Source organism: Eschrichtius robustus, chromosome 5 (assembly GCF_028021215.1).
Source record: "Eschrichtius robustus isolate mEscRob2 chromosome 5, mEscRob2.pri, whole genome shotgun sequence".
Classification (NCBI taxonomy): domain Eukaryota; kingdom Metazoa; phylum Chordata; class Mammalia; order Artiodactyla; family Eschrichtiidae; genus Eschrichtius; species Eschrichtius robustus.
This window is the reverse complement of record NC_090828.1, coordinates 122,587,937-123,122,227: the sequence shown is the minus strand read 5'-3', so window position 1 is coordinate 123,122,227 and position 534,291 is coordinate 122,587,937. Positions and strand designations below refer to the sequence as shown.

Here is a 534,291-nt window from a genome sequence, read left to right as displayed (position 1 = left end):
CCGTGAAAATGCAGACTGCCTACAGCCAGTACTTTCAAGTCGAAAGCTTTTTTTAAATGCAAGTTGCTTTATTATATAGCTGCCTTAAACTGAATACTTGCAAGTACAGCAAGTGTGAGGAATAAAGATGGCCTGGTACGTAATGGAGGCTTTTGATGCCCATTGAGCAGATTAAGTGAGTTTTTATCTTGGAGCTACTCAGTACACTAAAGGCTCGGGACTGCTGTCGTCAAGCAGGAGAGAGTGGGTAAAGCAAGTAAATGGAATCCTGTACACTCCCCAACCCCATAATCCGGAGCTCGCTCTTTTCCACAACGGCAACTCTCATTCAGACACTGAGAAACGTCCAGTGGGCTAAAGTAGGTTAAAGTTAAGGAGATGCTATAGAGCTGGCATTACTTTCAGGATTTTACTTGGGGAGTTAAATTTACTTTGGTTGAGCTTGAGACCCGTTCAGTATGTAATGAAATGCGCTTCTGAATGTGATTGAAAACCGGGGTGGTGTTCATGGTGAGAAGGGAAGATAGTCATAGAAGGGAAGGCAGTGTTGCTGCGAAGTGAAAAAGGAAAAGCTTTGACACCATTAAAGTCATCAAAATCACTGGGCTGGTGAATTTGTTTATCAGCAGCCATGGAGTTCTGTTGGCGTAAAACTTAAAAAACTGTAACTGATTTCATTTATAAACTACAAATCTGGGAGGCAGCAGGGAGAAGGCTCTAAAGTCAGACAAATCTGGGTGGCCATCCCAACTTGACCTTGAGAAAGTTAAGTAGCTCTGAGCCTTATTGTTCATTAATAGAATGAGACCACTACCGACCCCAGCAACAGGCAGAATTAAATGATGTGCCTTTCTCCATTAAAAGCTCAACGAATGCTAGCCCTCCCAGCCCACAGCTTTGTTCCCTCTCAGTCTCCTTTTAGGACCTCTACCTCCTAAAGGAAGATATAAAGAGAGCAACCTGGGCAATGATAAACACAGTGAATGACAGAACAACAGAAAGCTCTTAACATCAAGGCTTGCCTATTAAAAACAGGTTTTGAAGGTTCTGTGAAATTAGTGTTCAGTATTTTTCTATATCAGTAGAAGAGGGGTAGGTTTGTTGACAGCAACTTCATGTGTCCATTACTGTGATCTGTATACACAGTATAAACATGTCTTAGTCCCTGCCCTTGCCTCATAGGGTTTAATAGGGTTGAATGTAAATAGGTAACTGCTCCGAAGTCAGATATAATCATTCAGATTTTAAAGAATGCTGAAATCCCTACTAAGATTAAAAAATTAAACCCTACTTAAAATGGTGTTATGTTGATATACAAGTAAGTAAAATAAGGGACATATCCCTTTAATTTTTATCAAATATAAGGGAAGAACTCTGCAAACTGGAGAGAGAGAAGGAAGGTACACCCGCAAAGACCCTTCTAAACATGTCGGCCAAAGTAAAAGCTTTTATCTCAGCTGGACTGCATTTCACATTTATTTCAAAAACTTCTGAAATAGCAGCTTGATTCTGACAAAGTCTGACAGACAACTGGTGTTGGAATTCACCTAAAGTTAGTTTGTAGTTGTGCCATCTTCAAATGATAGTAGCTAGTAAAAAAAAATCTGTAGACCTAGCTTAAGACAACAGGTGTCAGTGAAATTTAGTAGATGAATGGAGTCACAGCAACCGAAACCTTACCAAAAATGCTCAGTCCACCAACTTAAGACCTTGTAATAATTCTGACAACTTGTCCCTGTTCATTTTTGCAAGGTTTTCCAATGTTCTGGGAATGAAAGTGAAGAGTGACCTTAGCAGGGGTGTCCTTCCTTCAGGTGAAGTGAGCAAAAGTGCCCTGGAAAAGTTTATGTGCTCACCCACTCTGCCCTTAACAGATCAATGAGCTTTTATCCCACCAGCTGGCTTAGGTTTAGCTGGTTCTCAATGCAGTAATTTTCTAATTCACTCTGTAAATACGTGAAGACCTCAAAACATACGACCAATCACAGAGAAGGCAGCCTGAGGTTTATGGAAACACCTTGAAGAGCCCAACTTCTTGTAGGTGCAGACTTCTGAGGAGTTAGGGGACCCTGTGGTAATGAAAGGCCAAGGCCCTTAGCTCTTCCTGTTAACTTTGAGGCCCCTATAGTCTGCAGCGTTAAGGTTGCTGCCTAAGTAAACTGAATCTAGTGTCTTTCTACTCCTTTTACCTTCTCACCTTCCTCTACTCTCCTTTGTAAGAATTAAGTGTCTTTACCCATCAAGCAAGAAAATACATTTTATTCTTGTTTCTACAATTTAATGACATTAAAATTGACAGGCCAGAAATAAAAGGAAATATCGTATAAAGCAAGAGAGATTGTAGTTCCTGGATAATCAGAACCATAAACACTGGAATAGGTTTTCTGTTGTTAACTCTTTTAAGACAATTTTCTTATATATATGGGTAATTGTGCCTGAAGCTTGAGAAGGCTAACCTGTAACTGAAACTTTTCAGTTAGTGCCACTGCGGGATCTGGTTAAATTGGGTTAGATTGACTTTCCAGTAGGAAAACAAGGGTCCCTTAACCATCATTTCCGCAATGAAGCAGTAACGGAGTAATCTGTAGTGGAGCTGGGAAGAAAGTCCTGATGTGTGTTCAATGACTTCTCCTCAAGAAGGAGTGCTTCAGGAGCCGGACAGCAGAAGGTCGTTCATGCTGGTCCTTAAGAAGGGAAAACACATTAGAGTAAGCAACACCCAGTAACGTGCCTGCTTCAGTTGACTCAAAATGCCAACTTTAACAATGGAAGTACAACCTCTGCCAGTCAAACAGATTTGGATTGAGTCCAGACTCCAGATTTTAACTGTGTGATCTTAGGTGAAGGACTCCAACTCGTTCCTCGTCGGTAAAATGGGGATAACAATAACACCTAACTCACTGGGAGAGTGTTTTTTAAAATTTTTATTGGCGTATAGTTGATTTACAATGTTGTGTTAGTTTCTGCTGTACAGCAAAGTGAATCAATTATACATATTCATATATCCACTTTTTAAAATTCTTTTCCCATGTGGGTCATTACAGAGTATTGAGAAGGGTTCCCTGTACTATACAGAAGGCCCTTATTAGTTATCTGTTTTATATATAGTAGTGTGTATATGTCGATCCCAATTCATACAGGGAATTTTTTTTTTAATAATGAATTTTTAAAAATATTTATTTATTTATGTTTTGGCTGCACCGGGTCTTAGTTGCGGCATGAGGGATCTTTTTTAGTTGCGGCATGTGGGATCTAGTTCCCTGACCAGGGATCGAACCCGGGCCCCAGGAGTCTTAGCCACTGGACCACCAGGGAAGTCCCCATTGGGAAAAGTTTTAAAAATGCATATACAACTTTGAAACAGTGTCACATACTAATAATTCAAAAATTAGTACCTATTATGATTCAAAACCAGTCCCTCCTTTTCCACTGTACTTTCGCTCAGTTTGTTTGGGGTATAATTTATACACAGTAAAATTCACGCTTTTAGATGTACAGTTTAATGCACTTTTAGTTAGCATGAAATTTATTTTTTTAATTTAGAGGTATCCAGGATTGAAAAATCTCTAAGAAGTAGACATTTAAATATGCTTTGGTGATTAATTTCAATAATCCCATTTGGGGCACTCTTGGATGAGCATGAAGGGAGACAGTTACTTAATTAGTACTATTGTGGCTTAGGTTTATTGCCCCTCAAGAAATCAGAAAGCTTTTGCCAATGAACTAGTCAGTGAACTAATGAACCAGTCACTGGTTATCTGCAGTGACCTATTCCAAAGGCATTCTTTTCGTTAAACTGGCTATTTTGATCATTTTGGAAGCAGATGACCACCAAGAACATCCCAGGTAAAAATGGAAATAAAGATAAAATACGTTAAAAAGCAAGTGACCAAAAATCATTCTAAAGTAAAAAAAACCTCTCCCTTTCTGGAGGCTCTTTCTCCTGCCTTCAAAATATGCAGAAATCTCTTTTCTCTTCAAAAAATCCTTAAATGACTACCATTCCTAGCTGCCATCCTATTTCTTCTATTCCTGCCAAATTTCTCTAAGTTGGCCAAACCCAGAGATTTCTTTTTCAACATTCACTAACCTAAATCCTTACCATTTGGCCTACTCTTCTCTATAGAAATTGCTCTTTTAAAACTAACCATGACCTTCTCCTTACCAAATTTAATGAGCTCATCCTCCTTGTCATCTCTGCAGCATTTGAAGTATTCACTACCCCCTTCTCTCTGAAACAGTCTCTACTTAGTCTTAAGAGAAACTGTCCTCTTCGCTCTTCTCCCACACTGCGGCAACTCCCCTCCTTCCCTTTCTTCCACTTGTGTACTGGACTTAATTCTATGCATATTTTGTTATCTTCTCCCATAAGCATTTTCAAAAACATTTTCCTCAACCCTCTAATTTTTTCATGATTATAGCTACCAACCTTATGATTTTCAAATCTGCACTTCCAATGTTCACTGCTTTCCTGAGCAACAATTCCACAGCTTCAAATGTTTCCTTCAACTTCCTCCCCTGTTCCTCTTTCACAACTTTCTATTACTTCTTCCATTATCCACGTTCAAAACCATGAGATCCTATCATCCTCTATCACCAAGTCCTGATTCACCTTCCTCTGAAATACTGATATATTTTTTAAAATATATGCGCCAGGTCTTAGTTGCAGCATGTGGACTCTTAGTTGCGGCATGCATGTGGGATCTGGTTCCCTGATGAGGGATCGAACCTGGGCCCCCTGCATTGGGAGCGTGGAGTCTTACCCACTGGACCACCAGGTAAGTCCCTGAAATATTGATATTTTGGAATCTTCTTTACACTCCCACTGCTTCCATCACCATCAAAACCCAAACTCTGGATTCCAGAATGGCCTCCATTCGAGGTCCCTCTACTGAATCTGCTGTCTGAGCTGCCTCCCCAAAGACCTTTTCCTTCATGGCATTCTCTACCCCAAATCCTTTGCCGTCCTCTGCTCGTCACTGCCTATCTCAACAAAGTTAAACTCCTTGGCCTGACTTCCCAGAACTTCTGAGGCCTGCCCATAGGAGTACCCCCAGCCATGCTTCTTACTGCTTCCCCAGATTGATTTCTGTTCAGTCCTTGTTCCTGGTTTTTACCTGATCATCTCTACTTCTGAATCTTTAAGAGTGCCTTACCCCTTTATTTATGACTATCCACACCTCCAAGAAGTTATTGTCATAGACAACAGGCAAGATTCTAGAGTCCTTAGGGTCTCTGGCATAGAATTGCAGGCTTGCAATACGACACTCATTAGGTAAGATGTATTAGTATTCTCCCAAAGGGTTATTAACTGTTGAGCCCTAATTACATACCCCAAGCTGTGCTAAGCAATTTACATACCCCATTTCCCTTACCCTTCACAACAACCCTGTTAATTGATGATTAGTGGTGTGAGTTGTGTTTTGCTTGGTTTATGAAGCAATGGTTCAAAAGGAGAGCCAGAAAAAAATATTCCACCCTTTCTCTTTAAAGCCGTGTGTGTGTGTGTGTGATGAGAACTAGAAAGAAAATGAGAATAGCAAGCACTTTCTGTGGATCAATAATAGATAATTGTTCTGTTCAGAACAAAGCAACTGCAGTATTTTTAAGAGCTAAGACCAGTCTCTAAGACTAGCACTGGTCTATATGATATTCCTAATACCTTTATGTCCCTTTTGTGAGGTGTTTTTGTTTTGCGGCGGGTGGGGGGGGGGGGCTGGGGGGCAGCTCTGTGCCTGGAGCTCTGTCCGCAAAATCCATGCTGGAACGCTTACGGCATCTCTGCATGTAGGGATGCCCAGAACTGCACCCCTGGAGTATGCGTTGCTGCCCTGGCCTACGTGATCCCCTGAAATCAACCAGGACATGCTGATTGGTATACACACGTGCTGGGAGAGGGAGACAGAGAGTCTAAAAGAGACACACCCATCGGCAGGCAGGGAGGCCTGTGGGTTCTGGAGGCTAACTGAGGAAGGTAAAATGAACCCATTCAGGGAGCTGGAGGTTGCCATATATGTTTGCTGAAAGCTGGGGCACTAGAATTTTTCATCTAGCAATGAGAAAGCATACTTCCTTGAAAGGCAAGAAATTTCGTTTGGGTTTCAGGCCTTCCTCATTCTGCACATGCAACTAAGTGTTGAGCCTCACTAGGTGGGTGGATTTTAGGCTGTTCTACATCATCCTAGAGGCCAGGTAGGTAGGCTTGAGCACCCCTACCCTACTCTTTAGGTCTCCTCCACTGTACGCATACATGCATATACATATACACACTTTAACCAGAGCCATCTCTCTGCCTTTATGTTTTCTTCTTTGAATTAAGATTTCATATGAGCAGAGAGTGCCTGGGTAAGAAAAGTTTGAAAACCACACAAATGAGTAATCTCTAAGCTCCCTTACAGTTCTAACATTTTACACAGAACTTTATTCCATAAGTACCAGGAAGCCTCAGGACAGGAGAAAACAGGCAACCTTCTGGGGCTTTTCTGCTTCCCCAAACACTACCCATTTGATGCTTGAAACACTCCAATTAGAGATTTGTTCCTTTGGCTCAAAATGCTTCCTCTCACTTTAAATGCAAATGTTTCTAGGGAAACAATACATTAACTCTGTCAGTCATCAATCAATCAGTTCATATCATTCCCTTGATACGAATGAATTTCTCACATACTCTCCTGAGAGCTGGTTTTAGGAAGGAATGAGAACACTGGTTCCCCGAGAGGGAAGGGAGGCTAAAGCATAGGTGATGTCATTTCACCATGGCTAGTCCCTGGGAAGATGTCTCATTGGTAAATAAGTAGATCCTTAGCAATTTTTGCACACCCATTGTTTTGAGGAAGTGTTGTCTGGACGTGATAAGACATTTCATTGAGGCGCTTCCCACTTGAAGCATTACCCCCATACCCTGGTACAACAAGGAACACAATCACCCAATGTGGCCAATCATGATTCTTTTCAGCACAAAATCACTCCCTACTTGATTTCATAACCCAAGCAGAGCTCATAATGGGCCATAAATTGCAGGAGAAACGTCAGCTACTTGGAATCTCTGGGGATTTATCCTCCTGCTGCTTTCAGTTTCTTACCTGGTGAGGCACACACGCATGAAGTCTGCTGCATTTTCTGAGAAGTGTTCTGGTAAAGCAGGCATCAGCCCTCAGTGTGCGCCAATGTAAAACATGGCTGCCATCCTGTCCGTGGAAGCTAGTGGGGGCTTCCCTGTGGCCATCTCAAACACAGAGCAGCCAATGCTCCAGATGTCTGACTTCCGTCCATAGCCAGACTCATTGATGACTTCCAGAGCCATCCAATACGGAGTCCCATGCATGGACTTCAGCATGTCACTGTGGGTACCATTTAAGCCAGCCCAGGCCAAACGCTTGACACAGCCAAAGTCAATTAGCTTTATTATTCCAGTTGCCATAAGCATAATATTTTTTCCTTTGATATCTCGATGCACCACACAGTTCTCATGGAGATAAGCAACACCTTGCAGAATTTGTTTTGTATATTTACAGAACACCATCTCAGGCAATGGCCCAAAACGGTTTATAATACTAGAGACTGAGCCACCAGGAACAAACGCCATGAAAATGCTTACAATGTTCTCCTCCAAGCATGTCCCCAGATAGGCCACAGTGTTGACATGTTTCAGTGCTTTGAGCAAATCTACTTCTTCCTGCAGCTTCCTATATTCGTTTTCAGTAGTTAATTTATCAGAGGTATCCAAAGCCACCTGTTTTACAGCTATTAGCTGTCCTTGGCAAGTAAGACCACAATATACCTAGAAGCAAACCAATGCCTTATTATTAAAAGTAAATGATGACACTTGTTCACAAAATGCCTCCCAAACACCTGTCTTTCTCTAAGCTGATACATCCCTACCTAAATGCAAAGTACTTAAGCAAATTGTTTCAGTGGAGCCAAGATGGGGATAAGTAGCATAGTGAATGTATATCATAATGGCTTGGGTTCAGTCTTCTCTTTACCAATCTGTGTAAATACTATCTAAAGTGCTGGGACTTTAGATGGTCTTTTATGCAATTCACAAAATGTAAGGAACATCTTTTGTTTTTGCCACTCAGCAATGATTCTCCCAACTTCTGGTAACATAACTTGAACGGTTGAACAAAGAGACTTCTTTCCCCCAGGACTTGGACCTCAGAGAATTAGAGGCTTGAAACACAGTGGCCATTGTACTACCCCGTGGAGCCTGAGAACCAGAGCCAGAAGGAGACACAGAGAGACCAGATCCCCAGTGACACTGTTTGACCCCTGAAACCAGCTGTGCCCAGAGCCAGTCCTACTCCAAATCCTTCAGTTACATAAAGCTTTGGACAACCTTTTCCTCAAGCCACTTTAGGCTGGGTTTCCTATTACTTCCAACTGAAAGAGTTCTAAGTAAAAGAGTATGCAGGGTGGGGAGGGCACTCAGGAAGATTAGGGAAGAGAGAGGGGTGGAGGAGTGGAGACTTTTTATTTCAACATGTTTCCTGTTTCACTTACTGTGCCGTAGGCTCCCTTCCCAAGGATCTCACCCTTGGTCCACAGGATAGGTTCTTCATACTTTAAACTGTTTTCAGAAAATGTCTTCTTTTCATGTGAGTTGAAAAATCTCTCCTCTTTGTCATATATCCCAAAGCCATTACTGTATCTCTGGAAGAATGAGACAAAAAGAAAAGTCATCATTACATTCTGAGTCCTTGGGATGGAGAGAAAGTGTGGAGAGTAAGGTCTTCCTTTCTTCTAATTTAGGACCAACCAGAGAAGGCCAAATATGCACCCCTACCCAATCACGTGGGAGGCCCCTTCTAGTTAGCCCACCTACAGCTTCCCCAGGACAGCAGCCTCCAATCAGGGCACACCTGAAGCCTTTTTTCCACTAAAAAGTTTTCCTACTCCTTGCCTGCTTTTGAGTCTCGGCCAAACACAAGTGATCGTGGTTGATTCCTTTGCTATAGTGAGCTCTGAATAAACAACCTTTGTTCTATTTCCACAACATACACATACACTCAAATGTACACATATGTAAGCATATATGCCTACACTTCCATACACATACACATTTACACACAAATATACATACAGATAGATACTCTCTCTCTTACACATAAACACGCATACATTCACCCATGCACAGCCATACAAGCAAGTCTAATGGTCAAGACCAGCTGCAATAGACTAAAGATCCATGGTCCTCTAGACCCTTGCTACTCAAAGGAGAACCTACAGACCAGCTGTATCAATATCCCATGGGAGCTTGTTAGACTTTCAGAATCTCAGGCCTCAGACATACCAAATCAGTGTCTACATTTCAGCATGACCCTCAAGAGATGTGCATCCACAGTAAACTTTGAAAGGCCTTCCCCTGGAAGTCGGGAAAAAAGTAGCTTTTTGTAGAGCTTAGACCATGTTTACCAATTGTTTGATCAGGACCAAAAATACTTTGTCTTGATCTCCTCTATGAGTTCTTAAAAATAAATGATGATGGTGATGTAGAGGCACGGTGACGGTCCTTAAGAATAAGACATCGCACAGGATCTCCTTCCTCGGGAATGAGCATGGGTGCCTCCAGAGGGCCATTTGGGTTCCTCCTCCCCAGCCTCTCATGTTTCTATCCAAACTGAAATTTAAGGATTGCTTAGAAATGAAAAGATCACAAAAGGTCAGCTTTTGACTCCGTGATTGCAGGGTAGGGTTATGGGCTGATTGTATTTACTAGCTTGTTAGCTTTTCTTGAATGTGAAATGGCAGGCTGGTGGACCCATCTCAGACACACAGGCATGCACACACGTACCCCCAACTCCCACCCAAGCCTGGCAGCCTCTGTGAATCCTGTCCACGTCCCAGCCAAGACCAGGTTCACCATGAGGGTGAAGCTGGCCTTTTACAACCAGGAATATTCCCACTGTGTAGTGATTAAGAGTGTGGGGCTGGAATCAGAATTCCTGTCCCCACCACTCACTACCTGCGTGACTTTCTAAACCTCAGTTTCCTCATCTGCAAAATGGGGACTTGTTATTACCTTTAGCATTGATCTCATGGAGCTGTTATGAAGTATAGAAAGGAGACAGTATGATGTGTCTCACTCATATGTGGTAAGTTCTCAATAAACTTAGCTATGGTATAATTACTTACCTTGCGTATTCTTCTGATCAATTATTTAAAATAATGATTCCTGATCCTGAAAGAGCGTGATATAACCTGAGTTAGTGTACAGTAAATAATGTTTCAGCTAAACCTACTGTTTGTGTTTAAAATTTAGTAGAACAGGCGGCTCATATACTTCAGTGAGAACTAAAACAAACGTAACCTTACTACCTGCTGATAGTCTTCTCACCGCCCCACTCCAGTGCCAAACAAATTTTTAAAAAATGTGTTCAGGATTGTTGTTTATGCTTCCTTGAGAGCAATGCCTAAGTCTTGCACCCCACCATGTCTTCAGCTCGTATCCGAATACCAAAAACACAGGAGGCATCAATAGTATTTTTGTGTTAAAGTGAACCATTTGGGAACAAATGCTCAGGTGCAGGGAATCTTTGAGTAATGAGCTTTTCATGTTTTCATATGTCTTTTGGAACTAGATGGTGAGCTACTTTGGGGGCTGTGTTAATTTCTTTCTATCTCACACACCACTTAGAGTAATGTTTTACCCATAATTATCTCCCTGCTGTTACTTGTTGATTGAAAACTTCATCACTGAATATAATATCTACCTATTTCAATAAGTAGCTTTGCTATATTAATGTAATCAAAGTGATTCCGTTGCAGTGTCAGGCTAGCTAAATTCTAGAAGTAAGGCAACATAATGAAAACATCTTAGCGTGAGAGTCAGGGGACCTGGATTCCAAACTTGCAACCAAATAATGAGATCTTGATGAAACTATTTAATTGTTTAGGGTTACTGATTCCTCATTTGAAAATAAGGGGTTTGAAACGGATTGTCTCTGAGATCCCTTCCCGTCCCAATGAATCTCTGATTCTAATTATACCAACCTGTGTCTTGACAGTTGTTGTCTCCGCCTAATTCTTGCATGGTATTTCCTCTCTTACTGAGGACAAGATTTCGGCTTTCAGGATCTGTTTCATCTGCCATTATTTGGCAAGAGTTGTTACCTTTCTCATCAAGAGCTAGTAGTTCCGCAGCTAGACAACCTAACAGTTCATCTGTCGATTCTTCACTCTTTACAGGGTCTGGAATTTCTTGGGAAATTGAATCTGCATCATTTAAAGTTTTTCCAAATGTTTGACATGGAATTGACTTATTAGCCAAACTATCATGATCCAAAGACTGTGCCCAACGTTGATATGCTTGAGAAGATGCACTTTCTTGTTTCTCTTGGAAAGAGAAACTCATAAGTGTTTTAGACTTATCTGAAACACTCTCAAACTCTACATCGTTAGTTAAAATTTGATTGGCATTAGTTTCACCAAGAGATGCTATAGTCTGCTTCTCTTGCAGTACATGCTTGCTGGAACTCTTCGCACTGGGCAGTGCCCAGCTGTTTTCTGAAAGGACAAATGGGATTTGGTGAAGTTGCTCTTCGAGTTCGCGCAGATCTCTGAGGCTCGTGGCAAGTATCTGATTGCTAGAAATGTCTCCTTCGTCAGCAGACTCTTCCATGGAGACTTCCTCAACAATGGACAAATCTGAGACAGGAAGGAATTTGTTCTGTTCGATGGACTGCTCATGAGTCTGAACCATGTTCATGGGCTGAACTTCATCTTTGGAAGATAGAAAGTCATTTCCTGAAGACTTTATCTGCTATTCTGGTTCTGAAATACCATCACCATTTTCAGTGTCGTTGCTACTTACAGCCTGGCAACGTTTTTCTTTAGAAATTAAACTTTTGTGCTTTTGTTTAATGCCAAGAGAAGACTTCGGGGTTTAATATGTGGTCTTTTCTGAGAAAGTCTGGTTTGGCTTTTGCTGGTCCTCTCACTGTGTGAAGGTCGACATTTATTGGTGATACATCTGCCCGATGGAGCTGAGCATATCTCTCGGAAATATTTGTTTTCATGCTGTTCAGCCTCTCGCATCTGACGATAAACAGGAGTCCTGAACGTTTCGTAGATTCCAGGTCCATTTGCAGTTGAACTGATTTCTTTGAACCTGTGACTGTACTTCAGATCTCAGTAATTTAGTCTTGGCTCTGTTGGTTGAGCAGAGAGAGGAACAGAAGACTTTTTTATTCCTGGATTTTTACAGATGCAAGGCAATGACTGCTTTTTAGGTTTCAAAGCTCGGTAAGTGGATTGCTTCTTTTCTATCTGTGGCATTCTCTTTTGAAACTTGGGTGATTGCCGAGGTCTGGGGTCCACAAGCCCCAGAGCAGGAAAAACTTGAGTTTTTATGCTGGTTTTGTACATGGTAGGCTTCATGGAACTTTCAGTGGAAACCATGATATTCTGAGGTGTCCTGTTACTGGCCTTGGTCTTTGAATCCAACTTATTTCTATGGGTTTTCATTTTATGCCTGTCATTTCTTGGTCTGCAAGTATGTTGAAGCTACTATTGTTATGAAAGATGCCCTTTCTTTTCTGGAGGCTTGGCTTAGTTATTGCTGGTTCCTTGGGAGTTTCATCTCCGGGGAAAGTGATGTGGATAAGAGGCACCATCCCATTCGTTTCTGGTTTGGCTGCCTCTGCTACTGATGTTTTTATGTTTGTCTCCATGCTTCTGTGATCTTCTGGGAGCTTTTCAATGAGGTCATGAGGAACTATATTGGACAAACTTTTAAGAACAGTATAGTCTTCTGAAATATGATTTGGCTCAATCACTTCCCCTTTATGTGCTGAAGCAGTTTTTGAATCAGCTTTATCATTTCTAATCCCTTCATCCTGGCTTAGAGTTATTTCTGCACGCAGGGCTTCTTGGAACTTGACTGGTTTGATATATCCAGCTTCTGAATCTTGTTCATAGTTTCTGGCTACTGAACGCTCTTTCTTTCCTGATGAAAGAGATGGAGTGTTCTCTTCTGCTCTTCTCAGTTCAGCACCAAGGCAGTCAATATCCACTTCCCTATCTGTAGGAAAATTGCCTTCCTTGAAATTCTCAAAGGACACCAAAGACTGTCCTTTTTCAAAGTGAGAGATTTCAGTGTTGACACATCCCTCTGTTTCCTTGGATTTCCTACTCTCCTCTGTCTCCAGGTGTTGTCTGTGATGGTGAGCCTTCCAAAAAGAGCACATGTTTCTGGACCAGATAGAGCTATCAAATGACCTGAGAGTCTGACCCTCTAAACCTTGAACGGTGCTTCCTTCTGCTTGTTTGATGGTCTAAACTCATCAGATTGACTAACAGGCTCTGAGAGCTTAGGTATGAAAGATATGAAGCTTGGAATATTTCTTTCTCTCTCTTTTTGATCCTTATGATTCGGGGGTATAGTAAGGAGACCAGATCTCACAGGCAAGGGTGACAATGGTGGCTGAGGGAACTAAAAGGAAAGAGAAAACGAATGAATGCAGAAACACATATGCGTATCATATTAATAAAGTAATCTGAAGAAATTTTAAGATTCTCTTTAGGAAGTCCTTTAAAGTACAAAGTTATCCTGGAGATCACAGTTTTAAAAACTAAAATCTTATTCCTGGTGTTTTTAAAGAACCAAGGCAAGACAATACTTTTAAAAAGCAATGCTAACATATGTAAAGATTCATGGTTATATGTTTAAAATAAAGGCCCTACATTGTAAACAATAAAACTTTTAAGTTTTCTAAAATTTCTGTTCTCTTTTCTGTTTACTTTCTGTTTTATTTCTATTCTCTTTTCTATTTACTTTCCATAGAATTGATCTAAGATTTTTAAAATTCCCACTTAGAACAGCTTAAAATTGCTGTTACATTTACTGTAATAGTGATCGTTAGGTTGCAAACCAACTCAGAATTAGTATGCAGAACACAAGTGCTCCTCATTGTTGGCTGAATTGTTCTGTTGAGAGTGGCTTATAAATGTGCCGCACTATACGCTTGAGAGTTAGCTCCCTAAATGGTTTTTAATTCTCCTTGGCCCTCCAACTCTTTTCAAATTAAGCAAGTTTATGTTATTATCAACCTCTAGAGGTCAGTGTAACCCAATATATAATATTCAGCTTTTGGTTGGTTAAGCTATAAGCTCTCACTTTACAGCTTTCACCGTGGCCTTCCTCCTCCGCCACCCCACCCTCTGGGTATAGAGATTCGATAACTAATTATATCAGAATATTTATAGGCATAGATCACGAGTGGTAATTGAGAGTTCTATGTTTAATTTTCATTCTGTTGCCACCTGTGTGTAAGAAGACAGGAAAAGGAAACTGACACTAGAAACAGGCATTAGAAACAGGTGAGATGCAGTGTAATCCCCTAGTTTCATTACCTAGATGACTTTCTTCCATCTCTCAAAATACAGATTCTCCTAGTGCTTAAACACCTCTGCAGTAGCAGCCATTATTTCATTTATTTATTATTTAGGCCAATAAAGTCCTTTTGTCAACACTAAGCAGTACCTATGCATTTTCTCAAAGGCTCATAGAATACAGAAGAGTCAGTTGAGAGAATTGCAAGGCTCTTTCCAAACGCTTTACTTACAAATGAGACAACTAGAAAAATCTTTCTACCAATAGAAAAAGAATTACCTCATTTCTCAAAACGTTAAAAGAAGAAAAATTAAATATGTCCAAAAGAGCTACTCACTTCATTATGTGGACAACGGGAAACACCCCAGAAAAGAAATATACATGTCAAGATATAATTTTCCCAGAAATTAGCTCCTCTATAAACTGTATGTGAGTTGTGGTTTTTCCAAGATATATGCTGAGGATTTGGGCTCTGAGTTCTTTGATAGAATTTGTCTCTAACAAGATTCTTTGGTTTTAATCCTTAAGTCAAAAATGCTCAAACTACTCTTATCTCAATTCTCTGGCTACTATACTTCATATTAGAAGAGGAAAACCCTGTAACGAGAAAAATTATTTTTTTTAATAAGTTTTTAAAATATATATATATATTTATTTATTTATTTATGGCTGTGTTGGGTCTTCCTTGCTTCCTTCCATTCTCTAGTTGCGGCGAGCGGGGGCTGCTCTTTGTTGCGGTACGCGAGCTTCTCATTGCAGTGGCTTCTCTTGTTGCGGAGCATGGGCTTCAGTAGTTGTGACACACGGGCTCAGTAGTTGTGGCGCACGGGCTTAGTTGCTCCGCGGCATGTGGGATCTTCCCGGACCAGGGCTGGAACCCGTGTCTGCTGCATTGGCAGGCGATTCTTAACCACTGAGCCACCAGGGAAGTCCCCAAAATTATTATTATTATTATTATCAGATATTCTTAGTAGTAGAGTGAACACAGTCGGCCTTAAGCCAGGTGATGGCGATGGAGTGATCTTGGTGCTGAGGTTTGAGGAAAAGTTGTCAAAATGAAGAGTTTTTCCAGGTGTAATCCACATGGAGGTGGGTACAGAATGATTACACAAAACTATTGCTGAAGAAGGTGGTTGTTTTATATACAATGTTGTTTTTCATATATATCTATGTTATATATGTGTATATATCTCTGTTTTATACTTATAACATTTGCGTATATATAGTGATATTTATTTATTTTTACTTATATTCCTTCTGGAAACACATGCTCTCTGGATCAGAAAGCAGAGCACTTATCACCCACAGGGCATCCTAGTGCCAGTTCCCTGCAGCCCGATTCCCCACAGGTTGACACAAATGAGAACCAGGTGCTTACCTGCACCGGTAGTGAGGCTGCACCGTAGGAGGAGACCCTGAAGTTATGAGACTCAGAGCTTATGTATAGAGTGCTGGCAGTTCAACCCACCTTTCCCTTCTGAGAAAGGGAGACCTTCACTATGAAATGTAAGCAAGCGTCTCCAGGAGAAGGGGGAAATGTGTCTCTGGGTTTTGTTTTGTTTTTTTTTTTTACCCTATTAAGTAAGTAAACAGCTCTTGGCAAAGCCAGCTTCAGTCTTTCTGGAGCAATAGCTTATCTCTAACTTCCAAGGCACGTTTGCCATTCAATCATCTTTCAACCTAGTCTCCTAGTGCTTTTTGCTCAGAAAACCCAGACTTTGCAGAAATGTGAAAGTATTTATGTATAATTGTCTCCCATCCGTTGTTTGAACTCAAACATGGGATAGATCATAAATTCTGAAGGAGTGCGGGGAAGGGCGAGATGAGATTTACTAGATAGGGTAAAAACTAGACGTTGTTTTCTTCTTACCAAAACATCAGAATGGTCCCTAAAACCCCACTTACCATCATGGGTTAAAGCTGAAGCCAAAAGCTCCAAAGTGTTCAGGGTCAAAGCAGGCACGTAAATGAATGAAGTGGGATAAGTAGGGACAGTGGTGAACTGAAATTCTGTGCCCCAACTACAGGGACATCCATTCCCCAGTCCTAGCTGGTGTGGTCCATTCCAGATGGGTAATCCAGCACTGCTGGATCCTCCAATTGCCAAGAGAAGCCAGAGAGCTGGAGACTTTATGTGAAATCTCCTTCCCATCCCTTTTTAAAATACTTTGAAGGCCGAACAAAATATGCCTGTAGGTCCTTTTTGGCCACAGGCTGCCATTTTGAAATTTCACTTAGCGAGACCTCTCTGAGATGTACCACAGGCAGAAGCCATTCTCAGGTGAAAACTGGTCACCTAAGAAGAGAATTCCAATAGGAGGGGATGCGGGCATTCCCCTTAGCCACAGCTGGCCAGAGCACCACCCCAATTCTTTATCCATTTATTTAACCAATATTTATTGAGTGCCTACTGAGTAGCCAACACTGTCCCAGAAGATGGCAATATAATTGTGAACAACAAAGACAAAATTCTTGCCCTCATTGAGGTTGTATGCTAGAGGTTGAGATTTTCTGTTGAAAGGATATTACAAGTTAATACTAGAAATATAACTGAATATGATTTATAGTTGGGTGCTTATGTATAACACCCTGAGTTAAAAAACTTCAGGTATTATAAATATTTAGATGAGTAATATCCAGTATTGACAAGGAATGACGTGAGATATAAAGGCACTCAAACATTTCTGGTGAGAATGTAGAGGTAAGATCTTTCCAGTAGGTAATGTGGTAATATATATTGAAAGGCTTTTTAAATGTGCATAGAATTCCAGTTAAAAGGTTGAATGTACAAGCTTTTCTCCATTCTCTCCACAAACCTCACTAAAATGATGGTAGACTAATTTTTTAAAAAGGTAAAGAAGGGAATTCCCTGGCAGTCCAGTGGCTAGGACTCAGCGCTTTCACTGCCAGGGCCCAGGTTCGACCCCTGGTCTGGGAACTAAGATCCCGCAAGCCATGCGGCCAAACAAAAAAATTAAAATAAAAAATAAAAGGTAAAGAAAAAGAACAGCAAAAACCTAGAGGGTAAAACAGCACATGCACGACATCAACAAAATTTTGGATGGTGAAAACTGTATGGATGGGCTTCCCTGGTGGCGCAGTGGTTGGGAATCCACCTGCCAATGCAGGGGACACGGGTTCGAACCCTGGTCCGGGAAGATCCCACATGCCACAGAGCAACTAAGCCCGTGCGCCACAACTACTGAGCCTGCGCTCTAGAGCCCACGAGCCACAACTACTGAAGCCCATGCGCCTAGAGCCCATGCTCCACAACTAGAGAAGCCACGGAAGGAGAAGCCCGTGCACCGCAACGAAGAGTAGCCCCTGCTCACCACAACTAGAGACAGCTCGTGCGCAGCAACGAAGACCCAACACAACCATAAATAAATAAATAAATAAATAAATAAATAAATAAATAAATAAATAAATAAAATTTTAAAACTGTATGGATGAATAATAAACAATTTAGTTGTCAACTTTCTCTGTTCTGCTCACTGCCTGCAGAGGGTAGAACTCAACAAGAAATAAGAACCCCAGAAAGGAGCAGGAATTAAAGATACCAGGTACCTCTGAAGGTGGGGTTGCAGATGAGTCTGAAACAAGGGGTTGCCTCAAACTCTGTACAAGGAGTTGGTTCCAAATTCCCTGTCCTGCGTCCTGCCCCACTTGTCAGGGGTTGCTCTTCTCCATTCCTGGCTGGAAGTTTATTCTCTGAAGAGCTTGAAGCAAAGATGCGAAGGAGCTAGGTACAGCTGAGAGCAGAAACAGGGTGCTGGAGTGAAAATGTGAGGATAAATGAAAGCCTCCACATTGACATGTGAAGCTCCAGCCTTATAACCTACAAGCAGGAGCTTGGATTCTCCTTCTCTCGGGCAAACTAGCTGAGAGAAAAGCCTACCTACGCACCCTGACACTAGGGGAATCCGTCACCCAACCATCCAGGTCTCTGTCCACTCCACAAGCCCCCTCGAGCTCCTGGCACTTTTTAGTCTCCCCCTCTTAAATACAAATAATCGCCAAGCATCAACTGATATATGGGAATAGCCTCTAACATGAAAATACACAGAACAAAACAAACAAAAAGAAAGAAGAGAGCTCAGAGGAAACAGAGACAATGAAAAACTACTGTTAATATCATTCATGTACCTTCTTCAGGAAGCTACGGGAAAATTTACCTTCCTAAAATGAGTGCATTAATCAAGAGAGAGGAAGCCGTGTACCCGGTACACAGGGGTCCAACACAGAAGGTAGCCAAGGGCATTTCCAGGATAATGATGAGGAACTCCCAAAGAGACAGCTGGTCAGGAGGTCCAAAGACCAAGTAACACACAGTGAAACAGGAGGGCAGAGCATTCCAGGAGCAAGGTCTTAAAAAACAAAAGAAACCAATGGATTACCTGGTGTGCAGTTGCTGTATTGAGGTGCGTTTCACAGGTCCATCAGACAGGATGGGGATAAATTAGTGACAGATATACAGAAAGTAAGCAAATGGTGAAATGAGGCGAGTATTAAAGCTGGGATAAATAGAATGTCTCAAAAGAAAAGCAATGTAATCATAGCATACTCTGGGGCTCAGCTGTGAATGATATTTTACCTAGTCATAATAAGGGAGACATTGAATATTAATTTTTTTAAAGCACAAAGATTTCGAAGGTTGCCTGTGTGTGTAGAGAGTAATATAAAATTGTTAAACCCTAATAGATAATGCCTAAATTGAGCAATCAAGCAATGTAGTTATAAACATGTAATTTAGAAATGTGGAATTACATTCTAGAAGAAACGGTCTTGAAACAGTATTTGTACTTCTTATTTCTTACTTTTTATTTTTGCTCACCTGTCTTTTCTGAACTTTTCTTAATCGACATATGTTGATTGTCTAAAATTTAAGATTGCATTTAAACAAAAATATTCTTAAAAAGGGAACAAACACCAGCCTGGTAAACCCAGCTGACTTCTTCAGACAAGATCGTAACACCGATGGAGCAGATCCCATCACAGAATACTGACCTAACCCAGTTTGTTCTTGTTTGAATGTGCTACTTTTATTACATCTTCAAGACTTTCTGTGGTTTGGCCAGGAGAAGATATTTCCATGATGTCCAATTCAATCTCTCCATCCATCCTTCCTCCAGATTGTACCTGCACCAACTGCCCTCCCTTTTCTCTAAATTCACCTCCACCACAAGACTAAATGTTTCTCCTTTTTTTCCCTCATAACTAAAGTGGGGCTCAAATGGGCGGTGTGAGCTCTGAACACACATGACATGGTGCTTAAGCACGTTGGCTTCAGAGACAGGGGGTCCAGGTTTGAACCCAGCCTCTGTAACCCATTAGCTATGTGACCTGGGCATGCACTTAACCTTCTGAGGCTCACTTTCCTCATTTCTAAAACAGGCATGCTAATATTACCTGTATCAGTGAATATATGTGCCTTGCGGTAATAGGCACTCAATAAATGGTGATTGCCATTGTTATTAATTCAATATACATTTTTAAATAGTTATGTGCCAGATCTGGAGCGAGGTGTGCAGAGGTGTGATGGTTTTTGCCTTTGTCATCTGGTGAAGACCAGCACATAAAAAGACAGTGACAATTCAGCATGATGAGTGTTATGTTGCAGACAAGGTCAGGATCCTGTGGGAGTCCAAAGGCCTGGCGACTCCCCCAGTCTTGGGGACATTCAGGAAGACTTCCCAGAGGAGGGGGTTTCTAAGGGGAGAGCTGAAGGATGGCTTAATGTTCAGGCAGAAAAAAACAACATGTGCCAGTATTCACATATTTGTTCTGGGAACGGAAGGCGTTTGGTGATGCTGATGTTTAGCATCTGCTGAGGAAGAGTGGCAAGAGAGGAGGCCGAAGAGAGGCTGCGGACAACTAGGAGTGAGATTTCTGGATTTCAAGGAACAAGACCCTGGGTCTACGTCACAGTCCAGACCTGATGTTAACACTTTTATACACAGCCTATCGAAACTCGGCTTCAACATCATGTTAAATGAAATCAGCCAGACAGAAAAGGACAAATGTTGTATGATTTCACTTATATGAGGGACCTAGAATAGTCAAATTCATAGAGACACAAAGTAGAACAGTGGCTACCAGGGGTACGGGGGGAAAGTAGAAAGGAGAGTTAAAGTTGAATGGGTACAGATCTTCAGTTTTGCAAGATGAAAAAGTTCTGGGGATGCATAGTGGCAATGGTTGTGCAACAGTGTAAATGTATTTAATTCCACTAAACCGTTACACTTAAAAATGGTTAAAATAGTAAATTTAATGTGATGTACATTTTACCACAATAAATTTAAAATTAAAAATTTTTTTAAAAAATCCACTGCTTCATTTAAATTTCATTTGAGCTCTACCCTTGCATCCAAATCCTATAATAATAGTTCTATTTTTTCCCCTTTTTTTGGTGAGATGTTTCACATTTCCTCCACTGTGCGATATCTCTTGTTGCAATAAGCCAATAAATGCAAAATTTTGGACTACAGGTTTGTTCCTGGTGGTTTAGGCCAATTGGTTTAGGACAGTGGTAAGCAGATATCAATGAAAGCAACGTCCTAAGGGGAAACGCTGGCATCAGTGTGCTATCCGGTAAATAAGTCTTGGGCTAGATAAAACAGGTAACTCAAATCTTGGAGGAAAGCATCCTCAGTGTAGGCCCCCCAAACTCCCATAGATAAAGATAAACCAAATATGAGTTCCCTGTAAAGATTTTCAAATACTGAAGGAAAAGATCAGTAAAGAAATATTTATGGACCAAAGAATAAAGGAATAACTGTGTAATTAAATGAACTCACCTTCAGATTTCCTCGGCTGCCCCTTCAGAAAGTGAGGAACATCTTCTCTGGCTACGGACTTGGAGATGTTCGGCTTTAAGCAAGGTCTTGGTAACAAAAAGCCCAAGTTCACATTGCAGAGCTCCTGGTAATGCTCCTCTTTCTTCAGGAGTAAAGGCTGCCTGGTCACCATCTTTGTCCTGGAGCCTACCATCTCAATTTCATTTGGAAGTGAAACAGAATGTGCTGGTACCCATTCCTGATGCACTGAGGTTATCTGACTAAAAGGGGGAGGAAACAGTTTGATTTAAAAGCCATTCCCCATGTCTTCTGGGTCTCCAGTTCTCAGCGCAGCCCGACATCACTAGAAAGTTTGGAGGACTACTTCCAAATGGTGCTGCTGTGTGGAATGGCTATATTTCTGAAAGCACAAGACCTCCCTGTCCTCTGAGTTGCTCCCCACCTCACCTACCCTCTGCCCCTCGCACTTTAGTTTTCCCATTCCCTGTTTCCTCAAGCAGAGAAATCAGAGGGGCAAAGGGGAGACATAGGGGGTGCATCCTTGTACTTCTCCAAAGGTGTTGACCAAAGGCCTTTGACCATTCTCCAAAGGCCCAGTGCTTCTCAAACTATCTTTGGTGAAGAATCTGTTTAAAATTTTCCATTGCATTGTGGGCTGAAACTTTTATAATATGTAATCAAAGTGAATGACTATATGAAACGAACACATGAAAAATGAAACGAAAATCAAAAACATGAAAATAAATTATAAGACACTGATGAAAGAAATTAAAGATGATACAAACAGACGGAGAGATATACCATGTTCTTGGATTTGAAGAATCAACATTGTGAAAATGACCATACTACCCAAAGCAATCTACAGATTCATTGCAATCCCTATCAAATGACCACTGGCATTTTTCACAGAACTAGAACAAACAATTTCACAATTTGTATGGAAACACAAAAGACCCCGTAGCCAAAGCAATCTTGAGAAAGAAAAACGGAGCTGGAGGAATCAGGCTCCCTGACTTCAGGCTATACTATAAAGCTACAGTAATCAAGACAGTATGGTACTGGCACAAAAACAGAAATATAGATCAATGGAACAGGATAGAAAGCCCAGAGATAAAACCATGCACCTGTGGTCACCTTATCTTTGATAAAGGAGGCAAGAATATACAATGGAGAAAAGACAGTCTCTTCAATAAGTGGTGCTGGGAAAACTGGACAGCTACATGTAAAAGAATGAAATTAGAACACTCCCTAACATCATACACAAAAATAAACTCAAAATGGGTTAAAGAGCTAAATGTAAGGCCAGACACTATCAAACTCTTAGAGGAAAACATAGGCAGAACACTCTATGACATAAATCACAGCAAGATCCTTTTTGACCCACCTCCTAGAGAAATGGTAATAAAAACAAAAATAAACAAATGGGACCTAATGAAACTTAAAAGCTTTTGCACAGCAAAGGAAACCATAAACAAGACGAAAAGACAATCCTCAGAATGGGAGAAAATATTTGCAAATGAAGCAACTGACAAAGGATTAATCTCCAAAATTTACAAGCAGCTCATGCAGCTCAATATCAAAAAAACAAACAACCTGATCCAAAAATGGGCAGAAGACCTAAATAGACATTTCTCCAAAGAAGATATACAGATTGCCAACAAACACATGAAAGAATGCGCAACATCATTAATCATTAGAGAAAGGCAAATCAAAACTACAATGAGTTATCATCTCACACCAGTCAGAATGGCCATCAACAAAAAAATCTAGAAACAATAAATGCTGGAGAGGGTGTGGAGAAAAGGGAACCCTCTTGCACTGTTGGTGGGAATGTAAATTGATACAGCCACTATGGAGAACAGTATGGAGGTTCCTTAAAAAGCTAAAAATAGAACTACCATACGACCCAGCAATCCCACTACTGGGCATATACCCTGAGAAAACCATAATTCAAAAAGAGTCATGTACCACAATGTTCATTGCAGCTCTATTTACAATAGCCAGGACATGGAAGCAACCTAAGTGTCCATCAACAGATGAATGGATAAAGAAGATGTGGCACATATATACAATGGAATATTACTCAGCCATAAAAAGAAAAGGAATTGAGTTATTTGTAATGAGGTGGATGGACCTAGAGTCTGTCATACAGAGTGAAGTAAGTCAGAAAGAGAAAAACAAATACCATATGCTCACACATATAAAAAACAAAACAAAACAAAAACTGGTCGTGAAGAACCTAGGGGCAAGATGGGAATAAAGACACAGACCTGCTAGAGAATGGACTTGAGGACATGGGGAGGGGGAAGGGTAAGCTGGGACGAAGTGAGAGAGTGGCATGGACATATATACACTACCAAATGTAAAATAGATAGCTAGTGGGAAGCAGCCACATAGCACAGGAAGATGGGTGTCTTTCATACCAGTTTTGTAGTCATCCTTGAGGGCAAACACCTAGCTGACAAGTTGGAGTAAGAAAAACATACAGCATATGTTCCTAATAACTAAACTGTCAGTGAAAAGGATGTTCTAGGAAACACTAGGTACAGTTAGTATTTTGCTGTGGAAATTAGAAAACTGGGCAGTGTATTCATGTGAACACATTCTTAAGAATGACTGTACTTTTACAATCATTGAGGACTAATAAACCCAGGTTACTTTTTTTTTTACCCAGAATGTTTTTAAGCAAATTTAATGTGTTCAAAATCTGTTAATTGGTTGGTTTCTTCTTTTTTTTTAAACCAAGGAACAAAGATACAATAAGCAAGTATGAGAAGTACCTGCCTTTTTAGACATTGTGGAAAGTTAATGGCTCCTAAATGGGAAAAAAAAATTTTTGTCCTAAATGGTGGGGGGGAGGGGGAAAGATTATACAACACTCTGGCTCTGAAATCATCTTGGAATACATGGGTTCTCTTTTTGTCTTTTGAATACTGTGAGTAGTCATGGGAGCCTCTAAACATATCCAGTGGTCCAGGAAAGAGGATGTACTGTTACATGTAAAACTAAAACACTTACTCCCATCTGAGTGAATCTTTCCAGTAAGAAGATGTATTAATAAATTAACCCTGGGACTTCATTGGTGGTCCAGTGGTTAAGACTTGGTGGTCCAGTGGTTAAGACTTCACCTTCCAATGCAGGGGGTGCAAGTTCGATCCCTGGTCGAGAAGATAAGATCCCACATGCCTCGCAGCCAAAAACCCAAAAAATATAAAACAGAAGCAATATTGTAACAAATTCAATAAAGACTTTAAAAAAATGGTCCACATCGAAGAAATCTTTTAAATTAATTAATTAATTAACCCCACCAGAAAATGTTACAGTAGAGAGAAACTAAAAGGCAACATTTAAACACAACCAGAAACATAATTTCCTTGCAGAAGAGGTGCAAATGACATTCATAAAAGTTGGGAAATGATGATTAATTTGTTAATGTAAGTGCTAAATCATTAAAATGAAAATTTAAAATTGGCCTAACCTAATTCATTCAATGAAGAAAAATTATTTTCTCCAGAAAAGTCTTACTTTTCTGTTTTCCACTTGTTCTGTTTAAATTGATGGGAATTGAGGTTCAAAACATTTTGATAACCTCTCCACGTTTTGATAGTTTCCTAAATCATGATTTTCAGCAGAATTTTTTAAAACTATATTTTCCAGCCTTTTTTGCCACTAGAGTTCAGAAAGCTAACTTGAGACATGGATTCACATGGGTTACATGAAAAAAGATAAAGCACAGGCATCATTTGCTGATGTGGGTGTCAACAGAGGAGGGAGATTCTGAGGTCAGTGTGGGAGTAGCTCCTGGTTGTGGCTGAAGCGCATGATCTGGGGGTCAGTAGCCAGTTTTGAGATGTAGCTACAAGAATTCTTTCTGACAATCCAACCTGGGATCTGTTCTTCTCCTTTGGTTTTTCAATGGTCTGTGAACTTTCTAGTATCTTTGAAAACTTCCTTCCTTTTACACTCAAGTAGAGTAGATTCTGTTATCTACACTTAAGAATTCTTAGGATACACTATTAAAAATAAATTAAGCCCAGTAATTTCAGAAAATACGTTCTTATTCACTCATGAAAAGGGTAATTTTACACGCTCAATTTCCAGTCTATGAGGTTTGCATCTGATATGTTCTGGGAAAATAGCTGATTGAGGAATGCAAGAAGATTTTTACACTAAGGAAAAAGATGAGGGATTTTGCAGGGGGATTTTATTTTACAAGTTATGATCTGTAAAAGCCCACAATAAAGCAAATGTACGCTGCAGGAATACTTAGTTGTTAAAAGACCAGGGGAGTTATCCAAACATTATATAAAGTTTATACATACTTTAGTCAGTGATGTCCCTTTTTAAAGGAATAATACAATGAACAGATATAAACTAAATGATTAAATGTGCATATCTAGAGCTTCCCTGGTGGCACAGTGGTTAAGAATCTGCCTGCCAATGCAGGGGACATGGGTTCGAGCCCTGGTCCAGGAAGATCCTACATGCCGCGGAGCAACTAAGCCCGTGCGCCACAACTGTTGAAGCCCGTGTGCCTAGAGCCCCTGCTCCACAAGAGAAGCCACCGCAATGAGAAGCCCGTGCACCGCAACGAAGAGTAGCCCCCATTCGCCGCAACTAAGGAAAGCCTACACGCAGCAATGAAGACCCAACGCAGCCAAAAATAAATAAATAAATAAATAATGTAAAATGTTCATATCTACAACAGAATAGTCCCATGGTATGTGCATAAAGTCTTCATAACACGTGCAAGCACTTTAACATTAACAAACTGGAATATGTTATTGGTAGAAACATGTAAATGGGATTTAAAGAGATTTATTGCTATTTAAGATGTATGCGATGCACAATAATACCCCAAACGGTTTTATTTCAGGCTTTGTGACTTAAAAGAGTAACTAGTTCTAGTGAAGACCCTTATCAACTATGAGAAGAAAATTTAGAAACATAATTGCTTCTTTCAAATGTGTAACCCAAGTTATGAAAGCTTAAAACTGCAAGGGCTTAGCCGAGATGCTGCATAAGTGTTATGGTTCCTATATAAAAACCTAAACTCTTACAAATCGATTTTAAAGAATTATAAGCACCTCAGATGGCAAGTCATCTCCAAATGGAGCAGAATAAACACATTATTTTAACCTCTTGGAAGATGATGGAGACCACAATCAGGCTTCTGAGAACTCAGCTTTGAAACCTTTGAAAGTCAAAGGCAGATCACACAGACTGTTTGGAAGGGGACCAGAACTTGTTTATTTTAATTAGGTCTTTCAAGGTTCATGGAGTGAATCATTTCAAATGTTATTAAATTATTCCCCGCCCTCCACCAGGGGAGAGGAGATATCGAGTGAGTTTGACAAAGACTGAAGTCTCCCCAGAAGAGGGCAGCATCACATAAGGGGCCAAAGGAGACAGCAGCTAGGAGAGCACTGTGGCATTCAGGGTGGTTGACAGGGATGAGAAAAAAGACATCCAGAGAGCAGCTTCCCTGGAGTGTTAGAAATGCAAGTAGGAAAATTACCAGAGAGAGGTTGGAGCAGTTCAAATAAACATTTCATTTAAGAAGTTTGTAGGGGGGCTTCCCTGGTGGCACAGTGGTTAAGAATCTGCCTGCCAATGCAGGGGACACGGGTTCGAGCCCTGGTCCAGGAAGATCCCACATGCCGCGGAGCAGCTAAGCCCGTGCCACAACTACTGAGCCTGCGCTCTAGAGCCCGCAAGCCACAACTACTGAGCCCGCGTGCCACAACTACTGAATCCCGTGCGCCTAGAGCCTGTGCTCCACAATAAGAGAAGCCACCGCAGTGAGAAGCCTGCTCACTGCAACGAAGAGTAGTCCCCGCTCGCCACAACTAGAGAAAGCCTGCACGTAGCAATGAAGACTCAATGCAGCCAAAAATAAACAAATAAATTTATTTAAAAAAAAGGAGTTTATAGGCGAATAGATGACAGACAAATGTGATCTCTGTGATGACTATTTTCTGCAGTGAGAATCTGCAAATACTTTGTGATCTGTTCAATGCAAGGGCACTTATGGGTAGGACAGAATGACATATTTGGAATGGGCATTGTTCTGGAAAATTCCAGACTTATGACCTCCGAGAATACAAGAGTGCAACTTGGGGCTTTAGTTCTTTGTTCAGGCCCCCATCTCCCCCTCAAGGGAGGAGCTCTGGGATGACAGATAGTGGAGAAATGCTTGGTCCTGGAAGAGAACAGATCGCTGGAGCTGATGGAAGATTCTGAGAGGAAAGAAAAGAGGGAAAAGATGTTATTAGACAGAAAAGATAGGAGGTGAGAACAGTAGGCTGAGCTGGAGTGGGGTAGAATGAAGAGGAGAGACAGAAAAGAGATGCCCATTTTGGCTGGGCAGATTGACAAGACTCACTGATTCAGGTATGGACCAAAGGATAGGATTATGAGTGATTTTTCTTTTCCTTTGTGCTTGTCTGTGATTTCAACGTTCCTGCACTGAGCACTACCAAAATTAGGGGGAAAATCCAAATAATCCATGTTATTTTTGTAACCATATCAAGGACAGAAGACAGATACCTTCTGTCCTGGGTTGCCAGTCTTGTCCATCACCACTTGGATCTCCTTTTTCACTAATCAGTATGGAATGAGTGCAGACATCATCTTGGTCAAACTCCTGAAATATCATAAAATAGAAACTCAGTTGTTCAATGTAGTACTTGGTTGGCCGAGCGAATGTTGATTTTTTTTCTAGGCTAAAGTTTCACACTGTGGATTCCTTTTAAATCGGATAAAGTATTTAGGACTAAAAAAATGGGAAAGTATTCGCCTCCAGAGCACCACGCTCAGACAGACGCGGACATGATTAACTGCATAATCAAAAATGAAGATCAAAGCTGAAATCACCGAGACACATAGAAATTCAATATTTTATACTTTATCATGTCCGTGTCCAGGCTGTTAAACTGCCACAAATTCCATCTGGGTGGGTAACTGGAAAGAATCCTTTGGCCACAGTCAGTGAACAACCCCAAAGGAACATGATCTTTTCCATAATGCCTCCCTGGGGCATCATTTGTAAATGGTGAGGGTAGAAATCCCTGCCCCATATGGAAGCTGCAGATATAACCTTAGACTGAAAGGAGGCAGCAAAGCTGATTAAAGTTTTCACTATGACAGCTTTTTGATCTAATCGTGGTATGCAACCTCTAAAGCTTTCCTTTTACCCTCTAGAAAATAATCATTATGCTGAAAAACATGGTTGAGAAACAGCTTGATTTATAAAAAGTACTCCTAACTCTCTAAAGAAGAAGTGTTTTCTATTAGAATTCATTGTTGTTGATAGTTTCCTTCATTAGAAGTTGTTGCTGGTGATTTTGCCCTTTTTAATGTCTAGAACAGTGATAGATGCAAGTAGTAGTTAAAATATCCCGTCACAACCTGGATGTTACAACTGGCTCTCTGGCCTCTGTGACCTGGTTGAACCACGTATTTAAGGAGACTGTTGGATTAAAAGCCTTTGCCCTAAATGCACATGCCTGTTGGACAAGCAGGTAGCCTTTGTCACCAAACATCATCTGATATTTCATTCACTAATTCCCAAGAGAGCTTGGGAATCTTTTCTTTTTGCTTTGTTCATTTTAATTATCACAGAAAAAAATAAAAATAAAACCCTGCATTTATACTGCCATGAAAATATTTTAGGTGTTCAATTGTAATAACTTAGCAGTACATGATTTTTAAGATTTTTTTTTGATGTGGAGCATTTTAAAAGTCTTTATTGAATTTTTTTCTATTTTTTAATCTTTATTAGAGTATAATTGCTTTATAATGTGTTAATTTCTGCTGTACAGCAAAGTGAATAGGTTATATGTATACATATATCCCCATATCCCCTCCCTCTTGAGCCTCCCTCCCACCCTCCCTATCCCACCCCTCTCAACTGCTCAGTTCATTCATTAGCTGGTCCTTTAAGAAAAGGTGGAAGACACAGAGTGTGGGCACACCTACCTACAAAACCCATAATGATGACTAGCATTTACACATAAAGTGCCAGACACTGTTGCACCTTTCACATATTAACTAATTTAATCCTCACAACAACTCTAGAGGTAGGAACTATTATTCTCTTTTGTATGTGAGGTCCAGAGAAGTTAAATAACTTACCCAAGGTCACATAGCTAGACTATGGTAGAGCCAGGATTCACACCCAGACTCTGAAGTCTGGTTACAGAGGTCTTAACCACTCTGCTTTCTTGTTACCATGAAAAACTTGAAACAGAGTCTCAACAAGAACCAGAAAGAAAGGAATCAATAACAGTGAGCAAAATTAAGCGAAAGAATACTCAAACGTAATTTATAGGTTTTGCACAGGAAAAGATAAAATGAAAGATGTGTGATGCCTACAATCTCCTGACAAAAATTTCTTCCGTAGAATAAACTGAAAAACCATAAGTATCACAAACAAAAAGGATGTAGGGAATAATGTCTACTTTGAAGGTTATCATGGAAATGAAGACAAAAGCAGAAAGAGCTCAGAATTTTCTAATTTCTTTTAGAATACTAAATTTGAATGACTTTAAGGAGTGCTTGGGTGCTACAAGGAGGAAAATTAAAATAATGACACTCAGTTGTGAGTGAAGGAGAGAAAATGTTAGAATAGCACATCCCAAACATAAATGGAGTTCATAAACCATTGACAGTGATGCAGGAGGTGACAACAGACTAGATAGAGGGCATAGCATTCTAATCTGTAAACAACAGAATGCCAACCACACAGAAAAGAGGCATAGAAATCATACGTAATTAAATTTAGAAAGACGATTCTCCTTAGATGAAAAAAAGATTGGGAGAGGGTATAAAGAGCCTCTCAGGAGCAATCCTACAAGCCAGGCAGCTGCTTATATTTGTAAACTGTAAAAACCTATTACAGACAACCCAAAAGAAAAGCAGGCTTTCATTCAAAGGAAAGAAGTGAAGAATGACCTTGGGTTTTGCAATTTAAGCACTAGAGAAAGCACTAAGAAGAAGAGGCAAATTCAATAGTGAGAGTCTATTTCTCCTTCAGAAATGAGTTCAAAGTTATTTCAACCATAAGAAGAAAAATATAGAGTGAAAGTTCAGAAAATGTTTTGCACGAAAAAATATACTAATATGAAGGGATTTTTAGTCTTTTTAAGAAAGAAAGTTCCTAGCTATAGCACAAAAAAAATGAAAAGTAAATGAGTTTTTGTTTATCAATTTCTGATGCATGACACTCATTTTAAAGATTGGTCTCTAGGTGTTTTATTCCAATTACTATGTAATACTAGTAATCAAATACAATACAGGGCTTCCCTGGTGGTGCAGCGGTTGAGAGTCTGCCTGCCAATGTAGGGGACAAGGGTTCGAGCCCTGGTCTGGGAAGATCCCACATGCCGTGGAGCAACTGGGCCTGTGAGCCACAACTACTGAGCCTGCGCGTCTGGAGCCTGTGCTCCGCAACAAGAGAGGCCGCGATAGTTAGAGGCCCGCGCACCGCGATGAAGAGTGGCCCCCGCTTGCCACAACTAGAGAAAGCCCTCGCACAGAAACGAAGACCCAACACAGCCAAAAATAAATAAATAAATAAAATTAATAAGTGTTGTAAGAAAGGTTTAATTTAAAAAAAAAAAACAATACAACCTTCAATGTTGTGACAAAGCCTGCTACACAGCAAGGTTTCTAAGCCTCGCTGCTCTTGACATTTGGGGCTGGGTGATCCTTTGCTGTGGAAAGCCTGCCCTGCTCACTGTAGGGTGTTTACCAGCATCCCTGACCTCTACCCACTGGATGCCAGCAGCACTTCTGCCCCGCTTGTGACACCAAAAATGTCTCTAAGCCTTGCTAACTGCCTCCTGATGGGTGAAATCACCCCCTTTGACGACCACTGTACCAAAGCAACTTTGGTGAGAAGCAGGCTACCCTCTTTAGAAAAGTTACAAACGCACAACGGTAAAATATTCAAATAGTATTAAAAGTAAATGTTTCCATTCTACCTCATCCCATCCCATGCCCCAGAGGAGTCGGGATTTAACCATTTCTGTATTTTAATTTTTAATTAGTTTTCATTTTTATCTAACTTATACATTTTTTAAAAGTCAAATAATGGTTAAAAAAAACCACTTATAACAAAAAAGGTCATCAGTTGCCTTCCCCACTCTTTCCCCCAGAGGCAGCCAGTTCCAGCCTTTTAAGTGTTTCTTTTGGTATTTTCTTCCATATCTCTAGATAATGTACTTATCCTGCTGTCGCTAAAGTGATATATTACCTACTGTCTTCTTATTATTGCAGTTGACAATTTAATATTCTTTTTTTTTTTTTTTTTAATTTTTATGGCTGTGTTGGGTCTTCGTTTCTGTGCGAGGGCTTTCTCTAGTTGTGGCAAGTGGGGGCCACTCTTCATAGCAGATGTGCGGGCCTCTCACTATTGCGGCCTCTCTTGTTGCAGAGCACAGGCTCCAGACGCGCAGGCTCAGTAGTTGTGGCTCACGGGCCCAGCTGCTCTGCGGCATGTGGGATCTTCCCAGACCAGGGCTTGAACCCGTGTCCCCTGCATTGGCAGGCGGACTCTTAACCACTGCGCCACCAGGGAAGCCCCAGACAATTTAATATTCTTATACTTTGCCTCTATCTTCCCAGTAAATTCACCCTCTTTTTCTTGTTAAATCAATAGGCAAAGTTCACATTATGATTATTTGAGTATTGTACTATACTGTATGTATTGCACTGTAGTAGTGCAATAGTAGTGTAGTATGTTTATACTTTCCTGAATAACTTTTTTCCTGCACAAAACCCAAAACCCCTATTTTTATTTCATTCACAATTTAATTTAATATTTAATTCCTTTTCTTATATTTTTTTAAATCTTAAATCTTCCAAACATCCTGTGGTCTTTCCACTTGGTTAAATATATCAGATAATATATCAGTTCCATCTTCTTCCTGGAAATCTCCATTATCCTGTTCTCCCTCACTCCTCCCATCCCCCAACGATCAGAGCTCTTTGTTCTCTAGAATTCATACGTGGCTGAAGCCCTGGGACTTGCTTTCTGCTTTATACCAAGGATACCCTCCTCTCTTGTGTTAGGTTCCAGGTCCCCTGAATCATGGATCCAATTTTCCTCTCCATTTTTATCTTATTTCGTTAATTTAACAGAGCACATATTAGCTTCCTTAAAAGGTGTATGAAATGTAAAATGTTTGAGCATTTGTGTGTCTGAAAAATGTCTCTATTCAACTCTAATACTTGACTTATAGTTTGTCTGGATATAAAATCCTAGGTTGAAAACCATATTTTTTCTCAGATATTTGAAGGCATACCCCTTCCCTTTAATTTACTTTTAAGTATAGCATACATTCAGAAAAATGCACATATCATAAATGTATAGACTAATGAATGTTTATAAACTGAACACACTCATGTAACCAGGACCCGGATCAAGTAAAAGACTTCTTAGATGTAAAAATCAAGACCAATACAGGAAAAAGTGGGTACACTGGTTTTCATCAAAATTAAAAACTTCTGTTTGATAAAAGAATTGTCAAAAAGGTGAAAAAAACCCCAAGTTTTTCTTATTGGAGCAGAAAATATCTGTGAGTCACACATAATTCAGAATATATAAAGAATTCTCTAAACCCAACGATAAGAAAACAAACAATTCAATCAGAAAATGGACAAAATATTTGAACAATTTATGCTGATGACAAATAAATTTTTTAAAAATGTTCAACATTGGTCATTAGGGAAATGCAAATTAAAACCACAATGAGATACCACCATATACTTATTTTGGTTTAAATTTTTAAAAATGGTTAAAATAGAAAATACTGATAGTACCAATGCTGGCAAGGGTGTAGAGAAACTGGACGTCTCATTTATTGCTGGTGGGAATATAAAATGGTAGAGCCACTCTGGAAAATTGTTTGGCAGTTTTTTAAAAAACTAAACATACATTTACCAAATGACCCACTAATTGGACTCCTGGGCATGTATCCTAGATAAATGAAAACATAAGTCATGCAAAAATTTATGCATGAATGTTCATAGTAGCTTTATTTGTGATAGCCCCAATCTGGAAACAACCCAAATGTCTTTCAACAAGTGAATGGCTAAATAAACTGTGAAACAAAATATAATTGTAATAGAATACTACTTAGCAATAGAAAGAAACTATTGGTACACACAACAGCTTGGATCTATGTCAAGAGCATTATGCTGAGTAGAAAAAGCAATCTTAAAAGTTCACATGTATGATAATTTCATTTATATGACATTCATGAAATTACAAAATTATAGAGTTGGAGAACAGATCAGTGGTTGCCAGGAGTTAGCAGGGAGGATGTGGCAGTAAAGAGAGGAGTAAGAGGGCGTTCCTTTGTGGAGACAGGCCAGTTTTGTATCTTGATCATGATAATACAGGGGATAAAATGTCATAGAACTATACACACAGACACACACAAACAGAAGAAGAAAAAGGAATGCATCAAAGATTAGTGAAATCCAAGTAAGGTCTGTAGTCTAGTTCCTTGTATTGTATCAATATCAGTTTCCTAGTTTTGTTTTGTTTTTGTTTTTTTTTTATAGGGACAGGAGATGGATCAGCAGGGGTGAGAGGAGGGTGTTTTTAAATTTATTTATTTTTGGCTGTGTTGTGTCTTCATTTCTGTGTGAGGACTTTCTCTAGTTGTGGCAAGCGGGGGCCACTCTTCATCGCAGTGCGTGGGCCTCTCACTGTCGCGGCCTCTCTTGTTGCAGAGCGTAGGCTCAGTAATTGTGGCTCACGGGCCCAGTTGCTCTGCGGCATGTGGGATCTTCCCGGACCAGGGCTCAAACCCGTGTCCCCGGCATTGGCAGGCAGATTCTTAACCACTAGCACCACCAGGGAAGCCCCCAGTTTCCTAGTTTTGACAGTCAGCTATAGTTATGATAATTCCAATCGGTGGTAGTTTGTGAAGGTTATACAGCACCTCTCTGTACTATTTTTACAAGTTCTTGTGAATCTATACTTATTTCAAACTAATTTTTTACTCAAATTTTTGTTTTTTGTTTTCTTGTTATTTTGGGATGATTTCTGGAAGGAGAAAGGGACTGAAAGATCTTACTCCACCATCTCCAAAACTCTTTGTATTGTTTACACGTATTATAGTCCATACCTCATTACCTTTTAGAAATAAAGAATTTTGTGGTCATATTCTTTATTACCAATAAAATGTAGGGTAGGAATTTCTCTTTTTTTGGTGGGGATCGAACCCAGGACCCCACAGTGAAAGCACCGAATCCTAACTACTGGACGGCCAGGGAATTCCCACAGAGTAGTAATATTTTAAACTGTTTGGGCTATGTTAATTTTTATAAAAATTCAAAAGGTACACATGAGTATACAGTGCAAAGTTCTTCTCCAATTCTGTTCCTTTAGGCAACCACTTTACCAGTTTACTGTACATCTTGGGAATCATTCCATAATTTTCCATGGGCACAATGTTTGCTACCACTACTGTTACTATACTTTGTGGAGTCATTCATCATGGGCTGCTGGGGTTGATGACCAGGGCCAAGAGGAGGTACCTCATTTGTCATAACCTGTGATGGATTTGACATGATCAGAATAATGATTTTCTCCTTTTCCACATTAACACACATAAAGACAAGCTACATTTTACTATTTAGTATGGATTCAACTGCAATAATATTCTGTGGTATTCCATACACACACACACACACACACACACACAATGCATGAGACTCAGAGTTGACTAGCTCATTACTACCTTGAGATTAAACTCATGAAAGACTGTCATTAATTGTACTTTAAGTTTCTTTATAATCACATTTAAATATATAACTGTAATATATGATTGTTATAAATATTCAAGCAACACAAAAGAAGTAGATGTAAGTACAGTAAGTGTAGATGGAGTAGCTTATCCATTTTTCTGTTACTTTTGTTTTTTTGTTTTTTTGTTTTTCACACACACACACTGTATTTTATTTTCACAAGAGATAAATAGACTGACACCAAGCATTGTAAATGGATGATCACAACAAAAGCAACAATGATTGCAATTACCAAACATGAAACACACTCATACTATGTCATAATATTGACATTCAGTCCAGTAATCCTCCACTGTAACAGCTCCTTTACTTTGCAGTGAAAATTGATTTGTATATTCTTTGCCTCTGAGTCCTTGTGGGATTTTTTTTTTTTTAATTCAAACAGAAGGTCACAAAAATTATAATCATCCTTATCAGTTCACTCAGTCCCATGTAACTAATTTTTTTTTTCATCTTGATCTTTTGTTAGCACTTTTATGAGTTCATCAGTTTTCCATTAGAGTTCTGAAAATGCTTATTCATTCAGTTCAGCAGTACAGTTACCAGAAACCTGTACTTGTCAGAGTCTTTTCTATGCATTCCTTGAAGATGAATCCCTTTTATAGGAACATATTTGCAAAAGCATCAGAGTACACCCAGAACTGTCTGTAAATGACAAAAGACTTAAAAATGACCACAGTTAAAGATTTGATGAAAGTTCATAATAGTGCAATTGACAAGGAAATTTAGTTATTTCTGAGATATACATTTTAAAGTAATAACTAGAATTATGACTTATAACATTATACCAGAACATATAAGATTTTTAGAAATTTCACGTAATGTCTGAAACATTTATATTAACATATTTCCATACAAATAACCCAATGAAAGTTTAGTATTAGTTGTTTTGTTTGTTTGTTTTTTTATACTGCAGGTTCTTATTAGTCATCAGTTTTATACACATCAGTGTATACATGTCAATCCCAATCGCCCAATTCAGCACACCACCATCCCCACCCCACCGTGGTTTTCCCCCCTTGGTGTCCATATGTCTGTTCTCTAGGTCTGTGTCTCAACTTCTGCCCTGCAAACCGGCTCATCTGTACCATTTTTCTAGGTTCCACATACATGCGTTAATATACGATAAGTTACTTTGTTTTTTTAAAGAGAGTTTCTTACCTCCCTGCTGTTGATGCTTTGCAAGATTATATTTTGGTTTTTAGTAACTGTCATCGTATCAGTTGGAGAAGAGTTTGTATCATGACAAATGTCAAGCAATGATTCAGAATGTCTTTCTGCCAAAAGAAACATAATAATGTGTTTTGATGAGATGCATCTCCAGCAGTTTCACAGCGAGATCTAGCTCTAGGCTCTAAAATCAGTTCCATTTTGTCTAAGATTTTCTTGAAATAGTAGACTGGGATCCTGATGAAGCTTCGGGCCATAGTTTTCGCAACAAGAGTCCACAGAATGAATGGGGTTTTGTCTGTTTATTTTTAAAAAGGGGCCAAAGTTGCTAAGGGAAACCCTTTATTAACAATAGGCTGGAAAATACATTTGCTCTATAGTTGCCAAAGACAAAAGCGTTCAGCTGCTTCGAGCACACCTCCTGTCCAGCACTTGAAGCCACATTAAACTGATAGAGTTCTAAACACCAAACAGTGAATTTCCACTTAGTTCCTGGGGGACATTGCTCTCATAGTCTTCCCTCTCCTGCCATCCTGACTTCTTCAAATAAGCACAGGCTCGTCCACGAAAACTTCCTCTTGCAATCGTTCTTCCATTTATCCTAATAACTGAAACAAATTTGAACAAGGGATCTATACTCATATCCTCCATTTCTTCACCATATCCTCTTTCTGTACTCTTTGCAACCTGTCTCCTGCCTCTATCCTGCCATTGAAACTCTCACTTCCTTATCACATCTGCTTTGTAACCTCTTTTCCAATTTGACGTTGTTTCCCACTCCTTCTTTCTTGTAACTCTCTCCCAATTCTCCTCCCTTCCTCATTCCCCTGAGTCTCTATGCACACAGCACTCTCTAACTGTGGGCGCACCTCCTCTGTGCAGCCCCTGAAATTTTCTCACCATCATCAATACTTTAGTGATCTTACCTACTCTCAGGTCCTCACAATCTCCTGGTAGAGAACTCCCAAAAGAACATATCAACCCATCCTTTCCCACAAGCTCTGTCCTACAGAAAATTGCTACGTTGAACGTCCTAAGTTTCCATCAAATGTAGTGTTTTAAAACTCATTACCTTCAACATCCTCACCAAACCAAAGTGTTCTCCTATTTTGTTGATTGTATTTCTATCTCCCCACTTCCTAGGGCTGAAACTTTGGAATCACGTTTGACTCAACTCCCTCATCCCTCGTCTCTGTGTCTCCTCTATCAATGTTACAGCACTAAATTCTGTGAATTCTTTCACAATCTCTTAGACTCACCATACCCAGCACTTCTCAGGCCCACTACACACCATGCCCAAAGACTCTTTTCCTGGTCCTTATAACCACACATGTGTACTTCTGTAGTTTCTTAAGAGAGCTTCCCTGGTATGAGTCTCTTCCTTCAAATTCATCCAACACAATGACAGGTTAATTTTCCTAAAACATGGCTTTCATCATTACCTGGCTTAAAAGTCTTTAGTGACTCTATTTTATTGGGAAAAAAAAATATGTCCTTCAGGCTGACGTTTAATGAGTCTTCAATGGACGCAGTTTCTTTCTTTCTTTTTTTTAAAATAAATTTATTTATTTTATTTATTTTTGGCTGCGTTGGGTCTTCGTTGCTGCGTGTGGGCTTTCTCTAGTTGCAGCGAGCGGGGGATACTCTTCGTTGTGGCCCGCGGACTTCTCATTGCAGTGGCTTCTCTTGTTGCGGAACACAGGCTCTAGGCACGCGGGCTTCAGTAGTTGTGGCTCGCAGGCTCTAGAGCACAGGCTCAGTAGTTGTGGCTCACGGGCTTAGTTGCTCTGTGACATGTGGGCTCTTCCTGGACCAGGGCTATGAACCCGTGTCCCCTGCATTGGCAGGCGGATTCTTAACCACTGCACCACCAGGGAAGTCCCTGGACCCAGTTTCTTTATGTGTCTAATCTTCTGTATTCCTTTTCCCTGACATGAACTGTTGTTTCTAGTGTCCCATTTGCTCCTGGGATAAGCCATGCTCGCTTACAGCATGATGCCTCTGCTCCACAAAATCAAATCTCATCATTTTTTAAGGACCAGATTGAGTCTCACCTCTTCCATGAAACCTTTCTGGGGATAACCTTGTCCCCTGCCAAGAAGCTTCCCAAAAAAGCCAATCAAACAATAAAGTCAAGCAGCTTTCACAGTCACATGTGGCTCAGTGGCACTTTTTCTATTACACTTTTCTCTGTGGCTGGTTTTTTTGTCCTGCTCAGACTCTTTCTCCCTGCCTATATCACACTTTCTCTCTTTTTCTCTTCCTTCCTATCTTATCCAGCATTTGAGAACCACTGTAAGTCCTTCTTTCCCTTTCAAGTTTACAACAAGCTCTTTCTCCTCTGACTTACATGATGTGTCCCTGACTGTACTGAACACTTTCAAAAGTTTGGACCATGTCTTAGACTTCTTTGCCTGCCTCATAGTATCTAGTTTTGGGTCTTGTACAAAGTCCCTGCTCAATAAATAGTTGTTCACTTGATTTCTTTTAAAAAAATTTATGGAAGTATCATTGATTTACAATGTTGTGTTAATTTCTACTGTACAGCAACGTGATTCATTTATACATATATACACATTTAGTTTGATTTCTTTAAACAGATCCATCAAATCCATGCAGAAAAAGAAAGATTTCTAATAGGGCTTTTATAGTTAGAGAATTTTGAAAGTGGAATAGAAATATTTACCTGGTTTGGGCATAGAATTCATTAGAATGTCCAATAACTGCTGTTTCCTGAAACTTTCTATTTGTGACACATAACGTATTGCTGATTTTCCACTAAAATCACAGAGTTTAGGATCTCTAGGAAGAATAGAAACAACATCAAAGATTATTTAGTTCAATCTATTGAAAAAGAAAACCATTGACATCAAATAAATAGAAGTAATTTTATATAGTTTGGGGATAACAATAATGACTTCAAAATGTGTGAGAGAGAGTGACAAATTTTTAAGATTTTTAAATGAGAAGAATATGCTGTATATCTTATGCCTCTCCCATTCTAAAAACATTCTAAGGCAGAAAATTTCCAACTTTGGACAAGAAGTTTCATAATTCTTTAATAATGCATAAATCAAGTAAAAATAAAAAACATCTTGATTAACTGTTGTCTTTTTTTTTTTTTTTTTTAATTTTTGGCTGCGTTGGGTCTTCGTTGCTGCGCGCAGGCTTTCTCTAGTTGCGGTGCGTGGGCTTCTCACTGCAATGGCTTCTCTTGTTGCAGAGCATGGGCTCTAGGTGCACAGGCTTCAGTAGTTGTGGCTCGCAGGTTCTAGAGCGCAGGCTCAGTAGTTGTGGCGCACGGGCTTAGTTGCTGTGCGGCATGTGGGATCTTCCCGCACCAGGGCTCGAACCTGTGTCCCCTGCGTTGGCAGGCAGATTCTTAACCACTGTGCCACCAGGGAAGCCCCAACTGTTGTCTTATCACTGCCACATAGCTGACTTGATTGTTTTTTTTCTTTCCAATGGTGTTAATTGCTTAGTCTTGATATTTCTCTTTCCTAATGCTAACAGCTAGCTCTTTTATCATTCAAAATAGTAGAATGGCCTAGCATCTCACTTTGAAATTAAACTGATATGCTTATTTCACAGGCTTTTGGTTGAGTGGAGTGATCGTATCATAAAATCTCTCTCCGCGTGACTTTTTCATTCCTCTTTGCCTTGCCCTGTGACTGTTAAGCCCAACTGGCTGATCTTAGGGCTCCTTGCATCAGCACAAATCTCCTCTCTCTGCTGTACTGGATCCTAGAATTAGACATGAGCTCAGAGAGGTCCAGAGGGTAAATGATGGGAACTCTTATTAACAGATTATGGTGAGGGAAACAATGACTAAACTTGCTTCACTAGTCACATTCTGGGACCAGGAGCGAATTGATCATGGTTTCCAACCTAACACCTTTGAATTTGAATCTCTTTATTGCTATGGGACAAGGTAATGTTTTATGATCTGCAACAATATTCTTATGACCTTTTCTCCATCAAAAGTCATGATTCAAAAGAGTTAGCATGGGACCAAGAATCCATGGACTACCATTACCTTGATATGTGGCCTTAAGCAAGTCATTTATCTTGTTAGGACCTTGTTTTGCTCATCTGCCTTGATTAGTGTTTCTTCATGTGGTGTCCTTTGATCTCCAGTATTCTGGACCTCACTCCAGGCCTACTAAACTCCATCTCTGGGGTGATGTCCAGTAATCTCCATTTTTAACAATCTCTTCAGCTGTTGTTTAACGCTAAAGTTTGACATAGCTTCAGACTTCCATCTTCATCCTATTATACTAATTGATCCTTTTACAATAGATCATATTCTTGACTATACTTTTGGTCTGGAAGTTTCATCTTCCTTTTTCATTCCCAAAACAAAATTCATGTGAAATACTGAGAAAGAGCTTTGGCCATCTTTTCTTATTTGATGACAAGATAAATAGGTAGCAAACAGAATTAGGAAACTGCAATTCTGACATGAAAGACTGTTTATTAACCCTCTAATTTTTAAAAGAAATTGTTTATGTCTCCTATCCTAAAAGAGCAGGCTGACATGTAATCTTACAGATAACTGTAAATCATTACTATAAATTGTTTTTGATAACTGACAATGCTTTCTGCAATAATTAGTAACATTTGGGGGGTAGGGAGCTGCATACTCAAGAATTATTTGACATTCCCAGGAACTACCAAAAGAGTATTTAAACAAGTAAAACAAAGGGCCAATATCATAAGAATAATAGATAGCAACCTCTAACATCTGTACATCACTTTGTAACTTCGAAGTCCCTTTTGTGACCATGCATGTGCGTTTCATATATATATACATTATGTATATATATATATCTTATATATATAAAGCATTTAATATATATTGACTATATATTTATATATATATAAAGAATTATATATATATATATATATATATATATATAGCAATCTATAAGTCTAGGTTTGCAAATGACTTGGTAAGTAACAATGACAGAGACACCCTTCCTTGGGTGCTGACTGACCACTTACACTCACGCGTGATGCCTGAGGAGCTCAGACAGAACCTCCGCAGGTCTACAGAGGGTTAACATATCAAGACTCTCAAACAGGTCCACATCTCTCACAGCCAGCATCAGAGGGGTCAAGCCATGTTGGTTTGGGAAATTTATATCCAGGAACTCTTCAGATGCCTTTAAAAACATGAAACTTTATTTCTGTTATGTTTTTACTGCATGTCTATTAATACTAATCTTTGCATTTTCATTGTTTGGCCAAATTCTCAACTTTAAGACATTCTTCCTCAATATCTTGAGAGGGAGCTGATTAACTGAAAGAACACAGGCTTGAGAGACAGACAGATCTGTGTTTGAATTTGAACTCCTTAAATTGGTTATTTAACCTCCCTGACAGGGTTATATCAAGGACAGTCTGTTAAAAGTTGATCAAATCACCCTGATGAAATAAGGGACCCCTAGTTAAATAATGAATACTCTTCATCTGGGACATAATCATACTAAAAAATTATTTGGTATTTATCTGAAATTCAAATTTAAATGAGTGTCCTGTATTGTTTTTTTCTGAGTGTCCTGTATTTTTATTTGCAAAATCTGGCAACCCTATACAGTGAACTTCAGGGGCTTCAGCTGCAAAGTGGGAATAATAGTGTTTTCCTTGCAGGGTTGTTTTGATGATTGGAGATAGATAGAATATGAAAAGCACTGAGCAGGGTGTTTGATACATGCACAGTAAACACTTGTGGAATGAATGAATGATTTACAATTACAAGGTAGCTTATTTAACAGTATTTATATAGTCAAATGGATGTGGATATATAGATGTTATTTTTTTTTAATGAAAGTAAAAGTTAATTTGGATAATTCAGAACTGAGAAGCTACTGGAAGGCCAAATTATCCAAATTGTTTATTTTCTAGACCAAAGTAACTCATGAATTTCCATCTCTATTTCACTTTATGCCATGTCAATACAGTCTTTGTCTCTACCCCAGTTTCTCCAGAGACAGACTGGAGATAATGATATTACCTCAGAGGGGTGCTGTGGGAATTAATCAGTTATTATTTTTTTAGTCTCTGAAAAGAAACCACTTTTTATGTCAATGTTTATTATTAGTTAGAACTAACATGAAAGTTTTGAGCTGAGAATAGTTTTCCAATAGCACACTAATTGAGCATCTGTTGATTAAGCTCTGGATCCAGTTACAGGTACCAGTTTTTTAAAACTTAGAGGCTTATCTTGAGGAGTGAAAAATGTGGTTATGAAAACAGACATTGTCTCACTACTGGGCATATACCCTGAGAAAACCATAATTCAGAAAGAGTCATGTACCAAAATGTTTATTGCAGCTCTATTTACAATAGTCAGGACATGGAAGCAACCTAAGTGTCCATCAGCAGATGAATGGATAAACAAGATGTGGCACATATATACAATGGAATATTACTCAGCCATAAAAAGGAACGAAACTGAGTTATTCGTAGTGAGGTGGATGGACCTAGAGACTGTCATACAGAGTGAAGTAAGTCAGAAAGAGAAAAACAAATACCGTATGCTAACACATACATATGGAATCTAAAAAAAAAAAAAAAAAAGAAAAGAAAATGGTCAGAAGAACCTAGGGACAAGACGGGAATAAAGATGCAGACCTACTAGAGAATGGAATTGAGGATACGGTCAGGGGGAAGGGTAAGCTGGGACAAAGTGAGAGAGTGGCATGGACATATATACACTACCAAACGTAAAATAGATAGCTAGTGGGAAGCAGCTGCATAGCACAGGGAGATCAGCTCTGTGCTTTGTGACCACCTAGAGGGGTGGAATAGGGAGGGTGGGAGGGAGGGAGATGCAAGAGGGAAGAGATACGGGAACATATGTATATGTATAACTGATTCACTTTGTTATAAAGCAGAAACTGACACACCATTGTAAAGCAATTATACTCTAATAAAGATGTTAAAATATATATATATATATATATATATATATATATATATATATATATATATATGGTGATGGAGCTAACAGATTAAAAAAAAAGAAAACACATTGAATGACAGCAACAACTGTTGAAAATACCATTAAAATAAAATTTAGCGTCTTCCAAAAATTTTTCTAAACCTCAGTTTATGATGTATGGCAATTTTAGACTATCGTTTAGTACGACAAAATAATTTAGAGTCCTTTGGATGTTGTTGTCTGTTTCCTTGAACTCTAGGTAACCAGAATATCTTTCACTTTTTCTTTATCTGTTTGTGTCTCTACCATAAGGGAGTAGAAGAAACTTTCCTAGCAGCAATTGATTTTCTTTCAGTTGGAAAGTCATGTAATCTGACAGTACCTCTGAAGGTAAATGCCAAGAGTAGGCAGTTGCCATTCACCAGTAATTAATGTCCTTGATTATGCATGTGGTTTTGCAAGTTACTTTGGGAAAGAGTCTCTATGGCCAGAAAATCTAAATAAGAAGATCAATACCCTAAAAAGACAGCATTTAAAAATGTATTCTCTTAACTTTAGTCACAACTAAATATTATGCAAAGCATAGGCTCTCTGATTCCCTTTTGAAGATAAAGATAATAACTGCAAATGGTCCGAAGGGATCTAAACAGCAATCGTACAAATGGCAATGATGTCAAGGGAACGCCTGTGAGCAAGGTGACAGTGGTTCTGCAAGGGCATCCTTGGGAGCACATCATTTCCCAGGGGTGCTACGTGACGTCTCCTCACCTCCAGCTGGAAGAAGGTGTAAATAGGCTGCTGCTGTGTTCTTTTATTATTTTGTTTTCCACCCCAAGTGTCCAATTTAATTCTGATTCTTTCTCATATTTCCTGCCCAAAACTTTCTGGAACTGCATTTGAAAAGAGCTTATTATTCTTTAAGAGGAGTCATACGTAGTCTGTTCCCTTCTCACCCCTCACCCACCCACCTACCCAAAGACAGAAGCAAACATCAGATTAACTGACCAGCAAGCGTTGAAGTTGTTCAAGGTCACCTAGCCATAAACTTTGTAGAAGTTGCATTTGGGGATCCTGGATTCCATTGACGGCTAAGAGTTGCCTTTGGACATCACAATTAGCCACATGGACCGCGGTTTGATTTCTGTAATTGCAAAGGGTGATATCTACTCCGTTTTCCAGAAGAAATCCAACAACCTGCAACACCACAGCATTCTAATTTAGCCTTTTTGAATACCAATAGTGTCTTCTGGATTGGGTAGAAAACTTATTTAGTGGGGCACAGCTCTGATTCATGATATAAGAAAGGAGAATAAGAGAGGCATAAAAATGAAGGATTGATTTGGGTGCAGGTGACTGCTATTGCCTTTTTTTAATTTGGGAAACAAAAAATCTCCATGATATGGGTAGTTTGGGGATACCATTTTTTTAACTAAAGGTCTGTGAATATTTTATTTTAAACCCACATAAAACACTGAAGTCCTCCTATTAGTATTATCTATAATTTAGAATATAAAACCCCCAAATTCAGGCTTATAGATTCTTGACTGTTGCAAGTATTTCCACAAGTATTTTTAGGGAGAGAATAAACTCTATTCAAAATGGTAAAGGGATAATTTATTCAACAAATATGGATTGAGTGACAAGTGTTTGTCAAGAACTGACCTTGGCACTGAGACTCCAACAATGAACAAAACAGGTAACCAGTCTCAGAATTTTTTTCAGTGGGTTTTAGCTACTAAAAGGGAGCTCTGGCCCTTTTGGGGGGATTTGAGACAGACAAATTCTCGTGGTGAACCACAAATGAGGCATTAACTAGTGTTCAGTTTCTTCCTGGCAGGAATTGGGTTACAATGCTGATGAAAGTCACCCCTTACGAAAGAGAAACAGACGCAGAGAAATCCAGACAAATTCTTGTGATTAGCCCCACTGCCCCAGAAAACTCCCTTGGCCTTTATGTTAAAAACAGGTGAAAATTTACAAAATGTTATCATGACAATGGCTCAGCAAATTATTCAGATTTAGGTCGAACCCTTTAAAAAACAGTCCTGCTGTGAAAGTTAAGCCTGAGTCAACCAAAGGCTACAGACCCCAGCTTCAGTCAGAAAGCAATGTGGGTGCAGCCATTGAGGGATCCTAAAGGTGCAATAGATGGTGTCAGTAATAATGACCCTGCCCCCTGATCTAGGGCTTTGTTATGAACCGAAAACCCTGGGAGTTCATTTGGTTGAGCAACATGCTTCTGGAAACCAAAAGTATATGTATCTTTTTTATTGGCCTGGAGCCATTCTTTTTTACCACATTCTTAACTCCTCTCTCGCCCTGTACCTCAACCTCAGTTGCCCTATCTTCAAAGGGGACTGAAGTTTGTAGCCACCCACATGAGTATGTTGGTGAACTTTGGGGAAGGGAGAGACTCAAACTTTTATGGCTCACTTGGATTCAGATTCCCCAGTCACCATTCTGCCCAGTCCCCAGGGGGAAGTGGGTCATCTGAATTCAGCTAATGGGGTTTGGGTAAGAGTCACAGTGAGGAAGGAAAGCTAACGTGATTGGTCCTTTGGGCCATTCAGTGTACTATGATTGTTGTGGCTTCTATCTTTAAATGTATAATAGGAATTAATGTAATTTTTGTGTATACCCAAAATTCAAGATAATGATTACGAAGGGTGGGGAACACAATTCAGGATGAGCATTTAGAGGACTTTTGAGGCACTGCAATATCCTAATTTTTTGGCTTGGATAGTAGATACGAGGGTGCACGTGTCATTATTTTTCTTCAGGTTGTACATACACGATCCTTTTTTAAAAAAAAGCATATATGCTGGAACTTCCCTGGTGGCGCAGTGGTTAAGACTCCGAGCTCGCAAGGCAGGGGGCCCAGGTTCGATCCCTGGTCAGGGAACTAGATCCCACATGCATGCCGCAACTAAAGAGCCTGCCTGCTGCAACTAAAACCCGGTGCAACCAGATAAATAAATAAATAAATATTAAAAAGAAAGCATATATGCTATATTTTATAATTTGTTTAAAAGGTGTTAATAGAAAGGAGTCAACATAGAAACAGAGCTAAGAATATAGTCGAGAGAGGGTAATTGAGGAAGCAAAGGTGGCCCAGCAGGGTTGAGAGTCCACTTGCATTTAGCCTCCCAAGAACTTGTAGAGGCACTGAGGTAGGCAGTTGGGTGAAATTTGTCTTTTTCACCCAGTTTCCCCATTTAAAGCCCTTTTCTATTCCCCTTGACGCTTCCTCCTTGCTGCCCCTCCCCAATTCCAAGTCGCATATTGCTACCACTTTTACCTGCATTCTTTTTTTTCACCTGTATACTTTAAAAGGATCTTTTAAGTTCCCATATACAATGGTTTAAATGATCAGCAAGACCCAAATGGATTATTTATTCATTAGTTTATCCATTTAATAAATATTTATTAAGCACTTAGATGTGTCAGGCCCTCTAGCTGGATAGATAACTAGAACAAAGAGGACAATCTCCTGCTCTTTTGGGTCTTGTTATTATTTATTTACTCCTCTTTCCCTACTTTCAGGATTTTGTGCATCTCTTAGACCAGGGAGCAAATTTCCAGGTACTGAGGGGGCTGGAGGTGGGGAGTGGGAAAGGAAGAAAAAAACTCAGGCTCCATTTTGTGGTCCCACTAGACCATAAGCTCCTCAAGGGTGACATATGTGTTTGATTCACTCACCGTTGTATCCATCATGAAGTCTAGTATATTGCCTTGGGTATATCAGGAATATCTGTTGACTGAGTGAAGGAATGAGTAACGATGGTGATGTCTAGATTACTTAGGGTCTCCCAGTCCTCCCTCCAGTAGCCACCCCGCCACCCCTCCTTTGTGCCTTCAAAAATTCTTTCATGGAGGTAGGTGATTATGCTATTCCTAACCATCTCATTTGTGGAATCCTTAGCTTATAAGACTATCCATGGGCCCCAGGACACCACATGTTACCTCTATTAGATTTTCTTCTGCTGCAGTAATGAGAGGTGTATTTCCAGTCTTTGGATGTAATAGTAATATGGTCACAAATGAGTTCCACATCACCTTTTGAAACTACTTCCAGGAAATCATGAAACAGTTTATTTTTATTCATCTTGCTAGTTCCATGTAATTGCCTGCAAGAGGAAAGAAACAATTTAATTAAATGATACCCAACAAAATAGTGGGTAGTTCAAACGTAACATATTCTATCTTTAGTGTCACCTGTTTCCTTCTTTTATGGGTAAAATATTGTAACAGATTTAAAGACAATTTTGAAAAAGGGGAAAACCTTATAATCCCATCAGTCTTGGTTCTTTGCATACATTTTAAATTAGGAACAATAATAATTTTACCATCACTTTGCAGGTTTGATGTGGTATAGAAGAAGAAAGGATGGCTCAACACCAGAATGGAAAGACTACAGGCTTTGGAGCCTGACAGAACCTGGGTTCAAATTCCTCCTACTCAGGTTACCAGCTGTGTGACCTTGGGCATGTTACTCAACTTCTCTGACCTTCATTTTCTCATCTCCATCCTGGAAATGGTAATCGTCCTTCAAATGGTTGGTGAGGAGGTGAAATACTATATACAAAGCATTGGCACATTCTACTGGTGAAAAGTATTGTAGGATTTTATTTTCTTTTGTGTTGTTTATCAAAATCCCCATAATTATTTTCTTTATAAAAGCCCTATCTTCCCAATAATACTGTAAACTCCTCAATAGCAGGGACATTTCATGCCTTATATTTTTGTGTCCTCCATAATTCTAGCACCGTGTGAGTCATCAAAGAGCATGGTGGATACCATTCTAGATTTTCCAGGAAAGTCCTAATTTTTAAAAAAATGTAGCCCATCTCGGTTTTCCAAATCATTGAAATATCTCTTAAATTGAAAATTTCAAAGTCAGCAAACTACCTCCCCATGGAGCTGCTTGCTGTTGAAAACAGCACAAAATCCTTTGTCAGAGTCTATGTTCCAGCTTCAGCTTCTGACACCATAATCACTGTCTGTAGGCACATGCTATTTCATTGAATGGGTAATTTATTTACAATGAAGTGGCATTTGGTTGAAAGCAAAAGAACAAATGGCCATTTCATAGTACAACTTTATGGAGAAAAGCTAAGGAAAACAAACAAGAAAAAGTCTAGAATTGGTCTTCAATGTTCTAAATATACAACTGGGGACTTCCCTGATGGTCCAGTGGTTAAGAATCCACCTTACAATGCAGGGGATGCGGGTTCAATCCCTGGTCAGCGAACTAGGATCCCACATGCCACAGGGCAACTAAGTCCGTGCGCTGCAAGGAAAGATGCCACCACGAAAGATCCTGCATCAACTAAGACCTGATGCAGCCAAAAATAAATAAATAAATATTTTAAAAATAAGTAAATAAATAAATATACAACTGCCTTCAGCATTCATGGGCCAGACTACTTAAGCCTTCTTTCTTAAAGAGAACATGTACTTCACCCCAGAAATACTAGTTTGATAAATTCATCCATTCATTTAAGAGGATACTATATGTCCTCCAGGAACTTTCATTGACCTGCACAATAGAACATAGCATGAAATAGTTAAGATAAAATACAAAAAAGTGTCAAACAACAAATAATGAATCTTAAAGATGTCAGAGAAATAGAATGGCCACGTATGTGAGCTGGAACACAATGTGGGAAGAAAGGTATTAATAATAGTTGGAAAACCAGAGCGAAGGCAAAAGGGTAGTTTTGACTTGGGAGAAGGGTATGAACAAAAATCTATACCTAGGATCAATGAGGAGAGCATGGCCCAGGTGGGAATGGGAATTTACTCTTTTACTTCTGAATGGGCTGGGAAGCCCATGGAGTGTTTTTGGGTAGTGCCTTTTAGGTACTTTAGTAAGATTCCTATGACAGAGGATAGAAAGGTAGAAACAAAATTTTGAAAGTAAAGCTTAACAGGACTTGTGACTGATTGGCCATAGAGAATGAAAGATGGGTCCAAGAGGATATGGTTGGGCAACCGGTGAAGACCTGATGAGGGTGGAGACAGGCATTTGCTTTTACAGAATGGTAAGAGATGAGGCCAGCAACAGAGACAGCATATAAGTAGAGTGTCTTGTCTCCCTGGATTTCAAAGAAATGTGGCCTTAGCTTAGTGCAGTTCCCTAAACTAGCTTGAGCATTATGCTGTCCCCTTGTTATAAATACATTCCCAGGTTCCTTTTGACTTGGTAGGTCTGGGATGCAGCTGGGGACTCACTTCATTTTTTTTTTAATTAAAATATTTTGGGCTTCCTTGGTGGCGCAGTCATTAAGAACCTGCCTGCCAATGCACGGGACATGGGTTCGATCCCTGGTCCAGGAAGATCCCACATGCCGCAGAGCAATTAAACCCGTGGGCCACAACTACTGAGCCTGTGCTCTAGAGCCCACGAGCCACAACTCCTGAAGCCCGTGCGCCACAACTACTGAAGCCCACGTGCCTAGAGCCCGTGCTCCGCAACAAGAGAAGCCACCGCAATGAGAAGACCGTGCATCGCAACGAAGAGTAGCCCCCGCTCACCACAACTAGAGAAAGCCCGCGTGCAGCAACGAAGACCCAACGCAGCCAAAAATAAATTAAAACAAAAAAACCAAAAAAAACATTTTAATAGATTCTTTTAAAATAGACTTTATCTTTTAAAACAGTTTTAGGGTCACAACAAAATTGAGTGGAAAGCACAGTGAACTCCCATATACCCCCGAACCCCTTCTCCACCCTCACCTCCCCACAGTGTCCCCATCATGAACTTTCAGCACCCAAGTGGTACATTTGTTACAGCTGATGAACCTACAATGACACTTACTATCCAAAGTCCAGAATTTACATTAGGGTTCAGTCTTGGTGTTGTATATTCTAGGAGTTTGGACAAATGTACAATGACATGTATCCACCATTATAGTATAGAGTAGTTTCACTGCCCTTCGTGCTTCACCTGTTCAAGCCCCATTTCTCCCTAATCCCTGGCAACCACTGATCTTTTTACTGTCTCTAGAACGTACTTTTCTTCTTTTGCTCAGTTTTCAGGTGATTCCTATCATTAGACAACTTCTAGAAACACTGACCTAGTGATTAGAATCCAGTCCACAATCTTTCTTGCAATTCACTGTCTTTCCTTTTTTTTTTAGTTTTTTTTTTTTTTGATATGGACCATTTTTAATGTCTTTATTGAATTGGTTACAATACTGCTTCTGTTTTATGTTTTGGTTTTTTGGCCCCAGGCATGTGGGATCTTAGCTCCCCGACCAGGGATCAAACCTGCACCCCCTGCATTGGAAGACGAAGTCTCAACCACTGGACCGCCAGGGAAGTCCCAACAATTCACTTTATTTCTAATTGACATTTATCATTACCATTTATTCCTTTTGATTTAAAGTTCCTAGGATAAATATTAGTTTTTCCTCCAAATTTCTAATAAATAGTAAACTGAAATAGAGAAGCAATTCCTCAAGTTTTTCTCTACCTTTGCTCAAAGTGATGTTACATAATAATAGCAATAATATAATAACAGCAATAATATCCAACATTTATTGAATGCTCACTATGTGCCATACACTATTCTAAATGCTTTACATATATTTACATATATTTTATTTTTTAATTTCAAACAACACCATCAGAACAGTAGTATTATTACCCATATTTTACAGATGAGGAAAACGAGGCATAGGCATTGGCAAAAGGGGATCTTATGCTGGAAAGATGCAGGTGCAAGTGACCCAAAAGACTTCATGCAACTAATACATAAAGGAATATTTGTAAAATAGGCCTATTTTCATTTCCTTGTTTGGACCTTAAAGGGGGTTGGGTTAATCATACTCCTCATTAGCAGTATTGGACCATGTCTGACTTCTCTCTTGCTTCATTTTATGTTTCTCCCCCTTCAGCTCTGCTCCCTCCTCTCCCTCCTCCCACTCCTCCCATTAGTTTGGATTTGCCTCACAGGAACCCCATCTAATGTGCCTAAGAGGTATCCTCAGACATGTATGTATCTTTACAAGGCATATTGTGCTGTTATATGTGTGTGCATGTTTTAAATTTGCACAAATGATATCGTACTAAAGATCTTGTTACCTTTTAACGTGACATGTTGTTTTTAAGATTTAGCCTTATACTTATGTGTACCTCTGGTCGTTTGCTTCTAATGGCTGAATAGTATGTATCTGCCATATTCAATGTCTCTTCCCTTGGTGATGGACATCTAAGTTGCCTCCAACTTCCCACTCCACAAACAACACTGTGATAAATATCCTTGTTCAGGCCTTGTTATGCACTGTGCAAAAGTTTCACGGAGTGAATGGTTTGAGTGCATTTAATTTCACTAAATACTGCTGGGATTGCTCTCCAGAATGACTGCACCATTTTACATTTCCACCACTAGTGCCTGTCTCTTTCCTTTAAGCTCTTCTAAATGAAGCAGACATTTGGTTGATCGCTGTCACTTAATCATCATTATCCTAATCATTAACATTGAGTAAGCAGGGTATTTGGAACTTTAAAAAAAGCTGAGGAGCAAATGATACACTCAGAATCAGGCCACAGAAAAATTTAAAACCAATATACATGTCTATTCCAGCAAACTGCTTTGCAACTTGGATTTATATACTTATTTTTGAAAACAATATTTGCAGTATCATTTCAGTTAAAAGAAATGCTTTCAGAAACAAAGGATAATTAAAACCTTTCCTTCAATAATGATGAAAACTGGATAATCAAATAACAACTAGACTAGAAATACATATTTATATCACCAGCTCATCTATAAAATGGAAATAAAACCCCAAAGGTATTTTTTCCCAAGCTATTACCCCTAACAATGAAATGACAATGCATGTTATGGAATTGTGGCTTAACTCTTAAGCGAGAGCATTTCAAAAGTAGTATCTACCTCAAGAATACAAAATAAAATTAATATTTAAACCAACTGCAACCCAGAAGTTATTAAATCAAATCACTACAGTACTGGGCAATGTGGTCATTTATTTGGTAATCTACTGTCTCATACACTCAGCAGTGACTGGAGGAGGACAAAATGATTGAATTGACATACAGCAGTATCCCTATACATAGGTAGCTCTTTCAATGAAAGTGGACAGACCCACCCTGCTTTTTATTCGTGAGCTCCATTTCCTCTTCTGATCTTCAATCGGTACATTTCCATCTTAAGTTTTTTCATGAAAAAGCTTTTCTCAATTTTTCTTTTAGGATTGTTTTGATCAACGATTTTTTTAAGCAATAACATTTCATTCCACAGGGATTGTTGGTTTAGCATCTATTGAAGCCCCGTTCTTGTATCTTTAATTGTATGTATGATTAACCTACAATACTTATAAAACAAAATCTTTTTATTATACTTTACATATGATTTGGAATCTTATGTAATTAAGACTTAAAGCAATGGGAATCTCCTTTTATGTTAAGAAAATATAGCCAAGAACACATACAATACTGAGTGGCACAAGAAGGTTTATACCATGTGAAGTTAACACATATATAGGTGATTAAACTAAAATAAAAGATTGTTGCTGGGTATAATTCAATGGACATAAGTATTTTTATATACTTTTCTTGTCCTTATCAGTTTAGCCTACTGGTTTAGAGGCATTTATGTAAAGTATTGGATGGGATTGTTTCAATATTTGAAAAGTCAAAAATAGCTTATTATAGCAACTCTAAGGATATAATTATTTGAGATCAGGACACAGTTTCCTCTATCAGTTTACCTGATGTTCCTCCTTTGGGACATCCTTGGGGAGAAAAAAAAAGTTGCAACATTTGGTATTATCCCAAATGTGATGAAAAGTGGAGATTTGGCTTACCTGTGGTATGTTTTGCAGAGGAAGTTGGTACGCTGTTGAAGAAACACCAAGCCAAACAGCAGTCAACATCATCCTAATTCATTGTGGCACTGATTTCTGGGACAGCTGTCAACCCACACTTCAACAAGGGATTCATTTAAAAGCAGCACAGATATTGATTTTTTTCTTTGATTATTTTCCAGTGGTTCACAGCTCACAGTACTTGAAAAAAAAGATATTTAAAGCTGGTTCTGCATGCACAAACCCTTCAGTTAGTTGCAGAGACTGCTTAGTTTATGGCCTGTCACCTGGGCAACCATCCACTGTGCATTTAGCTTGGAGACTTGAAAGCAGTACAATTTCATTCAAGAAGGAAAACAAGTGTGTACACTCTTCGAAGTTGCTGTTTAGATGCTTAAAAGAGTTCGACCCCTATGGACTTTCACAGTTGGCACAATTGCCATTATCACCTTATCCACTGAGATTTTTTCCAGGAAAGCTGTACCTTTATAATTGCTGTAATGGGCCAAAAGGACCCCTTTCCAAATCTGAATATGGGTTACAGAGTGAGAATCCCATAGATTACCCCCAAACTCGTTGTATTCTTAGAGTCATGCCTGAGAAAGCACTAGTGAATGGAAATTCTTATGTGAGAACATATTTCTTGTCTAGACTTGTGCTATTCCCGAGCAAAAGCTTCAGTAAATGGACTGGATTTTTGTTTGAGTCATAAATGGTAATAAATCCAGCTGAAAGAGACTTTAAATTGTGGTCTACAAAAACGTACTCATGAGGAAGTAGACTCAGGGCACCCCCAAAACATGAGGTCACCTGGCATCCCTGTGCCGCCAAATTCTTTTCCACCACTTGCTGAAGGATGCAGGGGTTTCTCTTCTAAAGATGTACTTAATACTATATATATACTCAACTGAAAAGGGTTTAAATATTTTATCATAACAACAACTAACATTTATTAACTGCTTCCTGGGTTGGTCCTTTACATGAATGATGTCATTGAACCCTCACAACAACTGTATGGAATAGATACTATAATCAGCATCTTTCCCATGTTACAGATGAAGACAATGAGGCTTAGACATTTTAAGCTAGCAAATGATAGAGCCTGGGATTAAATCTAAACAGCCTGACCACCATGTTGAAATAGTCACCACTTTTACTAAGCTAACATGCAACACACACACACACACACATTTACACACTCAGGTACTCACACACTCGCTCACACACACTTCTCCAGTGAGTGGACACAACAGGGTAAAAACCACTCAAAGATTGCTCGGTTTCTGTATGCTCTTTCATCAACCAATTCAGCCTGACGCAGATTGACACGAATCCGAGTACAAAGCAGTCTGTTACTGTTTTACTTCCTACATCCTACCTTGTTTCTACTCCCAGGAGGAATAGTACTCTCTCTCAGCTTTTATGTCAAGAGAAAGTTACAAGTACTGTAGTTTCCGATGTTTAGCACTTCTGCAGGGTTACCCTTGGGTTCAGGATGGTCTGCAATCCATGAATCTTTCACTTGGTTCCCCAAAGAGTAATCCTCCTCCTGTGTCTCGTTTTGAGAAGTAGTCATTCATTCAAATCATGTTTTTTCAAGAAACTCAGTTTTTCAGAAAAGTGCTGAGACAAGCATGCAAAACTAGGGCAGTATTAGGTGATAAGGCCACCAGAGAGCTGTGTAAAATGCTCTAAGGAAGCACGGGAGGGGAGTGTCTAAATTTTGGAGACATACCATGTTCATAATTAGGAGGCTTGATGTTGTAAAAACATAAATTCTTCTAGTGTCACAATCAAAATCATAAAAGTTATTTGGGGAGCATTAACAAGCTGATTTTAAAATTTACATGAAAATTTAAAGGGCCCTAAATAATGAAGATACTCATAAAGGGGAATAAGGTGCTATTTGAATGGAATAGCAGAGAGATCCCATAAACACACCCATACATACATGGTATACACACTTGGTATGCAACCGGGGTAGCATTGCAAATAGTGGGAAAAACATGGTCTTTTCAATAATGTGGAGCCAATGAGGTATCCATATGGGAAAAATAGATCTTCTCCTTATACTATATGCAGAAATAAATTCCATTACTTCAAGACCTATATGTGAAAGGTAATACTAAAATGCTTTTAAAGGGACTTCCCTAGCGGTCCAGTGGTTAAGGCTCCACACTTCCACTGCAGGGAGTGTGGGCTCGATCCCTGGTCGGAGAGCTAACATCCTACATGTCCCGCGGCGCGGCCAAAATAAAATAAAATAAAAATACTTCCAGAATAGATTATAGCAGAATATCTTCATGAGCTCAAACTAGGGAAAGATTTCTTTTTTGGGGTGGGGGGAGAAGATTTCTTAAACAAGACACAAAGTACAGTAACCATAAAGTAAAGTACTGAAATTTTGACTACATTAAAATTAAGAACTTGTGTTCATAAAAAGACACCATTAAATGAGTGTGACAGGCACAGATGTGCCACTCAGAGTCCCCTTCAAGAAATGACTGGCTGCCCAGCTGCAAGGAGTGTGGTTTGACGACCGACTCCAGCTATTAGCTTCGTCAAGTTTGCCTAGCTGTTGAGCCAAGGTCCTGCTATTCTTGAGGTGGTCCCCAGGCAAAAACTGACCAGTGATAGTCAAGGTCACTCTCCTCTCGGGGAGGTCCCTGGCCAGCGACTAACTGAACGCGGCAGTGGTACAAGGGGCTCGTCGTTTCTGCCCAATGGAGGCCTCATATAATGGAATATTTTTGTCCCGGTGCTCCCCGTGGGCTGGCAGAGACTCTTTCAGGTTGGAATTTTTGTCTGATGGCAATCCCTGCCCAACCTTACCACCCCCCTCCCTCGTCCTTCACAGGTGTTACTCCTCAGTGAAATCTTTTTCAATTTCAATTCCAACTCAGTGTCTGCTTTTCAGAGAACCAATTTGCCAAAGTTAACAGGCAAGTCACAGAGTGGGAGAAGATATTTGCTGCCTATATAGATAATATTGGGGTCATGCATAGAATATATAAATAACTTCTAGATGTCAATAAATGACAGACAGCCCTATAAAAAATAATTTTAAAACACAATTTTCCACTTTCACACACACACACAGGATATCCAAATGGCCAATAAGCAAACAAAAAAGTGCTTAACCTCAACAGCAATAGGGAACTGCCAATTAAGATCACAGTGGAATACTCTGTACACCCACTGGAATTGCAAAAATGTTGTAAATCTGAAAATTCCAAGTGTTGGTGTGGATAAAGAGCAGTGAGGATTCTCATAAACTGCTGGTGGGAATATAATTTGCTAAACCACTTTGAAACACCAGCATTATCCAGTAATGTTGATAACACTCTTATCCCATAACCTAGCAAATCCACTCCTAGTATCTCTCACAAGTATATACCAGGGCACAGGTACAGGAATATTTACAGCAGTATTACTCACCAAAATCTGAAAACAATCTAAATGCCCATAAGTAGTTGAAGAGATAAATAAATTGTGTTATAGTCATATGAAGGAATACCCCATAGCAATAGAATAAATGAATTACTACTATGCATAGCAGTGTAGATGAATCTCGAAAGCATGATGTTGAACAAAAGAAGTAAAATACACGCAGAAAAATAGAATGATTCTATTTAAGGCAGGCAACACTAAAATATATTGTTTATGGAGAGAATTTTATTACAGGTAATAAAGCCACAAAGATTAACAAGGAAATCACCCCACAAAAGTCAGGATAGTACTTGTGTCTATAGTGAGGAGGGTCTATAATTGATAGGGGACACATGAATGCTGGAAATATTCTATTTCTATTTCATCTGGTTGATATGTGGATGTTTGATTTATGAAATAGTGAGAAAACTAATGAAATTTTTCTTACAGAATACACAGGAGCGGAGACCTGGCCGATGAGAATGAACAGGTCATACAAGAGCAGGTCATACAAGAGCCTGTGGAAGAGCATTCCACAGAGAGGGTGTTGCCGGTGCAAAAGGCTAGGGAAAGGGAAGAACCTGAAGCTCTGTTCAAAAAACTAAATGGAGGTTGTGACTCAAGCACATTAATCAAAGCAGAAAGTGGTAGTGTACAAGGATTGCATAGCAGGGTAATGCCGGACCATGCAGGTCACAGTGAGGAGTTTGAATTTTATTCCAAGGGCAATATAAAGCCATTGATTTTTTTAAAAAAATAATTAATTAATTAATTTTTATTTTTGGCTGTGTTGGGTCTTCGTTGCTGTGTGCGGGCTTTCTCTAGTTGCAGCAAGCGGGGGGCTACTCTTCGTTGTGGTGTGCGGGCTTCTCATTGCGGTGGCTTCTCTTGTTGTGGAGCACGGGCTCTAGGTGTGCGGGCTTCAGTAGTTGTGGCTCACAGGCTCTAGAGCGCAGGCTCAGTAGTTGTGGCACCCGGGCTTAGTTGCTCTGAGGCATGTGGGATCTTCCTGGACCAGGGCTCGAATCCGTGTCCCCTGCATTGGCAGGCGGATTCTTAACCACTGCGCCACCAGGGAAGTCCCCATTGATGGGTTTTAAACAGGAAATTGACATGGTCTGCTTTCCTTTTTTTCAGAAGGTCAATCTGGTTGATGTATGGAAAACGAATTGGAGGATGGATCCACTTCTAGAAATGGTAAAATAGCTCCTGTTGGGATAGGAAGGGATCAAGGAGGACTCTTAAATTTGGGGCTTAAGCAGATGTAAAAATGGGATCTCATTTATCAAGATGCAGATAGTGGGAGAGGAACATTTGGGACAAAAAAATCAAGAATTATTTTTTAGACCTACTTAAGTTTGAGATGTTTGTTAATCTTCCAAAAATTGATATAAGTAAGGCAGCTGGATGCAGAAGTCTGCAGTTCAGGGGCTGCTTTTTGGGTAGGAGATAAAAATTTCAGGGTCATCTACATATAGATGACATAAGATCACCTTTGAAGGTCAGTGGTTTGGACCCTTTACTCTTTTCTAATGTAATCATAAAGGCTGTACATTTTGGGAACTCCCTAGTGGTCTAGTGGTTAGGACTTGGTGCTTACACAAAAAAAAGGAAAAAAAAGGCTGTACATTTCCCTCTAGACACTGCTTTTGCTGTATCCCACAAATTTTGATATGTGGTATTTTTATTGTCATTCACTTCAAAATATGTTTAAATTTCTCTGATGATGATTTCTTCTTTGATACCTGGCTTTCTTATAAATGTGTTGTATAATTTCCAAATAGTTGAGAGTCCTCTACACATGGATGTAAGGTTAAATTACCTGAAAGTGTACCTGAAAGAAAAGGAGGGCCCACTCACTCATTCATTCAACATCATATCTTGAATGTCTTTTTTTGTGCAAAGCTTTATTCTAAGCACTGGAGAAATACCAGATAAACAAGATAGTAGGATAAATGAATAAATAATCAAGGTATTATACCATCAAATGGTTATAAATGCCATGAAGAAAATTAAAGTGATAGAGACTGATAGTTGTGGGTAAGAGAGTGTTTTATTAGATTGTATGCTCATGGAAGATCTCCCTCACAGGTAAACATTTGATCTATTACCAGAATGAAAAGAAGCAGCCAGCCCATTGTAGAGTGGGTGGCAGAGCATTCTAGGCAGTGGGAATAGCTGGTACAAAGGTCCTAACGTATATATAAATATAACATGTTAAAGTTACAGAAAGAAGGAAGATGGTGAAGGTATTAGAATTGAGATTGGAGAGGTATGTAGGGGCCAGATCTTGAAGGATCTCATAGGCATAGTAAGGAGTTTGATTTATTCCAAGTGAAATATAAAACCTTCAGAGCATTTTCCTCAAGGGAGTGACAAGGTCTGATTTGGGTTTTTAAAAAATCGTATCAATAGTTCTACAGAGAAGAGATTGTAGGGTGCAGCAGTGGAAGTCAGAGGTGAATGTAAAAGCAGCTGGTGCTTGGTTTACCATAAGTAAACCCAGGGAGTGGAAGCTTTGAAGGCAAAAAATATAAGAGTGATCTTGGTTGAAGGACATTCTTATGAGTATATTTTTGTAAAAACTAAGGCAGAGTGAAATAAAAGGCCTTGGGAAATGACTGCTTGCCTGAGGTTTCTATTACTTCTTTAGCACAAAGAAACCAATTTGGAATAACATTTTTATATGCTATGATTAAAGATGCTCAGAACCAAACTTCTGATACTTCTATTTCCTCACCACTGGCCACCTCTGATCATAGTTAAATATGGAAAAACTACAGGCTCATTTTTTTCTCTTTCCCACTATGGAGAATCTGGTAGTGTTTGGGAAGATGTACACATATGGGGCCTATTTACTTTTTTTAAAAAAATAAATAAATTTATTTATTTTTGGCTGCGTTGGGTCTTCGTTGCTGCTCAGGGTCTTTCTCTAGTTGCGGTGAGCAGGGGCTACTCTTCATTGTGGTGCGTGGGCTTCTTACTGCGGTGGCTTCTCTGTTGCGGAGCATGGGCTCTAGGCGCATGGGCTTCAGGAGCTGTGGCACATGGGCTCAGTAGTTGTGGCTCTAGAGCACAGACTCAGTAGTTGTAGCACACAGGCTTAGTTGCTCTGCAACATGTGGGATCTTCCCGGACCAGGGCTCGAACCCGTGTCCCCTGCATTGGCAGGCAGATTCTCAACCACTGCACTGCCAGGTAAGTTCTGGCCTATTTACTATTTATTGAATATTTAAGTATTAAGCAGGAAGACGTTAAGACACCTGGCCTGTCATCAATTTCCCTCCTATTACTGGGAGTGGAGAGATCAACATACTCTCAGACAAAGAAAGAAAGTAGATGACCCAGTATTGTAAACATGACAATAACTGAACCTCTTGGAAGATACATGCTTATTTGCTAAGAGGAGCATCCTTGTTCATGGAATGCTCTTTACACGATATCCCTACTACTTTAGGATTGCTTATGTTGAATCTATGAATTTAAGGAACATGGCTTCCTGAAAAATGTTACAAAACCATTCAGCTATACGCCCGTAAAATGGAAATGTTTCATTACAGAGAGCTTATGTCTTACATGGGAAGAAAGGACCTGGGAGCTCCCCTCAGTTTCTCAGACCTCCCCCTGCTTTGCCTGTTCCTGTTGATTGATTATATTTCTGAAATTATTCATAATGCTTGATACTGGATGAGATCTTAGATTTGCATGAGTCTGATTTGACAATATGATCCTTCATGTTACACACACACACACATGCACACACACACACACATATTCAGCTACTGGATGCAGTTATCTTTGAAACATACCTTTTGAGTTCCCGCCTGTAGGTGACATCAAACACTGATATTTTGAGACAGAAGAGCAGAAAAGTTAAAACAACAAGCAAAGATTCTGGGGGCAGCAAGGAGCCCTGGAAGAGGAGTCAGGATTACTGAGCTCTCATCTTTAATATTATCTAGCTGTGTGACTTGGGCTTAGTTTTCCTATTTATAAATTGAAAAGGTTGTGTAATATGATTTCAGAAACCACCTCTGGTTCTAAAAATTTGGGAATCTAAAACAGAAAGTAAGAAAAACAATTTCATTGTATGAGAAAAACCAAGAAATGAGGGACTTCCCTGGTGGCTCAGTGGTTAAGAATCCGCCTGCCAATGCAGGGGACTCGGGTTTGAGCCCTGGTCCGGGAAGATCCCACCTGCCGTGGAGCAACTAAGCCCCTGTGCCACAACTACTGAGTCTGCGAGCCACAATGACTGAGCCCGCGAGCCAGAACTACTGAAGCCCACGCGCCTAGGGCCTGTGCTCCACAGCAAGAGAAGCCACTGCAATGAGAAGCCCGCGCACCGCCACGAAGAGTAACCCCCGCTCGCCGCAACTAGAAAAAGCCCATGCGCAGCAACGAAGACCCAACGCAGCCAAAAAAAAAATACATAAATAAATTAATTAATGAAAACAACCAAGAAATAAGAAATAACACTGGAATCAAGCGTCCCTCTGGTGGTCACCGTGTTCAAAAGCCTGCCCTCATTCAGCCATATCCTCAAGGCCTTTGTATTCCCAGGTTCTTCTTGCCTCTCAGATCCAATATGTACCCCTCCCATCCACTTTATTCTCCTGTCATTTTGTACTTCTATTATGACAGAGGCAGCCTTGTTTTAGAGTTATTTTTATCTCTCCATTAGATTCTAGTTTCTAGAGGACAAGGAATGTGTTTCAGTTATCTTTGTTTCTCCTGTTGTGTTTATGTGTTTTACCCATAGCAAGTTCTTGGTGACTATTTCTCGAACTGAATATATGCCCAGGAGAGCGAAAAAACTGAAGAATTTTATGCAGTGGCACTTTGCTTACTATAGGAAGAACTCAAGTTCTCAGTAGAGCTATGTTATTTGTTTGTTTGTTTGTTTGTTTTTATTACATTCTGGCTAGGTAGAGAGGAGGAGAAAGAATCTCAGTGAGCAATCGTAGCAAATGAGATGCTGTAAGGTGGGGGGGACTTGAAAAGGACAACAGTTAAAGTTTTGAATCCGATGTTAGCTATAAGAATACATTAATGAATAATTTTAAAAATCTGGGCAACCCCAATGTGTTGAGTAGGAAAGGATTAAAGGATTTTAAAGTTCTAAAAAGAGCTTTTCTGCTGAGGCAGCAGTGGTTTGGATGTGAGCTACCTCTTCTGCATGTTAAGCACGACCTCTTTGTCCCCTGCAGCACAGCTGTGGAAATAGGTGGAAGCCTCTTCAGGAAGCCCATGAAGGGGGCTGCTGCTTTTAAGGAACACACTTTTCCTAAGAACACTTTCTCCCAAATCTCTTCTTTTCCACTTCAAAGGTGGTGGAGGGAGTGGAGGGTTGGGGGGTTGGTGAAGGAAAGGAAGGAAGATAAATTGGGCATCTTGGTGGATGGAGAAGAGAGACAAAGGAGATCACTGAGGTCCAAGGGGCATAACAGTCTAGAGAAATTTGATAGAGAGAGACCAGGGCTTTCTGTGATGCTGAATGCAGGGGGTGGTGGTATGGGGGAAATCACTCTTTATAGGGGAAGAATATGAATGGCCAACAAACACATGTAAAATTGTTTAACCTCACCAGGGATCAAGGAAATGCAAATCAAACCACTTTTTGTTCATCATGCTGGCAAAATTTTAAAAGATGCATGATATTAAATGTGTGGGGAAATGACTATTCTTTTACACTATTAGTGGGTATATAAATTAATAATGCTCTTTTTAGACATTGCAATCTGGTGCTATCTGTTACATTTAAAAATGTACGTACTCTTTAACCCAGCATTCCCATTTCTCAGTAGTCACCCTAGAGTAATTCTCACACATGTTCACAAAGATGTAGGTATAATGAATTTTTACCCTAGGTTTGTTTTTTTTTTGGAGCTCTTTTATCATGGAAAATTTCAAACATGCAAGTAAACAGTGTAGTATAATGAGCCCCCATGCACTTGTCACCCATCTAAGGTTGTTAATAGCTTTACATGTCAAGTCATGGGAGAAAATTAAATAAAAAGTAGTACATCCATACTTTGAATTTTGGAATGCTTTGCAGCAGTATGAAAAAGGAGGAAAGAGCTTTATATAACTTTCTAAGTGGGTTCCAACATATAGCTAAGTAAAAAAACTGAGTTGGCAAGTAATGCATGTAGTATGATACTGGTAGGTTGAAGAGATTCAGAAGGAGCCAGCCCTACCGCTTAGGAAGTGTGTGACTTGGGCAAGTTACCTGTTCTCTTTCTGCTTCAGTTTCCTCATCTGTAAAGTAAGGATGCATGATAATAACAGTATCTACCTCATAGGGTAATTGGGAGAATGTTTGGCATGCATTAAGTACTAGATATTCTTATTTGTGCAAAAAATTGATCAAAAGAAAGTAAAACTCTATATTTTATATATACAAATATTTATGTAAAAGCATAGGAAAAATTTGGAAATTATTCACACTTAACTGGTATTAGTGATTTTATCTTGGGGTTATGGGAATTGAGAAGACAGTCAAGGAGGCCATTTGTTTTATGTATATCATTTGAACCTTTTACTATGAGAAGACATTCCTATTACTTGTATAATGCTTAGACAAATTAAACAATTCCCAGGCTCTACCTTTGGAGATAAATAGTGATTTAAATATTTCCTACTTGGAAGTATATTGCAGTATATAGATGGGCAAAAGCAAAGAGCAGAGATAAATGGAAGATATAAGATTCACTGCAGCAAAATTGCAGAAGCAGTTGAGATGGAAGTTGGTCCATCTAGTCTCGTTATAAACTAGACTGAAGTGGACGGTGAAAGGGATCTGAGGACTGGATCTGAAGAGCAGATAAGCACACATTTGGAGATATTATTAATGTAAATGTAGTAGTGGGACTTAATACTAATATTTTGCATTTATTCATCATCTGTGGCTGGAATAGTTCTTATCCCTCACAAGGAAAGATTGGAGATTAAATAAGAATATGCCTGTGTAAAATATGGTAATTGTCCATACATACCCAACACCCATAGAAGAATATGCTTATTCGGTAAACTTGTACATAATTCTTACGATTCTTTTTAATTAATTCTTTTGTTTTCCACATTCTGAGTTCAAAAATACATTAATCTTAAAATATTTTAAATAGAAACACATTAACTTGGGCAAACTAAATCAACCTGGCAACAGGTAGTGTCCTTTCTGGATCTACCAGATGAGAAGTTAAGTTACAAATTTAGGAATTAGAACTAGCTGTTCTTGACTTATTATTATCATCTAGAAGGACTTCAATTAATTTGTACTTGAAACTTCCTGAAGGCAGGCACCTTGTTTTTAAGTTTTCATTTCCCATTTTCTAAAACAGCACCAGGCACCTAACAGCTGCTTTTAATAGGTGTTTATTGAATGAAGAAAGGAGTGAATGAATGGTGAGTGAAGGAAGGTTTCATCACTTCTCTTGAAATTCTCTGGAGATTCCTGCCTTGGTGACTGTACCTCTTTCTAGTTCAAGAAATAGTGGACTACTTATTTAGGATATATGATATTGCGTGTGTGTGTTCAGAAAGGTCACTTGATTATTTTCCCACTACTAATTTTACAAAGAGCTTTAAGAAGTTGGATAATCATCATGCATCCCTTTCTAAATCATATTATAGTTCTTCATGTCTTATCTCAGACTGTGGACACCTTGAGGGCAGGGATTATTATTCTTTGAATCACTCTGCACAATTGACCATGACATGCCATGACAGTGGATACTTGATAAATATTGTTGAATTAATGAATGAATAAATGCTGATAATTTTCATAATTTTGAAAATTTTGATTTAGAGAATTTCTCTCTAAAGAGTTTCCTGTTCTCAAATTGTGTCTTCCTCTTCCAGCTGTACCTTCTATTGCAATTGGTCTCACAGCTGTATCGTAGAAAATTCCTGATTCTCTTTGCACAGAGGCCATCACGGCAGGTGAGGATGGTGTAGTCCCACTGCTGTTGCTTCTCTCACAATGTTTGCTCTCTCACTAAGACCTAGTTAAACTGTGATGCCCTTACGTTCCTCTGGGGACCAAGCCTAGGGTGATTTTTCCAGGCTTCTAATCTCTTAAATTGCCTATGCGTCAAAATTCTCCCCGTGGCCATTATTGGTAACACATTGAAATAAGTGAAAGTTATGCCAGAGAGGGAGTACACTTGCATGGAAAAGCCCTCGCCTTTGGACTTGTAGCAAAATAGCTCTTAATACTGAAGAAACAAAATCTTTTCTGCTTTGCTAACCAGTGAAAATCTAATAAAAGCCTGTCTCCCCAGAGTACTTTACATCATTAGCATCCTGGCTTCACACTTCACTTTAACAAATAACTTATTTTAAAAGTTTCTCCAGGGAGAAGACAAGGAGCCAAAAATATCTTGGAAGAAAACTTTACCTAGCAACCTGATAAGGCTGTTTTATACAGTTTCTGAAATTTAACCTCATGCAGCAAAGTGTTTGTGGCTTTTTTAGTTTCTGATTTTGGTATGTACAGAAACTTCTTCATGGTTAAGCAAGCAGGAAAAAAGAGTAGTGCCTTACATGTGAGTAGCACTTTACGGCTTTCATTCTATAAAGCATTCATTATAATTGCTACTACCATAATTGATCACCTACTACAGGACGTTGTGCTAACCATTCTACATATGTACAGAGAACTTAATCTTTGCCACAGTCCTATGCGGTAACAAGTATTACAAATCCGATTTTACTAATGAAGAAACTGAGGTTTAGAGGAGTTATGTAATTTGCCCAAAGTCATATAGTTAGTAAGTGGCTGAACCTGGATTTGCTTGACCTTAAAACCTACAAACTTATTTCACTTGGAGAGAACCTTAAAAAGTTTTACGTGCACAGCTCTTTTCCTTTTATATGTACCACTGTCCCAATGTCTATGTCTGTCTCCATCTTTTTCCTCCCTTCTTTTCCTTCTCAAGAAAAGCCAACCTCACAACCTATCCTTCTTTCCCTCCTGCTACGTGTGCTCCAAATTCCTGGTACCACCTTACTCCACAACTCCAGGGCTGTCCACAAGGTGCTTTCTTTGGGTGGCACCTCCTGAATCAAGACTTCAGCATGCCATGTGAATGCTGCCCCCTGGGGTGGTGTGACTGCCAGCTCTGTGGATTTCCTCCCTCTCACCTTATCAAGAACTTCAGTCTTGCATCTCCCCTCCATCATCAATCTCTCTCACATGCTCCTAGATTATTCGAATCAGCATACAACATAGCCACTATCCTCTACCTTAAAGACAAACAAAACCCAAGAAACAACACCAACAATCACCCTTGACCCTATATTCCTCTTTCACCTGCTTTATCAACAGCAATCAATATTTTTTTTAAAAAAATATTTACTTATCTATTTATTTGGCTGCGCCGGGTCTTTAGTTGCAGCATGCGAGCTCTTAGTTGCGGCATGCGGGATCTAGTTCCCTGACCAGGGATCGAACCTGGGACCCTTGCATTGGGAGTGCAGAGTCTTAACCACTGGACCACCAGGAAAGTCCTAGCAGCAGTCAATATTTAGCACCCCGAAACATTCTTCTTTCTCGAGTTCTATGCCATCACTCTTTCCTTGTTTTCCTATTTCTCTACCCACTCCTTTCCTCTCTCACTATATACTTTCCTTTATCCATTCTCTAAATACAAAATTTCTTCAAGCTTTTTATGAGGCTCCTCTTCTTCTTTCTATATTCTCTTCTTAAGTCTTCTCATCCGTTCTTGTGATTTAAAATACTCCCAAGTGCATATCTTTACCCCAGATCTTGCCTCTGAGTTCTATGCTTATACCCAATGTTCTCCTTTACAGCTCCCCTTGAATATCTTACAAGCATGTCAAACTTAACGCTTCCCAAACCAAACTCTAGCTTTCTTGCTCCTTCCCATCTTCATCTCAGAAGATGGCATCATCCTCACACAGTTGCTTAGGCCAGAATCTTGCAAAATATCTTTGATTCCTACCTTTCCCTTATCCCTGCATTTAATCCATCATCAAGTCCTGTCTATTGTATCTCCGAAATACATATCAAATCAGTTTACCTTGTCTGCTGACACCCCCTAGTCAAAGCCTCCACACCATCTCTCTTTGGATGCTTTAATAGCTGTTCCTATTTCTTCTTTTGTCCCCCCACCCACCAATCCATTCCTATAGCATACAGATTTTTGCAAAATGTAAATTGGATCACAATACTCTCTTGCTTAAAACATTTTAGTGAGGTCCATTGTGCTTCACATAAGGGCCATACAGAAGGCCCTATATGGTCTGGCCCATGCCTACCTCTCCAACTTCATTGCAACCAATGTGCCCTAAGTGTCCTCTTTCAGTTCACTAGACAGATCAGACTTTCCTACCTTTAAGCCTCTGGATATGCTATTCTCTGCCGTTAAAAGCCTTCCCTGACCCCAACCTGGCTGCCTCCACCTTATCCTTCAGCTGGCCCCCAAGATTCTTCTTGTCAAAGTCACCAATGACTTCCACGTTGCTAACAGTGACACTGACACACGTAGCATCTCCTCTTTCTGTTTGTGCAGTAATTTCCAGTTTCCCTACTTGATCTTGAGTTCCTTGAAATCAGGGATTGTATCTGCCGTATGTCTTCATTTCCCTGTTGTCTACCATAATGGTTGGCTTATAGTAGGTATTTAATAAATGCTTAGAAATGAATGAAGGTTCAAGTTCAGACCTCTTGGGAAAGATTGCTGCAGTACTAACCCCCAACTCCCACTAGTGTAGTGAACAGAAACTAGAAGGAATATTAAGAGACAGGGATTCAAGTCTTGGCACTGGCAATAATTGTCAAATTCTTCTGACCTAAGTTTACTCATCTGCACCGTCTATATCACCAAATTTTTGATATCTCTTGCTCTTAAGATTAAAATTTTTAATTGCTAAAGCTGTATTTCTGAGTCCTCTACCCACGAATCCCTTCTTGTGAGTTGCAGAAAATCAGTAAATGAGATTTTTAAAAGACTTAAACATTTTTTTAATTTATTTATTTTTTGCTGCATTGGGTCTTCGTTGCCGTGCACGGGCTTTCTCTAGTTGTGGTGAGCGGGGGATACTGTTCGTTGAGGTGCATGGGCTTCTCATTGGGGTGGCTTCTCTTCTTGCAGTGCATGGGCTCTAGGACTGCGGGTTTCAGTAGTTGTGGCACACGGGCTCAGTAGTTGTGGCTTGTGGGCTCTAGAGTGCAGGCTCAGTAGTTGTGGCGCACAGGCTTAGTTGCTCCACGGCAGGTGGGATCTTCCCGGACCAGGGATCAAACCCGTGTCGCCTGCATTGGCAGGTGGATTCTTAACCACTGCGCCACCAGGGAAGCCCTTTAAAAAACTTTAAAAAAGCTTATAATTACGAAAAATTTCAGACCTAACAGAAGTAGAGAATAGTATAAATACCCAGGTAACCATCAGTGGCTTAAACAATAATCCACTCATGGCTAATCTTGTTTTATTTCTAGCTCTATCCACTCCGCCCTCCCCTTATTTTGAAACAAATCCTGGACATGGTATGATTTCCTCTGTAAATATTTCAGAATGTATGAGATATAATTACTAACTGCTAGCTGGCACTCCTTCTGTTCCTCAGTGACTTAAAAAGTGTTGTGTTCATTGCACAGCATGTTGCTCTTCTCAGAAACCAGATAAATAGCATAATGATTTTATTTGATGACTTACCCAAACCGTAAATTCTCTTAAGGGTAGGGGTAAGGGAGGGTGGATATTATGGCATCTAGCTCAGTGCCTTGCAATCAATCAACAGAGCTGGAAAGAAAAACAGAAACACAAGCAATGTGTTTTAGGTTTTTTAATACACTCGTAATCACATGACTCTAGGGCCTTGCCTTACTTCCTTGCTTCTGTTCCCTTCCTGAATTCATTGCTCTACAGGAAAATTTTAAATTGTATTAAATCAGCCAAAGAACAGGGACTTCAGGGCAGAGTAAATTCTTCCTTCTCAGGAACAAAAAGCATTAAAAAAGAAAAATCAAATGATTTCAGCCTGAGAAGATTTTTCCTAGCGGGACTCCGGGGGCGGGGCTGCGCGGAGGGCCCGCCCCCGCCCCCGCCTCCGCCCCGCCTCCGCCTGCTCTCTGCTCTCCTTTCCCCACCCCCACCCCCACCCCCACCCCCCCCCCTCCCTCCTGCTCTTCTTCCCGGCAGTCCTAGCGCCCGCCTCGGCGCTCCTCAAGATGGCGGCCGACAGTGAGGTGAGGTGTTTGCTCCCTCCCTATCCCTACCGCTGTTTAAGTTTGCTCCTCCGCGTCAGCGCCCCGGAGCTCAGTCTCTTTCTTTCCTTTTACTTCCCGCAGCCCGAGTCTGAGGTATTTGAGATCACGGACTTCACCACTGCCTCGGAATGGGAAAGGTGAGTGAGTTGTTATCATTGGTTACCAGCACTTTAGGCCCCGGCGTCTCCCCCCGCCACTCCCCCAGCATAGACTCCCCCAACCCAGACGCCACTTGTGCGGGGAAAGTAAGACCCGTGGGTCTCCGGGTCTCCGCCTCCTCCTTGCTGTGGTCGGCCGCAACCCTCTTCTGCGTCTCGCGTCTGACCAGCCCCGGCCCGCCCACATCAGCCGAACCCCGGAGGAGTTTTGTTTTCTCCGCTCTCCGACCACGCTCCTTAGACCTTTGGTTCTCGCGTTGCTGCCCACCCGCAGAAACAGTTCCCCAGGCTACCGCTTCCGTTCCTGTGTTCCTTTCCGTGTACGTCATTTTGTCATAGTGAGCAATAAACTTCGCAGGTGCTTTTTTCTTTTTTCTTTTTTTTCTTTCCGTGTACATCCTTTTCAGGAGAAGGCCTTTTTTCAGAGTCCTGGTGGTTGTCCGTCTGCCACACTCCCACCAGCTCCATCGTGTCTTTTAGAATAACCTTTTGAAATAGTCCGCGTCTGGCTTGGGAACGCTTTGATTCAAGTTGTTCCGTTTCAGTGGGTAATGTGCCCAGGCTTCCGGCGCCATCAAACTCCTAGTTGAAACAGCTAAGTGAAACTGTAGGATCGCTGGAATTAGTTGAAGGCCAAGTTTGGGGAGGAGTGATAGCTTGGATCCAGGTGTTATCAGTTTGTCGCAGAGGCCCTTCAGGTTTTCTTGAGTGTTGAGGTCAGTAGTTAGCTTGTTGGAACATTTTATAATCTTTCTGGTTGGGAGAGGAAATCCATCCGGATGTGAATGTCATGTCATCAAACGGCATAGAAAAGATCCTTGCTGGGATACTTGTTTGACCTGTGGTCCCTTCCCCCGCCCCCCAAAAAAGTTCTTAAGACACAAGCACAGTGGCAAGGCTTTATTGAGCAGGTACTGCGTGTTCAGAACTATACTAACAGAGGAGAACAAAGCCAAAACAAAACCCTTGATCCGTGTGTTAAAAAAACAAAACAGCAAATAGTTAAATTAGTTTAAGGATGCTGTTGTTGTGGATTATAATTGTTGGAGGTATTTTCATAGAAAAGATAGGAAGTGTGCTAGGCCTGGAAAGTGGAGAGTAATTGGTTAAATACGAGAAGGCCCTGACGTGAACAGAGACAGGTGAAAACCTTTGGGATTTAATGAAATGTCTTTACTGGAGTGAAGGCTGTTTGTTGAAGGGAAGTAAACAAGATTATTAAGGAAGATAGGACCAGGTTATAGACAGCTTCCAAAGCTAAGTAAAGGAATCTAAATTCGGTGCTTTAAGACCAGTGATTCTCAAACTTCAGTGTGCGTCGGAACCATAGTTTATGATTCTGTATGCCCAAGATTCAAAAATTTGCATTTCTAACAAGCTCCCAGGTAATGCTGCTGGTCAGGAGACCACACTTCAGAACATTAAAGAGCAGTAGTGAGGGACCCTTGATTTTAAAGTGGCAAAGTGATACGAGGGTTGTTTGAGGAGATGAGGTACAATGAAGTTACTTCGATTAGGCTGGTGATTTGGAGACTGGAGAGAAAGGCTGGGAGGGAAGATTGTTAGACATTTCAAAGAAGTTGATGATACGCTAGATGAAATGTAAAAGTAGGAAAAAAAATCAAACATGGAACTGCAGTTTCTTGCCTGAGAGAATGAAGATACATACGAAAGTGGCAAAGTGAGAAGAATACAGTTTTAGACCTGTTGAATTTGAAATAATAACTTAATGTCTTAAAGGTAGTTAGAAAATGTAATTTGAATCTTGGAGAGTGGGCTGAGGAAACAAGAAACAAGAGGAAACAAGAGTATTTAATGGAAAAATGATCACTTTCCACTAGCAAAATATTTAAAGTATCCTGAAGTGGAATATTAAATCCTTTATAGCTCCTTATTTGGAAGTAATTGTTAACACAGTTATGAAAACTACCACAAAGTAGGAACTTTGATTTTTGACTTTTAAGCTCTTGTTTCTAGAGTAAAACTAGTGTTTTACAGTTTGTGGGAAAGTGTTAAGACTTTGGAGTCTTTTAAACCTTGAGTTTAATGTTTGAATGAAATTTCTTGTCAGTATGTTATGAGCCATATGGACAGTTTATTGAGAGAAGCCAATGACTCTTTTTATCCGTTGTCCACTGAAAAAATATTGAGTACGTATGTGTCAAGCACAGTGCAGGGCATTAGGGATGCGCGGTGGTCAGTGAAAGCATATGGTTCCTGCTCTTGCTGAACGTACAGACTAATGGTATAGACAGACACGAATCAAATAATAGTACAAGCGTCTGTAATTACAATTGAAATACTGAGAAGAGAAAGAAACCTGGTCTTTTAAGAGCATATAACAAAAAAACCTAATACAGAATGAGAAGAGGAAGTGACTCTTCAGGTGAGGTCTGGAGAGCTTTCAGGGATAAAGTTATTACATTTTTCTAATCAAGTATTAATACTTAACAGGATAGAGTCCAATTTTGGTTTGTTTTAGTACTGATAGGATTCATACAATGAATATTTTAAGATGTTCCTTCTTTTACCGTGAAAGCTGTATTATTTTAAATTATTTTTATTATAATACATCATTATAAAATAAAAAAAGAAAAATCACCTGTAACCCTACCAGCAGGAGATAGCTACTGTTAATATTTTGAGAAAATTCCTCGTAATCTGTGTGTTGTAAACTTTTTGTGTTAAACTGTATTAATATTTATTTCTAAAATCTTTTTTTTAATTAATTAATTTTTATTTATTTATTTTTGGCTGCTTTGGGTCTTCGTTGCTACGCATGGGCTTTCTCTAGTTGTGGCGAGCAGGGGCTACTCTTCGTCGTGGTGCGCGGGCTTCTCTGTGCGGTGGCTTCTCTTGTTGTGGGCAACGGGTTCCAGGCGTGCGGGCTTCAGTAGTTGTGGCACGTGGGCTCAGTAGTTGTGGCTCATGGGCTCTAGAGTGCAGGCTCAGTAGTTGTGGTGCACGGGCTTAGTTGCTCTGCAGCATGTGGAATCTTCCCGGACCAGGGCTCGAACCCATGTCTCCTGCATTGGCAGGCAGATTCTTAACCACTGCACCACCGGGGAAGTCCCAATATTTATTTCTATAGCTTCCATTTTTTCATCTAGCATATGGACATTCTCTTATTTCCTCAAATGGGCGTCAAAACATGATTTTTAATGGGTGCATATTAGTCCTTTGAATGGATGTACCATTAATTTACAGCTGTTTGCTGCAGTTGGACTTTAAGGCAGTTTCCAGTTTTTTACCTTTATAAATGTAATGTGTATTTCACATACAGATTTTTGCTCACATGTGCCTACATTTAAATTTTTTTATTTCTTTTTTTGCAAACGTGTTTACTTATTTGTAGAGCACTCTTCATAAAAACTGATAATTGCCATTTGAACCCCTTCAAAATATTGTATTAATTAATATCTTTTTTTTAATTTTAAAGAGGAAGTAATTAGAACGTTCAGTTGAATCATAAAAACTCCCATTACTACCTTTACACCAAGAATGTAAATAAATAATTTATAATGTCACTGACAGGAAAAACCTGATACTTTTGAATATATTTTGACTAGAATTAACTCTAGTACTCTAGCAATACTATGTAAGTGTTTTAGGAGAGCACTGTTGCTGTTAGATTGCATTATAAATATACAGTGTAAGAAGGCAGCTTCTTAGAGTAATAACAAGTCTTCTGAAAGTGTCCTTTAATATGTATTGAACACTGCTACTGAGATGTGACAGTGTTCATTTGCTGAAATTGAGCATGTTGCTAGTCAGAGTTTATTCTCTTTAATAGGTCTGCTTGATCATTAGATTTAAAGATCAGACAGTGAATAGTTTAAAAACCTGTTGATTATTCCTTAAAGCTGACAAATCTACTTTCAGTTTCTTGCCTGCTGTCCCTTAAAGCTTGTTTTTGTTTTTTTTTTTCATGTAATGTCTGAAACATTTATATTAACATATTTCCATGCAAATAACCCAATGAAAGTTTAGTATTAGTTGTTTTGTTTGTTTGTTTTTTTATACTGCAGGTTCTTATTAGTCATCCATTTTATACACATCAGTGTATACATGTCAATCCCAATCGCCCAATTCAGCACACCACCATCTCCACCCCACCGCATTTTTACCCCCTTGGTGTCCATATGTCTGTTCTCTACATCTGTGTCTCAACTTCTGCCCTGCAAACCGGCTCATCTGTACCATTTTTCTAGGTTCCACGTACATGCGTTAATATACGATATTTGTTTTTCTCTTTCTGACTGACTTCACTCTGTATGACAGTCTCTAGATCCATCCACGTCTCAACAAATGACTCAATTTCGTTCCTTTTTATGACTGAGTAATATTCCATTGTATATATGTACCACAACTTCTTTAACCATTCATCTGTCGATGGACATTTAGGTTGCTTCCATGACCTGGCTATTGTAAATAGTGCTGCAATGAACATTCGGGTGCATGTGTCTTTTTGAATTACGGATTTCTGTGGGTATATGCCCAGTAGTGAGATTGCTGGGTCATATGGTAATTCTATTTTTAGTTTTTTAAGGAACCTCCATATTGTTCTCCATAGTGGCTGTATCCATTTACATTCCCACCAACAGTGCAAGAGGGTTCCCTTTTCTCCACACCCTCTCCAGCATTTGTTGTTTGTAGATTTTCTGATGATGCCCATTCTAACTGATGTGAGGTGATACCTCATTGTAGTTTTGATCTGCATTTCTCTAATAATTAGTGATGTTGAGCATCTTTTCATGTGCTTCGTGGCCGTCTGTATGTCTTCTTTGGAGAAATGTCTATTTAGGTCTTCTGCCCATTTTTGGATTGGGTTGTGTGTTTCTTTAATATTGAGCTGAATGAGCTGTTTATATATTTTGGAGATGAATCCTTTGTCCGTTGATTCGTTTGCAAATATTTTCTCCCATTCTGAGGGTTGTCTTTTCGTCTTGTTTATGGTTTCCTTTGCTGTGCAAAAGCTTTGAAGTTTCATTAGGTCCCATTTGTTTATTTTTGTTTTTATTTCCATTACTCTAGGAGGTGGATCAAAAAAGATCTTGCTGTGATTTATGTCAAAGGGTGTTCTTCCTATGTTTTCCTCTAAGAGTTTTATAGTGTCCAGTCTTACATTTAGGTCTCTAATCCATTTTGAGTTTATTTTTGTGTATGGTGTTAGGGAGTATTCTAATTTCATTCTTTTACATGTAGCTGTCCAGTTTTCCCAGCACCGCTTATTGAAGAGACTGTCTTTTCTCCATTGTATATCTTTGCCTCCTTTGTCATAGATTAGTTGACCATAGGTGCGTGGGTTAATCTCTGGGCTTTCTATCTTGTTCCATTGATCTATGTTTCTGTTTTTGTGCCAGTACCATATTGTCTTGATTACTGTAGCTTTGTAGTATAGTCTGAAGTCAGGGAGTCTGATTCCTCCAGCTCCGTTTTTTTCCCTCAAGACTGCTTTGGCTATTCGGGGTCTTTTGTGTCTCCATACAAATTTTAAGATGATTTGTTCTAGCTCCGTAAAAAATGCCATTGGTAATTTGATAGGGATTGCATTGAATCTGTAGATTGCTTTGGGTAGTATAGTCATTTTCACAATATTGATTCTTCCAATCCAAGAACATGGTATATCTCTCCATCTGTTGGTATCATCTTTAATTTCTTTCATCAGTGTCTTATAGTTTTCTGCATACAGGTCTTTTGTCTCCTTAGGTGGGTTTATTCCTAGGTATTTTATTCTTTTTGTTGCAATGGTAAATGGGAGTGTTTCCATAATTTCTCTTTCAGATTTTTCATCATTAGTGTATAGGAATGCAAGAGATTTCTGTGCATTAATTTTGTATCCTGCAATGTTACCATATTCATTAATTAGCTCTAGCAGTTTTCTGGTGGCAGTTTTAGGATTCTCTATGTATAGTATCATGTCATCCGCAAACAGTGACAGTTTTACTTCTTCTTTTCCAATTTGTATTCCTTTTATTTCTTTTTCTTCTCTGATTGCCGTGGCTAGGACTTCCAGAACTATGTTGAATAATAGTGGTGAGAGTGGACATCCTTGTCTCGTTCCTGATCTTAGAGGAAATGCTTTCAGTTTTTCACCATTGAGAATGATGTTTGCTGTGGGTTTGTCATATATGGCCTTTATTATGTTGAGGTAGGTTCCCTCTATGCCCACTTTCTGGAGAGTTTTTATCATAAATGGGTGTTGAATTTTGTCAACAGCTTTTTCTGCATCTATTGAGATGATCATATGGTTTTTCTTCTTCAATTTGTTAATATGGCGTATCACATTGATTGATTTGCGTGTACTGAAGAATGCTTGCATCCCTGGGATAAATCCCACTTGATCGTGGTGTATGATCCTTTTAATGTGTTGTTGGATTCTGTTTGCTAGTATTTTGTTGAGGATTTTGCATCTATATTCATCAGTGATATTGGTCTGTAATTTTCTTTTTTTGTAGTGTCTTTGTCTGGTTTTGGGATCAGGGTGATGGTGGCCTCATAGAATGAGTTTGGGAGTGTTCCTTCCTCTGCAATTTTTTGGAAGAGTTTGAGAAGGATAGGTGTTAGCTCTTCTGTAACTGTTCGGTAGAATTCACCTGTGAAGCCATCTGGTCCTGGACTTTTGTTTGTTGGAAGATTTTTAATCACAGTTTCAATTTCATTACTTGTGATTGGTCTGTTCATATTTTCTGTTTCTTCCTGGTTCAGTCTTGGAAGGTTATACCTTTCTAAGAATTTGTCCATTTCTTCCAGGTTGTCCATTTTGTTGGCATAGAGTTGCTTGTAGTAGTCTCTTAGGATGCTTTGTATTTCTGTGGTGTCTGTTGTAACTTCTCCTTTTTCATTTCTGATTTTATTGATTTGAGTCCTCTCCCTCTTTTTCTTGATGAGTCTGGCTAATGGCTTATCAATTTTGTTTATCTTCTCAAAGAACCAGCTTTTAGTTTTATTGATCTTTGCTATTGTTTCCTTTGTTTCTATTTCATTTATTTCCGCTCTGATCTTTATGATTTCTTTCCTTCTGCTAACTTTGGGTTTTGTTTGTTCTTCTTTCTCTAGTTTCTTTAGGTGTAAGGTTAGATTGTTTACTTGAGATTTTTCTTGTTTCTTGAGGTAGGCTTGTATAGCTATAAATTTCCCTCTTAGAACCGCTTTTGCTGCATCCCATAGGTTTTGGGTCGTCGTGTTTTCATTGTCATTTGTCTCTAGGTATTGTTTTATTTCCTCTTTGATTTCTTCAGTAATCTCTTGGTTATTTAGTAACGTATTGTTTAGCCTCCATGTGTTTGTCTTCTTTACGTTTTTTTCCCTGTAATTCATTTCTAATCTCATAGCGTTGTGGTCAGAAAAGATGCTTGATATGATTTCAGTTTTCTTAAATGTACTAGGCTTGATTTGTGACCCAAGATGTGATCTATCCTGGAGAATGTTCCGTGTGCACTTGAGAAGTACGTGTAATCTGCTGTTTTTGGATGGAATGTCCTATATATATCAATTAAATCTATCTTGTCTATTGTGTCATTTAAAGCTTCTGTTTCCTTATTTATTTTCATTTTGGATGATCTGTCCATTGGTGTAAGTGAGGTGTTAAAGTCCCCCACTATGATTGTGTTACTGTCGATTTCCTCTTTTATAGCTGTTAGCAGTTGCCTTATGTATTGAGGTGCTCCTATGTTGGGTGCATATATATTTATAATTGTTATATCTTCTTCCTGGATTGATCCCTGGATCATTATGTAGTGTCCTTCCTTGTCTCTTGTAACATTCTTTATTTTAAAGTCTATTTTATCTGATATGAGTATAGCTACTCCAGCTTTCTTTTGATTTCCATTTGCATGGAATATCTTTTTCCATCCCCTCACTTTCAGTCTGTATGTGTCCCTAGGTCTAAAGTGGGTCTCTTGTAGACAGCATATATATGGGTCTTGTTTTTGTATCCATTCAGCCAGTCTGTGTCTTTTGGTTGGGGTATTTAATCCATTCACGTTTAAGGTAATTATCGATATGTATGTTCCTATGACCATTTTCTTTTTTTTTTTTTTTTCCACACACACACACTGTATTTTATTTTTACAAGAGATAAATAGACTGACACCAAGCATTGTAAATGGATGACCACAACAAAAGCAACAATGATTGCAATTACCAAACATGAAACACACTCATACTATGTCATAATATTGACATTCAGTCCAGTAATCCTCCACTGTAACAGCATATATATGGGTCTTGTTTTTGTATCCATTCAGCAAGCCTGTGTCTTTTGGTTGGAGCATTTAATCCATTCACGTTTAAGGTAATTATCGATATGTATGTTCCTATGACCATTTTCTTAATTGTTTTGGGTTTGTTTTTGTAGGTCCTTTTCTTCTCTTGTGTTTCCCACTTAGAGAAGTTCCTTTAGCATTTGTTATAGAGCTGGTTTGGTGGTGCTGAATTCTCTTAGCTTTTGCTTGTCTGTAAAGCTTTTGATTTCTCCATCAAATCTAAATGAGATCCTTGCCGGGTAGAGTAATCTTGGTTGTAGGTTGTTCCCTTTCATCACTTTAAGTATATCATGCCACTCCCTTCTGGCTTGCAGAGTTTCTGCTGAGAAATCAGCTGTTAACCTTATGGGAGTTCCCGTGTATGTTATTTGTCGTTTTTCCCTTGTTGCTTTCAATAATTTTTCTTTGTCTTTAATTTTTGCCAATTTGATTACTGTGTCTTGGCGTGTTTCTCCTTGGGTTTATTCTGTATGGGACTCTCTGCGCTTCCTGGACTTGGGTGGCTATTTCCTTTCCCATGTTAGGGAAGTTTTTGACTATAATCTCTTCAAATATTTTCTCTGTTCCTTTCTCTCTCTCTTCTCCTTCTGGGACCCCTATAATGCGAATGTTGTTGTGTTTAATGTTGTCCTAGGCTGTCTTCATTTCTTTTCATTCTTTTTTCTTTATTCTGTTCTGCAGCAGTGAATTCCACCATTCTGTCTTCCAGGTCACTTATCCATTCTTCTGCCTCAGTTATTCTACTATTGATTCCTTCTAGTGTAGTTTTCATTTCAGTTATTGTATTGGTCATCTCTGTTTGTTTGTTCTTTAATTCTTCTAGGTCTTTGTTAATCATTTCTTGCATCTTCTCAATCTTTGCCTTCATTCTTATTCCGAGGTCCTGGATCATCTTCACTATCATTATTCTGAATTCTTTTTCTGGAAGGTTGCCTATCTCCACTTCATTTAGTTGTTTTTCTGGGGTTTTATCTTGTTCCTTCATCTGGTATATAGCCCTCTGCCTTTTCATCTTGTCTATCTTTCTGTGAATGTGGTTTTTGTTCCACAGGCTGCAGGATTGTAGTTTTTCTTGCTTCTGCTGTCTACCCTTTGGTGGTTGAGGCTATCTAAGAGGCTTGATGGGAGGCTCTGGAGGTCGCTTGTTTTGTTTTAATGGGCAACGTTCCCAAATAATGTTTTTTGGGGGAAGGGGAGGCAAATCAGGGAATTCATAAATATCTTTAAAGGAAAAGTTAATTTAAATAGATCAGTTATTTGGAGGGTAGTGAAGAAATCATTGGCTTCGTAATTATCCTTACTAGTATCATTTTAGTCTGTCAGTTTTTGTCTCAAATTTATTATATTCATTTCAATATGGAGAGATTTACTCTTATATTTTATAGAAGGCAGAACAGGCTTTGTTGGGTTGGCAGTAGACTTAAGAAAAATCAATCTAAGAAATCTAAGAATTCTTTTATGTAAAAATTTTGCATTGTTTTGATTCTTTTTTTTAACAGAAACTTTAAATCCACATATTATCAAGGGAATTTATTATTATGATTATGATTATTTTTAAACATCTTTATTGAAGTACAATTGCTTTACAATGGTGTGTTAGTTTCTGCTTTATAACAAAGTGAATCAGTTATACATATACATATGTTCCCATATCTCTTCCCTCTTGCATCTCCCTCCTGTCGTCCCATCCTCCCTATCGCACCTCTCTAGGTGGTCACAAAGCACCGAGCTGATCTCCCTGTGCTATGCGGCTGCTTCCCACTAGCTATCTATTTTACATTTGGTAGTGTATATATGTCCATGACACTCTCTCACCCTGTCACATCTCACCCCTCCCCCTCCCCATATCCTCAAGTCTATTCTCTAATAGGTCTGTGTCTTTATTCCCATCTTGCCACTAGGTTCTTCATGACCTTTTTTTTTTTTCCTTAGATTCCATATATATGTGTTAGCATACTGTATTTGTTTTTCTCTTTCTGACTTATTTCACTCTGTATGACAGACTCTAACTCCATCCACCTCATTACAAATACCTCCATTTCATTTCTTTTTATGGCTGAGTAATATTCCATTGTATATATGTGCCACATCTTCTTTCTCCATTCATCCGATGATGGACACTTAGGTTGCTTCCATGTCCCGGCTATTGTAAATAGAGCTGCAATGAACATTGTGGTACATGACTCTTTTTGAATTATGGTTTTCTCAGGGTATATGCCCAGTAGTGGGATTGCTGGGTCGTATGGTAGTTCTATTTGTAGTTTTTTAAGGAACCTCCATACTGTTCTCCATAGTGGCTGTATCAATTTACATTCCCACCAACAGTGCAAGAGGGTTCCCTTTTCTCCACACCCTCTCCAGCATTTATTGTTTCTAGATTTTTTGATGATGGCCATTCTGACCGGTGAGAGATGATACCTCATTGTAGTTTGATTTGCATTTCTCTAATGATTAATGATGTTGAGCATTCTTTCATGTGTCTGTTGTCAATCTGTATACATTCTTTGGAGAAATGTCTATTTAGGTCTTCTGCCCATTTTTGGATTGGGTTGTTGGTTTTTTTGTTATTGAGCTGCATGAGCTGCTTGTAAATCTTGGAGATTAATCCTTTGTCAGTTGCGTCATTTGCAAATATTTTCTCCCATTCTGAGGGTTGTCTTTTGGTCTTGTTTATGGTTTCCTTTGCTGTGCAAAAGCTTTTAAGTTTCATTAGGTCCCATTTGTTTATTTGTGTTTTTATTTCCATTTCTCTAGGAGCTTGGTCAAAAAGGATCTTGCTGTGATTTATGTCATAGTGTTCTGCCTATGTTTTCCTCGAAGAGTTTGATAGTGTCTGGCCTTACACTTAGGTCTTTAATCCATTTTGAGTTTATTTTTGTGTATGGTGTCAGGGAGTGTTCTAATTTCATACTTTTACATGTACCTGTCCAATTTTCCCAGCTCCACTTATTGAAGAGGCTGTCTTTTCTCCACTGTATATGCTTGCCTCCTTTATCAAAGATAAGGTGACCATAGGTGCGTGGGTTAATCTCTGGGCTTTCTATCTTGTTCCATTGATCTATGTTTCTGTTTTTGTGCCAGTACCATATTGTCTTGATTACTGTAGCTTTGTAGTATAGTCTGAAGTCAGGGAGTCTGATTCCTCCAGCTCCGTTTTTTTCCCTCAAGACTGCTTTGGCTATTCGGGGTCTTTTGTGTCTCCATACAAATTTTAAGATGATTTGTTCTAGCTCCGTAAAAAATGCCATTGGTAATTTGATAGGGATTGCATTGAATCTGTAGATTGCTTTGGGTAGTATAGTCATTTTCACAATATTGATTCTTCCAATCCAAGAACATGGTATATCTCTCCATCTGTTGGTATCATCTTTAATTTCTTTCATCAGTGTCTTATAGTTTTCTGCATACAGGTCTTTTGTCTCCTTAGGTGGGTTTATTCCTAGGTATTTTATTCTTTTTGTTGCAATGGTAAATGGGAGTGTTTCCATAACTTCTCTTTCAGATTTTTCATCATTAGTGTATAGGAATGCAAGAGATTTCTGTGCATTAATTTTGTATCCTGCAATGTTACCATATTCATTGATTAGCTCTAGTAGTTTTCTGGTAGCATCTTTAGGATTCTCTATGTATAGTATCATGTCATCTGCAAACAGTGACAGCTTTACTTCTTCTTTTCCGATTTGGATTCCTTTTATTTCTTTTTCTTCTCTGATTGCTGTGGCTAAAACTTCCAGAACTATGTTGAATAATAGTGGTGAGAGTGGGCAACCTTGTCTTGTTCCTGATCTTAGTGGAAATGGTTTCAGTTTTTCACCATTGAGGACAATGTTGGCTGTGGGTTTGTCATATATGGCCTTTATTATGCTGAGGAAAGTTCCCTCTATGCCTACTTTCTGCAGGGCTTTTATCATAAATGGGTGTTGAATTTTGTCGAAAGCTTTCTCTGCATCTATTGAGATGATCATATGGTTTTTCTCCTTCAATTTGTTAATATGATGTATCACGTTGATTGATTTGCGTATATTGAAGAATCCTTGCATTCCTGGAATAAACCCCACTTGATCATGGTGTATAATCCTTTTAATGTGCTGTTGGATTCTGTTCGCTAGTATTTTGTTGAGGATTTTTGCATCTATGTTCATCAGTGATATTGGCCTGTAGTTTTCTTTCTTTGTGACATCTTTGTCTGGTTTTGGTATCAGGGTAATGGTGGCCTCGTAGAATGAGTTGGGGAGTGTTCCTCCCTCTGCAATATTTTGGAAGAGTTTGAGAAGGATAGGTGTTAGCTCTTCTCTAAATGTTTGATAGAATTCGCATGTGAAGCCATCTGGTCCTGGGCTTTTGTTTGTTGGAAGATTTTTAATCACAGTTTCAATTTCAGTACTTGTGATTGGTCTGTTCATATTTTCTATTTCTTCCTGGTTCAGTCTCGGCAGGTTGTGCATTTCTAAGAATCTGTCCATTTCTTCCAGGTTGTCCATTTTATTGGCATAGAGTTGCTTGTAGTAGTCTCTCATGATTGTTTGTATTTCTGCAGTGTCAGTGGTTACTTCTCCTTTTTCATTTCTAATTCTCTTGATTTGAGTCTTCTCCCTTTTTCTCTTGATGAGTCTGGCTAATGGTTTATCAATTTTGTTTATCTTCTTGAAGAACCAGCTTTTAGTTTCATTGATTTTTGCTATTGTTTCCTTCATTTCTTTTTCATTTATTTCTGATCTGATCTTTATGATTTCTTTCCTTCTGCTAGCTTTGGGGTTTTTTTGCTCTTCTTTCTCTAATTGCTTTAGGTGCAAGGTTAGGTTGTTTATTCGAGATGTTTCCTGTTTCTTGATGTAGGCTTGTAGTGCTATAAACTTCCCTCTTAGAACTGCTTTTGCTGCATCCCATAGGTTTTGGGTCGTCGTGTCTCCATTGTCATTTGTTTCTAGGTATCTTTTGATTTCCCCTTTGATTTCTTCAGTGATCACTTCGTTATTAAGTAGTGTATTGTGTAACCTCCGTGTGTTTGTATTTTTTACAGTTTCTTTTCCTGTAATTGATATCTAGTCTCATAGCGTTGTGGTCAGGAAAGATACTTGATATGATTTCAATTTTCTTAAATTTACCCAAGGCTTGATTTGTGACCCAAGATATGATTTGTCCTGGAGAATGTTCCATTAGCACTTGAGAAGAAAGTGTATTCTCTTGGTTTTGGATGGAATGTCCTATAAATATCAATTAAGTCCATCTTGTTTAATGTATCATTTAAAGCTTGTGTTTCCTTATTTATTTTCATTTTGGATGATCTGTCCATTGGTGAAAGTGGGCTGTTAAAGTCCCCTACTTTGATTGTGTTACTGTCGATTTCCCCTTTTATGGCTGTTAGTATTTGCCTTATGTATTGAGGTGCTCCTATGTTGGGTGCATAAATATTTACAATTGTTATACCTTCCTGTTGGATCGATCCCTTGATCATTATATAGTGTCCTTCTTTGTCCCTTGTAATAGTCTTTATTTTAAAGTCTATTTTGTCTGATATGAAAATTGCTACTCCAGCTTTCTTTTGATTTCCATTTGCATGGAATATCTTTTTCCATCCCCTCACTTTCAGTCTGTATGTGTCTCTAGGTCTGAAGTGGGTCTCTTGTAGACAGCATATATATGGGTCTTGTTTTTGTATCCATTCAGCCAGTCTGTGTCTTTTGGTGGGAGCATTTAATCCATTTACATTTAAGGTAATTATCGATTTGTATGTTCCTATTCCCATTTTCTTAAATATTTTGGGTTTGTTATTGTAGGTGTTTTCCTTCTCTTGAGTTTCTTGCCTAGAGAAGTTCCTTTAGCATTTGTTGTAAAGCTGGTTTGGTGGTGCTGAACTCTCTCAGCTTTTGCTTGTCTGTAAAGGTTTTAAGTTCTCCATCAAATCTGAATGAGATCCTTGCTGGGTAGAGTAACCTTGGTTGTAGGTGTTTCTCCTTCATCACTTTAAGTATATCCTGCCACTCCCTTCTGGATTGCAGAGTTTCTGCTGAAAGATCAGCTGTTAACCTTTTGGGGATTCCCTTGTGTGTTATTTGTTGTTTTTCCCTTGCTGGTTTTAATATGTTTTCTTTATATTTAATTTTTGATAGTTTGATCAACATGTGTCTTGGCGTGTTTCTCCTTGGATTTATCCTGTATGGGACTCTCTGTGCTTCCAGGACTTGATTAACTATTTCCTTTCCCATATTAGGGAATTTTTCAACTGTAATCTCTTCAAATATTTTCTCAGTCCCTTTCTTTTTCTCTTCTTCTTCTGGGACCTGTATAATTCGAATGTTGGTGCGTTTAATGTTGTCCCAGAGGTCTCTGAGACTGTCCTCATTTCTTTTCATTCTTTTTTCTTTATTCTGCTCTGCAGTAGTTATTTCCACTATTTTATCTTCCAGGTCACTTATCCGTTCTTCTTCCTCAGTTATTCTGCTATTGATCCCGTCTAGAGTATTTTTAATTTCATTTATTGTGTTTTTCATCATTGTTTGGTTCCTCTTTAGTTCTTCTACGTCCTTGTTAAATGTTTCTTGCATTTTGTCTGTTCTATTTCCAAGATTTTGGATCATCTTTACTATCATTATTCTGAATTCTTTTTCAGGTAGACTGCCTATTTCCTCTTCATTTGTTAGGTCTGGTGTGTTTTGACCCTGTTCCTTCACCTGCTGTGTGTTTTTTTGTTTTCTCATTTTGCTTATCTTACTGTGTTTGGGGTCTCCTTTTCACAGGCTGCAGGTTCGTAGTTCCCGTTGTTTTTGATATCTGTCCCCAGTGGCTAAGGTTGGTTCAGTGGGTTGTGTAGGCTTCCTGGTGGAGGGGACTAGTGCCTGTGTTCTGGTGGGTGAGGTTGGATCTTGTCTTTCTGGTGGGCACGTCCACGTCTGGTGGTGTGTTTTGGGGTGTCTGTGGCCTTATTATGATTTTAGGCTGCCTCTCTGCTAATGGATGGGGCTGTGTTCCTGTCTTGCTAGTTGTTTGGCAAAGGGTGTCCAGCACTGTAGCTTGCTGGTCTTTGAGTGAAGCTGGGTCTTGATGTTGAGATGGAGATCTCTGAGAGATTTATGCCGTTTGGTATTATGTGGAGCTGGGAGGTCTCTTGTGGACCAGTGTCCTGCAGTTGGCTCTCCCACCTCAGAGGCACAGCCCTGATGCCTTGCTGGAGCACCAAGAGCCTTTCATCCACACGGCTCAGAATAAAAGGGAGAAAAAATAGAAAGAAAGAAAGAAAGAGGATAAAATAAAATAAAATAAAGCTATTATAATAAAAAATAAGAAAAAAAATTATTAAGAATAAATTTATTAAGAAAAATTTTTTTTTTAATTTTTAAAGGTAGAAAATAAGGAAAAAATTATTAAGAAATCATTTATTAGGAAACAAAATTTTTAAGTAAAAAAAAAAAAAAAGGACACACCTAATCCTAGGACTAATGGTGAAAGCAAAGCTATACAGACAAAATCTCACCCAGAAGCATACACGTATACACTCACAAAAAAAGGAAAAGGGGAAAATTTAATATATCCTGCTCCCAAAGTCCACCTCCTGAATTTGGGATGATTCGTTGTCTATTCAGGTACTCAACAGATGCAGGCACATCAAGTTGTTTGTGGAGCTTTAATCCGCTGCTCCTGAGGCTGCTGGGAGAGATTTCCCTTTCTCTTCTTTGTTCGTACAGGTCCTGGGGTTCAGCTTTGGATTTGGACCCGCCTCTGCATGTAGATCGCCTGAGGGCGTCTGTTCCCCGCCCAGAGATCGCCTGAGGGCGTCTGTTCCCTGCCCAGACAGACCGGGGTTAAAGGAGCAGCTGACTAGGGGGCTGTGGCTCACTCAGGCTGGGGGGAGGGAGGGGTACGGATGCGGGGCGAGCCTGCGGCGGCAGAGGCCGGCGTGATGTTGCAGCAGTCTGAGGCGCGCCGTGCGTTCTTCCGGGGAAGTTGTCCCCGGATCACGGGAGCCTGGCCGTGGCGGGCTGCACCGGCTCCCGGGAGGGGCGGTGTGGAGAGTGACCTGTGCTCGCACACAGGCTTCTTGGTGGCTGCAGCAGCAGCCTTAGCGTCTCATGCCCGTCTCTGGGGTCTGCGCTGATAGCCGCAGCTCACGCCCGTCTCTGGAGCTCGTTTAGGCGGCGCTCTGAATCCCCTCTCCTTGCTCGCAGCGAAACAAAGAGGAAAGAAAAGGTCTCTTGCCTCTTCGGCAGCTGCAGGGCAGCTGCAGACTTTTTCCCGGACTCCCTCCCCGCTTGCTGTGGTGTGCTAATCCCTTCAGGCTGTGTTCACGCCGCCAACCCCAGTCCTCTCCCTGCGATCCGACCGAAGCCCTGAAGCCCGAGCCTCAGCTCCCAGCCCCGCCTGCCCCGGCGGGTGAGCACACAAGCCTCTCAGGCTGGTGAGTGCTACTCGACACCGATCCTCCGTGCGGGAATCTCTCCACTTTGCCCTCCGCACCCCTGTGGCTGCGCTCTCCTCCGTGGCTCCGAAGCTTCCCCCCTCTGCCACCCGCAGTCTCCGCCCGCGAAGGGCCTTCCTAGTGTGTGGAAACCTTTCCTCCTTCACAGCTCCCTCCCACTGGTGCAGGTTCCGTCCCTATTCTTTTGTCTCTGTTATTTCTTTTTTCTTTTGCCCTACCCAAGTACGTGGGGATTTTCTTGCCTTTTGGGAGGTCTGACGTCTTCTGCCAGCGTTCAGTGGGTGTTCTGTAGGAGCAGTTCCACGTGTAGATGTATTTCTACTGTATCTGTGGGAAGGAAGGTGATCTCCGTGTCTTACTCTTCCGCCATCTTGCCCAGACCCCTCGGGAATTTTTTATTTTTTAAAATTTATTTATTTTTGGCGGCGTTGGGTCTTTGTTTCTGCACACGGGCTTTCTCTAGTTGCGGAGAGCGGGGGCTACTCTTCGTTGCAGTGCGCAGGCTTCTCATTGCGGTGGCTTCTCTTGTTGCGGAGCACGGGCTCTAGGTGCGCAGGCTTCAGTATTCGTGGCACTCAGGCTCAGTAGTTGTGGCTCGCGGGCTGTAGGGTGCAGGCTCAGTAGTTGTGGCACATGGGCTTAGTTACTCCGCGGCATGTGGGATCTTCCCGGACCAGGGATCGAACCCGTGACCCTGCATTGGCAGGCGAATTATTAACCACTGGGCCACCAGGGAAGTCCCTCAATCTAAGAATTCTTGGGTTAAAGATGATTTTCATTTTTATTTCACATCCATAAATTAGGCTAACAATACTAAACTTACTGAGTCTTCTTTGTTGAAAGTGTTAAAATATTAAAAAAAAAACTTTTAAAGAAATTATATAACAATAGGAAAAAATGTGGTTACATATTTAGAAAGTTTTTTCCTCTTTCCTAGGTTTATTTCCAAAATTGAAGAAGTCTTGAATGACTGGAAACTGATTGGAAACTCTTTGGGAAAGCCACTTGAAAAGGTCAGATCTATTTGCTGGTATCTCTAAATGAGTATTTGCTTTGAAACTTCTATTTTTAAGTCTTTTGCTGCATTTGATACATTTAAAGTAAATGCTTTTAAAGTTACATATAATCTATGAACATAAAATGGCATCTGGAAGAACTTGGATTGGAATCTATGGCGAACAACATTTGTAAGATACTTGTGACCTGTGTTTTAAATAATAAAATTTTGTATGTATAATGTCATTCTTTGTGAGTGATTTTATTTCTGTTTCTCCTGGTGTTTACTTCTCTCTTGCTTTCTCCGTTAGAATGTTTGAAAACAGTTTTTCAAATTTTTTTGGTCAGAGAAAAATTGCAACTACCACCTTCTTGGGTAGAGTATTTTGCGTAACTAATGAGGAAAAATCTTGGTTTCAACAACTAACTTGATGTCATTAGTAGTTATTTTACTCAGTTTTTGTATTTTATGATACCACTAATAATGTTTGTCTTTCCCCCCTTCTTTTTTTTAACTTTATGGATGTTTTGAGGATATTTAAGAATGAAAAAAAATATTCAAAATTGAGGTGAAACTAATCCTAACCTAAGATATTGATAGTTTCGCTCATAAACCATGCTGCAAATGTTTACTGAAGCACATACTCTGAGAACAAACCTAGATTTCCTGTATTTCACTGAAGGGAACTAACAGTTTGATTTTAGGCTTATATAGATGCTCTCTTTGTTAGGTAAATTCTTTTCAAGTAAATTTGATCATTGTTTTTTTTAAAAATCTATTCTTAACTGCAGTTTACCCCTATGTAAGGAACTCTCAATTCTCAATATTTGCTAGGGTTTTTCAGCTTTATTGTGATGTTAACAGAATTTGAGACTCTCAAAGTATTATGATTTTTTTCTTTAGCCATATGAATAAGAGCAGAAAAATCACATCATTTAATATAGTGAAATATATACATTAAATCAACTGTGTTTAAATATTTTATGATTGTATTTTTGATTAGAGGAAATGTGAAGTTCTGAGACACAGATATTCTATTCCACTTGAAACGAAGACAGCAGTTGATATAAATGCCAATAAAATTAAAGGCAAAACAAGCTGGATATAACTGGAGTGGGAAGTGATTTGTACTATCAAAAAGAGAGCTGAACTGTGTATTTGTGAGCTTTGATATTGTATTCCTTAATTCTTTGATTTACACATATTCACTGCGTATCCTTTATGTGCCATGTCTGAAGACGTAGTGAACAGGGTAAGATCCTTGTTTGCCACTGCACATGAATTTTCATGAGAGAGAGGTAATTAATAAGTAAATGAGATTAAAATTCTAGATGCTAAATTCAACTTTGGGATTTAAGTTGGGTAATGTATTCAAAGTAGGTAGCGTATTGCTATCAGGTAGTAGGGGCAAAAGGAGTGTTTTCTCCCTACAGGTAGTAGTAAATAAATCAAATACGGAAAATATGAACACATTTCAAGGTGAGCTGTAACTATGATGAATAAGATTAAAGAAAGTGTAAAGGAGTATATATGTGCTGTATATATTCAGCATAAAAAAGAAAATTTAGAGCATACCTTAGTAAGAGATTGTAATTTATGTCAAGGACAGTGATTACCAATTCTCTTCCTCCACTGGGGGAGAATTAAGAGAAATTATTTTTTAAATACCTTTAATTATGGAAAATTTCAAAAATAGTATAGGGAACCCCCATGTGTGTGTCACTCAGATTCAACAATTCTTCCATTTCTTATTTCAATATTACCCCTATCTACTCGCCACCCCTACTCGATTTTTTTTAAATAGTTTTTTTTTTAATAAACTATATATAATGCACAAAACTGCTTATTTTGGTAAATGTTTATATCATGTAAGATTCCTCACTCAAGATATTGGACATTCTGTCATCCCAGAAATGTCCATAGTGAACCTTTCCACTTGATTCCCATGTTCCTCACTCATGCCTTCTCCCTGCAACGCCCCCTGCCCCCTGCCCTTCCAAGGCATCTGCTGTTCTTTTCCTTTTTTCTTTTAAACCATAGCTTACTTTTGCCTGCTCTGCGATTGGATATACGTGCTATCATACAGTACATAGTTTTTATGCTGGCTTGTTTTACATAATATTTGAGATTATTCTAGGTTGTTGCAGGTATCAGTATTTTTATTGCTGAGTAGTAGTCTGTTGTATGAATGAATATACCACAGTGTGTCACTTGTTGACAGACATATTCGCTATTGTGAATAAAGCAGAACATTCTTACATGAGGCCTTTTGCAGAGGTATGTTTTTATTTCTCTTGGGTAAATATCTAGGAGTAGAAGTACTGGGTCATAGGCTAAGTGTATGCTTAACTTTATGAGAAATTGCTAGATCTTTTGTAACATTTTACCTACCCACCGGCAATATGTGAGAGTTTGGGTCATTTCATATTTTCACCAATAGTTGTTTGTTTTCAGTCTTATAAATTTTAGTCCTCCTAATGGGTATGTAGTTTGTGGAATTAATTTGTATTTCTCTTTCTGGTTTTACTTTTGTATTTCTGTGACGAGTATTGGTATTGATCACTTTTTTCGTGTGCTTGTTAGCCATTTGTGTGTCATCTTTTGTGAAATGTCTGTTCAAGTTTTTTGTCCATATTTTAAATTGGGTTGAGTTTTTATTGAGTTGTAGGGATCTTTTAGTTCTTTTATATATTCTGCTTTTAAGTCTTTTCACAGATAGTACTTTTGCTAGGTTGTGAAGATATGTTTTCTTCTAGAATTTATCATTTTAGCTTTTATTTAGGTATATGACCCATCATGAACTAATGACATGTATGGTGTGAGGTGGGAATCACAGTTCAGTTTTTTACATATGGCTATCTTGTTCTAGAACCTTTTGTTGAAAACACTTTTTTCTCCATTGAATTGCTTTGTTGCCTTTGTCAGACAGTTGACCTAGGGGGGTCATATTCTGGAATCTGTATTCTGTTTCATTAATCTATTTGAAAATCCTGATGTCAATACCACATTGTCTTGACTACTGTAGTTTAGGGTTTCCCAGTTTTGGCACTATTGAAATTTTGGGCCAGGTTGTTGTGGGGCTGTCTCGCGTATTATAGAATTTTAGTAGTATCCCTGTCCTCTGCCTGTTAGATCCCAGTAGCATCCTCCCCGTGGTGAAAACCAAAAATGTATCTAGACATTGCCAAATGTCCCCTGAGGTGCAAAATTGCCTCCAACTGAGAACCACTGAATAGCTTTAGAGTAAGTCCCAAATTTAGTTAATGTAAATTCTCTAGCTTTTGTTGTTTTCCCAAATTGTTTTGTCTATTCTAGGACCTTTGTTTCCATTATGAATTTCAGAATGAGCTTGTCAGTTTATATAAAAAGGATTATGATTATGCTGGGACTATGATTGGGATTGTGTTGAATTTATAGATTACTTTGAGGAGAAGTAACATTTTGACAATCTTGAAGCTTGACATCTCTTCACTTATTAAGTCATCTTTATCGCAGCAATGTTTTATAGCTTTTGATGAGGTCTTGCATTTTTTTGTTAAATTTATTACTAAATATGTTATATGATGCAGTTGGAATTGTTTTTAAATTTTCTTTTTCATTTGTTTGTTGCTAGTGCATAGACATAAAATAAAATTTTGTATATTGATTTGGTATCTTGAGACCTGGTTAAATGTAAAGATTCATAATCTTTTTGTTAATTCTTCTGCATCTTCTACATGCATAGTCATGTTGTTTGCAAATAGGGACAGTTTTACTTCTTTTTCAATTTTTGTACCTTGCATTTCTTATTTTTAATTGCACTAACTGGGACCTTTAATAAAATTTTGAATAGAATTGTTGAGAGTAGACATCCTTGCCTCCTTCCCAATTTTAAGGGGGAAATGTCCAGCTCTTCAATACTCAGAATTGTAGGTTTTTCATAGGTGTCCTTTATAACACAGGGGAAATTCTGTTCTTAATTAGCTGAAAGGTTTTTTTGAAATCATGGGTATAATTTATTCAAATCTTATTCTGTACCTATTGAAACAGTCAGATGGTTTTTCTTTTTTATTCTCTGAATATGGTTAAGTATGTTGATTAATTTTTTTTTATTGTGGTAAAATATATACAGATGGTCTCCAACTTACGGTGGTCTGACTTAGGATTTTTCGATGGGTATGATACAAAAGTGATACACACTCAGTGGAAATTGTACTTTGAATTTTGAATTTTGATCTTTTCCCAGGCTAGCCTGTGTGGTACAGTACTCTCTCGTGATGCTGGGCAGCAAGCTGCAGCTCCCAGTAAACCATTCGATCACGAGGGTAAGCAACTGATACACTTAAAACTGTTCTGTACCCGTGTAACCATTCTGTTTTTCACTTTAAGTACTCAAAAAATTACATGAGGTAGTCAGCATTTCATTACAAAATAGGCTTTGTGTTAGATGATTTTGTCTAACTAGGCTAATGTTAAGTGTTCTGAGCATGTTTAAGGTAGGCTAGGCTAAGCTATAATATATGATAGATTAGGTGTATTATGTTGACTTAACGATATTTCCAACCTATTATGAGTTTATTGGGCCATAATAACACCATCATAAGTCAAGGACGATTTGTACAAACGGTTTACCACTTTAACCATTTTTTTTTAAAGTTTTTAATTATTTATTTATTTATTTATTTTTGGCTGTGTTGGGTCTTCGTTTCTGTGTGAGGGCTTTCTCTAGTTGCGGCGAGCGGGGGCCACTCTTCATCGCAGTGTGCGGGCCTCTCACTGTTGCGGCCTCTCTTGTTGCAGAGCACAGGCTCCAGACGCGCAGGCTCAGTAGTTGTGGCTCGCGGGCTCTAGAGCACAGGCTCAGTAGTTGTGGCTCGCGGGCTCTAGAGCACAGGCTCAGTAGTTGTGGCTCACAGGGCTAGTTGCTCCACGGCATGTGGGATCCTCCCAGACCAGGGCCTGAACCCGTGTCCCCTGCATTGGCAGGCAGATTCTCAACCACTGCGCCACCAAGGAAGCCCCGATTAATGAGTTCTAGTAGTTTTCTGGTGATAGATTTCTAAATTAAAATCTTTTTTTTATTGACGTATAGTTGATGTACAATGTTGTGGCAATCTCTGCTGTACAGCAGAGTGACTCACGTATACACATACAGACATTCCTTTTTTCATATTCTTTTCCATTATGGTTTATCACAGGATATCGAATATAGTTCCCTGTGCTATACAGTAGGACCTTGTTGTTTATCCTTTCTATGTATAATAGTTTACATCTGCTAATCCCACACTCCCAGTCCTTCCCTCTCAAGAATTCTAGTTTTAGTGCTCACTCCCTTTGTGGCATTGGGCCATCTCAGTTAGTTTTTGCTGCTGCTGGCGTTGCCTCTCTTAAAAGTATTCACCAGAAGCTTTAAAATGATATTTGCTTAAGTAGAATAGAATATAAACTAATAGAATTACTTAACACTTATTTGCTGTAAAAAGTATCAATGGCTTCCTTAGAGCTCCTAGAAGTTAAAAACTTAGCACCTAGCTGGGAAAAAATAAAACTCTATGTAATGTATTTTGGCTGAAAAGGTTCAGGTTTCATCAGAGATAGATGAGACGTCTCTTCAGACATTTTTAGTTCTATTATTTCATAGTTTTTATTTTTCTTTTGTATATTTTAAAAGATTTTTTGGGGCTTCCCAGGTGGCACAGTGGTTAAGAATCTGCTTCTCTTTGCAGTGGCTTAGCACGGGCTCTGTGCATGTGGGCTTCAGTAGTTGTGGCACGTGGGCTCAGTAGTTGTGGTTCGAGAGCTCTAGAGTGCAGGCTCAGTAGTTGCTCCATGGCATGTAGGATCTTCCTGGACCAGGGCTCAAACCTATGTCCCCTGCATTGGCAGGCGGATTCTTAATCACTGCGCCACCAGGGAAGTCCCTGGTGTATTTTAAAGTAAGTTAGTATTTAGTTTAATATGTCTGCATTTAATTTTGTAAGTAGCTCTTTTCTTTATATTTTGATTTTATTTTTTACTTTTTTCCTCCTTTGACTTAGTAATTTTTCTCCTTTTTTCTTTGATTCTGATTTAGTAATTTGATTTTTTCCTCCTAATGAATTTTATATATCCTGCAGTTGGCAAGTCTAATGGGTGAGTCATTTTCTAAAAATTTGGTTGTAAATATGGCTGATGAGAATTTTGACTGTATTTTTCTATAGTGAGGAGGAAATGTTTAAATTATGTTTTCAGGGTAGTGCCCAAAATATTAAAATTCTCTCCCTGTTACTGGAGCCATGTAGTCAGTCTCTTCAGCTACTTCCTTTTGTTCATTTATTGTTTTATTCACTTTTCATTCATTCATTTATAGAGTTCCTACTATGGATCAGGAATTGTTATTCTGCTTCCTGTTGATTAAAACAACCTCTCTACCCTCCCTCACCTCCAGATTGTTAAATACTTTACCTCTTTACTCCATAGTCATTTTATCTATTCCTCAGCTATCAGTATAGTCAACCCTCCATATCTGTGGGTTCCACATCTGCAGATTCAACCGAGGATCAAAAATATTGTAAAAAAAAAATTCCAGAAAGTTCCAAAAAGCAAAACTTAAATTTGTGGCACTGGCAACTATTTACATAGTATTTACAACTATTTGTATAGCATCTACATTGTATTATGTATCATAAGTAATCTAGAGATGATTTAAAATACACAAGAGGATGTGCATAGTTTCTATGCAAATATTACACTATTTTATGTAAGGGAGTTGACTATCTGATGATTTTGGTATCTAGGGGGCTGTGGGAGAGACGTCCTTAAACCAGTTCTCTACAGACACCAATAGAGGACTGTATTCTTTCTGTTCCTCCCTCCATGAAGTGTACAACCAATGACTTGTAGGTGTTCAAGTGGTTAATCCCAAATTAGATCTCTGAACTCAGTTGCTTAAGCAAATTATGGTTGGGACTTCCCTGGCAGTCCAGTGGTTAGGATTCCACGCTTGCAATGCAGGGGGCATGGGTTCGATCCCTGGTCAGGGAATGAGGATCCCACATGCCATGTGGTACAGCCAAAAATAAATAAATAAATAAAAATAAAAAATTTAGGGAAAAAAAGAGAAAATTATGGTGGAAGTTAGGTTTTATCATGTTAGTAGAATTAGAGTTAAGCCAGTTTAAAGGATGAAGTTCTTTGTGGACAGAGGGACCTCACCACCATTTTTAATGGGAGTTCTTAACCCAGGTCTTAGGTCTCTTTAAATTGTGTACATGCTTAATTTTTTTTATACATGCTTAATTTTTAATGTGAATATGCATGATTTTCCTGGCAGATGGTCCAGAGCTTTCATCGGATACTTAAAGGAACGTGTGACTCAAAAAAGATTAAATAAAAGCTACTATTTTCAATTTTGTTTCGTATGCATTTACTATTTAAAGAATTAATGTATTTTGTTTTGGTTGAGTACATATCCAAAGGTTTACTTGATCATGAAGTTTTTTTTTTTTTTTTAAATTAATTAATTAATTAAATTTTGGCTGCGTTGGTTCTTTGTTGCTGCGCACAGGCTGTCTCTAGTTGCAGTGAGCGGGGGCTACTCCTTGTTGCAGTGCATGGGCTTCTCATTGCAGTGGCTTCTCTTGTTGTGGAGCATGGGCTCTAGGTGTGTGGGCTTCAGTAGTTGTGGCACGTGGGCTCAGTAGTTGTGGCTCGCAGGCTCTAGAGCGCAGGCTCAGTAGTTGTGATGCACGGGCTTAGTTGCTCCGCAGCATGTGGGATCTTCCCGGACCAGGGATTGAACCCGTGTCCCCTGCATTGGCAGGCGGATTCTTAACCACTGCGCCACCAGGGAAGTCCGATCATGAAGTTTTGTACCCCACACACAAGTAATAATTTTTAAGTCAGTGAAATTTGTCCTTAATATACCTCTACCTCCCTAGTCTTTTACTCAGTCTCTGGTATCCTGGCCTCAAGTTTTGACTCAAGTCAGCCCTACCCTTAAATGTTGAATGCTCCAAAATTACCTGCTTCTTTCCTTTGTTTCCTGTTTCTATCCCCATCTCCAAAATATAATGCTAATCTTACTTGGGTTAGCAGAGTGTAGTTTTTTATTAATTTATTTAAAAAGATTTGAATGGGTGATAATCACTTGATCTTACAAAAAGTATTTTGGTTTTGTATGCTACTAAAATGCTAAAGGAAAATAAAAATGAAATTGAAATTGTTACTCTTCCAGGGAGAGTTCCTTATCCTATCAATGACTAAAGTAATTCACAGAAACTGCTTTTGGGCTCCTAGCCTGAATTCCTTTCCACCATACAATGCTCAAGTTTTTAATGTTTTTAAAAGGACACCAGTGGAATTTCAGGAAAATGTAAGAAAAGTAAATAAACAGCTTTAGATTGTATGGAGAAATATTTGGGGGCAAGATATCTGTCTTATGGCCTAGAAAGTTGTCTTCTGAAGTCAGTTTCCTGAAATTGTCTTTCCTGTCCTTTCCATTTTCTAGTTTTGAGGTCAGAATATTTTTATTAAAATTTAAAAAACCCTGTAACTGCAAAAATAATATAACCAAATCAAATAATGTTTGTATTTCAAAAGTGACAGTTTCCTCCTCATCACTTCCCTTCTGCCCATCTCCTTTTCAGAGCTAACAGTGTTTAACTGTTTGATATTCTATTCCGTGTGTCTGTGTCATACCTTTAAAAAAAAAGATCTGTTTTGTGCTACAACTGCCCTTTTAAAAAAACTTTATATTTTGTTGGCTTTTTTTCCAAGATAAGACACAGACATCTATCTCATTATTTTAACGCTTGCATTGTAGTGCACTGTATAACTGTACCATAATGTCTTGTTTATATTCCTATTGAAAGTATATTTAATTTTCAGTTTTTGCAGTTGTAGCACTGGGGTAGTAAGCATTATTGTACATACATTTGCAGACTTGTATGAATATTTCCATAACAGTTCTAAAAGTAGGATTACTAAGTCAAAGGGAATGTGTTTTTTATTTTTGATAAATACAGCTTTGTTTTCCACCAAGATGATTGAATGTACTTCTGCTCTCCTCATGCATGGCACATGAATGCACCCATTTCCTCAGTCCTCCAACACAATTTTCATTATATTTTTGTCAATGTAAAACTATCTAATTTTTATGTATATTTTCCTGAGCACTGTTGAAAATGAGTGTTCCTTCATGTTTATTAAACATTAGAATTTCCCTTTCGATTGCTCATTATATACATTCACCAATTTTCTACTGTCTTACTGAGTTATAGAAGGGCTTTGTTAATAACTGTGTTGCAGATCTTTTGCCTAGCCTGTCATTTTTCTTTTAATTTGAATGTGTCTTTTGCATTACAAAAATTATAAATTTTTCATTTTAGCAAAGAACATAAGAAAACTTGTAAAAAAAAATTACCAATTTAACCATTGTTAAGTGTACAGTTCAGGCATTAATTAAGTGCATTCACACTGTTGTGCACTGATTACCACCATCCATATCGAGAACTTTTTCATCATCCTAAACTGAAACTATACTCATTAAACACTAACAACATCATATGAAAGGAATCATACAATATTTATGTCTGGCTTGTTTCTCTTAGCATAATGTCTTCAAAGTTTACCCATATTGTAGTGTGTGTCCATTTCATTCCTTTTTAAGGCTGAAATAAAAGTCTATTATATGTATATGCTACACTTTGTTAATCCATTCATTCGTCATTAGACACGGGTTGCTTCTACCTTTGGCTATTGCAAATAATGCTGCTATGAATATGGTTGTACAAATACCAGTTTGAGTCCCTGCTTTTAAGTCTTTTGGGTATATACCCAAAAATGGGATTGCTAAATCATTGGTGGTTCTATTTTTAAGTTTTTGAAGAACCACCATATTGTTTTCCACAGCAGCTGCATCATTTTGCAGCATCATAGTGTCTGGCACATCATAGTGTCTGGCCTTACATTTAGGTCTTTAATCCATTTTGAGTTTATTTTTGTGTATGGTGTTAGGGAGTGTCCTAATTTCATTCTTTTACATGTAGCTGTCCAGTTTTCCCAGCACCACTTATTGAAGAGGCTGTCTTCTCTCCATTGTATATTCTTGCCTCCTTTATCAAAGATAAGGTGACGATATATGCATGGGTTTATCTCTGGGCTTTCTATCCTGTTCCATTGATCTATATTTCTATTTTTGTGCCAGTACCATACTGTCTTGATTACTGTAGCTTTGTAGCATAGTCTGAAGTCAGGGAGCCTGATTCCTCCAGCTCCGTTTTTCTTTCTCAAGATTGCTTTGGCTACTTGGGGTCTTTTGTGTTTCCATACAAATTGTGTAATTTTTTTTTAAACGGTTTTTTGTTCTTTTTTAAAAATTAATTAATCAATTTATTTATTTTTGGCTGTGTTGGGTCTTCGTTTCTGTGCGAGGGCTTTCTCTTGTTGTGGCAAGCGGGGGCCACTCTTCATCACGGTGCGCGGGCCTCTCACTATCGCGGCCTCTCTTGTTGCGGAGCACAGGCTGCAGACGTGCAGGCTCAGTAGTTGTGGCTCACGGCACATGTTGCTCCGCGGCATGTGGGATCTTCCCAGGCAAGGGCTCGAACCCGTGTCCCCTGCATTAGCAGGCAGATTCTCAACCACTGCGCCACCAGGGAAGCCCAATTGTGTAATTTTTTGTTCTAGATCTGTGAAAAATGCCATTGTTAGTTTGATAGGGATTGCAATGAATCTGTAGACTGCTTTGGATAGTATAGTCACTTTCACAGTGTTGATTCTTCCAATCCAAGAACATGGTATATCTCTCCATCTATTTGTATCATCTTTAATTTCCTTCATCAGTGTCTTATAGTTTTTTTGCATACAGGTCTTTTGTCTCCTTAGGTAGGTTTATTCCTAGGTATTTTATTCTTTTTGTTGCAGTGGTAAATAGGAATGTTTCCTTAATTTCTCTTTCAGATATTTTATCATTAGTGTATAGGAATGCAAGAGATTTCTGTGCATTAATTTTGTATCCTGCTACTTTACCAAATTCATTGATTAGCTCTAGTAGTTTTCTGGTAGCATCTTTAGGATTCTCTACGTATAGTATCATGTCATCTGCAAACAGTGACAGCTTTACTTCTTCTTTTCCAATTTGTATTCCTTTTATTTCTTTTTCTTCTCTGATTGCTGTGGCTAAAACTTCCAAAACTATGTTGAATAATAGTGGTGAGAGTGGGCAACCTTGTCTTGTTCCTGATCTTAGTGGAAATGGTTTCAGTTTTTCACCATTGAGAACGATGTTGGCTGTGGGTTCATCATATATGGCCTTTATTATGTTGAGGTAAGTTCCCTCTGTGCCTGCTTTCTGGATGATTTTTATCATAAATGGGTGTTGAATTTTGTCAAAAGCTTTTTCTGCATCAATTGAGAGGATCATATGGTTTTTGTCCTTCAATTTGTTAATGTGGTTTATCACACTGATTGATCTGCATATATTGAAGAATCGTTGCATTCCTGGGATAAGCCCCACTTGATCATGGTGTATGATCCTTTTAATGTGCTGTTGGATTCTGTTTGCTAGTATTTTGTTGAGGATTTTTGCATCTATGTTCATCAGTGATATTGGCCTGTAGTTTTCTTTCTTTGTGACATCTTTGTCTGGTTTTGGTATCAGGGTGATGGTGGCCTCGTAGAATGAGTTTGGGAGTGTTCCTCCCTCTGCTATATTTTGGAAGAGTTTGAGAAGGATAGGTGTTAGCTCTTCTGTAACTGTTTGGTAGAATTCACCTGTGAAGCCATCTGGTCCTGGGCTTTTGTTTGTTGGAAGATTTTTAATCACAGTCTCAATTTCAGTGCTTGTGATTGGTCTGTTTATGTTTTCTATTTCTTCCTTGTTCAGTCTTGGAAGGTTGTGCTTTTCTAAGCATGTGTCCATTTCTTCCAGGTTGTCCATTTTATTGGCATAGAGTTGCTTGTAGTAATCTCTCATGATCCTTTGTATTTCTGCAGTGTCAGTTGTTACTTCTCCTTTTTCATTTCTAATTGTGTTGATTTGAGTCTTCTCCCTTTTTTTCTTGATGTGTCTGGCTAATGGTTTATCAATTTTGTTTATCTTCTCAAAGAACCAGCTTTTAGTTTTATTGATCTTTGCTATTGTTTCCTTCATTTCTTTTTCATTTATTTCTCATCTGATATTTATGATTTCCTTCCTTCTGCTAACTTTAGGGTCTTTTTGTTCTTCCTTCTCTAATTGCTTTAGGTGTAAGGTTAGGTTGTTTGAGGTGTTTCTTGTTGTTGAGGTAGGATTGTGTTGCTATAAACTTCTTTCTTAGAACTGCTTTTGCTGCATCCCATAGGTTTTGGGTCATCGTGTTTTCATTGTCATTTGTTTCTAGGTATTTTTTGATTTCCTCTTTGATTTCTTTAGTGATCTCTTGGTTATTTAATAGTGTATTGTTTAGCCTCCATGTGTTTGTATTTTTTACAGTTTTTTTTCCTGTAATTGATATCTAGTCTCATAGCGTTGTGGTCAGGAAAGATACTTGATATGATTTCAATTTTCTTAAATTTACCCAAGGCTTGATTTGTGACCCAAGATATGATCTGTCCTGGAGAATGTTCCATTAGCACTTGAGAAGAAAGTGTATTCTCTTGTTTTTGGATGGAATGTCCTATAAATATCAATTAAGTCCATCTTGTTTAATGTATCATTTAAAGCTTGTGTTTCCTTATTTATTTTCATTTTGGATGATCTGTCCATTGGTGAAAGTGGGGTGTTGAAGTCCCCTACTATGATTGTGTTACTGTCAGTTTCCTCTTTTATGGCTGTTAGCGTTTGCCTTATGTATTGGGGTGCTCATATGTTAGGGGCATAAATATTTACAATTGTTATGTCTTCTTCTTGTATTGATCCCTTGATCATTATGTAGTGTCCTTCTTTGTCTTTTGTAATAATCTTTATTTTAAAGTCTGTTTTGTCTGATACGAGAATTGCTACTCTAGCTTTCTTTTGATTTCCTTTTGCATGGAATATCTTTTTCCACCCCTCACTTTCAGTCTGTATGTGTCCCTAGGTCTGAAGTGAGTCTCTTTTAGAGAGCATATATACGGGTTCTGTTTTTGTATCCATTCAGCCAGTCTGTGTCTTTTGGTGGGAGCATTTAATCCATTTACATTTAAGGTAGTTATCGATATGTATGTTCCTATTACCATTTTCATAATGTTTTGAGTTTGTTATTATAGGTCTTTTCCTTCTCTTGTGTTTCCTGCCTAGAGAAGTTCCTTCAGCATTTGTTGTAAAGCTGGTTTGGTGGTGCTGAATTCTCTTAGTCTTTGCTTATCTCTAAAGGTTTTAATTTCTCCCTTGAATCTGAAAGAGATGGTTGCTGGGTAGAGTAATCTTGGTTGTAGGTTTTTCTCTTTCATCACTTTAAATATGTCCTGCCACTCCCTTCTGGCTTGCAGAGTTTCTGCTGAAAGATCAGCTGTTTACCTTATGAGGATTCCCTTGTGTGTTATTTGTTGTTTTTCCTTTGCTGCTTTTAATATTTTTTCTTTGTATTTAATTTTTGATAGTTTGCTTAATATGTGTCTTGGCGTGTTTTTCCTAGGATTTATCCTGTATGGGACTCTCTGCACTTCCTGGTATTGATTGACTACTTCTTTTCCCATATTAGGGAAGTTTTCGACTATAATCTCTCCAAATATTTTCTCAGTCCTTGTCTTTTTTTCTTCTTCTTCTGAGACCCCTATAGTTCGAATGTTGGTATGTTTAATGATGTCCCAGAGGTCTCTGAGACTCTCCTCAATTCTTTTCATTCTTTTTTTTTTAATATGCTCTGTGGTAGTTATTTCCACTATTTTATCTTCCAGGTCCCTTATCCGTTCTTTTGCCTCACTTATTCTGCTATTGATTCCTTCTAGAGATTTTTCAATTTCATTTATTCTGTTGTTTATCATTGTTTGTTTGCTCTTTAGTTCTTTTAGGTCCTTGTTCAGCGTTTCTCCGTTCTATTTCCAAGATTTTGGATCATCTTTACTATCATTACTCTGAATTGTTTTTCAGGTAGACTGCCTATTTCCTCTTCCTTTGTTTGGCTGGTGGGTTTTTACCTTGCTCCTTCATCCGCTGTGTATTTCTCTGTCTTCTCAATTTGCTTACCTTACTGTGTTTGGGGTCTGCTTTTCACAGGCTGCAGGTTCGTAGTTCCCATTGTTTTTGGTGTCTTCTCCCAGTGGGTAAGGTTGGTTCAGTGGGTTGTGTAGGCTTCCTGGTGGAGGGGACTGGAGCCTGTGTTCTGGTGGATGAGTCTGGATCTTGTCTTTCTGGTGGGCAGGACAGCATCTGGTGGTGTGTTTTGGGGTGTCTGTGACCTTATTATGATTTTAGGCAGCCTCTCTGCCAATGGGTGTGGTTGTGTTCCTGTCTTGCTAGCTGTTTAGCATTGGGTTTCCAGCACTGTAGCTTGCTGGTCGTTGAGTGGAGCTGGGTCTTAGCGTTGAGATGGAGATCTCTGGGAGAGCTTTCGCCATTTGTTATTACTTGGAGCCGGGAGGTCTCTGGTGGACCAGTGTCCTGAACTCGTCTCTCCCACCTCCGAGGCACAGGCCTGACACCTGGTGAGAGCACCAAGACCCTGTCAGCCACACGGCTCAGAAGAAAAGGGAGAAAAAAATTAAAAAATAAAGTAAATGGAGTTATTAAAATAAGAAATAAAAAAATTATTAAAAATAAAAAATTAAAAAGTAATTAAAAAAGGAAAGAAAATGAAAGAAAGAAGGAAGAGAGCACCCAAACCAAAACACAAATCCAACAATAAGTGCTAAAAACTATACTAAAAAAACAAAAACAAAAACGGACAGAGAGAACCGTAGGACAAGTGGTAAAAGCAAAGTTATACAGGCAAAATCACACAAAGAAGCATACACCTATACCCATAAAAAGAGAAAAAGGAAAAAAATATATATATCTACATTAAAAAAAAGAGCAAGCAAATCAATAAACAAATCTACCAATGATGATAAACTCTAAATACTAAACTAAGATAAACATAAAACCAGAAATAAATTAGATGCAGATAGCAAACCCCAAGTCTACAGTTGTCCCCAGAGTCTACTGCCTCAATTTGGGTTGATTCATTGTCTATTCAGGTATTTCAGAGATGCAGTGTACATCAAGTTGATTGTGGAGATTTAATCCGCTGCTCCTGAGGCTGCTGGGAGAGATTTCCCTTTCTCTAATTTGTTCATACAGCTCCTGGGGTTCAGCTTTGGATTTGGCCCCGGCTCTGCATGTAGGTCTCCTGAGGGCGTCTGTTCCCGCCCAGACAGGATGGGTTTAAAGCAGCTGATTAGGGGGCTCTGGCTCACTCAGGCCAGGGGGAGGGGGAGTACGGAATGCAGGGCGAGCCTGAGGCAGCAGAGGCCGGTGTGACATTGCAACAGCCTGAGGCCCTGTGTGTTCTCCCGGGGAAGTTGTCCCTGGATCACGGGACCCTGGTAGTGGTGGACTGCACAGGCTCCTGGGAGGGGTGGTGTGGATAGTGACCTGTGCTTGCACACAGGCTTCTTGGTGGCTGCAGCAGCAGCCTTAGCGTCTCATGCTCGTCTCTAGTGTCTGTGCTGATAGCCACGGCTCATGCCCGTGTCTGGAGCTCGTTTAGGCGGTGCTCTGAATCCCCTCTCCTCGTGCACCCCGAAACAATGGCCTCTTGCCTCTTAGGCAGGTCCAGAGTTTCTCCCGGACTCCCTCCCGGCTAGCTGTGGCGCACTAGCCCCCTTCAGGCTGTGTTCACGCAGCCAACCCCAGTCCTCTCCCTGGGGTCTGACCTCTGAAGCCTGAGCCTCAGCTCCCAGCCCTCGCCCACCCCGGCAGGTGAGCAGACAAGCCTCTCGGGCTGGTGAGTGCTGGTCGGCACCCATGCTGTGTGCGGGAATCTCTCCGCTTTGCCCTCTGCACCGCTGTTGCTACGCTCTCCTCTGTGGCTCCGAAGCTTCCCCCCTGCCCACCCCCCTGTCCCGTCTCTGCTAGTGAAGGGGCTTCCTAGTGTGTGGAAACTTTTCCTCCTTCACAGCTCCCTCCCAGAGGTGCAGGTCCCGTCCTTATTCTTTCGTCTCTGTTTTTTCTTTTATCTTTTGCCCTACCCAGGTACGTGGGGAGTTTCTTGCCTTTTGGGAAGTCTCAGTCTTCTGCCAGCGTTCAGTAGGTGTTCTGTAGGAGTTGTTCCACGTGTAGATGTATTTCTGATGTATTTGTGGGGAGGAAGGTGATCTCCATGTCTTCCTCCTCCGCCATCTTGAAGGTCTCTTTGCTCATTTTTAAATGCAGTTGTTAAGTTGTAAGAGTTCTTTATTACATTCTAGATATTAATCTCTTATTGAGTTGGCCAAAACGTTCGTTCGGGTTTTTCCGTAAGATGTTACGGAAAAACCCGAACGAACGTTTTGGCCAACCCAATATATGATATATAACCTGCAAATATTTTCTCCTATCCTCTTCCCTACCTTAGCTCTATCCTATTTCTTCTTTCCATCCAGGGTGTTCAGAGGAATTCTCCTCAACTAATACCGTTATCATGTTACAAGCCTACACAGAAGCCTTCAAAGGCTCTTCATTGCCCACAGGGTGAAGTTGAAACTCCTAGAACTGATATTCGTAGACATCCACTGTCAGATCTCTACCTTTTTTTTTTCTCTATTCCCTGTAGGAAACTTCAGCTGAATTGGACTATTTGTTCCCTAAATTTGACATCCAGTTTCCTGCCCCAGATCATTATCTGTTCTTTCTTATTAGCCTTACCTTACCTGCAGACTAACGGGGATCCAGTTTTCTGAATGAATCCATTTCTGACTCATTTGGTATTTATCCACCATCTCCTTAAGTTCTGACCCATATATTGTTCTCCTTGTTTATCTTGTTCGCATATGTACTATTGAATTTATATATGTATATGTGCATGTTTATGTCTATCTGCCTTAGCTTCTAGTGGAAAGAACCAGGCTGTGGTGGATCGAATTCTAGCTTTAGTACTTAATGGTATTGTAGCCTTGGACAGGTTTTTAAATCTTTGAACCTTTTCTCATCTATAAAATAGGGTTGAAACTTATATGACAGTGTTAGGAGATTTTATGTGTGCACACACACAAACATGCACATACACACATAATTACACATTAATTACTTGGCTTAGTAGACACTCAGTGGATGTAGTTCTTATCCTGAAGGGCAGGGAAGTAATCTGTACAGACATTTTAAAAATGTTTGGGGCTTCCCTGGTGGCGCAGTAGTTAAGAATCCGCCTGCCAATGCAGGGGACAGGGGTTCAAGCCCTGGTTTGGGAAGATCCCACATGCCGCGGAGCAACTAAGCCTGTGCACCACAACTACTGAGCCAGCGCTCTGGAGCCCGCGAGCCAAAACTACTGAGCCCGTGTGCTACAACTACTGAAGCTCACGCCTAGAGCCTGTGCTCCGCAACAAGAAAAGCCACTGCAATGAGAAGCCCGTGCACCGTAACAAAGAGTAGCTCCCGCTCGCCACAACTAGAGAAAGCCCTCATGCAGTAACGAAGACCCAGTGCAGCCAAAAATAAATAAATAAAATAAATGAATAAATAGCTAGAGGTGCTGGAGAGGTGCTTGGTGTGGACCAGGGTGCCCACGCTTTGTGTGTGGTTTTGGGAAACCAGCCAGAGCCCAAGGAAGTTTCACTCTTCTTCCTAGGCCTTATTCCTGGGAGTAAGCAAGCATGTGTGTGCATTCTTCAGGAGTAGAATCTCGGTTTCTTATAGCCCTCCTATAAGTTCCACTAGTGTTCAAACCAGCTAAGGAGACACATCTTCCTGGTGTTGAACCCCAGGTAGGGGGTGCTCAATATGTGGCTTGGACCACTCACTCCCCACGGAGGATCTCTGAGCCTGTGATATCCGTCTCCTCTTCTGTGTCCCCTCCTAGTGCTGCAGGTCCTGATTGCTTCTCCTCACTTTCTACCTGACTTGGTGTGGATCTTTCCTCATAGCCTTGGTTGAAGAAGAGTCTTTCTATCATTCTCCAATTTGTTTTCAATAAGAATTCCTCCTCATGTAGCTGTATTGTGATGTGTTCCTGTGGGGAGGTGAGCTCAGCATTCTCCTACTCCACCAATTGATCTCCTCCCTTGATATTATCTTTTTAATTATAGCCATCCTAGTGGATATGAATTGATGTCTCATTGTGGCTTTGATTTGCATTTTCCTAATGGCTGTTCATGTTGAACATTTTCTCATGTTATTTTAATTTATTAATTTATTTATATTTTTTGGCTGCATTGGGTCTTTGTTGCTGTGCACAGGCTTTCTCTAGTTGTGTCGAGTGGGGGCTACTCTTCGTTGCAGTGTGCAGGCTTCTCATTGCAGTGGCTTCTCTTGTTGCAGAGCACGAGCTCTAGGTGCGCGGGCTTCAGTAGTTGCAGTATGTAGGCTCAGTAGTTGTGGCTTGCGGGCTCCAGAGGACAGGCTCAGTAGTTGTGGTGCCTGGACTTCGTTGCTCTGCGGCATGTGGGATCTTCCCAGACCAGGGCTTGAACCCCTGTCCCCTGCATTGGCAGGCGGATTCTTAACTGCTGCGCTACCAGGGAAGTCCCTTTCTCATGTTCTTATTGGCCATTTGTATATCTTCTTTAGAGAAATGTCTATTCAGATTCTTTGCCCATTTTTTTTCTAAAGTAGATTTATTTATTTATTTTTACTTTTTTGGCTGCACTGGGCAGCATGTGGGATCTTAGTTCCTGACCAGGGATCGAACCCATGCCCCCTGCAGTGGAAGCTTGGAGTCTTAAGCGCTGACCACCAGGAAAGTCCCTGCCCATTTTTAAATTGGATTGTCTTTTTATTATTCATTTGTAAATGTTTTTTATATATTCTGGATACAAGTCCCTTATGAGATACATAATTCACACATTTTTTCCCATTCGCCATGTTGCAGCATGTATTGTGGGTTGTCTTTTCACTTTCTTGATGGTGTCTATAGTTCTTGCTCTTCCATTTAGGTCTGTGATCCATTTTGAGTTAATTTTCATGCCTAGTGTAAGCATAAAGGTTCCAACTTTTTTTTGCATGCGGATATTTAGTTGTCCCAACATAGATGGCTTTTTTTTTTTAAACATTGCTTTTTTTTTTTTAATTTAATTTAATTTATTTATTTATTTATTTAGTTAGTTATGGCTGTGTTGGATCTTCGTTGCTGCGCGCGGACTTCCTCTAGTTGTGGCGAGCGGGGGCCACTCTTCATCGCAGTGCGCGGGCCTCTCACTATCGCGGCCTCTCTTGTTGTGGAGCACAGGCTCCAGACGCGCAGGCTCAGTGATTGTGGCTCACGGGCCCAGTTGCTCCGCGGCGTGTGGGATCTTCCCGGACCAGGGCTCGAACCCATGTCCCCTGCTTTGGCAGGCAGATTCTCAACCACTGCACCACCAGGGAAGCCCTAGATGGCTTTTTAATATTTGTATTTCAGTACTGCAAATGTTCAAAAGGATTTCCTCCATCAGTGCATGAAAACTTTCATTTTTAGCTTTATACCAAGGTTTTGTTTACCCTGGTTGCACATTAGAATCACTTGGGGAGCTTTTGAAAAATTCTAGGGTTTAGACACAACCTCAGAGATTCTGATTTAATTAGTCTATTGTGGAGCCTAGTTATCAGTATGTTTTTTAAAGCCTTGTAGTTGATTATAAAGTTTAATTAGGGTGAGAACCACAGCTCTATGCTCCTCAGAAAAAGAAATGGAAAAAGCCACTAGGTTTTATGCTTCACTATATTTTTTTCCTTTTCAATAATGTGTTGCTTTTGTCAGTAGAAGAAAAAAATTTTTAATAATTTGTTAAACAGTAATTTAAACAGTTTTAGTTTTAAAATGGAAGATTATATTTTTAATGGTAGGTTGTTTATGATGTGAAATTTGATTCTGGTAACCAATAAATCTTAAAGATGGCTTATGTTTAGGTGTTACAGAAAATCTCTTAATCCAGGAAGACAGTGAGTTTATCCACCTGTGTTTGATTTATACCATGTGGAAATTAACTTCAGGAGGAGCTCAGCATGAGGACTGTGATGTACATATGTCAAGTCAGAGAGAATACCTTTAGGACTGGGTTGTGTGGTATTTCAGGTTGTTAGACTAGACCTCAGTCTATATATTCTGTGTACTTACTGAAATATTTCCAGTATACTTGGAAAATACGAGTTTCTTTGTGAATACTGATAAAGGTAATTCCTAAGATACTTATTAAGCATGTAGGCACTGTTAAGTTCTAGGCTGCAAAGAATAGACTGTAGTCTTTGCTCTTTACAGTCTAATGGAGAAATAGATATATAAGTAAGTGACTTGAATAAGAAGCCATTCTAATGATTTGAACAAGACACTGAGAATCATTACCTTTTATGGAGATAAAGCAGAGTTTCTACGGGAAATAACATTTAGGATGAGTTTTGAAGAATGAATATGTGAAAGATATGCTAAGAGAAAGTAGAGAAGAGCAGGATAAATAGTCTGTGCCTGGATGTCAAAGATAAAGCACACCTCTGAGGAAATACAAGTTGTTAGGATCGTAACACAGGGTAGGTGGAAGGTAACCGTGGGAGATAAAACAGTAAGGGGTGGGGCCGAGTCTGGGGGTTTTGTGTTTCTACCAGTCCAAGAAGTGCCTTCAGGTTTTAAGTAAAAATAAAAGACACATTCTTCATTTTCACCAAGAACTTAATTGAACAACGTATTCACCCTTTTGTTCCACTACCTTCTGCCATTTTTCAGGCAACTTCATAATTCCATCTTCCTGAAACTTTTTAACTTTTTAAGCAAAGAACCCTTCCAGGTGCCTTTTACAGTCTTCCAGGGAATTGAAATTTTTTCCATTAAGAGAATTTTATAAAGACCGAAATAAATGGAAATCCAAAGGTGCAATGTCTGGTGAATACAGCGGATGAATCAGAACTTCCCAGCCAAGCTGTAACAGTTTTCGCCTGCTCATCAGAGAAACATGCGGTCTTGCGTCATCCTGATGGAAGATTATGCATTTTCTCTTGACTCATTCTGGACGCTCTTTGTTGAGTGCTGCTTTCAGTTGGTCTAACGGGGAGCAATACTTGTTGGAATTAATCGCTTGGTTTTCTAGAAGGAGGTCATAATAAAGGACTCCCTTCCAATCCCACCGTATACACAACATCACCTTCTTTGAATGAAGACCAGCCTTTGGTGTCGTGGGTGGTGGTTCATTTCACTTTCCCCACGATCTCTACTGTTCCACATTGTTGTACAGTATCCACTTTTCATTGCCTGTCACAATTTATTTTAAAAACGGAACATTTTCGTTACATTTAAGTAGAGAATTGAATACGGAAATACAGTCAAGAAGTTTTTTTTTTTGCTTAACTCATGTGGAACCCAAACATCAAAGCGATTCACATAACCAAGCTGGTGCAAATGGTTATCAGTGCTTGATTTGGATATTTTGAGTATGTCGGCTGTCTCCCGCACTGTTTAACGTTGATTGTTCTCAGCTAACGTCTCGATTTGATCGCTGTCAACTTCAACTGGTCTTCCCGACCGTGGAGCATCGTCCAGCGAGAAATCTCCAGCACGAAACTTCGCAAACCACTTCTGACACGTTTGATCAGTCACAGCACCTTCTCCAAACACTGCACAAATCTTTTTTTTTGCGTTTCAGTTGCGTTTTACCTTTCTTGAAATAATAAAGCATAATATGCCAAAAATGTTGCTTTTTTTCTTCCATCTTCAATATTAAAATGGCTACACAAAAATTCACCAATTTTGATAAGTCTTTTCTTAAATGCATGCTGATATGACAGCTGTCACATACAGTCTAACAAAATTGTTTCAAATGAAGTTAAAGACAACTAAGTGCTACTAGAGCCATCTTACAGAAAAAAACCGAATGAACCTTTTGGCCAACCCAGTAATGCCACACTTAGAGGTGCTCATGATGAGCCATTTTTGTGTTATGATTTCTAATTATATTACATGTTTTATATCCCTTTTTAATGTTTTTGTTTTATGTATCATATGCATAATATATTGCTACAGTAATGCTTAATTTGTTAATAAAAATATACACATGGAGATGGATACTCAAAATCTTTTACTGATAGAATACATGATTAAACATCTCTGGAAGCCACTTATAGGTTATGGAAATCCACTAAAGTATTTTAAACAGAAGAACAATATCAGATTTATATTTTAGGAAGGTAACCATGTGGAAGAAGGATTGTAGGGTAGGGATACGGAGACCGGTAGAAAGCTATTAAAATAGTCTGGGCCTGACATTGTGAAGGGCTCAACTAAGAGAGTGACCTTTATCTTGCTGAGGTCTTTGGCCCTCCAAAGTTCTGGCTGAGAATATTTCTTAATTACCTAAAATTTATTAAGTTGAAAGATGAGTGGAAAGGATTGTTGGGTCCACATGATGATGTTTAGTGCATGTTGTTCTTACATAATTGCCATTATCTTTTCTTTTGGAAAAAGAGCATCTTCATCTCTCCCTACCTACCGCATTTTCCTCAGAAGTTTAATATTCCCCCATATCTCCTTATCTCTTTTTAAAGAGGTGTTCTGTTGATGTTTTTTCTTTGTTGGGTTATACTTTACACACAGTAAAATGGACAAAATTCAGATTTACGGTTTATTTTGACAAATGTATGTACCCATGTTACTACCATCTAAAGTAAAAAACAATTTTCATCATCCCAGAAAGATTCCTTGTTTTTCTCTCTATCCCGTAAGTAACCATAGTTCTTATTTCTTTCACTATATATTAATTCTACCCGTTTTTGAGTTTCATATAAGTGGAATCATACGCTATGCATTCTTTGTGTCTGACATTTTGCTCAACATAATATTTTAAGAATTCATCCATGTTACACATATCATTTTTTGTATCATATGACTGTACCACAGTGTGTTTATCCTTTCTCCTATTGATAACTATTTAAATTGTTTCCATTTTTTTTCTTACTATTAATAGTAAAGCTGCTATGAACAATTTGGTGAACATATGCTTTGATTTTGCTTGAGTATATTCTTAGGAGCAGAATTGCTAGGTCTTGTGTTCAGTTTTATTAGAAACTGCCAAACTTTTCTAAAGTACAAGGTTGTACCATTTTATACTCTTAGCAGTATGTGAGATTTCAAGTTGCTCTACATTTTGACAGTTGGCATTGTCAGATTTTTATTTTTAGTTATCTTACTGGGTGTGAAGTGGTATCTCATTGTGGTTTTAATTTGCATTTCGCTGTTGACTACTGATATTCAGTAGTATCTGGTAATTCATCACAGTTAACTATTTATTAGTCATTCATACCTTCTTTTGCTAAGTGTTCAAGTATTTGTTCATTAAAAAAATATTGGATTGTTTCGTTTTTAAAATTATTCTCGTACATCTTGGTTGTGAGTCTTTTGTCAGATATATGTATTTTGAGTTTTTCCATTAGTCCATGGCTTTCCTAATCATTTCCTTAATTGTGTCTTTTGGTAAGCATGTTTATTTTAGTGAAGTTCATTTTCTCAGTTTTTGATTTTATTGTTAGTGACTTTTGTGTCTTGTCAAAGGAATTTTTGCCTATTTTAAGGTTGTGAGGATATTCTGTGTTCTCTTCCATATGAATATCTAATTATTTCAGAACCATTTGTTGAAAAGACCATCCTTTCCCTACTGAATTGTAGTGGCTCCTCTGTTGTAAAATGAAGTATTAGTGTGAGTATATTTCTGGACTATCTGTTATGTTTCATTGATCTATTTTTCCTTATGCCAATACTGTACTGTCTTAATTTCTGTAGCAAAGTAAATCTTAAAATCAGGTAGTATACTTTTCATCAAAAATTATTTTAGCTATTCTAGGGTCTTTGGATTTTCATGTTAGTTTTAGAATCAGCTTGGCAGTTTTTACAAAATGCCTGCTGGGATTTTGATTAGGATTGTGTTGAAGTTATACATCAATTTGGGAGAATTGACATCTTAATGGTGTTGTGTTTTCCAATCCATGTACATGAAATATCTCTGTTTAGGTCTTTAATATCTTCTGGTAATGCTTTGAGGTATTTTTAGGTAGAGTTCTTGCTCATCTTTCATTAAGTCTTTTCACTAGATATTTGATTTTTTTTTGATGTTATAAGAGTGGTATTTTTTAAAAAATTAATTTCCCAAGCGTTTGCTTGGTATATGTATATAAAAATGCACATGATTTTTGTATACTGACCTTGAATTCCACAGCTTCATAAACTCAAGTTAGTTTTAGTACTTTGTAGATTCCTTTGGATATATTATGTACATAATCATGCCATCTGTGAATGCAGACAGCTTTCTTTCTTTCTAGTCTGTGTGCTTAATTCTTTTTATTGTCTAATTAGGGCCATCAGAAGTTATTTTTGATGAATTACTAGATTAATTCTGAACTAGAGTTATCCTTTCTGGTTCTAATAGTAAATATACACCATACTGGAATTTGGTGTCAAGTGACTGTATCATAATGGAATTGAAGGAGGGAGGTTGGAGTGTTGTTTTTCAGTTAAGCTAAATTATCTTAAAAAGTTGTTTTGGATACAGAACCTGGATGCCCTCTCTATTGAATACAACCAAATCCACCTTGAGATAGCTGTTCAGTAAGGTTGACAGTAGTACCTAGAATGCAGGATTAGGGTCAGATAATGTTTCTTCGTATCATTTTAAGGGAATATTTCATAATGCCATTTGCAGCAACATGGATGGACCTAGAGATTATCATACTAAGTGAAGTAAGTCAGAAAGAAAAAGACAGATACCATATGGTATCACTTATATGTGGAATCTAAAATATGACACAAATGAACTTACCTATGAAACAGAAACATACTCATAGACATATAGAGAACAGACTTGTGGTTGCCAAGGGGGAGGGGAGGTGTGGGAGGGTTGGACTGGGAGTTTGGGACTAGCAGATGTAAACTATTATATACAGAATGGATAAACAGCAAGGTCCTGTTGTATAGCACAGGGAACTATATTCAATATTCTGTAATAAACCATAATGGAAAAGAATATGAAAAAGAATATGTATTATATAACTGAATCACTTTGCTGTACATCAGAAACTAGCACAACATTATAAATTGACTATATTTCAATTAAAAATATGGCAAAAAAAAATTTCAGCTTTTCTGCAAGCTTGAAAGGGGGACTTATCTCTCATTTTCTGGACTTCTCCCCCCCGCCTTAGTTTTAGCTTTCACTGCTTTATTGTGGGCATTCTTCCTAGCAAACCAAGCTCTTATGTATATCATTTATTACTTATTGCAGTTTGAGACTTTTGGTACAGGCCATATATATATATCTTAATTTAACACAGGTTAACCTCACTTTAAAGAAACCCAATGTATAAAAATCATATTTTTTGATATGTATCATACATGGTGATTATTCTCCTAATAAAAAGATTCAGAATTATAAATACCTTGCCAGGAACACATATAAAACTTAGGTACAGTCTGAAAAACACTTTTAAAAAATTCAGTAACGCAGAGAATCATTCCTTACATTTTTCCTATCTAGTTTGTGGCTATCTGTATTTGGAAGTTGCTGAGTTGGTATTTCTACCTTGTAGTGGTGGTGCTACACTGTAATGACTATCTGTAATCTCTCTCCAGTGGAAAGAATAGCTATGGGAGACTAGAGGACCTGTGGCAAAAATCCTTTTTTATGGTTATGTTGTGTAAGTAAGAGGGCTGTTAGGAACTTTTAATTAAAATATTTTCCAATGAAGAAGTTGCTGTTTAAATGAAAATATTTGAATGCCAAAGCTTGATAAAGAAGCTTGCAGAACCTGTTAAGCAAATAAGTACTACAGATGCCATGTGACCTAAATTTATTTTACAAATTTGCTTTTTTTTTTTCGGAAGCAATTTATGATATCCAGTAATTCTGTGTACCACATAGTGATGTTATTAGATTTGAGATTTTTATAATAAAAATATATTTTATTGTCATGTATTTTTTTCTAATTTTTAAAATTTATGAAATTTAACTATTTTCAGTTAAAAGCTACTCAGAGATTCTGCTGTTGGTAGAGAAGGTGCTGGGGTTTTTTTGGTGTGTGAAGAGGCATGGGATTTACTGTATATTCATGATTTTATATAGAGACTCATCTTACAAAAATTACTTGAAAATTACAATTTTGTAAGTCACTTGATAGTTAATATTCTAGGGGAATTTTCTTCTAAAGGAACACTGATAAATAGTTTATAAAATAATTTCCTCTTTGTTTATTCACTTACATATTTTTCCTTTTCCTTTTATTATGGGGAGGATAAATTTAGGATCGAACTTTTAGATTAATGGGCAGAAAAAGGGAAAAAAGATCTGTGGTTAATAAACCTAAAGGTAACTATTGAATACCATAAGGTAGATGTTTTTCCTTTTTTTTTTTTTTGTTTTTGTTAAATACAGGGTATATTTACTTCTGGCACATGGGAAGAGAAATCAGATGAGATTTCCTTTGCTGATTTCAAGTTCTCAATCACTCATCATTATCTTGTACAAGAATCCCCTGATAAAGAAGGAAAGGATGAAGTATTAGAAGGTAAGTTTGTACTACATATTTTTAAACTCTTGTAAGAGTGATTATAATTTTGAATTATGAATTTAGTTCTCTTAATTAAGTAGTATCCTCTGGAGATGTTTTACGTATGCAGAGTCGTTTCACCACATCTGAAATAGAGTATGATCTTTGCATTTATTTTAAAATTAATTAAATCACATATTTATTGAGTGCCTGAGATGTGCTCGGTACTCTGCTAAGCCCAACTGAAAAAAATTTACATTCCAGTAGGGGAGATAAGGTCTGTAAGTAAGTAACAATAATAAGAGGTAAAAAGTGGTAAGTGCCATCCCAAAGCACAAAGTCTTACTGGAGTTCAGAATAGGAAAGATCACTTTTAGTCCAGAGAGATCAGAGCAGATGTTATAGAGAATTAAGTAACTAAGCTGGGCTTTGAAGAATTAAAAAAAAGTTATTTATTGATTAGTCAGCGTCATGTTTTGGATATACCCCAGACTTCGGAGTCAGATCAAGTAGATTAAAATTCTGGTTTTTCTACTTACTAGTTACTTGACCTTTCTAAATTTGACTGATCTCATTTGTAAAATGGAGTAATACTACCTGGAGGGTTAATGGGAGGATTTAATAAGATACTGTACATAAGTACCTATCTCATGATTACTAATGTTACCAGGCTCTTGTATAAGCATTGCAATTAGTATTCAAGTTAGCAAACATCATTTGCAGCTTAATAAAGGATTTTAAGAGTTTGTTTCTTCCCCAAAAAGGCATATATTTTATTTGCTGGGCGTAATTTACGAACTTGCAAAGGCAACTTGATTTTATATTATCAATCATTTTAAGAGAAAGATCCATTTTAAGAGAGTTGATTTTAATATAATAATCTCATAATGTATTGCTGACTTGAAATGCTGTAACTTCTAATTCTGAATTAATATTTCAATTTTATTAAATTTTGTATTGCCTATTTTTTTTTTTCTTCTAAGAAGTACCTTTCTCAGTACCTGGCCTGTGTTAGGTACTCAGTAAATAGTGCTTACAGTTGTTAATAGGTCACATCATCCAAAGTCTTTGTTTTGTAATATGCTAGCGTAAAACAGTGAGTGAGCAAGGTATTAAAATATGAATTTTGAATCTGTTGGTCAAATACTCTTCTTCATTCACTCATAAAATAAATATGCAGAACGTGTGTTAAAGTTTTTCTGGTCAAAACAGATTATCATTTCTAAGTGTAGGCCTGAAATATTTGTGCGTTTTCTTGTATAGGAATAAAATTATATTACCTTTTCTGTTGTATATATTATTTTCACAAACAAAACAGTTAGATAGCATCTGCATTTGGATTCATAAACTAGGACAGATAATTTGACCGTGTATATACATGTTTAAGATAGTTATACAGCAAAATAAAATAATTAAACCAGAATATGAATAGATATACTTTAGGAATAAGGGGAAGAGGGAAATATATGCAACTGGTGGAAAGTCTGATTATAGCCCAGAGATTTCCGGGTACAACATTCTGCTGATTAATGAAGGAACCTGTTCAAGGTAGAGAAATCTTAAGTGCTGTTAATTTGAAGAAAGATCATATATCAAGGAAAAGCTGTTGCAAGTAAGGAGGCTTAGAATCAGTGTTTCTGAGATGAATAGACGAAGGAGACTGGTATGATGAGAGAAGGTGAATGGATTTAAGGTAGTTAAGGCATTATTGCTGTGTGTGTGTGTATGTATTGGGCAGTTTTAATTTGGTTGTGATTGAAGCTGTAACTAATGGTAGAAGTTACAAGCAAACCATCAACTCAGTTAATTGGGAGATACATGTTTAAAACTATTATCAGAGGTCAGAAGATCTGAACACTGGTCTTTTATTTATTGGAGTTGCTTATTGCTTTAATTAGAGCATCAAGTCATTAGTGTTCTCCTATTTATTCTTTTTTCAAATTAACAAAATACAAATTTGCTCAGCAAGTATAGCTATACAGCAAAAGGAAATTGTTGTTTTTTTTTTTCTGGCTGCACAGTGTGGCATGCGGGATCTTCCCTGACCAGGGATCGAACCTACGCCCCCCCCACAGTGGAAGTGCGGAGTCCTAACCACTGGACCTCCAGGGAGGTTCCAGGAAATATTTTTATAAACATTATTCTTTATGCTTTGAATTTATTATGCATTTACGAGTGTAAGTAATGATCATTGATGTTAGTATCTTATTATGGATAGTAATGCAAGTACTTACAGATATATGGGTTATAAAGGAGAAGCTGCGTAGTGGTTTTACAAGAATATTTAAGACGGCCAGGGGTGAGCAAAGGCTAGCCATGGGAGGTGGTATAGAGTTGACAGACTTCTAAGTATAATTTTGAAGAAAAGTAAAGACAAGGGCAGGCCAAGAAGAACAAATAAAACAAGGTTTTCTAGTAAGGAATGAGAAATTGTTTGAATCATGATTTAGAAGAATGGAAAATATAAACATGGGAATGATATATATCAATATATATTTTTTTATGGACTGGCTTTTTTTTTTTTTTTTTATTTAAGAAAAGGGAGAGAGCAAGAGAGACACTGGTCTTCCTCCAAAGCTTACAGTTAGCCTTAGATATAAACGTTAAGCAGTCACAAAACTACATGGACTAGCAAGACATGTCATAGAATGATTTGTTTAAATCATATGATAAAATTCTGCCTTAGAATGAACATACTCACTTTTTAATTATCAAATATTTCTGTAGATGTTATTCCACAATCTATGCAAGATTTGCTGTGTATGAATAATGACTTTCCTCCCAGAGCACATTGCCTCGTAAGATGGTAAGTATACATTTTACTCAGATAACTTTTAGTATGTATGTCGGGAAGGCCCCATGACTGACTCCAGGTTTGATGATTTGCTAGGAGTTCACACTGGGCTCAGCATGTAGTTGCTCTTATTGCTAGGATTTCTTACAGTGACAGCATGCAAAGCAAAATCAGCAAAGGGAAAAGGTGCCTTAGGCGAAGTTTGGAGGAAGTGCAAGTGTTTAAGAGTCCTTTCCTAATGGAGTCACAGAGGACATATTCAGTTCCTTTTGCAACAAGTTGTGACAACACATGAAACATTTTCTACCAGAGAAGCTTGTTAAAGCCTCAGCTCTCAGGTTTTTAATTAGGGGCTGGTTACGCAGGCACCCTCTGACTGTTACATAACAAAATTTCAGACTCCTAAAAGGAAAGCAGGTGTTCAGCATAAACCACTTTGTTTGTACGAACGGTTTAGGCACAGTAATTCTTATCATTTAGGGAAAATGGTGAGACCCCTCCACAAATCCAGGTTCCCAGGTTCCAGCCAGCGGGCAGCCTTACAAGTAGGTCTTTCTGAGGATAGCAGTCATAGTCCTGCTCTTAAATCCTTTCTGAACAGTATGTGTCGTAATCTAGGTTGTACCTAACTGTAATTGTGATGACTAGCATAGAACGCTTAAATATCATAGGAAACGTAATACATATTGCTGAAAATTGAATTGACATAAAATGCTGATCTCAAATAGTTATGTGATAACATCAAAACTCTCTTACGTCTTTTAATCTTTCTAAAGGTCTTTTAATTTTTTTCAATTATTCTCAGCATCTCTTTATTTTGGAGAGGTTGGTATTAAAACATACTACCATCAAGATGGCCCAAGTATGAGTATATGGTCAAGGAAGGAGACCTAGTTGAAGGAAATTTATATACTGGTTTTAATTTATTCTGTTGGTGTGAGTTGGTCTTTTGATTTTTTTTATTAAAGAATTTCTAAGGAAGGGGAAAATGATAATATCTGTGTTTGTTTCTTCTTCCATTGTGATTACTATATCAAGTAGATTATGTAGCACTAAAAAGAAGAAAACTTTGCAAGTGCAATAAACTGGTTAAGGTTTCATAAATAGTCTTGTTATTTTAATGTGATCTTTTAAAAACTGTGAACTTAACTACAAAAGGAATTTAATGAATAAATTACCCATTTAATTTAATCCATCTAGATTCTTTTATCTTTTAAAATGTGAATACATACATTTAACATGACAAAATATGTCAGAAGGCAGCTTGTATCATAGAGCATGCATTTATGTGCATTCATTCATTCAGCATTAATTGACCATCTACTGTTTGGCCAGACACTGAATTAGACAAACTAATGTTTAATTTCTAGCTCAAGTACTTATTATCTCAGCAACTTTGGGCAAGTTATTTAATTTCTCTGATTTGGTTTCTGCATTGGTAAAGTAAGAATAATAAATAATATGTACCTTTGAGAGTAATTGTGAGGATTTCACAAGATAATGACACATAGTACATATATCAAAATCTCACTGCTGTTATATAATTTCTGTTCAGCTTTTTAATATATATTTCAAAAAAGTATATTTGACACATAGTCCATAGTTAAATATTCATTGAATAAATACATGAAACCTTTCTATGTATGAAATTAATAAATCACTTGTTAGTGATTTCTTTATTAACGAAAGTCATTTGTTAGTAGTTTTTTTAAAAATAAATTTATTTATTTTATTTATTTATTTTTGGCTGCGTTGGGTCTTTGTTGTGCGTGGCCTTTCTCTAGTTGCGGCGAGTGGGGGCTGCTCTTTATTGCAGTGCACAGGCTTCTAATTGTGCTGGCCTCTCTTGTTGCGGAGCACGGGCTCTAGGCGCGTGGGCTCAGTAGTTGTGGCTTGCGGGCTCTAGAGCGCAGGCTCGGTAGTTGTGGCGCACGGGCTTAGTTGCTCTGCAGCATGTGGGATCTTCCTAGACCAGGGCTTGAACCCGTGTCTGCTGCATTGGTAGGCGGATTCTTAACCACAGTGCCACCAGGGAGCTCCCAGTAGTTTTTTTTTTTTAATGTTCCCATTTACTTTTTAAAAATTTTACTTTTAAAATTAGCATACGGTAAATTGACTTTTTTGTTTTGATGAACAGTTCACTGAACTTTAACACACGTATAGGTTTTTTTTTAAATTGCTCCCACAGTCAGAATATAGAGCAGTTCTGTAACCTCCCCCAAACTCCTCTTCTCTGTTATGATGCTGCCAGTCACTGATATGTTCTCAGTCACTATAGTTTTGTCGTTTCAGGAGTGTCGTAGAGATGGACTCAAATAGTAACCATGTGAGACTGGCTTCTTTCACTCAGCATAATGCTTTTGAGATCCTTTGAAGTAATTTTTTATCAGTAGTTTTTTCCTTTTTATTGCTGAGTAGTATTCTGTTTTAAGGATATACCACAGTTTAATCGTTCACCTGTTGAGGGGTAGTAGGATTGTTTCTAAGATTGGACATTTATGAATAGAGCTGCTGTAAATATTTTTGTGTAGATCTTTTATATGAAAATATATTTTCAGTTTACTTGGGTAGATGTCTTGGGTGGGATTAAGTAGTAGCAGTAGTCATATGGTGAGTGTATATTTAACTTTATAAGAAACAGCCAAACTGAGTTCCAGAGTGACTGTACCATTTTGCATTCCCACCAACAATATATGAGAGTTTCAGTTGCTCTATATCCACAGTAGTACTTGGTGTCAGTTTTTTTAGTTTTAGCCATTCTAATAGGTATGTTGTGATATCTCATCCTAGTTTTAATTTGAATTTTGATTATCTTTCATGTGTTTATTTGCCATCATATATACTCTATGGTGAAGTGTCTATTCAAGTCTTTTGTCCACTTTTTAATTGGGTTGTTTTCTTACTGCTGTGTTTTGAGAGTTCTTTATATATTCTGAATACAAATATTTTCTCTGGACAGTAGTTTATCTTTTCATTCTCTTACTAGTGTCTTTTCCAGAATAAAATTTTTAAATTTGATGAAGTTCAGTTTATTAGTTTTTTACTTTATGGATCATGCTTTAGAGCCATGTCCGAGAACGCTTGCATGAGGTCACAAGGCCTTTCTTCTATTTGATAAAAATATATAAACTTTAAAAAAATTTTGGCTTATTTTAGATTTATGAAAAGTTATAAAGATAGTACAGACTGTCCCGGGATACCCTTCACCCAGTTTTCCCTGCTGTTAACAGTTTATGTTACCATGGTATGTGTGTCAAAACTGAGAAACCAACAGTGGTACATTATTATTAGTTAAACTTTATTTAACTAGTTTTTTCACTACATCCATTTTCTGTTCCAAGATCTAATCTGGGATACCGCATTGCATGTAGTTATATCTCCTTAGTTTCTTTAGTCTCCGTTCTGTGAAAATTTCTGTCTTTCCTCATTTTTCATCACTTTGAGCTTTTGAGGGGTACTAGTCAGGTATTTTGTAGAATCTCCTTTAATTTGGGTTTGTGTCTTTTTAAAAACTTTTTAAAGTAAGAAAAATTTTTCTATGGTTACACTTGGATTATGGCTTTTGGAGAGAATACCATAGAGGTGAAATGCCTTTTTATCATATCATATCAGAAGGTCATGTTATCATCGTGACTTAGTCACTGGTGATATTAACTTTGATCACATGGTCAATTCTGTGCTTTATTCTAAAAGTTTTACATTTTATATTTAAAGCTATTATCCATTTCAAGTTAATTTTTGGGTAAGATTCTTTTTTTTGCATGTGGATGTTTAGTTGTGCCAACCTCATTTGTTGAAGAGTTTCCTTTCATCATTGACTTACTTTTGCACCTTTGTCAAAGATCGTTTGGCCATATTTGTGTGGGTTTGTGTCTTGGTTGCTATAGTTTTGTAATAAGTCTTTAAATTAGGTAGTGTGATTCCTTCAATTTGTTTTTTTTTTCAATTTTCAAAGTTGTTTTGGCTATTCTACCCCTTTGCTTTTCTATTTAAATTTTAGAATTGGTTTATCTATGTCTACAAAAAGTCCTGTTGGAATTTTGATTGGAATTGCTTTGAGTCTATAGATAGATCAGTTTGGTGGAGAATTGGTATGTTTACTATGCTGAGTCTTCCATTTTATGATCATGGTTGGTCTCTCCAATTATTTAGGTCTTCTTTGATTTCAGCAGGCAGATCCTATATATGTTTTCTTAGATTTATATCTAATTACTGCTTTTTTAAAAGGAGCTATTGTAATGGTATTATTTAAACATTTTTCATATCCAGCTCTTTGTTACTAGTATGTAGGAATATGACTAATTTTTGTGCATTGACCTTATATCCCATGACCTTACTAAATTCAGTTATTAGTTCTCAGAGGAGTTTTGTGATGTCTTTTGGATTTTCTTTGTAAACGGTCATGTTGTCTGTGAATAGTGGTAGTTTTATTTCTTCCTTTCCAATCTCTGGGTCTGTTTTATTCCTTGCCTTTTTAAACTGGCTAAGGCTCCAGTAAAATACTGAATAGGAATGATGATAGTGGACGTCTTTGTCTTGCTCCTAATCTCAGAGGGAAAGCATTTAGTCTTTTACTAGTAAGTATGATGTTAGGTGTAGTTTTTTCATAGATGCTCTTTAATAGGTTGAGAATGTTCTATTCCTAGTTTGCTGAGAGGTTTTATATGAATGGATGTTGAATTTTGTCAAATGCATTTTCTGCTTGAATTGATATGATCATTTGTTTCTTCTTTCTTTATTTTTTTTTTTATTATTTTTTGGCTGTGTTGGGTCTTTGTTGCTGGGCGTGGGCTTTCTCTAGCTGTGGTGAGCGGGGGCTACTCTTCATTGCAATGCATGGGCTTCTCATTGTGGTGGCTTCTCTTGTTGCAGAGCATGGGCTCTAGGCCCACGGGCTTCAGTAGTTGTGGCTAGTGGGCTCTAGAGCGCAGGCTCAGTAGTTGTGGTGCACGGGCTTAGTTGCTCTGCGGCATGTGGGATTTTCCTGGACCAGGGCTCGAACCCGTGTCTGCTGCATTGGCAGGCAGATTCTTAACCACTGTGCCACCAGGGACGTCCCCATTTGTTTCTTCTTTAGATTTTTAATATGGTGATTACATTGGATGATTTTGGTAGATAGCTAATTAGCTTTGCATCCGCAAGATGAACTCTACTTCTACTTCTTCGTGGTGTAATTTGTATTTGTGCTTATATGTATTGCTGAATTTGATATGCTGATATTTTGTTGAGGACTTTAGTGTCTGTGTTAATGAGAAATATTGGTCTGTAGTTTTCCTATATTTTGGTTTTGAGGTCAGAGAAATGCTGGCCTCATAATATAAATTGGGAAGTATTTTGTTCACATCTGTTTTCTGGAAGAGACTGTGTAAAATTGATGTTATCTTCTTTAATATTTGGTAGAATTTGCCATTGAAACCATCTGGGCCTGGAGTTGTTTTATTGAGGTGGCAGTCTCTTCTAAGATCCAGGCTTTAAGCAGAAGTCGTAGTTCCAGTTCCTTGCCTCATGTACACCCATATCCCAGAGGGGCCTTTCAAAACGTTACAACCTGTGTACTGATTTGGATTGATGGAAAGTCCATGCACAGACAATGCTTGATTAAGTATAAAGGATACAGAAGGAACTGATGTGTTTAGGGTACCTTGTAGGGAGATTGGTAACATCATCAGAAAAATATGCAGCTTCTTACTCTCAGTCCCTCATAAGCAAGGGGTGCTAATATCTGAGTCATATAATGGACATATATTTGGACATAACCTAGCCTGGATACATGCCAAAGACCACTTCCCCTGGGCTGGTTATACCTTAGCAGTCTCAGTGATATAATTCACATTATCTATGCTAAGCTAAATATGTTGTATTCTCAGACATAAACAGACTTTTCTTCCATCACTTTCAGTCTGTCTAGTCTATCAGAGCACCTTCAGTTTTGCAGACAGCTTTGTGAGTCATGCTGATAGGCCTTTAGCATCTGAAAGGCTTATACTGTAAAATCCCGATCCCTAGTCCCTAGCTGTGAGGGCCTATATCCAGAGTTGATAATCCCCTGTTTTTCTTCAGAGTCACCTTGCATGCTTACTTCTGCCATTCAGTTCCCTCTTTGTTTCTGTGACTCAGGAATCTCCTTTCTATTCTTTCAAGTTCAGCTGTGTATTTCAAAAACATTATCATGTCTTATTAGGTATTTTGGTGTGTTTGGGGGGAGGGGGACCTGTGTCATGTCAATCTGCTGTATCACTTCCATTTTTTAAATTTGATTTTTCTTAAAGGTTAGAAGGCCAACAACCAAACTTTTGAGAACTATTTGAAAATTCGACATGTTAAAAGTATGTGTGTTTTCTTTTATTCAGCAAACATTCTTTTTAAACATTTACTATGAGCCAGGTACTGGGATATCAAAGATAAAATGTGGTCCCTGCCTCAGTGAGCTTTGGGATTAGAAGAGGGTTAGAGACAAGGGAACAAATGGCAACACTGTTGATAAGTGCCCTCAGGGCTTGATGCAAACTCATAGGAGATACTGCCTTTCTAGACAGATCAAGTCAGGAAAATGTTTCCAGAAGAGGTGATGCTTCACCTGAGTCCTGCAAGGCAAGTGAGAATAAGCCAGGTGAAGTTAGATGAAAAGATATTCAAGGCAGAAGAAGAGCATCAGTAGACGTGATGATACCTAAATGAACTTGAAAACTGCGAGTAGTTTGGTAAGCCTGGAGTATGGCAGCTGAGTGTGGAGAATGGCAAAATATGAGATGGTGTCTGTGTATTTGGAGCCTAATGCGAACTGGGCATCTTAAGAAGATTTCATAATGTTCTCATACTTATGTTTTTTTAATAGAATTTTAAAATTGTAATTGTTAAAAATAAAAATTCTTAAAATTTTCAAGGATACAAATTAATCACCATGGTTCTTAGCAACTGAAGAATAAGATACACAGAAGTTTTCACCTATAGATATTTCATTTTTTAAATTGAACTAAAGTTAATAAAGCAGACACTGAAAATTTGAGGTATTATGCAAAATATTTATACCATACATAATACAGTTAGTAAAGATTGACCCTGTCAGAATGAGAAAAACGTAACATATGCTTAATCAAAATTCTATTAATCTATTAAAGATTCTATTAATCTTTAGAAAATAGAACATTTATGTCAAATGCCGAATTTTGATGGTTTAAGTTTATCAATCTACACCTATTTTGATATCTCCTAGTTTCGGTTTTTATATCAAGCACCTGCCAGATTAGCTTTAAGCCTGTTTAACTTTTTAAAGGGTATTTTATAAAACTGGTCTCAAAAAGATATGTGGACATGATTGCTACTGAACCTGTTCTTGGGTCTGCACAGCACAGCCAATCTACTAAAACTATATTGTGGTGAAGTAAAGTGCAGCATTTATTGCAGTGTACCAAGCAAGGAGAATGGGCAGCTCATGCTCAAAAGACCCAACTCCACGATGGCTTTCAGGGAAGGGTTTTCAAAGGCACTGCATGGTCCATGATCAGCTTGTGCTCAGTTCTTGGACTGGTTGGCATCAAGGTGAAGTTTCGCACATCATCATTCTTCTGGCTCCAACCAGTTTGGGGTCTTTGTGCTTGGGGTTGGCAGTTTTCATCTGGTGGGGGTCTGGTTTCTGTAAAAACAACTTAGGAATGTGTGTCAGACCTTTATATCTTTCAGGGAACTGGGAGTTCAGTGACTCTGCTATGTGGCTGATTTATAGTCTAAATTGTTACCAGTTTTCTGGCCCAGCATCTTTGCTTTGTTTCTACATGCTTACATTTCCTAATAATTAACTCTTGAGCCAGCCTGTTGAGATTCAGGGGAGGTCTGGGAGACTAAAGCAAAAGCCTCTTACTTCAAAAAACAGGGACACAGGGGCTTGTTTACAGTTTCATGATTAAGTTTTATAGTCTAGGCAGGGTAACTGATCTTAATGATGTGATCTGTTGGCTGATTCTCTCTGCCTCCTTATATACCTATCCTTTAAATACCTTCTAATGGCTGATCCTGAAATCATCATTAGAGATTTATTCCCTTCATTATTTGTTATTTATTAAAAAAAAATTAGCCCTAGAAATGACACAGACATTAGCCTTAGCAGACATTTATGTCCAAAGGTAAATTTATGAGATATTTTTTGAGCAGAGGGTGTGGTGGCCAGGATAATGAACCTCTGTACCTCCTAAAGATGTCCACATCCTAGAACATGTGAGTATAGGTTATGTGGCAAGAAGGAATCAAGAGAGCAGATGGAATTAGGGTTGCTAATCAGCTGACTTTAAGATAGGGAGATTTTTCCTGGGTTATCTGGGTGGGCCGAGTATAATCACAAGAGTTCTTAAAAGTAGAAAAGAAGATAGTCAGTGTCAGAGTGTTGTGATGTGAGAATAACTTGGCCTGCTGTTCCTGGATTTGAAGATGGAAGAAGGTCATGAGCCAAGGAATGAGGGTAGCCCCTAGGAACTGGGAAAGGCAAGGAATGGATTCTCCCTTAGAGTCTCCAGAAGGAACATAGCCTTGCTGACACCTTGATTTAGCCTTGGTGAGACTTGGCGTCAGACTTCTAACTTATAGAACTGAAAGATAATAAATTTGTGTTGTTTTAAGCTGCCAAGTTGGTGGTAATTTGTTACAGCAGCAATATGAAAATAATACAAAAAGTGAGAGCATAAATGTTATATGCCTGGGGAGACTTTACTGAGATTAGAAAAATACACTGAAAGTACAGCTGGGTTTAACTGAGGACAGATTTTGTCTCTGATTTTGCCTTTGTCTAGCCTGGTCTTTGGGCTTTCACCTTCAATCACACTTTATTGGTCACCACAAAGAAACAGCAACAGCGTAAGCAACGGTCCATAAGAAATCTTGGCAGCTGTGTAGTTGAATAATTACGATAGCTTTTTTTTTTTTTTTTAAACATTTCTCCCTTTTTTTTTTTTTTAAAGAATTTCACTTTTTTAAAATTAATTAATTAATTAATTAATTTTGGCTGTGTTGGGTCTTCGTTTCTGTGCGAGGGCTTTCTCCAGTTGAGGCAAGTGGGGGCCACTCTTCATCGCGGTGTGCGGGCCTCTCACCATCGCGGCCTCTCCTATTGTGGAGCACAGGCTCCAGACGCGCAGGCTCAGTAGTTGTGGCTCACGGGCCTAGTTGCTCCGCGGCATGTGGGATCCTCCCAGACCAGGGCTCGAACCCGTATCCCCTGCATTGGCAGGCAGATTCTCAACCACTGCGCCACCAGGGAAGCCCCTATGATAGCTTTTTTTTTTTTTTTTTTTTTAAAGAAATCACGTTCTTTTATTTATTTATTTATTTATTTATGACTGTGTTGAGTCTTCGTTTCTGTGCAAGGGCTTTCTCTGGTTGCGGCAAGTGGGGACCACTCTTCATCGCGGTGCGCGGGCCTCTCACCATCGCGGCCTCTCTTGATGCGGAGCACAGGCTCCAGACGCGCAGGCTCAGTAATTGTGGCTCACGGGCCCAGTTGCTCCGTGGCATGTGGGATCTTCCCAGACCAGGGCTCGAACCCGTGTCCCCTGCATTGGCAGGCAGATTCTCAACCACTGCGCCACCAGGGAAGCCCCTATGATAGCTTTTTAAAAAAAGATTCATATTTGTGATTTTAATGTATTTTTTTCTAGTCCTAGAAAGAGATACGTGTAAAAGAACCTGATAGTTTTGAGAGAATGGTATTTAGCCCTAAGGACCTGTAAAATGTTCTTATTCTTTCAAAAGCAAACATTTAGAGGACTTCCGGTAACTGTGACATGAAGAATTTTCAATTCCTCTCTGGAAAAAAAAGTGTGAAAAAAAAAGTATGAAACTGGAAAAAAAAAATAATCAAAACAACCATTTCAAGGCACTAGAGGCAAATAAATTTAGGAGCATTTATTCTTGAGCAACTGCTAGAGCTTAGGTAAGAATAGAGGGAACCTCTGGTCCTTTTGCCCATTGCTGTTTCTGTCACCTCCCCCTCTTCTCCCCAGTCTGTGTTGATGAGAACTGTAGCTTTCCAGTCTAGGTTGGCAGTGAAAACCATCAGCTCTATTGCCAGATGGGCAGGTTTGATTCTGGGTGGAGGGCAAAAGCCGGTGGCTTTGCCTACTAAAAGTAGCAGACTCAGTTGAGAATGGATGGGGAAACCCTGTACCTTTGCTAGGTCAAGGTTCCACACCTAGTCCAAAGCCAGTGGTGGATTATTCAGAAATTTAACAGGGAGATCCTGTATGAAAGCCATAGTAGAGCTGGATACACTCTGTACACATCCCTGTATGATAGTGAAACTACATGAGTGCATGGGAGACCCAAGAGAGCCCTAACTTGAGAACTGGTTGCAACTTTGTATGCATTCCCCAACCCGGACACCCAGATCAGTCAGCAGAAGGGAAGCCTTATGGGTTCAGCCATTTGAGCACAATCTGTGCCCCAATTACTGATTTACCACTAAGCTATACAGACAAGGAGTAGCCCCTAGGGAGCCAGGCTAAAAAATAAGAATAAAATTACTGAATAGAGATATAAGTAACAGAACACTTTGGGGAATACAGATTGCACAGTTGTAGTCTGCAATTTACTAAATACAAACAAACAAAAAAGAAACTAACAACCAGCAGAAAGGTAAAAGGGACCTGATTTTACTACAGTATGTTACTTAAATGTAATTTTCAACCACAAATTAATAGATTTGCAAGGTCACACAGGGAAGTGTGACATGTGTAAGTAGAAAAAAACAGTCAGTAGAAATGGACTCTTATTGGGTCCAGAGGTTGGATTCAGCAATAACTTCAAAGCAGTTATAAGTGTGTTCAAAGAATTAAAGGAACTGTATCGAAAGAATTAAAAATAGACTAACAATGAGTCAAATAGGAAACCTCAGTAAATAAAAATTATAATAGAGAACCAAATGGAAATTCCTAGAGTTGAAAAGGATAGCTGAAGTAAACTTTGACCAGATATGCTCAAAAGCAGATCTGAGATAGCAGAATAAAGAGTTGGTGGATTTGAAAGATTAATAGAAATTATCCAATCCAAAGAATAAAAGAAAAAATTAGAGAAAAATGAACAGAACTTTAGAGATGCGTGGGTCAGTATCATTGTTCCAAAGCATACTGTAATGGGAATCCCAGATGAAGAGAAAGATAAGGGCAGAAAATATTATTTCAGAAATAATGGCTGAAAACTTCCCAGGTTTGATGGAGGAAAAAAAAATTCCTTAGGGACCCTGGAATCTCAATGAACTCCAAGTAGGATAAACACAGAAGAGAACCACACCTAGATACATTCTAGTCAACTTGCTGAAACCCAAAGACAAAGAGAATCTAAAACAGCAAGGGAAAAATGACTCATCATGTACAAGAGGACAATACTGCTCGCTGGCTTCTCATTAAAAGCAGTGGGAGTCAGAGGGCAGTACAGTGACATATTCAGAGTGCTGAAACAGAAGAAAACTATCAACCAAGAATTCTATAGCCACCAAAACTATTTTCAAAAATAAAGGTGAAGGGGCTTCCCTGGTGGCGCAGTGGTTGAGAATCTGCCTGCTAATGCAGGGGACACGAGTTCGAGCCCTGGTCTGGGAAGATCCCATATGCCGCGGAGCGGCTAGGCCCGTGAGCCACAACTACTGAGCCTGCGCATCTGGAGCCTGTGCTCCGCAACAAGAGAGGCCACGATAGTGAGAGGCCCGCGCACCGCGATGAAGAGTGGCCCCCGCTTGCCACAACTAGAGAAAGCCCTAGCACAGAAACGAAGACCCAACATAGCAATCAATAAATCTTTAAAAAAAAAATAATAAATCTTTAAAAATAAATAAATAAATAAATAAAGGTGAAATAACATTGTCATATAAACAAAGCCTGAGAGAATTCATTGTAGGCTGACCCGCCTTACTGGCAGTATTAAAGAAAACAGTAACTCGGATCCACAGGAAGAAATGAAGAGCATTGGAAATTCCCTAATAAATACAAAAGATATATTCTCTTCTTTTTTTAAAACATAAGTTTGCTTAAGCAATAATTATAGCACTGTATTGTTGGGTTTGTAACGTGTATCCATAATATATATGACAATATTGCACAAAGAAAGAGGGGAAGAAATGGAGCTATATTGTATAAAATTGCTAGATTTTACCAAAATTAACCTAGCAGTGTTACTGAACCAGACTTGGGTCCGTTTGCCTGTGTGCAGGCAAGCCAGTCTACTGGCACTGGGTTGTGGTGAAGGAAAGTTCAGCATTTATTGCAGGGAGCCAAGCAAGGAGTCCAGGGCAGCCAGTGCTTAAAAGACCCGAAGGCTTTCAAGGAAAGGTTTATAAAGACAGGGTGAGGGAGGGGGTGGTTTGTGGGGCATGTGATCAGCTCGTGGGCATTCTTCTGATTGGTTGGTAGTGAGGTAATTGGGAGTCAGCATCATCAACCTTCTGCTTCCAACTGGTCTGGGCCCTACATGCTTGTGGGCCACAGACAGTTAACTTCTCCCACCTGGTGGGTGTTTCAGTATCTGCAAAACAGCTCAAAGAATATGGCTCAGAATATTTAATTCCTCCTCCCTTGAGGAATTAAAGGTCCTTGACTTTGTTGATGGCTAAACTATTATTATTTTGTCTTGCTTGACTGTTTTCCTTTCTTCATTTTCTCACTTCTCTGATTAAATTTATTCTTTGACTAAAGTTTTTCTACAGACAGAAGGTAGGCAGAGGACATGGGTGGGAGTCCTGTTCCAGGAAGGGCCCATAGGGTCCTGCTTGGTTATAGTAGATTATAAATTAAAGATACAGAATGCAATATCGAAGGATCATTGGGGGAAAACATTGAAAAAAAAGCAGTTGTTTATTGAACACTTCCATTTTCTCAGTTATTTTTGTAGATGCTAGGGATTTAAATAAGTCTAAGAAATGGTTTTTTCATTGTTTATCACCACCATTTTTGGTGATCCATTATTTTATGCATATATTCTTTATACTGTTTGAAGAGGCTCTGAGTATATTTCTTTCTAAAGTAATACATGTAAGGATTTTAAAATTGTAGCAAGCAAGAAAGAAAAAGGCATCTTAAAACAAAAGGGAAAAGTGAGTGGTAGATTGTCCTACCTTTCTCAATTGGAGGATGTGATGCTAAGGCTCATTTATATTTAAACTTAGTATTTAGTATACATATGTAATTTGTTAGATAAAACAACTCTATGATTAAGTATTGCCATAGTGGGATTTTTATTTTTTATGTTGATGCATTTGAGCTCCAAATAAATTTAAATTGCTAAACTAGAAGTTATAGGATATATAAAGATTTATTAATGAAACTCATTATCTTACATCACATTCCCCTTTCACTTTTCCCACTCTCTCCTCCACATCCTTCCCTTTTCCACATATGCAAAAATGTGGGCTAAAACATCTCATGCTTTCTTAATTTTGGATAACCAAGAACAAAACCATGGGAAATGTGGGTTATGTCCATCATATACTTTTTATGAATATGTGAGTTATATGTATATGTATTTTTGCGCATTGGGGGATTTTTTTATATGGATTTTACTATATGTATTATTGTGATATATATTTCTTTTTTCTCAGCATTTCATATAGCCTTTATATCATTAAGTTCAGATTTACCTTATTTTTTTTAATGACTATTAAATTTTTCCTAGTATAGGGAGGTACTGTAATTATTTACCCATTTCTCTGTTGAAGGAGCTTAAAGTTGTTTCTAGTTTTTCACAATTAAACTATTATAATGAAGTTCATAGTACATATATCTTTGTGCATTTGTATGAATGTTTTTGTAGCATAGATATAGAGAGATATAATTAGTTCAAATTTTGTGAATTTTAAATATTGATATATTTTGCCTTTTTGCCCTCTGGAAATGTTTTAAGAGTTTATACCACCACCTGTGGCATATCCCAAACTCTTGCCAACACTGGATCTTATCAGTGTTTTATATTTTTTGCAGATTTAATAGGTTGTGATATCTTGTTTCATTTACCTAGTCACTGTTAAGGTTGAAAATCTTTTAATAGAATTATTAGCCATTTATATTTCTTATTATTGGAAATATATATTAGTTTCGCTTATTTATTATGCTTAATTTTTTATTGTGACACACAACAAAATTTACCATTTTAACCATTTGTTTTTTCAAAGCCTACTTTTTTCTGTTGTTGTTATATTTATTTATTTATTTTTATTTATTTTTTAAAGAGCTCCTGACATTTATTTATTTATTTACTTTATTTTTTTTGGCTGTGTTGGGTCTTCGTTTCTATGCGAGGGCTTTCTCTAGTTGTGGTAAATGGGGGCCACTTTTCATCGCAGTGCACGGGCCTTTCACTGTTGCGGCCTCTCTTATTGCGGGGCACAGGCTCCAGACGTGCAGGCTCAGTAGTTGTGGCTCACGGGCCTAGTTGCTCCGCGGCATGTGGAATCTTCCCAGACAAGGGCTTGAACCCGTGTCCCCTGCATTGGCAGGCAGATTCTCAACCACTGTGCCACCAGGGAAGCCCCTTTAACCATTTTTAAGTGTACCGTTCAGTGGCGTTAAGTACTTTCAAATTTTTGTGCAGCCGTCACCACTGTCCATCTTCGGAACTTTTTCATTTTCCCATATTGAAACTCTGTATTCATTAAACAATAACTCCCCATTCCTTCCTACCCTAGCCCCTGCTAAGTACCATTCTACTTTCTGCCTCTATGAGTTTGACTACTCTATGTACCTCATATAAGTAGAATCATAAAATATTTATCCTTTTGTGACTGGCTTATTTCACTTAACATAATGTCTTCAAATTTCATCTGTGTTGTTGTATGTAGTATGTAGTATGTAGAATGTCTTTCCTTTTTAAGGCTGAATAATATTTCATTGTATGTATGTCCCACATTTTGTTTATCCATTCATCTGTTAATTGAGAGTTGGTTTGTTTCCACCTTTTGACTATTGTGGATAATGCTGCTGTGAACATGGGTGTTCAAATATCTGTTTTGAGTCCATGCTTTTAATTCTTTTGGGTATTGTCCCAGATGTGGAATTGCTGGTCATCCTGCGTTTTAAATTTTTGAAGAACCACTGTGTTCTTTTCCATAGCAGCTGTACCATTTAGCGTTTCCGCCAGTCATGCTCAAGCATTCTGATTTTTCCATATCCGTGTCAATACTTGTTTTCTGTTTTCTTTTGCTTTTTTAATATTAACCATTCTAATAGATGTGAAGTAGTATCTTGTGGTTTTGATTTACATTTCCCTAATAATTAGTAATGTTGGCTACATCTTTTCATGTGCTTATTTGCAATTTGTATATCTTCTTCAGAATAATGTCTATCGAAATCCTTTGTCTATTTTTTAATGTTTTGTTGTTGTTGATTTTGCTCATTTTTTAAAGCTCCCACCTAATGTTTGTTTACTTGATGAAGGCATGGTCTCAGGCTCAAGTAGTTCTAGTAGGGAAAGTAAATCAATGATTTATATTGATCTTTTTTAAAAAATTAATTCCTCGTTATTGCCACTAGGAGGCTTATTAGCAAGTGTAATCAGGTTTCTTGACAAAGCCAGTGTGCATAAGAACAACCTTTTTTTTTTTGGTAAGGTATAATTGATATATAATGTTATATTAGTTTCAGGTGTACAACATAATGATTTGATATTTGTATATATTGTGAAATGATCACCATAGTAAGTCCTGTTATTACCTGTTAGCATACACAGTTACAAATTTTTTTTTCTTGTGATGAGAACTTTTAAGATTTATTCTCTTAGCAACTTGCAAATATGCAGTACAGTATTATTAACTATAGTCACCATGCTGTACATTACATCACCATGACTTACTTTATAACTGGAAATTTGTACCTTTTGAACCTTTCACCCATTTCGAACACCTCCCACACGCCACCTCTGGTAGCCACCAATCTGTTGTCTGTATCTATGACCTAGGTGTTTTTTTGGTTTTTTTTGTTTGTTTTCTGGGTTTTTTTTTTTGATTCCATATGTAAGTGAGATCATATGTTACTTTGTCTTTCTCTGTCTGACTTGTTTCAATTAGTATAATGTCCTCAAGTCCATCCATGTTGTTGCAAATGGTAAGATTTCATCCTTTTCTATGACAGAATAATATTCCATTGTATATGTATACCACATTTTCTTTATCCATTCATCCATCAATGGATACTTAAGTTGTTTCCATATCTTGGCTATTGTAAATAATGCTGCATTGAACATGGGGGTGCATATATCTTTTTGAATTAGTTTTTGTTTTCTTTGGATAAACACCCAGAAATAGAATTGCTGGATCATATGGTAGCTCTATTTAAAAATTTTTTGGAGGCACCTCCATACTGTTTTTCCTGCTGGCTGCACCAATTTACATTCCCACCAGGGTTCCTTTTTTTCTATATCCTTGCCAGTACTTGTTTTTCTTTTTTTTAAATTTTATTTATTTATTTTTGGCTGCACTGGGTCTTCGTTGCTCCTTGCGGGCTTTCTCTAGTTGCGGCGAGTGAGGGCTACTCTTCGTTGTGGTGTGCAGGCTTCTCATTGCAGTGGTTTCTCTTGTTGCAGAGCATGGGCTCTAGGCGTGTGGGCTTCAATAGTTGTGGCACGCGGGCTCAGTAATCATGGCTCGTGGGCCCTAGAGCGCAGGCTCAGTAGTTGTGGCGCACGGGCTTAGTTGCTCCGCGGCATGTGGGATCTTCCCGGACCAGGGCTCGAACCCATGTCCTCTGCATTGGCAGGCGGATTCTTAACCACTGCGCCACCAGGGAAGCCCTCGTTTTTCTTTTCTTTTTGATGATAGCCGCTCTAAAAGGTGTAAAGCGATTTGTTATTGTGGTTTTGATTTGCATTTCCCTGATGATTAGTGATGTTGAGCATCTTTTCATGTACCTGTCAACCACTTGTATATATTGATCTCTTAAAGATAATGATAATAGAAAAAATACATTCGAAATCAAAGAAGAGAGCATATTTAACAGGGGTAATGGGGTGGTATTTGAGATAAATCTTCAAAAAAAGAATCCATTGCTATTCTGTGATGGCAGTTGAGTGTAGGGGAAACATTCCAGGTAATGGAAATAAAGTACTGATCAGGAGGGGAGATGAACCTTTGAAAAGAAGGTACAAAAAGTATATATAATGTAATCTTTTTTGAGGATAGGATGAGTAAATGGATGGATGGAATAGTTCTGGAAGAATGACCAAGAAACTGTTGGCAGTGGTTTCACTCTAGTGCCTGGGGATACCAAGGCAAAATATTGTTTTGTTTCCTTTCTTCCAAGGACATTAAGAAAAGAAAGAAGAAAACTGTATTTAAAGACCTTTAGAGCTTAAAAGTCACAGCTCTGGGTTCTTTCCAGTATTTGATGCTGCTTCTACATAACTAATTTTGATTTCAGGGGTAGGAGGGTGGAGGTGAGGTGAGAAGATGAAATAAATTTTTGTCATCTAAACAGTAGACAGATTATGGGTTGGACTTTAAAATGTTTTAAATCTTTTTTTTTATTGCTGTTTTGGGGGTTTTCTTGAGAATGTTCGTAAAAATAAGCATTCATAACTGTTTACATAGAGTTAAAATAAATTAAGCAAATGAGTAACGCCTTTTATAAATTTATTTTAAAAATATTATTAAATAAAAATACATTGGGGAGTGAATAGGGTAGGAATTTTCAGGAGGCAAGATCACCAGTTTGACCTTAACATTTTTGTAAATTTTGGCTACAAATGTGTGGTTTTTAAAGGACTTGTCAACTAAATGAGAAGTTTTCATTACTGTAGGATACCATAGCAAGAGTAAGCCATTTTCTGATAATTTTGTGATTCCTATCTAATATGTTATTGAGTAAAAGAACATAAAAATTCCTTAATTAGGATACTAGAGTAAACCATGTTCTCAGCACAAGTACATCATGGCTGATAATTCTTTTCCTGACATTTAGGGAATCTATTAAAATTTTATCTTTCCACATTAGTGGACTTAATGTTATCAGTTAATTAACGCAAGATGTCAGTGCTGGCTTTCATCTTTTATTTTTGAAAGCTAACTTTTAAGACAAACCTGTTATTTAATGTTTTTTCTTTGTGATTTCAGTAAACTGCTCCTAATTTGTAAAGAATAGAGAGAAAACAGTAGATGAATGATGGAAATTTTTCACCAAATGAAGGAAATCCAGGTTGTTATAGATTCAATTGCCATTTGAGAAAGAAAGAAGGACCTGTAGTTCAAGCCTAAGTTTCCTTCAGGGAAATTTTTTCATGTTTCTCAAATAATAAATTTTAGTATTCTGACATTTTCCTTTGTTTAATGGCAGTGATTCTTTTTTTTTTTTAAGGTATGGACTCCGAGAGTTTGTGGTGATCGCCCCTGCTGCAAATAATGATGCTGTTCTCAGTGAATCTAAGTGCAATCTTCTTCTGAGTTCTGTGTCTGTTGCTTTGGGAAACACTGGCTGGTAGGTGGACATTTCGAAAAACCTTGACATGAGTTTAAGAACTATTCTAAATTATAATTTATGAGGGAAAGTGATTACTGTTAGGTTTTTGAGTATGATTAAGATTAGTACTTGTACATTATTATATTGGAATAAGGTATGTAAGGACAAACTCAACAAAACCTTTAGGGAAAGCATTTCTAAAGGGAAACTTACTGAAATATTACATGACTATTTAAAATGGAGAATAAATTGTACTGTTTTTGTATTTTGCTTCCAAATGTTTCGTTTATTTAAATTTTGGTGCAAAATCTAATTTTAAAACTTGATGACAGAGCATCCCCTTGTTCAGCCTCAGCTAGGAACATGCATTCAGGTAACTCAGATTTTTTGTTTCTCTGCACACGTCTTCAAATGCTTTGAAAGTGCTACGAGTATTGATTTTGAGATTACAAATAGATTTTAGTGAGTAGGCTAATTTGCGGTTATGGCAATCTTTGAATAAGGAGGATAACTATGTCCTCAAATGATAAAGTAAAAAATAATTCACCACTAGTGTGGGTTTAATTTATATTGCTTAATGCCTGTGAATCAAGTTTTATTATGACCTTGGAAAGCCTCATATGATAGGATCACTTTTATTCAAGAAAATTTTTATTCTGCTTTTTTATGACTTTCAGCCATTTAAAAATAGTTTTCTGACTACAAAGTGCCACTAAATGATAATTTCTTCAGTTTATTAGTGTAAGGAGAAAAGGAACTAAGAGTGTCTTTGTTTTAAATGTGAGTCTGGGGAGTATTCCTTGTTTAGTGCTTTTAAATAGTTGAGATTAAAATAACGTAATAGTGGAAAAACTTGAGATTTAGGAGTTATTCAGTATTTAGTGAACTTACAGTCTATTCCTTTTTAATTATGCCCTATAGCCAGGTGCCACTCTTCGTGCAAATTCATCACAAATGGCGAAGAATGTATGTGGGAGAATGTCAGGGTCCTGGTGTCCGAACTGATTTTGAAATGGTTCATCTTCGAAAAGTGCCAAATCAGTACACTCATTTATCAGGTCTGCTGGATATCTTCAAATCAAAGATTGTGAGTTGGCATTGATATTTTCAGTCTTATAAAAGCAGTAATTGGTAATTTATTGATTACATAGAAATATTTCTAATGTTGAAATGTAATTACTTAGAAGAAAGATGTAATTGACCACATACATTACTGTGTATGTTTAAACAAAGTGTCCAGTTAGATTTTTAGTGTACTATTGCTCTAACTGATTTTGTTTGTTCAGTTTGTTAACATTTATCTCCTACGTTAACTCTTTATACTCCTTTTCCTCTAATAGTAATGTTGCCAACCTCACCACAGGAGTGAGCTTCAGCATAGTTGCTTGTTCAGGGCTCTGACTGAGTAACTGAGATGTGAACTCTTTGGGTTCTGAATTGCTTTTTTTCCCCCCAAGGGTCTATTTAATTTGATGTTTAAGATTAATCAGGCTTATATTCTATGACTGAGAGCAGCAGGGCTGAATTGGATGTGCTCAGTATATCTTTGGTGTTCTTTAAAAACACTATCACAGAGATATGGAGGATTTGCCTGTGCTACTCTGGGGGAAGAATTAGGGTCTAGATTGAGGAGCTATTTGTGAATACCTCTAGAAAAGAGAGCAAAGCCAGGTAAGTAAGTGGTGGAAGGGATTCTCCACTTAGAGAAATAGTCCCCTTAAGTGATTAAGTTGGCACCCATTTCACTAAAAGTGATCAAACTTGATTAACAAACTGATCTCCAGGTATGGTACATTGAATAGGATATATCATCTGTGTTGCATTCCTGCTAAAAATGTTTAACATAAATCAAAACATGAGGAAACAATCACATATTTCCAAAATGAGCCATATTTTACAAAGTAAAAGCCCAGACTCTTTAAAAATGTCAGTATCATAATAGGCAAAACAAAGGCTGGGAGCTATTTAGCCTAAAGGAGACTAAAGTGACATAACATGCATGATCCTTGATCAAAACAAAATAGCCATAGAGGACACAAATGGGACAGTTGGGGCAATTTTAATATGGACTGTATGTTAGAAAATAGTATCAATATTAAACTTCTTGAGTGTGATAATCCTTGTTCATAGGAATTACATGCTGAAGTATTTAGGGGTGAATTGCCGTGATGCCTATAACTAACTTTCAGAGGTTCAGCCAAAAAAATTGTTTATGTAAATATATGGTAGTATGTGCGTGTATCAAAGTGTTAATTGGTGAACTTGGTGAAAGTCATACCAGTATTCATTACGCTAGCTTTGCAACCTTTCTGAAGGTTTGCAAATTTTGAAAAGGAAAAAAATGTAAGAAAAAACGCTGAAACGTCTTTTTTAACATACATTGTTTGTAGAAAGATATTTAGGATTAGAATTTAATTTCGTAAAAAATATGTTTTCAGTTTTGAGGCCATAAATAGCAGGGTGGTAGGATTATCACCACCCAGATAAATCCGTTTGACATTTAAAAAAAAGTCTGCATATCCTGGGTTAAGAAATTTAAGTAAAAACTTCTTTATACCCTTAGTCCCTTTCCTCAAAATAACTATTGTTAGCTGTTTCTTGTGATTATCTCTATTAAAAAAAGCATAGAAGCATATCTTGTAGAAGTTCCATGTCTGTATGTAACTTTTTTTCAAAACCTTTCTGGACTTTGAAATGCTTTAAGTACTGGTTAATTCTACACGTCTTGCTTTGAGGAATTTTTGAAAAAGGCAAGTGTGTGTTATTTCTACCGCATTAGTTTTACTTTGTTCTTACCAGAAGTCTTCAATTATATTTAATTATTTTAGATCAAATTCTAGTCAGATACAAATATTAATGCTTTATTCCTCTTCTTAAAAAACATTAGTGAACGTTATTTTCATGGATCTTGTATGTCACTCTTCTACGTTACTCAACTTCTCTTTAGTGAAACTGGGGAGCACCTTGATCTGTGGAGCCTGACTTTCATTATGACTATTTACTAATTGTACTTTAAAAACAAAAGTGTTCCTAATCAGTTTATCACATCATCTGTCAGAACTTTCACAAACCTCACCTGTCTAAATATGAAACATTTCTCAAAGTTGATTTGATAGAGTTGAAGTTAAGATAATTGAGACTTGGTTTGGGTACTTTAGTGGTTTTACATAGTTAAAGCTACCCAATATGTGGCTCTCTTATACTTTCTTTATAAAGCTATCTTTATAAATATTACTCTTTAAATCTACTGGAAGTGTTCCAAGGCACTCACCCTCCACTGGCAGTTTATTTCATTTTCACATGGATCTAATTATTAGAAAAGGCTTCATTGGCAGGGTGGCAGCAGAGGGTGGTTGCCCTTGGAATCACATCCTCTTTTGCCATATAATCCTCTAAATATTTGAAAACTCTCTCATACCCTAGTCTTTCCTTTTTCAGTTTAGACATTCTTCATTCTGTCAGATGTTCCTTATATTTCATAGTTCTATATTCTGATTGTTGTTTTGGATATTTGTCTTTTTTAGAACTACATTTCTTCATGTTCTGGGGAAATTTTGTTTGCAGGCTCATTTTGAATGAAGGCTTTATTTACAGTTTTTAACTTTCTCTCCCATCCTCTCGAGTGGTTTTGTAATTTTGCGGTTGCTCCTTACCTGAAGAATATTTCAGACGCTGATCTTAAAATGATGTTTGGAGCCTTTTGCTCCGTGTTGATATTGGGGTATTGCACATTGAGTCTTGGACTCATTGGATTGCTTGCTTGGGTCATGAGAGTGGGTTTGTCCCCCACTCACACAACTTTCCCTAGCCCCATACCTTCCAACGAAGCCACTGCACGAAGCAGGAGTGCCCTGCCTCAGGGTCTGCCTTAAGCAGAGAGTCTTACAGTACCCTTATTCTGGGTGAGCACTTTTGGTTCCATTTAATGCAGCCTGTAATCCTGGCTCTCCCTGCCTTCGTCTGCATGTGGAACTCAGCAAGCATATGCCTTGAGCCCCATTTAACACTTTGGATTTTCTGTACCTTTTCTAGGTCCCACAAAGATATTTATGTCATGTTTGGTCCTAGGTATTTCTTTTTGGTCATCTCTTTCTGTATTTGTCTACATTGCTATGTGACTGGAGCGGAGGTTATATGTCAAAGTGACCTTGTTATGGTTTCTAGGTCATTTACACCCAATTACAGGTGAACACTCGTTTGATATCTAGACCTGAGTAAAAAATAATTATTCCTGACTAGCCAGAACCTTACCTTGCTTGTCTAGGACACAGCAGCCCAAAACTGAATTAGCTTTTTTTTTTTTTTTTTGGCAGCTACCTTATGTTGTGACTTGAGATTGAGTTTGTGTTCAGTTAAAGTTACTGATGACATTGATAGATGCTGCTGCTGAGCTAAATGTCTCTTTATTCCTCCTGACCAGCGGTATCAGCAACACCTGGAAACTGGGTAGATATGCAGAATACTACTGAACCTACATTCTCACAAGCTTACTAGGTCATTCCTATGCATATTTAGGTCCTATGGCACATTAATACAGGTTAACCATTATTAAGGGAAGCTGAGATTGTGAGATGTTTGGATGATATTATTAATTTTTATGATTTTTAATGAATGTAAAGATAGATCTAAATTTTCTGATTCATTAATAGAAACTACATGAGTGGCCGTTTGTCACAGTCTAAAATTCTGGTTAAATATTCAAGACTGGCTTTAATTTGAGTTTATTTTCATTTAAAAGAAAGAAAAGACATCATCTTCTCAAACCTAGTGTTACACTTTATATAATAGTTTTACCTTATTTAAAAATGAGTCACATTTTTTTCCACATTCAACATGGCTGAAGAGAATAGTAAGAAATTATGTTTGTATAATTAAAATTGTATAAGATATTTTGAAAGAGCACTTTATATAATAAAATTTAATATCTCTTTTCCTGGTAGTAGTTTAAACAGCTTTATTTTAATGTAATTTGCTCTCTGGCATTAATTCATCTCTTGAGCTTTTAAGCTGTGAGAATTTCTCCCATGAAAATGTTTTCCTAAATTCTGCACCTTTGGCTATAATAACTTAGTGACTTTGTTTTCCTTTTCAATGGCTAGAATATCATACATTTTTCATGGTGAGAATGTGCGTGCCATATCTAACACTGTAATCTGAAAATCCACATTTCATGAAGGTAGTAATTTATCCATTCCAATAGTTTGAAATTTGGTTCTGGTATTTACAAGGGTACTAACATTTACATGGTATTGTCTTTGCATTTATTTCCTAGGGATGTACTTTAACTCCATTGCCTCCAGTTAGTATTGCTATACGGTTTACCTATGTACTTCAGGATTGGCAGCAGTATTTTTGGCCTCAGCAGCCTCCAGGTGAGATAATTTAGAACTATATTTAACTTACTGAATATAAATGGAGAGAAAATATATTCAGAAATTAAAACTATTTAACAATGTGTTTCAAGTGTTTGAAATATTTGTAACTCATTTTAAATGTAATATTGCTGATTTCATTACCTTTATCATTTTTTTCTCTTAAAAAAAGCTGTGTAGGTTGTTCTAGAGACAGAATTATTCTATACCTGACAATCTGTTTTTGAAAGCTAATATTATTTATAAAGCATTCCCTTGCTGTGGAACATCGTGTGCTGCAAATTAGTGTGTAATGAGTAAAATGTCTGCTTTCAGAATATAATAAGAGAAGCCACCCTCATAGGCTGAGAACAGACACGCACAGAACCTTACAGAGAGTGGAGTTTGAAGAAGAGGGCTAAATAAGGAAAGCAGAAAAGAGAAAAAGATGTGTATATACATATACACTTATGCTTGGAAGAGCTGTAGAATATTTTAACTTGCATTTTTATAAAAATGTGATTAAAATTATTTTACCTACTTAACCATTGATATACTGATTCATTAACAGTCATTAATTATTAGCCTATAATAGGCCGGCTCTGCCAGGACACAGATATGAACAGACATTATCTAAGTTGTAGAAAAGCTCAGCCTGGTGGACATTTAGCTTAATTAAGTGAGGTTTAGGTTCCTGGATGTTTCTCTCACAAAAAGTGCAATTATATCCAAGTCTATCTAATAAGAAATTTAATATAAACCTATAAAATAATTAACAAGGATTTTACTAGCCTGAAAGCATTTTCCATTCTACCTTCCTCAAAGAGAAATAAATTATAATAAAATAATATTCTTTACTGTTTATTTTTGTTCCAAAATGGTTGGTTTGTTTATGAGATTGAAAATAGTAAATTGATTATCTTGGGATGATACTAAAATTAATGTAGTACATTTAGCTTTTGGTGGTTATATATACTACTACTGTTTTATTTTATATACCACTGAATAATTTGAAACTAATGTGCAGTAAAAGAACTCCATCTAAAACTACAACAGAGGGAAATAAAAGCTAAGCTGAGATTTATATTAGAAGACTCAAATGTTTGTTTTGGTAATTTTAGTTTCCAGACAACAGTACGCCTTTGTTAATGTTCTATTGCTAGTTTTTTAAAATGGGCATCAAAATATTAACCTTCTTTCTCAGTGGATTGAAAGCCATATAAATTTTTAATATTTTCTCTTTTAAAGGGAAGGGACTGAACATGTAATATGGGCCAGACACTGTGCCTGGCATTTTATATACTGTTTCAGGTAATTCCCATTTACCTATGAGACAAGTATTATTATCTTTCTTAGAGAACAAAAGTAACTGGCCCAAGGGCACATGGTCACCAGGTGATAAAGTTCACATTTAAATCCTGGTCAAACTCCAAGTCCCATCATCCTTTCATTCTACAGTGTAGCCTTTCAACTTTTAATTTGACTAAAAGTTTTGTACAGTTATAGTCTATTAATAATTTTTAGCTTACTGGTTTAAAAAATGTGCTTAGGACTTCCCTGGCGGTCCAGTGGTTAAGACTCCGTGCTTCCACTGCAGTGGGGGCATGGGTCCGATCCCTGGTCAGGGAACTAAGATCCTGCGTGCAGTGCGGCGTGGCCAAAAAAAAAAAAAAAAAAAAAGTGCTTATTATAAATTTTGAAGCTCTTAATTCACATCTTATAGTAAAGCTAGTCATTGTGATCTTTATTGTAAGCATTCTTTAGTTGGAAAAATGGAATGAGTTGACTTTAGAAAATTGACTGACTCAAGTAATTTTAATAATTACTTGTTTAATAACTAATTTTAATAATTTAGTTAGATGTAGATAATTGTCAAACATAATTTTAGCAAATCTGGGAGTGTTCATAACTCAAGAGTAGACTTTAATTTTAGAAATTCTTAGTGTAGTGTGAATAATTAAAAACAACCATCTATTATTTCAAAGAGAAATCTTTTCGAAGTCTTTTAGAAGTGTTTATTACTTCTTCAAGAGGGATGGAGCTAAGGGGTGATATACCCTCTAAATTTTTCTCTAATCTCAGATACCATTCATAATGGAATGGAAATTCTTTTCTGAACTTCAGATATTTCTCTGTACTGTCAGCTGATATAAGGTTTTATTAATGATGACTAATTTGGGCTATTCAGAAATTATTGACAGCAAAACTGATGAATGTAGGTTGATGATTAAATTTTTTAATACTCAGATAATCTTTCTTTTAGATGCTATTAATCACATTCTGAGAAAATGAAAAGAAATTTACAGGAATAATATTCTCTTGAGTAATATTTAAGGACTATTTCAGAAGAGTAAAATTTAGAGTGCATAGCTTGAATACAGCACTTTACAAATAGGAATTAAATGTGTCCTTTTACTATAACATTCTTGGGGGAAGTCTTTAATATCTGACTGTTCTCTAACTTGCTATATATATCTTAATGTAGACACTTTTAAAACTTTAATTTCTCAAAGGGCTGACCTACCTAGATTTAAATTCTTATTTCTCCATTTTTGGCTAACTGATGGAAAAATTTTTTTTCTTGTTTAGATATAGATGCCCTTGTAGGAGGAGAAGTGGGAGGCCTGGAATTTGGCAAGTTACCATTTGGTGCCTGTGAAGATCCTATTAGGTGCGAATTTCATTATATCATTTGAATTGTGGGACTTTACTTTTTAAATTATATTGATGTTGATTTTACTGTGTTTTATAATACTGCAGCCTCCTGGAATGAATGTAGTACTGGAAATAGAGACCTACATGTAACAATCTGTCCATCTTTTTTTTTTTTTCTCTGTAACTTAAGAAGTAAAAGAGGGTTTAAAGTAATACATAAAATGTACATAATGTAATTTATTGATTATTCCTTATAGAAGTGATTCTTGGTATACTTTGGGGGAAGTATTTTAAATATTGAAAAGCACAGACAATATTTTATGTAACAAACTTTCATATGTCCATGACCCAGAATTAACAGTTGTTTTCATTTTTCCTGGCCACTTTTTCAAAATACACAAATTAAGACATAAGTAAGAGACACGAGGGTGACCTTATAGGTTACCCAGTTGCTATTCTAGAAGAACTACTGAACTTAAAAAAAAAAAGCTGTTTCACAAGAAAATGCAGGGGTTGAAAATTTTAATCACTGATAGCAAAATATTTGGAAAATATAAACAGTGCAGATATAGATGCTGTCTCATTTGTTAAACTATTTGGTTATTTAAAAAAATATATTCACATGTATACATATATCTTTAATACTCTCACTTAAAGGTAGAAATAATATTACTTTTAACTTAAAAATCACTTAAGGGAGACAATAAAGTGAGTATCTTTTAAAATTGATATTTATTATATGTGTCAGGCACTATACTAAGTAAGGAAGATACCGAAGTAAATAAAACAGTTTCTGCCTTCTTGGCATTTACAGTCTACTTAAAGGAAATAGATGAACTAATCACCTAAATAAACATACAATTACAAATTGTGGGATAATTTGAAGGAAAAGTACAGGATGTAATGACAGTAAAGTGAGGAACTAGTTTAGATTGATATGCTATCAGTAAAGTCTTCTCAAAGGAAGTGAAATTTATTCTGAGTCTCAATTAGGGGAGGATTTAGCCAGGCAAAGAGTGAGAGAATGACCATTCCAGGTGGAAGGAAGAGCCTGTGCAAAGTGCCTTGATGCAGGAAAGAGCTTGGCGAGTTTACTGAAGAAAATAGAAGGTGGCTATCATGGCTAGAATGTAGTGAGCAAGGGAGAAAGGGTGTAGGGTGGATTACAGATATATTTGTGGCCCTCCAACTGGTTCATTTATTTGAATTTCACTTAGGGAAAATTTTAGGGGGAGAGAAATAAATCAACCTGGTAGAAATCTGAAGGTTTAATGATTAAATATTTCTTCCAAATTTATATCATCATGTGGAGTCAGTCAGCAAAGGAACAAGTGATTGAAGAAGAATACAGAAATAAGTTGAGGGTAAGATGGTGCACATTGGCAGACCATTTAAATCAAACAGTGATTAGCAGATGTTGTGGGCACTGTGCTTTTGAAAAGGCATCTTTGGTAGTGGAAGAGGAAATGAAGAGGCTTTTTTCAGTGTCTTCTCTCCTTGTCAAAGAAATTGTTCTATAGTTGGAGAGGAGAGGCCATAGTCATAAAAGCTTAGGAACTGAATCTGCGGTTCATACCTAAAAATATTCGGGAGTATATAGTTTTAAACCTCTAACCATTCATGTCCTCTGATATCACATACTGTTTTTGGTCATTTTTTTAACATTAAAAATTAGTTTTATCTAAAATAATAAATTCATGTTCAGTGGAAAAAATTTAGATAACGTTAAAAAAAGGGCAAAAATCATATGTTTAGTAGTCAGATTGTTTAGTTGCAAATGGTAGTCGTCAACTCTAATTCAAGCAAAAAATCAGTTTATTGGAAAAGTATTTGGTAACTCAAACTCAAAAGTTTAATTGGGACCACTGTAGAACTGGGCTCAGAAAATAGGCTTGAGCCAAGGGTGCCTAGTTGTCCGGTTCATAACCAAGGTTACACTGCATTGTTGTGTAGTGCTGGCCCTGCTCTCACAGTGAATTCCTAACTGTACTTATAGATTCAGTGTCTCAGACAGGAGTTGCTAGTTAGTTGAGCATCACCAAATATCAGAGAAGTGAAATAATTGGCCCTTTTGGCTTCTGTACTCTCCAAACATAAGAAGTGGGTTCAGAATCTAGACAGGAAAAAAAGAAAAATCAGTAAATTCATAACCCCCCTACTCATAGGTGATCACTGACAACAGCTTGCTTTATGTGCTTCCAGTATTTTTCATATGCATGAAGTAGGTATATATATGTACATGTTTATGTATATATATGCAACAAGGGCCCCCAACACCACCCTTAGGTTGATTTGCTAGGAAGACTCACAGGACGCAGCCATAGTTGTGCTCATGCCTATGATTTATTGCAGCAAAAGGATACAGTGCAAAAAATGGCAAAGGGAAAAGGCACATAGGGTGAGGTCCAGAGCAAACCAAGGACAAGCTTCCTCTCCCAGTGTAGTCACACAGGACACGCTTAATCCTCCCAGCAATGAACTGTGACAACATGTATGAAAGGCTGTCTACCAGGGAAGCTCATTAGAGGCTCAGCACTTGGGGTTTTTAATCAGAGACTGGTCACGTAGGCACCCTCTGCCTAGCATGTACCAGAAGGAAACCAGATGTTTGCATAAACCGTATTGTTTGCACAGGTAATTTAGGCAGAGTGAGCCATTCTTACCAGGGAATGGTAGGAATCCTCCTGAAATTCAAGTTTCCAGATGTCAAGCCAGGGGCCAACCTTGCAAGTAGGCCTTTCTAAGTATCAGGCCTGCTATGATAACTCTTTTCTGCACAGTATTTTTGTACATTTTATAAATGTATGTCATCTTGTACATTTTTTGTGGCTTGTTTTTGATTTTATAATTTCACATGAAAACTTTCTGAAATTTAATATTCATCTATAATAAGAGGTCAGCAAACTATGACCGGTGGACCAAATCTGGCCAATAGCCTGTTTTTGTATAGGTAATGAGCTAAAAATGGTTTTTACATTTTTAAAGGTTTTAAAAGAAAAAAAACAAGAATATAACAGAAACTACATGGCCCATAAAAAGCCCCAAATACTTACTCTCTGGTCCTTTGTAGAAAAAGTATGCCAATTCCTGATCTGTATCATGGTGTTTTCAAAATTGAGATATAATTTATGTACCATAAAATTCACAATTTTAAAGTATACAATTCAGTGTTTTTAGTGTTTACAGAGCTGTGCAGCCATCATCCGTATCTAATTCTGGAACACTTTCATTACCCCCAAAAGAAACCCCTCACCTCTTAACTGTTATCCCCTCCTAGGCTCCCTAGGCCCTCTAGCTCTAGACAAATATTAATCTGCTTTTTGCCTCTATGGATTTGACTATTCTGGACATTTCATATAGATTGGGTTATACCATATATGACCTTTTGTGTCTGGCTTCTTTCACTTAGCATGTTTTAGAGGTTCATCCACATTTAGCATGAATCAGTACATCATTGCTTTTTGTGACTGTATAATATGCCATTGTATGTAATACTACCACATTTTATTTATCCATTCATCAGCTGATAGACATTTGGTTTACTTATACTTTTTGGCTATTATGTATAGCATAGTTTTTTCTTGCAGACATTAACTTTATATAAATGTGCTACCGTTTGCTAAACCAGGTGTTTACAGTTTTATTGTATTATAAATAATGACCACTTTTAACATATTTATGTGTATAACCATCTCTGGTTATTTACTGAAGATACAATTCTAGAAGTAGAATCGTTGAGTCAGGATGTATATATACAGTATTAAAGCTTATGGATATATTTTGCGTTTTGTTTATTTTAGTGAACTCCACTTAGCAACTACATGGCCTCACCTGACTGAAGGTATCATTGTGGATAATGATGTTTATTCGTAAGTATGTTAAGAGTAGTACATTGAGGTTCACAAACTTCAGTAGAATAAATTCACTGCCAGGTGGTTAGCAATTTTTCTTTGTATCAGTTTCTGATACAGTTGGTTGTTGTTTTTCTATTTTTAAAGATCCCTTTTTAGACTGATTGATATGTATTATAGATGTGTTTTAAGCTGTGGGCTTTGGAGATAGGGTCCTTAGTTCCGGGAAAATGAGCAATCTGAATCGTACTTGGTTTTAGCAAAGATGTTTTTAAGCAGTTTGGGATTCAGTGCATAATTCTGTTGAACTTTTCTTAGCTGGTAAGAAGCATTTGATAAAGGGCTTTGAAGAGATGATGGTTATCAAAATATGTGGGAATAATATTTGATCATTAAATGTCAAATAACAGGACATCCATGTCATATACTCCTGTGCAATAGAAAATTGCACAGGAAAAAATTGAAAATTACAGTGAGCACGATCCTGGAAGAACATGGAGAAGGAGGAACATAATTCTAGTACATTCTCATGCTTGATGCAGAACAGTGAGAAATAGAAGACTTTTTTTTTAATAATTAAAATAAATGTGTTGTATTTTCTGATGGTAAAAGTAACATGAACTTTTAAAATCAGATGATTTAGATGAATAAATTAAAAGAAAAAGGTAAAGACTACCTACAATTTCATTACTTAAAAAATAACCAGTTAGCATTTTGGGGGTATATCTTTTTAAGGTATATTTTTATATATTAATTTGCTTCATTCATTTAATATATTTATTCATTTAATAAATGTAGATCTGTGTTGTCAGTTTTTAAATTGCTGCATAGTATTCCATTAAGTGAATGCACCATAATCTGTTTAACTGAGAAAATGGGGCACTTTTGTGGAAATTTTTATAGCTTCTTTTTTTATTAATAAATAGTGTAACAAAAAGCAGATTAAAATTATTATGGATTCTTGCTTGTTTCTCGTTTCGTTTTCTTTATTCCTAAAATGTAATTCTCATTAGATTATCACTGTATGTTGCCTGTCAGGATCATTTTTATGTTTTTTGATTAGTTTGTTTTGATTTTGGTTTTTCCTTTTGTGCTTTTTTTGTCTAAGAACTTTGAAGTCTTAAGGTTTTATTTTTTTTAAACTTATCTAAATGGTCTGCATATGAATAACAGTAAGTTTAAGGGAGGCAAAATGGATTGCTTGTCCTTCTATATAATGTTTTCATTAGACTGCATTTTGGTAAATGTATGAGTCTTGCAGATTGCCATAAATAGGATCTTGTGTTTATTGTTTTGCATTTTAGTGATTTGGATCCTGTTCAGGCTCCCCATTGGTCTGTTAGAGTTCGAAAAGCTGATAATCCTCAGTGTTTGCTAGGTAAGATGTTTATGTTCCTTTCCTGAAATAACACGAATCTGTCTATCCTCCAGATCAGGAACACTGAATGTATTCTTTATACTTTATTTCACCTATCCGAAAAGTATTTTTTATTTTTATTTTTTTACATTGTGACCTCCTCGGTTAACTCCATTAACAATAAACCTTTGTCAACAGCAGTGAGTCCTTCTGGTTACTCTTGAATAGTACTAGCAGACATGCTTTCTTGTCATTTGGTTTTAACCAGTCTGTACCTCGAAATTCTCTGTATTTTCCCATGACCTGAGTTTTATCCTCCTGATGCTTTTATGTCACTCCTTTTTTCCTTCCTGTGGCATACTGTGCATCTTCCATTGTAGTGAGTGGAACCCCTTTTTGTCTTCTGCAGTCCACAGTGAATTTGACAGTCTTCTTAGAGCCCTTCTATAGGGCTCTGTATTGTACCTGCAAATCTTTTTTCTGATAGAGGAAAAGAGGTGTTAATAATCTTGTACACATCATAGGGATATCTGAAGAAGTCAGTGGAATAACATAAATAGAAATACTTTAAAAGCTATCCATTGGTATTCAGATCCTATTATTATATCCCATGTCTAGAATTATCTTTCCCTTCCCATTTTTGTAGATAATATCTCTTTCATGAAATCTTCTGAACCCACCTCCTCTTTCCAGTCTTTTTCTCTCTTATATTTAGTACACATGAAAATTATTTTCTTCATTTCTGTGTTCATCCATGCCACCTTTATTTCATTTAACCTGATAAATTACCGTTCAACCGAGGAGTTATTGATGACAATATTAGGGCATTTCTCTAAAGCATTTTTTTCTTGGGCTCTTTATCATTTATTATGTGCTGTTCATTAAATGCTTATTAGCACTGCCATCTGTGCTAACTATATAATAGTGAATACAAAGATAAGGTAAAATTCTTGCCATCAGTGAATTTGTCTTGGGGTATAGGGAGATAGTAGAGGGTTTATATCAAGAGTTTGAGTTGGATAGACCTTGTTTGAAATCCTAGATCCACCAGTTTGAGCAAGTTGCACAATCTCTTCCAGTGTCAGTAAGATAGAGGTAACAAGAGTACATACTTCAGAGTGTTAGTGAGAGGATCAAATAAGATCATGCACGTGTGTGTTTGTGTATCACATTTAACGCAGTGCCTGTCTATAATGAGTATTCAATAAATGGTTTCTCTTGTTTAATCATTGATTTACTAAATTATTAAATTTAGTCACTAAATTTTTTCCTAGTTCCTTATTATTCCTCAGCCGCTGACTTTTGTGATAATTACAGAGGACCTTAGAATTAAAAGTATTCTCATTTTAAGTTTCTGTCCCATAATCTCACCCTGTCTCTTTAACTTTGTGTTTATATGACTAGATTATAGGATTATGTAGTCATATACTACAATAAGCTATAGTCGTATAGTTTATATGACTAGATTATAGGATTTTCCTACTTGTCTGAAGAACTCCAGAAAATGTTCCAGGTTTATTCAGAACTAGTTGGTGAATTCCGAAACTTGGATGTAATTAGTATATTGTATTGTCTAATAATTTTAGTACTGATGGTTCTTCTTAAGCTTTAATTTCTTTGTGCAAACATATCTCATAGAAGCTCTTTAGAATATATCAAACCTTTTCCCCCTTTCTTATAATGACACAAAGCATATCATTAACATGCAGTTGGAGCTGAAATAACTTCATCCTACATGATTTTTAATCCTGTAGAAACATATCTTTAGAATTTATTTTTATTTTTATTTTTCTAATGGATTCAGAATTCTAGTAGGGTGGCAGCTAGGGAAAGAAGACCACTACATATATATAGTAATATTCTTGTTACTTGTACAACTTAATGAGAATAGATACTATTTGTCTTATTCAGGCAAATAGTAACTGCTTAATATATTAGGTTCAATTATTTTTTCCTTTCATTCTAGAAGTAATTCTAAGGAAAAACTTTTAATATCCTGGGCTATGGAGAGAAAGCAAGGCTACCTTTGAAGTAGGATTACTTTTTGGATAGGGTAGAAAAACTGAATGGTTCTTTTTCTATCATATCTTAGCTAATAGCTTTTGTGAAAAGACATGTACTCTTATTTATAGGACTGATTTCTTTCACTTAATGTTTTAAAAATGAGTAACATTTTTTTCTATGTAGGTGATTTTGTCACTGAGTTTTTTAAAATTTGCCGTCGAAAGGAGTCAACTGATGAGATTCTCGGACGATCCACATTTGAGGAAGAAGGAAGAGGTGACACCTTTCTCCTTTTTTAAAAGTTATTTTCAGATGTTCCGGCAACTTTTCATCTATTTTTCTAATTTGAGTTATGTTGGGGAAGCAAGTTTTGATGAACTAGGCAGCTACCGTTTTCTCCAGGCTATATACCCTGAGCTTAAAACATTGTGTGATTAATAAGTTCTTTCCACCAAAAATGTAAGATATTTCGAAAAGCAGGGTTTTAGAGGTTTATTTTTGAAGTTCCCTGGGCAGAAATTATGCTACACCTTTGTCAATCATGCATCCATATAAAGCTGAACATGTGTATTAGTAAAAAGTCACTAATGAAAAGAGTGACTAAAATATTCTGTACAGTCATCAGTTTATTCATCACTTTAACCTGCCAGGGTTGGTGATATAATATGTATTCATTTCTGTTCTTTTTATAGAAGTTGCTGATATAACTCATGCTTTGTCAAAGTTGACAGAGCCTGCACCGGTTCCAATTCATAAATTATCAGTTTCAAATATGGTACACACTGCAAAGAAGAAAATACGAAAACAGAGAGGTGTAGAAGAATCACCACTGAATAATGATGTCCTCAATACTATTCTCTTGGTAAACTAAATGTAATGTTTTTATATGTCTTTATGCACACTCATTTATTCATTATCTATTCAATCCCATCTATGTGGCAGGCACTGGATTGGGAATATAAAATGAGTAAAACATCGTCTCCACATTGAGTCCCCACTAGTGTAGTGGGAAGAAGGAAAGTAAATAGTAGTTACAGTACCATGTTACATGTGAGAATTCTGGCAAAGGGGCTGTGAGAACACAGCAGAGGGTGCATCTGTCTCTGTCTGAGCAGTGTGGGGATCCGGGAAAGCTTCGTAAAGAGGGACACTTGAGCTAAGTGTTAAAGGGAAGAAGGTTTAGAAGCAGAGGAATAGCAGAAGCCTGAGAGAGCATGTTGGACAGTTTGGTATATGGCAGGGTACTTCCCAGAGGGTGGCCAGGGATGAGGAGAGTAGCAGGTAACCTGCCATGTTGAAGCACTGGACTTCATCTTAACAGTTTAATGCCATTTTAAGCAGAAGGTTGACATGATCAGAATGGTATTCTCGAAAACTTTCTTTCACAACAGTCCAGAGAAAACTTTATAGCGAGTACTAGAAGGGGCTAGGGTGTCTCCTAGGTATAGGGTGGTGGAACAGGCCTGGCCTAGGAGCCATACACAGGGTTTAATCCTGACTTATGGTATGACTCTGAACAAGCCATTTAACTTCAGTTTCTTCATCTGAAATGAGTCTAATAAAAACCTGCGAGATTGTTGTGAGTACTAAAGGACCTTCTGTTACACTGGCATAAAATAGGCCTTTGCTAAATGATAGCTACTCTTACTATAATTGTAGTTATAATCGTACTTCTGGCAATTTGTGCACTAAGACTTTCTTGGGAAAAACCTTCAAGAGTAGTGCAATGAAAAGAATATAGGACTTGAAAACTTGATGTTAATCTTATCCCTGCTGTTTACCTGAGCAAGACTTTTAGCCACATTTTTAGTTTGTATATTTGTAAGATGTGGGCACTGATACGTAGTTCACATAGTGGTAGGAGAATAGGATTCTGTTTGTAAATGTGCTTAGTAGTGGAGGTTGGCACTTGGTAGTTCCTCTCATTTAAAAAAGTCTGTTCAGCATGTTCTGTAATACGTGGCAAAGTATGCATAGTAAAAGGAATTACAAGTCAGCAGTACCACAAAACACTTGGGAAGAATAGTGATAAAAGGATTGAAAGTAAATTTCTATAGAGAAGGCCCCTTTTTGAGAATGTATCCTTAGAGATTTTATTCCAGTTATATAGCTTTTTACCACTTCTCCACACCCTCTCTCACACACCCTCACACACACACACACACACACACACACACTCTCTCTCTCTCTCTCTCTCTCTCTCTCTCTCTCTCTCTCTCTCTCTCTCTCTCTCTCTCTCCCTCCCTCCCTCCCTCCCTCCCTCCCTCCCTCCCTCACACATGTTAACAGAAATCATGTGGAAAAGATATACTGGTCATTACAGGTTTAGTCTGCTTCCCACTTTCTATGGGTATCTCGTAAGATAAAATTACAGGTCTTCAATATCATACTTTTAGCATTTCATATATAAAAACCCATGGATGATGATTCTCTACAGAGCCTCATGAATGTTTGGGTGTTTTAAAATTTTCTTTTATAGTTTTGTCTTTTTAATAATAACATTAAAAAAAATTTAATGATATTGGATGAGCCTGAAATCATAGTGAAGAGATTCTGGTTTTGCATTTTGTAAACTAAACAATTCACAGAACCAGGTGGTTACATTCAAGAAAAATCTGATTTTAAAATCGACTAGTCACTGAAACAGTGTATTTTTGAAGAAAAATAGAAAATGTTTGGATATTGTAGAACTAACTGGGCAGTACAATAAGAGCATTCTCATCATTTTAAAAACAAAACCATTAAAAAGTCAGTGGTTATATGAGTTACAAAAGTCAAAATGAGAAATTTCGTTGAAGATGTGATTATTATTTTCTTTCTTCCTCCCTCCTAAGTTCTTATTCCCTGATGCTGCTTCTGAGAAACCGTTAGATGGGACTTCTTCAACAGACAACAGTAATCCTCCATTAGAGAGTGAAGAATATGTAAGTTAATTAATTAACTTACATATTAATGTATATATATGTAAGAATATGTAAGAATTATGTAATATGTAAGAATATGTAATATGTAAATATGTAATATGTAAGAATATATGTAAATATGTAATATGTAAGAATATGTAAGTTAATTACTTACATATTTAATTAATATTAAAATATTTTATTTTTTATTTTTTTATTTATTAAAAATTTTTAAAAATTTATTTATTTATTTATTTTTGGCTGCATTGGGTCTTCGTTGCTGTGTGTGGCCTTTCTCTAGTTGTGGCGAGCGGGGACTGCTTTTCGTTGCAGTGCGCGGGCTTCTCATTGGGATGGCTTGTCTTGTTGCAGAGCCACGGGCTCTAGGTGTGTGGGCTTCAGTAGTTGTGGCACGTGGGCTCAGTAGCTGTGGCTCACGGGCTTAGTTGCTCTGCAGCACATGGGATCTTCCCGGACCAGGGCTTGAACCTGTGTCCCCTGTATTGGCAGGCGGATTCTTAACCACTGCACCACCAGGGGAGCCCTAAAATATTTTAAATGCATTGAATTTCTAGGGGTTTTGCTATATTTCTAGCAACAGTTATGAAATCTAGTTCACAACAATGACTACTGTAAACAGTTTTATAGCTCTACACCTGTCATTTAAGCTTTCTTTTCTCAATTTATCAAAGACTTGGATGAGGAAAACGTGAAAATTTTCTAGCACTCACTATAAAGCTTTTTCTGTTTTGAAATAAGGATCTTTTTATTTTAAAAATCACCTTAGTAAAACTTGAGTGAAGATGATATCATGGCCTTCATTCAGACAATGCCCTACTATAGAATATTGGCATAGATACATATTTTGGGTAGAACTTTTCTGGAAACAGTGAAAAAAATAACAAATATATTGTGCATGGTTATAGGATTGCCTTCATTTTACACTTTTCATAAATCATCAAATTTACGTTTTGCAGCAGATTCTACTTTGTGTTTCAAAACTGGACAGAGAGTGGAAAATTCTTTAGTGAAGTAACATGTAAAATGAAGTAAAATTTTCATGTTTTCCTCTTTCAAGTCTTTGATAAATTGAGAAATGAGAGTTTAAATGACAGGTGTGCAGATATATCAAATTGTTAACAGTTATTTTGGGGAAGTGATTTCGTGAACTGAGGAGGAAAAGCAGGCCTTACATTTTCAGTTTATACAGTTCTGATTTTATGTTTTTAATTTTGACAAGTGTGTACTCATTTGTAATTAAAAGATTTTTATAACAATACATGAAATTTGGAATATATCTTAAAGATTCCACAGAAGAAATTGAAAGCTATAACTTTAGGCTCACTAAACTATAGCTTCACTTTTTGATACTTATAGACATCTTGAAAACATGGAGCTGCCTAAGAACAATTTAGGCAATAATGTATTAGACATTTGATAAAAGCCGGTTTGGTAGGATAGATTAATTTCAGTATTAAAATCTCTACCTACACAGTTTTTGATTATACATGTAAATATGTTGTTAACAAGTTTTGCTTTGTTTCTGTTTTGTTAAATTTAGAATCTCTACAATCAGTTCAAATCTGCACCATCTGATAGTTTAACATACAAATTGGCTTTGTGTCTTTGTATGATCAATTTCTACCATGGAGGACTGAAAGGAGTGGCACATCTCTGGCAGGAGTTTGTTCTTGAAATGCGTTTCAGATGGGAGAACAACTTTCTGATTCCAGGGTAATAATTTCAGTTTCCAGCTTTAGAGATAGGATTTTTGTTTGTTCGCAAAATTTGACTTTTGACCCATTAATTCTCCTCTTCTAGGAAATCTGCCCTAAGAAAGTGGTAAGAAACATAGGACACGATTTCTTTTCAGAGGTATTCACTGCAGCAAATTTATAATAGGAAAAAAAAAGTTAAACAACCTAAATATCAAACATTAAGGAATGGTTAAATAAATCATGATATGTCTCTATAATGGAAAGTTTTTTTTCCAAGAATCTCTAATAATATAGAAAGTGATCACAATATTTGTAGTAAAGTAGAATATAGTGTTATGTATACAGTGTGCTTTCAACTATGCTTTCAATTATGCTGATAGAGAATATTGAAAAATATATAGAATATATATAGAAATATGTATAGAAAAATAATTGGAAAGAAATACAACCAGATGTTAACAGTAGTCTTCCCAGGTGTGAATTATGTTTTTATTTTGCTCTTTATACATTTGTGTATACATTTGTGTTCTAAATCTTCTGTCATGAACATACATTTTTATAGTTGGAAAAAAACATCTTTAAAGTTCATAAGTTCAGGTATTAGACATTACCTATAATTTTTTGGTATAATTTATATTGACATTTCATTTAAAGAGTTTAGTTAGCATATATGTTGGTACTGCATAGGTTACTGCCCATTTACCTGTGCTACTCAAACTAAGGGAGGAGAGTCATGATATAAGTAATATAAAGTGGTATTTGATCCAAAAATGTTTACTCTTCGGTCATTTGCCAGCCTCTGCTTAGCTGGATTCTCTCGTGGCCGATTACTGGGAACCTAGTGATTTAGCCTAGGGGCAGTCCAGGCTCCCTTTAGCAAAAGAGAGGTGGAGATCAATGGATTTTATATTGAGAATCCACCATAATGATTGAGAAATGAATATATAGTATAATCTCTTTTGTAAGGCATGAAATACTACATGCTAGCTACTTCCTAGGGTGAATTTCTAGGCTTTAAAATTTTTTTCAAGTTTCTGTTAGCTTGAGAGCTATCACTAGTTTGCTGTTACTGTTGGTGAATTATGGACTAGGGGGATAAAATAAATTTTGATCTTTTAATTTTATTTGGTCCATCTCAGTTGCCTTATCTATAGAAACCTAGTTCTGATTTCTTATCAATGTGGCTAAAATATATGGTAGTATAAAAATATGAATATCTGAAGCAGTTTTACTAAGCTGTTTTTCCCACTACTTTATTTGATAGATTAGCAAGTGGACCCCCAGATCTAAGATGTTGTTTACTGCATCAGAAACTACAGGTAAAGATTTCCCAGTGACAGTATATAAATGTGGTCTTGGTTCAATCGGAGCTTATTCTGATATTAAATGTGATAATGGATTATAGGCTATTCTCATTGTCGTGCTGTAGGTTACTTAAGTCATTGTCATTCACAACAAGGTCCAGGGAAAGGGTGGAGAATGAAAATAAAATATTCAAGTAGTGGATAGATTTTTATTTTACTGTAACTGTCACCGGCGGAACGGCAATTTCCTCAGTCCTTGTCCTCCCCAAGGAAAAACTTCAGTCGAGAGACATAGAGCAGTTTTAAGCAGCGGAAGTTTTATTAAGCAAAGCGGAAGTACACTCCTGAGAAAGGATGAGAGCGCGCTTTCTGGAAACAGAAGCCATCCTGCAGTGGGGATAGGGTTGGCTTTTCAGGCGGAAAGTCCCTTCATGTGTCATTTGACTGACAAGTTGATTGACAGCTTTAGGTTACGTAACTTTTCTCCTCGTGCGCAGGCACTTAACGCATAAGCACCCAAGTGAAACCCATGGGCGTGGGGGGAAAACCATAGTGCTCATTTATTACAAATACGGCAAAATGAGCCCTGGGTTACTTTGAATCACCTTTTAGGTCTTGGTGCTCCTGCGCCAACCTATGCTGGTGGGTTTTATCTAGCTTGGTGGTAATAAGGCTGGAAACTTAGCGGTCCTTGACCACAAAAGGGAGGATCTCTGGGCGTGTTCTGATCACCGGTGTCCAGGTGGGGGAGAGAAGGATGACCCTGTCCAGAATGGGGCGGGGACCTGCTCATGTCTGACTAACTGCCTAACAATTCAAATATGAATGTTTTTTCAGATGTTAAATTGTTGTATTGAAAGAAAGAAGGCACGTGATGAGGGGAGAAAGACAAGTCCTTCAGATAATGTAACTAATACGTATTCAGGGGATGCTGGAAAATCTGGAGACCAGCTGGGGCCAGACAATCTAAAAGATATGGATAAGGAAAAGGGAGAGGTGGGAAAATCATGGGATTCTTGGAGTGACAGCGAGGAAGAATTTTTTGAATGCCTAAGTGATACTGAAGAACTTAAGGGAAATGGACAAGAGAGTGGCAAGAAAGGAGGACCTAAGGAGATGGCAAGTTTAAAGCCAGAAGGACGACTCCATCAGCATGGGAAACTTACACTGCTACATAATGGAGAACCTCTCTATATTCCAGTGACCCAGGTAGGACATGGACTGGTTCTTTAAGTTTTATTTTTTGTTGTTTATATAACTTTATCCTAGTAAGAGATGATTGCTTTGGGTAGAGGCAATTCTTTAAACAGTTCTATGTTCAAAGATCTATAAATTTGACTATTGGGGCTTTTAGGTCTACTATTTGTACAACTGAGAAATGTTTTGAAGTTTCAGTAGATAGTAGCTCATCATGTATAAGGTGATCTATTAGTTCATGTTAAACTTAGTGGTGGGTACTCAGGTGTTTAAAAAAACAAAATCCAAAAACATTGGAAGAACAAAAGTAAAAATTCTTGAATTATATAATTAGTTTTTATCTGTTCTAATATGCAGTTTGAATCCAATTTATACCATTAGGAAGTAGAATAGCAACAACTCAAAACCTAAGGAAGAGCAATAGTTTTTGTTGGGCTTTTTTGCATAGGTAATAAGTGAATACATTTTATTGTGAAAAACTCAATCTAGAAAAAGTAAAAGCCACCACCCACTAATTCCAGTTCTCATCTGTAGAAGTAACCACTATTACTGGTTTGGGTTATAATTTCTTACACCTGTTTCTATGCTTTGATGTATGTATGTGTATGCATATGACACATAGTTTTGTGGATTTTTAAAAATGTGTGCATTGGTGTGTAGTTTTTTAACCTAATGTGTCTTGAAGATCTCTTCATGTCATTACATGTAGATCTACTTCATCTCTTAAATTGCTGTGTAATATTCCACGGCATGGAAGAGCGATAAGCTTATTGAACCATTCCCTTCTTAATGCACAATATATGTTATTTGCAGCTTATTGCTATTACAGTGCTACAGTAATGTAGCAGATTCTTGTAGTTTTTCATATATTATCTGTTCACATATAAGTGTTTCTCTAAGGAAGAAATGAGAAATGGAATTTCTAGAAAAACAGATATATAAGCTATAAAATTCCTCTTCAGAAGGGCTGCACCTATTTTATACCCTGTCATTGATGAATATAGGAGTAAGGGAATTACATTCTCTCCCCAACTTTCCTTTCATACTTTCTTCCTCCATAAATATGTATTGAGTGTCTAATATATGCCAACCACTGTCCTAGACCTTAGGATTTTAGTAGCAAACTATATAGTAAGGTTCTTGCACTCACATTACTTGTATTCATATTTTATTTAATTTTTTTTTTTAGTTGACATTACCAGTCAAAAAAATTTTTGCCAATATGACGGGCAAAAGTGGTATCTCAGTGTTCTAGATTGTAGTTCCCTGATTTTTGATGAACCTAAGTATCTTCTAATATGTTTATGCCATCCTTTCCTGTGAATTGCATTCCATTTTTCTTTTAGGTTGCTGTCCTGTTCTTATTGATATATATGAGTCCTTCATATATTAGATATAAATCCTCTGTTATATACATTGTGTATGTTTTCTCCTAGTTATTTTAAAAACATTTGTTTACTTATCTATTGAGTTAATAAATTATAACTAAATAAAGTGCACAAATCTTAAGTGTACAGCTTGGTGAGTTTTTTCATATTTAAAAACCTACGTAAAACTAATAGAATGTTATATGTCAGTTATATCCCAATAAAAAAATTAACTCAGAAAAATAAAAAATAAAAAAAATAAAAATAAAAACTCATGTAACTATCACCCATATCAAGATATAGAAAATTCTCATCATCCTAGAACAGCAATAATCAGTAGAACTTTCTGTGAAGATGGACACATATATTTTCTATCTGTGTTCTCTAGTACTATAGCCATTATCTATATGTAGCTATTGAGTGCTTGAAATGTGGCTAGTGCAACTAAGGAACTGAATTTTTAATTTAATTTTTTAAAATTTAAATAGGCAGATGTATTGAGTACTCCCCTCCAGGTGACTCTTTTTTCTAACTTATATCAGCATAGGTTAGTTTTGTCAATTTTTGAATATCATAAATGTAATCATACTTTGCTTGCTCTTTTGTGTATGAATGGAATTATGTACTCTTGTGTTGTGCTTTTTTATTTAACAGCCATCTGTGAGATTCATCTATGTCACTATATGAATCAGTATTTGTGCACATTTTATTACTTTATAGTATTCTGTTATATGAATATGCCACTCGATTCTTATATTGCTTATCCATTCACCTGTTGATGCAATTTGAGTTGTTTACAGTTTGAGCTATTATAAACAAATGAAAATTCTTATGTGTCTTTTGGTGAACATACTCATTTTCTTTTGGATATATTCTCAAGAGCAGAATTGTTGGGCCATGTGGTAGCAATATGTTTGAGCTTTAGTAGATATTGCTAAACAGTCTTCCAAAGTGGTTGAACTAATTTACATTCCCTCCAACAATGCATAATAATTGTGGTTTATTCCACATAATCTCTTAACATTTGGTGTGTCAGGGGTCCCAACACTACTCCCAGGTTTGATGATTTGCTTGGAGGACTCACAGGACTCAGTATATAGTCATGCTCACAGCTGTAACTTAATAGAGCAAAGGGACACAAAGCAAAATCAGTGAAAGGAAATGGCACATGGGACAAAGTTCAGAGGATATCAAGCACAAGCTTCCAAGAGTCTCCTCGCAGTACAGTCACACAAGATGCACTTAACTCCACAACTGATCGTGACCACATGTGAAATGTTATCTATCTACTAGGGAAACTTGTCAGAGGCTCAGTGCTCAGGGTTCTTTTTACTGGGGCCTGGTCACAAAGCACCCTCTGCCCAACATGTGCCAAAATTCCAGACTCCCAGAAGGAAAGCAGGTATTCAGCATAAACCATATTGTTTGCACAAAGAGTTTACGCATAGTGAACCATTTTTATCAGTTCTGAGTATGGTGGGACTCTGCCGGAATCCAGCTTCCCAGAAGCCAGCCGAGGGCCAACTTTGCAAACAGGCCTTTCTGAGGATAATAGTCTAAGGCCTGCTATGTTAACTCTTCTCTGCACACTTGATAATTTCAGTCATTTTAATTTTTGCCTTTCTGAGGGGTATGTAGTAGTATCTCATGTTTTTACATTTCCCTGGTGAATAATGACAACACATTTTCATATATTTATTGCCCATTTGGATATTTTCTTGGTCAAGTGCCTGTTCAAGACCTTTACCTATTTTTTCAAAGTTAGTCATCTTTTTCCCTGTTGCTTTGTAGGAATTCTTCATATATTCTGGATATGAGTTCTGAGGTGTATATATCTGTATCTGTCTGTCTATCTGTCTACCTATAACAAATAGTTTCTACTAGTTGGTGGCTTGCCTGTTCACTTTCTTAATGATGCCTTTTGTTGAATAGGCATTTTAAGTTTTAATAAGGTCCGATCTACCAATATTTTTCTTATGTGGATACTGCTTTTGTCTCCTGTTAAGAAATTAACTACCCCAGGGTCCTGGAGATATTCTCTTGTGTTTCCTTCTGGAAGCTTTATGGTTTTACCTATCACATTTATGTTTGTGATCCACCTCAGATTGACTGTGTTTGGTGTGTGGAAGAGATTAAGATTCTCTTTTTTCTGTAAGGGTGTACAGTTGTGTTCCAACACCATTATTCAGAACACCTGCCTTTTCCCACGGAGTGGCAGTGACATCTTTGTTGTAAATCAAGTGATTGTATGTGTGTTGGTCTCTTTCTGGACTATTTATTCTGTTAGTCTCTTTGTTTATCCTTGTGCCAGTAATGTACTGTCCTTATTACTATAGTTTTATAAAAATCTTTCTATCTTGTAGTTTAAATCTTCTAACTTTGTTCTTCAAGATTATCTTGACTCTTCTTTTCCTTTTTATGTAAATTTGAGAAACTGTTTGTCAGTTTCCACACATAAAATAATCCTGCTGGGATTTTAATTCATATTGTATCAAATTAGATTTAGAATTAGCATTGCATTGCATTGCATTGGAGAGAATTGATATCTTAACAATATTGAGTCTCGTGACCATGAAATGTCTTGCATTTTATTGAATGTTCCTTTTACTTTCCCTCATCAGTGTTTTTTAGTTTTTAATGTAGAGGTTTTGCATATCTTTTATTAGATTTATGTCAAAGTATACTGTTTGTAATTTTTCAAATATTGTAAATGGTATTTTAAAATTTCATTTAAAAACATTTTCCCTGATATGTAGAAATAGTTTATTATTGTATACTGACCTTGAATCTAACAATCTTATTACATTCACTTATTGTTTCTAGTATATTTGGAGTTTTCTATACACACAGTCATGTTATCTGTTAATAGACAATTTGAATTATGATTTTCTGGCCTGTACACTCTTTAATTCTTTTTCATTTCTTATTGTACTGGCTAGGATCTCAGGTACAGTGTTGAACAGTGGACATCCTCCTCTTGTTCCCAGTCTCAGAAGGAAAGCATGTGATAATCTTTGAGTGTATCTGGTGTAGGTTATCATTTACCATATGAAGGAAATTTTCTCCTATCCCTAGTTTCTGAGAGTTTTTATCATGATCAGGTATTGTATTTTATCAAATGTTTGTCCTGCATATTGAGGTAATCATAAGATAATTGTGAGTTTTAAATGAAATAGTGAGTTTTAAATATGATAAGTGAATGATACCATGTCTAGTCCAAAATAAGTACTCAAATTTTGGCTATTCTTTTTTTTTTTTTTTTTTTAAATTGGAGTAAAATTGCTTTACAATGTTGTGTTACTTTCTGCTGTACAATGAAGTGAATCAGCTGTATGTATACCTATATCCCCTACCTCTTGGACCTCCCTTCCACCCCCCCACCCATCCCACCCATCTAGGCCATCACAGAGCACCAAGCTGAGCTCCCTGTGCTATACACCAGGTTCCCACTAGCTATCTATTTTACGCATGGTGGTGTATTTATGTCAAACTTAATCTCCCAATTTTGTCCCACCCTCCCGTTCCCCCCGCCCCCCCGCCATGTCCACATGTCTGTTTTCTACATCTACGTCTCTATTCCTGCCCTACGAATAGGTTCATCTGTACTGTTTTTCTAGATTCCACATATATGCGTTAATATACGGTATTTCTGGCTTACTTCACTCTGTATGACAGACTCTAGGCTATTATTCTTTTGAGGACTTTTTCTTATATAAGACCTAAGAGGCTAGTATCGCTTCTCAGGCTGCAAGGATTGACTTAAAAGGTTTTTTAACCAGTTTTCATATTTTGAGATGGGTTGATCAGTTGTAATAATTGTGCAGTGGGATGTTGGGATGATTGCTTGATAATTTTAAACATGGATTCTGTTAACTTTTTTTTTCCATGCTTATATTGTTTCTTTGCCAGGTGGCTGTCATTTATGACATTAGTTTTGTTTGTTTGTTTGACAGGCCTTACCTTTTTGCTTCTTTATATTATTTTAAAAGTAATTATATTTTAGATACTTCATCACTAACTGTTAGTACTAGGACAGACTATTCTAATGCTAGAAACCAAGTGTATATTTTTTCAAATTTTGTTGGAGTGCATGCAGTTGGTATTGAGGTCTTGTGGCATAGACTGGGATGTAGGAATCTAGCAGAGCTAGATTTGTAGCCTGGCACCACCCTTATTTTTAACTAGTATTGCTAGTAGAGGCTATGTTTCCTTTCTGAGCCTTGTTTTTCTCTCTTAAAAAAAAGTTTGCATTTTCTAGAATTTTATATAAATTTTATGTAATTACAGTATGGTTCTTGTGTGTGTGTGTGTGTGTGTGTGAATTCTTCTAGCATAATTATTTTGAGATTCATATATGTTGTTGTGTGTATCAGTAGTTCATTCATTTTTATTGCTTAGTAGTGTTCCTCAGCATGGATATAGCACAGTTCATTTATCCACTTTTTGATAGACTTTCCAAAAATGGGCATAAGGAAGCTTTTAATCTTGATTGTAGTGACTGCTTCATGGGTATGTACTTAACAAATGTACCCTTTAAATTATTGTATGTTGATTATACTTCAAAAAAAACTTTAAAAATTTGTCATATGATCAGTGATTGACAAGAAAAAAATGAAAGTATTTCTGTCTTGTTCTAATGTATCTTCAGTTTGAAAACCCTATTTATTTATTTATTTAATAAACAAATATTAAATACTTTAAAAGCCAATAATAGTTTGTATTACTCTGGGTTGTTCAGGGTTAAATTACGTATCATATTTAAAGATATTTGGCATGTAAGTGTTCAGTGAAGTTTAATTTTTTATGTGCTTTTTCCAACTTTTAATTAACAGTACTCCCTATTTTTAATGAACTTGTTGCATATATGTTGGTTTGATTGGGTTAATGAAGCGTCAGAGGAAGTTGTTCTGGAAGCTCAAGCTTTATTTTTCTTCAAAATGCTATGTCTTCCTCATTTATTTTAGATGCTTTAGTTTCCACATTCAAATTTGTAATCCAAATCTGGAATCATTTAAACGTATTTTTCTCTCAACATGCATCTTATGGATTCAGAAATTAACTTTTGTCTCACCTTTAGGTAAATCGGGGCAAATTTTTAATCTGTTTTACTTTCTTACTTTAAAGTTAATCTTATTTGAATTATAACCATTGTATATGTACTTATAGAAAATGTTTGGAATTCAAAATGATCCCAGTTGAAACCATTAAAATTTCAAACTTTAGAAATTAGCTTAAAATGTGCTGTTAATCCATTGCCACTTCACCAAAAAAAAAAAAAAAAAAGTAAATAATAAGACTTTATATAGGTCCCACTTCTAAGAACTTAAATACACTCCCTTATTCCTTTCATGTAGACTTAGGCCAACCTAAAATTTATGGCTAGGAAAGGGTTAAGAATTTTACTCAGCATTTTAGAGCCAGGGCTAGAAGAGAAATTTGTAGAGAATCTGTTAAAGCAGGAGTTCTTAGGTTAGTGGATTAGATCCAAACTAATAGTTCTCAAAGCCAGCGTTAGATGGATGTCCTAGATTCTCCCTTCATTTTGCCACTTGAGAGTTTGCCACTTCGATGATGTTGGGCAAGATGCTATCTCTGCATTCAGTTTCACCACATGTAAAATGCCCTGATCACTTCTCGGTGATCAGTGATGAGATCATGTGTATGAGAAAGCTTTGGGCATGTTCAGAAATGGTACATGTAAGAATGTGTGGCCCTCATGCTCTTTGTATTCCTCTTGATCATGTTGTTCACTTACAGTTGGCCAGAGTTCCCAGGTGGGAGGGGTGGTCAGTATCCTTTCAGTATCTCCTCCCTTCCCTCAGGAGGCTAAAGGACAATGAACAGGAGTTCCTTTTTAATGGAAATAATGAGGGCCTCTGCTTCTGAGTATACTGCTTCATTGGAGATTCATGTTATTTTTGAATCTGAGGAATTTTGATATCATAGGGAAAGTAGAGTAGAAAACTTAAAATACAACCTAAGTATTTTGTCTCTAATTTCAAGTGTTTTTTGAGCTTATGCCAGGATCTATTCTTCACAACAGTGAGTCACATAAAGCTGGAGTAATTGCCCAAGGTTATACAGCTGGGATTCAAACACAGGCATGTTGTTTCTAGAGCCCAAACTCTTAACCAGTCTGTCATACTGTCTTAACAATTATTATTCAACCCCAAGTATCAGTGTGAGACTTTGAAAGTGATGCATTTTCATTGTAGAGAAAGCAAAACAAAAGCTCGTAATTCCATAATCCAGAGATAATCACTGTTAAAGTAGTTCCTTCCCATTTTTTCCTATATCAAACCATTTCTCTGTTATTGTACATTCAGATTCTTTCCAATTTTCACACTGTTATAAATAATACTACAGTGATATTTCTAGAAGTGGAATTCTTGGGTCAGAGGGCATCGTCATAAATGCTTGCCATGTATTGATTTCAGATTGTTGTCTGGGAAGATTTATATTCTCTCCAGCACTGTTTGTAAGTGCCCTTGTAAGTTTGTTTCAAAAATGAGAATGATATAAGAAAAAAGTTACTTTCTTTTGTTTGTTGCTGTGTTTTGAATGCCATACCTTTGCCATGCTTCTACTTTATTTCTGACAGATATCTGCAAAAATTTATCTCTGTGGAAGTGGTTCTCAACTGGGGAGTGTGTTTTGCCTCCCAGGGGTATTTGGCAAGGTCTGGAAACATTTTTGATTGCCATGAGGTGGAGTGGTACTACAGGCAGTAGTGGTACCACTACAGCACGCAGAGGCCAGAGATATGCTGCTAAACATCCTGCAATGCATAGAACAGGCACCACGACAGAATTATCCAGTCTAAACTGTCAGTAGTACTGAGGCTAAGAAAACTTGCTTTATAGTAAGCTCCTGAAATCTAGAAGGAATCTATTTATTGACAAGACACTTACTTCTGCTAGGTCTTATCCTATTTAGGAATAAAGGAGTTCATGTTTTTCTGGCTTTAACAACAAAGCAGGCAAGATTTGTTTGGTTAGTCTCTGGTTGTTGAGTTCTTCATATTTCAAATATAAAATCTAATGGAATCAATTCTCAGAGAACTTTCCTAAGCCCCTCTGAACAGTTTTGAAATGTTTTCTGTCTCTCTCTTAATGATTCTACAGTTGTATTTTCCTTTAGATTTGCCTTAGCTGCTGTTTTATTTGAGGTTACCATTAAAATATATAATGTCTCTGATTCCCCAAAGTAAAAAACAACTTCTTATGGGAATTGGTAGTTTGAATGTGTTTGGAACATAAACTCAAAGCTACTCCTCCAACATAAAATGTAGTTATTTGGGGTTCAATTCTTTTCAATTTTCTTCTCTTACTAGGTATAATAAAAACCTTGTTGCAACTAGTAGTGGCATTCATAAAAATATCTTAGGACTTCATTTCTTTATCATTAATAGGCAGGAAAATGTTCAGTGCGTCCAGTTCCTCTCTTAGCTATGGTCAAGGAAACATGATAATCTTATCTGTTGGCTGGCGGGCAGGTGGTGGGGGGCGGTGCGCTGACAGTCATATTTATTCTTCTTGTTACTTTTTCACATAGGTTCCAAAAAACTGGCAAATTTCTCTGAATTCTTTTAAATACATATCTTGTGACTGCTATAGCTGAAATAATTGTTGTCTTTGGTCTATTTTTATAGTTCTGCTTTCTCTAAAAAAAGCTATTCACGAGCTTTGTCCTTTTGTGCTTCGCAGGAACCAGCACCTATGACAGAAGATCTGCTAGAAGAGCAGTCGGAGGTTCTAGCTAAATTGGGTACATCGGCAGAAGGGGCTCACCTCCGAGCACGCATGCAGAGCGCCTGTCTGCTCTCAGATATGGAGTCTTTTAAGGTGGGTCACGTTATCAGAGTCTATTTTGAGCTATTCTGGGATGAAGCTGTGAAAGTCACTCTGTAAAGTGGTGTGAAGGCCTGCATGTCTCTTTTTTTTTATTAAATGTTTAGATTTTATTCGTAGTTACAACACCCTACCTCCATCTCCTAAAGGTCATAGCCAAACTTGCTTCTTGAGTTTAAAAAAGAAAAGAACAATCTTTTTTTTTTTAATGATTCTATTTTTTTTAAATAGATTTCTTTTATTTTATTTATTTTTGGCTGCGTTGGGTCTTCGTTGCTACGCGTGGGCTTTCTCTGGTTGCGGCGAGCGGGGGCTACTCTTTGATGCGGTGCATGGGCTTCTCATTGCGGTGGCTTCTCTTGTTGCGGAGCACGGGTTCTAGGTGCGTGGGCTTCAGTAGTTGTGGTGCACGGGCTCTAGAGTGCAGGCTCAGTAGTTGTGGTGCACGGGCTTAGTTGCTCTGCGGCATGTGGGATCTTCCCAGACCAGGGCTCAAACCCGTGTCCCCCGCGTTGGCAGGCGGATTCTTAACCACTGCACCACCAGGGAAGTCTGAAAAGAATAATCTTTGAATAATGGTTGGAAGTTGAGAACTGAATCATTGCTATATGTGGATTGGGATGTTTTCTTCCTTTAGGTGTGTTCAGTCAATTTAATGCAAGGTTTTTAGAAATCCTTAGGATTTAACATAGGCTGATTCATTCAGCAAACCTTTGATTGCCTACTTTGTGACAAGCACTGTGATTAGGTAATTAAGAAGTACAATGTTTATCCTCAGTTACAGTCTGTTGAGGTTGTGGGAGGAGATATGTAAATAATTACTATGTGATGAGTTCTCTTAGGAGAGCAAGGTCAAAAAGGTGACTGACTGTACTGAGTGGAGGTCATGGAAAATTTTTCTAAGAGTCACAGTTTAGGATGAATAGGCATTTGCTACCTGGAGAAGAATATTTTAGGCTTAGATACAGGCCTGTATCTAGAACACAAAGGATTCAGAGAATGGTGACACTTAGCTTATTAATTTAAAAACCAAGGGATGAAGAAAGTCTTTTTGGATTATGTATTTTTGAAAGCAGAGGCAAATCCATGTACATTAAAAAAAAAAAAAAAAAGGGTAGCTCAGTGGGCCACAGGGCTTCCTTTTCCTATTATTGATACTGTGAACTGTCTCCCATGCCCAGACTTTCTTCCTTAACCTACTGCTACCTGTGATGGCCTCCATTTCTTCATTCCACAGCTCCTACTCAGTCCTGCTTTTGTGCTAGGTAGGCCAGCCTGAGTTTGATATTTCAACATAAACACCCTGTGAAAACCTATGCTACTTTCATCTTCCCTGCTAGCAGAGAGTGACAATAAAAGGGAGTCTTTTTATTCCCTGCTTGTTTCCCCCATCTTTCCTAAAAGAAGAAATCTTCAGTAAACCTCTCAAGAGCTGCATGTTTTCAGTAGAGATTAGAAAGATACAGAAAATCTTTGAGTTCTATTCTGCTGTGAGGCAAGAAAAAGAGATGTGTTTTAAAACAGATAGTTGGTACAGTGGATAAAGAGAAGCCAGTTGGCTCTCAGGGTATGTGTTAAATCAGAAAGTTAGAGAAGGGAATTGGCTTAGGGTGTGTGTGCACAGTGGGAAGTACTAGCCTCCATAGCAGCTATTTTGTTACCTGACCTTTAGCTGCCTTCATATTCATCTGTCCCTGTTCTGCTACAGTGTCCTTGTAGAAGCATGTACAGGAGGAAATTCCAAATTGGAGCTGTAAAAGCTTTTTCCCATAGAAACCTTTGCCCCTCATGGTAAGGTGCTATATAATTCCTTTAACACGGTGCTTCAGCAAAACTGTGGTTCGTTAGACTCTTTTGGACTAACCTGGGTAATGTAAAAATCTCTTCAATAACATTGTTTTAACCAGAAAATAGATTATATGTCAAATAAGCAACTTACACACCTGCCACTATGTCGGAATCAGATAATATACTTAAGGAAATACGTAGTCACTCTAAAATAGGTACGGTGGTACGGTTGCCTTTCCCTTTCTGTATAGGGATGACTTGGTATTAGAGGCCATGGGAGAGTCCCCAGAGCTTTGCATAAATGCTGATAGGTACTTGAGGCACCTACACTGCACAATTCCAGAAGGACAGGGCCTGTTCTCGAGCATGCCCTTGGAGTATATACCTGTAAGAGTAGAAAGAAGATAAGCCATAGCTGAAGTGAGTCTTGAGCCTCTCCTAGTAGCGCTATGTTCTGTCTGGTATAGTAAGGACAACCAGAAGGAAGAATTCTGGTGTGAAATGTCTTTCTTTAACACATTCTGTAGTACAAGAGTTCAGTGTTGTTTTCTTTTTCAGGTTCGTTCTCTTCACTCAAGGCCTGTCTCTCTAGTTCCCTGAGATGTTTTCATGTGGGTGTGGTGTTGCCTGGTTCATATCCAGCCTTAGTTCATGAATCCTGAATCGTGCAGTGATCTTGACCCACTGCAGTTCACAGCAGTTTCTTGTTGCTGTGATGCCATAGCCCTTAGAGGTTTATGCTGTTGGCTGTCAGTTAAGAGCCCTCCTCTGATTTCTCACCCCTTTGGGGATTTCCTAAATTGGTGGGGATGATTATACTGGCAGCCAATAAGCTCAATAAGGAGAAGTTGGCAGTTTTGCTCTTCAAATTTAAGACTAACCATTCTCATCATGTTGGTTTTCATTTTGGTGTGAGGTTAATTTAAAAAGAAAGAAAATGACCATATGCTTAACACTTTTTAGTAATGCTTACATCACTTACTGTTTCAGGCAAGTAAATATAATACTCATAGCAGGATGAATATGTTGTGGTAGAGAATTATAACCAAAAAGGTATGTGTTTAATGTGTGTACACATATCCTTTGAATACTAAGGGGATGATATATATATGCCCATCCTTAATACTCTACTAATATATTACTGGGCACTTGCAAAAAGACCTCCATGCCTTACCACTAACACTGTAAAGCCTCTCCCTTTTTTTTCAGGCTTGAATGTAGAAGTACGTAAAGGATTTTGACATGCATCGTTGTTAATTCTATAGAATTATCCACTAAATAAAACTTTAATTAGTTTGGTTTCAGAAGCCTGAAAAACAATGATTTTAATTCCAATTCCTTAATGGCACAAAAGCAGATTTTAATTCCAATTCCTTAATGGCACAAAAGCAGTTTATGTAATGGTAACTTGTTATATAAAGCATGAGAATTTGATGGCTGAATAGAACATTTTTGAGGTTAGCTGATATTTATTGCAGTATCAGTATTGACTTATCGAGGAAAAAAAGAGCAGAACTTTTCCATCATTGGGTTATTATTCTGATCATGTTGTGTATTATTTAATTTACTTGACTTGAGCTTATTGATACTTTTCTAAGTATTGAGTAGTAGTTATGCTATAATTTTAAATTAACTTATATAACTTACAGTCTGAGATTTATTTTCACTTTACGTCAAATTTTTATTTCCAAATTCATCAAGTGAAAATGTTTTCTTTTTCTATAAAATGGGGACAGCAAAAATAAAGTACTTTTGGTGCTTTAACATTTGACCTGATTTAAAGGTGACACTGTAACTCAAGTCACATGCTAGATTTTGTAAAGATTAGTCTTTTTTTTTTTTTTTAATAAATTTATTTATTTATTTATTTTTGGCTGCATTGGGTCTTCGTTGCTGTGCGCAGGCTCTCTCCACTTGCGGCGAGCGGGGGCCACTCTCCTTTGCAGTGCACAGGCCTCTCACTGCCATGGCCTCTCTTGTTGCAGAGCACGGGCTCTAGGGCACTTGCGCTTCAGTCACTGTGACTCACAGGCTCTAGAGCGCAGGCTCAGTAGTTGTGGCTCACGGGCCCAGTTGCTCCGCCGCATGTGGCATCTTCCCGGACCAGAGCTCGAACCCGTGTCCCCTGCATTGGCAGGCGGACTCTCAACCAGTGCGCCACCAGGGAAGCCCAAGATTAGTCTTTTTTATAGAGATTAGTCTCTATCCTTTTTTTGAAAGTATGATTTTTGAAAACAGGTTTATCAGTAACTGTTGATTTTTATTTGATCCTGCTGAATTTTTTGTCTGTTTAGGCAGCTAATCCAGGTTGTTTTCTGGAAGATTTTGTGAGGTGGTACTCACCCCGGGATTATATTGAAGAGGAAGTGATTGATGAAAAGGGCAACATGGTTCTGAAAGGAGAACTGAGCGCCCGAATGAAGATTCCAAGCAATATGTGGGTAGAAGCCTGGGAAACAGCTAAGCCAATTCCCGCTAGAAGGCAAAGGAGACTCTTTGATGATACACGGGAAGCAGAAAAGGTAACTGACATTTGGGTATACTGCTAATTGTTGTTTCTAGTATTTTAAAAACTATGGTAGATATGAAAGCTTTGGACATACTTGAGAAGCAAAGCATTGAAATGTAATGAACCTTTTACATATTGAATATTCACATTTAAGGTTTTAGAACTGGTTACAGGTAGTCCAAAGAATAAGACATGCATATTTTACATAGAATGTTTACCATTGGACCATCTCACAGCATATGTCAAAAGCCTTAAGAATGATCATGTCTTCTGACCTAGCAGTTCTACTGCCAAAAACATGTATTAAAGGAATACTGAGAAATACATAAAGATCAGTGTTCAAGAATGATGTTCAAAAAGTTTCGTAGTGAAAAAGTAGATACAACCAGCATTTCCAAAAATAAGGCTTTGTTTAATAAATTATGACATAATCATTTAGTAACTACTTTGCAATTATTAAAAATAAAATTTGGAGTTCTGGAGAATATTGGCAGCCACCTGATACCAAGTTGTCCCACATACCCTTCCACCCACCCAACTCCCAAAAAACCCCATGAAATTAAGTAGAGTACAGAAATCCATGCTGTCAGCATTACTACAGTTAGAGATTACCGTGATCTTTGAATTAACTAAGTAAGTAGAGAAATAAGCCAGATTCCAGTGGAGTTCCCACTGTTGTAAACCTGTGGGTGTAGAGAGAATGGACAGGGAGTCTTAAGAAGAAATGCTGAGGGATACAGAAGGCTTGAATGCAGCATAGTCACTCCAGAAAGATTGCTCCTAACACTAAGTGCCAAAATACTCAACACAGGTAGGACTTGAGAGTTAACAGCACTGGCTACAGGGAAGTGGCTTGACAGTAAGCAGGACCAGAAGTGGACACTCAGAGAGACTCTGCCTTAGGAAGAACCAGGTAGGTAAGTAGGAATGATATACCCCTTAGAGATAAAGCATTGATGGGAAAGAAGGAAACAAGGGGAAAATTAAGGATTCTGTAGGAATGAAAGAGAAATAAGACATATCAACCTCCCTCATCTCCCGCCATCCATTAAAGAAATTATGCAGAAGAGGGCACTTTCGAACTGTGACATGACCAATAATAGTAAAGAGCAGACCACATCTATATAAAACTACTATAAAAAACAGAAAGCACAAATTGGATCATTTCAGCTAATAAAAACATTTCCCAGAAAACTGACCACAAAGCAGAAGAAAATTGTAACATACCAGTCCAAACTGAATCAAATATTCTCAAACAAGCATGGGGGATATGAAAAATCATGTTTAATTAAAAATACTAAAAACAAAAGCACAAATGAATCCAAACCCCACGAAAAAATGAAACTACTGTTGATTTAACTCAGGATAGAAGTAGAAGAAAAAGACAACCATATCAAAACCAAAGACTAAATTACATGGCACCCACAGAAGAATAGGTTCATATTTAAATTTAATAAAAGGCACTGAGGAAAAGCAGCAAAATAGCCAAGAGAAAGAAAATGAGATAAAGGAGTAAAGGGACTGGGGAGAAAACAGTAAAAATGAAAGACAGGAAAAGTAGGAATAATACTCATTTTATCAGAGTCCTTGAAGCAGAAAAATCAAAGCACTAGAACAGAACTAATACTTAAAACTGCAATTTAAGAAAACTTTCTGGTAATGAAAGAAAACCCAAATTTACACATTGAAAGGGCTCACTGGGTGCAGGGTAAAATTGACTACGAGTAGTGAACTCCAAATTATATCACTGTAATACTACTAGACCTTAAATATTTAAAAAACAAAAACAAAAAACTCAGACCCTGCAGGCAAAAACATGAAAATAATTTACAAGGGAAAGAGAATGAGAGAGTTGTCAGATTTCTCAACATCAGAGCAGTGTGGAGCAGAGTTTTCAAGAAATATAAGCAAAAAATACACACTAAAGATTTTACATTCCACCAAGATGTCCAGGCAGTCAAGGCTATAAAAAATGTTTTCTCTGAGTTTTTGCCCATATAACTGTATACATGTGCCCTTCCTGAGGAGTCCACTACAGCTGCCCCTGTCCAGTAGAACTTCCTGCAGTGTTCAGAATGGTTATAGCTATGCTGTCCAAAATGGTAGCCCCTGGCCATATGTGGCTTTAATGAGCACTTGAAATGTGGCTCATATAACACAGGAACTGGATTTCTAAATGGCTGCATTTGGCTAGTGGCTGCCTTATTGAACAGTATAGTATAGGAGGATGAACTTACCCAACCACGAGATGACTAGGGAAACTTTGGCAAAGGGCTTATGGGTGAGAATTTCATTTACTTAATGTTAGAGCTAAGACTAAAACTAGATGGGGACATGGGTAGAAGAAGAATATGTAAAAACTGTATATTAGGGCAAAGTAGAGAGAATGCAGCTAAAAAAGTTGGGATGGAAAAAGAGAGAAGGAGGAAAGTAGAATGAAGTCATTGACTGTTACGTAGATATAAGTGGTAAGCAAAGGATACCATTTAAAATTATCAGACCAGTTCATAAAATAGTTAAAGATATAAGGGAATTAAGGGCAGCATAAAAGGTTATTAATGCAAGGATGTCTACTAGAATAAAAATGTAAACCTTCCTAAGTACAATGGAAAAATTATTCAAAAGCAAAGAACACACACCAAATAGAGTAACACACATAATAAAAATCATATCACATGCAGAGTAATTACAGTATAAGATAGTCATATAAAACCCAACTCTCTGCTGTAAACAAGGTATTCTGTGATTCAGAAAGGCTACAAAGTAAACAATGGACAGAGATTTACCAGGTAAATGAAAACATTAAGAAAGCAGGAATTTTAATCCTGATGCCAAACAAAATAGAATTAAAGCAGAAAAGCATTAAATGAGATACACAAGGATGCTTTATAGTCTAAAAGTGATATTTCACAATGAGGATATACAGTTGTTAATGTTTATGTACTAGATAACACGGTAACCATTTGTATAAAACAGAAACCATGGGAGATGCAAAAAGAAATAAATCAAAACACACTAATAACAGAGGACTTTTAACACACTCTTAATACAAGACAGGTAAACAAAACTAAGAAAATATCTAAACAAGATAATAAGGTTGATCTTTTAGATGTATCTCAAACACTATGCCTTGATAATAGAAACTGTACTTTCTTTTCAAGCACACATGGAACATTCACAAAAACTGATAGTAGGGACTCCCCTGGTGGCGCAGTGGTTAAGAATCCACCTGCCAATGCAGCGGACATGGGTTCAAGCCCTGGTCCGGGAAGATACCACATGCCACAGAGCAACTAAGCCCGTGCGCCACAACTACTGAGCCTGAGCTCTAGAGCCCACGAGCCACAACTACTGAGCCCGCGTGCCACAACTACTGAAGCCCGCACACCTAGAGCCCATGCTCCGCAACAAGAGAAGCCACCTCAGTGAGAAACCTATGCACCATAACAAAGAGTAGCCCCAGCTCACCGCAACTAGAGAAAGCCGGCGCGCAGCAACGAAGACCCAATGCAGCCAAAAAAAAAAAATTTATATTAAAAAAAAAAAACCAAAAAACTGATAGTATGTTAGGGCACAAAGAAAACATCAGTGGGTTTCATAGTGGCAATAAGACCAATACTCTGATCTCTGCAATAAAAGTAGTAATTAAAAATTAAAAACCCTAGGCCTTCCAGCTGGAAATTTAAACAGCACTTAGGTGTTTAGCACTTAGGGGAAATACAAAGAGGAACTATAGAATTCCTGAAAAATAATGATGATGAAAATACTACATATCAGAGCCTATAGGATATATTTAAGACATCAAAGGAAAATCCATAGCCCTAAATACCTACATCAAGAAAAAGCGAAAGAGGTGGCGCAGTGGTTAAGAATCCGCCTGCCAATGCAGGGGACAAGGGTTCAATCTCTGGTCCAGGAAGATCCCACATGCTGCAGAGCATGCCCATGTGCCACAACTACTGAGCCTGCGCTCTAGAGCCCACGAGCCACAACTACTGAAGCCCACGCACCTAGAGCCTGTGCTCCACAACAAGAGAAGCCACCGCAATGAGAAGCCTGTACACCGCAACTAGAGAAAGCCCACGCGCAGCAACGAAGACCCAATGTAGCCAAAAATAAATAAACAAATAATAAATTTATTTAAAAAATTACTAAAAAAAGCAAAAGAATGAAAATTATTGGATTAATAGATTCCTAACTCAAAAACGTAGGAAAAGAACAACAGAGTAAAACCAGAAGAAAATTAAGGAAAGGCAGTCATAAAGATAAAAAGCGGATAACAGTGAGGTAGAGAACAGAAAAACAGATCAAATTAATCTGATTTTTAAAAAAATCAAAGTAGATAAGCTGTTAGCTACCTTAATCACAAAAGAAAGGGAAGAGCATGCATATGCAAAATAAGAAATGATGGAAAGGGCAAATAACTATTGATTCAGAGGAAGTACTTTTTAAATATACTGAAAATTTGAAAACTGACATGAAATGGATGAATTCTTAGGAAAATGCAGTGTACTAAAACTGACCCCAGTAAAGACAGAAAGTATATATAAACAGATCAGTTTCCAAAGAAGAAATAGAGACAGTTACCAAGGAATAGCCCTGTAAAAAAGCACCAGGCCTAGATGGTTTCACAGGGGAATACAGCTAAATGCTGAGAGACCATGTAGTTCCAGTGCTGCACAAATTGTTTCAATGCATAGTAATTGAAGGAAAATTTCTAGTCTTTTTATGAAGTAACTATAACAATGTACCTAAACCTGATGGAGACAGCATATAAAAAAAAAGTTACAGACCAGTAATAAGAAATTGAAAGCAAAAATGCTACCTGAGTGTGATTCCTGCACTTACTATTGCTGGTTATGAGGAAAGAGGTGAACGAATATGACACTTGTGAATAACTGCAAGTCGTTTATCATGATTGAAATGTCCCCTCCTTGCAGGGAGAGGGCAGAGGAAGCAGTGAACTACTAGTTAGGAAAATAACCTGGAGTAACCAGATGACTTACTTTTTTGTTTATTTGTTTAAAGCTAAAACAAGGATTCTGGATTTATTTTATCTCCTGTCTGGAGGAGTCACTGAAGAATTCTTAAGCGTTGAAGTGATGAAATTAGATTTTTAGTATTCAAGACCAATTTATGTAATTATTCAACAAATAATTTATGGTATCTGTCACGTATGAAGTACTGGGGGAGGCACTGGGCATCTAATGGTAAACAATGTAGAAGTTCCTTGACCTCACAAAGCTTAGAATTATAGGGGTGGGGGAGGTGAGGGAATGAGGGGAGAAAAAAAAGACAAAATAATTACAAATAAAAAAAAATGCTAAGTGAACAGACTCTATTACCACTTTAAGAAAATAACACATGTTGATTGAATGCAAGGATGATTATTTGGAACTCTATTTATACAGTATAATTGACTGGATTAACAAGTCTAAGTAGAAAATTGTATCATTATAAAGCAGAGGCATAGGAGCTAAAAAGAAAAAAACTTTGCAGATTATGTGGCAGTATACTGGAAAAAAATCTAAAGAATCATTGTTAAAACTAATTCAAGCGAAAGAATTCAGCAAGGTAGCAGGATATAAAGTTAATATACAACTAGTAGCACTCATGTACACAAATAATAGCCATTCTGAAGATGTAAATGTCATTATCTTTTCACTATAAGAAGAAAAAAAGCCATTAAAATACTTGGGAATAAACTTTAACAAGAAATCTTTGAAATCTGAATAAAGAAAACAAAACGCTCCTGAAAAACACAGTTGAACAAATAGAAAGATACCCCTTGTTCCTGTTTAGGAAGTCTCAATATCATTAAGGTCAGTTCTACCTAAATCAATTTATAAATTTAGTGCAATCCCAATAAAAACACTAAAAGGCTTTATTATGGAGCCAGACAAGTTGGTACTAAAGTTCATATGGAGAAATAAAAATGCAAGTTAGGACTCAGGGGTTTGGAGAGTAGACGTTAATGGATTTCTTTTTGGGGTGATGGAAATGTTATAAAATTGATTGTGGTTTTTGGTTGTACAACTCAGTAAATATACCTAAAACCATTGAATTGTACACTTTAAGTGGGTGAATTGTTGTTTAAAAAGCACATGCAGGAATAGCTAAGAACAGGTTGAAAAGAAAGAGCTATGGGGGAAGGGAGGGAAAGGGCGGCAACTAACCCAACCAGATTTTAAAGCACAGTACAAAGCCTCACTATTTAGATAATGTGATACTGGCGCATAAATAGACAGCTCAGTGAAACAGAATGGAAAGTCCGTAACTACATGTGGAAATCTAGTATATGATGAAGATGGCATCTCAGTCACTGGGGTATAGATGGCCTTTTTAATAAATGGTCTTGAGGTAACAGAATAACCTTTTGGAAAAAGATAAATTAGATCTCTCTCATATACCATAGACAAGAATGGACTGAAGACGAAGCTGTAGGAGCATTAGAAGAAAACATGGGTGAATTCCTCCATAACCTGAATATAGAGAAAGGAGTCAAAACCCAGATGCAGTTAAAAATATGATTGATAGAATTTGTTTAAAAAAAAAACACAACTCTTGCATGACAAAAAGAAAAGTAAATTCAAAAGACAAATGATAAACTGAGAGAAATATTTGTAAACTGGGAGAATATGTATTGCAGATAAAGGGCCAAAATACTATAGAAAAATGGTCAGGAGATATGAGTAGAGAACTCACCATGAAAAGGATAATTACCCGTAAACCTATCAAAAGATGTTCAACTTCATTCATAATAAGAGAAATGCAAATTAAAACTGTACTGAGATAACCATTTCTCACAATCAGATTGGCAAAAATTCAAAAGCTTGATAAATACTCAGTGAGGCCATGAGGCACCAGGCCCTCTCATACAGTACTGGTAAGAGGCTAGATGGTACAAGCCCCTGTGGAGGGGAATTTGGCAGTATTTAACAAAATTTACATATGCATTTACCCTTTCACCTATAAGCAATCCCATTTCTAGGAATTTACCCTAATATTTTCAACAGAACAAAAATACAGATGCATTAAGTTATTCATTGCTGCATTACTTGTAATTACAAAATACTGGAAACTATCTACATGCCCAAACTTAGGAGCTTTGTGGAATAAACTGTGGTTCATCTACATAACTGAGTACTATGTAGCGGTTTAAAAGAAAAAAAAAATGAGAAAAACCTTTATTAACTGATAGAAACCAGTTTCTAGGATATGTTTTTAAGAGAGAAGTATAGAAGTGTATAAAAGTAAAGTATAAGAGTATAAAGGAGTATAGTAAAGAAAAGTATAAAAGAGTATAGCTTCATTTTGTGTTTAAAAAAACGGGGGGGGGGCAATTAAGAAAACATATATCTATTTATGTTTACAAAAAGAAACTCAGTAAGGATAAACCAGAAAACACTGAAATTAGTTGCCCAGATTGGTTGGGAGGGGGAGGGAAAGATAGAGTGTAAGGAATATGGGAGGGGGGGTGACACTTAGAAAAGAGTGTGCTTTCTGTATATATTTGACTCTGGAAAAATGTAATGGTCTACATTCAAAACTTAAGAAGAATAGAAAGAGGGGAAATAACCTGAGACTGAAAGCAAGCTGAGGTAAACTAGCTGTATTTCAAACGAATAACATCTACACTGAAAAGGGGGATGGAGTGGGAGGAAAAATCTAATTCGGGTAATTTATGGACAAAAGATATGTTTGACTGTATACCCTCAGGTGTGGTGGGTGGCGGGAGACCACAGGAAACAAATCTTAAACTCGTACTTTCTAGGTTTGTTTTTTATAGTGATATGGGTAAGCAGTTCTGAAACTTGTAGATGGATTATTGTTTGAGCAAATGAGTAATTTGGTATTGTTGGGAGCCAGAATTCTCATTGTGGAAGTGAGATGCAAACATGGAATTGAGGAAGGCAAAGAAGACCCAGTGGCAGTGATTGGAATTGGAGGTATTGGTGTGGACGCATAGGTTTCTAAAATACGGATAGGTATGTGGGTATGTACATATGTATATATATAAGCATACATTTCCTAGCTCGATTCTGTAGGGATCTAGAAGCAGTGACATCCTGGTAGCAGTGAGCACATATATTTTGATTTCTAGAACATTCCTTATGAAAAGGAGCCATGCTTTCTTCAGAGAAATGGCTGATTTTAGGATTGGGGCAGGGAAGGTGTAAGATGTATGGAAGATCATGTGTTGCCAGAAAATAAGGAAGTGTTTTTTAAAAAGATGGGGGCATTTCGTAAGTAGCTAGGTTGAAGGGGCTCTTACTGGCCAAATCTGGACAATTTGAGTGCCAGATAAGGACAGTAATGAATTATAAACCATTGGATAGAAATCATAACCCATGGGTCCACATTGATAATATGTAGATAAATAAAGAAATGGGAGAAAAGGGAGGGCATTTCAGCACAAAGATAAATGATAAATATAGAGGATACGTTGGAGTTGGAAACTTCATTTTACAACCATATTTATAGTAACTGGTTCAGGTAAGAATCATCAATGGATATTAAGTCTAGGTGGAAATTTGGGTGAAGAGTGTCATACTTGCATGGTTTTAAAGTGGCTCTTTACAGATTATACTTCTGAATTGCAAGGGAATAAATAATAAGTATGCACTGGAGAAATGGGACAATACCTTGACTGAATGATCAAAATGAATATCACCAATAAGGGGCAGATTGTCTGCATTGAGATGTGATAATCTGAAGGGTCCAACATCACTTATGTACTGTTTCGTCCAAGAGTGCATAATCTGCATCTAATAATGAGGAAACATTAGAGAAACCCCAAATGAGAAACACTCTGTTTTAAAAAGAGCTAAAAAAAAAAATTACAACTGTGGGAGAAGATTAAAGGAACATAGGAACCAACTGAAAGATTACCCAATGGCCAACACTGGAACAATTTGAGCAATAAGAAAATAGTATTGGATTATAATCAAAATATAAATATCCTTGAGTCTCGAGTGATATAAAGAAATCATGGAATAAATTGGAGAGGAGAGACCAATCTCCCGTGCAGAAGAACTCTAAGTCTACTCTGCCATCAAGGAAGTGGAGCACACCTCTGCACTCCACAAGTGTGGGCTGTGCACCGTGACTTCCCTCTGTAGCACAGTGTGCGGCGGAGGGGAAACGAGTAGCTGTACAGTGCAGACACCTGACAGACGCCACCGTAGCCAGCTGAGCAAGGGTGACGACAGGGATAGGAAGTCACAGCTTGATATGATACGATGAAAATGGCACTCTCTTTGGTCTTCCTCCCCAAAACATATAACCGCAGTTTAATTATCAGAAAAACGGCAAATAAGTCATAATTGAGGGACTTTTTACAAAATACCAGACTAGAATTCCTCAAAGCTGTCTAAGGCCAGTAAAAACAAGAAAGTCTGAGAAACTGTCACATCCAAGGGGAGCCTAGAAACATTACTACTAAATATAATGTGATATCCTGGATGGGATCCTGGAATAGGAAAGGGACATTAGATAAAAACTAAGGAAATGTTGTATACAAATATTGAGAGCCTCATTATTCATAATAGCCCCAAAGTGAAACTAATCCAAATGTCTATTAACTGATGAATAGATAAGCAAAATGTTGTATATCCATACAATGGAATATTACTCAGCCATAAAAATGAATGGAGTTCTGATATATGTTGTAACACGGATGAACCTTGAAAGCATTACGCTAAGTGAAAGAAGCCAGAAACAGAAGGCCACATATTACATGGTTCCATTTACATGGATTATCCAGAATAGGCAAGTCCACAGTGAAGGAAAGTTAGTTTAGTAGCTGCTGGGGGATTGGGGGTAGTGACTGCTTTTGGCCACTGGGTTTCTTTTTGGGGTAATGAAAATGTTCTGGACTTAGATAGTGGTGATTGTTGCATAACCTTGCAAATATGCTAAAAACCACTGAAATGTACATTTTAAAGTGGTGAATTTTATGGTATGTAAATTATAGCTCAGTTTCTTAAAACTAAGGGAACAGGAATAAAGTATGGAATTTAGTTCACCAAAAAAGGGAGGATGACTGTACTCAAAACGTCAGTGTTACAAAAGACAGACTGGGAAACTTCCAGATGCATTGAGATTAAAGAGGTGTGATGACTAAAGCCAATGCATGACCCTTAACTGGCTCCCGTGTGGTGGTGGGAAAAGGTTATAAAAGACATTATTCAGTCAATTGACAAAGTTGTACTAAGGATACTAGCTTAGATTAAAAGTATTTAATCAGTGTTAATTTAGTTTAATTACGTTCTTAATTTTAGGAAATACAGATATTTGGAGATAAAGGGACATCGTATATGGAACTTGATCTCAGATTATTCAGAAAAAAATGTATGTGTGTATATATTGTATGCACCTACACAGGAGGAGAGATACATGTAATAAAAGAGATGAGGTAAAAGGTTAGCAAATCAATGTAGGCAAAGGGTGTACAAATATTTTGTATTCTTGGAAATTTGTTTTTCTGTAAGTTAAGGAAAACAGCATTTGGAATAGTGTTAACAAGGATGTTCAACAGTGGGAACTCTTATTACTCTATATAAGAATGTAAATCTGTTCAAATACTTGGTAAAATAATTTGGAATATGACTTCAGTATTTGAAAAATAATAATTTGGCATTGTCTATTTTTAGATAGATAGCCTGAAGAAATTCCTCTACATGTGCACCACAAACATATGAAATAATGTGACAGGAACATTATTTTAATAGCCAAAAAATAGGGGGGGGGGCATTTTAATACAGCAGTGAAAATGAATAGACTATAGCATGTATCAGTATTAACATCTATGCATCTCAGAAACAATGCTGAATGAAAAACACGTCACTGAGGAGCATAACCAGAAACAATCCATTTATACGAAGAATTAAAACCAGACAAAACTAAGCAACACATTGTTTAGGGCTATGTACATATGTGAGACAGCTATGAAGAAAAACGAAAGAATGATTAGTAGTTTCTTGAGGGTTGGAGTGCGTGAGGGAGGGAGTCTTGATCAGGGAGGGCACAAGGGGGACTTGGAAAGTACTGGTGATCTGTTTCTTAAGCTCGTTGGTGTATAAACGAGTGTTTGTGCTTTCTGTATTTATAAAATACTCTGGTATGTGTATTTTTAAGAAGTGTTTTAATTTTAAAAACGTTTCAAAATGCAAAACCCTCCAAGGCAAATAATTTTAAATCATCAATCATTAAATGAGCAAAGCAAGTTACGAAATTGTGTATGAGTTTTTGTTAAGAAATTGCATATGCATCTGTATCTTTGTGTTTATAGAAGTAAGTCTGAGAAAGAAAAACACAAAACTGTGTTGTTCCTTAGGAAGTAGGATTTCTAGAGAACTTTTGCATTATACTTCTTTGCATTTACTTATGTACTTTTGAGATCTGTGAGCATTTATCAGCCAGGCTCACATTTTGAGATTATATTTCTTTTGTCTTTACTGCTGTTGAATAAGGAGCTTAAAGGTAGGGTCCAAGTGTTATATATACTTTTCTGTGTGTTTTTTTAATTAGAAAAATAATAAAACAATATCCATTTTGGAAAAAATAATAAAACCAAAAAATTTAGAGGAAGGTCACTAGCGATGTTTAGAAATCTTAACTGAGGAATGCGGGTTACAAAACAGTATTTTACATACTTAATATTAGTTCACTTAATATATTATGTATATTCAAAATCTTAAAAAATCCTGGAATGAAAATGCTCCACCACTAACAATTATTATTCTAGGTGGTATAATTTGCAGGTGGTTTTAATTTTCTTTGTATTTTCCTAATTTGCATGTATTACATATGGAAGTAGGAAAAAAAATTATGAGAGTATTCACCATTATTAAGGACTGAAGTTCTTAGATGTTTTCAGTAACATTATTCTTACCTTTGGGAGTAGTAGCTACTTACCTCAATGAGCAGCGGTAGGTACTAAGAGAAGAGAGCTCATCTCTGCCCTTGTTACAGATGTCAGTTCAGTGGTACTCTTTTATCGGGTTGGCCAAAAAGTGCCTTCGGTTTATCTTTTTGAGCAAAGAACTGTTCCAGGTGCCTTTTACAGTCTTCCAGGGAATTGAAATTTTTTCCATTAAGAGAATTTTGTAAAGACCGAAATAAATGGAAATCCGAAGGTGCAATGTCTGGTGAATACAACGGATGAATCAGAACTTCCCAGCCAAGCTGTAACTGTTTTTGCCTCATCATCAAAGAAACATGTGGTCTTGCATTATCCTCATGGAAGATTATGCATTTACTGTTGACTAATTCTGGATGCTTTTCATTGAGTGCTGCTTTCAGTTGGTCTGATTGGGAGCAGTACTTGTTGGAATTAATCATTTGGTCTTCTGGAAGGAGCTCATAATAGAGGACTCCCTTCCAGTCCCACCATATACACAACATCACCTTCTTTGCATGAAGACCAGCCTTTATTGTGGTTGGTGGTGGTTCATTTCACTTGCCCCACGATCTCTTCCATTCCACATTGTTGTATTGTTTCATTGCCTATCACAGTCTGTTTTAAAAATGGAACATTTGGGACTTCCCTGGTGGTGCAGTGGTTAAGAATCCGCCTGCCAATGCAGGGGACACGGGTTTGAGCCCTGGTCCGGGAAGACCCCACATGCCGCGGAGCAACCAAGCCCTTGTGCCACGACTACTGAGCCTGCGCTTGAGACCACAAGCCACAACTACTGAGCCCATGTGCCACAACTACTGAAGCCCACACACCTAGAGCCCGTGCACTGCAACAAAGAGTAGCTCCTGCTCGCCGCAACTAGAGAAAGCCCGCGCGCAGCAACGAAGACCCAATGCAGCCATAAATAAATAAAAACAAATAATAAATAAAAAATAAAATAAACAAACAAAATAAATAAAATAAATAAACAAAAAAACCCCGGAACGTTTTCATTACGTTTCAGTAGAGAATTTCATGTAGAAATACAGTCGAGAAGGTTTTTTTCACTTAACTTACGTGGAACCCAAACATCAAAGCGATTCACATAACCAAGCTGGTGCAAATGATTTTCAGCGCTTGATTTGGATGTTTTGAGTATGTCACCTATCTCCCGTGTAGTATAACGTTGATTGTTCTCAGCTAACGTCTCGATTTGATCGCTGTCAACTTCAACTGGTCTTCCCGACCGTGGAGCATTGTCCAGTGAGAAATCTCCAGCACGAAACTTCGCAAACCACTTTTGACACGTTTGATCAGTCTCAGCACCTTCTCCATACACGGCACAGATCTCTTTTTGCGTTTCAGTTGCGTTTTTACCTTTCTTGAAATAATAAAGCACAATATGCCGAAAATGTTGCTTTTTTTCTTCCATCTTCAGTATTAAAATGGCTACACAAAAATTCACCAATTTTGATTAGTCTTTTTTTAAATGCATACTGATATGACAGCTGTCACATACAGTCTAACAAAATTGTTTCGAATGAAGTTAAAGACAACTAAGTGCTGCCAGAGCCATCTCACGGAAAAAAGTGAACGAACCTTTTGGCCAACCCAATAAATGGCTGCTTTATTCTTTGACAACTGCACTGATCACTTATCTAACTTCGTGTCTCCTTCAGGTGCTGCACTATCTGGCAGTACAGAAACCTGCAGACCTTGCTAGGCACCTGCTACCTTGTGTAATTCATGCAGCCATACTCAAGGTAAAGGAAGAAGGTAAATGTCTTATTTGATTAGTCATTAGTTCATTTCCAAAATAAAAGTAGATTTTGCCTAACTTATCTAATGATGGCTTTGATCTTTTTAAAAATAGAAAGTCTGGAAAACATTTCTTCAGTTAAGAAGATTATAAAGCAAATAATATCTCATTCCAGTAAAGTTTTGCACTTCCCCAATCCAGAAGACAAGAAATTGGAAGTAAGTCTGATCTTTCCAAGTGTTCTCCCCAGTTGGCAATAATTATTTTAAAGATACATTTTTAAAAGGCTTTGCTTTTTTTTTTTTTTTTTTTTTTTTGCTGTCTTCCAATGTATGCCTCTCCCCTTTTGCACTGTTAGGAAATCATCCATCAAATTACTAATGTAGAAGCTATAATTGCTAGAGCCCGCTCACTGAAAGCCAAGTTTGGAACTGAGAAATGTGAACAAGAGGAGGAAAAGGAAGATCTTGAAAGGTAATTGCTATCTGATTAACTCATTTTTATCTGCAATAGGAAAAGCCACCACTCTCTTAAGAAAATTTTTGTAAAATATTGAGATTCTTTTGTAGTGTTCCTCTATTTTTTGTAACAAGCCTTGGCTAGAGACAGAGAAATATTTGTTTATCATAGGATTTGACCTCTCCTGTATCTCTGAGTATTTGCCACGTGTTTCCATTCCTCCCACTTTTAGAATGAAGGCTTCCAGGTCTCTCTTTCTAGGAGTGTCCTTGTTTGCTCTTGGCGTAGTTGCCCGTGGAGGAACTGGCTGTTCACTCTTTGTTACTTGCAGGGCCCCAGAGCTTTGCTTTCCACTCTTACTGTCCCTTAACTACAGGCAGAGGTGTTCTGAAACTATTTCTGCTGAATATTCCTAGTTTTTACACAAGATTTACTAAAGAGTTACTAAATCTTCTAAACAAGATTTGTGATAGCAAATGTGCATATCCTCTGTGCTTTGTGAATGTGTTTTGAAAGAGTGACCAGATGGCCTCTCCATGATGAGGCAAATGATTGGGTCAGTCTTTTCCTCCTTCCAAGATTTGGACCATTTCAAAGGGAGCCTGTCAGTGTGGGTCCCTGTACATTTTTGCCTGTGGTACTTGAAAGGACGATGTTGTTTCAATAGGTGATAAAGTGTTTCCAAATTAGCTACTTGAGCAGCTTGAATTTGTTATAACTAAAATTTTCATCAGTCTTTCCATGAGAAATGGCATTATTGATGCTAAATAATTAATATTATATGACAAGGCATTTGCTATAGCTTTTAACAAGTTCTTGTTTGAATATTATATCTTTTGTTGAAATTTTCGCCCAGCCTTCTTTGCCCTTGAAAATTCCTTCCTCTTAAATGAGAAGAATATGCTCTAATCACAGGAATTGTTTCTAGAATAGCAGTATGAGTTAGTGAGCAGGTGGTGCAGAGTTGGTGGCTCTGTGCCTTCGACTCTCTCAGCTCCACCATACGTGTCTGTGATATACTTGGAAGTAGAGTGTTTCCAGCACATAATGGCACAGTTTACAATTGAGACTTTGCCCAGCAAAACATATATTTTAAGCGCATGCACACACACACACACACACACTCTCACACTCACACTCATACACCTTAAAAGAACAAAAATGAGAAATAAGGACCATTGCTTTGCTGTATAAATTAAACATGGTTTTTGTTGTTAAAAACATTAAGAAAAATCTTTTATTTAGTGTAACATCTTCTATAGTCTGAAAGAAATAGACTGAATATTTTTTCTTACACTTTGACAGAGATGGGCTTTTAAAAAAATTTACAAAAACAGTTGAAAGGCAGTAAGATTGTCATTTGAGTCGATTTTAATTCCAAATGTCGATCTGTCCTGTTAAAAAATTTCCATTCCAGCCTTGGTATAGGGTTCACCAGTATCATTTTGACGGTTTGTCCCCGAAATGAATCAGGGAGGATTGACCCAGTGTGAACTGAGCAGCTCGTTTTCTATCCTTTCATTACCTCTCTCTTCCAGGTTTGTGAGTTGCCTTTTGGAGCAACCTGAGGTGTTAGTTGTCGGTGCAGGAAGAGGACACGCTGGCAGGATCATTCACAAGCTGTTTGTGAATGCTCAGAGGGTATGTGAGATTCCTTATTGACTGTGTCATGATCTCTCCAGGCCTCTGCTCAGTAAGGTACTGTTTTGATTCCCACACATGGCCGATTCTACAGCTGTTAATAACAGCATTGGATTCGAACACTGAAGAAATAATGACTCTCAACAGTAACTTTTTAGTCTTTGAAATCCATCTGCTTTCTTACATGTTTAAATAAAATGATAAGTTTATTTTAGTACCTAAATTTCAGAAGTTAAAATGGCCTGAAATTCCTTGTTAACGAACCTGATAGGGACTTGTTTAGCAATGGCCAGTGCTGTGCTGTGGAAAAAATGTTTACTACTTTCAAATTAGAGTTTAGTTTTACCAGTTTTAAACTCCATGTACTGCAATGGATTCACAACTTAGCTTGGAGTTAGTAAATCTAACTATTCTTATAATGGTGAAGAGATCTAACTTCAGAGGGTTCCTAAGAAGGAAGAGCAAGATTCAGATTTTTAGGACTATGGAAAACAGTCTTCAGCACAGAAAGAAAGCTCAGTTTCAGAACTTTCCTTTGTCATTACCTCTACTGATAAAAATTTTAAAAATCGTATAGTACCTCTGACATTCTAAAACTGTTAAGATTTGGATTTTTATGAGGATGGTATTAGTTATACTCTGGGTTGATTCTCTCTGTACTGATCTTGTTTACTGGTTAAGAGGCGCTGGTATTCCGTAGGTGATTCTCACATCAGGACTCATTAATATTAAAGATTCTGATAAAAGTATTTTGAAGTGTACTAAATACAGGGTGCCCCTTATGTAGCACTGTGATGGCACTAGAATGGCCCAGTTTTGAAGGTATAATTCTCACAGTCAAATGAGAAAAAGAATTTTCATGGGTTTACACGTGGAATAAAAACTTCATAATCTCCTTTGAGTCGGTCTGGAGTGCATCGAATATATGAATTTGAATTTGAATATATTGAATTTGAATATATTCAAAATCATAGCCAAATATACTGATAGGAATTTTAGCAAGAACTAAAACCTGAGATTATTTATGGGGTGGCCCCCTAAATTTAAGGATTTCAAGTTAAAAACCAAGTATTTCCTTATAAATTAAAGTTCTAGAAAACAATAGATGCTTACTTTGATTTATTTTGTTTTTCTCTCTGGCATGAAACCAGAACCAAGTCTGTTTTCACATCCTATGACATATTTGCCAGTTTACTAGCCAGCGCTTATAAGCACATTTCCTTGTTAACACCAATATGAATTTTCCTCATACTGCAAAAATTCTTTCCTCATTTTTTAAAACCTGTGTGTTAAGAGGATTTAAAATCTGAAGTGTTTATAAAATATTTTTAATGCTGAGAGTAGAACACTATCATTGTTCTAAATACGTAAGCAAAATTATTTTCCCCAATATGGAAATAAACTTTTTCCCTGAGACTGTAAGTAAAGTCTTACTGTAAAAATTTGGATAATACAGATAATTATAATGAAAAATTAATGACACTGAAAAATGAATCACATTAATCTCACTACCCACTGGTGATCACTGTCAACATTTAACATCTAGTGTATACAAATATATGTAAATTTTACAAAACAGGATTATATTACAGTTTACTTTGTTCTTATTTTCCACTTAATGTAATTATCTTTCTAGATTAGTAAATATAAGGGTGTATCATCTTTTCACTGGGCTCATTGTATAGCTAATCCTCTTTAATGGATACTGAAATTGTACATTCATCCCACATTATATAATTTTAAAATATTTTAAACTTTCAAACCTTGAAGTGAATGTTTTTAGGGAATTGGCAGACTATAATCCGTATAACAAGCACCTGGTTGGTACATTTTTAAACTCACCTCTTAAATATCTGGCTAATTAATAGAAACCATTCAAATTTATTCATGTAATTTTTCATAATTAACTGATACTTTATATCAATTCTACTATTAAATCAAGATTTTAACTTTTTTAAAGTTATAAAATTTCACTGAAAATATTTTATAGCCTACAGTAATTTTACATATTTAGAACTTTTCCTTAAAATCATACATTTTAATAAACTTTCATCATGATTGTATGTGTCAGTGGTATATCCATATTTAAATGGAATTCAGCAAACAGACCACTGATTGGATTTTGCCTTAGTCTTTCTACGTTGAATAAGTCAGACATCTAGTCTTAAATTCATTGGGTTATCTGTTTTTCAAGACATGAGTACTTTTTTTAGTATCTTAATCTTCGGTAAAAGAGCTAGATTTTTGCTGAATCATTTCCCCATTAAGTGATACTCTGTACGTTGCCTCTTGAGCCCTCAGATGCATGAGTAGTGAGATTTGTCTGCTCAGTTGGACGGCTAGGTGTGTCGTATGTGGTGTATTTTTGTCTTGATATTCTTTTGATAGGATCATGTTCCTTAATGTAGTGCATGCTGTCTCTGAAATAATCTTGAAATCTCTTGTCTAGCTCTTTTTAAACCATCTTGCTTGTTTCCCTTTCATCACTGTTTTCTTTTCTCACCCTTTCTCAAGCTGACTGAATCTTCTGATGAGGTAACAAAATAGCCTTTGTCCCTCATAGTTCCTTGTTCCTTCCCATCCCTCTAACTTCATAAGGTCATTAAGACTAACCAACCACCTCTTTAACAGTCTGGGTTTGGCATACCTTTCTTGCTGGTGTTTAGCATAACATGATTTCATATTTCCATTGCCAAAACAATTATTTTTTTTCCAAATTGATGGTATTGTGAAAGAAACATAGTGATCAGAGTTAAAATGAAAGCGCTAGTTGAATATGTATTTTATGCAATTTTAATGAAAAAATAGATGCCTTTAATATTGAGAACTTCTCTTTTGTGGCCACTGCTACATTTCAAGGACCTCTGTCACTTCCGCATTACATTAGTCACCCACCCAGCAAACAAAACCAGTGTCCTCAGTTTTAATTTGACAAATGAACCTTAAAAAGAATTGAAAGAATCGATAAAAAATCATCTTTCCAGACTCTGGAGAGCAGCAGTTCCTTACTGGACTGAGGACATCAGACTTGGACTTTGGGTCATTGCTAGAAGAAGTGTATAGAAACCAGAGCAGCTCCATTGTCCCTCTTCATCAGATGCCTGAATATGGCCCTCACTTTCCAAAGCAGATTGCCTGGCAGTCATTATCTTCTGTCTGTGTCACCAGTTTATTTGTAATCTCTGGCTGCTCATGCAGTGTTTCAAGCTTCTTGCATTTTCTGTGTTGTGATTTTTGAGCAATCATAACATAACTGACTGCATTACTGAGTAATGTAGAACATTTTTATATATTTATCATGCTTATTCATCTGTCCTTCAAAATGATTTGAATTTAGCGTTCGGCCTGCTCTTGAACTAGCATGTGATTCTCTTCAAGGCTGCAGCCATGGCTCCGCCGGAGGAGGATCTGAAGAGGATGGTCCCCCCAGAAGAGAGGAGGCAGAACCTGGCGGCAGACTTCCCTCCCGCTGCGGGCCGGGAGCTCATTTTGCGCACGACCGTGCCCCGCCCCGCTCCCTACTCCCGGGCTCTGCCTCAGCGCATGTACAGTGTCCTCACCAAAGAGGATTTCAGACTTGCAGGTGCCTTTTCGTCAGATACCTCCTTCTTCTAACCCTTCTAGAGTTCCCTCATTTGTGGCTTCACAGACAGTGCTCACCTCTTCTGTGGGAAGGAGGTTGTGCCAGTCAGAACCTGAGAGGCCATGAAGAGGACCTGTCCAGTTCGGTGATCAAGAATCAATCATACCAGCATCTGAGAGACTCTCCACTGGGCTCTCTGGGGTCTTGTGGGGGCAGAGGAATGGGCTTCAGCTATTGAAAGATTTCTTCCCCAAAGAGACGGCCCTTGTTGTTTGGGGGATGGGGGGAGACCAAAACAACAGCAGTTCTGTGTACTCCCTCCAGCAGGATTGTGTTCATTTCTTCTTTTCCGTGACTATCCCTTAGGCTATTGCCCTGCATTCATAGTCTCTGTAAACACTTATTATATTTATTAGTATCAAGTATGCAAAGTAGAGTACCAGTTAACTCAGATTTCTGGATATTTTGGTGGTGGCTTCTACTCCCAGAATCTATTTTTAAAACACTAAATAACATTCTGTTCATTCAATCACCTGGTGGCCATCTTTACTGTACTAATTGACTTTTGATGAGCATTTTGAATATTCTAGGAGAAAGCCTGGAATTTCACGTAGTCTATGTGTCTTTCCATGTAACTGTGACTTAAGTGTATTCCTTCCGATTAAAAAACTATATATTAAATGTCCCTGCAGATTAGTTTTATATCTCTCGTAAGGTTTGTTTCTCTGACTTGTTTTGTCTTTGGTTGCTCTGGAAGATATCACCCGGCAGATCGTTGTTCTCTCTCTTGCTGTACAACATGCATTCCTCTTTTTGTGGTTGCTTGCAGTATTTAATGAAGCAGAGAGGAGCACACGCTAAAAATATAGCCTCTGAACATAGAGATTATCGTGCAGTTAGTATAATTTGGCATATGTGCTAATGTAATGAATAGAAGATTACTTCAGTGAACTATTTTGCTTTTGTATTATAGTGAAAATGAAAATAATCGATGGGGAATGTGTAGCACCCAGCATAAGGATAACAACATATTTCTATGACTTGATCAAGATTTATCAAGTCTGTGTTGCTATATGGCCTCTGTTCGGTAATCTTAAATCTATTTTTAGGCCTAAAATTCCCACTTTAATCCAAAGTGAAAAATGATTATACTGAAGCATAGACCTTGCCTATGTAACTTTAAAGAATTAATAGAGCTCTGTAAACCCTGTTATATTCTTTTCATTAAAAAAATGTAAATGTGTGTGTACATATGTGTATATATATGCATATATATATATATGTATGTATGTATGAAGTGTAGGAGGCTCTTGCTGATTACCTCCTGGCCTTCACGGCGCTCTTCTCTGAGATGCCGGGTTTGACCGCTGCTGGCAAACCACGCAGTGTGGCCCGAGGACTGAGCGCAGAACCAAGGAGAAACGTACCTTTCAAGGACAGCGTTTGTCTGCTTTCTAATGAGGAAGTTAATAACAAAAAAACATTTTTCAAAGAGAGGTTGGACTTTAAAAAGGCGTTGTGAATCTAATAAAAGGAAAGGTGTTGCTTTCTCTGGCTAATTTTCTCTTCTTTTCTCCCCTCCAGTGGGCATTTTGTTCTTATTTCAGTTAGTTGTATGCTGTCTCAGATTTTCCTAAATATTTGCAGCCTGCTGAGTCTTGCAGGGATCTCAAGAACACTTTGTGCCTTTTTTAATGACATTATCCCATTTTACTTTTATTATAGTTACGTGTTTGTTGATTTTAAGATATTTTTAAGTACCTGCTTCGTATCAGGTACTGTACTAGGCAATGAAGGTGAAACAGAAACTGAACAGACTCCCTCCTTTCAGTGACCTTCCCATCAGGTAGGGAAGACTGAGGTGACATGGCTATAAAATGGAGAGTGCAGTCAACTCGACGGTATGAACTGGAGGTCCAGTGTTTATTTAGTAATTCATTCATTCATTCGTTGGTAGTGGAGACTAATACCTGCAGTAATAGTGAATATAGGACTTCCCTGGTGGCGCAGTGGTTAAGAAGCCACCTGCCAATGCAGGGGACACGGTTCGAGCCCTGGTCCGGGAAGATCCCACATGCCGCGGAGCAACTGAGCCTGTGCACCACATCTACTGAGCCCTCGTGCCACAACTACTGAGCCCGCGTGCCTACAGCCTGTGCTCTGCAGCAAAGAGAAGCCACCGCAATGAGAAGCCCGCGCACCACAACAAAGTAGCCCCCGCTCGCTGCAGCTAGAGAAAGCCCGCGGGCAGCAATGAAGACCCAATACAGCCAAAAATAAACAAATTTATGTTTTTAAAAATAGTGAATATGAGGGGTTATGGGAGAGGTTTTTCAGTCAGGCTTTAGGGATCAGGGAAATCTTTCTAGAGGAGATGATTTCTAGATTGAGAGCAGGAGGTAAGTAGGAGCTGAGGTGGGAAGTATGGAAAATTGCTTGTGAAGAAGAACTACAGTTATTTCCCCATCCCTGTACACTTGCCCTAATTTATTGTGATTGTGCCACTGCTCCCATGAAGTGGAGTTTATTTTTCCAGCCCTTCAATCTGGACTGAGCCGTGTCTTTCTTAGGTCAATGGGGGTGTTACCAAGCGTGACACAGGCAGAGACTTGAAAAGCATTTGCACGTTGAGGCTTGCCTTCTCTTCCTCCTGGGAACCGTGAGACATGCAAAGAAGCCTGCAGAAGGAAGAGAGAGTTGGGGTGGTTTGTTATGCTGCAAAAACAAACTGATACAGGAGGGCGTAGGAAGATTGTTATGGCTAGAGAACACAGAACGTGCAAAAAACTCAGGAGCAAAGGAAAATGTATCTTTGGAGAATAGCCAGCATTTCAGTTTGGCTGGGTGAGGTACCCAGAGTAGAAAGAGGCAAGATGTGACGATGGTGAGGTCACTGAGGTGAGATGAGGAAGTTGTGGGTAAACCACGGCAAGAAGTTTGGGCTGTGTCTTCGGGGCACTGGTGAGTTTGAAGCAAGGGAGTGACGTGGTGGGTTTTAGACCACACTAAATGGATTGGAGAGGCTAAGAAAGTATTTACACGTCCTAGATCTGGTACTAAATTGGAAAGTAGCAATTATATCGTCAGTGGTTTTTTTCCCCCCTCCTTTGTGCTTTGTAACATGTTGCAGAGAGCCTGACAGGTGCTTGTGGAACCAACAGGAAGTGTCCTCACATGGGCCCTCCCACTTTATGTGTCCCTATACCACCATAGTGATCCAGATTTTTCTTCAGGATGGGATTTTTAAAACTCTCTAAGCATTTATTTTTATATTCCATTCATTAGTTCAGCAGACGTTTATTGAATGCCAGCTATGTGCCAGGTACTGTCCTAAGCGATGGGGATACAGCAGTGAACAGGACAGATAAAAGGCCCTCATGGCGTTTACATCAAGGGGTAAGTATGATCAAATTACCTGAGTAGGGGGAGAGTGGTGGTTTATGGAAAGGTGATAAAGGAAGGCCTGTGAGGCAGTGACATTGAGCAGAGACCTGAATGAAGTGAGGGAGCCGGCCTTGTGGGCGCCTGGGAGATGACCCCAGACGGGATAGAAAAAGGCAGAGGTATGAGTAAACGTGGTATGTCAGAGGCGCCGAGAAAAGGCCAGAGTGGCCAGGGAGTAGAGTAGGGGAGGGAAAAGGGTGAAGAAAAGAAAGTTGGGCAAACGTGCAAAGACCAGATCACACTAAACATTAGGAGTTGGGATTTGTTTTCGTGATTCAAAGGGAAAGCCAGTGGAGAATTTTGAAGGGGGGGTGGGGCATGGTGTCATGATCTGACATTTGGAAACTCTTCACTCTGGCTGCTGTGTGGAGAATACACTGCAGAAGCCGGGGTGCAAGTAGTGAAACTAGTAGCAGTGTTGATGGTTTGCACTGGAGTGGTAGCAGCGGAGGGGGTAAAAGGTGACGAGATTTGGTACACGTTTTGAAAGCAGAATGCACAGGATATGCTGACGGAATTACTGAGGGTATGAGAAAGAGTCAAGGGTGAGTTGGAAGTTTGGGGCCTGAGTGAGTGAGTGACGCTGTCACATATGGGCACGGGGAAGGCTGAGGGAAGAGCAGGTTTGCGGGGAGGAGGTGAATAGAGATTTGGAGTTAGGATATGCTAACTTTGAGCTAACAATTAGATCCACCTGGGGTAGCCAGCGTCTGAGATGGCCGCAGTGGCTCCCCACCTCCTCCCTCCTGGTATTCACACCCTCGTGTAGTTTCCACCCCCCAAAAATTGTACCAGAGCTGGGCTTTGTGATGAACAGAACATGGAAAAAGTTGTTGGTATGTCTCTCCCTAGATGAGGTTAGGAAAGACATTAGTCTCAGAGTGGCTTTCTCTCTCGGATCACTCACTCTGGGGGAAGTCGACTGCCAGCTCACAAACAACCGTAGGGAGAGGCCCACATCCTGAGGAAGGGGGGCTCCTGCCAGAAGCCATGTGAGCTTGGAAGTGGATTCTCCCCAGTCTCAGAAGACTGCAGCCTCCTGAGGGACCTTGCACCAGAACTGCCAGGCTAAGCTGCTCGTGGTTTGCCGACCCTCAGAAACCGTGAGAATGTTTGTTATTTTAGGCTTCTGAATTTGGGGGCCATTTGTTATACAGCAATAGATAACTAATACAGTTAGAAGTGATTGTGTAAGTTTGGAGTTTAAGGAAAAGGTTAGCACTTGTGCTATAAATTGGGAAATTTAGATACAGACAGTACTTAAGCCATAGGACAGTATGAGACCACTCAGAAGTGAACACAATGCAGAGAGATGGTCTGGGGATTGAACCAGATAACAGGAGGAGGAGGACGGCCAGAGGACACGGAGAAGGAGTAACCACTGATGTAGAAGGAAAACCAGAAGTGTGATGTTCTAGAAGCCAAGAAAAAAACAAAATTGAAGGAGGGAGTTGATCAGCTGGGTCAAATGCCATTGAGACACTGAGTAAGATGTGGCCTAAGCACTGACTGGTGTGTACCTGTGCTTGCAGAGTAACAAATGCAATCAGAGAGGTAATACAATTCTTACTGGGAAAGAACAGAGGTGACCACCGGGAGGGGAAGATTCGTGTCCCCTCCAACCGGTGGGTGCACTTAACACTTCCTCCCTAAACCAGATGGGGTTTTGGTTGCTGTGTACTCTTCCTTGCCAGGAACTGGAGGACGGGGTAGGGGCAGGAGGGTGGGATGAGGAAGAGGGCGAGAGCACAAAGCCAGTTTAGTCTGTTTCAAGCCATCTGTAACCCGCTCTTGCTGCCTGCGCCTTCTGGGCATGCAGGGTAATGGATAGGACTTGGCATTCAGCAAACAGTGAATGAATGAATGCATCTCAGTGGCAAAACTGTTGTGTTTGAATCTTCTCAACTCAATTTCTTTGTCACTGGGCACCATAAAACCAGAGTGTCGCAGGATATTAGCTCCTGAAAGCCAAAGGCTGCTGCCAGCATATCTCTAGCTCTGAGAAGTGGAGCTTGGCATCAGCCTGTGAAAGTGGGCTGGCCTAATTCTTGAAATACAAAATAAAGCTAGTTCACATTAACACAACTTCTTTGCCAGCAGTTTTTCCCCTGGGAGCTTGCGATGTCTGACCGGTGGTCGTGGATAAATTCCCCAATGAAGGCTCGCCTACTGCAGGGATCACCCTGGGCTGAGCTTACCTGCCAAGGAAGGCAGCCGGACCGAAGGCCCCTACTTGGCCCCTACCTGGAGAGGACAGGAATGTGGCTCAGTCTCGGATTGGGTCTCTGGGGACGTGCCCCTCTCGTCCCCTCCCCGAGGCCAACCTCGGCAGTTCCTGGCGAGATCTTAATGTCGACTCAGAGGCACGTTTCCCCCTGCGGCTTTCCGGCTGAGTGAGCCTCTCAAAGGAAGGTACATATCTGCCCTATCAGGTTGGGAAGAAAAAGCTCGATTTTTTTTTTCATGCAAAACCATGATAGAATGTTTATTTTTTGTTTAAGTTTGCAGGTTTGTCTCCATCTTTGTCCCAGAATAAGGTAGACGAATGGCCTGTGAGGGAGCCCTGTGCAGGCTGGGCCGGCTGGTGCTGCAGATGCTGTTAGTTGGGTTCAAAGCTGGTGAGTTGACCGTCTGTAGTACTGAGCAGGCCTGTGCTAAAAAGTATTTCCCAGGAGAGAAAAAGAGAATTCGCCACTGTATTAGTTTCCTAAGGCTGCGGTAACAAAGTGTCACAACCTGGGTGGCATAAAAATGGCAGAACTTTATTGTCTCAGTTCTGGAGGCTCCAAGCTGGCAATCAAGGTGTTGGCAGGACGGTGCTCCCCCTGAAGCGTGTAGGGAAGGAGCCTGCCTTGCCTGTTTCTAGCTGCCGGTGGTTGCTGGCGTCCTTGTTCCTTGGCTCCCAGCTGCAGCGCTTCTGTCTCTGCCTCTCTCATCACATGGCAGTGTCCCTCCACCCCACCGTGAGTCTGTTTTTTTTGACACCAGCCATCCTGCTCCAGTATGACCTCATCTGAACTAGTCACGTCTGCAGTGACCTTATTTCCAAACAAGGTCACGGTCTGAAGTACTGGGGTTAGGACTTCAACATATCTTACTTTTTTGGATGGGCGCTGGGGTCACAGTTCAACCCCTAAAAGCGTCGTTCAAAAGCCATCCAGATGGATGCGTGCCCCTCTAGTTGCTGGTAGGCCCTGGGCCTGATGGCAGAAGCACAGGCCTGGCCCAGGAGAGATCAAATCCCAGCTTTTATCAGCCCCAAGACGCTGAACCTCTTCCTCTGCAAGATGGGGTGTTACAAAAACCAAACAAGATAATATCTGAAAAGTGCCCAGCACGCTCCAGGCACTTAGCTGTACTAAGTGGCCCAGCTGTGGACGAATGACCGCTTAGCTGTTGGCTACAAGCTCTGGTTTTCGCGTGAGGACACGTCCAGCAGCCGGTGTTCATAGAGATGATGCAACAAGAGAGGGACTTCGAAATCTCCTACCCTCTCATCAAACGAGTGGTTTTCTTTTGATTCCTTCCCCTCCTTGGCTCCCGGCTCCGTGGAGGAAGTTACAGTTAAAGGCTGAGTAGACTTGATCGAGGCGGAGGGCTGGGGCAGGAACCTGGGAAGAGTCCTGGCTCGTTCCAGGCTGCAGGCTTATCTGCAGAGGCCCCCAGCCCCGATGCCGGTGTGGCCGGAGCAGAGAGGGAAGCGGCGGCCAGTTCAGCACCTCACCTGCCCCTTTGGGGAGTCTGGAGCTTGTTGAGTGAGAACAGAAGCTCTGGAAGGTTTTCAGTGGAGGAACAGAGGCGCGAGATGAGACTCACCCGTCAGGAACTAGAGTGGTCGCCATGGTGATGCCCGCATGAGATAGCAGTGGCCTTGACCACGGCAGTGGTGAGGGGGTGAGAGATTCAGCAAGTGACACTGGCAGGACCTGGAGAAGCCCGGGCGGTGAGCAGTGAAAGCCGGGGTGAGTCTGGACGCCCTGCTCTGACCCCTGAGGGGCAGCGGCTCATAACCAGCCACCTGCCAGCACGACAGCCTCCAGCGAGCGTACCCGGCTGGGCGCTCCAGTGCGACCTGCACCCTGTCTGTCACCTGACACAGGATGGGCTGCAGTCTCGCGAGGGAGCCGCAGTCTTACCGCTGGCTGACGACGGGGGAGGGAGTGTGCACTGCGCGACTTACCTTTCCTTGCGCGGCCTCCGCTACAAACGCTTGTCAGGACGCTGACCTGGGCTCCCTCCGTAGTCACATGACTAATCAGTGACGTGTCATGTGGACCAGAACTTTCCTTAAGTTCTTCAGCCATTTGACAGTTTGAGTAAATAATGACTTGTCAGTGCTATTTATTCACATTCCTCTTTCTCAGCCCTGTTTTTGGCCCAGAACACTCTTTATTTTTGTCCGTGTTACATAATGAGGGAACGGCATTCTTAGTAACCCACTGTCACTCCTGTGTTATCTTGCCTACATGAAAAAAGGAAATATTTTTAGAGTGTGAATTTCCCAAATGTCCTCTACTATTCTGGGGCTGAAGGCGTAACGTCATGGCGGGAGGGTGGCGTGGGGAGAGGGCCCGCTCGTCTCCTCTTTGGCCGGGGCTGACCCCTGGGCCTCAGGAGCTGGCTGGACCTCCTGCCCGCCCCATCCTGCCCCGGCCAAGGGGCGGAGGCTTCTCTCTGCCCAGGGTTTTACGTGTTCAGCAGCGGATTCAGGAGCCTAGGAATAATCTTTATTGATATGCTTCATTCCTGTTGTTTCAGGATATTCAAAAGAGTGGTCGTGGGGGAGTGACCACAAGCAGTGAACCCCTCTTCTTAAGCACACAAGCGACAGGCTCATCCCACGTGGGGGCGCCTGTCAAACCGGGGAGGCGCAAGTGCCTTGCGTAAGTTTGAAAGGCTCCTTCCTGGCCGGCCATCGGGAGGCTTCCCTGAAATGGGTGTGATGGGGCCAGTGAAGTCCCAACAGGATGGGCCTGGCTGAGCCAAAGAACGTCTATAAAAGCAAATCTGGGGGCTGCCCTGGGGGCGCAGTGGTTAAGAATCCGCCTGCCAATGCAGGGGACACGGGTTCGAGCCCTGGTCCGGGAAGATCCCACATGCAACTAAGCCCGTGCGCCACAACTACTGAGCCTGCGCTGTAGAGCCCACAAGCCACAACTACTGAGCCCGTGTGCCACAACTACTGAAGCCTGCGCGCCTAGAGCCCGTGCTCCGCAACAAGAGAAGCCACTGCAATGAGAAGCCTGTGCACCACAACGAAGAGTAGCCCCTGCTCGCCGCAACTAGAGAAGAGCCCACGTGTAGCAATGAAGACCCAACACAGCCAAAAAAAAAAAAAAAAAAAAATTGTCCAAAGAGCCTGGACGTTTCAGGTCTTGCCAATCTGGCTGGAGAGCCAGACATGTTTCCTGCCTATGTTTATGGGATTCCCCAACTGTGTCCTGGTTGAAAACCACTTCTGGAAGCTGGTGCACAACCACCTGTGGGGAAAGTTGACCCACCTCTAGGCTGGGAAGAGTCGAGATGGACCTCCCTGGGCTGTAATGGGAACAGTTCACCCAGCAAGTCCTGTGGGAGAGTCAGGGGACAGGGGACCCTCACCACTGAGGAGTCATCTGAAACCTTTGCAAATGGCCACATTGTACATGATCTTAGGGCAGATCATCTCCCACAGTTAAATAAAGCTACTCCCGAGTTTCTCAAACATGAACAATGTATGGTGCCTCTTAAAGGACCAGCTTCTTGCAGACCCTGGCATTTGCCTTTGGCTCACTTAGCTGCACTGTGATAGTAATCTCAGCTGGGGACGTAGGCACCCCAATCTTCAGAGGAGCCAGAATAGCTGGTAGTCGTTGCTCAGATTATCACTGAAATGAAAAAACACCTTTAAAAGGATCAAAGAGCTCAAAGACCCCAGAGACTACATCCTCGGACCCTGTGGTGGGAGAAAGGCCTGTGCAACCTGTGGGATGTGGCAGAGAGCCGCTTCCAGGTGGAAACACAGCACATTAGCTTAATTCTCACAGTCCTATGAAAAATGAGCAACACCTAGCTGAAACTACACATCCTCTCCAAGGGTTTACTGCACACAAGATGTTCCTGGCCTGAAGAAGTATACTTGGGCCCATGGGTGCAGGTGTTCTCCTAGCCCTCCTCCCACCTCTGTGGAGAGGACAGTTCTAGGTTTGTCTATGACCATCTGTGTACTCTCAGGGTTAGTGATGGGAGGAGCTGTGCAGGGTGGAAGCAGCTGGTCTGTGAGAGCTGAAGGGCCTGGCCAGATGCATGGGAAGGTCAAAGGTTCAGTCCACATGCGTGTCTCGGGTGCAGCATGAGGTAGCCATGACGTGTGGTCACTAGGCTGACGCACGGATTTGAATCATTCCTGGAAAGAAGAAGGCTAGTGGGTGACTCTAGCTGACCACCCAGCATCTGCCTCTCCCTCTGTGTTCACGTAGGTTCCACGAGAAAAACTGGCTCTGTAAAGAAAGAAAGCTAGAGAGGGAAGAGATTTAGTAAAAGGGTGACTGGATGTTTGTGTCCCCCTGGAATTCATATGTTGAAATCCTAATCCCCAGTGTGATGGTATTAGGAGGTGGGGTCCTTTGGAAGGTGATTAGGTCATGAGGGTGGAACCCTAACAAATGGGATTAGTGTTCTTATAAAAGAGACCCCAGAGAGCTCTCTCCCTCTTCCTGCCAAAAAGGACACAGTTGAAAAGTCAGCAGATTGTGTCCCAAAAGAGGGCCTTCACTAGAACTTGGCCATGGTGGCACCATGATCTCAGCTTTCCAGCCTCCAGAACCGTGAGAAATAGATTGCTCTTGTTGATAAGCCACCTAGTTTAGGTATTTTGTTATAGCAACTTTGAGCTAAGACAGGCTGGCTTTAAATTTATTTTATTTATTTATCTATTTAGTTTTGGCTGTGTTGGTCTTCGTTGCTGCACGCGGGCTTTCTCTAATTGCGGCGAGCCGGGTCTACTCTTTGTTGCGGTGCGTGGGCTTCTCATTGCGGTGGCTTCTCTTGTTGCGGAGCACAGGCTCTAGGCGCGTGGGCTTCAGTAGCTGTGGCACGCGGGCTCTAGAGCACAGGCTCAGTAGTTGGGGCGCACAGGCTTAGGTGCTCCGCGGCATGTGGGATCTTCCCGGACCAGGGCTCGAACCCATGTCCCCTGCATTGGCAGGTGGATTCTTAACCACTGCGCCACCAGGGAAGCCCCCAGGCTGGCTTTAAATTAAAGAGTGGTTTTCAAATTTTTGGTTGGTTAGGATGTAGTTAAATACAATGAATATAATACAGCATTAGTGGCAGAACTTCATAAATGACTTCAGGCTTATATTTACAAAATCATTAAAGGTCACGCATTTTTCAATTTCATGGGGAAAAGTATTGGTTAGAGGGATGCAGTTGGGTTCTTTTGGTTGTTAAGCAATAAAGACCAGAAGTAAGGATTCATGGGGAGCACTGAGGGCCATGAAACGAAACTGAGCCATCGTAGGCCTGACCACATGGAGTCTAGAGTCTGGGGTTTTGGATTTGGGTCAGCTCTAGAGAATCTTTGCAGCAGGAATTCCTGGCTTCTCACCCTAGTGTATGACCGTGAATGTGACTTGGCTCTGAGTAAGTCTTTCCGTTCCTGTACCAGCTGGCTTCCTCCTCTTGTCCAATTTGATTCCTCTGGACTTTCTGCTTGCTCAGGGTCCATGGCAGTTTCTCCACCCTCTACATCACCATTTTTCAATACCACCTTCTGTTGGTAACTAGCTCAGTCTTTCACTTTTCCAGTTCCATAGAGAAGCATCCAATCAGCCCACTTCACCTTTTCATCCAGCCTGTTAGGCATAATTTGTGGGCCAGCCTTGGGTTGTCCCTTTAGCTGTGGTGAGAAATGTTCATGGATATCACATGCTCACTGCCCCCTTAGGAGGGTCATGAACCAGAAAGAATCCTTTAGAAGATGGTGTGGCTGTAACTCCAGCATGGTCGGCTTTATGATTTTAGTTATTCCTGGAGGTTTCTATTTAACTTTTTTTTTTTTTTTTTTTTTGGAAACTTAGAAAGTTGCAAGAATAGTACAAAGAAATCCTGTAAATCCTTTACCCAGATTCACCCATTGTCAATATTTTGCCATTTTGGTTTTCTAGGCCAAGTTATCTGTGTTAGATAGAAATTATGAATCCCCTATCCCCCTTCTGCCCACCTTAACGTTTCCTCCCCACCACGTTCTGATGGAGAGGAATGACAAAAGCTATGTGTGGTCGATTCTCAGGAAAGAACTTGTCAGAACAGTCACGGAGCTGATTTAGGAAATATATTTTCAAATTTGAATCCTCCTTATTAGATGCTGTAGTGATCTAGTGATATTTTTATTATGTATGACAAAATCAGTGCAATTAAAGTTTAAGGAAAGATAAAGAAAATGGCATCCTAGATACTCTGAAAAACCATACCCATAGCAACTGAAATTCTGGATAAATATTAAATGTCTTTTAAAATGTATACTATGCAGATTTTAATTTTTAAAAAAGATACAATTTACAATAGCAGAAAACATTATTTACCTAGTGATAAATTTGGCAAAAGATATGCAAGCTTTTTAAAGGAGAAAATAAATTAGGAGGTCTTGCTTTATGAGATAATAAGACGTCATAATGTTAAAATAATTAAAAGAGTATGCTATTGACTCAAAGTAATTCAACAGAACAGACAGAAACCCAGAAGTAGACCCAGACATATAAGGAAACTTAAGTTCTGATAGAGACAGTAAGGCAGATCAGTGGGGAAATGATGGGATATTCAATAAATAGTGCTTGGACAAGAGGTCATCCTTGTATCTCAAGAGGGAAAAATAAACGAAATTGGACCCATATATTACTCCATACTCAAAAATCAATTCCTGGCAGATTAAAGACTGTTATGTAAAAGGAAAACACATAAAATGTTTAGAATACTATGTGGGAAAGTAGCTTTAAATTTTTAGAGTAGGGGGGGTCTTCTTAAATAAGACACAAAGAATATGACCCATAAAGGAAAAGACTGATAAATTTGGCTGCATTAATATTAATAAGGGAACTTCTGTTCAACAAACACCATAAAGAATGAGAGACAAACTACAGACTGGAAAAAGAGATTTGTCACAGTGAGATACCATTTCACACATACCAGATGGGCACAAATTTTAAAGTTAGATGATATTCAGGTGTTGACAAGGATTTACAGCAACAGACACTCTTACCCATTGCTGGCAAGAGCGTAAGTTGGTACAACTTTGGAAGATAGTTTTGCATTCCCTAATAAAATCTGAACAAGTACATACCCTACAGCCCAGTAATCTGTTCCTGGGTGTGTGCTGGAGGGAGTGGTTCTCAAGGTGTGGTCCCCAGACGAGCAGCATCAGTATCTCCTGGGAACTTGTTAGAGATGCACGTTCTCCAGCCACCCAGACCTGCTGAGCCAGAAACTGCGGCTGGGGACAGTGGTTCTGTTTGTGGGGAAGGGAAGGAGGTAACGGGAAGAGTGTACAGGAGTTAAACGTACTGGGGATAGCCTATTTTTAAGCTAGGTGGTGAGTTTACTGCAGTTCACTTTACTATTTTAAAAAATAGTATACTCAGTGGGAACTGAAAGTTTCAGTCACGTTAAGATGTAGGACTGCGTGATTGAGAGGTAAATGAAATGACGAGCAAGCCTGCCCAACTTGCCGGCCAGTTCTGGGGGTCTGGCTGTCAGATCCAAACTTGTCTGGTCCATGAGGCAGTTTGCTGCCAATTTTTGGAGGCTTAGATATCTACCCTGGCTTAAATGTGGATGGGGACAATTCTGGATCTTACGATGGGGTGGAACTTCAAAAGGGATTAGTAGGGAGGATTAGGAAATTCGGACACCTGCCTTTAGCCTCTCCACTCCAGGAGTCAGGGCTGTCTGCCATTTTGCCACCTGACCTCACCCTCCCCTCTGTGTCTCCTCTTCTGTCACACAGGATGAGACCTACGGCTAAAGGCCATATGGCGATGTCTATTTTTTTTGTTTTTTTTGGAATTTAACATCTTTATTGGAGTATAATTGCTTTACAATGGTGTGTTAGTTTCTGCTTTATAACAAAGTGAATCAGTTATACATGTACATATGTTCCCATATCTCTTCCCTCTTGCGTCTCCCTCCCTTCCACCCTCCCTATCCCACCCCTCTAGGTGGTCACAAAGCACTGAGCTGATCTCCCTGTGCTATGCGGCTGCTTCCCTCTAGCTATCTATTTTACATTTGGTAGTGTATATATGTCCATGCCACTCTCTCACTTTGTCACAGCTTACCCTTCCCCCTTCCCATATCCTCAAGTCCATTCTCTAGTAGGTCTGTGTCTTTATTCCCGTCTTGCCCCTAGGTTCTTCATGACCCTTTTTTTTTTTTTCTTACATTCTATATATATGTGTTAGCATACGGTATTTGTTTTTCTCTTTCTGACTTACTTCACTCTGTATGACAGTCTCTAGATCCATCCACGTCTCTACAAATGACCCAATTTCATTCCTTTTTATGGCTGAGTAATAAATATTCCATTGTATATATGTGCCACATCTTCTTTATCCATTCATCTGCTGATGGACACTTAGGTTGCTTCCATGTCCTGGCTATTGTAAATAGAGCTGCAATGAACATTGTGGTACAAGACTCTTTTTGAATTATGGTTTTCTCAGGGTATATGCCCAGTAGTGGGATTGCCGGGTCGTATGGAAGTTCTATTTTTAGTTTTTTAAGGGACCTCCATACTGTTCTCCATAGCGGCTGTATCAATTTACATTCCCACCAACAGTGCAAGAGGGTTCCCTTTTCTCCACACCCTCTCCAGCATTTATTGTTTGTAGATTTTTTGATGATGGCCATTCTGACCAGTGTGAGATGATATCTCATTGTAGTTTTGATTTGCATTTCTCTAATGATTAATGATGTTGAGCATTCCTTCATGTGTCTGTTGGCAATCTGTATATCTTCTTTGGAGAAATGTCTATTTAGGTCTTCTGCCCATTTTTGGATCGGGTTGTTTGTTTTTTTGATATTGAGCTGCATGAGCTGCTTGTAAATCTTGGAGATTAATCCTTTGTCAGTTGCTTCATTTGCAAATATTTTCTCCCATTCTGAGGGTTGTCTTTTGGTCTTGTTTATGGTTTCCTTTGCTGTGCAAAAGCTTTTAAGTTTCATTAGGTCCCATTTATTTATTTTTGTTTTTATTTCTATAGGAGGTGGGTCAAAAAGGATCTTGCTGTGATTTATGTCATAGAGTGTTCTGCCTATGTTTTCCTCTAAGAGTTTGATAGTGTCTGGCCTTACATTTAGGTCTTTAATCCATTTTGAGTTTATTTTTATGTATGGTGTTAGGGAGTGTTCTAATTTCATACTTTTACATGTACCTGTCCAGTTTTCCCAGCACCACTTATTGAAGAGGCTGTCTTTTCTCCACTCTATATTCTTGTATGGCGATGTCTTATATGCACCTTTTTATACATATCATACAATAAAAAAAAGGTTTTGGTTCTGAACAGTAATTTTTTAAGCTTCTTAGTTCATTTACATGGACATGTCTCATTTTTTAAAATTAATTTTTATTGGAGTATAGTGGCTTTACAATGTTGTGTTTCTTGCTGTACAGCAAAGTGAATCAGTCATACGTATACATACATCCACTCTTTTTTAGATTTACTTCCCATTTAGGTCACCACAGAGCATTGAGTAGGTTTCCCTGTGCTACACAGTAGGTTCTCATTAGTTATCTGTTTTATACATAGCAGTGTATATATGTCAATCCCAATCTCCCAATTCAACCCAACCCCCCTTGGTAATCATACATTTATTCTCTACAGCTGTGACTCTATTTCTGCTTTGCAAATAAGTTCAACTCTACCATTTTTCTAGATTCCACATATAAGCGATATTATATATTTATTTTTCTCTCTTTCTGACTTACTTCACTCTGTATGACATTCTCTAGGTGCATCCACGTCTCTGCAAATGGCACTATTTCGTTCCTTTTTGTGGCTGAGTAATATTCAGTAAATGCTGGAGAGGGTGTGGAGAAAAGGGAACCCTCCTGCACTGTTGGTGGGAATGTAAATTGGTACAGCTACTATGGAAAACAGTCTGGAGGTTCCTTAAAAAACTAAAAGCAGGACTTCCCTGGTGGCTCAACGGTTAAGAATCCGCCTGCCAATGCAGGGGACATGGGTTCGATCCCTGGCCTGGGAAGATCCCACATGTTGTGGAGCAGCTAAGCCCGTGCGCCACAACTACTGAGCCTGCGCTCTAGAGCCTGCAAGCCACAACTACTGAAGCCTGCCCACCTAGAGCCTGTGCTCTGCAACAAGAGAAGCCACTGCTATGAGAAGCCTGCACACCGCAATGAAGAGTAGCCCCTGCTCACCGCAACTAAAGAAGGCCCGCGCACAAGGAAGACCCAACACAGCCTTTGGGTCTTTTTATAAATTAAAATAAATTTATAAAAAAAAAAACCTAAAAGCAGAATTACCATATGACCCAGCAATCCCACTCCTAGGCATATATCCAGAGAAAACCATAATTTGAAAGGGTGCATACACCCCGATGTTCATTGCAGCACTATTTACAACAGCCAGGACATGGAAGCAACCTAAATGTCCAGCGACAGAGGAATGGATAAAAGGATGCGGTACATATGGACATGTCTCATTTACATGAGACATTTAGAAAGGTCATCTAACTTTACCCAAAAAAACTCTTGTAACAAGTATTTCCCTGAAATAATGAGAGATGGTCAGTAGGTCACTCAGCCACATGACAGAGCAATAAGACTCACCTACAGGAATGTCTTCCAGGCAGAACCTGAAAATGTAATGCTGCCACCTCATTGGTGAATTCAGAGTCTCTCTCAGTAATTATCTTGGAATAGATCATTGAGCAGAGAGACAACTTGCTATTCGTAACCACATACTTATTTGAGTCTGTCCTCTCCTTGATCACATGCCCCTTCCTCCAGCCCCCAAATGTAGTCACTCTCTGTGAGTTTTCTGTTAGCCACGCCTTGCTTTTCTTTATACGTTCACCACACAGGAATGTGTTCTTAAACACATTCTTAGTGTTCCCCGACACGTTATCAAGTTTTGTGTATTTTTGACCTTCATATAAATGAAATCAAAGTGTGTGTAGTCTTCCTGACTTGCTTGGATTGTAGTTTCTATTTGTGATACCACTCATATGTTGAGGTACATAACCTAAGTTCATTAATTTTCACAGCTGTAGAGTGTTTTGTTGTGGAATATATCCAGTTTATCCAGTCTTCTGTAAGAACATTCGGGTGGTCCAGACATTTCGCTATTATAAACAGGGCTCTGTGAGCATTCTGGGGGCACTCCTCATCCACACGCGGTTTCTCTAGTGTATGTACCTGGTGAGGGATCTGCACCATCAACTTTATTGGATGATTCACACTGTTTTCCAAAGTGGTTGAACTAATTTATACTCCCACTAGTTCTGGATGAGATTTTTTTTTTTACTCCATATTCTTGCTAGCTCTTGATATTGACAAAGATAAATTTTTTAAAATTAATTTATGTTTTGGCTGCTTTGGGTCTTTGTTGTTGCGCGTGGGCTTTTCTCTAGTTGTGGCAAGTGGGGGCTACTCTTCGTTGCAGTGCGTGGGCTTCTCATTGCAGTGGCTTCTCTTGTTGAGGTGCATGGGCTCTAGGCGCAAGGGCTTCAGTATTTATGGCACGCAGGCTCAGTAGTTGTGGCTTGTGCACTCTAGGGCGCAGGCTCAGTAGCTGTGGCACATGGGTTTAGTTGCTTCATGGCATGTGGGATCTTCCTGGACAAGGGCTCGAACCCATGTCCCCTGCACTGGCAGGCAGGTTCTTAACCACTGCACCACCAGGGAGGTCCCGAAAAAGATAATTTTTTTTTACCAATTCGATGCATGTGAAATGTTATCTTATTATGGTTTTAACCTGCATTTGCTGAGGTTTACCATATTGGGTTAGTTATCTTAAAAAGAAAAAAAAATGCGAAAGTTCTCTTTGTCTCGCCCATTTGGCAGTATTATAAACAACTTTCCTGGAAGCAGCTGGGATTCCACATGGATGTTCACAGCATGATCCCCCCAAACAGAGCAAAACATCTTCAGGGTTGTAAAATGAAGCTGAGCTGCTACCAGCACTGTTATTCAGAAGTGACAGGCTCCTTGTTAGATTGAGTGTGAAAGCCTTGCTGCTTCTAGAATGGAAGACAAGTACCAATGACTTGTGTGGACTCCAGTCCCTTCTGGAACCTTATGCCTGGAAGATAAAACTCACTCACCTGCTGCATGGCAGCCTGTAGGATGGCTACAGGGTTTCCCTGTGGAGGCTTCTGCTTCAACAGTGGCTTCCCAGGTGTCTACAGATTTCATGCTTGCCTTGCAAGGGAAGGATCCATCCTAATCCAGTGGGCATTTTGAAAAAAGAAGGAACTGAAAGCCCTTCAGTAAAGAACAGAAAGTAAAGCCAAACCAAACTTAACTTCACAAATCTCCTTTTTTTATAAGGTGAGAGTCTAGAGCTGGGTTGTTCAATATAGTGGCCATTGCCACCTATGGCTGCTGAGCACTTGAAACATGGCTACTCCAACTGAGGAGCTGAGTTTTAAATTGTGTTAAATTTAATTAATTTAAATTTAAATTGAGAAACTGAAGCAATATAAAATATTTTTCTGTTAAACACATTTTTGTTTTGGTAGTACAACATTTCAAACTGTTGAAAATTTACCATCTGAATTGATGTTCTCTAAGTATGAAATAATACACACTTTTGAAGATGGTATAAAATTTTTTATGTTGATTACATACTGACTAATTATATTTTTGATACACTAGGTTAAATATATTGTTAAAGTACTTATCTGTTTCTTTTTGCTTTATTAAGTGGTTACTGGGAAATTTTAAGTTACATATGTGGAGTGACATCAGGGAACATGGTAGAGTAGGAAGTGCCAGGAGTCCATCTCCCTACCTAGACAACTATACTGGCAGAATCTGCCTGATGTGACTCTTTTAGAGCTCTGCAGTCTATTCAAAAGTTGCAACTTCCAGGGGAAGCCCTGGACAGTAAATTGTGGTTAATTTTGGTTAATTTCACCTCTTAGCACATCAGTGGCTCCCTGTCAACGACTACCATCCCCCCACTGCAGGCAGCCATGCACGTGTACTTGTAGTAGCCTGTGCACAGCTTATGGGAGCCAGGGTGAACAGCAAGGACCTTGTCCTCCAAATATCAGGGATCTGTGTTCTGATTGCTGCTTCTGATTGCAGAGATACAGACACTGCAGTGGGCAGCCACTGTTCCAGTCCCACCATCTGAAGAGACTTACAGGGGATTTAAAGACACAGAGCTTGTCTCTTCCCTCATTCATTATTCCCTTTCTCCCCTTTTGGGCATTAGACATTTAAGGACTAGGACATTCAAAACCAATTGAATATCCATAGAAAGTCACTGTGTATACCCAGGGAAAGGTGCAGGCTCAGAAAAGACAGGAGAAGACCCTGACTTTATACCTCAGGCTAATCCTTGGCACAAAGGCACCAAACAACAACAACATCAGTAAACCCTGGAGCAGGCAGAGAATCTGATTTCCAGGGTTACCAGTATAATTCAAATGTCTGATTTTCAACAAAATATCACACAAGGCACACACACACAAAAAAGGAAAGTATGGCCAATTCAAAGGAAAAATTAAATCAACAGAAACCATCCCTGAGAAAGACCAGATGGTGGACTTATTAGAAAAATACTTTAGAACAACTGTCTTAAAGATGCTCAAAGAGCTATCGGAAGATGAAAACAAAGTCAAGAAAACAATGTATGAATAATTTGTAAATATCAGTAAAGAGATAGAAGACATAAAAAGGAACTAAAAAAAAATTCTGGAAACAAAAAGTACAATAACTGAAATGAAAAATTCACTAGAGGGAGTCAAAAGCAGATTTGAGCAAGAAAAAGAAAGAAACTTATGGAAAAGATGATTGAAATTATTGAGTTGAGTAACAGAAAGAAAAAAAACTGAAGAAAAGTGAATAGAGCCTGCAGAACCTGTGAGATACTGTAAAGAAGACAGACATATGCCTCGTGGGAGTCTCACAGGAGAACAGAGAGACAAAGGGGCAGGGAGATTATCTGAAGAAGTAATGGCCAAAACCTTCTCACATGTGATGAAATACATGAATATTAATATCCAAGAAGCTCAATGAACACCAAGTAGAATGTGCACAAAAAGGTGCACATTGAGACACATTCTAATCAAACTGTCAAAGACAAAGACAAAGAGTCTTGAAAGCATTAAGAGAGAAGTGACTCATCACATATAAGAGATCTTAAATAAGATCATGTGGAGATTTCTCATCAGAAACCTGAGAGGCCAGTATACAGTGGGTTGATATATTTAAAATGCTGCAAGAAGAAGAAGAAAAAAAATACAAAAACCTTGTCAACCAAGAATACTTCATCTGCCAAAACTGTCCTTCAAAAATGAGAGAGGACGAGGAGCAGGAGCCGCCGCCGTTGCTGCCGCCGCCGGGCACTGGCGAAGAGCCGGGCCCCGGCGGCGGCGACAGGGCCCCCTGGGGGGAGTCGCTGCTGGGCCTGGGGCTGCCGCCTCCTGCCGCGCTGACCTCGGGCCCCGGGATTGAAGCCGGGGGCTGCTTCCCGGGAGGCGCGGAGCCCGGTAACGGGCTGAAGCCGCACAAGAGGCCACGAGAGAACAAAGAGGTACCCCGGGCCAGCCTGCTCAGCTTCCAGGATGAGGACGAAGAAAATGAAGAAGTTTTCAAAGTGAAGAAATCAAGTTATAGCAAAAAGATAGTAAAATTGCTTAAGAAAGAATATAAAGAAGATCTTGAAAAATCGAAGATTAAGACAGAAATCAACTCATCAGCTGACAGTCTCTTGAGAACCAACTGTGTACGATGAAATCGAACAAGGAAGGTCAGGAAAAGTGAGAACTGAGAAAGGACCATTTACTGTTGGGTTAAGAAATTGAAGCAAGTACAAGACGAACCTCCTTTGGACAAAACAGGTCATGTTAAGGACACCAGTCAAGAAGATGGAGTTATCATCAGTGAACACGGGCAAGATGAAATGGATATGGAAAGCAAGAAGGAGGAAGAAAAGCCAAAGGCTGCCGGAGCCTTTTCAAATGATTTATCTTCTTTGAATGTTCTCCGTCCAGGAGAAATTCCAGATGCAGCTTTTATACATGCTGCAAGGAAAAAGCGTCAGATGGCCCGGGAATTGGGAGATTTCACTCCTCATGATAGTGAGCCTGGTAAAGGCCGCCTTGTTAGAGAAGATGAGAATGATGCCAGTGATGATGAAGATGATGATGAGAAACGCCGTATAGTTTTTTCTGTGAAAGAAAAATCACAAAGACAGACAATTGCGGAGGAAATAGGTATTGAGGGGAGTGATGATGATGCTTTAGTAACTGGAGAACAAGATGAAGAGCTCAGCCGATGGGAACAGGAGCAGATAAGAAAAGGAATTAACATCCCTCAGGTTCAAGCAAGTCAGCCCACTGAAGTGAACATGTACTACCAGAACACTTACCAGACAATGCCTTACGGTTCATCCTGTGGCATTCCTTATAGTTACACAGCCTACGGATCATCCGATGCCAAACCTCAAAAAACAGATAATACAGTCCCTTTCAAAACTCCCAGTAATGAGATGACTCCCGTTACTATTGATTTGGTAAAGAAACAGCTTAAAGACAGGTTGGACTCCATGAAAGAACTGCACAAAACAAATCGACAGCAGCATGAGAAACATCTGCAAAGCCGAGTGGACTCCACCAGGGCTATTGAAAGATTAGAAGGGTCTTCTGGGGGTATTGGTGAACGGTATAAATTTTTGCAAGAAATGCGAGGGTATGTCCAAGACTTGCTTGAGTGTTTCAGTGAAAAGGTGCCACTGATTAATGAACTTGAATCAGCAATACATCAGCTGTACAAACAGCGAGCTTCCCGCCTTGTCCAAAGACGACAAGATGATATTAAAGATGAATCTTCGGAGTTTTCAAGCCATTCAAATAAAGCTCTGATGGCACCAAATCTTGATTCCTTTGGACGAGATCGGGCACTGTATCAAGAGCATGCAAAACGTCGGATTGCAGAACGGGAGGCGAGAAGGACTCGTCGTAGACAAGCCAGAGAGCAAACCGGTAAGATGGCAGATCACCTTGAAGGCCTTTCCAGTGATGATGAAGAAACGTCTACAGATATTACAAATATCAATCTGGAAAAAGATCGCATTTCAGAAGAGTCCAGCAAGGTTTTTGAAGATGTCCTTGAAAGTTTCTGTTCAATCGATTGTATTAAATCCCAGTTTGAAGCGTGGCGTTCAAAATACTACACATCCTGCAAGGATGCTTACATCGGCCTTTGCTTGCCAAAGTTGTTCAATCCCCTCATAAGGCTGCAGCTTCTCACTTGGACTCCTCTTGAGGTGAGTGGCTTCTATCACTGTTGAAAAGCAATACACTGGACTTCCCTGGTGGCGCAATGGTTAAGAATCCACCTGCCAATGTGGGGGACATGGGTTCGAGCCCGGGTCCAGGAAGATCCCACATGCCACGGAGCTACTAAGCCCATGTGCCACAACTGCTGAGCCTGCGCTCTAGAGCCTGCGAGCCACAACTACTGAGCCCGTGTGCCTAGAGCCCGTGCTCCGCAACAAGAGAAGCCACCACAATGAGAAACCCACGCACCACAATGAAGAGTAGCCCGCGCTCACTGCGACGAGAGAAAGCCCACGCACAGCAAGACCCAACGCAGCCATAAATTTAATTAATTAATTAAAAAAAAAACCAAAAAAAAAAAAATGAGAGAGAAATTAAGACACCCTCAGATAAACAAAAGCTGAAGGAATTCATTACCAGTAGACCTGCCCTGCAGGAAATGCTACAGGGAGCCCTTCAGGTTGAAATGAAAGGACACTAGGCATTAACTCAAATCCATATGAAGAAATAAATATTTATAGTAAAGATAAATACATGGGAAATTATAAAAGCTAGTAAATTGTAACTGTGGTTTGCAATACCACTTTTTTTCCCTACATGATTTAGAAGACTAATGCATAGAAAATTAGCCTATGTTTTTGAACACACAGTGCATAAAGATGTAATTTTGTGACATCAGTAACTGAAAGGGGTTGGGGAATGGAGCTGTATGGAAACAGTTTTGTATGTTATTGAAGTTAAGATGGTGTTACAACCTTAGGATGTTAAATGTAATCCCTATGGTAACCACAAAGAAATTAAAATGTCGCACTACAAAAAAATCCACTAAGCACAAAAGAAGACAATAATGCAAGTACTGAGGGACAAAAAGGTATAAGGTATATAGAAAACAAATAGCAAATGATACTTTATTTTTCCTTTTATTTTTTATTGAATAAATTTGACAATACAACATTGTGTAAGTTTAAGTTATATAGCATGTTACTTTGAAACATTTATATATTGTAGTATGATTGCTAATGAGGCTATTATTTCTCACATTACGTAATTATAGTACAAAATTATTGTCTATTCATTTCATTATACTGCGCATTAGATCACTATGGCTTCTTTACTACTTGTTTACAAGTTTGTACCCTTAAACACCATCACTCTTATCCCTATTCCCATCCCCTGGTAACGACCATTTCACTCTGTTTTTTTACACGTTTAACTTCTTTAGATTTCACATATAAATGATATCATTCAGTACTTTCTGTCTGACTTATCTTGCTTAGCATAATGTACTTAAGGTTTATCCATGTTGTCACAAATAGGAGGATATCCTCCTTTCTCATGGCTGAATGATATTCTATTGTATATACGTACCACTGTTTTTTGTCCATTTATCCGTTGATGGGCATTTGGGTTCCATATCTTGGTTATTGTGAATAATGCTGCAATAAACATGGGAGTTCAAGTATCTCCTGGAAATCCTGTTTTCATTTCCTTTGGGTATTTACCCAAAAGTGTAATTGCTGGATCATACTTCTATTTTTAATTTTTTTTCCTTTTTTACAAATTGAGGTATAGTTGATTTACAATATTTTATAAGTTTCTGGTGTACAACACAGTGACTCACAACTTTTAAAGGTTATATAACATTTATAGTTATTATAATATATTCCCTGTGCTGTGCAATATATCCTTGTAGCTAATTTATTTTATGCATAGTAGTTTGTACCTCTTAATCCCCTAACCTTCCTCGCTTCCCTCTCCCCACTGGTAACCACAAGTTTGTTCTCTAGATCTGTGAGTCTGTTTCTTCTTTGTTATATTCACTAGTTTATTTTTTAGATTCCACATGTAAGTGATATCATACAGCATTTATCTTTCTCTGACTTATTTCACTAAGCAAGATACCCTCCAAGTCCATCCATGTTGTTGCAAGTGGCAAAATTGCATTCTTTTTTTTGTTTGTTTTGTTTTGTTTGTTTTTTTATACTGCAGGTTCTTATTAGGCATCAATTTTATACACATCAGTGTATATATGTCAATCCCAATCGCCCAATTCAGCACACCACCATCCCCACCCCACCGCAGTTTTCCCCCCTTGGTGTCCATATGTCCATTCTCTACATCTGTGTCTCAACTTCTGCCCTGCAAACTGGCTCATCTGTACCATTTTTCTAGGTTCCACATACATGCATTAATATACGATATTTGTTTTTCTCTTTCTGACTTACTTCACTCTGTATGACAGTCTCTAGATCCATCCACGTCTCAACAAATGACTCAATTTCGTTCCTTTTTATGGCTGAGTAATATTCCATTGTATATATGTACCACAACTTCTTTATCCATTCATCTGTTGATGGGCATTTAGGTTGCTTCCATGACCTGGCTATTGTAAATAGTGCTGCAATGAACATTCGGGTGCATGTGTCTTTTTGAATTACAGTTTTCTCTGGGTATATGCCCAGTAGTGGGATTGCTGGGTCATATGGTAATTCTATTTTTAGTTTTTTAAGGAACCTCCATATTGTTCTCCATAGTGGCTGTATCAATTTACATTCCCACCAACAGTGCAAGAGGTTTCCCTTTTCTCCACACCCTCTCCAGCATTTGTTGTTTGTAGATTTTCTGATGATGCCCATTCTAACAGGAGTGAGGTGATACCTCATTGTAGTTTTGATTTGCATTTCTCTAATAATTAGTGATGTTGAGCATCTTTTCATGTGCTTCGTGGCCGTCTGTATGTCTTCTTTGGAGAAATGTCTATTTAGGTCTTCTGCCCATTTTTGGATTGGGGTGTTTGTTTCTTTAATATTGAGCTGAATGAGCTGTTTATATATTTTGGAGATTAATCCTTTGTCCGTTGATTCATTTGCAAATATTTTCTCCCATTCCGAGGGTTGTCTTTTCGTCTTGTTTATGGTTTCCTTTGCTGTGCAAAAGCTTTGAAGTTTCATTAGGTCCCACTTGTTTATTTTTGTTTTTATTTCCATTACTCTAGGAGGTGGATCAAAAAAGATCTTGCTGTGATTTATGTCAAAGGGTGTTCTTCCTATGTTTTCCTCTAAGAGTTTTATAGGGTCCAGTCTTACATTTAGGTCTCTAATCCATTTTGAGTTTATTTTTGTGTATGGTGTTAGGGAGTATTCTAATTTCATTCTTTTACATGTAGCTGTCCAGTTTTCCCAGCACCACTTATTGAAGAGACTGTCTTTTCTCCATTGTATATCTTTGCCTCCTTTGTCATAGATTAGTTGACCATAGGTGTGTGGGTTAATCTCTGGGCTTTCTATCTTGTTCCATTGATCTATGTTTCTGTTTTTGTGCCAGTACCATATTGTCTTGATTACTGTAGCTTTGTAGTATAGTCTGAAGTCAGGGAGTCTGATTCCTCCAGCTCCATTTTTTTGCCTCAAGACTGCTTTGGCTATTCGGGGTCTTTTGTGTCTCCATACAAATTTTAAGATGATTTGTTCTAGCTCCGTAAAAAATGCCATTGGTAATTTGATAGGGATTGCATTGAATCTGTAGATTGCCTTGGGTAGTATACTCATTTTCACAATGTTGATTCTTCCAATCCAAGAACATGGTATATCTCTCCATCTGTTGGTATCATCTTTAATTTCTTTCATCAGTGTCTTATAGTTTTCTGCATACAGGTCTTTTGTCTCCCTAGGTAGGTTTATTCCTAGGTATTTTATTCTTTTTGTCGCAATGGTAAATGGGAGTGTTTCCATAATTTCTCTTTCAGATTTTTCATCATTAGTGTATAGGAATGCAGGAGATTTCTGTGCATTAATTTTGTATCCTGCAACGTTACCATATTCATTAATTAGCTCTAGCAGTTTTCTGGTGGCAGTTTTAGGATTCTCTATGTATAGTATCATGTCATCCGCAAACAGTGACAGTTTTACTTCTTCTTTTCCAATTTGTATTCCTTTTATTTCTTTTTCTTCTCTGATTGCCGTGGCTAGGACTTCCAGAACTATGTTGAATAATAGTGGTGAGAGTGGACATCCTTGTCTCGTTCCTGATCTTAGAGGAAATGCTTTCAGTTTTTCACCATTGAGAATGATGTTTGCTGTGGGTTTGTCATATATGGCCTTTATTATGTTGAGGTAGGTTCCCTCTATGCCCACTTTCTGGAGAGTTTTTATCAGAAATGGGTGTTGAATTTTGTCAAAAGCTTTTTCTGCATCTATTGAGATGATCATATGGTTTTTATTCTTCAATTTGTTAGTATGGTGTATCACATTGATTGATTTGCGTATATTGAAGAATCCTTGCATCCCTGGGATAAATCCCACTTGATCGTGGTGTATGATCCTTTTAATGTGTTGTTGGATTCTGTTTGCTAGTATTTTGTTGAGGATTTTTGCATCTATATTCATCAGTGATATTGGTCTGTAATTTTCTTTTTTTGTAGTGTCTTTGTCTGGTTTTGGGATCAGGGTGATGGTGGCCTCATAGAATGAGTTTGGGAGTGTTCCTTCCTCTGCAATTTTTTGGAAGAGTTTGAGAAGGATGGGTGTTAGCTCTTCTCTAAATGTTTGATAGAATTCACCTGTGAAGCCATCTGGTCCTGGACTTTTGTTTGTTGGAAGATTTTTAATCACAGTTTCAATTTCATTACTTGTGATTGGTCTGTTCATATTTTCTGTTTCTTCCTGGTTCAGTCTTGGAAGGTTATACATTTCTAAGAATTTGTCCATTTCTTCCAGGTTGTCCATTTTATTGGCATAAAGTTGCTTGTAGTAGTCTCTTAGGATGCTTTGTATTTCTGCAGTGTCTGTTGTAACTTCTCCTTTTTCATTTCTGATTTTATTGATTTGAGTCCTCTCCCTCTTTTTCTTGATGAGTCTGGCTAATGGCTTATCAATTTTGTTTATCTCTCAAAGAACCAACTTTTAGTTTTATTGATCTTTGCTATTGTTTTCTTTGTTTCTATTTCATTTATTTCTGCTCTGATCTTTATGATTTCTTTCCTTCTGCTAACTTTGGGTTGTGTTTGTTCTTCTTTCTCTAGTTTCTTTAGGTGTAAGGTTAGATTGTTTACTTGAGCTTTTTCTTGTTTCTTTAGGTAGGCTTGTATAGCTATAAACTTCCCTCTTAGAACCGCTTTTGCTGCATCCCATAGGTTTTGGGTCGTCGTGTTTTCATTGTCATTTGTCTCTAGGTATTTTTTGATTTCCTCTTTGATTTCTTCAGTGATCTCTTGGTTATTTAGTAACATATTGTTTAGCCTCCATGTGTTTGTGTTTTTTACGTTTTTTTCCCTGTAATTCATTTCTAATCTCATATCGTTGTGGTCAGAAAAGATGCTTGATATGATTTCAATTTTCTTAAATTTACTGAGGCTTGATTTGTGACCCAAGATGTGATCTATCCTGGAGAATGTTCCGTGCGCACTTGAGAAGTACGTGTAATCTGCTGTTTTTGGATGGAATGTCCTATATATATATCAATTAAATCTATCTGGTCTATTGTGTCATTTAAAGCTTCTGTTTCCTTATTTATTTTCATTTTGGATGATCTGTCCATTGGTGTAAGTGAGGTGTTAAAGTCCCCCACTATGATTGTGTTACTGTCGATTTCCTCTTTTATAGCTGTTAGCAGTTGCCTTATGTATTGAGGTGCTCCTATGTTGGGTGCATATATATTTATAATTGTTATATCTTCTTCTTGGATTGATCCCTTGATCATTATGTAGTGTCCTTCCTTGTCTCTTGTAACATTCTTTATTTTAAAGTCTATTTTATCTGATATGAGTATAGCTACTCCAGCTTTCTTTTGATTTCCATTTGCATGGAATATCTTTTTCCATCCCCTCACTTTCAGTCTGAATGTGTCCCTAGGTCTAAAGTGGGTCTCTTGTAGACAGCATATATATGGGTCTTGTTTTTGTATCCATTCAGCCAGTCTATGTCTTTTGGTTGGGGCATTTAATCCATTCACGTTTAAGGTAATTATCGATATGTATGTTCCTATGACCATTTTCTTAATTGTTTTGGGTTTGTTTTTGTAGGTCCTTTTCTCCTCTTGTGTTTCCCACTTAGAGAAGTTCCTTTAGCATTTGTTGTAGAGCTGGTTTGGTGGTGCTGAATTCTCTTAGCTTTTGCTTGTCTGTAAAGCTTTTGATTTCTCCATCAAATCTAAATGAGATCCTTGCCGGGTAGAGTAATCTTGGTTGTAGGTTCTTCCCTTTCATCACTTTAAGTATATCATGCCACTCCCTTCTGGCTTGCAGAGTTTCTGCTGAGAAATCAGCTGTTAACCTTATGGGAGTTCCCTTGTATGTTATTAGTCGTTTTTCCCTTGCTGCTTTCAATAATTTTTCTTTGTCTTTAATTTTTGCCACTTTGATTACTATGTGTCTCGGTGTGTTTCTCCTTGGGTTTATTCTGTATGGGACTCTCTGCGCTTCCTGGACTTGGGTGGCTATTTCCTTTCCCATGTTAGGGAAGTTTTTGACTATAATCTCTTCAAATATTTTCTCGGGTCCTTTCTCTCTCTCTTCTCCTTCTGGGACCCCTATAATGCGAATGTTGTTGCGTTTAATGTTGTCCCAGAGGTCTCTTAGGCTGTCTTCATTTCTTTTCATTCTTTTTTCTTTAGTCTGTTCCGTTCCACAGCAGTGAATTCCACCATTGTGTCTTCCAGGTCACTTATCCGTTCTTCTGCCTCAGTTATTCCGATATTGATTCCTTCTAGTGTAGTTTTCATTTCAGTTATTGTATTGTTCATCTCTGTTTGTTTGTTCTTTAATTCTTCTAGGTCTTTGTTAAACATTTCTTGCATCTTCTCAATCTTTGCCTCCATTCTTATTCCGAGGTCCTGGATCATCTTCACTATCATTATTCTGAATTCTTTTCCTGGAAGGTTGCCTATCTCCACTTCATTTAGTTGTTTTTCTGGGGTTTTTTCTTGTTCCTTCATCTGGTACATAGCCCTCTGCCTTTTCATCTTGTCTGTCTTTCTGTGAATGTGGTTTTTCTTCCACAGGCTGCAGGATTGTAGTTCTTCTTGCTTCTGCTGTCTGCCCTCTGGTGGATGAGCCTATCTAAGAGGCTTGATGGGTGGCTCTGGTGGTGGGTAGAGCTGACTGTTGCTGTGGTGGTCAGAGCTCAGTAAAACCTTAATCCACTTGACTGTTGATCGGTGGGCATAGGTTCCCTCCCTGTTGGTTGTTTTGCCTGAGGCAACCCAACACTGGAGCCTACCTGGGCTCTTTGGTGGGGCTAATGACAGACTCTGGGAGGGCTCACGCCAAGGAGTACTTCCCAGAACTTCTGCTGCCAGTGTCCTTGTCCCCACGGTGAAACAGAGCCACCCCCCGCCTCTGCAGGAGACGTTCCAACACTAGCAGGTAGGTCTGGTTCAGTCTCCCCCAGGGTCACTGCTCCTTCCGCTGGGTCCTGATGCACACGCTATTTTGTGTGCGCCCTCCAAGAGTGGGGTCTGTGTTTCCCCCAGTCCTGTCAAAGTGTGATTCTCTATGAATTCCTCCTCCTGTTGCTGGACCCCCAGGTTTGGAAGCCTGACGTGGGGCTCAGAACCTTCACTCCAGTGGGTGGACTTCTGTGGTATAAGTGTTCGCCAGTCTGTGAGTCACCCACCCACCAGTTATGGGATTTGATTTTACTCTGATTGCGTCCCTCCTACCGTTTCATTGTGGCTTCTCCTTTGTCTTTGGATGTGGGGTATCTTTTTTGGTGAGTTCCAGTGTCTTCCTGTCGATGATTGTTCAGCAGCTAGTTGTGATTCTGGTGTTCTCACAAGAGGGAGTGAGAGCACGTCCTTCTACTCTGCCATCTTGGTTCCTCCTCCTGTAAACTTTTTGATGATGGCCATTCTGACCAGTATGAGGTTGGTAAAAGGCAATATGATGATCTCAAGAATAAAATTAATAAACAGGAGTACTTTACCAAATAAATCAAAAATTTTAAAAGAAGAACTAAGCAGAAATTCTGGAATTAAAGAACTTGGTAAGTGAGAAGAAGAATGCATTAGAAATAGAGCAGATCAGATGGAAGAGAGAATCAGTGAGCTGGAAAATAGAAAACTAGAAATGAATCAGGAGAGAGAAATCACTTTTTTAAATGTGAAAAAATCCTACGAGAGCTATCAGACTCCATTAGAAAAGCCAACAAAAGAATAAGGATATTCCAGAAGGATAAGAGAAGGGGAAAAGGGTGACAGTTTATTTAAGGAAATAAGAGCTGAGAACTTCCCAAACCTGGGAAAAGGAACTGGATATAGAAGTCTAGAAAACTAGTAGCTACCTGCAACTAAGGCTGGAAGCACACACACACACACACACACACACAAATGCTGGTGGTAAAAAAAACGGGGTGGTGGAAGAGTGGCAGGAGGTGTGTACTTTGCACTTGCAGCTTTGGGTGTGCCCACGGCCCAGTAGGGGGATCCTCAAGTGGGAGGGTTGTAGAGGATTGTGGGTGGTTCTCTTGCCAGAATCCTGGGGCAGACAGCAATAGACACTTTTCTTCAGTTCTCTTTGTCTACTAACTACCTCCTTTTCCTTTCTCTCCTCCCAGTCACTGAGGTCTCTCCTCAGAGAGCAGCAGATCCCTCTAGCTGCAGGTGTGCAACAGGACAGATACCATTCACTGCTTCCATTCTTCACTCATTCTGCCAAAGAGGTTGTGCCACCCACCCCTGGACCTGCTGCTGCCTTCTGTGCTGCTGCTGGCTACACTGCAACTCCTCTTGCTCCACGGCTTCCTGCATGGTACAGTCCACCCACTTTTGGGTTCACAGATGGATGATCTCTTGGGTTTCCTGGTATGATGTGCAGAGGTACTCTTTTTTGGTTAGTTATAGATGTCTGATTAATTATAAATCAAAGGGGAGAGAATGCTGACATCACTCTCAGTAATAACTTTAAATGTAAGTGGATCAAACTCTTCAATCAAAAGATAGTGTCAGAAACAAACAAACAAACAAAATAATCCAACTAGATACTGTACTTTAGATCCAAAGACAGAAACAGGTTAAAAGTGAAAGGACCAAAAAAAAAAGTGAAAGGACAGAAAAGGATACTCCGTGCAAACAGTAACCAAAGACAGCAGGGGCAGCTATAATAATATCAGAGAAAATAGAATTATTTAAATCAAAAAAGGTTACAAAAGACAATGAAGGATATTATATATTAATAAAAGATTCAATAGAACAAGAAAGTAAAACAATTATAAACATCATTAATGTATCTAATAACAGGACATCAAAATACGTAAAGCAAAAAAATGAGAGAAACAGACAGTTTTAAAATAATAGTTGGAAAATTCAATATCTCATTCTCCAGAATGGATAGAAAAGATAGGTAGAAGATAAGTACAAAAATAGAGGACTTATGATGGACTTCCCTCGTGGTGCAGTGGTTAAGAATCTGCCTGCCAATGCAGGGGACACGGGTTCGATCCCTGGTCCGGGAAGATCCCACATGCTGCGGAACAACTAAGCCTGCATGCCACAACTACCGAGCCTGCACTCTAGAGCCCACGCACCACAACTACTGAGCCCATATGCCTCAACTACTGAAGCCCACGCGCCCTAGAGCTTGTGTGCCACAACTAATGAGCCCACATGCCTCAACTACTGAAGCCCGTGCGCTCTAGGGCCTGCATGCTGCAACTACTGAGCCTGCATGCTGCAACTACTGAAGCCCATGCAGCTAGAGCCTGTGCTTCACAATAAGAGAAGCCACTGCAGTGAGAAGCCTGTGCACGACAATGAAGAGTAGCCCCTGCTTGCCGCAACTAGAGAAAGCCCGCGTGCGGCAACAAAGACCCAATGCAGCCAAAAAAAAAAAAAAAGACAGACTTGTTTTCTTTGTCAGGAGAAAGAAAACAATACAATAAACCAACTAGATCTAACGTAAATATACAGAACATTTTACCTAAAAATAGCAGAATATACATACTTCTCAGGTGCACATGGGACATTCTCCAGGATAGATCATATATATACTAGGCTATAAATCAAGTCTTAATAGATTTTTTAAAAATTTATTTATTTTATTTATTTGCAATATCTGCAAATCAATCAGTGTGATACACCACATTAACAAACTGAACAATAAAAACCATATGATCATCTCAATAGATGCAGAAAAAGCTTTTGACAAAATTCAGTGGAACTGGATAGGAAGCTCAGAAATAAACCCAGACACCTATGGTCAATGAGTCTGTGACAAAGGAGGTAAGAATATACAATGGAGAAAAGACAGTCTCTTCAATAAGTGGTGCTGGGAAAACTGGGCAGCTACATGTAAAAGAATGAAGTTAGGACACTCCCTAACACCATACACAAAAATAAACTCCAAATGGATTAAAGACTTAAATGTAAGACCAGACACTATAAAACTTTTAGAGGAAAACATAGGAAAAACACTCTTTGACATAAACCACAACAAGGTCTTTTTTGACCCACCTCCTAGAGTAACAGAAATTAAAACAAAAATAAACAAATGGGACTTAATTAAACTTAAAAGCTTTTGCACAGCAAAGCAAACCATAAACAAAACAAAAAGACAACCCACAGAATGGGAGAAAATATTTGCAAACAAAGCAAACTACAAAGGGATTAATCTCCAAAATACACAAACAGCTCAAATAGCTCAATATTGAAAAGGAAAACCAAAAAAAAAACAACCCAATCCAAAAATGGGCAGAAGACCTAAATACACATTTCTCCAAAGAAGATATACAGATTGCCAACAAACACATGAAAGGATGCTCAACATCACTAATCATTAGAGAAATGCAAATCAGAACTACAGTGAGGTATCACCTCACACCAGTCAGAATGGCCATCATCAAAAGGTCTACAAACAATAAATGCTGGAGAGTATGTGGAGAAAAGGAAACCCTCTTGCACTGTTGGTGGGAATGTAAATTGGTGCAGCCACTATTGAGAACAGTATGGAGGTTCCTTAAGAAACTAAAAATAGAATTACCATATGACCCAGGAATCCCACTACTGGCATATATCTGGAGAAAACCGTAATTAGAAAAGATACATGCACCCCAATGTTTATTGCAGCACTATTTCCAATAGCCAAGACATGGAAACAAACTAAATGTCCACTGATAGAGAAATGGATAAAGAAGACGTGGTACATATATACAATGGAATATTACTCAGCCACAAAAAGGAACAAAATAATGCCATTTGCAACAACATGGATGGACCTAGAGATTATAATACTAAAGTCAGACAAAGACAAATATCATATGATATCACTCATATGTGGAATCTAATTTAAAAAAATGATACAAATGAACTTATTTACAAAACAGACTTACAGATATTGAAAACAAATTTATGGTTACCAAAGGGGAAATGTGGTGGGGAGGGATAAATCAGGAGCTTGGGATTAACATACACACACTACTTACTCTACATAAGATAGATAACCAACAAGGACCTAGTGTACGGCACAGGGAATTCTACTCAATATTCTGTGAGCAACCTGTATAAGCAAAGAATCTGAAAAAGAATGAATATACGTATATGTATAACTGAATCCCTTTGCTGTACATCTGAAACTAACACAAAATTGTAAATCAACTATAATTCAATAAAATTAAAAAACAAATAAACCCATGAACCTATGGTCAATTAATCCATGACAAACAAGACAAGAATATACAATGGAGAAAAGACAGTCTTTTCAATAAGTGGTGCTGGGAAAACTGGGCAGCAACATGTAAAAGAATGAAATTAGAACATTCTCTAACACCACACACAAAAATAAACTTGAAATGGATCAAAGACCTACATGTAAGGCCGGACACTATAAAACTCTTAGAGGAAAACATAGGCAGACCACTTTTTTACATAAATCGCAGCAATATCTTTTTTGATCCACTTCCTAGAGTAATAAAAATAAAAATAAACAAATAGGACCTAATTAAACTTAAAATCTTTTGCAAAGCAAAGGAAACCATAAATAAAAAGACAAGACAACCCTCAGAATGGGAGAAAATATTTGCAAATGAAACAACCAACAAGGGATTAATCTCCAAAATATACAAACAGCTTATGCAGCTCAATATCTAAAAAACAAACAAACCAATCAAAAAAATGGGCAGAAGAATGATACCTCCACATTTGTTCTTTCTCAAGATTGATTTGGCTATTTGGGGTCATTTATGGTTCCATACAAATTTTACGATTTTTTTCTACTTGAAAATGCCATTGGAATTTTGATAGGGATTGCATTGAATCTGTAGATTACTTCGGGTGGTATGGATATTTTAACAATATTTATTTGTCTGATCCATGAATATGGAATTTTTTCCATTTGTTTGTGTCTTCTTCTTCAGTTGTTTCTTTCTCCAAAGACTTGTAGTTTCAGTGTACAAATCTTTCACCTTCTTGGTTAAATACATTCCTAACTACTTTAATTTTTTTGATGCTCTTACAGCATTTTTAACTGATTGGAATTTTGAAATCTGGCAAAGAGAGAAACCATCTTCATGGGTCATTCCATCTCCAACCATCATACAGTTCCTACATCTAAGAATTTTCTCCCTAGAATTACCACTTTAGTTTGATCTAAAGAGCAAGCTCCACTCAAATCTGACCTACTTAGACCAAAGCCTCACTTGCAGACACCTCATGCTGGAGGAAAAGCAGTGTGCTGGCTTCTCAGCTCTCAGCTGTGAGGAATCCTAGGTTACCCTGGCAATGAGGCAGAAAACTGCAAAAAGCCTGACCAGCAAAGCAGAAAGGAGGCCAAGGAAAGACCAACTAATTTATAAAATGAACGATACTATTTGATCTCATACAATGAAATACTGTAAACTTAGTAAAAACTCCGTAAGGTTCATGATTGTATAATATTTATAAAAATAAGTCCTCTGTTGTAAAATACTAGCTACTAATTAAAACTAAAGAGTGCTCAAACTAATGTGGTTTACATCCAAACAGTATTTACAAACAGGCCTTTTGTGAATGTAGTTCTTCCTTGGCCCTGTATTTTGTGGAGTTCTGACTCTGCTCTCATGGTTCTGACGTACTGCAGGATTATGCCTTGGTTTTCTTTTACCATCACTCATTTTTACCCTTGCACTTTTTTAACATATATCTATCTCCATCTGATCATGTTTCAGTATAAAGTGTTTTATCATCATCATTCCTTTTAAAAGAGGTTCCAGGAATACGCTTTTAATAAAACAGGATTTTAAGAACAAAAAATGGTAACCAGGAGACAAAGGGTGCTTTGACAGTATGCCTAGATTTATGCATTAAAACAAACTAATTAAAAAATGAAGTTTAAGTGGCATTTTATGTTTTCAGTTTTTAAACATTTTTAACAATTACTTTAGCCAGAACCCCTGAATTGTCCACAAACACCATGGGTCCAATTAGCTTATTTTCAAAAGCATCTTTTCAATAGACAATTGGCTAAGAAATAAAACAAAGAAGACAACAACATTCAAAATGTGTACCCCAAGCCCATTTTGGCGGCATTTAGTGAACAAGAGTCTCTCTTGCGTACTAAGCAGGCAGGTCACAATTGGCCCAGAAGTCCTAAATAATGATGATTTGCCTCCAAAATTTCCCTTACGGTTTTACAATGTTCCATTTAGACACACAGCAGCCCAGAACCAATACTAATCCAGCAGCATTTTTCAAGTAATTGAGAGTATATTTTTCAAAACCAATCTATGCATAATACTGTGATTAAGGTACAGTCAAAGGAATTGAAAGCTTAACAAAACCTTACCGAAACATAATTGAGAGTCTGCACGAAATCAAGAAGATCATAGAAATATTTAGTATTGTATCTCATTTTCTGTTAAGAACTTTCAAAAGCTATTGAACACAAAAAGCTTTAAACATGAAAAGGGAAGTTGAAGTCTTGATTTTTGTTCTGAAAATTTTCATTCCTAAAATATTACACTAGGGCTTCCCTGGTGGCGCAGTGGTTAGGAATCTGCCTGCCAATGCAGGGGACATGGGTTCGAGCCCTGGTCTGGGAAGATCCCACATGCTGCGGAGCAACTAAACCCGTGTGCCACAACTACTGAGCCTGTGCTCTAGAGCCTGTGAGCCACAACTACTGAGCCTGCGAGCCACAACTACTGAGCCTGTGAGCCACAACTATGGAAGCCCGCGTGCCTAGAGCCTGTGCTCCGCAACAAGAGAAGCCACCGCAATGAGAAGCCTGCGCACCGCAGCCTTCTGCAACAAAGAGCAGCCCCCACTCGCCACAACTAGAGAAAGCCTGCTTGCATTAACAAAGACCCAACGCAGTCAAAAAAATAAGATAAAATTTATAAAAAAAAAAATTACACTAACATGAAAAATAATTTATGTTGAATTTTCCGCATACAAACCATACATCTTCTATTCAAAAATGTTTATACTTCATTTCTTTACTAAATATCGTGTGATGTCTGATCCATGCTTTGATGCTAGAGATTGTCTTCTCACCTGACTTCTTTCTTTGGCTTGTCTTGCAGTTCTCTAAAAGTTAAAAAAAAAAAAAAAAAAAATGCATGTGTACACATGTTAGAAAAAAAGTACTGGTTATAGAAACTCAAAAACTCTTTGTATTCTGTTAGTGTTAAAAAAATCTACATTATCACCACACTCATTTACCAGTGCTTTGCCATTAGGGGGTTACTAAGCCACAAGCAGAGGACTCCAGTAGCTCTGAGGTCGTAGGTTCACTTAGGACCAGATGCTGAGGAGAAAACGCACAGCTTTGGGGGCTGTCTTGCTACCCAGTGAGATGGTAAATACCTCATTTGGGGACTAGGGGAGGCAGTGATTCCCCTCACCCACATGGCAATTTCCCAGAATGCAGTGTGTGCAGGGCCCACTCCTGTTCTCTGGGCTCTGAAGCCTTTCCCAACCCAATAGCCAAGCCAACGCAAAAAAACAAAACGAGATAGAACAGAACTGGATTCTTCTGCTGCTCCCACAAATGAAGTTTTTCATAAGACTCTGAAAAAGTGATTACAGAAGGTGCAGCATTCTCCTTTGCTATATCTTCATTTTCTTATAGGTCTTGAATGTGCTAATAATTTGCACAGCTGAGAAATCAGATGACTTTTTTTCCCAGCTGAAGTCCATGTACGTGTGAAGTGATCCAGGTGGAAGGGGTAAGGAGAGAAAAAAAAGTTAAAACTAAAAATAAATAAAAAGCCCTGCTTATGAGATGATCCCGTTTATGTAAATATTATGTTTGTGAACAAATTGAGGAATCTGAAATATTAAAAGGAGGCTAAGAAAGTGCTCATATGATATGAACACTGGCAAAGGATCTGAACAGTTCTCAAAAGTGTAGGACTTCCCTGGTGGTCCAGTGGTTAAGACTCCACACTGCCAATGCAGGGTACATGGGTTCGCTCCCTGGTCGGGGAACTAAGATCCCATATAGCGCATGGCACAGCCAAAAAATGAAAGAAAAAAAAAAGGGTGTAAATATAATTGATTAGCAGTTTTACAAACATCAGGGTCTTTTGTAAACACAATAATTCTTCTCTCACCACATCGGCAATAACAAGTGCAGTTAAACGGGCACTCCTGTTCACTGCTGGGGTGGAAGGAGCGTATATGAGCGTAGTCCTTTGGAAAACAGCTTGAAGAAAATTTATCTCCTACGGTCTCAAAAATATCTAAACACTTGACTCAGTGATTTTTACATCTGAGAATCTATCTTAAGGAACAACCTCAAAATGTAAAAAATTTTATACAAAAAAATGCGGTTGGCAGCATTGCGTATATGAACCAAAAAATGTAAACAACTTCAGTGTTCATCAGTATGGGAATGGCTGAATAAACCACAGCAGAAACGTATTCAATAGGACAATATGCAGCCATTTCAGATGATAAACACTGAATGCTTATCATGGGAATGGGAAAATGCTTAAATGTTGCCATAATTTTAAAAAAAAAGTTGGATACAAAGTTGCATATTGAATGTATGCTTCTTTCTAAGATTATATCTCAAGAGGCAGATCCTACGACCTTTTGCTGAACTGCCTGTTAAAAATTCATCCTAGTTGACAGACAATATTATGTCATTCTTTTCCTCTCCTCTTAAGCAATAGGTAATTGCTCCAAGATGTACCAAGGTTAACAGGTTTCACATTTAGGTCAGCAGTGTAATGTTTGCATGTTGAACTGAGTTGGTCCTAGAGATAATTTATTAATGTTCTCAGATATTTCAGGACATATTTAGCTGCAGATGCAAACATATGTCACTGTTCCCATTTACTAAACTTCTAGTTTGAGGATCTGGATCTTTTCAAGACTATGCAATATGTAAGTTGTATTCATTTTCTTCTAGGTGGTGGTGAAAATTTCCTGGTCCTAGAATGAACAGAAAGGGAAGCAGTTTCTTTTTCATCTGTGACTGAGAACTTGCATAGGCCCCAAGAGAAAACTCAAGTGTTAAGTGATGAAAAGAATAAAATACATCTCGGATCCCAGACCAGGGATATAGATTCACGCACGTAACCTTCCACACTTGTATGCACAATTTTCAACTTGATATCTCAAGATGGAGTCAAACGTGTCTGCACTGACCTCTCTGTGACAGACTGTGCAGAGGGTCTGCAGGTTGCCCAGGGAGCACTGTCCTCCTCCGCCAGACACTGGCTTGATGTGGTCCACCTGCCAGAAGTGCCCTTCCCCTGGGTTTCTTATCATTTCATTAAGCTGCAATAAGAACACAGGATCAGCAATTTTCAACATACACTGTGGGAACTATTGGGTCTGCATTGTGCAATCATGTTCACACAGCAGAATCACAGGGAAAAATACATTAGGATGGTTTTTTATAGCTTTTATTGTAAGTAGGAAAAACCCTCTAGGTTAGCAATTTGAAAGCAATAAAAAATATGTTTCTGAAAAAGGTTGTTTTCCCCCCCCCTTACCTAACCCATTTTGAAAAAATTACAAGCAAGTATAAAATACGAAGCCTTCTGACAGATTGGGAAAAATCAATTGCTTCTGCACCTTTGAGCTAGTTTATATAGTCACTAAAACAAAACTGAGAAAAAAATAAGAACAGATTAGAAATGAAAAACTTCTGAATATTACTGACTCAGACAGTCTTTTAATTGTTGACCTAAATGCATTTGTTACTATACCAATGACAGTTTAATATTAATAGTGATCACCCAGAACTTTTATGCTATTACCTGGGAACCTCCTAAGTTACACGGACTGGAATCAAATTTCTAGAACAAATCTCTGTAGCTTGCATATTTGGAATAAACAAAGATGTTCATTTAAAGCAGCCACTATTTAGGCCAGTCCGTATATGCATACTTCATATTTAACGAATGATAACCTATACATTCAAACGGGATGTATTTTAGCATTTTATCTGAGGTAGTAAAACCAGCTCACAACATAGCAGCGTAGAGTTGTTTAAATATCCCAAAGACGAGTGTGAAGACGATATTATAATATCTTCCTTGTTCCTTGGTCTTGAACAAGGAAGATGCTATAATCAACTTCAAGGCTGCTGGCCATGGGAATCTGTGACATAGCTCTAAAGTGCTTTAGGAAAGTTGTCAGGCCCATGGATGGCTCAGGGACCTTAACAGCAGTGTCTGGCCCAAGAGCAGCCCCAGGAAGCAGCAAATTGGAGCAGTAACCTTTGTCCACCTTAACTCTGTTACAGATGGACTGACTTTCTCTTCTATACTGAACTTCCCAACTTCTGTTAGAAGATATATAATGATTTTTATTTTTGAGGTTGACATTGTCAGAGGAGACTTCATATGGCAGTCTTGTACATCAAGCAAATGGCATATTCTTAGGAAAAAAAATCCATTTTGGTTCTGTCTTTTGTAACTGATTCTTCTGTGCCAAGCAGTCTCCATTCTGACAGATTCTGTAATCCAGAAGGTGCTTCTTTATTCTACCCAGTAATTCGGAATCACTTGGGGCCAGTCTTCAACATCCTAAACTCACCTCCAGAAAGAATCACTCCCTCTCCCACTGGTCATTCCATCTGGGCCCTGTGGTGCTCCTTATTCTCTGAACGCTTCTCTTTTAGATGTATACTGTGTTACTTCTGCATTCTTGGACAGACTGCTTTCAAGATGTTCTTGAGTCATTCCATTGTGTGTCTTCCGGAAGCCTCCACATGGAGGCAGCAGCCAGTAATTGGAGTCTGGCTGACATCTCTGGGATGGGTGTGACATGTCCCTCACCAGCAACTGGAATGAGTCTGACTGACATCTCCAGGATGGGTGTGACATGACCCTCACCAGTTAGACCAAAGGATCTTTCAGGAACTCTGGATAACATTAAGGGAAGAGTGTATTTCCCTAACAAAGTCATGCTAATTAATCTTTGCAGAAATGCTTATTAATTTTGTCATGATTCAGCAATACTAGGTAAATAAAAATATAAGATTTTACTACCTGGGTGGAACTTATCCAATATTTTAGCAGACGGAGCGTGATTTTTTTCAAAACTAAGCTTACTACAAAATTACACATTTTGCTCTAGTTTGAAATTTAGTACTTATTAGATCACAACACTGGAAATCCAACTGAGTTTTGGGAGTCAAAGTAAATACTGAGAATAGTGTGCTAAGGATACTATTTTTGTCATGAATTACATTTTACAATGGGATAAACATAAGAAGTTTTCTTCTCATTGTAATGACTACATTTTGGGGGTTATCTGTTTACCCCTTGTCATTCAATATTAACACCATGAAAAGCGGAACAACCATACCATAAGTGCCTCTCGATGCAATGTACCATCTGTTAAGGTCTCTTCCCAAAATAATCTAGTCAGAATCTAATTAAACCTCTAGATCTTATAACCATTATTCAGGAAATCAGGGGGATAGAGAAACATGTCAGATAACATCATGAGGATACAGGGAGACAAATCCAGCATGTGGGAAATCCTAAAGGCAAATGTAACAATTTATGGTGTAAAAAAGGGAAGGGGTGATCTTAGAGATTAAATGGAACGTAAAAGGCGTAATGACCAAATGCAATGTGTGGGTCATATTTTGATCCTAATTTGAAGAAAGCAATGGTAAAAAGACATTTCTGAGACAATATGGGAAACCAAACACGGACTTATTATAATTGCGGAATTATAATTGTGTTGGGTGTGATAATGGATATTGGGATATCTAAAAGAGAGACAGACCTATGATAAACCATAATGGAAAAGAATATTAAAAAAAGAATGTATATATATGTATAACTGAGTCACTTTGCTGTACAGTAGTAATTAACACATTGTAAATCAACTATACTTCAATTAAAAGAATAAATAAATAAAAAATAAAAGAGAGAAAGAAAAAGGGGGGGAGGGAGAAAGAAAGTCTTTACCTGTGAGACATACATAATGAAAGTATTTAAGGGTGAAATGAAATGCTGTCTGGAATTTGGTTTAAAATAATTCCAGGAGAGAGAAAGAACTGAGGTGAGGGACAGATGAAGATGAATGGCAAAATGTTGATAACTGTTAAAGTTGGGTGATGGGTATGTGGGTTCATCATTCCCTCTACTTTTGTATATGTATTTGAAAATTCCCATATTAAAAAGTTTAAAAAAAAAGAAAGTTAGTGAGTCAGTATTCATCACTCAGTGCAATGCTGCCTTCTATCAGTCACATGATTATAATTTACCTGTTCTAATGGGAGCTTTGAGGTCCAGGTAATATCCAGAAGATTCTTCCTCTGACTTTTAGGGGCATCTCTCAGATGTAAAAAGAGTTCTTGTGCATTCAGATTACATAGCTGACACACGCCATGTTCAATTTCAAATACTTTGGCTCGCAGGTAACTGTTATTAGATCGAATCCAAAACTCCTCCTGACATTTCAGAGAGCAAAACCGTGAATCCCAAGCATTTGCTTTATGCTCTTGCTTACTTTGGCAAGTGGGTTGCTGACAGCGAAGGCAAAGTGGATTTCCTTCATTATCCACAGCTTGCAAATAGCCTTTGGATGTAGAAGGTTTCACAGTGAGATCAGCTTGGGCTGTGCCGGGATTTAGAAATGGGACACAAGCTCCATCTTCAAAAAATTCTCTAGAATGAGAAAAATATTGATTAGGTAACTAATGAAGGCTTACTCTAGTCTATGTAATTTTTACTTCATTTAAAGGTCTTCAAAGTTTCTATACTGGTAAACAGTAAACATGGGGCCCACAGATTTTGTGATTCAGTGTGGAAATGAAATAGCTATGGCCGGCACTCTCTAATCCACGGCAAGTCAAAGAAAGAATGTTGTGTTCAAAAAAATAAATTTGCAAACAAATATGCTGCCTCTCTTGGGAACTCAGATGTCTTCAAGTTACACACTCAGACTCTCGAGAAGGAAAATGAGAAGTGAGAAGATGCTTCTTTAGGCTGGGAAAGGACAGGGTGATGGAAAACCTCAGCTAAAGTTAGTGGCTACCCTGCTCTCTAGATGTGTCAGGTCACACACCTCCTTAGGACTGAGAGGCCGTTACCAAGGCTTCTGGGAACACTCTCTTCCGGCCTCTGCTGGCCTTCAGGAAAAAGATCATTCATATCCATTAAGTGACAGAGCCAGGGAGCTAACAGTGCTGATAGGAATTAGAACAGGAGACTTGCTAAATACGCACCTATGGGTAAACTCTGAGTCGACAGAATGAAGATTAGAGATGAAACATGGTAGGACATAAACTCCATTTGTTAGAATAAAAGGAAAAGGTACATTACTCAATTTTGTTGAAAAGTCCTACATGGGAATTACAATAGCTGCTTTGCTCATTTTCCATGGCTGTTTGTTAGAGTGTTAAAAGAAAAACTATTTATGATAGTAAGAACTCAAGATTGGGGGGCAGAGCCCAGATTTGACCTCAGCTCTCCTAGCATCTAGTGGCCTAGGGCAGGTCACTTGACCCACCTGGTCTCAGGATCCTTCTTTACCTCTAATTTCTAAGATGAGGGCATCAGGAGCCTCACAGGGTTGCTAGGAGGATAGAAGAGCTATTACATTGTAAAAGCTTTTTGTAACCTGTAAAGTGGCCACACAAAGGTAAAGTATTATTACAAAAATGAAAGCATAAATTTAAAGGAATAGTCTTAGTACTACTATGCCTGACAAGTAAAAAAAAACCCTTACTTTGTAGAAGGGCCCCCTGGCCTGGACCCCTTTGTGATCAGACGGACATGGCCCCCATCATTCTTCACCTTGTCCATTGAGGCTACAGCAACATCTTCTTTGGTTATGTATCTAAAACAAATACATGTGAAGTAGATTTCCTCTCTCCTATAAGAGTTTCTCTATTTCATGTTCACATTTCTCCGTGTGAAGGCAATAGGAGAAAAAGCAAAATATGAGTCTATTCATTGTGCTAATACTTAAATTAGGGAATGGAATTTTCTCCCTCTACATTGGTCTCCACATGTAGGAAACACATCTCTTTGTTCCAAATTAGTCTTCTCAAGATTTATTTTCCTAAGAAATTCAAGAGTCATTCAATATCCTTTGGACAAATTTTCACTTAGGGGAAAAAAGGCGTGGGCGTAGGAGTAAGAAATGATCAAATACATGCACCACTGACAGCTGTAAGTAAACTGCTTGCCAAGCTGTGCAGAAAATCTCTAACTGCATTTTTACCTCCCTATTGGTCTTCTCTTCAAGGCTCCTCACATCACCTTAATCAGTTATAATAGTGTATCAGTGTATTCGGATAAAGTGATTCTCTTTTTAGTTAACTAGGTTCAATCACATTGTCTGTAATCTTAAGGTTGTTTCCATTATTATCAGCTCATATAGAGTTTCTGGAATCTTCCACTGAAATAAAGCCACTCTTGATGTGGGATTCAGAACCTTATTACACAACACGATCAATACCACATAATGGTTTAGGGACTGGCAGGAAAGAGGAAAGTTACTCCAATTAAAGGTGACGGGGGAATTTAAGTAGGTGAAACGCAGTTACCCAATTAATTCCTTCTAATTAGCATGGCCTAGTTTCTCTAGTAGTTTACACCTATTGCAATTTTCTTTAAAAATTACTTTAAACATGCATTTTTTCATATTCTCAAATACTTCTTCATTTGGTAGCTTGACAATAAAATTAAAGTTTAATCACAACGGAATTGTGCAGTTACAGGTAAAATTTTAGAAATTTGCTTTTATGTTGTTGAAGTAGATTTAGTAATTAATAGATTTCCTCCTTTTTATAAAGTAGTTTATTAATTTTTTGATGAGGTGATACATGCACATATTTCACAATTTTAAAGGCATGCACTGCTTCATATGGTGAACAATGTTTCCCTTCCATTCCCATCCTTTTCTCCCCCCTTCCCCAAACTACCTCTGTTGCCAGTTTTCAATACATCCTTTTAGAAATAGTTCATTTTTTATGTGTATAGGTGTATAACTTTTATTTCTTTGTATTTTTATGGACATACAATTCACATACCATAAAATTTACCATTTTCAAGTTTACAATTCAGTGCATTTTAGTATATTCATAAGGCTGTACAACCTTCACCACTATCTAATTCCAGAACATTTTTATCACCCCAAAAAGAAACCCATAGTCATTAGCAGTCACTCCCCATTATACTTTTTATTTTTAAAAACAAATGGTAGCATAATATACACAGTAATCTTCACCTTTCTCTTTTTACCTAAACATACATCTTGGAGATCTTTCCATATTAGCACACATAGAATTGCCCTATTTTTTTAAATGGTTGCATGTTATTTCATCGTTTCGACAAACCATATGATGTATCTTACCAGTCTCTGATTAATGTCCATTTAGATTGTTCCAGTCTCTGCTATCACAAACAATGCTGTAATAAATATCCCCATCCCAAATGTCCCTGTTTTTTCTACACAAGAAGTATCTGTAGAATAAATTCCCAGAAGTAGAATTGCTGGGTCAAAGATCTTGGGTACTTTAAATTTGGAAAGATTTTGACAAATTGTTCTCCTCTGGTTTTGTACAAATTTATACATCCACCAGCAATGGAGAGCCCCTGTTTCCTCACACTTTCACTAGCACAGGGCATATCAGTTAAAAACATCTTTGCTAATGGTGATAGGTATCTTGTTATAGCTTTACATTTGCATTTCTCCTGTTAAGAGGAAGGATGACTATCTTTTCACATGTTGGCATTTCTACTTGTGTGTCTTTCTTAAAGCAAAAAAAAGAATCACAGTGAATTCTTTAAGTATTTTTTAACTTGCCCTTTTAGCTCCTAAATTCCCTCCCCCCTCCTATCTTCAACCATTTCATTCCCTGGACAAAAGCACTTTGCTAAAGTATTCCAGCATATTCTAAAAGAACTCAAAAGCTTCTAGCTTTGATGGGCAATGGGATATTAAGCCTTGCCTCAGGTATTATTCAATGTTTAAAAGCTTAGAAACTTAATTTAGTAACTTTAAAAGATGCTGAGAAATCTGGGACTTCCCTGGCTGGTGGTGCAGTGGTTGGGAGTATGCCTGCCAATGCAGGGGACATGGGTTCGAGCCCTGGTCCGGGAAGATCCCACATGCTGTGGAGCAACTAAGCCTGTGCGCCACAACTACTGAGCCTGCGCTCTAGAGCCCATGAGCCACAACTACTGAAGCCCGCGTGCCTAGAGCCCGTGCTCCGCAACAAGAGAAGCCACCGCAGTGAGAAGCCCGCGCACCGCAATGAAGAGTAGCCCCCGCTCACCACAACTAGAGAAAGCCCATGTGCAGCAACGAAGACCCAACGCAGCCACAAATAAATAAATTAATTAATTTAAAAAAAAAAGATGCTGAGAAATCTATTCAGAGATTTAAGAACTAAAAATAACCAGAGGTTACTTCCTATGAGAGGTTTAGTACAAATTTCTGGAAACCACAAGAAATGGATCAATCAACCCCAAAGTGGATTGCTAGCAACTTTTCAAACGTAGCTGTGTTACCAATATTTAATTTTCCATTGAGTTTTGCTAAGAAGTTCATGTAAGCATACCAACTTTCAAAAGGATTATGGTAAATCCGAATTTTGACAAATAGGGAAGGAAGAATGTTGTCTACTCAAGTAATTCCTGGATGGGGGTGGTTGGAGGAGATGGCAAGTTTTGCAATAAAAGAGGAGTGAGTTGGAAGGTGGCCTGAACCAATGAGAAGAGCGCTGGGCTCGGGATTTCCCTAGTGGTGCAGTGGTTAAGACTGCGCTCCCAATGCAGGGGGCCCGGGTTCGATCCCTGGTCAGGGAACTAGATCCCACGTGCATGCCACAACTAAGGAGCCCACATGCTGCAACTAAGGAGTCCGTCTGCTGCAACTAAGACCCAGTACAACCAAAAAAAAAAAAAAAAAAAGAAAGAACAGTGCTGGGCTCTAGGCTGCTGACCTGCTTTAGAGATCAGCTGTGGCTAGAGGATAAATTTGGCATTCTAAACCCACAGGTTTCCAAGTGAATCAGACCTGCGCTTTGACAAGTGGAAACCCACTTAGGAACCTAAGCAATGGCTGGTGATCTTGGCTTCTATTTATATTTAAGAGTGAGATGCTGCTCAAAAGCTGACTACAAACTCTGAGCTTGGACGCAGCCTGCCAATGAGTGGATGCCACTGGAGGGTAATCATGTTGGGAGATCTAGCCACTGCTTTTGGGAGAATTCCTGAAAATTAGTATACATGTGTCTTTATCCTGAAGCCATTCCATCTTTTCAGAGATGAATCCTCTAATCTCATGCCTAGAAAGTAAAATGTGGCTGTTGGTATGGCAGCTGAGCCAAGAAAGGGACCTGGGGAGTGTAGTTTCCAGTATAACGCCTCTCCCTTTATCTCCACTGAGGCTGGTGTTTCCAAGACTGGTGCCTCTCTGGTTCAGTTTCTCTATAGAGGACAGTGGGAAGGCAAGGCATCCAATGTCTAAATGCTCCTCATAAAGACTTCCAATCAATGCTGTTGTGTAGCCCCGTGTTTCATACCTGCTCTCAGAGAGACACAGTTACTCCAGTTTACTGAGACTTACTGGGGTTCTACAGCCAGAATCAGCATGCTTCCTCAAAGCACCCCCCTCTGCAGGTGCACATGTTTCATTTTCATGGCTCTGCTAAGTCCATGTCCCTGGAGCCCCCTCTCTCCACCTCTCTTTCATCAGTGACCAAGGTCTCTAGATCTACCTCTATAACACCTCTCTTTACTCTCTTTCCTCCATTCCCATTTCTAATGCCTCAATAAAAGCCCTCATCTTTTTTTTCCAGGTCTACTGTAATAGTCTCTTAACTTCTGTGGTAAGCAGAATTTTAAAGATAGCTCCCTAGGAGTCCTGTCTCCTGGTATTCAATTGAACACTTATCTAGGTAATGTTGTAAAGGGATGCTGCAGATGTAATTAAGGTTACTAATCAGCTGACCTTAAGAGAGGGAGCAATTCAAAGCATGAGAAGGATTTGGCACACCACTTCTGATCCTGAGATGTAGGGGCCCATGTGCTAGAACTAAAAAGAAGCCTCTAGAAGCTGAGAGTGGCTCCCAGTCTACAGTCAGCAAGGAAACCTAAGTCCTACAACCACAATGAACTGAATTCTGTTAACAACCTGAATGCGTGTGGAAATGGATTCTTCCCAGACTATCAGTAAGAGCCCAGCCATCTTTTTTTCAGCCTTATAAAATCCAGAGCAGAGATACAAGTAGAGCCAACTCAGACTTCTGACTTAAAAGCTGTGAGATAATAAATTTCTGTTGTTTTGAGCTGCTAAGTTTGTGGTACTTTGTCACGGCAGCCATAGGAAGCTAATGCCACTTGTCTCCCTTCGAGTCTTGCCCTTTCAATCTCATCTTCCAACTGCTGCCAGAGTGAGCTCTTAAAAATACAAATCTGATTATTTACTCCGCTGCTTGTTAACATAGTTTTACCATTAATATACCACCTACATATATTTTTATAAATAACACTGTGTGTCTGACTTGGTTTTGTATTGATTTTATGACTTTTGCTTTTACACCTGACCAGCCGTCTTTCTTAGGTGGTGCTTCCATGTCTGCTGGAGAAGAAACAATGGGACATGCTGTAAATTCAGTTAGGAAGGGAATTATGATCATGTAAATAGAAGACCAATACTTCAACTAAGACTGTGGTTATAAAAATGAAAAAAGGAGAGGACTGGAAGAAGTACTGAGAAAAATAAAATAGGCATCGTGTTTTTTGTTAAGTGTGTGTGTATATGTATGTGTAGGTTTGTGTGTGTATGTATAAATACACACATATATTTTTAATGTATTTTTTACATAAAGTAATGCACACTCATGGGAAAATTCAACCAGTATAAAGAGTTGAGGCGATAGTCCAAAACTGGCAGCTCATGGATATATCCAACTAGTCAAAAGGCTTTATTTGACTCTTACAGTGTTTTATTTTTTTATCTGAATTTGAGTGATGTTAGATGGGTTATGTACTTTCTAATTTGCTATAGTTCTGCTCCCTACCCCATCCTTTTCTACTTTTACACCTGATCTCATTCATTCATTTACAGTTCCTTGCTTTGTGTTTACTCGCATGAGTTTGTAATCCCAGCAAAAGGTATAAAGTCCCTACCATCTCCACAAATCCTCTAATCGTATGGTGTAGAGTAAAACTTCTCAACAGTGCACTAGTGACATTTTGAAATCAGTAACTGTTTGGTCCTGTTCACTGCAGAATTTTTAGCAATATCCCAGCCTCTACCCACTAGATGTTCCCAGTTGTATCCCCTAATCGTGACAGTCTAAAAATGTCTCACAAGATTGCTACCCAGAGAAGAAATTGCCCCGTTTGAGAACAATGTCCTACAGAAACCTCTGATACGTGTTTCTAAGGTATCCTCCCCAACACTTACTATGTCAATGATAGCAATTATATGTTTGTGTCTCCATCCTTTTTTATACTTATTTTTACCCTTAACAATTTATCACAAACATCGTTCCTTGTTCTCACGTATGAATATACCACAGCCCTATTTTGAAACAGCTGAAGAGATTTTCACAGTATTGCAATATAATGTATTTAACCAGCTGCACCCCTTCACATAGCATTGATGGATTTTTTTCACCTGTGTGCATGGAAAAAGCTAGAGATCATAAAATGATAGAATGTGAGGATGAAGAGAGATTACAGGTATATGGAGACAGCAAGAGCTAAAGGGACGGGCTTTTTCTGCCAATGCTGCTGTTTGGTTTGGTGCTTTGTGATCTCTTCCAAAGCAAGAGCTGGGGTGTAGAATGGCTGACTGCTTTTCCTGTGAATCTTTGCTTCATGCTGAAAAAGAGTCTACAGAGAATGGGGATTTTAGATCACACACGGGGATGTCTGAGTGAGGCAAAGATGATTATGATGCCAAGAAAGGAAAGGTAGTGTACAGAGATTAGAAAGGGACCTATAATGATAAAGGCAAAACAGTTACAAATGTGAGACATTTAACCTTTCCTATTAATTTGTGTCCAACCATGGGCATGATAATTGTTACCTTCTGCTCCTTGCGTGGTAGTACATCAAACAGAACCAGCTCCCATGCTGCATGGCACCCAAGATTCACACTCCAAGAATGAAGGGCAGATGGGGCCCAGAGGCAGGCTCCACTCTTATATCAGGGAAATGTTTTCCTCTTGTTAACCAGTAGCCCAGGCTGGACAGGTCACAGCTCAGACCAACCTGGGACTCTGGCCTCTCCCTTGATGAGTAGGACCCATAGTGAGCAAGAACCAGACCACTTGATCTTTTCCAGCAGATATGATCAAATTCACAAAATATCTTAAGCTGTCATTTTATGTATAATTTTCTCTTAACTCATCAGGATTTCATTAGTGGTTAATAAAATGCCTTAGACCCTCCTGTAGAAATAACTATGACAAGTAATAAAGTACAAAATAAAGAAAGACAACTCATACCTTTTGGTACTGTTTTGTTTGGTTTGCTGCTTTGTGATCTCTTCCAGAGCAAGAATTGGGCTGCAGAACAGCTGCCCACTTTTCCTGATTATCCTTTGCTTCATAGCAGTTAGACTACTCCATTCTCGAACAAACCTCAAAATCTGGCAGAAAATGAGATAATGAAAAGAGTGTACAGCTCGCCAGGCATCTTCCTTTGAAAGTGAGGCTACTTATAACATCTGAAAACGGATGTTTTATTATATCCCCAAAATAGGCTTTTGAGTTTCACAGTTTAAGGCTTTCTTCAATTTGAGGCAGTTTTCCTATCTTTATTGTGAACTATCTATGGCCAGTTCTGCATAGGTCTCGTTTAAGCCATAGACTCTCTAAAGGCACCCTTCAGGACACTCAGCCTATGTCCTTAACGCACATAGAGACCAAAAGTGGTCTGGCTGTCGGAAGGACACACCCCACCAGTGGCCGAGGCAAAACTGGTCCTGGGGACAGTGGGTCTTGTGTGGTGACACTCACAGTGCAACATCTGAGCATCGCTTGTACCTGACTGCCTAAATTCTCACAGCAAAGAAGCCATCAATAATAAGTCTGGTACACTTTATTAGGCTTACCATTACTCTTACTTATTGGTCAGTTATAGGTAATTGGCTATTTTCTGGCAATCTGAGAATCAAGATTACATGATACCAAAGAAAATAGCTCATGGCTACCTTTTCCTTTGAGACAGGTGCAGCCAACCAAGGGCAATGCTTCATTTCCGCTCAAAGGGCAAAAACATAATCACTATTTTCTTGTAAAAAGTGGTACGCTGCATGCTGGCTCAGCCCCTGCGCTGCTGACCCATCTGAGCAGTGACGATAAATCGGCCACAGATGAGAACTGAGGCCTCCCCAGCGGGTATGTGGCCTGCGGCTGCACACAGACGCTTGCAGCAACGGATGGTGTCACCCCACGTGGTATTATCCCTGCTCTCAGAGCTTGTCAGTGTTAGAACTTAACCTACAAAGATAAAAGGCGATTCTGTCAGACGCAGACATCACAGTTGCTAATCCTGTGAATGAGAAATTAAATGATGTGAGGATGATTCTATACACAGAAACAGCAACCCTAGGTGTGATCATTTGCCAAGGAAACAGATTTCATGTTTATTCTTAGCACCGGGGTAATTCATAGGCAATGCCTGGACTGATTAAAACGCAACCAGTGATCTGACTCTGCAACGGGCCACAAAGTGCTCTGCTCTTATTAAACTCAAAAAAGGTCATTAAAATTACTCAACAAATTTTCTTTTAGAACAAACGTGCAGGACTATTCTTACCAGGGAGCGATTTTGTTTCAGCTGAAAGCTTGCTGGTAAATCTTCCCAAAGGTCTAATTTTATATCCAAAGGAATGAAATTACAGTTCATCTGGTTTCCATCCTGGTTATAGATTAGGAAGGCATTATTAATCCATTTTGTCTGTAGGCACTAATAATTATTTTAAAAGTAAAGAATTCTATTATGGCATCGCATGCCCAGTCTCCTGAAAGATAAACTGAGGCGGCTCATTCTAGACAAGATTCCACCCACACTCAGTGAAAGAACACTGAGTGGAGAAGGAGGGCCAGGCTCTCACGCCCTCTGAGTGTCCCCACTGCATTCACTCTTAAGGGTAAATGATCCCATGCAGAGGGGTGTGGTCAGTCAAATACGAGGTTTAAACATGAAGTATTTCTTTTACAAAGGGAAAGAAGAATCTCTGTATGTGGAAATCTACTGTATAAACAATAGTTGAACCCACATTCTGTAGAATTCTCTCAGCCAAAAGGTAATGTTACAGTTCCCACAATCACTTTGGGAAAAAAAACATACAAAAAGTACTTACATAGTGATTAAAGTTTAGATATGTAATCGTTACTCTAAACTCTGCATTAGACACGGGATTCTGGCTGAAATGAACAGTTCTCTGGAGGTACACTGTTAACATAAGATACTAAACATCTGTTACTGCTCTTCCTTTTAAAGCGTGCTCTTTTAGGCACTGATCTAGGGTTTTTATCCAAATTTCTGTTTCTAGATTTTATTTCAGATCTCCTAAGGTAAAAAGGAAAGCTTTCATCCAAACTCTCCTGTAGCTATGAAAATCCCTGTTGACATTTCATCTGCTTAGTGTCTCAGGTTTAGAAAATTGATTGAACAACATTTCATGGCAAGGGGACATGTAAGTATTTAGAAGAGTCATAAAAATGCACTTGAGACTAGTGCACAGGTGGGGCATTCGAGCCAGAATGTGGGTCAGGGAGGCCACGGTATTTGCCTGGCGGTGGGCACACCCCACTCTCTACCAGGAGTTTGCAGTTTCTCTCCGGTCTCCACCCAAGGGGGAAACACCCTGATCAGATGATCCAGGATGCAGAGGCTTCACTGAGAGTAAAAAGTTTAAGGGCTTCTGAATTCCTGTATGCGCTCTGCCTGGGGTCCGCCTTCCGGCTTCTGGACTTTCCAGCCCCTGGGGTATCCGTTCTCTGTTATTCTCAGACCATGTAGACACGATGGTCTGAGAAGCACAGCCTGGAACTCCCCATATGAGGGGCACAAGGCACTTAGACCTGCCTCTAGGTGAGCAGAGGGGTCCTCGGTGCTCCCCGAGTCTAGAGGTTCCACGTGGTGGACCAAGGTCCAAGCCTTTAAGGGGAACGTGTCCTGTCTTCATTCTCAGTATCGCTCTTGGTGGTGGTCCCACAATGGAGGCTGCCTGGGGCTTCTGGTATTCACGATCCTAGCCATCTCTAATCTTCTAGCAGTATCTTCTAATATTCAGTTAGAACTGAAGATTATTACGTGGTACACCATCTATCTGTATCTGATATTTGGGTTAGCAGAAAACCCATAACTGAGTTTGGGCAGCTCCAACCTAAGTTATCTTTAAAAAGGCATTCTGAGAATTCCCTGGTGGTCCAGTGGTTAGGGGTCCACATTTCCACTGTGGAGGACAGGACGGGTGAGGGTTCAAGCCCCGGTCGGGGAACTAAGATTCCTCATGCCGTGTGGTACGGCCAAAACACAAAAACAAAACAAAAAAAGAACAAAAAGGCATTCTTTCAATAGGGCGACCCATGAGTTTAAAAACGCACAAATACTATTTTATGATACTTATGAAGATTAGAGGTTTGAAACTGTAGACCAAACAAAAGCGTTCATAATCTTAGCAATTTTTTCTCTCAAACACTCACACTAGTTAATCTCGACCAAAGAGTCTCACATGGTCTGCAAGACCCTTTCAGAAGATCCAGACAGTCACAAGAGTTTTATAATAATAGTACAACATCATTGGCCTTTTTCACTCTCATTCTCTTATGAATGTACAGTGAAGTTTTCCATGCACAGGCAGACTTTAGAGGAAATTGCTAAAACTGTAAAACAATGCTACTTTCCTCACTAAACACTGTTTTTGTTTTGGCAGATAGAATTAGTTTTCATAAAAATATGCTGCTTCTATAAATATGTAATGGACTTATTATTGCTACTCTTAAATGAATATTTTAAAGTGTTTCCATTTTAATTTCAAACAGTAAATATCAATAGATATAACCCACATAAACAAAAGCTCTTTGGGTCCTCAACAAACTTTAGGAGTGCAAAGAGGTCCTGAAAAGTTTGAGCGCTGCTAACCCGGGCTATGGCGGGAATCGGAGCAATCATATTATTAAAGCTTCCTAGGGTTTACTCAACACGGATGGGCAGGCTTAGGCTTCTGTAAAGACGCTACTGCTGCTGTTGCTGCAGGATCAGTGCAGGAGCCAACTCCGAGTGAGAGCGCGTGACGGCCAGGCACTGCGCTAAGTGCCTTCCGAGAATTAGCTTATTTTGTCCTGGCAACAACTCCTCCATATTTTACAGTTGAGGAAACTGAGGCACAGCGCAGTTAAGTACTGTGTCCAAGATTCCACAGTGACAGATTTGAACTGAGGCACCCTGGCCCTGAAGTCTACACTCTTAACTGCTATGCTGTTTACCTCTAATTGCCTTTAGATTTAATAGAGGAATTTGAAAATTAGCTTTAAGGAGGAAAAGAACTCGATGCCTATCTCATTGCTAATAAAATTAATTATCTCCACTGACACATGAAAAAAGGAAGCTTTTTGTATGTTTCCAGAATCCACATGATGCTTACCTTAGTATAGACGTGAATCCGGTCAGTGTTCTTACTCGCACAAAACATTAAGGTATCACACACTGCCAAAGTGTCCGAACTCTTCAACTGTTCTAATAAACAAGATAAAAAAGAACCTGAAGGCGAATCTGCCCTCTGTCCAAAGCAGCTTATTCTTATCTTCTGTGGGTTAGGGTGATAAAATGGCTATAACAAATATATCAACATATTTGACAAAGCACATGTGTCTGGGTGTGAAATAAAACATGGTAGGCCATCTAACAGCATATTGGCTTATACGGTAACCAGTTGCTTTGAACTGTTGCTAATGATCCAACAAGAAAAAAAGAAATTCAGCATTCGCTAAAAAGGTAAGAGTCAGGCATAAGGGAGACCTTCCTGCCCCCCAAGAGTCCTTATCGATCTTGAAGGCTTCTAGAATCTATTCCTGTTGCTACAGAGGGTTTAAGTTAAGACTGAATGAGCACCATTTTGATTATCAGCAGCAATACAGACAGCTATGTCGAGGGCCACTTAAATGACTGATGGCCTATGGCCTGGTGCCTCACATTCACAAAAGGAGAGGAGTGGAGAAGCCTCATTTCTGATAATCCCTCTTTATTTTTCCTTACTCAGTCCTACTGACCAATATATTCTGCAAGAGAAATAGGGTTATTCAAGCAGATCTAAATAATAATTACCGTTAGCACTTATCAAGCACTTAAAATGTGCCAGGTACTGTTCCAAGTACATATATTAACACCTCTCAGAAATTAAGTAGTGCATTTTACAGAGGAGGAAACTGAGGCACAGTAATCTGCCCAAGGCCACTAGCAACAGAGACCAGTAATCTGGCTCCAGAGCCTGTGCTCTTAACCTCTGCTGTAGTTCCTCAGTGACCTTTTAAGGTATTTTTCCAGATCTAGAAGTCTATGATTTGTTTGAGATTCTATTTAGCAATGTCATCTATTTTAATTTTTCTAATCAAGGCATCAGTCACTTTACAAACTGGGATTGTGGGTTATTCCCATATTTCATAAATTCAAAATGTACATTTTTTCCACACTTTAACATCTCTGAAATTGGCATGTCTTACAGTCAATAATCGTGGCATTTTACAACCATGGTTGGCCAGGTGGCAGTTGTGAGGTAGTTGTCACTGCCTGAGCATAAGCTTAGTCATAACTACAGTATCGTTGTCACTTCGACACTACACTTGAGATACAAGCATTTTTTGTTACCGAGTACTGAGTTTAATTACCTTTAAAATGTCTTCAAAATGTTTCACTATGGTTTGGGATTGAAATGAAAAGTTATCATGTATACCAAAAACATGGACACAGAGCAGAAGAGCATAAATTTCTTATTAAAGAAGCAAATATGCATCACCAGAGAAATAACCAGAATTTCTCATTGAGAAATTTCTTATTCTTGCCAAGGAATAACCAAGTGCTTCATGGGACCTAAGAAAGGGAGATCACTGCAAACAGAGAAAGATATTTTATATTTGAATACTGAAATGTGCAAAAGGGTTGCCTATTACATGCCAAGAAAGGCAAGCGAAGGCAGGAGAAACTGCCAGATCCCTCAGAACAAATGAAAGTGATGTCAAAGCAACAGAGGGTTTTATGATCTGGTCTGGGCTATCATTAGTTTATTGTGTCATAGCTTAAATGACAGAGTTTTTTTGTTTTTTAATGTATATAAAGTAAGTTCATCTCATAATCACTGTGTCTCCAGATTTGAAGAACTATGCTTAAAGATCAGAAGTCATTCTTTGATAAAAAGCATTACGAGAACAACTCCAACTTCTTGGTGGCTAGTAGCTACATTAGGGAACATATTTTTCTTTTCATTGTTTTCATGAAGTATAATTCAATGGTTTGAAACTACAGATAATGCATCTTTTGAAGATACAGCCATCCTTCCAGACCCCTAGAATTCCAGTTAGAACGAAACTACCGTTCCAGCGTGGTATATACCACTCTGGTTCTAAAAGAGCATATGTGGGTAGAAGAAGCATCTTACTATAATGTGCCTTCTCTGTCTTCCTTCTGTTTTTCAAGGAAATTCATGTTAGTGAGTAGACGTGAAGCATATCGCTTTTGTGGTGGTCTCAGCCCAGTGATTTGAGAAGTAAAAAAAAAAGAGAAGAGGGAATAGGTATGGGGGAAATAATGCTGGCATTGTCTACTGGATGAAGTCAATGCAAGTTTCACTAGCAGAATAGAATTTTTAAAAGTTTAGTGATTTTTGGATACCAAGGGGGAAAAGGTGGGTAGGGTGGATTGGGAGATTGGGATTGACATACATACACTACTATGTATAAAATAGATAACTAATGAAAACAGACTGGGTATCACAGGGAACTGTACCCAATGCTCTGTGGTGACCTGAATGGGAAGGAAATCCAAGGAAGAGGGGATATATGTATACGTGTGGCTGATTCACTTTGCTGTACAGCAGAAACTAACACAGTATTGTAAAACAACTATACTCCGATAAATAAATAAATAGAAGTCTAGTGATTTTTGAAAAGTTTGTGTAAGTAAAGCTAACATACGTCTTCATCAAGGGACCAATTTGTAACTAATAAGCCAGTAGTATTTCCCTGCCATAGATGGAGAGACTCATGGCCCAGCTGCTGACAACTGCCAGTTGCTGATTCTGGGTCTGATGTTTAGTTAACTGAGCAGCACGCTATCCTAGAGCAACAGCTTCTGGAGGGACTGTCACAGCGAGAACAAGGAAACTTGGAGACAAAGAGTCTGAGTCTACATTGTCTACTTAAAGGCCGTTAAAATTAACAGATCTAAACAGGATCCATTGTAAGCTAGTTTTGGGAAGACCTTGAGGAATTAGAGGAAAGGAAAGCTGAGTAAAGAGGAAAGGAGGATGCCCTGAGCTCAGAAATACTTAAACGGACGTTTCATTTCAGAGCTATGAATCCAGCTCTAAATTATCTATGTTTAACAGCAACTACCTTAAAAGAAAAACTGACAGTTCATCCCAACCATTTCGGGGTTGTTATAATGAGAACATCAATCTGTGGGTTACTATGGTCAGCAACTGAGTAACAAAGAAAATAACCCCAAAGTACTCACAATCTTTGGCCAGTTGGCCCATAAAGAGTGATGTATGACATATAGGCTGGTATTTGCCAACCATCACAGCTATAAATGATGAATGGAAACAACAAAAAAGTAAATAAATCTGAGACAGTACATGGCTGGTTCCAAACACAGTCATGATTCACACAGTCTTGAAATTATGAAAAACAAACAAACCCTCAAAACCCTAAATATAAAATATGCCAATTAACTGTAGCCATTTAAAAGAAATTCATGTGTGAAGGGTTAATGATCTCCTAAGTGGCTGTTAATAATCTGTCAATCTTACAACAATCCACATGGTCCAAAGGAACCCCCAAACATTAAAACCACCCTCTCACCGGGAGAATGGGCCAGGCTCGGTGGAGGCCGGGCAACAGGCCTGAGGTAGTACATGTGGCCACATATGGGTTTAGCTCTCTGTGTAACACCTGAATGTCAGCAGCTCTGCTCTTCCAGCCTTCTGGTGTTTATGTATGTAGTTACAAGTAGTTGGTATTTTTAATACAAAAGGGAATACAAGGAACCTGGAACAAGGTAGTAATCGCAAGTCTACTAACAGTATGATGTGCCTACGTATACGGTTATTATTTGGATCCTGGAAATGGAAGCAAGACTTACCATCACCTGGCTGGGGTGTGAGTCCGTCCTCACTCTCAGTTTTTGAAACTTCTTCCTGGCTCTCAGCTAACGGTTCAGGTGCTGAATGTGCAAGGACTTGTTTTTCCCCGTCAGAACTAGTCCATATTTTTTCGGAGGTGTCTTTCTGAGAATCATCTTTCTCGTTTCTGTTTTTATACTGAGTGTGGTGGAGGCTATCTATTTGCAGAAAAAATTTGTACAACAAATAAACTAATTTGTTTATTAAAATCAAACAAATAATTTACACTTACATTTAGGTAAAGTCATTATGTACTCTAAGCCCAATATAGAAAGTAGAGTTAAAAAAAAGTCACAACTAGGTTTTATAAAAAGACACAAAGTCAACAATGTTTGTTCTTTCTTTCAAAACATGCATCGGGAGTCAGTAAATACCAAGTACTACTCTAGGTGCTGGAGAGGCAGAGTAGAAGACAAGACAAGACAGAAATTTCCCTGCTTCCTGGGATTCCATTCCAAGGGGCAGAAATAAACAGGTAAACAAATAGGATCTTTTCAGATAAAGAGAGTAAGTGAGTAAGAGGATGGGGTAGGAGGAGAAAAGTCAGCAGGCCCATTTGAGCTGAGAGCTGCCCAGGAATCTAGGAAGCCTGGCCCCAGGGGGCCTGTATTCTTAGATTAGATTCTTAGTGTAACTGGAAGCCATTAAAGGGTTTTAAGCAAAGGAATGTAATGATCTGAGTTTTTAAAGGATCACTCTGCTGTGTAGAGAAGGACCAGCCTCAGGGAGGCTTCTGAGGTCCTGAGCGAGAGATGATGGTGGCTTCCAGTGGGATGGTAGCAGTGAAGATGAAGTGGCTGCAATCAAGATATATTGTAGAAAAAAAAAAAAAAAAGATATATTGTAGAGGTTATACTAGCAGAACTTCATGAAGTGGGAGGAGAGGGAAGAATCAAAGATGCTGCCTCTAGGTTTTTAACACGATGTGGGGAAGATGGGGGGAGAGAAGATTTAGTGTTAGATCTGGGGGTGGTGAATCGAGAATTCCATTTTGGACAAGTTAAGCTTGAGGCACCCATTTGGACATCCAGGTGGAGATGTTACACAGGCCACTAGATACAACCAATCTGGAATTCAAGATACATCCAATCTGGGCGTATGAGCTATAAGATGCCGAGCATAAGCACTAGCTGTTAAGAACAAAGCACAATACTAGTGTCCAATGTATATTATACCAAATTTTATCTAACATACTAGAGACTGCGTTAGCAACCTTTATAGGACTTTCCAGTCCTATATCCTAATATTGCTCCTTTAATTTTTTGAATTCCACTGTTTCCTCAAACTGTTATATGGCAGGTATTGATTTTAAAATTTGGATGAATTATGCGGGGGGGGGGGGAGGGATAGTTAGGGAGTTTGGGATAGACATCTACATACTGCTATGTTTAAAATGGATAACCAACAAGGACCTACTGTACAGCACAGGGAACTCTGCTCAATATTATGTAACAACCCAATTGGGAAAAGAATTTGAAAAAGAATGGATACATGTATACTATAAATGAGTCACTCTGTTGTACACCTGAAACTGACACAACATTGTTAACCAATTATACTCCAAAATAAAATAAAAAGTTTAAAATAATAAACTAAACTAAAATTTAGATGGATTAGAATTAATTCTGCTTTTTAATGCTTTTGGAATGCATGCACATCGAGGTTGGAAATCATTATGTCAAACTGTAGTAGTATTAATCTAATAATTATAACTATCATACACAGTAATATCACCGTTACTTAGAGTATGTATTGCTCTTGGGGACTTCCCTGGTGGCACAGTGGTTAAGAATCCGCCTGCCAATGCAGGGGACACAGGTTTGAGCCCTGGTCCGGAAAGATCCCACATGCTGCGGAGGAACTAAGCCTGTGTGCCACAATTACTGAGCCTGTGCTCTTAGCCCGCGAGCCACAACTACTGAGCCTGTGTGCCACAACTACTGAAGCCCACGCACCTAGAGCCCATGCTCTGCAACAAGAGAAGCCACCGCAATGAGAAGCCCACGCACCATAACAAAGAGTAGCCCCTGCGCACCGCAACTAGAGAAAGCCCGCGTACAGCAACGAAGACTCAACGCAGCCATAAATAAATAAATAAATTTATTTAAAAAATAAAGAATATGTATTGCTCTTAATCAGACTGTTTCATATTCACAAAAGGTGTTTTGTTTTTCTTAGACTGCTTGACAGTTTGCTTATTAAATCTTGGTTCTAGAAATCTTCATTGCTGCTCTTGGTATCAGAGAAAAATCAGAACTATAAAACCCTATTAGGGCTTCCCTGGTGGCGCAGTGGTTAAGAGTCCGCCTGCCAATGCAGGGGACACAGGTTTGAGCCCTGGTCCGGGAAGATCCCACATGCCGCGGAGCAACTAAGCCCATGTGCCACAACTACTGAGCCTGCGCTCTAGAGCCCGTGAGCCTCAACTACTGAAGTCCGCATGCCTAGAGCCTGTGCTCCGCAACAAGAGAAGCCACCGCAATGAGAAGCCCACGCACCACAAGGAAGAGTAGCCCCCACTCGCTGCAACTAGAGAACGCCCGTGCATTCAGCAACAAAGACCCAACTCAGCCAAAAATTAAAAAAATAAAAATAAAAACCCTATTAAACTATGATTTTTATTGCTCAGTCACTCAATTTATAGACTTCAATGTGAACTGATATTATTTTGTAGTCACGAGATATTTTATTTTTATTGCCTGTAGCAGTTGGAAATTGAATGAGATAATGCAAATTGTGGGAGATATTATATGGAATAAGCTTGTGGCTCCAATTTAGTTCATAGACAACAGGTGTCCACATTACAAATATAACCACCCAGATGGCAGACTTGTCAGTTTTGGTAGGAACACCCAGAACTGAAGGAGGAAAGACTCAGCTACTGATTACATTTTCTTTCACGTCAAAACTAAGGCAGAGGAGAGCAAGGCAAGCAGGAAGGAACTGGAGCAGCAGAGCTTCTCTCTTTGCTGAGTCTTCGTTAATGTCAATACTCTGAAGAATTCACATAAGATGGAAAAGTAGATGTGTATAATTATTACAGTTGATAAAATTTTATTTTATTTATGATTTTTTCCAGTTTCCAAAACGGTCAACTTGGCATTTTCAGTTGCCATAAAATTGGAAACAAAAGGAATACTAATGATATTTTCTTAAGACAACCACAGTTGTTAATAATCATTTCAAAAATAAAACATCAGAAAATGGCATATCATGCTAGAAAAATATACTCTGAGGTATGTTTATGATTTCTAGTTTTAAATAGCATGTTTTAGAAAAGAATAAATTCATAAAATAGACATGAAATCGGTTTTTAAAAGAAGATCTACAGAGGAATTTTTATGATTTGTCATGGAAGAAACATGGCACAATGAATATTTTACTAGGCAAAGAAGCTACGCTGGATTCATTTTGCTATTAAAAATAATAATCTGTAATTTCTTTAAAAACAAGTACTATCTACAAAGGAAAGAAAACAGCAGGTCTATGACTATAAGGCATATTTGCTGCCATAGCAACAGAGCTTCTATTCCTGCCCACTGAATTCACATCCTGTTGGCATTAATAAGAAATGTCCATTTGTGCCAAATTAATGCCATGTCACAGACGCTGGGGGATATACATTCTTGACAGAACTGGGAGATTTTCACATTCCACAAGGGGATAAATTCACAGTCTTCACTACGTGAAGTTCTTCCTCCAGCTTAAAAGCTAAAGTTGGTACCCAGTCACACAGATCTCTGAGGATAGCAGTTGTCTCCGAAAGCACAGGTTATCTGAGGACACCACTGCCAGCCCCCACCATGGTTGCCCTCTGTGTACTCACCAGCACTGTCCTGAGGATTCTCACACATTTCACAGTAAGGTAACACTGAGTTATTAATATAGGTGCAGACAGCACACTGCCAGCCCTCACCAGGAAGGGGTGGAGTGGTGGCCTGGGCCTTGGCCTCACAGACCCTGTCCACGAGCGGAGCTTTGGTCTGCCCGGGCTGGGATGGTTTCTCCTCCAGGGGACTGCAGCGGTCATCGGTGGTGACCGATTTCATTTTTTTAGCTTCAGGTTCAAGATCACTTTCATAATCTCTTGTAGCTGTTTTTCCAGGGTCTGCTGGTGCTACAGTATTTTTCTCCTGGAATACCCTTGATTCATCACAGGAGGTCACCAACTGTCTCTTCTTAGGGTTTGGTAAAAAGAATGATCGAATATCACGCTGTTTTTCTTTTTCAAACTAGGAAAAATAAAGGTATTAAATTAAGAGGCTATTGAGTATGTTCCTCCTAAATGAAACAGGTTAACAAACTCTTTTCATTAGCCATATTCCTTTATCTTTTGAATACCTTGTTGGAAATGAATTCAATCATGCAATGACTCTTCATATATCCATACATGTAGAATACCACCAACACCTCCATATACTTTCTGTGTCTAACTTTTTTAAGCACTTACAATGTGCCAAGCACTTTACATATATCAACTCATTTAATCCTCATGCCAGCTCTGTGAGGCAGGTACTCTTATTCTTCCCATATTTCAGATGAAGGCACTAAAGCTTTAGAGAAGTTAGGTAACTTGGCTATGTGAGTTATATAATAAAAATATACTTTATAAACTATCTGCTCTAGATGTATGTGAGGGAAAGGAGGCAACTGTGTGTCTAAACATTTCAAGCCAATCAAGACTTAGAAAAATGTTTTCATGACCAAACTATAAACACGAACAATGTTCATAAACAATATGTTTTTCATATTAAAATACTTTCCTGACCAGGGAGTATTTTCCAAATAGCATTAAAGATATCAATTAGAACAGCTTCTTTAATAGACACAGTTTAATAATTATCTTTTTGAGAGATATATCTCTCTTTTCTAAGAACAGCAACTTCACTGTCTCATGTTTTTCATCTTCTTTTCAATGTGTAAATCTCAATCTCCTAGAGAAAGAAGGATACCCATCTCCACAAATGATTAGCCAGCAGTTAAGGTAAATTAAAGGAGTTAATTTTAGAGCAGTCCTGCCAAGGCCTGAATTGGGTACCATGGTGGACACACACTGTGCTAGACTGCATTTCCAAAAATGGTCACACCAATTCTTATCCCATTTCGTGTACTTGTGACATTGACACACCTACATTTAGAGGTGGGGTCTGCGTCCCTCTCCCTTGAACCTGGGTGGACCTTTGTATCAGTCTCAACCAGCAGAATGCAGTGAAAGAATCACCGTGTGACTTCTGAGGCTAGGTTCTAGAAGCTAACGTGGCTGCTGGCACTCTGTCTCTCTCTTCTTCTCTATATCTTTTGGGAGGGACACTAGCCTTTGAAACATAGCCCGCACGTTGTGGGGAAACCCAGGCCACATGGAGAAACCAGGTATGGGTATTCAATCTGACAGCCCTGCGTAGGCCCCTAGGTGACAGCCAGCATCCATTATCAGACATGGGAGTGAAGAGGCTTTCAGATGTTTCCAGCTCCCAGTCTTGGGATCTTCCAGCAAAGGTCCCAGTCCTCATGGAGCAGATACGTCACCTCCATTGTACCCTGGTTGAATTCCGTATCCACAGAAACCATGAGAAATAATACATAACTATTGTCGTTTTAAGGCACTAAGTTTTGGGGTAATTTGTTATGCCACAATACATTACGGAGACAGACACTATAGATAATGACATCCAAATATTGCAAAGAGATAGCTTACATAATAAATCTTATCTTTGTTTCTTAGTAGTGCTGCATAAGAAAGATTTAGCCAATTAATGGAGACAGAAGGATTAGTGGTTACTGGGAGCTGTGAGAAAGGGAAACAGGGAGTTATTGCTACATGGTTACAGAGTCTCTGTTTGGGGTAATAAAAAAGTTTTGAAAATAGTGGTGATGGTTGCACAACATTGTGAATGTAATTAATGTCACTGAATTATACACTAAAAATGGTTAAGATGGCAAATTTTACGATTATATATAATCACAAATTTTTTAATTTCAAAAAAGGTTAAAAAGGTAAGAAAAGAAGAAGGAATATTTATGTTGTTCCCATATTGGTAAAATTAAAACATATACTATAGGAAAAAAAGTCCCCCCCCCAATAATGTACAACTTTGATTTTGTATGACTGTTATTTATATATTCTCATATACTATTAAAAAGTTATCTAATAAGTTGTGGAAGTTACAGAACTTAGATTAAAATATAAAGAATGAAATCAATAAGACAAGATTCTTAAAACAATGCACAAGGGAAATTCTAAGAAAAGGGTGGAGGAAAGCAGAGAGATTATCAGACAAATGGAGTTTGGTGTTAAAAAAGTAACAAGGATACAAAGAGAGTTCTGTATCTAAAGAGAATGTTCTAGTCCATATAATAGGACTGCAAAGAGAGCTTATAGAATTTTGAAAATATTGGCAAATGTTCAGCAAATGTGAACAAATTCTACCAGCTATTTCTAGTTAAACCATAATGATTTTACAAGACAGGTTAGCTTTCTGAGTCCCTGTACATGTCTGGAAATGACCTGATTTTGCCCTAACTCTTAGTAGTTTTGTTGGGCATACAATTCTTCAAAATCTTTAAAGACATTGCTCTATTTCTTCCAACATCTGATGATACTGACAATGTTCCTTTGTAGGCTGCAAACTCTTTCTTCATTTTAGAGGCTTCTGGGACCTTTTTATCCCTGGTATTCTAAAATTTCACAATGATCAATGTCTATATATCTCTACCTGTGTCAAATATATCTATATGCTTTCTGCCCAGCACCCAGAATACCTTATTAATTTTATATAGTATTGATCATCTTTAGTTCTTAGAAATTTCTATTCTTCTTTGATAGTTTCTTCCTCCTCATTTTCTCTTTTCTCTTTTTCTGGAATTCCTGTTAGCAGAATGTTGAACCTAGATATTTATGTCATCTTTTGTTCTCATATTTTCCTTCTTTTTGTCTTTTTACCCTCTAAACTCTTAGTGTTTAGCTCTATTTTATCTTTCAACCCTTCCATAAAATTATTTTGGTTTGGCAGTCATATTTTTAACATCTGTGTTCTTTTTTTGTTTCATTTTTTGTTTGTTTTGGCTGCAGTGCACGGCTTGAGGGATTCTTAGTTCCCCGACCAGGGATTGAACCCCGGGCCCCGGCAGTGAAAGCGCTGAGTCCTAACCACTGGACCACCAGGGAATTCCCTCTAATATCTAGAAGTTCCTTTTCTTTTTATAGTATTCTGATTTTATTTATATTTGCAATATCATCTCAAATCTAAAGCTACGAATTAGTTTTTAAAAAGTTATCTCTATGATCAATTTTTGTATTAGTTTATTTTTGTTCACATTTTTCATGCCACAGATTTCCTCCTCAAATTTCCAATGACCTCATACATAAGAATGAAAGAATAGGAGCGTTGCCTAGGAACTTAGGACACACGGGGCTTATCACCAAGTAGATCGAGTAGGACATACTGATTGAACGCAAGGGGTGAGGAAGATGGAGGGGACCACAGTGATACTCGGATTCCACTGTAGGGATGACATTTTCAGTTACTGTAATAGGGAATATAGGAAGATAAATGGGCTCATTAGAAGGCAAAAAGAGAAGAGGTAAGGAAATAAAAGTTCACTTTTAGACATGTGTGAGGACTGGTGTGTGCCAGGGTGGCGAGTTCCAGGAAGCAGGTCCAGAGTTCAAGGGAAAGAGACACCTGGATTTGCACATGTGGGAACCACTGACATACAGAGGTGGTTACAGTCAGAGGCCTGGATGTCATGAACAAAGGGAGGAGGAAGTAAGAAAAGGTAAAAGTCATGGACGCGAGCAGAGGGACATTAAGGGTGGAATGAGGAGGAAGAGATACCGAGGAAGGGAACAGTAGGAACAGTAAGAAGGGTAGAAAAGCCAGGAGAGTAGTGGCTTTAGTGTGCCTGTGTTTTGGTTTCCATTCATTATCCTAGGCACTCAGGGAGCATTTCAATCAGAAAAACCCAGGTCCTTCAGATCTGGGAGATTTTCTTATATTATTTTTTCTTCCTCTGTTGTCTCTGTCTTTTCTTTCTGGAATTCCTATTAGGCAAAATCTTCTGAACTGATCATTTGCTCTTCTTCACTTTTTTGCACACTTTTCCATTTCTATTTGTTCTACTTTTTGTGTGATTTCCTCATTATCTTCCTTTCCATCCTTGTCAGATTATTATTTTCTGATATTACAGGCTCAATTTCTAAGAGCTTTTCCTCATTCTCTGATTTTTCCCTTTCCTTGTTCTTGTTTCTTGGGTGCAGTACTTTCTTTTACTTCTCTGTGAATATCAGTGAAAGGCTTTTTGTTTGTTTACTTCAGCTCATTACACTGTCTCTGCTTCTTTTGTATCCTTTCTTGTCTTGCATGCCTATTTTTGTCTCTGCATCGCCCATGACAGGATTTCCTCCAAACCTGGTGGCCTTCACTGTCAATTCACATTTAAGTATAAGACACTAAAATGCCATTGGAAATTCCAAGTGGGGGACCGCACTAAAGGTCATCAGTGACTGTTTGTCAGGGGATCCCTTTCAGGCTCCATAGTCTTTTTTTGGTCCAGTCAATTTCTCCAGAAAGGAGTCCTTCAATCTCCTGCCCGAAGGATACAATGCTGGCTGCCAGTGACCTGGGGGCTGATCAGGAGAAGGGTGCTAAGGATTTCACCATTGATAAAGGAGTCTTCCAGTTAATATGTTTATTTTCAGTTTACTGCTTTACCCCACTCCCTCAACTGGCCCTTCTCCTAGATATGCTTCTAAAGAGGAACACGTAAAACAGCTAAATAAATGAATAAAATGTCAGAAACAAAGACTACAAAAAGTAAAATAAAATATATAAAGCAGGCCACTGTCACCTATGCTGAATAATGTTTAAATAACATCAGCATCTTTTGTCCCATTCTACATTTTAAAGGATTTGTTTCCAGCTGTCCAAAACGTTTTAATCTCTCCATCTCCCCGCCACCAAAAAATAAAAATTAAAAAGATTATTTCAGATTTGTTTATAAAAAAACAACCCTCCCCAAAACCTAAGAAATCTTAAAAAAAAAAAAAATTCTCAGGGCCTTAAAATATCAGCTTTTACAGTTGACCTCTTTAATCAAGCTATTTAATTAAGCTATTTTAAAAATAACTTCATTTACTATGTAAGCAGTGACTAATTTTAGAAATTAGCATTTGAGAAATTCCCATTACGTATCAGAGGCAGGTTGAGAGTAAAGGTTAGCAGTGAGTGACAGCAATCAGAAATTGATGTATACCTCCACCACAACAAGGGTTAACTTACAGTACCTGGGAGTAGTCAGTATGGGGGCAATTTTGAAATCATGGCTGCTTGGGTGAAAATAAAGTGAGACTGGAGAATATGAAATACAGAAAAGGAGCCGTGGGTGGAAAGGGAATCATTTTATATAATTTGGGGAACCAAAGGATACACTTGAGGTATAATTTTAGAAAAAGGAGAGGACAAGATTAATTAGTAGACTTGAATGTCGTGATGGCTAAACCGGACAATGATGAATGTGGTTACAGGTAGTGGACCTTACGAGTTAGTGCCCTGGCCACAGGGCTGGCAAAAGCATAGGGCCTAACAGGAATAATAAAGACTTCCTTTGAGATAATCAATTAGAAACCTGGTCTATATTATCAGTTGTATGTTTTTAGATTGAAACCTCTGAGCAGTCAGGCAGGAAGCTGGTTGGTGAGGTTTCTCTGACATTCAATGGCTATGACTGACAGAGAAATAGGTGAGAAAAATCTCTGGGACACATCCTGACGATAATTACATGCATTAGGTGGGAACAGAGAAGGGTTAAAAGGTTTACTGAATAGGAGTTCTTAACTTGGGATCCATGGGCCTCTCACAAGAGGCCTTCAGTGAGCCTGAGAAACCCCTGAAATTGTCCATCCGGCTCGCACCCGCCAAGCTGTCATCACCAAGGAGCTGACTGAAATCATCTCCAGTGCCGCAGCTCTAGACTAATGAAAATCGAGTTTCATCCTCAGACAACAGGCAAAGAATATTCAGCCAGCTGATTTTGTTTTTAGCTTACTGCTGTCCTTGTCAGAAGAAATTGTTGGTCCATTGTTTAAATTACTAAAGATAGCAAGATATTTGTAAATTATCTTACAATAAATGACTCACCATAAGAAAAAAAAAAATGGCCTTCAGTGAGCCTGAGAAACCCCTGAAATTGTCCATAAAATGTTGTCTGTATTGTATGTGCATTTTTGGAGAGCAGTTCTTTACTCTCTCTATATTCTCAAAGGGATTCAGGACCCGGCAAAAGTTAAGAGCCACCGGATTAGAAGATGCATGTGTGGTTTGAGTAGCTCCATTTCTTTCCTTAATTTTCTGTAGTAAAGAGAGATTGAGGGTTCACTTGCGAATGTACACATGGGCGGCGAACAAACTCTTTTAAGGGAAAACAAATACACAAAGTCTCTTAAATACATAATGAGACTCTCTCTAGCATCTCTCAATACTTTTTAAAAACTGAATAATACCCAGAGTAACTTCTGTGCAGGCATGAAACATCACTTAGCTCATTTATCTGTCACTGTAACTGGATGCTGAACAGCTTCTCTTAAGAGAAGAAATGACACGGAAGCCTCACACAGTCAAAAAAAGGGAAACCACTAGTGAGGTGAGAAGAAAGCGCATGGATCGTAATGGCAAGGGAGTTATAGGAGACGTTACCGTGCTGGCAGGACTCAAAGGGGTAATGTCACGTAGGTCAGTTTAAAACAAAACACACCATCCTTGATGTTCTGAGACAAGGACCTATCCCCACCAGCAACTCATGAAGATTCCAGCAGGTATTTGGGACATGTCTGGTTAATAAAAGAAAGAAGCGACCTTTAACAAGATTTGTGACACAGATACTAAACATGAATGCAATATTCCTGTATTTTAGTAAGATGATTCTATAATTACTTTTCTTTTGTCCTTTTTCTATGAAATTAATTTTTCATAAAGTGAATGTGGATCCACTGATTAAAGCATCTGAGTAAAAGGTGGTAAGAAATAATTGTAAACAAAATGTTCCCTACATAAGCATGTTTTCTAAAAATATTACATTTATCAAAAACATGACTCCTTAGAGGGACAAACTTTATCAGTCTCACCAAAACAGACCAGAATCCCCAAATTACAGCAGCCATACTGATAGTTAAATACTCAGGACCCATATACTCTTCTGGCAGATCTCCTGAAAAACTGCCGACTTTATTAATGTTATCAGCATTTCTCAGTGGTAAAGATAACAGGAACATAGAAAGACAAAAATATTTTTATGGCCTAGGAAAACTTCATTACTTAATAGCAAGATTAAGCTAAAAAGTCTTTTGTCTTTAATAAGCATATTCTTGCATTCAGAAGAGACATTATATTAACAAATTACTGACAAATGTCTTAACTCATCATGACTGTTTGTCTTTGTAAAGAAACTATATGAAGTGACCCTTTTAATGTGTGATAAATAAGGAACTTAAAAGTAGGTGTTTCAAAATAGGAGGAGCAACCTAAGCTTATAGTGATTTTTATCACAAGGCTTTGGGGAAAATACAGTAAAGTCAACATGCCTGTGTAATAAGAAATGTAGAAAATGGAAGAACATATTCCTGCCCTCAGTTATACAGCTGACACTCAGTTACTGTGTTCCTGTCTTTTGTTCAATATTGTTTTTGAAAAGCAAAAGAAGAAATATTGCTTTTGGTGAGAAGTGCTGGGAATAAAAACTGCAAAATGCTTAAGGTGGCAAAATGCGTGTGTTTATTTGAAAGGTTCAGGGACCTAACATATTTGCTCTGTTTTGCACCATGGTAAACAACTGCTCTTTAGAGAAAAATCCCCTGGCCATGATGACAGGATTAAAAGTCTGTTACTAGAACTGAAGCAGAGGAAAAGGAAATCTGGTAGAACTCATAAAAAACAATAAAACACTTCAAAGCCTGGTGCCATTCCAGTGCAGCACACGCCACCACCAAGAGCACTGGTGTTGGGTTTAATAGACTTTGATCAAAGGGCAGCTCTGGGAGAAACCAGTACTGCCTCATGTCTTTCCTCTCCTGTTCCCCAAAGAATTAACAAAACCACCGTTTACAGATGGGTGATTGGGACATCTTGCTGGTCTCTTGAATGGCAGGCGACTGATGATTGGAACTGGAACTAAAAAGGCTTCACTAACATTTAAACAAGCCAGGGGATATACAGTGACAAAAGTAGGGTTTCAATCATCTAACTGAAAAATGAATTTAAATTCTCCTAAAAAAGAAATGACTTTTTCAGGTTTCACACAATGTCCATCTCCATGTACTAATTAAATAAAATTTTGGCAGTGATCCACTCTTAGGCACAACAAGTTTTTCTCTGTGGGCACAGAGAAAACAAAGGAAACAAAATAAAACAACACTCTGGTTAAAAAACCAAAGTGGTAAGAAAGAAAATGTTATTACTTATTTTTAAAGATGACATCAAAAGCAGTGCGGGCTGGGCTTCCCTGGCGGTGCAGTGGTTAAAAATCTGCCTGCCGATGCAGGGGACACTGGTTCGAGCCCTGGTCCGGGAAGATCCCACATGCCGCGGAGCGACTAAGCCCGTGCGCCACAACCACTGAGCCTGCGCTCTAGAGCCCGCGAGACACAACTACTGAGCCCGCGTGCCACAACTACTGAAGCCCGTGCGCCTAGAGCCTGTGCTCCGCAACAAGAGAAGCCGCTGCAATGAGAAGCCTGCGTACCGCAACGAAGACCCAACGCAGCCAAAAATAAATAAATTCAAAAAAAAAAAAAAAAAAAAAAAGCAGTGCAGGCAAATGTCTTTGGGAACAGCCATCTCAATAAGGGCAATTAGAATTCACAGCAAAATATTACATATAACACAGTGCACGGATCACTAGAACGTGATGGGCAGGGGTAAGTTCATCAGGGCCGATGTGCCATAATCTCTCTCCTAAGCTCTAGGCCTGACCTCCAAATGCCTCACAGACATCAGCTGAGTGGTTCAGAGGCTCCTCAAACTCTAGAGGGCCTGAGCGGGGTCTTCACTCTGTCCGTAAGCCTGCTCACCTACTACCATCACAATCTCTTCGCTCTTCACTGTTTACCAAATTAACATGAAGTCCTCTGCTATGGATTCTCCAGTTTTAGACTAAACTGGGTCACTTCCTATGGCTTCCGTTTGTCCTGCCCTTTGTCCTTGCATGCCTCTGGTTATGGCATCTCCCTTAAATGCCTGCTTCAATCCCTTCTACTCCTCCTGTACCTGCTGCTGTTAGACAGGTTCCTCCCAGGCCTCACTATGATGATTCTACCTCTGAAATGTCTGGAATTTTTCTTTCTCTATTACCACTACCACTGTTAGGAGTTCAGGGTGGAGTTTAGTGCCCCATACCCCGTTTGGGAATCCCTGACAAAGGAGACTTTTATATAGTAATAGCCTTATGAATAAAAAGAAACTGGCTTTATTAATAAACCTGTAAGTGCCTAAAAGCACCCAAGTAAAATCTGATAAAAGGTATATTAAAGAAACCAACCAGAACCCAAGGCCATAATGGGACTTCCTACTTCTCACCCCAAATCGAGCAGAGAAGACCACAGGGCCTGCTTCCGGTGGAGACATAGTACAGGAGAAGCATGCCTCTGGGAAGCACTAGCCCTGAACTGTGGCCCAAGTTCTCAGGCTGAAAAAAATTAGATTAATAACTCCTCCTCTGTGGCTGGGGAGAAACCCCTGAGGAGTGGAGACAGAAAATCCCTTTACCACAGGTTCAAACTGGATGGGAGGGAGGGCAGAAGAAATCCATTCCCCAGATCCCGCTGCCTCCAAGAACCTCTGTCCCATTCATTTCCCACACTGCCACGAGGAGCACCTTTAGAAAACAGAAATCTGACCATACTGTTTACCTGCTTAAAAGCCTCTGATGACACTACACTACTTCCCTAGGAGAAAGTGCAACTTCTTGGCATGGCATGTGTGGGCTCCACTCCATCTGATTGGTGCCAAAGTTTCAGGCTTCCTCTCCTTTGACTCACTTCTCAGTGTGCCCTGCACTCACACATTTGCATGGAATTCCCATTCCCAGGATGTCTGTTCCTATCACTGGGCTTTGGGGCATCCTTTTGGTGGTCCCTCTGCCTGAACCAGGACCCACTTCTTTTGAACTCATTCTTCATAATCCAGCTCTGATGTTTCTCAAGGGAAACTTTCCCACATGCCCCAAGTATTTATTTATTCTACCCTATGCTTCCAGAGCCCGGTTATATATCTCTATTTTCATATTTATTATATTGCATTAAAATGATTCGCTTATGATCATCTCTCCCAGTTAAAAGAGTAAGCTCCAAAAGAAAGTTAGCTGTTTTCCTTATCTTTGCACCTAGCATATAGTCTTTTTAAAATAACAGCTTTAGGGACTTCCCTGGCGGTCCAGTGGTTAAGACTTGGCGCTTCCATTGCAAGGGGCACGGGTCTGATCCCTGGTCAAGGAACTAAGATCCTGCTTGCAGTGTGGTACAGCCAAAAAAAAAAGAAAAAAGAAAAACAGAAAAAAAGAAAATAACAGCTTTAGTGAGATGTAATCTAGTTATATACTGTAAAATTCACTCTTTTAAAGTGTCCAATTCAGTGCCTTTTAGTATAATTATGTAACCATCACCACTGTTTAATTGTAAAACACTTCCATCACCCTCAAAAAGAAACCCCATACCAAGTAAGCAGCCTCTTCCCATCCCTCCCTCCCTCAAGCCCCTGGCAACCACTAATCTACTTTATATCTCTATGTACTTGCCTATTCTGGCCACTAAATATAAATGGAACCAAACAATATGTGGCCTTTTGTGTCTGTCTTCTTTCACTTAGCATTAACGTTTTCAGGATTCATCTATGTTGTAGCATGCATCAGAACTTCACTCCTTTTTATGGCTGAATAATATTCCATTGTATGGATATATATATATACACCATATTTTGTTTATCCGTTCATCAACTGATGGACATTTGGACTGTTCTCAATTTTTTGTCTATTATGAGTCATGCTGCTATGACATTTATGTACAAGGTTTTATGTGGATATATGTTTTCAACTCCCTTAGGAGTACAGAATTGCTGGGTCATACATTAAATCTGTGTTTTTACATTTTAAGAAACTGTCAGGCTGTTTTTCAAAATGGCTGCACCATTTTCCATTCCTGCCAGCAGTGTATAAATGTTCTAATTTCTCTGCATCTGTGCCAATACATGTTGTCTTGTCTTTTTAATTTTAGTCACTCTAGTGGGTGTGAAGTGGTATCTCCTTGTGGTTTTGATTTGCATTCCATATAATCTTTTTTAAAATTAATTTTTATTGGAGTATAGTTGACTTACAATGTTGTGTTAGTTTCTTTCCTTTCTTTCTTTTTTTTTTTTTTTGGAAAGATGATTCTTTCTTTCTCTTGGCTGTGCCGGGTCTTAGTTGTGGCACACCGGATCTTTGTTGTGGCATGTGGGATCTTTAGTTGAGGCATGCACGTGGGAACTAGTTCCCTGACCAGGGATCGAACCCGGGCCCCCTGCACTGGGAGCTCGGAGTCTTACCCACTGGACCATCAGGGAAGTCCCTACAATGTTGTGTTAGTTTCTGCTGTACAGCAACGTGAAACAGTTATACATAATAATCTTAATAAATGTTTATATAATGAATAATCTTTGAATACCCTGTACGTAGTAAGACAGGCTGGAACCTGGGACCTGGGACCCTTTGCTACAATGCTTGCACCTGAACAAACGTTTCCTCCAGCAACAAAATACAAAGAAACTATAAGAAACTAAAAATAACTGTGCGCATGGCAGTTGGGGCAAATTACGGACACTAAGATGCAGAAAGACCAAAAAGCCCAACTGCCACTTCTGAAGAGCCATGAGCAAAAGCAGGGGGTCAGGAACAAAAGCAGGGTACTGCGCATGCCCCCTGCACACAGCACCACCAAAGGGGTGGGCAGACCACCTAAGCGCCCCCTCCGGCCTGACCCCTGGACATACCCCTACCCTCACCCCATATAAGGGACCAGCTCACTCCCCCTGAGCAAGCAAGCAAACAAGCAAGGGAAGCTGTTGCTTGTTCTCGCTCCCCCCTGCTGCAGCAGGGACCCCAGTAAAGCCTTGCCTGAATTTCTTGTCTGGCCTCTGATCAATTTCTATTGATTAAGGAGGCCAAGAACCCTGGTCCGTAACAGTAGTAAACATCCCATAAACACTAGCTAACCAAACTGGAGTGTTTCAATGTTCTTTTCATTCCACAAATAACTGTTGATCCACAATGGGCTAACTCTAATGCATCTAGTATAGTTTGGCAAGGTTATGAAGGTAGACTTTGCAGCAGAAAGGCCTGAGTTCAAATCCCAACTCTGCTACTTACTGGCTGTATGAACTTGGGCAGGCAATTTAATCTTTCTGAGCTTCAGTGGGGCATGGTAACAGTATCTGCCTTATGGTGTACCTGTGAAGGTTAAATAAGGTCATGAGTGTTAAGGGCTTGGCACAGTGGCTATGGGGAATACTCAGTACATGTTAATTATTTTCACTGAGTGAACTGAAGTCATAAAGGTAAACAAGAAAAATGCCTAATAATAGCACTATATGATGTAAGCTGTGACAGAGATATTTATGTCTCTATCCATAACAATGAGGCTACCCTCTTGTCCTTATTATTAGGCAATTATGCAAACAAATTACACCATGTTTACATAATGGTTTGAATTCTAAAATACATATTAAATAAATATTCTTATTTAAGGTGTGTTACCTTCAAGAAAGTAGTGCTTTAGCATACTGAGAAACAAGAGATTTTGGATAAGAATGATTTATACTTCATGAATATAGAGCTCCTGTGGTCCACTTTCTTTTTGCTGTCACCGTTTTTTAAAGTAGACAATATGTGGGAAACAAGGTTATTTTTTATATGTATGAGACAATTTCTTATTTGCGCTTCTTAGCCCACAAAGAAACAAACATTTTGTACAATGTTGGCATTTAATAAAAAATGTAAAGTTTCTTTTTGAATTTTTGGGGCATATTTTTAAATTTCACAGTGTGCTTAATTAAGAGTTCTCATTTTCAGGGACTTCCCTGGTGGCGCAGTGGTTAAGAATCCGCCTGCCAATGCAGGGGACACGGGTTCGAGCCCTGGTCCGGGAAGATCCCACACGCCGCGGAGCAACTAAGCCCGTGTGCCACAACTACTGAGCCTGCGCTCTAGAGACCGCGAGCCACAACTACTGAGCCTGCGCTCTAGAGACCGCGAGCCACAACTACTGAGCCCGCGTGCCTAGAGCCCGTGCTCCGCAACAAGAGAAGCCGCCACAATGAGAAGCCTGTGCACTGCAATGAAGAGTAGCCCCCGCTCACCACAACTAGAGAAAGCCCGCGCACAGCAACAAAGACCCAACGCAGCCAAATAAGTAAATAAAACAAATAAATTTTAAAAAAAAAGAGTTCTCATTTTCAACTACATAGAATTTTTTTTCAGCAGACCAGTAATCATCCTGTATATTTTTAATGCAAATATGGGTGTTTCAAATGTAAATTTGCTTTGGGTGAAGAATGTTCTAGGTGGCCTTGAGGACAGCAGACCAGGGGACTCAAGGATGATTATGACAGAGAATAGGCAGGGTGTGAGCCAGGTCAAAGATGTAAGTACTACCACAAGGAAAGGAAGATTAGACAACCAGGGAGAGGCTAGTGAGAAGAAAGGAAAATCGGGAGATAATTGAACTAAAAGCCTACAAAATGAAAACAACTGCTGAGGGAAAGCAGAGACCACAGCTGTGGCTAAATTTGGGAACTATCTAGAGATCTGTTCCCAAATGGAAAGAGAACTACTGTCTGAAGTAACGAAACGGAAGCAGCTCTGGCTCAGCGAGATCTGGAGAAGAGAAACCAAGCAGGCAGAAGATTTATCCTACGCAGGAGCTGGACTTGTTACCCATATTAAGTTAGAGTCCTTTCTTTTGCTTCTCTATGAATCTCTTACACACCAAGTTTCTCTTCAGATACATTATTTTATATACATATAAAATAAATGAAAGGGACCTCAGAAGCCATCTAGTGATCTAGGGACTTAAATGGCTGCATAAATGCTGCTGCTGGCTCTTATTCATTATGGGCCAAAAGAGGACCGGAAAAGGTCCTAAAGAGGTTAACGGAAGGGCCCAATTTCCCACAGCTATGGCTAAAAGAAGGGATACCCCTGAGATGATGGCAGGAAAAAAATGAAAATTAGAGAGGCAGGCTTCCTATTTGAATACCCCACTCATTCTATTTTATTCAGAAACAGCCTTTAATTACTTGGAAATGACAATATAGACTAATATAGCTCATACCTTTCTCTCCTTCCATCTGGAGATGCCCGACTTTATCACTCCATGGAAGCCAATGTAGGAAAATCAAAACACTGCAAAACCAAGAGGACTTAGAAGCCATGCACATTCAAACGCAGAATAAAGGAAGAAGCTCGAGAAAGTGGATCTCATCTGAGACAGTCACCCTGGTGATGGACTCCCAGGCGGGACTGGTTACTGAAGGGATAGCCACCTAGGCTTTCCTTGTGGTGGTGGAATTATTTCTTTTCATTTGAGTTGGACTTCAATTTGAGCTTCATTTGGGTTAATAAATAACTGCTTTAAAAATGTAAATATATCTAGGATGGGTAAAGAATTGTGACTCATACATTTGTGTGGACTAATTCCATGCAGGGTGTTATTTAAATACTTAACAACAGCTACAGCAGGGGTATTAACCAGACTCCTAGAGGCCCATGCTGTGCAAGATCACAAGGAGGTCCAGGAGGCCCTAGCGGTGGGGTGAGGGAGTACAGTGAAGGGATTGAAGAAGTGGCTATTTACCATTACCAAAATACTTAATATTTAACAGCCAGTACACTTATATCCATATATACTGGTAGAGTACTAGCCCCAGTTCCATACATTTTTAAAATCCCAATAAATTAGCCGAGTTATGTGACAGAAAAAGAATTCTGATTAAGAGAGGAGGGAGACAAAAATAATGCCGTTCTGAATGAACACCAGGGGAGAAAGAAGGCAGGAAAGAGCAAAACTAATATAAAAATATTTTTCAGGAAAATATTCTCTCATTCTCCTCCTCTTCTTCCTAACCAGAGGTCTCTCTGTCCCCAGGACCCATAATCATACTAATATTAGCTCTAGGTTAATTCACAGAAAACCGATTTGCCAAAAGCCCGTATGCTGAAAGTCAATCCACCTGAAACCCAATTCGCTGAAGACCAACTTGCCAAACTTACCACATTTATTGGCCTTCTAAAAAATCACTTATAGAGTCCACAGCATTTTGAATGTGATGAACAGGGAGGGTTAAGAAGACTATGGGGAACTAGGGACCCAGGGACCTGAGTCTCCTGACCCTTTCTGCCTCAGTTCATCCTCTCTCTGCCCTGCAAGCTCACTCTCCGCGCCCCGGTCTCCTCCTGTTTGAGCCTCCTGGTCTCTCTTTCTCTAGAGCTGATGGCCTGGGCTGAGCCATGCACTGAGTAACACACAGTCTGTTCCTCTGGCCTTGGAAGGTCCCTCTTCTTTGCCCCAGCTCTAACCTCCAGCTGCAGCAGCCAGATGCTGGGACAGAGATAAAATGAACATTCCTTAAAATGCTGACACTACAGAAATATTCATAAGCTGTTAAAAACCATCCAATCAGAACTGTTATCAACATTTTAGTTAAACAAGTTTTTGATGACAATGGGCAAAATTAGTTAATTTGGCAAAGTTTAATCGGCAAAATTAGAAGTATCCTAAAAATGCTAAATGTAGGCAATTTTTTAAAAAGGCTTTAAAAAAGGATCTGAAAGACATCATTATAGATAGAAAAATTCCCATAGGAAATGCTGAAATTCTGGCAACATTCCGAAGAAAAAACATGTTGGTTAAATTTCCTTAGGACCTCTCAACAAATTGAACATTTCTTAAGATGCATGAAGCCGGAGGGTATAAAGACAAAGCGATGGGCAGCAACCTCACCTAAGGCCCTTTAAAACACACTTCACATCCTGGCCAACAAACAAAGAAACAAAAACAAATACAAAGCAAAATAAAGCAAACTGAACAAATGGTCTCCACACTACAAGATTCCAGTTTATATAAAACCATCTGTGTAAAAGACATGCATTGAGAAATCTGTGCGAGGTAACACTGAACTATGAAAGATAAACACCTAATTCAGGAAAGCAAGATTTGGTAAGGGTGGCTAGGTGATGTCTTTTTAAACTTTGTACACAGATATACATTTTTCTTCAGAGACACTTAAAAACAATAAACATGTATAAATGTGGGAAGATGTGTTTCAAGTTCTTAATATTTATCTTAGAAACGAACTCAGACATAGTTCAACAGGGAATTTTAGAGAAAGAACAGCTACAAATCATGGTTTTAGTTATATATTTTTTAAATACCTAGGATATCTATTGATTTTTATAGACCAAAATATAATATAATAAACACTACTAAAAGAAAAGTTTTTAAAGTAAAAGAAAAATGTCTTAGAAATAATTCTTCTAGTTTTTTTAGCAAATTTGACAGAATGGTATTCTAGTATTCTAGAAAAGAAAAATGTACTAGCCCTCCAAATAGGATACATAAAAAACTTAATAAGGTTCCACATAAAAAACATTATGTTTTTATGGAACTAAACCTGACATTAAAATTTTAATTTTGCATTATGAGAAAGTGTGTACAGACTTCGATTTCATTCCTAGAATATCTGATCAATTCTTTCAAAAATTAAAATTAAACTCCCCATAACTCTCACACTATATTTCTCCAGAAGGGCTAGGAAAAAAGCAGACAGACGGAATGACTATAAGCGTCTCTATTATTTCTTATTCAGTTTATATGTGGCCTCCAAAGAGAATTCGTTACTGTACAGAGACTATAACAAATATCCATATACCCACCATTCAAACTTTATAGGTACTAATATTGTAATATTTACTTCTGATACTTCTTTAAAATAAAAGAAATAAAATATTTCTGATAAAGCTGCTCCACATTTGTAGTCCTTCCCAGACCCATTCTCCTCCTCTTCCGGGGGCCATAACGTCATTATGTATTCTTCCAATCTTTGTTTATATATCTTATTACATATATATGTATTCATAAATACATAATATTTGTGTGTATGCTCTGCATTGAAAAAACTAACATTATGCCTTCAAAACCTGATCATGTTAATGCCTATAAACCTAATTCATTCATGTTAACTTCTAAGTAGTATCTCACGACAATTTATGTAGCCATTCTCCTACTGATAGGCATTTTGGTTGTTTCCAATTTTTGGCATTCCAAAAAGTGACTTGGTACACATCCTTATACATGTATCCTTATATACATGCAGGAGAATATATCCCTAGCAATGGAATTGTTCGGTTGTAGGAATGAGGTACCACCTCACACCAGTCAGAATGACCATCATTAAAAAGTCTACAAATAAGAAATCCTGCAATCCCACTCCCAGGCATATATTTGGAAAAGACGAAAACTCTAATTGGAAAAGATAATGTACTCCAATGTTCATAGAAGCACTATTTATAAGAGCCAAGACACGGAAGCAATCCAAATGCCCATGTTTAAGAAGATGTGGTATATATATATATACAATGGAATACCACTCAGCCATATTAAAAATGAAAAAAAGAATGAAATAATGCCATTTTTAGCAACATGGATGGACCTAGAGATTATCATAGTAAGTGAAGTAAAGATAGAGAAAGACAAATATCATATGATATCACTTATATATGGTATATATATATATATATATATATGTCACACAAAAAATACATATATATACACACATACAAATAATCCTGGAGTGGGTGTGGAGAAAAGGGTACCCTCCTATACTGTTGGAAGGAGTGTAAATTGGTGCAGCCACTATGGAAAACAGTATGAAGGTTCCTCAAAAAACTAAAAATAGAGTTGCCATATGATCCAGCAATCCCATTCCTGGGCATATATCTGGAGAAAACTCTAATTCAAAAAGAAACATGCACCCCAATGTTCATCGCAGCACTACTTACAATAGCCAAGACATGGAAGCAACCTAAATATCCACTGACAGATGAATGGATTAAAGAAACTGTGGCATACACACACACACACACACACACACACACACACACACACACACACACACACAGAGGAATACTACTCAGCCATAAAAAAGAATGAAATAATGCCATTTGCAGCAACATGGATAAACCTAGAGATTATCATACTAAGTGAAGTCAGACAGAGAGAGACAAGTATCATATGATTATCACTTATATGTAGAACTTAAAATATAATACAATTGAACTTATTTGTAAAACAGAAACAGACTCACAGATAGAAAACAAACTTATGATTACCAAAGGGGAAAGGGAGGGAGGGGAGGGATAAATTAGGAGTATGGGGTTAACAGACACAAACTACTATACATAAAATAGATAAACAACAAGATCCTACTGTATAACACAGGGAACTGTATTCAGTATCTTGTAAGATCGTATAATGGAAAATAATCTGAATATATATATATATATATATATATAACTGAATCACTTTGCTTTAGACCTGAAACTAACACAATACTGTAAATCAGCTATACTTCAATAGAAAAACCCCAAAAACAACAATAAAAAAACCAAACCAAAACATAAAATAAAATAAAGGAGAAGCTTTTCTTCACAGAACAGCTAATAAATAAAGAAGCAATGATGGAACTGGAAAAAACACTATTTCAAAACTGGTTCAGGCAAAGATCAATGAATGCTAAAACCACTGTGTGAAAGGTTTGGGGAACAGGATAGTCATGTGATCTCAAAGTATCACACCATAGATTACATACTAATTGTAAAGAGAGAAGGGTACCTTTCTAAATTTGTCTTATTTTGGTGAAGCTAGTTTCTTTTCATGTTTTTTTTCTATTCTGGTCTCCTCTGATGCTCACATTGTTTGCTTATTTTTCTGTTGGCTTGTCTGTTTTACTAATTGAATTGTATAAATTCTTTATATACTTTGGACACTGCAATGCAAATATCTTTACTGAGTATGTGACTTGTGTATGCTATTTTTTGTGGCAAATTTAATACATCTTTCCCTACCCTCAGTGTCACAGAGACAGTCTCCCATATTTTCTTCTTAAGGTCGGATTCTACTTAGCTTGTTTTTCTAAGGACATGAACAGTAAGCACTAATATATAACTGTTGGAAGATACAAGCCACTGTTGCAGCCTCTTTATATCAAAGTCATCTTTTAGTTCTTAGAGTTTTTCCACCTTTATGTGGAGGCTCCTTTCAATAGCATGAACAATTGAAAATTGCTATTTAAAACAATATATGATAAAGTTATATATTAAAAAGAATTGAAAAGAACGTCATATAATCTTACATGAGAGAACAACATTTCATTCCTGAACTCTTCAGACTTTTCATTTGGAGTCCAAGCTTCAGCAAACTGCAGGAAATCCCATTTTTCCTTATCATCCTCCTCAGCCTGAAGTTTTTCCTTCCTACCATTCAGTGTGCTCCCTGTAACTTGAGCCTGTAAGATGATAAAATATACGAATTTTACAACAGGTCACCTCACAGCTGACATTTACTAAGTAGTAACTTGATTTTGCATTTAAATCACAAGCAATCCAACAGAGAAAATCTTACTGTTTCAACATATCAAGGGCTTTAGTAATACAATTATTTAAAATTACAACCAAATCGCCAAGTCAATGACTCCTGTGCTTAATGAGGAAAAGGTTAACTAGAGAAGCTATACTATTTGCTTTTCTCATAGAAACTTTTATTCTAATATTTATAAACTTTGAAATTGAACATACATATGATTGGCCATTTTGAATATCTATACTCAGTGCTTGAAAGCCATCCTCTAGACCTTAGTCAAGTCCTTTCTATAAACATCCCTCAAGGTTGGGGAGAAGAGACAGCTGAGTGGACAGAGCAAGCAACATCCCTAATACCTTTTCTAGAATCTGGGTACAGGCTGTCCTCCGTCCAAAATTTAGCCCGGAACTCAAGAATCCTGTTGAAAAAGGGTTTATTCTTAGCTTACAAAAAGCTAAGGGGTTTGAAAGCATTTTAGTTCCTTACTAGCTCATCCTCCCCTAGCTGCTAAAATGGTAGAAGAAGGGCTTGGAAGACAATAGGAACACACATAAATTCATGTCTCTCTCTCATTACCGAGGATAGCAGGTAGAGTACTACCAATTGAAGCCTTTTCTGGACTTGGTCCCTATCAACATCAATATCCTAGTGTACTCTGATATCCTTTGCCTGAAAGCACTAAAACTCAGCCTCTTAACTCATGCAGGCTATGGGTAATAATGAGTAAGTGGTAACCTGGTTTAAATTCAAGCTTTACCTTGCGATTCAACATTCCCCACATAAGGGTGTCTAGAGTCCCATTTGCAATAAGGTAGTGAATATTCACAGAACTGCACTGTCCAATCCGGTGAGCACGGTCTTCTGCTTGTTTTATGTGTCCAGGGTCCCAATACAACTCAGCAAATACAACATGAGTTGCAGCAGTAAATGTCAAACCCTAAGCAAAATAAAGTGAAGAAACTGAGATGCAAATAAACTGAGAATTTAGCATACAGCCATATATAATAAAGTCTTCTGCATATGTTCAATGGACAAGAGAACACTGAAGGACTTAAAAACAAATGAGTCTTTCATTTTAAGCCAAATTAAGAAAGTTTAATTCATCAAAGGCAAATGAAGACTGCTTATTGCAAGATGAACTACAAACACATTTAAAAGGTACTTCAATATTTCAAAAGTCAGTTTAATGGACACATATATAAACAAAATCACTTTATCCTCTGATGGAGACTGGATTCACATGACCACTGGAAAATCTAAAAAAATACATTATAAATGAGAATATAATTTCTAACACATGGTATCCATAGCAACTGTCACAGCAATGACATCCTCTATTCATTTAATTCATACTGCTGTTCTATAAAGCAAGAAAATCATGTCTACAGTCACACTCTTTTCTTTCTATGGAATTTCTCATGTTGCATCCCAAAGACTCTGACGTTTACTGACTTGTATCTTGATGTATACAACACAATTGCATTTTTGTGCAATTGCATTTTGTATCAGTTTGATATAGTGTTAACATTAAAAATATTAAGTAAGTCTTGTTTTACAATTAATATATGAAATAATGCAAATCTCCTCAAACTAAAAATGTGGCAAAAAATGCATGACTTTAAAGTGGATAGGCCGAGCGAAATGTGGACCATAATTATGCTATTGCCACACAGTAGTAAGTGATATTAGGTGGTCAGCAGAAATACCTACTATACTTTGGAAGTGTCATCTAATCCAATCTATGCTGTTGTTCACGAGTACTGGAACTTCTGTAAGTGACTTTTTTGACTGCTGTGCTGTTATTTTGATATGTTATTTTAACTTGAAATATTTTTATATCACATACCATCATACTAGCATTCATTAAATGGTGGCACCAGTTCTCAACCTGAAGATCAACTACTTTGGAACAGAACTTAGAAGTAATAAAAACATGGAGAGAGTCAAATAAACACCATGCTAAACTGTGCTGCTATTTAGGATATAAAATGCCACACATATTGAGAGATAATGCAGAAAAATTAAGTAGTATTGATATTTAAAGATGGACACCTTTAAGTGTGTAAAAAGTATCATATGACCATACAAGAATCCATGTTGACGTTGGCAGGATCAACGTCACACAAAGATGCTACTAAATTGGCCTTCCCTGGCAGTCAGTGATTAGAATTCCGTGCTTCCACTGCAGGGGCACGGGTTCAATCCCTGGTCGGGGAACTAAGATCCCACCTGTGGCGCTGCATGGCCAAAAAAAAAAAAAAAAAGATGCTACTAAATTACAATGGAAGAGTCACAAACATCCAAAACAAAGCCCTTTCTACAATACTTTCCTTTATTGCTATGAAGGTATTAGTATTCAAGTATATGAGTTTTGAACTATACAAGGTCTTCAGGAATACAGCCTTGAATAAAATGTGAGTGCCTTGCAAAATCTTAATTTCAGAAAGTCTTTTATCAGGTCACTCCAAGACTCTCCTGCCCAGCTTCCTCCTACTTATCTTCTCCTGAGCTATCAGTATTCCATTTCTACTTTTAAGCTCTTTTTGGTGATATTCTCTATGGCTGAAATATTCTAACAGATATAAAACTAGATTACTGGAAATTTAATCCAACATGAGGAAAGTGTTGAGACAATGTTCCTTTTGGCTAGAACTCCTAGTTAGTTCTAGAACTTCTTCATCCTCATGGATTCTCTCTATATATACAATTTTATATACATCAATTAGCTCGGTAAAAGGAGAACTTTGGCCCTGGTCCAGATTCCAGAATCCACAGAAGCTGCCAGATATGCCATATAGCAGGTTGGATATTTAACAGCAATATGCTCAATTACTTTTCCCTATGTTAAATATCCTGGCTTAGACATTTACGTCAAAATATTTTAGAATGTTAGTAGGAAAGACATCCAGAAGGATCCCCTCTTACATAGGGTGGCAGAGACTAATATCTATTCTTTTCTTATTCCTTTGTAATGTGACACCTGATGTTTAATATGACTAACTGGAATAACGGTTACTTTCTCCAAATACCCTTGAAGTTAGTTGTGGCCCTGGGACTAACTGCAGGCCAGTGAGATATAGCACGCCTTTCTCCAGTCAACTGCCTAGATCGCAGATATGATGGAGAAGCTCTAGCAGCCCTCTTAGATGGAAGCAACCTAAATGCCCATCGACAGACGAATGGATAAAGAAGGTGTGGTACATATATACAATGGAATATTACTCAGCCATAAAAAGGAACGAAATTGGGTCATTTGTAGAGACGTGGATGGACCTAGAGACTGTCATACAGAGTTAAGTAAGTCAGAAAGAGGAAAACAAATATCGTATATTAACACATATATGTGAAGTCTAGAAAACTGGTACAGATGAACTGGTTTGCAAGGCAGAAATACAGACGCAGGTGTAGAGAACAAATGTATGGACACCAAGGGGGGAAAGCGGTCGGGGGGGTGGTGGTGTGATGAACTGGCAGATTGGGATTGACATGTATACACTAATATGTATAAAATAGATAACTAATAAGAACCTGCTGTATAAAAATAAATAAATAAAATAAAATGAAATTCAAAAAAAAAAAAAGAGATATCTGCTAGGAGTGGTAAAGCAGAAAACCAGAAGGGGCCTAAGTGCTAAGAAACTACCATGCTAGCCTTAGACTGCCTATATCAGAGATAAAACTTTGTGATATAAGTCATTCTTAATTTGGGTTTTCATTTACTTGCAGCCAAACCCAACTCTAAAGGACAAACCAAAGGCACTCCATTAAAAGTTCAGAAAGACAGAAGAGTTCTTTTCCCTCAGGCCACCTTGCCTCACAGACTCTGATGAAAACAACCAAGTCAGATAAGTGCTATAAAGAAAGGGATGAGAAAAGTCTACGCAAATTCAAAGGAAGGAAAAGATCATGCAAAAGTATTATAATCACATTAACTATATTCTTTTAGGAAATTCTCTCCTTGAAAATTTAGGAAGCTTAGTCAGAGGTGTTGAGGGCTCCTTCTGTTACACTTTCTAGCACTCTCCAAAGTAGAATGAATATTTATCACACCAGATATAAAGTTATAGTTATGGTTAATCATCTCGACATTTTTATCATCTCAACAATTCATTATCAAATTTAGACCTGAAACTTCTTACCTGACCAGCAGCCTGAATGCTTAGGATAGCCACACGAGTCTCAGGATCCTTTTGAAACTGATTAACCAGATGTATTCTTTCTGAAGATGGAACGCTTCCATCAATCCTAATGTAACGAGTCTACCATCAACAAGGGAAATGGCAAAATTAGGACAAGCTCCTATGCATCCATCTTATTATACATATTTTACAGCTTATTTTTATGTTCACATAATGAAACAGAAACTGGTGAAGATGAGAGGTTAGTAAATGTTAAACAAGAAGAATTTTTTTTTTTTTTTACACATATCATAGTACTTTATTTGTTGTTTGATAGACAGTTGTTTCCCGTTCTGGGGTATTGCCAACTGTGCTGCAGGGAATACCTTCACAGATATCTCTGTCTCTTTGTGTTCCTGTGTCAGTTTATCTGAAGTATGTATTCAGGAGTAGAAGTCCTGGATCGATTTTAAATGTTATCCCTTCCAAGGCAGTCTCCCAACCAGATGATAGTACCCAAAAAGTTGTTGCCAAGAAACAGCACAGAAGGTGTCCCCAGTGGTGTTGACAATGAGCGGGAGTTGGTCTAGCTGGTGTCAGGACCTAATGAAGCTCAGGTTCTTGATGTCTCATCGCAGAAAGAATTCAGCGAGAGACAAAGTGATGGGCAAGAAGCGGATTTATTCAGAGAGAAACACACACTCCACAGACAGAGTGTGGGCCATCTCAGAAGGTGAGAAAGGCCAATACAAGAAGAATCTTAACCAGATTTCTTAATAGCTTCTTATAACAATTTTGTATTTTTAAATCTTTTAAGTTACTTGAGAGTGGGATCTGTGTCTAGTTCATCTTCATACCATCAACGCCAAGTGTGATGTCACAGATATAATAGGAGCTCTATAATCATTACTGGATTAAGCTAATGTTGTTATCAGTAACATTCTATGTAAATTGATAAGCAAACTTTAAATCATGGATCAGACTAATTCTAAAGTAACAGGATCACTAATTCCAAAGTAAAAATAAAGTCAGACATGTGAGAAAAGAAAAAGAAGATTCTGCCCAGGTATTGGGGATTCATGAAGAGTACTCCTGAAATGTCGCAACATTAACTGGGAAAACATTTTTTTTAATGTACCATTTGAGTTCTCTTTTCTCGCATTATTAAACTTAAAAGAAATAGGCGACATGATCATCTCCACTGAGGTAGGGAACCAAGACACCCAAATACATTTTTACAAAGTGAGGAAACATTAAATGCTAAACTGAACAGTGCTATCTTTTAAGAACGATGTGAGTTGAGAAAAAGGAGCAATCAGTGTGTGTTAGAATAGCTAAAAAGAACTTATTACTCAACTTTGTAAAAACAAATATAAGCCCTGAATTTCAAATTGCCTCATTTTTATATGCACTTTTATGGAAAACGTTGCCTTAAATAGTTGAGACATACAAATACTCAGTTTTATAAGGGAATCATCAAGTTAATCATTAAATAGAATGCCCCTTATCAACTTTCTATGTCTTCACAAAACAGATATAAACTGACCAGTGATCCACTTAATATCCATCAAGGGAGATTACAGAATCTTCTGAGGGTCTTTCTAAAGAAAACACATTGTCAGGCTAGGGAGAGTTTTACCTACGTTTTTAACTCTTAGTGACACTAAATGGGATTCTAAACATACCAGTAAAGTGGGAGTGGGAAGAGAGACACTTGGAAAAGATTCCGGTAGTTTTAAGGTGTAATGAATCAGAATAAAAAATCTAACATTACTGTTCAATCATTTAAAATTTATTTCTAAGGCTAATTAACTCTTCCTCAGAGGGTGTTTCACAGATACTATGTGATAATGATAAAGCATCTTTTAATATACAGCACTTTACTATATCATATTATCATAAATCTTTCTATGAAGAAAACACTAGAATTACCTTTGGTAATGTTAATGAACATATTAGCAAATACCTGAATATGTATACAAAGTTTTAAAAAAATATGGCTTTATTCCTCCCTTTAAAATATCTACTGCACAGGCAAGTGGTTCTGCTGCTACATGTATATTAAGCTCATATAATTTGTCAGGAACTTTCTCTGGCCGATTCAGAGCATCTCTGGAAGCCCTTAGCACATATGACAGGTTTACACTGGATGTAACCAGGTTTACACTCTGAAAGAAAAAATGGCAGATGCTGTGGCCGATAGGGCTGTTGGAAAACAAGGTGGACAGAAGAGAATGCAGTGAGGCCAGCAGGTTTGGTGGCGCTTACGTGGGCATATGTTTCAAACCCACCTACACTAAATCTTAATAATCACATTCTATAGATTAGGCTGCCTGGAAGTTTAAAAGGTATGACTGCGGCTGGGCACTAAAATTGGCTGAAATCATTCTTTTTTTCCCTTCAAAATCACCCACATTCTAAGGCCACCATGTTGGTAAACAAAAAATTTTAACTGCCTATACCAATCTCAAATGGTCCAGTAACAAAACCAGAATTCACATTATAGCCTATCAAGGCAGCATATTTTAATCAATCCAGATAATTTGATCAGTGGAAAATTATGACTGGTATAAAAGGGAAAACTTAATAGTATATTATCAATACAACAGAAATATAATATTAGTATAATCTGCAATAAAAATACATAATAATAATTTATAGATATTATACCATCCCATCATCTAAAGAAGGCAAAAAAGCTCAGTTATAAAACTAAAATTGATGGTTAGTATATTAAAAACTGCATTCTAAGAAGTATTTTATAGATAAATGGTAACATACCTTGTTTTCTATGACGGCTTCTGTGCAAGCTTGGAGCATGCTTAGATGATGTGCAAAAACCAGAAATTTAAGTGAATCATTCTGAAGCATCATCTTAATATAATCCTTTACAGCACCTGCCTAAATATTAAAAGTTAAACCTTATTAATGTCATAAAAATGTTTATTAAAAAATCATGTCACTTTCTTTAATAAAGCTAGAAAAACTTGGAAAATCAGTAAGTTTCTATGAACTTTTAATTGTTTTGTTCTCTAGGTAGCCTAAAGTAGAAGCCCACAAGTAAAGGAGCACACGGAAGAAGAGGAACAAGAGAGGGAAAAAAACTGAGAAGTAAAACAAGAGAAAGATAAGAATTAGATTTTAAAACACAAGACAGGGAAAGAGTCTCTAAAGGAAAGTAGGTAGTCAAGTTGGTTGTGGCCAGGAAGGGGTTGGTGGTTTTGTTTAGAAAGTAATTTTCAAAAAAAGCTCATATAGGGACTTTCCTGGTGTTCCATTGGGTAGGGGTCTGCCCTCCCAATGCAGGGGGCCTGGGTTCAATCCCTGTCAGGGAACTAGATCCCACATGCATACTGCAACTAAGAAGTCTGCATGCCGCAACTAAGAGCCTGCATGCTGCAACTAAAGATCCCGCATGCTGCAAGGAAGATCCCGCATGTCGCAGTGAAAACCTAGTGCAGTCAAAATAAATAAATAAATATTTTTTTAAAAAAAGGCTCATATAGAGGACTAAGTGGAATAGAGTGAAGGAGAAAATGGAAGATAAAAAGTCAAATGACATTTTTTTGTGTGTGGGAAAGACTGAAAAAGAGTAAGAAAGCTGGGCTGAAGTTTAAAGATTATGAAAAGTTGGGCTATTCATTTTTTTAAACTAAGAAACTTAGGTAGATTTACAAATAGTCTGTTGAAAGTGCAGAAAGGCTAAGAGAAATGGAAAATGAGGGGATTTAGCTTGCCTCTAGGATGGAGAAGGTCTCAGAAGAGGCTGGAGTAATGCGATTAAGAGCACAAGAGGGAGGTCTGAGAGAACAGGGAGGGATACAAAAAAATTGTGAAGTAGAAGGGAGAAAATCAAACAAGTTCATACCGAATAGGGTTTTCTTAGTTAACTTGAGGCCAGGTTACCAATTAAGAGTAAGAAATCAATATGAGATGAATTAAATAGGAGTTAAATTTAAAGTGGATAGCATGAATTAAATTTAAAACATGAATACAGTGTCTCTTAACTGTGAAAAACTAGTTAGACATTTTGGGAAAAGATAGCAGGCTGAATATATTTAACCTCCACTCCTTCTCAGTGCTATATTTAAATGATAGAAAAATGTATAGAGAAAAAGAAAATTGGAGACAGATCAATAGCAACAAAACTTTGGAAGCTAAAAAGCAGACAGATGCCTGGTAACTGATTAGCCAACCTGACAGTTCCTAAGCTGCCAGTATGGAGTGTTGAGAAGTACCTGATTTAAAATGGAGTGATCTGAAAGTGATCAGGAAATGTCACCTCTGGAAGTGAGGATGGGGGTGTGGCTAAAACAGGAGGATTGTTTGAAAGAATGTTTAAGTAGTTGAATATGTGCAACACTGAACCATATCCTTTCTCTACATAGTCCACATAATAGATGACTTCCCAATCCATCCTGGCAGAAAACTATAGATTTATTTTCTGAAAAGGGCAAAATAGAGGGTATCTAGATGGAGGAATCCTACATTGATGGTAGGTCATCCTGCAAAAATCATGGGAATTAAATGAAAGTTACATAATAAAGGCTGAGATCTATCCCTCCCCCTCCCCCTTCTTATCTCCAAGGGTTCCAAAACAGACAAACAGGCTTATGTCCTCTAGGCAGGGGAGCAGAATCATATAAAATGTTCCTTTTCTAGAATATCTGACCAAAGACAAAAGACTAAAGATACTGATATTGGGGTTCCTCAACAAGACATCCCAATCAGATCACTTTTTATTGAAGGCCATAGTTTACAAGACATATCCACGAAGAGCTTCTAGTGAGCATTTAATGTCTTACTTGTAAATATAAGCAAACAACCAAGGATCACCAGACATTTATGGAAAGCAACCTATATGAACAGATAAACTATGCAGAGAGAGGGAAAAAACTAGAAGATATCACATTTATAAAACAAGAACAGGATGCTACAAAAAAGGGAAGAGTTGGGGGGGTGGGGTGGGGGGAGTACTCTTGAAGAGTAAAAATATAGTAGCAGAAATTAAAAATGCACTGGTTACTAAGCTAAGAAAATCTTCCAGGAAGTAGATGGAAAATAATAGAGAAAATATAAAATATATGAAAATTATAGGACCAGGCCATGAGGGCAATATATGAAAAATAAAAGTTCTAGAAAACAATACAGAAAAAAAGGAAATAATAAAAAGAATTAAGAATATTTTATAGAACTTAAAGCTGTAAGTTTCCAAAATGGAAACTGTAAAATGCCCACTGAAGATCCTTCACAATGGATGAAAATGGACCCAGAGCGAGGCCCATCATCATGAAATTTTAGAACACTGGGAACAAACAAACAATTCTCTAAGCTTCCAGAGAGGGGAAGAATAGATTGCACGAACAAAACAAAATAAAAAATTTGAATTGCATTGGGTATCTCAACATCAATACTGAAAATTTTGAGAGAAAGTGATTTCTAACTAACAATTTACGTCCAGCCAAATTAAAAATCAGATATAAAAGTAGAACAAAGGCATTTTCAAAAACGCAGGGGTTTCAAACAATTTACCTCCAATATACGCTTTCTTGGGAGGCTACTAGAGAATGTGGTCCAGCCAAACAACGGAGTAAACAAATAAAGAAAGTAATATATATATAAAAAAAGAGGTAATTCAGCACACAGGAGAAATAAAGAAAAACTCCTGGATGAGAGGAGCTCTGCAACAGACCCAAAGAGCAATGGTCCAGACTGCAGCTGATCAAATGCTGCAGGGAACATTTTTTTAAGAAGATAAAATTAATGCAATTCTAATGTTTAAAGGTACTGAGAGAAGACTGAACGACTAAGGTAAAGTTTGAGGATGAATTAGTGAAAATGAGTTGTGAAAGAAAAAAGAAAATATCCATAGTATATCGATAGTATATTATTACATGGTTCATCTGTAAATATTATAAACATGGTTCTAATAATATACATGGTGAATAGTGATCAAGCCAAAATTAGTATACATTTCTATAAAATTAGTAAAACTGTATCTCTTCATCTCTTTCTATTGATAGATTGATCTATCAATCTATCAATCTATCTACCTCCCTACCTATCACTTTGTTAGAAGAATGGGAATAGGGGAAAGGTCTGGGTGTGAGGGTGGGGCTGAAGGGTGAAAGAGCTAAAATTTTATCTTCCATATTGGGAAGCCAATAGATGACAGCTAAAATTACAAAGCAAGCAGTAATACACACCAAGAAGCAAGATAAACACATTGCTGAGGGATTTGAAGTAAATCCCCAAAAAATCAGCTAAAAGAAAAGAAAGTGGTTGCCTCTGGGGAATAAGTTTAGGGGACCATTACTTTTTGAAATGTCTATTTCTTCTCGTTAAATTATGATCATATGTAGCTTTGATAATAATTTTAAAAATTTTAAAACGAGGGTATTTTAAAATTGAAAAATACCGATTTAAAATTCATGCATATGACTATGAAGTCACAGGATTGATTCTGCAAGCTAAATTTTGTATGTCTAAGTTTTCTAAACAATAAAGATTCACACAATGAGACTGGAGGTTGTTAAGAACTTTAGCCTTGGACTTCAGTGCCTCAGAAAGCGGAAATGAAGCCCTCTCAAAATAAGGAGCTATAAATTCCAGATATGTTGCCATGGTAACTGAACCACTTTAATAAACTGCATGTTTGCCTAAAGAGCTATATTTACTGTGATAAGCCTTTCAGAAAGTACGTATCAAGTTGGAGTATTTTTAAGGTACATTCATTTACCAGCCACTGCAGACCTACAAACTATATAATCACTGTACCCCTAAGTCTCAGATGCATTCCCCACCCCTTCACAAGCAAGCTGTTTCTGTCAGTCTCCTCCACTAACATCAACCCCTCCTCAGTACAACCAGAAACTGCTCATGCCAAAGCTCAAGCCCCCGCTCCCCATTCCTTCCTATCACAGGTTCAGAAAGGCTTATGGTTACTATTAATATAAAGTTCAATGGCCTAAACAGTCTCTCGGGACTAACCTGTTAACTTAACCTTATCATTGTGACATTGCTTCCTAGGAGAGAATGTGTCTGGAGAGCCAAAACATCTACGTAACAAAGGAACTTCGGAATTCTCTTAGGTTCTTAGGTTGGGGACTGCACAGGTTTGCATTTTAAAATTAACTGTACATGCATTTCCCCTGTTCTGATTCTATTCTAAATAAAACAGTCACTGCATTGTCATATTTTAAGTTATCTGAGCAGAAATTTGCTTTTAAAGTATCTTAAGTGCATATTATATAGGAATGGCAGGTTCTGTTAATGGTCAGCATTTTGATTATACTGGTTCAGGTTTTGTAGAAGTTGCCATGTTCACAATTCCATCTTATTTTACTGAAATTGGTCTGTTAGTACTGTGTCTGTGAGTCAAAGTTCTAATTTAAATAATTAATGAAGACTACACACTACATCTCATTTAAAGAAATGCAGAAATAAAAGAGAATATGTTGTACAATTTATTTCTAAATTTTTTTTCCAGTGAATAGGTGTACATCATATTTTGAAGTAAAAGTAGTTAAAGAAAAACCTACATGGCATTAAAGACCTGATGAAAGGTACTTTAAGTTGTCAGCCTTTAATCATAAAATAAGAGGGAGAAAGAGTGAAGGAAAAAAACAACACCAAACTGGAGCTATGACAAAGACTTTCTCCTTGACCGAACTTCAGTTACGCTTCTCTGAGCCCTGTTTTTGACTAGGCCTCAACTTTGGCCTTCTAAGTCTGCCTTGCCCTTGCCAGGCCCAGTCTTCGCAAGAATCCTGTTAAGTCAGTTTATCAAGAATGCTCCCACCCTTGACACCTGATCAACTCTTGGTATCTGATCAAGTTCCTCATCCCCACTTTTGATAGCTAATTCCTTCACCTTCTTTTAGCCAAGAAACCTATTTTGGCCTTGGTTTCAATCTGACAAGTGCATACAACCCTGCTGCAAGGAGCTCTAGAATCACCGGTTATCCAAGTAGGAGAGGAGTGAGTGACCAAAGAAACCATAACTGATTTAATGAGCCATTCATAGTTTCACTGTACCAGCCTGCGTACTTAGACATGCATAGTTTAATCTTCCAGACAAGCATATGTTGCTGACAGGAGCAACCAGTTTAGCAAGAATCCCCCTACCCTTGATGTCTCCTCTTAGTAATTTTCCATCCACCAACCTCTTCATCCTGCTTGTGGCTATAAATCCCCACCTCTCCCTGTTGTGTTCAGCAATGAGTGACCCCTCTCCTCAACTGCAACAGAGTTGACTCCAAGTCTTCCTTACTGTTTTAACAAGGATCAGAAAAGAAGCTTCTCCTTAAGTTTTGAAGTCCTCAGGCCCCAGACTAAACGGCAGTTCTGTTTAGATATCTGGTGGGCACATACTTTAAGGACAACTCTTTAAGCCCTTATTAGTCAACAAGAGGTGAATTGTGATAGGTCTAAGCAAGCCTAGCACTTTCATTCCCCCTGCAAGTGATTCTGACTAATAAGAAACATGGGAAGTTTGCTGGAGGCTTCAAAAAAATCCTAACTGACAAAAGGGACATTATGGAAAGCTCTTCCTTGCTTTGGACATTATGGCCTGCACTTGATACCAGGAATTGCAGCGGTCACTCCGAGGCTACTATGGAGGCTGTTGATGAAAGCAGTGAATAGCCTTTAGTATATTCAGAGTTGTACATCCTTCACCACAATTTCACAATGTTTTCATTACCCTGAACAAAATCTTTCATCTCTTAGCAATCACCCCACCCCCACTGCAGGTCCCTGGATCACCCCTAGCTCTAGGCAAACACTAATCTATTTTCTGTCTCTATGGACTGGACTTTTTTTTTTTTTTTTAATGAATTTATTTATTTATTTTTGGCTACGTTGGGTCTTCGTTGCTGCCCGCAGGCTTTTCTCTAGTTGTGGCGAGCGGGGGCTACTCTTCGTTGCGGTGCGCGGGCTTCTCATTGTGGTGGCTTCTCCTGTTGCGGAGCACGGGCTCTAGGTGCGCGGGTTTCAGTAGTTGCGGAACATGGGCTCAGCAGTTGTGGCGCACGGGCTTAGCTGCTCCGCGGCATGTGGGATCTTCCCGGACCAGGGCTCGAACCCATGTCCCCTGCACTGGCAGGCGGACTCTCAACCACTGCGCCACCAGGGAAGCCCGACTGGACTATTTTGACATTTAATATAAGTGGAATCACATAATATGTGGCCTTGTGTGACTGGCTTCTTTATTAGCATAATGTTTTAATCCACGTTGTAGCATTTTCCAGTGTTTAATTTCTTTTTTTTATTGCCAAATTAACATTCCATTGTGTGGACATACCACATTTTATTTGTCCATTCATCAGTTGATATCCTCTCTGCCTCTTTTATTTTATAATTTATTTATTTTATTTTATTTATTTTTGGCTGCATTGGGTCTTTGTTGCTGCACGCGGGCTTTCTCTAGCTGCGGCAAGCGGGGGTTACTCTTCGTTGCGGTGAGTGTGCTTCTCATTGTGGTGGCTTCTCTTGTTGTGGAGCACGGGCTCTAGGTACGTGGGCTTCAGTAGTTGTGGCACGTGGGCTCAGTAGTTGTGGCTAGTGGGCTGTAGAGCACAGGCTCAGTAGTTATGGCACACAGGCTTAGTTGCTCTGCAGCATGTGGGATCTTCCCAGACCAGGGATCGAACCTGTGTCCCCTGCATTGGCAGGTGGATTCCTAACCACTGCGCCACCAGGGAAGTCCCACCTCTCTTGTTTTTATTCACTTATCTATTTCATCTTATAGTGTTTCTTACTAATTTATTTGTGAAAACTTACCTTTTATCCTTTAAAATGATCTTAAATGAGGAAAGGAAAGTAACAAGTAAAAGAGAACATGCACGGCTTATTCACCTCCCTACTTGCCCTGCAGACCATCACAAAGAAAGGCTAGCAATTTGTCTTCTGCTATCCCTTTCCCCCTGCCAATGGTTCTTAATTTAGAAACCATTCCATCAACCTGAAAAAATATTTTCAAATCTGGTAGAAGACAGCCTTCAGGGGAAAATGGTCATTCCATACTCTATCAGTGTTCTGGACATTTTTACAGAGCCCCATGCCAAAATATCCCCATAGAAAACTTCCAAAGATAGTTTGGGTGAACTATTAGAAGCGTGATTTTCTCATCTCTAGGCATGCTTATGAATCCATCTGTAAATAGAAATCTAACACTTCTAATACATCTAATCTTTTGACACTGGCCAAGTTTTGCAAGCAGCCCAGTTTACACTGAGAAACAGAAGAGCTACAATACTGTATGTAAGAAGAGAGTAACCCCAATTTAATACCTCAACCAACACAATTTTACAAAAGAACCTGAGATCCTAAACCTTTCCATAAAACTTTTTGGAACAAGATATAATAAAGCAATCGTTCTATCTAATCATTCTATCTAAGCTATCTATCTATCTGGCAAGGATGGATGAGAGACAACATTCCCATGAATAAGCTACTACATTGGGTTAACCAAATTTAGACAAAGTTAGAAAGCAAAGGCAATAGTATTAGGAACTTAACTTTCTTCATAAAGGTTGATTTCATGTGAATTTGATCATAAAAGTCATCGATCAAAAGAGCTAATCTAATTCTTTAAAAACTGAATCAATTTTGAAAAACATTCTCAATTTCTTTCTAAACTCCATCCATTGATCATGTCAATAAGGTTATCAACTTTGTACAACTAAAGTTAAGCATGAATAAATCTTCTTTGGGTGTTTAAAATTATAACATACAGAATGTATAGACTTCTAAATTCTATATCTTCTTTCTCCATGCCTGTACAGGGATGCTAAAAAATCACTAATAGGGAAACAGGAGTCACCATAAACCCATGGTCACCAACAAATATTAAATATTCTGCTATTCTAGCGGAATGATGGGTAAGTGCACGTACTCTGTAGCCAAACTGTCTATGTTCAAATCCTGCCTCTGTCATTTACAATCTAAGAGTCACTGAGCAAGTCACTTAAACTCTGTGCCTTGTTTCCCCAACGTATAAAAGGGGATAAAAAGTACTTACTACCCTTAGAGTGGTAAGAATTAAATGAGTTAGTACATAAAATATGCTTGGAACAGTTGGCACGTGGTAACACTGTAAAAGTGTTAGCTCTTATTATTACTATATTCCTCCAGTAAACTGCAAAACCAATTTCAACCTTTGCCACTTCCTTCAAAATCAGAACCTATGCCTCTTAGCTCTCAAACTTCCCATTGCCCAGAGAAAATAGAACTCATCATTTGAGAATTCTGTTACCTTTCCTTACTTTTACTCATCGTCACTTCCTTTCCTTTTGTACAAGAGAGGTATTTCTTCTCTTCTCTAAGGCAAATCCCTCCACCTGTGATCCAAACTTAACCATTCCTGCCATCTCAAAAACCTAAACCACTCTTCCTTCTCAACTGGATATTTCCGCATCCTTACTAAAGCCTTCCTCCATTCCACATAGCCACGTAGCTAACATACCATCTCCTTCCTGCTCTAAAATGATAATATCATTGTTTTATTTGCCCTTTATTATTACTGACCATCTCCTTACTAATAAACAGGGGCCTACAGTGCCCGGTCCAGAGCCAGACACCCTTTCCTAAACAAAAGAACTGGCTCAGGAAGAGGCACCCTAGTCTCACGATATCCCAGTCCCTGTGCGGCAGGGAACATTGCAGTGACCTCATTATACCTCACTGCATATTATAAGTAGGATTCTACCTGTTCAAGCGGCTGAGGCAACACAGCAAACAGAAAATGTGCTTTGTGTTTAAAGCAATTTGCCTGTGCAAAGTTTTTAAGGCACTAAGAAATGCTGCCATCCCCACAGTGACAGGAAATTTAAAATTACGGGTTGACTTAATCATTTTCATAGAAAAATAACTGGCATTTCTCTTAAAATGGTTTTCTCTAAAAATGAGACATTGTTACAAAGTACCAGAAAATAACCAAGAGTTCACATACAACTTACATCCGTTTTTTTCTAGGAGAGTATTAGGCTGATCCTAAATCTAAAGAATCTGTTCAAGACTTGTGGTTGCCAAGGGGAAGGGAGGGGACGGGAGAAGGATGGATTGGGAGTTTCGGACTAGCAGATGTAAACTATTATATATAGAATGGATAAACAACAAGTTCCTACTGTGTAGCACAGGAAACTATATACAATATTCTCTGACAAACCATAATGGAAAAGAATATAAAAAAGAATGTATACATATATAACTGAATCATTGTGCTGTACAGCAGAAACTAAAACATTGTCAATCAACTATACCTCAATTAAAAAAAAAGAATCTGTTCATTTTCATCGATTATATTCTCAACAAATATTACAGAGAAATAAAAGTAATGTTATAGAGGAAGAAAAGTAATTATAATTATCTGAGATCCTTCAGTAATTGACTTTGTACTAGTAACATTTATTATTATGTGGTCTTTTCCTTTGTTTAGTGTTTATCATTACCATTTACTGCTTATCATTATCATTATTAAATTTCTTATTAAGAAATATCTGAAAAAGAGATCTCAATAATGTAAAAACAAACATACTTAAAACTTATACAGCCTCTATCCCCCAAAGAAGTACAAGTACTTAATCTCAAAAGGCAGAACAGCATAAATGTTTATACAGCACATGGATGACATGTCAACACCATTATATAGTATCACACTGTATATATGAAAAATTATCATATGAATATGACCTAATTTGCTGACATGACCTAATTTGAAACACTGGTACTGTATTCCCATCTGCCTAAGACATCGCAGGATATAAGAAAAAGAGAAAAGATGAGAGCAGACAAAGAAACCTATCCTGGAGATCTATAAAACTAGGATAGATGGAGACCCATTTGTCTGGAAGACTTTATGCATAACTCTGCCTGGAGCAAAGTAAGAGGCTGGATGACCCACAGAGGTCCTTTCTAGCCCACTGCGTCCTAACCACAATGAATGGACAGTGTTAAAACAGTGATATAGATGGATGTGGGAAGTACTTGCTTCCTCAGAAGATCTGACAAGAACAAGATTTTACACTTTACATGTTATTTATTATGAAGTTATAGCCTTAAAAAAATTAAATATCACAAATCATGAAGAGTTTGTTTTACTTTAGGTAGTAATTAAGTATATGCCTCTAAAATTGCATATCCTGGGGAATTCCCTGGCAGTCCAGTGGTTAGGACTCCCTGCTTTCACTGCTGAGGGCCCGGGTTTGATCCCTGCTCAGGCAACTAAGATCCCACAAGTCTCGTGGCGCAGCCAAATAAATAAATAAAATAATAAAATAAAATAAAATAGCACATCCTATAAGTATACTCACACAAATGCATTTACTTGAAAACTCATTATTTTCTTTAAATGTTCCTTCTTACTCTCATCAAGATTTTCAAATTTATATAAACTATCATTAGGTAGTTCTAATTATCCTTAAATTTCTCGACTTAATTGTTCAAGTGATTCAATAAAAAGAAAAGCATTTCCGATATGATGCTGCAGAGTACAAAACAAATCTTCTATTACCGCATAGCTCGAGCCTTGCTGAACTTGGCACAGATCATACTGAATGGGGAACTACGCACAAAAGGTATCTCCTGTTTTTCCCAGTCTCCGTGAATGGCAGAAACATCAACCCAGTTGGCCAAGCAAAAAAATCTAGATTCTACTTTTACCCTCTCCTCCATATTCAGTCGAACACCAATGTCTTAATATATTTTGAATTATTCTTTCTTTCCAGTTAAGATGTGGTACAGCCACTACCCTTGGTTCAGATCACCTGGATGACCAGTGCGGCATCCCAACTGGATTACCTGCCTACAGGCTTATTCCTCCCAATGCATTCTCCACACACAGGCATACCTTGGAGATACTGCAGATTCAGTTCCAGACCACAGAAATAAAGCAAATATTACAAGAAAGTGAGCCACATGAAGTTTTTGGTTTCCCAGTGTGTTCGAAAGTTATGTTTAAACTATGCTGCAGTCTATGAAGTGTGCAATAGCATTATGTCTAAAAGAATGGTGTACATACCTTAATTTAAAAATACTTTATTGCTAAAAGATGCTAACCATCGGGGCCTTCAGCGTGTCATAATCTTTTTGCTGGTGGAGCATCTCGCCTAGATGTTGACGGCTGCTGACTGATCAGGGTGATGGTTGCTGAAGGTTGGGGTGGCTGTAGCAGTACCTTAAAATAACACTGAAGTTTGCTGCATTAATCGACTCTTCCTTTCACAAACAATTTCCTTGTAGCATGCAATGCTGTTTGATAGCATTCTACCACAGTAGAAGTTCTTTCAAAACTGGAATCAATCCTCTCAAACTCTGCCGTTGCTTTATCAACTAAATTTATGTCATATTCTAAATCCTTTGTCATTTCAACAAACTTCACCAGGAATAGATTCCATCTCAAGAAACCACTTTCTTTGCTCATCCATGGAAGCAACCCTTTTCCACTAAAGTTTTACCATGAGATTGCAGCAATTCAGTCACATCTTGAGGCTCCACTTTTAATTCTAGTTCTCTTGCTATTTTCCACCGCATCTGCAGTTACTTTCTCCACTGAAGTCTTGAACCCCTCAAAGTCATCCAGGAGGGTTGGACTCCAACTTCCTTCGAACTCCTGTTAATGTTGATATTTTGACCTCTTCCCATGAATCACAAATGTTCTTAATGGCATCTAGAATGGTGAATCCTTTCCAGAAGGTTTTCAATTTACTTTGCCCAGATCTAAATTAGGAATCACTATTTATGGCAGCTACAGCCTTATGAAATATATTTCTTAAAGAATAAGTGTTGAAATTTGAAATTGTTCCATGATCCATGGGGCTACAGAATAGATATTGTGTCAGCAGGCATGAAAACAACATGAATCTCAATTTACGTCTCCATCAGACCAGGTACATTGTCAATGAGCAGTAGTATTTTGAAAGAAATCTTTTCTGAGCACAGTTCTCAACAGTGGGCTTAAAAAATTCAGTAAACCATGTTGTAAACAGATGTGCTGTCAACCAGGTTTTCTCGTTCCATCCATAAAGCACAGGCAAAGTAGATTTAGCAAAATTCTTAAGGGCCCTAGGATTTTCAGAATGGTAAATGAGCACTTGCTTCAACTTAGAGTCACCAACTGCACTAGCTCCTATCAGGAGAATCAGCCTGTCTTTTGAAGCTCTGAACCCAGACACTGACTTCTCCTCTCTAGCTACAGAAGTCCTAGATGGCATCTTTTTCCAGTAGAAGGCTGTTTCATCTACATTGAAAATCTGTTGTTTAAGGTAGCCACCTTCATTAATTATCTTAGCTAGAGCTTCTGGATAACTTGCTACAGCTTCTACATCAGCACTTACTGCTTCACCTTGTACTTTTGTGTTACAGAGATGACTTCTTTCCTTAAACCTCATGAACCAACCTCTGCTACCTTCAAACTACATAAGTCCCCTACATATGAACAAGTTCCATTCTGAGAGCATGTCTGTAAGTCCAGCAAAGTTAGCCTAGGTACCCAACTAACACAACTGGCTATATACTGCTGCTTGTATATACACTTGTATATACACTTGCTTCCGGACATCCTGGGCTGGAAATAAAGATACTGTACTGCTGTACTCTATAGAGGACTGTACAGTAAAGTACAGAAAAGCACAACCACCTGTAGAGGATGCATGCACGTGATAATGTATGCCAGACTGTGAACTAACTTACGTGATTGGACACACGAACACATAATCGCATCTTTGAAAGTTTGCAACTTGAAGGTTCGTATGTAGGGGACTTACTGTATTCTTCTGTAGCTTCCTCACCTCTCTCAGCCTTCAAAGAATTGATGAGAGTTAGGGCCTTGCTCTAGATTAGGCTTTGGCTTGAGGGAATGTTGTGGCTGGTTTGATTTCCTATCCAGACCACTAAAACTTTCTCCATATCACTGGTAAGACAGTTTTCCTTTCTTATCATTTGTGTGTTCACTGGAGTTATATATATGTGTATATATATATATATATATATGTGTGTATATATATATATATATATTTATGTATGTATTTATGTATGTATATACACACATAATAATATATAATATATAATAATTAATGTCTATTAATATATATATATATGTGCATTTATTTATTTATTTGGCTACACCAGGTCTTAGTTGCGGCACGCAGGATCTTCATTGCAGCATGCAGGATATTTAGTTGTGGCATGCAGGACGTAGTTTCCTGACCAGGGATGGAATCCAGGCCACCTGCATTAGGAGCGAGGAGTCTTAACCACTGGACCACCAGGGAAGTCCCTGGGGTAACACTTTTAAGTTCCTTCAAGAACTTTTCCTTTTCAGTCACAACCTGGCTAACTGTTTGGTGCAAGAGGCCTAGCTTTCAGCCTATCTCAGTTTTCAACATGCCTTCTTCACTAAGCTTAATCATTCTTATCTTTTAATTTAAAGTGAGAGACATGCAACTCTTCCTTTCACTTGAACACTTAGAGGCCATTGTATGGTTATTAACTGACCTAATTTCAATATTGCTGTGTCTCAGCAAATAGTGAGGCCCAAGGAGAAGGAGAGAGATGGGAGAATGGCTGGTTGGCGAGCAGTCAGAACACACACAATTATTGGTTAACTTCACCGTCTTCTATGGGCACTGTTCAAGGCACCCCAAAACAATTATAATATCAACATCAAAGATGACTGATCACAGATCACCATAACAAATATAATAATGATGACAAAGTTTGAAATATTGCAAGAATTGCCAAAATGTGACCCAGGGACACGAGTTACCGAATGCTGCTGGAAAAATAATGCCAGTAAGACTTGCTGGATGCAGGGCTGCCACAAACCATCAGTTTGTAAAAAATATGCGATCTACAAAGTGCAATAAAGTGAGGCTCAACAAAATGAGGCATGCCTGTAGCTACACTTCTTTTTCTAAAGTGCAAATCTGATCATTTTACTCTACTCCACAATATCTGATTGCTCAGAACCCTTAGGATAAATTACACACTGTGAACTGTGACCTTCATGATGTGGTACTGCTCTCTGTGGTCTCCAACCTAGTCTCTGTCAGAATTCCTCTCTGACATACTAGGCTTTTGCCATGATGACTTACTTTTGGTTCCCTAAATATATCATTCCTGGTTAATCTTTGTGAGTTTGCACATATGATTCATGTGCTGAAATACATTCCATCAGCTCCATCCCATTCCCATTTCACTCCCCTCCACTTTGGTTTGCTAAATCTTAACTTGTTCATCCTTGTAACATTTTTCCTGAATCCCCAAGACTTGGCCAAGTATCTTCTCCCATGTCCTTCCACAATATTCTGTTTTTAAGCCCTAAATATGCTCTATTGTAGTTGAACATTTACTTTTACTGTCTTCCCCAACAAATTCCAAGTTCCTTGAGAGGTAGGAACTACATAGTTCCTCCTACATAGTTCCATAGTGTAGAGGTAACCCACACTATGTCTTGTTCACCATGCCTCTCTAGCACCAAGCATAATCCTTGCCACATAGTAAGCACTCAATAAGTATCTGTTGAATTAGGAAAACATTTAGCCAAAGAAAGGAAGCTTCAACTGTTAGTATGCACACAACATAGTAACCAATTTATAATCTGTGGTATTTCAGAAGTTCATTTACAAACAGGTTTGGGAGAACTCTGAAACACATTTTCACATGGAAATAATATTAAATGTAATAACCAGATACCTCCCCTCAAAGTTACCTACATCTATAATGTAGGAAGTCAGGGTAGCCTTCTGCTACCAATAATCTTTGGGAATATATTCCAATCTGGGACAACTGACTTTTCATCTCCTTTCTTTTTCTGCAAGGATCCTAGGAATTAGGTGCAACTTCCTATTGACTATCAACACTTCTGACTTCCAACTAGGGTTTCTTACACACGCAGGAAATTATCTAAAAGGTTCTCATATATATTCTTTTCCTTTAAGCAGCATTCTATACTCAGCACTAAGTACAAAGAAAGCTAAGTGAGCAAGCAAACAAACAAAAAACAAGATAGTTATTAACTCTAAGAAAAACAATAGTTGTCAAAGAAACGTAATTATAGCTCAACTGTGAAATGTTTAACAGTCAGTATACTGTAAACAATGAACACTGATAAAACCAAAAATTATGATAAGGGAAAATGGAACAAGGGGAATGTATTGCAAATATTTTCTTCCAATCTATATTTTGCATTAGCATTTTCACAGCAGTGTCTTTCATACACAATAATTTTAAACACCATAAATTTTAAAGTTTTGAGTCCCATTTGTTTTTCCTTTAAAGTATGTGCTTTTTGTACCCTATCTAAAAAAATGTTCCTACCCAAAGGATGGGATATTTTAAAATATGTATGCTATTAAAAGTTTTATAAATTATCTTTTATATTTAAGTCTATGATTCACTTCAAGTTAATTTTTATGTATGGTGTGAAATAATGATCAAGGTTCTTTTTTTTTTTTTTTCTTATGGATATCTAATTGTCCTAGTACCGTTTGTTGAAAAGACTATCATTTCCCTATTGGGTTATCTTGTCCCCTTTCCTAAGATCAGTTGACAATCAATATGAATGGCTATTTCTTATCTCTCTTTTCTGGTTCATTTAATGTCTATTCTTATGCCAATATCACAAAGTTTTATCACTGTAACTTTATAGTAAGTATTTATATTATGTGGTGTGAGTCTCCCAACTTCATTCAGAATTATTTTGGCTACAGTAAGTCCTTTGTGTTGCTTCATAAATTTTACATTCAGTTTGTCAATTTCAATAAAAAAGACTACAGGGATTTTGATAAACATTGTATTGAGTATATAAATTAATTTACAAAGAACAGGCATCTTAACAATACCAAATCTTCTGATTCATGAACACGATCTTGTCATTTAAGTTTGCTTTACAGTCTGTAAACAACGTTTCATAATTTTCACTGAATATATTTTTTGCTGAATTTATTCCAAAATTAGCTCATGTTTATTGATGCTATTGTAAATTGTATTTTACAAATTTCAATTTCCAATTTTTCATTGCTAGTATATGGAACTACAAATGATTTTTGTATCTTGAACATGAATCCTGTGACCTTGATAAATTCAATCATTAGTTCTAGTAGCTTGAAGTGTTCTTTGATTTTCTATGTAGACAATCATGTTGTCCTTTTCAATCTGCATACCTCGTATTCCTTTTTCTAGGCTATTGCACAGTTATGAAAACAATGTTGAAGCAAACAGTGATGAACTGAAGTGGTGAGAGCAGACTTTCTTATTTTGTTCCTGATCTTAGGGAACAGCATTCAGTCTTTGAGCATTAACTATGATGTTAGTTGTAAGTTTTTCAAAAATGCCTTTTACTGGGATGAGGAAGTCCCTTTCTACTCCTAGTCTGCTGAGATGTTTTATCATGAATGGATGTGGAATTCTATCAAATGTTTTCATTGGGATAATCGAATGGTTTTCCATTTTGACTTTGTTAATGTGGTGAAATACCGTGATTAATTAATCCAATGTTATACAAACCTTGCATTGTTGGTATAAATACTTTTTAACATACTGGTGGATTTAATTTGCTAATATTTTGTTAAGGATTTTTATATTCATAAAGGATATTGGTCTGTAGTTCTATTCTGGTGTGTCTGTGTGGTTTTGGTATCAGAGTAATTCCAGCTTCATAAAATTATTTGAGAGACATTTATTCCTCTTCTGTTTTCTAAAAAAGTTTTAGTTAATAGATATGCACATATTTCTGACTATTATGAGTCAGAAAGAATTGACTCCTTTATCTTTATGTAAGTTTCCTCTCTAATCCTGGTAATATTCTTTGTTCTGAAGCCTACATCATTTCATATTAATATATTTACTTCATCTTTCTTTTGATTATTGTTTTCATCCATTTATTTTTAACCTTTAGCCTTTGTACTTAAAGAGAACTTCTTATAGATATCATATAATTTATGCAATCTGACAATTCCTGTCTTTTAATTGCTGGGTTAAGAGCATTTACACTTACTACAATTACTGATAAAACTGGATTGAAATCTACCATTTTGTAAGTTGCTTTCTATTTGATGTAGTTGCTCTTTGTTCCTTTATCTTCCTTTTCTTCTTCTGGATTAACTTGAATTTTTTTCTCTCATTAGATTACTTTATTGTGTCCACTATATATACATCTTAAAACTTTTTATTTTGAAATAAGTTTAGACACATGAGAGGCTGCAAAAATAATACAGAGTTCCCATGTACCCTTAACCTAGCTTCCCCTAATGATCACTTCTTATATAATTATAGTACAATATCAACACCAGAAAATTACATTGGAATAATGATATTTTCTATCACTATAATTCTACCATTTTGAAAATGTTATAAAAATGGTGCCATCATGTATGTAAACTTTTGATATTGGCTTCTTTCACTAAGTATAATGCTTTTCCATTTATCAATAGTTCATTCCTTTTAATGGAGTATTCCATTATACGGATGTACTACAATTTGTTTGAATGACATTTGGGTTGTTTCCAAGTTTGGGGTTATTATAAATAAATTCTTGTAAAGATGTTTGTGTAAACCCAAGTTTTCATTTCTCTAAGATAAATATCCTGGTCTGGGAAGATCCGACATGCCAAGGAGCAAGTAAGCCCAGGGGCCACAACTACTGAGCCTGTGCTCTAGAGCCTGCAAGCCACAACTACTGAGCACACATGCCACAGCTACTGAAGCCCGCACGCCTAGAGCCCATGCTCCGCAACAAGAGAAGCCACCACAATGAGAAGTCCGCGCACCTCAACTAAGAGTAACCCCTGCTCACTGCAACTGGAGAAAGCCTGCATGCAGCAACAAAGACCCAATGCAGCCAAAAATAAATAAATTAAATAAATAAATAAATAAATAAATAAATAAATAAATAAATAAATAAATAAATAGATGTATTAAAAAAAAGAAAGAAATGGGGGCTAGATACCCTGCAAGAAATTTGGATTTAAAAAAAAAAGTTTACATTTTTTTATGATTTACATTTTTTATGATTACTTTTTATCTCAACTATTGGCTTACAAGCTGATTGAAAGAATTATTTTTTCTCAGATACTATGTTTTTATTTCTAGCATTTTCATTTTACTCTCTTTACAGTTTCTATATTTCTTCTGAAATTTTCCATCTTTTTCATTTATGTTGTTTACCTTTTCTACTAGCTCCTTTAACATATTATTCATAGCTTTCTTAAAGTCCTTGTCTAATAGTTCTACAATCTGAGTTATTTCTCCATCTGGCTTTATAGATTACATTATCTTTGACAATGGATGACATTTTTTAAAATTGCTTTTTTGTTTATTTCATAATTTCTATTAAATACTAGAAATTATGTGTGGAAGAACAGGACAGACTGAGATAAATTATATTTACACCCAAAAAAGGGCATGCTTCTTTTTCTATCAAGGTGATAGTATGTGAGGGACTGCGACAATCTAGTCAATACTGAGTTCTATTTAGGTTCTCTTGCTTTACCTTCAGTGCACCACAAATTTGAAATACCCCCAACGGTGGGATGCTTCTACCTTGTGAAAGTGTGTGCCAAGAATTTTTCTAAGTGTCCCAACTGCACTCTAAGCTTTCCAGTCCCTGCATGCCTGCAGTATAGAGGGATGTCTCTCTCCCCCAGTACTCAATTAATCTTGATGGTTTCTCATTGTTCAGTTCATGATAATGGACGGAAGATTTCTTGGATCTACAGGTAGCACATCAGTATAACGTAGGCCCTTTGCTCCAGCTGAGTCTTGGAGGTGTGGCTTTCCTGGTGTTTCTGTTCCTCTCCCTTAAGACAACCAAACTATGTCATATAACTGTGGGTGGTCCTGGGCAGGACAGAAGTTCCTGCCTCTCCTCCAGTAGTAAGAGATTTCTGTCTTAATAAAGGTCCTGATTTCAATAGGGTTTCCTGCCCAACTCCCAGGTATAGATGGCTTTTGTTTCTATTCAGCCCCCAAAAGCAGTTGATCCTGAACTGGATTTTGGAGGCTCGGGGAGGGGGACTTTACCTCTCTCACAGTGGCTTAAGGCTTTTGATTAGTGTGAGTTGAGAAAAGGGTCCAGGAAATAGGCAGGGTATTGTGCTTGTACGCTACAGGTAGGGGTGCTTTCTCATCTCCTAGTCAGCATGTGGTAGAGGCCAATGGAAATAAAGCTTGTGAGTGAGTATGGACTCCCTGTGTCAGGAACTCCTATTGTTTTGGACTGTCATGGCAGCCTATGCTCAGCTTTTATAATTCTGTTACATTTTAGCTGTTTTCTTCTTATCCACTTTTATGGTAGCTACGTTCTTACTGCTGCTCTGCCAAAGGAAAACATTTTATATGTTTCATCTCTCCTCTCAACAAACTAGGAAAAGAAGGAAATTTTCTCAACCTAGGAAAGGGCATCAATAAAAATCTTAAAGATAACATCATAATCAATGGTGAAAGACTGAATGCTTTCTTTCTAAGACTGGCAGCAGGGAAGGCTATTCAACCCTACCACTTCTGTTCAAAATTGTACTTTTGTTCCTTCAATGTGATAGGCAACAAAAATAAATAAAAGGCATACAGATTACAGGGAAGAAATAAAAGTACCTTTACATGCAGACAAAATGATGTCTATGTAAAAAATCCCAAAGAATTTACCAAAAAGCCGTAAGAACTAATAAGTGAGTGCAGCAAGGTTACAAAATAAAAGATCAATATACAAAAATCAATAAAAATCCTGTATTTAGCAATGAAAAAGTAGAAATTTAAATTTAAAAGTACTATTTACAAGAGCATAAAAAGACATGAAATACCTAGAAATAAATCTAACAAAATGTATTCAAGAAAACTAGAAAACGTTGCTGGGAGAATAATTAAAGTCCTAAATCAAAAGAGAGATACTCTTTTCATGGATCAGGAGATTGAATAATATTAAGAAGTTAATACTCAATACCGCCTCACACCTGTTAGAACAGCTATTATCAAAAAGAGAGGAAGTAACAAGTGCTGATGAGAATGTATAGAAAGGGATCCCTTGTGCACTATTGGTGGAAATGAAAATTGGTGCAGTTGATATGGAAAATTGTGTGGAGGTTCCTCAAAAATTTAGATGGAACTACCATATGATCCAGCAATTCCACTTTCAGGTATTTATCCAAGAAAATGAGAACACTAACTCAAAAAGATGTATGCGCCCCCATGTTCATTGCAGCATTATTTACAATAGCCAAGACAACGTAAGTGTCCACTGATGTATAAATGGATAAAGAAAATGTGGTATGTAGGGGACTTCCCTGGTGGCGCAGTGGTTAGGAATCTACCTGCCAATGCAGGGGACACGGGTTCAATCTCGGGTCCGGGAAGATCCCACATGCCGCGGAGCAACTAAGCCCGTGCGCCACATCTACTGAGCCTGCACTCTAGAGCCCGCCAGCCATAACTACTGAAGCCCATGTGCCTAGACCCGTGCTCTGCAACAAGAGAAGCCACTGCAATGAGAAGCCCGTGCACTGCAATGAAGCATAGCCCCCATTCACCGCAACTAGAGAAAGCCACGCGCAGCAACGAAGACCCAACGCAGCCAAAAAAAAAAAAAAAAAAATGTGGTATGTATATATATACACACAATGGAATATAATTGAGTCATAATAAAGAAAGAAATCTTGCCATTTGCAACAACATGTATTGTTGAGGGTATTATGCTAATAAGCAAAATAAATCAGACAGAGAAACTCAAATACCTTATGATCTCACTTATATGTGAAATCTTAAAAAACAAACAAACAAACAAACAACTCCAACCCCCACTCCACCAAGCTCACAGATACAGAGAACAGATTGGTGGTTGACAGAGGCAAGGGTTGGGGGCAATGAGTGAAATGGGTAAAGGAGGTTAAAAGGTACAAACTTCCAGTTATAAAATAAATGGGTCATGGGACATAATATACAGCATGGCGACAGTAGTTAATGACACTGCGTTGCATGTTTGAAAGCTGCTAAACGAGTGGATCTTAAGGGTTCTCATCACAAGAAAAAAATGTTTGTGAGTATACATGGTTATGGATGTTAACTGAACTTATTGTGGTGATCATTTTGCAATATATACAAGCATCAAATCATTATGTTGTACACCTGAAACTAACATAACGTTGTATGTCAACTGTATCTCAATTTAAAAAAAGAAGTCAATTCTTACAAATTAATCCATAGATTCAAAACAATTCCAATCAAAATTGTACATACTTAAGCTAATTCTAAAAACTCATAAGGAAAAGCAAAGGACTTATAAGGGACAAAACAATTTTGAATAAGAATAAAGTAGGGGGTGAACACTGCGTGATTTCAAGACTTATTATAAAGGTAGAGTAATCAAGCCAATGTAGTATTCTGTAAGGTCAGATGTATAGATCAATGAAACAGAATAGAAAGTTCAGAAACAGACCTATACATATATAACTAAGTGATTTTTTATGAAGGTGCCACGACAACTCAATGAGGGAAAAACTGTCTTTCCAACAAAGAGTGCTGGAACAATTGAAAATCCATATGCAAACGAACAAAAAAACCCAAAAATCAGAAAACAAACTGAACCTCCACCCTGAACAAGCCACCTCAATGAGAAGCCCGAGCACCGCAACAAAGAGTAGCCCCCCACTGTCTGCAACTAGAGAAAGCCTGTGCGCAGCAACAAAGACCCAGCGCAGCCAAAAATAAATAAAATAAAATAAATACATTTATATATATATATATATATATAAAATAAAACAGAAATGGAATCTACAGACTTGGAAGAACTTTTTGGAAATGACATATATGTTAGAGAATTTGTTTCCAAAATATATCAAGGGCTCTTATAACCCAATATAAATATGGGCTTGATATGAACACTTTTCAAAAAAAAAAAAATGAATGCTAAAAGGCACATGAAAATATGCTCAATATCATTAGTCATTAAGAAAAGGCAAGTTAAAATAATCATGAGATACTACTACATACCGAGAAAAATAACTAAAGTTAAACAGACTGACAATACTAAGTGCTGACAAAGATGTAGGACAACTGGAACTCTGATACATTGCCAGGAGGGATGCAAAATGACATAGCACTTGGGAAAACAATTTCACAGCTTTTTATGAAGTTAAATCTATGCTTTCCATATGACCCAGCAATCCCAGTTCCAGCTCAAGGGAAATGAAAATATGTCCACACAAAGACTTGTACATGAATGATTAAAACAGGCTTATTCACAATAGCCCAAACTGAGACTATGCCAAATGGCCATTATGTGGTAAAGGAATTTAAAAAGATTGTTATATTAATATAGATATATAAATATTTATGTATCCATACATTGGAATATCAGTCAGCAATACAAATGAAAAAACTAATGGATCAATATTCAAAAGCTTTATGCTAAGTGAAATAAGCCAGACAAAAGGCTACATCCTATAGGATTCCATTTTCGTGACATTCTGGAAAATTCAAAACTATAGTGACAGAAAGCAGATCTGTGACTACCAAAGTCTAGAGGGAGGTGTGACGGAAATGACTACAAAGGTGCATGAGGAAACTTTTGGGGGTTATGAAAATATTCTCTACCTTGATTGCAGTGGTAACTGACTATATGTATTTGTCAAGCCTCATCAAACAATATGTTTTAAAAAGAGAAATTTCACTGTATGTGAATTATACCTCAATAAACCTCTCTTCAAAAAATTATGTTATAGAGAAAAAAAAAATTATGTTATAGGGACTCCCCTGGTGGTGCAGTGGTTAAGAATCCACCTGCCAATGCAGGGGACACAAGTTCGAGCCCTGGTCGAGGAAGATCCCACATGCCGCGGAGCAACTAAGCCCGCGCGCCACAACTACTGAGCCTGTGCTCTAGAGCCCGCAAACCACAACTACTGAAGCCCGCACACCTAGAGCCATGCTCCGCAACAAGAGAAGCCACTGCAATGAGAAGCCTGTGCACCACAATGAAGAGTAGCCCCCACTCGCCACAACTAGAGAAAGCCCGCACGCAGCAACGAAGACCCAACGCAGCCAAAAATAAATAAAAAATAAATTAAAAAAAAATTATGTTATAAAAGATCTCAGAATTGGAGAAAGATGACACTCATTAGTATGTATAAGTTCAACCATGCCGGTAAAAACAGCTGACAATGTGTGATGCGTCTACTTGAGAGTCATACTGAAATTTAAAAACTCTAACACCCTCTAATTTGCACTTTTGGACAAACAGAATGTGAACACATCTATCTGCAAGGATCTAAAAACATAATACCAATTAAAAATGATTGACTTACATAAAAAAAGATTATTTGTAGCAATTATGTAGGAACACCATGGAAAAAGCTGGCAACAAAGATGAATATATAAAACTCCTTTAAATGAGAAAGTGTAATATATATTATACTCCCTCATCAGAGTATACCCATATATAGAAAAGGGTCGATATATGAACAGGTATAATAGTGTTCATTATACTACTGTTTACTTTGAATATGTCTGAATTTTTCCATAATAGAGATTAAAAATTAAATGGCAAAGACATGTTGCAGTATGCAAATAAGCTGCTTAAGTTAAAAAAATTAAATACATTAAATAATTTGTATCAAGACAAACACATGATGGCCCAGCAATGAGTACCTTGGCAATAGCAGTTTGCTTAAACATGCGAGTAATCAACCCCATGACAGTCTTGGTGGCACCTGAATTTGGAGCTCTCATTAATTTTTCCCACTCTTCAAAGCTGGAATTCAATTCCTATGTAGGAGAAAATAATGTTTAGAAATACAGCATAAAGAACATAGCAATTAATTCAATAATGAATCATGTCCTACTTATTTTTTTATATAGAAATATATATATATGAAGAAAAATTCCCAAAGGTGCCAGTATGTTGATTTAAAAAACATCAATCAGTGTGGAGGTAGGTCAGACACATGTTTACGCTAATGACAGACAGCAATGACAAGGTGTGGGAGGAAACCAAGCCCCTTGCTAACATCATATATCAAACAACTGCAGCCTTCTCTTACAGAGGAGCATGTAGTAAAGTAAAAATAAAAATTTAAGAAAACTTTTAAATAAAATTTTTATGTAAAAACAAAAACTTAACTCACAGTAGCAAAAATATATATGGTAGCAAAGCATTTTTTACTAAAAGCATTGAATTTATTTAAATAAGCATAAAGACTTGGGGAATATTAGTTAAATAAAATGTAACATAGTCATATATTAACACTTATTTTTCTTTTGTTAAAATAATGGATACAGAAAATCAGATCGTTTTTATTTTACCAATAATATATTGCTCAATGTTTACAAAATTCTTAGTCTCAGCTTTCAAGACAAAACAAGGCAATAAACAGTCTTTGTTGACAAAGTTATATCCAGATTTGAAGAAATTTCAGAGACTATAAAAGCACTGTACTCTCCAAAAGTAAATGTAGACAAGGATTACCTAATCCTGTATTACCAATTCTGGTTTCTAATATGTTGAACTTTACATCTTACAACATGATCACAGAGTTTTAGGATTTCAAGAACAGGGGGCTGGATCCAAATTATCCTAGAAGACAGCTACTCATACTTAAAAAAAAAAAAATCCTACAGCAAGAAAAAGAACTTCCCTTGCTAATTATTGGGCTTCACACCCTACATATACTTAGAATTCTTTTTTTTTTTTAACATCTTTATTGGAGTATAATTGAGTTACAATGGTGTGTTAGTTTCTGCTTTATAACAAAGTGAATCAGTTATACATATACATATGTCTCCATACCTCTTCCTTCTTGCGTCTCGCTTAGAATTCTTAATACTAAGTCTATGTTGCAATTGAAGTGCTTTTTTTCTCTATTTAGCAGAAATATATTTTTTAATGACTAAGATACTAAATCTTTTCACATTATTTGATGACTAAATTTAAATTCTTCCTGCTCTCTTCTTGAAATGATACAAAGCCAATTCATATGGCTCTATTAATTAAACCTATTTTAAGAAAGTGGACTTTTCCTTCTGTGAAATATGAAATATGTGCTATCTTTCACAGTATAATTTAAAATGATTTCAAATAAGACTCTCAATCAAACACGGGTTCTCACCTTGGCTGCTGCTGATGGAAGATCAAATGGAATACGCTGTCTGATTTTAGGGGGCAGCTGGGTTAAAACTTCAGCCTTTAATCTTCTAATCATTATGTCACTTAATAGCTGATGAAGTTCATTAAGATTTGATGCCCCTCTGCAATCCCACTGAGGTCTTTTACCAAAATATCTGTTAATATAAAGAAAACACATGTAGCAAAGCTGAACTTTAGAGTAAGAAAACAATTTATCCAGTGTGTTCTTCCTTTTAATGATAAGGAGCCATGATGCTGTTTATTTCTTTTTTTCTTTTAAGATTTCTTTTTTTTTTTTGATGTGGACCATTTTTAAAGTCTTTATTGAATTTGTTACAATATTGCTTCTGTTTTTACGTTTTGGTGTTTTTGGCCGCGAGGCATGTGGGATCTCAGCTCCCTGACCAGGGATCGAACCCACTCCCTCTGCATTGGAAGGCGAAGTCTTAACCACTGGACAGCCAGGGAAGTCCCTTTACTTTTATTTTTGAATGCAAATTAGTTTCAAAAAGCTCAGCTTTAGAAATAGTAATGAATAAGATTACACATTACTCTCAGCTGTAGTAAATGTTAGTGTTTAAACACAGTGTTTATACTGAGTTAATAAAAGGGTGGGATGAACTGATAACTCTGAATACCACTGGCATTTTGGATGACCTTACACGTGGCAGTGTGTTTAGCAGATCTAGCCCTAAATAAGCACTAACTGCAAGTACACCAGCCAGTATACGTAACAACCAAAACCAGCTAAAATGATTTCCACAAATTCTAGGAGGCAATATTATCTCCCATTGAACTGTTAAGGAGAGCAAATAGATCACTTGGTGATCTCTTCTTCCTTTGAACCACTGGACTGACAGCAAAGGAAAAAAAAAAAGGTACAAATGCACTATGAAAGAGAGATGGGAGAGAAAACATCAGAGGATAAGTGATTTCAACAAACGTTTGTAAGTCAGACAGACAAGCGGTAGCTGACCCGATAAAAGAAAGTAAGCTACAACTTAAAATGTTTGCAGTGGGGAACTTATCCTCTAGATCTCTGAGAAGATCAGGAGTTGGAAGCACCAAGCCCCGGGGTAGGTATTAAATCTAGTGGACCTATTGAACTTAGGCTTCAGGACAGCTGGCCTAATAGCATCCCTGAATCACTGTGACAACCCCACACAAATCCACAAAATTCCCAATCATCTTCCAGGGGCCAATACTACTAAAAATAGCTACTAGAGAATAATTAACAAAGGAAAAATTCCTGATAGGTTGTATTATAATTACTAATATTAAAAATTAAATAACTTCATTTTAGTGGGATTTGGTGGTATATAATGCAAACAGTGTCATTTTGAGGAACTTGGCTGACATTGATTATTTTTTGGTTTAATGTATTTTGATAGCAAACATACAGGAATAGTACCAAAAACATTAAAATCGTGTATTTGCATGTAGAATTGATTAGAAAAGTATAGTGAATGGATGGAACTACTGTATGATAAAATGACAGACACCACTTAGTTGTCATCAATAAGAAATGTATTTGTTTTAAAAAACTAAGGTCTGGCATTGTAAAAAATTTAATAGGTTTAGTTATAATTGTTATAAATTGAATTACTGAAACTTGTTTATTGAAATATTTTGACTTCCTTTAATGCTTTATGTCTCCATATTTATATTAAAACTTTATACACTAATGAAAATGGAAAAATACTTGCCAATAACCGATTCTGTCACCTATTTTTCCATTCACAATCAAGATACTTAAGCACATTTTGACCTCACGGTAAAAAAAAAAAGAAAAAAAAATCTAATTTTTGTCAATGATATCTCAATAAAACTGGAAAAAAAACCTGAACAGGAAAAAAATCTAATGTTTAGGACTACAGAAAATGAGAAAAAGATGTTGGGTCTTCTTTTGTTGCCATTAAAATGAATTCTTAAGCACATTCTCCACCTCTGCAACACATTGGGCAAGTGTACAACATGCTAAGTGAAGGTCTTTTGGCACAATTATTCCACTTTGGTACAGACAGCACACAGGTGTTGTCACACAGGCTAACCACACTGGCCTCACTTGCCTCCTGCAGAGCACAAAATAGTTGAGCACCACATGCACAGGTCTGTTTTGAAGTCAGAGCCATCTAATTTCAGATGCCACACACTACCAGTACCAGGCCTGTAACAATGAGGTTTCTTCACCCCTCCAGGAGAAGGCACTCTATTGAGAGAAGCTTTTGTAGCCAGTTGCCTCCTGGGTGCTTTGCCACTGGTTGATTGCAAGCACTATGCTTGGTGTAAATGATGGTTTAGAGAAATCCTTTCATCCACCCTCCCTAATCCTCACTCCTTCTCTTTTAGCTGGAGTCAGACCCCTTGAGGTGGTATTGACTTTAAAGAGTGTTGGCAACACCACATGATTCTGAGCCCCCAGACTCAAGTTTGGGGTGCAAAAGGCAAATGAGAAGGGGAGGGAGGGCTAAGAGATGCCACCTGTAAACACCTGGTCTCTTCCCCTTAAATTTGATGTAAATCATACATACTTTTTGGAATATCCTATTCTTTCTTAAAAACAGCTTTACGAAGATATAATTCATAATTCCATACAATTCACCCACTTAAAGTGTACAATTCAATAACGGTTTCTAGTATATTCACAGATATGTGCAACTACCACCATCACAGTAAATTTTAGAACATTTTCATCATCTCAAGAAGGAACCTCGGGCTTCCCCGGTGGCGCAGTGGTTAAGAATCCGCCTGCCAATGCAGGGGACACGGGTTCGAGCCCTGGTCCGGGAAGATCCCACACGCCGCGGAGCAACTAAGCCCGTGCGCCACAACTACTGAGCCTGCTCTCTAGAGCCCGCGAGCCACAACTACTGAGCCTACGCTCTAGAGCCCGTGAGCCACAACTACTGAAGCCCGCGTGCCTAGAGCCCGTGCTCCGCAATGAGAAGCCACTGCAATGAGAAGCCTGCGCACCACAATGAAGAGCAGCCCCCGCTTGCCGCAACTTGAGAAAGCCTGCACGTAGCAACGAAGACCCAACGCAGCCAAAAATAAATAAATAAAACAAATAAATTTATTAAGGGAAAAGAAGGAACCTCGTATCCTTTAGCTATCACTCCCTTAACCGCTGTCCTGTCTACCCAGCCCTAAGCAACCACTAATCTATTTTCTGTCTCTAAAGATTTTCCTATTCTGAATTTTCATATATATGGAATCATACAGCACTGTATAGTCTTTTGTGACTAGCTTCTATTACTTAGCATAATATTTTCAAGATTCATCCATGTTGTAGCAAATAATATTCCATTGTATGGATATACCACATTTTGTTTATTCATTTATCTGTTGATAGACATTTGGGTTGTTTCCAACTTTGGGCTTTTATAAACAATGCTGCTATCAAAATTCATGTACAAGTTTTTTTGTGGACATATACTTTCATTTCTCTTGGGTATATACCTAGGAGCTGAATGGCTGGCTTGCACGGTAATTCTCTGTTTAATCATTTGAGGAAGTGCTAGACTGTTTTCCAGAGTAGCTAGACCAGTTTACATTCCAACCAGCAGTGTTCAAGGATTCCAATTTCTCCACATCTTCATCAACACTTGTTATGTGACTTTTTGAGTTTAGCCATGCTAGTGGGTATGAAGTGGTATCTCACTGAGGTTAGCCATGCTAGTGGGTATGAAGTGGTATCTCACTGAGGTTTCGATTTCTATTTCTCTGATGACTAATGATGTCAAGCATTTTTTTTTCATGTGCTCATTGGCCATTTGTATGTCTTTGTTGGAGAAATGTCTATTCAAATACTTTACCCATTTTTGAATTTGGTTGTCATACTGAGTTGTACGAATTCTTAATATATCTAGATACAAGTCCCTTATAAAATGTATGATTTACAAACAATTTCTCCTATTCTGTGGGCTGTCTTTTCATTTGTTTCTATTTACAATTTTGTTTGCTTAAGCTACCATTTATTTCAGATGTTAAGTCCTAATGTTATTTAACTTGTTGTGTTAAATAACATTAGAAGTGGGACCTTATAGCATGTTGGGAAGAATGGTGCACACTGTGAATAAAGAAAGGTGACCAGTCTTTCCCTAATAGGAGCTATTCACCATCTACTTTTATTGTAGCCACTCAAACTTACTTTTGTATAGATGGCTGCCTATAGCATTTAGCTGCTGGTTTTTATTTTAGAACTATATTCTTAATGAACTTTTAAAAAATCAAAGTGACACATGCAATAGTTTTTAAACTTCAAATAAAAAGACTTCCAAGCAAATAGGGTCATTAAGTTCAGGCTTTGATTTATCCTCTTTGCTTCAAACTCAGGATAGGTAAAATATAAAGAGAAAACAAAAATCCACATTTGGGGATAAAGACAAGGTAAGTGCCTCTGTAGTCCAGAAACAGAACAAAAATGTAAAGACAAGAGCAGGGTTAAAGCCATGAAGCTGCTGTTTTATGTTTAAGAGAAGGCAGTAAGAATCAAGAATCAGGGTTGCAAGGACAAAGTATTTTTGGTACAGTGTTAATATAAAATGGATTTTCTAGGAACCATAAATGCTGTTAACACAAAAGAATATTCTACTTTGCTTTATTAGAAAATTAACCCAAAGTTGTTTGCCACTTTGGAAAATCATGTCACTGGCAACAGTGACACTGAAGTAGCTGCCTTGCAAACACACATAGCTATATTAGCTTGTATTTGTAGAGCAAGTGTTTATAATGATTCCATACAGACATCAACTTTCATCAGTTTTATGATTCAGATCCCCCCCTTTAATATCTCTGAAATTCACAGAGATCTATTAGTTTAATTGTAGCAGTTCTTCCCTTAGTGGTATGTAAAATAATACTGCATATTATAATCAAGGCTGTCTTAGATTCAATAAAATCCAGTATATAAATATACTTATTTCACTCTTTTTAAAACTGACTTCCAGTGTAGTCATTCCTATCTAATGATTATACAGACAAGATGGTGCAGTAGAAGGATGTGAGCTCACCTCTTCTTAAAGAAACACCAAAATCACAACTAACTGCTGAACAACCATTGACAAAAAAAGTTGGAACCTACCCAAAAAGATACCCCACATCCAAAGACAAAGAAGAAGCCACAACGAGATGTAGGAGGGGCACAACTGTGATAAAATCAAATCCCATACATGCCAGGTGGGCAACCCACAAGCTGGAACATAATTATACCACAGAAATTCTCCCACAGGAGTGAAAGTTCTGAGCCCCACGTCAGGCTCCCCAGCCAGAGAATCTGGCTTTGAAGGTCAGTGGGGTTTGACTGCAGGAATTCCACAGGACTGGGGGAAACAGAAACTTCAGTCTTGGAGAGCACACACAGGGTCTCATGAGCACCAGGACCTAGGGGAAAAAAATCAGTGACCTCATAAGAGACTGGGCCAGACTTATTTGCTAGTATTGGAAGGTCTCCTGCGAAGGCGGGGAGCAGCTGTGGCTCACTGTGGGGACAAGGACACGGGTGGCGGTAGTTCTGAGAAGTACTCATTGGTGTGAACCCTCCTGGAGGCCACCATTTTCTCACCAAGACCTGGCCCCAGCCAACAGTCTGCAGGCTCCAGTGCTGGGACGCCTCAGGCCAAACAACCAACAGGGTGGGAACACAGCCCCACCCATCAGCAGACAGGCTGCTTAAAGTCTTCTAAGCACACAGCTTCCCAATAAACACACCCCCTGACATGGCTCTGCCCACCAGAGGGACAAGAACCAGCTCCACCCACCAGTGGGCAGGTACCAGTCCCTCCCCGCAGGAAGCCTGCATAGCCTCTTAGACAGCCTCATCCATGAGGGGGCAGACAGCAGAAGCAAGAAGAACTATAACCCTGCAGCCTGTGGAACGAAAACCACAATCACAAAAAGTTAGACAAAATGAGACAGCAGAGGAATATGTCCCAGATGAAGGAACAAGACAAAACCCCAGAAGAACATATGTCCCAGATGAAGGAACAAGACAAAACCCCAGAAGAACAACTAAGTGGAGAGAGTCAATCTACCTGAAAAAGAATTCAGAGTAATGATAGTACAGATGATACAACATCTCAGAAAAAGAATAGAGGCACAAATCAAGAAAATACAAAATCAAAAGATTTATAGACAAGCAAAAGCTAAGAGAATTTAGCACCACCAGACCAGCTTTGCAACAAATGCTAAAGGAACTTCTCTAGGTGGAAAAGACCACAACTAGAAACAAGAAAATTACAAATGGAAAAGCTCCTATCTATTTACATTCAAAAATACATATTATTTTATTTAGTTTGCATAATTTTAATTTTTCCCCTGTGTTATGCTGGGTTGTATTAGTTTTTTAAAAAATTACCAGTAGACATAGATTATTATATCTATGTATTTTGTTTCAGTATTAGGGGAGCATTACACAATATTTATTACAAGACGTGGGCATTAGGTCAATAGGGTTGAGAAACACTGCTCTACAATACTACTACTTCCCTGCTCTCATTATGGTCATTTACACCTATTATGTACTATATATGTAAGACTAAGTTCTGAGAAAAAAAGTTATTTAATATTTGTGCATGTCAATCTTAAACACAAAGTAAATAAATAAAAGCCCATAAGGAGCAATAAAGACCAAATAAAGTAAACGAACAAACAAAACCCCCACAACATTTGAGGAAGATGAATGCACAAGATCTTAAATGCCTTAAATTAGAAAACTGTAAGTATTATGAAGGTAAATGTAACATGACATGCAGTACAACATAGCTACAAAGATGGCAGAAGAGTGACTCTTACCACAAATAAAATGTGAAGAAATAGCTCATAAGCTAAAAAAAGGTATTAAATGGAACTCCTCATACAGTCAAATTCTCTTTACCTGGATAGGTGTACACCAAGGCACGTTGGTAGTTATGAATTACTCCATCTCCTACCTTCTAATTGTTCCCACACAACACTAAGTTGAGTTTCTAAAATGCAAATTATATTATTCCCTTCCTTAAAAACTTTCAAGAAAAATATGAGCAATGATGTTTCCCTCTTCCAATACCATAAACTCTTTATTTTTAAGATTTATTTATTTGTTTGTTTAGTTATTTATTTATTTTGGCTGCACTAGGTCTTCATTGCAGTATGCAGGATCTTTTTTTTTTTTAAAGATTTATTATTTATTTATTTATTTAATTTATTTTTGTCTGTGTCAGGTCTTAGCTGTGGCATACAGGCTCTTTGTTGCAGTGCGTGGGCTTCTCTCTGGTTGTGGCGTGCGGGTTTTCTCTTCTCTAGCTGTGGCAGGCAGGCTCCAGGGCACGTGGCCTCTGTAGTTGTGGTGCACAGGTTCCAGAGCACATGGGCTCTGTAGTTTGCAGCACGTGGGCTCCAGTTGCGGCATGTGGGCATAATTGCCACATGGCATGTGGGATCGTAGTTCCCTGACCAGGGATCAAACCTGTGTCCCCTGCATTGTAAGGCGGACTCTTTGCCACTGGACCACCAGGGAAGTCCCCAGGATCTTTTTTAGTAGTAGCATGTGGACTTCTTAGTTGCAGCATGCAGACTTCTTAGTTGCAGCATGCAGAGTTCTTAGTTGTGGCATGCAGACTCTTAGTTGCTGCATGCAAACTCTTAGTTGCGGTATGCATGTCAGATCTAGTTCCCTGACCAGGGATCGAACCCAGGGCCCCTGCATTGGGAGCATGGAGTCTTACCCACTGGACCACCAGGGAAGTCCCTCTTATGGTTTTTAAGTGTTCTTAAAAATTCAGCTTGGAAATACGATCCTAAACTAGGAGTCTCTCATGCTTTATCAGTTTTATGAGATTAGATGATAGTCATAAAACATCACTAAATATGGGAAATTAGTTATCAGTTTCTCTTCCTATTATCTCATACTCTCTCAATTGTCAGCCCCAGACTCATAATCATGAAAGTTATGAGTGAAATAATAATGACTGAAAATTTCCCCTAGTTAATGTCAGATACCAAACCACAGATCCAGAAAGCTTAGAAAATATCAAGCAGGATAAACACCCAAAAAACCACACCCAGGCATACCACATTCAAACTTCAGAAAATCAAAAATAAGGGAAAAAACATTGAAAGAAGTCAGGAAATAAAATAAAACACCTTACATATATGGGAGCAAAAATAGGAATTATATATAACTTCTCCTCTGAAACGAAAGCAAGAAGAGAGTAGAGTAAAATATTTAAAGTGTTCAGAGAAAACTCCACCACCCTAGAATTCTGTACCCTGCAAAATTATCCATCAAAATTCAAGGTGAAACAAAGACTTTCTCAGACAAACAAAAATCGAGGGGATTTGTTCATAAGACCTGCTTTGCAAGAAATATTAAATGAAGATCTTCACTGGGATGACGTGAGACGGTGGCATGGACATATATACACTACCAAATGTAAAATAGATAGCTAGTGGGAAGCAGCCACATGGCACACGGAGATCAGCTCGGTGCTTTGTGACCACCTGGAGGGGTGGGATAGGGAGGGTGGGAGGGAGACACAAGAGGGAGGACAAATGGGGATATATGTATATGTATAGCTGATTTACTTTGTTATATAGCAGAAACTAACACACCATTGTAAAGCAATTATACTCCAATAAAGATGTTAAAAAAAAAAAAAAGAACCAAGTGAGGAAAATAAAAGTCTCTGTGAAGAGAAAATGAATAAATAAATGAAGATCTTCAGAAAGCAAAAAATGATATAGGTCAGAATATCAGATCTACATAAAGAAGGCAAAAGAATTGGAGAACGAATGAGTGAAAGTAAAATAAAAACTTTTAGATCTAACAGATCACAGTTTGCTCAAAATAATAATAGCAATGGTGTATTCCATTATCTCTCTCTATATATGCTTATGTATAACTGAAATGAGTGACAGCAATGATACAAGGTACCAGAGGGAAGAATGAGGATTATTTTGTTAATATAAGACACTTGCACTACTCATGAAGCAGTAGAGTGTTGCTAGACCATGGTATGGTGATGACTTTTTAGATACAATACCAAAGGCATGATGTATAAAAGAAATAATTGATAAGCTGGATGGACTTCATTAAAATTAAAACTTCTGCTCTTTGAAAGACAATGTGAAGAGAATGGAAAGATAAACCCCAGACTGAGAAAAATATTTGCAAAAGACACACTAATGAAGGACTATCATCCAAAATATGCAAAGAACTCTTAAAACCCAAGAATAAGAAAACAAGTAACTCAATTTTAAAATGGCAGGACTTCCCTGGTGGCGCAGTGGTTGAGAATCTGCCTGCCAATGCAGGGGACACGGGTTCAAACCCTGGTCCGGGAAGATCCCACATGCCACGGAGCAACTAAGCCCATGCACCACAACTACTGAGCCTGTGCTGTGCAGCCTGTGCACCGCAACTACTGAGCCCACGTGCTGCCACTACCGAAGTCCGCGCACCTAGAGCCCGTGCTCCGCAACGAGAAGCCCGCAAACCACAATGAAGAGTAGTCCCCCCTTCCCGCAACTAGAGAAAGCCCGCGTACAGCAACGAAGACCCAACGCAGCCAAAAATAAATAAATAAATAAATAAATTTTTTTTAAAAAATGGCAAAAGACCTGCACAGACATCTCACCAAGAAAGATATACAGATTTCAAGTAAGCATATGAAATGATTTACATCATAAGTCATTAGGGAACTGCAAATTAAAACAATGAGATACCACTACACATCTATTAGAATGGTTAAAATCCAAAACACTGACGACACCAAATGCTGACAAGGATGTGGAGCAATAGGAAATCTCATTCATTGCTGGCGGGAATGCAAAATGGTAGAACTATCAAGTCATGAAAAAATGTGGAGGAAACTTAAATGCATATAACTAAGTGAAAGAAGTTAATATGAAAAGGCAACACTATAAGATTCCAACCAAATAACATTCTTGAAAAGGCACTATGGAGACACTAAAAAGATAAATGGTTGCTAGGGCTTACAGGGGAGGGAGAGATGATTAGGTAGAACACAGAGAATCTTTAGGGCAGTGAAACTATTCTAACAAAGGTGGATACATGCCACTGCACCTTTGTCAAAACCCATAGAATGTGTAATATCAAGAGTCACCCCTAATGTAAACTGTGGACATAGGGTGATAATGATGTGTCAATGGAGTTCAATGATAGTACAAATGTGCATTGTGTTGCAGAATTTCAGTAGTGTGGGAGGTTGTGCATTTGTGAGGACAGGGGGTATATGGGAACTCCCTGTACTTTCTAGTCAATTTTGCTGAGAACCTACAACTGCTCTTAAAAAATAAAGTTTATTAATTTAAAAAAGGGGGTGTTGCATATTTCAGTCTCTACCCTGCACATTTCCAGGATTCCCTCCCCAAAGCCCGCTAGGGCAACAGATCTTCTGAGCTAAGGGTGCCTGCGCTGATGTCAGACTGCTTGAGATCTTGGGCTGGGGAGCTTTTAAGTGCCTAAGGCCAAGGAATTTTCAGAGGCCTATGAGGCTTTTTTTTAATGAAGTAAAAAGAACAAATTTGTGTGTGTGTGTGTGTGTTGGGGAGTATAGTGTACAAAAGCAGGAGATTCTGGGACTAGGAAACATTCCTGACTTTAGGTCTTAGCCATTTCTTTCCTGATCTTTAGTTTCTAAAATGCGTAAAATGTGAAAGTCCACTATTTTGGGGGAATGGCTGAATAAAATGTAGGTCATGCCAAACATGGACTATTAAGCAACTATTCATTAAGAAGCAGTTAGATTATATGTATGGAGTAAGAAAAATGTCAAAGGTATACAATAAATGAAAAACAGAAGTTGTAGAGTAATATGTTTGATATGAAAGATTATGTATATGTATATGTGTGTGTACATGTGTATGTCTGTATAATAATGGAAACAGCTCTGGAAGAATATGCAGCAAAATATAATATTGCTAATCTTGGGGGTAATGGTGGTGGGGATTAAAAGGGTTGACGTAAAAACTTTTTTTTTAACCCCCATTTTGTTTTTAGAGGCATACTTCAGAGATACTGTGGGTTCAGTTCCAGACCACCACAATACAGTGAATATCATAATAAAGCGAGTCACACAAATTTTTTGGTTTCCCAGTGTATATAAAAGTTATGTTTACACTATACTGTAGTCTCTTAAGTGTGCAACAGCATTATGTCTAAAAGAAAAGTACATACCCTAATAAAAATATTTTATTGCTAAAAAATACTAACCATCATCATCTCAGCTTCAGTGAGTCATAATATTTTCGCAATAATAACATCAAAGATCACTGATCACAGACACCATAACAACTAAAATAATAATGAAAACATTTGAAATATTATGAGAATTACCCAAGTGTGACACAGAGACATGAAGTGAGCAAATACCACTGGAAAAATGATGCTGATATACTTGCTTAGATGCAGGGTTGCCAGAACCTTCGATTTATGAAAAAATACAGTATATGAGAAGCACAATAAAGTGAAGCACAATAAAATGAAGTATGCCTGTACTTTGTCTATCTGTTTATAATAAGCAAATAATGCTTTTGTAATTTAAAAAATTCAATTCAGAAAAAAATCACAACAAATTTCACAATTTCAAAAGTTTATAGGGGCTTCCCTGGTGGCGCAGTGGTTAAGAATCCGCCTGCCAATGCAGGGGACACAGGTTCAAGCCCTGGTCCGGGAAGATCCCACATGCCGCGGAGCAGCTAAGCCCGTGCGCCACAACTACTGGGCCTGCGCTCTTGAGCCCGCGAGCCACAACTACTGAAGCCCGCGCGCCTAGAGCCCGTGCTCCGCGACAAGAGAAGCCACTGCAATGAGAAGCCCGCACACCACAACAAAGAGTAGCTCCCACTCGCCGCAACCAGAGAAAGCCTGTGCACAGCAACAAAGACCCAATGCAGCCAAAAATAAAAGTAAATAAATTTATATAAAAAAAAAAGTTTATAAATACCTACACTTGTTTCCAAATCCAGGAAAAGAACACATTTTTATTAATTAACTGGACACACATTTATAATGCTTTTCCCACATTTTCCACTGCTTACCCTTTGATTGCCTCTGTAATATTTTCTTTAAAGAAATAGGATAATTCAAATTTTACTCAAGCATGGATGACCAAATTTTATTTTCTATTAATAATAATTTTTAAAAGTTTCTTTCAGGTTCGTAACTTATCATTACCATGTGTGTAAAATTTTTTGGAATTGTCAAATTTGAAAAAACTTCCATCAAGTTTCTGCTACATATGAGCTGTAAGAATTGGAATTATTTACAGATTAATCCTCTGGCTCTGTACCTTTCAACCTTGCTTGTCTTCCATTACTTATATCCTTCCAGCATGAGTGCCAGAGGACAAGCTCACACTGCAGTACAACTGCCATCCTTGCACTGTGTGTATTCCTGGAAGCCATTGCTACATCGGGATGGCTAGCTATCACCTAAAAATACCTAAAAATGGCAATTACGGAGAACCACATAAACTCAAACTAAATGTACCCCCAATACAGCTTCCTCTTAGCCTGACCCAAAAAATGCTCGCTGACACCCAACACCACCACACAAATATATATATATATACATGTGTGTGTATATATACATACATATATATAAAAATACATATATATATAAATGATGGACTGAAAAAAGATCTTTCAATCTACTGAGATTAAAGTAGCCTACATCTATAAATTTGACAGGACACAAAATTGTGAAAATTGCCGAAGTCCTTCCCAGAGCCTTGAAATGGGCCTATGTAAGTGAGTGATTCTGAAGTTTAAGGTTCATTAGTTTTATGGGAAGGAAAGAAAATTATAAAACAAGTCTGTAAGTACAATGGCAAAGAAGTAAGGTGTATACATGAAAGAGGAAAGGTATAAATGAATAAGAAAAAAATATTTTTTAAAGACCAAGTAGCAGCAGTATGCCTTAGGGTATAATTAAACATTTAAACATAAAGGAAATGTAATTCCTAACAACCTAAAATTAACAACAACAACAACAAAATTTCAAATGTCTCTGAAGAAGTTACAAAACATGAACCTTTAAAACTTCTTTGGAATTAATATAGCCATTTTCTCATTCAGATTTACAAAGTAAGTAAAAACTCGTTTCTCCTTTTCTAAACAATAAACATAAACTTTTTTGTATCTGTCTTTTTGACCATGTATAATTAAAAAGAGGCATTTCTAAATAGGCACTTGATATTAGCTTATGATGATGAAGTTGGAAGTTTATGGCAAAGAACATGCATGCTTATCTGTGTTCATGAACACACAGATGCACACACACACAAGCAAACACAAAGAGTTAACTTTGGACTTTGGAAATTACCCTCTGACTTTTTTTTTTTTAAAGTTGTGTTCCCTTCTGTAGCAATCCCTTTCTTCTACTCCCAGCTCCTGGGAAACACTGATCTGTTTTCTGCTCCTACAGTTTTGCACGTTTCAGAATGGTATATAAATAGAATCATACAGTATGCAGCCTTTTAAATCTGATTTCTTTCACTTTGCATACTGCATGTGAAATTCACCTATGTTATTGAGTGTATTAGTAGTTCATTCCATTTTATTGTGAGTAATATATTCCACTGCATGGATATTTTATCATTTGTTTGTACATTTACCAGTTGAAGGACATCTGGATTGTTTCAAGTTTTAAGTGACTATAAATAAAACTGCTGTAAACATTTGCATACATATTTTTGCATGAACATATGTTTTCATTTATCTTGACTAAATATCCAAAATGGGATCACTGGGTTGTATGTTAAGTGTATGTTTAACTTTATAAGAAATTGGCATACTTTCTCCCAAAGTTCCTATGCCATTTTGCATTCCCATCAGCAATGTATGTCAATTTCAGTTGTTCAGCATCATACATTACCATCATTTGGTATTGTCAGTCTGTAAAAATTTTACCTGTGCTAATGCATGTGTACTGGTATTTATTGTGGTTTTAACTAGCACTTCTCTAATGACTAATGATGTTGAGCATCTTTTCAAGTGCTTATTTGACCTCACCTTATCTTTTTGGTGAGGCCTCTCTTTCAACCATTAAAAATTTTTTTCTCTTTCTTTTATAGTTGAGTTTTGAGAGATTTGATATATTATTTGATATATTCTTTTATAAATTCCTTACATATATTTTAAAATTTATATTTTATAGACATATATGAATATATATATTCCTTTATCAAATATGTGCTTTACAAATATGTGTGTGTGTGTGTGTACCTTTTTTTTTTTTGCCACGCTGAGGGGCATGTGAGATCTTAGTTCCCCAACCAGGGACTGAACCCATGCCCCCTGCAGTGGAAGCGCAGAGTCCTAACCACTGGACCACCAGGGAATTCCCACAAATATTTTCTACTCATCTGTGGCTTGTCCATTCATTCGCTTACCAGTATCTTTGGAAGAGACCTTTTCAATTTTTATGAAGTAAAATTCATCACTTTTATCTTTCACAGTTCATGTTTTTTGTGTCTTATATAAAAAAATGTTTGCCTAACCCAAGATCACAATGTTTTTTTCCTTTATTTTCTTTGAGTTTTATAGTTTTAGGTTTTATATTTTAGTTTACAATCCACTTTTAATTTATTTTTTCAATTTTTAAATTATGGTAAATATACATAACATAAAATTTACCATCTTGACCATTACTAAATATACAGTTCAATGGTATTAAATAAATACATAATGCTATATAACCATCACCACAGGTCATCTCCACAACTCTTTTCATCTTGTAAAACCAAAACTCTATGCCCATTAAATAGTAACTCCTCATTCCCTCTGACCTGCAACCCAGGGCAACCACCATTCTACTTTCTGTCTCTATGATTTTGACTACTCTAAGTACTTCACACATAAGTGGAATCATACAGTATTTGTCTGTTGGAGACTGGTTTATTGCACTTAACATAATGTCCAGGGTTCATTCATGTTGTGGCATATGTCGGAATTTCCTTCTTTTTTAAGACTGAAAATTCCATTGGATGTATAAACCACATTTTGCTAATCTATTCGTCCGTTGATGGACACTTGGTTTGCTTCCATGTTTAACTTATTGTGAGTTACACTGCTATGAACAAGGGAACAAATATCTCTTCAAGACCTTGCTTTTAATTCTTTCGGGTATATACCCAGAAGTGAAATTGCTGAATCATATGGTAATATTAGCTCACTGCCGTCTGGCCTCCAAAGTTTCTGATAAGACATCAGCTGATAATCATTTTAAGGATCGCTTCTATGTGGCAAGTTGCTTTGCTCTTGCTATCAAGATTCTCTTTGTCTTTGTCTTTAGAAAGCTGGATTATAATGTATCTGGATATGGGCCACCTTCAATTTATCTTACTCTGGAGTTTGTTGTGCTTCTTGGATGTTTATAATCATATCTTTCATCCAATTTGGGAAGTTTTTAGTCCTTATTTCTTCAAATATTCTCAGCCCCCTTCTTCTCTCTTCTCTTGGGACTCCACAATCCATCTGCTGCTCTGTTCCATGGTTCACACAGATCCCTTAGGTTCTGTTCACTTTTCTTCATTCTTTTTTCTTTCTATTCCTCAGACTTGAAAATTTCCATTGTCCTATCTTCAAGTTCTCTGATTCTTAATTCTGCTTGCTCAAATGTGCCTTTGAATCCCTCTAGGAAAATTTTCCTTTCAGTTATTTTACTTTTCAGATCCAGGATTTCTTTTTAGGATTCTTTTTTAGGTTTTCTCTTTATTAATATTTCCATTTTGTTCATTCATCATTTTCTGGACTTTCTCCACATCTTCCTTCAGTTCCTTTGAGAATCTCTGAGACAGTTGTTTAAGTCTTTGTCTAGGAGATCTGCCATCAGGTCTTTTCCGGGGCAGTTTCTATTTTATTTTTTTCCTATGAATGGGCCATACTTTCCTCTTTCTTTGTATGCCTTGTCATATTTTTGTTGAAAACTGGACATTTGAATCTAATAATATGGTAACTCTATAAACCAGATTCTCCCCTTCCCCGTGTTCTACTGTTTTTTTTTTTTTTGGTTATTGTTTTTGTTTATTGTGGTTTTGTTTTTCTGTTTTTGTTTTTTATTTTAATTTTTGTAGACTGTCTCTGTGCTAAGGATCCGCCTGAGGTATAAACTTAAGGTCTTTTCAGTTCTTTTCTGAGCCTGTGCCTTTTCCTGAGCATATGTGGTCCCTTTCAAATGTAACCCATGTATACAGTTATTTATTTATTTATTTTTTTAAATAAGAGACTCTTTTTTTTTTAAATTAATTTATTTATTTATGGCTGTGTTGGGTCTTTGTTTCTGTGCGAGGGCTTTCTCTAGTTGTGGCAAGCGGGGGCCACTCTTCATCGCAGCGCGCAGGCCTCTCACTATCACGGCCTCTCTTGTTGCGGAGCACAGGCTCCAGATGCGCAGGCTCAGTAATTGTGGCTCACGGGCCCAGTTGCTCCGCGGAATATGGGATCTTCCCAGACCAGGGCTCGAACCCGTGTCCCCTGCATTGGCAGGCAGATTCTCAACCACTGCGCCACCAGGGAAGCCCTACAGTTATTTTTGAATGTCCTAATGTCTGGCCCCCAAAAGAGGAAAAACAGAAAAGCAAAGGGAGGAGGTAAATGGCACTAGCCTCTTAAATTACCTGGAAGTGACATAATCTGGAGGGGAAAGGGCTTGCAACAATAGGGAAAGGTGAAACAACAATGGATGCTCCCACTTCATCTGCACTTCCGTGATCAGAAGCAGCAATCAGTGATCAGAGTACAGATCTTTGATATTTGGAGAACAGGGGCCTATTTGCCCAGCCTGGCTCCCACAAGCTGTGTGCAAGTTGCTCCAGGAACACGTATATAGCTGTCTGCCACGAGGCTGGAGGTGGGCGATGGGTAGCTGTTACTGCGGCAAGAGTTGGAACTGACTGAAATTAACCACAGTTTATTATCTAAGTCTTCCCCTGGAAGTTGCAAATCTTCAATATACTCCAGACTTTCAAAATACTGACATCAGACAGACTCTGCCAGTGCAATTATTGTCTAGGTGGGGAGACAGATTCCTGATGTTTCCTACTGCACCACTTCCCAGAATCCTCTAAAACCCATTTTTAGTTAAATTTTATTACATAAGGTGTGAGAAATGGACTGAGCTGCTGCTGCTGCTTTTCCTCGTTTCTTTTTTTTTATGCATTTGTATACCTAATTGTTCCAGAAACGTTTGTTGAAAGACAACTTTCTCCATAGGACTGCCTTGCATCCTTGTCAAAAATCAATTGACTACCAGGCTTCCAGGTTGGTGAACACATGGAGACTTCGGGGAGAATGGAGCACCTAGAGAGGGCATGGTAGCTCCACACCCTTTCACCATACCTCGTTCTGTGCATCTCTTCCATCTGGCTGTTCCTGAACACTTAGGACAAAACTGGAATTTCTGGCAAGACTAAGGAGGACCCGGGGAGAAAATTAACCTCAAAGAGTCTAGAGGCCCGGAGCTTAGTTTGAGCCCTTGAGAATCCATGCTTCCCTACCTGACCCTGGAATCTGGCCCTGAAGGTGTTAAGCCAACCTCACAATATCAACCTTGACTTGGATGAATCATCCTGAAAAGAATTAACAAAGGCCTAGAAAAAAACAGCAGAAAGAAACAAATTCAACAGAATCTGGCAGTAAGCTATATACCTCAGGACAAGCAGAAAGTAAGATTTAACATACAATCTTCAGTTCACCATATCTCTTTTTTTCCGCAGGATCCAAGAAGGTGCTGCACAAACAAAACACTCTGTATCTCCCAAGAAATAACTCATGAGACGTTAATGAGAAAATCCCTTCTTCCCAGAGCTTACCCTCATGACACCTTAATTCTGAATAAACTGGACCATAAAAGCAAATCAAGACCTATGTCACCAGACTAAGGACATTCTGAGGCAGGCTGGATTCCTCTCAGTCAACTCCTCTCATTCAATATCTAGAAAACAATGCTCTAGTCTTGTAAAATGGGCTCAGCAGACACAGTACAGGAGAATTCCAACTATTAGTTAATTAAGGGAAGGACTAAGGTTGTAAAAGGGAGTGACAGAGGCACAAAGGGAGAAAACAAAATAAGAGAAACAAAAGGAGATGAAGGAGAGGCAGTTGGGCTGGCATCATAGCCCTGGCTGGAGGCAGAATGCATGGTATAGTAAAAATTCTACTGGTGATTTGATTATTATTGCATTGAATCTATACAACAGTTTGAGAAAAATGGTCATTTCAAAAACATTGAGTCTTGCAGTCCATCAACACAGTATTCCAATTCACTTATTTAAATCGTTCATTTTTTCCTTAATGTTTTAGAGTTTATATATATCTAACTTTTTAAGAAACAGCCAAACTTTTTTTCCAAAGGTGGCTGTAGCATTTTGTTTTCCCACTACAATATATGAGTGTTTAATAACTAAACAATTTGACAAATGATAGAAATTGGAGAAATTTAGAATATTCCATTCTCATATTAAATAATGATAAACCATATATGTAATCCAGTGTGTAGTTCTGGTTCTATCACCCAAGAAGAATACTACAGACTAGAAAACGTTTAGAAATGGGAATAATTTAATGTAAATATGCCAGAGGGAGAAAATGAAGTAGGGAAGTTCTATTATAGGAAGATAGACTGAAAAATTGGAATTATTCAGAGTAAAAACACTAAGAGAGCTTACAAATAGAACTGATAAAGAGCAACAGTCTAGATAAAGAGAACATAAACTTGTTCCCCAAATCCTGAAATATTGGGATGCTCTGAAACTCAAGAAAGGTATCACCATGAAAAGAGCAGACTGTACATTACAACGTAATCAAGCTGCGGAAAAGAGGAATCATCAAATTGGGATTTTTTTTCACCCTAACCATAGTCAGTTGATGGAATGAAAGATATGGAAAATGCTGGAAGGAACATGAAGAATTTATTTCTTCAATGCAGTCAGACAGTTGGTGTTGGAAATGTTTAACATTTAGGGAACTAACTGTAGAGATCAAGAATTTTGGAAAGTCCAGTGTTCTGAGATAAAATATGCTGCTCAGAAGACCTTACATGTTTACCAGTATAACTGGACAATCGAGTGCTCTAAACTTGAAACTGCAGGAAAAAAGAAGAGGCTGCTGTATTGGTTTAAGAGAGTACAGGAATTCAGATGCAGCTGAGCCATGTGCATGGGACAGATGGCTTCTCAAGAGTGTGTTCATCTCCTGTTAGTAAAGCTCTTTGAGCTCTGTAAAAGAGCAGATTCTGAAGCACTAAGAATCAATTCAGTGAAAAGGAGTTCAAATGTGTAGAAGAAATTCACATAGATGGAAGTAATGTTTCATGTTTCTTAAGCAAACCAAATCTTAAGATGTATTTGAGGGACTTCCTCGGTGGTCCAGTGGATAAGACTCCGCACTCCCAATGCAGGGGGCTCGGGTTCAATCCCTAGTCGGGGAACTAGATTATGCATGCATGCCACAACTAAGAGTTTGCATGCCACAACTAAGAAGCCCGCATGCCGCAACTATGAAGCCCGTGTGCCGCAACTAAGAAGCCTACATGCCTCAACTAAAAAAGATCCCACATGCTGCAACTAAGACCTGGCGCAGCCAAAATACATAAATAAATTTTTAAAATTAATTAACTAATTAATTAATTAATTTTATTTTTGGCTGCGTTGGGTCCTTGCTGCTGTGCTCAGGCTTTCTTTTATTTGTGGCGAGCAGGGGCTACTCTTCGTTGCGGTGCGTGGGCTTCTCATTGTGGTGGCTTCTCTTGTTGTGGAGCACAGCCTCTAGGTGCATGGGCTTCAGTAGCTGTGGCATGCGGGCTCAGTAGTTGTGGCACACAGGCTCTAGAGCACAGGCTTAGTAGTTGTGGTGCACGGGCTTAGTTGCTCCACGGCACACGGGATCTTCCCGGACCGGGGCTCGAACCCGTATCCTTTGCATTGGCAGGCAGATTCTTAACACTGCACCACCAGGGAAGCCCCAATAAATAAATATTTTTTTAAAATCACAATGAGATACTACTTTGCACCCATTTAAAAAAAAAAAGGTGCATTTGAATCATCAAAGTAATTGTGGTCAGGACCAAAAACAGGTGAATAAACTGAGGCAAACTACTCACCTAAATAAAGTACTTCTAGAATTACAGAGATAAACAAACATATGAATCCAAGAACTATTTTTCTGGCTACTTAGATAAATTTGGGAGCAAGTTAAAAATCTCCCTGGATCTATGAAAATATATTATGTCACAAAATAACTCAAAATTTTAATGTACCTTAGAAACACCATGAAAATCTGAGATTAGAATCATGAATACCCAGAGTGTAAGCTCCTTAATGGCAAGGACCATGTCTTATTCATCTTTGCATTCCTAGCACCTAGCATTGTGCCTAACATATAATAAGTAGCTTATGAATTAATGAATAAATGGATGAACTGACTAATGAATACACCCCACAGTTCTTGAGAAGAGCAATTCTTTAGCAAGCAAAAGCTGAAGCAACAACCAGAGTTTGGAAAGGTACATGTGGTTAAATGTGGCAAATTAATCATATTTATTACTTGGTTCTATGAAAACCCTTCTAACATGAAAGGAAAGGAACTTAAAAGGTATTACAGGGGCTTTCCTGGTGGCACAGTGGTTAAGAATCCGCCTGCCAATGCAGGAGACACAGGTTTGAGCCCTGGTCCGGGAAGATCCCACATGCCGCGGAGCAACTAAGCCCGTGTGCCACAACTACAGAGCCTGTGCTCTAGAGCCCGCGAGCCACAACTACTGAGCCTGCGTGCCACAACTACTGAGTCTGCGTGCCTAGATCCCGTGCTCTGTAACAAGAGAAGCCACAGCAATGAGAAGCCCGTGCACCGCAACGAAGAGCATCCCCTGCTCGCTGCAACTAGAGAAAGCTTGTGTGCAGCAATGAAGACCCAATGCAGCCAAAAATAAATTAATTAATAAATACATTAAAAAAAATAAAAATAAAAGGTATTACATAGTAAGAACAAAGAGAATAAGAGAGAGAGAAACAGAAGATGAGGATTTCAAGCAATTTTTAGAAAAGGGAGAGTAAGTAGAGGAGATGTCCTGGTTAAAACATGGTGAACTGAACACAAATAGTTATACTCAATCAAAATGAGTACAAAGACATAAAGATACATTAACCCACCAGGACAAACAGAATGAAAAGGAAACAACAGCAAACAATGTGAACATACTTCCAGAAGCAGAAAATAAAGTGAAGAAGCTAATGAAACAGAGAAAGCTGAATACCAAGGACCTAAAGAGGGGTGTCCACAAAATCCCAGAATGTCTCAGGAATTAAAAAGATCAGGTACCTTAGAAGGTGGGGATTAAGTGTGACACGATAGCTAAAAATGGGGACATTGGTTGAAAGACTACAAGGCATGGTGACATGCCCTGATTCTCTCCCCATCCCATGCCACCCTGTTACTATCCCCCACCATGAGATTATAGTTTTATTCTACAAGAGAAATCGAACCAAAGTTTAACCTAGGGAAACCAAGAACAGTAGAAGATGGGGGAAAGGTGCCATGTGGAAACCAGAGAGATTGAGATAAAGCCTACATACTAAGCATTGAGAACATTATTCTCCTTCCCTGGTTCATGCCAAAAACATGGTAGCCAGGTTTAAACCTCCATAACACTCACAGCAGAAGAATGGACAATTCTTTTTTTTCTTTTAAAAATTTAAAAGGTCAGAAAGATGACCTCCACATAATGACATTTGGGGATTCCCCAATGAAAAGCTCATCCTTTTCTAGTCAAAAAGCTCTTCTAATGAGCTTTTTAACATTTTCAGTTTTAAATATGAATGGCCATTAAGATATTGAGGAAAGCCTCCAATATGAACAATGAAGACCAAAACAATACCAAAAAAAAATTCAGAGTAAACATAAAATGCAGCAAACAGAAGAAAACTTTAAAATAAAAAATAAAACAAAGTAATACCGAAAACCCACCCAGCAACAACAAGCATCCAAAAAGAGGAGGTTACGAGACTACAGGGAATAAGGGTAGAAAGAGTAAGAAAGGATGGTTAACAATTCATAATAGTTTAGCTATTTTCTTTAGCTAAAACAAAAATTCAACAGAAGAACCATGTGAAAAAGGAGGAAATCTCTCAAAAAGTAAAACAAAAAATAAAAATAAGAAAGTTAAAGGACAAATATTACATAAATAATAGGAGTTCCAGAAAGAAACATTGAAGGAAAGGGAAAGAAAAAGTTAAAATGAATAATTCCCAGACATAAGCACTCAAGTTTTGAGATTAAAGGGACCAATTAGTGTCCATTATTTGAAAAAAAGGACACAAACCTAGGCACATATTTATGAAATTAAACAGTAACAGGGTAAAGGATAATCTTACAAGCTTCCAGAATAGGGGGAAAGACAAATATATGAAACATGGAAAGGATCAAAAGTCAGAATGGCACTATGATTCTTAATGGCAACCATGGTTATTAGAGACAATGGAGAAATGCTTCAAATTCCTGAGGAAAAATGATTTCTAAAACAAAAATCTATACCCAACCAATGTAAAAATCAAGAGATTATCTATAAGCAAACATATAAAGATTCAAAAAATGTACTTTCTATGCACGTTTCTTAGGAAACAATTCAGGGTTATGTGTTCAGAAAAAACCAGGAAATATGCTAAGAGGAACAAAGGAAAAAAAATGTACAATGTGACCCTGTAACATCTGGTCATATCAGATGGCAAGGAAGCAATTCAAGACTAGTAGGGTTGACAGTTACAGAAAGATAGAGAAGATGAAAAGGCAGAGGGCTATGTACCAGATGAAGGAACAAGAAAAAACCCCAGAAAAACAACTAAATGAAGTGAAGATAGGCAACCTTCCAGGAAAAGAATTCAGAATAATGATAGTGAAGATGATCCAGGACCTCGGAATAAGAATGGAGGCAAAGATTGAGAAGATGCAAGAAATGATTAACAAAGACCTAGAAGAATTAAAGAACAAACAAACAGAGATGACCAATACAATAACTGAAGTGAAAACTACACTAGAAGGAATCAATAGCAGAATAACTGAGGCAGAAGAACGGATAAGTGACCTGGAAGACAGAATGGTGGAATTCACTGCTGCGGAACAGACTAAAGAAAAAAGAATGAAAAGAAATGAAGACAGCCTAAGAGACCTCTGGGACAACATTAAACGCAACAACATTCGCATTATAGGGGTCCCAGAAGGAGAAGAGAGAGAGAAAGGACCAGAGAAAATATTTGAAGAGATTATAGTCGAAAACTTCCCTAACATGGGAAAGGAAATAGCCACCCAAGTCCAGGAAGCGCAGAGAGTCCCATACAGAATAAACCCAAGGAGAAACACACCGAGACACATAGTAATCAAAGTGGCAAAAATTAAAGGCAAAGAAAAATTATTGAAAGCAGCAAGGGAAAAACGACAAATAACATACAAGGGAACTCCCATAAGGTTAACAGCTGATTTCTCAGCAGAAACTCTGCAAGCCAGAAGGGAGTGGCATGATATACTTAAAGTGATGAAAGGGAAGAACCTACAACCAAGATTACTCTACCCGGCAAGGATCTCATTTAGATTTGATGGAGAAATCAAAAGCTTTACAGACAAGCAAAAGCTAAGAGAATTCAGCACCACCAAACCAGGTCTACAACAAATGCTAAAGGAACTTCTCTAAGTGGGAAACACAAGAGAAGAAAAGGGCCTACAAAAACAAACCCAAAACAATTAAGAAAATGGTCATAGGAACATACATATCGATAATTACCTTAAACGTGAATGGATTAAATGCCCCAACCAAAAGACATAGACTGGCTGAATGGATACAAAAACAAGACCCATATATATGCTGTCTACAAGAGACCCACTTTAGACCTAGGGACACATACAGACTGAAAGTGAGGGGATGGAAAAAGATATTCCATGCAAATGGAAATCAAAGAAAGCTGGAGTAGCTATACTCATATCAGATAAAATAGACTTTAAAATAAAGAATGTTACAAGAGACAAGGAAGGACACTACATAATGATCCAGGGATCAATCCAAGAAGAAGATATAACAATTATAAATATGTATGCACCCAACATAGGAGCACCTCAATACATAAGGCAACTGCTAACAGCTATAAAAGAGGAAATCGACAGTAACACAATAATAGTGGGGGACTTTAACACCTCACTTACACCAATGGACAGGTCATCCAAAATGAAAATAAATAAGGAAACAGAAGCTTTAAATGACACAATAGACAAGATAGATTTAATTGATATATATAGGACATTCCATCCAAAAACAGCAGATTACACGTACTTCTCAAGTGCGCACGGAACATTCTCCAGGATAGATCACATCTTGGGTCACAAATCAAGCCTCAGTACATTTAAGAAAATTGAAATCATATCAAGCATCTTTTCTGACCACAACGCTATGAGATTAGAAATGAATTACAGGGAAAAAAACGTAAAAAGGACAAACACATGGAGGCTAAACAATACGTTACTAAATAACCAAGAGATCACTGAAGAAATCAAAGAGGAAATCAAACAATACCTAGAGACAAATGACAATGAAAACACGATGACCCAAAACCTATGGGATGCAGCAAAAGCGGTTCTAAGAGGGAAATTTATAGCTATACAAGCCTACCTAAAGAAACAAGAAAAATCTCAAGTAAACAATCTAACCTTACACCTAAAGAAACTAGAGAAAGAAGAACAAACAAAACCCAAAGTTAGCAGAAGGAAAGAAATCATAAAGATCAGAGCGGAAATAAATGAAATAGAAACAAAGGAAACAATAGCAAAGATCAATAAAACTAAAAGTTGGTTATTTGAGAAGATAAACAAAATTGATAAGCCATTAGCCAGACTCATCAAGAAAAAGAGGGAGAGGACTCAAATCAATAAAATCAGAAATGAAAAAGGAGAAGTTACAACAGACACTGCAGAAATACAAAGCATCCTAAGAGACTACTACAAGCAACTCTATGCCAATAAAATGGACAACCTGGAAGAAATGGACAAATTCTTAGAAAGGTATAACCTTCCAAGACTGAACCAGGAAGAAACAGAAAATATGAACAGACCAATCACAAGTAATGAAATTGAAACTGTGATTAAAAATCTTCCAACAAACAAAAGTCCAGGACCAGATGGCTTCACAGGTGAATTCTACCGAACAGTTACAGAAGAGCTAACACCTATCCTTCTCAAACTCTTCCAAAAAATTGCAGAGGAAGGAACACTCCCAAACTCATTCTATGAGGCCACCATCACCCTGATCCCAAAACCAGACAAAGACACTACAAAAAAAGAAAATTACAGACCAATATCACTGATCAATATAGATGCAAAAATCCTCAACAAAATACTAGCAAACAGAATCCAACAACACATTAAAAGGATCATACACCACGATCAAGTGGGATTTATCCCAGGGATGCAAGGATTCTTCAATATACGCAAATCAATCAATGTGATACACCATATTAACAAATTGAAGAATAAAAACCATATGATCATCTCAATAGATGCAGAAAAAGCTTTTGACAAAATTCAACACCCATTTCTGATAAAAACTCTCCAGAAAGTGGGCATAGAGGGAACCTACCTCAACATAATAAAGGCCATATATGACAAACCCACAGCAAACATCATTCTCAATGGTGAAAAACTGAAAGCATTTCCTCTAAGATCAGGAACGAGACAAGGATGTCCACTCTCACCACTATTATTCAACATAGTTCTGGAAGTCCTAGCCACGGCAATCAGAGAAGAAAAAGAAATGAAAGGAATACAAATTGGAAAAGAAGAAGTAAAACTGTCACTGTTTGCGGATGACATGATACTATACATAGAGAATCCTAAAACTGCCACCAGAAAACTGCTAGAGCTAATTAATGAATATGGTAACGTTGCAGGATACAAAATTAATGCACAGAAATCTCTTGCATTCCTATACACTAATGATGAAAACTCTGAAAGAGAAATTATGGAAACACTCCCATTTACCATTGCGACAAAAAGAATAAAATACCTAGGAATAAACCTACCTAGGGAGACAAAAGACCTGTATGCAGAAAACTATAAGACACTGATGAAAGAAATTAAAGATGATACCAACAGATGGAGAGATATACCATGTTCTTGGATTGGAAGAATCAACATTGTGAAAATGAGTATACTACCCAAAGCAATCTACAGATTCAATGCAATCCCTATCAAATTACCAATGGCATTTTTTACGGAGCTAGAACAAATCATCTTAAAATTTGTATGGAGACACAAAAGACCCCGAATAGCCAAAGCAGTCTTGAGGCAAAAAAATGGAGCTGGAGGAATCAGACTCCCTGACTTCAGACTATACTACAAAGCTACAGTAATCAAGACAATATGGTACTGGCACAAAAACAGAAACATAGATCAATGGAACAAGATAGAAAGCCCAGAGATTAACCCACGCACCTATGGTCAACTAATCTATGACAAAGGAGGCAAAGATATACAATGGAGAAAAGACAGTCTCTTCAATAAGTGGTGCTGGGAAAACTGGACAGCTACATGTAAAAGAATGAAATTAGAATACTCCCTAACACCATACACAAAAATAAACTCAAAATGGATTAGAGACCTAAATGTAAGACTGGACACTATAAAACTCTTAGAGGAAAACATAGGAAGAACACTCTTTGACATAAATCACAGCAAGATCTTTTTTGATCCACCTCCTAGAGTAATGGAAATAAAAACAAAAATAAACAAGTGGGACCTAATGAAACTTCAAAGCTTTTGCACAGCAAAGGAAACCATAAACGGGACGAAAAGACAACCCTCAGAATGGGAGAAAATATTTGCAAATGAATCAACAGACAAAGGATTAATCTCCAAAATATATAAACAGCTCATGCAGCTCAATATCAAAGAAACAAACACCCCAAACCAAAAATGGGCAGAAGACCTAAATAGACATTTCTCGAAAGAAGACATACAGATGGCCACGAAGCACATGAAAAGATGCTCAACATCACTAATTATTAGAGAAATGCAAATCAAAACTACCATGAGGTATCACCTCACTCCTGTTAGAATGGGCATCATCAGAAAATCTACAAACAACAAATGCTGGAGAGGGTGTGGAGAAAAGGGAAACCTCTTGCACTGTTGGTGGGAATGTAAATTGATACAGCCACTATGGAGAACAATATGGAGGTTCCTTAAAAAACTAAAAATCGAATTACCATATGACCCAGCAATCCCACTACTGGGCATATACCCAGAGAAAACCGTAATTCAAAAAGACACATGCACCCGAATGTTCATTGCAGCACTATTTACAATAGCCAGGTCATGGAAGCAACCTCAATGCCCATCAACAGACGAATGGATAAAGAAGTTGTGGTACATATATACAATGGAATATTACTCAGCCATAAAAAGGAACGAAATTGAGTCATTTGTTGAGACGTGGATGGATCTAGAGACTGTCATACAGAGTGAAGTCAGTCAGAAAGAGAAAAACAAATATCGTATATTAATGCATGTATGTGGAACCTAGAAAAATGGTACAGATGAGCCAGTTTGCAGGGCAGAAGTTGAGACACAGATGTAGAGAATGGACATCTGGACACCAAGGGGGGAAAACTGCGGTGAGATGGGAATGGTGGTGTGCTGAATTGGGCGATTGGGATTGACATGTATACACTGATGTGTATAAAACTGATGCCTAATAAGAACCTGCAGTATAAAAAAACAAACAAAACAACTAATACTAAACTTTCATTGGGTTATTTGTATGGAAATATGTTAATATAAATGTTTCAGACATTACATGAAATTTCTAAAAATCTTATATTTGTATTTGTATGGAAATATGTATGGAAATATGTTAATATAAATGTTTCAGACATTACATGAAATTTCTAAAAATCTTATATTTGTATTTGTATGGAAATATGTATGGAAATATGTTAATATAAATGTTTCAGACATTACATGAAATTTCTAAAAATCTTATATGTTCTGGTATAATGTTATAAGTAATAATCCTAGTTATTACTTTAAAATGTATATCTCAGAAATAACTAATTTTCTTGTCAACTGCATTATTATGAACTTTCATCAAATCTTTAACCGTGGTCATTTTTAAGTCTTTTGTCATTTACAGACAGTTCTGGGTGTACTCTGATGATTTTGCAAATATGTTCCTATAAAAGGGTTTCATCTTCAAGAAATTCATGGAAAAGACTCTGACAAGTACAGGTTTCTGGTAACTGACTGTACTGCTGAACTGAATGAATAAGCATTTTCAGAACTCTAATGAAAAACTGATGAACTCATAAAAGTGCTAACAAAAGATCAAGATGAAAAAAAAAATTAATTACATGGGACTGAGTGAACTGATGAGGATGAGTATAATTTTTGTGACTTTCTGTCTGAATTTAAAAAAAAAAAAATCCCACAAGGACTCAGAGGCAAAGAATATACAAATCAATTTTCACTGCAAAGTAAAGGAGCTGCTACAGTGGAGGATTACTGGACTGAATGTCAATATTATGACATAGTATGAGTGTGTTTCATGTTTGGTAATTGCAATCATTGTTGCTTTTGTTGTGGTCATCCATGTTAAAAAAAAAAAAAAAAAGTAATCATTTCCCCATGAAGATTGGTAATAACCATGCATATAAGAAAAAAGTATAACTTCTAATTAAGGAGGTGGCTTTGGCGTAAGATGATATTCCTTTTACGGATTTAGTTTCATCCCTATTGTTAAAGATTTATCTCTACCCAAGTATGTTCAGACATAAAAAAACCTTATTTTCTCCAGATACCATTATATTATATGCTCTCAATAAACCTATTTTGATGAATGACTAAAAAAAAAAAAAAGGGTAGTAGGGTTCTGTCAAAAGTACCATACTGAAGACAGTCCCTTTTGTCAAAGGTGGGACAATCTGACCATCAATAAAGATAATAAATAAAATGGATTGAAAAAATATGAGTTAAAAATAAAACCTCTCAAGCACTCAAGAGACTAGGATTAGAAGGGAATTTCTTCAACCTGCTAGTGTATGAAAAAAACAAAATAAAATAAATGTTATGAATCATACACTGAAAAGTACATAACACCATAGAAATCAATTTAAAAATTAAATAAATGGAAACAAATCTCTGTTCGCAGGTTGGAAGGCTTTAATATTATTAAAGTGGCAAAACTCCCCAAAATGATCTATAGATTCTATGCAATCTCTATCAAAATTCCAGACGACATCTTTGCAGAAATCAACACATTAATCCTAAAATTTCGATGAAAATGCAAGGGACACAGAACAGCCAAAACAAACTTGGAAAAGAACAAAGTTAAAGGACTTAAATTTACTAATTTCAAAAATAAAAGCCCTCACTGGACACCATTAGAGAATGCTAGCAAAACAACTTTTTATTTTTAAAACTCATAAATAAAAAGGAAAAACTAAGCATTTATCCTGCCTTTTGTAAACAAACAGAACCACTGAGTGTCCAAATAGTGGATGAGGCACGGTTGGTTCCTTTATAGAGGCATGTCAGGTAATAAATGAAGAAAGAGTATTAGAATATTACCATTTTGCAATGTCTAATGATTTAATAAATCATGTACTGAATGTTGACAGCTACTAACATGACAAAAAGAGAGTCCTTAGATATCACGGGCCTTCTAATGGAAGAACACAACACCCTTAGAAAAGTAGAATTGCTAAAAAAATTGAAATCTCTGTATCAAATATAGAGGACAGAGGAACATGTTAAACAACACCATGGAGATGCAAGCAGCAAAATCCAGATTACAGTAACAATTTAGTTTCTTCAACAAATTAAAATTAACCAAATAAACAAGGAAATAGAGGAGAAACTTGGAGACTAAGAGAGACTTAGATTAAGAGAGAGATCTATCATTTGTAATGTGTGAGCCTTATTTTAGTACTGACTCAAACAATGGGGAAAAAAGTTAAAAAACTGTAAAATTATGATATTCACAAGATAACTGGGAATTGAAACACTGAGTTTTTAATGTTATTAAGGGATCATTATTAATTTTAATCTTTTTATGCATGATAATGGTATAATAATTTTTTTTAAAAAAAGAGTTCTTACTCTCTAGATATATTTACTGAAACATTTTATAGATAAAATGTGATGTCTAGGCTTTGCTTCAAAATAATACAGCATGGTGGAGGTAAATGAGATTATAGCTAAAACAAGATTGGCCATAAGTTGACAAATGTTGATGCTCATGAAGAGTACGTGGGGGGCTCATTATTTTGTTCTGTCTACTTTTACATATATTGAATTTTTTCCATGATAAAATATTAAAAAGAAGACCAGAAAATAAACTAAGAAACAAAAGTCATTGAATCCAGGAATGGAATGGCAAAAGAAAATTCAGAAAGACAGCTTTGCACCATGCCTAAAGAAAAACCAGTCCAGATTGGAGCAGAACAGGAGGCTGTGGGAGGGAGGCCTCCAGGAAATAAGAAAAAAAGAAGATAATTTTATGAGCTTCTATGACCTTTTGGAAGTTGACAGATCTGTTGAAGTCTTTGAGTAAAAAAAGAAAAAAAAATAGTGATAGCTATATAGAAAACCAAAAGATGGAATAAAAGGGCATAATTAAAGATAAAAAGTTGACCAAGAAAGGAAGAGTCAGCTACTTGATTTATTAGAGAACAATATTAATTTATTTAGTTTATTTATTCTATTTATTTAGCCAATCATATAAACACAGATACTGAATTACCAAATAATTCAAATATTGAAAAAGGAATAACAGAAAAGTGATGACATGGGGTGTTTAAATTACTACTCTTCCACTTTTTAGTTTTGTGATTTGGACAAGTTACTTAATCTTTTCAAGTCTCAGTTTACTCATCTATAAAATGGACATATTATCATCAATCTTGTAGGATTGTTTAAAGAATTAAAGATAATACATCTAAAATACATAGCATAGCATCTTATATATAAAATGTCATACCATGTAGCCAGTAAAAAAGATGTATTTTAGTTATTGATATAGAAAAGACATCTTAAAACTTGTGTTCAATGAAAAAGCATATTACAGAAGAGTATGCATAATATGGCCCAATTTATATAAAACTGCCTCTCTCTCTCTTTCTACCAATCTACCTATCCTTATTTATCTAAGCAGAGAAGCTATCAAGAGGGAAAGTTACTATAATAAATTAGTCCTGGTTACTTCTGGACAGTGAGAGCTCAGTTAATTTGTACTTATTTTAAAATTCTTTTCTCTTTGTTTGATTTGATAAAATAAGTATGAATCCTTTTCACAAAAGCAATAAACTATCTTTACATTAGTAATATTTAAAAAAATAAAACAGAGATTTAAAAAAAAATAAAATAGGGAGATTGGGATTGACATGTATACACTGATGTGTATAAAATGGATGACTAATAAGAACCTGCTGTATAAAAAAAATAAATAAAATTCAAAAAAAATTAAAAAATATTAAAAAAAGAAACAAACCAATAAAAACCTAACTTGAGGGTTTCAAATTTTGTATTTTGCATTAAAATGTTCTCATCTTTCACTTTGTTACCTAAAAAAACTAATATAGCTCCATGAAACAACCCTTCATGAATTATTTACTCTCTGGGGAAAGAGAATATTCCTAGTCCATCAAAAAGTCTACAAATAATAAATGCTGGAGGGTAAAGGGTGGGGAGAAAAGGGAACCCTCCTAAACTGTTGGTGGGAATGTAAATTGGTGCTGCCACTATGTAAAACAGTATTGAGATTGCTTAAAAAACTAAAAATAGAGTTACCATATGATCCAGCAATCCCACTCCTGGGCATTTATCAGGAAAAGACAAAAACTCTAATTTTAAAAGATAAATGCACCCAGTGTTCATAGCTGAATCACGTAAGTTTTGATATGTTATCTTTTCATTTTCATTCATGTCAAAGTATTTTCTAATTTCCCCTGTGATTTCTTCTTTGACTCATTTATTACTTAAGAACATGTTGAATTTCTATATATTTGTGAATTCCCCAAATTTCTTTCTGTAATTGGTTTCTGATTTTATTCCACTGTGGCTGGAGAACACACTTGTTGTGATTTTAATCCTTGTAAATTTATTGAGACTTGTTTTATGGCCTAACATATGGTGTATCCTGGAAAACCTTACGTGTGCACTTGAGAAGAATGTGTATTCTACTCTTGTTGTGTGGAGCGTTCAATAGATGTCTGCCAGGTTTATTTGTCGCTAGGTTTATAGTGTTTTTCAAGTTTTTTAAAAAAATTTTTTATTGAGTTATAGTTGATGTAAAGATTAATACAAATTTCATTTTAACAGTATATAAAAACTTTGTCCCTGTATAGCTCCAAAAATAAATAAATAAATAAAATAACTTATAAAGACAATGTTAAAGCATGAGACAAGATGATACTAAGTGAAAACAGTAGATGATAGCATCACATGTAGGCTATGTTAAACTTTAAAACTATGTAAAAATTATTAGATATATGGACAAGTGTAGAAATAAAGAAAAAAATGAAAACAATTTACTTGTTAGTATAGTTGGATTATGGTATTTTTCCATTCCATTTTTATTGTATGGTGTTATATATTTTATTGTCTTCTTGTCATATATACATATGAATATTTTACAATTTCTCATATTAAGCCAAAATCTACCTCCCCATTAAGTTTCATTCCTTGATAATAATGTTACTCTCTGAGACCACAAAGATAAAAGTCTAATTCCTTTAAAACATGACAGATCTTTAAATATTTAAAGACTTGTTCCTTCTAGGTCTTCTCTTTTTCAAATTCCTATAGGCTTCCTAAGATCAAGCACTACATCTTACTCATCTTTGTATTGCCGGCAGCTCTGAAATAATGTCTTAAATATAGCAGGCAATCAATAATATTAGGCATTTGTAGAGCTGAATATGAAATCCCCCCATTATTCCAGTAACCCTTTCCCAGATATGTTTTCATTTGTTAACATGTTTCTTAAAATGCGACTTTTAGTTCCCTTTCAGATCCTTGTACTCCTTGTCTCCAGTGACATTCTAAAATCCACTCCAATCATTCTACTCCCACAGCAATAACCGATCCTGAAAAAGAGCTCTACCTGGTAAATTCAGACCTTCCACTCTTTAGTACCTCCATCCTCCTAGCCCTCTTGTTCACTCACACCCACTGTAGCTTTACTATCTCATCAGGACCTTTCAGTCAACTTTTACCATATCCACAATATCCTTCCTGTCTTCACATACTTCCTCACCTTACTTTGATTTCCGAGTCCATACATTACCTTTGTTTTTATCAGTATAGTATAATTTCCCTTGTCCCACAGTCCATGCATTGCAAGCTAGTGAAAAAAAAAAATCTTGGATCGATCCAACTGTAAGCCTTTTCCAAGCCTCTACCCACGCTGCTGGGAAATATACCTTAGAGAAGACTGTGTACAAACCTAGAATTGTACAAATCTAGAATTGCTGATCTCAATTGGTTAGTCAGTGCTGCACCAATTCTACCACACAAATCTCATTATCTCATTCCCCTATTCATCAAAATCTCACACCATGTCAATATTCATCAAAATCTCACACCATGTCAACATTCATCAAACTTTTAACCCTCAACTTTTCCATTTCTCTGAAACTCTTCCAGTTTCCTAGAGAAAATAAAAGTATGCAAACTCCCTCAACTTCTTGCCAGCCCAGAAACTATGGATATTGTAAATAATATCATAAAGCCATAAAAAGGCTGAAGGTATTTAGGTATACAAAGAAAGGACAAATAAGTAAAGTACAAAACAACGTGTATGTTTATAACAACTAGTAAAAAAGTAGGAATTTGCTTGAAAAGGCACACAATTTACGTGGAAAGATTAAAAACTACACACAGTTGCCTAAAGGGAGGGAAACTGGGATGAAAGGAAGATTTTTTCAAAGTATATACGTTTCTATCGTTTTAGAACTTTGAACCATGTGAAAATGTTGTCTTAAAAAATAACAAATAAAACTTGTGAATATAATCATGCGTGTCTTTTCATGCATGCAGTGGGGGGATGGGAAATTATTATTTAATGGGCACAGAGTTTCAGTGCCCATTAAAGTTCTAGAGATGGATGGCGGTGATGGCTGCACAACAATGTGAATGTACTTAATATCACTGAACTATAAACTTAAAATGGTTAAAATGATAAACTTCCTCAAGTATATTTTAGTGTAATAAACCCCCCCCCCACAATAGCGATAACTAAAATAACAACACAATACACCTTCCAGTGCCTTCCTACTGCTATTATGATGAAGAACAAGACCCTGTATAATATGACCCCTGCCTAACTCCATCTTGTCTTGAGACCCTCTCTTCAATTCACTCAAGAATATTCAAGCTGAACTGAACTTCTTCTAGTTCCTCAAAGGCATAGCAGTCTCTCTTGCTCTGAGCCTTACCACAGAAAATTCTTCTTCCTGGAATGCAAATAAATATCACTTACTCACAGGATGCCTCTTCTGTCCTCTCTGACTCACTTTTAGTTCACTCTATTAAACTCTGCCATAACATCCTTTGCTTCCCTTTTATGACACTCATCACAACTATAATTATCTGGTTAGTGTTTGACTAGAAAATTCAATGAAGGCTAGGACCACTTGAGTCTTGTTCTCTAATGCATACCTGATGCCTAGCACATGGCATGGGCATATAACAGGTACCCTATAAATATTTTTTGAATGAATGGATTAATTCAAAATTAAACCATACTCCTGACAGTCTAATCAATGAGCAGAGTAGAACCATCCCTTCCTCTAGATGCTACTTTGATTAGTGTGCCCTAATATTCCTTTATTTTTATCAGTTATGACAGACACTTGACTTTAATTTAGCCTACCATTATTTAAAACCAGAAGTCTTTTTGAACTGAACTACTGATAAAAGGTGAGAGGATTTCTCAAATCCCTTCCACACAAAGCAGACTTTCTAAGCATAAGTGCAGAATTTACCCTATTAATTTTTATCTAGTTAGTTTTCAAACTCATCTCTGCCATCCAGTATATTAACTATTTCTCTCAGATTTGAGCCATTTGCAAATGGAGTAGACCTGACCTCTATTTAGCCATGGATGAGAACATTAAATGCAACAGTGCTAACGACAAGGTACAGTGCACTTCCATAAAAGACATTTCTTGAAGTGACATGACCTACTAATTAACACTTTTGGAGAATGACTATAAATACCTTTATATGTACTATCACCCAGGATTTTCCCTCTAATAAAAATTTAGACTACTATTTCTCCTAAGAGGTAGAATGGGCACAAAATATCAGCTGTAAAGAAAGTTCAGAAAATTTGATAAATTACTATAAAGATATTCTTAACCTTTAGAAGCATGACATCAGGGAGGTGGCTGCTAATAATGGGATGCATTGTTGGACTATCTATGTGTCCTTTTTTTCCTCTGTAAAAGAACATTTTTTAAAGTTGCCTTTGCCTAAGTCTTTCTTACTGCCAGGAAAAGTGAAAAAAATGTAACAGGAAGTCACATACAGGACAAGCCATTTAACCTTGCCAGGTTCCTATAAAATGACAGAGGGGGACTGCGTGATTGTAAAGTCTTTCTAGCTCTAACGTGCTAATGGTTGAAACTGAGTGTGCTGTCTTCTCCAAGTCATATTTGTATTTATAGCTTCTTCTAAATATAACCCGGTAGAGTGAATGATGTAAGGAATCTTGGATATGAGATGCTCTGATTGAGTAATACTTTCTCTTGTTCCTCTCAAAGCAAACCAGGTAGGTGGTTACCTACACCTAGACTTCTCATCTCAAAATCACATTCACGTAAGTATACTTCTGTTTACCATCACTTATGTATTTAATAAACTTTACAAAGGTAAAGTTACATTTTTGCTCAAACTTCATTTAATTTTATTTTTAATATAGTCATGACATTTCAAGTATAAAATAAGGGTCTAGAACTGAATAACTAACCATAATTTGGCTTCTGCAAAATTATAGTGTGAAAATGACAACTTCATAGAATCCAAACATTATGGAAAAAAATTTAACATTCCACAGACTAACTTAAAATGCCAGGAAGTGCCTTGATCTGAATCAGAGTCTATGGAACCATAGGGCTTTCAGGGTAAAGAAGTAAAGGAATAACATAAAACTTTTGAAATGGAATCTGAAAGAAAATGCCTTGAGAAGCATGATAATAATCTTGAAATGGCTTTCTCTCGTAAACAGGAAATAGAACACAATCTCTCTAACCATAAAGCATTTCATAAAGATAAACTTTTCCTTGAAACAGTGTCTACATTAATAAGCAAGAAAAGGACAGGTATACACTTCTAACACTTCTAATGTCATGTGACAAGTCCTAATCAGAAAAAAAAAAAAAAAGAAATGTATTCTGACCAGTTAGGTTTTGCTAGTCCCCAAAATGTAAATATATTAATATAATAATATATCTGTTTCATGTAGGCAAACTTTTGACATTTATAATCTGCAAGAATTATAACTAAGGGCTCCCCAACAATATCTAGCATTGTACCTATTTGGTATTATATCCTAAAACTATTTATTATTATTTGTGTAGAGGAAGACAACTGACTTTTTAATGATAACTTTGTGCTAGGACACCTTAATGAAATCTCTTTGGTTTTGAACATTTTTTAGCTCATTGTCTTGGGTCTTCTAAATAAATAATATCGGCTGCACATAGTAATAATTTTGCCTTTTTCTTTCCAATTTTTACCTCTTATTTTTCTTTTGAGTAGTTGAACTAGTTGAACTAATGCCCGCAGAATAAAGGTTAAGTGCGTGACAATTAACACCCTTGCCTTGGTTTTAGTGTTTCATGTGATGGTGGCTTTGCGATTAAAACACATACACAGATACATAAACGTATATATTAGATGTGTTGATATGTATATAAATATCACACATGAATAACTTAAAATTATTAAAAACTGTAATCAAAGATGAATGCTGGGGACTTCCCTGGTGGCGCAGTGGTTAAGAATCCACCTGCCAATGCAGGGACACGGGTTCTGAGCCCTGGTCCAGGAAGATCCCATATGCCACGGAGCAACTAAACCTGTGCGCCACAACTACTGAGCCTACGCTCTAGAGCCCACAAGCCATAACTACTGAGCCCACCCACCGCAACTATTGAGCCCACCCACCGCAACTACTGAAGCCCGTGTACCTAGAGCCTGTGCTCTGCAACAAGAGAAGGCACCACAATGAGAAGCCCGCGCACCGCAACAAAGAGTAGCCCCTGCTTGCTGCAACTAGAGAAAGCCCACATGAAGCAATGAAGACCCAACACAGCCAAAAATAAATAAATAAATACATTTATTAAAAAAAAAAAGATGTATGCTGAACTTTATTAAATTCTATCTCAGCATAAATGGGGAAAATGAAATGAAGCTTTTCCTTTTCATTATTAACATGGCTAAATATATTAATAGATTTCCTAATATTAAACTATGGCTGCATTCCTGATATAGATTCCATTTGCATATGGTTAATATATTAGGCCCTTTAATGAGTATCTGGTTTATACTAATATTGACTATTTCTGCATTTATAGTCTTAAGTAGAAAAAGATCCTTGGTTCTTTTTGTGTGTGTGCTATCTTGTCTGATTTTTGGTATCAATGTTAAACTGCCTTCACACAAACAATTTGGAAGGATTCTTTATATCTCTGTGCTTTAGAGCCCTTTAAAAGGCATCAGAACATCACAACCACATAGGGATATTTGAGGGAACTGTAGAAAGAAAAAAATCAGATACACACACACACACACACACTGAGAAAAAAGATGAGGGACTCATATCACAGATAAAGACCTGACGCTCACAATATATAAAGATTTCCAGTGCATCAACAAGAAAAAAACCCAATAAGCTTAGTAGAATGAAAGGCAAAGAACACAGATAACTGACAGATAAAAGTACAAATGACTCTTACACGTATGAAAAAAATGTTCAGCTGCATTTAGTAATGTGCAAGAAGACTAATGTGCATTAAAACTACTATCAAATCACACTGGCAAGACAAAATAATTTCTATTTGAATATGTTGGCAAGGTGTGGGGAAAGAGACAATCTAACTGCTGACAGGAATATAAATCGGTATAAGTTTTGTGGAGCATAATTTGCAAATGTCTAAAAAATATAAAAATGCAAATGCCCTTTCTACCAGCAATTCCATTTCTAATAAATTTATCTTACAGATTTATTCCCACGTATATAACATGAACTATTAAAATACCTAAAAATTATTGAGAGCTCACTATGTGCCAGTCACTGTTCAAGCCTTTATAAGTATAAGCTAATTTAAGTCTCATAATAACTCTGAGGAAGGAATAATTATTCTGTTTTTAGAGCTGAAGAAATTAAGGGATACAGAGGTAAACTTATTTTCCTAAAATGAAACATCTGGTAGGCATTGAATATGAAAATAAAACACAGGTGGTCTAGCTCTAGTTTTACATGCTCTTTGACACTATAATATACTACCTCTCAACACGTGCAAGGATATTCACTGCTGCACTGTATGCAACAGCTATATATGACAAAGAAATGTCTATTAATAGTACACTGCATAAATCAATTATAGGGCATCTGAACAGAATACATGCAGCATTTAAAAAGAAGGTCAAAGCTCTTCTAGTAACTGATATGCAAGGATCTCCAATACATAGTAGGTGAAGACAGCAAAGTGCAGAACAGTGTGTACATTACAATACTATATATGTAGAAATAAAATGAAATAACATTATACACACATAACCACATGTGCTTTTTCATGCATAAAGTATCTCCAGAAGGATACTCCTTCTCCAGAAGAGAATGTTTAACTGGGAGACACAGGTGGAATGGGCACTTACTTTTCATTTTTGTGCAATGGGCACATCCATCTAGTCAATAAAAATAAATAATTTTAAAAATGAAATACTTGAAAGGTAAAAAATAAAGAAAGACAAACTGCCATTATCTACTCCTTTTACTTATTTTATATATGGGTCATCCACCCAAGATTTTACTTCAAATTATTCCATAACTACCACAAGCTTGAAAAACACTGGAACAAAGAATAACTAACAGAGCTTAATGTTCATGGTAAATATGTGAGGATTAAAACTTACAGAAAATAGTTTGTCTTACCTGACATGTGCATTACAGTATCTTTTGGCATAGTCAGTCCATGTTCCAAATTTTTGTGGAAAGAGAGCTTCAATCTGCATAAAAAGCTGTAACAATACAAGTGTTCTCAATATGTTGTAATATTTTCATGTAAATTAGTTACTACGATAAATCCAGTTAATGAAATAGTAAAAAGTAGAAAAGAAAATCTATCTCTTTTTCATCAAGGCTCTTCCCTCCCCTCCATCCACCCATCCATGCTATCCTATTTTCAGGAATAACTCCTATCCTTTTCTTCAATATACATTTCTATATTTTGTATGTCTATATATGCGTATTTGTATATTCTCTTCTATTCACATGAAGAGGATCATATAACATACACAACTCAAATTCTGTCCCCCAAAACATGTCTTAGACATCATTAAAGTACATATATACCTAATTTTACTTAGTTTTAAAAATTATATAAGCAATGTATAACAATAATAATAATAATAAATACTGCTTAAAGGCTGCATAGCAACTCTTTATTATGTAGACATACTGGAAAATATTTTAAAGGTCTTCTGATAATGGACATATAGGCTGTTTCTAGCTTTTATGCAGTTATAAAAATTAATAACTTGGTGTAAGTCTGTGTGTATGAGTGCAAATATGTAAATATATGTAGGTGTAGCTATATGTATCTACATCTACATCTATCAATCATCTCTCTATCCATCCATCCATCCATCCTCCCATCTCCCATCTGCATGTATATTAGATGGGTTTATAGGGTACATTTTTAGAAATGAAACAGGTGGGTTTAAGGTATATGTTTTTTAAAATGATAGATGTTACTATGCTGCACTGTAAAAAGATGGTCCCAATTTATACTCCCATCAATAGTATCATAAAATCTTTTCATCTTTATAACTTTAATAGAATGCACATAGTAGTGTCTCACTGTTAATATGTTTTTTAAAAACAACAGCTTTATTGAGATATAAATTCATACACCACTTTTACTGTTCACACTTTTAAAGTGTAAATTCAGTGGCTTTTAATATGTTCAATATGTGCCCCAGAGACTTCCCTGCTGGCGCAGTGGTTAGGAGTCTGCCTGCCAATGCAGGGGACACGGGTTCAAGCCGTGGTCCGGGAGGATCCTACATGCCGCGGAGCAACTAGGTCCGTGCACCACAGCTACTGAGTCTGCACTCTAGAGCCTGCGAGTCACAACTACTGAGCCCGCGTGCCACAACTACTGAAGCCCACGTGCCTAGAGCCCGTGCTCCGCAACAAGAGAAGCTACCACAATGAGAAGTCTGTGCACCGCAACGAAGAGTAGCCCCCACTCGCCGCAACTAGAGAAAGCCTGTGCACGGCAATGAAGACCCAACGCAGATATAAATAAACAAACAAACAAATAAATATTAAAAAAAATAAGTACCTCGATCACCACTATCCAATTCTGGAACATTTTTATCACTCCAAAAATAAAATCTATACCCATTACTAGCCATTTCCCATTCCCCCTCTCTTCCAGTCTTGGCAACCACTAATATATTTCCATCTCCAAGAATTTCCCTATTTTGGAGATTTCATAGAAATAGAACCAAAAAATATGTAGCCTTTGTGTCTGGCTTTCACTTAGCATAATGTCTTCAAGGTTCACCCATGTTGTAGAGTATATTAGTATTTACTCCTTTTATGGCTGCATTTTGTTTATCCATTCAGCAGTTATGGACAACGGCTTTTTTCCACTTTTGGGATATCATGAATAATGCTACTATGAACAGCTGTATATTCAATTCTCTTGGGTATATACCTAGGAATGGAATTGCTAGGTACTATAGTAATTTGATTTTTAATTTATTAAGGAACTGTCAAAGTGTTTTCCAAAGTGGCTTTGTTGCTTTACATCCTTTTTATATGACAACATACTCCTAAATAACAAATTGTTCAAAAAAGAAATCACAAGGGAAATTATTTAGAAATTAGATAAGACTTTGCAATAAATGAAACTGAGGAGATAACATATCAAAAATGAGATGCGATGAAAGCAGTGCTTAGAGGAAAATTTATATCTGTATATGTCTGTATTAAAAAAGAAGAATGCTCTCAAATTAATAATCTAATTTTTAACCTTAAGACACTGGAAAGAAGAGCAAACTATACCCAAAACAAACAGAAGAAATAATATAACAAAGATTAGAATGGAAATGAACAAAATAGAGAATGGAAAACAACAGAGAAATAAATCAATGAGACCACAAGTTGGTTCTTGGAGAGATCAACAAAATTGACAAAGCTTTAGCTCCAACGACCGAGAAAAAAAGAGAGATGGCTCAAACTACTAAAATCAGGAATGAAAGAGGGGACATCACTATCAACCTCACAGAAATACAAAAAATTATAAGGGAATTCTAAGAACAACAGTATGCCAATATATTAGATAACTTAGATGAAATGAACAAATTCCTAAAAAGACACAAAGTACCAAAACTGACTCAAAAAGAAACAATCTGAATGGACATTATTCAATGAAGAGAATGAGTTGTTAACCTAAATCGACTCACAAAGAAACGTTCAGGCCCATATAGCTTCACCATCGAATTCACCAAATATTTAAAAAAGAAGTAATACCAATGTTTTGCAAACTCTTCTAAAAAATAGAAGATGAAGGAACACTTTCCATCTCATTCTTTGAGGCCAGTATTACCTTAATAACAAAACTGGACCAAGATATAATTTTAAAAAACTACAAATCAATATCTCTTATGAATATACACAATAATCATCAACAAAATATTAGCAGACTGAATCTAGCAACATATGAAAGGATTATATATCATGACCAAGTGAGATTTATCTTAGAATGCAAGGTTGGTTTAACATCTGAAAATCAATGATTATAATACACCCTATCAAAAGAATAAAGGACAAAAAAAAATATGAGTACCTCAATAAATGCAGAAAAAGCATTTGACAAACTCAATATCCTTTCATGATTAAACACTCAATAAACAAGAGGTAGAAAGGAACTTAACTGATAAAGGAAATTTACAAAAAACCACAGGTAATACTTAAAGGTGAAAGACTGAGGGCTTTCCTCCTAAGATTAGGAACAAAATAAAGATGCCCATACTTGCCATTTCCATTCAAAATTGTACTGGAAGTTCTAGCCAGGGCAATTAAGCAACGTATGTATGATCCTGTCTACAGAAAATCCTAAGGAGTCCACTAAAAACTATTAGAAATAAATGAGTTCAGCAAGGTTTCAGGATACATGATCAATACATAAAAATCAATTGTATTTCTACACTTGCAATGAACATTCTACAAATGAAATTAAGAAAACAATTCTATTGACAACAGTATCAAAAAGAATAAAATATTTAACAAAAGAAGCATAGGACTTATCCTGTTAAAACTACAAAGCACTGTTGGAAAACAATTAAATCCTAAATAAACTGAAAGATATCTCATGTTCATGGATTTGAAGACTTAATACTGTTATGTTAACATGGCAATACACTCCAAAGTGATCTGCAGGTTCAACACAATACCTATGAAAATCTAAGCTGGATTCTCTGCAAAAAATGCCAAGTTCTACAAAAAAAAAATCATACGGAAATTCAAGGGACCCAGAATATCCAAAATCATCTTGAAAAAGAAAAACAAAGTTGGGGGACTCATACCAGTTTCAGAACTCCTAATTTAGAACTTGTAATTTTATAGTTTTTTCTTAAAGAGTCCCAAACATCCCCAATTTGTATAACCATCGTGATCCACAAAACCAGGAATTACCCTTGCTTTGAACAGTGGCTATCCTGGGTGAGGAGTGAAGGTACTGGCATGTAATCACAAGGGGCACAAGGGCCACTACTGTATTGTCAGTGCTCTCTTTCTTACGGTAGGTAATCAGTAGGTGAGTATTCATCTTACTACTATCATTTAAAATATATATATCTTTTATATATTCTCCTTCTTAAATGATACATTTTATGTATTTTTTATTAAGACATAATAAACCCCATTATTCAGTGACATAACTTTGGAACGTAAGTAAATTACCTGGGGTCCACTCTCCCACTTCCAGTGAGTATCCAGAGCAAAAATATAAAAGGTAAAATTGAGAATTTTACCATCACAGTCTATGTACTGTTATGTGTATTTCAGAAGACTCCCAGGGAGGAGAACAAAAGCAGAGCCTTGGTAATACTAGTAGAGATGCGATGCAATAGCTGTTTCTCAGGCTTGGCTTAAGAATCAAAAATAACAATGGACACCCTTAGTTGAGTGCTTACTATGGCACAGGACAAGGTACTTTCGAAGCAATATTTTCTTTATTTCTTACAACAACCCTACCAGACAATAGGCTCATATTTTTTTTCTATGACTAAGTGTACCTTAATAGACAGTGCTTCCCTAGGCTACACTGACCTTAGAGTGTTTCACCCTTCATTTCTTCCTCTCAGCCTTCCATACCCCATCTGCCTCTTAGAGTTGTAAAAGCTAAATAGGGAATCAAACAAATGCCTTATCCCTCCATTCAAAGTGGATACCCTATCTGGTCTTCATATAAGTTCTATTTTCGTCTACCTTCCGAAATGTGGATTTTGAAGCAAAAGAGGAACAGAGAGAAATTATGTAACACAGTATAAAAGATACAAAGTAGATTCAACACCAGTCATAAGGAGCTTATAATGTAAAATAGACTAGATAAATGAAAATTGAGACCATAGAAGAACCATAAGAACACAAGTGTGAAGAATATTACAAATGTGTACTAAATATGAAAATCTTATAATAAAGGTAAAAACTATTTTTTATATATACCTACAAGCACAGCTATGGTTCACATGTAAACAGATAAAAACAGTCATGGTAAAAGATATATTTAACTATACATAGATATCTAGAATTTCCCAATGTGCTCTTACGGCATTTGAGGCATCTAATTTAAAATTAAGAACTGTAAAAAACAGTGATTGATTCAATTCTTTTTTGAAAGCCCAAAGTATAAGGATTTTAATACCTCTTCAGGTCTTCCCAGTGCTGGAGTTCCTGTAAGAAGAATGGCTCGTTTGGCTTTCTGTACTACTGGCAATAAAATCCTGCTGCGAGTTGCATTTCTGGACTTCATGTAGTGTGATTCATCTACAATAACTACTTTGAAGTTCTGATTATCCAGTACATCTATCAAAGTCTCCGCATCTGTGGTTAAAAGACCATAACCCAGAACTGTCACTTTGCTGGTCGATATTCTCCTAGAAAAGAAAATCCATGTACTTTAAAAATATTTTAGTAACCAATTTATCATAAAAAAATACATTTCTTTGGGAAGAAATACAGGGGAGAAATAAGAGGAAACATCAGAAGAGATGGTACTACCGCTGAAACCCAGTATCTCTTAAGATTTTACCGTCTTCAAATATGACAAATCAGAATCCAAATTTAAAATTTGGTTAACAAAACCAAATTTTTTGTTAAATGGTCTTTGGAATATTTTGACATCCAGGTAGCCACATTTTACTAGGATAAGTACATTACATTCTGAGAATATTTGCTTCCATGCATATAGAATCATGCATAAAAAAGAGTAGATACTCAAAGATTAGTAAACTATTCAATGAAGCCTTCCCACAAACAGGATAGCAGTGTTTTTCAGCTGAGGTGCTATTGTGATTTCGAGCAAGATGATACTTAGTATTACAGGTCTGTCCAGAACACTTCAGGGCATTTCACATTCTTGAACCCTCCCATTAAAGGCCAATAGAGTCCTTATCACTTTGATAACAAGTGAGGCCCTGGCCCTGGGGTGATAGAGTGTGGGGAAAAGAGGAGGAGGGTACCACCTCACACAGAGACACATTGGGCTAAAGTTATCTCTGATCTTTTGGACTATCTCTATAATTCACGTATCTATAATATTCTTTATCAAACTGTAATGAAATTATTCATTTATATATTTATTTCCCTTATTATATCATAAGATGGGCTGAGGACAGGAAATGTGTCTTCTTCATCTTTGTATGTACAGTGCTACGCTCCCAATGAGTTTGTAGAATGAAATAATTAGACAAATAAATGCATTAACAATAAAACATATCACTTTTGTGTTTTCTGTATCACCAGTGGAAAACACATGACAGTGTCAGTCTTCTGCAGTTCTCTACTCTCTAACAGAAAAGTCAGATCTCCTGAAGAGCCAGTACTAACATGCATTTTTTTTTCTTAAGGACAACTGCATTTAATTCCTGGATAAATCTACTTAATATAGAGTCTTAAGAATTTACTACTGTACTCAAATACCAGAAAAAGCTGCAGAAGAAAAGTTTAGGGTTAATATCACTAACTTAGATATACTAAGAGCAATATACAGAAGACAAGGGCTTCAAAGGTCACTGTAGCTGCTACCCTGCCACGTCTTGACTAGTGGACAGTCCAGGCATAACTGGCATGACAAAAGGAGGTATATGTATTTGCAGTAAATACATGTTGCCACATGTTGCTATATACCTAAAGCTGTTTTCTTTAAGCACCTGGAAGACATTGGGTAAGTTTTCCTGCCCTTAGCTAACGTCCTGCAGAAAAGTTACACTGTGGGGTTGCAGTACTATCAAACATATCCCAACTATTATTCAAATAAAAATACTAGCCACTCTTTAATCGCAGGAGTATATTTCCAAAATAACAATAAAAATTAGAAGACCTAAATGCTATTAAATATGATAGAGGAGAAATATTTTAAAAATACTTAAATTTAACTTTTAAAAAGGGATAGCCTACAGAAAGTGACTATAAAGGCCTTAATAAATTCTACATTCTCTAAATTCTTGTCTTAAATTTTATGCAGTTTTATTGTAAGAGAGAAAATTTATAATTATTGCATACATTTTATTTTGACCATGCAAATAGTGTCTAAATTTTCTTCGGCCCAGGAAGACATATTTCATTGAATTAGAGTTCCAAGGTTGAAAGAGAAAAAGGCTTCCATCTATTTTATCTGGGTCCCCCTTCCACATTCACAAAGGCCACCTTTATTTCTACAAACACTCTTTATGTTAACAATCTTAGAGAATACAATATAGTAGAATACTACCACACACGCGCAAAAAAATCTAAGTATTAACATTTATTTCTAGTAGATACATCGCTTTTTATTTGTGGATGAGAAATTGGTAATTTTGAACTTCTGAGAACATGATAATTTGCATGATTCACCCAGAAACTCAGTGTAATAAATTATTAATATTCAAATTGATTGGTTTATTCAAATTGATTGGTTTTTTCCAATGGCTAGAAAACAAAAGGAGAAAAATATAGTAGCTATACTATGATTGATTTTTAGAGTAAGGACTTCAAATAATCACAAAACAAATATTTTCAATACAGAAAATATTAAAATTATAAATTAAAATAATAAAAAAGTAAAATTGCCTAACATTACTTTTCAGTTATACATAAAACTTGCATACTAACAACTTAGAAAGCAAAACCAGCCATAGTTGCTGATAATAAAAGCTCAAAATCTTCAAGTTAATCCTTGAAAAGTTGTAAAATTTGTTTTTCAACCCTAAAATAGTCTGCTTAAAGTAAATTTAAGGTATATACAGCATAGGTATATTCATATATTTTTAAAGCATGTATACTTTACATTTACTTTAAAATATACCATAAAGGAGCTTATGACATCAAATACACAGTTGGGTTTTAGATAAATAATTCATATTTTAAAGTGTAAAATAAAATTCGCCATATTGCTCTCTTCATTCTAAATACTGTGACAATCTCAGTCCAAACATGGCTATATGCTAAATACACACAGGAGTGCTTTTCTTTTCTTAAAGATTAAAAAGTTGTTCTTACCCAACATCAGTTTTATTCTGGATAACATTGATTTCTTCTGGACCCAGCTCTGGGATCCATTTCTCTATTTCTTCTGTCCAAGGGTACCTCAGAGATGAAGGGACCACTATTAAAAGAGGCCATTCCTCCTTATAGAAGTAAGCGATGCCAATTGCCTGAATTGTCTTTCCTAGACCCATCTAAATTAAAAATAAATAAATGATAAAATATTTTGAAAGAAAATGTTTATCAAATATTTTATTTAAAAGTATTATCAAAATAATTTTCCAATGTAAAATCATCTGGATTACATAGTTAATAAAGAGCTCAAGATTATCATGACATTTAAAATTTATTAAGAAAATTATATTATTTTCAAGTCATTTGTGATTGAACTTAGAGACAAAAGGACCACTAATTTAAAATATTAGTTACACTAGTTTCAAACAACAAGGTTCTACTGTATAGCACAGGGAACTATATTCAATATCCTATAATAAACTGTAATGGAAGAAAATATAAAAAGAATATATATATATGTAACTGAATCACTTTGCTATATAGCAGAAATTAACACAACACTGTAAGTCAACTATACTTCAATTTCAAATATCAAAAAAATTAGTTATACTGATTTCATACAACTTAATTTTACAAAGATGTATGTGACCATGTATAATTCTCCTCTTGGAGAACACAAGAGTAAATACTTTACCTATACAGCACAATATCATGTAACTTTAAAGTTAGAATAAGTCCTAAATCATGCACATTTTACAACAGAAGTAAGTACAGAGAGGTTAAATTATTTGTTGAAGTTCACAGTTAACTGGATGAAAAAGTAGTATGAAAGCCCACATCACTGCTGTCTCGATTGTTTTTACAGTTATATCACACTGCCCGATCTCTAAGCTGTCCCCATTTAAAAACTGGTTACTAAATGAATGTCTATAGTGGTTTTGTTCATAATAGCCAGAAACTGGAGACAACCCAGACGTGCTTCAACTGGTGCATGAATAAAAATTGTGGTAAATCTATACAGTGCAATACCATTTAGCAATAAAAAAGGAATAAAACTGATACAGACAATCTTATTTACAAAGCAGAAATAGAGACACAGACGTAGAGAACAAACGTATGGATACCAAGAGGGAAGGCGGGGGGGGGGGTGGGATGAATTGGGAGATTGGGATTAACATACATGCACTACTGATACTATGTATAAAATAGAGAACTTCCCTGGTGGCACAGTGGTTAAGAATCTGCCTGCCAATGCAGGGGACACGGGTTCGATACTTGGTCCGGAAAGATCCCACATGCCATGGTGCAACTAAGCCCGTGTGCCACTACTGAGCCTGCGCTCTAGAGCTCGTAAGCCACAACTACTGAGCCCACGTGCCACAACTACTGAAGCCAGCATGCCTAGAGCCCGTGCTCTGCAACAAAGAGAAGCCACTGCAATGAGAAGCCCACGCTCCACCACAGAGTAACCCCCGCTTGCTGCAACTAGAGAAAGCCTGCGTGCAGCAATGAAGACCCAACACAGCCAAAAATAAATAAAATAAAATAAATAAATAAATAGTGTTTGTTCCTTTTAAAAAATAAAATACAATAGATAACTAATGAGAACCTACTGTATAACACAGGGAACTCTACTCAATGCTCTGTGGTGACCTAAATGAGAAGGAAATCCAAAAAAGAGGGGATATATGTATACATATAGCTGATTCACTTGGCTGTACAGTATAAACTAACACAATATTGTAAAGCAACTATACTCTAATAAAAAAAAAAATCTCAAATGCATTTTGCTAAGTGAAAGAAGTCAGACCCCAAAACTAGGTACTACATTATTCCATTTTTATGTCATTCTGGAAAAGACGAAACAACAGGTACAGAAAGCACACCAGGGGCTGTGGGGTGGGAGGAGGACAGCAGCATGCGAGAAGATTTGGGGACTGACTGAACCGTTCTGTATCTTGTGGTGGCAGTTACATGCCTGCATTGGGCAGAACTCATGGAATTGTACACTAAGAAAGGTGAATTTAGGAGGGAGGGATAAATTAGGAGTTTGGGAGTAGCAGATACACACTACTACATATAAAACAGATAAACAACAAGGACCTATTGTATAGCACAGGGAACTATATTCAATATTTTATAATAACCTATAATGGAAAAGAATCTGAAAAAGAATGGATATATACATATACATAGGTATATGTACAACTGAATCACTTTGCTGTGTGCATGAAACTAACACAACATTGTAAATCAACCATACTTCAATTAAAAAAAAAGTGAATTTATCTAAAAGGGTGAATTATACCTCAATAATCCTGACTTTCAAAAAAAGTAGTTACTATTATGAACCACGAGAAAGACTAAAAGACATAGACCCTGCTTACCAGACTATTCAAGGAGAAAAAAAGACAGAAACATAAAACAATTTAAAATAAGTTTTAAATGCTGAGTGAAATGAAAGAAGAAAAGAGAAAAATAAAGTTGTGGACTTTTAGCAAGCTTCCATTATGGAAACATGGTAAATGGAATGCAGGAAGTGATTCTGTTTCTGACCTGGCATATAGTAAGTGCTCAGACATTATTTGAAGGTATGAGTGAATGGATGACTAAATAAAAATCAAGGACTTTAAATTCTCTGGGACAGGCAAGACCAAAGCACAGGAAAGTTGTTTACGATTTTTCACAAAAGGGAGGAAGGTAACTGAAAAGTTTTTAGTCCAAGAGCAATTATATTTTTAGTTACCATTTCAAAGTTTTGAGGCATAACATTCAAGTACAGAGTCAAAACAAAGTCTAAAAGCTTTCAGCGTTGAAACAAGATGCAGGTGAAGATAAAACATTTTTTCTACCTAGTATTTTAAGAGTAAAATTGAGGATAAGTTAGGCAGGGCTTGGTAACAGGTTAAGGTAACTTAGGAACGGACACACACATGCACACACACATACACAAAGCACCCTACATATTTTATTATAAAATTAAATAATTTAACACCTTAATATTCTATATCTCTTTCCAAGAAGTAGCACACAACCCAACCTTTAGGCCTACAGAGTCAAATTTAAGATTCACCTAGTGGTAAATCTTAGCCCTAAGAGAAAAGAACAAGCTTTCATATAACTTAGTTTTGTAAATCCGAACCAAAGAGTAATTATGCACCAATGTAGAGTATAATGACTGATATGTTTCCTTGTCCTCAAAACCTGCCAATCCTCAGAGCTGAAACCACTTAAACAAAATTCTGGGACCAAGTTAGTTCCAAGGCAGTAGAAATTTAAGAATTACAGATCATCACCTGGCTTGAGATCATTAGTGCTGCTTCTTTCCTGCAACAACTCTGACCATGAGCACAGTTCCAGGAACTGAGCCACGGCCTTATTCTGTGTGTGTGGACCATACCACGAACCTGCGCCCTAGTTGTGAGTCCCTGGTTTTGCTTCCTTCCATGGTTTCATCACTCATTTTCCTAATTTCAATTTCTCTAGACATAGGGGTCTGTTTTGCTTCCCTAATATCCTGGGAAATAGGATTCTTTCTCTGGGACTCAGATCCTATCACCAGGTCCTCACCTTTTGCTTGTCGCTAAATTTACTTAGTGCCAATCACCTGCCTACCTGGACTTTGGTGCACTTCACTTAGTGTGACTAACAGTGTTCTGTGTTGGCCTGCCAGGCACCCACTGATGAACCAGTTTCCAAAATTTCCTAATATTGTCTGCTACTGAGATCAAGGATGTTGGTCTTTCCAGATACTATAAAACTCTTATCAGAGGAAAACACAGGCAGGACACTCTTTGACATAAACTGCAGCAGTATTTTTTTGGATCTGTCTCCTAGAGTAATGGAAACAAAAGCAAAAATAAATAAACGTGACCTGATTAAACTTAAAAGTTTTTGCACAGCAAAGGAAACCATAAACGAAACGAAAAGACAACCCACAGAATGGGAGAAAATATTTGCAAATGATGTGACCGACAAGGGATTAATTTCCAAAATATACAAACAGCTCATACAGCTCAATATCAAAAAAACAAACAACCAAATCAAAAAATGGGTGGAAGATCTAATTAGACATTTCTCCAAAGAAGACAAACAGATGGCCAACAGACACATGAAAAGATGCTCAACATCACTAATTATTGGAAAAACACAAATCAAAATTACAATGAGATATCACCTCACACTAGTCAGAAAGGCCATCACCAAAAAGTCTACAAATAGTAAATGCTAGAGAGGGTGTGGAGAAAAAAGAACCCTCCTACACTGCTGGTGGGAATATAAATTAGTGCAGCCACTATGGAAAACAGTATGGAGTCTCCTTTAAAAACTAAAAATAGCCTGCTAGTGCCCCTCTTCAGGAAAGTAGCAACTTGGAATAAAATCTGGCACGCCTCAGGTTTCTGGGGAGAGGGGATGTTTGTTTCCTTGCCTTCCTTTGGCTGCCTACATGTATGCTTAAGTCTCTTCTGGATAGACTTACGGTGTCCTCTCATTCATACACTGAAGCTGCCTTCTTTCTGGATGTAGGCCAGAGGCATCGATGTGCAGCAGGTTTCCTTAGTCATCAACTATGACCTCCCCACCAACAGGGAAAACTACATCCACAGAATCGGTCGAGGTGGACGTTTTGGCCGTAAGGGTGTGGCTATTAACTTGGTGACAGAAGAAGACAAGAGGACTCTTCGAGACATTGAGACCTTCTACAACACCTCCATTGAGGAGATGCCCCTCAGTGTTGCTGACCTCATCTGAGAGGGGCTGTCCTGCTACCTAGCCCCAGCCAGGGCTCAATCCTTGGGGGCGCTGAGGAGCAGCAGGAGGGGGGAGGGAAGGGAGTCAAGGGATGGACATCTTGTCATTTTTTTTTTTTCTTTGAATAAATGTCACTTTTTGAGGCAAAAAACAAACAAACAAAAAAACTAAAAATAGAGTTACCATGTGACGCAGCAATCTCACTCCACGGCATATAACTGGAGAAAACTCTAATTCAAAACTATACATGCACGGCGATGTTCACAGCAGCACTAAACCCAGTAAAAAAAAACCAAGCCAGTCTCCTTTCCTTGTTTTCTCAAGCCATTTTCATACCTGCTTAGGAGCCTAGTCTGCTCTCCCTGGAAAGCAGTATGTGAGTAAATAAACTTTTTCACATCCTATTGACATCTCTGTGGCATCATCATGCTGGACATCTGAACCAAATTTTGGGTGAAAGAGTCCATTCTGCCTCTTTAGGGTGACAACAGCCAAGGAAAGCCATTCCTCAGTATACATCAATAAGCAGGCATTATGAGCTAAATGAAAAGTTTTCCTTGAGTTTTGTTAGCTTGAATGAAAAATCTCAGAATCTGATTAACTTGGAATCACTGAAAACAATGAATTTCTGAATCTGCATACCTGATTCAGGTATCTGAATTATCTGAAGATAATACCCTACCCTGGTTGGAGAATTCACCTAAAAAATGAAATTCCAATCAGTTTTTATCTAGTTATTTTTCATGGTAACAACCCCAAATCTTTTATTCATCACCTCTTTGTTAAAAGATCATGTAGTTAAATGACTAATGGTGATTTCTACAAATTAGAAAGATAATCAGTTGCTAATGTTCTTAGGTATTTATTTTTTAAATATTTGCTGTTGATTGTTCCGTTTTTGGGCACCATCAGTAGAAGACAAAGTTTGATAGGACAAACTCAAACAAAACATGATTCCAAATTAAAAAATAAAAGTATATTAGTGTAATCTCATGTTCCCATTAAGGAAAGAAATTATACATAGCATAGAATAGCTGAGTTCCAGATAAAATTTATCAATAGGAAAATAATTGGCTGAAACTACTTTTACCCTAGAAATAAACTTTTTAATTATGTACGTATAGGTGGTTCAAAGCTCTGAGCTCTAACTACCACAGAATTTGTTAAAGTGGAACCATCCAGTGTTTCATAATGATTAAGCCTAAATCACCTATTTGGAACAAAAGCCTTGACTCAGTAATAATACAACTGTTTAGGTAACTACATAGGAAGAATTAAAAAGAATACATTAACTTCAAGAGAACATTTTTTCAATATTTTCAAAATAATGAATCACTATTTTACTGAGGAGAACAATTTTTGGTTTTCTAAATGTCTTTTTCCATAAAATTATTAAGAGCAACTAAATAACAATGATCCTAACTGACACCCTGAATTTCAGTTTCAATTTTTTGTATGGTGATGGCTTTTATACAGCAATTGTATACAAAAGATGCCTGCTGATTGAAAATTTTTTGAAACTAGAAAATTTCGCCAATTTTACAGTTATAAGCAGCTTGTGGACTGTCTTTAGAATAGGTGGCCTATTTGTTCTAGAAGATACCCCTTTGGAGGACTTCTAAGGTATGTAGGTTTTAAATCTTAATGAGGAACTAAATTAAGTAAAGAAACCCACATAGAAAAATGTTAGACTGAAATCCTATGTTCTATTATTTATTATTGTTAAGGAAGTGTATGTTTTAGCAGAAATATTTAAATGTTCTTAATTTTCTTTCCTATATAGAGGTTTAGATGGTATATCTGAAAATTATTGTTTATTCTTAAAGGGGAGAGTGAGGGAGTGTGTGTGTGTGTGTGTGTGTGTGTGTGTGTTCATTCATGTGCTCTTGTCTCACAGGGGACAGGAGCAGGAAATAGACCACAGGAATATGGACATACAGGCCCGATCTTCTCTTTAGTCAAGAATGAAGAGGCTACGCTTTGCTGTCACACTTCCCTGATGGTCTGGCTCTTCCTCATGGATTGAAGCAAGATTTCCCCCGAAGGAAATACGCTAGGATCATGTGAGGCTGGAAAGGAAGTGGGCCTTAGAGGGCAGCAGGACAGGGCAAAAATCTTCTCTCTCTAAAGACAAAGACACTGAGTTGAGGCTGAACCACTTGAGTGAACTCGAGTAGGCCTGTACTCCAAAGCACGGCTCATGAGGCCCATGAGAGGGATAGCAAAAAGTGAAGCAGTGAGAAGCCTCTGCAATGGACAGAGAGGCTGGATCTGAGCAAATGTGCTTTAAGAATACTATTTCTAGTATTAGCAGTTAACTGCTACACCCTTAATGTTGTAGTTTTATTCTAACCAAGTCTCTAGGAAAGTTTTATTAAAAGTCACAGCTTTACAAATGGGGTAAAGTATTATCAACAGATAAATCTGAGTGAAGGGTATAGGGATGTTCTTTGTACTATTCATATTCCCACAACTCTTCTGTAAAGATGAAATAACTTTCAAATCAAAAACTGGAAAAAGAAAAGTTACTGCTCTACAACCTATTATCAGTTGTGCTGAGAGGAAGGACAAGAGGGCTGTCCTATATTTTAAAAGGAGTGGCCAAGAAGAAATGCTTCTAAACTATTCCAGACAGTACTAAAAGGAGAAAAACTTCTAAATTCTCTTTAAATTATTTTAAAAAGTCAGCAACACATGGGTACTAAAACATGAAAGGCAGCACAAACGATAATCAAAGATCAATTTCACATGTGATTATTGAGAAAACACTTTGAGACTAAGAATATAGAATTCAGTAGACCTTTAATAGAATAAATAAATAAATATAGAATTCAGTAGACTTTTAATAAATAAATAAATAAATAAATAGAATAGAATAAATAAATAAATGACCAAGAGGAGTTCAAGTACAGGAATAAAAAAACTTTTCAGTGTAAGAAAGTCTGTCACTATAATTCACAACGTTAATAGATCAAAGGGAAAATGTCATATGATAATCCTTAGATGCTGAAAAGGCAACTAAAAAATTTGACTTTAATTCTTGATAAAACTCTTTATTATTAACTATTACTAAAAGGAAAATCTCTTCACATTAGAATAAAGTATATATCTCAACCAAAAAGGCTGTACCATGTTTAATGGAGAAAAAACATTCCCACTAATATCAGAAACAGGAGAAAGAAATGACAAATAATAAACATTAGAACAGATGGGCAAAAAGTATATTAGTTGCAAATAATGTGACCACATACATGGAAACCAAAAGAATTAATAAGAGAATGATTACTACTATTGGTAGTAATACCTAAGTATCACCTAAAGAATTTGGTAAGTGGCTACTTCCAAATTATTATGAAAAAAGTCTGGTCCTTCGAAGGAATATTCAAAACAGAGCAATGAAACAGAGGAGAATGTAGAAGCAAGGCAAAAATGGGAATTGAGCATGTGATAAAGGTGGCATTTTGGGGAAAAAAATGGTTTATTCAACTAATGATGTTAGGAAAATTAATTAATAAAGGAAACCAGAATATGTTGCCCCAAAATATTCCTCTCTGACATAAAAATTATTTTGAGCTGAAGGCAATTAAGAAGTAGTAAATGCAGAAAACAACTCCCTCCTTTCCACCTAAAGGCAGGAAATAAATTCTCCTTTTCCTGGAGACAGACTCTTATCAGTCAAGGAAGGCACCAGAGGAATCTACAAACAAACCTTGTTAAACTAACCCTTATCTTCCTAGTTACATTTTCATCATTTACTACTCCTAGCCCAAACCCCTTTGCCTTGTCAATTCTTCACAAATTTATTGTTTGATTGTCTAAAAGGTATAAAAACTTCCTGCTCTGGTCACTTCTTTGAGTCTTCATTCTCTTGTGATGGCTCTCATGTACATGAAAAAATTCAATATAATTTGTATGCTTTACTCCTGTTTATCTGTCTTTGTCAGTTTAATTTTCACACCCAGCCAGGGACCCTAAGAGGGTCAGGGAAAACTTTTTACTCCTCTACACTAACCACTTGGAAAAATAATAAAAGTAGGTCTTTGCCTCACCCCTCACTAGAAGACAATTTCCAGAAAGATCAAATATATATATACTGGGTCTTCCCTGGTGGTCCAGTGGTTAAGACTACATCCTTCCAATGCAGGGAGCGCGGGTTTGATGCCTGGTGGAGGAACTAGGATCCCACATGCCGCATGGCATGCGCCACCCCACCCCCCCAAAAAATATATATATACACACACTAAGAAGTAACACATAAAAGTGATAGAAAAAAGATGTGTAGAAATAAAAATAAAAACAAAGTAGACATTTAAATTCATTATATCAAATCCAAAAAGCATAAAGGAAAATACAAAGAGAACTAAGTGGAAACCAAAAAAAAACCAGAATTGTAATACAAATGACAAAAGGCCAAGTTCCTCAATTTATGAAAAGTTTCTACCAAAAAGGGAAAAAAAAAAAAAAAGGACAAACAATCCAATAGAAAAATGGAGAAAAGAACTGAACAACCCACTCACATATGTAAAGTATGTTCAACAACCATCAAAAGATGCCCAAGGTCACTCATACTTAGGGATGAAGAAATCAGAACTTTGAGAACCCATTTTTTCACCTACAGAATAAGATGAATAAAAACTAAAGATTTGATAACAGTGTTGGAGAAAGTTTGGAGAAATTTGCACTTCTACACTATTGTAGATATAAATAGTGATTTTACCATCCAGCAAGTCCAATACTTTGACTTTATTCAGGGATATACTTGCAGAGTATGCTGAATCATTAAAGAAGAGACCAGTTAGAGAAATTATGGTATCTCCATACAATGAGATATTATCTAATCATTTAAAAAAATGAAATAGATCTATATGTTGATATGGAAAGACTGGTAAGTCATAGGCTGCAAAATAGTATATGGAAAAGAAAAATAGTATGGTAAATATGATCCAGTTAGTATTGAGAGAGAGAAAGGAAGAGGGGAGAAAGAGAGAAGGGGGGGGCAGGAAGAAAGAAGGGAAGGAGGGAGGATGGAAGGAACTACTGATAGTGTTACCATTGGAGGGAGGGCCTGCAGGGGTAGGACCGGAAGGAAAATGCTGACTTTGAGCTCGTATTAAGTCTTCCGTGCAGTGTACATATCCCATCTGAAAAAATATTACTTGGAGCGGGGCAGTAAAGGACAGAGAGAAAAGTTCTTTTAAAAATATGCAAGAGGCTATTCGAGAAGTAGCAAATTTCTGAGCATTAAATTTAAGTGTTTATGCCAAAATCTGGTCATCAACTGTGACCTTATAACAAAGTCAGTCTACTAAAGTACTCTGACATTTGTGGGGGGGGTGGAGGAGGGAGAGGAAAGAGGAGAGGGACCAGTATGAATTAAATGCACATATTTAAGTGTAGAATGAAAGAAGAACTTTTCCAAAAGAAATATTGGTCAAACCCACACTTGAGGAAAAATGAAGAAGCAAAAAATGTAGAAGCCTAGGGCTGCATGATGTCTCATCCTATTTCTGCTGATGATAAGGTCAAGACTCAGAGTAAGTCACTTTTCCTAATATGTTTGGATTTTCAATCTGTAACAGTGTGGAGGCTATGTATTATATTACTCATTTCAAGGGAATAAGTGGGAAAATGTATAAGGAATAATTTATGTTTCCTGGGGAAAAACAATTTCACTCAATAAAAGAAAGAACAATCGCAATGTTTTGAACTGCAAAACACAGAAAGAAAAACAATGAACACAGACTATAATATTTTAGAAGAATTTTGAGTTATACCTGTAATGTGGGCAGCAATCTGTTCATACCATATTCAAAATCCTCTGTGATGTTCATTGAAGGGTAGCAGAATATGCCACCCCAAAATATGCCTCTTTGGCATAAGGATTACTCTGTGCTATATTTTTGAGAAATAGCACACACAGGAAAAGCTCTGAAGTAGAAGTTATCCTTTTAAAAGGACAATTTATAAAAGAAATCTCTATTTTAAGGGCATCTCCCTCTCCCATACCTGGAATAGAGGGATGACTCTTAAATTATAAGAAACTCTTACCAATGAAGAAGGCACTGACTTAAATCCACATAACAAATCTTACACTTGTTAACCATGCTTTTCCTGGAAACATCCTATAAAACCCCTCCTCCACCCCTGGCCCCTGCCTTATTTCCTTTGTGTTTAGCTGAACATGGTATTTAAGGTGGTGGCTTGGGCCATTTAAGGAATTTTACTCATGTTTCCCAGGTATCTCCCCTGTATACATGTTAATAAACTCCTGTTTGTTTTTCTCTTGCTAATCTGTATTTTATTACAGGGATTCTCAACCAAGAATTGAGAAGGGTAGAGGGAAAATTATTTTTCCTCCTCTACATTCATATTTAATCTTAAAATGGTCACAAGATAGTAAAAATGAGGTAACTATGATGTAACATGTTCAGATGTATATGTATTATCATTCAAACAGTACTGCTCCTAAGGTGCAATTTGAATTAATAAAAGATCATGGGGCTTCCCTGTTGGTGCAGTGGTTAAGAATCCGTCTGCCAATGCAGGGGACACGGGTTCAAGCCTGGTCCGGGAGGATCCCACATGCCACGGAGCAACTAAGCCCGTGCGTCACAACTACTGAGCCTGCACCCTAGAGCCCATGTGCCACAACTACTGAAACCCACGCACCTAGAGGCCATGCTCTGCAACAAGAGAAGCCACTGCAATGAGAAGCTCGCGCACCACAACGAAGAGCAGCCCCCCCTCGCCGCAACTAGAGAAAGCCTGCACACAGCAACAAAGACCCGACACAGCCAAAAATAAATAAATTTATTTTTTTAAAAAGTTCATGATAGAATAATACAGATTGATAATGCTCGATAGTTCAGAAGTAGATTTTCCATATATTTTTCATATCTTAAAAAATCTGTTTTGTAATATTAAAATCATGTGAGCGAACTCTAATAAGATTCTTTACATTTTCTCCATATGTATTATAGGATTAGCACCTCGGCAATTTCTTGAAAATGAGAGCCCAACACAACACAAAGAGCACAATTACAGATGCTTAGGGGAAAAAAAAGAAAGAAAAAAGGAAAAAAAGAAAACATGATCCAATCTTTTGGTAATGTTCTAGGTTCTTAAAATCTATTATACTTATGAATCATTTGGATATTAGTCAAAAATTCAGACTCTAAGGCACCAAATCCCCAAATCCTGACTTGAAAGAACTGGACTTTTAAAATAAGGACCCCTGGGGGCTTCCCTGGTGGCGCAGTGGTTGAGAATCTGCCTGCCAATGCAGGGAACACGGGTTCGAGCCCTGGTCTGGGAAGATTCCACATGCCGCGGAGCAACTGGGCCCGTGAGCCACAATTACTGAGCCTGCACGTCTGGAGCCTGTGCTCCACAACAAGAGAGGCTGCGATAGTGAGAGGCCCGCGCACCGTGATGAAGAGTGGCCCCCGCTTGCCACAACTAGAGAAAGCCCTCGCACAGAAACGAAGACCCAACACAGCCATAAATAAATTAATTAATTAATTAAAAAAAAATAAGGACCCCTAAAGCAATTCTCATGGTGATGGCTCTCAGGCTGCATTTTGAGAATAACTACTCTAAAGATTAAACCTTGGAGAAATATATCTCAGAGTGCTTTTGCCTAATTTTTGGCCATTTTCTCCTCAGGAGAAAAAAAAAAGAGAAAAACCAAACTTAACACTTTCAGGATTTTATTCTTGAACTTCTTATTAATTGCTGGAGAACCTTGTTCCTTAACTGATTTTCAACTCCAATTCTAAGGCATTATAAACACAGTGCTTTCTATTTCGCTATATAGTATATAGAATAACTTAAAAAAATATATATCTTTATTGGAGTATAATTGCTTTTAGAATAACTTTAACAAAAACAGAATTTGGCTTCTAACTTCATAATCTATTTAGATAAACTAACAATGTAATAGAAAAAGATTAATTTCAGAAGTTTAATAAAGGCTCTGGAAAGGAATCTAATTTGTGTATTAATTTGATTATCTGTTATTTCAGGTAAGCAAAGCACTATATTTAAGCCATTATAAACAAAACTGTTTAACAACTGGAGGAATAATTAACTTACATCACTAAAATTTCTAGTTGTAATGAACAGAGAAATCAAAAAAGTGCATTTAAGGAAAGAAAAATGTATGAAAAATACAAAATTATCCATGTTGTATAATTATGCTATGAATATGCTGATCACAAATGTAAACAAAGGAGTCTTTCAAAAGTATATGAAAACAAGGACTAGGAAACAAAAGAAAGACAGTGAACATTTGCACTTGGCAAATTGATTACTGCCAATAATGATCAGAGATCAACTCAGCTAGAGATTTTATAAAAGAGAAAACGAATTCTTTACTTGGATAGTGTAAATAATTACAGCATGGTGTTTTATATCCTTTTTTTATGTGGCAACACTATAATTAATTTGAAGACAACATCAGAATAAAGAATAAAGAACCTCATGTTGAAATTCAGACAGTATATTAAAATAATATTTTCTTCAGTTATATAATCATGGTGAAAGTGAAGTAAATAAATAAGGTCACCACTTATTTCTGACAAGAAGAAAATTACTTTTGCTTTCAAAATAAGAAATCAAATGCAAATCAATCAAAAGATTCAGAGAAAAAAATTTTACGAGGTTATTAGAATGCTTTCAGTTGAACAAGTACTTGTATTAATCTGTCAATTCTTGTGTTGACACATAGCAATCACTTTAGAACCATTAGAAAGAAACTGAAATTTCAATCCAGTAATTTTTGAAAATGTAAATTAAGCAATGTCAGAGATTCACTACTCAAATTCAGAACTGAGACCCATTTAAAATGGGTCATATATTATAATACAAAGGAAGTAAAAAGGAAGCCTTCATAAGATAAGTTTTTTTTTAAAGAAAAGTAAGAATAATAAATGGTTATGTAAAATGAAAAGAAAACAAGCAAGAAGAAAACAAAATGCTAACCACATCTTCTACCACTTGCCAAAATGCCACTATTGACTAAAAATAGAGCCCTACTGAGTTGGGTAGATAGCTGTCAAAGGTTAAAAAGTAAAGGATGATCATCAAAGCCTGAGATTAGGCGTTATTTGCTGAAAAGGAAACAAGAATGTGAATCAAATAAGGCTGAAAAATCAATTTGTCATTCTAAGAAAAAGACATGGAATGCTACCAAAAATAAAAATTGCTGTTTAAATTGGCTTAGGCAATAAAGAAACACTAGGACTATTAAGAAATAAGAAAGAGAACACCAGGAATGTTTGTAAACATTAAATACCTAAAAATTAATTTCTGAATGTTTAGAGAATATTTAAAGAGATGATTTTGGGGGCTAAAAATCAACCAACCCATATCAAGATAAAATTTCCTGGGTCCAAACTATAAAGTTTTTCCCTCTAGAGTGGAATTTGTATAGATTGTTTCTGTATTAGACAGAGTTACAGATAATTTCTCCTAAAATGCAATGTCACATGAACCCCAGGGAAGTATTATATAGCAAAGTGAAATATATTTGGTTTCTGACATTTTTATTGTATAGGGATGTGCCTTGTTTTCCCAATATAACTAAATATATTGTAGAATAACTTCTGTTCTTTCTCTTCCTTTGTCTTCTACTAGAACTAATAATGGCTCCAAATTTCTTAAATGAATCTATGTACAGAATATGCTCAAAAGTGCACAGCCCGTCAATTATTACTTAAGAAATTCAATTTTACTCCATAAAAAGAAATGAGATATGTCAAAATTATAATAATGGAATCATATGCTAGTCACAGTCCTCATTTATTAAATATTATCCATGCCAAAATAAAAAATTGACTCTGGTTTTATGGAACCAGTTGACTAGAGAAAATGTATATATCTGAACTTCAGAAATTTTAATGAAAATGTTATCTAAGAAAATCATCTTATGACACAAATTCAAATTGGCTTTAGAATCAAAATAAATGTTACTTGCAAAGTTAATAAGTATAACAACAAACAATAAATAATAAAAGTTAATTTATACGGAGAAGTTGCATATGTTAAGATCTAACCCGGGCTTGACTTGACTGTACGGAAACGCTAGTGATGTTAAAAGTAGAGAAAACAGTTCATTAGATTCGTTTGAACACTCTGTCATAGACTAATAAGGTAAAGAAAATTAAAAATACTATAAAAATGTTGGAATAAGAAAGTAATGAATGTTAGGAATTAATGGTAAAATTTTAAAAGATAAGAAACTCAATTGAAAAATTGATATATTATGAAATAACCTAACATAGGGATTTTAAATAAAAGTGTACTGAAAAGTGAAGGAATAACTGATAATATTACTTCATTTATTTTTTCTAATGTTATTTATCATTAATAGCCTCAGTACTAATATTAATAAAAATATATAAAGAGTCATTTCATTTTATGTGTAAACTCTCTTAAGACAGGGAAGCAAAAGGCCTTGGAGTAGCAAAAATGAAGACTAAGAAGCAGACACAGGCCAGAGGTTAAGACTCTGTGCTGTCACTGCAGGGGGTGCAAGTTCGATCCCAGCTCAGGGAACTAAGATCCCGCATGGCGCACGGCACAGCCAAAAAAGAAGCAGACAAATAATTTAAAACAGTCTAAGAGATTTAAGTAAAGGGCCTAACTTGTCTCAGTAGTTGATAACCTTGAGTAACTAAAAAAACGTTAAACTATGCTTTCAAATGTCATGGCAAAAAAAATTGAATGCCTCGCCATTCTATAAACTTTTACTCTCTGGAAATATGTCATTTACTATAAAACAACAGGAAAATATTATCATTGTTAAAAAATATATTGTAGGGAATTCCCTGGTGGCCCAGTGGTTAGGACTCGGCGCTTTCACTGCCATGGCCCGGGTTCGATCCCTGGTCGAGGAACTAAGATCCTGCAGGCCACGTGGCGTGGCCAAAAAAATAAATTAATTAATTAATTAAAAATAATATATATATGTATGTATACAAATGTGTATATACATACAGTAGTTTAATTTTCTTTCTTTTGTTAATGCCTTAAGTTTATTTACAAACATATCTAGTATGTTGAATTTGTTGAATTAAGAAAAATATATGCATAACGTGAGAGTTGCGAGTTAAGTTTTACTTGGGGCGAAATGAAGACTGCAGCCCGGGAGACAGCGTTTCACATAACTCTGAGAAACTGCTCCTGAAGAGGTGGGGGGAGGAGCCAGGATATATAGGAGTTTTGCAACAAAGAGCAAGTAATTGGGACGTAAAAAGACTATCCTTAAATAAAGAAAACCAGATATCTCAAGTTAAGGAATTCAGCGCTTTTCTATGTATGGGAAGATGCAAGAGTCTGGGCTCACAGAAATCATTCCTTTGATATGCACCTTAGCTATCTGGGACCTGTATTTTCACATCCTGAGTTTCCTCAGGGCTCACCGCAGGGAGTGGCTGCAGTCTGATGGATGCTAGATGGCAGGTATTCTTTTCAGCCCCGAGTTTCCTCAGGGCTCACCAGCTCACGTTGGAGGGCTGCAATCATTGGTGACTGTGACATCCTTTGTTTATTGATATGGCAGGAAATATTCCATTTATAAATATTCCATTCCATTTATAAATATTCCATTTATCAAGTCCAAGAGTCAGATCTTTTTTCAAAGAGAGTGCACCTCTTAAAATACTCCTTTTCATATGTGTTTCATGGATTATTTTTTAAGCAGTTGGTGTCTTCCTACAAAGAAAGGTGCAGCAAATCCAGATCCAAAGTACAAAGCGATCATAAGTAGTAACTGCTACTTGTTTTCCACTAGAATAGTAAATACTTCCCTGGACCCTCCTCATAGTGGCTCCTACGCACCACAGGGGCTGTGAACCTCCAGACAGTCTGTCCCAACACAGCTCTGTCGGAAACTGTGAAAGGCACAAAGACTGAAGGTGGAAGAAATGGAGGCAGCACACCAAGCCTTCCTTTCCTCACGACCTTGTTCCCCTGTGCCTAGTTTAACTTTCTGAATTAACTTTATAGCTTGAGAGAAAGAAAATGTGATTAAAACTTGCAGAAAATGCCAAAGATTGAATCATTCTATTGAAAAGTTTTGGATCACTTATGAATAAAGTTAGATAAAGGTTAAGAAAGATACATACTTCACATCACTGTAATATAGAAAAAGAAGACACTAAAGAATCGAGAAAAGCAGTTTTTAAACTTTTAAAAAGCAATGTAAGCCATTTTCAAATAAAACACTACATAGAAACTCAACATTTATCAAGCAGAAAAAGTGAGGCAGCTGTAGCTGAAGTAATTAAAGCAGAAACTTCATAGCCTCATACCATCAAGTCTCAACCTTAGTTCTGTGAAAATACAGCTCACAAACACTGCAAAGTCAATAAATTCGTCAATTTTCCTTTTTTCAGTGCTGGTTTTATACTTACCTCTTCTGTAAGACTCACCTTAAATCTACCTCCTTTACAAAGCATTCTGACTTAATCAAGCTGGAATTAATGTTACCTTCCACAAAAGTACCATGGAAGTTATATTGTAAACTTCATTTCCAATATTTCTAGTATTCTACATTTTACATATATCACACAGAGACACACACCCCACAACCTTCATTTCCTGATTGAAAGCTTCTCAGATAGTGGACATGTTTCTTAATCTATATTCATAATAACTTTTCAAATAGAAGACCCTCAATAATATACAGGAGTAAAAGGTAGGTTAATCAATGGCTAAAGGAAAAAATGGTCTAAAATGTTCTAATGTAAAGAAATAAGACTTGGATTGATAACAATCCGTAGCTGCTATCTATGAAAAATCTGGAGCAGAAATGTTGTCCAATTCTCAGTGCAGATGTGGCCCCTTAGAGCTGTTCAAGTTCTGTGGAAACTTAAGTCCATTACTTTAAAAAAAAAAAAAAAAAGCAGATTACGGGGTGATAATTAATTTTAACCTCCCCTCCAGATTTTAAATAATTTCTATCCCATTAAGAACATTTCAGTTAATAAAAATTGGTGAGGCAGGAATGTGTGCAACATCCTCCTTACAATGTACTTGGGAGTATTACTGTATAATAACAGTGCCTTAGGGTGACACAATGGCATTAGTGCTTTGTGCCTTTCCATGCTTATGTGAGTTATAAACATTATATTCCAGGAAGATGCTTTGTGTCTGACTCTATCTGGGTACGGTTTAACTCACCATTGCTGTCACCTCTGTGTTTCATTTTGAATCTTGTCCAAGACTATGGAGAGAACATTGCAATAGCCCAGCTGTGCAAAACAGCAGGAGCCCTGAACAAAATTACATCACCCCCCACAAAGAAATCAGGGTATACTTCTTCTTTAAAATTGAAAATGAAATCAGTTGCATTAGTTTTATACGTTTCAAGTGTTCAAGATAAAAACATTTCAAACTGAGGATGACCTGAAGGAAAGCAAGACAACTCTATGCTAGACATTTTTTTTTTTTAGTTGATTTTCTTTTTCTTCTTCTTTTTGGCCATACCGCACGGCATATGGGATAAGTTCCCCGACCAGGGATCGAACAGGTGACCCCGGCATTGGAAGCATAGAGTCTTAACCACTAAACTGCCACGGAAATCCTATGCTAGACATTTTAATAGTTTTTTTAAAAAGACCCCAACCTCCAAAACCCACTTAGAGGAATCTTTTCTCCATTACCTCCATGTCACAAGAATAACTGGAGGTGGGTGGTAGTGGACATAATTTAAAGTACTCGTGACTATAGACAAGATGTCCCTTTTGTTCAGATAAAGAGATGTTTATCGGAGATGAGCCCAAAGGTCTCAAATCAACAACAATTAATGAGACAAAAGATTCATTCTCTTATTCATTCATTCAGAAGGCATTAACTTGAAATCTACTATTCCCTAGACACTGCTAGGTAGATATGGCTTGAGTCCTAGGAGTCCCAATCTTTGGGAAAGAACCAGTTAAGTACACTAGAACATGATTCAAACTAAAGTAGAAGTGAGAGCACATAGGAACCAAGAGGCTCAAAGGCTGGTGATACAAAGGTGATACAGATGGTGACACAGAGGAAGTGATATTTGAAGAGGGTTTTGAATGATACTTTTGTTAGGTGAACTTGGGGAAAGATGGGGACACAAAAGGAAAGGAATTAATCAGAAAAAGAACAGCATGTATAGAGATAGCAAAGCTTAAAAAGTCATGGTGTTTGGGAATAGAATAGGGGAAAGGAATATCTGAGATATATTTCTCCTGTTCCTTACGTAAGTAATCTCATGAGAAAAGTATTATTATTCGCAAATTTATATAAAGAAACGGAGGCTCGGGCTTCCCTGGTGGTGCAGTGGTTGAGAATCTGCCTGCCAATGCAGGGCACACAGGTTCGAGCCCTGGTCTGCGAAGATCCCACATGCCGCGGGGCGACTGGGTCCGTGAGCCACAATTACTGAGCCTGCGCGTCTGGAGCCTGTGCTCCGCAACAAGAGAGGCCGCGATAGTGAGAGGCCCGTGCACCGTGATGAAGAGTGGCCCCCGCTCGCCGCAACTAGAGAAAGCCCTCGCACAGAAACGAAGACCCAACACAGCCAAAAATAAATAAATAAATAATAAATAAATAAATTTAAAAAAAAAAAAAAAAGAAACGGAGGCTCAGAGAGATTAACCTGTCTAATATAACATTTATAATAAGTGGTAGATATTATAATAGGTAGGGAGATGGAAGTGTCACTAGAATTGATGCCAGAGAAGGGGAGAAGAGAATAGAAGACACAGGTAGCGGCTACAATGTAAAGCGCTTTACTTTATAGGCAACAGGGGGAAATGGAGAATTTGAGGAATACAACTCTAGCAGCTGTAAAGGGTAGCTATTTTCATTTGATTCAGCTTTGGCCTTTGTAAAACAAAGTGAAGACTTCCTAACTCATTCTACAAGGCCAGCTTTACCCTAACACCAAAAACAAAGATATTATTAAAAAAACCCAAAAAACCTACAGATCAATACCTCTCAGGAACATAGATGTGAAAATCCTCAACAAAATATTAGCAAACCGAATCTAGGAATGTATAAAAAAGAATTATATACCATGGCCAAGTAGAATTTATCCTAGGTATGCAAGACTGGTTCATCAACACTTGAATGTGAATAAATGTAATCCATTACAACAATAGACTAAAGAATAAAAAAATCATATGACTTTATCAACTGATGCAGAAAAAGCAGCTGACAAAAACCAAATCCCAATCATGACAAAAGCTCTCAGAAAACCAGGAACCCAGGAGAATTTCCTCAATTTGATAAAGAGTTATCTACAAAATACCTACAGCTAACATCATACTTCATGGTGAGAAACTGGACACCTTCCTCCTAAGACTGAGAACAAGACAAGGACGTCTTGTCTCAACATTCCTATTCAACACTGTTTTAGAAGACCTAGCTAGTACAAAGACAAGAAAAGGATACAAAAGGTATATAGATTGTAGATATGATATTATATATAGAAAACCCAAAAAACTCACCAAAAACTGTGAGGGTTAATCAACATACCCAGTAAAGTTGCAGAATACAAAATCAATATATAAAAATCTGTTGCATTTCTAGCATTTCTAGTCACTAACAACAAACTATCAGAAAGAGAAATAAAGGGAAAAAACCCTGTAACTTCATCAAAAAGAATAAAATACCTTGGAATAAATTTAACCAAGGATGTGAAAGACCTGTACACTGAAAATTATTAAGACACTGATGAAAAAATAGAAGACATCAAAAAGAGGAAAGATATTTCATGCTCAGGGAGTGGAAGAATTAATATTGTTAAACTGTCCATACTACCCAAAGCAATCTAAGATTCTATGCAATCCCTATCAAAATTAAAATGGCATTTTTCACAAAAATAGAACAATCATAAAATTTGTATGAAACCAGAAAAGACCCCAATAACCGAAGCAATCATGAGAAAAAAGAACAAAGCTGTGGCATCACTCTCCCTGATTTTGAACTATATTACAGAGTGATAGTAATCAAAACAGTATGGAATTTACATAAAAACAGACATTGATCAATGGAACAGAACAGAGCCAAAAATAAACTCATGACTATATGGTCAATTAATTTATAACAAAGGAACCAAGAATACACAGAGGGGAAAGGACAGGCCCTTCAATAAATAGTGTTGGGAAAACTGGATGGTCACATGCAAAAGAAAGAATGAGCTTTGATCACTATTTTACACTACACACAAAAGTTAACCTAAAATGGATTAAAGACTTGAATGTAAGAGCTGAAACCATAAAACTCCTAGAAGAAAACACAGGGGGTAAACTCCTTGACATCAGTCTTGGCTATGATTTGGAATTTGACACCAAAACCAAAGGCAAAAAAAGCAAAAATAAACAAGTGGGATTACCTCAAACTAATAAAAAGCTCTACACAGCAAATGAAATCATCAACAAAATGAGAAAACAACCTCTAGAATGGAAGAAAATATTTGCAAACCACATATCTAATGAGAAGTTAATATCCAAAATATATAAGGAACTCCTACAACTCAACAGCAAAAAAAAGCCCCACAAACAAAAACAAAAACCCAATTAAAAAATGGGCAAAAGACCAAATAGACATTTGTCCAAAGAAGACATACAGATGACCAACAGGTACATGAAAAGATGCTCAACATCACTAATCATCAGAGAAATGCAAATCAAAACCACAATGAGATACCACCTTATACCTATTAGAATAAGTATTATCAAAATAAGAAATAACAAGTGTTGATGAGGATGTGGAGAAAAAGTAACCCTCTTGCACTGTTGGTGGGAAAAAAAATTGGTACAGCCACTGTGGCTGGAGGTTTCTCAAAAAATTAGAGCTAGAACTACCACATGATCCAGCAATTCCACTTCTGGGTATTTATCCAAAGAAAATGAAAACACTAACTAAAAAAGATACATGCACTCCCACGTTTACTGCAGCATTATTTACAATAGGAAAGACATGGAAGCAACCTGTGTCCATCTATGGATGAATGGATAAAGAATTTGTGAGATATATATATATATATATATATATAAACACACACTCACACAGAATATTATTCAGCCATTTGTGACAACACGGATGGACCTTACAGGCATTATACTAAGTGAAATAAGTCATACAAAGACAGACAAGTACTGTTTTGATTTCAGACTTCTAGCCTCTAGAACTGAGAGAGGATAGATTTCTGTTGTTTTAAGACACCAAGTTTGTGGTACTTTTCATGGCAGCCCTGGGAAACTAACATACCATACAATCCAGCAACTGCACTCCTAGATAATTACTAAACTGAGTATACCCACACAAAAACCTACATAATCGTCAAAACTGGAAGCAACAAATATGTCCCTTCATCTTGGTGAATGGAAAAACAAACTGTGGTACATCCATATAATGGAATTTTATTCAGTGATTAAAAGAAGAGCTATCAAGCCACAAAAAGACGTGGCTGAAACTTAAATGCATAGGCTAGGTGAAAAAAGCCAGTCTGAAAAAGCTACAAACTGTATGCTGCCAATCATATGACATTCTGGAAAAGGCAAAATGATAGAGTCATTAAACACATCTTTGGTTATTGGGGGGTCTGGTCTGAAGGGAATTAAATAAGTGAAGCACAGGGGATTGTTTGGGCAGTAAAACTATTCTACATGATACTGTAATGGTGATTACAAGACATTAAGCATTTGTGAAAATCCACAGAAATTTACATTACAAAAAGTACATTTTGATGTATACAAATAATTAAAAAATAATTTAGGAGGTCAGAGGATCCCATGATGGAATGTGAAGTGTGATACAATAATTTAAATGTATTATAGGTATATGAAACAACCTCACTGAACAGAGTGAAGGAATAAGGTTTGACTTAAAGTAATTCTGAAAATGAATGGAATCTGTAAAAATAAAGGAAAAAGGAACTGTACCTAAGCACTGCACTCTAGTTGATAATTTTCCTTCCTGTCGGGGTACAGGTTAATAATACTGAAACCACCACGCATGTACACTAGAAGTGCATAATTAATTAAATGGATGGCAGATGGTGGGAACTATCAGGATACTCACTGATAGAGTGGCAAGATATAGTTAAGCGAGGGGAGAAGTTAGAATGATCCATGTGGTGATGGATTAGAGCTGGAGACATCAACAGGAACTCATGTTTAGCTTAAATACAGATACAGATGGCTACATAGATAAATATTCATAAATATGTACATACACACACATATGTAAGTACACATGCATTTATCTCCTTGCTTGGTCAGCTGAGAGGATCTAGAAGAAATGACACCCCAGTAAAAAGGAGTACACCTAGCACCTAGATCTGGTTCTAATATCTTTCTCCAATAGAAAGAACCAGGGTATCCTGGAGAAATGCGTGATTCAAGTACTGGGGTAGGAAATATACAGGATGAGCCTGGAGCATCTTGTAGTGCCAGAAAGTAAGAAAATGCTGAAAAACCAAAGAAAACAAAACACAAAACCCCAAACAGAACAGCCTGCAATGAAGGGGGCATGTCAAAGGGACACAGGAGTGAATTCAAAGAGCTCCCAATGGCCAAAGGCGGAACCATTTTAGCAACAAGATAAAGTGAATATCCATGAGTCCTACTGATATGAATACATGATAAAGTAAGTGAGTGAACAAATGAATTCTGAATAATTTATGTATTTATTTATTCTGCCTTTAAGGAAGTAGAGCATAAATCCCCATTTCTTAAGTATGGGCTGCATATAGTTACTTTCCTTCAAAAAATACAGTATGGGAAGGGACCAAAAAAGAAAACAATCCAGTAACTTTACGGGGGAAAAACCTGACAAACATTACATCAAACCAGGTGATCAAGGTTAACATTAACAGTGATAAGTCATATTGATATTATGTACCCTTGGTATGACAGGATGACAATGGCACTTTACATCTGTGGTCTTCTTGCCCAAAACACAGTACCCCAGTCTGATCATGAGAAAAACATCAGACAACATATCCCAATTAAGGGACATTTTACAAAATACTGAACCATTAATTCTCAAAACTGTAGAGGTCTTCAAAAACAAGGAAAGTCTGAGAAACTGTCACAACCAAGAGACTGGCTATCTGTCATGTCTATTTAAGACATGACTACTAAATGTAATGTGTATACTGGATGGAATCCTGGAAAAGAAAAAGGACATCAGTGAAAATCTGAGGAAATCTAAATGAAGTATGGTTTTTAGTTAACAATACTAGTATATGAATATTGGTTCATTAATTGAGACATTACTAATCTAAGTAACTAGTAACGGGGGACTGGCTTTGAGGCATATGAGAACTCTCTGTACTATGTTCACAATAATTCTATAAAACTAAACCTGTTCTAAAATTAAAAACTTATTTTTAAAAAAGGACATTCAAAAAATAGTAAAGCTGGCCTTAAAAATGAGGAAAGGAGGGAAGCAGGCAAATGATACTGATTTAGAGGAAGAGTGGCCGTCTCAGCAGCACAAATGCCATCACCTATATCATTCAGCTTCATTCATTTGAGCACTATGTCTTGCAGATTCTTCTGTACTTAAGAATCCTGTTTCAAAACACAGAAAGTCTAGTACCTGGAGACTTTGTATAGAATAGCAATAATGGACTTGGGTGCTGGATTATTTCAGGTTAGATATCAGCTCCTAGCATGTTCTAGCTGTATTTACTTAACATATCTGTGCCTCAGCTTTCTCATGTGGAAAATGATGGTGGTAATAATAATCATAATACTCTGTTGGGTTGTCCTGGGATGAAATAAATTAATACATGTAAATCACTAGAACAGAACCCGGCACATATGTGTTAATTAAGTATTAACTCTTTAATCAGTCCATTCATTCAACAGAAATGGACCACCAACAAAGAGCGGTTATGAATCAGAAAGAGTGAAAGCTCAGAGGGGAAAGTATTCAATTCAACTTGGGTCTGGTAAAGGGAAACAAGGATTTGTAGAAGCAAATGGAATAAAAATTATCACCTCAGCTCACTTTGTCAAACCAGGGTAGGCTTATATAAAAGGAAAACTAAAATTCTTCATGTCTAGTTTAATTTCTTTGTCCTCAAACCTATAAAGTTAATGTTGGCAGAGACTACATCACAATATCAATTTTAAGGTCTTCTGATAGAAATAATCTTCCCGAGGGGGCTCTTCAGTGTTTCCAGACACCTACAGATTTCTGCCTGCGGAGAAAATGACAAGGCTTTTCAAACTTCAGCCTACAGAAAAAGTTCTGCGAGCACTCAACAGGTTCCACAGCCTCTCCCCTCCAAACTTCTCTTCCAGAGAAGCACCTTGACCAAAAGAAAAGCATCCATAATGATAACTCTATGGTCTCTGTTCCAAATATATATCTATTAATCCCAAAATAGCCACAAAGTAAGCCAAGCCAAGTAGCTTAGCCTTGACAAATGGTTTCCTTTTCTTTTGAAAAAGGAAGGAAAGCAATACTTTATTTGGTATACCATCCCCCTGACTCCAAATGTTTTCTCAAGTAACAGGAAGGAAACTTAGGGAACAGCTGGAGGGGGGGCAGGGGCGCGGGACTTAAGTAGAGTACTAACAAAAAATGTCACATAAGAATCTTCTGACTTTGATAATAGATTCAATGGACAAGACAGAATCCAGGTACTGACAGCATTTTGTCTATAGGGACACAATCATTAGGCTATTCATATAAATCTAGGATGTTAATCCCATCTTCTTAAGTAAAAATGAACATGACAAAAATTTTCTAAACGCTAGGTTTCTACAAAGAATAATAGCCTTTAGATACTTGACAAATAAGGTAGTAAGTGTATAGGTTTAATATTTTCCTCATGTATATTGAATTAAATTACCTGGTGTGTGTTAATATGAAATTATTTTTCACATTTAAAATCTTTTTATGCATAAAAATTTTCAATAATTTTCAATAGAACAAGGACACAGTGGTTAAAAAAGTATTAAAAAACAGTAAAGATAATAGTGCAACAGCCTGACTACAGACTGTGGCCTGAATTCCATTATTAAAGGAATACAAATTCACAAGAGTTTCTGTATATTTACTACACGGTTCTTGAAACAACAGTTGACTACATTAAACCAAGAAGGGGGAAAAGGATTTAAAACAGTTTAAGCTAAGTTTGCAAAGTTAATTTTATTAAAAGTTGCAGCTTTGTTGGTTATCTGAAATACAGTTTTATAATTGAAATAATGATCACACAATTAGACAATTAAACAGAACTTAAGTCATCATTCCAATTTTAGGTTAATGACTATCTTATATACAGTAGATAGATTACATAATTCCAAAAAGATTGAATACATTAGAAAAAGAAAATAGTGGAAAAATACTAGAAGAGAGGGGAGTTATTCCAGTGAAGGAAGTCATTTGCTTCTAAAGCTACAGAGGAAAGATCACAGCAGACAACTAAACTACACAATACCCTAAGTGGGTATTCAAGCATCTTAAAAAAAAAAAAGTAGGTTCAATAACACAGATGTAATATTGCTCTCCTAAAGCTTTTAGCTATTTGATGAGTCAAATATTCATCATATCAAAAAATATATATTTTTTAAAATAAATTTATTTATTTATTTTTTATTTTTGGCTGAGTTGGGTCTTCATTGCTGTGCATGGGCTTTCTCTAGTTGCAGCAAGCAGGGGCTACTCTTCATTGTGGCGCGTGGGCTTCTCAATGGGTGGCTTCTCTTGTTGCGGAGCACAGGCTCTAGGCACGCAGGCTTCAGTAGTTGTGGCACATGGGCTCAGTAGTTGTGGCTCATGGGCTCTAGAGCACAGGCTCAGTAGTTGTGGCGCACGGGCTTTGTTGCTCCGTGGCATGTGGGATCTTCCCGGACCAGGGCTTGAACCTGTGTCCCCTGCACTGGCAGGTGGATTCTTAACCACTGTGCCACCAGGGAAGCCCTCAAAATATATTTTTTAATTTAAAAATCAAAACTTGGTTGACCTCCAAATTATAAACTGCATTTCCTCCTCTGACTTCACTACCATTTTGTGATAAGAGCAAGAGAAGGAGAACAGTATTAGAAAATAAAATGAAGGTCAAACCAGAGTTCATGTAATTTACATATATACAAGTTTCCTTCTACTTCAAGACTTTTAATTTACTCACCTTCATCCACACTAACTCAGTAAGATTCCAAAGAAATGGCATTTCAACTCAACCAAAAACAGAGGATGTTAGTGGTTTTGAGCTGTGATCTTAGAATTGTACATCACTACGTTATTTCTGTGGCCTGTTTTTTGTACTTATGTGTAAAATTGAGGATTTTTCCTTAATTAACCTTATTGATAGGATTCGAAATAATAAACCTTGGAAAGTCAAATAGTTGTAAAAGAATGAGAGTCTTTAAAATGCTGGTGAAAAAAAGGAGATATGAGGGACACAAAAGTGGAATCTTCTTTTAAGTATTGAGAAAATATTAAATGGTTCTTTTAAATTTATTAAATAAAAAAATAAGAATGGTTTTGAAAGACAAGCACAAATCACTCAACATGTAACAAGTGTAACTATAAATAACAGGAGATGAAAAGTGATTGGTATAAAGAAAAACGTGTTGGCTAAAAGGTTCATCATGAACTCATCATGCATAATCCTTAGTCTAATGTCAACTGAGGAGAAGACAGGAGTTTGTTGGAGAATATAAAAGTTAAGAAGAGTTAAGGTGCTGATCAAGTTCAATCCATGAATGATTCTGCACATTTAAGGCCTATTCAAATCTCTACAACATCAAATTGAAGAACAAGGTAGCAATGCAATGTCATAGCCACTAAGATGTTCCCCATGAATTGCTTGGGGAGATTATCAAGATAATGTTACACATTATGGTATATTTACCGTGGACATAAAACTGGTCTGTTTAAAAAAAATTATTGATACACACATCCATACATATATCACACACACATTTTATACATATTATATAAAATGGTTATGCCTAGTTTGGAGGTTGAAGGATGAATTTACATTCCTATTTGGTGAAAACATATTCAGGGATTAAAAACATAAGCTTCTTTTAGTCATTTTGGACTCTCAAATCTATAAATTTATGAAGATTCTTTTAGAATGCATCCTGTTCCAAAAGAGAAATTTCTACTGTTTTCCAAATGTCTATGTCCTGTCTCTTTAATTACACTGTTGAATTTTTTCACAGGCAATGACTGTTTCTAACTATAACATCTAGTCTAATAAACAAATGCCTATAGAATGAAGAGTTCAAACTAAAAACTTCAGTAATTATAAATCAGCATGAACCAAGAAACCCTATATGAACTTTCTGCTTGGCATTCATGTGCATATTATACTCTTATTCATTTTTTTTCCTGAAGAAGAGATAGTGGAGATAAGCCATTGGTGAGTCTACATGTAACTAAAACTAAAAGACAGTTTATTGGGAGAATCTTTTATGGTTTCACTTATATTTTTAAAAAATTCAGTATCCATTTTCCTCATCTCTATTATATTTTTAAATGTATACGCTTTGCTGTTATCCTTAAAGACATCATGAAAACAGCAACACATTTTCCAAAACGATATTAAAAATTAGAACTTTATTGATCTACATCATTCTGAGAATGTATGTAAAGAGTATTGTAGTTTATGTAGCAAGAACTTCCATTTCAGTGAAAAAACCTGAATATGAATGTATACGAGTACATGCCCCTTAAAGGTATCAAATTGTTTAGTAATAATAAAATACCATTTTAACATTATGCTTCACACTCATACAAAACAATTAACAATAACCTTTAGAGCAAAATCTTAAAAGTTCAGCTTCTAAGCAAGCAGCATTATGACAAGTAGAAAAGAGTTCAGTTTCATTTGGGGCTGCATTCATGCTTCTGAGGCCAAAAATATAGAATTTTGGATCACTAATGTTAACACTAACATGTTCCAAATGCATGCCTTGCGCACGGGCACACGCACACGCACACTCTCTCTTTCTCATTCTTATTCTCTCTGCTGCCCCCATGCCCCGCCCTCCCTCGCTCTCCCCCCACCCCGTCCTCTCCATATACAGATATATAGTCATATGAAAGACAGAGAGCACAGGGTAAATAACAGACAATAAAAACTGGTTGGGGAATTTTATAAAAGACATAAAAATCATGAAAACACTTACTTCATCAGCCACCATACACCTGGAAAAAATAAAAATAAAACCAAATTAATCTCTTAATTACCAAAGTCAGCCATTTAAAAAGTTCTGATCAAGTAGCTTGCCACAAAATAGTTTACAAATGTTAAAGTACTAAGCCAGAGAGAGGTGTTTATAAGTGTGCATGAGAATATGGGCCATTGCTGATTTATAAGACTATCCAGCTGCCAACAGCATATGAATGTGGGAGTGTTAAGAGTTTCAGATGTGCTGTTTCCTACATCCCACCCATGGTGACAGCTACAATGACCCTTCAAAATGTGAGCAAAATGGCAAGTGACTGTACCAATGACTTCCCTCCGTACCAATAAACCTTAAAATTGGTCTTCCCTAGAGATTAGAAGAATGCTGTATTAAAGTGCATTAGCATGTTATACGTAAAAGTATATACGCTATATTATACATGCTAAGCCTATTTTCAAGCTGAATTTTGGTTTCTACTATTATTTTACTGAGTTCTCTCTTCTCTGTTCTTTCTTGTTAACCTACAGAAGTAAATTCTATCCACTGAAAATTGAGGATGGGGGCATAAACTGAGGTCCTAAGTAGAAGACAAAACCAAAGAGCAAAAAGAAAGAATAGCAGATATGGTCAAGATCATGAGGGGTCCCTTAGAGACAGTGAGTACATTGTAAGGAGAAAAACCAATCTCTTAACTGAGGGGATTTCCAGGCAATGTAAAAAAAAATACTGGAATATTATAAAAATCAGAGAGGAAAAAAGTCCCTATTTGTATTTTTTCCTTCCTTTATTCCCAATGGCCTTAACATTATACAAATACTACATGGTTTCTTTTAACATAAGACACAAATTAATAATTTGGTAATAAATATATCATTAAAGAATAAGTTACAAGTAAAATGGAATTTCGTTCTTAAAATGAAAAAAGATGTCAGGTTACATATTAAGTACTTTTATGGAAAAATAAAATACAAATACTTTAACTGAAATTTAAAACATATGCAAGAGTAAAAAGTTTATTACATTTTTTGCAAACAAGCCTAAAAAAGTAGAAAACTAAAAAGCAATACTTTGAAAAATATGACTTATTTCCAGGAAGATTCATACATATACCTACTTTTTCATTGTAAAATCCAACTCAAATTTGGAAAAGATGTCACTTGAAGTATGTATTACATATTGAGTGCCTACTATGTATCTGGCTCTGTCCTATGTGCTAGGGATATAGCAGTGAATTTAAAACTCTTTCCCTCATAGAGGGTGACTGGAAGAATTTCTCACAATGAACAAATAAATGATTCAACTGGTGATACATGCTGTTGAAAAAACTAAAACAGGGTAAGTGGAATAGGGAAATAAGGGAGGAGCTATTTTATAGGGTGGTCAGGAATAATCTTTATGATAAGGCAATTCCAACAGATCTGAACAAATCACAAATTTAACGAGGAAGGGCATCATGAGAAAATCTGGAGGAAGGGTACTCTCAACAAAGTGATGAGCAAGTGCCAGAGTCCTGAGATAAGATGGTTATGATGTAGTTAAGCAAGAGGAAGGACGCTAATGTGATTAAAGTGGACTGAGTCATGGAAAATGGTAGAAAATAAGGTTGGAAGCACCTGGGGTCCTGACCACAGTGAGCCTTATAAGCAATGGCACGAAGTCTAGATTTTCTTAGAATCCTTTGGAGGTAAGCAACATTTTACCTTTTAAAAAGTTTACTCTGCCTTCTAGAGAATAAACTGTAGAGGGCAAGAGCAGAGCACAGAAAGCAGTCAGGAGGCACCTGAAGTAGACCAGGAAAGGAAAAAGGATAGATGGATGCATGGTAGAGATGAAGGAGGTGAGAAGTGGTCAGTTTAGGTACATTTTGAAAGTACAGCCAACAGGACTTGCTGATCGATTGGGATGTGGATATAAAATGAGAGAGAGGGAAGAATGAATCTTAAGATACTGTCTTAAGCAATTAACTGAAAAATGAGGGTAATGCACTCACTGAGACAGGAAAGGCTGGGAGAGGAGTAGGTTTGGAGATGATAATCCAAAATTCAGTTTGGACGTGTAACCTTTGTGATATCCATTAGATATCCGAGTTGAACTGTTGAGTGGGCCACTGAATATGTGAGTTGGGGGAATGGTAGGGAACTGGAGATATAATAAATCTGAGAGTCATTAGAATGTAACGGCATTGGAATGAGAAAGGATCCAGGGTATTCTGTAATACGACAACTTGACCGTGGCTTGTTTTCCTCTATGCCCAACTCCAAGTTCCTTAACTTTCTAAAGAGAAGCAGAGGCTGTGACCTGCAGGCTGCTAGATAAGGTTTATGACTCTAGTGAAGAACTGGTATGCAACTAAATTGCCCTGTGGGTGGCTAACTGACTGAAAAGCAGCATCAGAGCCCCAGGCAAAAACTAAGGGCTGTGGATTGCTGGATTGGCTTGGCTTTCAAGTATCTGAAGACCCCAGTTGTAATCTCTAGTGGGGCTGTCCTTCAACTTTAGGCACTATATCTATCCCAACCTCTGGCATTCCTGCTATTAAGGGCAGTTCAGCAACCAGACCTGATTTCCAATGAGCTATCATAGAAAAATAACAGATCATGTGAGAGGCCCCAACATTTGAAAAAGCAGAATACAAGTGAATCATCAGAACACATATCTAGTGAAAGAGAAGTGCTAGAAAAGATAAAAACCTACACAAAAATTGTTTCAGCACTTAAGTAAATTCTAATGCAACACACACACACACACTCATACACACACACTCTCTTCCATGATTTCCAGACTAAAATGAGTAGATGAATTTTGAAAAAAATGTGATCATTACTGACACCTGAGCAGACTCAAAGACGAAGTGCAAAGATTATCTCAAAGCACAGAGCAGAAAGTTAAATAAATGGAAGTAGTGAAGGAAAAGAAAAAAAACAAAAAACAAAAAAACATTTGAAGGATAGATCCAGAAAACTAATGTGAAAAATAGGTGTTCAAAAGGAGAAAAGACACACCATATGAAGGAGAGACAACAATTAAATAAATAATAAAAGAAAATTTATCTGGGCTAAAGAAACACCTCTGGTGGATAATTGAAAAGGGTAACTATGTTTCAGGATGAACTGAAGAGAAAAGACAAATATCTACTCACACCCTTATAAAATCCATTAATCTTATGAATAAAGAAAAAAACCTTGTAAGAATTCAGACAGAAAGAACAATTATCATTAAGGGAAAAAACAAGTGTATTGGAATTTTATCATCAACACCAGAGACTAAAAAACAATGGAAGCTAACCTAGACTACTTGAAAGGAAAGCAGAAGAACTCATGGATCTTATATCCAGCTGAGATACCCATTAATTAAAAGGGATGACAAAAAAATATTTGAGGCTAACCAAGATAATCTCCAAGATTATATCACTGAAGCAAACCATCTGAGGAAACATACTTAAGAAAAATAGCCAAACAATAAAAACACCTTAACACAGATTCAGGATAGGAGAAGATGAAAAGGAAATCTGGTGAGCAATATGTATGAATTTAATGGATGATGTGTATTCTAAATAAGGACTCTAGAAGAAGAAGGGACACATTCTGAAAATCTGAATGTGCAAAATTGAAGGGAGGTAACAAAGGAGAGGGGATACTAAAATTATTCTAAAGCAGAATACCAAACAGATGATATTTAAAGCCAAGAAACTAAATGAGACCACCTAGGAAGAAGAGAAGAGAGCTACTGACTTGAGCCCTGGAGCACTCCAACAATGAGAGGTCAGGAAAGGGAGAAGGATCCAGCAAGGGAAACTGAGGAGTGTCCAGTAATGTAAAAAGACACAAGAAGAATGTAGTGACCTAGAAGCCAAGTTAAGAAATTGTTTTGAGAAGGAGAGAATGAACAACTATAACAAATGCTGCTGAGAAGTCTAGTGAAATGAGGTCTAAGAACTGATCATTTGATTCATAGCTCTGACAAGAGCAACTTTGATAGAACAGTAGGGAACAAAAGCCCTACCTGAATGGGTTCAAGAGAGAATGGGAAGAGAGGAAGGGGAGAGAGTGAGTAGAGATTACTGTCTTACGAAATTATCCTGTAAAGGGAGCAAAGAAATATGGTAGTAGCCAGCAGGAAAACTAGGGTACAGAGAAGATTTTTTAAAGATAGAATAGTATACATAACCCCATAAATATCTTATTGACTCTATGAGTGCAACATCTGTGGATCAGGAACTTGGGAATCAAGTCAAGACAATAAATAAAAATGAGAAAGTAGCTATGCATGAAGATGACAACAGAAGCAGAAACGAATGAGATTCTCCTGTGTAAACTGTAAAAAGGAGGGAATTTTTTTCATGGCTAGATCCTTGGGAAACATTCTTACTTCAAAAGCAAAGGGAAGGAACTAGAAGTATTCAAGGAGGTGGAGAACAAGGATTAGGGACTAAGAGGTCCAGGGGAAACACACCCACAACAGGGTAAATGGGTTAACAGTGTCTAACGCCACAAAGATGTTGCAAAGGATGAGGGCTAAAAGGCCACCATACTAAGTTACCAGGAGCTCACTTGTAAGCTCACTTGCAATCCTCACTTGTTAAGAGGACTGTGGATAGTAAAAAAGGGAGGCAACAGATACAGAGTAATCAGAAAGGAATTTTGGTAGCAAAAAGAAAAGAAAAATTAAAAATAGGGCAGTAGCTATATAACATGTTGGAAACCTGAACAGTGGGCATGGAGTCAACAGCGAGAAGGAAAACAAGAAAGATGACTGATGGAGACCATAATACAATAAGGGAAAATATAGCTAATCCAATTTCTCACTTCATAAAAATTTTACACCACATTTGAATGAAACTAAAGTCTACTTTGTAAATGAAGAACTGCCCATAATTACTTTATATCCAAGGAAATAAAAACAGCTTTTTCTCCCATTGGGAAATGGCAAATACAATTCGAATTATAGGGACTTTAACCTACAGCTAAACAGAAAACTACTTTCATTAAAGAATATTCATTGTATTTGCCAAACCTGGTTTGGTATGCCAACAGCTATGCAATTTTATCTGAATTTTACAAGCAGTTCAGTTTTCCATTTTTACAAAAAATAAATTATTCTTTGTTCCAAACTCATTGTTAATTGCTTAAATCATAATTTATGCAGCTTGGCTGCAGACATCAAAAAGCAACTTTTCATTTCACTGAGCTGTTTCCAAAACCTTAAGGCCCCTTACATTAATCATCCACTTACAGTATCAAGGCATCCATACCTCTGGTGTTTGCAGCAGCTGTATCTATGATGCACATGCTCAGTGTTTGCTATTTTTAACCCAAATTCTTATACAGATAGAAAAGAGAAAACTGAACAGCATTATACTTTCCTGACAATCACTTTACATACCAGCTAAATTTCTAATCTAAGACTCATAGAATTGAATAATTTATGTTTAACCTGGTGCTTTTCTCCAATTTCTTTATATTAAAACACCACCTTTTCTATAATTAACACACATATCTCTTTTGAATAAATCATGTCTGTAAAAAGAAAACAGAAAAACTCTCCAAGAGAATATTTTGATTACACTGAGAATTTAATGCTCTAATTCTGTTTTGAATCGTAAGTACAGAATTCAGGACTCAGTACGAGAAAACAGGATCTGCTTAATCAATTACTATGCATTCTTTGGCCTCAGAAGTGGGCTATTACCCCAGGGAGAATACTGACCTTTTGGCTATTGGATTTTGCTAACTGTCCATTAGCAGGAATCAACAATTTAATATATATATATATATATGGTTGATAACATACTACCATACCACTCTTTACTATGGTATATTTGACCAATGCTAGCTTAACGTTACTTTAATAAATCCACCCACTCTCCCCTACAGACCAAGCTACAGGGACCATGAGTTCAGAGGACCAAGTCATAACATTTCTTCCAGCCACAGCAGTGTCTTAAAATACTTTTCCCTGTAACTATCAAAGTTCAACGTGATAAAATGGCCTTTGTTTTATTTGTTTAGCTTTAATATTATTTACTTTTGGAATTGGAGATACATTATATGCACATGATTTAAGAGGTACAAAAGTAGAAAATCTTTCTTCAATCCCTGTTCCTCAAGGGTGTTCCAGATGTCGGCTGCTCTGAAGGCAATAAAGTAACCAATTTCTTGGGTAGCCTTCTGGAAATAGTCTTTGCAAGTACAAGTTAATATATGTGTGGGTGTGTGTGCAGGTGTATATAAATATCCATGTATATTTATATGTCACAAATAATAACGTAAGATTTACACCTTTACTGATTTTGTGTAAAATCCCAAAAGTGCACAATATAATATTGTAACATGATACTAGCATGAACATGATAAAGAAAAGGAAAAAACTGAGGTTGAAAATTAGAAAACATTCCTTGCTTTGGCAAATGGCAAGTATATGTGGTCAGGACACCTTCAGCTTCAGCTCTCATCTAGCCTGACCTCTTCATAGTGCCTGGGATAGAACAACAACTTCCTGGAAAAGCTCTCCTCGGCCTCCCAGCCACCCCTGACTCTCTTCCTAGTTTTCATCTTCTGCCCCATTCCTTGGTGCCTCCTCTTCCTGACACCCTCTTTAGTGTTCAATCTTTAGTCATTTTCTCCTTGTGCTCTACCTAAATCCCTAAAGGTATCATCCATTCTCATAGTTTTAAGTATCACACATATACAATTCCTAAATCTGTACCTAAGGCTTTTACAATATACTCCAGATAGATCCACATTTAAAACCTCTTTTTGGACTCTTTTCCCGGAATATCCTGAAGTTCTTATGACATACAATGCATGTTTATATTTGAAACTAAAGCTAATTAAGCCCCAGATTAAAACAACAACAACAACAATCAAACCTCTGGAGGGTTTATTTAAACAACTGATTTGAGTCTGTGATTCTTACCCTTGAGTCGGAAATTTCTGTTAAAAATAAAAACTACAAAACAACAGTATTTATTTTGGTTGCATATCAAATCGGTCTGCTGCATTTCTGTAAAAGCTTAGAGCACTGCTCTTATTTGCAAGCATATAATTAAATATATCCTAGACCTCTATATCCAGCTTCTTAGTCTCATCTGTTTTATGAAATGACTAAGCCAAGTAAGCTGAGCTGTGATAAAATGAGGTAAGACAGTACTTTGTAAAGGGAATACCATAAAAACTTTACTGCTGTTATGATGGTGATGATAAGTTCTATTCAATAGGGACTTCCCTGGTGACTCAGTGAGTTAAGACTCTGAGCTCCCAATGCAGGGGGCCTGGGTTTGATCCCAGGGAACTAGATCACACATGCATGCTGCAACTAAGAGTTCGCATGCTACAACTAAGGAGACGGCAAGCCACAACTAAGGAGCTCGCAAGCCACAACTAAGGAGCCTGCCTGCTGCAACTAAGACCTGGCGGAACCAAATAAATTTTTAAAAAAAGAAAAAGTTCTGTTCAATAAAATCCAAATAGGGCTTCCCTGGTGGCGCAGTGGTTGAGGGCCCACCTGCCAATGCAGGGGTCGCAGGTTCAAGCCCTGGTCCGGGAGGATCCCACATGCCGCGGAGCAGCTGGGCCCATGCGCCATGGCTGCTGAGCCTGCGCTCTGGAGCCCATGAGCCACAGCTGCTGAGCCTGCGTGCTACAACTGCTGAAGCCTGCACGCCTGGAGCCCGTGCTCCGCAACAGGGGAGGTCACCATGGTGAGAGGCCCATGCACCATGGCGAGGAGTGACCCCCACTCACCACAGCTGGAGAGGGCCCATGAGCAGCAACGAAGACCCAACACAGCCAAAAATAAATAAATAAAATAAATAAACTTATTAAAAAAAATCCAAATAACTATCTTCACTGTCAGTAAGTAAATACTGGCAATGAATAAAGGGAAGATGCAGAGGACAGCAGCTTCCAATTTAGCCGTTATTAATGGAAGGAAATTTGATTGACTTTAAAAACTGGTTTTATAAACACTGTTTCCATAAGGATGCAGTTCAAGAAAAGAAACAACTCAAAATGGCTTAATCGCTAAAGAGAATTAATATATCATATAATATATAGCAAGAAATCCAGGGTGGGATGATTCCAGGTGATTAATTCAGTAGGTAACTCATGTCATCTTTCTACTGTGTCATTCTAAGTAGCTCTAGACAACATATCCTTACCCACCAATGTTCAGAGGCACATGGAAGGTATACCCAAAGAATTCTAGAGTCTGTTGACAGGGAAGGAAAAGGAGAAAGACTTTACGTGAAGCAACCCACATCTGCTGCATATTTGAAAAACAAGTTAAAATAACATTTAGTGTTTTCTTTTGCGTTAGTTCTTTACCTATTATGAAACACTGGTCACATACAGGAAGGATATAAAAGCCTGGTAATAATTTCAAGGTACATAAGAGATGTGGGGTGTTATAAACAAATCCTTGTGTATACCAAAAAACCAATGAAGTTTTAAAAAGAATTGCTTCTCCTGTTCATGAGTTTTAAAAAATTAAACTAGTCCCTAATGCATGATAATATTTTGAAAATATTATGCTTCATTAGTCTGACTTCATTAGCACAAAATTACCCTATAACTTTTACAAGTAAAGAGCAAAACAGGAAATAGTCTCTGCATCCTCCTAAACTGTTTTTTAAAAAGGTGTATCTCAGCTGTTTTGAGAGAATTATTATTGTTTTCAGGATGTATAATAATTCCCACTGGGCCATTATACCACATATTAGCTTCGACGCAATTATTTATTCTTGTTTATAAAACTGCAGGTCAAAACAGCTGATTATTCCTGCAGTAATTAGTGGAGAATTTTTAGGGCTTAATTAGACAATAACATTCATTACAATATTTTGGAGTTAAAAACAAAACCATAGTTCATATAAAAAAGCAACTAAGAAGTAAGTCAGTTCTGCGTGATCTAGTCTAAAGAGACTTTATAAGTAGTAAAAATGATTTACAGTACTAGAATTCCTTAATAAAGACATGTGCACCACTGATACTTAAATGTTGCTAGGTAGAGATGCAGGAATAAGTTAAATAGTTTTATTACAAACTGAGAGCTCTCTCAGAACATGGTAGGACAATAACCTTTTGTTTACAAATTCCTTTTAGCCTGGTTTTTGGATTTATTGAATTATACGTTAATAAAACCTGAGCACTTCTATTATAGTCTCTATCTTGTGGAGATGTGAGGGTGAATTAAGGCAAGTATATATCAAAAATTATTTTCAGTTTCAATAACCACCAAGCACACAATATTCATTTGGTCATTCACCAAGTATTCCTTTGAGCACCAGGCATAGTGCTAGGCCCTTAGTCTGAGCAGGACACAAACATATAAGCCATAAGTGTACTAAGTGTTACTAATGTTATGCACCCTTTCGGGGTAAAGACTGTAAGGCAAAAAGAGGGGATTAGTCACTTCTATCCAAATGTGCAATAAAGGTTACATTGAGAGGGACTTCCCTGGCAGTCCAGTGGTTAAGACTCTGAGCTTCCACTGCAGGAGACACGGGTTGGATCCCTGGTTGGGGAACTAAGATCCCGCATGCCGCGCAGCACAGCTGAAGAAATAAAAGGTTTAAAACATTGGCTGGGGTCAGACTTCTCTGGTGGCGCAGTGGTTAAGAATCCGCCTGCCAATGCAGGAGACACAGGTTCAATCCCTGGTTTGGGAAGATCCCACATGCCGCGGAGCAAGTATGCCTGTGCGCCACGACTACTAAGCCTGCGCTCTAGAATCCACGTGCCACAACTACTGAGTGCACACACCACAACTACTAAAGCCTTCAGGCTCTAGGGCCCACATACTGCAACTACTGAAGCAAGCGTGCCCAGAGCCTGTGCTCTGCAACAAGAGAAGCCAGCGAAATGAGAAGCCCATGCACTGCAATGAAGAGTAGCCCCCGCTCGCAACAACTACAGTAAGCCTGAGTGCAGCACTGAAGACCCAACACAGCCATACATAAATACATAAATAAATAAATTAAACTAAATTAAATTCAAGTCATGTTTAAAAAAAAATATTGGCTGGGTTCAAAATGAATGCCTCAAGCAGGTCTTCATATCTGAGTAATCATCAAACTCATTTCAAAAGAAAATATTCTCCAAAAAACTTATTGTTAATTAAAAAAAAATTTTTTTTTAATAAATTACTTTTATTTCCTCTTTGATTTCTTCAGTGATCTCTTGGTTATTTAGTAACGTATTGTTTAGCCTCCATGTGTTTGTCGTTTTTACGTTTTTTTCCCTGTAATTCATTTCTAATCTCATAGCGTTGTGGTCAGAAAAGATGCTTGATATGATTTCAATTTTCTTAAATGTACTGAGGCTTGATTTGTGTCCCAAGATGTGATCTATCCTGGAGAATGTTCCGTGCGCACTTGAGAAGAATGTGTAATCTGCTGTTTTTGGATGGAATGTCCTATATATATCAATTAAATCTATCTGGTCTATTGTGTCATTTAAAGCTTCTGTTTCCTTATTTATTTTCATTTTGGATGATCTGTCCATTGGTGTAAGTGAGGTGTTAAAGTCCCCCACTATGATTGTGTTACTGTCAATTTCCTCTTTTATAGCTGTTAGCAGTTGCCTTATGTATTGAGGTGCTCCTATGTTGGGTGCATACATATTTATAATTGTTATATCTTCTTCTTGGATTGATCCCTGGATCATTATGTAGTGTCCTTCCTTGTCTCTTGTAACATTCTTTACTTTAAAGTCTATTTTATCTGATATGAGTATAGCTACTCCAGCTTTCTTTTGATTTCCATTTGCATGGAATATCTTTTTCCATCCCCTCACTTTCAGTCTGTATGTGTCCCTAGGTCTAAAGTGGGTCTCTTGTAGACAGCATATATATGGGTCTTGTTTTTGTATCCATTCAGCCAGTCTATGTCTTTTGGTTGGGGCATTTAATCCATTCACGTTTAAGGTAATTATCGATATGTATGTTCCTATGACCATTTTCTTAATTGTTTTGGGTTTGTTTTTGTAGGCCCTTTTCTTCTCTTGTGTTTCCCACTTAGAGAAGTTCCTTTAACATTTGTTGTAGAGCTGGTTTGGTGGTGCTGAATTCTCTTAGCTTTTGCTTGTCTGTAAAGCTTTTGATTTCTCTGTCAAATCTGAATGAGATCCTTGCCGGGTAGAGTTATCTTGGTTGTAGGTTCTTCTCTTTCATCACTTTAAGTATATCATGCCACTCCCTTCTGGCTTGCAGAGTTTCTGCTGAGAAATCAGCTGTTAACCTTATGGGAGTTCCCGTGTATGTTATTTGTCGTTTTTCCCTTGCTGCTTTCAATAATTTTTCTTTGCCTTTAATTTTTGCCACTTTGATTACTATGTGTCTCGGCGTGTTTCTCCTTGGGTTTATTCTGTATGGGACTCTCTGCGCTTCCTGGACTTGGGTGGCTATTTCCTTTCCCATGTTAGGGAAGTTTTCGACTATAATCTCTTCAAATATTTTCTCTGGCCCTTTCTCTCTCTCTTCTCCTTCTGGGACCCCTATAATGCGAATGTTGTTGCGTTTAATGTTGTCCCAGAGGTCTCTTAGGCTGTCTTCATTTCTTTTCATTCTTTTTTCTTTAGTCTGTTCCGCAGCAGTGAATTCCACCATTCTGTCTTCCAGGTCACTTATCCGTTCTTCTGCCTCAGTTATTCTGCTATTGATTCCTTCTAGTGTAGTTTTCATTTCAGTTATTGTATTGGTCATCTCTGTTTGTTTGTTCTTTAGTTCTTCTAGGTCTTTGTTAATCATTTCTTGCATCTTCTCAATCTTTGCCTCCATTCTTATTCCGAGGTCCTGGATCATCTTCACTATCATTATTCTGAATTCTTTTTCTGGAAGGTTGCCTATCTCCACTTCATTTAGTTGTTTTTCTGGGGTTTTTTCTTGTTCCTTCATCTGATATATAGCCCTCTGCCTTTTCATCTTGTCTATCTTTCTGTAACTGTGGGTTTTGGTCCACAGGCTGCAGGATTGTAGTTTGTCTTGATTCTGCTGTCTGTCCTCTGGTGGTTGAGGCTATCTAAGAGGCTTGATGGGAGGCTCTGGTGGTGGGCAGAGCTGACTGTTGCTGTGCAATTAAAAATTTTTTATGTCAAATAAGAACAAACTCAAAACTAGGTACAAATTCCTTATACTTACAGAATTTAGAAAGTATTTTAAAAATGAGAACACTTTTATAAAATGAAGAATAAACCACAAAACAAAAATAATTCTATTTAGCAATATTAATTTAATATGATAGATGGTATCATTTTGCAGAAACTAAATTGATGCTTTGGGGTTTTACGGTGAAAAGAAATAGTTTTCTATCTACTTAATATATAAACTGTATCCATATCCTGTATTTACTTTTCTAATGAGAGAGAATTTACAGCTGCACAAAATATAAACCCAAATAGTAATGACCAAAATAGATAGGCCTATTTTCCCCCTCACTCCGTCCCTCCTGCCACTGAACAGGAAGCTTGGAGTTAGTAGTCCATGCTGGAGCAGCAACCAAGATGTCAGAGCCACACCTCTACAATTTTCTTGTTCTTTCTTCCCGGCAGGTCAAAAGATAGCTGTGACAGTTCCAGATTTGGCATCATTGTTTGATGCAGGAAGAAAGGAAGAGGACAAAAGGGTACGTGCCAACTGGGTTGACCCTATTTTAACAGGTTTTCCCAGAATCCCTATTCAGCAACTTTTACTAATGTCTCATTGGCTACACTGTGTCACATAACCACTCTTAGTTGAAATGGAGCTTAGAAAAGAGGGGTTTTAGCTGGTCATTTAGACCCCACCCACCCCAGGGTTGGGTTGTGTCAGTGAGGGAAAAAGGGAATAAGGGTTTTGGGGAAAGTAACATCAGGCTCTGCCAGAAATTCCAAGGCCAAGTTTAAGAAGTGATTTGGAAACACTGTAGACACCTCAATCACATAAAGATCAAGTCAGCTCTGAGGTGTTACGAAAATCTGTATCAAACAGGTATATAACTATGGCTATAATTAAGAGGAGAAAAATTCTTCATTTCATATGGACTGTCATAGTTACTGATATGTTAAAGTTCAGAAGCTAAAAAAATCAATCAATTCCATCATGAGTATGATGTTCTGCATGCACGTACCCCTCTGTGCCTGGTGATATCTCAATTATTCTCTTTTCTCTATTCCAACTGTTGTAAAAACCTTTATTCATTCAGCATTCCATAATAAGCAGTATTTGGTGTGGGTGTGTGTGGGAGGAGAGATGCCTCATACAATCCTAAATGCAAAACAGAGTACCAAATATATAAATGCCTGATTTTAAGCTAGTTATTCAGATAACCCAGAATATTCTTATAGTACTGTTCTTTGGATTATACTCTAAAGGAAAACTCAGCACTTAACAATTAAAGAGAATTCTCACTACCTTAAAACAAGAGTTTGCATATTACTGTCCATATGTCAAATCTCGCCTATCAATTTTTTTTTGAAAATAAAATTTTATTGGAACACAGTCCTGCTCATTCATCTCATATTGTCAATGGCTGCTCTTGTGCAACAAAAACAAAAATGAGTACTAGTGACAGAGACTATATGACATGCAAGGTCTAAAGTATTTATTATCTGGCCCTTTATAGAAAAAGTTTGCGAATATCTATCTTAGAATACATCCATGGTGACCTGAAGGAAGTTTCTGGTACAGTGCCAACGGGTTATGAATTTAGCTTGATACATAAAACCCTTCTATTAAGACTGCATGAAGAAACAAAATGTGGATTTATCAGAAGAGTGAACACACAGAGCACATACCATAGATGTAAATTTTAAAAGGAATAAATTCAAAGTACTATGCTTGAGTATAAAAACAGAATTGTTATAATTCAGAATTGAGGAAATACAAAATAATAGTAGAAAAAAGAAATCAGGGACTTCCCTGGTGGCGCAGTGGTTAAGAATCCGCCTGCCAATGCAGGGGACACGGGTTCAAGTCCTGGTCCAGGAAGATCCCACATGCCGTGGGGCACCTAAGCCCGTGCGCCACAACTACTAAGCCTGCGCTCTAGAGCCCCCGAGCCACAACTACTGAGCCCGCATGCCACAACTACTGAAGCCCATGTGCCCTAGAGCCCGTGTGCCACAACTACTGAGCCCATGTGCTACAACTACTGAAGCCCACATGCCTAGAGCCTGTGCTCTGCAATGAGAAGCCACTGCAATGAGAAGCCCACGCACCGCAACAAATAGTAGCCCCCACTCGCTGCAACTAGTGAAAGCCAGTGCGTAGCAATGAAGACCGAAAGCAGCCAAAAAAAATAAATAGAAAAAAGAAGAAAAAGAAAAGAAATCAGACCCTGTATATAGAAACGGCTACAATGTTACAGAGATAACCGATTAGAGAAAAGTTGTCGCAAACTGAAGAGAATCTTCCACTTCACTCCCTCTGACCAAATACTGAGATCTTTCTCTTTCAAAAGCATATTATCAGCATTCTTTATAAATAACACTCAAACAACTCAATTATAAGTGAACATCACAGAATATTAAGCAAAATAACATTTTTATAACATTTTGACATCATCTTGTGACTTAAAGTACCTAAAAAAAATCTGCTAACCTTGTATGCTTTTAAGAACATAAATTGAAAGACTATAAAAAGCCAATCTAGGAATTGAGGTGTGATAGTCAAACAACTACAGTTTATATGTCTTCACTCTCATTCCTTCCTACTCTAAACCCTAAGTCTGTGGTCTTCTTTCCCATAACATGGTACGTGTTTTTAAAATTTGTGAATTTTAGTTGATGGCATACTTAATATGTCATCTGTTGAATGCACCCGTAAAGATCTAATGCTGTCTGAGGTTGTTGTTTAAAAATACCATATTACTAACAAACAATCCAATCCAAAAAATGGGCAGAAGACCTAAATAGACATTTCTCCGAAGAATACATACAGATGGCCAACAAACACATGAAACGACGCTCAACATCACTAATTACTAGAGAAATGCAAATCAAAACTACAATGAGGTATCACCTCGTACCAGAGAGAATGGCCATCATCAAAAAATCTATAAACAATAAATGCTGGAGAGGGTGTGAAGAAAAGGGAACCCTCTTACATTGTTGGTGGGAATATAAATGGACACAGCCACTATGGAGAACAGTATGGAGGTTCCTTAAAAAGCTAAAAATAGAACTACCATATGACCCAGCAATCCTACTCCTGGGCATATACCCAGAGAAAACCATAATTCAAAAAGATACATGCACCCCAATGTTCATTGCAGCACTACTTACAATAGCCAGGACATGGAAGCAACCTAAATGTCCACCAACAGAGGAATGGATAAAGATGTGGTACATATATAAAATGGAACATTACTCAGCCATAAAAAGGAATGAAACTGCGCCATTTGCAGAGATGTGGATGGACCTAGAGACTATCATACGGAGTGAAGTAAGTCAGAAAGAGAAAAACAAATATCGTATAATATCGCTTTTATGTGGAATCTAGATAAATGATACAGATGAACTTATTTGCAAAGCAAAAATAGAGACACAGATGTAGAGAACAAATGTATGGATGCCAAAGGGGGATGGGTGGGTGAGATGAATTGGGAGACTGGGATTGACATACATACACTGCTATGTATAAAACAGATAACTAGGGCTTCCCTGGTGGTGCAGTGGTTGAGAATCTGCCTGCCAATGCAGGGGACATGGGTTCGAGCCCTGATCTGGGAAGATCCCACGTGCCGCAGAGCAGCTGGGCCCGTGAGCCACAATTACTGAGCCTGCGCGTCTGGAGCCTGTGCTCCGCAACAAGAGAGGCTGCGATAGTGAGAGGCCCGTGCACCGCGATGAAGAGTGGACCCTGCTTGCCACAACTAGAGAAAGCCCTGTGCTGGGTTAAACATAACTGTTGTCAGAAACAGAGTTACAGATGTAGAAAATAAACTTACGGTTATCAGCAGGTAAAGGGGGGAGGGATAAATTGGAAGATTGGGATTGACATATACACACTGCTATATATACAATAGATAACTAATAAAAACCTAGTGTACAGCACAGGGAACTCTATTCAATACTCTGTAATGGCCTATATAGGAAAAGGATCTAAAAAGGAGTGGATATACGTTTATGTATAGCTGATTCCCTTGCTGTACACCTGAAACTAACACAACATTGTAAATCAACTATACTTCAATAAAAATTTTTTTTAAAAAAGAAAGAAAATTGTCGGCTGAATCCTCAGAGAAGTAGTGGTGATCATGTGTGTAGATCGATTCTCTGCTGAGTTCAGCTCTGGGGCAAGAGACAGACCAGGCTCAAAGCAAAGGTGAAGTGAATGGAAAGCATATATACAATATAATCTAGAAGGGTAGGAAAGGTACCATAAAGAATATGTCTTGACCACAGATGGCACAATATCAATTTCTTGAACTTTACCAGAAAGCAACAACTCCTTGAAACCAAAATGTTCGATATATAAATCAACAAGAGAAAGAGAAATTCACCTTCTCAAGTATAGTAAACCAACACGTATTAAAGGATTTGGCAAGAGATCTCACCCAGTGGAATGTAAGGTTAGAGACCAAGGATGTAGGAATTCCTCCACTGACTGAATGGACTTAAGCAAGGCCAAATGCAGAGGGTTTTCTCCACCTTCCCCTTCCCCTTAAGTATTATAGTCTTTTGTGTGCGGTGTGGTGATAACGAGCAAAAGTTCTACTCTAGGGACTGGTGATTAGTTGTTTTTCTAAACTTATTGGAGGGACATTTAGGACTACAATAATCTGTGAGACTGCTGAATCAGTTGTTTCCAAACCAAACAAAAATCGACTACAGAATATTGCCTTTGAATTAGTAAATGGAAACACAATAATTGCCCTGGGAGCCCAGCTGTACTGAAGACTGGAATCCAGTTACACTCAATAATGGAGAACCTCTCCATCTAAGGATGAGCAGCATGAACACTGAAGGGCAGGGAGGGCAGGGGATAGTCCAAGAGATGCACAGCGTCAGGGGATTTGCTCTAATGGGGGTCACTGTGAAATAACAAGTTATTATTGCAAAAAAAAAAGAAAAAAAGAAAGAAAATTGTCAATATATTAAAAAAAAAATACCACATTACTTTTCTTTTTTCCAGCTTTTTGAGGTATGGTTTATAAGTAAAAATTACACATTTAAGATATACAATATGATATTTTGATATACATATAACATTATCACAATCAAGTTAATTAACATATCCATCACTTCCCACAGTTGCCATTTTTTGTGTGTATGTGGTGAGAACACTTGAGATCTACTCTCTTAGCAAATTTCAAGTATATATTAACTACAGTCACCATGGTGTATATTAGGTATCCAGAACCTATTCATCTTTTAACTGAAAGTTTGTACCCTTTGACCAATATCTCCCCTCTCCCCCAACTCCCTAGCCCTTGGTAACCACCATTCTACTCTCTTTTACTATGAGTTTGACTTTTGCATTTTTTAGATTCCACATATGAAACATGCAGTATTTGTCTTTTTGTGTCTAGCTTATTTTTACTTAGCATAATGTCCTTCATGTCTGTCTGTGTTGTCATAAGTGGCAAGACTAATTGCCTTTTTAAAGCTGAATTATATTCCATTATATACAGAAATAATATTTTCTTTACCCATTCATCCATCAATGGATGGCTATCTTATCTTGGTTAGTGTGAATAATGCAGCAATAAAGATGGGAGTGCAAATATCTCTTCCAGATAGTGATTTCATTTCCTTTGGATATATACCCAGAAGTGGATAGCTGGATCATATGGTAGTTCTACTTTTAATTTTTTGAGAAACCTCCATACTATTTCCCATAATGGGTGTATCAATTTACACTGCCACTAATAGCGCACAAGTGTCCCCTTTTCTCCACATCCTTACCAACACTTGTTATCTTTTGACATTTTGATAATAGCAGTCCTAAAAGGTGTGAGATGATACCTCATTGTGATTTTTATTTGTATTTCCCTGAAGATTAGTGAAGTTGAGCACCTTTTCATATACCTGTTGGCTACGTGTATGTCTTCTTTGGAAAAATGTCTGTTCAAGTCCTTTGCCCATTGTTTGATCATGTTATTTCTTTTTTGCTATTGAGTTGTTTGTGTTCCTTATATATTTTGGATATTAACCCCTTAGTGGATATATGGTTTGCAAATATTTTCTTCCATTTCATAGTTTGCCTTTTCATTTTGATGATGGTTTCCTTTGCTGTGCAAAACTTTTTCGTTTGATGTAGTTCCACTTATTTATTTTTGCTTTTGTTGTTAAATCCAAAAAAAATCATTGCCTTGACCAATGTCCAGCAGCTTATCCCCTATGTTTTCTTCTAGGAGTGTTAGTTTCACATCTCTCTTATGATTAAGTCTTTAATTCATTTTCAGTTGATTTTTGTATATGGTGTAAGTTAAGGATCCAATTTCATTCTTTTGCATGTGGACATCCAGTTTTCCCAACATCACTTACTGAAGAGACTATCTTTTCCCCACTGTATATTCCTGGCACCTCTGTTGAAGATTAGTTGATTAGTTGAATGCATATGCATGGCTTTATTTCTGGACTCTCTATTCTGTTCCATTGGTCCATATGTATGTTTTTATGCCAGCATCATACTTTAATTATTATAGCTTTGTAATACATAATTCACCCTTAAACAACACGGGTTCGAAATGCACAGGTCCACTTACACATGGGTTTTTTTCAATAGTAAATACTCCAGTACTACACAATTCCAGGCTGGCTGAATCCACAGATGTGGAGGAACAGTGGATGTGGAGGGCAAACTATGAGTTACAAGCATTTTCGACCGAGTGCCCTAAAACCCCTGCATTGTTCAAGGGTCAACTGTAATTTGAAATCAGTAAGTGTGATTCCTCCAGCTTTGTTCTTCTTTCTCAAGATTATTTTGGCTATTCAAGTTCTTTTGTGGTTCCATATGAATTTTAGGATTGTTTTTTCTATTCCTGTGAAAAATGCCATTGGAATATTGATACAGATTTCATTTAATCAGTAGATTGCTTTCAGTAGTATGGGTATTTTAACAATTTTTCCAATCCATGAACACAGGATATATTTCCACTTATTTGTGTCTTCTTTAGTTTCTTTCAACAATATTTTATAGTTTTCAGCGTATAGATCTTTCACCTCCTTGTTTAAATTTATTCCTAAATATTTTATACTTTTTGATGCTATTGTAAATGGGATTTTATCTTTCTGAAAGTTTGTTGGCAGTGTATAGAAACACAATGGCATTTTGTACACTGATTTTGTATCCTACAACTTTACCAACTTTGTTTCCTTGTTTTAACAATTTTACGGTGTAGTCCCTAGGGTTTTTTATACATAAGATCATGTCATCTACATTTCATGTCACCTACATGTCAGAGCATATTACTTCTTCCTTTTGGATTTGGGTGCCCCTTCCTTCCTTCCTTTTTTTTTTTCCTGTCTAACTGCTCTGGCTAGGACTTCCAGTACTATGTTGAGTAGAAGCGGCAAGAGTAAAAACACTACATTTCCGATCTATATGCATATATGCATAAATATTTATAGCTCTCTAGAGGGTGTAGAAAAAAATGATTCCAGTGATTACTTCTGAGAAGAAGAAATGGGGGCTTGGGAGGCTCAGAGAGCAGGTAAAAGAGAGAGGAAAAACTTTACACTGTATATTATTTTGTGCCTTTTTAGTGTTGTTCCATGTCCATGTATTACCATATTACCATTAAAGTAATAAATAAAAATTTTTTAAACCCTTATCTTTTCCAGAATCATCTTCAAAACTAGGCATAGGCCCTTCTCAAGTCAAAGAGGTTTCCTCTGGAAATGAAACAACCAACCGATGCAATTGTAACAAGCAGAAGACTCAGTAAGTACACCCAATACCTTAGCTCGTTTTCACCACTTTAGAGGAAATACTGTAATTGGTAGGTTAGGTCCAAGAAAGTCAGTCATTTTAGGTAAAAGAAAAAAAAAATCAAAGAAGAAATGATCAGTAAAAGACATGACAAATTAAGAGATTATTTTCTTTTTAAAAAGAAGAGAAGGGGTTTCCCTGGTGGCGTAGTGGTTAAGCATCTGCCTGCCAACGCAGGGGACAAGGGTTCGAGCCCTGGTCCGGGAGGATCCCACATGATGCGGAGCAACTAAGCCCATGTGCCACAACTACCAAGCCTGCACTCTAGAGCCCAGGAGCCACAACTATTGAGCCCACGTGCCACGACTACTGAAGCCCACACGCCTAGAGCCCATGCTCTGCAAAAAGAGAAGCCACCGCAATAAGAAGCCCACGCACCGCAGCGAAGAGTAGCCCCCGCTCACCGCAACTAGAGAAAGCCCGCTTGCAGCAACGAAGACCCAATGCAGCCAAAAATAAATAAATAAATAAATAAATAAGAATTAATTAATTTTTTTTTTAAAAGAGATATGCTCCCTGTACATTCACAGTAATTATTCTGGAATCTAGTCTTTGTTTTCAGATTCCTGGGGGATATTTTTCTTTTTTTTTTTTTTTTTAATTTTTATTTATTTATTTATTTATGGCTGCATTGGGTCTTCGTTTCTGTGCGAGGGCTTTCTCTTGTTGCGGCAAGTGGGGGCCACTCTTCATCGCGGTGCGCGGGCCTCTCACTATTGTGGCCTCTGTTGTGGAGCACAGGCTCCAGACGCGCAGGCTCAGCAATTGTGGCTCACGGGCCTAGTTGCTCCGCGGCATGTGGGATCCTCCCAGACCAGGGCTCGAACCCGTGTCCCCTGCATTGGCAGGCAGATTCTCAACCACTGCACCACCAGGGAAGCCCAGAATTAATTAATTTTAAAAAAAGAAGAAGAATACAGGTAAAAGGATGCAATGAAATATATAGCACAGAATTTGATACCCTTAACAGCAGAAAACAAGAATCAGAAACCAAGAGATGAAATTAAGAATAAGCATATAAAATGTGGAGGGCAAAAGGCCGTGATGCTTAATGGTGCAGCTCTCAAAAGATACCAAGAGTATATATGTGCAAGATATGAAAAAATAGCTACTTCTGCTACATGGGAAAACAATGACCCTAAGTATAAATGTCTTCTCTCTGTCTCTCGTTTTTTTTTGTGGGAGGGCAGATACCGTTAAATGGTAACTTCAGTATCACTTTTCATCTAGGGCTGTAAAGCTACAGAATATCATACTGAAAGTATAGCAACCAGCACATTGCAAGAGTGGAGAACAAACGTATGGACACCAAGGGGGTAAAGCCGTGGGGGGGTGGGGGGGTGGTGTGATGAATTGGGAGATTGGGATTGACACGTATACACTGATGTGTATAAAATTGATGACTAATAAGAACCTACTGTATAAAAAGAAATAGAGAAAACCTATTTATTAGGTTTATAGACATGTGTGCAATTAAAAAAAAAAACAACACTACTGTTACCTTGAGAAAAAAAAAAAGACTACATATACATTTTCCTGTAAGCACAGCTTTAGTCACATCCAAGTTTTGGTATGTAATCTTTTTATTATCATTCAGTTCAAATTATTTTCTAACTCCAATTGTGATTTGTTTTTTGGGGGGTTACTTAGAAGTAGTGTTTTTCATAACTTCTAGTTACTTTTTTGTTACTGATTTGTAGCTTAACTACAAGTCAAGAAACACACTTTGTATAATTTTAATACTTTGAAATTTATTAAAATTTCCTGGGGCTTCCCTGGTGGTGCGGTGGTTGAGAATCTGCCTGCAATGCAGGGGACACGGGTTCGAGCCCTGGCTTGGGAAGATCCCACATGCCGCGGAGTAACTAGGCCCGTGAGCCACAACTACTGAGCCTGCACGTCTGAAGCCTGTGCTCCGCAACAAGAGAGGCCGCGATGGTGAGAGGCCCGCGCACTGCGATGAAGAGTGGCCCCTGCTTGCCACAACTAGAGAAAGCCCTCGCACAGAAACGAAGACCCAACAGAGCCAAAAATAAATAAATAAAAATTAATTAATAAAAAAAAAATTTGCCTTATAGCACAATGTGGTCAGTTTTAAAAATGTTGCAGGTGTGCTTGAAAATAATTTGTAATTTAAAGTTTTGGACTATAGTGACTATGTATCTGCTTGTTGAATCAAATTTGCTGCTCACGTTATTTAAGTTTTTTATATCCTTACTAATTTTTTTTGGGGGGGGGGTCTACTGGTTCTGAAAGAGGTATCCTCTGTCAGTGAATGACAGCAGTATGTTAAATCTCCTATTATGATAGTGAATTTGTCTATTTTTTCCTTGTAGCTCTGTTGCTCTGTATAATTTGAAGTTAAGTGCAAACATATTAAAACTTCCTGGTAAATTGTACTTGTTGGGGAAAAAGAAAAAAGTTGCAACATAAGCACATTATTTACAGATATGGTGTAAACAACCAAAGACTGAAAGAATTGAAACTGACAGCACTGGGGAATTGCAAACTGTGGAGAGGAAGGCTGGGGGATACCAGGATATGGCTATTTTTCATAAGGAGCCTTATAGAGCTACTGATTCTTTAAACTATGCACACAGAAAACTTTGATAGAACTCAAAATTAAATCAAGATCTTTCCAGTGGGTAAAAACAAACAAGTTACAATGCAATTATCCAGAAAGATTCATTTCTTGATCAAAAGAACCATGGTTCCTTAATGACATGAAATCACCAGAACTATGCTTTTTCACTATGTTGAATTCAAGTAACCTGCTTTAAGGACACTAATGAACAATTATTCCAGAGCTCAATTTAATTCAGTGCAACAAATATTTATTGAGCTCCAAAAAGTGATAAGCTCTGAATATAAAAAGACAAAGATGTCCCAAGATGGAAAGGTCTAGAGCTTATAGTCCAAATTAAAATGTGTGAACATTTATTCAAATAAATGAGGGGCTGTCATATAAAATAGGAAGTGATCTTATTCTAGAGGGCATACACAGAACCAGGGGGAAGAAGCTACAGATAGAAAATTTTCAGCTCAATACTATTTTTCCCATTATAAGAATAAACCAATTTCACGACTTACTATATAGAGCTATAATGATCAAAACAATGTGGTATTTGCATAGCGATATATAGGAACCAACAGAACACAACGGAGTTGAGAAATAAACCCACACATACACAGTCAACTGATTTTCAACAAAGGTATCGTGGGGAAAGAACATTTGTCTTTTCAACAAATGGTGCTAGAGTAATTGTACATGCATATGCAAAAGCAAAACAAAACCCTCAACCTATATCTCACACTATATAAAAAATGAAGTTGAAATGAATTATAGAACTATATGTAAGAGCTAAAAGTATTAAATTTGTGGAAGAAAACATAGGAAAAAATATTTTTGTAACCTTGGATTGGGCTTTTTCTTAGACAAAAAAAGCACAAAGTACTGAAAAATTGATAGATTGGACTTCATCAAAATTAATATCTGTTCTTCAAAAGACAAAGCTAATGTCTGAAACATTTACGTGAAATTTCTAAAAATCTTATATTTGTATTTGTATGGAAATATGTATGGAAATATGTTAATATAAATGTTTCAGACATTATATGAAATTTCTAAAAATCTTAAAAAAAAAAAAGAAAAAAAGACAAAGCTAAGACAAGCCACAGGCTAGGAGAATATGTAATAGCTAACAAAAGACTTGTATCCAGAATATATAAGTAACACTTACAATTCAATAAGAAGAAGATAATCCAATTTTTAAATGGGCAAACGATTTGAAAAGACACTTCATCAACAAAAATATACAGATGGCCGGTAAGCACACAAAAATGTGTTCAACATCATTAGTCATCTGAAAACTGCAAACTAAAACCACAATAAGATATCATTACACACCTACTAAAATGGCTAAAATTAAAAAGATGTATAATGCCAAATGTTGGCAAGGATGCAGAGTGACTGGAACTGTCTTGTATTTGCTGCTGGCAATGGAAAATATACATCCACTTTAAAAACAGTGCATTAGTCTCTTATAAAGTCAAACCCATATTTACCATATGTCCCAGCAATCCCACTCCTGAGTATTTATACAAAAAATAAAAACATATCCCACTCAAACACCAGCATGTGAATGTTTAGGGTAGCTTTAGCCATAATCATGAAAAACTGTAAACAATCCAACATGTCCATCAACAGGTAAATGGCTAAACAAATTTTGGTATACCCAATCAATGGAACATTACTCATCAAAAAAATAAAAATAAAAACAAAACAGGAAAGAAACATTCAACAAATGAATCAATCTCAAAAGTATTATGTTAGTGAAAGAAGCCAGACATAAAATGCTACATACTGGATGATTCCATTTATATGGAAATCTAGAAAACACAAAACTATAGGGACAGAAATCAGGTCAGTTGTTGCCAGGAGTTAGAGGTTGAGGGAGGGGACTGATGACAAAGCAGCGCAAGGGAACTTCCTACAGTGATGGAAGTCTTCTCCATCTTAATTTTGGTGGTGATTACACAATTGCATAAATTTGTCTTAACACATGTAACTGTACACTTTAAAAGGGTGAATTTTATTATATGTAAATTATACTTCAATTAACCTATCTTTTAAAAGTATTGCAATAGATAAACCAATACTGTACTAGAGATAAAGATGTCAGTGTGATTCAAATTATTGAGATTATTTATAAAGCTAAAAAAAGTCCCCAATGTTCACTGCAGCACTATTTACAATGGCCAGGACATGGAAACAACATAAATGTGTATCGATAGATGAACGGATAAAGAAGATGTGGTACATATATATATAATGGAATATTACTCAGCCATAAAAAGAAATGAAATTGGGTCATTTGTAGAGATGTGGATGGACCTACAGTCTGTCATACAGAGTGAAGTAAGTCAGAAAGAGAAAAACAAATATCGTATATTAATGCATATATGTGGAGTCTAGAAAAATGGTACAGATGCACCTATTTGCAGGGCAGGAATAGAAAGGCAGATGTAGAGAATGGACGTGTGGACACAGGGTGGGATGAACTGAGAGATTAGGTTTGACATAAATACACTACCATGTGTAAAATATATAGCTAGAGGAACCTGCTATATAGTACAGGGAGCTCAGCTCAGTGCTCTGTGATGACCTAGATGGGTGCAATGTATGGACACCAAGGGGGGAAAGTGGCGGGGGTGGTGGTGGGATGAATTGGGAGATTGGGATTGACATATATAGACTAATATGTATAAAATAGATAACTAATAAAAATAAATAAACATTCACTCAAATATATGAAACATTATATGAAAATGGGGATTTTTAGTGCTCTCGACAAGTTGTAAAATTGATACTGCTTTTTTTCTTCTAAAATTTTAAGTCAAGATAAGCCATCAACTTAAAACCTAAATCTAAAAACTACAGTAAAAGGAGATTGTATCAGAAAGATTTTTCTAACAATACTAACGTAGACCTAAAGTTTGGTACACTTTGTAGTTTTAAGGGGTAAAGGTAGCTGACAAGCTGGACTGATAACATTTATGGATGCCAGGCATTTTCACAGGTGGTAGCACTGGGCACTGAGTAGATCCTAACCTTTAAACCAACTTATCCCTCCATCCCTTCCCCTCTTCCAGGCTCCAGTTAGCCCAAAGAGGAACGTCTGAAAAGTAGGAAAGTCTTACCAGAAATGCCTTACCCAACCCAGAAAGGAGCAAATAGAAAAGTGGAAAGTTGGAATTGAAGGGCTATACCTTCAATAATAGGGCAATTTCTTATTCTAGAGGCTGGCAAGAATGTTCTACGTCACTGTTTCAAGTGTACCGGGGGAGACACTCTCTGATTCCAAACAGCCCATAGCTATTTGGCATTAGGAGTTTGTGCCTCTGGGAAATAAGTCCACACTAGATTGACGTGCTAATTTCACCCCTGTTTCAAGGAGAAATTCTTGGATGAAACAAGAGATTTTGCATATTTTACAGTTGGGGAGATCTTATCAAGTGCCAGGGTTGGTGGGCCAACCCGTATACCCTGGGCTGAAATTCTGGCAGGTCTAGGTAAACTGAGGCAGATCACAGGGTATTCTATGTGGATAAAGAGGAATGATTCCCCTAAGATAGAAATCAGAGTTAAATGAGCTGTTGATCAAAGATGGGACACCCTGACTTTCTCCTTTCAGAAAGCACCCAAGATAGGCTCACCCTGTGGTGGAAGTTTAAAATTCTCAGACTCCAGTTAAAAACTCTAGATGGGGAATTCCCTGGTGGTCCAGTGTTTAGGACTCTGCGCTTCCACTGGAGGGGGCCCGGGTTCGATCCCTGGTCGGGGAACTAAGATCCCTCAATCCCTGCAGCAACCCACGCCCCCCACTCCCCCAAAAAAAAACTCTAGATGAATCTGGTAAGTAAAGACATTTTGGGGTGGAAAATTGACACAAGGCAACCTCAGTCATGGTTGACCATAAGGAAGCATCTGTTAGTGCCCCAAACATTGACAAACGGATATGAGTCCTCTGGCAAGGGGAACAAAGTCCAATAGCTGCCCCCAAAAATGAAATAAGAAGGTTATGAGTAACAAAGAGAAGAGGTAAATTAGGATAGAAGTAGAATTAGAGAGCAAAGCCACAATTGGATGGCATGTCCTAAAATACTGGCTTGTGGGCAAGTGGAGAGGTACTTTAGGAGCTAACTAGGTGCAATGGTACATCTTAAACATAGGGCCAGAAGTGAGTATTTCAGGGGATGGAGTTTGCTTTACAGCTCAGGTAACAGAATCAAAGCCTGTTATTCTTTACCTTCTGATTATTATCCCCCAGGCTACTGGGAAACCTGAAGAGACATAGGTTAATTTATACATACCCAGAGTTTTACTATCACCAATCCTGTTTTGCCATTTAATAAACTCCACAAACATAATGTTCATAAGGAAGCCAAAGGTAAATGAGTATATAATGTAGGAATCTACTTATATAATGTCCAGAAACAAAACGAAACAAAAACTATAGAATGGTGTTCAAAGTTAAGACTGTGGTTGGAGGAGGAGGGGCCCGTGACTGGAGACAGCACACCCTGGGCTTCCTGGAGTCAGGCAACATAGAATCCTTGACCTGGATGCTGGTTACACAGGAGTGTTCTCCTTGTGAAAACTTAAGATGAGGGCAGTTTCTATATGTATGATATACTTTAGTAAAATGTTTACTTTAAAAAAATCAGTAAGAAACTTCTTATAAGGATCTTTTTTTAAACTTTAGAATTATTTTTTTAATACAAAACAAAAACATCCTAATATGTCTATTTTATAAATTGTGAGTCTCATAAAGAACATTTTATTATTTCAAAATGTAAGGGAGGACTTCCCTGGTGGCGCAGTGGTTAAGAATCCACCTGCCAATGCAGGGGACACGGGTTCCATCCCTGGTCTGGGAAGATCCCACGTGCCGCGGAGCAACTAAGCCCGTGCGCCACAACTACTGAGCCTGTGCTCTAGAGCCCGCGAGCCACAACTACTGAAGCCTGTGTGCTCTAAGGCCCACCTGCTGCAACTACTGAAACCTGCGCCCCTAGAGCCCGTGCTCCACAACAAGAGAAGCCACCGCAATGAGAAGCCCACACAACGCAACGAAGAGTAGCCCCCGCTCGCTGCAACTAGAGAAAAGCCTACACGCAGCAACAAAGACCCAACGCAGCCAAAAAAGAAAAAAAAGAAAAGAAAAGAAAAAGATGTAAGGGAACAATACTTTTACAACCATTAATTTATTTAATCAAAGTGCTCATGAGCATAGTTTTTATGTTTAAAAAGCACACAGTACAGAAGAACTTATGATGAAGAACAACTGTCCCCACCTTCATCCCTCCTCACCCCCCAGTTCCAATACCATTCCCAAAAGGCAACCTTGATAATTTTAAGTACTAATATACTTATCTTGCAATCTCATTATTCATCAACTCCAGATACTATCTGTTAACTTCCGTGGAAACAGAAAATCATAAATTCATACTCTTTAACTCTAGCTTGACTAGAAAAGTATCTCTGAGGTCTAAGTACCAGACTCTAGTTAATAATTCTTAATGAAGAACTTTAAAAAACAGGATACTGACTTTTGAAAGCTCCCCAAGGGATTCCAATGCATTGTCAAGGTTGATAAAGGCTGAGGCCATTAGAGAAGAAAAGGTTGGAATATATTTACATTCCTATTACTATTAAATTTACAAAAAAACATAATTATTTTATACCTTGCACTCAAAAAGTTGAGTTTCTGCCCAAGTTGTTTGCTAAGAAAGACAAATGACTTCATTGACATACTGAAAGTTTTGTTTGTAAGGACTATTAACACTATTTGCACGTAACCTTCTGTCTAAAATGTTTGTCAGAGGAAATGGCATTTGTTAAAATGTCTTTTATAGAAAACTGTATCTATTCATATAAAAAATGTACTCTATGTTTGCCATAGGAAGTTGATTTTAACATCCAGATAATAATGTATTCATAATGACCTCACTGATCTAGCTCTAATTAATTCAAACTATTTATAAAAAGACAGTACAGATTCTTAAAAAATTAGGAACGTGACTAAAGGGACATTTCCTCTTTGCAAGTGAAATAAAATGACTAACAGACTAACTTGGAAACAGAATGCAGAACCCTGATTCATCACCAAAGATCTGGCTTTCCACTAAGGAAAATCTGGCTCACTTCCACCACCCTCCAACCTCACCTTCTCCTTCTTTGTCCAGTGATAATAGTTATAAGAAGGATTCGACTACTTGTCACATTTGTAGCTTCAGAAAATAAACTGTGGCTTCTAGTTCTAGTTCCATGAACTTTAGACCACTGCTTCTCAAATCTGATTACACTCTGGAATCACCTGGCAAACTTAAGACAACAAACAAACAAACTGATGCCTAGTGATTTGGGTTTAATTGGTATGATGCAGTTTGATGCAGCTTGGGAATCAAGATTTTGAAAGCTTCTGTGGTGATTTTAATATGCAACAAAGTTTGAGAACTACTGTATAAAATGAAGGTTTTAGAAGTAACAGTCGTGCCTGTCCTTCCCAACTTGTGTCACATCTAATTTTTTTTTTTTTTAACATTTCTTAGGTTGATAAAATTTAGGTTCTATTCTATGACTATAACTATGACTTTCATGCTTTGGCTGTAAAGCCAATTCTTTCTTTAAAAAATGAAAAACAATACACAACATATCCGATATCAGGGTTTATATGAACACTGCTTAGGGCAGAAACAAGCAGTATGTCCAGTACATTTCCTTCTCTTCCATGCTACCTCAAGGTCAGAAGAAATCTCTTTTCTTCTATTAATTTCTCAGAATCATATTACTTTGAGTCTACCTCCTATCTGGACACTAACTTTCTTATCTAGTTATTTTTGTTTTTTCTGAACTTTCTGACCATCTTTCTTGTCTTTATTGAGATAAGAAACATACTATTTTACCACAGTCCCAATATTATCCTGCCTCTTATTGATTCTAATTTATCATTTTTTCCCCCCAGTCTTCTTGGACACAACTGAATTCCTACTTTAATATAACCTAATTGTTTTCCTTGACTGCTGAACAAATGTCATCTGGAGATTGTAATCATTGGATTTTGGGGTCAGTTTCACTGGTTGTTGTATCCTCTCTTGGTTTTCATCCTTGTTTTGATAAACAAAATCCTCAGCTATTTCAGAGATAAACGTCATTTATCTCTTCATTTATCTTCACACGTTTGCACGTGTGAAAATGACTTTATTTTGATCTCACATTTTAGATAGTTTGCTTGGGTATAGAATTCTAGGTTAAAATTCATTTCTCTTCAAAACTTTGATAAAATTGTCCCACTGTCTTGCCTTCTAGCATCCATATGTGCTAATTTGTAGACTTCCGTTTCTTTTCTCTAGAAGCTTTTTGGGATCTTTTTTATAACCCTGATATTTTGAAATTTCCCAAAAATGTGTTTCCTTCATTCTCCTTGGTATGCAGGGAGACTTGTTACTCTAGAAATGCATGCCTTTCTTCACCTTTCACTATAAACATTCTATATATTGCAAGCTTAAGTGCTAGGCACTGTTTTAGGTTCTAGGATGGTAGTAATAAAAAAAAAAAAAGTCTGCCCTCATGGGGCTAAAATTTTAGTGAGGGAAACAGACAGTAAACAAAATTAATTAAGTGTATAGTACATTAAATAGTGATAAGCGCTAAGGTTAAAAAATATAGCAAGAAAGTAGAATAAGAAATAATGTGGAAGAAGGCATGGAAATTTGGACAGGGTGGCCAAGGAAGGCCTTGCGCAAAAGTGAATTCTGGATAAAGACCTAAAACAAGTAAGGAAGCTACGGCATGAGGACAAGTGTGGTAAGGAAAGGCCATTCCAGGCACAGGGAAAATGAATAAGAAGGATCTGAGACAGATGCATGTCTGCAGCTCTAGGGAAGCCAAGTGAGCTGAGGGAGGGAGGTTAGGAGGTTACGAGGTTAGAAAGGTAAGGAGGAGGAAGATTCTGTAGGATGTAGTGAGTCTTGGTAAGGACTTTGGTTTTTTACTCTGAGTGCGATGATAAACGCTTCACTAGGAGAATCTGAGAACAGAAGTGAGAGGATCCCACTAATGTTAAACAGGATCAGTCTGATGCTCTATTGAGAACATATTATAGGAGGAAAAGACCATTAGAAGAAAACAGTTGGAAGCCTACTTAATAATCTAAGGTAGAGATGATGGTGGCCTGAAAGTGGTGGTAGCAGTAAGGATGATGAGAAGAGGATCACATTCTGTGACTATTGTGAAGGTAAAATTGACAGGATATTCTGACGAGGTGGACCTACAGTATGAAAGAAAGGAGTCAAGAATCGACCCAAAGTTATTGGCCTGAGGAGAGAGAAGAATAAAGACATCAATAACTGACATAGGGTAGACTGAGAGAGAAGCCAGTTTCTGGCAACACATGTCAGGAGTTTGGTTTCAGCCTTATTAAGTTTGGGATGCCTATTAAACATCTAAGTAGGATGTCATACAGACAGGTAGATACACAGGTCTGGAGAGTAGGGAAGAAGTCTGGTTGGGGTTACAAATTTGGGAGCCACCAGCATATAAGTTAATATTTAAAATGTGGAGACTTGATGAAATCTCCTAGGGAAGGCATTAAAAAAGAGAGAGAGAAAAAGTCCAAGAACTATGTTCCAGGATACTATCATTCAGAAGAAGGAATAATGAGCAAGAACCCTCAGGAGACACGAAGAAGGAGCAGCCAAGGAAGTAATATCCAATTATGGTGACGTGAAAAGGTCAGTGATTCCTCTCCACAAAAATCAATAGTTAAACTGGACAGACTTTAAAAAACAACCACTTCAGGGCTGTAGTTTGATACAGAAAACAAACTGAGAACATTAATGCTTAAAATCATACTAAAGCTTCAGGTAAGAACAGCAGAAGACTGTGGCCTTTTTGCCTGAGGCTGGTCCCATCTGCACTACCCTCCACTCTCCCAAATTCTGTTGGCAAGAACAGTAGTTTCTTTGTTTTAAATTTTTAACTTGGTAAAATATATATAGCATCAAATTTATCAACCTAAGTGTGCCAGTTTAAGTGTACAATGTTAAGTATATTCTTATTGCTGTGAAACCAATCTCTAGAACTCTTCATCTTGCAAAACTGACACGCTATACCCATTAAACAAAAACTCTTCATTCCCACTGTCCCTCCAGTCTCTGGCAACCACAATTTTATGTTCTGTCTCTATGAGTCTGACTACTCTAAGGACAGCAGTTTCACCGTGAGAGGCTGGCAGTGAAAACCAGAGGGGTTGAACTCACAGAGGTGGAGGACAAAAAACCCCATGCCCTTTAAAAGTGGTGGACTTACCTAGTGATTAAACTTTGAAAAGCAACGGAGGGGGATATAAAATAACATATCAGAAAAGCATTTTAAGTGTTCATTGTATAACAAATATATCGGGGGCTTCCCTGGTGGCGCAGAGGTTGAGAATCTGCCTGCTAATGCAGGGGACACGGGTTCGAGCCCTGGTCTGGGAAGATCCCACATGCCGCGGAGTAACTGGGCCCGTGAGCCACAATTACTGAGCCTGCGCGTCTGGAGCCTGTGCTCCGCAACAAGAGAGGCCGCGATAGTAAGAGGCCCGCGCACCGTGATGACGAGTGGCCCCCACTTGCCGCAACTAGAGAAAGCCCTCGCACAGAAACGGAGACATAACACAGCCCAAAAAATAAATAAATAATAATTAAAGGTGCTAATAATTAAAAAAAAAAAAAAAAAAGAAACCAGGGATCCCTGGCTGGTTTACCTTTAAAAAAACAAACAAACAAACCAAAAAACTTTAGATGATCTTTAAAAAAAAAACAAAAAACAAAAATATCGGAATTAGCGTTACATGCCAGCCTTGTTAATACTTAAGTAAGAACATACTGGTATTCTGCCTTGAAAGTATATTACCCTATTAATAAAAAATACAAATGGAAAAAAAAAAAAAGTAGTAGACTTAGTTGGAAATGGACAGAGAAAATCTGCTCTACTCATCCAAGGTTGTGGTCCCAGCTGGGACAAGCAGCAGACAAACCAAAAATTTAATGGAGAATCCTAGAAATGAGAGAGTCATAAAAGGACTGAGGTGAGCTCTCCACACAGTCCCTGGCTGACGAGGAAACTACAGACACATGCACAGGAGAGACGTGAGAGAGCCTGGTGGAAAGTGAAAACTAAAGAAGGCTTGAGAACTGACTGCAGTTTAGAATGAGTACCTCAACCCATATACAAATTGACAGGCAGAAGGTGCAAGCCTTAAGGTTCAAGGTGTTTAAGCATAATCTCCACCCAAATCATTGGCTGATGACTAGACTATACACACATAGAGACAACACCTAGGAATCTAGGTTAAAAAAATAAAAATAGGGTTTCCCTGGTGGCGCAGTGGTTGAGAATCTGCCTGCCAATGCAGGGGACACGGGTTCGAGCCCTGGTCTGGGAAGGTCCCACATGCCGTGGAGCAACTAGGCCCGTGAGCCACAACTACTGAGCCTGCACTCTAGAGCCCACGAGCCACAACTACTGAGCCCACGTGCTGCAACCACTGAAGCTGGCGCGCCTAGAGCCCGTGCTCTACAACAAGAGAAGCCACCGAAATGAGAAGCCCGCGCACCGCAATGAAGAGTAGCCCCCGCTCACCGCAACTAGAGAAAGCCCTCACACAGAAACGAAGACCCAACACAGCCAAAAATAAATAAATTTATAAAAAAAAAAAATCACTTGACAGCTTCTCTTTGGTATATGTGAATTGCCAGCATCACCGCTCCTGCGCTTTGGGGCCATTATTAAGTAAAATAAGGGTGACTTGAACACAAGTCCTGCAGTATCACAGCTGTTGATCTGAAAACTGAGATGGCTACTATGTGACTAAAGGGCAGATACACTGGACAAAGGGCTGATTCACATCTGAGCAGGATGGAGTGGGATGGTGCAAGATTTCATCACTGCTATTCAGAATGGCGCACAATTTAAAACTTGTGAATTGTTACTTCCGGAATTTTCCATTTAATATTTTCATACTGTGGTTGACCGAAGGTAAGTGAAACTGCAGAGGGCAAAACTGCAGATAAGGGGAGACTGTATACCCAAGACATTTTATATTGTTACTTTTGGTCCATTGTTCTATCCCATTGGTTTTTCTTTGAATTGTTTCTGTCAATCAAAGCTCTAGGTATTGGGCTTCCCTGGTGGCGCAGTGGTTGAGACTCTGCCTGCCAATGCAGGGGACACGGGTTCGAGCCCTGGTCTGGGAAGATCCCACATGCCGCGGAGCAACTGGGCCCGTGAGCCACAACTACTGAGCCTGCGCGTCTGGAGCCTGTGCTCCGCAACAAGAGAGGTCGCGACAGTGAGAGGCCCGCGCACTGCGATGAAGAGTGGCCCCCCACTTGCCGCACCTAGAGAAAGCCCTCGCACAGAAACGAAGACTCAACGCAACCAAAAAAAATAAAAATAAATAAATAAATAAAACTATTCCCTAAAAAATAAATAAATAATAAATAAATAAAGTATAGGGAGGATGTGTACAGATTATATACAAATACTATGCCATTTAAAAAAAATAAAATAAAATAAAAAAATAAAATCATTGAGCAGAAACATTGGGCTGTACACTATGGGGAACAAATATAAAACAGAATCCAAATCAGCTACATTATCTAAAAGGTACAGTTTCCAACCAAAAATTACTAGGCATCCAAATAAACAGGGGGAAAGAACTAGTTAATAAAAATTGAGCAGGCCCAAATTTAGCAGACAAAGTAAGTGAAGCTATTATAAATATGTTCAAAGAATTAAAGGAAAATATGATGGCTATTGTTCAAGTAAGAAATCTTAATAAAAATTATAAACAATAACCAAACGGAAAATCTGGAATGGAAAAGTACAATAACTAAAGTAAAAAATTCCTCAAGGGGCTTGCGGCAGGCAGAATTCTAAGATGGTTCCCAAGACGTACCCCTCACCCTCATGTACATATCCTGCATAAACACAGAGGAGTGATCAAAGGGTTCATAAATGATAGCAATGAGAAGGGATTATGGCATTAGCCTCAAAAGATGGAGTTGGTGCACTGATGAAGGACTAATGAGTTGTAAGTCTCAACTGGAAGCTAGAAGAATGCTAATACAACCTGCTGGCCATGAGGTACTTTGGATGTGGACAAGAGAGCTTACAAAAAAAGAGCCTAGATGGAAAACTTCATAAAGTATGTGTGCTGGGGGTGAGGAGCACCAACACTTTATGTAAAATGTTTGCATATATGTAAACATGCACACGAAAAATAGCTAACTGTGGCGGACTGTACTGCCTAAAAATGACTGCATCAGTACTTCCCGTTACACACATGTACTTCTTTTTTTTTTTTTAGATTTTCAATCCTTTTAAAAAAATATTTATTTATTTATTTTTAGCTGTGTTGGGTCTTCGTTTCTGTGCGAGGGCTTTCTCTAGTTGCGGCGAGTGGGGGCCACCCTTCATTGCGGTGCACGGGCCTCTCACCATCGTGGCCTCTCTTGTTGCGGAGCACAGGCTCCAGATGCACAGGCTCAGTAGTTGTGGCTCACGGGCCCAGTTGCTCCACGGCATGCGGGATCTTCCCAGACCAGGGCTCGAACCCGTGTCCCCTGCATTGGCAGGCAGATTCTCAACCACTGCGCCACCAGGGAAGCCCCCACACATGTTCTCCTTGCAAGGTGATGTTCACTCTCCTCTCGAAATTAGGTTGGTCTATGACTGTAGACAAGGGAACACTAGGTGACTTCTGAGGCTGTCACAAAAGGTGATACAGCTTCCACCTCATCCTCTCGGGATGCTTGTTCTTGCAATTCAGCTACCATGCCGTGAGGAAGTGGAGAGATCTCAGCCAAGAGCCTGAATCAACTGCCTGACATGTGACTATGAAAGCCTTCAAGAAGACTGCAGCCCTGCCACTGTCTGACTGCAACTGCCTGAGAGCCCCTGAGTGAGAACTACCTCGCTGGGCCCAGCCAGACCTTTGAATCATGAGAGATGATAAAACACTAACTGCTGTTTTAAGCCACTATGCTTTGTGGCAATTTATTATGTAGCAATAGATAATCGGAATAACAATCAGAACACTTACTCTGTGCCAGGCACTGTGCCAAGTGCTTCACAATTATCATTTTATTTCATCCACACAAATATTTAATGAGTAGATGTTATTATTATTCACTTTTGTAATGAGCAGCATGAAATCAATAGAGGCTAAATAAGGCCACAGTAAGTGGGAGAGCTGATACTGAAACAAAGATCCCTCTCACTCCAAAGCTGGAGTTTTTCGGCATTAGAAATTTTCTATGATGATAACAATAATAACTCATTTATTCAGAGCTTATATACAAGTCACTTTCTGAAGCATTTCACATGTACTAACTCTTTTAATTCTCACAAACACAATGTAGGGGAGCAAAATTTGCCACCCCAAAAATGTGTCTCTTTGGCATGAGGGTTAATTCAGGCTAATTATTTTTAAGCAACATAAGACTCAGGAAGACTTTCATTTAACCTCCCCCTTAGTTGCCTATAGAATTTAGATAAAAGGCCCATATCTGCAGAGATATCTGCAAAGAACATGTGCTAGATATGGTGGGAGAAACTCTGGCAGGGTCTAGAGTTGGGAGTCCACTCTGTGTCCCATTGTCTCTGCTCAGCCCAGCAAACATTTGTTTATCAAACATTTGCATTTTCTTCTCCACATGAAATGCCTTCCGCCCCTCTGAAGTCCCAAACCACTACCCCAACATCCTCTTTTCTCTTTAGCTGAAGATGGTGTTTAAGGTGAGGGTTTCAGCCATTTTCACAAGTTACTCAGTTTTCCTGGGTCTCTCCCATGTATATATGTAACTAAACTTTTGTTTGATTTTCTCCTGTTAATCTGTCTCATGTCAATTTAATTCTTAGACCAGCCAGAAGAAACTAGAAGGGTAGAGAAAAATTTCTTCCTACTCAAAAGCCTTATGATGTAAACAATTTTATTTTCCTTTTATCGATTCGGAAGTTGAGGCACAAAGAGCTTAAGTAACTTGCTCAACAAATAGCCAGTAAAGGGAAGAGCCACCATATAAACTGAAACAATAAATCTTCAGAGGCTTCTCATACTGTTTTTATGTTATTCTTAAAAGTATAGGGACTGGGCTTCCCTGGTGGTGCAGTGGTTAATAATCCACCTGCCAATGCAGGGGACACAGGTTCAAGCCCTGGTTCGGGAAGATCCCACGTGCTGCAGAGCAACTAAGCCCGTGCGCCACAACTAGTGAACCTGTGCTCTAGAGTCTGCAAGCCACAACTACTGAAGCCCACGTGCCACAACTACTGAAGCCCGTGTGGCTAAAGCCCGTGCTCTGCAACAAGAGAAGCCACTGCAATGAGAAGCCCGTGCACTGCAACAAAGATTAGCCCCCGCTCACCACAACTAGAGAAAGCCCGTGTGCAGCAATGAAGACCCAACGCAGCCAAAAATAAATTAAAATAATAATAATAATAAATAAATAAAAAGAAAAAAAGTAAAAAAAGTATAGGGACTTCCTTGGCGGTCCAGTGGTTAAGATTCTGCTCTTCCAATGCAGGGAACGTGGGTTCAATCCCTGGTCGGGGAACTAAGATCCCACATGCGGCACGGCCAAATTAAAAAAAAAAGTACAGAAAGAGGTCTAGTCAAGATGGAATAACAGAGACTAGATTTATCCTCCTACCTAAATCAAACCAAAAAACACGCAAAATAAATTAAACAATGGTTTTTAAGACATAGGACACAAGGCAACAAAGAGCAGTGATCCCTGAAAGAAATCAAAGAATTTAAGCCCTACAAGTGCCAAAGCTTACTGCTGGAGAGAGCTTCCAATAGGGACGCTGTCAGAGCTTGGTAGTCTCCACAGTGTCCCTGAGTTGCGAAGGTGCTGGGAGTCTAGGGAGACAAAGAAGATTAAGCTTCACAAGGCAGAGTACCAAAGAGGAAAGAGCTGCCCAGAGAGAACTCAAGCCATCTACAGAAGATACTCTCTTTAGCCAAGTATCGATCAAGGCATGCCTGAAAGCACACTACCTGAGTCCAGGGAATCATTCGAGATTTTGGGGCAGAACAATGTTCAAACCAGGAATACTTTCTGCTCATAATTCACAAAGATATTGGTATCCAGAAGGATTTTGCTTCAGAGTAAGGCAAAATTTGCCCTAGAATAAAACACTGCTTTGGTCCTTCCTACCTGACAAAACTTTAAAAACAGACCTAAAAGAATCAAATCATTTCCAAGTAAATCAGCTGTGTCCTAGAACAAAGCTCAACAATATGCATAGGAATATAAAAATTTCCAGCACCAACATGCCTCTGTCACAATACTTACTTTGGTGGTTTTTCTTTGTTTTGTCATTATTTTTTGTTAGAATTGCAGTCAGCCCATGTGTTAGTTAGGGTAGGTCTGGCTATAGTAGCAAATAGACTCCACAGTGTGTAAGAATTAAACCAAAAAGGGAACTTATTTCCTAACCAGACAGGAGTAGGAGAGGGGTGTTCCTGGTTGGCAAGCGGCTGTCCTCCGTGTGGTAACTCAGGGACCCAGGCTCCTGGAGGATCTGCCATTACCTAGGCTTTCCATCTAGCTGGCAGAAGTGGACAGTAAAGGAATACAGCTGGGAAGTGTCTTCTGCTGATATTTCATTGCCTAGACTTCAGTCACATGGCCTTACTTTCACCTATAAGGAAGGTGAAGTGTAGTCTAACCGTATACCCAAGAAGAAGAAGAAATGAATTCGGGATGAACAGCTAACAGTCTTGTCGTAGCCATTCTGTTAAAGCACTATTTATGACAGTCTATTTTCAGAGGAGAGATAGGAGGTACTCTGGGGCAGATTGTGTCAATAGTTAATCTTGTGGGTAAGGAAGTTCTCATTCATCCCGGGGACTGCCAGCTATCTAAAGCTTTGGCGATTTTTCCAAGAAAGCTACACTCACTGATTCACCTGAAGTTAAACCACTGCATTATTCGATGCCTGGTCAAAGTTTTTTGGATGGGTGGAAAGTATAGGAGTGAGGTATACAGTCTATTCCTAGAGAACCTCAAACTATCACTCTATTGACTGCAGCTGGGTCTCCTTCTGATTCAATAATCCCCACCTCTAGCATCAGAACACCCTTCAAATTGTCCTTAACTTTTGAAACGGGGACCAGAAGGGGCAGGTTTGAGAAGGAGATCAGTAAATTCAATATTTTTAAATTGAGATGTAATTCATATACCATAAAATTTCCTCGCTTAAACTGTACAATTCAGTGGGTTTTAGCATATTCACAAGGTTGTGCAACTATCACCACTATCTCATTCCAGGACATTTTCTATAAGTGCAATCATAATATGTGGCCTTTGGTTTGGCTTCTTTAAATCAGCATGTTTTCAAGGTTCATCCATGCTGTAGAGTGTATCATTCTGAAGATGAGTAATACTCCATTGTATGGATACATTACTATTTTTATGAATTTATCAGCTGATGGACATTTGGCTTGTTTCTACTTTTTGGATCTCTTAAATAATGCTGCTATGAACATTTGTACCCAAGTATTTGTATACATATTTTGAATTCTCTTGGGCACCTCCCTAGAAATGTAAAAGCTAGATCATATGGTAACTCTATGTATAGCATTTTGATGAACTGCCAAACAGTTTTTGCAAAGTGGATGCACCATTTTACATTCCAACGAGCAATGCACAAGGGTTTTAATTCATCCACATCCTTGTCAGCACTTATTACTGTCTCTTTTTTTTTATTATAGACATCCTAGTGGGTGGGACTTGCAATGCTGAGCATATTATCATGAGCTTATAGCCAATACGTATATCTTTGTTAGAGAAATTTATATTCCAATCTTTCACCCATTTTAAAATTGGGCAATTTACCTTTTCATTGTTGAGTTATAAGAGTTTTTTAGGGACTTCCCTGGTGTCCAGTGGTTACGACTCTGCACTTCCAATACAGGGGGCACTGGTTCGATCCCTGGTTAGGGAACTAAGATCCCACATGCCGCGCAGCACAGCCAAAAAAAAAGAGAAAGTTTTTTAAAATACATTCCTGACATAAGTCCTTTATCAGACACATGATTTATAAATATTTTCTCCCATTCTGTAGGTTATCTTTACATTTTGTTGTAAGTATCTTTTTAAGAACAAAAGTTTTAAATTTTGATTAAATCCAGTCTATTTTTTATTTGGTTGCATATTTTAGTCGTCATATCTAAGAAACTTCCTACTTCCCAGTCACAAAGATTTACACCTCTTTTAAAAGGTTTATAGTTTTAACTCTTATGTTTAAATCTTTTATCCATTTTGAGAAATTAAGTTTTGTAACAGTGTAAAGTAGGGATCCAACTTCATTCTTTTGCATGTAGATTAACAGTTGCTGCAGGATTTTTTGTTGAAAAGACTATTCTTTTTTCCACTGAATAGTCTCACCACTCTTGTCAAAAATCATCTGGCCATAGATGTATGCATTTGTTTCTGGACTCTCAACTGTATTCTATTGATCTATATCTCTCTCCTTATGCCAGATCACATAGTCTTTGTTACTGCAGCCTTGTAGTAGTTTTTTGGGTTTTTTTACTGAGATATAATTGACATATTACATTAGTTTCAAGTGTACAACGTAATAATTTGATATTTGTAAATGTACATCACAAAATGATCACCACAATAAGTTTAGTTAACATCTGTCATCATACATAGTTACAAAATTTTTGTTTCTTGTGATGAGAAATTTCAAGATCTAATCTCTGAGCAACTTTCAAATACGCAATACAGTATTATTAAGTATAGTCACCATGTTGGACATTACATCCCCATGACTTACTTATTTTATCACTGGAAGTTTACACCTTTTGACCCCTTCACCCATTTTTCCCATCCTCCCTAATCCCCTGCCTCTGTCAACCACCAATCTATTCTCTGTATTTATGAACCTGAGTTTTTTGGTTGCTGTTACTGTTTTGGTTTTGCTTTTCTGTTTCTGTTTGCTTTTGTTTAGATCCGCATATGTGAGATCATATAGTATATGTCTTTCCAAATCTGACTTAATTCACTTAGCATAGTGCCCTCAAGGTGCATCCATGTTGTCACAAGTGGCAAAATTTCCTTCATTTTTATGGCTGAATAATATTCCATTGTGTGTGTGTATAAATATAAAGATTTATATATGACATTTTCATTATCCATTCACCCATTAAGGAACACTTAGGTTGTCTCTATGTCTTGGCTATTGCAAATAATGCTGCAATGAACACAGGAGAATATATATGTTTTTGAGTTAGTGTTTTCATTTTCTTCAGATGAATACCCAGAAGTGAACCTGCTGGATGATATGGTAATTCTATTTTTTTTTTTTTTTTTAAGATTTTTAGAAATTTCATGTAATGTCTGAAACATTTATATTAACATATTTCCATACATATTTCCATAGGTAATTCTATTTTTAATAATTTGAGGAAGCTCCATACTGTTTTCCATAATGGCTGCACCAATTTTCATTCCCACCAACAGTGTACAAGGGTTCCCTTTTTTCTACATCCTCACCAACACTTGTGATTTCTTGTCTTTTTGAAAGAAGCCACTCTAATACGTGTAAGATGATATCTCATTGTGGTTTTGGTTTGCATTTCCCTGATGATCAGTGATGTTAAGCATCTTTCTACATACCTGTTGGCCATCTGTATGTCCTCTTTGGAAAAATGTCTATTCAGATCTTCTTCCCACTTTTAAATCAGATTGTTTGTTTTTTTGTTATTGAGTTGTATGAGTTCCTTATATATTTTGGATATTAACCTCTTATCAGATATACAATTTGCAAATATTTTGTCCCATTTGGTATGTTGCCTTTTCATTTTGTTGATGATTTCCTTTGCTGTGCAGAAACTTTTTAGTTTGATATAGTCCAATTTGTTTATTTTTGGTTTTGTTGCCTGTGCTTTTGCTGTCAGATACAAAAAATCATCACCAAGACCAATGTCGAGGACCTTATCACCTAATGTTTTCTTCTAGGAGTGCTATGGTTTCAGGTCTTACATTCAAGTCTTTAATCCATTTTGAGTTAATTTTTGTGTATGGTGTAAGACAGTGGTCCAGATTTTCCCAACGCCATTTATTAAAGAGACTCTTCTTTCCCATTGTATATTCTTGATTTTTTTGTCATAAATTAATTGACCATATATATTCATGTGTTTATTTCTGGGCTCTATTACATTCCATTGGTCTATGTGTCTCTTTTTATGCCAGTACCATACTGCTTTGATTACTATAGCTTTGAAATCCAGTTTGAAATCAGGGAGCATGATGCCTCCAGCTTTGTTCTTCTTTCTCAAGATTGCTTTGGCTATTCGGGGTCTTTTGTGGCTCCAATCAAATTTTAGAAATGTTTGTTCTATTTCTATGAAAAATGCCATGAGAATTTTGATAGAAACTGCGCTGAATCAGTAGATTGCTTTGGGTAGTATGGACATTTTAACAGTATTAATTCTTCCAGTCCATTAGCGTGGGATGTCTTTCCATTTATTTGTATCTTCTTCAATTTCTTTCATCAATATCTTATAGTTTTCAGTGTACAGGTCTTTTACTTCCACGGCTAAATTTATCTCAAGGTATTGTATTCTTTCTGATGCAACTGTAAATAAAATTATTTTCTTAATTTCTCTTTCCTGATAGTTCATTATTAGTGTATAGAAATGCAACAGATTCTTGTACATTGATTTTGTACCCTGAAATTTTACAAATTTGTTGATTAGTTCTAACAGTTTTTTGGTATTGTTTTTAGGGTTTTCTATACATAATATCATGCCTTCTGCAAATAGTGACAGTTTTACTTCTTCCTTTCTAATTTGGGTGCCTTTTATTTCTTTTTCTTTTCTAATGGCTCTGGCTAGGATTTCCAATAATATGTTAAATAAAAGTGGCCTTCCTTGTCTTGTTCCTGATGTTAGAGGAAAAGATTTCAGCTTTTCACTGTTGAGTATGACTCTAGCTGTGGGCTTGTCATATATAGCCTTTATTATACTGAGGTACGTTCCCTCTATATTCTCTTTGTTGAGAGTTTTTATAATAAATGGCTGTTGAATTTTGTCAAATGCTTTTTCTGCATTTACTGAAATGACTATGGTTTTTATCCTTCATTCTATTACTGTGGTGTATCACACTGATTGATTTGCAGATGTTGAACCATTGCTGCATCCCTGGAATAAATCCTGTTTGATCATGGTGTATGTATTGTTGAATTTGGTTTTCTAATATTTTGTTGAGATTTTTATATCTATGTTCATCAGAGATACTGACCTGTAATTTTCTTTTCTTGCAGTGTTTTTGTCTGGTTTTGGTATGGGTAATGGCCAGGGTAATGCTGGCCTCATAGAATGAGTTTGGAAGTGTTCCCTCCTCTTCTATTTTTTGGAAGAATTTGAGAAGAACTGGTATTCATTCTTCTTTGAATATTTGGTAGAATTCATTAGTGAGGCCATCTGGTCCTGGACTTTTGTTTGTTGGGATTCAATCTCCTTACTAGTGACTGGTCTGTTCCGATTTTCTCTTTCCTCATGATTTAATCTCGGTAGGTTGTATGTTTCTAGGAATTTATCCATTTCTCCTAGATTGTCAAATTTGTTGGCATTTAATTGTTTATTGTAGTCTCTTATGATCCTTTGTATTTCTGTGGTATCTTTTGTTTCTGATTTTATTTTTAGTGGTTTTGAAATAGGGAAATGTGAATCCTTTCCTTTCAAAATTGTTCTTCCTATTCTGGGTCCCCTTACATTTCAATATGAATTTTAGGATCAGCTTGTCAATTTTATACAAAGAGGCAGCTGGAATCTTGACAGGGATTGCATTGAATCTGTAACATAGATCTGTTTAAGATATATTGTGTTTTGACATGTCTATTAGACATGCAAATAGAAAGATGTTAATAAGTCTAGAGTTCAGAGAAAAATCACCATTTTTACTATCTACCATGTTAATTGCTCAATCACTTATTAGATTGGTATTTCAGGGACACTGGACTCTATTGAGGACAAAAGAAAGTGATGCAAAGAACAATAAAAATTATTTGGAATCAAAAAATTTTATAATGAGGAAATAGAGATTGATTCTAATCCCTTCATATGAAAGCAAAGCAAAATAAAACCACCCTGTACTAAACATAATACTATCACTAATATTCTATTTTTTTAAGTTGGGTTGTAGGCTGACAACGCTAATTTTATTATTTTGCTTTATTAGAAACAATACATTACATATATTATTTTGAATGTACTAAAATGTTTCATCTTAAAATGGGAGAAAAAAGGAATAGTAGGATGGTTAACTTTATATGTCAGCTTGACTGGGCCATGGGGTGCCCAGACATTCGGTTGAGTATTATCCTGGGTATGTCTGTAAGGATGTTTCGGGATAAAATTAGCAGTTTGAATCAGTAGACTAAGTAAAGCATATTGCCCTCCCTAATCTGGGTGGGTTCTATCCAATCAGTTGAAGGCCTGAATAAAACAAAAAGGCTGACCCTCCTGCAAGTAAGAGGGAACTCCTACTGCCTTGACTGCCTTCAAACTGAGACAATGTTTTTTTTCCTGCCTTTGTGCTTGAACTGAAACATTGGTTCTTCTTGGGCCTCAAACCTATGACTTTTGGACTAGAACTTACACCTTCGATTCTTCTGGCTCTTAGGCCTCCAGACCTGGACTAGCACTAGGCCACTGGCTCTCCCAGCGATCCAGCTTGCCAACTGCAGATCTTTGGACTTCTCAGCCTCCATAATCATCACAGGAGCCAATCCCTCATAATAATCTCGAGAGAGAAAGAGAAACGGGGGGTAGGGGGGAACTAATGGGGTATCTATATATCATCCTACTAGTTATGTTTCTCTGGAGAACCCTAATACATATTTGAAGGGAAAAATAAAACACTGATCAAGAGAGGTTAAGTCACCTACTCAAGGTCAATACAACCTAATTAACATTAGAACTTAAACTAGAATCCACATCTCTTAATAGCTAGTCTAACAGACACTGTGGTTGGGGAATTCTAATCTAGATTTATTGAATCCTCTTTTCCCCCGACCATGTTACTCTTTATAATCTCCCCTTGAGTAACAACAACAACAACAAAACCAAATGAAAGTTATCATGACTATTTCTTATATACATGACAGACAGATTCCCAGATCCTCACATTTCAGAGGACCACAGCACAGTAATGATGGAATTGGTAGTTACATAAGAAACATCATCATTCTACTTTGTTAACTCTTTCTGCCTCATTCGTCTCTCAATTAAAACATATACACGAGATATTTTGGGCTGCAATACCATCAATATGCTAATAAAACTTATCTCTTCACCTCATTTTAATACATTTTCAGCTTATTCTAACTAACTGTGTTAGTGCCTCAATCTGTCCAGAGCAAAGTCTGAAGCTCAAATCAAAGAAAAAGAAAGAAGCATGCCCAGAGAAGAATGAATATTACTATAAATTCCTATTAAAAATGTCTTATTATTATTCTGTTGAAGAGAGACCCTGAGAGAAGAAAGCAGGATCCTTTGCTTCACCAAGGAATTATGTTTATCTCTTTGATTTATTTTAAAAAACATACATTATTTTACATTTCTACTTGTCTTTCAAAATCTGAAAAAAATAAAGACCTTAAAAATAAGAACTGAATAAAGAAAAAATTTTCATCCAGTTTCAGAAGCATAACATATCTGGAAATTCTCCTAATGAAAAAAAACCTTTTTTTGGGACTTCCCTGGTGGCGCAGTAGTTAAGAATATGCCTGCCAATGCAGGGGACACGGGTTCGAGCCCTGGTCTGGGAAGATCCCACATGCCGTGGAACAACTAAGCCCGTGTGCCACAACTACTGAGCCTGCGCTCTAGAGCCTGTGAGCCACAACTACTGAGCCTGCATGCAGCAACTACTGAAGCCCGCGCGCCTGGAGCCCGTGCTCCGCAACAAGAGAAGCCAGCGCATCACAGTGAAGAGTAGCCCCCACTCGCCGTAACTAGAGAAAGCCGACGCGCAGCAACGAAGACCCAATGCAGCCAAAAATTAATTAATTAATTGTTTTTTTTTTTAAACTTTTTACAACATAGTCACCGTTAGCAGGATCTATCTGCAATGACAACATAATCTTCTGGAGTACCAACTCTGGGAAACAACTTAGAAAAAAGAAGCTGCAGCCTGACTTATTTACGCTAATCTGACAGTGCCCATGAAAAAAAATTAAGTTAAAAATAGAAAGAATTTCAAACAACAAATCTTTGGTTGATTCATCCCAAATATTAAAGTTTAAAACTCTGGCTATCAAGACTTACTTCCCCTTTGTCTTCATCATCCTAACAGGCACACCACCACTATCAGTAACATTTCTCATTATACAAAGTCACTTGAAACAGTAAGGGAACAAACACATCAGAATATTCAGAGGGTGGGAAAGTGATCAGTGAGGGGTGGGAGAGTCTAGGTATTTGAGATTTTAAAAATTCTCTTCCTGACCTGTCTAAGATTTGCTATTTCAAAATGTTTTATAAATGTAGCCATAAGAAGTCCCTACTGGGCTTCCCTGGTGGCGCAGTGGTTGAGAATCTGCCTGCCAATGCAGGGGACACGGGTTCGAACCCTGGTCTGGGAAGATCCCACATGCCATGGAGCAACTAGGCCCGTGAGCCACAACTACTGAGCCTGAGCGTCTGGAGCCTGTGCTCGGCAACAAGAGAGGCCGCGATAGTGAGAGGCCCGCGCACCGCGATGAAGAGTGGCCCCTGCTTGCCGCAACTAGAGAAAGCCCTTGCACAGAAACGAAGACCCAACACGGCCAAAAATTAAAAAAAAAAAAAAAAAAAAAAGAAGTCCCTACTTCAATGATAATTTTATTTTCCTGTCTACTGCTTAAATAGTAAATTGACTGAATGACTAACAACTTGTGAACTTAAAATTTTCCACCCATCCAGAAGCATTATTATCAGTTAAATAATATTTCTAACTTCCTGCTTAATGATTTTTTAAAATATTTATTTATTTATTTGGCTGCGCTGGGTCTTATTTGTGGCAGGTGGGCTCCTTAGTTGCGGCATGCATGTGGGATCTAGATCCCCAACCAGGGATTGAACCCGGGCCCCCTGCACTGGGAGCACGGAGTCCCAACCACTGCGCCACCAAGGAAGTCCCCCTGCTTAGTGATTTTTTACGTAAAATAAATGGAAGAAAATTTAATTCCAAAGGTCTCTGGTATCTGAGTAAGGGAAATTTCTCATTTTCTTCAAAGGTATTAGGTGCTGAATTTAATAAATTATGCTCCTTGCTCCAATAAGGTTTTTCAAGACCAAATTCCTTTAAGCACTCTATTTTTGTCTTAAACACATTTTATAACACATATAAATCATATCAAATACAAACTATAATCTCTTAGAGCTATGCTGTCCATTATGGTAGCCACTAGCCAAATTAAATCTGAGTTAATTAAAATTAAATAAAATCTTAAAATTCAGCCCTTCTGTCACACTAGTCACATTTTAAGATCTTAAGCCATAGTAGCTAGCAGGTACTATATTGGACAGCCATAGATATAGAACATTTCCTTCATCACAGAAAGTTGTATTAGATAGTGACAGAGTATACTTGAAAATGATCACTGAGGCTGATATTCTCATTAAGGATGAGTGTGAAAAACCTGTAATGATTACCATCATCACTCCTAGATGGTTGATGTATAAGTGACTCACATATTACACTATGTATAACAATGGCAGGTTTGACCTTTGCAACCAATTAAGTGGTAAGCAAAATGCCTGTAAATTAGATTTGGTGAAAAGTTCATATAGCGGGTTTTTTGTTATAGGTAAGTATAATCAGTATTTATATTATAGTAAATTATGATATTAGAGTACAGTACTATAAGTATGGGTCTAAAGCTGTGAGCTTATAAACTGAAAATACTGTATTTATACTGACAATACAACTCTGAACAGGCTCTTTGGCATTGGGGTATGATTAAAAAGATGTACTGATGTCAAACTATTCAAATAGGGGTGCTGCCATTTTCTGGCTGAGAAACATCGAATTCACTGAGCCCAATTTATTCATTAGCAAAACCTGGACAACAGTTTATGTCTCAAAAAGATTGTTAGAAGGATTAAATAACTTAAAACCTGTAAATAATTTAGCAGAGTCTCCAGGCAAAGTAAGAATCCAATAAACATCCTTAGCCTGGAAAAGACTGAATTAGATGTGAATTCAAATTAGAAGGCGAATGTAATTTAAAGTAGAATAAAAACATAAAATTACCTTATTTATTCAATCTTCAGATAGATACACTTACACATACATGTGAATAAACCGCCACTAATAAACACTTCAACTCCTGGGTAAAAACAGAAAGGCACCAATAGACACTCCCCCCAACAAATCTCCCAAAGGCGTTTTCATTACTTCCATTGACCACAAATACTACAAAGCTCCTACCTGCCTGTAAATGAGACCCCAAGGGTAACTTTAAAAACGTGTTCCCAAAGGGTGCATCCGGTTATACAAATAACCTATGACTATGATTCCATATAACTAAGACGAGCACACACATACAACCACATATAGCATTTAAAAGCCTGTGATTTGCTTTAAAAAAAAAAATCCAGTAGCGGAGTTGGGCTTGGGGGATCTACTTGTTACACACACATATACATATTTGAAAAGATCTACATTAAACATTTAAACCAATTTTATGAGACAATGACATAAGTAACTAGAAATTTTCATTGGGTCATTTGTAATGTTCTTATCTTTACAGAAATTGCATTAGCTCTTGCTTACAAATGCCAATTATCCCTACTTTTCCTTCTGTTTTCCCACAAAAATGTACCAGAAAGTTTCTCTTGATTGACATAGGAAATGGCCACCAATACTGACTTTAGAGTCATAAGTTTGGGAACTAGGTTTAATTCAGAGAAAATAAGTACTTTTACCTTGGAAGGAAAAGTTTCAAATCCATTCATTTATAAAATCAAGAGCTTCTACACATTAAAGTTTACTGCATCTGTGGAAGATGCCAATATCCACAATTCTCAAAAATTTAGGAAGCAAAAGAGACAAGAAAAAAGGGCTGAATTATTTTTATCTCAAAGAAAATCTCAAAGATGTGCTACAGTCAATTTCAACAAAGAAGTAAGGTCAGTTTTTGAAACCAAATTAAGCTGTTATCATTTTGACCTAATCTTACCCAAAAAAGTGTTTCTCAGAGGAAAATGGGCGTTTGCTTAACACTTTTCCTCTTCAAAAAGCATGACATCTACGGTAATACAACTTTACCAAGTAAGTTCTCACCTCCTTTTGTTCTTCTTCCTCCTATACAGCCCTAGAGCCCTCCAGTGTCTTCAGAGCCAGGGTAAAATGGCAGTGGTGGCACTGGGGGCAATGTGGAGGTCCAAGATCCATGTCACACTGTGCTCCTTAGAAGAGAGGTTGCAAACTGGCAGTCAGGCTTACAAGAGGATTTGCTTCAGCCCCTGAGTGCCTTTTGGAAATTCACATTAGTTGCTAATATGTAAAAAGCAGAATATTTCACACACACAAAACACCTTTGAAAAACTGGGAAATCTGGCAACACTGAATGGGTCCTCTGACATGACAACTGGCTGAACCCGAGTAGCAGCTGTCCCCCTGAGAAATGATGCATGTGCTACTTTGCAATCAACCTGCCACACTGGGATGTGTCACTTGCCTGGCCCCTGCAAGCTGATTTCATAAAAACTTGAGGGGCGGTTCAGAAGCACCTACAGTAAGACAGTTAACTAGTACGTATGCTGATTTTACAGCCTGGATATGTCAGTCATCTAACTCCTGCAGTATAAGGATCTTTCTACCATTTAATATTTTAAAAGCTGATGAGAGTTGCTAAATAGGAGACTATTTAGATGTGTTGGGACACTGGCTCTCCTTCAAAAGAAAACTGTACAAACTACTCCAATACCATTTTAGAAGCTTTTGTAGTTCGGGCAGGCAGGATGAGCTCAGAAACAGCCTCAGCCTGAGTAAAAACTAGCATCAAGAGGAATTAAAAATGGGGTGGGAGAAGTTATTTCAGTCCACAGGAGAGCAGAAGGAGAAGAGGATAAACAAAGGTTAGGAGTGGAATGGTATCCCCCAGTTCGAGGTGCACAGTAGGTATGATGTAGTGACTCCTGCATACATGGATAAGCCTCTTCATTCTATTGTTGAGGAAAAGAATCCTAACCAGACTTATCAAAGGACACCCATGCAAAATATCTCAGATTCAGAAATCCTTAGCTGTTGTTGATTTTTAAAGTTCATATAAACATTTCCCCCTTAACTGGCAGTTACCTAATTCTGTCATCATCCTACCCATCTGTTCCTATGAGAACTTAATGAAATCTATATCCAGGAGTACAAGTCTGAGTCATTAAACATTTATTTTCAACTTCACATACATATTCAGTTTCATGTTCTGCAAATTGATTCAATCCACCAAAAGAAAAAAACAGAATTCAGAAAAATATGAAATGTCATTTCTGCCTTTGTTCACCAAAGTCCTCCTGGGATAGCCAGTCTGAGAATGATAATGAAATGTCACTTGACCTAAATTTTTAAACTTTAAAAGTTTTAATGAAAAGATACCTAAATGAAGAAAAATAAAAGGTAAAATTAAAAATTTAAAAGGATGTCCTGGACAAGCCTCTTAGATAGCCTCATCCACCAGAGGGCAGACAGCAGAAGCAAGAAGAACTACAATCCTGAAGCCTGTGGAACAAAAACCACATTCACAGAAAGGTAGACAAGATGAAAAGGCAGAGAGCTATTTACCAGATGAAGGAACAAGATAAAACCCCAGAAAAACAACTAAACGAAGTGGAGATAGGCAACCTTCCAGAAAAAGAATTCAGAATGATGATAGTGAAGATGATCCAGGACCTTGGAAAAAGAATGGCGGCAAAGATCGAGAAGATGCAAGAAATGTTTAACAAAGGCCTAGAAGAATTAAAGAACAAACACCTAGAAGAATTAAAGAACAAACAAACAGAGATGAACAATACAATAACTGAAATGAAAACTACACTAGAAGGAATCAATAGCAGAATAACTGAGGCAGAAGAACGGATAAGTGACCTGGAAGACAGAATGGTGGAATTCACTGCTGTGGAACAGAATAAAGAAAAAAGAATGAAAAGAAATGAAGACAGCCTAAGAGACCTCTGGGACAACATTAAACGCAACAACATTTGCATTACAGGGGTCCCAGAAGGAGAAGAGAGAGAGAAAGGACCAGAGAAAATATTTGAAGAGATTATAGTCGAAAACTTCCCTAACATGGGAAAGGAAATAGCCACCCAAGTCCAGGAAGCACAGAGAGTCCCATACAGGATAAACCCAAGGAGAAACACGCCGAGACACATAGTAATCAAAGTGGCAAAAATTAAGGACAAAAAAAATTACTGAAAGCAGCAAGGGAAAAACGACAAATAACATACAAGGGAACTCCCATAAGGTTAACAGCTAATTTCTCAGCAGAAACTCTACAAGCCAGAAGGGAGTGGCATGATACACTGAAAGTGATGAAAGGGAAGAACCTACAACCAAGATTACTCTACCCGGCAAGGATCTCATTCAGATTTGACAGAGAAATCAAAAGCTTTACAGACAAGCAAAAGCTAAGAGAATTCAGCACCACCAAACCAGGTCTACAACAAATGCTAAAGGAACTTCTCTAAGTGGGAAACACGAGAGAAGAAAAGGACCTACAAAAACAAACACAAAACAATTAAGAAAATGGTAACAGGAACATACATATCGATAATTACCTTAAACGTGATTGGATTAAATGCTCCAACCAAAAGACACAGGCTTGCTAAATGGATACAAACACAAGACCCATATAAGACCCATATATATGCTGTCTACAAGAGACCCACTTCAGACCTAGGAACACATACAGACTGAAAGTGAGGGGATGGAAAAAGATATTCCATGCAAATGGAAATCAAAAGAAAGCTGGAGTAGCTATACTCATATCAGATAAAATAGACTTTAAAATAAAGAATGTTACAAGAGACAAGGAAGGATAATGATCAAGGGATCAATCCAAGAAGAAGATATAATAATTATAAATATATATGCCCTCAAAACAGGAGCACCTCAATACATAAGGCAACTGCTAATAGCTATAAAAGAGGAAATTGACAGTTAACACAATAATAGTGGGGGACTTTAACACGTCACTTACACCAATGGACAGATCATCCAAAAAGAAAATAAATAAGGAAACAGAAGCTTTAAATGACACAATAGACAAGATAGATTTAATTGATATTTATAGGACATTCCATCCAAAACAGCAGATTACACTTTCTTCTCAAGTGCGCATGGAACATTCTCCAGGATAGATCACATCTTGGATCACAATTCAAGCCACAGTAAATTTAAGAAAATTGAAATCATATCAAGCATCTTGTCTGACCACAACGCTATGAGATTAGAAATGAATTACAGGGAAAAAAAATGTAAACAACACAAACACATGGAGGCTAAACAATACGTTACTAAATAACCAAGAGATCACTGAAGAAATCAAAGAGGAAATCAAACAATACCTAGAGACAAATGACAATGAAAACACGACAATCCAAAACCTATGGGATACAGCAAAAGCAGTTCTAAGAGGGAAGTTTATAGCTATACAAGTCTACCTCAAGAAACAAGAAAAATCTCAAATAAACAATCTAAACTTACACCTAAAGGAACTAGAGAAAGAAGAACAAACAAAACCCAAAGTTAGCAGAAAGAAAGAAATAATAACGATCAGATCAGAAACAAATGAAATAGAAACAAAGAAAACAATAGCAAAGATCAATAAAATTAAAAGCTGGTTCTCTGAGAAGATAAACAAAATTGATAAGCCATTAGCCAGACTCATCAAGAAAAAGAGGGAGAGGACTCAAATCAATAAAATTAGAAATGAAAAAGGAGAAGTTACAACAGACACCGCAGATATACAAAGCATCCTAAGAGACTACTACAAGCAACTTTATGCCAATAAAACGGACAACCTGGAAAAAATGGACAAATTCTTAGAAAGTTATAACCTTCTGAGACTGAACCAGGAAGAAATAGAAAATAAGAACAGACCAATCACAAGTAATGAAATTGAAACTGTGATTAAAAATCTTCCAACAAACAAAAGTCCAGGACCAGATGGCTTCACAGGTGAATTCTACCAAACATTTAGAGAAGAGCTAACACCTATCCTTCTCAAACTCTTCCAAAAAATTGCAGAGGAAGGAACACTCCCAAACTCATTCTCTGAGGCCACCATCACCCTGATACCAAAACCACAAAAAGATACTACAAAAAAAGAAAATTACAGACCAATATCACTAATGAATATAGATGCAAAAATCCTCAACAAAATACTAACAAACAGAATACAACAACACATTAAAAGGATCATACACCATGATCAAGTGGGGTTTATCCCAGGGATGCAAGGATTCTTCAATATACGCAAATCAATCAATGTGATACACCATGTTAACAAATTGAAGAAGAAAAACCATATGATCATCTCCATAGATGCAGAAAAAGCTTTTGAAAAAATTTAACACCCATTTATGATAAAAACTCTCCAGAATGTGACCATAGAGGGAACCTACCTCAACATAATAAAGGCCATATACGACAAACCCACAGGAAACATCATTCTCAATGGTGAAAAACTGAAAGCATTTCCTGTAAGATCAGGAACAAGACAAGGATGTCCACTCTCACCACTATTATTCAACATAGATTTGGAAGTCGTAGCCATGGCAATCAGAGAAGAAAAAGAAATGAAAGGCATACGAATTGGAAAAGAAGAAGTAAAACTGTCACCGTTTGCAGATGACATGATACTGTACATAGAGAATCCTAAAAATGCCACCAGAAAACTACTAGAGCTAATCAATGAATTTGGTAAAGTTGCAGGATACAAAATTAATCCACAGAAATCTCTTGCATTCCTATGCACTAATGATGAAAAATCTGAAAGAGAAATTAAGGAAACAATCCCATTTACCACTGCAACAAAAAGAATAAAATACCTAGGAATAAACCTACCTAGGGAGACAAAACACCTGTATGCAGAAAACTATAAGACACTGATGAAAGAAATTAAAGATGATACCAACAGATGGAGAGATATACCATGTTCTTGGATTGGAAGAATCAATATTGTGAAAATGACTATACTACCCAAAGCAATCTACAGATTCAGTGCAATCCCTATCAAATTACCAATGGCATTTTTTATGGAACTAGAACAAAAATTTTTAAAATTTGTATGGAGACACAAAAGACCCCAAATAGCCAAAGCAGTCTTGTGGGAAAAAAACGGAGCTGGAGGAATCAGACCCACTGACTGTCTTCAGACTACACCACAAAGCTACAATAATCAAGACAATATGGTACTGCCACAAAAACAGAAACACAGATCAATGGAACAAGATAGAAAGCCCAGAGATAAACCCACGCACCTATGGTCAACTAATCTATGACAGACAATGGAGAAAGGACAGTCTTCAATAAGTGGTGCTGGGAATACTGGACAGCTACATGTAAAAGAATGAAATTAGAACACTCCCTAACACCAAACCCAAAAATAAAACTCAAAATGGATTAGAGACCTAAATGTAAGACTGGACACTATAAAACTCTTAGAGGAAAACATAGGAAGAACACTCTTTGACATAAATCACAGCAAAATCTTTTTTGATCCACCTCCTAGAGAAATGGAAATAAAAACAAAAATAAATAAATGGGACCTAATGAAACTTCAAAGCTTTTGCAAAGCAAAGGAAACCATAAACAAGAGGAAAAGACAACCCTCAGAAGGGGAGAAAATATTTGCAAATGAATCAATGGACATAGGATTAATCTCCAAAATATATAAACAGCTCATGCAGCTCAATATTAAAGAAACAAACAGCCCAATCCAAAAATGGGCAGAAGACCTACATAGACGTTTCTCCAAAGAAGACATACAGACGGCCAAGAAGCACATGAAAAGATGCTCAACATCACTAATTATTAGAGAAATGCAAATCAAAACTACAATGAGGTATCACCTCACACCAGTTAGAATGGGCATCATCAGAAAATCTACAAACAACTAATGCTGGAGAGGGTGTGGAGAAAAGGGAACCCTCTTGCACTGTTGGTGGGAATATAAATTGATAAAGCCACTATGGAGAACAGTATGGAGGTTCCTTAAAAAACTAAAAAAAGAATTACCACATGATCCAGCAATCCCAATACTGGGCATATACCCAGAGAAAACCACAATTCAAAAAGACACATGCACCCCAATGTTCATTGCAGCACTATTTACAATAGCCAGGTCACGGAAGCAACCTAAATGCCCATCAACAGACGAATGGATAAAGAAGATGTGGTACATATATATACAATGGAATATTACTCAGCCATAAAAAGGAACGAAACTGAGTCATTTGTTGAGACGTGGATGGATCTAGAGACTGTCATACACAGTGAAGTAAGTCAGAAAGAGAAAAACAGATATCGTATATTAACGCATATATGTGGAACCTAGAAAAATGGTACAGATGAACCGGTTTGCAGGGCATAAGGTGAGACACAGATGTAGAGAACAAACGTATGGACACCAAGGGGGGAAAGCCGCGGGGGGGTGGGGGTGGTGGTGTGATGAATTGGGTGATTGGGATTGACAGGTATACACTGATGTGCATAAAATTGATGACTAATAAGAACCTACTGTATAAAAAAGTAAATTAAATAAAATTGAAAAATTAAAAAAAAGAAAAGAAAAAAGGATGCCCTGATATAATTTTAAAATAAGGTAATTAAAATATAAGTTAATAAGGAAATAGCATATTCAATCTGAGAGTATTTATCTAACCACATCATGAATATTGAGTAGCAAAAAAAGGTTGATGGTTTCATCTAACAGATATTTTGCAGACCAAGTAGCTGACAATCTAAATGAGATAGTCGAAGAGAAATAGCGATTTAATGCTGACAACTCAGAGGAGAGTTACTAGGATAATAAAGAAGAAAAACAAAACACATGAAGAATGGATGAATAAATTATTATATGAGGGAAAATGTTTGGAGGCGAGGATCTTCAAATGCACATAAGGGCCTTGCAAAAATAGTTTAAATAATGTGTTGAAATGGGAGGCCACATGGTATGGTGGAAAGAACAGTAAACTGTGAGTTAGAAACCTGTGGTTCAAGTTTGGACCTTGCCACTAAAAGCTGTGTTTCAGATCTTAGCTCAATCACTTAACCTCTATGGATGGGTCTCAGTTATCTGTTCTATTAAATGGACAATAGTAGTATACAAGGATCCCTCAGTTTTAGAATTCTATGATTCAGTGATCTGAAAAGTTACTGTATATAGAATATAAAAGCTCTTAGAAAAAGTTTAGGTTCTTTCAATGTAATGCTATCACTATTATTGTAGATAGGAGGTTTTCATTTCCTTTAAAGTAGATGAACTGGAGATGGTATGCCTCTCTCGGTCCAATTCCTCTTCCTATGGTTTAGTTTGTATTTCTTGTTACACTTTCTCCTGGACTCAGCTTGAGACTGTGCTAAGTGGTTTTCATTCTCCATATAAACAACTGAGCAGAGTATTACCTCATTTTCCCCCTTGTGCTATGCAGTCACAGCTTCCCCCCTTAAGACTCCCAAATACCAAGCCTCCTGTCCCATTCTCTTCCGTAATTAGACTCCCAGATGAGCACTTCTAAACTGAATGTGGTTGTTCTTTCAGGTGTATCACAGAGATCAGTTAAAGATAATGTGCACAAGTAAAGCATCCCAAAAGGCTGACTCATGTGATATATTAACCACCTCTAACTTCCTAACACCAACTTTAATTCACCTGTATCTGTACCATGCTCATTTCTTTCCCTCTTGTGAGGGGTCCTGCCCTGTCTTACATTCTCAGAAACTTCAGTATTGATTATCCTTTCTGTCATCTGTGCCTTCTAATTCTCTGTCTTTGCTGGATTATTTTATTAGCATTTATACATGCTAAGAATTACCCACCTAAAAAACAAACAAGAATGTCGCTATGGTCCTCACTTTGCCTCTCTATATTCACAGCCAAGCTTCCAGCCTCATTTCGTGCCTCTCTCACCCCCACTACTCCAGACCCACTGACCATTTTACAATTTCTTTAAACAAGTTCTCTGGAAACAAAATGTATGCTGGCTCCTCCTTTTACACTACTAAGTGTAAGAAAATTACTTCACCTCTGTACCTTAGTTTTCTGGATTATAAAGTGGGGATAATCATTTTTAAAGTGGGGACACCAGCTCAATATACATGTGTTGAATAAATAAATTCTGCACAGGCTTTATATTTTAAACAACATATAGGGACTTCCCTGGTGGTGCAGTGGATAAGAATCCACCTGCCAATGCAGGGGACATGGGTTCGATCCCTGGTCAGGGAAGATCCCACATGCCACGGAGCAACTAAGCCCGTGTGCCACAACTACCGAGCCCGCATGCTGCAACTACTGAAGCCCGCACACCTAGAGCTCGTACTCTGCAACAAGAGAAGCCACCGCAATGAGAAGCCCGCACACTGCAATGAAGAGTAGTCCCCGCTCGCCACAACTAGAGAAAGCCCATGCACAGCAACAAAGACCCAATGCAGCCAAAAAAATAAAAGTAAAATTAAATCTTAAAAAAAAAAGTTAAATTTTCAGAGAACTATAGTATAGTTATGTATAAAAAGTTGGCAGATAATCCAGGCATCTTATCCTTCCATTTCCCTCTTATTACCTGTTGTCTAGTTGCTTTATTTTTCATTAGTGCCACCATTTATACTTAGCAATGATCACAGGTGGCTGGAAACTTAGATCAGTGCAAGTACTATTTGATAAACGCTCTGTTACTGCACTGTTGCACTTGCAAAGCAAGAAAAAACATGTTTAAAATAATCTTCTGGAACAACAGTGGATTCTTCTTCCATATGATATTTCCCTAAACACTGTTCGCTTTGCTGAAACATCCAATGACAACTCCCTATCTGTATTCCACTCTGTTAGTAAATGTGTATTTGTCCTTCCCAAAACCTAGCTTAGTTCCTTGAGAAACATTCTCAGACCACCTTTGTTCCATGCTTCCATCTTCATTCAATAGCCCCTCTATACTTTGAACATCCTTCTACTGTGACATCTATCACACTGTAAGAGAATTCCTTTATGTATCTTCTGCTATTAGGCAGTGTATTTCTTTTTTCTTTTTGGCCACACCATGCGGCATGTGGGATGTGGGATCTTAGTTCCCTGACCAGGGATCGAACCCATGCCCCTACAGTTGAAGCATGGAGTCTTAACCACTGGACCACCAAGGAAGACCCCTAGGCAGTGTATTTCTTTTTTTTTTTTAATTAATTTATTTTATTTATTTATTTTTGGCTGCGTTGGATCTTCGTTGCTGCATGTGGGCTTTCTCTAGTTGCGTTGAGTGGGGAATACTCTTCATTGCGGTGCATGGGCTTCTCATTGTGGTGGCTTCTCTTGTTGCGGAGCACAGGTTCCAGGCACGCGGGCTTCAGTAGTTGTGGCACTCGGGCTCAGTAGTTGTGGCTCATGGGCTCTAGAGCACAGGCTCAGTAGTTGTGGCACATGGGCTTAGTTGCTCCGAGGCATGTGGGATCTTCCTGGACCAGAGCTCGAACCCGTGACCCCTGCACTGGCAGGCGGATTCTTAACCACTGTGCCACCAGAGAAGCCCCAGGCAGTGTATCTCTTGAAGATAGGACACTGTATTATTCATTTCTGCATTTCACGGGCCTCTCTCTGTGCCCAATGCAGAGCCATTCAATGGATATTTATTTGAAATGACCTCACAAAACAAACTGGGTAGTTGGACCCTGTTTGAGAAACAAAGTCTAATTCTAATTCTAAGTCATTCTAAGTCATTCCAATTGGGAATTCATTCTGGAAATTAGTTTTTTACCTATGCAACTTATTTTTTATCATCAAGATAAAATGACAAAATAAAAATTTCTCACAGATCTGAGAAACATATTTGCACACAATGATTTGGTGGTGAGAACTAAGATCAGCTGTCATAAACATCTTGAATTCTACTCCTATCTGGGAATACTCAACATTGAGAAAATCATCAAGAATTATCCACCTCGACATATGTACCTGCATACAGTAGGAGTAACATCTAAAATGAGATCATAGAAATTAAAGTGTAAGTGATAAAAAACAAAGATTCTACATGAATCCAAGTAATGATCACCACAAATACAAGTACAATTGATTATAATTTAAAATTAAACCTCTATAGGTCCCTGCTGATCAAATTAACTTTTCATTGACTAAAAAAAGACTCTGAAAGAATGGCAAATCAATAGTTTTCTACATGTGCAACATACTCTAATTAAAATTTTATCTGACACACACAAACACACAAAGATAAACATATATACATACCTAATATATCTATATCTATATATAGATATATCACAGAAATTAAAGTTACTTAAAATACTTTCGTGCTTCCTCTTTACTAAAGCCAGCAGCTCATAAAAATAATATTGGTTATTTGATCACTATTTTAGCTACATGATGAGGTATGAACATTCTAGGATAAAAAACTATCTGGTCATAAGGAGAATTATTTTAATCATTATCAGATTAAGAATATGATTAACAATTTTAAATTCATTTAAAAAATGTAACCATAATAATCATAATAGACATCAGTTTGAATATAATCTCTTTTTGAGAAGATAAAGGAGACCATTTCCTTGTCAGATTTTTTTTAAAACAAAGTCTGAGACAGGCATGCAATGCAATAGAAATCACATATATGCTACATCTGTAAGCAGCAGCAAAACACCTCTCAAAAAAAGATTTATGTACAAATGTAGATATATTATGGTTATAACACAATAAAAACTGAGAACAGAGGTTTCGTCTAGGTTCAAATCCCAACTATGTCATTAGATGGGCAAGTTACTTTATCTCTCAAAGCTACAGCTTTCTCTTTAAAAAAGCTGGGATAACACCACCACCATTGCAGAGATCTTAAAACCATTAAATAACATAAAGTGTTTCTTTAGGGGCTTGTTTCACAGCAAGAGCTGCCCTTTTGCTATTTTCAAATGAAGTCAGCATTCTTGTCAACTAAATAAAAACTTTTTTTTTTTTAAAGTATTGGTTGCGATTCTGAGTTTGGACAAAGAATCTTGGTTAAAAGAGGAAAGAGAATTCCAAAAAAACAATAAGTCTTAGTTAGCATGTAGTGAAAGAACCTAGAAAGCAGTCTTCAAAAATCAAACAACAAAAAAATCTCCATACAAACAAAATATAATTTGTGAAAACCTACCAAAACAACACTTTGGATAATACAACAAATATATATATAAGAATGTTTAATGTTACTACAAATCAACCATTCACTCTCCCAGTGACCAGTTTTAACTGCTGCAAGTAACAGTTAACTACTGACCAATGTAACATTCTTCTCTTTTTGTCACTATCAGTAAAACAGCGTGAGTTAGCTGTTTATCAAGACCCGGAATACTACTTGCTAAAAAATATTTAATTGTGTTTATTTAGGATTTAATAAATATTCTAAAATATTCCAAAAGCAGGTGTGTTTTATTCTCTTGATTTTAACTAATTAAAACAAACAAACAAACAAAAAAAACACAAGCACGGAGAAGTGAATTACTTCAAATAGTGAATCAAACTTTTTATCCTAAAGGATAAAAAATGTTATTTCACTTTTTTTAACAGGAAGTTTTCACCAAGGCAATGAAAGAAAGTATTGCAATTTCTTTAATGAATACAGCTCACTTAAGCAGCCTGCTGGAACAGGGTGTAAAGAGAAACGGCACATATTGGCTTTTGCAAGTGTGGGTGTCCTGGTATTCTCAGGATTTTTTACCCACCCATATGAGTCAGTTTTATATAACACTGTAACATATAATTTCCCTCCTACTCACAAGCCAACACTTCAGAGATAACATCTCATCATGAGTTATTTAAGGAATATGGTAACTTACATTTTAATATTTTATAAAATGTGCAAACAACCAAATTATTACTATGTCAGCAACAAGCTCCTTGGCTTCCAAAGAAGCATTCCAGAGTGCTTCAGTACTGTAAGGGTTTTGCGGAACATGTTAAGAAAATATGTAAACTGTTTCTCTGTAATCAGATAACATAACGTCATTTTAAAATCTAGGTATTTTACCAAATATTATTCATTTTTGTAAATAAAGAAAATCAAGTAATTAGGCAGTGATTTAGCAATTACATTCTTACTGGGGGATTACTTCCATGGCTGCTAAGGATAGTTAAAAGTACTAGGGTTCAAGAGAAGTAGGATTGATTTAGTTTTACGGTATATCAAATATTCCATTTCTGAAGCGTAATTGGAAAGGTACATATGCGAAATCAGATTACTACAAATATAAAGGGACTGCCCAGATCATTCTCTGTTGTTTATTCCAGAAGTCTTTTGTTTATAGTATTTTGGAAAACACTGATTCTATGACTAGAGTTTGAAAATCTTACTTATATTGAGACATTTTCTATTAAATTATTTATCATGATGAGAAAACTTTCATTTTCTTTCGTTGGAAGGAAGGAGTCTCCCAAAGGAAAGCAAGAAAAGCAGATAAGAATGACGGATGCAATTTAAAATAGCAAACAGATACAAGAGTGAATCTCTTCCCTTAGAGACGCTTGGTATTCTAAAGAGAAGCACTGACTTTATATCTGATGGGAAACTAATTCAAAATAAAAAATACTGTAATAGATGACCTCATGGTACATGAGTCATTTCCACCATACACAGTCTACTCAAATTAGACATGAACTCTTTAAAGCCCACAGATGTTACACACAGCTTGGGGTTATCTCAGGGTGCTCCCACTGCTGCTATGTGATTTTTTTCTTTCCAGTCTTGAACCGTAACATGTCAGAATCTATAGTATAACAGAATGCCATGTCAGTATTTCATTGTGACATGAAGCTGCAATATTCTCATGGAAGGCAAGGTAATAGAATAGGAAGAGTACCTGCCTTAGAATGAGGCAGAAATAGATCCAAGCCTCAGCTACATCTTTTATTAGCTTAGAAGTTTTGCACTTCAGACAAATTATCCTGAGTTGAGCAAACAGTAGGCTGTTTGTAAATTTGTTACAAACAAACGTCTTTGAGCTTTAGCTTCTTAATGGGTAAAAGAAAGTTATTAATAAGTATATACCTCATAGGATTCTAGCTTTCTATATGTAAAGCTTCTAGCACCTAACATGTGCTTTTCAAAATTAAATTCATGTACCTACTCCTTCCTATGCCCTAAGAAAGGGTACCATTCAACACTACTAGTACAGTAATACATTTTCGATTGTGGTAAAGTGTATAAAACATAAAATTTACCATGTTAACCATTTTTAAGCGTACAATTCAGTGGCATTAAGTACAGTCACAGGGACTTCCCTGGTGGCGCACTGGTTAAGAATCTGCCTGCCAATGCAGGGGACACAGGTTCGAGCCCTGGTCCGGGAAGATCCCACAGGCCGCGGAGCAACTAAGCCCGTGCGCCACAACTACTGAGCCTGCGCACCGCAACTACTGAAGCCCACAAGTCACAACTACTGAGCCTATGCTCTAGGGCCCACGTGCCACCAGTACTGAGCCTGGGTGCTACAATTACTGAAGCCTGCATGCCTAGAGCCTGAGCTCTGCAACAAGAGAAGACACTGCAATGAGCAGCCCGCGCACCGCAAGGAAGAGTAGCTCCTGCTCACCGCAACTAGAGAAAGCCCGTGCACGGCAACGAAGACCCAACGCAGCCAAAAAAATTAAAAAAAAAAAAAAAAGTACAGTCACACTGTTGTGTAACCATCACCAACCACTATCCATTTCCTGAACTTTTTCATCATCCCAAACTGAAATTCTGTGCCCATCAGACGCTAACTTCCAATTCTCTCCTTTCTCTCCCCGGCCCCTGAGAGTCACTATCCTGCTTTCTGTCTCTATGAATTTGACTGTCGTAGGCACCTCATATAAGTGGAACCATACAATTTTTGTACTTCAGTTATACATTTTAAAGTGTCAAATAATCCAATAGCATTATACTTAATAAAAGAAAATCACCTTTCAGAAAAACATGCAAATTAAATAACTGCATACATATCAACATTATAAAAATGCTTACCTATGTTCAAAATATTTGGGCTAGGAAAAGGACATTCATTGAGTAATCAGTTTTATGGTATAAATTGGAAACTATTACCAGTATGCATAAAATACTCTTTATAAGTACTAAGTAGCAGTATACATATAAAAGGATCCAGGAAATGTACATTTACTTTGTCTCAAGATAGTTGGTAATATCCTAAAATATAGGGGAAAAGTACAAGACAGTAAAAAAAAGTAATATGGAAGTATCACATTAAATTTTTAAATATGCTTTTATAATATTGTATCATACCACATTACTAGGTAAGCCTACAGCATTATTTTCGTGCCTACAGATAACGGTGTTTCGGTATTTGTCTTAATAGAACCAAGGTCAATTTCAAAGATTTCTGGCATTGACTATAACACCGTGACAGAGTTTCCTATTAGCCCCCAGGTGGCAGTGTGGCCCAGAGCAGTAGACCTCACTTCCTCAGCTCCAGAGCTCCCAATACAAAACCACGCCCTTTTAAAAAGGAACCTTACCTTGCCTATAGACAAATGTACTTACAGGAACAAACAGAGAACACTTAGTTTCATTCCAGTTTGAGTAAACAATATGAATCCTTTGGATTCTGCCATATGTTTGACTCAACCTAACTCTAACCCTGAATTTCCTCTTACAAATGAATGGATACTGAAATATTTTCAATAGTACCTGTGGTTTGGTTTCTATACAGTTCAGTTACCATGATAAACTGAAGGTTAACCATCTAAGCGTCAGACATTATTTGTTCTAAGATAGAAATCTTAAAAAAAAAAAAGGTGGGGGAGGGGATATATATATTGGGTTGCCCAAAGAGTTCCTTTGGTTTTTAAGTAAAAATAAATGACACATTTTTCATTATCACCAAACACTTTATTGAACAACGTATTCACCCTTTTGTTCCACAACCTTCTGTCATTTTTCAGGCAACTTCAGAATTCCGTCTTCCCAAAACTTTTTATCTTTTTGAGCAAGGAACTGTTCCAGGTGCATTTTACAGTCTTCCAGAGAACTGAAATTTTTTCCATTAAGATAATTTTGTAAAGACCAAAATAAATGGAAATCCAAAGGCGCAATGTCTGGTGAATATGGCAGATGAATCAGAACTTCCCAGCCAAGCTGTGAGAGTTTTGGCTGGTCATCAAAGAAACATGCGGTCTTGTGTTATCCTGATGGAAGATTACGTGTTTTCTGTTGACTAACTCCGGACGCTTTTTGTCGAGTGCTGCTTTCAGTTGGTCTAATTGAGAGCAGTACTTGTTGCAACTAATCATTTGTTTTTCCGGAAGGAGCTCATAATAGAGGATGCCCTTCCAATCCCACCATATACACAACATCACCTTCTTTGAATGAAGACCAGCCTTTGGTGTCGTGGGTGGTGGTTCATTTCACTTTCCCCACGATCTCTACTGTTCCACATTGTTGTACAGTATCCACTTTTCATTGCCTGTCACAATTTATTTTAAAAACGGAACATTTTCGTTACATTTAAGTAGAGAATTGAATACGGAAATACAGTCAAGAAGTTTTTTTTTTTGCTTAACTCACGTGGAACCCAAACATCAAAGCGATTCACATAACCAAGCTGGTGCAAATGGTTATCAGTGCTTGATTTGGATATTTTGAGTATGTCGGCTGTCTCCCGCACTGTTTAACGTTGATTGTTCTCAGCTAACGTCTCGATTTGATCGCTGTCAACTTCAACTGGTCTTCCCGACCGTGGAGCATCGTCCAGCGAGAAATCTCCAGCACGAAACTTCGCAAACCACTTCTGACACGTTTGATCAGTCACAGCACTTTCTCCATAGACTGCACAAACCGTTTTTTGCGTTTCAGTTGCATTTTTACCTTTCTTGAAATAATAAAGCACAATATGCCAAAAATGTTGCTTTTTTTCTTCCATCTTCAATATTAAAATGCTACACAAAAATTCACCAATTTTGATAAGTTTTTTTTTAAGTGCACGCTGGTATGACAGCTGTCACAATACAATCTAACAAAATTGTTTCGAATAAAGTTAAAGACAACTAAGCACTACTAGAGCCATCGTCTGGACAAACCCGAACGAACTTTTTGGCCAACCCTATATATATATATATATATATATATATATATATAAAATACATACATACATACATACACACACACACACACACACACACACACACACACACACACACACACCAGCAAGGTATCATAGACCCAGAACTGAGATGCAACTCAAGACAGTACTGGTCCAAATACACACCACCCACACCCTCCACTCACACACCAGGACTTACAGAAGAAAATCAGCCATCTGCCTCTGATGGCCATTCTCAGATAAAAACGGTGGCATTTTTCTTCTGCAGACCAAAGGGCTGTTTTACTTTGCACTTCATTGGTGGTTTCTTCCTTTTGTGATGATTGAAATCAACCATTCACTCTCCCAGTGACCAGTTTTAACTGCAGCCCAAAACAGTAATGAGTGATCAATGTAACATTCTTCCCATTTTGTCACTATTCCCAAAAGTCTAATTTTTCAGTAAAAAAGATTTGTTACTGATAAAAATCTGCTATTCCTCTATGTACAACAGTCTAATCAGGTCTAACCTTTGAGTCTATACTTACACAAGAAGTGTTCACTTAATTTTGGGGTCTCAGTTACTTTGTCTTCACTTCTAGAGTATGCTCTTCCTGCCCTGCATCTACTTTTGTGTCTGCAGTCATTATGAAACCCTGAGGTTTCCAGAGATAATTCATCTACTCATGAATATTTAAATAAGTAATTCATAATAATTCAATCAAATATTTGAGTATCTCTTTTGAACTGGGCATCATGTTATCATTCCCAACTTCAAAGACTTTTAAGAATATGCCTGTGATCATAATGGTAGAATGGGTGAAACAGGAAGACCATGAGGCCAGCTATGGCCAAAGAACATGCTGCTTTAGCTCCACACCAGTGTTATTAAGTGCACAATACCATAGTAGGGACTACACAGATAATTTCTGGAAAGGCAGCCATTAAAATATTACTTTATTCCATTAGGCTGTTTTGAGGATTCATGAAAAAATACAAAGTGCTGATGGATATTTAAATTCATCATAGAATGTTCCCTTATTTTAAAAATAAACTACAGCTCAACCAAGGAAAAATTTAAAAGGTTAATAAGGCAAGTTTACAAGTGAAAATACTATAATATTCCTATAGATTTGCTGATCTAAAAGTTAAAGAGCCAACCAAATGCAATGTGTGGACCTTGTCTAGAAACAATTCAAAAAAACCAGCAGTGCAAAGAAAGACATTTTATGATAAGTGGGGAAATTTTAATAAATATACTCCTCATTATCATTTTATTTGTTACGGTGATCACTGATCAGTGATCTTTGACGTTACTATTGTAATTGTTTTGGGGTGCCATGAACCACGTCCATACAAGACAGTAAACTTAATAAATGTTGAGTGTGTTCTGACTGTCCCACCAACCGACCACTCCCCGTCTCTCTCCTCAGGTCTCACTATAGCCTGAGACATAATAATATGGAATTAGGCCAATTAATAACCTTACAATAGCCTCTTAAGTGTTCAAGTGAAAGAAAGAGTCACACGTCCCTCACTTTAAGTCAAAAGCTAGAAATGATTAAACTTAGTGAGGAAGGCATGTCAAAAGCCAAGACAGGATGAATGCTAGTCCTCTCGCACCAGTTAGTCAAGTTGTGACTGCAAAGGAAAAGTTCTTCAAGGAAATTAAAAATGTTAATGTTAATTAAAAATGTGAACACACAAATGATAAGAAAGTGAAACTGTATCTTCAACAGAAATTAGCATACATGTTGATCTATAAGCACACTTAACTTTATTCCTCAAAGGATAAAAAAGCCTGAAAGCAGGTAGATAAAAAGCCTGATTAAGTAGGTTTATCTAAAATGAAAGTAGCAGTTAAGATCATCTATAAAAATTGTATCTATTTTTTCTAGCTTTATTGAGAGGTAATTGACATATAACCTGTAAGTGTAAGGTGTACAGTTTTATGATTTGATATACATATATATTTTGACATGATTACCACAATAAGGTTAGTTAACACATCTATCACCATACATAGTTACCATTTTTTTGTGTGTGCTGAGAACATTTAAGATTTACTCTCTTAAGCAACTTTCAAACATATAGTACAGTACTGCTAACTATAGTCACCATGTTATACATTAGATCCAGAAATTATTCATCTTATAACTGAAAGTTTGTACCCTTTGACCAACAACTCCCCATTTCCCCCCACTCTTTGGCCCCTGGAAACCACTAATTTACTTTCTATGAGTTCAGTGTTTTTAGATCCCACATATAAGTGAGTTCATACAGTATCTGTCTTTCTTTCTCTGTCTGAATTAATGTCATTTAGCATAATGCCATCAAGATTCATCCATGTTGTTACAACTTTATCCATTCATCCATTAATGGACATTTAGGTTGTTTCCACATGGCTACTGTGGCTACTGTGAATAATATTGAAATGAACATGGGGGTACAGATATCTCTTCCAGATAGCGATTTCATTTCTTTCAGATGTATACCCAGAAGTGGGATTGCTGGATCACATGGTAGTTCTATTTTTAATTTTCTAAGGAAATTCCATACTGTTTTCCACAATGGCTATACCTATTTACATTTGCATCGACAGTGCACTAGGATTCCCTTTTTTCCACATTCTCACCAACACTTGTTATTTCTTGTCTTTTTGATAAAAGCCTTCCTAACAGGTATGAAGTGATGTCTTATTGTGATTTTATATTTGCATTTCCCTGATGACTGGTGATGCTGAGCATCTTTCCAGGTATCTGTTCACTATCCGTATGTCTTCTTTGGAAAAATGTCTATTCAGGTCCTTTGATCATTGTTTAATTGGATTATTTGTTTTTTGAGTTGTATGAGTTCCTAATATATTTTGGATACTACCCCGTATCTGATATATGATTTGCGAATATTTTCTCCCACTTGGTAGGCTGCCTTTTCATTTTGTTGGTTGTTTCCTTTGCTGTACAAAAGCTTTTTACTTTGATGCAGTCCCGCTTGTTTATTTTTGTTTTGTTTCTTTTTGCTTATGCAAAATTTATACCTATTGATGTATGCATCAATAAAGCTTTTTGACATTGCCAAATCTCTCTCTAGATACTGTTATAGGGCCCTCACTGCTTGGGGAGGGGGCAAAACAATGACTTTGCTCTACAACTCAAATTAATGCTATTTAGAATGTCAAGATTTCATTTCTCATGAATTAGATGACTCAGATTGTATGAAATTAATAAGTAAATTTTTGCTACTTATTTTTTCAGCTTTCTTATACCCAACTTCAAGGTTCATTCATACCTTCACCTAGTTATCTTATTGAGATGATAAGCGTGGTGATATACACCGTAATATTAAAATAATTTAACAAAGAAACTTCTTGTAGCAAAACGACCAGGTGTTTCAATATTTTTGTTCACTAATGCAAAAATTCAATCTATATTCAGCCAAACAAGTAGGGATTATAACACTACAAAAGCAGTATATCTAAATGGGTATTATAACAAAAAACTTTTCAATTTTGGGAAAGAAAAGAAAACAATGAAACAGATTACATTGTCAAGTGATACCTTTAAAGAATACAAGTGACTATAACATCATCTCATACTTTTGGTAAAAGCCTTAAATACCACGAAGTCTTCTCTTCTCCCATGTAGACAAATAATTAAAACAAATGGTTCTGCCAGGATTTCCAGAAGAAATGAAATTCAGTTTATTTCAGAACACCATCTATACAAAGAGCATTAACTAATGATGAAGGTACCAATGACAGTGTACAAGGCTAAGCCTAATAATTCATTCAGTGACAGTCATCTTATATTTTACCAGATGTGAATAAGTAAATGACATTTACAGCAAACCTTCTTCTTGTTCAACCATATACTAAAAACTACACATATTAATAAGTTTGTCAACTATTTTCAGCCATGTATACACATAACCAGACAAAAATACATATGTAAAAAAATCACTTAATAATTACTTACTCAATGTATCTAACACTGAGCTTGGTGGAGCACAGATTCAAAAATTTAACTCATGGTTATTTATCATCTTTGAAAATTACACAAAACAAGGATGGGTTACCAAAAATATTAAATACTAAAACAACAACAGGGACTTCCCTGGCCATCCAGTGGTTAAGACTCTGCACTTCCACTACAGGGGTTGCGGGTTCGATCCCTGGTCGGGGAACTAAGATCCCACATGGCGCGTGGCCAAAAAATAAAACAACAACAACAACAAATGAAGGAGTATATTTAGCAAAAACACTTCTGGTTTCACATCTCAGGAAACAAAACAAAACAGTACGACGCAGTTCCAAAGTGAGGGGGACGCTTGTGTTGCCAAGTCAAGAATCCCTTCTGTAAGTCAATACAACAGGCTAGACAGACTGACCAGCAGCCAGCATATCCCTGGGTCCAGTCTGGCTGCAAGCAGAAATCAGAGGAGGCCAGAGCTCAATGATGAAACCCCAAATGGGGGTAGCACAGAGAGGCTAAGAGAGGACTGAGAGTCTTTATACCATTAGTTACCCCGCTATGTGGATTTCTTTTGCTCAGGTCATATAATCAAAAGAAATAAATTACATATAAAAATACTGTCATAAACATGAAACCATAAAACACCTAGAAGAGAACACAGGCAAAACACTCTTTGACATAAATAGTAGAAATATTTTCTTGGCTCAGTCTCCTAAAGCAAAGTAAATAAAAGCAAAAATAAGAAAATGGGACCTAATTAAACTTAAAAGCTTTTGCGAAGCAAAGGAAAACATCAACAAAGCAAAAAGACAACCTACAAAATGGGAGAAAATATTTGCAAATGATGCATCTGACAAGGGGTTAATATCCAAAATATACAAACAGCTCATATAACTCAGTATCAAAAAACCAAACAATCCAATCAAAAATGGGCAGAAGACTTGAATAGACAGTTTTCCAAAGAAGACATGCAGATGGCTTATAGGCACATGAAAAGATGCTCAACACCACTAAATATTAGAGAAACACAAATCAAAACCACAATGAGGTTTCACCTAACACCTATCAGAATGGCTATCATCAAAAAGTCTACAAATAACAAATGTTGGAGAGTATGTGAAGAAAAGGGAAGTCTTGTACACTGTTGGTGGGAATGTAACTATGTCACTGTGGAAAACAGTATGGAAGTGCCTTAAAAAAACTACCTCAACTACCCCTTAAATAGAGCTACCATATGATCCAGCTATTCCACTACTGGGAATATACCTAGAAAAAAACAAAAACACTTAATTCGAAAAGATACATGCACCCCAATGATCATAGCAGCACTATTTACAATAGCCAAGACACGGAAGCAACTCAAGTGCCCATCAGCAGACTACTGGATTAAGAAGATGTGATACACACACACACACACACACACACACACACACACACACACACACTCCCTCTCTCTCTCTCTCGCTCATACAATAGAATATTACTCAGCCATAAAAAAGAATGAAATATTGCCATTTGCAGCAATGTGGATGGACCTAGAGAATATTATACTCAGTGAAATAAGCCAGACAGAGAAAGACAAATGCTATAGGATATCACTTATATGTGGAATCTAAAAAATAATACAAATGAATGTATATACAAAACAGACTCACAGACACAGAAAATAAATTTGTGGTTACCAAAGGGGAGACAGGAGGGAGGGACAAATTAGGGGTATGAGATTAACAAACTACTATATATTAATTAGATAAGCAGCAAGGATATACTACATAGCACAGGAAATTGTACCCTTTATCTTATAATAACTTATAATGGAATATAATCTGCAAATATACTGGATCATTATGCTGTATACTTGAAACTAACACAATATTGTAAATCAACCATACTTCAATAAAAATAAATAAAAATAACAATAATTTAAAAAAAATAGTGTCATAAAGAGAATTTAAAGAAGGTTTTAGTCTAGAACATTACTCTAGCCCTCTCTGAGGTGATCTTTTGCAAATATCAGGCTCAGGAAAAATGTTCCTCATTGAATAATGAGCAGAAATTTCTTTAAAAAACCGATGCTATGAATATAAGAAGGAAACAAAATGGAAATCAAAAGGAAAAACAGAAAAAAGTACCTATGAAGCAGATGAAAATCATAGTTAAAGAGTGTGCCACAAATTTAAACTTTACCTCTATAACACAAGATATATAAAGTAGAGGTACAAAAACTTAACGAAGTTATGTCAAAGAACAAAGAAATTAAATGTGAACTGACGTGTGTGAGAAGTAAAAGAAAAATAAACACCACTGAAATGAAGACCAAATGGAAGCAGAAGAGAGAATAGGCACTGCTAAAAAAAACAGGAAAGTACACATAGGACATGACTGAAAGAAAATTTTCAAAGGGAATGAACAGACCAAAAGTGTTTTAGAGAAAAAATAAATTATGAAAGAAAATGACAGAAAATACAAAGGATAGACATGATAGGCCAAAATGAATCAAAAAACATAAGCATACTTGATGGCTTCAAAGAAGAAAACCAAAATAAAAGAACTGAAAAACTGTTCTCCATATAATTCAAGAAAAATTCCCAGAAATGATAGAAAAATGTAAACTAGATATTAAAATAATATAGCACATCCAGAAAGAGATATAGATGCATCAACACCAAGACATATTCCAGTACTGGATTGCCAAAATGCGTAGTGAAACCAAAAAAAATCAATCATCTCTAAGAAGAAAAAAAAAACCCAGGCGGCCCTTAGCTTGTCTACAGTAAACAGCAGAGCAATGCTTTCAACATCAGCTAGAAAAGAAAGTGAGACTGAGGAATTTCTTACCCAGCCACTTTGTCATTTAGTATAAACTCTGTGTAAAGACATTTTTGAGGAATTTCTTACCCAGCCACTTTGTCATTTAGTATAAACTCTGTGTAAAGACGTTTTTAAAATGCAAGAAACTGGGGAATTTGTTTCCCATTAGTCCTGAAAAACTTTGAGGAGATAACTTCAACCAAAGAACACTGTACAGAAACAAAATGGACTGAAGGGAAGCAATGAAATTACTTACTGGTTTAAATAATCTGCATACAGAAGAGAATGTAACAGTTACAGACAACAACACCGAAATTACAAACCTAACAAGAGGTAAGAGGGGAAAAAGGCAAAGATCATTTAAAGATGGTAAAGGGGAATTCCCTGGAGGTCCAGTCGTTAGGACTCCTCACTTTCACTGTTGGGGACCGGGTTCAATCCCTGGTCAGGGAATTATGATCCCACAAGCCGTGTGGTGTGGCCAAATTAAAAAAAATAAAGTTGGTAAAGAAAATAATCTAAGTATATTGTAGAATAAATTATAAGTATTTTTAAAAATACAAAGGTAACATCAGAAAAATAATTTAACCAATTAATATGATGTGCTGAGAAAGAAGGATAGAAAGAGAGAAAAAGGCAACATACCAACTATCACTACACATAACTGGGAATAAGAAAACACTGCCTAATAAAATGGATCTACAAGTATATTATACAAAGCTATAGTTATAAAGATTACCAATGGATTAAAAGTCTATACCTTTCAAGTTACTAAAAGCACACACTAAACAGAAGAAAACTTGGATCACATAGTAATATATTTGGTGGTTCACAAAGTGATTATATAGTAACATATTTTTAGGAACAGCAACAGTAACAATTACTATGATGACGGAATTAAGACCAAACGTAGCTCTAATGTCAACGAATGAAAGTAAGCTTAATAATACTTAAGAGAAAAGACAAACTGAATCACAAAGTGAAATCTGACTTTGAAATTTAAAAAAGCATCTAAAGGAAGTGTCTCAAAAATGTTGAAAATAGAAAAATGGTTAAAAGTATGCTAAAAAAAAATTATGGTGAGAAAGAAATAGTTGTTGGAATATTAATTACACAAGATTAAATTTAGAGTACAAAAGGAAAGAAATAAGTAATTTTATAATAAGGTTACTTTACAATGAATGATACAGAGTATAATCCCAAATGAAGATTTAACAGTAAAATTCATGCTGCCAGTACTAGGGTGGTTTAGTTATTCTAAAAGCTCTTTCCTTTGCAAACACCTAGAAATATGGAAATTAGATAAAATACTATATTTTAAAATGCAAAGCTAGCCTGAAGAAAAGTAAAAATAAATTTACAATGACCAGAAACAAAAGAGAAAGTCAAACCCAGAATAACAGGTGAGTAATAAAGCCATGGGTCACAATGAAGGTGTCTACAGACACCATCAACAGGGAACCTTAAGATTTAACAGCCAAGCAGAGCGACAGGAATAGGGTCTCAGACCTACACAAAATGAACAGTGGAAGTGAGGCTCCTAAACAAAACATGAGCCTAAGAAAGCTACAACATAAATGAAAGTGGAAAAGGGGTGACAATAGAAAAGAGAGATATAAGCAAAAGGAAACCAACAGGAAGTAGATTTATACATGTATGGTCAATTGCTTTGCCACAAGGGCACCAAGGTAACTTACGGAAAAGAATATACACTTTTCTACAAATGGTACTGGAATAACTGGATATCAGTGTGAAAGAAAACTGAACCTAGAACTCTCATCTCACCCCATATACAAAAATTAATTTGAGATAAATCATATATCAAAACACAAATGCTTAATAAAGGCCATATATGACAAACCCACAGCCAACATCGTCCTCAATGGTGAAACACTGAAACCATTTCCACTAAGATCAGGAACAAGACAAGGTTGCCCACTCTCACCACTATTATTCAACATAGTTTTGGAAGTGTTAGCCACAGCAATCAGAGAAGACAAAGAAATAAAAGGAATCCAAATCGGAAAAGAAGAAGTAAAGCTGTCACTATTTGCAGATGACATGATACTATACATAGAGAATCCTAAAGATGCTACCAGAAAACTCCTAGAGCTAATCAATGAATTTGGTAAAGTAGCAGGATACAAAATAAATGCACAGAAATCTCTTGCATTTCTATACACTAATGACGAAAAATCTGAAAGTGAAATTAAGAAAACACTCCCATTTACCATTGCAACAAAAAGAATAAAATATCTAGGAATAAACCTGCCTAAGGAGACAAAAGACCTGTATGCAGAAAATTATAAGACACTGATGAAAGAAATTAAAGATGATACAAATAGATGGAGAGATATACCATGTTCCTTGATTGGAAGAATCAACATTGTGAAAATGACTCTACTACCCAAAGCAATCTACAGATTCAATGCAATCCCTATCAAACTACCACTGGCATTTTTCACAGAACTAGAACAAAAAATTTCACAATTTGTATGGAAACACAAAAGACCCCGAATAGCCAAAGCAATCTTGAGAACGAAAAATGGAGCTGGGGGAATCAGGCTCCCTGACTTCAGACTATATTACAAAGCTTCAGTAATCAAGACAGTTTGGTACTGGCACAAAAACAGAAATATAGATCAATGGAACAGGATAGAAAGCCCAGAGATAAACCCACACACATATGGTCACCTTATCTTTGATAAAGGAGGCAAGCATATACAGTGGAGAAAAGACAGCCTCTTCAATAAGTGGTGCTGGGAAAATTGGACAGGTACATGTAAAAGTATGAAATTAGAACACTCCCTGACACCATGCACAAAAATAAACTCAAAATGGATTAAAGACCTAAGTGTAAGGGCAGACACTATCAAACTCTTAGAGGAAAACATAGGCAGAACACTCTATGACATACATCACAGCAAGATTCTTTTTGACCCAGCTCCCAGAGAAATGGAAGTAAGAACACAAATAAACAAATGGGACCTAATGAAACTTAAAAGCTTTTGCACAGCAAAGGAAACCATAAACAAGACCAAAAGACAACCATCAGAATGGGAGAAAATATTTGCAAATGAAGCAACTGACAAAGGATTAATCTCCAAGATTTACAAGCAGCTCATGCAGCTCAATAACAAAAAAACCAACAACCCAATCCAAAAATGGGCAGAAGACCTAAATAGACATTTCTCCAAAGAAGATATACAGATGGCCTACAGACACATGAAAGAATGCTCAACATCATTAATCATTAGAGAAATGCAAATCAAAACTACAATGAGATATCATCTCACACCGGTCAGAATGGCCATCATCAAAAAATCTAGAAACAATAAATGCTGGAGAGGGTGTGGAGGAAAGGGAACACTCTTGCACTGTTGGTGGGAATGTAAATTGATACAGCCACTATGGAGAACAGTATGGAGGTTCCTGAAAAAACTACAAATAGAACTACCATACGACCCAGCAATCCCAATACTGGGCATATACCCTGAGAAAACCATAGTTCAAAAAGAGTCATGTACCAAAATGTTCATTGCAGCTCTATTTACAATAGCCAGGACATGGAAGCAACCTAAATGTCCATCGACAGATGAATGGATAAAGAAGATGTGGCACATATATACAATGGAATATTACTCAGCCATAAAAAGAAATGAAATGGAGGTATTTGTAATGAGGTGGATGGAGTTAGAGTCTGTCATACAGAGTGAAGTAAGTCAGAAAGAGAAAAACAAATACAGTATGCTAACACATATATACGGAATCTAAGGAAAAAAAAAAAAAAGCCATGAAGAACCTAGTGGCAAGACGGGAATAAAGACACAGACCTACTAGAGAATGGACTTGAGGATATGGGGAGGGGGTGGGGTGAGATGTGACAGGGTAAGAGAGTGTCATGGACATATATACACTACCAAATGTAAAATAGATAACTAGTGGGAAGCAGCCGCATAGCACAGGGAGATCAGCTCGGTGCTTTGTGACCACCTAGAGGGGTGGGATGGGGAGGGTGGGGGGGAGGGAGATGCAAGAGGGAAGAGAAATGGGAACATATTGTATATGTATAACTGACTCACTTTGTTATAAAGCAGAAGCTAACACACCATTGTAAGGCAATTATACTTCAATAAAGATGTTTAAAAAAAAAAAACACAAATGCTAAAACTATAAAACTTCCAGTATAAAACATAAGAGACCATATTTGTGATTGTGGGGTAAAAAAGACTTATTGGTGACAACATAAAAAGCACTACCATATAAGAACAACTGGATTAACTAGATTTTATCAAAATTCTAAAATTCTGTTGATCAAAGGATAATGTGAAGAAAAGTAAAAGGCAAGTTATAGACTGCCACATGTATGTGGCATAGGTGTTTTACGCAAAGTATAAGAAAAACTCCTTCAAATCAGAGGTAAAAAGACAACAACTGGGAATTCCCTGGCAGTCCAGTGGTTAGGACTCAGTGCTTTCACTGCCACAGCCCAGGTTCAATCTCTGGTCGGGGAACTAAGATCCCACAAGCCATGCAGTGAGGCCAAAAAAAAAAAAAGAAGACAACAACTAAAACATGGGTAAAACATTAATATAAGATATAACTATCTCATATAGCTAGACAGCCAATAAGCACAGGGAAAGATGCCAACATCATTAGTCATTAGGAAAACACAAATTAAAATACAATGAGCTACCACATGAAGATCCATTAATTTTGAATGGCTAAAACGATATAGGCTGAGACTTCAAGCACCGAGAACTCTCATATATTGCTGATGGGGTGGAAAAAAAGTTGGGCAGTTTTCTTACAAAGTTAAACAGATACCTACCCTAAAATCTAGCAGGAGAAAGCATGTCCACAAAAGGACTTGTTCAAGAATGTTAATACCATCTTTATTCATAAGACTCCTAAACTAGAACCAACCCAAACGTCTGTCACCAAGTGAATGAATAAAATAACTGTCCTACAATCAGAGATCAAAAAAATGCATACGAATCTCAAAAACATGTTGAACAAGAGAAGTCAGACACACATAAATTATATGATTTCCATTCATACCAAGTTCCAAAAAAGACAAACGTAAGCTATGGTACAGTAAGGGATTATAACTCATTCAATATATAGGATTCCATGAGCCCATACTGAGGAGGGACGGACAGATGGATGGGCAGAGAGAGAGAGAGAAAGAGATTGTTGGGCAGAGGAGGGCTCTTCCTTAGAGTAGAATGCCAGTCAATAAATCAACATTTTAACAACTACATGGCAAAAATTATTTTAAGCAAGAATCATCTATGGATGCAAATCCAAGAGGAAAAAAATCGAATAAGTAGAAGCATATTTGCATGATCTTAACATCTCATGTTAGTTGTTTGTTAAATAGGAAACAATTGAGCGAGGGAAAAATAGTAACTATATATATGGTAGAGAAACTACAACACTTTGACTAGCAATCCAAATTAATACCACCAGTGAGGGGCTGACAGATACAGTGTGCCTTCAAAAGCAATATCCTGACAAGGACAGGACCTTGATCTCACTTATGTACCAATCCAGAAAGGACTAATCTAAATCCTGTCATGAGAAAACATTGAAGAAATTGAGACACATTCTATAAAATAAACAGGTCTATATTCTTTAAAAAAAAAAATACTAATGTCATGAAAGGCTGTGGAACTGTCCTACAATAAAGGAAAGAAAGAGCTATCACTAAATGCAAAAGCTGATCTGGGACTGGATCTTTGCGCTAAAAGAAAAAAAATGCTATAAGGATATTATTGGTACAATTGACAACAGATATGTAGATTAAAGAATTGCATAGAAGTTAAATTTCCTGAATTCGATTATGTACTGTGGCTACATTAGAGAATACCTTTGTTCTTAAAAAATACACATTATATTGAAATATTGTAGGTTAAAGGAGCATGATACATGTAACCTACCCTCAAGTGATTCAGAAAAAAAAAACACTAACATGCGTGTGTATGTGTAGAGAGAGACAAAGAAAGAGACAGAGGGAGAGGGAGAGAGAATAAAAAAGTAAAGGAACCCCAATGTTCATTGCAGCAGTGTTTACAATAGCCAAGACATGGAAGCAACCTAAATATCCATCGACAGAGGAATGGATAAAGAAGATGTGGTACATATACACAATGGAATACTACTCAGCCATTAATGCCATTTGCAGCAACATGGATGGATCTAGCGATTGTGATACTGAGTGAAGTAAGTCAGACAGAGAACGAGAAGTACAGTGTGATATTACTAACATGCGGAACCTAAAAAGAAATGATACAAATGAATTTATTTACAAAACAGAAACAGAGTCACAAACTTAAGAACGAACTTATGGTTGGGTTGGGGGGAAGGGTTAGGGAGTTTGGGACTGACATGTACACACTGCTATATTTAAAATGGATAACCAACAAGGATCTACTGTATAGCACAGGGAACTCTGCTCAATATTATGTAACAACCTAAATGGGAAAAGAATTTGAAAAGGAATAGATACAAGTATATGTATAATTGAATCACTTTGCTGTACACCTGAAACTATCACAACATTGTTAATCAACTATACTTCAATATAAAATAAAAAGTTAAAAAAAAGGTAAAGGAAAAGTGGCAAAATGTTTAAAATTAAACTAGATAAAAGGTATATGAAAGCTATTTCTATACTTTTCTTAATAACTTCTCTATAAGTTAAAATTATTTCAAAGTAAAAAGTTAAAAAATATTGAGAGGGACTTCCCTGGTGGTGCAGTGGTTAAGAATCTGCCTGCCAATGCAGGGGACACGGGTTCGAGCCCTGGTCCGGGAAGATCCCACATGTCGCGGAGCAACTAAGCTTGTGTGCCACAACTACTGAGCCTGCGTTCTAGAGTCTGCCAGCCACAACTACTGAGCCCACGTGCTACAACTACTGAAGCCCATGTGCCTAGAGCCCGTGCTCAACAAGAGAAGCCACTGCAATGAGAAAACCCGCACACCACAAGGAAGAGTTGCCCCCACTCGCCACAACTAGAGAAAGTCCGCAAGCAGCAATGAAGATCCAACGCAGCCAAAAATAAATAAATAAGTAAATAAAATAATTTTTTTTTAAAAAATTAAGAGAATATCAGGTAACTAATACAAAAAATACATTCTGGTGACAGACATCAGATCAGTGGTTGCCTCATTCAGGGGAAGGAGTTGACTAAAGAGAGGCCTATTCTGGGTGATGGAAGTATTCTATATCTGACATGTTTGAAAACACAGAAGTATACATATATCAGAATTCACTGAACTGTACAGCTAAAATCTGTGCATTTTACTGAATTTAATTATACCTAAAATTTTTTAAAAGCCAATAAGGAAACTTTAGGTTTGGAATCGGGAGAAAATTAATGATCAAAATTCATAATCATAAGCCTACCTAAAAATGAATTTGATACTGCCTATGTGACCTGGAAAACCTTAAACCAAAGACTTAACTTTGTAAGTCCTTCCTAAAAGAATCTACCCACTATTTAGGTTTCTCAAAATTCCCAGAGATTAAGATTACCTAATTATTAAAACAAAAATTTTTTAAATTAGCAAATACATTGGGAAATAAGCTATCATGAACAACAATAACAACAAAAGGTAAAATTAGCCTCCAAAACACTTCAGATATGTAAAATGAGTATATTCTAGATATTTACAGAAATAAGAGATGGAATTAAAACATGGCAAGAAACAAGATACCAACAACATAACAAGGCAGATAGAAACTGGATATTCTAGGGCTTAAAAATGCACTATCTGACATTAAGAACAGAAAATAAAATGTTCCTATTCTCCAATTTCAAGAAAGGAACGGACTGACTGTTCTTTGACATTAGTCGGCTAATCTCTAAACTACAGTCTGAAATTCAGCAAGTCATTAAACACTCCTGCTTTTTACAGTCTACAGACTTCCCCCCAAACCAGATACAATACTAACTCTTTGCTTTGTTTGGAGAGCCATGTCTAAGGAGCACAGTTCTCCCTTGCTTATTTAGCAAGTAATAAATTCAACTTTTTGTTTCAGACTTTTTTTTTTTTTGTCCATGCCACAGGGCTTCCAGGATCTTAGTTCCCCAACCAGAGACTGAACCCCAGCCCTTAGCAGTGAAAGCGCAGAGTCCTTAACCAAGGGACCGCCAGGGAATTCCCTGTGTCAGACATACTGTGTGGGTTTTGGTTTCAGATATTTTGAGTGATGGTCTCTTCCTTAAGAGAATTCAATAGATTAACTTACAGCAAAAGAGAGTATTAGTTAACAAGAATATGGATAAACAAAAATATCCAACTGAAGCAGAGAAATTTAAAATAAGAAAATACAAAAAAAGAAGATAAGAGATATATGGGACACTGAGAAAAGGTCTAACAGAGGTATAACTGGAGGCAAGGAGTATTAAGAATGAGCAAAAATAACAGTTGAAGAGAAAACAACTGAGAATTATCCACAACTAATGAATGATATCAGCCCACAGATTAAGAAGTATAAATGCAAAGAAAACCACACTTAGGCACATCATAGTAAAATTTTGGATAGCTGAACAAAGAGAAAACCTTAAAATCAGCAGGGGGCGGGGAGAAGACCATTTATAACAGCACCAAAAATATTAAATACCTAGGAATAAATTTAATGATATATGTGAAAGAACTATATATTGAAAATTACAAAAAATTTACTGAAAAAGAAATAAGGGAAAGAATAATTGAGATGAAGTAAATGGAGGGCAATTAAAGAAATGGAAGAATAGGACTTCCCTGGTGGTGCAGTGTTTAAGAATCCACCTGCCAATGCAGGGGACATGGGTTCGAGCCCTGGTCTGGGAAGATCCCACATGCCACGGAGCAACTAAGCCTGTGTGCCACAACTACTGAGCCTGTGCTCTAGAGCCCGTGAGCCACAACTACTGAAGTCCGCATGCCTAGAGCCCGTGCTCCACAACAAGAGAAGCCACTGCAATGAGAAGCCTGCGCACCGCAATGAAGAGTAGCCCCCGCTCACCACAAGTAGAGAAAGCCCTCACACAGCAACAAAGACCCAATGCAGCCAAAAAATAAATAAATAAATTGTGATGGTTCAAGTATATTCCATATACAAAAGTAAATAAATAAATATAACCAATCAATCCACCATCACCTCTACCTTATAACATATACAAAAATCAATTCCAAGTTGATTGTAGGGAATTCCCTGGCGGACTGGTGGTTAGGAATCCGTGCTTTCACTGTCAGGGGCTCGGGTTCAATCCTTGTCAAGGAACTAAGATCCCGCAAGCCACAAGGCCAAACAAACAAGCAAACAAAAAACCCAAATAGATTGTAGATCTAAATGTAAAAAAGAGACAAAAAAGTTTTTAGAAGAAAACACAGGAAATTATCTTCACAACCTTGTAACAGACAAAGATTTCTTAAATAGGATGCAAAAAGTGTCAGCCACAAAAGACAATACCAATAAAGAATATTTAATAGAACATTAAATTTGAGAATGTCTGCTTATCAAAAGGCATAATTAAGAGAGTGAAAAGGCAAGCCATAGCCTGAGAAAAATCATTTGCAACACAGATACAAAAGACTCATCCAGAATATAAATCTGATAAGTCTCTACAAAATGATAAGAAAAAGGCAAGCAGATAACCCAGGAGAAAAATGGATAAGACATGAACAAGCACTTAACATAAGAGGATATCCAAACGGCTAATAAGCATACGAAAAGGTGTTAAGCTTCATTTGTCATCAGAAAAATGTACATGAAAATTCAATGGATATCACTATATTCCTATAAGAATACCTAAAATGACACTAAAGATAAGCAATATGAGGTACTGGTGAGGCTGTGGTACAAATGGAACTCTTATCCACTGTTGACACAAGTATAAATTGGTTAAATCACTTTGAAAAATGTTTGGCCAAGTTATGGGTTGAACTGTGTCCCCCAAAATTCATATGTTGAAGTCTTAGCTCCAGTCCCTCAGAAAGTGACCTCATTTGGAAATAGGGTCATTGCTGATGTAATCAGTAATTAAGTCATTAGGGTGGGCCTGAATCCAATATGACTGATGTCCTTATATGAAGGGAAATTTTTGACACAAATAGAGGGAAGATGATGTGAAAAGACATTGGAAGAAGATATGCATCTAAAAGCCAAGGAGAGAGAACTGGAACAGATCCTTCCCTCACAGTCCTGAGAAGGAATCAACTCCGCCAACACCTTGATTTTGGAATTCTAGCCTCAAGAACCGTTAGACAATAAATTTCAGTTGTTCAACCCACCCAGTTATGGTACTTCGTTATGACATCCCTGACAAACTAACAGAGGCAGCATCTACTTAGTGGAATATATGCATATTTATGACCAATGATTCCTCTTCTTGGTATATGCACAACAGAAATGTGTATTTACGTTTACCAAAAGAATTGTCTAAGAATGTTCATAGCATTGCTATTTTTAAGAGCTCCAAACTAGAAACAACCCAAGTGCTCATCAACAGTAGAATGAATAAATAAATTATGGTACATTTACACAATGGAATTTTATATAGCAATGAGAATGAACCAATTACAACTACATGCGACACTATGGAAGGATCTCGCAATGATGTTGAATGAGAAAACTCAGACACAAAAGAGTACATACGGGGCTTCCCTGGTGGCACAGTGGTTAAGAATCTGTCTGCCAATGCAGGGGACATGGGTTCAAGCCTGGTCTGGGACGGTCCCACATGCCACGGAGCAACAAGCCCGTGCGCCACAACTACTGAGCCCGCGTGCCTAGAGCCTGAGCTCCACAACAAGAGAAGCCACCGCAATGAGAAGCCTGCGCACCGCAACAAAGAGTAGCCCCCGCTCGCCACAACGAACACCCAACGCAGCCAAAAATAAATAAATTAAATAAATAAATTTAAAAATGAGTACATATGGATGATTACAATTAACATAGTTGAACATGTAAAAGTAATCTGTGGTGTGAGAAGTCAGGATAGTGGTTACCTTTGGAAAGGAGGGAGGCAGTAGTGATTGGGAGAAGGCAAAAGGAAGGTTTCTGGGATGCAGGTAACGTTCTATTTCTTGATTGTGGTGATGGCTATATGGTGAAAATTCTTCAAGTTATATGCTTATGATCTGCACTCACTTCTCCATATATGTTACTCATCACTAAAAAAAGTTCTTTAAAGCTGAATATGTGAGTTAACAGATTAGAAAAGCTGAATCATAAACTATAAGAGAAATCTTAAGAACAGCCATAGCGATTTCCCTGGTGGTCCAATGGCTAAGACTCCGAGCTCCCAATGCAGGGTACCCAAGTTCGATCCCTGGTCAGGGAACTAGATCCCACAGGTCTCAACTAAAGATCCCACATGCCACAACTAAAAGATCCCACACGTGGCAACAAAGCTCCCATGTGCCGCAACTAAGACCCAGCACAGCCAAATAAATAAATAAAATAAATAAATATTTATTGGGTTGGCCAAAAAGTTCGTTTGGGTTTTTCTGTAACATCTTGCAGAAAAACCCGAACAAACTTTTTGGTCAACCCCATTTAAAACAACAACAACAACAAAACAGCCATAATGTAGCCCAGATAGACACAGAAAATATGAGACATTAATGGAAGCATAGGATAAAGTGAAATGGTCAAGTATAAGTCTAATTGGAGTAGCAGAAGAAGATAATAAAAAGAATGGGTAAGAATCAATATTTGAAGAGTGAGAATTTCCCGGAATCAACATGGCACAAATCTCAGATTAAAAACATACAATAATCTCAAGCAGGATAAATAAAAAGAAAACCATATAGAATAAATTATAGCAAAACAGCAGAACTCCAAAGACAAAGAGAAAATCTTAAAATCAGATAGAGATAAAAGATGATTTACAAAGATATGAAAATTAGACTGATTCTTTTTTTTTTTAATTTTCAAACTCACATAAAAGCCAAAAAGAATAATACAAGGAGCACATTTGTACCACTCAAGTGTTCACACTGTTAATATTTTGGCCGACCCCCTCAAAGTTTCTCTAAACATATACATGCCTTTCCCTTTTGGGAAAACGTAGAAAATAGGCTGTAGATAGCAGGATTCTTCATCCCCCAATTCTTTATCATGCATTTCCCAGGAACAAGAACATTCTTATATTCAACTATAACACCATTACCACATCTAAGGTAATCAACATTAATTCAATAACAGCACTCTAATAGAGTCCAGATGAAGTTTTCCCAGTTAACCCAAAAGTGTCCTTTAAAGCTTTTCTTTTTACTTATTCAGGATCTAATCAAGGTTTATGCATTACTTTCAGTTGTTCTAGTTCTTAGGTTGCTTCTCAACTTAGAACATTCCCACCACTTCCCTTGGTTCTCCATGACATTTAATCACGTGAAGACATCAGGTCAGCTGTCCTGAAAAAATGTCCCACATGCTGAACTGGTTTGACTGTTTCCTCAGGACTTTCAGGTCAAGTATTTCCAGGAAGAACACCACGTAAGAATGTTATACACTGGGACTTCCCTGGTGGCACAGTGGTTGAGAGTCCACCTGCCAATGCAGGGGACACGGGTTTGATCCCTGGTCCGGGAGGATCCCACTTGCCGTGTAGCAGCTAGGCCCATGCGCCACAACTACTGAGCCTGTGCTTTAGAGCCCTCGAGCCACAACTACTGAGCCTGCATGCCATAACTACTTAAACCCACATGCCTAGAGCCTGTGCTCCGCAACAAGAAAAGCCACCGCAATGAGAGGCACGCGCACCGCTGGCGGCAACTAGAGAAAGCCCGCACGCAGCAACAAAGACCCAACACAGCCAAAAATAAATAAATAAAATAAATAAATTTAAAAAAAAGAAAGTTATAAACCTCCTGTGTACCACATTATGCCGGTATCTGTACCATTATCAGAGATACCAACCTTGACCATTTTGTGTAATTTTTCTCTTTGTAATCAATAAGTCACCTGCAGGGTAATATTTTGAGACTCGAGAGCACACTTTTTAATGGCATCTATGGAAGCCAGAAGACAGCAGAATACAGTCTTCGGGGTGCTAAGAAAAAAATGGCTATTAAAGTAGAGCTGTATTGTTAACTAAAGTATCATTCAAGAATGAAGGCAAAATAAAATATATCCTGAAGTTATTATTTCATGATCTAGTAAAAAAAAAAATTAACGGGAAGACTATGTATACACAAAAAGAATTTTTTTCACTAAGCTTTGTTTTTTTATACACTTGCCAGGGATTTAGTATTTTAGCATGTCTTGAAAAAAGTACCTTACCTGCCGTCTCTTCTCAAGGCAAAAGTGATGCCATCTTTCTGGAAGGGAAGCAGCTTTGCTCTTAGTTTGTCAGGCAAAAAATCCAGCTGTTTATAAGATTCACTTGTCAAACAAGAAATCTGAGGTGTAAGAGACTTTTTTATGTCATGACCTCTGGGCATGATGATCCTAAAAACAAAAAAATCACAAGAGGGAGGGGTGGGGGAAATAGATATTACTAAGTGTATTAGAGAATTAAACGTAAATAATAATATGAAAGCACTTATCAATAGCCTTGACATACTAGATACAAATTGGTTAAATCATGTTCCCAGAATAAGCTATTAAGAAAATTCAAAGCACTGAGTCCAAAAGCAATTACTTAATGCACTAACAACCAGCATACTCTATTTCATTTGTATTTCTAATTGAGCCATGACGTAGCCATACCCGTTTTAAGCAATAAATGTATTATTAAAAAGTTATAAATCAACTAGATTTTTACAAACTAAATAATTTTTAAAATAGGGATGAATTTGTTACAGAAAGATGAATTCTTTTATAATTAATCATTTTATAGGTGTTCATTTTCATACTATACTAGATTTTCTAAGAATGAGGTTAAATTGCATTAAAAAATTTTTTTTAAACACAAAGACATCAACTCTAAATTTATAATAATTAAATTAGCTTAATATTATTGAATGAGATTGATTTTTAAATATTAAAATGAATTCTTTAATCACTTGAATCAACAGTATAAACTCTGCCTGATTGACATATATACACTAATATGTATAAAATAGATAACTAATAAGGACATGCGGTATTAAAAAATAATAATAAAATTCAAAAAGAAATATAAAATAAAATTCAAAAAGAAATAAACTCTGCCTGATTAGCACTTTCCTCACCAGTGGCTTTTCACAGTTATAATTTTAATTTTCCACCACATAAAAATTTCATATATCAGTAAATTCTTAGAACGCTGCAAGGAAAAAAGTCCTATTAAATCACTGAACTATAAAGCTTCTCTAATAAAAACACTTCATATTTAGATTGAACCATTCATCTGTTTATATATAATCTCATTTCATTTTTAAAACAAATTTGCTTTAATTCTCAATTATTTGCAGACTTACAAAACTTTAGCCTCCCTCTCCCCTAAAAAAGTAATAAACCTGTGTACAATGTTTAAGAATCTCAAGAATTCAACAAGTATTTATTAATAACAAATAAGTACTACACACCACGATCTAGAGAACCAAGGATTACACCCCCACAGAACCTACATTCTTGAGGGGGAGACTGAAAATAAACAAAAAAGTAAACAAGATTAATTACAGTATAGTACAAGTATTATGAAGAAACTTAAGAGGGTAATGGCCACTTTAGGCAGGATGACCAGGTAAGGCCACTCTTAGGTGATACTTGGTCTTGGTCTACAGTCTAAAGGATGTGAAAGAACCAGTCAGGTTCAAAGTTGATAGAAGAGCACTCCAGGCAAACAGCATAAGTGAAAAGACCCTGAGTTGAGAAAAGGCTTAGTGTTTTCTAGAAACAGAGAAGAGGTCAATGTGGTTAGACCAATGAAGAGAATGATATGAGATGAAGTTACTGAGATAACCAAGAGTCAGATCATAGAAGTCCTTGATAAGGACTTTGGATTCCACTTTAAGAATGAAGGGAAGCCAAAGGAGAGGTGCTGTCAAATACACTATTAGGCAGATGTAGCTATTTAAATTTAACTAAATTAAAAATTCAGTTCCTCAGTTCCTCCATCAACCATGTTACAAGTGCTCAATAGGCACATATGGCTAGTGGCTCTCATACTGAACGGTGCACACATAGAACATAGAACATTTCATCCTTCACAGAAAGTTGTACTGGATAGCAGTTACTGGAGAGTTTTAAGAAGGGGAGTGACACAATCTGACTTACATTCCAAAAACTACAAGAGGAGGACAAAGCTATCAATAGAAAGGCATGGGAAATGTTCCTATAGGACTTTGCCAGTCCACAAAGCCCCCACCGCCTCAATGGCAACTGGATTTAAGAGATGATTTATGACTCACACTTGTTGGATAAGGTCCTCATGAGCACCTATGAGTCAGCATCCCTAGCACCTTCTCAATAGCAATAATAAAACTCTGAGTAAAGAATAGAGAATGGGGGGAACTCCCTGGCAGTCCAGTGATTAGGACTCTGTGCTTCCAATGCAGGGGGCACAGGTTCGAACCTTGGTCGGGGAACTAAGATCCCGCAAGCTGTGCAGTGTGGCCAAAAAATTTTTTAAAAGAGAGAGAGAATAGAGAATGGTTCAAAAGGGGGAAAGTATGAAAGCAAGAAACCTATTATCATGCTGCAACAGACATAGCAAAAATCATCTTTAGCAGTGGAACTGGATTTAGGAAATGTCTCAGAGGTACAGCAAGCAGGACTTGCTGGGCTTCCCTGGTGGCACAGTGGTTGAGAATCTGCCTGCCAATGCAGGGGACACGGGTTCGAGCCCTGGTCTGGGAAGATCCCACATGCCACGGAGCAACTAAGCCCGTGAGCCACAACTACTGAGCCTGCGCGTCTGGAGCCTGTGCTCCGCAACAAGAGAGGCCGCGATGGTGAGAGGCCCACGCACCGTGATGAAGAGTGGTCCCCACTTGCCGCAACTAGAGAAAGCCCTCACACAGAAATGAAGACTCAACACAGTCATAAATAAATAAATAAATAAATAAAAGAACGTGAATTTCTAAAAAAAAAAAAAAAAAAAAGGAAACGAAAAAGATTATCATACTGGATTTTAAGATTAGTATCTGTATGCTGCTTTAGAAAGACACATCTTAAATAGAAGGACTCATAAACATTTGATGTAAAAGAATGGAAAAAGACATATCATGCATACCAAAATAAACCTGGTATAGCTTTATTAACGTAAGATAGCATATGCTGAAGGCTAAAAAAAATTACTAAGACAAAGAAGAGCCCTTTATAATGATAAAAGATTTAATTTACTAGAATAAACACAGCCTCAAAGTATATAAATATACAAGTCAAAACATCCAGATATGGACTTCTCTGGTGGCGCAGTGGTTAAGAATCCGCCTGCCAATGCAGGGGACACGGGTTCGAGCCCTGGTCCAGGAAGATCCCACATGCTGCGAAGCAACTAAGCCCGTGTGTCACAACTACTGAGCCTGCGCCCTAGAGCCCGCAAGCCACAACTACTGAAGCCCACATGCCTAGAGCCTGTGCTGCGCGACAAGAGAAGCCAGCACAATGAGAAGCCCACGCACCACAATGAAGACCCAACACAGCCAAAAATAAAAAAATAAAAATAAATAAAATTTTAAAAATGATAGAGGTTAATATAAATTTTAAAAAGAAGTTATAAAAGAAAAATTTGACAGAAACAAAGAACAGCCAAATCTATAACTATAGTGAGCCATTTTAATGCATCTCTCTCAGCAATTGATTATACAAGCAGATTAAAAATCTATAAGTTATGGAAAATTAAAGAACACAATAAACAAACTTGAGTCATTTGGTGTAATGACAGAAATATTATTTTCAAGCTCATTCTACGAAGCTAGACTAAACTTCGTAAGACAAGCACATTGCAAGAAAAAATATAAACAAGACATTTTCTCATGTTCATCAGTTAAAAAACAATTAGAGGGCTTCCCTGGTGGCACAGTGGTTAAGAATCCGCCTGCCAATGCGGGAGACACGGGTTTGAGCCCTGGTCCGGGAAGATCCCACGTGCCGCGGAGCAACTAAGCCCATGCGCCACAACTACTGAGCCTCTGCTCTAGAGCCCACGAGCCACAACTACTGATCCCATGTGCCACAACTACTGAAGCCCACGCACCTAGAGCCCAGTGCTCCGCAACAAGACAAGCCACCGCAATGAGAAGTCCGCGCACTGCAACGAAGAGTAGTCCCTGCTTGCCGCAAGTAGAGAAAGCCCATGCACAGCAACAAAGACCCAATGCAGCCAAAAATAAAAATTAATTAATTAATTAACTTAAAAAAAAACCCAAAAAAACAATTAGCAAACCTAATACATCAGTAAATTAAAAGAGTAAAATATCAAGACTAAAATGGGCTTATTTTAGGAATGCAAAGGCAAGTTCAACTTTTAAAGCTTAAAATTCATGTAGAAATGCAAGGGTCCCAGAATAGCCAAAACAATCTTGAAAAAGTATAGTCGGAGGACTTATACTTCCTGGTTGTAAAACTTGCTATGAAGCCACATAATGAAAACAGTGTAGTATTAGCATAATGATAGACAGACAGATCAATGGAATAGAATTGAGAGTCCATAAATAAACACTTAACAGTCAGTTGATTTTTGAGGAGGGTGTCAAAACAATTCAATAGGAAATGAAAAACTTTTTTCAAGAAATAGTGCTGGGAGAACTAGATATCCACATATAAAAGAGTGAAATCAGACCTTTAACTCACACCATACACAAAATAACTCAAAATGATCAAGGACTAAAACATAAGGGCTAAAATTTTTTTAAAAACTATTAAAAGAAAGCATAAAAGTAAATGTTGGTGACCAATGGTTTCTTAGACACAATGCCAAAAATAAAAGCATCAAAAGAAAAAATAGATAAATTGGACTTCACCAAAATTAAAAACTTTAGTGCTGCAAATAATACCATCAAGAAAGGGAGGGCAATCCACAGAAATGGAGAAAATATGTGCAAAGTATATCTGACAGGAGACTTGTATCAAGAATATACAAAGAACAATTACAACTCAATAATAAAAACAAAACTCAATTTAAAAATGCAAAAATGATCTGAATAGACATTTCTCTAAAGAAGATGTATAAATGGCCAATAAGCACACAGAAAAATGTTCAACATCATTAGTAATAAGGAAATTGCAAATAAGAACCACAATGAGATACCACTTTATACCCATTAGGAGGGCTAAAGTTAAAAAGACAGATAACAACAAGTTTTGGCAAAAGTGTGGAGGAATTAGAACCCTCAAACACTGCTTGTGGAAATGTATAAAAGTGTAACCGTTGTGAAAATCAATATGGTAGTTCATCAAATGTTAAACATAATTATCATAAGACCTGCAAATTCTACCCCTAGGTAAATGAATTTTTCTTTCACCCAAGAAAAATGAAAATATACATCCACACAAAAACTTGCATACAAATTTTCATAGCAGCATTATTCGTAATAGTTTAAAAAAATGAAAACAACACAAATGTCTATCAACTGATGAATTGATAAAGAAGATGTAGTATATCTATACAATGGAGTATTATTTGACAATAAAATGGAATAAAATACTGATACAGGGCTTCCCTGGTGGCGCAGTGGTTAAGAATCTGCCTGTCAGTGCAAGGGACACCGGTTCGAGCCCTGGCCCGGGAAGATCCCACATGCTGTGGAGCAACTAAGCCCGTGTGCCACAACTACCGAGCCTGCACTCTACAGCCCACAAGACACAACTACTGAGCCCATGCGCCACAACTACTGAAGCCTGAGTGCCTAGAGCCTATGCCCCACAACAAGAGAAGCCAAGACAATGAGGAGCCCGTGCACCACAACGAAGAGTAGCCCCCGCTTCCCACAACTAGAGAAAGCCTGCGCACAGCAATGAAGACCCAACACAGCCAAAAATAAAAACAAACAAATAAATAAATAAATTTATTACAAAAAAAATACTGATACATCCTACAACATGGATGAACATGAAAACATTATGCTAAGCGACAGAAGCCAGTCACAAAGAACCACATATTGTGTGATTCCATTTATATGAAAGGTCTAGACTAGGCAAATCCATAGAGACAGAAAGTAAATGAGTGGTTGTTTAGGGCTGGAGTCAGGGATATGGGGGGGTGGGGCGTGGAATAGAGGGGCAGAGACTAAAGAGCAACTGCTAATGAGTACTGGGTTTCTTTTTAGAGTGAAGAAAATGTTCTAAAATTAGATCATGATGATGGTTCTACAACTCTGTGAATATATCAAAACCCAAAGATTATGAAATGAATGAATTTTATGGTTTTATTTCCTGGTGAATTTTATCTCAATTAAACCGTTATTAAGATACATTGTAAAAACCTCAAGCAATGTAATTTTCAAGAATAATAAAATAAAGAAGAAAATTTAGATGGTAATCTTAAAAGTAGGGGGAAAATGCATTTGATAAAATTAAACATCAGTTCAGAGAAAAACCTCCCTGACAAAGGAAAAACAGAAGAGAATTTACTTCATATCATGAAAGGTTTTTACCAAAAACCTTCAGCAAACATCATACTTAATGTAAAATGTTGACAGCTTTCCTTGCAAGGTCAGAGAAGACACAAAAATGCCTACTATCTCAAATTTTATTTGACAGTGGAATCAGATCAGTTGAATAAGGCAAAAGGAAAGGAGAAAAAAATTTTTTTAATTTACAGATGACATAGGATTATGTACATAGAATAAAAATAATCTACTAGGAGTTTTATAAGCAAATTTAGTAAGGTTGATGAATACATGACCAATATACACAATCCACTATGTTCCTCTACATAGGCAAAATCAGAAAATAAAATATTAAAATTGATACCATTCTTGTGAACATCAAGAAATTCAAATATCAGAAATAAATCTAATAAAAGGATGTGCAAGACCTGTATATGGAAACTATAAAAGATTGAAAAAGAAGATCTAAAACAAAGAAGTGGTAACACTGTTACGAGATTGCAACTGATTATAATATCAACAAACACTTGAGATGATGTCATATGCCACTGAAACAACATGAACACCAACGAAAATAGGCTCAGTTTTTAATTCTGAAGGTGGCGAAAGAACTAATATTTCTGGAGTGTCTATTACGTGCCAAGAACTTGAACGTATGCTATCTCATGTAATCCTCCTAAGAACCCTATGAAATAAGTACTATGTTCCTGTTCATTAATGAATAAACTATGACATGGTAGATAAGAAAGCCAGGATTCAAATGCAAGTTTGTATGGCTACAAAGCCTGAAATGAAGCAAAGCCTCATCCAAAGATTTAAAACACAAACAAAATCAATCAATCAAACAATTCCTGTCCTGATGTACGCTTTTAGGAAGACAGAGTATACATACAGCCACTCGGAAAAATAGTTTGACAATTTCTTCAATAACTACACATGCAACTACCATATGACTCAGCAACAGTACTCTTGGGCATTTACCCTAGAGGAAACTTATGTCAACACATATGTCCACGCAGAAGCCTAAATATGAATGTTTACAGCAGTTTTATTCATTATTGTCAAAACCCGAACCAACCCAACTGGAATGGACCATTCCAAGGGGTGAATGGTTAAACAAACTGGTACATACATATCATGGAATACTGTTCAGCAATAAAAAGGCACAATTGATACATTCAACAATCTAGATGAATCTCCAGAGAATTATGCTGAGTGAAAAAGCCAATCTCAAAAGGTTACATTTGTGTGACTCCATTTATATAACATTCTTGAAATGACAAAATTGTAGAAAAGATTAGTAATTGCCAGGGGTTAAGGTAGGGAAGGAGAGAAGAGGTTGTGACTTTAAAAAGGCAACATGAGGGATCCCTGTGGGATGGAAATGTTCTCTATCTTGATGGTGTCAATATCCTGGTGGTGATATTGTGTTATAGTTTTACAAGACGTTACCATTGGGGCAAACTGGGTGAAGGGTACCCAGGATTGTACCTGCATTATTTCTTTGCATTATTTCTCACAACAGCATATGAATTTACAGTGATCTCAAAATTAAAACTTTAATTTTAAAAAATGGAAAAAGCAACACACTGGCTTAACCCATACCAATGAATCTAAAAGTTTTGGAAAATGAGGATCAAAAAGATAAAACTCCAAGAAGATCATGTAGCTAGTGGCAGAGGTAAGACATCTAACTGGGTCTTTGCTCCCTTTTTAACACAAGAATGCTCCATCTCTGCTTCAGGGCTAAATGCCAGTGAAAATATCTATTTTAAATAGTCAGAGGACTTCCCTGGTGGCGCAGTGGTTGGAAATACGCCCGCCAATGCAGGGAACACAGGTTCAAGCCCTGATCCGGGAAGATCCCACATGCCGTGGAGCAACTAAACCCGAGCACCACAACTACTGAGCCTGTGCTCTAGAGCCTGCAAACCACAACTACTGAAGCCTGGGCGCCACAACTACTGAAGCCCACACACCTAGAGCCTGTGCTCCGCAACAAGAGAAGCCACTGCAATGAGAAGCCCGCACACTGCAATGAAGAGTAGCCCCCGAATGCCAAAACTAGAGAATGCCCACGCGCAGCAATGAAGACCCAACACAGCCAAATATAAATTTTAAAAAAATTTTTTTAAAAAGTCAGAATATTGCCCTGTAAAGAATTACAGTTATAAAATAACCATTTAATGAATTTCATTCTTTCATGTATTCAATAAAAATATATTTGAGTGTTTACATGATACAGACATTGCACTAGGCTCTGGATGTATAATAACATAGAACACAGATGCAATTTTGAAGAAATACTATAGAAAATGTATTGATACTAGGTGTTGAGGGAACATGTAAGAGGAACTCAGTTTTCAAATTTGGGGGTTTGGAAGGTTTCTTAACATACAAATGCCCTGAACTGGAAGTAAAAGGAAGACAGCAGGAAGGAATTCTCAGTCTTCATCTTACTGGACCTACCAGGAAATCATTCCCTCCTCATTAAATCACTTTTTTTTTCAATTAGATTCTAGAACACCACAGCCTCATGGATTTTATCCTACATCATTCCTCCTCAGTCTAAACTTTCGCTGGATCTTCCTCATCTCCCTGTCCTCTTAGAGTGTACCAGGGCTCAGGTTTTAGTATCCTCTGCTCTATCCTTTAGAGATCTCATTAGTGTCATGGCTTTTAAATACTACCTCTATACCAATGACTCCCACATTTATATATGGAGATCACACCTCTCCTGAACTTCAGATTTGTTCGTATATTTAAACAGACATACCTACCTAGCAGTCTAATGGGCCTCTCAAACTTAATATGACCAAAATGAACTCCAGATCTTTCTCTCAAACCATATTCCATCCAGGGTCTCCCCCCTCCCGTCCTTCCAGTGGCTCACACCAACTCCTTGACTTCACTCTTTGTCTCATGCTGCACATCTAATCCATCAGCATCTCCTGTTGGCTCTACCAACAAAATATACCCAGAATCCCACCATTCCCTACCACCTCCACCTCTACCTCCTAATTGAAAAAGTAAGTCTGATCATATCACTTCTCAGAAGTCCTCAGTGGCTCCTGATTATACTGGAAAAAAGCTCTATTAATGGTTTATAAGCCCTTCTACAATCTGCCTATTACCTATTACCCTATTCCTATTACCTCTCTACCTCACTTTTTCCTTTCTGTCAAACTGATGTCCCTCCATGTTCCTGCTTAGGACTCCATACTAGCTGGTCCATCTACCTAAACCACTCTCCCTGCTCCCCCACTGCCCCCATATCTGCATAGCTACTTCCCTTTCTTCCTTCTAGTCTTTCCTGAAATGTCAATTTCTCAATGAACACTTAACTTGACCACCTTATTTAAAATTACAACTCTCATGCTTGCTTGGGCAGCACATACACTAACGTTAGAACAATACAGAGGACATTAGCATGGCCCTTGCACAAGGATGACACACAAATTCATAAAGTGTTACATATTTTTGAGAGAGAATTTTAAAGTAAATGTGGCAAAATATTAACAGTATTTGATTCTGAGTCAATGGCATATGGGAGTCCTTTGCACAATACTTGTGACCTTCTAATAAGTCTTAAGTTTTTTCAGAATAAAAGTTAAAAATTTTTAAAACAGAAGAGAATTGAACTCCCTTTTATATCTTCCCTGCTCTACTTTTTTTTTCCTGATAGCATTCATCAACTTGTAAAACACTATATAATTACATACTTATTATGGGTTTTGTTTATTGTCTGTCTCTCCCCACTAAGGCATAAGTTTCCTAAGAGCAGACATTTCTGTCTGTTTTGTTTCCTAGTGTATTCCATGCACCTAGAGCAGTACCTGGCACTATACACCCAATATTATTCGTAATATTAAAACTTCAAAGGACAGGGGACCATGATTAGACAGTCTAGAGGTAGAATAGTTCCTAGAGATGAAAAGTATAAGGTGGGACCACTGGAGTACATGGCTGAACCAGTGTGGAAATAAAGTTCACAGGAGATATGGCAGTCGAGGAACTAAGAAAGTAACATGTTGCATCAGCTGGGCTGTACATTCGAACGTAGAAGTCAGAATGTAGGTAGACAGAAAGACAGTAAGCCAAGTTCAAGTTATAGCAGGGAAAATGGGGACACAGTTTGCAAAGTGATTAAGATTAGAGGGGGTAGTTTATTATATATGGATGAAGGCCCCACATTAGGATATTAGGGTATTAGAATACCATAGAAAGTTCTAAGCTAGAAACGAGGCCTACTATGGAAAATTCTTCCTAATACATAGTAACAAGCAAATCTTCTGTTCAACTTAAAAACAAGTTCAGCTAATCTAGATAATTTATAAATTCATCCTAGTCAAACAAAAATTGTTAGTAGAAATGATCCTAATTACTATGGCAACTTAGCTACATGGACACAAGTAAATGTTGTAAAAATAAAATATCTTAAATCTTGGGTGACCTATGACAAAAGATTTGATTACTCACTCCTTCTCTTCTCCCATCCACTGATAATAGGAAGCAGGTGTTCAGAGGTGAGGGAGGAGGACTAGAAGCTAGTAACCCCAGTAAATACCTTTCCCAAGTTAAGTAAGTACAGACGTAACCAAGCATTAACATAAGTAATTCCAAGTTCCTTATTGGAAATACAAATTTAGCTTGAATAAATTGCTAGTTCCCACAAATGGTGAATATGGAGGTCTACTGGACACCTCTGCTCTGAAGTACATGGATCCAGAAACCACAAGTTACCGAACCAACCTTGGGTCCACATGCTGACATGCAGTAAAGCCAATCTACTGGCACCAGGTTGTGGTGAAGGAAAGCATGGCATTTACCGTAGGACATCAAGCAAGTAGTCCAGGGCAACTAGTGCTCAAAACACCTGAAATCCCCATGTGTTTCAGCAAAGCATTTTTAAAGGCACACTGAGGGAGGGGCATCCCAGGGCATGTGATCAGCTCATGTACAATTCTCTGATTGGTTGAGGTGAAGTAACAGGGCGGTGTCACAGGGGTTAACATTATCAATCCTTAGGCACCTATAGGCCTGGGGCTATGTGCTCATGGTCATCAAGTATTTAATTTCTTCCATTTGCTGGGGGTTTTAGCACCTGTAAAACCACTCAGGAAACATGTATCAGGCACTATTATCTAGATACTTCATAGAGGAGCTAAAGCAGAGGATATGGGGGAGCGGTCTGTCCCAGGAAGGCCCCATAGGGTCCTGCTCAGTTACACACAGACTAACAACAACAACAGTTTGATTATGAGTTTAAAAAGGTAGTCAATCGGGCTTCCCTGGTGGCACAGTGGTTGAGAATCTGCCTGCCAATGCAGGGGACGTGGGTTCGAGCCCTAGTCTGGGAAGATCCCACATGCCGTGGAGCAACTAGGCCCGTGAGCCACAACTACTGAGCCTGCGCGTCTGGAGCCTGTGCTCCGCAACAAGAGAGGCCACGACAGTGAGAGGCCCACGCACTGTGATGAAGAGTGGCCACCCACTTGCCACAACTAGAGAAAGCCCTCGCACAGAAATGAAGACCCAACACAGCCAAAAATAAATAAATTAATTAGTTAATTAAAAAAAAAAAGAATTAAAAAAAAAAAGGTAGTCAATGAAGGTGTCTCTTACCTACTCAAATATCTTCAGTGATTACACACAAAATCATATACTCAGTCTTAGAAACTATTCAGATTTGATCAGGACTTGTAAATGTACCTATTTCCTATCTTAACATACTTCATGCTTACATAACAGTATACACTCGGCTTACATGTTTTATCTGATATAGCTATATTTATGGAATGTCAGTCAGTAAGCTACAAACCAAATTTGATAAATTAAAATCACGTTTTGTTAGTAAAATTGAATATTCTAAAATGATAAAAGATCAATTTCAGTAAATTATAAAATTATATAATGTTTTAGAAATCACTAATGTGGCTTTAAAAAACCCTGCCATATCTAATATCTAATTATTTTAAAAGCAAGGACAGGCGGGTGGGGGGGTGGGATGAATTGGGAGACTGGGATTGACATATATACACTAATATGTATAAAATAGATAACTAATAAGAACCTGCTGGAGAGGGCAGACAACAGAAGCAAGAAGAACTACAATTCTGCAGCCTGTGGAAGGAAAACCACATTCACAGAAAGATAGACAAAATAAAAAGGCAGAGGACTTTGCACCAGATGAAGGAACAAGATAAAACCATAGAAAAACAACTAAATGAAGTGGACATAGGCAACCTTCCAGGAAAATAAATCAGAATAATGATAGTGAAGATGATCCAGGACCTCAGAAAAACAATGGAGGCAAAGACCGATAAGATGCAAGACATATTTTACAAAGACCTAGAAGAATTAAAGAACAAACACCTAGAAGAACTAAAGAACAAACAAAAAGAAATGAACAATACAATAACTGAAATGAAAACTACACTAGAAGGAATGAATAGCAGAATAACTGAGGCAGAAGAACGGATAAGTGACCTGGAAGACAGAATGGTGGAATTCACTGTTGTGGAACAGAATAATGGAAAAAGAAAGAAAAGAAATGAAGACAGCCTAAGAGACCTCTGGGACAACATTAAACGCAACAACATTCGCATTATAGGGGTCCCAGAAGAAGAGAGAGAGAAAGGACCAGAGAAAATATTTGAAGAGATTATAGTCGAAAACTTCCCTAACATGGGAAAGGAAATAGCCACCCAGGTCCAGAAAATGCAGAGAGCACCAGGCAGGATAAACCCAAGGAGAAATATGCCAAGACACATACTAATCAAATTGACAAAAATTAAAGACAAAGAAAAATTATTGAAAGCAACAAGGCAAAAATGACAACATACAAGGGAACTCCCATAAGGTAACAACTGATTACTCAGCAGAAACTCAACAAGCCAGAAGGGAGTGGCACGATACATTTAAAGTGATGAAAGGGAAGAACCTACAACCAAGATTATTCTACCCAGCAAGGATCTCATTCAGATTCGATGGGGAAATCAAAAGCTTTACAGTCAATCAAAAGCTAAGAGAATTCAGCACCACCAAACCAGCTCTACGAAAAATGCTAAAAGAACTTCTCTAAGTGGGAAACACAAGAGAAGAAAAGGACCTACAAAAACAAACCCATAACAATTAAGAAAATAGAAATAGGAACATACATATCTCAAGTGAACACGGAACATTCTCCAGGATAGATCACATCTTGGGTCACAAATAAAGCCTTGGTAAATTTAAGAAAACTGAAATTATGTCAAGCATCTTTTCCGACTACAATGCTATGAGATTAGAAATCAATAAGAGGGAAAAACACGTAAAAAACACAAACACATGGAGGCTAAACAATACGTTACTAAATAACCAAGAGATCACTGAAGAAATGAAAGAGGAAATCAAAAAATACCTAGAGACAAATTACAATGAAAACACGATGATCCAAAAACTATGGGATGCAGCAAAAGCAGTTCTAAGAGGGAAGTTTATAGCAATAAAAGGCTACCTCAAGAAACAAGAAAAATCTCAAACAAATAATCTAAACTTACACCTAAAGGAACTAGAGAAAAAAGAACAAAACCCAAAGTTAGTAGAAGGAAAGAAATCAAAGATCAGAGCAGAAATAAATGAAATAGAAACCAAAAAAAACAATAGCAAAGACCAACAAAACTAAAAGCTGGTTCTTTGAGAAGATAAACAAAATTGATAAACCTTTAGCCAGACTCATCAAGAAAAAGAGGGAGAGGACTCAAATCAATAAAATTAGAAATGAAAAAGGAGAAGTTACAACAGAGACAGCAGAAATACAAAGCATCATATGAGACTACTACAAGCAACTCCATGCCAATAAAATGGACAACCTAGAAGAAATGGACAAACTCTTAGAAAGGTATAACCTTCCAAGACTGAACCAGGAAGAAGTAGAAAATATGAACAGACCAATCAAAAGTAATGAAATTGAAAATGTGATTAAACGTCTTCCAGCAGAGGGAGCTTCAAGATGGCAGAAGAGTAAGACTTGGAGATCACCTTCCTCCCCACAAATACATCAGAAATACATCTACGTGTGGAACAACTCCCGCAGAACACCTACTGAATGCTGACAGAAGACCTCAGACCTCCCAAAAGGCAAGAAACTCCCCAGGTACCTGGGTAGGGCAAAAGAAAAAAGAAAAAACAGAGACAAAAGAATAGGGATGGGACATGCACCAATGGGAGGGAGCTGTGAAAGAAAAAGGTTTCCACACACTAGGAAAGCCCTTCGCAGGCGGAGACTGCAGGCGACAGAGGGGGGAAGCTTCGGAGCCACGGAGGAGAGCACAGCCACAGGGGTGCGGAGGGCAAAGCGGAGAGATTCCCGCACAGAGGATCAGTGCTGACCAGCACTCACCAACCCAAGAGGCTTGTCTGCTCACCTGCCGGGGCGGATGGTGGCTGGGAGCTGAGGCTCGGGCTTCGGAGGTCGGATCCCAGGGAGAAGACTGGGGTTGGCTGCATGAACACAGCTTGAAGGGGGCTAGTGCGCCACGGCTGGCAGGGAGGGAGTCCAGGAAAAGGTCTGAAACTGTCGAAGAGGAAAGAGACTTTTTCTTGCCTCTTTGTTTCCTGGTGCGCAAGGAGAGGGGATTAAGAGCGCTGCTTAAAGGAGCTCCAGGGACGGGCGCAAGCAGCAGCTATCAGCGCGGACCCCGGAGACGGGCATGAGAAGCTAAGGCTGCTGCTGCCGCCACCAAGGAGCCCGTGGGCAAACACAGGTCACTATCCACACCTCCCCTCCCAGGAGCCTGTGCAGCCCACCACTGCCAGGATCCCATGATCCAGGGACAACTTCCCCGGGAGAACACATGGCACGCCTCAAGCTGTTGCAACGTCACATTGGCCTCTGCCGCTGCAGGCTCGCCCTGCATCCGTACCCCTCCCTCCCCCCGGCCTGAGTGAGCCAGAGCCCCAGAATCAGCTGCTCCTTTAACCCTGTACTGTCTGAGAGAAGAACAGACGCCCTCAGGCGACCTACACGTAGAGGCGGGTCCAAATCCAAAGCTGAACCCCAGGAGCTGTGCGAACAAAGAAGAGAAGGGAAATCTCTCCCAGCAGCCTCAGAAGCAGCGGATTAAATCTCCACAGTCAACTTGATGTACCTGCATCTGTGGAATACCTGAAGAGACGACGAATCATCCCAAATTGAGGAGGTGGACTTCGGGAGCAATGGTATATATATATTTTTTTCCCTTTTTCTCTTTTTCTTTATGTGTATGTGTATGATTCTCTGTGTGATTTTGTCTGTATAGCTTTGCTTTTACCATTTGTCCTAGGGTTCTGTCTGTCCATTTTTTATTTGGTTAGTTTGTTTTTAAGTGTAGTTTTTAGCATTTGTTATCATTGGTGGATTTGTTTTTTGGTTTGGTTGTTCTCTTCTTTCTTTCTTTCTTTTTTTAATTTGTTTATTACTTAAAAGTTTTTTTTTAAATAATTATTTTTTCTTTTTAATTTTAACAACTTTATTTTATTTTACTTTATTTTATTTCATTTTATTTTATCTTTTTCTTTCTTTCTTTCTTTTTTCCCTTTTATTCTGAGCCGTGTGGAGGACAGGGTCGTGGTGCTCCAGCCAGGCATCAGGGCTGTGCCTCTGAGGTGGGAGACCCAACTTCAGGACACTGGTCCACAAGAGACCTCCCAGCTCCACATAATATCAAATGGTGAAAATCTCCCAGAGATCTCTATCTCAACGCCAAGACCCAGCTCCACTCAACGACCAGCAAGCTACACTGCAGGACACCCTATGCCAAACAACTAGCAACACAGGAACACAACCCATCCATTAGCAGAGAGGCTGCCTAAAATCATAATGAGGCCACAGAAACCCCAAAACACACCACCAGACGTGGACCTGCCCACCAGAAAGACAAGGTCCAGCCTCATCCACCAGAACACAGGCACTAGTCCCCTCCACCAGGAAGCCTACACAACCCACTGAACCAACCTTAGCCACTGGGGACAGACACCGAAAAGAACGGGAACTACGAACCTGCAGCCTGCGAAAAGGAAACCACAAACACAGTAAGTTAAGCAAAATGAGAAGACAGAGAAACACACAGCAGATGAAGGAGCAAGGAAAAAACCCACCAGACCTAACAAATGAAGAGGAATTAGGCAGTCTACCTGAAGAAGAATTCAGAATAATGATAATAAGGATGATACAAAATCTTGGAGATAGAATGGAGAAAATAAAAGAAACGTTTAACAAGGACCTAGAAGAACTAAAGAGCAAACAAACAGTGATGAACAACACAATAAATGAAATTAAAAATTCTCTTGAAGGGATCAATAGCAGAATAACTGAGGCAGAAGAACGGATAAGTGACCGGGAAGATAAAATAGTGGAAATAACTACTGCAGAGCAGAATAAAGAAAAAAGAATGAAAACAATTGAGGACAGTCTCAGAGACCTCTGGGAAACATTAAACACAACAACATTTGAATTATTGGGGTCCCAGAAGAAGAGAAAAAGAAAGGGACTGAGAAAATATTTGAAGAGATTATAGTTGAAAACTTCTCTAATATGGGAAAGGAAATAGTTAATAAAGTCCAGGAAGCACAGAGAGTCTCATACAGGATAAATCCAAGGAGAAACACGCCTAGACACATATTAATTAAACTATCAAAAATTAAATACAAAGAAAACATATTAAAAGCAGCAAGGGAAAAACAACAAATGACACACAAGGGAATCCCTAGAAGGATAACAGCTGATCTTTCGGCAGAAATTCTGCAAGCCAGAAGGGAGTGGCAGGACATATTTAAAGTGATGAAGGAGAAGAACCTACAACCAAGATTACTCTACCCAGCAAGGATCTCATTCAGATTTGATGGAGAAATTAAAACCTTTACAGACAACCAAAAGCTAAGAGAATTCAGCACCACCAAACCAGCTTTACAACAAATGCTAAAGGAACTTCTCTAGGCAGGAAACACAAGAGAAGGAAAAGACCTCCAATAACAAACCCAAAACAATTAAGAAAATGGTAATAGGAACATACATATCGATAATTACCTTAAACGTGAATGGATTAAATGCCCCAACCAAAAGACAGAGACTGGCTGAATGGATACAAAAACAAGACCCGTATATATGCTGTCTACAAGAGACCACCTCAGACCTAGGGACACATACAGCCTGAAAGTGAGGGGGTGGAAAAAGATATTCCATGCAAATGGAAATCAAAAGAAAGCTGGAGTAGCAATTCTCATATCAGACAAAATAGACTTTAAAACAAACACTATTAGAAGAGAGGAAAAAGGACACTACATCATGATAAAGGGATCAATCCAAGAAGAAGATATAACCATTGTAAATATTTATGCACGCAACACAGGAGCACCTCAATACATAAGGCAAATACTAACAGCCATAAAAGGGGAAACTGACAGTAACAAAATCATAGTAGGGGACTTTTAACACCTCACTTTCACCAATGGACAGATCATCCAAAATGAAAATAAATAAGGAAACACAAGCTTTAAATGATACATTAAACAAGATGGACTTAATTGATATTTATAGGACATTCCATCCAAAAACAACAGAATACACTTTCTTCTCAAGTGCTCATGGAACATTCTCCAGGATAGATCATATCTTGGGCCACAAATCAAGCCTCGGTAAATTTAAGAAAATTGAAATCGTATGAAGTATCTTTTCCAAGCACAACACTGTAAGACTAGATATCAATTACAGGAAAAAATCTGTAAAAAATACAAACACATGGAGGCTAAACAATACACTACTTAATAACCAAGAGATCACTGAAGAAATCAAAGAGGAAATTAAAAAATACCTAGAGACAAATGATAATGAAAACAGGATGACTCAAAACCTATAGGATGCAGCAAAAGCAGTTCTAACAGGGAAGTCTATAGCTATACAATCCTACCTTAAGAAACAAGAAACATCTCAACCTAACCTTACACCTAAAGTAATTAAAGAAAGAAGAACAAAAAAACCCCAAAGTTAGCAGAAGGAGAGAAATCATAAAGATCAGATCAGAAATAAATGAAAAAGAAATTAAGAAAACAATAGCAATGATCAATAAAACTAAAAGCTGGTTCTTTGAGAAGATAAACAAAATTGATAAACCATTAGCCAGACTCATCAAGAAAAAAAGGGAGAAGACTTAAATCAATAGAATTAGAAATGAAAAAGGAGAAGTAACAACTGACACTGCAGAAACACAAAAGATCATGAGAGATTACTACAAGCAACTCTATGCCAATAAAATGGACAACCTGGAAGAAATGGACACATGCTTAGAAATGCACAACCTTCCGAGACTGAACTGGGAAGAAATAGAAAATATCCACAGACCAATCACAAGCACTGAAATTGAAACTGTTATTAAAAATCTTCCAACAAACAAAAGCCCAGGACCAGACGGCTTCACAGGCGAATTCTATCAAACATTTAGAGAAGAGCTAACACCTATCCTTCTCAAACTCTTCCAAAGTATAGCAGAGGGAGGAACACTCCCAAACTCATTCTACGAGGCCACCATCACCCTGATACCAAAACCAGACAAAGACGTCACAAAGAAAGAAAACTACAGGCCAATATCACTGATGAACATAGATGCAAAAATTCTCAACAAAATATTAGCAAACAGAATCCAACAGCACATTAAAAGGACCATACACCATGATCAAGTGGGGTTTATCCCAGGAATGCACGGATTCTTCAATATACGCAAATCAATCAATGTGATACACCATATTAACAAATTGAAGGAGAAAAACCATATGATCATCTCAATAGATGCAGAAAAAGCTTTTGACAAAATTCAACAACCATTTATGATAAAAACTCTCCAGAAAGTGGGCATAGAGGGAACTTTCCTCAACACAATAAAGGCCATATATGACAAACCCACAGCCAACATCGTCCTCAATGGTGAAACACTGAAACCATTTCCACTAAGATCAGGAACACGACAAGGTTGCCCACTCTCACCACTATTATTCAACATAGTTTTGGAAGTTTTAGCCACAGCAATCGGAGAAGACAAAGAAATAAAAGGAATCCAAATCAGAAAAGAAGAAGTAAAGCTGTCACTGTTTGCAGATGACATGATACTATACATAGAGAATCCTAAAGATGCTACCAGAAAACTACTAGAGCTAATCAATGAATTTGGTAAAGTAGCAGGATACAAAATTAATGCAAAGAAATCTCTTGCATTCCTATACACTAATGATGAAAAAATCTGAAAGTGAAATTAAGAAAACACTCTCATTTACCATTGCAACAAAAAGAATAAAATATCTACGAATAAACCTACCTAAGGAGACAAAGACCTGTACGCAGAAAATGATAAGACACTGATGAAAGAAATTAAAGATGATACAAATAGATGGAGAGATATACCATGTTCTTGGATTGGAAGAATCAACATTGTGAAAATGACTATACTACCCAAAGCAATCTACAGATTCAATGCAATCCCTATCAAACTACCAATGGCATTTTTCAGAGAACTAGAACAAAAAATTTCACAATTTGTATGGAAACACAAAAGACCCCGAATAGCCAAAGCAATCTTGAGAAAGAAAAACGTACCTGGTGGAATCAGGCTCCCTGACTTCAGACTATTCTACAAAGCTACAGGAAGCAAGACAATATGGTACTGGCACAAAAACAGAAACATAGATCAATGGAACAGGATAGAAAGCCCAGAGATAAACCCATGCACCTATGGTCATCTAATCCGTGACAAAGTAGGCAAGGATATACGATGGAGAAAAGATAATCTCTTCAATAAGTGGTGCTGGGAAAACTGGACAGCTACATGTAAAAGAATGAAATTAGAACACTCCCTAACACCATACACAAAAATAAACTCAAAATGGATTAGAGACCTAAATGTAAGACTGGACACTATAAAACTCTTAGAGGAAAACATAGGAAGAACACTCTTTGACATAAATCACAGCAAGACCTTTTTTGACCCACTTCCTAGAGTAATGGAAATAAAAACAAAAGTAAACAAATGGGACCTAATGAAACTTCAAAGCTTTTGCAAAGCAAAGGAAACCACAAACAAGATGAAAAGAAAACCCTCAGAATGGGAGAAAATATTTGCAAACGAATCAACGGACAAAGGATTAATCTCCAAAATATATAAACAGCTCATGCAGCTCAATATTAAAAAACAAACAACCCAATCCTAAAATGGGAAGAAGACCTAAATAGACATTTCTCCAAAAACATACAGATGGCCAAGAAGCACATGAAAAGCTGCTCAACATCACTAATTATTAGAGAAATGCAAATCAAAACTACAATGAGGTATCACCTCACACCAGGTAGAATGGGCATTATCAGAAAATCTACCAACAACACATGCTGGCGAGGGTGTGGAGAAATGGGAACCCTCTTGCACTGTTGGTGGGAATGTAAATGGATACAGCCACTATGGAGAACAATATGGAGGTTCCTTAAAAAACTAAAAATAGAATTATCATGTGACCCAGCAATCCCAATACTGGGCATATACCCAGAGAAAACCATAATTCAAAAAGACACATGCACCCCAATGTTCACTGCAGCACTATTTACAATAGCCAGGTCATGGAAGCAACCTCAATGCCCATCGACAGACAAATGGATAAAGAAGATGTGGTACATATATACAATGGAATATTACTCAGCCACAAAAAGGAATGAAATTGGGCCATTTGTAGAGACGTGGATGGATCTAGAGACTGTCATACAGAGTGAAGTAAGTCAGAAAGAGAAAAACAAATATCGTATATTAACGCATATATGTGGAACCTAGAAAAATGGTACAGATGAACTGGCTTGCAGGGAGAAACGGAGACACAGATGTAGAGAACAAACGTATGGACAACAAGGGGGCAAACTGGTGGGGCGGGGGTGGTAGTGGTGGGATGAATTGGGAGATTGGGATTGACATATATACACTAATATGTATAAAATAGACAACTAATAAGAACCTGCTGTATATAAAATAAATAAAATTAAATTAAAAAAAAAAAGAATCTGCTGTATAGTACAGGGAACTCCACTTCGCTGTACAGTAGAAACACAACATCGTAAAACAACTATACCCCAATTAAAAAATAAATAAAAGGGAAAAAATAAATAAGAAAAAAAGCAAGGACCCTAGAGCCTTTCATTCTACAGGCAACTGTTTTTAGAATAATGATAAAATAACTCCCACTTATTGACTGACCTCTTTCTGTGAGGCAGTACACTGGGAAATTTTAGGAAATCTCCTGTAATTCCCAAAACAACTCAGAAAGATAAGTAACATTATCCTCACATTAAGGACAAGAAAATTGAGGTTCAGAGATATTAAATAAGTTATCACCAGTTAGTAACGTAAAAGTCTGAATTTTTGCTATTATGCAACACCGCCTCTTAAAATCACTCATTCAACAAGTAATTATTGAGGGTCTATTACGTACTAGGCATCTACTAGGAATCGCAGAGGGTACCAGGTAAATAAAGATGAATTTGTGTCATTGTAGCCTACCTTCCAGCTAAATCTAAGATGAAAATAAGAGTTATAAACAAATAATCGCAACACAATGCAATAAGCGCTTATGAAAGAAGTATGCATAAGAATACCACACATAAGTGGGAGTGTTGAATCCTGTAAGGTAGCAAGCAATCAAAGAAGGCTTCAGTTAGGAGAAAAAATGCTTGGAACATAGTACACCTTATTTAAATATTTGATGTAACTCTTAAATTGAAACTTGAAGGAAGAATGGAGTTTGCCGGTGGAGAATCAACATAAGGATATTCTAGGGAGGAAGAAGCCATATTTCCAATACCACAGTTTCAGAAAATACTAAGCAGTTTAGTATGGCTAAAAAATAAGATGCTTTGTGATAAGTGGTAAAGAAGTAAAAACAGGTCAGGTCAGGGAGGTTCTCATATGAGAGAACCAAAGAGAGGTTCTCTCTTTAGCCATGCTAAAAAGAGTTTGGACTTTAGTCTGTAAGAAATTGGGAGCCTTTTCTAGAGTTTAACCAAGTTGCTACTTTACAAAGATTACCTTGTCAAATTTGGAAGAATGGATGTGGGGACAGGGACGACCTTTTCAAAGGCTACCACAAATAGTCCGGGTAGTACAATTTATAATCTCTTTAGCTTCAGAGCTACATCCTACATCTAATTACCTACCTGACATTTTGAAAATCTTAAAGTGTTGGGCTGCACCCGGCAGGCCTCCAAGGCCTGCACTTGCCCAGCTTTAAGACCGAAGAAAGAGCCTGGAGTCAGCAACAGAGACATCGGTGGTTTACTGGATGGGGGAGTTTACACGTCTGAAGCAGGGTCCTGGAGCAATACCCGACCGTGCGCGGTGCAAGGCGGGCAGGACAAGGTGGCAGTATTCGCTCCCAGGGGTTAGGGGAGATTACCAGTTATAGGGGAATTGACGCAGGTGGGGGCATTAGTTACCAGGGAAACCAGTAGTGGGGCACGCCTCTCACTGCCCCTTTGATAAGAACAATCACTAGCTGGGGCCTGGGGGAAATACTTATAGGAATGTCAGTCAGGTGAGTTGGATGTAGGCGAAGCATGCAGGGATGGAGCAGGGGACGTACAGAGAGCAAGAGAACAACCATCTTAAGCAGCCTGACCATACACATAGACACTTCTAGCCTAAGTGTCCAAAACCAAAGTCTTGATTTCTCTATCAAATTGTGTGCTCCCCGACCAAATCTCCCAGCAACAGTGCAACCCTGCAAGTTACTCAAACCAGCAACCTGAGTTCATTCTTGATTTCTGCTTCTTAACCACCAAATTATATCCACTTATTATTAATTATTCCCAAAATATATCTCAAATCCATTCATTTCTTTCCAGTTCCATTGCCATCACCAACCCCAAGCCATCAGTGCTCAACTGGAATACTGCAGTAGTTCCCAATTGGACTCTCCTACATTTTCCTCAATACCAATTCGTTTCCTTTAAACACTTAACTGTGATTGACAATTATTTTCATCTGTTTACTCCCTCCTATTAGAATGCCTTCGTAAAGTCAAGGACCACAAACGTCCTGTTTATCACTGTTTTACTTCAGTACTCTAGCATCAGCCAGGTCAACAGAAACAATATTAACAAAACCCAACCTACACTTACTAAGTACCAGGCACTATTTCAAGTGTTTTACATATATTAAGTCATTTAAGCCTCACAATGGCCTGTGACTTTTTTTTTTTTTTTAAGAATGTCACTTTTTTTTTTTTATTAATTAATTTATTTATTTTTGGCTGTGTTGGGTCTTTGTTTCTGTGCGAGGGCTTTCTCCAGTTGCGGCAAGCGGGGGCCCCTCTTCATCACGGTGCGCGGGCCTCTCACTATCGTGGCCTCTCTTGTTGCGGAGCACAGGCTCCAGACGCGCATGCTCAGTAGTTGTGGCTCACGGGCTTAGTTGCTCCGTGGCACGTGGGATCTTCCCAGACCAGGGCTTGAACCCGTGTCCCCTGCATTAGCAGGCAGATTCTCAACCACTGCGCCACCAGGGAAGCCCCGGCCTGTGACTTCTCTTATCTCAGTTTTACAGATAAGGAAACAAAGACACTTGATAAAGTAATCTGCCCAAGGTCACTCAAGGAGTACAAGGCAGAAGGCACAATCAAGCCTAGGCAGCCTGGAGCCCAGCCTCTTGACCATTACCTAATACCTCTCATAGTAGATGGTTAATATTTCTTGACCAAATAAAAAACTGAGACAGAGAGTAAAGGAGAAGAGAAGAGGAATAGATTTAGGGAATATGATGAATTTGAAGTACTCTGAAAAGGCTATGAGGTACAGTGGAATAAGTAGTTATAAATAGAGATAAGAATTCAGAAGTCATCAGGTCCTACAGAAAGCCACTTACAAAATGTTAGCCTCTGTAAAAAAAAGTGATTATATAATTTAAAAAATTAGATATGCTCTTAAACTGTCACCATTTACATCCAACTCTGTAATAAAAACATGTTTTAACAAAGCACAGAATGCCTCATTGAACACTGACCGTACTATAAAAAATTCTGTATTGCCTTTAAGTAGTATTTCATATCTATATAAAGTTAAATTTGTATTTTGTTAAAATATAAAAGTGCAGATATTGGGACTTCCCTGGTGGTGCAGTGGTTAAGACTCAGGCACATCCACTCCAGGGGGCGCGGGTTTAATCCCTGGTTGGGGAACTAAGATCCGGCAAGCTACGAGAAGCAGCCAAAAAATTTAAAAAATAGAAGTGCAGATGTTTGTTTTTAATTTGACAAAATGACACCAAAATACAAGAAAATGTGAGAAGGACAAGAAAATGTCTAAAAAAGTGGGAGCATGCCGTACATGCCAGATATCAAAACATATTATAAAGTTATAGAAATTAAGAAAATGGGTATGGTACAAGTCAAAGAAAAGACAGAACAATGAAAGAGAACAGAATCCAAACAAAACCAAGTATATATAAATTGTGAAACCAAATGTAAAAACAAATAAAAATTATATATACATATTATGTTTTATTATCTACTTCCGATCATCATCAAGCTTTTTCTAAGCGTCACAAATAATCTAGAAACCATAAGAGCAAAGACATAAATTTCGACACTAAAATAATTTATACTATGTATAGAAAAACAGCATTAAAAAGTTAAAAAGACAAATTTCAAAATGAGAGTAAAGGCAAAATACATGACAAGGAGTTAAAAACTTAAGTAATTTCTTTAAAATTACTAAGGGACTATGATAGATAACAACAGTCTACTCAAAAGAGTAGACAACAATGGACAATATACACATAAAAGATGCTCAACATCAACAGAATTCAACTAGACAGAATTAAATAAATGAGGGATCACTTTTTACAATCAGACTGGATAGAACAAAAGATGGGAAACAGGTGCTCTCACACACTGTTAGGAAAGAAAATAGGCAAAACCTTTCTGTAGAGCAATTTAGGAATTATAGAGTACTGTATTAATAAATAACACTAAATAATACTATTTCTAAAAAGTTAGATTTAAGGGATAATCAGGCAAGCATACAAAAATGGTGTTCATGACAGCATTGCTTTTAAAAGTTAATAATTGACCCAGCAATCCTACTTCTCGGTATACATACATGTATATACATACCCAGAAGTATACATATACATGTATGTGTACATGTATATACATGTATATATTGGGACTTCCCTGGTGGCACAGTGGTTAAGAATCCACCTGCCAATGCAGGAGACACGGGTCCTATCCCTGGTCCGGGAAGATCCCACATGCCACGGAGCAACTAAGCCTGTGTGCCACAACTACTGAGCCTGCGCTCAAGAGCCTGTGAGCTACAACTACTGAGCCCTCGTGCCACAACTACTGAAGCCTGCGTGCCTAGAGCCCACGCTCCACAACAAGAGAAGCCACCACAATGAGAAGCCCGCACACCACAACGAACAGTAGCCCCCGCTCGCCGCAACTAGAGAAAGCCCACGCACAGCAAAGGAGACCCAACACAGCCAAAAATAAGTAAATAATACATGTGTGTGCATATATATATATATCCAGAAGTATACATACGTATATATCCGAAAGAACACCTATATCCAAAAGAACTAAAAACAGATCTTGAAGAGATGTTCGCACCCATTCAGTGCAGCATTATGAACAATAGCCAAGAAGTGGAAGCAACCTAAATGTTCACTGGCAGATGAATGGATAAATAAAATATGGTGGGGGCTTCCCTGGTGGCGCAGTGGTTGAGAGCCTGCCTGCCAATGCAGGGGACACGGGTTCGAGCCCTGGTCTGGGAGGATGCCACATGCTGCGGAGCAACTAAGCCCGAGCACCACAACTACTGAGCCTGTGCTCTAGAGCCCGTGTGCCACAACTACTGAGCCCACGAGCCACAATTACTGAAGCCCGTGCGCCTAGAGCCTGTGCTCTGCAACAAGAGAAGCCACAGCAACGTGGAGCCCGCGCACTGCAACGAAGACCCAACGCAGCCAAAAATAAATAAATAAATAAATAAAATTATTAAAAAAAAAAAGAGCAATGTAGGGGACTTCCCTGGTTGTCCAGCGGTTAAGACTCCACACTCACAATGCAGAGGACACGGGTTCGATCCTTGGTCAGGGAACTAGATCCTGCAGGATGCAACGAAGATCCCTCACGAGGCAATGAAGATCCTGAATGCTGCAACTAAGACCTAGCACAGCCAAATAAATAAATAAATAATTTTTTTTTTTTAAAAAGAGCAAAGTAGTATTATACTATTCATATGCATGTTTGTACCTATTAGAGACCTGTAAGGATATTCAGCAAGGTTTAATATGCGTATCTCTGGGTAATAGGAATACAGATTACTTTTTTTTTTAATATTTTCCTGTGGTTTTAAATACAGTGAGTATGTATTATGTGATACCAAAGGATAGCTCAAAAGAGGAAGTGACTGCCACCACCGGTTCCAGAATCCTAGGATGGAATTTCACATTTCTCACTATATGCTTGGCACATATTGGGGGATCAATAAATATTTGAGAGGCAGGAATCAGCAGTGGTTAAGAGCTCAGGAATGAGACAGATCTGGATATGAATCTCAGCTCCAAAATTTACTAATCAAGGCCTTAAAGTCTTATTCAGGGTGGGGAGGGATAAACTGGGAGATGAGGATTGACATACACACCACTATATATAAAATAGAAAACTAATAAGGACCTACTGTATAGCACTGGGAACTCTACTAAATACTCTGTAATGACCTATATGGGGAAAGAAACTAAAAAAGAGTGGATATATGTATATGTATAACTGATTCACTGTGCTATACAGTAGAAACGAACACAACATTTTAAATCAACTGTACCGCAATAAAAAAAAAATTTTTTAAGTCTTATTGAACTTCACTGAACTCCAACTTCTTCAAGTATAAAACATCACAGAATAATATTTGCAGATTGCTGAAGGGAACATGTGCTAAAAGCACTTAACACCATTCCTGGCTCAGAGGAAACACTCAATAAAATGATGGCCATTACTATTTATTGACTTGATTTACACTAGAAGCCCTCACGACAAAAAAAAATAAGCATCTATAAAAGACTCTTCTGCTTAATTATATGAAATTCCCAGCTGCATTAAAAAGCAAGAGTCAACACTTTCTTTGGTGGAACCAGAACACTGTGGCTGAAAGGTATGATTACATTCCTATATCTAGAAGGATTACAACATAAAATTTACCATCTAGTTGATGCATAAACACGACTCATGAGTATCGAACACAGACTTATTAGTGCTTCAATTTTAAAAAAATAAAGAAAATATGCTTATTTCAGTCCACAGGTAGAATGGAAAAAGTAACTACAAAACATGACTAACGAAGATTTGACTTAGAGAGAGATGAGAAGAACAAGTAACACTACGATTCATTTTGTTTGGCCTGTTTTCCTCACTACTTTTGGACAAGAAGCCTGTCTTTTTGGCACTGCTCTCCCCGCAAAGTCTGGCATAGTGCCTAATACAGTATAAGTGCTCAATAAATATTTACAAGATGATTTCTAAAAGAAATTCTTAGTGAAACCGCCGGGAAAATTGAGTTAGAATTTATCTGAGAAAGTCTCAGTCAAAATGATAGGAAAAAGAGTTTAAAATGAGAGCCATCAGGCTTGGGGAGGGAAGGCCTTTCCTGATAACACCTTCTGCATCTCTTTTGTTCAATGAGTTTCCCAAACAACCTCAAAGGGAACGTCCAACAGTAAAAACACATTCAACTTTGTCCCCCGACAGGGGGCATAAACCCGGGCCTAACGTGCTAAGCTTGTTAGGCTTTTGGCTCCAACGTCTTTCTAATGATCTGTATTCCTCCGTGTACTATAGTTGGCACCCTATCGACACGTGTTTAATGTATGCTTTACATAAAAAAAAAAAAAAGAATGGGACCATTCTCATCAATCATGAGCCCTTCTGTAGCGTTTCTCCTTCGAACCAGACTTTAGAAGTTGGTTTGTAAGAGTGCGAGGAGTTAGCTCAGAATTTTTAAGCCGGTTCCTTTCAGTCAAACTGAAGACGTGAAGGTTTTAGAGGCACCCTCTACAAATATATGGGTGCAATCTAATCCTGAGCAACTCAAAAGACAAAACAAGCGAGACTCGGGGAGTGAAGAGTGCGGTGGAGCATGGCATTCTGGACTTGGGAGCTACCCTCCCCCCATCCCATTTCACCCACTCTTAACTAAAATGCAATTAAATTCCATTCAGCTTCCTATCTCTCACGTTAAGAAACTACCAACTTGCCCGCCACGCCACTCCCAGACGGCCACACCTGGTGTATTCGCTGCAGAATCTCCAACTCCCGCCACAGGTTTGGCCTGTGTCCGCCGCAAAGCGGAAGTCACTTCAAAGGGACAAACTGAAAGTAAGAGAGTGTAAATATCAGGAATCTAAAACTCCTACGGCGTTCTTAGAAAACTCTTCCTCGACTACCTTTCGCTTCTAATCCTTCTCTCTTCTGCTAGGTTGGTGAAAAGGCTTCACCACAGCCCTGCGACTAGTTCCCCGCCCCAAACTCCAGATCATTCAAAAGTTTGTCCTTTCTCATTGGCCAATGAGGCGGCGTGGGTACCTCCCAGGAACTACAATTCCCGTCAGGCCTCGCGGGAAGCAAACGGAGGAGATGAAATAGGCGGTGGCAAAGCACGTTGGGAACTGTAGTCGGCTGCAAGCCGAAGAGGGCAATCACCCCGCCTTTCCTCGCTGAGGCTGGAGAACCAGGTGTTCGGCTTAGAGCCTGTTACCGCTGAGGGGAGGAGCCAAGTCCTGAAGCAGCATTCCCCACTTCCCACCACATGGAGGACGAAATTTTTCCTTTACTCCTATAAAGCAATATAAATACTCCTTGAGAAAATCTGGTTGTCTTTCCAATACCTTCAGGTCAGTAAAAACTTCCAGAACTCCCCCACCTCGGGCTCCGACTCGTGGGAAAAGGTGGCTCTTTTACAAGTGGGCAAAATGGCTGTCCTCTGAGGTTTATCATTGGTTGTCCTTTGCGTCCTTCAAGGGCGGATACTTACAGCCGATTGGCTCTTTTTCCCTTGTGGGTGGAGAAAGACTTGGCTCGGCTCTCCCGCGGCCCGGGAGGAGATGAAGGGGTGGAGAGAAGGCAGTTTGTTCAGGCGTGATTGGATGATCCTCATGTCACTCCGAGGATGTACAACCTATGATTTGTCTACTGCCCCTCAAAGAGATCGAAGAGGCGGGGCTAGTGCGTGGTGGGAAGGGGCGGGATTTTGCCTGCCGCGGCTGCCGCTGGAGCCGGTGTCCGGGCTGGTGATGGGGTTAATTCCCTTTCGTAAGACTCTTACTTGCACCCACCCAGCCCCGCCGTCGCCCCGCCGCGCCGCGCTCCAGCCGCCTCCTCCTCCTCCTCCTCCTCAGTAACGCGGGTAAGAGATGCCCTCCCCTCCCCCCTCCAGCTCCCCGGGAATAACGCGCTTCGCTCCCCTCCCCCGCCCGCCAACCGGTAGCGCTAACGGAGAAGGAGGCAGGCAGGGGAGATGTGGTGTGTGCGAAGGTGGCCTTCCCCGCCGAGCGGTCGGCGCTCCAGCCAGGGCCCCGCCGAGGTGCTGCTGCTGCCAGCCTCGCCGGGAGGTCGGGTTCTGAGGGAGCCCCGGCTCGCCTGGCCCGCCGCTGCGGCTGTGGCTGCATCTGCATCCAGTACCTTGTGCCCACCGCCCCCACCCGGGGGCCATGTGAAAAGCAAACCCCTCGAGGCCTAGCGGAGGAGGCAGGGGAAAGGTTCCCAAGTCCCTGCCATGGCTGCTGCTGCTTGCTTTTGCAGCCCTAGGGACTCGGGAACCAGCCACAGCAGGCCTGCCCGGAGCGGGTGCCGTGCGTGGCTCTGCTCTCCCGTGTGGCTGGCGCCGGTGCCCCAGGCTCCCCGGCCCACGCCACGGCCGCCACCCCCAGCCTTGCACCCCGAGAATTTTTAGAAAGGAAGTAAGGCATTCCGACCGGTTGATGAAACGTTAGGTGGTGCGTTTTGCGTGTGGTACCAGAAAAAGCACAATGGGAATATTAGAAAGTTGAATGACTGTCAGTGCCACGGACCTCGGGGATCAGATTTACCCACATTATGGGTGAGCCTTAGGCTCTGCCCCCCAGATTCCTGTGTGTTTGAAGTTTTTAGTCGCTCTCTTTTTTTGTTGCTAGGTGCAGAGGAGAGTGCCTCTGTTCTTTGAGCTTGCTCTTATGCAGAAACAAACTGTTGAGGCCATCAGGTCCCGCGTATAATTGGGGTAGCAAGTCAACTAAGTAAAAGACAAAGAGCCTAGTAAATAGCAGATGATTTTTCTAATATGATTTTCCTGAAAAAAAAAAAGTGTTCGTATATATATATATGTGTATATTTGTATATATGTATATGCATGTATGTATATATCTCTCTGAGGTTATGGTTTGCCTAATTGTAATTCTGAAGAAACCCTCTGCTTTTAGCCTAAATGTCTATGATTACAAGAACTTTTGAATAATGAAAAGATGGATAAAGTCATTCTGGCAGCCCACCTACTTGTAATATTTGAAACAGTAAAATCTGTGTAATATTTAACATAGTAGGATACCAGTGTGACTAGGTTAATTGGACACACCCTAGCTTAACAAAATTTGACATATTTGGCCATATTTGAGAGGGAATGCTTCTTCCTCACGTGTTGATTGAGTGCTCATCTTTTCAGTCCTTGCTTCTTTGTGGGGGGTGAATATGTTCTTAAATAATGGATTCTATAATTTGTTTTAGACATGTCTGTAATCAGAGGTAAAACCCCGGGCCCAGTCCTGAGGCTTACTTGTTACCAGAATAAACTTGGGTTCTGAAGAAATATCTGAGTTTTGACTAAGTATTGGACCATTTCTTCAGGGTCTGAGAAGACTATAATGGCTTAATGATCTTCCATATTCCATAACTAATATACCTAGAGAATTGACATAGATTCACAGATTCAGGACCTGAAAGAAATTTGGCTGGTGTGTTAGAATTAAAAAATGAAACCCTGAGTATAACCCTGAAGGGTAAGTCCCCTCAGCTCCCCACAAAAAGTACCCATAGCATACATTACTCAGCATAGCATTTTCTAAAACTTGTTGGGTAATTGATAAATTACTATAATGCTTTCAGATCTCATGTGCCTTATGTACAGAAAGGGCTGATGAAAATGTAGGAGGCTTCTGTATTCTCTTATTAGCTGCAGGACCCCTCTATGAGCCTCAGTTCAGTTTCCTCATCTGTAAAATGGGGGTGGTTATGCTTAACTCACGGAGTTGTGAGGATTAGAGATGAAGTATGTAAAGCCTCTCACATTGTGCCTAACACATAGTATGTATCAATATGTTAAATATTAACTATTGTTATTTTCACACATTAAGAGAATGAGTTTGTTTCTCAAATGCACACGGTATTGTTGGAGCCTCAGAACATGTTCTGTTAGGAGTACTGTGGGGATTTTCGTTTATGTTGTGACTTTAAGTGCAGTTTGTAATTAGCCATTTTCAAAGGGAAAGGTTTGTGGGAAATTGGTCATCAGGTACAAAAGAGTCATTTATTTTACAGGAGATTTTTTTTTAATAATGTTTTGGAAACATCTAGTCTTTGTTGTTTTATTTATTTTTATTATTATTATTATTATTATTTGGCTGCGTTGGGTCTTTGTTGCTGCGCACAGGCTTCCTCTAGTTGCATCGAGCCAGGGCTACTCTTCATTGCTGTGCACGGGCTTCTCATTGTGGTGGCTTCTCTTGTTGCGTAGCACGGACTCTAGGCGCACAGGCTTCAGTAGTTGTGGCTCGTGGGCTCTAGAGTGCAGGCTCAGTAGTTGTGGCTTGAGGGCTCTAGAATGCAGGCTCAGTAGTTGTGGCTCATGGGCTCTAGGGTGCAGGCTCAGTAGTTGTGGCGCACGGGCTGAGTTGCTCCGTTGCATGTGGGATCTTCCCGGACCAGGGCTCAAACCTGTGTCCCCTGCATTGGCAGGCAGATTCTTAACCACTGCGCCGCCAGGGAAGTCCCTATAGGAGATTTTTTTATTTTGCAGTAAAATGCAGGTGTTTGTTGACTATTTCAAATGGATTATCTGGAATAAAAGTATGTGGTAAATTATTTTAGTGATAAATCATTATAATATCTTTTAAATTTTATTTAGCTGATGTTTCAAGATCAAGTTTATATAGTTGCTATCCACATTCATTGTGCTACCAGGGGCAAGCAACTGTTGAACTCTTTACAGTGTTAAGATTAAGCAAGTTGTTTGAATTCGTTCTGGCCATAGGCTGACTACTGTTTTGTTGCTGTTTCTAATTCTCATTATTTATCAGTTCTTAAGTGTTTCTTTTCTGTGGTACAACATGCCAGACACACTGTTCCTTTCTCCTCCCAGGCACTTTTGAAAACGTACTGGGTCTTCACACATGATAGTGTCCTTGGAGTTTGTACAGTGAGACAAGTTTAAAGTTAGCCTGAAAACAGTTTTATTATGAAGCCTTTTGACAGTAATTCCAGGTCAGGGTTCAAGGCAGCTACACCTTATGCTGAATAGCGAGCTGAAGTATATAATGTTATGGTGGACCTCCGAAGTTATTGAACCCAGTACAGTTGGATGCTCCTTCGAGGGACATTAAATGGCAGCAGCGTAGAAAATTTTGTAAATTGAAATACACTTTTTCAAATATTATGCAGAAGACAAGAATTGCCGAGTAATGAAAGAGATGTTCTTGTACTGGCACTATAGAATACATAATTATACCCGTTTGAGTTAATGTTAAGTTTTGTGGGTTTTTTTAATAAATATATTTATTTTTATTTATTTTATTTTTGGCTGCATTGTGTCTCTTGCTGCGCGCGGGCTTTCTCTAGTTCATTGTGGTGCGCAGGCTTCTCATTGCAGTGGCTTCTCTTGTTGCAGAGTACGGGCTCTAGGCACGTGGGCTTCAGTAGTTGTAGCACGTAAGCTTCAGTAGTTGTGGCTTGCGGGCTTTAGAGCGCAGGCTCAGTAGTTGTGGCGCACGGGCTTAGTTGCTCCGCAGCATGTGGGATCTTCCCAGACCAGGAATCGAACCCGTGTCCCCTGCATTGGCAGGCGGATTCTTAACCACTGTGCCACCAGGGAAGTCCCTAATGTTAAGTTTTAATTCCTTAGAAATAAAGAAGCACTGAGAGTTGATAACAGTTTTATTTTTTCCATTCTTGAAAATGTTACAATAATAAATCCTTAAGACTGATAGGTTTACATTATATTGCTGCTATTTGCATTAGAAAATCTCACTATTAACACTGTCATGATCTGTTGTAAATATGTTGGGCAGTCTGTATGTCAAAGAGGTGTGGTTCCAAATGGTAGTGAACTTTTCAGATAGCACTTGCTGCTCCAAACCACAGAATCAGTACACTATCTTTTCAGTCATATCTACATACAGTGATGATAACTTACTACTTATAACTTAAGATGAATAAACTAAGACGGTCATCATAAAGAGAAGGGAGCGTGTCAGTTTTTTCTCGGTATAATAGTAGTCTTTTTCTAAAGGAGTAAAATAATTTTCCCACTTGATCCCTGTGAATTCTGATAACGCTTACTAGTAATACAGACATGGGCAAAGAGTCAAATCATATAATCAAACAATTTTATTAAGTTAACTTTGCTTTCCAAATAAGGATATGTTATATAATAACAGATTTGCTTATACCTGGTAAGTATGTGTATTTTTCTAGGATTTAATTTAATAGTTATTGGCTGATGGTTGAAATAAGAGATGAGTTATTTAATCCTGGCTCAAAACGAGTTCTCTACCTTATTTTCCTGCAATTTGGTTTTTTATTCCCAGATTTTATCCTTTATTATTTTGCCTCTTCTTACCTTTTTAGTTTCCACACATACCTATTAACTTGAAATTTTTTCCTATGAGTTTTGAAAGCCTACACTTTATGATTTTTGTTATTCTCTTTGCCATCTGAGTTGTAGATTTGCGACTTTTTTCTTAATTTCTACCTGTAAGCTTGCTTCAAGCAAACTGACGTTTTTGAGCCTTCTTATTTCATAAATACTAGACCACATAACATGTTTAAGTGATTGTTCTTGTAGCCTGCTTGACTAAAGTTTTCATCTACAACTCCCTAAAGCTACTTTCTCTCCAAAAGAAATTAAGTATGGAACATAAACTACATTCCTTTTTAACTCTTGACCTTTGTTCTTAAAAGTCAATAATTTGATATTGTCTTAAGAGTTTAAAGTAAAATAATTTGACTTCTCCCAACTTTAGCTTGATCAGTGACAGATATAATTTACTTTTGTGGTCTACTTGTGCAATTAACTTCACTAATCTGCCTTCTACATGAAAGAAGTTCCATACTGGTATAAAATATCACCTTACAGTCTGAGTTAGAAGTTTAACTAACTGCAGATTCACTTTGTTGTCTTGGCCCTCACTGGGGAGGGCAGCTATGGGATTTAAAGTTTTTTTTTTCTTTAAGTTTTCATGTTGTGGGGGGAAAAAATCTGTACATCTATGCAAAGCAATGGCTTAAATGAACATAAGGCCTTCATGTTAAAAGTCCTCTCGGGGAAGCAGCTTATTACAGAAGTTCTGTGTTTAAGTATCTTTTTACTGGAAACAACCCAAATACCCCTCAATGACTGAATGGTTAAACAACATATGCTATATCCATACCGTGGAATACTATGCAGCAATAAAAAGGAACAAACCATAGTATATAGCAGCTTGCATGGATCTTGAAGGAATTATGCCAAGTGAAAAAAACAATCTTGAAGTGGGACAACCACATGGTTCCATTTATATAACATTCTCAAAATGACAAAATTAGAATGCAGATCCGTGGTTGCCAAGCATTGGGGATGGGGTGGGAGGATAAGGGTGGTTGTGACTGTAAAGGGTTAACATGAGGGATCTTTGCTGTGATTGAACAGCTCTGTATCTTGATTGTGGTGGTGGTTATGTAAATCTATATACATGTGATAAAATTACATAGAAACACACACACGAAGGAGTGCATGTAAAATTGGTAAAATCTGAATAAAATTGTGGATTATATCGGTGTCAATACCTGGTTTTGATATTGAACTATACTTACACAGTCATCCCTTGTTATCCACTGGGAATTGGTTCCAGGACTCCCCTTGGATACCAAAATTCACAGGTGCTCAAGTCCCCTGTATAAAATGGCATAGTATTTGCATATAACCTACGCACATTTTCCCATATACTTTAAACCATATCTAGATTACTTATAATACCAAATGCTATGTAAGTCGTTGTATTGATAACTACAATGCAAATGCTACATAAATAGTTGCCAGTGCACGGCAAGTTCAAGTTTTGCTTTTTGGAACTTTCTGAAATTTTTTTCTTGAGTATTTTCAGTCTGTTGGTTGGATCCACAGATATGAAACCTGTGGATATGGAAGGCCAACTGTATAATGTTATCATTGGGGGAAACTGGATGAAGAGTACATGAGAGCTTGCTGTACTGTTTTTTACATTTCATGTGAACCTATAATTATTTTAAAATTATTAAGTCAATTACAGAAAAAAAATACCCTTTAGTTACATATATGTTCCTGTATAGTATTGGGAAAAAAGCATCTGGTTTTTTTTGTTTTGTTTTGTTTATTTATTTATTTATTTATTTTTGGCTGTGTTGGGTCTTCCTTGCTGCGTGTGGGCTTTTTCTAGTTGTGTCGCGGGGGCTACTCTTCGTTGTGGTGTGCAGGCTTCTCATTGCGGTAGCTTCTGTTGTTGCAGAGCACAGGCTCTAGGCGCGTGGGCTTCAGTAGTCATGGCGCACGGGCTTAGTTGCTCTGCGGCATGTGGGATCTTCCTGGACCAGGGCTCGAACCTATGTCCGCTGCATTGGCAGGCAGATTCTTAACCACTGCGCCACCAGGGAAGTCCCAAAGCATCTGTTTTTAAACAAATATTCTCTGCAAAATACCAGTCATACATTTCTTATTGTTCATGTACATTTGCATGCAATAGAAATACTTCTACGTCAAGCATACCCAACACGCAGTTTCCATTTTCATTTTATATGCCTTGTTTCCCCTAAATGCCAGATCATTCTTATTTTATTAGGGTTTGCTGCCTTTCACTTTACAAGCTTGCTTCATATGAACTAGAAAGAATCTGATATCAGTCATCTATATTGTTCATTTTCCAGTTGCTAGAAAAGGATTTTGTCAACAGAAGCTGTACATTCATTATTCAACTAGATAATTGCATTTTAAGCAAATTGATCATCTGTAAGACAAAATAAAAGATTTTGTTCTCTTGTAAAGACAGCAAATGAGGTATAATTTGGGCGAAGAAAGTGATATTAGTGCTTGTTAAGTTTCACTATGGTTATAATGCAACCATGAACCTTTTAATACAAAAGTATTAAATGTTTTAAAGCAATGTGGGAAGATTGTGAGGAGGTCAGAAGTAAAAGTTGTAGGCCACCAACTTGGGGAAGATACACTTTCTGTGATACGGTTGATCTTGAACCATTTTGAATGAATTTTTGTGTATGGTGTGAGGTAGGGGTACAAATTCATTCTTTTACATGCAGGTATCCTTTTTTTTTTATTTTATCTCCGCACCATTTGTTATTCTTTCTCCATTGAATTGTTTTAGCACCTTTGACCATAAATGTAGAAGATTAGTTCTCAGTTTTCAATTCTATTCCATTTATTTATTTTTAACATCTTTATTGGAGTATAATTGCTTTACAGTGGTGTGTTAGTTTCTGCTGTGTAACAAAGTGAATCAGCTATACATATACATACATCCCCATATCTCCTCCCTCTTGCATCTCCCTCCCACCGTCCCTATCCCACCCCTCTAGGTGGACACATATTCCATTGATTTATATGTCTGTCATTATGCCAGTAGTCCCACAATGCTTGATTATGTAACTTTGTAAAAAAGTTTTGAAATTGGGACATGTGAGTCCTCTAACTTTGTTATTCTCTTCCAAGTTTGCTTGGCTATTCTGGATCCTTTTTATTTCTATATGTAGTTTAAGATCAGCTTGCCAGTTTCTGCCAAGAAAGTAGCTTGGATTTTGATAGGGTTGTGTCAAATAGGTAGGTCAATTTGGCAATTTGGGGAGTATGGCCATTTTAACAATATTGAGAGGATTTCTTTAATATTTAGTGATTCATTTTTTGAAAAGTAATAAACTTATTGCTTGTTAACCTGAATACAGTTGAACCTCCATATCTGTTTGTTCCGCATACATGGATTCAACCAACAGTGAGTCGAAAAATAGTTTAAAAAAAAATTTTTTTTCCAGGAAGTTCCAAAAACAAAACAGCTCGCCGTGTTTGGGAGACTATTTATATAGCATTTATATTATGTTAACAACAATTTACATAATATTTACATTGCATTAGGTATTATAAATAATCTAGAGATGATTTTAAAGTATACCGGAGGATATATGAAGGTTATATGCAAGTACTGTGCCATTTTATATGAGGGACTTGAGCATTCATGGATTTTGGTATCCAAGGGGGATCCTAGAACCAATCCCCCATGGATATTGAGGGATAACTGTATCATATTTTATGAAAAATATATTTTCAAAATAACATAACGAGAAGAATGGCATTGTCTTACATTTTTGCAGCTCTCCATAATGACTGGTTTATAAGAAGATAGATGGGTTCTCATATATGTTTTTGCATTCACTCTAATATATGTGGTTTTGGTAAAAACATAAGACAATTTGGCCTCATACAGATACGTAGGGGAAAAGAGGAGGACCTCATCACCCTTTGAAAGCATCTTGATGATCTGCAGTGGTCATTGGTCCATACTTGGAGAATAGCTTGTTCAGTGGAAAGAAATATGTTTGGAAACTCAGAAATTTGGTGAAAGTAACAAGTCTGTTACTTAACAGCTGATGTGATTTTTGAGCAACTTATTTAGCCTCTCAGTCTTTCTTCTTCTGTAAAATGAGGATAATGACACTCCTTTTAGGGTTTTTATAAGGAGGAAACAAGATCATGCTTGTAAAGTTTTGGGTATATAAAAACCACCAAAGAACTGAGGCTTGTCTTTTTTCATTTATATTTGTCCACCTCTATTCTATAGGATTAGCTAATTTTTTTCCACTGAAAGTGTACATACCACAGCGTGGTAACCTTCATGTAAATTTGGTTCATTGTATAGTATTTACTTAAAAGCTGAACTTTATTCAGACAATTTTCTACTGTCAGTCCTTTTAACTACATATTACGATAGCAAACAAGTAGAGAAGAGAAGAGCCAACAAAAAGGGTAAAGGAATTTCTCAGAAATGGGAGAGTAAGTTGATGTCCCCTTTAAGACCATTTGTTGCCTTACTGCAGTCCTGCTATTAACTTTTGGAAGAATGAAGGAAAATGCAAAAATTCTGCCTTAAATTAGAGAATGGTTCTTTAGCATGTATTTTCCCAGTTAAAATTAATAAAATTAAATTAAAATATAAATGATTCCAAATCCTCAGTGATTCTATAAATATTGAACCAAATTTCAGATAGACATTATTGCAGTTTTTTTACGAAGCAGGTTGAGAAACAGAATGAGGTGTAGGGTCCAATTTGGACAGGGTGGTCAGGAAGACCTCTTGACATTGGAACAAACACCAGACTGAAATGAGGGAACGAGTCATATGAGGGAAGAACAACATTCTGGGTAGGAGGAACAGAAAGTACAAAGGCCATGGCATGGGGGCATACTTGGATGGAGTTGGAAATTACACTTGTTTACTGAAGTTCAGCAGTGTTCTCCCAAAGACAGGATTTAAAGGAACAAGTACACTAAGAACACTCTGGAGTGTGGCTCTGGGGCTCTCAACTATGCATATTTACTAGCTAAGTGAATCGTTTCCACTGTAGATCCTCTTAACCCCAAACGTACTGAATTTTAAGGGACATTTGCAAAGTCTAAACCCAAATCTTTAATCTCCACTTATCAAAGGTTTCTTGCCTTTTCAGTGCTAAACCAAGAGATGCGGTAGTTTTTCTTACAATTACCTGCATTTACATAGACCAATAGGTAAATTGTTGTTTTGGAATGTGAGAGGTCATCTGGTCCAACTTCAGTGGTTCTCAAGGATCAGTCCAGTGACAGTTACCTGCGCAACTTTTCATAAAGTTAGCTGCTTTTCCTTTCCTTTTTTCTTTCAGGGTGTATTAGAATGGGGAGATGGGTACATACCCGACTCATGCCTTTTTGAGCAAGCTCTTGTGGGGACCTTACATGACAGGAAAATCAAGCAGATAATCATGTAGCCTTTACTTGAACTATTCTAGTGACAGGACTGCATTCTTAAGGGACTTGTCTCTTCTATATGTCTATATGGTAGAGATAAATATGTATATATATTGGCGGGGGAGTGTAGGGAAAGATGGCATAGTCAGAGAAGAGGAGATCCAGCTGGTCCCAGACATAGTTGAAATGTTATCATAAAGGTGCATCAATATCAGTCACCTGTCCCTCTCCCCCTCCCTTCACACCCCCAGAGAACAGAAGTGTTGGTAGGGATAGGAGACTTCAGTTGCCCAGACCCAAGACCCTCCTGCTTGGCCCTGTTGTCTAAAATGAGAGAAATTGGAGGACTAATCCTACAGATGTCCTCAGTAGGTGCTTCGCCTCTTTATACCCCCCGCCCCCGGTTGTTTAGCACCCTTCTTAGATTTGCTGGGTTATATTCCATATTGTTGTGGGCAGAGGAGCTACAGCTAGTCTTCAAAGCACGTTAGATCTTGTCAGAGAACCAGGCAACTAGACCATAATGGTATCTTTGTGATTTTAGATTTTGTTTTATTCAAGGTGGTATGACCATAGGAAATGAAAGTCTTGGTGGACAGTTTTAAAACCTATTTTTAGATCATTTTGATAACAGTCAAGTCGATTTGAAAAAAATGATGCTCAGATTTGAGTGTTTTTACTCAGGTAATATTGCCAACTTCTGTGTCTTTCAAAATCAAAAACATTTCATGTTTATTCAGTACACTCAACAGATTGTAAACTTTTGTTTTGTTGTGGGGTTTGTTTTTTTTTTTTACTGCAATAGAAAACTGAGAAGCTGAGCTATTGTAGAACTTGGTACATTTCTAAACTTAACTTTTTGGAAAGTTTATATATTTTTTAAACTTTAAAAAAAAGTCAAAACAATGCATACACGAAAAAATCAAACAGTACAGTGGATCTGTAATTGATCATTATTCTCTTATCTACTGTTATTATCAGAGTTGATGAGTCACTTGAAGAGAATTAGAATGTTCTTAGCATCAAAAGTCAAATGGATTCTTTTTTTTAATAGTTTTTTTAAAATTAATTTATTTTATTTATTCGTTTTTGGCTGCACTGGGTCTTCGTTGTTGCCCGCAGGCTTTCTCTAGCTGCGGCAAGCAGGGGCCTCTCTCCGCTGCGGTGCACGGGCTTCTCATTGCAGTGGCTTCTCTTGTTGCGGAGCACAGGCTCTAGGTGCGCAGGCCTCAGTAGCTGTGGCTCACGGGCTCTAGAGCGCAGGCTCAGTATTTGTGGCTCACGGGCCTAGTTGCTCCACGGTGTGTAGGATCTTCCCAGACCAGGGCTCGAACCTGTGTCCCCTGCATTGGCAGGCAGATTCCCAACCACTGTGCCACCAGGGAAGCCCAAATGGATTCTTTTTTAAGCTTCCATCAGTTCATCAAAATCCATGTCAATTTGTTTTGTTACACATTAGAAGCATGGATTTCCTGTTTTTTGGGTTTTTTTTCAGTTTTCCTGGGGTTTCTAATTTTCTTTCTTTTTTTTCTGATTGACAAATAATAATGTACCATCAACATATCCTCAAAGTTATTCAATGTCTGTTTCATGGAGGCCTCTTTCCCTCAGAGATTTTCTCTTGGATTCTGTATCCTGCTCTCATCCTGGGACTTGCCTTCACTGCCCTCCTAGGTTGAATCAACTGTTCGCTGGATCCTGTGGATCCTTCCTCTCTCTTGATTTTTACACTGATTTTGCTTGATAGTAGCCTGAAGTATCTTCCTAAGAAAGATTGCTTAGGAAGTAAAGCTTTGGAGACCTTATATGCCTGAGGTCTCTATTCTGCTATCATACCTGATAGGTAGTATGGAATGCTAAATTCAAAATCATTTTTCCCTTGCACTTAGACATAGCACTAGTGTCTTGTGGCATCTAGGTTGCTTTTCAGAGATATGCTGATGAAATTTTCCAAGCATACACAAATTTTTGGATGACTCAATTCTATAATTATTAACATTTTGTTCTATTAGCTTTATCCTCTATCAATCTATCTTATTTTTTGATGCATTTCAAAATACATTGCAAGGATCAGAATACTTCAGTCCTGAACACTTTGGCTTGCATATAAGTAACTAGAATTCAGTATTTGGTTACATTTTTATAGGTAGATATGCATACAGAAAAATGCACAAATCACAAACATACCATTCAGTGAGTTTTTTACAAATGATATGCATCCGTGTCTATCAAGATATAGGACAGTATCATCACCCCACGAAACAAGAACCAAAAGTTCTGATTCTTTTCCACCATATGTTATATTTTCCTGTACTAGGACTTACATAAATGGAATTATACAATATGTATTCTTTTGTGTAAGGCTTCTTTCACTCAGCATGTTTTTCAGATTTATTCAAGTTGTTGCTTGTATGAATAGTTTCTTTTATACTAGAACAGTATTTTATTGAATAAATATATAGTTGGTGTGTCTGTTCTGTTGATGGCCACCTGTGTGCTGTTTCTGGTTTTTAGTCGTAAATGAAGCGACTCACAAGAGTATTTGAGAATAAGTTTTAAACCTTCAAATTAGAAATACATGCTGGGACTTCCCTGGTAGCGTAGTGGTTAAAAATCCGCCTGCCGATGCAGGGACATGGGTTCAAGCCCTGGTCCAGGAAGATCCCACATACCGCGGAGCAACTAAGCCTGTGCGCCACAACTACTGAGCCTGCGCTCTGGAGCCCCGTGTGCTGCAATTACTGAAACCCACGTGCCGAAAGCCCGTGCTCTGCAACAAGAGAAGCCAGTGCAATGAGAAGCCCGCTCACTGCAACGAAGAGTAGCCCCCGCTCACCGCAACTAGAGAAAGCCTGCGTGCAGCAACGAAGACCCAAGGCAGCCATAAATAAATAAATAAATAAATAAAAAGAAATACATACTAACATGCAATATACTGCACAGAAATACATTGGTTCATTTCTTCTTTATTTATTTATTTATTTGGCTGCATGAGGTCTTAGTTGCAGCATGCAGGATCTTTCGTTGCAGCACGCGGACTTCTCCCTAGTTGTGGCAAGCGGGCTCCAGAGCACACGGGCTCAGTAGTTGCAGCACGCGGGCTTAGTTGTCCCCATGGTATGTGGGATCTTAGTTCCCCGACCAGGGATCAAACCCGAGTCCCCTGCATTGGAAGGCGGATTCTTAACGACTGGAACACCAGGGAAGTCCCGTTTCTTTTCTTCTTTATTCCATTCTTTTCCTAACTCTTGAATTTTTGTTAATACAAAATTAAGTCATAACTTAGCTGAGAATATTGTCATACTTTATATGATTTCTTGCTGTCCTCAGTAATATAAAGAGCAGGTAGGAAGATTATTTAAAATCATCCTCTCTTTTAAAATTTTTTTATATTTTTGTTGAAACTTTAAAATTAACCTGTTTTTTCTAGTCCACTGATTGACTTTAGATAATTAGGTGTAATTAAGAGCGTCTTTCCTTAGAAGTTAGTACTTTAGCATATAAAGTCGTTGAATTTTAGAGATAGAAGTTTTTAAAGAATATGTTAGTCTGACATTGTATGTGAATCATCCTTGATCCAGAGAGGCATGACTTTTTCAGTTATGAATGCGTTTTGCTTGCTTTTTTTTTTTTTTTTTTTTTTTAATTTGGCTGCATTGGGTCTTCATTGCGGCATGTGGGATCTTTCATTATGGCCCGCAGGCTTCTCTCCGGTTGTGGCGTGCAGGTTTTCTCTCTCTAGTTGTGGCGCGGGCTCCAGAGCGTGTGGACTCTGTAGTTTGTGGCACACGGGCTCTCTAGTTGAGGCATGCGAGCTCAGTAGTTGTGGCACGTGGGCTTAGTTGCCCCGTAGCATGTGGGATCTTAGTTCCCCCACCAGGGATTGAACCCGCGTCCCCTGCATTGGAAGGCGGATTCTTTACCACTGGACCACCAGGGAAGTCCCCACTTGCTTTTTTAATAAAGATTATTACTTCTATTTGTTGTAATTTTGGAATGGCAGTTTAAAGTTTAAAAAGAAATTTTTATATTTATTTATTTATTTATTTATTTATTTATTTTTGGCTGCATTGGTTCTTCGTTGCTGCAAGTGGGCTTTTGTCTAGTTGCGGCAACTGGGGGCTACTCTTCGCTGCAGTGTGCAGGCTTCTTATTGTGGTGGCTTCTCTTTGTTGTGGCGCACGGGCTCTAGGCACGCGAGCTTCAGTAGTTGTGGCACGCAGGCTCAGTAGTTGTGGCTCACAGGCTCTAGAGCACAGGCTCAGTAGTTGTGGCGCACGGGCTTAGTTGCTCCGCGGCACGTGGGATCTTCCTGGACCAGGGCTCGAACCCGTGTCCCCTGCATTGGCAGGTGGATTCTTAATCACTGTGCCACCAGGGAAGTCCCCAAGTTTAAAATTTTATATTCATGATATGGAGTGTTTTTTGTAGCTCTTTAAGTTTTGTTAAATCCATATGATAAATTAAGAATGACATTTTCCCATTGCCATACCGCATTACACAAAGGATTTTATACTGTTACAATATCCAGTGTACACATACCACAGCTTTCTGTGAGTGTAGATTTTCTTTTTAATGAATGGTGATTTTGAAATTTAATTCAAGTAAAAAAAGAATAAAGTGGTTTTTAGTACAGTATTCAAGCTGTATTTGTGGCATACGAAAATTACTTCATGGCTTTTCTGAAAACTGCATACAGCTACACAACTTTTCGGTTGCATTTACCTTACTACTAAAATGGAAAACCCAACGATAAAACAGGTGACAGTGTTAAGAGGATTGACTTAAATGTTAAATGAAGCTTATATCTACTTTATTTGCATCTAACGCCTATACTTTAATTTTAGAAAGGGCTTGTTTATCTTTTCTTATGTCATTTTTTTCTTGGTTTATGTGGCATTTGTGAAAATGCTTACAGAAATGCTAGTAAGGGATAATTGGTGTTCTTGTTTGTGAAAGTTACACTAGGATCACAGAAATGGCTAGTAGTTAAATTGCTTCTGTTCTTAAAGACATACCTCTGCCTTCAAGAAGCTCATGACTTATCTGGGATCCACTTGAGTCAGAATTTCCGTATTATAAATGGCTGCAGCTTCCATTTCCATTTTCTCCTCATCCTACTTGTCCTCCTCTTCTTCCCCTAGTCTTTGGACAAATTTGCTTAAAGATAAGACAGGATTAATGGAACTATGATAAAGTAGAAACGAGTCTCAGTGGGTGGCCTTTTTAATTAAATATATGAGGTTCCAAGGATTACATGAGATTTACGCCTTCTAAATGCACAGTAGAGAACCAAGTGAAAGTTGGTGGTCAGATAACCATTAATTGAATTGCTTTTACATAGCCTATCGTAAAATTTGAATACAAGCATTTTTGTCTTGCCCTCATTTCTCTCACAGCTTTTCACTTGGCATCCTATACTTCAGAGATATTAAATTATTTATTTATTTTTTTGTGTGTGTGTGTTTAAACCACTGTAGTCAAGCACACTCTTTCCAGCAGCCAAACACATTTTAACTGATAAACATGGCCCCTTTATCTTTTATTTATTTATTTTTATTTATTTATTTATGGCTGTGTTGGGTCTTCGTTTCTGTGCGAGGGCTTTCTCTAGTTGCGGCAAGCGGGGGCCACTTTTCATCGCGGTGCGCGGGCCTCTCACTAACGTGGCCTCTCTTCTTGTGGAGCACAGGCTCCAGACGCGCAGGCTGAGTAGTTGTGGCGCACGGGCCCAGCCGCTCCGCGGCACGTGGGATGTTCCCAGACCAGGGCTTGAACCCGTGTCCCCTGCATTGGCAGGCAGATTCTCAACCACTGCTCCACCAGGGAAGCCCCGAAATATTAAATTATTTAAGCAAAGTTAACATAACCAGTTAATGGCCCAGCTAGGACTTTATACTCCAAGTCCAGCTTTATACTATATCAAGGATAAATGAATTAATCAGGTCACTTAATGTGCCTATTTTTTTAGTCCCAGAATGTAATAAGGGCACGTTTATTGGGGAATATTTCAAAATAGATAGCTTGTCAGACAAATCACTATCAGACTCCATACTTTGTTCTTCTAGACTTTGTAATGTTACTCCTAGAACTGCCAGTTGCTTAAAACTATTTACTTACGTACTTAAAAGACCTTCCCTCTTGTCCCCTGCATTGGCAGGTGGATTCTTAACCACTGCGCCACTAGGGAAGTCCCCCGGTGTGGGCTTTTTAAAGAGTGAGTATAAAACCTGACATATAATTCATGTTGAAATTTATTGGCCAATGTTGACTTTTTTATGCTGATATTTTAATATAGCTTTATTGAAATATAATTCACATACCATAAAATCCACTTAAGTTTACAGTTCATTAGGTTTTAGTATATTCACAAAGTTATGCAACATCACCATAATCTAGTTTTAGAACATTATCATCATTTCAAAAAGAAGCCCCATATCCATTAACAATCATTCTCCATGTTCTTTTCCCCTTCCTGCAGCCCTAGACAACCATTAATCTACTTTCAGTCTCTATAGGTTTGCCTCTTCTGGAAATTTCGTATACATGAAGTCACACAGTATGTCATTTTTTGTGACTGTCTTTCACTTAAGCATCAGGTTTTTAAGGTTCATCCATGTTGTAGGATGAATCAGTACTTCATTCCTTTTTGTGGCTGAATAATATGCCACTATATGAATATATCACATTTTTTTTAATCAGTTCAGTTGAGGGACATCTGAGTTGTCTCTACTTCTCAGCAATTATAAATGACACTGCTATAAACATTCTTGTACAAATGTTTGTGTAAACATATGTTTTCATTTCCCTTGTGTGTATACCTACCAGTGGAATTGCTGGGTCATATGGTAACTCTGTTTAACCATTTGAGGAACTCATCAACTGTTTTCCAGAGTAGCTGCACCATTTTGCATCCCCAGCAGGAATATAAGAGGATTTCTGTCTTTCCACATGCTTGTCAGTTCTTGTTATTGTCTGTCTTTTTGATTATAGCCAACCTAGTGGATGTGAAGTAATATCTCCTTGTGGTTTTGATCTGCATTTCTCTAATGATTACAGTTGCTGAGAGTCTTCTCCTGTGCTTCTTATTGGCCACTTGATTTTATGTGAGCTTTGATATCTAAATGTTGTTTGTGTAGCTCTTATGCACTCTACAGTTAATCAGTATATAGGCACTGTATTCCATATAAAAATACCAGTATGTATACAAACACATTAAAGGATTAGCTCTAAGACATATTGGAGAATTGGAGTGATTCATCAGTGTTTTCCAAACTTAACTGATAAATAGGGCAGTTACTAGTTTGCCTGGGACAGTCCCAGTTTATGCCTGTAGTCCTGGCTTAATTATAAAAGTGCCATCTTTCACTCTGAAGTATGCCCTGATTTGGACGATAAATTATATGGCCAATCTACTGACAATTAACCTAGAGTACTTATTTGAATACACACTTGCTATCTACTAAATTAAAAGCTCCAGAAGAAAGGGGCCTGAAACTATGTTTCTAGCAATTTCAGGGTCAAGCACCGTTGTAATGTATCATTCCAGCAGAATGCTGGTGTTGCTCTATGACCCAAAACCCATTATCGTTGTTTTAGTGGGACAGTGAGTTCCAAGTTAAAATTGGAGAGAAATAATCTAACCTGATAGCCTAGCACCACCCATCTCCTTAAAGTGATGATAGGGGAGGAGTATCAACATGCACATTGGACTGGCTTGTAGGGGCCGGAGGGTATGAGACAGTAAGTGAAGTGAAATAATTTACTGGAAGTAGGATGATCTCAGGACAGAGCTCTAGTAAGAGGTAGTGAACAAAGCTGAGCTTCTCAATAGTATTTTCCTTTGAGTTAGGTGAGAGTAAGAGAAGAATTCATGAAGGTGTTCTTCATACCTGAGAACTAGGAGCAAGAATTAATGGGGATGGAGGGAGGCAGAAGAAGTACTTTCAGACTTTGAGGCTATGTTAGAAGGAAGATAGAATGTAGTACGGTTGGGTTTTATTTATTTGGGGGTCAGTGAGATTTGGTAATATTTGCACATAGGGTCGTTTGTAAGCCAAGCACTTGTAAGATATCTATATAACTTATAAGATATCTATGTAATAGGTGTCAGAGATGCCCATCTGGGTTTTAAGATATATATTTTTGTTAATTGTACAGTTTTTGTCTTCAAGATGAGTGAACACATTTGGCTCAGTATAAAGTAATATGCATTAATTGTGGAGGGTCTTGTGCTGAGCCATTCATACTTGCTTATATGATTGATTACCTTTTAGCACCAATGCAACATAGTTAAGAAATAAGTTAAGAAATGGCTTAAAAGGTAGGAGTTTATGTGTATCCCAGCACAGCTGTTGCCTCATGATGTCTCCATTAGCCAGAAACTTGAGCTAACTCTTATTAGCTATGATACCAAGCAACACTGCCTTAAATCTAAGGACCCACACCATAGTAGCTCATCCAGAAACTCTTTGGATGGGGGGAGGAACTTTTTTAAAAAGCTTTATTGAGGTACAATTGATGTACAGTCAGCTGTATTCAAAGTGTATATTTTGAAGATGTGCTGGTTTTCTAATTGATACTCTGGCAAGTCTGCCATTATAATTTGTCTTCTAAGCATACAGTCACTGAGTAGAGAAATGAAATGACCCATTAATTTAACTTGAGGAAATCATTGCGAATTATGCACGGGAAGATTACATTGAGTTGTTATTAAGACTTGTCCATATTTATAGAGCAGGTACTCTTCTCTCCAAAATTCAAGAGCTAGTGACTTTTCATTTGTACATATTTAGCTGAGCGAATGGAGCAGATAATTACATGCCAGATTAAGGACATGGTATAATAAATGCTTGAGAAGTTCCAAAGAGTAAGGAATGGCTGGACTGGATTGGTTAGGGAAAGTTGTGAGGAAGAAAGTAGATCATGAAAATGTAGAGCAAACAGTAAGTTGGAGTTTGAGCTAGAGCTTGGAGAATAGATGTGATTGACCAGGCAAAAATGGGTGGAAGAGCATTCTAGATAAAGAGAGGAGCACCAGTGAGTACAGGTGATGAAAGGTGAATTGCCTAGCTTGGCTGTGGTCTAGAATGGATGAGGGGAAATCACAGTGGAAAGTTAAATTTGAGCAAAATAGTAGAGGATTTTTTTGGGTTTTTTTGGCAGTAACTCACATGCACTTCACAATAACTCTATGAAATGCATACAATGACTACTCCCATTTTTTATTTATTTATATTTTAATTTATTTATTTATTTATTTTTAGCTGTGTTGGATCTTCATTTCTGTGCAAGGGCTTTCTCTGGTTGTGGCAAGCAGGGGCCACTCTTCATCGCGGTGCGCAGGCCTCTCACTGTCGCAGCCTCTCTTGTTGCGGAGCACAGACTCCAGACGCGCAGGCTCAGTAATTGTGGCTCATGGGCCCAGTTGCTCCGTGGCATGTGGGATCTTCCTAGACCAGGGATCGAACCCGTGTCCCCTGCATTGGCAGGCAGATTCTCAACCACTGCGCCACCAGGGAAGCCCTAGTAGAGGATTTTAAATACCAAACTGAAGGATTGACTTGTGTCCTTTGAGTCAAGGGGAACTACTGGAGATTCTTTTGAGCAAAATAGTGTTGATACAGATTTCATTGCCGTATTGTTACTGGGACTCTGTGTTTCTATGTCACGTCTTCCTCTTTGTGCTGTAGACCTTTTTCCTTTCCTACTTCCATTGTGGTTGTCAGGAAATTTATTTTTAAATTGTCTTCGATAGTCAATCTGTCACCTCTTTATTTTTCTAAGTATTTTCAAATGTCTCTACTTATAATGAAGTAATAATCCCAGACCTAGAAGAGAGAGGGAGAGAAAGATATATCATTACTGTATATATCCTATATCATCATATATCATTATAGAATTAGAGTATGGCTTAATTTAGAAAATATTATGAGTTTTCAAGTAATATGAATCATAGGCAACATTTGGAGTCCTGAAAGATTCAAAGATATTGGGTCCTCCTTGTATGTGATGATCCAAAGTTATACTGTTTCGTTACTTCTTTTTTTAATTGGAGTTTAGTTGATTCACAATATCGTGTTAGTTTCATGTATACAGCACAGTGATTCAGTTATACATATCCATTACATATATATTCCTTTTCAGATTCTTTTCCCTTATAGGTTATTATAAAATATTGAGTATAGTTCCCTGTGTTGTACAGTAGGTCCTTGTCATTACTTTCTTGACCTTTATTTTTAAATATATATACTTAGAGAATAAAGCACATTCAGCTTGAGGATATCCCCCCCTTTTTTTGAATGTCAAAGGATCCCTAGAAGTTATAAAGGTAGAGTTGAGGGTAAAATGAGAAGAGTACTTTCCTATTCTCATCTCATTGTTTGATTTCTTAATTCAGATATACAAATAAAAACTGTGTTTAAAATGTGAAGAAATAGACATAAGCAGTTCAACTGTTTATCTTAAAGCCGAATTCATGACCCTAAGTGGTAGAAATGCTTTACTTTTAAAGGGTTATGAGAATCTAATAGTGTAGTTTTTTTCATAATGGTAAGTCACTGGATTATGTGTGCTTTTAACATTTTTAGGCTTTTATATTAATTTTCTATTTTCATTCTTGTTATTATATTACCCTTTTTTTATTTCCTAGGAATTAATTGTCCCTTAAATGTGACACGGCATACATTATTTTCACTTAATTTCCTATGGAAGAAAATAATAAGCATTTAAGACTCTCTGATTTGATTCCACTCTGTTGTTCACTCATTTGTTGAATCAGCCATTCCTTGAAAAAAAACATGTAGTGAATACTTGCCATGTGCCAAGCCCTGGCTTTGAGAATGCAAAAATCAGTGATATGTACTCTTGCCCTGGAGGAGCTCAATCTAATAAGAAGTCATTACAAATCCACTTGATAAGTTTGGTTTAAAAAAAAAAAACACCCCAGAAGTGTACTCTCCCACGTGTTTTCCTGTGGCACTATATTTATGTGTGTGTGTGTGTCATTTTCATATCAGTTATTACTCTGTACCTTGATTATGTGTAGTTCATCATGTGCACAACCCTAACCTCTGCTGCCACCTGCCTTTCCCCTACACCCAGTCAGAGACACTGCTCCATTTTAAAGTTACCTGAGTCGGAAACTTTGTCAGCCTGATTATAATACCTTGTACACAACTGAACTTAATAAACGTTTGTAGAGTTGAGTATAATTAGATATCTTGTATTGATTTGAGATAATAGTAGAGATCAAACTTACAGCCCAAGAAAAATTATTTAGAAAGATAAACTTCCTTTTCACAAATTCAGAGATATTCCACTTGCAGTTTAAACTTCTGTCAAACCTCTGGCTTGCATAAAATTTCTCGCCTTTATGTCTCCAGTACAAAGGGATTACAGTCTGATAGCTGGGAGATAACTTTATTGAATGAGCTGATGACGCACCCCTAACGTCCGTATCCCAGTGAAGACCATCTGCCAGTCTCAACACTGGCATGAGTTGATTTGAGCATGAGCACTGAACTGTCCTCATCCTTCCTGATATTCTCAGTTTTTTCCCTCTAGGCTGAGGCATGTCTTCAGGGCTGCTTGAGGAACTTGTGCTTCTGCCCAGTTAAGAGAACTGATTTTCAAAACTATGCTGATTAACATGGTCCTGTTTTGAATTCTGCCATAGAAGGAACTGGTAACGTAATTGCCGAGACTAAAGAATACTAACCCGACAAAAAGCCTTTTGCAGTATGCTTTTGTTCTATCAAGCCACATTAAAATAACCTCACTAAAGAACCTTGTCGGAGGGCTGGCCGCCTGCTCCCCCATTTTGTTTCACAGTAAACTCTCCCTGCTGTCTTACTTCACTGAAGCCAGTGTCCTGACCTTCGTTTCCGGGTCATCCACATGGTCTCCTTTTTAGGCTTTTTCTGATAGGTGGGGGCTGTTGAAAGAAGACAGAGAACTAAGCAGGTTTAACCTTTTTAAAAAGTGTTAATCACTTTCTGCTGTGACTTGGTGATTCTAATCCTTTTATAACTCTCTCTCTTGTATTTCCAAACTTGGATTTACGAATTGTCTTTTCTTCTCTCTCTTTAAGCCCCCTGCCACCTCCTACCCTTTTTTTCGTACATAAATTTCTCTCCTCTCTTAGTGAAGATACTGAGGCTATTTATTATAGTCTGGGGTGGGGGGGGGGTCACCGAATTAACCGTGGGTACTTTAAAAGTCTCTCTCAATACTTTTCCTCGGGCCTCCCTGGTGACGCAGTGGTTGAGAGTCTGCCTGTCGGTGCAGGGGACATGGGTTCGAGCCCTGGTCCGGGAAGATCCCACATGCCGCGGAGCAGCTGGGCCCGTGAGCCACAACCACTGAGCCTGCGCGACTGGAGCCTGTGCTCCGCAACAAGAGAGGCCACGACACTGAGAGGCCCGCGCACCGCGATGAAGAGTGGACCCCACTTGCCGCAACTAGAGAAAGCCCTCCCACAGAAACGAAGACCCAACACAGCCATAAATAAATAAGTAAATAAGTAAATAAATAAATAAATAAATAAATAAATAAATAATAGAATAGAATAGAATAGAATACCATGGCCAAAAATCAGTAAAAATTAAAAAAAAACAAAAACAAAAAACACTCAAAAAAAATATATGCTTTTCCTCTTTTTTCTTCTACCAGTCTCAACTGAAGAGGTGTCCCTTTTCTTCATACCTACTCCAGCTCTCTTTAGAATGTGTTGATCCCTAACTGTGTACCAGGGACTATGATAGGATTTCTGGGAGACGCAGTAAGGACTAGGATAGAATTCTGACTTGCCCTTAAGAAGCTTAATGACCTGTGTTTGTGATCCCATTTCCTGCTCCTTCCATTATTTGTTCTCAAACTTGTCATTTGTGCATTTTTCTTTGTACTTCTAGAATTAGAGAAATTTTAAATGGGAAGGGAAAAGATTGCTTTCCCTCAAGGAGATAAGAGGAGGGAGTGTCTTTCAAATGATAAGTTTTCTTTCTTCCCATTTGAGAAGATTTCAGAAAGGAGTATGTTATATCTCTCGGGCTCTCAGGTGTGTGGTGGCAGGAAGAAAGGCTGAAGCTCTCTGCTGTAGTAAGGATTCCTGTATCTGATATATTAATCCCAACCTTTCAACAAGTTTAAATCCAGTAATTCCTTATTTCACATGTATGAGCTATATATGTGTGTGAAATTTATGTATATTTTGACTCCAATTATCTGTATACCAGTACAATCTTATTGGAATGTGGTACTAATATATAGTTAATATGTGCTCTCATTTACTTTTATGAGTTTGTGTGTCTGCAGTCCTAAACAAAGGGCAAAAAACATCTTGATACTGTTGGTGGGTGAAAAGTTTTTGTTTTTTATTGTAGTGAAATACACATAACATAAAATTTACCATCTTAACCATTTTTGTGTACAGTTCTGATGTTAAGTATATTCACATTGTGCAACCAATCTCCAGAACTCTGGCAAAACCAACACTCTATACCTATTAAATAACAACTCCCCATTCCTCTCTTCCCCAGCTTTTGACAGCAAGCATTCTATTTCTGTCTCTATGAATTTGATTACTCTAGGTACCTCAGGTGGAATCATACAGTATTTGTCTCTTTGTGGCTAGCTTGTTGTACTTAGCATAATGTCCTCAAGGTTCATCCTGTTTTAGCATGTGTCGGAATTTCCTTCCTTCTTTTTTAAGGCTGAATAATAATCTGTCTTCTGTATATAACACATTTTGTTTATCTGTTCATCTGTTGATGGACATTTGGGTTGTTTCCCACTTTTGGCTATTGTGAATAATACTGCTGTGAACATGGGTATACAAATATCTCTTTCAGACCTCACTTTCAGTTCTTTTGGGTATATAACCCAGAAGTGGAATTACTAGATCATATACTACAGACATACTTCTTTTTATTGCACTTCACATACAGCGTTTTTTACAAATTGAAGGTTTGTGGCAACCCTTTGTCAAGCAAGTCTACCAGCACCATTTTTCCAACATTTACTCACTTTGTCTCTGTCTTATTTTGGTAATTCTCGCAATATTTCAAACTTTTTCATTATTATATTTGTTATGATGATCTTTGATGTTACTACTACAACTCGCTAAAGGCTCAGATGAGAGCATGTTTTAGTGATAAAGTATTTTTTATTTTTATTTTTTATTTATTTACTTTTTGGCTGCGTTGAGTCTTGGTCACTGCATGTGGGCTTTCTCTAGTTGTAGCGAGCGGGGCCTGCTCTTCGTTGCAGTGCTCGGGCTTCTCATTGCGGTGTCTTCTTTTGTTGTGGAGCATGGGCTCTAAGTGTGCGGGCTTCAGTAGTTGTGGCATGCAGGCTCAGTAGTTGTGGCACGCAGGCTCAGTAGTTGTGGCGTGTGGGCTTAGTTGCTCTGCAGCATGTGGGATCTTCCTGGACCAGGGATCAAGCCCGTGTCCCCTGCTTTGGCAGGCGGATTCTTTTTTTTTTTTTTTTTTAAAGTTTTTTTGTTTTTTGTTTTTTATTTATTTTTGGCTGTGTTGGGTCTTCGTTTCTGTGCGAGGGCTTTCTCTAGTTGTGGCAAGCGGGGGCCACTCTTCATCGCGGTGCGCGGGCCTCTCACTGTCGTGGCCTCTCTTGTTGCGGAGCACAGGCTCCAGACGCACAGGCTCTGTAGGTGTGGCTCACGGGCCCAGCTGCTCCGCGGCATGTGGGATCTTCCCGGTCCAGGGCTTGAACCCGTGTCCCCTGCATTGGCAGGCAGACTCTCAACCACTGCGCCACCAGGGAAGCCCTGGCAGGCGGATTCTTAACCACTGTGCCACCAGGGAAGTCCCGATAAAGTATTTTTTAAATAAGGTATATACATTGTTCTTCAGGCGTGCTATTACACACTTACTAGACTATAATATAGTGTAAATATTATCTGTGCACTGGGAAACCAAAATGTCTGTTTGACTCACTTTACTGCAATATTCACTTTATTATGATGGTCTGGAACTGAAACTGCAGTGTCTCTGAGGTATGTCTGTAATTCAGTTTTTAAGTTTTTGTGAAATTACCATACTGTTTTCCACAGTGCCTGCACCATTTTACATTTCCACCAGCAACGCACAGGAGTTCCAGTTTATCCACATTCTCACCTACTCTTTGTTATTTTCTGCTCTCTTAATAGTAGGTATCCTAATAGGCGTGAGGTGTTATCTCTTTGTTGTTTTTATTTGCGTTTTCCCTAGTGATTATTGAGGTTGAGCATCTTTTCATGTGCTTGTTTGGCCATTTGTATATTTAATTTGGAGACATTTCTGTTCCTTTTCCCTTTTTTTTTTTTTTTTTTTTTTTAAAACATCTTTATTGAAGTATAATTGCCTTACAATGGTGTGTTAGCTTCTGCTTTATAACAAAGTGAATCAGTTATACACATACAATATGTTCCCATATCTCTTCCCTCTTGCATCTCCCTCCCTCCCACCCTCCCCATCCCACCCCTCTAGGTGGTCACAAAGCACCGAGCTGATCTCCCTGTGCTATGTGGCTGCTTCCCACTAGCTATCTATTTTACATTTGGTAGTGTATATATGTCCATGACACTCTCTTACCCTGTCACATCTCACCCCACCCCCTCCCCATATCCTCAAGTCCATTCTCTAGTAGGTCTGTGTCTTTATTCCCGTCTTGCCACTAGGTTCTTCATGGCTTTTTTTTTTTTTTCCTTAGATTCCGTATATATGTGTTAGCATACTGTATTTGTTTTTCTCTTTCTGACTTACTTCACTCTGTATGACAGACTCTAACTCCATCCACCTCATTACAAATACCTCCATTTCATTTCTTTTTATGGCTGAGTAATATTCCATTGTATATATGTGCCACATCTTCTTTATCCATTCATCTGTCGATGGACATTTAGGTTGCTTCCATGTCCTGGCTATTGTAAATAGAGCTGCAATGAACATTTTGGTACATGACTCTTTTTGAACTATGGTTTTCTCAGGGTATATGCCCAGTAGTGGGATTGCTGGGTCGTATGGTAGTTCTATTTGTAGTTTTTTAAGGAACCTCCATACTGTTCTCCATAGTGGCTGTATCAATTTACATTCCCACCAACAGTGCAAGAGTGTTCCCTTTCCTCCACACCCTCTCTTTTTTTTTTTTAATTTATTTATTTGTTTATGTATTTTTAGCTGCGTTGGGTCTTTGTTGCTGCACGCGGGTTTTCTCTGGCTGAGTCCAGCGGGGGCTACTCTCCATTGCGGTGCACGGGCTTCTCATTGCGGTGGCTTCTCTTGTTGCGGAACACAGGCTCTAGGCGCACGGACTTCAGTAGTTGCAGCACGCGGGCTCAGTAGTTGTGGCTCGCAGGCTCTAAAGCACAGGCTCAGTCGTTGTGGTGCACGGGCTTAGTTGCTCCATGGCATGTGGGATCTTCCCGAACCAGGGCTCGAACCCATGTCCCATGCATTGGCAGGCGGATTCTTAACCACTTCACCACCAGGGAAGTCCCCTCCTTTTCCCATTTTTGAACGGGGTTGTTTGGTTTTTTTGTTGTTTTGTAGATGTGTTTTGTTTTTATCTTAGCTTTCTTGGGCTTCAGTTTTAAGTAATACTTTTTAAAAATCAGACTCTATTATTATTTAATGACACACAAAATGTGGTAAAATGTGCTGTACATGTAACTGGAAGCCTAAATATTGGGTCCTTCATAAAGTAATAATATAATGAGGAGCATTAGTTTTTGTTTTTTTTTTTAGCAACAATCGAAGCTATTTATCAAAATAAAATTAAATACTATATACTTTCAGGCTGTTTCCAGAGGTCTACGTTAGACATGCAAGAATACTCAGTATATGTGGTTTTCAGATTAACTAGTGTTCAGTCAATTCTTTTTTTTTAATAACTTTATTTTTTAATTTATTTTATTTTGTTATTTATTTTAGGTTGTGCCAGGTCTTAGTTGCGGCAGGCCGGCTCCTTAGTTGTGGCACGTGTGCTCCTTAGTTGTGGCATGTGAACTCTTAGTTGCAGCATGCATGTGCAATCTAGTTCCTGACTAGGGATCAAACCCGCATCCCCCACATTGGAAGGCGGATTCTTTTTTTTTTTTCCTTTCTCCCCAGCTTTATTGGCATATAACATTGAAACATTATATAATTTATATATATAACTGACATATAACATTGTAAGTTTAACACCCATTGATTTGATACACTTATATATTGCAAAATGATTACCACCGTAGTACTAGCTAACACCTCTATCATGTCACGTAATTACCATTTCTTTTCTGTGGTGAGAACATATAAAATCTACTCTCAGCAACTTTCAAGTATAAAATACAGTATTATTAATTATAATTGCCCTGCCATACATTAGATCCCCAGAACTTATTCATCTTATAACTGGAAGTTTGTACCCTTTAGCCAAGCAGAGTTTCACTTGGGAAGGTGGATTCTTAACCACTGCAACACCAGGGAAGTCCCCAGTCAATTTTTAATAAATCAATCTAAGAGTATAGTATAATTACAAGATTTTTTAATTCTCAATTAGAATTCTGCCTTAATAGATGTTTAAGAAGGCTTATAAACTTATAACTTGATTTTTTACAACTCAGTCATATTCAGGTTAAAAGTGTCAAGCATCTAAGAAATGCTGATACTAAAATTCAGATACCTATGTTAGTTGGCTATTTTATAATTATTTTAGTCTATAAATCTGGGACAAGTTCAGTTTTTTTAAAATTTTTATTTATTTTTTGGCTGCATTGGGTCTTTGTTGCTGCTCGCGGGCTTTCTCTAGTTGCAGCGAGCGGGGGCCACTCTTCATTGTGGTGTGCAGGCTTCTCATTGTCGTGGCTTCTCTTGTTGCAGAGCATGGGCTCTAGGCATGCGAGCTTCAATAGTTGCAGCACATGGGCTCAGTAGTTGTGGCTCACAGGCTCTAGAGCACAGGCTCAGTAGTTGTGGTACACGGGCTTAATTAGTGGTAATTAGCAATATAGTTATCTTAAGATAGTATTTTATTATTGTTGGTTTGCTTCTGTTTTTTTGTTTTTTGGGTTTTTTGCTTTTGCTTTACTAATGTGGAAGTTATGCACTCTATTTTTTAGTTCTTTTAGTGATTACCCTTTTTAACCATTCATCTTTAACGTAAGTATATCTTTAGTGTCTTATTGTCCTTCCCACACAATACCAAGGGTTTTTGAACTCTTAATCTCTTATTAGTTTTCTCTTGTTCCTTTAATTATAAGCAACAGAAATCCAAAGCGTACTGACTCAACAAAAGGGGAAATTCCTAACTCATATGAATGCTATGTCCAGGCCTCAAATGGTATTATCTGCCTCTTATGTCCTCTCTGCAGGCATTCTGTAGACAACTTCATCCATGTTACCAGGAAAAATTGGTTGCCTATAAATCCTGGCTTACTTGGTCCTTAGAGCTCTTGATCCCTGTAGGAATGAGCTGGTGACAAGGAAGATCTTATGGCACATTCTAAATGACCCAACTTAAGTCACAAGTTCAACCCTGAAATGTGTCCAGTATAGTTTATGGTGTATAGTGTATGCCTAGGTCATGTTCTCACCCCTGGGGCTGGAAGTGGATGTTGAGTCAAGTGCAGGGTAAGGACACCGGTGAGTGGTGAAATAGAAGAAATAGAGGAACAGGGCATTCACTAGACAGAAATAACAGAGGACAGTATATATATAGTCATCATGCATTGAACAAAATAATGGACCCATAAATGAAGGAATGTTACAGTCCAAAATAAATTTTTTTTTAAATTTTATTTATTTATTTATTTATTTATTTATTTATTTATTTATGGCTGTGTTGGGTCTTCATTTCTGTGCGAGGGCTTTCTCTAGTTGTGGCAAGCGGGGGCCACTCTTCATCACGGTGCACGGGCCTCACTATCGCGGCCTCTCGTTGCGGGGCACAGGCTCCAGACGCGCGGGCTCAGTAATTGTGGCTCACGGGCCTAGCTGCTCTGCGGCATGTGGGATCTTCCCAGACCAGGGCTCGAACCCGTGTCCCCTGCATTAGCAGGCAGATTCTCAACCACTGCACCACCAGGGAAGCCCCAAAATAAATTTTGACATAAGATCTTAGAATACATTAGCCCTATATTTCTTCAAATTGAGGCCTGGAGTCTACAGTGCTGGAGAAGTACACATTTTAAGAGATTCAGCGTGGTAGATGTCATTAAATGATAATGAGTTGGGGTGGGGAAGAATAACAAAACACTAGAAATATTGAATTATAGTTTAATTCGTTCAAGTGTAATGACAATTCTATAAGCGCACCTCACTTTTCACATACAAGAAAGGTATATTATGTGGTGGCTAAGACTGCAGACAGATCAGTACTGTCCAATAGAACTTTGTACAATGATGGAAATGTTCCATATCCTCACTGTCCAACATGGTAGCCACTAGTGGCATGTGGCTACTGAGCACTTGAGATGTGGCAGTGCAACTGAAGAAATGAATTTGTAAGTTTATTTAATATTAATTAAATTTGAACAGCTACATGAGCTAGTAACTACCTTGTTAGACAGCACAGCTCACTAGACTTGGAACACCTTGAATAGTATCCTGCCCCCTCTATTTGATCGCTTTAAGGCATTAGGCATTTTACAAAACCCTCCTTGCCTTTATTTCCCCCATCTGTTAAATGGGGTAAATATATATTGATACCTATCTCAATGGGTTATTTTGTGGATTAAATGGCTTAATTCACGTACATGTGTTTGGCACTCACTGTCTTAGTTTGGGCTACTATAACAGAATACCACAGACTGGGTGGCTTGTCAACAGCAGAAATGTATTGCTCACAGATTTGGATTGGAAGTCTAAGATCAGGGAGCCAGTATGATTGGGTTCTGGTGAAGGCCTTCTTCTGGGTTATAGATTTCAGACTTCTTGCAGTGTAGAAGGCCTTGGGAACTCTGTGGGGTTTCTTTTATAAGAGCCCCAATTCCATTCATGAGTGCTCCATGAATTATGGGCTTATGGCCTAAGCACCTTCCAAAGGCCCTACCTCCTAGCACCGTCACATCGGATTAAGATTTCAACATAAGGATTTTAGGGGGACCAAACATTTAGACCGTAGCGCCTGCTGTGCCACACTCAAGTGTTAGTCATTATCACCTTTCTTGTCCCCATCCTTTCACCACCTTGGAATGGAAGCTAAAGAAATGAGGGGCCAGTAGTCCAGCAATTAAAATTTTTTATTGGAGGTCTTTGGAACTGTAATACTTGGGCTATTTATTGATAATGTATATATTATTGTTCACTGAGTACAGAAAATGGGGTTAAAAAGTAGCTTGGGGAGATTTAGGGAAGAAATTTCAGTACTAAGTTCTTGGAATTGGTTGCCAAGGGAGATGGAGAAATTTTTAGTTTTATCAAACCAAGGTCCCTGAACATACTTCGTGGTGATTTGGTCAGTATTTTCCATTTTTAAAGTGGATAAATGTATTTTTAAATCTTTAAAGCGATAATCATGTTTTTAAAAATACTTTTAAACAGTTTCAGGTTATTTGCCAATAATACCTGTGGCCTTCCTAATAGAAATGTTTAGCAGAATTTTTCTTTAAGGAAAATTCATAAAGACTTCTTTGAAAGTTAAAATACAATTACACAAAACTTAGAGGTTACTACTTTTTAATCTACTTTCGTCATATTCTGGCACAATTAATTTCCGTTTTTTTCCTGTCGTTTTTAAGTATTTTTTACTATATTTATGTAGTTTCCTCTTGTGCCTGACAGATTGGAATAGAGTAGGTATGTTGACTTATGTGTGTTTTTTAAACCAATTTTGAACTATGAACTAATTTTTTAATGCTTGGTATGTTTGTGTAAATGAAGTCTTCTTAAAAGTAATGAAACATTCACTTGATAGATTAAAGGAAAAAGAGATACTCTAATTTATGTCTTTTAGAATGCGCAGTAGATATGGCTAAACAATCTATAAAATATTTCACTATCATCATGTATAATTCAGCTTGCAGCTGTTCCATACTTACTAAATCAATTCAGTGAGAAGTGATGAGATTTTGAAATGACCAAATTACGAAGTTTTCCCTGCAGTAATGACATAGAACTTATTTTATTTTCATTTACAAAGTCAGTACACATACATATTTTTCTGCAAGACCTATCAGTTCTTCTGTTCCAATCATGTAATGTTTAAAATTTCAGGTTTTTATGATTCATTAGTAACATTGTGGGCATACTAAAATTCAAAGGCTATGCAAACTAAGGAATTTAATCTAGACATGCTACAGATGATATTTAGGTTCCTTTGTCTTAGTTCTAACTCAAACATATAAAGCATTTTTACTCTACCACCAGCTGTGATATTTTGATACATTCTTTCTAAATCAATTTTAAAACCACTTCATTAAGATTTATACTAAAAATGAAAATTATAGTTGAAATATATAGAATCATAGAATCTCTGAGTGAGAATAAAATATACAAGCAGTGTTGGAGACTTACAGTGCTTTCCCATGCCGGTATTCTTCTGCTTCCTTGGGCATCTGGAACAGCACACTTCCCAGCCCCATTGCAGTTAGGTGGTGCCACATGACTCATTCTGGAGTGAGCAGAAGAGACCATAGTGGAGGCTAGGTGTTGAGATGGCAGAGCCACTTTGAGAAAGAAGCAAAGAGCCACAAGATGGAAGTAGCCGAATCTGAGTCACTGTATGAAAGGCAGATGGTATATTTTAGGCTTTGCAGACCACATACCATTTCTGTCACACATTCTTTTGTTGTTGTTGTTTTATATTGTTTTCACAAATCTTTAAAATGAAAAAGCCATTTGTAGCTCAAAGGACATATGAAAACAAGCCGTGGGCCCTAGGTTACTAACTGTACTAGATAGTCACCTGACTGGTATTAAACATGTAGTGAGAGACAAAAGTCTTTGTATTAACCCAGTGAGTTGTAGGTGTTAATTATCACAACACACTTGACTAATACACATGTAATCTCATCTGACTCCCTAACCCCAGCAGATTCCTGAAGAATGCTTCTGATGTCAGGAGTCTCTATACTGCACACTCTATGAAATGGCCTATTCCACTGTTGGACAACTCCATGTGTGAGAAACTATTCTCTTTTTAGTGAGCCAGAGTCCTGATTCCATTTTATCTGTTGGTTCCCCTTCTACCTCTGGATAAATTTACACTTTATGGCAGCTTTTTATTATCCTAGGATAGTTTTTAGGTCTTCCCTGGTCTGTTAACTTAGAAGAAAACAGAATAATATATTAAACAATAAAAAAAATTAGGCTCAAAATAAGTTATGTAAACTAGAATATGATAAACTGCATTTAAGTTTAGAAAAATCAGTTGCACAAATGGTTAAATAATTGAGTCAGTTCATGAGAAAAAGACTGTCATCTTAATTGTTCAACTTTACCGTTTTATAACAGTAAAATGACAATTAAGAAGTTAATCCAATTGTAGACATGGCTTTTTGTTTAGGTCAGGTTACCTTTCTGTTGTACTGGGAACCAGTCCAACCACGTCTATTCAATTAAAGGCAACAGAGTTTTAAAGGAAAAATTGACAAAGTTAGTCCAGAGGACTGGTTACCAGGAAAATCTAGAAACCATATCGCAGAGGGGATGATTAAAGGAATCATGGATATTTATTTTTAAAGAGAAACAGGCCATTGGACATCATATGGTGATACTCAAGGGGTTATAATGAAATCCATCTTTTATTAGTTTTCTTTCAGTATCTTCACAGAGGATGACTAATGGCTGTTTGTAGAGTAAGGCATATGGGCATCCAGGCTTTGGATGAGGCTGAGATAGCAGATTTTCAAGGTTTGTGCATTTTAAGCACTTGCTCCAAAAAGTGAATGTTAGCTTTGCATTTGATCTTTCTAGCCAGCATTTTCCAGTATGTGTTTGAGCATGATCCTCAAAGCTTCCATAGAATATTTGGTCACTAACTTTTCTGAAATCATAAATTATATAGTCTGTAGTATATTAACCATATAGTAACCCTATCAAAAAAAATACAAGGTTTAGTATTACATGATTTACTCTGTCTGTGCTAGTTCATAGTAATTAGTGATCATGTATTTTTTAGTTGCTTTTTTTGTAGTAATTTTCCTGGGGATTGATATCACATTTACCAGTCCTTAACATCATTTGTTGAAAAATGGAAGATCACTTATCAATACCTAGACTTTTGAAATTTCTTTTAACAAATTTTTAATTTTAATTTTATTTATTTTTGGCTGCATTAGGTCTTCATTGCTGTGTGCAGGCTTTCTCTCTAGTTGCAGCGAGCGGTGGCTACTCTTCGTTGCAGTGCGTGAGCTTCTCATTGTGGTGGCTTCTCTTGTTGCAGAGCACACGCTCTAGACACGCAGGCTTCAGTAGTTGTGGTGCACGGGCTTAGTTGCTCCGTGGCATGTGGGATCTTCCCAGACCAGGGATCGAACCCGTGTCCCCTGCATTGGCAGGTGGATTCCTAACCACTGTGCTACCAGGGAAGTCCCTTTTGAAAAATTTTATCTTCTTAGTTTTATAAAACTTTTCATTTCAGTCTTATTTACACTTTCAGGTTTATGAAAACCTGAACAGTTGAACTAATTTTAGGTTGGCTAGGTGCATTCACCTCTTTATCCCTACCTTATTTCTGTATTTTAGTAGGTTTCTTTCTTTTTTTTTTTTTTTTAATAAATTTATTTATATATTTATTTTATTTTTGGCTGCATTGGGTCTTCGTTGCTGCGCGCGGGCTTTCTCTAGCTGTGGCGAGCCGGGGCTACTCTTCGTTGTGGTGTGCGGGCTTCTCACTGCGGTGGCTTCTCTTGTTGCGGAGCATGGGTTCTAGGCTCGTGGGCTTCAGTGGTTACGACACGCAACCTTAGTAGTTGTGGCTCGTGGGCTCTAGAGCGCAGGCTAAGTAGTTGTGCATGGGCTTAGTTGCTCCGCGGCATGTGGGATCCTCCCGGACCAGGACTTGAACCCGTGTCCCCTGCGTTGGCAGGTGGATTCTTAACCACTGTGCCACCAGGCAAGTCCCGAGCAGGTTTCTTTTTAAAGCCAAGTATCCTTAATAACCTAACCTTGTTTGCCAGGGACAAACTCAACTGTAGGAAAGGTAAACATCCTGTTTCAACTTCAGTTGGTGTTCACTGTTCATTTCACTTAATTTCTGGTGGAAATAAATGAACTATGCCTTCTTTTACGTGCTACCTTTACCATTTGCTGTTAGGTTGAAAACTAGGGTGACCACATGTACCAGTTTACACCTGTTGCCCAGCAAAATAACATACCCCCTTTCACTCTGCCCAGTTTGGACAAAAAATTGTATGATTATCTTGTTGATCATTCACTTTTGGCAATGATTGGCAGAAATGTCTTGTATTAAAGTGTTCCATTTTGTTTGGCTGATAGCACCCTGATTCCTTCGTTTATCTCTTACATCAGCAAGTAGTCTATGAGATGGTATTTGGAGATTCTAAAATCCTTAGGATGGGAATATTTCATGAATGTGTGTGTCATCCTTGTGCAAGGGCCTTATAATCTAATTTTTGTTTATGCACTGCAAAAGCAAATATAAGAATTACCTTTTAATTTAAAGAAAGAGAAATTCTCTCTGTTCTGAAGGATTTGGTACATTTCCTCATTTTCTGAGAATGAGAACTGCGTGACTATCTTGTTTCCCTTTTGCCCTTGTTGCTGTAACACTCAGACTCAAATTTGATCCTCAGTCAAGTATCCCTATTAGCTATTTTGATGGTTAGCATCTGTCTTCCTTTCGGTGGGAGTGATTTTATAAAGTATATACTCTATGGCTCTTCATTAACCATCTTAAGTTTTTGGCAAGGTATTGGATATAAAATCATAACAGGTACCTTTTCAGCGCTCGAAAAATGTTAGTCATTACTGTTTTTGAAATAAACTGAGGCTGAGTGAGGAAAGTACCCAAAGCCCAGTGGAATACTTTTAAAACCCTGGTATAGAGAAAAAAGACCAATCACTAAAAATAAGCTAGCCACACAATACTAGGTTTAAAATAATTTTTAATGCTTACAGTTTGGCTCTGTATTATGTGTTATCCTGTGTATTTTGTATTTCTACCTAGGCAGTAAGTTAGTTATGTACAGTTGCTTACTTCCTATGTGCAAAGTCTTGTACTTAGAAATAAGAGAGAGCTATAAGGTAGATCTGAAAGAGTCACATTTCCCTAAGTATAGATCCTAGCATATAGATTTTTGTTGATATTTTATAAATAAATACATAATATACATCCATGGAAGACAAATAAGAAAATATAAACAAAACTATGAAAACTAACCACCAGTAAGTTACTGTCACCCAGAGAAAACCATTAACATTTGGTATATATTCTTCCAGACCTTTAAAAATGTATTTTCCATATTCCCTGGCAAATAGTTATCACTAAATAAGTCATTCCTTTTTTTTAAACAAAAAATCAGATCATATTGTACATACTGTTTCATGAACTGGTTTGTTTTTTCTTTCACCTAAAATGTCATCATCTCGGCTGCCACCAAATGAGTTTCTGCAGCTTATGGAGTCTATTTCCATTTAGTCAGCCAGTCCTGTAGTGTTCACAGTTTTTCATTCTTTCACACAGCGCTATCATGTACATTGTAATGCTTTCTTTAGGATAAAATCCTCTAAGTGGTCTTCCTGGATCAAAGGTGTGTTCAGTATGAGACTTTTGATGATATATACTGCTAAATTGACCTCCAAAGAGTTTGGACCATTTTTCACTCCCACAAACAGTGTATGAGAATGTCATTTATTCTGGGCCCTCCATTCACTTGGCAGAGGCAGAGTTCTCGTCTGTCATTGCTAGTGGAAAATGCTTTTTTTTTTAAATTGCTTTTCTTCAATCAAAAATCTTTAATTCCTTTTCTGTGAAATACCTATTTATTTCTTTGGCTGTTTTTCACAGGTATGTTCATCTTTTTCTTTATTTGCAAAATAAGAAATATCCTTAATGATAATTATTACTGCACAGAGATAACTGAAGATTATGAAGATTATTTACAGTCTCAACAATAACAATAAGCTAAATTACTGCCTTGTGCATTAAAAAGATGTTTGAGACTTAAATGCAGATATATGTATAGTAAAATTGAAAACTTTCCTTTTATTATTGAGGTATAATTGACATACAATATTATATTAGTTTCAGGTGTACGACATAATGATCAAGTCTTTACTTAATCATTATATTGTACATTTAATCATTATTAAGTGGACTGAAAAATGTAAAAGTTACTGGAGAGGCTGCCTGCTGTGAAAAAGCTGCTGCCACTTTCCAGCAGAGTTGAAGTTAATTAAGGAGAAAAACTACATTCACATAAATTTTATTACAGTGTATTGTTTTAATTGTTCTATTGTTAGTTATGGTTGTTAATCTCTTACTGTATCTATGTATAAATTAAACTTTATCAAAGATATGTAAGTATAGGAAAAAACATAGTATATATAGGGTTTTCTACTGTTTGAGGCATCCATTGGAGGTCTTGGAATGTATCACCCATGGATAAGAGGGGACTACTGTGTTTGTCTTTCTCTCTCTGACTTATTTCACATAGCTTAAATGCCCTTTAAGTTCCATCCGTGTTGTCGCAAATGGCAAGACTGCATTCTTTTTTTTTTTTTTTTTTTAATTATTATTTATTTATTTATTTTTGGCTGTGTTGGGTCTTCGTTTCTGTGCGAGGGCTTTCTCCAGTTGCGGCGAGCGGGGGCCACTCTTCATCACAGTGCGCGGGCCTCTCACTGTCACGGCCTCTCTTGTTGCGGAGCACAGGCTCCAGACGCGCAGGCTCAGTAGTTGTGGCTCACTGGCCCAGTTGCTCCGCGGCATGTGGGATCTTCCCAGACCAGGGCTCGAACCCATGTCCCCTGCATTGGCAGGCAGATTCTCAACCACTGCTCCACCAGGGAAGCCCCTGCATTCTTTTTTATGGCTAAATAATACTCCATTGTATATGTATGCCACAACTTCTTTATCTGTTCATCCATCGATGTACACTTAGGTTGGTTCCATATCTTGGCTATTGTAGATAATGGTACAATGAGCAGAAAACTTTCTTAACTCATTTGAGATTCAGATATCACTCTTGCATCTTATTTTATCCGAAATGCTCTCCTGAAAAACTTCTCTCCCTGAGCTAGACATTTGTTATTTAAGTACATAGAACACAAGATTTTCTTTCTTTGTAAACGTGACAGTTTCTTTGGAATACTGATCTAGGATATGTGTAAAACTCTTTGTTATTTTACATGTTCCCACTATTAGAAAGGGGATGAGTTAGGGTAAGAGTGGTACTGCCACAAGACCTCAGAGCACATTTACGTTGATGGATTTACGCAGCTCTAGTGATTGGGGCCTCAGCTTTGAAAACTCAAAAGATTTGTTTTTGTAGAATCACATAAAGTAAAGCAAACACTCAGGTCAAATATGTTAATGAAGTTTATAGAGACTGAATAAATGTGAATGTCAGTTATTAATTTACTGTGTGAGTTGAGTTCTGCTCTTGTCAGCATTACCACTGCATTCTCTTCAGATTAATCTGCATGGACTAGCCAGATTGTAATCAGAAGGCTGTTTGACAAGCAGGGGTTCAGATTAAAGTGAGTTGATTGGTTAGATGGTCTGCTAGGAATATACCTGTCATAGGAAAGGAAGCAGTCAAATGTAGGACTGGCTGAAATGCTTTCTCCATTGTTGAGATTGGCACTATGGGCTCTTCTGCTTGTCTCCAAAGTCAGGTTCTCAACTTTTTCAAGTGTGAAAGAATTTCTTTTTAAGTTCAAAAAAGGTCAGTAGTAGTGCTTTGTATGTAGATGGATATATGAGTCCCTTGCTATAACTCAGCAGAACGCTAGCAATCTGTATCCCGTAGGCTGGTAGTCCATGCTGTAGCCTAATCTGTGCCTCTCTTTCAGACTTGGTCCAGTTAGGGCTCAATATAATTAATTAGTAATCACTGCTTGGGTTTATATATCCATGTTCTTTGGATACTGTTCAACTCTGGAGTCATATTTACAGATTTATTCCCAAAGATGGGTAATTATATTGGGTGTGTGTGTTTGTGTGTGTGTGCAAGCATATACACATTAGCTTTACTTTTCACTCCCAAAGTGTAGTCTTTTTACCACTGCAGAGGAGAGGACCAGGGGCTCCCTGTTTGCCTGAAGTGCTGCCACATCTGATACACACTGGCAGAGTGGAGTATCCCAGAGTACATCAAGATACAGCTATTGGGCTTCCCTGGTGGCGCAGTGGTTAAGAATCCTTCTGCCAATGCCGGGGACACGGGTTCAAGCCCTGGTCCGGGAAGATCCCACATGCCACGGAGCAACTAAGCCCGTGCGCCACAACTACTGAGCCTGCGCTCTAGAGCCCGCAAGCCACAACTACTGAAGACTGTGTGCCTAGAGCCCGTTCTCGGCAACAAGAGAAGCCACCGCAATGAGAAGCCCACGCACCACAACGAAGAGTAGCCCCTGCTCGCCACAATTAGAGAAAGCCCGCGTGCAGCAACGAAGACCCAATGCAGCCAAAAAATATATGTAAATAAAATTAATAAATTAAAAAGAAAGATGCAGCTATTGTATCTTCCCTTTAAAAAAGTAAAGTTAGCTGTTTTTATTTTTAATTAAATGTCTAAGTTGGCATAGTGTTCATAACAGCTTCTTGTTGAAAGGCTAAGCCACGCCCAAGAATCATCTGCTGGTCTCATTTCAGGGTTTATTTCTGGGTGAAGTTTTCCTGTCTTTTTCTTTTTTTCCTCTTTGAAATGGAGTTTGGTGTTGATGTAAGTTTAACAATGCTTTTTAAATTTACCTTTTTCATTAAAAGAAACCCTATTGAAAGTGAATATTGGTGACCTGTTAGGAAGGGGATAAGGAGTTACCACTTGGCTGCTAAGGGAACAACAGTTTCCACATAGGGAACCAGCTCAAGTAGATTTGAGGTCTAACCATTCAGTCCTCGGATATCTCTGCCCTCAAAGTCAAAAAATGTGCAAAGAATGTGTTCCCACTCCTCTGCCTTCCCCCCAGGTTCCTGATCTTAACAAAGCTCACCTCTGTACACCCAGTTGCTCAAGCCAGAAACTTGAGCATCGTATTTATTTTCTCTATCCCCCAATCTAATCATTCACCAAGTCCTGCAGATTTTACCATGGATGCTGTTTTTCAAATTTCTCTTGGCTTAATATTCTTGAGTATATGGACCAGACTTGCTCTACTCTGTACCACAGGAAGAAGCAAGTAAGAATAGGTGGTAACGTTTGTCAGTTAAACCAATTCAGAATATAGAAGACATTTTAAAAATTACACAATCAGAGAGAAACAGTGGTTAGACAGAGATATCAAAGTGATTAAGCTCATGAACTCTAGAGCCAGACTACTTACTTCAGATTCTTCTCTACCACTCACTAGTTGTGTAACCGTGGGCAAGTTACTGTAACCTACCTGTGTCTCCGTTTTCTCAACTCTAAAATAAGGATACTGGATACTTAATACTACTTGCCTCATAGGGAATACTTAGAATCTACCGGTCACATAATAAACTCTTCATAAGTGTTAGCTTTTGGTCCTTTTGTTGTTTTTGTTGAAGAATTAGAAGAATCTGTTCCTCAGCTGATGAATTTGAATCTATCTATTGATTATCAACAGCTCTTTTATTTAATAGGGTATTTGCGATGAGTCATTTCAAGGTATAAGCAACTAAATTATCCTTATTATCCTTATTCTCTGCCACTTAAGCTTGTCTTCCACCAGTTGATTCTGGATTAATTCTCTGTCTTTGTTAATGAGTTAAGTGATCTGAGTGTTGAGTGTCATGTAGGATCATAAAGCATTTTCTAAAGTGTTATTTTGCATATGTGATGATGTCTGCACATACTGCCTTGGCAAAAGAATTATCTTTTGTTTGTCGTTGGTGGTTAGGTGACTGCATCATAATTGGTTACCTTTAGCCTTTCAAGATCTATTTTGTATAGTTTAATTATCAGCTAAGAAGGGGGTGATCAGCCCTGGGAAAATTGGTTCACATACCCAAATGGACAGAAAACTTTGGGGCCGGGGGTGGGCGAGTTGTTGATTACATTATGTATCCCACACCTACTGCAAGGATAAGAATCAGTTTCCCTTTACAGCTATCTGGTTCTCCCAAAGTTGTAGAAATGAGCATGAGAAGAAAGAAATTAAGTAATTCTCAGACACTGTTGTATTATAAAGCTTGTTGCCAGTATTGCCAGAGGCTTTCTTGCTCTTACGTGGTATCAGATGTGCATCTTCATTATTGTAAGTCCTCTGGTTTTTGATTCCGCTTTGTTGTCTCATTTTCAAAACTGTTTTTGACATATGTGTCCTTTGTGGCCTAATTTCCTTCGAGAAGACTCATTTAGGCAATGACTTTATCAAAAATTCCTTTCTACCTCTCAAAAAAAGTCAATGTATACTTTACTCGCATTCTTTGACTCACTTCTCTTGAGCCCAGAGATGACTATACATTGTTCTTTAAAACATGTTCATGCTACCAGAATTCCTCGAGTTAGTATGTATTTTTTAGTTAGCGAGTGGTATACAATGTTTTTTTGGAAATTGTTTTCAAATATGTCAGAGAGATAAATTAGACTTCATCAAATTAAAAGGTTTTGTATTTCAAAGGACACCATTAAGAAAGCGAAAAGACATAGGAAGACATAGAAGTGGAGAAAATATTTGCAGTAGTTATCTGGTAAGGGATTTATATGCGGAAAATACATAAAGAGCTCTTACAACTCAGTAATAAAGACACATAACCTAATTTTAAAATGGGCAAATGATCTGAATAGACATTTCTCCAAAGAAGATATGCATATGACCAAGAAGTACATGGAAAGATATACTCAACATCATTAGCCATCAATGGAAATGCAAATGAAAACCACAGCGAGGTACTACTTCATACCCACTAGAATGGTTGTAATTGAAAAGATAATAAACATTGGCAAGGATATAGAGAAATTGGACCCCTCCTACACTGCTGGTGGGCATTTAAATTGTACAACCACTTGGGAAAAT

The 534,291-nt window shown here is 37.9% G+C and overlaps 3 protein-coding genes, 2 non-coding genes and 1 pseudogene across 10 annotated transcripts; 4 read left to right on the top strand and 2 right to left on the bottom strand.

Annotated features, from left to right (window-relative positions):
• Positions 1 to 68,497: 68,497 nt before the first annotated feature.
• Positions 68,498 to 190,021, top strand: RAB3GAP1 (RAB3 GTPase activating protein catalytic subunit 1). The gene is made up of 24 exons (XM_068545220.1): positions 68,498 to 68,545; positions 68,648 to 68,703; positions 86,342 to 86,417; positions 112,814 to 112,946; positions 115,656 to 115,734; positions 134,037 to 134,156; positions 135,060 to 135,225; positions 139,411 to 139,510; positions 142,079 to 142,160; positions 145,945 to 146,013; positions 147,300 to 147,373; positions 149,540 to 149,632; positions 150,049 to 150,218; positions 152,191 to 152,280; positions 153,821 to 153,993; positions 155,242 to 155,296; positions 156,119 to 156,490; positions 165,552 to 165,689; positions 169,778 to 170,005; positions 183,574 to 183,670; positions 183,768 to 183,871; positions 184,012 to 184,127; positions 185,651 to 185,753; positions 189,132 to 190,021. Exons 1-24 carry the CDS (start codon positions 68,528 to 68,530, stop codon positions 189,366 to 189,368), a joined length of 2,949 nt encoding a protein of 982 aa, XP_068401321.1. The 5' UTR covers positions 68,498 to 68,527; the 3' UTR covers positions 189,369 to 190,021.
• A 19,282-nt stretch (positions 190,022 to 209,303) lies between these two features.
• LOC137764646 (PAX3- and PAX7-binding protein 1-like) lies at positions 209,304 to 211,309 on the top strand. Its single transcript, XM_068543689.1, has 2 exons — positions 209,304 to 209,715; positions 209,827 to 211,309. The coding sequence occupies exons 1-2, from the start codon at positions 209,304 to 209,306 to the stop codon at positions 211,299 to 211,301; spliced, it is 1,887 nt and encodes a 628-aa protein (XP_068399790.1). The 3' UTR covers positions 211,302 to 211,309.
• Positions 211,310 to 212,697: 1,388 nt separating this feature from the next.
• On the bottom strand, positions 212,698 to 492,878 carry ZRANB3 (zinc finger RANBP2-type containing 3). 6 transcript variants are annotated; one of them, XM_068545218.1, is made up of 23 exons: positions 492,229 to 492,432; positions 490,012 to 490,117; positions 463,712 to 463,879; positions 378,854 to 378,872; positions 349,956 to 350,134; positions 347,122 to 347,353; positions 342,117 to 342,202; positions 302,910 to 303,081; positions 301,453 to 301,569; positions 277,600 to 277,719; positions 274,840 to 274,959; positions 271,458 to 271,637; positions 270,474 to 270,626; positions 250,874 to 251,279; positions 247,008 to 247,205; positions 243,298 to 243,389; positions 240,462 to 240,563; positions 239,147 to 239,289; positions 232,402 to 232,512; positions 230,936 to 231,338; positions 227,851 to 227,982; positions 225,748 to 225,780; positions 212,698 to 212,726 (listed from the first exon to the last, which is right to left on the bottom strand). In XM_068545218.1, the coding sequence occupies exons 3-23, from the start codon at positions 463,870 to 463,872 to the stop codon at positions 212,712 to 212,714; spliced, it is 3,174 nt and encodes a 1,057-aa protein (XP_068401319.1). In that variant the 5' UTR covers positions 463,873 to 463,879; positions 490,012 to 490,117; positions 492,229 to 492,432; the 3' UTR covers positions 212,698 to 212,711. The 6 variants fall into 6 exon arrangements, with proteins under 6 accessions (XP_068401319.1, XP_068401317.1, XP_068401316.1 ...); XM_068545216.1 differs by lacking the exon at positions 212,698 to 212,726 and adding an exon at positions 492,831 to 492,878 and having other exon boundaries at positions 225,159 to 225,780; positions 492,229 to 492,315; XM_068545215.1 differs by lacking the exon at positions 212,698 to 212,726 and having other exon boundaries at positions 225,159 to 225,780; positions 492,229 to 492,315; positions 492,390 to 492,442.
• Positions 354,294 to 354,406, top strand: LOC137765525 (small nucleolar RNA SNORA67). The gene has a single exon (XR_011074178.1). It is a non-coding gene; the product is annotated as a small nucleolar RNA SNORA67 (small nucleolar RNA).
• Positions 366,397 to 367,917, bottom strand: LOC137765495 (cytochrome c oxidase subunit 7C, mitochondrial pseudogene; annotated as a pseudogene).
• Positions 473,288 to 473,390, top strand: LOC137765587 (U6 spliceosomal RNA). Its single transcript, XR_011074231.1, has one exon. It is a non-coding gene; the product is annotated as a U6 spliceosomal RNA (small nuclear RNA).
• Positions 492,879 to 534,291: the final 41,413 nt, after the last annotated feature.

Coding starts and splice junctions, on each gene's coding strand:
- RAB3GAP1 (XM_068545220.1), top strand. Junction 134,157..135,059: donor GCTTTGGGAAACACTGGCTG/GTAGGTGGACAT, acceptor TATGCCCTATAG/CCAGGTGCCACTCTTCGTGC. Junction 184,128..185,650: donor GAAAAGGAAGATCTTGAAAG/GTAATTGCTATC, acceptor TCTCTCTTCCAG/GTTTGTGAGTTGCCTTTTGG.
- LOC137764646 (XM_068543689.1), top strand. CDS start 209,304: ATGAGAGAGGACGAGGAGCAGGAGCCGCCGCCGTTGCTGCCGCCGCCG. Junction 209,716..209,826: donor AATCAACTCATCAGCTGACA/GTCTCTTGAGAA, acceptor AGCAAGTACAAG/ACGAACCTCCTTTGGACAAA.
- ZRANB3 (XM_068545216.1), bottom strand. CDS start 463,872: ATGCCCAGAGGTCATGACATAAAAAAGTCTCTTACACCTCAGATTTCT. Junction 347,354..349,955: donor CAGAATAAAACTGATGTTGG/GTAAGAACAACT, acceptor TTTCTTTTCTAG/GAGAATATCGACCAGCAAAG. Junction 240,564..243,297: donor GGATTCACGTCTATACTAAG/GTAAGCATCATG, acceptor ATCTATAACCAG/GATGGAAACCAGATGAACTG.